At 46.8% G+C, this 576,716-nt stretch overlaps 1 protein-coding gene across 1 annotated transcript; it reads left to right on the forward strand.

Moving 5' to 3' along the window:
* The first annotated feature begins 184,322 nt into the window (after positions 1-184,322).
* Positions 184,323-455,665, forward strand: UBE2E3 (ubiquitin conjugating enzyme E2 E3). The gene is made up of 6 exons (XM_069616084.1): positions 184,323-184,692; positions 185,442-185,665; positions 188,461-188,511; positions 339,971-340,103; positions 373,933-374,080; positions 455,051-455,665. The coding sequence occupies exons 2-6, from the start codon at positions 185,472-185,474 to the stop codon at positions 455,146-455,148; spliced, it is 624 nt and encodes a 207-aa protein (XP_069472185.1). The 5' UTR covers positions 184,323-184,692; positions 185,442-185,471; the 3' UTR covers positions 455,149-455,665.
* Positions 455,666-576,716: the final 121,051 nt, after the last annotated feature.

Below are 576,716 nucleotides of genomic sequence, written 5' to 3' on the forward strand. Positions count from 1 at the left end.
GAGGAACAATACAATTGTGGGCCTGCGGAAGCAACGAGAAAAGGTCCATTACGCTGACCAGGACAAACTGCAGCTCGCTGCGACCCACCTGACTCAGGTGATGACCGCTCTAGTGCGGGACATGGAGGATCAGAAAGAATACTTACGGGGTGCAGCGCTTCCCTGGCTAAAAAGAGCAGCCTGTGACTCCCTGGAGGCGCCGATTACTGACGAAGAAGTGGACAAGGCAATAAAAGCTCTTAAATCCCGAGCCCCTGGCCCTGACGGATATACAACCAGGTTTTACAAGATTTTCAAACCCCAACTATTAGCACCTTTGGTTCAGTTGTTTAACTCGTTCAGGACCACGGGCACTGTAACCCCGAACCTACCTAAACCTGGAGGCGATCCGAAAAACCCTGCATCATATAGACCCATTGCCCTGCTCAACATAGATGCTAATATTTACTCCAAAATCCTGGCATCACGTCTGTCTCAGTTCGATAATCAGTGCGGATCAGAGTGGCTTCCTCAGACACCGCTCCACGGCCGACAACATTCGAAGAGCCTTGGATCTGGTGGAACTTGCCTCCTGGGATTCCCGGGAATTGGTGCTTCTGGCCCTGGACGCGACCAAGGCGTTCGACAAGGTGGATTGGACTTTCATGAGGCTCACCCTTGAGGCTTTTGGATTTGGCCTGGAGTTCTGCACTATGACGCTGGCAAATTACAAAGCTCCCAAAACCCTTCTCAGAGTTAATGGCACCCTCTCCTCCCCCATCAACCTAACTTGCGGAACCCGACAGGGATGCCCGCTATCGCCACTTCTTTTCGCTCTAATTATGGAACCATTTGCTCAGCGGATCAGGTTGAACCCTGCAGTCGAAGGCTTTCAATCAGGCCCGGCACACCACAAGCTGGCCCTCTATGCAGACGATGTCCTCCTGACTATCACGAAACCCCGCTCCTCCCTCCCTCAAGCCCTGGCTGAGATAACGAGCTATGGCAGGGTCACAGGCTTCACAGTCAACTACCGGAAATCAGTCGCCATGGGAGTGGGTCTGACCCGAGAAGATCGAGAAGCTTCAGTCCCGCTGTGCCCAATACAATGGACAACCAAAGGAATTAGCTACTTGGGAGTTCAGATCCCGGCCAACCCAAGCGAGACCTATCGGGCTAATTTTCCCCCCATTATTTACAACCTTGGAGGCAGATTTGAGACGATGGGCGGCACAAGAGATATCGCAGATGGGCCGTATTACAGCCTGTAAGATGAACTTACTACTGAGATTTGTGTATGCGTGCTCCACGCTCCCGGTGCCGGTCCCGGCGCCAGCCCTTCAGCGCCTGCAGAAGAAAATGCTGCAGTTTATCTGGAGGGGGAAAAAGCCCAGGATCCCTAAATCCACGATGCTGGGCAACGCGAAACTAGGGGGCCTCGGGGTCCCTGACCTGCAGAAATACCAAATGGCGGCTCGACTGTCCTGTATCCAGTCATGGCAAGTCCTCACCAACCACCCTAGATGGGTGGACCTCGAACAAGCACAGTTACCCCTCCCACTACGTTTTCTCCCACATGTCCCCCCTCCGGTACGGCGACAGTGGCGGAACCTTCTGGCATCCACCAAACACACCGTTTCGGTGTGGGACAAGGCATTGAAACAGAAGAAGATCCCAACGGGGCTTAGCCCCCTCTTCCCGGTGTTTATGAACCCGACCTTCTCTCCTGGTCTGTCTACCCGGAATTTTAAGGCTTGGATTTCAGGAGGCCTAGAGACCCTGGGTCAACTTTTTGAAGGGGGTCAACCCTGCACCTTTGAGCGATGCAAAGAACTCTTTAGGATCCAGGAACAAGATAGATTCACATACTCCCAGCTACGCCACTGGTGCACCCACCCACAGACTCGCCAGGCGGCTACTCGTCCCCCCACGGCCATCGAATTGACCCTTAATGAGCTCCCGCCCCGAGGAAGAATCTCCACTCTATACAAGCGCCTCCAAATGGATTTCCTAACCTCCAAGACCCGGTATATGGCCCTATGGGAGGCGGACCTGGGCCATCCGATTGAAGACCAACAGTGGGTTGACATCTGGTCCCCGGCTCACACCTCCTCATCATGCATCACAAATAGAGAGTGCGCCTACAAGATCCTCCTCTGGTGGTATTACCCTCCCTTAAGGCTTCACCACATGAACTCCACACTCAACCCTCAATGCTGGAGGCAATGCGGCCAAATAGGCTCCTTCTTCCACATGTGGTGGTCCTGCCCCAAGGCTCAAGCCTTTTGGAAACAATGCCTAGCGACGGTAGCGGACATCACTCAGGTGCGACTGCCCTTGGCCCCCGAACCTATCCTCCTTGGAGCACCGATCCCTGGGATCTACCCAAGGTCTGGTCCCAAGGCCAAACTATTATTGCAATGCCTACTGGCGGGCAGGAACGTGATAGCCCGCACCTGGAAAACGACGGAAGGCCCTCTCATGCCTTTCTGGTGGATGAAAGTCTGGGACATCCAGATCGTCGAGAAGGTGACGGCGGCCGGGGCAGGCACTTTGCATCGCTTTCGCAACATCTGGGGTCCGGTATTGGACTTTGACCAAAGGTTCCCGGCCCTGACTTTCAAGCCCCAACTGGCCAGGAGAACTATTCAGGATGGAGATCCCCGGCAGTGATGTGAAGACGGAACTTGAGACCGAAGGGTGGGGTGGGAGGAGCGTCAAATGATATTGCTGTATGCTACATGTCGCAAGTGATTAAGCTTTGTATTGCCATAACCTGCCTGTTTAAAATAAACAAGTTTTAAAAAAAAAAGCCAATTATTTTTCCCGGAAGATTTAGAGAAAGTGACAAAGATTTTATGGACCACAAGTCCATATGACATGTGTCTAATAAAAGGAGTAGGAACAGTTAAAATCAGAGAAGAAGATTAAGGTATATTGGAGACCATTTCTGCTTTAATGAAGCAAGGAATATTGGTACCATCGGATTCTCCATTTAACACGGCTGTGTACCCAGTTAGATCATCGATGGGGGGTCGTGGGGATTTATAAAGAACCGTCACCCTCTAAATAATAAAGTCAAAGCTGAGTTTCATTTAGTTCCAAATCCTGCAACAATATTGTGCAACATCCCATCTAAGGCCAAATATTTTACAGTCATAGATTTAAAGAATGTGTTATTTTCAATTCCCCTCCATGAAGACTCACAGGATTTGACTTCCTTTTCGTATAGAAATATCTGCCTGAAACATACTTGTTTGCCGCAGGGGTACTGTGAGTCCCCTTCAATCTTTAATAGAATCAATTAGTTGGACCTAGGCAATGTTCAGCTCGAAAGTGTAATAGTTCAATATGTGCATGACATTTTGGTGTGCAGTGAGAAAGACGAAAGATGTAGAGAAGATTCAATTAAGCTTGTGACTATCCTCTCAGGGAGAGGATATAAAGTAGACAAAGTGAAGCTACAATACTGTCAGGAAGAAGTCTTGTATATAGGACAGTTGATTTCTCATGAAGACCTCAGAACCTAAAACATTGAGAGAAATGCAACAATGTTTAGGCCTATTTAATTATTGCAAGGACTGGGTTTTCGATTACAGTACATATATTCAGCCAGTTCTAAAAGGGCTTAAAGAAGCACAGGTGGGCAAGAGTCAAATAATATGGACAGATGAAATGACTGATGGATTTGAAGAATTAAAAAAAGGCTATCAGTACAGCCCCAGTGTCTGAAATCCCAGATTATCATGAAGAAATATACTTATTTTTCCCATTCAAATGGAGAAGTCGTGGCAGCAGTTCTTATACAGAAAACAACATTACAGTGGAATTTTAGATCCAGTTATGAAAGGGCATGTTCCTTGTGAGCAGTCTTTAGCTGCTACTGCATTAACGACCAAAAAAGCTTCAAGTATAAAAATGGGGTGTTCAGTAATATTATTTGTGGAGCATGCATTATTTGCGATTTTAGAGAGACCCAAAAGTACATTTTCCACACAAAGAGCATCAGGATACCAGGTAATAATCTCAAATCCTACGATTAAAATTGTCTGATGTAAGACAGTGACCCCAGCAGCGTTCATAGCTGAACCAGTAGGGGAGGATGATTGTGTACATGATTGCACAACGTATACTGAAAACTATAATGAAATTCTCCAAGCTAAAGAAAATTCCCTCGGGAGGTTGGAAGTTGTCTTTATTTATGGTTCTTCAAAAATTGACCAAATGGCCAGTGAAAGGCATACTGGATCAGCGATAATAAAGCTGAACCGAGAGGGTGAATTTGAAGTAGTGACAAGTGTGAGATTGCCTTCGCATTGCTCAGCACAGGCTGCAGAATTAGTGGGGCTTATCGCAGCGCTTCAGAGATTTGAAGATGAGGAAGTGACGGTGCACTCTGACTCCACCTATGTGACATCAACCGAAAATGCAGGTGTGTCATGCTGTAAAGGGATGGGCTTCCTCCATGCAGACGACACTCCAGTGCAACATGTGGCCCTATTGCATAAACCTATTGAAGTACTAGCACTCCCATTGACTTTAGCCGTCATAAAATGTGCAGCCCATTCTAAAAGGACAGTTTAATTTCTCATGGAAACAAAGCCGCAGATTTAGAAACTAAAAAGGCAACCTATTTCACAACTATTTCTAATCTTGAAATAGAATGTGTTAAACAAATGACAGGACGATGCATGTTGGTAAAGGAGGGATTTCACACATGTCTATTGTCCAGTTAAATGAGAGCTTGTAGCATTATTGAGGGTAGCACTGGAGCAGCTGGACTACCCGGTGCATGCGACTAGAGAGAGTCTAGTGCCTACAATAGCAGAAGAGGGGTTTTCGCCAAATCTGTTAGAGCATGTAGCACAGTTTATTGTAAACTGCATCATGTGCCAGAAATGTACTGCATGACACACTTTGGGAACAGTGAGAGGAGCAATTCCAAGTCCCAATTGCCCATTTCAGCATCTACATATAGTTTATGTGGACATGCTGCAGACATGCAACGGTTACAGATATATGCTGGTCGTGGTATGTCCTTTTTCTAGATGGATTGAGGCAGGTCCATGCACACACCTTGATGCCACGTGCACTGATAAGTCCCTTCTGTGTGAAGTGTTCCCAAGATGGGGTGTGTGTGAGGTATTGCAGTCTGACAATGGACTGCATTTTGTAAATGAGCTATTCAAACAAATATTTCTTCTATTATACATTAAGCATAGGTTTTCTTCTGTCTTTCACTCATAGGTGAATAGCATCTGTGAAAGATTAAATGGATTATTGAAGGAAAGGATTGAAAAAATAAAAATAACTTTGAAGAAGGGATGGCTACATTGTCTTATATGCTCTAGGAAACCAGCCAGGCTCAGATCACCATCTAACTCTTCATGAGTTTGTTACTGGAGGCCGCATGAGAACCACCGTTACTCCTCCATCTAGTTTAAAAACTGATGCCCATAGTGTAGCAAAGACAATAGGTGACGAGATGCATGATTATCTAACAACAATGACTGCAAGTCTTTCTTTCATGTCTCAAAGATAAGAATCAAAGGGAGGGGTCAAAGAGAAGCGAAAAGATGATCAACCCATTGAAGCAGAGGATTTGTTAAAACAACCAATTCTATACCCAGGAGACCGGGTGCTAGTACAAAGGTTTGTATGTACTTGGAGTACTCCCAGCTTTGAATGTCCATACGAGGTGGAAGAAGTTACACCCACAGCAGCCAAGTTAAAAGGCCAAAGAGCCTGGCTTTATTTGCATGACATCAAGCCATATAAAGGTGATACACCAACCCCTCCTGCAACTACCGACTATGGCCAAGAGTAAAGCCAAGGAAAGTGAAGAAAACAGCCGCACCTTACACTAAAGGCCAATATCTTTTAACATTTGACAAGGAGTAAACAGACTTGCAGTTATCCTGGACCTTTTTTAGATAGGCTAAAGGAAGAATGTGGTGAATTACCGGGAGAAGAAAGAAGAAGAACACATTTCATCTTGTATATTACCTATTGCAATGACATTACACACATTCTTGTATACTGTTTTATCTACGTATTATGGACTTATCCAGCTCTAATAAGAAGATACATCAACGTCATAATGTTTCTTGGAAATCCTAAGAACAATCATAATATTTTTAGAATGATTATATCAATCATCTTGCAGTTCTTGATGTAAAGGTGTGATTCATAAAGATTTGCAGAGTTACATATTAAAGGTTTGAGCAAAGATTAGGAGGTTTCAGAATATAAGAGGCTCATTGCCATCAAGAAAATCAATGGGTTTCCATGGAATAATAATTGTGGCATCATTCTGCATTACAATTCGTGTTTTCCTCCAGATTATTATGACATTTAGACATATAATAAGAAATGATACAGATTTGGTAGGTAACAATAAAACATTTGCTATTGCCCCATATGAAATCACGAACAGCCTTTTTTATAATCTTGCTACGCATTTATTTCAATTTAAAAGGGGTGTTGGGGAAGACCATGAAGATATAAATACATACCTTGATAATTCGGCGAATTTAAATAATAACCTATGGTAACAGCACATGAAGAAGGTGGGAAGAACAACGTCAGATGAAAGCTGCTATGTGTTTTCCGTTATACCTTATGCTTTGGGCAGTGAAGTAACTTTGCTGAAAGAATTGGGGGGGACATGACTTCTGAAGAAAAGGTGCGTCATGAATGTTGGGGGGGGCAAACACCCCTCTGCCCCCCGAAAACTACGCCCAGGGCTTTGGGAAACTCTAAAATATCCTTAGCCACAGAAGAATTAGTGAGAAAGGCACATTGCCAGACACATCTTGCACTTTGCCTAACCAGAGAACAATTCAAAGGCAGAACAGCATCCATAGTGTGGGTGGAAAAAGCGATATCTCAAAGAAAAACAATTATGTACACGACATAAAGTCCATAGAAATACAGAAACAATGCTTCAGATAATAAAATACAAAGAGCCTGGAATAAATTGAGCATGATTCAAGATTGAAGCAAATAAGATGTTACAATGCAAGCATAAGAATGTGGAAGGAAATACGAGAATGCTTAGAAAGAGGTCAACTAAAAATTAAAGGAACAGTGCCTACTCCTGAAGGATGGCCTGATGAATTGGTTGTGTGCAAAGCACTAGCATTAACCAGACAATGGGAAGAAGGAGTAGCAAATGCAGAAAAAGAATGCAAAAACCCATGGCATAAGATTGCAAGATTATTGACATGGGATGACAATGAGGGAGGACCATTGCAGATACTACCCCTGAAAAATGTGTTTATATCCTTCAGAAATAATGGTGCAGTGAAGGTTGGAGAAAACCGCAAGTGTGGCTGAGTTTTGATATACCAGGCATGAAGGCAGGAACTGCAGTCCTTACTGGGCCCGTGGGTCTAGAACATATATAAAGTTGCCACCAAAATGGGTAGGAGTTTGTTAATTGGTACTGATAAGCATACCAGCCTTAGTAGTACCACAAAGTGACCTGCTGATTACAGACTTCCCAAAAATGGACACACACCTGATGAAGAAAATATCGTTTCACTGAAGCAGACAGAGGAGAGATAATTACTTCTCAGCAAAATCAATAGAAGCCTATTATGACATTCCAGATGAAGATAAGTTGTTCAGCAGAGCAGCAGTGATATTCACAGCTATATTCCTGCCAAGAATTCAGACTTCAGTAAACGCCAAGTGGATACAGATAACCAGATGGGAGCTGCTGCAAATGATCAATACGACAATAAAAGGATGTAATGCGATCAGAGAAGAGTTGAGGGCAATCAGGCTCTTGGCCCTCCAGAACAGGTATGTCCTGGACTGAATTACAGCAATTTAAGAAGGCGTGTGTGCCAGGATCGGGACTTCTTGCTTTGCATTATACCTACCCATGATGAAGAGAATTGGACTTTGATAGAAGCAATAACAATGTTGTCAACCTTGCACACAGAAATGGCGGATGAAGTAGCCAAGACCGAGGAGGATGACTGGTTTTCGTCCCTGTTTTCATGGATTTCAACTTGGTTGGCAAATGCCTTCAAATTACTTGGAGCAGTACGAGTGTTGCTATATCCAGGATTTTGTCTTATAAGGATTATCTTGGGACACTGCCACACAGCCAAGAAAGCTATTGGGATGAAGATCATGCTTGATATAGACACCGGAACTGGTGAGCAGATGCAAAAGGAGGAAAGTACGTGTGAGAATAAAGTACATGTGAGAATATAAAGAAAAGTACCCTTGCACCTCCAGGAACGACATTGTACTACCCTAAGGGTCATAAAAAAATATGTAGGACAATGGATATTCTGTCCACCAACAAGAGATTGTTGTCACATGACCTGGAGTGTCTATGAACATGTAATGACTGCAGGTCACCTAAGGGGATGACAAAGATATAGGCCCCAAAGAAAGGACAGTATGAAGAGATGATAAAGGAGAATGAAGAGAAGAATGTGGTTGAGGACTCGACCAGAGGGGGGGAACATAGAGGAGCAGTTTGATGCACTATTCCTAACTCCCGCCCTTCTCCACCGTCATATTGGAACAGTAGGAGAAGAGCTCTGTATGGGACCCCATGTGTTATACCTATACCGCATTGTGTGTATGAGAGATGATATGCACTCAGACAGCCGTACCAAATGTACCCTCACACTGAAGGTGTGAAAGGGTGCCATGTGGTGGGATGTCAGCCCGCACCATTGGACATCATGGAATGCTGAGGGAAAACTGATGAGGGCAGAGTGATGTCATGAAGCAAATATGCAGAGTCAAACTGAAACAATATGAAAACACTTAAGAGAGACGATGCAACTGAAGTGACAAGAGAAACATGAACAAAATGATAAAGTAATCAGGAATGCAAAAGAAGACAAAATAACTTGCTGACCAATAAGTATAAATATGCAGTAACGCAAGGTAGAAAAAACATATAGAAGTTTGCTATAGAGGAATATATAACCTGGCTAGGACGGCCATAATTGGAAAATGAATGGCGGCTTGTGTCAAGAATCAATTCAGCTACCTCAGAACCAGATCAGAGTTGAAGAGTCAGGAGTCGCTGGAAGAACAGCTTTGTGTGCAAAACAAAGAGGAGTCTATGTTGGCTTGGGATCAAGGATACTATTTTTAAGGAATAGCTGCAAAGTATAAATGGAGGCAGACGGATAAGCCATGGACAAGACTTATTTGTATTATATTAAAGAAGAAAAAAACATCTGCAAGAGCCAAGTATTGGGCAATTAAAAGTGTATAAAATCTATCCAAGATGGAGTGAGCAAGTCTCTAAAGGCCAAAAGGAACAATGGCACCAAGTGTAATTAAATAAAATAGCAGTAAATAAGAGGTCAAAATTGACAAATTCCTGGTCTCTTCACATGTGACTCACAAGTCGAAAACAAGGGCTATCCTGAGTGTAGAGCCCTTTGGGTATCGTACATGCAATGGATGGGGATGCAGAATAACTCTGACACCAAATAATTGAACTAACTCAGGAAAATGGCATAGTTTGCTGTTTTAATATCAATTGTCTAAAACAGGGAGTTACAACAGACATCAACAGATGTTCAGTCCAGCTCTTAGTACATTTCACATAACAACACATTTATATACTAAAACTTTGTCATAGGTGGCGTCACACTATGTGGCAAATGAGAAAAACCTAGGAGGGGTTGTCATAGGCTCAAGGGGAACATCTAAGTATACTTTCTATAAGGAGTGGGATTGTGATTCGATGTCTACTGTCAGGTGGACAACTAATGCCTACCTCTAAAACATGTCATCTTCAACACTATTAAGTGCACAGTATATCATTGGCTCTCAAACTATAAGGCCCTTCATTATACGGCCCTTTTTTTATTGTCTTTAGTTTGCAATGCTTTTACAAACAAACTTTTACAACTTTTGTACAGATATAACTTTTCCAAAGTAAGTATAATCATTTCAACATAATCTAACTATAAAGTACATAACCTAATAGTTGCGTATAGCAGCATTTCACAAGTAAATAGTATATATTCATAAATAAAAACAGAGAAGAAGCAACATCCAGTGAAAGACTCTTAAAATGTATCCTCTTTTGGGTTCATCATGAACAATTTAAAAACTATATTTGTGTAACATAATATTTGCGAATAGCAACATTTCACAAATAAATGATACATATTCATAAATAAAACACAAAAAAGAGCCCACATCCAGTGAGAAACGCTTAAAGTGGATAATCTTTTGGTGTCATTGTGACCATTTTAAAAACTATACTTGTGTATTTATTTCGCCTTTGTTCCATTATTGAGTACTGTTGGCTAGAAGTAGCCTCTCTTTGATGTTCAACAATAGTCTATACAGAGCCAATAACACTCGTATGTTATTATTCAACATACATCTTTCCCAGGACATTTCACGGGAAATTACAGTATCCTTGGGTGAAAAAATACCTAACGCTCTACGTCTTTCGTCTTCAAGAGACGGGCAATATACCACAAGATGTTTTAATGTTTCTCTCTGAAGAGCATTTTTGCAAGATCGACAACTAGTATCAACTATTTCAACAGAGGATTTGTGCCATAATGCAATACGTTCCAGTGTGTGAAGCTGGTTGAGCTTGAATCTTAAGTACATACGACATACTTTGTCACAAAGACACTTGATTAGATATAGAGAGCGCATTTCTCTCTTTCGTGAGAATTGTGCATATTCGCCATATGTTTTGTATTTTGTGAACAAATCAATGGTCTGGATCCAATCAAGTTCTTATAGTTTACGTTTTACCTTTGGAAGGCCTAGTGTAAGGTCTTCAACAGTCGCATTTATATTCAACAAAATTTTATTCATATTATCTATACATTTTATTATTGAGGGGAGGGTTCGTTCCATCATCAACACTTGTTGATCTTTAAACAGAGAATTGCATGGCAGTGACAAGATTTTTGAATAAATAGCCAGTTTTCGCCATGCCCATGTAGAAGCCAAAGAAGATAGACCCAATTCATGTCGAAGTATTGCATTGGGCACAGAGGCCGCCAAACCCATAACACCTTTCCATAATTGCCCCTACAGACCATTTAGCAAGTGCTCAATGTCTGATAAACAAGTGTCAAGGCCAAATAATAAAATTGGTTCTACTTTTAATAAGTAGAAATCAATTAGTGTAAGTAAGGAGAATCTACAGTACTTTAAAATAATGATCTTTATCATAGAAGCAAGAGGACATGCTTTGGTTTTAAGAGAATACCAAGTTTGAATCGAATTTGAATCCAAGAGCGTATAACCAAGGTATCACAAAGCAATAGCTCGATCAATTTTGGCGTGACCAATAGACCAAGATACGATTTGATCGTTTTCCTATTTGTGAATATAATAATTTTAGATTTTGCTGAGTTTACCTGCAAATTATGTTTAGTGGCATACTCCTCAAAATGATTTAATTTGTTCTGAAGCCCATATGAAGCCCATATGGTGTTCGTCTGCAAAGCATATCCAATTCAATTTCATTGACCCAAGCCATATTGGATACATGGATGATTCGAGCCGAAGTTGATCAATCTCGCATATATAGAGATTAAAAATGGTGGCTGCTAAATTGCAGCCTTGTTTGACACCTGTTTTGGTAACAATGGGCAATGTAAGTGAACCGTTTCTGGTAATTCTAATTTGAAAAGTTGTATAAGAATGTAACATTCTTGCCAGAAAGCCCATTGCCAAAAGTTTTGCCCACATTACCTCTCTGATAATGGTATCAAAGGCAAGCAAGAGATCGAGTGCTGCCAAAATATATAGGGCCAGAATTTGCTTCCTTGGACTTCGCAAGGATATGTGCTATAATGGTTGCATTTAGAGATGTTCCCATCTCCTTGCTGAAGCCAATCTGGCATTTTGAATAGATGTTATTTACTGAAATAAAGGTTTGCAGATGATGTAATAATAATATAGCAAAAACTTTGGCAGCCGCGTCCATCAAGGCAATAGGGCGGAAATTGGCAGGATCCCTAGCATCGCCCTTTTTGAAAATAGGTATGATAATTGCATTGCGCCATGAGTCTGGAATTTAGTTGGTACATACAATATTTTCAAATTTACTATGTAAAACAGATGACCAAAAAAGTGGATTGGATTTAAATAGGCAGGCTGTAATCTCGTCCGGACCGGGAGCTTTAGAGGGTTTTAAATTCTTAATTACCAGCAATATCTCATCTCTGGTAAATTTTAGAGAATTATCGCATAATGTATGCATAATGCCTGAGTCATGCCCCTGGAAGGCCAATGGCAATTTGAACTTGTCTGCAATGTAAGAACGCCAACTATCCGCTGAAATAAAGGAAGCCATCGCATTATGATTAACCTGTTGTCTGTCGTTAAGTGTGAACCATATATTGCGCGTATCCCTCTTGACTAACAAGGACATAATGCGTTGGTTTTCTTCATGATGAATTTGATGTTTTATAGCTTTCATCTGGTTGAGATACTTTAGGTATATCCTATTTTTGGCTTGCTTATAGCAGCAAAAGTCGAGATTAGTACGCCTAAGCGCTCTAATGTCAAACATTTTTTGCCCTTACATTGCTGCTAGGATTGGAATAAATTAACTCTGTTTTAATGAGTTAGATGTTTTAACTCGAAGGGATAATGTATTTAAATTGAATCGAATCAGTTTGTTGTTCCATTCCTCTGTAAGAGAGGAATTAAGGCTAGAATTGGAATCGGCTCTCCAGATGTCCTTATTTATTAAATAAGTAAATTCTCTGCATAAGCGCGAATTCCATCAGACAGATTTATGTGCCTGATCCATTTCAATCACACCAAGTGAGGGTTCCAGTAACAGCATATTACTACTCTGAATTATGGACAGCAATAAAGAGACATGGTCACTCAAATGACATTCCAAACGCTTAACCTTTTCAGCCATTGGCAGCACAGCAGCAGAAAAAAAGTAATAATCAATATATGATGAGTGCATGCCCCTAGACCAAGTACCAGATGATACGTTGTCGCCAAAATTGATGACACGAATGTTCCAATCTAATAGATGCCATACCCATAACATGCCCCTATTTACTGATAGTGCCAGATCCGGTGACCGCAAAGTAGGGTGTTTACCTGGAATAGCCGTGGGGCAAACAAAGTTGAGATCGCCACCCAACATGATCCAATAATCAGGGTTTTTTAAGTAGGCGTCTTCTAACACCATATCAAGTTTGTCCAAAAGATCATCAAAAGTTTGCCTTGCAGGATTGAAATAAATGCAGATTAATAGCATATGAATTAGTGGTTCACCCACAGAACTATATTCTATCAGCAATATTTCATTAGAGGGAAAAAAACATAGAAGCCGTGTATTCAAATGCATTATTGAGGATAATCACTATGCCGTGGCTAGGGCGTCCAACTAAATCCTGTGTAGCAGGTACAGAAAAATTTGTAAAATCATCAATGAAAAAGTGTTCAGAGCACATTGTTTCCTGCAAAAAAAATGCCACTGCGTACACATCCTTGGACATAGCTATCAACCATGCCTCAAAGTTGTTCATCCCACAACTATTCCAGGATATGATCCTAAATACCTCTTGGCTAGGATTGCTTTGAGTTTTTTGTCGTTTCTATAATAACAAGGGGGCTAGTCAAGTGATATTGAATGCCGACCCTACCAGCGCAGAAATCTGTGACTAACTCAACTCAACTTCCTGTTTAGAAGAATGGGGAATAGGGTCTCCTTGCATTAAAGACTGCTGAAGAACTGGAAGAGGTTCCTCGAGAAACGCTGTTGCCTCTTCAATTGAGCGAAAGAGACAAATGGAAAGCCCTTGCGTTTCAAAGTCTTCTCTATGGTCCCATAATAGTTTCAGTATAATTGCTGAGTGAGGGGCACATATCATGCGGTAATTGTTATGATTTGCCAAATGAAGCCATTCAATATTTTCTGATATAAGAGTGCGCAGTTGAGGACTGCCTCTGAATTTGTTAAATAATAAGGATCTATTTAGAGGCTGGAGGCCATTTATCGTAGGATCACTAGTCCATCCCATGATAAACTATTGTATTTTTTGGAATTTGAACAGGAAGCACCCTCTGTCCTCTGATCTATGTTGTGCAAGACGGGGACTTCCTTGACTTTTACAGCTAGACCTGTAGGCTGCGGTATACCCAACTTAGCCAGACTTGCATTAATCTGAACAGGCTTCATAATTTGTTCGGTGTCATCCACAGGACCAAGCAACAGCGCTGAATTCAGCAATACCATATGTGAAGTAGTGGGTATGGTAGATGTATGGGGGGTATATCCAAGTGAGTAATGCCATTATACTCCTGCTTTCGACCCTGTGCCGATTTGGCACTGGTGATTTATTTTTATTAATGACAGGGTAATATTTTAATAATTGCACTTGCGAAGTATCCACATTACCCGCCGGCACCAATGGAATCTTCATAGCTAATTCAGAAGTGATTGATGGATCAATTTGAATCACTTTGTTTCCCTGTCCCCACGTTCATTTCTAAATGAAGGGCTATTTTTGATTTCCTATCCAATTGGATGAGTTCAATGAGCCCATCTCCCCCGGATAGAATGTGAGGTATCAGCAATCACATCCTTTGAATTTGAGAATTTGAGAATTTTAGTTTTTTTGTTCTTTTTGTGGAAGCATCTTTCAGTACTTGATCTATTTTTTGTGCATTTTTATTGCGTTTAAGCACCCTCATGTGTGAGTGACGCATTTTTCGTGAAAAGAGAAATTGGTTCTGGTCTGTATCAACAGTATCAGAGTTAATGTTGTTTTCTGTCTCTGTAAGCAAGACCTCTGAGTCAGACTTTAGAAACGATGTGTTATGCACTTTAAGAGCTGTTTGTTCAATAATGGTAACAAGCGGGGATGGGCTATCTAGCATCAGCATAGGGTTTTTCGCTTGAATCACAGAATGCTCATGTATACAGGCTTGGGCTTTAGCCCCCAGATCGTGTGTTTGTGATATGAGATATCGAAAGACATCATCAAGTTTCAATGAATTTAATTGGATAGCGTCTAATAATGGAGTGGTAGAGGCCAATGTGTTGTTGTCATTGGTAACGTTATCCGTCATGACCACATTAGCATATGAACGACAGGTGACAACATCTCCCATTTCCCCTTTTAGTAGAGTCCAGCAACTCAGATTTTTCAGATTGATACAATGCTTGTGCAGTCATGAAACCCTCTAATTTGTCAACATTTGAGGCAAGATCTACTATCATATGTTTGACATTCTCTAAAGATATGTGCGTTAAATCATGCACCTATCCAGTAAGTTTAAAAGACCTGAAATTACTGGGAATGGCGAGGATTCTTAAGAAAGGTCTACGTGCGGGTTCTGATTTTCTGTGGCAATGGAAAGGTTGCCTAAGTTGTTATCTGTTTTTTTTTTCTCAATCTGCTCCCCATTTGAATATCCATATGAGTGAGTGTTATTTGTGAATTCAAGACTTTTGTTACCTTCTCTTTGCAATTGAGATGGAGAACTGGTAGAGGGCAATCCAGCTCTAGGCGTAAATTGAGCAGGAATCCCAAAACATTGACCCCTGTCTTCTTCGTTATGTAGTGTATGAAGGTAGATACGTTCTACCTCTGCGGTGAGAAACACTGCCAGAGAGCTAGGGTTTAGTGCTATCTACAGCGTTTGCCCCATTCGTTTGATAGCGTAGGTGCTAAGATGGATACATCAGAAATATGGTTTTCAGACATCGGACCCATACTCTGCAAATCATTGTTTTTATATTCACTTACCATATCCACATTTTTGTTGTCGGGTTGTAGATGGAATTTATCACTAAATGTGTGAGCGAGCAGCATGGCGGACTTCCTTGCAGAAGTTTTGAATGGATTTTGGACAGCACTGTCGTTAGGTTCTATAGCCAGTGATTGTTGGCTATACGGTAAAGAGAATTTGTCAGTAATGTGCTCAGTATATAAGTTGCTTGGACTGGCAAAAGACCGGACTCGCCTGATGAGTCGTGTGATTGAATTGGTGCATTGCTGCTTAGAATAGCACATGCATTCGGTTCAGAAAGATGTTTGCCGCTCCTCATGCTGCCCACCATATTGAACTAGTTGGAAGAGTTTCTGCTAAAAAAAACAATTCTGGCAATTTCAGATTACCCAACAACAAGCACAGAAGGGAAGTGTGTTGTTACAAATCTTAATTATATAATTTTGTTGCTTAAAAAATATCAACAGCCTGCAGAAGTTGGAAAAGACAAACTTGCCTTTAGTATTTTACCACCGCCACCCACCAGCCCAACAGCCGGTACGCTTTCAAATGCACTTGCGGTGCGCGCATACCATATTCTTAAAGTTGTGTGCACACAAACGAGGCTATAGTAGGGGGCGTGGCAGTGGGTGTGTCAACAGGAAAAACTATGAGAGAGAAAAGAGAAAGAAATAGAGACAGGACGTGAGTGGGCTGGTCTGCAGCTTTAGCACAAGCACAGTTAGTTCCTTGAATAGCACAAGCACAAACACAAAGGTGTACAAGCACAGTCCAAACAATTACTTGAGTGGTAAATAGCAAAGTCCCAGTCCGTGTTTCCAGGAATAGAGCTTCCTCTTGGCGACTAGTAGATTGCCGCGGAGAGTAGCAGTAGCAGAAGCCAAACACACAGCGGGACATCCCAACAGCCGGTACACTTTCGAATGCACTTACGATGCCCTTTATACACAGCCCTTTATAATTGGTTGGCAAGCTCGTGCCATGTCTGAAACATTCGGTTCACTTAGCAGCACATAAGCGCAAAACACAGGTGTCAGGAGCTGGACTTTACTTTACCTCCCCACCCAATTAGCCCAACATCTCTCATCATCCATGCCTTCTGCCATGAAGATTGTCTTTGAACGTGGCCTTGCAAAGTATTCTTGTCTCTGGGAATATAAGGGAGTGTGAGCACGCACTATCTCTGTTCTAGAACTCCAAACTCAACTCTATTTTCATCCTTGGCTCACATGACAGTAGACCATGATTTGGTCCATTTTGCAGCATTTAAATGCCTTAAATGAATAAAACGTGGCATGCATGGTGTTCTTTCTTTGCACCTTAACGAGGAATGATTCAGCTTCTCACATTCACCGCCTTCAAGAATAGATAACCGGCTTGGGCTGCTTTGACTTTGACACCAGGCCAAACAGCCCGTCATTCATAGCCACTATCTCAGCTAATTCTTACTGTGACACAGTTCTCAGCCTTTCCTCATCATGGGTCCGGGCTTGCTAAATTCATGACACCAATGTCCAGCTTCTATACAATGGCGGCTTCGCCTGCAGTCTATTCACTACGTATAGCCAGCTTCTAAAATGACTTAATCTACTTCCGTTTCTGCATCTGTACAGTTATTGAACGGCATGCATTTTCTGCAGTGCGTCACACATATACAGTCTTCTCTTTGTACATGAAAGTTTACTCAATTCTTAACTTCATCATTAGTTTCTAGAAGGTCCATGCATACTCTTCAGCCAGTATCCTCAGTGTGTCACGTTCATCTCTTGTGATGTCACCAGCTCCTCTTTTACTCGTTCTCATATTCCTTCAGGCAGTTCCTCCCTCAGATTATCGTGTCTTCGGGAATACATTTGATAGGGTTTTCTCAGTTGGTATCTTCTTTCGAATATTCGCCGTAGTATGGTCCAAGCTGCTGGTGTCAAGCATGGCACAATCTCAGGCTTCCAAGATACAGGAGGTAGGGGGGCAGGATTTCCTGCAGAGGCATTTAAGTGCTCCTCTTCATTCCCCCCTCTGGTTGAGTCCTCGAACACCTCCTCAATTGTCTCCAGATCTTGATACTTTCTCTTGAAGAAATGCTTTTTTGGAGTCCAGATCTTCATCACCCCTTCAGGGTACTGGCTGATTTGACATGTTCATCCATACTCCAGGTCATGTAGCTGCACTGTCTATTCGGATTACAATGGACCCATCGTCCCAAGTACTTCTTGTGACTCTTTGGATACAGGAATTTCGTTCCTTCAGGTGCTACGATGTTGGCCTCTATCTATTTTCTGACATCTTCATCAGTCAATTCCTTGGGTCCAAACCCAGATTTAACATCAATCATGATCTTCATTCCTACTGCCTTCTTTGCCGTCTTCTTACACTGTGCAATTATTATACTGATCACACAGAATCCAAACATCACCATCACTAATACTGTTCCAAGAAACTTGAAGATATTTGCCATTCACTGTTGAAGTGAGATAACTGATTACCCTGCTCTATATCGCTATAGATTAAGGCTTGGTGATAAAAGGTACTACCTTAGGTACTAGTACACGTGTGTCATTTCAGTAGAGCTAACAAATGTATTGTATAGTCCTACCTTATACAGCTAGTGCCACAAAACTGTATGCTTTTAGAACCACATTTCTTCTTAAACAATCAAAAAACGGAAGAAAAACAGAAAAAATGAGAACAAAAGTGAAAAACAATTCATAAATGAGTCCATACAATTTTATTCATCTTAAGACCAATTTAGAAAAATAAAAAATAGAGAGCAAGATTTTCATATGTATACAAAGTTATTACACAATACATGATCTTCTCATCCTATTCTAAAAACCGTCTCAACTGTAAAGGGGTTATTTAGATCACTAAGACACAAAACTACATTTAATTTGTAGGTGTAGATATGAGACTTCAGTAGTTCACTAGTCTTTTGTCAATTGTCAACATGTTTCGGCCTTTCTGCAATTTAGCGCACTATCTCTAGTGTCCATTCATGCATTAATTTCCACGGCCATCTTCAGAACAGACAATTTCTTCAGATGAAGTAATTAAACTTGTGTATACCCCATATCAGGTTTGACCAAATCTAATAACAAACAATACGGCACATTACATACAATAGTGGTTCTATCATGCTAAAACATCTGTTATACACACTAAACAGGTCTCATTATATACAATAGTGGTTCTATCATGCTACAACTTTCGTTATACACACTAGACAGGTCGAATGCATGGGTTTAACTATTCTCTTAGAAACTCCATTTGGCAACAATTCTAAAAATTGCACATTTCTGGCCTATATATCAACTTTGACAACACCATAGATATCACCAAGCCTTCACTTACATCCAGTACGGACATGAGCTCGAAAAACCGGTTTAATGGTAACTGGATAGAATTCTCAATTTCTGGGACCAGGTTGCGAAAAAGATCACCCTTAGTTTGCTAGTATCCCAAAATTCCTTTGGAACCTATAACAAAAATCACACAGGGAATTATTCTCATTGATTTAAAAAAAAATCAAAAATGCCAGATTATTTAAAGGGGCAAAATCTAGTAGTGTCTTTCACTTCTTTTACCGACTTGTTTAACACTGTGGAAAATATACATTTGTATTTGCCCATTTTAAAGTTACAAAATCAAGTGACAATTTACTCAGATATTTTTGGATACAAAATGACATTACTGCATCCAGACCACGCGGCTTATGGTAGGTCCTTCCTATTAGATGGAAAGGGCCCTCATCACACGCAGCCTTTTAAACCACCAGTTGCTTGTGTAGAAATTTGGCCACGAGATGAGCCTGAAAAAACAACGTGGCACATCAATGTATGTCACGCTATACTACGTGACAGTAGTTCTATTTTCTTTATTTTATTTTCAAAAATGCCAGATTATTTAGGGGGCAAACTCTAGTAGTGTTTTTTACTTCTTTTATCAACCAGCTTTACACTGTGGAAAACCACGTTTTTGGTCTCAAATTCGAAATGTATGAGTTAAAGTGGCAATTTGCTCGGACTTACTTGGATACAAAATGGCATTGCTGCACCCAGACCACACGGTCTTATGTTAAGTCCTTTCTCTTAAATGGAAAAGGCCCTCATCACATGGCAGCCTTTTAAAACGGCAGTTGTTTGCGTAGAAATATGGCCACAAAATAAGCCTGAGAAAACAACGCGGCACATCAATGTATGTCACGATAAACTCCTTAACAGTGGTTTTTTATTAGTTATTTGTATCTGTTAAAGAGGGATACAGTCTTTACAGTAGAATGGTGGGTAAAAGCCTGACCAAACACAAGACATGGCCCGACTTGGAACATTCACTTCGGGTCGCAAAGTTCTAAAGGGAAGATGGCGCTTCCAACAATTCATTCGAGGCTGTTGGTACTAGGGGAGTGTGTGGAAACTTCCCTGTTCGCATGCATATGTAGCGCAAGGCTACGTGACAGCTTACTCTTATCTCGCGCGTGTTCTAGAGAGGTAAACAAGCGACGCCATGCACGTACCGTAGCGTTGGATCAATTGTGTCTCAGCGTTTTCCTGTTTTTATATTACGGCTCGTTTCCTAGCGAGGTCAGTCCTCAGTTGCACGTGATGTCTCATCACGTGACCACGTGCAACGAACAGTGTAAAATTTAAAGGCGACAGGCTCCTTTATTACATGGAGCTCCTGGCCTCAAGAATAGGCTAACAAACCTTCACTTTTTGGACACCTGAGTGAGTGGGGCGGGTAAAAATAGTAGTGTGGCCCAAATGCCTGCCTGATGAAAGGGCTGCAACTAATTCTCGGAGAACCATTTTCCGGACGAATTAGAACTTGCAAAAAATCTTTAAAGACATTTTTATAAAATTACTATAATATGATTGAGTTCCATTCCACTGCTGTATTTAAACCCTTTTTAGCTGTGTTCAAAGAATAAATCCACCGCTGTTCGCTCATACTGAGTGCCTTTCTCTGTTTCCGCCTCTTTCTGTTGCTGGAATGGTTTGCAAAATGAACCAAAAAATATCAGTGCATTTGTGTTTCTTAATTTCATAGTGTGCAAGTAAGGGTTTGTTGGCTACCTTATTTTTCAAACACGACTTGTGTTCGCAAATGCGTTGTCTGATGCACCTCTTAGTTTTTCCTATGTAGATTAAGTTACATGGGCACTTGATCCCATAAACAACCCAGAATGATCCACAATTAGAGAAATTGCAGAAAAAACCGTTTTTTTCCGTTCAGGTCGATAGATTTCAAATTATTTGTGAGTGGACATACTGCACACTTACCACATTTAAAGTGGCCAATGACCAGCGGCAGGTGCCACAAAGTAGGTTGATTCGGTGTAACCTCTTTTTTAGAGTATGTGTGGACCAAAATGTCTCTGAAGTTCTTTTGTCGTTTAAAAGCAAACCGTGGTACAATGGGCTTAAAGTCTGTGGTTTGCAAAATATGCCAGTTCTTTTTGATACTCTTTCTTAATGTATTGCTAATAGGGCTAAACGTCATGACACATGTCATTTTGTCTTCTTTTACTTTGAGCCCGTTTGAAGGCGACATGTACTGTCTTTTTTGGGTAGCCTCTTATTTTTAGTCTTGTTTTTAGATCTTTACCTTCTTTTACGTAATCGACAATGTTCAAACAATTTCTCCTGATTCTATGAAATTGCCCAATGAGAAGTTTCTCCCGTAGGGCCAGTGGGTGGAAGCTGTTGTATTGGAGAAGGGTGTTTTTATCTGTGGGTTTTCGAAACAGAGTGGTGAACAACTGTCCACATTCCGATTTGCATATTAGTAGATCAAGGAAGGGGATAGAGATGGGGTCAAAGGACATAGTGAATTTTATATGGGCATTCTGAGTATTTAGCCAGAGTAAGAATTCATTCAATGTCTCACTGTCTCCCTTCCAAACCACCAAAACATTGTCAATATATCGATACCATTGCCCTATGTGCTCTTTAAATGGGTTACTTGTATGATATATGGATGTGCCTTCATAGTGGTCCATAAAGAGGTTTGCTAAGTTGGGGGCAAAGGTCGCCCCGATGCTAGTTCCATGAATTTGCCGAAAGAAAACTCCATCACACAGAAAAATGTTTTCTGTGAGTGCGATACGAATACACTCAAGGATGAAATTTATAGGGACTTGCGCTAGAGTAGTCGTGCGTTTGTTCAAGTACTGTTGCACACATTTGAGACATTCCCCTTGCGGGATACTAGTGTATAATGATGTACCATCTAAAGTTACAAGTAAGGTGTTGTTTTGGCAAGGTAGGTTATTGATGATATTTACCATACTTGTGGTGTCTTTAACAAAAGATTTCATTGTTCTTATAAAGGTCTCAAAAACCAGTCTGAATGGACTGATAGAGGCTCCAGGATTGAATTTATTGCTGACACAATTGGTCTACCAGGTGGGGTAATCGGATTTTTGTGAACTTTTGGTAATAGATAAAACGCCGGTATAGTCGGATTTGTTTTAATCAAGAATTAATTTAATCTAAAGATGAAATTAAGAGATTTATGGACCATGCACTGTCTGAAGCTTGGATAGAACCAGAAGAACATCAATTTTATGAATTGTTTTTCACTTTTGTTCTCACTTTTGAACTCATTTTTTCTATTTTTCTTCCGTTTTTTGATTGTTTAAGAAGAAATGTGGTTCTAAAAACATACAGTTTTGTGGCACTAGCTGTATAAGGTAGGACTATACAATACATTTGTTAGCTCTACTGAAATGACACACGTGTACTAGTACCTAGGGTAATACCTTTTATCAGCAAGCTTTAATCTGTACCGATATAGAGCGGGGTAATGAGTTATCTCACTTTTGTATAGCAAATCTATTATTGTTCTCCCGCTCTGAGAAACTGATCCCCCGAAACAAACATTTCTGGGAGATTACCTGTGTAGAGGTAATCCACTGTTGAATCCATGAGAATATGGAAGCAAGCCAACTGTCATCCGTAATATCCTCTGTCTCATCTTCCATCTGGTTATGCAAGTTTGTCAACAGCGTTATGGCCTCTGTCAAGGTTATTAACTTGATTGAAGGCCTCCCATTTGACCCCTCTAAACAGATCTTGGTGGCTTTAGATATAGAAGCCCTTTATACAAACATCCCCAAGAAAAGGCTATTCAGTGTTTGCAAATTATGTTGGACCGCCGACCTCCTGCTCAGGAGGTCCCCACTCATTTTTTGACTGCATGTGTGGAATTAGTCCTTTCCAACAGTTTCTTTAAGTTCAAAGATGAGTTCTTTTTGCAAACCAAAGGGACGGCTATGGGCTGCGCGTTTGCCCCTAATTTGGCGATTATTTTTATGGCCCTGTTTGAAGAGAATTTTGTCCTGAATGACGGTAATCCCTACATCACTAACATTAAGTTATAACGTCGGTATATTGACGACATCTTATTGTTGTGGGAGGGTGACATTGCCACATTGGAACTTTTCGTTCGATGGCTCAATCAGTTAGATACCAACATCAAATTTACTTTGGAATACTCCACCTCTCGCATTGCTTTCCTCGATCTATCTATTTACAATGAGGATGGTTTCTGCAGACTGAGCTCTACAGAAAACCCACAGAAAGGAACATGACGTTACAGTTCAACAGCCAACATCCGAAAAGTCTCTTAGGCGATCTTCTTTATGGGATGATTTTACGGCTGCATCGCAATTGTTCCAATATCACGCAATTCAATACTCATGCGTATGCCTTACAGGTCAGATTGTTAGATCGGGGTTACCCGCGTAAACTCATTAAACACTCAATAAAAAGAGCGCGTTATACCAACAAGGACGCCCTTCTTAGACCAAAAAACAAAACTGTTGAGAAAGAACAGTTAGTCTGCGTGTCCACTTTTTGTCAACACAGTGAGACTAGTAAAGCTATTGTTCTGAAAAACTGGAGGATCCTCAATTCCACGGATATCAATCTAGAGAAACCTCTATTTGCTTTTTAAAAAGCAAAAATTTAGGACAGATGCTCACTCGGGCAACAAGACTCCCAGTCCGGACTAACCAGGTTAGGGATGTTAACCTCAACCAAGTGAAAGGTCATTATCCATGCACTTTGTGTGCAGCCTGTAAATTTTTAAAAAAAAACGACAGACTTTACCTACAATGGTAGGTGTTGGGCACTTAGTACATTCACCACATCCAGAAGCAAGAATGTTATCTACGCCATTCAGTGCCCGTGCCAGCTTTTGTATGTAGGAAAAACTTCTAGGGAAGTTCACCTATGTATTAAAGAGCACCGTTCCAAAATCAGAACTCGCAATTTAGCAGCTCCACTAATGATTCATTGTGTAGAAATGGGACACAATTCAGACTCTTTAATCTGGTTTTGCTTAGAAAAATGTTTTGCCAATAATACAGCACAAGTGGCCAATAAATTGTCCTATAAGGAACAAATGTGGATTTTTAATTTAAAAACACTCCACAAAGGCCTCAATACTCTAGAGTCGTGGGACTTTAATACCCGTTAATGAGTTTCTTACCGCAAGTCCCTACGTGCCCTTTCCATCATGAGTGCGCGTTTAATCGCTCCATTTTTCATTTTATTATTTTTTTAGTTGCTGTTAATTGGCTGCCTGGTCTTGTGAGCTTCCCCTCATCCTAGGACCGCCCTATGCATGTATCGTATTCATTCCCCCTTGTTCTCCAGTGGCTGTCATTTTAAGTGTCTGGACCATCTTTCATCTTACATTTACAGACACTGTTCATAACACAGCACCCTGTGCTGGACCATCTTGAGGCAGGATGGGTGAATTTTTTAGAGACCTCACCTTCAGTCCCGTTCTGGCCCATTCAGATATTGTTAGACCTTATATTGCATTTCAGCGGGATGTCTATTCCTAGAATATATCTGATGCAGTGCCAGTAGTTTCTCAATTTTTCTGCCTATTTTTTCTAGGCAGTTGCAGCAGCTTGGACTAATTTAATGAGGTTTTACCCACTTAGTGACACTACCATTCCCAGTATTCAATTGGCGCTTAGTCAGCATTTTTGAAATTCATATCTTGAATTGATATTTTGTTCATATCCTTTCATTACCCATTTAGCTGCACTACCACTCCCAGAATTCCTCTGGGGTTTAATTGGCAGCTTTTAATTGTTTGATGCGACTCTCAGGCATCTGCATTTAATTCTCGGCTACATTCTTTGTTTAGCTGAGGAAGTAATTATTATTTTTCGGGTGACAGTATATGCGCAAGGTCCCGTTTTCGGGTTCTTGACTTATTAGAAACACAGTCAGGTGCAGTTTGTTTAAATAGACTTTGACTCACGGTTGCTGTCTCGTGCAGACTGATGGAGGTAGGTGAGCGGCCAGTTTTTCCGCTACATACACCTCAGTTGGGAACTTCTTAGCACTTTTTATAAGAGAAGCTGCATTTCGCATTTTGGATGGCTATGTATTGACGTCATGCACAGTTTCTAACAGGGCATTGATTTGAGCATTCACGTGAATGCTGTACATACAACTTTTTACTGGCATAATACTTTTTGTCTCCTTTACAGAACAGTTTTATTTGTAACTTTACCAAAGTAGTGCCTGCATTCTTAATAGGCAATTCTTGCCATTTTCTGCCAGTTCATCATTGTAACGGGCTGTTGTACCGTTTTGTTGCAGTGATTCACAGATGATAATAATAATAATAATAATGATTTCGCATTTATATAGCCCTACGAACCCTCAATTATCTACCCACGGTGTGGTGCTCATTTATCAATCTCGGAAGGATGAAAGGCTGAGTTTGGCCCCACCGGGATTCGAACCTGAGTCAGCAGGCTCTGCACGGATGTCAAAGCGAGCGCTCTACTCGCTGTGCCATGATATCGGTCAGGTTAAGCTGTGTTGCTTTCCCATTTCCCAACATACGTAACCTTGGCTTTCTCTAATTCAATAGGGTGCCTTTCAGGTGAGCTACCACCTTTTCTCCAGCCACAAATGCTTGATATAACACCTTTTGTTTTTTTGTTTATTTATTTCATTTTTGTGCATTTCGGCCCTGTTTTAGGTCAGGATTTGGTCTTGGCTTTTTCCAACGTGACTGGCCGCACCATTTTGTTACGGCCATTACAGCAATTCGGCATTCACCAGGTTGGTCCAGCACTGGTTTGTTTGGGGCACTGTTCTATTACTGGACCTGACCAACATTTATATGTTCATATATAATCTGCGTTGCACACTTATATACTTGTCATTGATTAACCATGGTCCTGAAGGTTTTCCACCATTCTGCACAGTCTTCTTTTGGTGGTCACTAACCCTTTCGCTCTGTCATATATAGGTGTTAGCTTGGGATTCCTATTTTGCTTAATTGTTACATGGCATATATGATACCTTAGTTATTGCACAAAGAAAAGTGGGTTGCTTCTCAGTAGTTGCCCATCTTAATTGTTTTCTGAAGACAGTCAGCCATGACTTATACATTCCATGCAGTAGTCCATAGCCATGTTTTTGTGTCTTTTACAGAATGGTAACATCTACCTCCTGAGGAAGACGTTGTGTTTACTACCACTACACGTCGAAACCGGTCGAGAGATAAATTCTACAGGGATGTGATCCTTTGTATTTTTCCTTCCGATCCACCCTGACAATAGATTATTTGTTAATTAATTCTATTGATTGTGAACATAAAAATGGTGCCTGTTTCATGGGGACTGTAAGCGGATTCAATTCAACACTACAGCTAAGTCAATGCCTAGTCTGGGATGCTGAGGGAAACCCTTATTGATATATTTTTATGTCCAGTTCGTTTACTCTGGATGACAACCCTTATATAACACCCTTCTCTTAGAATCCCCCTGACCCCACTGAGCCAAGAAGTAGGTTTGTTTTGCAAATTAAAAGGTTTATTTGAAAATTAAACAATATATATATATATATATATCACTTTTATAATAAATTAATGTTTGATAGCACACTTGTGAAGATGATAGTGATCAACAATGGATAATCTTACAGTGGTACACTCTTTTTGATGGCTTAGAAGTGATATAGAGAGGATAAAGTAGCTGAGAATGCTTTTATGGCTTCAAGGACAATGTAATGATGAATGAAAATGCAGTACAGAAAACTTGATATGACTTCAACAAAAGACAATGTAATCACTTTTCTTTGACAATTCACCCCCCCCCCCCTCTATGCGAGGTAAAGAGATGGGAGGAAAGCACACAGTTCTCAGGAATGCAATCCAATATAATTCAGTTCCCCCCTAGCAAGCTTAGAGGAAAACAGGTAGGAGTTTTAAACACAGGCAGGATACTTTGATGTGGTTTGCAAAGAAGTGAAAAATATGCGAAAAATGCTTTAAATTCCCTATAGGAGGTTCAGGGTGAGTGAGAGATACTTAAATTAATTCAGGATCATTTTAGCAATGCTCTATGAATGATTGTCAGGTTGCACACGAATTTCAGCAAGGAAAGCAAGGACAAATATTTTTACACGTGGCTGAAATTAAGCAAAATGTCAAATCGCTGCAAATTTAGTCGTGTGCGTCGAGCGCAATTACAGAGGCACTATAAGGAGTAGGAAGCTTAGAATCTTAGCTTTAAAAACTCGCTCCTAGCACAAACGGGTCCGGAGATACGGCCGATTTAGTAAAGGTAGTTTTTCGGATTTGAAATTTTAAAGCTCAGAATGACAGATGACAGTTTTCAGTTTTAAAAATGACAGAATGACACGATTTTAGGAGGCAGTTCTAATAGGCTAAAATAGTTTGGATTAGATTATTTTAAACTAAGAGATTGGTTTTGGCACAGTGCTAGCTGGGTACTCACACTAGATTTTGTACAGGAATGCGACTTTGTCACCGATCGGGTCAGGATTGGCTGGACTTCTGCTAGCAGTTCTTCACAGTGATCTGGTCTCTGGTTCTCTCTGGTTCCGGATACAGCACTGCTTTCTGGATACTGCTACAGGTTCTTGCAAAGGTTCTTGGCAAAGAATTCAAACAGCTCGCCCGGCTGTTGAATAGTTTGGTTGGTTTTGATGCCTGCTGAAGAGGATTCAGCTTGTGGATTCAGGCCTCTCTGCTACAAATTCTGGAGTTAATTTCTGGTCTCTGGAGATTGATGGATTTGAAGTCTGGAACTCTGGATGTGAAGTCTGAAGTCTGCCGGCAAAGCGTCCCGCAAGAAAGTGGAAAGTGAATGTCTCTACCTGGGTTTCAATGTTCCTTTTATGTGTTTTGAAAATGGGTGTGTGCCTGGGCCTAGCTAAGCCTGCCCCTCTCACTTATCATTGGCCAAGCTTTCCTCTCTCCCTTGATTGGGGGAAAGACATGGAGTGTCAGAGTGATGCTGTAGGTTTTATGGTCAGAGGAACCTCCCCTTGTCAAATTGCACACAAATCTATTTCTGACCCAAATACATATTTATCTATGTACCATTTTTCTAATATTATAGGTCCAGTTAGCATATTTTCTGTAGCACCAAACCATCTGATCCCTGTCTTTGTACGATGTCGTGTCCACTCATGACAGAATTCTCCCCTTTTCATCCAGATAACGACCTCTAAACCTTTCCAGATTTTACACACATGTGCACCAGGGATATGGGTTTCAGATGATAAAGTGTCAGATTTTTAACATGCATACATTTGGAGTAACAACCTTTTTTTCTGCTACTATCCCCAAGAACATACCACAGGGACCTAACACCTCTTAAAATATGCACAGAAAAATCGCAAAAATGATGATGTTATTTATATAATTTTGACAAGTCCGCACTGTGAATTATCCATCTTTTTAAAATTATGCTCTGGCCCCAAAGGGGTGTGGTTTTCCAAAGCACATGGTGGAATTTCTGGTTTATCCACTTCCCCCAAGCTCAGCTGGCTCTCACAGGCACTGCCCCTCCCAGTTTCTCCCAGGAGGAAGCCATTTTACGACCCCCCCGATATAACATTTGCCTGAGTCCAGGACAGGGCTTTGTTCAACTTCCTGCAGTCCCCAGGTGCTCCTCCCCTAATCCAATCAGAGAGGTGTCATCTCCTTTTGGCAGGGGCAGCAAGATGCAGCTAGGCCTGGGAAGAGTGGCTGAGCAAGTTTCTCCTGTCGGGGTTAGTTGTCAGGCAGAATTCAGCTAAATGTCACTTTAGTTCCCCGTTTTCTACATTCAAATCCAATTTACAATTTTTGCACATGCAGCTAGAATGCTGATTCTAAGTTCAAAACTATGACATTTAAACAATTGCAACCTGTGTGACACTCACAAGTAGGTCACTCATTTATTCTAAACATTTCGATTTTAGTGGCTTTAACCCCAAATTCACTTAAGCTGCTGACATCCCCAGCTATTTTTTATATATACATTAAATAATTACTTCCTTCAAGTCATTTCAGAATATTTTACATTGTATCCACCTCTTAGCAAGTCTTTCCTTGGCATGGTTTGGGTTCATTTGTTCAGTTTTACACAAAAGTCTGGTGGTTTTAAAACGCTGGCTTTCTGATAGTGGTGAGCACCAGTATTGCATCCATTTTTGACATTAAGAAAATGAATTCCCCACAGTTCTGGGTTACTTTTGGCAATCAGCATTGCCATTCCCAATGGTTTCAGGCTACTGTGTGTGTAGCCCAATGGTGGTTTTAGGAAGTGCCTCCTGTGCTCACAACATAGGCAAAAATGGGTGGCAGCCTATTCTTCATGTTTTCCCTGTGCACTCTCTGGGGGGTACTGGCCAACATGATGTTTTTAATGCCAGTGATGCACAGTTTTATGGTAGGGCTTGGATGCATGGGTACAAACATCCCACAAGCCCCCCCTCTTGCGAAGACCATTCTGATCTTTCACTGATGGAACTCGCAAGATCTGGGATGTTCGCCTCATCTTCTTCCAATTCCGTAGATGGCACAGTTCAGCATCTTTTCCTCCATCCGGTTGGATCGATCGGTTCTCCTCGCCTGTCCTGATGGGAATATTGGGCGGTACCCCGGGCTCCTCAGATCTTTGCTCCCGGGTTCCGGGTGGTTCTCCTTGGTCAGTCTCCGTGGTTTCATCTCTCCTAGGATGATAAAGCAAAAGCGGCAATACCTATTCGTAGACATTTCTCCACCAATATTAATGATGGGGCGGCATATACATTTTATACATCAGGATACATTTTTCAGTCTTATTTTAAAACAAGATATAACATGAAACATTTTTTTTTCAAATCATAATATTTTAGAGACTATATGTGGTATATTTTAGGATGGGAACTGAATTAATCTGGAGCGGTCCCCTCTGGTATTGCAGAGGACTCCTCCAGTTGCTGCAGAGTGTGCCTGGGATGGCAACACTTTAGCTGATTTATATGTACCCACTTTTCTTCCCGCTCCGCCAGACTACCTTTGGGGATGCAGATCTTATAGGCTACAGGGGAGATTTTATCTATAATTTCAAACGGTTCCTTCCACGTAGGCAAACATTTTCGCTGTTTGGCCTGGTTTCTTTGGAAATTTTATAGATAGACCCGGTCCCCCACCTCGTATACTTTCCTGGTGGTTTTCAGGTCGTAGTGGGTTTTCATGCTATCAGCTGATCTTTCTAGATTCCGCTGAGCATAGGCAAAAGCATGTTGAAGGTGTTTCCTTAAATTCTCCACATACTCATGAGTTGTGGAGGCATTTATCAACGTCTGCTCTTGGGTCCTGTAGAGCAAATGCTGGGGAAGCACCATCTTGCGTCTGGTCATCAACTCAAATGGTGACATTTTAGTTGCAGATGAAGGGGTAGATCTGATGGCCATTAGGACCAGAGGTAATCGGATATCCCAACTTGGCCCAGAATCTGCCACAAACTTTTTTAATATGCTCACAATGGTTTGGTTGTATCTCTCTACTGCTGCAGAAGAAGCTGGCCGGTAAGCAATATGTAGCTTCCTTTTGACCCCCAGTATCTCCCACATCTTTGGCATTACTTCACTGGTGAAGTGGCTACCTCTATCTGACTGAATCCTTTGAGGTAGGCCAAAACGGGAAAAGATGTGGTTAATCATCAGGGCAGCTGCTGTTTCTGCCTTGCAATTTGGGGCCGGCAGACATTCCACCCAATTGGTAAACAAGCATATAACGGTCAACATGTACTTTTTTCCTCTAGACAAGCGAATCACAGGGCCTACAAAGTCGATTTGCAAATCTGACCATGGCAGTGTCATCCCCCTCTTTTGGAGAGGCGCCCGGTGTGTGAGGGATGATGGCTGAAATTGTGCACACAGCAGACACCCCTTCAAGTATTGGTTGAGGTCCTGGCCCATATGTGGCCAGTATGCAATCTCTCTTAAGATTTCAAGTGTTGTATGAAACTCCCTATGACCGGCGGTGGCCGCATCATGGGCGAGACTTAACATCAGGCTTCGGAATGAGGTAGGAACCACCCACTGATCATGGCCAGCTTGGGATTTCCTTACCAACAAACCGTCTTGGATTCTGAACCTTTTTGGACATTTCATCAACACTCTTAGGCCCTCTTTCCCAATGTAATCGGTATCCATCAGGGGAAGTTCTCAGGGTCCTCAATGTGTTGGTAAAACTTACCAATTATTGGATCCCCTTTTGAGCCATAATTAAATCAGCATCAGGGGTCTCCTCACCCCATTGTGCAGTTGAAAGATCATTGTGAGCATTTGTCTGGGACCTAGTGATAGCAGTGACCTGGATTTCCCCCAACAGGGACTCTATTTCTATTAGATCCCCTTGGATGGCCCCGGTTTTGGCCAGCTGATCAGCTAAGTCATTTCCAGTTTTGTCTGGTCCCTCTACTTTGGAATGACCCTTGATCTTTTTCCAGTAGATGGTCATCCCATTCGAGGTGGCCAGGTCATCAATGTTTTGGATTAACTTCCCATGTTTCAAAGGTTTGTTATTAGCACATAACATGCCTCTGGTTTTCCAATTAACCTGGTGCTCCATGAACCCGTTCCGTACATAATCCGAATCTGTGATTATGACCAGTTTGTGGAGTTGATGTTGGACAGCAGTGAGGATGGCTTGATGCACAGCCATCAATTCTGCCACCTGACTACTTCGGGGAACAATTTTGTATCCAGCGGAGGGTTCTGGAAACTCCTTCACCCATGCATTCCCTACGCCGGCCACCAGTTCTTTCTCCCCGTTGTTGTCAACATGGTAAGAGCATCCATCCACATAGACAGTGGGCATTCCCTCACACTTGTCTTCTTCAAAGACTTTGTGTGGGGAATTAAGGTATGCCTCCATGTTGTCCTTGATTTTTAGACTTTCGTCCTCGAGACAGTTTTCTCCGGCACAATCATGCAAGTCAGCCAGACCTTGCGCGAGGGGACTCTTCTTGTTTTGGCCATATCTGACCTCCACAGCAAAGCCTTGCATTGACAGAATCCAGGAAGTAATTCGGGAATTACTCACATTTCCGGCCCGGATTCTGTCACTTTGGAGATATTGCAGAGGCTGGTGTGGAGTCTCCACTATGATGTGTTCCCCCTGGATAAACGGGCGGTAATTCTTCAACGCCCACACCGTTGCCAGGAGTGCCTTCTCACAATCGTTGAATTTTTCCTCCACAGAGGATAAAGTTTTGCTCGCATAGGAGATTACTTTATTGACCTTGTCATGCTTTTGATATAATACTGCCGTCAAGCACGTATTAGAAAACCCTGTCTCCAGGAAGAACTCCTTGTTTCTGACAGGGTAAGCTAGGCAAGGCGCTTGTGAGAGGCTTCTCTTGAGTTGTCTTACTGCCTCGGATTGTTCTGGACCCCATTCCCACTCGACCCCCCCCTTCAAGAGATGAATCAGGGGTCTGGTGATCTCTGTGTAGCCCTCAATCAACTTTCTGCTGTAATTAGTCAGTCCAAGGAAGCTCCTTAGTTCCCACAGAGTTGTGGGATCCTTCAGTTTCTGGAGTGCTTCCACTTTCTTTTCTTGGGGACAGAGACCCTGAGGAGTAATCTCATGCCCCAAGAAATTAACACGGGTTCTACACCACTGTGGTTTCTGAAAGGAAAGTTTTGCTCCGGCGGCCCTCAACTGCGTCAGAACATAACGGATCTCCGCTATGTGTTCCTCCACAGATGAACTTTTGATGAGGACATCATCTACATAAGCCAGGTTACCCCTCGCACCCAGGTCGGGCATGGCCTTATGTAGGAAAATGTTGAATTCATTGCCGGAGTTGAGGTATCCGAAGGGAGTCCGGGTCCATGTGTACTGCTGGCCCCCAAAGGTAAAAGCCAGTTTGTATTGGTCCTCCCTACTGACAGGGACGGTCCAGTATCCATTGGTCAGGTCTATTGCAGTGAATACCTGTGACCCCTGAATCTGGGCCAGCCCTTGGTCAATGTAGGGCAGAGGCCATTGGAAGTATGGACCCGTTGGTTGAGCTCCCTAAGGTCGGCACAGAGTCTCCACTGGCCATTTGGCTTCAATATTCCCAGCACCGGATTATTGAAGGTGCTGTGTACTGGACGGATTATTCCCCGGGACTCAAGGTTCTTAATTATTTCAGTAAGGGACTCCATGGATGCGAGAGGCAAGCGATATTGCTTCACAAACACTGGAGTCATGCGAGGGTCTGTGGGAATTGTTGTTGTGTGGATGTCGGTGCAACCACAGTCATATGAGTCTACCGCAAAGAGATCTTGGAAATCCAAGAAAACTTGTTTCAACTTTTGCTTCTGTTCCAGAGTCACGTAGGCATCAGCTAGGTTGACTCTCTCTTCCACTATCTGCCTGAAGCCTGGAAAGACTTCTGGTTTTGCTATCTCAGCGGCCTCCTCCAGCTGGGTGGAGAAGTCCCTGGTCAGTGTGCTGATTTGGACCGGAGGCTTCAGGTGGGAAAGGCAGCCCTCATGGACCTGGAAAATCACCTCATCCCCTCTGAAGTCACAAGTCACATCTTCCTTACCATAAGGGCAAGAAGTGTACACCAGGAAGTTCCCCCCATGCCGGGTGAAAATCCTGTCTGGTGTTGTATTGTCCTCACTCTCACTGTCAAAACAGTCCTTGGGGATCGGTCCTAACAGTTCATTTCCTAAATCAATGGAGAAATGTCGGTCATCAACCATAGAGTAATACTCTTTAAGTCGCTGTTATCCACCTCTATTGGAATGGTGTCATGTTCTATGTTGACTAATGGTGTTGGGTTTACCCCTAACCCTTGCTGTTGGAGAGAAGCATTTAGATGAATATAAGCATCAGGGTTTTTCAATTTTTGTCCTCTTTTAACTTTCACTTCCAGGGAGAATTGTCGGGTCCTTTCTGGGATGGTGACTTCCTCTTTAAGCTGAATTTCAATTGCATAAGGTAGCAATTGAGCTGACCTAAATGCTTTTTCTTGATCATCAAAGCCCATGGGATTATCCGCTAATCGGGACCAAGCTTTGAAGTTTATTAGGTCCAAACTAATGGCAAAGCGATTGAGAATGTCACTGCCTAAGTAAAAGGCGGCAGTGACGTCTTGCACGACCCAACAATTATGGACTATGCTCTTGCTGCCAATGGAGATTTTGAGCATACACCTGCTTGGCAGGAGATGTTTCGAATTGGGTGTTTCCAGATCCATTTCCCATTCGTCTATCAGTTTGAATGTGGGAATGGCTGGATCTTTTGGGAGTTGGCGGAACATGGCTTCGCTGATGAAGCTCTTACCGTTGTTCACACACACTCGAGCGAGAACCGAGTCCTTCCCATCATTTAACTGAACAGGGATGAACAACTGCTCTCCAATCTGCTGAATATCAGCCAGGCTCTGAGCTGATTTCACATCTTTCTGGACTATAAGAGTGGGAGTGTCTGATTGTGGATCGGTAAAGAATTTCAGAGTGTTTCCTTCCAGTGTGGAATACCACCTTAAACTGGAAGGAAGGTTGATTTTCAGAAATAGAGAGGACCCCCCACCACCAGTCTGTTGTCCTACTGCTATTGCTGTCACGTCTGGAATTTGGTTGTTCTGGAAGTGAAATTCTACTTGGTCAGATTTTTGTTCAACCATGTGGCAGGTGCCATTTAAACTAACATGGTTGACACTGTTTTAATTTTATTGGTCGGCTAGTCTGGGTCCAGAGGACTTTGTTTACACAATCTATTAGGGGTGACAACCTTCTCAGGAGGTCATTCCCTAGTAAACAAGGGGTGCCCTCTGGAGTCACTACTATGACTGGGTGTTTCACCTTGTGTCGCCCAATTTTGATGTCCAAATCTGCAGTCCCCTCGACAGGAATTTCCTTCCCGTCAAAGTTTTGCAGTTGAATACGATAATTCTCCCCCCTTCCTGCATTTAGTTCATCAAAGGCCCTTTTGGACAGAAGGGTAGCTTGGGATCCAGTGTCCACCAGCGCCAAGATTGTACCCTGCCCCTGTACTTGTACCGGGGCATAGTATCTTCCCTCCATTTCCTCAAGGGGGCACAGATAATGCACATTTTTGGACAACTGGTGGGCCAACTTTCTGGTTTTTGACATGGCGAGAGAAGAGATTTGGGCAGAATTCTGTGGAGAGCCTGGGGAATCTGAAAGAAAAAGTTGGCAACTGGAAATGGTTTTGGTTCTGGGCCGCCCCCCCCTTTTAGAGGCAGTCATCAGGATGGGTTTGACCCATGGGATTTTGGTATTGTTGGTTCTGAGATAGAATGATGGTGTAACGCTCACCTGGCTCCCACGGAGGCGCTGGTCTGGGTTGCTGTGGCCTCTTCAAGCGTGATGCGCAGAATTCGGACCACCGATTGAACATGACCCCCAAATCTTGCTTGTCTGGCCCGTAGGAATATCCTTCTGCAGATGAGAAAGGGGATTAACTGTCTGCTGAATAGTGTGCTTGCTCCCCCCATTCCCCCTTCGGTCTTCTCTGACTTCCTCCAAAACCCCCGGTTTAAACTCACCTTATGGTTTGGAAGGATGAACTCTCCATCCTGCTTCTGTTGCAGGGGCGTGCGTTCGTCCAGTTACTTCACTGGTTTTCAGAATGGCGCTGGCAAATCCACTTGACTTTTCTGAGCGATACGCCGTAAGTATGAAGATGCAAAAGTTCAAGTGTGAGCCTCCTTTATGTTGTTTTTCCTAACTTGTGATCTGTCCTTTATTTCAGGTGCAGAACAAAGGCGATGCATTGAGGGGTTAAATTGCCGGTGGCAAAATCAGGTGAGTTAGTGATGGGGGCGACCCCTCTAAATGTCTTTATAATTCCCCAGTAATGTCTTTTGTCCTTTCCCCATAGGGGCCGGGGTGCGGTACCTGCCAAAGATGCGGCGCCGACCCGAGATGTGAAATGGTTCACCAAGAAAAGCCGGTAAGTAATATGCCTGAAAATTCATTCGGCTTTCCTCTTGTGTTCCCTTGCTCACCTTTTGTCTCTTCTTCTCTCCCCTAGGTGCAGAGATGTGGCGACCGGTGCTGAGAGCCGCGATGGAGCCGGGCGGCGTCTCGGGAACAGGTGAGTGAAGCGCGGCGCTGCAGCGAGCAACGTGCTACTTTTAAATGGAAGTCTTCCTTCAGGAATGCTGGCGTGAAGATTCCGGATGCAGGTAAGAAGGTTGAATAAGTTCTTGGTTTTCACCTTTCTCTTCTCTTCTTTCCTTACAGGTGTTCCAGGTTTGAGGCGGGCGTGGCTGGAGTCCAGGTGCAGGAGCAGACACGGTGAGCGTTCAGCTGCTGGGATGCAGAACAACGTGAAGCACGTGTGGCTGTCCGGGCGTGGCTTAAATAGCCTTGGAAGAAGTTCCAGGTGAGTATTCTTCCACAGCCCCACCCAAGTAACAAAATAGTTCCTTCAGAAAAATAGTCCCTCCTAAGCCTCATTTGGCTTGGTTCTTCATGCAGCATGGTCTGCATCAGGTGAGTGTGCAGCATGGTCTGCTTCAGGTAAGTGCACCAAACACTTCCCCTTATGAGCCTGGCGCCAACGGCGCCAGGACAGAGTCGAAAGAGCCCTTATAAAGGGCCGCTGGGCTTTTACCCGGGGGCGTGATGCCTGCTCCCGGGGGTGCTGGGCCTGGCCTGGTGCTCCGGGGGTAGGCATCATGACAGCACTCCCCCCCAAGGCCCCTCCCAAGGTCGTTCCCTCAGGAGGTTTCAGTTTGTTCGGGAAATTCCGATGGAACCTTTTTACTAGCCGAGGTGCATGTACGTGGTCGCTGGGTTCCCAAGATCTTTCCTGAGGCCCGTACCCCTTCCAATCAATTAGATAGAAAAGTTTTGATTTTGAGATCTTAGAGTCCAAAATGTTCTTCACCTCGAATTCAGGCTCCCCATCTATCTGGATTGGTTCTGGTGGCTTTATCAATCTGGTTCCTGGTTGCACTGGTTTCAAAAGCGACACATGGAAAAAGGGGTGAATCCACATGTTACCTGTAGATCTAGCTTGACTGCCACTGGGTTAATTATAGCTTTGATCGAGTAAGGGCCTAAATACCTTGGATTAAAAGTCTGAGGTCCCTTGAGCGATAAGTGTTTGGTAGCCAACCATACTTGATCCCCTATTTGGTATGGAGGCGCCTCCTTTCGATGCAGATCCGCATTCTTTTTGTATTTCCCTTTCGCATGTTGTAAGTGTGCAGTAGCATCCTTGAAGGCTTGAGTAATCGTAGAATGCAAATGGTCCACTGCGGGCATTTCGAGGCTCAAAGGTGAGTCCAAGTCTGAAGTACGAGGGTGATGTCCATATAGGGTATAAAAGGGGCTCTGACCAGTTCCAGAGTGTATCGAGTTATTGTATGCATATTCAGCCACCCATAAAATATCCTTCCAATTACCCTCCGATTGGTCTGGTTCGTTCTCTCCGTCTGACCATCGGTCTGTGGGTGGTGGCTGGTTGAGAGTCTTACGTCGATTTGTGCCAGTTGACAACACTTTTTCCAAATATGAGAAATAAACTGGCTTCCCCGATCGGAGATTAGTATGGACGGGAATCCATGCAGACGGATGATATTTTCGAGGAATTCCTTGGCAAGAACAAAAGCTGAAGGTAATCCTTTCAACGGAATAAAATGGGCCATCTTGGAAAATAAATCCACCACAACCAGAATAGTATTGTATCCATTACAAGAGGCCAGGTCTGTGATAAAATCTAGTGACAAGGTGTGGCAAGGTGCTGGTGGAATGTCTAAGGGTTGAAGAAGACCAGCGGGTTTTGTTTTTTGACCTTTGTTTTGGGCGCAAACTCCACAGGACATCACGAAAGATTTAATATCCTTTCGCCAGGACGGCCACCAGAATTGTCGTTTAATTTTTTCCTCTGTTTTGGCAATGCCAGGATGTCCTTCCATCAGAGTATCATGATGACGGGAAATAACCAGTTCTTGCAATTCCTTTTCTGGCAAAAATAAACGTCCTTGGAAGTAAGGTAAGCCATCATTGATTGAAAAGTCAGACCCCCTTTTGATCCAATCCTGCAAGGCTGAAGAGTCCAGGAATAGTTTTACCCGTGCTTGAATGTCTTCAAGGGTTTGTAAAGTGGTTATCCCCAAGATTCTTTGTTCGGGAATTATCGGCACAGGTTCTGAGTTTGTGTCCATTTCTCCCATTCCAATTCGAGATAGCGCGTCCACTTTGCCATTCTTACAGCCGGGACGGTAAGTGATTACAAAATCAAACTCAGCAAAGAATAAAGCCCATCGGAGCTGTCGTGAAGACTGAGCCTTGGCAGTTTTTAAATATTGTAAATTTCGGTGATCAGTGATCACGGTGATGGTATGCCTGGCGCCAAGAAGATAATACCGCCAAGCCTTAAAGGCAGACTTAATGGCTAATAATTCCTTATCGGTGATTGCATAATTTATCTCCGGCGGCGAGAACATTCTGGACCAAAATGCTACGGGGTGCAGTTGGTTGGTTTCGGGGTCTCTCTGAGACAGGACAGCTCCCATGGCTAACCTGGATGCGTTGGTTTCGACTATATATGGGAGATCAGGACGCGGGTGTTTCAAAATAGGTGCGGACGTAAATTTAGCTTTTAATTCCTGAAAGGCCTGTTCAGCTTCCTCGGTCCATTCAAAACGTTTATTCTTTCGCAAGAGTGTAGTGATGGGTTGCACCACCCGTGAAAATTCCGGGATAAACCTGCGATAAAAATTGGCAAAACCAAGCATGCTTTGGACACCTTTCACCGAACTAGGTGATGGCCATTTGAGGATGGCATCCACTTTCCGTGAGTCCATTCGGACCCCTTTAGGTGTCAGGATGAATCCAAGAAACTCAACCTCAGTGGTATGGAAAACGCATTTTTCCAGCTTTGCAAACAGTTTGTGCTGGCGCAATTTCTCAAGGACGGCCCTGACATGTTTTCTGTGATCTGATTCCGAAGAGGAGTACACCAGAATGTCATCGATATACACGACAACACAGACATCGATGAGTTCCCGAAGGACATTGTTCATGAAGAATTGGAAGACAGCAGGCGCGTTGCACAACCCGAAAGGCATCACCTGGTATTCGAATAGTCCATATTTTGTACGGAAGGCCGTTTTCCATTCGTCGCCTTCTTTTACTCGTACCAGATGATAAACCCCCCGGAGATCTAACTTGGTGTATATGCAAGCGTCCTTCACCTGGTCAAGGAGTTCAGGGATCAAAGGCAGAGGGTAACGATTTTTAACAGTTATCTGGTTCAATGCGCGGTAATCGATACAAGTTCTAAGGTCGCCTTCTTTTTTTGGCACGAAGAACAAAGCCGAGGATGCCGGAGACTTTGACGGGCGAATGAAACCATTGGCTAGGTATTGATCTAAATATTGTCTCAAATGCAGATTCTCCGGCTCAGAAAGGGCATAAATCCTGCTACAAGGGGGTTGTGCACCGGGCACCAGATCAATTTGGCAATCGTACGATCTGTGAGGAGGTAACGTGTTGGCCTGTTCCTTTTGGAAGACGTCCTGAAAGTCTTGGTATTCCGGAGGTAGTTGCATGGAGACAGAGGTTACTGATGCTAGACTGATCTTCAGATTTTCTGGGTAGCAGGTTCGTGCACACTCCGGAAAGGTTATTCTCCTCGCTTGCCAATCAATTCGAGGATTATGTGTCTCTAACCAAGGGATTCCGAGAATAACCTGAAACTGTGGAGCCTTGATTGCATCAAACACAACTGCCTCCCAATGGCCGTCCGGACCTACAAGTGTCACCTCAGCTGTGGAATGTGTTACCGGTCCCGAGGCAATTTCGGTTCCATCAACTGTGGTGATGACATCTTTGCTGGTTTTAGGACGCAGAAGGAGGTTAATCCTGGAGACCAATTCACGATCCACGTAGTTTCCTATAGCCCCACTATCGATGTATGCCTTTATTGCATGCAACCGCTTAGGCTGTTCCGGATCTACGAGGACCATTGGCACAATGAAATGCGAGGTCTGAGAGTTCGTTTTCAAGCTCGGCAAGCGGACCCCTACGCTTGTCGGGCGGGGTCGTTTCCCGATACAGAGGTTTCATGGATTTTATCAGCGGCTCCTACCACCTTCCTGGGGACCTTGCCGGGCAATCTCGTAGAAAGTGTCCAGAGGATCCACAATAAAGACATAAGTGCATCTGCCGTCTTCTTTCACGTTCCTTTTGGGTTAAAGGTCCTTTAACTCCTCCGATTTGCATTGGCTCAGAGGCTTCAACCCCCTTGAGGTTAGCGTGGGTCTTGACTAACACCCGGGTCTCAAACTTGGACCGATCTGCTTTTCTGTTTTGCAGTCTGTGATCCAATTGGACCACTAAGTCTATATATTCTGAGCATTCTTGGGGCGGATTTACAACTTGGGCCAGGACATCTTTAAGTTCTCTGCGTAGACCTCGATAAAATAACGTGATTCTTTTATCTTCTGGCCACCCAGTTTCCACAATTAGTCTATTAAAGGTTGCAATGTAGGAAAGGAGGTCTTGATTGCCCTGTCGCAGAGATAGAAGTTTGTCATCTAGAGCCTGCCCCTGGGAGTGACGAGCAAATAACCTTTCCATGCTTGCTTGAAATCCTTGAAAATTATGAAGAATCGGGTCATCTTGAGTTACCAGTGGAACTGACCAATCGGCAGCACTGCCGCTGAGATATGACAATACAAAGGCTACCTTGGTCTGGTCATTAGGGAAGGCCCCAGGTCTGCACAGGAAATGCAAATTACACTGATTCATGAATACGGCGAATCGTTTCGGGTCCCCAGCAAAGCGTTCGGGTGGGGCCAGCGGCATGTTTCCAGGTAGATTAATCTGCACCGGGTTACTGGAAAGCACAGGAGCGGGGTTCCCTCCGGAACCGGGTAAAGGAGTTTGTCCAGCTTGACCTTGCAAAAGCTGTCTAGCCAGGTCATCAGCTCTTTCCTTTGTTACAATCACTTCCCTCCTGAGAGCATTAGTCTCTTGACGAGCGGCGTGTACTTCAGCCCGTAATTCCCCTAGTAGTTGGGCCAACTGGTCAGTCTCAGAAGTTTCCATAGCGCCTGGGTGGGAATTTGTAGGAAGGCTTCGTGTTCTGTAACGCTCACCTGGCTCCCACGGAGGCGCTGGTCTGGTCTGGGTTGCTGTGGCCTCTTCAAGCGTGATGCGCAGAATTCGGACCACCGATTGAACAGGACCCCCAAATCTTGCTTGTCTGGCCCATAGGAATATCCTTCTGCAGATGAGAAAGGGGATTAACTGTCTGCTGAATAGTGTGCTTGCTCCCCCCTTTCCCCCTTCGTTCTTCTCTGACTTCCTCCAAAACCCCCGGTTTAAGCTCACCTTATGGTTTGGATGGATGAACTCTCCATCCTGCTTCTGGTGCAGGGGCACGCGTTCGTCCAGTTACTTCACTGGTTTTCAGAATGGCGCTGGCAAATCCACTTGACTTTTCTGAGCGATACGCCGTAAGTATGAAGATGCAAAAGTTCAAGTGTGAGCCTCCTTTATGTTGTTTTTCCTAACTTGTGATCTGTCCTTTATTTCAGGTGCAGAACAAAGGGGATGCGTTGAGGGGTTAAATTGCCGGTGGTAAAATCAGGTGAGTTAGTGATGAGGGCGACCCCTCTAAATGTCTTTATAATTCCCCAGTAAAGTCTTTTGTCCTTTCCCCATAGGGGCCAGGGTGCAGTACCTGCCAAAGATGCGGCGCCGACCCGAGATGTGGAATGGTTCACCAAGAAAAGCCGGTAAGTAATATGGCTGAAAATTCGGCTTTCCTCTTGTGTTCCCTTGCTCACCTTTTGTCTCTTCTTCTCTCCCCTAGGTGCAGAGATGTGGCGACCGGTGCTGAGAGCCGCGATGGAGCCGGGCGGCATCTCGGGAACAGGTGAGTGAAGCGCGGCGCTGCAGCGAGCAACGCTGTACTTTTAAATGAAAGTCTTCCTTCAGGAATGCTGGTGTGATGATTCCGGATGCAGGTAAGAAGGTTGAATAAGTTCTTGGTTTTCACCTTTCTCTTCTCTTCTTTCCTTACAGGTGTTCCAGGTTCGAGGTGGGCGTGGCTGGAGTCCAGGTGCAGGAGCAGACACGGTGAGCGTTCAGCTGCTGGGATGCAGAACAACGCGAAGCACGTGTGGCTGTCCGGGCGTGGCTTAAATAGCCTTGGAAGAAGTTCCAGGTGAGTATTCTTCCACAGCCCCACCCAAGTAACAAAATAGTTCCTTCAGAAAAATAGTCCCTCCTAAGCCTCATTTGGCTTGGTTCTTCATGCAGCATGGTCTGCATCAGGTGAGTGTGCAGCATGGTCTGCTTCAGGTATGTGCACCAAACACTTCCCCTTATGAGCCTGGTGCCTATGGCGCCAGGACTGGTGTCCAACATGAGCCTGGCGCCAACGGCGCCAGGACAGAGTCCAAAGAGCCCCTATAAAGGGCCGCTGGGCTTTTACCGGGGGGCGTGATGCCTGTTCCCTGGGGTGCTGGGCCTGGCCTGGTACTCCTGGGGTAGGCATCATGACAGATGGGTGGTGACAGCTCAATCCCCACATCTACCCAGTCTGTTGATTCGGTTTTAGGTTCCCCTGGTTCCGGTTCTGGGCCGCCCCTGCCTTTTTGGAGGCAGTCACCAGGATGGGTTTGAACCAGGGAAGTTTGGTTTTGTTGGTTCTGGGATAGGATGATGGGCGGCGACAGCTCAATCCCCACATCTACCCAGTCTGGATTGGAATCTCTTGGGACCCATTTTTCCTTGGGAGGAGTTCCCCCATCTCTGAAGGAGAAGATCCTTTTCCCAGGATCCTCTCAGGATCCCTCTCCCTCAAATTGGAAGACCTGTACCTCCTCCACAAAGTGGGTCTGTTTGGGTCCTTTGTTTCTCCTACCCCCCCTCTGCTCCTTGGGAGGCAGGCTTTCAGGGGCAGGAGATTTTGTTTCTGGTTCCTGGTTTTCCAGGGGCTGTTTACAAGTTGGGAAGGAAGCTTCCTCCAAGGCTTTACACCCCCCCTTCCCCTTGTGCCTCCTCCCTGGGAACCGGTGGGTTGTCGGGGTGCTGCCCCCGTCATTGGGGAATTCTGTGCCGGCATGCCCATCTGAGGGTTCTGTTGGGCCCTCAGCATGCGGCCCAAATCCTGTGCCATGTTCTGAACCTGGCGCTCTAACTGGGAAACCCGCTCAGGCTGATACGGGGTCCGGTTTTCTCCCCGGGGCTGATCCCGGGAAGGGTAGCTATCCCTTCACTGGTAATACCCTGGGTTGGGAAGATTTGGGTACCCCTCCACCCTTGACCTTCCCTCTCCCGGATTAGGTTGTCTGGGCTCAGGGAATTGGGGAAAGAAGGATGGATGGTTTTGGGGTTGGAAATTGGGTGGATGCCTGGGGAAAAAGTTCTGCCCAGGATTTGGTGAATTTCTGCCCTCCTGGGGGAAGTTAGGAGGGCAGTTCCCTGGGTTAGGCGCTTGGCTGGATTCCCCCCCTTGGGCTGGAGGAGTCCACACATAACCCAGGATGGGTCAGTTTCCCTTGTAGCGGGGACTTACATAATCAGGGGAGCGAGGGACCCCATTTGTGGGACTACCTCCTCGACTCCCTGTCTGTGACTGGCCCGAGGGCCTTCTGGGCTGTGAATTTTTTGGCGCAGGCAGGTTTTTAGGTCCCCCCATCTCCAAATCTAAAACGGGGGCAACCTTTACCTCTGCCACCTTGGCAGCAGCAGGGGTGCTGTTGGTTTTGGGGTTTTTCTGTGCATTACTTTTATTTTCTATGGGCGTCTGCACCTGATAGATCCGGGTGGCTTGCTCAATGACCCAGTCTAAAGATCTTTTCTCGTGAAAATCTCTCACGAGCTGGGTCATTATGTACTTGGGAAGAGCATGGAAAAATGTGTTGATGAATTCTCTGCTGTCCGTGCGCACCCTTCTGGTGGTCTGCGCAAAGGCACGCTTCAATTATTGCACAAATTCTTGTGGTGCCTGATCCTGCCAACATTGCAAATTGTAGGCTGCCTTGCGAGCCTCTTGGGGATTTCTATGTACAGAAAAATGTTTCAAGATGGCCGCCCTATATGTGGACCATCTTGAATGGTTTTGGTCCTCCAGCCCCGCAAAGAAACTGGAGTATTCAGGGGAGAATGTCCATTTGACGTACTGGATGCAGCTACTGCTGTCCTTCAAATGGAAAGTCTCCATCATTTGCTCATAGAGCTCCAAGTGTTCCCAAACAGAATACTTGGCGTTCTTATGATAAGGCGTGATGACACTCCTGATTGCCTTAATCTGTTTTAAGGGGTCCTTAAGCAAGGCCCTTTTCACCTTATTGGCCTTTTTGGTTCAGGTAACCCTGGTCCATTCATCCTCTGATTCAGAAGCACTGCTCCCAGAGGTGCCCGTCTGATCTTCCAGGTTTTCCCGGATTCTGCGAGCCTGGGAATAGCTGGCAGAATGTGGGGACCTGGTCTCCTGTGTCCTGTGACGCTCAGAGGAGTCTTCAGATCCCTCCTTGCTACCTGGATTTGATGGGTACCCCCCCCAGTGACCTAACTGGGCAGAGGTTTTTAGGATGCCCTTAGGGGGCCTAATTTCCTGGGGTTCCCCACTAAATTGCACTGTGCTTAGGTGCCCATACCCAGGTGCCCACCCATCCATTCCTGGGTGGTACTGGCCTATGAGCCCCATACTTTTGGCTGGATAATAATCTGCCATTCCTGTGGCCCTGTGCTCATGTGCGCCAGGGGACATGGGGGAGGCAGAGTCCAGGGACTGAGAGAGATGAAGGCCTCTGGTACTAGGGCTTCTGAGGTTATGCTCAGGTGTTTCCCTTTCCCAGCGAACTTCATCTCTGTCAGCCCCTGCTCCCTGTTGCAATGCAAGAGCCTGCGCTTTCAGTTCCTCAGTTAAGGCCTTACTAGACTCTATCAGTCTCTCCTGCATGGCTACCTGTTGCTGGAGCCTATCATTGTGCTGACAGAGAGCCTCATTTTCTCTCTGTGCCTCCTGATTGGTCCTGGAGTACTGGGCCAGTCTCTGCTGCAGGAGGGTTATCTCCTGAGTCCCATCCCTACTGGCCTGCTCCTTTCTTGCCAGAGCCTCCTCCACCCTCCTGGTGTGATCTAGCAAGCCCTGTTGCTCTTTTTGGAGGTCACCCAGCCCCTGGAGGGCCAAGTGATTTTCTTCAATTTTTATTTTTAAATGGCAGACTTCCTGGCCTAAGGTATCCTTTTCCTGACCAAGAGCCTGCATTTGTGACGCCAGGTCGTCCCTCTGCCTTTGAAAGGCACCAGCTTTCTGGCGTTCTTCATCAAACTCTGCCTGGGTATCCAGGTCTTTCAAAATCAATTTATTGCTTTCCTCTTTCTCTCTGTCTAGTTGGATTTGCAGGGTGGCTACCTGCTCTGTGCATGCCCTGTTGAAATTGATCTGTTGCTCCAGCTTTTTCTGGCTCTGCAGTAAGGAGTCCAAACTGTCTTGGTGCTCCTTCTGCAAAGCTAGAATTCTGGTATCCTGATCTGTCTTTTCCTGTTGCAGTATATCCATGTCCTCTTTTATTTTAATGATATACTGCCTACTATAATTTTCTGACTCCTGGCTCCTCTGCACAGAAGAGACCAGGTCAGATTGGGCCTTCTCTGATGCCAAAAGTTGCCTACTTGCCAGTTCTTGGCCTTCAGAACAATTGTCCTGCATGGCTCCCATATACAGATACAAATATGCAGCTATCCTAACCATCTTGTCATGTTCATCTTTAGCTTTAGGAGCCATGTATAGTTCGCTCAGGGCCACATGTAGGGGACCCTGATCTCTCCAGTTATCTAACCCAGTTGCCGTGACCTGTTGTGTGATTGCCTGCAGCCACACATCCTGGCCCTGCTCAGTCCATTCATCTCTCACAAATAGCTTATGTAAGAAGTGCTCTCTGGCTATTTTGATGTCTACCAGTGTCGTCATTCTGGAATTTGAGTTCCTTCCTGACTTACAGAAGTTTGAATTTTATTTTGCAAAACAGACCGTTTCCTTAGAGCGTTCCTTTCAGGAGTGCTTTCACAGTGTAAAACAGCGTGGTGATCTAACCGGATATGTGTATCCGGTCAGTTGGCACACTGTATTAAGCTGCACAAGTGGTAAATCTAATCCAGAATCCCTGGCTACGAGCCCCCACTTTGTACGCGGATTCAATTCAATACTACAGCTAAGTCAATGCCTAGTCTGGGATGCTGAGGGAAACCCTTATTGATATATTTTTATGTCCAGTTCGTTTACTCTGGATGACAACCCTTACATAACAACCCTCTCTTGGAATCCCCCTGACCCCACTGAGCCAAGAAGTAGGTTTGTTTTGCAAATTAAAAGGTTTATTTGAAAATTAAACAATATATATATATATATCACACTTTTATAATAAATTCATGTTTGATAGCACACTTGTGAAGATGATAGTGATCAACAATGGATAATCTTACAGTGGTACACTCTTTTTGATGGCTTAGAAGTGATATAGAGAGGATAAAGTAGCTGAGAATGCTTTTATGGCTTCAAGGACAATGCAATGATGAATGAAAATGCAGTACAGAAAATAACTTGATATGACTTCAACAAAAGACAATGGGCCTCATTACGACCCTGGCGGTAATCGCCCGTCATTACCGCCATGGCGTAATGAGCGTTTACGGCATGGCACGATGGCGTAAAGAGCGCCACATCACGACCCATCGCGCACGAGCATTACGCCATGGCGGTAATGCAATTAACGCCATGGCGGAAAAGGCCCCTACCGGCATCGCTAAGCGAGCAAGGCGCCCTTCCGCCAGCGTAAGTAGCGGCCACCGTAATTTACGGCCACCGTAATTAGCGGCGGCCGTAAAAGGCCAAACCGGAAATAGCGTCATCGCGCCGGAACGGGAAGCAGCCCGTCGGCCATCTTTAAAAACACAATCCATCGCCATCCTACCAAACAACACCAGACCCAACCCTGACACCTGTCCCAACCAAACACCCACCCATCCAAGTTCCCGAAAATGCCAAAATCCGTGAAAAAGGCATGTGACCGCCAGCGCCAGGAGCGATTCAGCCGGGAGGAACTCTGCATGCTAGCGGAGACCCTGCAGGACAACGCAGGTGTTGTTTTCTCCCCTGAAATGACCAGGACAGCAATCGGGAAGAAGAAGGCCATCTGGGCCCTGGTGGCTGAGCGCGTCAGCGCGGTGGGGACCGTACCCCGCACCCCACAGCAGTGCCGGAAGCGCTGGGATGACCTGCGCATACGGGTCAGAGCCGTCATCTCAGCAAACCGCAACCTTGCCCAGGGAACCGGTGGAGGGTCGGAATCCCCCCTGAAACTCCAACCGTGGGAGGAGATCTGTGAAACCACCATCGGCATGGAATCCATCGAAGGCGTTGGAGGGATGGAAAGGGGAGCCCCGACATCAGGCGATGAAGGTAGGTGCCTCATACAAGACATGCCATAGTCACAGCAGTCCAATCATGTGTAGCACAAGGTTGCCCTAGAGTGTAAATGCAACACAAATCAATACTGCCCATAGCCACATGCGAGCACCACCCTGCATACACTGCTGGCACCCGCATACCTGCATCCACATACCACACTAAAAGGAGACAACCTGCATGGCACTGCCTGAAATCTGCCTCATCCACTGGCCAAAATAATGTCAACCATTGTAATTCCAAAGTCCGTAGACCCATCAATAACGCCCTCCCACCTTTGCTCCACCACAGGCACAGAATCACACCCAGAGGACCAGGACACCCCTGCGCCGAAGAGAGCGAAGTCCGACTACAACGTCCCTGCACCCTCAACCTCAGCTGCAGTGAGGCAGACCCCACGACAGGCAGGTCCCACTGCAGGCATACCGGAGGTCCCACCGGCAAGCAGCCCTGTTAGCAGCAGGCCAGCAGCAGCTGCTCCACCTCCACCGACATTGCCTGCCACAGAAGGCAGGGGGTCAGCGGCCAGCAGCAACATCGGGGAGACAGCTGCAACAGCTGCATGTTCTGACTCGGACATGGAGCAGGAGGTCAGAAGCCCCACTGACCAACTACATTCCCCCTGTTTCTCAGACGCCAGCCCCCATGAGGGTGACACACAGGGGCACACTGAGGCAGAGGAGTGGCCTTCCACCCCATGCCCTGTGCACACTCCACAGGAGGGGGGCAGCCCCTCCATCACTCCACCTGCACTGGCCATGGGCCAGCACGGCCAGCAGTCCCTCGAGGACATCACTCAACGGCAGCATCAACTGTCCGCAATGCTGGATGAGCATGCCGCGGAATGTGTGGGGGCTAGGTTTAGCATTGAACAGGCCACGGAGACACTAAGGGCCGAAGTGGCGCAGAGCACTGCCACCCTGAGGGATGCCATGCAGGCCATGTCCAGGGACATCTGTGCCGAACTTGCGGGCTTGCGTCGTGCGGTCACTGACCTCACCCACACAGTACAGGAGCTGCATGCACAGGGGCAGCCAGGGACATCCTCCACTGCCAGTTCTGCGCAGAGCAGCCCCGTGCGACGTTCTGGACGCAACCTGCGCTCCACAGCCAGGGGTGCCCCGGGGGCCGGGAGAGGGGGCTTGTGACGGCCTGTGGACACTGTCACAGGCATCTGTTGACACCTACATGGGGTGTGTTGGGGTGTGCAGGGGGGAGGTGGGAGGTGGGAGGGGGTGTGTTGGGGTGTGCAGGGGGGAGGTGGGAGGTGGGAGGGGGTGTGTTGGGGTGTGCAGGGGGGAGGTGGGAGGTGGGAGGGGGTGTGTTGGGGTGTGCAGGGGGGAGGTGGGAGGTGGGAGGGGGTGTGTTGGGGTGTGCAGGGGGGAGGTGGGAGGTGGGAGGGGGTGTGTTGGGGTGTGCAGGGGGGAGGTGGGAGGGGGTGTTACACGACAGTTCATAGTTCCAATACACTTTTTTCTTTCAAAAAAAGAATTGTGTGGACATTTTCATTGCGTATGTGTGCTTTATTGGTGTACAGTCCACAGTGTGCATGTCCCAGAGACACACAGTGCCCCAAGTGCAGTCTCCATGCGATGAACACCAGCCGTGTGTGCTAGAAGCAGTGGTCGATGATACTTTGGCGCATGGCACGCCCCTCCTGTGCATCGCCTCCTCCATGTGGTGGCGCCCCATCTGCACCCTCCTCATCCTCATCGTCAGGTGGTTGCAGTTCTGCGTCAGGGGGCAGGGGCACATTCCGTCTGACGCACATATTGTGCAGCATGACACATGCCATGACGATCTTTGCCACCTTCTCATGGCCATACAGGAGTGCCCCACCAGACCTGCTGAGGCTTCGGAACCGTGCCTTCAGGAGGCCGAATGTCTGCTCTATGACCACACGAGTACGTGTATGTGCACGGTTGAAGTCCTCCTCGTGCTGGTTCTGCGGGTTCCGGACTGGTGTGAGGAGCCACCTCTTCAGGGGATAGGCTGCATCACCTGTATGTAGGCGAGAATGTATGTGTCAGTCATGTTGTCTGATCAGGAACATGATGTTCCACCATGGCTGGCATGGAACTGTTACCTTGGCTCACTTCTACATGCACTAATTGATTCACACAATGCAACCAGTATATGCTCATTGCTGCCATGGCCTGTTTTGCATGCCATCACCCTATGTATGCAGAGGGGTTGTGTGCATTGTGAGTGCCCTTCCTCTGTCTCCGTTCTCTGTGTTACTCACAGCCAGGTGGAGTATGCATCATCCCCCCCCCTTTCTGCCAGGTGGAGTATGCATCACCCCCCCCCTTTCTGCCAGGTGGAGTATGCATCACCCCCCCCCCTTTCTGCCAGGTGGAGTATGCATCATCCCCCCCCCCCTTTCTGCCAGGTGGAGTATGCACTGGTACGTCATTCCCATGCCCACTTCCATGACATTGCACTCACCGAGTAGCCAGGATCTTGGGCCTGCATGTCGCTCCATGTAGCGTGGTATTGTGGAGTTCCTCAGGACCAGTGAATCATGGGTTGATCCGGGGAATCGGGCACAACAATGTGTGATGATCTTGTTGGAGTCACAGACCATTTGCACGTTGATAGAGTGGAACTGTTTCCGGTTGCGGTACGGTACCTCCATGGCACGTGGAACCACCAATTCCACATGGGTGCAGTCGATGGCACCAATGCAACCGGGTATGCTGGCTAGTGCATGGAAACCCACTTTGGTGTTTGCAATCTCCTGGGCAGTCCGTGGTAATGAGATGTGGTCGTCTGTGTGCTTGAGGAGGGCATCGAGCACTTGGATGAGTGTTCGTGAGAATAATGGTTGTGAAATGCCATGCAGGTGCCCCACTGTGTGCTGGTAGGTGCCTGTGGCCAGGAAGTGGAGTACAGCCACTACCTTCAGTAGGGGGGGGATGGCGGTTGGACTTTCTATCATGCTGACGATGTCGTTGTGTGTCATGTCTACGATGGCGGTGATGGTGTCCCGGTCCAAACGGTACAGGGTGTGGATCTGCTCAGCAGTGAGGTTGTTTGGATTGGCTCTGATGCGTGGGATTGGGGGCTGCCTGTGTGGTGGCACTGGCTGTGCTGGTGGGGCTTGCTGGGCCTGCCTTGCCCTCCTTCTCCTCCTGCGTCTCCTCTGTGCTGCCTGTTGTTGTTGTTGTTGCTGTTGTAGTAGCACATGCATTGCTATCAGGTCCTCCAGCCCCAACATTGCTAGTCGTATTGGCATCATTGTGGAGTGTGACTGGGTGTGGGTAGGGGTGGGGTGTGCTCTTTTTGTACTCCCCTGAGTCTGTATTGCCTTCACCTGTGCTGTTTCTGTGCACCTGTGGCAGCTGCATTCACTTGACATGGCCCTTTACGGTTGGTTCGCGATGGCGTTATTTGCACCATGGCGGTAAGGTACTTAGCGGCCTCGGTGATGGCGTTAGGTGCATGTCCGCTTGGGTCGGCATTTGCGTACCTTTCCGCCATGGCGCTAAGTACGGTGTGGGCGGTCGCGTGCGCGCACCCTTAGCGCAGTTAGCGGCAGCGTTAACTACGATGCCGCTATTGGCATCGTAGTTTACGGTCACGAGTCATGATCGGACCTGGCGGAAAACGATGGCGGTAACCATTTACCGCCATCGTTTTTCACTTAGCGCCAGGGTCGTAATGAGGCCCAATGTAATCACTTTTCTTTGACAATTCACCGACCCCCCTCTATGCGAGGTAAAGAGATGGGAGGAAAGCACACAGTTCTCAGAAATGCAATCCAATATAATTCAGTTCCCCCCTAGCAAGCTTAGAGGAAAACAGGTAGGAGTTTTAAACACAGGCAGGATACTTTGATGTGGTTTGCAAAGAAGTGACAAATATGCAAAACATGCTTTTAATTCCCTATAGGAGTTTCAGGGTGAGTGACAGATACTTAAATGAATTCAGGATCACTTTAGCAATGCTCTATGAATGATTGTCAGGTTGCACACGAATTTCAGCAAGGAATTACGGAGGCACTATAAGGAGTAGAATCTTAGCTTTAAGATGACAGTTAAAACTCGCTCCTAGCACAAACGATCCGGAGATACGGCCGATTTAGTAAAGGTAGATTTGAAATTTTAAAGCTCAGAATGAAAGATGACAGTTTTCAGTTTTAAAAATGACAGAATGACACGATTTTAGGAGGCAGTTCTAATAGGCTAAAATAGTTTGGATTAGATTATTTCAAACTAAGAGATTGGTTTTGGCACAGTGCTAGCTGGGTACTCACACTAGATTTTGGACAGGAATGCGAGTTCGTCACCAATCGGGTCAGGATTGGCTGGACTTCTGCTAGCAGTTCTTCACAGCGATCTGGTCTCTGGTTCTCTCTGGTTCCGGATACAGCACTGCTTTCTGGATACTGCTACAGGTTCTTGCAAAAGTTCTTGGCAAAGAATTCAAACAGCTCGCCTGGCTGTTGAATAGTTTGATTGGTTTTGAGGCCTGCTGAAGAGGATTCAGCTTGTGGATTCAGGCCTCTCTGCTACAAATTCTGGAGTTAATTTCTGGTCTCTGGAGATTGATGGATTTGAAGTCTGGATCTCTGGATGTGAAGTCTGAAGTCTCCCGGCAAAGCGTCCCGCAAGAAAGTGGAAAGTGAATGTCTCTACCTGGGTTTCAATGTTCCTTTTATGTGTTTTGAAAATGGGTGTGTGCCTGGGCCTAGCTAAGCCTGCCCCTCTCACTTATCATTGGCCAAGCTTTCCTCTCTCCCTTGATTGGGGGAAAGAAATGGAGTGTCAGAGTGATGCTATAGGTTTTATGGTCAGAGGAACCTCCCCTTGTCAAATTGCACACAAATCTATTTCTGACCCAAATACATATTTATCTATGTACCATTTTTCTAATATTATAGGTCCAGTTAACATATTTTCTGTAGCACCAAACCATCCGATCCCTGTCTTTGTACGATGTTGTGTCCACTTATGACAGAATTCTCCCCTTTTCATCCAGATAACGACCTCTAAACCTTTCCAGATTTTACACACATGTGCACCAGGGATATGGGTTTCAGATCATAAAGTGTCAGATTTTTAACATGCATACATTTGGAGTAACAACCTTTTTTCTGCTACTATCCCCAAGAACATATCACAGGGTCCTAACACCTCTTAAAATGTGCACAGAAAAATCACAAAAATGATGATGTTATTTATATAATTTTGACAAGTCCGCACTGTGAACTATCCATCTTTTTAAAATCATGCTCTGGCCCCAAAGGGGTGTGGTTTTCCAAAGCACATGGTGGAATTTCTGGTTTATCCACTTCCCCCAAGCTCAGCTGGCTCTCACAGGCACTGCCCCTCCCAGTTTCTCCCAGGAGGAAGCCATTTTACGACCCCCCCGATATAACATTTGCCTGAGTCCAGGACAGGGCTTTGTTCAACTTCCTGCAGTCCCCAGGTGCTCCTCCCCTAATCCAATCAGAGAGGTGTCATCTCCTTTTGGCAGGGGCAGCAGGATGCAACTAGGCCTGGGAAGAGTGGCTGAGCAGGTTTCTCCTGTCGGGGGTAGTTGTCAGGCAGAATTCAGCTAAATGTCACTTTAGTTCCCCGTTTTCTACATTCAAATCCAACTTACAATTTTTTCACATGCAGCTTGAATGCTGATTCTAAGTTCAAAACTATGACATTTAAACAATTGCAACCTATGTGACACTCACAAGTAGGTCAATCATTTATTCTAAACATTTAGATTTTAGTGGCTTTAACCCCAAATTCACTTAAGCTACTGACATCCCCAGCTATTTTTTATATATACATTAAATAATTACTTCCTTCAAGTCATTTCAGAATATAGTTTTATATTGTATCCACCTCTTAGCAAGTCTTTCCTTGGCCTGGTTTGGGTTCATTTGTTCAGTTTTACACAAAAGTCTGGTGGTTTTAAAACGTCGGCTTTCTGATAGTGGTGAGCACCAGTATTGCATCCATTTTTGACATTAAGAAAATGAATTCCCCACAGTTCTGGGTTGCTTTTGGCAATCAGCATTGCCATTCCCAATGGTTTCAGGCTACTGTGTGTGTAGCCCAATGGTGGTTTTAGGAAGTGCCTCCTGTGCTCACAACATAGGCAAAAATGGGTGGCAGCCCATTCTTCATGTTTTCCCTGTGCACTCTCTGGGGAGTTCTGGCCATCATGATGTTTTCAATGCCAGTAATGCACAGTTTTATGGTAGGGCTTGGATGCATGGGTAAAAACATCCCACAAGCCCCCCCTCTTGCGATGACCATTCTGATCTTTCACTGATGGAACTCGCAAGATCTGGGATGTTCGCCTCATCTTCTTCCAATTCCGTAGATGGCACAGTTCAGCATGTTTTCCTCCATCCGGTTGGATCGATCGGTTCTCCTCGCCTGTCCTGATGGGAATATTGGGCGGCAGCCTATTCTTCATGTTTTCCCTGTGCACTCTCTGGGGAGTTCTGGCCATCATGATGTTTTCAATGCCAGTAATGCACAGTTCTATGGTAGGGCTTGGATGCATGGGTAAAAACATCCCACAGGACTAATCATGAATTCTTTCTCCCCATAGGTTTTTAGCATGATCCCTTTGTCTTTCAGCTTGTGGATGTATGTCACGGTATGATGAGTTGGGTTTGAATGAGTACACTATGAATGGCAAGTATGTGTGATAATGTTTTAGCTGATTGTAGGCATATGGTTGTTGCTGTTTTGCTACATTAAAGTGACTAGTGTTCAATTATTTGTGATTGATTCACCATTGTTTAAATTCTCAGTATCATTTTCAATAAATTTTGATACACATTTTTTCAAATATATTTTTTCTCTGGACTATCTTTTTCAGTTTTTCTAAGGTACCATACTCATCATCTTGAGAAGGTATAAACATGGAACATGATGGTCTGATTTTGGCGCAAACTCCTCCTTCCAGCACGGTGATCATATCAAGGACATATCTGTTTTTCAGGGTCATTAGTCGTATGGCCCTCAGCTCTTTTTGGATAGCATTGAATCCCTTTATAGTGGTGTTGATTTGTCTGCAGAATCTCCCATCTGGTAATTTGCAACCATTTGGCATTGGCCATCGTCTGGACCTTAGGCATGACGATAGTCGTAAAAATTGAAGCAGTCTTGCTGAACAACTTGTGCTCATAAACATATGAATGCTTCTATTGACTTGGCTGAAAAGTAATTCTCTCTTTTGATTAGATGAGAAATTCAAGCGATCTTCTCCTTCTCAAATCGGCATCCACTTTTGGAAATTCTCCAATGTTCAGGTCACTCTGAGGAATCACTAATGCTGGAACATGGATGAGCACCAAGGAACAAGTTCCTCCCCAATCCTTGGGCAGCTTCATGTAGGCCCTAAGCCTACAAGCCCAGTATCGATCCATCAGAACAGCTGTCCCTGCTCCCATCCTGGAAATGCCAACTGTAGATTTGCAGCCTTTGTTATCTCCCACCTGATTCTTCCATGTCTTCAGAAGCATAATGTCACATTTGCCAATGGGATCACAATCTTTGGACCTGATTCATCTTCTACCCATGTCAGCAGTTTAGCATGATTAGCCTGTACTTCAAACATCCGCCGTTCACTCTCTGCACCTCTTGTACATATTCTGACTTTAGTAGATGAGCTGTGCAGGACATCAGTCCTTCTTCCCATCACTTCTTGGGTTTCATCCATCCATAGACTAAGACTTGAGTTTGTTCCCAACATCCAGGCCACTTCTGTTCTATCAGAGAAGTTCATTTTCTTTATCTCTTGAGTGACTTTATCTTCCTATCCTGCCGCAGGATACGTAAGCATCTTGTTTTTCCATTTAGGTTCCTTTTCCATCTGTGTAGTCTTGATATAATCATCCTGGAATGTGAACAGCCATTTCGACCTCCATTGCAAAGTGGCCCAACTTACCTGGAATTGTCCTCTGGTCATGCATGATGCAAGATGAACAAGACACCTGGCATCATGTTGTGGAACTTCTCTGGAGATTAAAGTTTGTACTGTATTCATGGCCTAGTGTATGAGAGCGCAGACGTAGCAACTCTCCTTAGATGTTCTCTCTTCCACCTTTCTCATGTGCTGATACCACATGGTATTACCCAAGTGTGCTGCATTGTCTAGATGGGTATTTTGTCCCTCATTATCTTCCTCTGCACTTCTCTTGTGTCTTAAAAAGTCAGTGTTTGTATAATACTTATGAAGCAAATCAAAAACAGTTCCCACAGTTGGGAGAACCATAGGAGCCTCTACCTCAGTGGAAGTAAGCAAATCAAAATCAGTTCCCATGGTGGGAGGAACCATAGAGGCCTCTGCCTCAGAGGGAGTACTAGTATGATAAAGAATGTGAAAAAGAAGGAATAGAAAGACAAAGGGCCTCATTACAAGATAGCCGGTCCAGATTTAACAGTGCCGGTAAAACCGTACCGTTTCCTTTTTCTGGACCGGCTAACTACGAGTTATGTGGCTGCGTGGTGTTACACTCGCCAGGTCGGACCTGATGGGCGTAACGCCACCGGCCGTAGAAACACCAGCACCATTACCGCATGGTGCCAGTGTTTCAGCAGCCCGCATTCTTGTGGAGTTCTATAGGACTCCACGGGAATGGGGAGTAACAGAATGCCAGCGCCGGAATTACCGGATCACCGGGGCTGTAATGCCCTGGTGATTTCGGCAAGTCCGGAGCTGGTAAGTCCTCACGGGTCTGGCGGCAGCCTGCCGGTTTTACCGGCACAGCTACCGCTGGACTCGTAATGAGGGCCAAAGAGTGTAATCATGCAGGCATGTAGTATGTACGAAAACATAGTAAACAACCTTTTGCGCCATCCTGCTAATTGTTTTTAATTCTCTAGAACCGTGCCAACTTCCAGATTTCTCATCTTTAACATAATTTATAAAATTTCTTTACGCTTGTAACTGTAAAATGTGCTCGATGATTGCAATTAGAAGCCTTCTAATCACAGGGCCATTTTTAGGATCCTGTAAAAAAGTGTGAATATCAACGTCTGTTCTGACAAGAGCCTGATAAGCTTGAAGTATACATACAAAAACAGCAAGCACAAGCTGATGCACATCACTAACAGTAAGTACCATTTAGTTAACTGTTTAAAACAGGTATACACCATGAAATGAATCTGGATAGCGATCTTGTTTCCAATTTCTGATCAAGAACTGACATTTAGGCATAATTGTGATGCTTCAATGTGTTTCTAAAGTTCATTTTTGGCCTACTAAAATTCTCAGCAAGTCCTTGCACTCCTGCTAAAATATCTATAAGGTGTGTCCTCAGAATTCTAGTCCAAGCTAAATCTGTATCATTCACAAGTTGTTGCTTTGTCGTCCTTCTTCTTCGTCATTGATAGAGTCTGCACGCTGAACTTCTTCTTCTTGTCTTGCTTCTAGATCGGCAACGGTGGGAGGGAGGGTCTCACCTTTGTAGACTTTAACATCACCCAATTGAAGCCAAGCTCATCTTCCTTGGACCTTTACAGCTGAAGGGGTTATATTTTCAATGCAAAACGGGCCATTAAAATGTCGTTCATGCCACTTTCTAGTAAAGTTTTTGTTCAGGATAAAATCACAAACATATAACTTAGGTACCGATAGAAGTTCAGTTGGGTTGGTTGTTGAATTGTCTTCATCTGTGTTCTGAGACCGATACCATACAAAACTACCCTCAACTAAATTAAACATTCAATGAAAATAAACTAAACATACCTCAACAAGTGTATAACATACATAAAAATTAAATGAAATATGAATAATACCAATAATCAAATTCACCTATTTCTCACTATGAAATAAGGAAAAAACAAAAAATGTATAACAACATTGAAAACTCTTAAACGTAATGACTACCTAACTAGCAAGGTCTAGCTGGTCTAGGTAGCAAGGTCATACTAAATAAGACGTATATGATCCCAACATGTTTCTTCCCATTAAACCAAAGTCTTCTGCTACATGGAAATTCTTCAGGGGTTTAATAGCGTTGGTGGTCTTGCTGGTATGACACTTCATAACAATTATTCAATGGTAGAGTCATGCTTCTTGAGTTCACCTACACATGGAGATGCACATAATTACTGAACTTGTATGATTCATAGTTCAAACTACTAGACCTGACATGATAAATGAGTCACGTGCAGATCAAGACAAATTAGACCAAGTAGAAGAGACTCAAACTTACCCTATTTACAATCAATTAATCAATCATGGCAATTTAGCAGAAAAATCAATTTCCTGTCACAAAAACCAAGAGACAAGTCAGAACACAAAGGGACAAAACAGGAGCAAATAGGAAAAAAGGCAAGAAGAAGAAATTATTGGGAAGTTTTTACGAGGGCAATTCTGTTTTTATAAATGCTGCAAGATAACCAAACATGTTCTAAGATCATATCTTCCAAACAGATACTTACACCTTCATCACCACAGGTGAAACTATATTCATTATTTCGAATCCCATGAGGTTCAGCGTACACACACCCAAGCATGAACTGGTGAGGTCATCAACCATCACCGGTATATATCTCTATTCAGCCAGTCCTAAAAAAATACAAGGGAATCAGAAATCTGTCAATCTCATAATCCGATCCCATCAGGTCAGTATCACCTCTGCAAAATTGCATCACTAATGTCATATTAGAAAACGCTTACTTATTGTTAGGTCTCCTGGGGTGATAAAACCATCTTAGTAGCTACCACCTCTCTCAGAAAAGATGATAGATCTTCTCTTCTGGGCTCGATTTCACTACAGCTTCATCAAAGTTGTAAGTGTAAACAAAGATGCGGATTGTCACTCGCAAACATGGAATCAGTCAAGTTCATTCCACATGTTCTCATCAAGCATGAGGCTTAACCAATGGGTTATTTAAATGGCCAACATTTGTGTAATGACTACTCCTCAGTAATATACATCCTGAACTGCAAACCCTCTAGTCATATGTAGACACCCGTTCGGATTTCACGTTATGTTAATTTTGGACAACATTCATTTTGGAGTGTCATGAAACTTTACTTCTGTCTAATAGCTGAACCGTATCATATAATGCAACCCCACGGGGGTAATTCGTAATTTATACTGTTCAACATAGTTGCAATATTAGTGCTACTGCTGTGGTCTCCAACACGCGTGTCCAAAACACTGGTGCCGAGACTATTCTACACTTATACTGCAAGACTTCAGGCCACCAGTGATGGTAAGACACTGAATTCGTAAACCACTTTGGTCACAACCTTCATACATAACAATAATTCCGCGTAGATCCCAACCATCGGGTGCACTCACCTTCAGTATTCTTAACAGCATTTCGTCAGCACGCCAGCTCGTAATGATTCTCTCTACCGAACCTTGGACGATGGACTACCGATGCCCATTAAATAGTAGTCCTTCCTCTCTCAACATGGGTTCTGCTGATCAGATGAAATCCACGGCAGCCATCTTTAAAATCCTTCAACACTAAGCATTATACTTATGCCACTCCTAGAGGAGCATATATGATAGCTAGCGAATTGTAGCCATATCTTAAAGAGAGGAACTTCACTTCAGTCACTATCCCCATTTCAGAGATAATAAAAAGGCTGTAGGTCGTCTTCTACAATTAATATAATGCCCCAGGGCTTCCTCAGTATTTAAATTTTCCATCAAAACCGACAAGAGTGGCAAACTCAAATCGGTAGCCACCATAATATCCTGATTCCATAATTTCAAGTGATCATCACATTTAGCCTTCTAATTCTGCTAGCATCAATATACTAATCTAGCTGCTCATTGAGACCTATGAGATGGCTTTTTGTTAAAAATCAGCCTCATCTCTTCCCTGATTGGTGTTTTTTTAATCTGCTTTGGTATTGTTAGTAGTGCAGACTTTTTTCAGTACTGACCAAATGAGTTCATCGCATTTGTGGTCATTGGAGACAAAATGTCCAACCATATGAGCTGTCATCAGTGTATGCCCAGCAGTAAACTTTTGACACACGATGCAGTTTACCATAAATATTGCAACATGCTCCAACAAATCCGGAAGGAACCAGTCTTACGCAATCGTAGAAGCAAGACTCTCCCTAGCTACATGCGCGGGGTAATACAGCTGTTCAAGTGCAACCTTTAATAATGCATAATTCCTGCTCGTCCTGTAATATTCTCAGTATCAAAACTTGAAATATCGGGAGAATATACAACCCTTTTGGTTTCTTCGTCTGCGGCTTCGTTCCTGCAAGAAATAAAATCTGTTCGCTTAGTGTGAGCTGCGCACTTAACGACTGTTATGGCCCTTGGGAGTTGTAATGCCTTAATAAGCCTGCCCAATAAGAATGAGTGCAGCACTGGAGTGCCGTCCACACTGAGGTAGCCCCTCCTTTTCCAATGCACTAACCCTGCATGCCCTGTTAACGTCACCTAGGCAGAGTCACTGTACACTGTTACTTCCTGCCCTTCATGTTTCCCAAGTGCGACAATAAGCCCCACCAATTCTGCTGCTTGCGCTGAAAAGTGAGACAGTAGTCCTGCACTTGATACAACTTCAAATCCTCCATTTAATTTGTGCCTCACCACTGCTGTGCCTGAATGTCTTTCCCCCATAGTCTGATCAATTTTCGAAGAACCATCAATAAAGAGAATTTCCCCTCCCGCCAAAGCAATCTCCTTTACTCGGGGTACATAATCATAAAATTCAATATAATTAGCACAGTCATGCACATGCTCACCTTCTTTTACTGGCTCAGCTATAAACGTGGCAGGGTTCACTATTTTACATTTTACAATTTTAATTGTCGGGTTAGAAATCATTACCTCATAAGCTGAAGCTCTTTGGGATGTCAATGTGCCTCTGGGTTTCTCTAAAATGGCAAATAGAGTAGGCTCCACAAAGAGAGTCATGGACTAGCCCATCACAATACTTGTAGACATCTCAATTGCAAATGCGGCAGCTGCTAATGACTGTTCGCAAGCGAAGTGTCCTCTCATAACTGGGTCTAAAATCCCACTGTAATATGCTAAAGGCTTGTACCCCAATTTAGTTCTCTCTGTAAGCACTACTGTCATGACTGTTCCATGTGTGTGCAAAACAGATAAAATTCCTCTGCATAATTGGGAATTCCTAAAACAGGGGCTGTACACATTGTTTTTTCAGTTCCTCAAACCATTTCTCCATTTCTTCAGTCCATTCTATTTTTAGGTTATCCACTTGTGCTTTCTTTAAAGCTTGCAAAAGGGGTCTTGTGTACTTTAATGAAACGCCCAGGCTCTAACATAGTTGCATAACCCCAAAAACTGTATTTGGCTTTGAGGTTTTCATAATCGCCTCAGCTCTTTCAGGTATCACCTTCTTTCCTTCATGTGAAATCAGATGCCCTATGTATAACACCTCTTCTTGGCACTATTGTAACTTCTTTTTCGCTACCTTATATCCTTTGTCTGCTAGAATAGTCATCAACTGAATAGAATCTTGTCTGCACTCATCTTCCGTGGTTCTACAAATTAAAATGTCATCAGTGTATTGTTTCACCACATTCTTAAGATCAATATTACCTAAATCCATCTGTATGACTCTGTTCAAGATCGATGGGGACTCACAGTACCCCTGGGGCAAAGAGTATGTTTCAGTCTAGTTTGGCGGGATGTAAAGGAAGTCAAGTCTTGTGAGTCCTTATGCAACGAGATTGAGAAAATCACATTTTTTTAATCGATCACTGTCAAATATTGAGCTTTCACCGGTATATTACACAGTATTGTCGCTGGGTTAGGAACTCGAGGAAACTCTGCATCTACAATCTGGCTAATCGTTCTCATATCTTGTATAAATCTCCATGACCCTGCTTTAGATTTTTTGATCGGATACACCATGGCATTACACAATGATTCTGATGGCACCAGAATCCCTTGTTTCATCAGTGCTGAAATGGTCTGAAATATACCTTCATCAGCCTCTCGAGACATGGGGTACTGTCTTGCTCAAAGTAAAATCACTCCTGGCTTCAGTTTTATTTTAACTTAACCTACTGCCTTTAATAAAATACATCATAAGGGCCTGTGGTCCAAAGGATGTTTGCCACCTTCTCCAGGTCTACCTGAAAATATGCTAGATGCTGCTGCATTTTCACCATTCGCTGTGGGACTTCCCTTTTCTCTATTCTTATCCAGTATGTGATGCTCATAAAGAACACCACTTCATCGTCTGTTTGATCGTCCCTGAACATGTCATCATTAGTGATGTCAGTCAATCTGTACCCTTCCTCAAGAGCTATTACTGTTCTTCATGGTCTACCCTCATCATCTACTCCTTCGAGCATTGCCATTTCCCTTCGTACTATGGCTGCTTCCAATTCTATAAGGATAGTCTGTCCCCCCCTCCGTCCATAGGTATTCGTGGTCTGAAGTTATCCTCACAATTTTTCCCACTAAGCCAGATAGCCATGTCAGTAGAATGCTCACTCCATAAAGAAAAACCTCTGGATCTACTAGAACACCTCACAGAGCCACTTGCCCTTTGAATGCTAGTATAAATGTACCCACATTTAAATAGTGCATTCCTGGAGTGGAACACACTATTCCTTGATCAGTGAATGAAATGGTCATGTTACGTTCTGTCATCAAATCTCTTCCCAAGATGTTAACAGGTGTCTGTCATGAATATAAAAAAGGAACAGACATGTCACACTCTCCTATGCATACTGGTAGTTCATCAGTAAAAGGAACTCGACTCATAGCTGCAGAGAACCCTTGAGCATTCATGGCAATCCCTGACATTGGATATTTTCTCTCTCGTATACATGAACAAAAAAGATGTGCCTCCTATCGTCACCTTGACTCTTGGTTCCTCTTGGGGGTCTGGTGTCACAGATAGTACTAAACGCATCAAGTCACCCTGTGAGCTGTGCTTATTGTGGGTACAGGCTCATCCGCATCCCTGTTAAAGGATTTCCCCCTACCACAGTGACACCTCCTATTCTGGCTGTCAGCACTTGTCCTGTGTTTGCATAATGCTGTGTCTGCATGGGGGCCTGTTGCAACTGCCTTTGTGGTGGATATGTTTGCACTCACTCTTGCTGCTGTACCTGTTGCACTCGCGGCGCTTGTATCTGATACAATGTGTGATCTTGGGCAAACCTTTTCCAAGTTTTTGGGCTATATGTTGGAGGATAAGCTCTTGAAAAATGGCTATTCTGCACATTCCCTTGGCTCCCACATACGTGTGCAATGTGCCCGGTCATCCCACAAGTTCAACATACTTGGGGTGCCTGCCTGACTAGTCCCCCTTGGTTAAATCCTCCCTTGCTACTCTGCTTCTCATTGTTGTATTCTGATTCTATAGCCCATACTTCTGCCTCGCAGCTCAAAACCATATCCATCTTGGTCCATCAGGCACTGATTATTCATCTGAGATGTACCCATTGCTTCCTGCCGTCTCAGTCCTTCTCCGCTTGTCCACACCGCCCCTTCTATGGCAAATGTTATATTTTTTCTGAACTAACTTGGCTTCCTCAATTTTCCTATTTTCATCTTTCTTCCTATTTTTCTCTTGTAGCAACCAACAGTGATGCAATATCATCAACTCTATGTTACGCTCACCTGGCTCCCACAGAGGCGTCGATCTGAACTGGACAGCTGCGGTCTCCAGCAATGTGATGCGTAGGGCCGAGATGACGGACTGAACTGGCCCACCTAACTTCGTTTGCTTGACCCATAGGAATATTCTTCTGCAAATGGAGAATGGGAATTAACCACCCGTGGAGTTGAGCGTAAATCCCCCCACCCCCGCTGTTCTCCCCACTGATCACCTTTGATGTCCCCTCTTATAGTCTCACCTGATGATTTGAAAAGATGAGCTCTCCATCCTGCATTGAGCGCAGGGGCGCGTAGATAACCAGTTGCTTCACTGGCTCGAAGGAATTGGTGAGTTCCAGAACAATATTGACTCCGAGATTCCCGGCAAGACGCCGTAAGAATGTAGTTCGTAAGAGTTCAAATGCCTGACTTTCACCCCTGTCCGATTCCTTGCAGGTTGCAACTTGACCCTAGTGAAGAGTTCCTCGTGGCAACCGTAATATTCTGGTAAGGATCGTATTATCCAACACAGTTCGATAAAATAATGTCAATATGTAACCTGTTGCTTTCTCCCTTATTCAGGAGCTGAGAGAAAGTATGAAGTCTCGGGGAATAATGCCTCCGACGGTAAAATCAGGTAAGTCTATTGTGGTGAGGAGGGTTCCCCTTGTTAGTCCCTTTGTTTCACCTTGCTGTCCTTTTGTTTCCCCTTAGGGGCCGGGGTTCGGCGAAGATGCAGTGGAAGCTGCGCCGACCCGTGAAGAGGAATAGTACCCGCGGTGGTAAAATCAGGTAAGTCTATGGGGGGTAACTAATATTCCTCTGTGTATTCCCTTGGTTCACCTTGCTGTTCTTGTCTTCTCCTTAGGTGCCGGAGTGCGGCAGGAACATGCGGGAGGATGCGGTGGAATGTGAAGATGCTGCGAAGGCCGGTGAGTTCCGCGCGGCGCTGCATCAGGCGAGGCGACGCGCATAAAATAGCTTCTTTCTTCCAGCTCGAAGGCGCGATGGATCGGGAACTCAGGTAAGGGTCAAAGGTATTGCTCTTGTTCTAAACTTTTTGCCTTCTTTCTCCCTTTTTCTAGGAGCTCCAAACTCGAGGCGGGTGTGGCAGAAGACTGGATGCAGACTTGCAGGCACGGTGAGCGTTACGCTGCTGGATGCAGAATAACGCGAAGCGTGTACTGCTCTTCGGGCGTGGTCTAAATAGCCTCCAAAGTAGTCCCAGGTAGGTATTCCTCCCCAACCCCACCCGAGTAAAAAAATAGTCCCTAAGTAAAGTAGTCCCTTCCAAGCCTCTTTTGGCTTGGAGCTCTTGCAGCATGGTCTGCATCAGGTATGTTTGCAGCTTGGTCTGCATCAGGTAAGTTTTAATCTATGAGCCTGGGGCCTATGGCGCCAGGACTGACTCTCCATATGAGCCTGGCACCATAGGTGCCAGGACTGCACCCAAATAGCCCCTAGCAGGGGTTGTTGGGCTTGCTTGGGATAACTTGATGCCTGCTTCTGGGGTTGCTGGACTTGGTCTGGGTCCCCAGGGGTAGGCATAATCACAGCACTCCCCCCCAAGGCCCCTCCTAAAGTCGTTCTTCCCTGTGGTTTCGGTTTGTCTGGAAAATTTTGGTGGAATTTTTTCACCAATCGGGGTGCATGAACGTGGTCACTAGGTTCCCATGACCTTTCCTGTGGTCCGTAACCTTTCCAGTCGATTAAATAAAAAAGTTTTGACTTTATCAGCTTGGAGTCCAGGATGTTCTTAATTTCAAATTCGGGTTCTCCGTCTACAAGGATGGGGTCTGGTGGCTTGGTTAGTCTTGTCCCTGGTTGCACTGGCTTCAAAAGTGACACGTGAAAGACGGGGTGAATTCGTATATTAGCAGGTAAGTCCAACTTGACAGCCACCGGGTTGATAATGGCCTTAATAGAGTAAGGTCCCAAATATCTGGGGTTAAAGGTCCGTGTTCACTTTAGAGGTATATGTTTAGTGGCTAACCATACTTGGTCCCCTATCTGGTATTGTGGAGTATCACTTCTATGCCGATCAGCATCTTTCTTGTATTTTTGTTTCGCCTGTTTTAAATGTGTAATTGCTTCCTTAAAGGCTTGTGTAATCGTAGCATGCAGATGGTCCACTGCGGGCATTTCTAAGTGTTGGGGTGAGTCAAGGTCTGAGGTTCGAGGATGGTGCCGATATAAGGTATAAAAGGGACTTTGTCCAGTTCCAGAGTGTACTGATTTATTGTATGCATATTCGGCGATCCAAAGAATGTCTTTCCTATTACTCTCAGCCTGATGTAACATACAACGCAGGCATTGTTCGAGAGTCTGGTTGGTTCTCTCCGTTTGACCATCGGTCTGGGGGTGGTGACTGGTCAATAACCTCACATCGATTTGCGCCAATTGACAGCATTTTTTCCAAAAATGTGAAATGAATTGACTGCCCCGGTCAGAGACCAATACGGACGGAAATCCGTGTATGCGAACAATGTTTTCGAGGAACTCCTTGTCCAGGATTGAAGCTGAAGGTAATCCCTTTAAAGGAATAAAGTGGGCCATCTTGGAAAAAAGATCCACAATAACTAGAATGGTGTTAAATCCATTGCATGGGGGTAGATCAGTAATAAAGTCTAACGATAAGGTGTGCCATGGTGTAGGCGGAATGTCTAAAGGTTGTAAGAGTCCAGCTGTTTTTTTCTTTTGACTTTTGTTTTGGGCGCAAATGCCACAAGACATCACAAATGATTTAATATCCTTTCGCCAGGTGGGCCACCAGAATTGTCTTTTAATTTTAGCTTCAGTTTTTGCAATACCTGGGTGCCCCTCCATTAGGGTATCATGATAACAGGAAATGACTAGCTCTTGTAGTTCCTTGTGTGGCAGAAATAGCCGCCCTTGGTACTAAGGCAGATCATTGGTGACAGAGTAGTCTGGCCTTTCTTTACCCAGTCCTGCAGGGCTGTAGGATCAAAGAGTTGCTGAATCTTTACCTGAATGTCCTCTAGTGTCTGTAGAGTAGTCATGGCAAGAATCCTTTGTTCGGAAATTATAGGTACTGGTTCTGGGTTCACTTCTGCCTCTCCCATCCCTATGCGGGATAAGGCGTCTGCCTTACCATTCTTACAACCTGGTCGATAGGTTATCACGAAATCGAACTCGGCAAAGAACAATGCCCATCGGAGTTGACGTGACGATTGGGCCTTGGCTCTCTTTAAATACTGTAAGTTCCGGTGATCGGTGGTCACAGTAATGGTATGCCTGGCACCGAGTAGTTAGTGGCGCCAAGCCTTGAAGGTGGATTTAATGGCTAATAACGCCTTGTCGGTAACTGCATAGTTTGTGTCGGGTGCCAAGAACTTTCTGGACCAAAATACTACTGGGTGAAGCTGGCCAGTTTTAGGGTCCTTTTGAGACAGGACAGCTCCCATGGCTAGACTGGATGCATCAGTTTCCACTATGTATGGAAGTTCAGGGCGCGGGTGCTTTAATACAGGTGCAGACGTGAATTTCACTTTCAGTTCTTGAAAGGCATTTTCAGCTTCTTCAGTCCACATAAAGCGTTTATTTTTTCGCAAGAGTGCTGTGATGGGATGTACAACATGTGAAAAATCCAGGATGAATCTTCGGTAGAAATTGGCAAAGCTGAGCATGCTTTGTACTCATGTAACTGAACTTGGTAATGGCCACTTAAGGATTGCGTCCACCTTTCGTGAGTCCATTCGGACTCCCTTTGGGGCCAGGATAAAGCCAAGGAATTCAACTTCTGTGGCATGAAAAACGCATTTTTCCAGCTTTGCATATAGTTTGTGCTGGCGCAATTTCTCAAGGACTGCTCGGAAGTGCTTCACATGGTCAGATTCTGAAGAGGAGTATACTAGAATATCATCGATATATACGACAACACAAACGTCAATGAGTTCACAAAGGACATTGTTCATGAAGTATTGGAAGGCTGCTGGTGCATTGCACAACCAGAAAGGCATCACCTGGTATTCGAATACTTAGTGCGGAAAGCAGTCTTCCATTCGTCGCCATCTTTTACACGTACCAGATGGTATGCCCCCCGGAGATCTAATTTAGTGTATATGCAAGTGTCCTTCACTTGGTCTAGTAGTTCAGGGATCAGAGGCAATGGGTATCGGTTCTTAACAGTTATCTGGTTCAATGCGCAGTAGTCTATGCACGTTCTGAGTTCACCTTCCTTTTTGGGCACGAAGAACAAAGCTGAAGATGCAGGGGACTTGGATGGGCGAATAAAGCCATTGGCAAGGTGCTGGTCTAAGTATTGTCGTAGGTGAAGGTTCTCTGGTTCCGTAAGGGCATAGCTCCTGCTACAAGGGGGTTGTGCACTGGGTATAAGATCGATCTGACAATCGTACGATCTGTGAGGAGGTAAGGTGTTTGCCTGTTCTTTTTGGAAGACATCCTGGAATTCTTGGTATTCAGGAGGTAGTTGCATGACTGCTGTGGTTACTGTGGCCAGGCCTGCGTTCAGATTTTTCTTTGGGTAACAGGTTTGTGCACAATCCGGCAAGGTTATTCTCTTCTCTCACCAATCAATACAAGGATTATGTGTTTCCAACCAAGGTATCCCCAGTATTATTTGGAACTGTGGGGCTTTGATTAGATCAAACACAATAGTCTCTCGATGCCCATCCTGACACAATAGTGTCATCTCTGTGGTGGAGTGAGTTACAGGCCCAGAGGCAATTTCGGTTCCATCGACTGTGGTGATGACATCTGAGGTGGTTTTTCGGCAGAGAGGTAGATTCATCCTGGAAGCCAATTCGTAGTCCACATAGGTTCCTATAGCCCCGCTATCAATGTATGCCCTTACTGCATGCATACGCGATGGCTGCCCTGGATCTACGAGGACCATTGGTACGATGAAATGCGAGGTCTGAGTATCCTTCTTCAAGCTCGGCAAGCGGACTTCTACGCTTGTCGGGCGTGGTCGTTTCCCGAGTCTGACTCCATATGGCTTTATCAGCAGCTCCTACCACCTTCTTGGGTGGTTTTATAGGGCAATCCCGTAGAAAATGCCCAGAAGTTCCACAATATAGACACATTTGCATTTGCCGTCCCTTTCTCTTTCCTTCTGGGTTAAGGGTCCTTTAACCCCTCCAATTTGCATGGGTTCTGAAACATCTGCTCCTTTGGGGTTAGCGTGGGTTTTGACCAACACCCGATTCTCAAACTTGGCTCGATCAGCCTTTCTGTTCTGAAGTCTGTGATCTAACTGGACCACTAAGTCTATATATTCGGCGCAGTCTTGAGGTGGGTTCACGACTTGAGGCAAGACATCCTTGAGTTCTCCTCGAAGCCCTCGATGAAATAACATGATTCGTTTTACCTCAGGCCATCCAGTTTCCACTATCAACCTATTGAAGGTCGCAATGTAGGATAGAGGTCTTGGTTACCCTGTCGTAGGGACAGAAGTTCATTATCCAGGGCCTGTCCTTGGGAGTGCCAGGCAAATATTCTTTCCATGCTTGTTTGAAAGCCCTGGAAATCCCAAAGAATTGGGTCATCCTGAGTAACAAGTGGAATTGACCAATCAGCTGCACTGCCGCTGAGATATGACAATACAAAGGCTACCTTGACTTGATCGTTTGGGAAGGCTCCAGGTCTGCATAAAAAGTGCAAGCAGCATTGGTTCATAAACACGGCAAACCTTTTGGGATCTCTGGCAAAGCGTTCGGGTGGACCTAATGGAATATTTCCTGGTAGGTTTATTTGCAGAGGGTTACTTGATAAAAAAGGAGCTGGATTTCCCCTGGAACCAGGTAGGGGTGCTTGTCCAGCCTGGCTTTGCAATAGTTGCCTAGCAAGGTCATCAGTTTGCTCCTTTGACAAAATCAGTTCTCTCCTAAGAGCATTGGTTTCTTGGCGGGCGGAATGCACTTCAGCCCTCAGTTCCCCTAGTAATTGGGCCAATTGGTCAATTTCTGAGGTATCCATAACGCCCGGGTGGGAATTTGTAGGTAGGCTTCACGTTCTGTTACGCTCACCTGGCTCCCACAGAGGCATCGATCTGAACTGGACAGCTGCGGTCTCCACCAATGTGACGCATAGGGCCGAGATGACGGACTAGACTGGCCCACCTAACTTCGTTTGCTTGGCCCGTAGGAATATTCTTCTGCAAATGGAGAAGGGGAATTAACCACCCGTGGAGTTGAGCGTAAATCCCCCCACCCCCGCTGTTCTCCCCACTGATCACCTTTGATGTCCCCTCTTAAAGTCTCACCTGATGATTTGAAAAGATGAGCTCTCCATCCTGCATTGAGCGCAGGGGCACGTAGATAACCAGTTGCTTTACTGGCTCGAAGGAATTGGTGAGTTCCAGAACAATATTGACTCCGAGATTCCCGGCAAGACGCTGTAAGAATGTAGTTCGTAAGAGTTCAAATACCTGACTTTCACTCTTGTCCGATTCCTTGCAGGTTGCAGCTTGGCCCTAGTGAAGAGTTCCTCGTGGCAACCGGTAATATTCTGGTAAGGATTGTATTTTCCAACACAGTTCGATAAAATAATGTCAATATGTAACCTGTTGCTTTCTCCCTTATTCAGAAGCTGAGAGAAAGTATGAAGTCTCGGGGAATAATGCCTCTGGCGGTAAAATCAGGTAAGTCTATTGTGGTGAGGAGGGTTCCCCTTGTTAGTCCCTTTGTTTCACCTTGCTGTCCTTTTGTTTCCCCTTAGGGGCCGGGGTTCGGCAAAGATGCAGTGGAAGCTGCGCCGACCCGTGAAGAGGAATAGTACCCCCGGTGGTAAAATCAGGTAAGTCTATGTGGGTAACTAATATTCCTCTGTGTATTCCCTTGGCTCACCTTGCTGTTCTTGTCTTCTCCTTAGGCGCTGGAGTGCGGCGGGAACATGCAGGAGGATGCGGTGGAATGTGAAGATGCTGCGAAGGCTGGTGAGTTCAGCGCGGCGCTGCAGCAGGCGAGGCGACGCGCATAAAATAGCTTCTTTCTTCCAGCTCGAAGGCACGATGGATCGGGAACTCAGGTAAGGATCAAAGGTATTGCTCTTGTTCTAACCTTTTCTCCTTCTTTCTCCCTTTTTCTAGGAGCTCCAAACTCGAGGCGGAAGACTGGATGCAGACTTGCAGGCACGGTGAGCATTACACTGCTGGATGCAGAATAACGCGAAGCGTGTGCTGCTCTTCGGATGTGGCTTAAATAGCCTCCAAAGTAGTCCCAGTTAGGTATTCCTCCCCAGCCCCACCCGAGTAAAAAAATAGTCCCTAATTAAAGTAGTCCCTTCCAAGCCTCTTTTGGCTTGGAGCTCTTGCAGCATGGTCTGCATCAGGTACGTTTGCAGCATGGTCTGCATCAGGTAAGTTTTAATCTATGAGCCTGGCGCCTATGGCGCCAGGACTGACTCTCCATATGAGCCTGGCACCATAGGCGGCAGGACTGCACTGGAATAGCCCCTAGCAGGGGCTGTTGGGCTTGCTTGGGATAACTTGATACCTGCTTCCGGGGTTGCTGGACTTGATCTGGGTCCCCGGGGGTAGGCATCATGACACTGTATTTCAGCTCACGGCTTCGCTTGCATTCCCACTTGTTTCTGATCTGTCTCTGTACTGGCTCAGGAAACCCCTGACATAAAATGTGGTAAAATAATGCCACTGTTTTTTCCCATGGCTTGCGAGTTTCAAGTTGCCATTTCTTCTGAATATCCTGAATGTAAGCAATAGGGTCTTCATGTTCCTTCATCGCACGTGTCATAATTGCACCCATATCTGATGTATCAGGATACTGTACCCTGAGAGCTTTCCAAACATCTGCTGTACAATTATTAAATGGCACTCCATCATGTGCTGTATTCTGTGCTGTCACACTTGAATACCTGCTCTTCTCCATATGTCATCAGCCCTTTTCCCAGTAATAGCTGCCAGGAGACCCTTTATGTCCCCTACGGCCAGTGTGTTTCCTCCTGTCATTTTTTCTAATTCGTATATCCATTTCCCAGAGCCCGAAGTCAAACTCGGGAGTTTACACCTTAAATTATTCTTATCCATATGCGCCCATGGAATATACTGTGGTCTTGCTCTCCCTTTTTCCAATAAGTGAAACTGTATAAACCCCAACCCGCAGTTGGTTCCCATCGTTAGCCTATCCATGGCAGGGACGATTGTCCCTGTCTGTCTCCTTGCCGGTAGCGACCTTAACCTGCCGCATATGGCGGCGATTCTCCCTTCTCACTATACAATCATCCTCAGGGACGCTCTGGATATGGTATGGGATCTGGGGTCCTTTCCTTAGGCTGGTCCAGATCCGACCATCTTGCTTCTTTATCCATTTGCAGGCTTCCCTCAGGGGCGCACGCCTACCTAGAATATTGACTCTCTTTCCTCGTCTGATATGTCTTGTCCCTAACTAGTGTGACTATCATCTCCTTCACCTCTGTCTAGGTTCAATCTGCTTAAGGACAATGCTCTGTGTCCATGACTGAACAGATTTTCTTCTTCGCTTCATGATTGAAATGCTAGGGATTGATCCCCCTTGCCTCAACTTCCATTTTTGCTACCTTCTTTTAATTCTTGATAGACCTTATCGATTCTTTCTCTGAAGCTTCCCGCATCAAAGTTTTCTTCTTCCATTACTACTCTAGATGCCCCTGATGTTGCTTCCTTTATCGGAAGGAACTCTTCTGTTCTATCCCATCGTATTGCTGGGCTTGGCCCTATTGGTTTTTTACAAAGGAAACTGGTATCAAGACCCTGCTGTCTTCTCCTTCATTCTATTTCTTCATCTAATTCTCTTTGCTTTCTCGCCTTCCTTCTAATTCTTTCTTCCTCTTGCCTTTGTTCTTCTCTCTTTGCTCCTTCCCTTGCCTCTTCTTCCCTTCATTTCTGTATTTTTTTTATCCCTTAGTCTTTGCACTCCCTCCTCTTCTCTCTTCCTTTCTCTTCTATCCCTATCTTCTATTGCTCTTTGCCTGTTATCGTACTTCTTTTGTTCTTCTGCCCTCTCTTCTTTCTTTTGTTGCTCCTCCTGATACATGGAAAATGGATTTACGAATTAGAAAAAAATGACAGGAGGGAACACACTGCCCGTAGGAGACAAGGGTCTCTTGGCAGCTGTTATTGGGGAAAGAGCTGATGACATATGGAAGAGAGCACGGTATTCAAATGTGATGGCACAGAACACAGTGCACAATGGAATGCCATTTAATAATTGGAGAGCAGATGTGTGGAGGGCTCTTAGGGTACAGTACCCTGATACATCAGACATGGGTGTAATCATGACACGTAAAATAAAAGAAGATGAGGGTCTGATTGTTTACATTCTGGACATTCAAGAGCAGTGGACTCTTGAAACGAAGGAGCTGTGGGAAAAAAACATGGCACCATTTTGCCACATTTTGTGTCAAGGATTGCCAGAGCAAGTGCAGAGACAAATGAAGAAATTAGTGGGGATGGAAGCCAAGCCTTGGACTGAGATACAGTTGGCAATAGTGCATCACCGTTGGCTATTGCAGGAGAGGAACAAAAAGAAAGATGAGGCTAGGAAAGCTGAGGAAGCTAAATTAGTTTAGAATAAATTGTCAAAGTACGCCACAGAATGGGCGGTATTGACAGGTGGAGAAGGGCTGGGGATACAGCGAGCAGTGGGTACATGGCAGGCGAATAACCAGCACCCGATGGACCAAGACGGTTATGGGTTCATGCCACGAGGCAGAGGTATGGGATATAGAGGAAGGGGTGGATTTCAAAGCAATCAAGGTGGGTTTCAAAATGTGCAAAATGGGAATCAGAATGTACAAGGAGGATTTAACCAAGGGGGACTAGTTGGACAGTCACCTCCTGTATGTTGGACTTGTGGGATGGAGGGCACATTGCAGGCTTAAGTGGGAGTCAAGGGAATGTATAGAATGGAAAATTCACAAACTGAGGGACAGCTTATCCTCCACCATACAGCATACAAACTAGGAAAGGGTTTGCCCAAGATCACACAGTGTATCAGACACAAGCGCTGCAAATGCAACAGGCACAAAAACCACAGCAAGTGCAAATGAATCCACCACAAGAGCAGTCGCAACATGCCCCTATGCAGATGCAGCAGAATGCAAACACGGGACAATTATTGACACCAAAAATAGGGGATGTCACTGTAGTGGGAGAGAATCCTTTCACAGGTACAGGGGTATGAATGTATCCATAATAGGACAGCTCACAGGGCAACATGATGTGTTAATTGCTATCTGTGACACCAGACCCCCAAGAGGAACCAAGGGTTGATGTGACAATAGGAGGCAAATATGTTTTCATTTTTAGCAGACACTGGGGCTACTTGCTCATGTATATGAGAGGGAAAATAGCCAATGTCGGGGAATCGCCATGAATGCTCAAGAGTTCTCTGGAGCTACAAGTGGAGTTCCTTTTACTGACGAATTACCATAGGAGAGTGTGACATGTCTGTTCCATTATTGACGAATTACCATAGGAGAGTGTGACATGTCTGTTCCATTATTGTATTCATGACAGACACCAGTTAACATTCTGGGAAGAGATTTGATGACAAAACATAACATGACGATTTCATTTACTGACAAAGGTATTGTGTGTTCCACTCCTGAGATTCATTATTTAAACATAGACAAGTTTATATTGGCATACACCGGGCAAATGGCTCTGTGAGGCATTCCAATTGAACCAGAGGTTTTTCTTTATGGGGTAAGCATTCTATTAACATGGCTACCTGGCTTAGTGGGGAAGACTGTGAGGATACCCGATGAGTTCTTGTTCAGAGCACAAATACACATGGACGAAGAGGGGAAACAGACTATCCCTATTGAATTAGAAGCAGCCATAGTACAAAGGGAAATGGCAATGCTGGAAGGAACAGATGACAAGGGTAGACCATGGAGGACAGTGATAGCTCTCGAAGAAGGTTATACATTGACTGACATTACATGTTTAGAGACAATCCCACAGACAATGAAGTAGTGTTTCACATGAGCATCACTTACTGGATAAGGATAGAGAGAAGGGAAGTCGCACAGCGAATGGCGATAATATGGCAGCGTCCAGTATGTTTTTAGGAAGACTTGGACAAGGTGCCAAGCGTCCTATGGCCTACAGGCCTTTATGATGTAGGCCTGTTAAAGGGGATAGGAGAAGTTAAAATAAAGTTGAAACCTGGAGCAATTTTACCTGGAGCATGGCAATACCCCATGTCTTGAGAGGCTGATGAGGGTAGATTTAAGACCATTTCAACACTGATGGAGCAAGGCATTCTGGTACCATCAGAATCATTGCGTAAAACAGAGGTGTATCCTGTGAAAAAATCGAAGGGAGGGTCGTGGAGATTGATAAAAGATATGAGACCGATTAACCAGATTGTGGAAGCAGTTTCTTTTAGTTCCTAACCCGGTAACAATACTATGCAGTATTCCGGGGCAAGCTCGATTTTTCCAGGTGATTGATTTGAAAAATGTGTTTTCTCAATCCCGTTGCACAAGGACTCACAACACTTGACTTCATTTACATTCCGAAGGCTCGTCTGAAACTTACGAGGCTGCCCCAAGGGTGCTGTGAGTCTCCATCGATCTTTAATAGAGTCCTACAGATGGACTTGGGCAATATTGATTTGAAAAGCATCACCATGCAGTACATAGATGATGTTTTAATATGTAGCATAACAGAAGATGAATGCAGGCAAGATACGATTCAGTTGATGACTATTCTAGCAGACAAAGGATACAAGGTGGACAAAGAGAAGCTACCGTATTTTCAAGAAGATGTGTAGCACAATTGATTTCAGGCAAGGGAAATTGGGCAAAGGGGCCAAAAGATCCCAGTGCTTGCAACGTAATTCTAAGACGGCTGTGCGGCTTCGTTCAATTGTTAGTATGTGGATGCCTTGCCCAGCATCCACAGTGTAAGCAAATTAGACTAAGTATAACAATCGAACTGCGCCACAAAGTACAAGTGTACAGTTATTTAATCAATGCCATGAACAGCCTGACACGTGTTTCGAGCGTAGCTCTTCCTCTGAGGCTGTTAGAGTACATACAGTCAAGCATATGTAGAGATGTACACAATAGTTAAGCACATCCATTCAGAAAGCATGGGACAGGTATTGGTGGGCAACAAGTTGTCAGCATAGTGTGTAATCAGCAAATACACAATTAAGAAGCATCAATTGTCATCATTCATAATACAGATTAAAAGAAAACAATTATGCATTTAGCAAAGAATATTCATGTGCCGTTCATAAAAAAAAGCGATATGCGATATTCATATTACCCAGTCAGGGATATCACCAAGGTAGTCCAAAACAAAGAAGAAGAGAGAAATAGAACAAAACCTGCAGTTAGCAAAGTTGGTAGGTAGGCAGTCATGGAATAAGTCTGTTCAATAACCATTAGTTATGTCCACACTTAGCTAGAATTGTGGATACTAGCCTGCGTCGCATCTAGATGGAATTGTGAATATTGGCATGTCCGCACTTAGACAGATTGGTAAATATTAGCATGTCCACACTTAGATAGAATTAATATTAGCATGTCCACACTTAGATAGAATTGTGAATATTAGCATGTCCACACTTAGATAGAATTGTGGATACTAGTCTGCGTCGCATCTAGATGGAATTGTGAATATTGGCATGTCCGCACTAAGACAGATTGGTAAACATTAGCATGTCCACATTGAGATAGAATTAATATTAGCATGTCCACACTTAGATAGAATTGTGAATATTAGCATGTCCACACATAGCTAGAATTGTGAATACTAGTCTGCGTCGCATCTAGATAGGTTTTGATTGAAGGATAGCATGCCGGCGCCCAGATGAAACTTGAAGATTAGCATGTGCCACACTTTGAACTGTGAACACCAGCCTGTGCCGCTCCTAGACAGGATTGTGAATGTTAGCATGCCCACACCTAGATAGAACTCTGAACATTGGCCTGCGCCGCTTCTAGATAAGACTGTGAAGGCCAACAAGTGCCACACTCAGAGAAAACTGTGAATGCTAGCATGCTAAAGGTCAGGTAACCCACTAACCAATATAACCTCAAACTCTGCATACTTATCTCACTGATAAACTCACACAACCATCTCTCGCACCACAAGCCGCACGCACTTCACAACACTGCAACAACACATAAGCCGGAGCAACAGCACACGCGGACTGACACAGATCCAATACCTGCACCAAAGCTCAGTATCTGGTGTATACCGAGCTGAAGCTGCTAACAGAACACCACTCCTCTCACTATCCTACTCCCTATTCACCTTACTAACCCATCCCACCTTATCGTTTACAGATCCCCCAGAGCGCCTGGGGACCAATTCCGTTGGTGACGGTGCGCGGTACAAATACCTTTAACATTTAACATTTAACATTAGTTATTAATTCAATATCATATGCCAGAAGGAAATTGCATATTTACCACGTATTCTGCTCCAAATTGAAACACTCGTTATTAGAAGAAAAAATAAAAATAAAAAATGAGTATGGATCAAAACCCGAAATAATTTCCAACGTGAGATGGTATGTGACACTATTTGCAAGCAAAGAATAGAAAATAAGTATCACTTACCAAATAGACAATTTAATAAATCAAAACCGAACTCAGAAAAGCATAACCAGAAGAGAAATAACAATATATACGCTAATTAGCGTCCTCTCCACCATGCAGAGACATGTATTAAAAGTAATAAATCAAAGTAATGTTACCTTGATTAACTTGTAGTTGTCATTCTAAATATATATCTGCGGGCTGCAGCGATCCCGGAGAGCCGGCATAGTTATAAAAATTAGGTGTCAACAAGGCATCAGTCCGTAATTCCAACATGCAACAATTGTAAAGACAAAATGAAATAAAAGGCAATTGCCTAATTAGCTAAAAAATAGTATAATTAGCCATTAAAGCCACTAAATTAATTCAGGTTTCATGTGCAGGTTCACACATCCTGCTTACCTGGCGGTTGGCGAAAAATGAATCGAAGGGAGAGCGCGCTGGCGCGTCTCCAAGCAGCTATAACTAAAAGCTGTAGCCTATTACTACAATACTACCGGCGAACCACTCATGCCACCATCTTGGGAGTGTCGGGTGCAGGCATACTGCACCCATTCCAATGTTAAAAGTAAATTACAACAATGGAGCCCAGCTAACTATAAAAAATGAAGAACATTTTTTCAGAATATTATTGAGCTATGGATACTAGGCTAGCAGAAAATATTGGCCAAAACCATTATAAAAAGGGTAAAAAATATATACAACTAATAAGAAAAGAGAAGAAGAAAGGTGTCACCGCGGCCATGGGGAATCACTGCACTTCTGATTATGTAAATGTAAGCAATTCTTTGAATTGACATATTTATTACAAGACCATGGTTATTTACACAAAACTCGCCACAAGTGCCTAACCACTCAACTGTAAATAGTATATGCTCCATGAAGCAAAAAACTTACAGGCCGATTCATGGAATAATTAGCGCGGCGCAAGTGGGCAAAAACGTGCGAATCACAGTGGAATAGCGAAAATCGCAGTGCAATTGCGAAAATCGCACGAAAAGCAGCGCACGTCGATTCATGGAAGGCCGTGCGCGAGAAAACCAGCGGATGTGCGATAAAAAAGTGCGTGGCGCACGTTGGCGCACAGGCCATCTAACAGCGTGCGCCAGGTCACAGCGAAAATCGCACAGGCCACAGCGAAATTCGCACATAGCGCGGCGCACGCAACAAAAGTAGGCGGAACACGGGCGTAACACTCGGAATGGGGAACAACTTGCCAAAACGTGGGCGTCACGGGGGAAGTACAGGGCACAAGTGCGCGGAACGCCCACACGCTCGCCTACAACACGTATTCATGGAATAGAATAGGGCAAAAAAGCGCACGCTCAAACCAGCGCACAGGCACAAACACGACCGCCACAAGAAAGCAGGCGGTAGCGTCTCTGCGGCTGTAAGAAATGTGCGCCAAAAGGTGCGCCAACAAATAGCACCTATATACTGCCATGATGAATGTCCCATACTGTGGCCCTCCAGGAAAAATGACGTGCAAAGGGGTACCCACAAACACGGACACCCGCTGACAAAAAATACGTGTGCGTGTATACCGGGGTGCGCGGGAAGTCTAACACGCGATTTCAGCAGGGTACGTGCATCACAGGGGTTCGCGTGAAGTAATTCACGCGATCGGGCCTGGGGGAGCGGGCTACGTGTATTTCAGGGGTTCGCGTGAAGTTTCACACGCGATCGAGTCTGGGGGAGCGGGCTACGTGTATTACAGGGGTTCGCGTGAAGTTCCTCACGCGATCGGGCCTGGGGGAGCGTGCTACGTGTATATCAGGGGTTCGCGTGAAGTTTCACACGCGATCGGGCCTGGGGGAGCGGGCTACGTGTATTACAGGGGATCGCGTGAAGTTCCTCACGCGATCGGGCCTGGGGTAGCGGGCTACGTGTATTACAGGGGTTCGCGTGAAGTTCCTCACGCGATCGGGCCTGGGGGAGCGGGCTACGTGTATTACAGGGGTTCGCATGAAGTTCCTCACGCGATCGGGCCTGGGGGAGCGGGCTACGTGTATTCCAGGGGTGCGCGGGAAGTTCCACACGCGAATAGCCTGGGCGCGTGTATTTCAGGGGTGCGCGGGAAGTTCCACACGCGAATAGCCTGGGGGCGCGTGTATTCCAGGGGTGCGCGTGAAGTTCCACACGCGAATAGCCTGGGCACGTGTATTTCAGGGGTGCGCGGGAAGTTCCACACGCGAATAGCCTGGGCGCGTGTATTTCAGGGGTGCGCGGGAAGTTCCACACGCGAATAGCCTGGGCGCGTGTATTTCAGGGGTGCGCGGGAAGTTCCACACGCGAATAGCCTGGGCGCGTGTATTCCAGGGGTGCGCCGGAAGTTCCACACGCGAATAGCTTGGGGGCGCGTGTATTCCAGAAGTGCGCGGGAAGTTCCACACGCGAATAGCCAGGGCGCGTGTATTTCAGGGGTGCGCGGGAAGTTCCACACGCGAATAGCCTGGGGGCGCGTGTATTCCAGGGGTGCGCGTGAAGTTCCACACGCGAATAGCCTGGGCGCGTGTATTTCAGGGGTGCGCGGGAAGTTCCACACGCGAATAGCCTGGGCGTGTGTATTTCAGGGGTGCGCGGGAAGTTCCACACGCGAATAGCCTGGGCGCGTGTATTTCAGGGGTGCGCGGGAAATTCCACACGCGAATAGCCTGGGCGCGTGTATTTCAGGGGTGCGCGGGAAGTTCCACACGCGAATAGCCTGGGGGCGCGTGTATTTCAGGGGTGCGCGGGAAGTTCCACACGCGAATAGCCTGGGCGCGTGTATTTCAGGGGTGCGCGGGAAGTTCCACACGCGAATAGCCTGGGCGCGTGTATTTCAGGGGTGCGCGGGAAGTTCCACACGCGAATAGCCTGGGCGCGTGTATTTCAGGGGTGCGCGGGAAGTCCCACACGCGAATAGCCTGGGGGCGCGTGTATTTCAGGGGTGCGCGGGAAGTTCCACACGCGAATAGCCTGGGCGTGTGTATATCAGGGGTGCGCGGGAAGTTCCACATGTGATTTGACAGTGTGGGTCCTCCCAGGTGTACCCTGTACACCCTCCACGGCCCCTGCAGGCAGCCCACACCACAGGGGACTACCCTGCATCCCTGGTCATGTCCCGCAGGCAGCCCACCCACCATGGGCATGCCCCCCAGCAAAGGCACATGTCTCCTTGAACTAATGAACACCAACTCATGTCCCCTTGCACCCCCACCCCCCAGCACTGTGGAGCACCTGCCAGCAGGCCCCCACCCATGTCCAACTCATGTCCCCCACCACCCCCACCCCCCAGCACTGTGGGGCACCTGCCAGCAGGCCCCCACCCATGTCCAACTCATGTCTCCCACCACCCCCACCCCCCAGCCACCAGGGTCACCCTCCACCAGGCCCCCACTCATGTCTCCCACCACCCCCACCCCCCAGCCACCAGGGGCACCCTCCACCAGGCCCCCACTCATGTCTCCCATCACCCCCACCCCCCAGCCACCAGGGGCAGCCTCCACCAGGCCCCCACTCATGTCACCCACCACCCCCACCCCCCAGCCACCAGGGGCACCCTCCACCAGGCCCCCACTCATGTCTCCCACCACCCCCAAACCCCAGCAGTGCAGGGTCACCCTCCACCAGGCCCCCACTCATGTCTCCCACCACCCCCACCCCCCAGCCACCAGGGTCACCCTCCACCAGGCCCCCACTCATGTCTCCCACCACCCCCAAACCCCAGCAGTGCAGGGTCACCCTCCACCAGGCCCCCACTCATGTCACCCACCACCCCCACTCCCCAGCCACCAGGGTCACCCTCCACCAGGCCCCCACTCATGTCTCCCACCACCCCCAAACCCCAGCAGTGCAGGGTCACCCTCCACCAGGCCCCCACTCATGTCTCCCACCACCACCACCCCCCAGCCACCAGGGTCACCCTCCACCAGGCCCCCACTCATGTCACCCACCACCCCCACCCCCCAGCCACCAGGGTCACCCTCCACCAGGCCCCCACTCATGTCTCCCACCACCCCCAAACCCCAGCAGTGCAGGGTCACCCTCCACCAGGCCCCCACTCATGTCTCCCACCACCCCCACCCCCCAGCCACCAGGGTCACCCTCCACCAGGCCCCCACTCATGTCTCCCACCACCCCCACACCCCAGCCACCAGGGTCACCCTCCACCAGGCCCCCACTCATGTCTCCCACCACCCCCACCCCCCAGCCACCAGGGTCACCCTCCACCAGGCCCCCACTCATGTCTCCCACCACCCCCAAACCCCAGCAGTGCAGGGTCACCCTCCACCAGGCCCCCACTCATGTCACCCACCACCCCCACCCCCCAGCCACCAGGGTCACCCTCCACCAGGCCCCCACTCATGTCTCCCACCACCCCCAAACCCCAGCAGTGCAGGGTCACCCTCCACCAGGTCCCCACTCATGTCACCCACCACCCCCACCCCCCAGCCACCAGGGTCACCCTCCACCAGGCCCCCACTCATGTCTCCCACCACCCCCAAACCCCAGCAGTGCAGGGTCACCCTCCACCAGGCCCCCACTCATGTCTCCCACCACCCCCACCCCCCAGCCACCAGGGTCACCCTCCACCAGGCCCCCACTCATGTCACCCACCACCCCCACCCCCCAGCCACCAGGGTCACCCTCCACCAGGCCCCCACTCATGTCTCCCACCACCCCCAAACCCCAGCAGTGCAGGGTCACCCTCCACCAGGCCCCCACTCATGTCTCCCACCACCCCCACCCCCCAGCCACCAGGGGCACCCTCCACCAGGCCCCCACTCATGTCTCCCACCACCCCCAAACCCCAGCAGTGCAGGGTCACCCTCCACCAGGCCCCCACTCATGTCTCCCACCAGCCCCAACCCCCAGCCACCAGGGGCACCCTCCACCAGGCCCCCACTCATGTCTCCCACCACCCCCACACCCCAGCCACCAGGGGCAGCCTCCACCAGGCCCCCACTCATGTCTCCCACCACCCCCAAACCCCAGCCACCAGGGTCACCCTCCACCAGGCCCCCACTCATGTCACCCACCACCCCCACCCCCCAGCCACCAGGGGCACCCTCCACCAGGCCCCCACTCATGTCTCCCACCACCCCCACCCCCCAGCCACCAGGGTCACCCTCCACCAGGCCCCCACTCATGTCTCCCACCACCCCCACACCCCAGTAGTGCAGGGTCACCCTCCACCAGGCCCCCACTCATGTCACCCACCACCCCCACCCCCCAGCCACCAGGGGCACCCTCCACCAGGCCCCCACTCATGTCTCCCACCACCCCCCAGCCACCAGGGTCACCCTCCACCAGGCCCCCACTCATGTCTCCCACCACCCCCACACCCCAGCAGTGCAGGGTCACCCTCCACCAGGCCCCCACTCATGTCACCCACCACCCCCACACCCCAGCAGTGCAGGGTCACCCTCCACCAGGCCCCCACTCATGTCTCCCACCACCCCCACACCCCAGCCACCAGGGGCAACCTCCACCAGGCCCCCACCCATGTCTCTCACCACCCACACCCCCCCAGCACTGTGGGGCACCTGCCAGCAGGCCCCCACCCATGTCCAATCCATGCCCCCCTGCACCTGGGTCCCAACATTCCCCAATCATGTCCGTAATGCCCATCCTCCCCTGCCAAAAGGCCCAACCAACTATCACACCCACCCACATATCAAAGGCAATTACATGTTACACCCCCAATTCAAATAATGCAATTGAACACATGTCTGTCACACACAATGGCTGCAAGTGAATGACAAAACACCCAACATGACATGCCTGAAAGCAATGAGATGATACGACACATTGAAGATTAAAAAATAAATATGTATTGAACAGCAAGTAGAATGGAAATGAAATAAGAAAAAACACAAAGCAAATCAAACAAAACAAGATGAATGTCCAAGAAAATAATCTGAAAAATTAAAATAAGCCAATGAAGAACCATGAAGAAGATCATCCTGGGTCCATGAGCCCAACCAAATTAAACCTAACTATGACTACTAACTAAAAACTGAACTATATACAAAAGAGTGGTGCATTGTCCAATCGCAACCAAAAAAAAATCAAAAAAACAAAGGAAACCTAACCCTAACTATACAACTATATACAAAGGCAGCGGGCTATTCGGACGGCTCACTGGTTGTTGTCATGGGCCAGGGCATCATCGAACTCCTGGTCAATGGCTTGGAGGCGGGCATGTTCCCTGGCCCCGAGGTCCCGCAGGGATAACGCAGTGTCAAGCTCAAACTCCCTGCGAAGACCCTCGAGGCACTCAGCCCGCCTCAGCGCCCTCCGCATGGAGTCCTCCGCCCTGACCATCGTGAGCCGTTCCTCCTCTGCCCGCTGCCGCTCCGCACCTATCCGCTGGCACAACCGCTCCCACACGGAAGCCACTCCCATTCCAGGGTTCTCCTGCCCTCCGGCCGATGCCTGCACCCCTGATGTTGATGGCCCCGAGCCATGATGCCTCCCACGTTGAGCCTGCTGCTGCCTCCGACGCAACTGCCTGTGCCAGCACGACGGCATTCAAGCTGATGGAAACCACCGACGCCGTCGTGCACGTGCCCTGCCCGATGATGCCGTCACATCCTCCATCTGCTGGGGTCCAGTTGCTGTGGTGTCCACCCCTGCTGGATCTCTGACTCCCGACTGTGGCAGGGATGGGATCCCCACCGAGCTGGCTGCATTGGTCGGGGCAGGTCCACAGGGGGCCCTGGTGGCATCTGGGCTGGAAGACGGCAAGGAGAACGACTGGTGGATAGCCTGCACAGAGGAGGAGAGGGCCGCCACATTGGCCAACACATGCAGGAAACCCCCGAACATGGCCGATCCCAATTGGGCCACGTCGGCACGGTGCACTTCGTGATGACGTGCGTGCTCCTCCCGGGAAGCACGCACGGCATCACGAATCACAGCCGTGCGCATCGCGACCCCAATCAGGACCTTCTCCGCACGGCCAGGGGTTCCCACGTCCGCAGGTGGAGGGGAGTCAGGTGACATGGACATCCCCTCTACCTGCGGACAGGCCTGGGACGGGGCATCCCTGCTGGTGCATGGTGGTGCACTCACAGGGTCAGGGACAGCGACATGCACAGGCCCCTCCACGGTGACCTGTGCTGCCTCCTGCCCCTGGCCCTGGACTGCACCACTTGCACCAGCAGGGATGCCCCCACCAGGCCCCATGTGTGCCCCAGTGGCGGCCTCCTCCTCCTCTGTGCAAACCACCAACCTGGATGGCTCCTCACCGTCTCCCACCGTAGCAGGCCCCTGTGGGGGCTCACCCACCCCTTCCGCTGCAGCCGTGGGGGCATCCCCGCCGCCTTGCTCCACAGCGCCGTCTCCGCCCTCTTCTTCACTAGCCGCTGCGTAGAGGGAGACAAAGAACACAAGCATCAGGGCACTGTACAATGGTCCCCTAGACAGGAAGCAATAGCAGATGAGCACCACTGTCAAAGTACACTTCCATCATGTCCCTCCACAACACATGGGTCAGTCCAGGCAAAACACACACAGTAACAGGCATGGTGCATGCCATGGACATTTCCATGCATGTCCAATGGACTCTTGAAACATTCAATGATATGTAACTCACATGCATCATGGCTCATGCCTATCACATGCACACACTTCACCTCAGTCACATCCATCTGGCCCCAAACACACCAAACACAGCGGATACAAGGGTAATTTGGCTGCTTTACTGAATCTGTGCATTGTCACACACATGTGTCATGCATCCATGGCATGCACAAGTCACAGACACGCAGGTCAGGCACACAGACATGGCTACCATATATGTACCTGGCATCAGCACCCATCCCTCACCCCCACCCATGTCCAGGTACAGAGACTGGCATGCTCTCATGTTCAAAATCTGCATAGGGCTCCCCATGCGGCATTTCAACACATGCAACAACCATGTGCATTACACATCACTAGTCGCACATGCATTACCATGATGTCCCTGCACACATACATGCATACATGGCCTATGGCACACATACAGGCAAGTATCATAGAACCAGCACACCGCAACATGCCCTGTCTCACACAGTAATGCATGGACACTTACCGCTCAACTCCAGACGGGCCTCCCTCTCAAGGATCTGGGCGTGGAGCGCTGGGTGTACGCGTTCCAGGACCCTCATCTGGATGGAACTCATGCGGCCCCGGCCCCCCTCCACGAGGCGCCGGGCCTTCACAAGGGTCCTGGACCTCAAGTCCTCCCAGCGCTTCTTGATCTTCAGGACGTCGCGGGTTGCCACCCCCTCCGCGTTGATGGCAACCACACAGTCGGCCCAGATCCTCTGCCGTCCTTCCTTGCTGGCGCGGGACGATCCAAAGAGGGCATCATACTGCCCCAGGACATGCTCCACCAGGACACCAACTTCGGTGACAGTGAAGCTGGTGCCCCTCTGCCCCTCTGGCCTGGGGTTGCCACTGGTGCCAGATGTGGAAGTGCCCGACATGGCAACCCCAGAGGCAGGTGTGGGTGGGCAACTGGGTCCTGGGGCTGGGCTGTGGAGCGATGTAATCCCAGTCGGGAGTCTTCAGTTCCAGCAGGGGTGGACACAGCAACTGGACCCCTGCAGATGGCTGATGTGCAGGCACCAAATGGCAGGGCACGGTGGCAGCAGGCAGGCAGGCAGCAGCAGATGGCACGTGGGAGGCTGCTCGGGGCACTGGGGGGCAGTAACTCGGCCTTCTGGGCAGGAGCGTGGTCTTCCGTGTGTTTTCGCGTGGCCAGCTTGATACGGAGTGATTTGGCACGTGAAAATCCTGCACGTCAGCGTGAAATCCGAGGAAAGGCCCTTAGCGCGTAAGCGCGTCAGCACGCATACGCGATTCTATTGGACCAGAGTCCCTCAGCGCGTAAGCGCGTCTGTGACGTGACCCGCACGGGTGTTCCCCACTCAGCACGTGATGACGCGGCACACGTGGAGATACTGCACGTCAGAGTGTCATCGCGTGTAATTGGACAAAAGTGCGCGTACACGCGATTGGCCTATGTACGTGTATTTAATGGGTGCGCGGCCACTTACACACGCAAGTACGTCAGCGAACCTGTATCCCGTGGTGCGTGTGAATTTCCACACGCTATTGGACTGGGAACTGGATTCCAGGGGTGCGCGGGTCACACGCTGTATCCCGTGGTGCGTGTGAATTTCCACACGCTATTGGACTGGGAACTGGATTCCAGGGGTGCGCGGGTCACACGCTGTATCCCGTGGTGCGTGTGAATTTCCACACGCTATTGGACTGGGAACTGGATTCCAGGGGTGCGCGGGTCACACGCTGTATCCCGTGGTGCGTGTGAATTTCCACACGCTATTGGACTGGGAAATGGATTCCAGGGGTGCGCGGGTCACACGCTCGCCTAGAACACGCGCAAAGCATAAATTTGCGGACTTTAACAATAACAAGCTCAGACGCCAGGATGAACATACCGTTCCTAGCAGCAGTGGCAGTGGGCTACCAAAGGAGGAGGAGGAGGATAGTCAGGGCCAGAATATTCACACCCAGAACCAGCCTTTTCGGGATGCCTGATGACCAGGTGTATGGGAGGTACAGGTTTCCACCACACATCATACTGGACCTGGTGAGTGAGTGGGAGGATGACCTCACATCACCCACCCTGTGCTCCCAAGCACTCAGCCCCCTGGAGAAGGTCCTCAATGTACTGCACTTCTTAGCCACTGGATCATTTCAGCGGACAAGTGCTATAGTGGGTGGGGTGTCACAGGCCACCCAGTCACGCTGCCTACACCAGGTCTTGAACATCATCACTGCACGCCCATCAGTCCGCAGGCACATATACCTGCCCAGAACACCTGCAGAAAGGCATGCTGCCGGCCTGGATTTTTACGCTGTGGCACGATTCCCCAAAGTGCTAGGTGCCATCGACTGCACCCATGTGGCTCTACGTCCCCCCAGGGCATCTGAGCACATCTATAGGAACCGCAAGCACTGGCATTCCATCAACGTGCAGGTAGCATGTAATGCCAAGGGAATCATCACCTCAGTATATGCCAACTATCCCGGCTCCACCCACGACAGCTTCATTTACCGAATGTCCACCCTAAGCCGGGACCTAGAAGCTGGGCGGCATGGCGATACATGGCTGCTTGGTGAGTATGTATGCCACTGCACATGCATGCATGTTGGATACTGAGCAAGGTCACAACCCCACCAATGATACCAATCACCACCTCCACAGGGGACAGTGCCTACCCTCTCAGCCCCCACATGATGACGCCAATTCGGAACCCCACCACGCCACCCCAGGTAAGATATAACACAGCCCACATTACAACCAGGGGCATAGTGGAGCGCACATTTGGAGTGCTAAAGTCACGCTTTCGCTCCCTTGACCGTTCTGGCGGGCAGCTGTTATACGCTCCCCCAGTAGTGTGCAGGATCATAGTGGCAGCATGTGTCCTGCACAACGTTGCAACACGCCGGGGCCTGGCCGTGGACATGGTGGTGGCCCCACATCCCCAACCACATGCACAGCCGCTGCGCATGGGAGGGGAAAGGGCACGGGGGGAGGCAGCCCGTACACAGCTAGTGGCTAATTACTTCACATAGAAATCACACCCCTGTGGAGTGCACACTGCCCTGGCACATTCCATCTGACAATCAATGATGACTCAACCTGACACTGATCCTGAATGTCTGGAGAATGAACCGGGAATACCATGTCAGCCTGAGATTGTTCACCTGGAAGTGTCACAATGTGTGCATCCCTACCCACACAGACACCACCAATGCAGTTTTGTGAAGTTACACATTGAAGCAGCTAAAATGAATACCCACTTGCAAAATGCAACAAGAGGACAGTGCCATGTCAGCCAACCCAACCCCAGCACCGCCACACGACACACCGTGCCATGTCATGCTAATTGCAGGTAAACAAAGTAATCCCCACAACATGACATCAGTCTCACTATGTACAGTGGCACTATTAGAAACCTGAAACACCTGAAATGCTCACAGCAATGCCGGACCAACAACATACTTGAGCACGTAGTACCATTAACATGACATCACAAATGTTACATATTAGTAGTCTCACCACCTGGAAATGCCTGCACTCCCACCACTACCAACTGTGCAGTGTTGTCGCCATGTAGAGTTGTAGGTGCACTGCTGCCAACATGGACCCCATCTCCAGACTAGAGGTCCTTGTGTGGACATGAGGAAGGGACCTGCAAATTGGGAGGTAGACACTGAAGAAGAGTTACACATCAATGCAACATGCAGTGTACAACACAACAGCAATATGCACTAGGAATGTATACACAGTATTGACTACAGACTGCCCACACAGCTCATGGGAGTCCAACGTCACTGTGTAATTCACTGTCACTTGGGCACACCCTTTGCAAGCCCATGGAAACGGGAAGCAGGAGGGGTGTGTGTGACTCAAACCCAAGCATCTGAACCAAATACATTACAAGCCTGCATGTGCCCAGCCACAATGCAGCGTATGCCCACAGGAACCACGGAAGCCAACAGATCGTCCCAAAAAAATTGGGAATAAAAGAAATCAAAATAAAAATAAAAATAAGAAACAATCAAAAATGGCCATTGATGGGCCCGGGGGGGTTGGGGAGGCCACCCAGGAGGTCCGAGGACAGGATGCACACCAGAACCCACCTGCGTGGATCCTGGGAAGATAAAACACCTCCATGGGCTCATGGCCCACACGGCTACCCTATTGTGGGAGTATCACTGCTGTCGCTATTATCACCCTGTGCAGTTGCATCCGGAGGTGGTTGCACTATGGGAGGCAGCCCACGCAAGGCCCTAGTCTGCTCCTCCATGGCTGCAAGCATGCGGGTGTGGTAGGTCTGGTTCTGGAGGATGAGTGTGCGGAGGTCCCCATGCAACAACTCACGGGATGCCCGGACCTCCGCCCTCGTTGCCTGCATCTCAGCTGAGAGCGTACGGGTGAGACTCTCCAGCTGCTGTTCTGTCCTTTGGTGTGTTGAAGCCTCAAGCGCAACAAGAGTCGTCCTGAGGTGAAGGAGCTCCTGCCTCAGGGCTTCCCTGTGGCCCTGGGACTCAATGGAGATGGCCTCCTGCAGAGTCGCCAGTGCCGCCCGCCTGTCCCTGTTGGACCCCAACATGTCCTCCCTGTGTGACTGGCAGATGGAGTCGGTTGCCTGCTCTAGTCGCTCCATCAGCCTTTCTGGGGGGACAATGGAAGTGGCCACCCTATCCATGGCCTGAGCCATCATCTCGGATGATGCAGCCTGTTGGGTAGCCATACCGTAAATGGATTGCTCCCATGCGGTATTGCCGGGTGGCGTACGGCCACCACGTCGGCGGGCACCACACCTGTCTGGGGCAAGGCGAACTGCGCCTTGCTGTGCCGGCACTGCCTGAGGCTGCAGGACTGCATTCCCCCTCTGATCTGCTGGCCCAGGAACAGGATCAGATGTCGCGGAGTGTGACCCTGCATCCGTAACCACCGAAGGCGTAGCTGCCAACACTGACATCCCCATGGGGGGTTCTGACCCTGGTGCAGGTGGGTGAGACAGAACAGAATCCCTCCCTGGAACACTCACCTGCGACGGCACGTAGGTCTCATCCGAATCAACACCTGAGTACAGCTCGGGGGAGGTGCAGCCAGAGACACCCCTTGAGAGCACGACCTGCAGCACTTGTGGGTTCTCCCCCACCACCACACCACGTCCCTCACTGGTGGTTGGTCGGCCCTCGGACCCCTCCTGGGTCTGCACCATCTCCACAACCCCAGCAGTATCAGGTGCGTCTTCCCCTGCAAAGACATGAAAACAAAGAAATGGAAACAGGCATTAGCACCATGGCACACATTGAGGGCTGAGAAGCAAGAGAACCAGTACTTGATTGACACATGTCCCACATGACTAAAACCCTCCCATGCATGCACCCTCACTGCGTATGAAGTGCAGGCAAATGGCACACACTGATGACACCAAGATGGAAGATGAACACATTTTCTGCATGCTGCCTGGCAGTGGCATCACACATTGGCCTGTGATTGGCAGGTGAAACACACATGCCATCACACAGATGGCATGTACCATTGCTATTGAGTGAAGATGGAGAGGAGGGCAGCACCTATTCATTCAGTCCAGTTCCCGCATGTAATTGCTTTTCTAATTCTAACAGGTCAGATTTTTCACCTGGAGCTGCCAGTCTGAAATGGTCAAATTGCACAGGGACATGTGTGTACAAATGATATCCAGGTAACAAAGTCACTCCACTTTACCATACCCATGTCAGACATGTGACTAGTGGACAGCGACATGCCTAGTGAAAGTGGTGGAATGCAAACAAACTGACTGAATGAACAGTGAAAAAGAAGCAAATATGTTGTGGCAAGGTGACACTTCAAGGGCAACTGGCGTGCAGTTGGGCTAGATGTCTACTGTTGGCAGAAGGGATACTGCTATGGCCAAATGCAGCTGTGCATGAAGGATTGCATGAAGCACATGGCTGACCCATACGACTCAGGCGCACACACTCTCACCTGGCACCCGAACAGAAGCCCTCACACACACACCATGCACATGGATGACACACACATGCATGTGCACTCACCGGACAATGCCTCGTAATCAGCCAGATCTCCCACGCCTTGGATCTGTTCCTCCGTGACGTAGGTCCCAGCGACTGACTCATGTGGAGTGAGTTCCATGTCTACTACTGGAGACCCACCTCCAGTCACTAGAGTTGCGGCATGACTTGAGGCCAGCTTACTCTTTGCCCTGCGCTTTAGGTCATTCCAGCGCTTATAGCAATCATTGGCTGTGCGCCTCACGATTCCAAGGGCACTTACGATGTCCGCAACGGTCTGCCAGTGTGCCTGGCGTTGTGCAGGTGTGGTCTTGGATCCTGCAACAATTACCATCTCGTTGTCATGTCCGGACACATAATCGACAAGTGCATTCAGTTCGTCATCCGTGAAGCTGGGCTTCCTGGACGGGCCGGACTGTGTAGCCGTGTCTGGGGCATCAGCCTGTGCCGGACGAGCACTCTTCCTCTTCCGCTTGGAAGGTGGTGGTGATCCTGAGTGTCCTGCGCCGCTCTGGACACTAGGGGCAGGAGCCCTGGTGGACTCTGTAACAGGAGTGTGGGATTGCACACTCAGCATGGGAGTTGGTGCAGGCATTGGCTCTAGTGTGATGGTGTCAGGGGGAATGTCAGCAGCATGGACTAGGACCGACACTGTCCTGGCTGGGTGTGTGAGGGCTGGGGTGGATGGAGCCGCAGCTGCCCCTGCAGCCTCTCCGCCCTGCCTCCTTGGTGCAGCAGATGACCTTGCTGCCCCAGATCCACGTGGCATGATGGCATCAACGTGCACCAGCGCACGTGTCGTAGCCCTGCTGACCTGGAAGTCAGCCATGGAGTCAGCCAGGTATGGTGCCACAATGGGCTGGTCCAACAAGGGCTGAGCATGGATGGTGTCAGCCACATCAGCCTCAATGGGAGGGGGGGGGGATTATGGGTGCCCGTGACTGGTCCTCCACACATGGGGGGACAGGCTCACCCTGCAAGTTACGACCACGTCCCCTACCGGATCCACCACGGCCACCACTTGTGGCTCTTCCACCTTTGCCACCCTTACGGAATCCTCGCCTCCCAGCCATGGCACTGATGTTAATGTGCGTATGGGAGTGGATGTAGACTATTGTCCTGGGCAATTGGGGGACAAAGGGGTTGGGTACCAGATGGTAATTGTACCCTAGTGCTCTAGCAAGGCTGAATGTAACCCCTGGGGAAAGATGACGGGTCACGCAACGCACAGGAGGCCCAAAAAAGGGAGATGACGTGCACGCAACCCCTCCTAGACCACGTGTGCAGAAAGAAAAACCTGCACTACGCTGTGGCACCCAGAAACACAAGAATGAACGTATGCGTGTCACACGCAGCCTAGAATGACCTCTGAAGGGGTAGGCTACACACGGGGCAAGCACAGATGTTAGATACGTGTGTGACTCACCGTCTGCCTGGTAAACGAGCGTGTAAAAGGAGCACGTTTGGTTGGCAACACCCCCGCCAAAAGAAGATTTGTCCGCTGTCTGAGGAGACAGGACAACAGTAGAAGGGAACACTGTTTGAGGGAACAGGCCCAGGTAAACCAGTAAAAGAGAAAAAAGAGAAAAAGCTGTCAGAGGTAACAGGGAATACGAACTTGAAACGCCGTGAAGTAAATCGCGTGTGAAACGACAAGAAGTACAGAATTCACCCACTCGCTCTCCACGAAAAGCACGTACCAGGAAAACGTGTTCTACACGTACCTTTTATACAGGCCCACATGTCCAGCGTCACTTACGCGGCGTGTACGCGCTAGGGCCATTTCCACCTATTACATGCTTTGTCACTTCTGCGTGTAGGGCCATTTCCACCAATCACACGCTTTGTCACTTCTGCGTGTAGGGCCATTTCCACCAATCACACGCGATTACACTCTGATGTGCAGTCTTTCCACGTGTGCTCTGTCATCACGTGCTGTGTGGGAAACACCTGTGCGGGTCACGTCACAGACGCGCTTACGCGCTGAGGGCCTTTCCTCAGTTTTCACGCTGACGTGCAGGATTTTCACGTGCAAAATCACTCCGTACCAAGCTGGCCACGCGTACGCACACGGAATACCACGCTCCTGCCCGGAAGGCCGAACTACTGCCCCCCAGAGCCCGAGCACGCTCCCACCTGCTGCTGCCTGACTGCCTGCTGCCCCTGCACTGCTGGGGGGTGGGGGTGATAGGGGACATGAGTGGGGGCCTGGTGGAGGGTGCCCCTGCACTGCTGGGGGGTGGGGGTGGTGGGAGACATGGGTGGGGGCCTGGTGGAGGCTGCCCCTGCACTGCTGGGGGGTGGGGGTGGTGGGTGACATGGGTTGGGGCCTGCTGGCAGGTGCCCCACAGTGCTGGGGGGTGGGGGTGGTGGGAGACATGAGTCGGGCATGAGTGGGGGCCTGGTGGAGGGTGCCCCTGGATGGTGGGGGGTGGGGGTGGTGGGTGACATGAGCAGGTGTGCAGGGTAGTCCCCTGTTTTGTGGGCTGCCTGCAGGGGCCGTGGAGGGTGTACAGGGAACACCTGTGAGGACCCACCCAGCCTAATCGCGTGTGTAACTTCCCACGCACCCCTGTAATACACGTACCAAGCCAAATCGCGTGTGAGAATTCCCGCGCATACCTGAAATACACGTACCCTGCTGAAGTCGCGTGTAAAACTTCCCGCGCACCCCTGAAATGCATGCGCCCAGGCTATTCGCGTGTGGAACTTCCCGCGCACCCCTGAAATACAAGCGCCCAGGCTATTCGCGAGTGGGACTTCCCGCGCACCCCTGAAGTTCACGTAGCACGCTGGGAGACATGAGTGGGGGCCTGGTGGAGGCTGCCCCTGGTGGCTGGGGGATGGGGGTGCAGGGAGACATGAGTGGGGGCCTGGTGGAGGCTGCCCCTGGTGGCTGGGGGGTGGGGGTGCAGGGGGACATGAGTGGGGGCCTGGTGGAGGCTGCCCCTGGGGGATGGGGGATGGGGGTGCAGGGAGACATGAGTGGGGGCCTGGTGGAGGCTGCCCCTGGAGGCTGGTGGGTGGGGGTGGTGGGAGACATGAGTGGGGGCCTGGTGGAGGCTGCCTCTGGTGGCTGGGGGGTGGGGGTGGTGGGAGACATGAGTGGGGGCCTGGTGGAGGCTGCCCCTGGTGGCTGGGGTATGGGGGTGCAGGGAGACATGAGTGGGGGCCTGGTGGAGGCTGCCCCTGGTGGCTGGGGGGTGGGGTGGTGGGAGACATGAGTGGGGGCCTGGTGGAGGCTGCCCCTGGTGGCTGGTGGGTGGGGGGTGGTGGGAGACATGAGTGGGGGCCTGGTGGAGGCTGCCCCTGCACTGCTGGGGGGTGGGGGTGGTGGGTGACATGGGTTGGGGCCTGCTGGCAGGTGCCCCACAGTGCTGGGGGGTGGGGGTGATAGGGGACATGAGTGGGGGCCTGGTGGAGGCTTCCCCTGGTGGCTGGGGGGTGGGGGTGGTGGTAGACATGGGTGAGGCCTGGTGGAGGGTGCCCCTGGTGGCTGGGGGGTGGGGGTGATAGGGGACATGAGTGGGGGCCTGGTGGAGGCTGCCCCTGGTGACTGGGGGGGTGGGGGTGCAGGGAGACATGAGTGGGGGCCTGGTGGAGGCTGCCCCTGGTGGCTGGGGGGTGGGGGTGCAGGGGGACATGAGTGGGGGCCTGGTGGGGGCTGCCCCTGGTGACTGGGGGGGTGGGGGTGATAGGGGACATGAGTGGGGGCCTGGTGGAGGCGCCCCTGGTGGCTGGGGGGTGGGGGTGGTGGGAGACATGAGTGGGGGCCTGGTGGAGGGTGCCCCTGCACTGCTGGGGGGTGGGGGTGGGGTGGTAGACATGAGTGGGGGCCTGGTGGAGGCTGCCCCTGGTGGCTGGGGGATGGGGGTGCAGGGAGACATGAGTGGGGGCCTGGTGGAGGCTGCCCCTGGTGGCTGGGGGGTGGGGGTGCAGGGGGACATGAGCAGGTGTGCAGGGTAGTCCCCTGTTTTGTGGGCTGCCTGCAGGGGCCGTGGAGGGTGTACAGGGAACACCTGTGAGGACCCACCCAGCCTAATCGCGTGTGTAACTTCCCACGCACCCCTGTAATACACGTACCCAGCCAAATCGCGTGTGATAATTCCCGCGCACCCCTGTAATACACGTACCCAGCCAAATCGCGTGTGATAATTCCCGCGCACCCCTGTAATACACGTACCTGGCCAAATCGCGTGTGATAATTCCAGCGCACCCCTGTAATACACGTACCCAGCCAAATCGCGTGTAAAACTTCCCGTGTACCCCTGTAATACACCTACCCAGCCAAATCGCGTGTGATAATTCCCGCGTACCCCTGTAATACACGTGCCCTGGCTAATCGCGTGTAAAACTTCACGCGTACCCCTCTAATACACGTACCCTGGCCAATCGCGTGTTAAACTTCCCGCGTACCCCTGTAATACACGTACCCTGGCTAATCGCGTGTAAAACTTCCCGCGTACCCCTGATATGAACGTTACCCGCTTTGCGTTCCTTGTTTGGCAGCCCTGTAAACTGGTCCAGGGTTAGCGCAGCCCTTTGCGATGATTTAGCGATTGTGATGGCTTTTCCTTGCGCGAGGGCGTTCTTGGGGGCGTTACTGGCGCTGCTGCAGGGTCGCTGCGATACTCTGCGCCACGGCTGGTTTGGGAGCCTAAAATCCATGAATACGCTGTGCGCGGAAATCGGTTTTAGCGCACGTGCCTGGCGCAGACAATCGCACGCGGACACTCTGCGCCAGCCGCTTGCGACACTTTTCTGCGAAATTCTATGAATTACCCTGTTAGTGTACAGCAAAAAGCCCTCGCAATTCAGAAATATCACTGGCAACACTGTTAAGGATAGCAAACGCATGTCAACTATTCATTTTGTCAGAACTAAAGACATACTGTAGTAATTACATCAAACAAAACTTCATAAAAGTCAAGGAAAGAGGAAAGAAGGCAACATCATATGTATCAAATATAGGTCTATCACAAGAATACATGAAACTCATGATCTGAGTTAAGGCCTCTGGTGACCATTCTATGTTTGCAAATGAGGCGTGCTTCAAGTTGTCGAAGCTTAAATTCCATATTGCCCCCTCTCTTGGGCAAAGAGAACTGATATAATCCTGTAAATCTTATATCCTTAGCATTATCCATTTGATGACAGGTCTGCCAATGATTGGCCAGTGGATATTTAGAGTCTTGTTTAGACAAGGTAGAAAAGTGCTCACGAATACGAATCTTGAGAGGCCTAATTGTGCTGCCAATATATATTTGACCACAAACACAAATGATAAAATACACTACGAATTTCGAATTGCAATTAATAAATGCATTGATTACATGTTTGCCAGTTATTCCAAAATCAACAGTCTCAGTCTCCCAAGTATACATGCACATATTGCAGCTCCCACATTTGTGGAATCCTTTGATCCTGCCTTGTGAAAGCCATGTCCCCCCACTTAATGGTTGAGACAGGAAGGATGGGCATAAGATATTCTTAAGGGTCGGTGCACTGCTAAAAGTAATAGCAGGGTTGGGCTCAAGAAATTTTGCTAAATCTTGATCTAATTACAGTAATTTCCAGTGACGTTTTAGAATCGCATAGATGCTGTTGCTGTCACTGTTGTAACGGGTAATAAGTCTTATTTTGTGAGGGCGCCCTTGAGCACAATTGGATTTATTTTTAGGTGTTAGCTGATCAGCTCTCTTCATACTCAACACTACACGTTCGGCTTGAGTGAGTATGTGGGACTTATATCCCCGTGTTTTGAATTGACCATGAATAAAGTCTTTTTCCGCCACAAAATCAGCATCCCTAGAACAATTTCTCTTGGCTCGAATGTATTCCCCTTTCAGGATATTATTGATCACTGAGTTTTTATGAGAACTTGAAGAATGTAGCACCGCATTGACAGAGGTGGGTTTCCTGTATGTTTTAGTCTGGAAACCATCCTGAGATACAGAGATAGTAAGGTCCAGAAAATCAATGGTGCGGGTACTGTGCTGATATGTAAATTGGAGACCCCAACAATTAGCATTGAGAAAGTTAACGAATTGGGATAAATGATCCTCGGTACCTGTCCAAATCAAAATAACATCATCAATATACCTTTTCCATAGGTATACTGATTGAATAAAGTCAGTGTTGGTAAACACATATAGCTGTTCAAAGTGGTGCATAAAAATGTTGGCCACTGATGGTGCAAAGCTAGCACCCATGGCTATGCCAATTAATTGCTTATAATATGTGTTGTTAAACAGGAAGACATTATTCTGCAAGGCACAAAGAAGCAATTCTTTAATCATTTCGATATGTAGATGATAGGATGCAGATTGTTGGCGAAAAATGAAGTTGATGCTTTCAATAGCTTTAAAATGATCAATAGATGTATAAAGAGCCTTGACATCGAGTGTGACCAATATGGCATTAGATGGCGGTGAAAGGTTTTCAAGTATTTGAAGAATGTGCATATTATCACGAACATGAGTAGGTGTGGTGCATACGAGTGGTGAAATGCATTCATTCACATAGAGTGATATAGACTCCAAGATCCCACCCTGTCCACTAGTAATAGGTCTGCCTTCCGGTATCTTTGCAAACGGTTTATGAATTTTTGGTAAAAAATAGGCCGTTGGCATGGTGGGATGGTCAGGAGCCAAAAAGATTTTTTCTACATCGTTGATAACCCCTAACTTGTGCCGTTTGTCGACGATCATTTGTACTTTCTTGCAAATACTCTGTGTTGGATTGCCATTCAAAATTTCATAGCAGCCCGGTAAATTTAAATGAGATAGTGCCATAATGATACAATCATCTCTGTCCATAATTACAACGTTCCCCCCCTTGTCAGCTTCCTTAATCACCAGTGAATCATTGGAAACTAGCTTGTTCAAAGACAGAACTTGTGCTTGTGATAAATTAATTGATTTATGGTGAGGTCGCTGGGCACTACGGTCACAGAGTAAATGGATGTCTTTGGTCACAGCCCAGTGGAAGGTATCAATAACATTGTCTTCTGCAAAAACAAGCCTAAATTTTGATTGTTTTGAAAATTCTTTAATTTACAAATTGTGTTGCTGTATATCAAATTCTTTCAAAGTGTCCAGAACATTAGATTCTCTGTCAATAAGAACATCTCCAATAGACATCAGCAAGTGTGTTGACAACATGAGTTGTAAGGAAAACTCAGAAGGTTGAATAGTGAGTGATTTAGGGGAATATTTTTTAACTTGAGTAGTGAAATATTTTTTCAGTTTCAACTTTCTAATGAATTTAAATAAATAAATCTGAATCTGGACATAACCATTAGTGCTAGAAGGTGCAAATGAGAGTCCTTTGTTAAGTAGGGAGTGTTCTGCTGGAGGGAGCTGTTATTTGCTCAAATTATGTACTAGATCTATCTGAATTGGCTCAGCGCATTCTGGTTCAGAAGAGATTTCTGATAGGAGGCTCTTGTTAGACGTTGGCCGAGTGGAGCGGCGCTGCCTAGGCCTATGTTGGCCACCCCTGTTGCCCCTTTGTTTGGCCCTGGGATTGTAGTATTGGCAACGGGCAGTAGACAAAACCTGATCTGCTTTCTTATAGCTTCTTGTCTGTTGCCATTTTTGAACCGCCTGATTTGTTCTAAAAAAGGCGCAGGGATCGGGGGTTTTGGGAATCCACAGAATCTCCTTCTTCCCCATTAGCAAGCTCGTCTTCGAGTGGTGCAAATTCATCCGAAGTCTTCTTATTAGACCCCTCTATGTCACTGTCTATATCAGAACTGACAGGAGATGATGCTGCACTACTTGAGCGAGATGGTGAGACATCATCAAATTTTGGCTGGTAAGTGTATACACGATTATCTCTATAATCCCTATCATCTCTGGAGAATTTTCTGGATTTTCTCATTTTTACTTCGTCCTGATGTTTCCTCAATATGTTATACATGGTTTTGAAATTCTTATCAATAGTGGCGCTAGGTGCGTCAAAGAGCGCAATTTCATTTTTGAGTTCGTCAATTTGCTTAACAATACAAGCGGGCTCCCTTTCTGCATGTATAATAAGTAGTTGCATCATTTTGTTGGAACTGGAGGTCAGGTTAGTCTCCCACTCAGTTGCTAAGTCACTATCTTGAGGATCCTCAAAGTCAGGTAGGATAAGTATACGTAAACCCTGTGGTATTTTCTGTTCTTGTAGATAATGTTTGAGCATTGTCATCTCCCCAAAATGTATTGATCTCCCTTATGCTCAGCCTTTCTGTTTTGATGAATTTAGATTTGAGGTCCTCATTAGCGCTAGTTAAGCGTTTAAATGGGTTGAGGGTAGACCCTCGAGGTGCAAATAATGCCTTGATATCCTCATCCCTAGTGAGGATATATTCGGCAGCTTCTGCCATGATAATATAGAAAAATTGCGTAGCAGCTGGAAAGGTAGGCCAGTAATAAAGACAAGGGAAATTGGGCAAAAGGGCCAAAAGATCCCAGCGCTTGCAACGTAATTCTAAGACGGCTGTGCGGCTGCGGTCAATTGTTAGTATGTGAATGCCTTGCCCAGCATCCACAGTGTAAGCAAATTAGACCAAGTATAACAATCGAACTGCGCCACGCACAAAAGATTTCTGCCACAAAGTACAAGTGTACAGTTATTTAAACAATGCCCAATAACCATTAGTTATTAATTCAATAGCATATGTCAGGAGGAAATTGCATATTTACCACGTATTCTACTCTCACGTTGGAATTATTTTGGGTTTTGATCCATACAAATGTTTTATTTTTTATTTTTTCTTTCTAATAACCAGTGTTTCAATTTGGAGCAGAATATGTGGCAAATATGCAATTTCCTTCTGGCATATGCTATTGAATTAATAACGAATGGTTATTGAACAGACTTATTCCACGGCTGCCTACCTACCAACTTTGCTAACTGCAGGTTTTGTTGTATTTCTCTTTTCTTCTTTGTTTTGGACTACCTTGGTGATATCCCTGACTGGGTAATATGAATATCGCATATCGCTTTTTTTTATGAATGGCACATGAATATTCTTTGCTAAATGTATAATTGTTTTCTTTTAATCTGTATTATTAATGATGACAATTGATGCTTTTTAATTGTGTATTTGCTGATTACACACTATGATGACAACTTGTTGCCCACCAATACCTGTCCCATGCTTTCTGAATGGATGTGCTTAACTATTGTGTACATCTCTACATATGCTTGACTGTATGTACTCTAACAGCCTTAGAGGAAGAGCTACGCTCGGAACACGTGTCAGGCTGTTCATGGCATTGATTAAATAACTGTACACTTGTACTTTATGGCAGAAATCTTTTGTGCGTGGCGCAGTTCTATTGTTATACTTGGCACAATTGATTTCACATGGGGAAAAAAGGTGGAACCTGAAAGAGCTGAGGTGATTGTGAAAACTGCAAAACCGCATACAGTAAAACAGATGCAACAGTTTTTGGGACTATGCTGTTAGAGTTTGGGTGTTTGATTACAGTTCATATATAAGATCTCTTTTGCAACCTTTGAAAAAGGCACAAGTATTCAAAGTTACAATAGAGTGGACTGAGGAGATGGAGGAGGGATTTGAAGAGTTGAAAAAAGCAATTGGTACAGCTCCTGTTTTGGGAATCCCCAATTATGCTGAAGAGGTTTTCTTATTCTCGCACACAAATGGGACAGCTATGACTGCAGTGCTTACACAGAGGACCACATTGGGGTACAAACCTCTAGCGTATTACAGTGGAATGTTAGACGACCCAGTTATCAAAGGACACTTTCCTTGCAAACAGTCATTGGCAGCTGCCGCATTCACAATTGATAAATCTAAAAGCACTGTGATGGGTTGCTCTATGACTCTCTACATGGAACATGCTTTGTTTGCTATTTTAGAAAAACCCAAGGGTACATTGACATCTCAGAGAGCTTCTGTTTACGAAGTATTAATTTCAAATCCAGCGATAAAAATTGTTAGACGTAAAATAGTGAATCCAGCCACATTTATAGCTGAGCCAGTGACAGAAAATGACCAAGTGCATGGCTGTGCTATCTATATTGAATTTTATGATGATAACACTGTGCGTGTTGGAAAATGCATTAGAGGGAGGGGAAATTATTTTTATTGATGGTTCTTTGAAAATTGATCAAACTAGTGGAGAAAGGCATTCTGGCGCAGCTGTAAAAAGGCATAGAGCAAATGGCGAGTTTGAAACGGTAGCAGGTGCAAGACTAGTCTCACTTTTCAGCGCAAGCAGCTGAATTGGTAGCGCTTATTGTCGTGCTTGAGAAGCATGAAGGTCAGGAAGCAATGGTGTATAGTGACTCCACCTTCGTGATGTCAACAGTACACGCAGGGCTAGCGCGTTGGAAAAGGAGGGGCTACCTCTGTGCGGATGGTACTGCAGTATAGCACGCATCCTTATTGGACAGGCTTATTAAGGCACTAGAACTCCCAGTAGCCATAACGGTCTTTAAATGCGCCGCTCATACTAAGCAAACATACTTTATTTCTTGCGGAAACTAAGCCGCAGAAGCCAAGAGGGTTCCATATTCTCCAGATATTTCAAGTTTTGATACTCCAAATGTCAACAAAAAGGTGGTCATGATCGTACTGGTGAAAGAAGGATTTTATCATTTGCTGAAAACACAATTAATGGAGGTTCAAGGCAGTGCACCGCAAGAAGAGCAGGAATTATGGAAATAAAGGGGGTGCTCTTTATCCCCCTCAGAAGCCTTACGGTGACAAGACAGTACTGGAAAGCCGGTGATGCCAGTAGCATTAGTAAGGGTAGCGCTTGAACAGTTGCACTACCCTGCGCATGTAACTAGTGAGAGTCTTGCTGCAACAATTGAGGAAGACTGGTGTATTCCAAACCTGTTAAAATACGTTGCATTTTATGTAGTAAACTGCATTGTATGCCAATTTTTTACCGCTGGGCATACCCTGCGAACAATTATAGGAGTTATTCCTTGACCAAATGGTCCTTTTCAGCATTTACATAATGACTATCTTGATATGCTGCAGGTGTCTACTTTGCATACCCTTAGCTTTATATGCCCTAAAGAATCGGCCTGGGTCATACCACCACCTCAAATCCCATGAATTAGTGACAGGGAGGCGAATGAGAATGCCTCTTACACCTCCATCGAGGAGTGGAAGTGATGCCCAGAGCACAGCAGAAATGTTAGGAAATGAGTTACGTGATTATCTGACATGTATGACCGCTAGTATCTCTCTATCATTTCAGATCAACTCAAGCACCAGGGGGCTTGGTCTCAGAACCCAGATGAAAACCATTGAGCAACCGAACCTGTTGAACTATTATCAACATCCACGTTATTTGCTAGCAATACTGTGCTCATAAGAAACTTCACTAGGAAGTGGCACGAGCTGAGATTTAATGGACCATTTATTGTAGAGAATGTTACTCCTTCAGCAGTAAATGTTCAAGGCAAACGAGCGTGGATACACCTAAATAACATAAAGTTACATGCCGGCGAGACCGCAGCACCCCCAACTATCGATCCAGAAGCAAGACAAGAAGAAGAATTTCAGCATGTGAAGACTCGATCAGTGACGAGGAAGAAGGACAAAAAAGTTACAAGTTGATTAAAAAATTCAGATTGCATTTGGACATTGACTTCCAGTGGACACTCCTTATAGATATTATAGCAGGTGTGTGGATCTTTGCCAGGAGTCACAGGAATCTTTGAAAATGGACTTCAGAAAAACATTGATGTATCACGAGTATGCCTGATTTGGATTTCGAGTTTGATAATTGGAAACAAGAGCAGTACCCTGATTCGTTTCTCACTGAGTATTTGATTAAATCTATGGTCCTGACCAACAGAGATGCACATCGCCTTGTACTTGCTGTACTTGTGTTTATTCTTCAAGCTTATCCTACTCTTGTTAGAAGAATCGTGGACATCACACTTTTTTACAGTATCCTAACAGTGACCCTGTAATTAGAAGACTGCTAATAGCAATAGTGGAGGAATTACTGCAGTTGCCAGACCTATTGCAATTGCCAGAATAAAAGTGTTTTTTCCTTCCTTAAATTGAATTGTTAACACGATTTCGGAGGATGAGCAAGTTCAAGAGATTCCACAGTGGCAAACATGGTGTGGGCTAATATGTTGGTTTGTGATATACATATGCAAAATTATGCTTTGTATCTTTCTGTTTCTACTGATTTATCTTTTCCATTTCATTAATCCAAGCAATGCAGATATCCCTTTGGTCCTTCCCACTCCAGGAACTCTTGCAGATTTGCCCATTACCAAGGAGCCAAAATCTTTTTTAATGTCTTCCCATAGTAGAGCTGCGTTAGAGTTGTTTCCATGGGCTGCAAACATTTTAAGAGGAAGATACAGGAGAAGTGCAGAAGAGGATATTGAGGGGATAAATACATATATAGATGATGCAGCACATCTGGGTCATAACATGTGGTATCAACACATGGAAATTGTAGGAGAAAGAACGTCTAAAGAGTGTTGTTACATTTGTGCTCTCATACCTTATGCCATGAATACTGCTTGAGCTTTCACTGCCAGAGAAATTCCAGAATATGATGCCAGATGTCTTGTTCACCTTGCTGCATGCATGACTCGAGGACATTTCCAAGAGAATTGGGCCACACTACGATGGAGATCGAAATGGTAATTTTCATTTCAGGATGAAAATATTAAAACTATGCAGATGGAAAGGGAGTCTGCATGGAAAAGCAAGATGCTCACGTATCCTAGGGCAGGACAAGATGAAGTGGTCAAAAAAGAAATTAAGAGAATGGACTGTCTTGATAGGATAGAAACTGATTGGATGCCTGCATGCTGGGAAAAATCTTAGCTGCTAGTCTATGGACGAGTGAAAACTCAGAAGGGATGGGAAGAAGGATTGATGTCCTGTGCAGCTCACTTATTGAAGTCAAACTATGTGCGAGAAGTACAGAAGGTAAATGATGAATGTTTGAAGTCATGGGCTGAACATGCCAAGCTGCTGGCATGGATAGAAGATGAGTCAGGCCCAATGATCATAATTCCACTGGTGAATGCGACATAATGCTTTCGGAAAGAAGGAAAGTAGAATGTGGGAGTTAACATAGGTTTCAAGACTACAGTTGATGTCTCCAAGATGGGAGCAGGGACGGCTGTCCTAATGGATCGATCTTGGGCATGTGGGTCCAGAGCTTACATGTAGCTGCCCAAAGATTGGGGGGGAGCGTGTTCCTTAGTGATCATTCATATTCCTCTGTTAGTGAATCCTCAGAGTGACCTGAATATTGGAGAGTTTCCAAAAGCAGATTCCCATTTGAGAAGGAGAAGATCACTCGATAGAACCAAGAGGGAGAATTACTTTTCAGCCAAATCAATACAAGTCTTTGATGCTATCCCATATGAGCATAGGCTGATCAGCAAAACTGATTCAATCTTTACAACTATCTTTATGCCTGGGATTCAGGCGATGGCCAATGCGAAGGGGCTGCAAATCATTCGCTGGGAGCTCCTACAGAAGATCAACACCACCATAAAGAGATTCAATGCTATTAAAGAAGAATTAAGGACCATATGACTAATGACTCTCCAAAATCGATATGTCCTGGATATGATCACATCATCGGAAGGAGGAGTTTGCGCCAAAATCGGGTCATCATGTTTCACGTTCATACCTTCTCACAATGATGAGAATGGGACTTTGACAGAAGCCATAACGTTGCTGACAAACCTGCACAACAAGATGGAAGATGAGACAGAAGATATTGCAGATGGCAGTTGGTTTGCTTCCATCTTCTCATGGGTTCCATATTGGATGACAAGTATCTTCAAATTTCTTGGAGCAATCTTGGTGATTGTGATTTTGGATTCTGTGTGATCAGGATAATAATCACACAGTACAAGAAGACCACAAAGAAGGCAGTAGAAATGAAGATCATGATCAATGTTGAATCTGGATTTGGACCCAAGGAATTGACTGATGAAGAAATCGAAGACTACATAAAGGCCAGCATTGTAGCACCTGAAGGAATGAAGTTCCTGTATCCAAAGAATCACAAGAAATATGTGGGATGATGGGTCTACTGTAACCCAAACAGACAATGCAGCTATATGTCAACTGCCTTCACTGGTAGGGTGTTGATGTCCCCACTTCCCTCCTCAACCTCCTCACCTGTAGTGTCAGGGTCTTCCTCGACTGGGCTGAGACTTCGATGGGCTCTGTAGTCCTTTTCTTTTTTCCTTTGCTGCTTGAGTCTCCCACAAGAGGAAGCCACAGTGTGAGTGGTAAAAACGCCCTGGCCATGACCCCCTCCCTGGAGGGACAGAAAGGGGAAGAAAAGCCAAATGTAGGCAAAAAAAACCCCACTGTTGACAAGGGCCCGGCAGGTCTCCTGTGGCAGCTGGGCCCGTATGAAATTGTAGAGGAAATCCAAAGGAAGTACTCAGCAAGACAGAAAAACGTCAGAGGGGTAACTCCAAAACAAGAGCTGAGGCAACAAACTGCAGGCGGCAGCTTGAGGAAAGAAAGAGGAGGAACCACCAGAGAGAGAGCCCCGTGAAAACGGGCTGGGGAAAAAACGGTGAAGAGGAAAAGAAACGGGTTAGGTACGTAGGGGAAAGAAAGGAAGCAAAGCAAATGCTCAGAGGAGCAGACAAACAGCATTTCGCAAGACCGCGGCAGCAAGAGAAGGCACAGCTGACCGAGGAAATGTTGCAATGCACAGAGCAGAGAAGGAGGCGTGGCTAAGTAACGCTACGTGCACTGGAACGGAGAAAGACTAGACTGCTGAGTGCACATAGTTAATGAGCGTGACAGCAATCAGGAAGCATGCAAACGCACTCGGGCCACAAACGCCAGCTGGGAATGCGTCGCATGACAGTATGACCCCCACCAAGACGCAAACCCCCCGGTTTACCAGGATGTAACCGGTGAAACTTTCTAAGAAGGACCGGGGCATGGATGTGCGATAAGGGTTCCCAAGAGTCTTCCACATGGGAAAACACTTTCCAATGCACAAGGTATTCTGAGGCGCCCTTTGCGGTACCTAGAATCCAGTAACTGGGAAACCTCGTATTCTGATGTGTCAGGGGAGTGAGAGAGAACCGGGAAAGTTCGAGCCCTATGAGACTGATCAGCGCTTTTTAGAAGTGAGGTATGAAACACCGGGTGAATTTGCCTTAGAGTATGAGGTAATTTCAAATGAAAGGCCACCGGATTGATTTTTGCGGTGATAGGATAGGGCCCGATGAACCTGGGGGACAACTTAGATGGGCGAGACCATCTCGGAAGGTATTTAGTAGAGAGCCACACCTTAGAGCCCACCTTCCAATCAGGAACTACCTGCCGGTGTTGGTCGGCCTGCCTTTTGTAGGCCTTAAGACTGTCTATCAACTTTAACTTTGCCTTTTCTTGAGTGTCCTTTATCCGAGACAGTACTTCTTCTACCGCCGGGAGTGCAGGTTGAAAAGAAGAGGTAGGAATAATGGCTCTGGGATGAAAACCATATGAACAATAAAAAGGAGACATCCCACTTGCCGAATGACTGGCGTTGTTGTAGGCGAATTCCGCCATGGGCAACAGGTCCACCCATTTATCCTGCTCCAGGTTAGTGTAACTGTGTAAGTATTGTTCCAGGGTGGCATTCAAACGCTCCGTCTGCCCATTGGTGTTAGGATGATAGCCAGACGACAACGCCCGCTGGATGTTAAGGGCGACGCAAAGCGATTTCCAGAATTTGGACACATATTGACTCCCTCGATCAGATACGATCTTGTCTGGGAGACCGTAGAGACTGAAAACATCCTTAATGAAAACCAATGCCATACCAACAGCAGTCGGGAGACCTGGGAGCGGAGAGAAGTGAGACATTTTGATGAGAGAATCCATAGTCACCATTATACATGTGCATCCTTGTGAAGGTGGCAAATCCACAATGAAATCAGTGGATATATGACTCCACAGGCGATCAGGGATGGTATCCTGCTGCAACAATACGATGGGTCTTTTTGTGCTGTATTTACTCTGACTAGATACTCTGCAGGTCCTAACATAACGTTTGACGTCTTCAGGCAAACCAGGCCAATAGAAGGCTCTTCTCACCAAATCCAGGGTAGTGGCTTGCCCTCTATGGCCTGCCATTTTATGGTCATGGCACCAAGACAAGATGTTTTCTTGAAGAGTCCTGGAAGGTACCCATATCTTCTGATTCCTAAAAAACAAGCCATCCTTTTTAGTCATGCCTCGTGGTTCCGAGTGAGAGGCAGCTGCTTCTCTGATCTGCTGAAAAAAAAAGGTGATGGTAGCTATAATTCGGTTCCTTGGGAACAGTCTTTCAGGAAAGGAGGAGGCAACATGGGAGGTAAGCGTCTTTCTAGTCAGAGCATCTGCCAAGGTGTTCTGGCTTCCAGGGATGTAAGTGATATGAAAATCATATTGAGAGAAAAAGTGTGCCCATCGTGCTTGCCTGGAATTGATGCAATCCATAGACTGCAGAACTTGTAAGGTTTTATGATCAGTCCGGATCATGAAGGGGTGGAGACTCCCCTGCAGCAAGTGTCTCCAAACCTCACAAGCTTTTTTTATGGCTAAGAGCTCTCTTTCAATGACGGAATAGTTTTGTTGACTTGTTGTGAGGGTCTTTGACAAATAAGCGATATGGTGTTCTTCGTTGTCATGTTCTTGTAGTAGAACAGCTCCTATGGCTGCGGCTGAGGCGTCTGTTTCTAGGATAAAAGGCTTACTTTGGTCTGGTTGGCGTAGGATGGGAGCGCTACAAAAACTTTTCTTCAGGAGTTGAAAGCTGTCTTCAGCCTGAGTGCTCCAAATGAAAGGCATTGACGATTTCTTTAGTAAACCGGTGATAGGTAAGACGATGTTGGAGAAACCTGGTATAAATCGCCTGTAGAAATTTGCCAGGCCCAGAAATTGTTATACCTCTTTGACAGAGGTAGGAGCCGGCCATTGGAGAATGGCATCTACCTTCTTTTGGTCCATTTGAATACCTTGAGATGAAAGAACAAACCCTAAATATGGTACAGAGGAAACCCCAAAAACACACTTTTCCCGTTTAGCCAAATAAGAAAGAAAGGAAGCAAAGCGAATGCTCAGAGGAGCAGACAAACAGCGTTTCGCAAGACCACGGCAGCAAGAGAAGGCACAGCTGACCGAGGAAAGGTTGCAACGCACAGAGCAGAGAAGGAAGCGTAGCTAAGTAACGCTATGTGCACTTGAACGGAGAAAGACTAGACTGCCGAGTGCACGTAGTTAATGAGCGTGACAGCAATCAGGAAGCATGCAAACTCACTCGGGCCACAAACGCCAGCTGGGAATGCGTCGCATGACACTATATGACCTAGAGTGTTGACAATCATGTAAAATCAGCTGGATCCCTGAAAGAAGTGATGAAAATCTGGACTCCAAAGAAGCACTTTTTCAAGAGAAAGTATCAAGATGTGAAAACTGGTGAAGAAGTGATCGATGAATCAACCAGAGGGGCGAGTGTAGAGGAGGAGCTGAATGCCTCTGCAGGAAGTCCCGCCCCCCTGCTGCCTGTATGTTGGAAGCCTGAACCTGCACCATGTTTAACACCAGTAATTGTAACTATGCCACAACAAATGTTCGAGAAAAGGTCTCCGTTAAGAAAACCATACCAGATGTATGCCCGAAGAGATGATTATCTCTTGGAAAAGGTCCCCGAAGAAATATGAAAACAAGAAAAGGGGAAGCTGGTGACGTCACATAGATAAGCATGACCACTGAGAATAGTGGTTGATGAAGAAGATGTATGGACTCTATGGAATCGGATGACAAAATAAGGAAATTAGTAAATGTTTCAGTGCAAGAAAGAAGATTGCATGCATGTGTGCCACACTGAAGACAAAGCAAATAATGTAATAACTGTACAGACGCTGTAGCGCAAATAGATTACTTAATCATAGAAGCTGGCTATATCTAGCGAATGGACTGCAGGCAAAGCCGCCATTTTATATATATAAAGAAGTGGACATTGGTGTCACAAGAGAAATTGGATCGAAAAACTATGTTGCAGCAAAGAATTGGTTGAGAGCATGAAGGAAGCGAGAAAGGCTGCTTGGCCTGATGTCAAGACTGGAAGCAGCCCAGAACTGGTGATATGTCCACAAAAGCAGCAGACATAAGAAGCCGGATCATCCCTTGATTAAGACATTCAGAAAGAACACTATATGGGCCTCATTACGAGGCTGGTGGTGGCCGTGCCTGTAGTACAGGCACGGCTGCCACCTGTATACATTTTTTCCGGCGCCCAGAAAAGGGCAATTACTGGATCATTACGACCTTGCTGGACCCGGTAATTTCTCTTTTCTGGGTGCCAGAAAAAATTCTTCCCCATTCCCATTGAGCTCAATGGGAATGGGGAAGGTGGTAGCACTGGTACCATTAATAACGGTACCGGTGGTACCATCATGTTCTGCTCGTGGGTGCCGGTACGGCCACCAGGTCAGACCTGGTGGCTGCAAAGGCACCCATGAGCAGAACTCGTAGTTTGCCGGTATGGTAACAATGGTACCGGCAAGCTTACCGGTGCCGTTGTTACTGTACTGGCAAACTCGCAATGAGGCCCTATGTGTGGCGATTTTATTAATTCAAGACAATTAAAGGCTATGAAATGGGCCGAATTGTGGTCTCCTGTCACATGAGTCGAGGATGAAAATAGGAGGTGTGCATGCAGTCCAGAACTGTGATAAGCATGTACCCATAATCCCTTAAATTTCCAGAGAAGAGAAGCAACTACAACGCCAAGTTCAAAGACAAGTCTGCATGGCAAAAGGCATGGGCGATGAAAGATGCAGGACTAATTGGGTGGGGAGGTGAAGTCAAGTTCACCCCCTGAACCTGGGTCTGAGCTTACATGCTGCTAGTGTACCGGATTTTCCAGACATGGTATGAGAGTGTCAACCAATTACAGAGGACCATATAACGAAGAGCCTTATAGTTTAGGAACCAATAGTATTCTGTGTACTTAATAGGTGTTGAGGATGACTTGCACTAGAAGCAGGCTTACATTATCCACCTGATAGTAGATATCCTATCACAACTCGTTCCCAGATTTTTGTTATAAAAGTATTGTTTTTTATTAAATGCGAGAACACAAGCGAACGTCCATTGATATCTGATGTAACTCCCTGTTTTAGAAAATTGATAATAAAACAGTCAAGAGCAATTTTGTCAACTTCCTGAGCCGGTCTTATTATTTGGTGTAAGAGTTATTCCGCATTGCATCCATTGCATGTCATGTTACTGTAAGGACCTTAATTTCACAATATTTCCCGTTACTCAAAATTATCATGACCCTACTCCCTTCATTTGCCATTCCCCTTAGTCTACTCACCATTCGTTTGTTAATCGACTCGAGGCCTTCAGTATCGATTCCTCCTCCAATCCAACCACTTAGCCGTCTGTCCGCAGTGCGCCTGTGGAAACCGGACAGGGATTTCCTCAAAGGGGGACATGCCCACCATCTCGATTCTTCTTGCATGTTTATTTCCATCGGCCGCTCTCCACAGGAAACCATGTGACCTTCTGGCTAATGGAGGAGGATACTTGTTCGACCGAAAGACTGGGGACAAGCTAGTTTGAATCCTTTAACCATCCTCTGCTACCACGTGAGTGTAGGGCCCTTTGGGTATCGTGCATGCAATGGATGGGGATGCAGAATATCTCTGACACCAAATAATCGAACCAACTCAGGAAGATGGCAAAGTTTGCTGTTTTAATATCAATTGTCTGAAACAGGGAGTTATAACGGACATCAACGGACGTTCGCTCGAGCTCTTAGTACATTTCATATAAAAATACATTTATATGCTAAAAATTCATCATAGGTGATGTCAAAAGGTGAATAAAAAAAACCTATGAGGGGTTGTGATAGGCCCAAGGTGAACATCTGAGTATACTTTCTATAAAGCGTGGGATTGACATTGGATGTCCACTATCAAGTGGACAACTCATGCCTACCGCTAAAACGTGTCATCTTCAACACTGTTAAGAACAAGGTATATCACTGGCTCTCAAACTATAAGGCCCTTTGTTATACAGCCCTTAATAATTAGTTGGCACGATCGTGCCATGTCTGGAACATTCGGTTCACTTAGAAGCACATAAGAGCATTTCCAGGTCCCAGGAGGTGAACTTGACTTTACCTCCCCATCCAATTAGCCCAACATCTCTCATCGCCCATGCCTTCTGCCATGAAGATTGTCTTTGAACTTGACCTTGCAAAGTAGTCTTGTCTCTGGGAATATAAGGGAGTGCAAGCACACACTATCGCTGTTCTAGAACTCAAGCTCAACTCTATTTCCATCCTTGGCTCACGTGACAGGAGACCAGAGTTTTGGACCATTTTGCAGCATTTAAATGTCTTAAATTAATAGAACTTGGCACGCATGGTGTTCTTTCTTTGCACCTTAACAAGGAATGATTCAGCTTCTCACGTTCACCGCCTTCAAGAATAGATAACTGGCCTTGGCGGCTTTGACTTTGACACCAGGCCAAACAAACAGCCTAGCCATTCGTATCCACGACCTCAGCTAATTCTTACTTCAATACAGTTCTCAGCCTTTCCTCCCCATGGGTCCGGGCTTACTAAATTCATGACACTGATGTATTTGTATTTGTATTTATTGTTTTATATAGCACAAGGATGTCCAGCTTCTATACAATGGTGGCTTTGCCTGCAGTCTATTGACTACCTATGGCCAGCTTCTAAGATTACTTAATCTACTTGCGTTGCTGCATCTGTACAGTTATTTAACGGCTGGCATTTTCTGCAGTGCGTCACACACATGCAATCGTCTCTTCGTATATAAAATTTTACTCGGTTCTTAACCTCATCATCAGTTTCTATAAGGTCCATACATTCTATTCAGCCAGTATCCTCAGTGTGTCATGTTCGTCTCTCGTGACGTCACAAGCTCCTCTTTCCCTCGTTCTCATATTCCTTGAGGGAGCACCTCCCTCAGATTATTTTCTCTTCGGGAATACATTTGATAGGGTTTTCTCAGTGGGTATCTTCTTTCGAATATTCGCCGTGGTATGGTCACAACTGCTGGTGTCAAGCATGGCACAATCTCAGGATTCCAACATGCTGGATGTATATGGGGCGGGATTTCCTGCAGAGGCATGTAACTGCTCCTCTACAATTCATTAAGATTTGGATGAAGATAGTGATGTGCTTATACTACCTCAAATGACCCAGAACAGAAAGCAGGCTACAAGGTCAACTACAGACGGGAAGTGTTGGCTCATGGCATGACTGATGAGAGATGATGGACTAATTGGGAAAGTGGGGAGTAATCTGACATGATTCAAGTGGTGTCCGGTCATTTGGTCAAAAATAAAAAATCGAATGACCATTTGATCGAATCAAAATGGTCGGAAAAAAAAGGTCGCATTTTTTTATTTATTTATTTATATATTTTTTTTTTAGTTTTGGTTGCTTAAAAAATATTTTTAATAAAGAAAAAGGGGGGTTAGCGGGGAACCCCCCATAAAATAAAAAAATAAAAAATTCAACCTTTTTTTCGACCATTTTACTTCGATCAAATGGTCATTCGACCATTTGGTTTTCGACCAAATGACTGGTAACCGATTCAAGTACCTGGTTTTGCTTACGTGCTGCTGGCCGAGCTGAAAGTCCAAGGCTGGGGGACAGAATGCCAACCAATCAGTAGGTCTATGGGGCAACCTGCTATACAATGTTGCATAGACCAATCTGCTGCCATTTTGTTGGCTATATCATTATTATATGTATTTAGAGGTAGTTTGAGGTGTGCCTCACAGATAAGAGACAGCCAATGGCATACATAATCCCTTTGTATTCTATAAGTAGATATGTTCCTCTAACCAATACCTCCCGCTAATAAATGTTATAGATTGCCACGTAGGGTATAAGACCTCTTTGCAATCAAGTTTGCGTGCGAGTGTGCAAGCATCCATCCAATGTTTGCCAGTTGACCCTGCTCTATTAAATTGAGATTAAAGTAGTACTTATTCTTTGAGTCTGTCCAGTTATTTGGTCTGAGATCTTTATTGGTCATTCCATCTAGCACAAGAGACGCTTCAAGGTGCTAGAGCACATATGCAACAAAGTAACAGGGTAGCTGTTGTTAAATCTTACTCTAACTGAATTGTTATAATACATGGAAACAAACAGATGTAATAACCCAGGCGAAATTCCCCAAAGCACCAATTTCCTCCAATGTTTTTCCCAGGGCACTGCAAAGTTAAGGTGGAGGAACTGGGCCAGAGAAAATCCCACGCACTCAGACACAGAAGAGTCCAGAAATGTGACAAATCTTTCAGTTTATTAAAGGCTGTTGCAACAGGGATTGCAAAACCTTAACAATGGACCCAAAGGGGAATTTTCTGTGCAACTGTTGCGCAGTAATACCGCAGACGGTAATTGTGCTGAAAATTTGAATTTTCTTGGCGTATTTACCCCCAAGTCAGAGCTGGCCAGACTTGTGATAGGGCCAGCCCTTAAATGCAGTGGTAACACTATTACCGCCACATTTAAGGGCTAATGCCCAATTCGTGATCAGGCCCTGGGCCTTTCAGTATGTATTGTATCAGGTCATCTTAATTTCAGCAATCCTCTATCATTGTCCATGTTTTCATGTAACTGTCCTCATGGGGTGATATCTTCTGTGTCATTCATCGTTGTGTAACCTGCTTCCTCTGGAACCGCCACAGAAGTCCTGTAGGTGCTCATGGCCTGGGAAGAAGGAGAGCACACCTGCCAGCCCTCCCTTGAAGTCTCCCTCCCCACATGGATCATGCACTGGTACTATATATTGTTAGTAGTGTGTGCCAAATTGCTCGTACAAGCACTCATGTTTTTAAAGTTGGTTATTATGCTCCATTGAATCCATTTCTTCTCTTTTGTGATACTGCAAAGGGGTCAGTTAATCACTTCAGTAACATATGCCACTTAACATGTACTCGTTTAGGTGCATAATGCATGAATAATATATTTTTACTTTACATACTACTAGGAGGGTAAAGAAGAAGAGACAGCAGAATACAGAACAAACATAGATACAATTTTTTTCAGCAGTGCGATTCCACTTGATGCAAGTGTGCACAATCTAATTTCCTATCTGTTCATTTTTTATTTCCCATATTTAATTCACAACGGGAGACCCTTGCCACCACGAGCATTGGGAAGGCCACTTAAGAGACACTCCAAATCCTTTTACTGGGACCCATCAGTTCATTGGTATTTGTTTTTTTAAGTTTGCACCCCAAAATCATCGTCTTCTCAGCCCCAAAGTCCCTTCTATTGTCACTGTCCCCTTTGTTATCTGTCTGTACACCATGTATATTTTTGTAAGACACTCCTAATATAACCTTGCAAGTTTCTCCACGTCCAGGAACCTTTCATCCGTCCAACGCTCTTTCAATGAGTCCAAGTGCTGGGTAGTAGGACAGTCAGTGCATGAGGACAACATGAGTATGGGGGGACATATGAGTGGGGGAGCACACAATCATGGTGTTTTTCCTTGTGCCCCACCGTCGTTACATCTGGGCATTAACCTGGTAACCTGGGTCCCATAGGCCTTCCTGGCGATAGAGCTTCCTGTCTCTGCTGGTGGGCTTGGGTGCAGGGGTCATTCAATCCGCATTCCTCCCTCTGATATTTTGTTAAAAGTCACTGGTGCCTGAAATACAAAGAGAACTATGTGAGTTTCTCAAAGTGTACATACATTTTCTTTATTATTACCTCCTACCATTGCCTTGATACTTGCTACTAATACTTTTCTCCATTTATTTATCTATTTCTTCCTTGTAATTCACATCCTACATGCTCACTACCCAATCCACCTCTGCCCTCAGTATCATTCAGTATGTTATTACTCTCTTATTTTCTCTGGAGTATTAACTGTCCCATTTTCCTTTAACCGCATGAGAGAGACAAAAACCAAACAGAAATTACAGTACAAACACCCCTTTTCAGTCCTTGCCACTTCTGTTCATTCTCCTGCATGTATTTGTGAGCTGGATTTATTTATTTTCTGCAGAGACCTGATGGGGACAAAAAGTCATATTCAAGTAATGGGCAGAATGTTACTTCCCTTTTAATTAGCTCTTTTCTCCTGCATGTGGGCTTTGGCCTCGTCACTGTATGATTCCTTCCTGTGCCAGGTTGGCATTTGCTGCACTCTGAGCCAATGTGATGGTGATTGCTTTTTCATGTGCAGTCCAAGAAGTCTCTTTTTCATCTAACAACGCTGAGCTTGTCCTCTTCTGCCGATGTGTTTTTTGGCCGGTCTGCATGAGCTGTCTTTGTCTTGGCCTTTTGCGCTTGTTGACCCTATTAGTGGTGTGTTGCATGACATGTTTTGAGGGATATTACATTGTGCAGTCTATGTGAATAGTTGATGGGAAGTAACCACGGCATATGCTTGAATGTAGTTGCACGTTTCATGCTTTATTGTCCTAATGTCTTGAAACTGTGTAACACCTGTGGGTGTACTGCAGCTTACATTTTTTGTTGAAAGTAAAAACTGGGTATTTAATGTCGTTACAGATAGTGCTTCGACTTTAGGAATACCTATGCAGGTGACGGAATTTTGAGCTGTCAGCCTTTGAATACACTGATTTTTGGAATCTAACCTACGGCTTGCAGCAGGTATTTCTTGAATTTGAACGAAAGTGAGCCATGTAAAAAGATGCTCCCTCTTATATGGTTCACTGATGGTGTGCCTACTGTCCCCACAGATCTGTGTATCACTGACTTATGTCCGGGTGGTGAGGAAGAATTACGAAAAAATTGCTGAATTGAATAACACGCTTTTGAGAGCCTTAGTACTTTGGAGATCCCCTGAGTTTTTTTGAGATATGTATGTATAAGTCAAGGATTGGCTTCTAGATTGTGTTATGAGTGTGTGTTCCACTGTCTTAAATTCCTTTGGTGACATATGCACCAATCAGATTAATACTACCCTGATAAAAGAGGTTAGGCGAACTTACCAATCAAGAGATTGCATTGTATGAAGTAGCAATTAATGGCTCTCCTTCTAAAATGGATTTTTGATTCAAGGGTGAATTGTTAGACGCTTGATATTTTCTGTCGTGGTGACGGTTGGTGGCACCTTCACACTGCTTTGGTTTGTTTCCTTTCCAGTTGGTGAAGGTAGTAACTTGTGAACTTAATGGTACCTCTGGGAACTTAAGGTTTGCCGTTTCTTTCCTTTACAGGTTTTTACGACATCCGTTGGTGGATGTTCTTAGGACCCCTACCTCACGATGTTGAAGGAATTTTAAAGAATAAGAATTGTTTCCACTGAAGAAAGTTCTGCCACTCAAGGGCTTAGAGAACTGAAACATGTTACAAGTCCGGAATATGTTGTTTTGGGACACATTTGTTTTGTAATGTTGTAATATGTTGCCATTCTGAGTCTATGTATTGATTTAATTTTGGAAATTTTATGAAAACATAGTGATTTATATGTATTAGACATAATCAACTCTTGTGTGAGTTTAGGGTCTGTAAAAGTTTTTTTACCAAAATGTATTAGTATTAATAAATCATATATTTTTAGATTAACTTTGTTATGTATTGTACTATATCTATTTTTTCAAGATAAAAGTACCAGAACATCACTTAGAGAGGTATAACTGTTCCTAGAGGATACCAGGATTTGTTCTTTTATTTTTTTGCTTATCTCTTTTACAGTTCGTACAAATTAATTTCCCCTGATGGTAGCGATAGGAGATCTTTTGGAAATGGGGGACTTTTTTTTCGAACCGATTAAAAATCACTGCATTGTAGCCCTTGTCTTTTCTTGCTGTGTTGTCTCTGCAAAACATAACTACATAACTATTGTTTGCAGGTACCACCCTAACCTTCCCCTACGCTAACATACATTTCTGTTCCTTCTCCACGGGTGCTTGGCAATACATTTATCCTAAAATATACATTACTTTCCAAACATAAAAAACATTTCATAAAATTTCAATATATATTTACATTTTCTACATCTCATAAAAAAGGATACTTTTCTTCTCGTTGATGGCCACCTTCTAAGTACCATACCTTACATCTGCCTCTTGTCCTATACAAAAGATGCTCTCTATTCAAAACACCACTACTACTCTTTCACTTTCTACCTGTTACTCACATGTGCCTGCTTCTCTTTCCATGGAGACCCATGGAGAACCTCCCACACTCCTCTCACTTCCCCCAGTACCTACCTGCCATCCCTATTCACCTTCCCTTCACTTCCACAAGTACCAACCTCCTTGTGTTGCTCCTCCCAGTTACACTAATATGTTACACCAACAAGGCCATATGAAAAAATGACATTCCTAAATCTTATGACACATCCATTCCCCACTTCTCTGCCTCATTATTATCCCCATGTGAAGTCACGCTGTCCTCCCCACCAGTAGCCATTTGTCAATCTTCCTTATCTATGTATGCCTTTCATCTGAATAAAAGAAACCTGTTAGTACCTGTGATAGTCTGCCCTGTGTCCCTACCAGTCATGCTGACTGCCTGTGGGTTTCATGGGGAACTATTTCCCATTCTAATGGCGTGCTCCTTTGTCTTCTCTAGCCATAGAATGCTGACATGAATACTCATAATTATGTCTGTAATTGTCAGTGTGGCCCTGGCTTGGCCCCTTAAAGTCATCCCTGTCTCACTACATGAGTGTGGGGGAACACTGGGCAAGCATATCCCTTTTTGAAATTATCATCCTGCAATGCATTTAAACACCAAAGTGATTTCCCTTCATGAATCAAAAGCGCCTCTCTCTTCCCCTCTTTGTGACTGCTTTATGCCCTTCAAAGTATCCCGCTTATTGCTAATGAAGGCACTCGCAAGGGTGAAATGATATATAAACAAAATGTTTTCTAATGTGTCCTTATGCAGTGCTCGAATGAAATGCTTTAAAAAATGTCTGGAACACTCACAAATTCAAAATAGCAGATCTATTGTGTGCTTTGAAAGCTGAAAAAAATGCCCTATGTGATGAAATGAATTGTTTGTTGGGAACAATCTAATTTGTGTGTGAGCAATGAAAGGGAATGAACCCTAGTCTGAGAAAATGTGTTACCCATGTGTTTTGCTTCAAACGTTCACGGGAAATATTTCACAGTCCCAACACACAAAATTGAAGAAACCTTAAACACTTAAGGGCAATAATGTACACGCTCAACTAAACTTAAAATGGGTCTTTATGGCCCTTTATTCACAAAAAGCATACATGAATAATAAATGCAGTAAACATACATTAATATTTAACTATTACACACATAAGGAATGTAAAAAGTTTAACAATATTTCACTGTTGAAGCAACTGCAAAAGAAATCCTCATCTTGCCAGGAATGCACTGAAAAGCCCCAAAACAGGCATTCAGCAAGATCCTTGCATTAGCAGGCATGAAAGCAGAGCGTCCTCTCTTCCAGAGAAGCTTTCTGCCTGACTGTCCCAGGGCCTCTCTTTTTAAGCCTCCCACAAGTGCGTGATGGCATTTTCCAGAAATTTCTGTCATACAAAGTCTCTACCTGTTGACAGTTCCCATGGGCCCCCGGCCGTAGTGACTCATGGTGACTCCAAGAGTCAAAACACTTCCCTTTCTCACGAAAGCACGAAAACAGCTACATACCTTTTCTCCAGCTTTATAAGATTCCCTCGCAACGTTATCAAATACCAGCTGGCACCTTCTTCAACAAAGTCCTTGAAGCAATGCAGAAGCATGAAAATATGTTTGCCAGTGAAATAGTATGAACCACGTTACGAGTTCACATCAAATGCCACTTTCACTGAAGCCTGAAGAAAATGTCAATTTTGGCTCTGGGAGCATCCAAAATGCACTGTGCAAAAACACCATGTTTTAGTCAAAAGCATTAGAATCCACCCTTGGACTCAGTGGCACTAAAGCCGGCTTCTGAAACTGACGAAACATCATAACTAAACTAACAATACATTGAATACAACAGCAACAAAAAATGAAAATCATAACAATTATACAAATACAAGCAAAGGCATAATGCAAAGTTCCTCCAATATCTGCAATCCAACAAAACAGCCAATCACACCAATTTCGAGTGTGGTATTGTTTTACCTGCTTCATCAAGTCCTTCAAACTTGGGATGTGGATTTCCACAGACTGGAAATGGTCACTCAAGTTAAAACAACACATTCTTTCAAATGCGTTACACCCCAAATTATGTTTCAATAACAGATAATCAATGGCAGTTCTATTTGGCAAGGCTGCTTTTCTCATTGCTTGGCTATCTAGAAGCAGCTCCTCTAGGGTTTGTGAGGTATGATTCAACCCTTTCACTACTAAGCATGCTAACGTAGTTAAATATGTATATCCCTCAGCAGCTAATCCCCAAACTCCCACCAATGAATATGCAAGAGCCAAAACGTCTGATTCTAATAACAAATGCACCATGGAATCACAGTCTGGAGATAGCCCTCTAGATTAAAGAATTGATCTTCCCATTCAATGTAATGCTAACTGCAAAGGAAACATCATTAAACCAAGCTGTGTTAAAACACATTAGAATCCTCCACTAAGGAGTCATTGGGCCTCATTAATAAGGGCATGGCTACCCCCAAACTCGGGTCCGGGTCCCGCAAAAGAGGACTTACTGGGCCATTCCGACCTTGGAGGGCCGGGTAATTCCCTTTCACGGGACCCAGTCCCGGTACGTCCCCATTCCCATTTGAGCCCCCATAGGGCTCAATGGGAATGGGTAAGATGGTAGCAGCGTTCATAACGGTACCGCTGCTACCATCCTGGTCTGCTCGCGGGTGCCACTCTGCATGCCTGGTCTGACCAGGCATCCAGAGCGGCACCCACAAGCAGACTCGTAATGTGGCGGCCCTGTATGAACGGTGCCGGTGCCTTACTGGCACCGTTCATCCCGTGGCCGCCACAGATGTAATGAGGCCCATTGTGTATAACTCCAAAAATGTGTCTCAATATTGAAGCAGACATTGGCACCACTACCGGACATGTAGTTAGTAGGTCCATTGCATTGCGCACATCTGTCAAACAGAAATACAAAATGTTCAGAACTTTCTGTGCGAGATATGCCCACATGTTCTCAGTTTGTGCATTCATATGTGAATATCTTTGCCGTGCTAAAGACATTTCTTCTACAGCCGGCTCACTGTTTCTTAACCTTGTATTAGGCATATTCTCAACACTGCGAATTCTGTTCTTTGTGCCTGTAGTGGCTGGTGTGTCTGCACCAGGCGTCCAGTGAACATCATTCCTCAGCATCGTCACACTCACATTGGTTGGCTGCAGAAATATGACATCTTGTGTTTGTTGCAGTGTGTCATTTGATCATTACAAATGGAGTCCATTTAGTATCACAATTACACCAGCCAGGAACAGGTTCTACAAACCAAATCTAGAAAAGACATATCAGTGTTGATAATCATTCTCTGAAATAGCATTTGTCTGCAGGTATATAGTCCCATTGTCTTCTTGCTTTGTTTTATTACTAAAACTACTTGGTCCCTGCCGCATGCTATGACATCTGCGGGTAGGGGTGGCCCACATGATTTTTCTACCCACAACATTGTACCCGGTACCATGCGGTCTGATGAGCCAAAACCGCAGTCCCCACAAGTAATTTACACTGTAGGGAGCTCCCCCTTTCTGATCATGGACAATTTAACAGGCATGACAATCAGTTGGGCTATCCTGTCTCCCTTATGAATAAGTAGCATTTGGTCTCTGCTGTTCATTAGAATTACTTTAAGTTCTCCTTGGTAATCAGCATCTGTTATTCCTCCCAGTACTTGGATGCCCTTCAATGCTAATCCAGATCTAGGGGCAATCAATCCCATGTGTTCTGGTGGAATCTGTAATCCATTCCCACTTTCAATGTATTATACCTCTTGGTTCTAACCTGATTTAATTAAAAGCATGCAAGTCTACCCCTGCAGATCCTGGGGTTGCGCGGTATGGCGCTAAAGCACCTACCATTATCTCCCAGAATAACAGAGTCTCGGGAGGATAGATCAGCGTCAACGTGCTCGCCTTGGAAGCAAGACAACATGGAGCCACACAGGTTCGATCCCCGGGTCTGCACTTAGAAACGTCTGGGTATTATAAATAACCTATCATATCATCATATCTTCAGCTGAATTAGCTTACATCTGCAATGCAGGTGTCAACATTCGCATCAAGGTTGTCTCCTTCTCAGTCAATGGTCTATAATTCAAAATGTGCACAGCATCAAACACATGATCACGCCAGACTGCCATTGTCTGATTTGCACAATAGTTCTTTCAACAAACCATGTATGCGTTCAATCAAACCTGCCGCTTCTGGGTGATATGCTACATGATAGAGCCATTCAATATCCTTTTCCTAACAATATTCCTGAATCAACTTGCCTTTAAAGTGCGAGCAATTGCCACTTTGAATTTCCTAGGGCACACCGTAATACAACGTAATATGATCTAATAATTTAAGGATGTTCAGTTGTGTGGCTCTCTTACATGGTAGCATCATCAGACATACGGAATATGTGTCCACAATGGTACATGCTTACTGACAAACTTTACTGGTTGGCATAGGACTGATATAATTGATTTGCCAGATTTGAGCAGGCAACTTGCCTCTTCATAAAGTGCCATGGCCAATATGAGGGGTGGGTCTATGCTGCTGATGCTGACACACAGGACATTGTAAAATGATTGTTTTCTTTTTTTTTAATATCTTTTTATTAGCCTGTCAACAAATACATTTCATTTCAATATGATATAAGGGTTTCTAGTTTTTAGTAGAAACATAAAGACTTTGTTTAACTACATTTCAATAAGTATATAATTCGAAGCATACATTAGAAATCCAACGCACCCCCCTGAGACATACTAAATCACTTTCAGTGTATGCAAACAAACATTTTCAAAAAAATATAACCACCACTCCTATCAGAATTCATACACAGACACAAGACTCCTGATAGACCAACACCAAACCAATACACTAATAAAAAGAGCAAAGAAGAAAGAGATGAAAAAGCTGAAAGAAAAGAGAAAGAGGGAAGAGAAAAAGAAAGAAAATTCCCACTCCTCAATATCAACCACATCTTAGATAATCAGCCATATAAGGCACTGAATGGCCCCCATATCGAAATGTATTCCTCCTCCTTCTCTTTTGCCTTGAATGATATTTTTTCATAATTAGACAGGGTCTGCAACTCCATTAACCAGTCCTCCACTGAGGGTTTCTTCCTGGTTTTCCAAACCCGAAGAATCAGTCTCAGCGCAACTAACAGAACTTTATCTATCCAATTGTTGTATTTCATAGAATTTGTGCATCTTCCTCTATGTAGAAGAAGGATTATATTAACTGCCGATCTCTGTAAAATTACTCTTAGAGTCATTTCAACTCTATCAATCACCTCATTCCAAAAGCTACGAACTCTCGGACAACTCCAAAAAAGGTGCAACAAGGTACCCCTATCTTCCCCACACCCCCGGCATAAATCATCCATTTGCAATTTCAATTTATACATCTTAACTGGTGTCCAGTATACCCTACCTATTATTTTCTGTCTGATCATACGTAGATTTAAGACCACTCCCAGGTTGGCACTCACTCTAAGTATGTCCCTCCAATCCTTATCTGTAAAGTCTATATTCATATCCACTGACCATACCTCTCTCAATTTTTTCCAAGCCTCAACATGTCTATTTTCCAATTGCATAAAGTTCATATGTGTACGAGCATTATACTCTTTTCCCAAAAGTAGCTGACACTAATCCGGTTTAGCTCCCATGGAATCATTGAACATGCTTTTCCGAAGATTAATTAATGAGACTAGATCCACATATCTGTTTCTTTCTCTTGCATTCAGACCATATGTTCTCTGAATCTCCTCAAATGACAGCAAATGGTCTCCATGAAGTATATCTCCTAAAGTGAAAATACCCCTCTTAATCCAACTTTGCCAATTAAGGCATCTATTGTTGAGTTTCAGCATCTCATTATACCACAGTGAAGCATCTTCATTAAATCCATACGACTGTTTATTCTCTCTAAACAACATCCAAAAATGTGTCTAGTAGCCATTATTGATTTTAGCTTCAGTCTATTGGTCAACAATTTCCCCATAGTATAGAGACTCTTTAAATGATACGGACTGCAGATATCCTTTTCCATGCGCAACCAAAGAGGTCCTTTAAAATCATCATCTCTATAATAATAAGAGCCTGTTTTAAGCAAGAATGCCTTACAGTATTTTTGTAAGTCTGGATAGCCAAATCCTCCCTCATCAACCTTCTGCATCAATATATAACTTGGGATTCGTGGTCTTTTATCCAAACCCCATAAAACACTTTGGAAAACCTTATCAACCTGCATAATCTGCTTTTTACTGATCAAAAATGGAATCGACTGAATAATATACAGTACTTTTGATAATAAAACCATCTTAATGATGCTGATTTTTGCCCACAAAGGAAATTTAAATCTTTCCCATCTTCTTATAGAGTAAGACATTTTGTCTAATAGTTTATCAATGTTGTGTTGCACAATTTTGTTTAAATCACCAATAATATAAATACCAAGATATTTAACAACCTCAGGGGACCATTTACAATTCCACATATTCAGAATTTCTCTATTATGTACTTTTGATAGCGGGAAAATCTCAGTCTTGTCCCAATTCACTTTATGTCCAGATAACCTACCTACTTCCGCAAACATCTGTTTCAAGAATAACCCACAAACATCCGGGTTTGACAACAGGACTACGATATCATCTGCATAGGATAACATTTTAACCTTGATTTTCCCAACACACAATCCCTTAATTTTTTCACATTGCCAAATATAATTGTCAAGGAGTTCCCCCCTTCTCACCTGAATCCGTTCTTTACCGGTGTTCTTGGAGGCTGCCTTCTTTCGGATGGATCGGGTTTTGAAGAAGGCGGCCCGTGTCTTGCCGAATCCAGAATACGTTTGTTTTCTGGGAGGTCGAATCCAGGAATCCAGGAGGAAGAAGAAGGGGGGGTTCCAAGGAAGGGATAGCGCAGTAGAAAGGAAAAGAACCGTGAGCTACGGAGCACACGTCTGGTCTCTAATCGCTATAGCATTGAGACGCGCAGAGCCGCGGAAGGCGTGGTCTAGAAATAGAGAAGGGTTACGTCCAACCATGGAGTGAGAAGGGAATGCGTTGGACGGCCATATTGGAGGTATTAGTTGTTTAAGTCCGTTGTGACAAGGACCATGAGGCCCAAAAGGGGCGCACCCAGCGATTCATGACAATAAGCAGCTAATCGTTCAAGTGCCAGTTCAAATACAAACGGAGATAGAGGGCATCCTTGTCTCGTTCCTTTAGTAAGTGGAAAACCTCAGCAATCAAACCATTCACAGACACTCTTGCTTTGATCTCATGATTAATACATTTAATCATGCCCATAAAAGTTGGCCCAAAACCCATCCTCAACAAGGTATACTCTAAAAATCGCCAATTGACCCTATCAAGCACTTTTTCTGCGTCAAAAAACCCTATGATTCCTTTTGAGTCCTTATTATAATGCTTCCCAAAAACATTCAATACCGTCCTGATGTTATCATATCCATACCTCCCTGGGATTAAACCCACTTGGGATTCATCCACTAAATCCTCCATATTTACCATAAGCCTATTTGTCCATATTCTTGTAAATATCTTAAAGTCCACATTTAGTAATGAAATTGGTCTATAGCTCCCACATTTTTGTGATCCTTACCAGATTTTGGAATAACAATAATAACGGCGTCTGTCATTGATGCACATATAGTTCCTGTCATTAAATAAATCATTAGAAAGTGTACATAGAATTGGCGACAGCTGACCAGCAAATTTCTTATAAAATTCTGAGATGATTGTTATGTTCACCTGGTATCCACAGGGACGCCACCCAGCTGGGTTACTCGCTGGTATGCTTCTCAGCTTTGCCCTGATGTGGTCTGCGGGGAAGGTTCTGCCTGAAAATACAGGAGGACTGTGTTCAAGACTGACCGACTGGGGTAAGTATCCTCCCTCCACCCCCGTATGCTTTCAGTCCCTCTGGCGCCCTCTCCTCACCTTGTGGTAGAATTAGGCATGCTCTCCATCCTGCCTTCTATGTAGGGGCGCGTTGTCTTTCATGGGCGAGTGCGGTCCAGTTACTTCACTGACGCCGGCCCGTTTGATATTGTTCAGGTAGGTCTTATTGCTGTTCTTTAGTTTTGTTGCTATCCTGCATGCCTTTCTTTGTTTAAAATGTCTCTTTTTTCTCCCTTCAGTATGCAGAGCTTCAGCGCGGCGAACTGGCTTGGTTGAGCCCCGCTGGTAAATGATGGCGCATTAAGAGCGCTATGATGCGCTATGCGCAGAGCTGCAAAGTCTTGCCTTTTCTAACCTGTGTTTTCCTTCCTTGTAGGTCGCAGTGTTCTTCGGCGCGAGTGGAATGTCCGGAGTGGTGCCAGCCGAGAGGCGACCAGCCAGGTAAGCCTTTTGAGCAGGTAGTAATTTGTAAATGTCTCTACAGCTTTCTTTAATGTTGCCTCTATCTTCCTCTTTCAGGTTGTTCTGTCCGGGAGGCGTGCAGATTCGAGGAAGCTGTTCTCAGTAGCTGCGAGTGTTTAAAGATGAAGACTGCAGTTAAGATGCTGCTGCTAATGATGTTCCTTTTGTCTCCTTGCAGGTTCTGCTTCTCCGAGGTTCGAGGGAATAGCTGGACACGGTGTGCGTCACTTTGCAAGCTGCAAAGTAACACGAAGCATGTTCTGCAGTCAGGGTGTGGTTTATATAGCCCAGGTAAAGTAGTACCAGGGAAAATAGTTCCAGGCCTGCCACACCCAAAACACTAGACCGCATAGCTTGGTTCTTAGGAACCAAGCTATGTGAATGCCTCCATGTTGGCTGACAATGCAATAAAGTAGTTCCCAAGCACATTGTTGTTCATCGTGTATGAGCCTGGCGCCATAGGCGCCAGGACTGGCCCCATGAGGGCTTTTGAAGAGGATGCCAGGCTCTAGAGGCCTAAGTCCTGACTCCACCTGGCCAATGGGTTTGCCAGAGGGGGTTTTGGGCGAGGGTTGTGACAATGATCCCATCAGGCCCGGCGATTTCCCGTCTTTCAATTGTAAGATAGCAATATTAACTTCTACTACATCTATCATAGATTCAAGTAACACATTTTTATCCCCTTTCAATTTAGTAAGATTTACTTTATCAAACAAAGTCTGCAGATCCATATCATTAGGGTGTGAATCCTCTTTATATAACTTCTTATAATAAGATCTAAATGTTTTACAAATGTCTGCACTCCTGTGGAACGACTCCCCTTCATCATTTTCAATGGTAGAGATACACGTATTGGTCATTACACCTTTAAGCTTATTGGCCAATATTTTACCATTTTTGTCACCAAATTCCCAAAATAATAGCTTTGCAAAAAACCAATGCTTTCCCTGCATGTGTCTGCTCTAGATTTCTCAAGTCTTCCTCTAGTTTTTTTAATTTAGATTTTTTGAATTCCGATTCAGCTTGTGTACAACATTTTTGTAGTTCCATCACCTCTTTTTCTAGTTGCTCGACACTTTCTTTTTTCCTTTTTTTTGCATGTGAGGCTCTGCAAACCATTTCACCCCTCAACACTGCCTTAAAGCAATCCCATACTATCTTAACATTTGACGTGCCAACATTTTCCATACAATATCTCTTAATTCAATCATCTAAATCCTTACCTATTATTGAATCTTTAAGGGCATTCACTTGCATTCTCCACCTGTTATTTTTCCTACCCATATTAGCCAAACTAATGTTTAGGTCTATTAACGCATGGTCTGAGATAATCCTCTCTTTAATACTAAAACAGAGTGCCTGATCAACCAATTTGTCACTTATTAAGAAGAAATCTATACGTGAATACGAATTATGAACCAATGAGTAAAATGAGTATTCTCTATCTGTTTGATGTAGCACCCTCCAGATATCTACAAGATTGTACTTAGACGCAGATCGTTTCAATTCTGCACTAATTCTATCACCATTGTACCTGCAGTCTGTTCTCCTGTCCATTTTACTATCCATTGCTAAATTAAAATCACCGCCCAAAATTATATCTTCTCCCTCCATTTCATCCAAAAGACTTTCTATCGTTCTAAAAAAGTTTAAAGTTGGTGTGCATGGAGCATATACTGTCCCAACAGTAATTTTCCTCCCATTATATACCACATCAATTAATAGAATACGTCCCTCTTCATCTTTCACTGCCTTTTCAATTTTAATTGGTAATCGCTTCTAAACAATATGCTAACTCCTCTAGATTTAGAGTCATAGTAATTTGAAACCACTTGTGGATAGCTACGATTAGTCAAATATTCCCCAATTTGTTCATTTAGATGTGCCTCTTGAAGAAATACCACATCACCTCTACTCCTCCAAATTCGTGCCAAAACTTTCCGCCATTTGATCACACATCCAATGCCCTTCACATTCCACGAAACAAAGTTTAACGGATTAATATCTCACTATACAAGTACTGCAATTTTTATCTGCCAAAATAAATTATGCGCAAACATCTTCAGAAACCATCGTGAGATAGAAGCAAAGATAAAAGTATTCAACAAGGAGTGGGAAATGAAAGTAATGTGAAAAGAAAAAGAAAAAGGAGAGAAAAACAAAACGAAAAACATTACACCCACACACATAAAAAGAACAACAAACACATAAAATTATTTATCCAATCCAAAAGTCCACAACCATCAGACTTATAGTAAGCAGATGTATATACCTCCAAACCATTCTAAACTATTCTCACCAGTCACCCCAGACCATATTCAACACATTATATTTCAATTCCTTTCCTTACTTCAAAACAAAAATTACTTAACTCTACCCCAATTTAAGTATTTATCCCCAAAAACAAATAAAAAACTCTTATTACCCATAGTAATTGTTCAATATTTATTTTATTTTTATTTTATTTTGCATTTGTAAAGCGCACTGCAGCCCACGGGCATAGAGGCGCTATCAAGGATACTTAAGAAGGCTTGCTTGAGGGTTACAATAAGCGGCCCAGAAAAACTTTGCTTGGTTGGTACGATACAGCGAAACAGTCTTATACATAGAATGTAAGGTGTGATATTTAATATTCAGAGATGGAGCATGTGTCAGGAATCGTACATGGGTGAGCCCTCTAGACAAAGAGCCTAGTTTTTAATGCCTTGCGGAAGGCAGAATGGGATTCGATTGATCTGATCTCGTTTGGGAGGTTGTTCCAGAGAGAGGCTGCCATTGATGGGAAGCTCGAGCCCCCAGCACGCACTCTGCGCGTGTGAGGAGTCAGGATGCGGTTGGCATAAGTGGCCCTGGTGGGTCTGGAAGCTGTTTGTTTGTGGATCCTTTGTTCGAGATAGGGGGGTGCGAGTCCGTGAAGACATTTATGTGTTAGGGCAAGGGTTTTGAAGACCACCCTTTCTTTGATGGGTAGCCAGTGTGCCTCTCTCCTAGCCAATGAGATATGTTCTCTGCGTAAAATGCCAGTTGCAGCTCCTAAGGCATTGTTCTGGGCAATCTGGAGTTTAGCAAGGTTTCTTTGAGAGGTACCGATGAAGAGGGCATTGCAATAGTCAAGTCTGGAGCCAATGATAGCTCTGGCTATGGTGATGCAGTTCTGTTTGGTGAGGAATGGCCTGATAGCATTAATCAGTTTGGAGTGGTATGCTGCTAAGGAAGCTATAGCATTAACCTGCCTGTCCATGGTCATGGTAGGTTCTAGGTATACGCCCAAGGTCTTGATGGTTTGTGATACAGCGATGGAGGTGTTGTCTATATTGAAGGCCTGATACTCTTTGTCAAGTTTGCTCAGTGTGAAGGGGGACCCGATCAGAAGGAGTTCAGTCTTTTCACTGTTTAGACAGAGCCGATTGTCTGCCATCCAGGATTGAATGGTGGAGTAGATGAGGTTGAGGGTATCCGCATCAGTGCGATAATCCCCTGATAGCGGTATGAGCACCTGGGTGTCATCTGCATAGTTGGTATATGAGATGCCCAGTGGGTCCAGAATGCGGAACAGAGGTCTGGTGTAGAGGTTATATAGAGTAGGAGCAATGCAGGAGCCTTGGGGGACTCCACATTTGATCAGACTAGGTGTGGCATTGGAGGATTCTGAGAAAACCTTCATGACTCTCTCCTGCAGGAACGAGTTAATCCAAGCGCAAGCCTTTGGGGAGAAGTTAGCAGTGGTTGCGAGGTGATGGCATAGGGTTTTGTGCTCTACCAAATCAAAGGCCGCGGAGAGGTCTCGGAGCAAAAGGAGCGCCGGTTTGCCTGCATCTCTAAACCCTCCAAATCGCCCTCCTCAGCCTCTGTGTCCACAGAGGAAATCTTGGTGTGTTCGTCTGCAACAGAGTTGAACCAGCGTTCTAATGAATCAATAGTACAGTGTGCATCCACAGGATACACTGTTACCTCGCTTTGTGATAGCATTTCCCAGATATCTTGCCCCAGTTTCTTTCACCACAATTCTTAGGAATTAATTTTTCCACCCATTCTTTTGACATGTCGGTAGCCACACAGCTAGCCCATTGGCCACTAACCATGAATCTGTGTACAAATGACATTGACCAGGTATTTCTTGTTTCAAAGCTTGATATACTGCATAAAGTTCTGAAAACTGGCTGCTCTTTCCTTTACATTACCTGACGTGGTTAGGATCTTTTTTGGCTTGGGATTCTACAACACAAATTTCCAATAATGCTCAGCTCATGCATAACGGGCTGAGCTGTCGGTGAACCAGGCATGTTCTGTCGGTGAACCAGGCATGTTCTGTCAGTTCTACCATCAAATCCCCATAAGGTATTCCCCATTTCACTGGAGACTCATGTACTTCTGTCACTTCCTACGGTATGTAGACTATGGTTGGTATATTAGCCACTTGCTCATGTAGTTTCGCAACCCCACCCTTTCCTGATGTTGCTCACTCGTGGATATACCATTTCCACTTGATTATACTGGCTTCTTGAGCATGCTGTATCCTTTGTTTCTTAGGAGAGCTCAACACCCATTGCATAATCCAAATTTCGGGCCTGATCAGTACATCACAACCCACTGTCATTTGCCCAGTATCAACAGGAGCCCAATAACATGCTAACAATTGTTTCTCAAATGGAGTGTACCTATCACCAGCTTGGGTACAAAATCCCAAAGAAACCCACTTTTATGTCTTGCTTTTGCCATAGGCTCCAGTTAGCATAATTGTCTCCTGACTTCAAAGGCCAAAAATAGAGCACACGCTGCACTGGGTCTTTTGCCAAATCAAACGCTCTCTGCTGCTCCTCGCCCCACTCAAACTCATACTTCTTCCGTGTTGCTTTGCAAAGTGGGGTAAATAATTGCCCTAAATTTGGTATATGCTGTCTCCAAAATCCAAACAGCCCTACAAACTGTTGAGTCTGTTTCTTGCTCACTGGAGTGGTAAATTCAAGTATCTTTTGTCTGGCTTTCAGCAACATCTCTCGATGACCATTATGCCACTGAATTCCCCAAAATACTACAGTCTCGGTTGGCTCTGGAATTTCGTTAGGGTTAATCTCTCACCCTTCTTCTTCAAAGCATCAATGATTACTTCTAACTGATTTCGCACACTTTGCTCATTGTTGCCCTGAATCACAATATCATCAATATAATGTGAGATCTGTATATCAGATTTACATAGTATCTTATCTAAATGTTCTGCCACCAGCCGGTGGCAGAGGGTTGGGCTATGCAAATACCCCATAGGCAATCTCGTAAAGGTATACTGACACCCACCCCAGGAAAATGAAAACTGCTCCTGGCACTCTTCAGCAATTGGCACAGAGAAAAAGGCGTTCGCCAAATCTAATACAACATAGCAGGTTCCCTCAAACTTTTGTATTTTCTCAATCAAGGTGGTAGCGTCTGGGACTTCAGGGACTAAAGGAGGAGTGTATTTGTTCAATTCTCCATAATCCACCGTCATTCTCTAGCTCCCATCCCCCTTTTTCACAGTACTAAGTGAAGAAATTGATTTGTAAAAATGGATTTATTCAAAGACAGATTTAGAAAGACCGCTCGGACAGCAGTCGTTTCCAAATTTCCAACTGTCAGCACTTGCAGTGCACATGAGTGCGTGCAGGGGCTGACAGGCATGCCGGAGTCAGAAGAGGGAAGTCACTGGGGCCCAGGTAAGTGTTTTGTTTTTGTGTGTGTCTGGGTGTGTGCATGTGTGTGTGTTTAGGGAGGGGGCAGGGAGTGGGTAAATGTAAGTGTGTGCGTGTCTGAATGCATGCATAAATAAAAATATCATATCAAGTCTGTGAAGAGAAAGGCGTTTGGTGGGGAAGGGTGGAGGAAAGAGAGATAAGGGGGGTTTGGTGTGCGAAACCCCCGATTGACAAAAACTGCCAGTGTGTGAGGGAGGAGGGAAAGTGGGGTGGGGGAAGGAAGGGGTGGTGGGTTGGGTATCATATAATGTGATATTATGGCATATTGAGTACCGAACATAATCGACCCAAAAAAAGTATTTTTTGTGTTCGGTCTTCAATATGCGGTAATATGACATAGAACTCTTTTTCACAGGCCAGACCGGATTATTCCAAGCAGTAGTAACAGGGCGTAATACTCCTGTCTCTACATATTCTTGAATGGTGTCTGAAATTTGCTTAAAACCCCTGGGACTGCGATATTGCTTCATAAACACGCGATTCCGGGCCAACGTGCACTGGAGGGATTTTCAATTTACCTACAATTCCAGGTGTACAAGTCAATGCCTTCACTCCAAACTGATACGTGTTACCTCCCAGTTCTTAAGTCAATCCATCCAGAATGTCAAAACCAATTATATACTCAGGTATCAGGACAATCAACACTTGATATTTCTGCTTTTTCCAATTGCCTATCTTCATCTCCACTCCTGTCTGTACTGTGGGTGTTTCCTTCCCCTCACCAGCCCAGTAATGGTAAAGTGTCGACCTTTAAATCTTGAAGGATTTCCATGAATCAATGAGGCCTCCACACCGGTTTCTATCAAAGCTTGTACCTCTTGTGTGCTTTCAGGCTTCCAAAATATTATAACATTAACACAAGATTGTCTGTCAACTTTTATACAAGCAGATGCTGCTGGGGCTTGGCCATGATCCTAGTCAAATTCAGAATATGTGTATCCAGACTCAGCCTCTAATATTGCACTGACTGTTTTTCTTAACTCAGCATATGTTGGCTGATACTGGGAAGGGATCCCCATGGACCCTTGTGCCGGCTCCTCCTCAGGTGGCGCTGAAGGTCAAGTGTCCCTTTTTTGCTTGGTCATCACCTGTCTCTTAACTTGTTTATAGCGCTCCTTCCCAGAAAGTCCTCTCTTTTTGTATAACTCATACATCTACCTGGTTTCAATACCATCAATCTCCTCATGTGGAACACCATCTTTCAACAATGTCAAAAACATATCCTTTCTTGACACTTGGGAGTCTCTACTATCTTGTCTCCTGCCCTCTGTTCTTCTCTCACTGCGCCCCTCTCTCTCTCGGTCTATCCTCACCTTTATCCCATTCACCCAGATCGGACAATTGGTGAATTGCATCCACCACCACATCAGTTGGCTTCCCAGTCATAGCCACTAACAAAGTCATAATGACACTCATATATGCATGTGGGGGAATTCTTATAACTATATTTCTGGTTGACACTGACAGTGGGACTACCCCCATATGTACCGGTTCATCTACATGAATTGCTTCCTTCATAGCATGTTCTCGAATTTTCTGAATTGCCTCTTTTAAAGTATACCACTTCTTTTCCTCACTGGGCCAGTCTGTAGTAATAGGATATTTGTGGTTATACCCTTGGGCCGCTAGGTGCAACAGAGACACCTGTAAAGCTTGGCCATTCGCATCTGGAGGAGGCCCAGCTTCAATGCTTCTTGTATATTGGTGTCATTGGATAAAGGTAGAAAGCAAAGCGTGGGGAATCTGTGGAGTCTACCAACAGGCACCCAGCACCCCATCGAAAGTTCACACCATCCAGGTGACTAAGGGCTCTCCTGACTTATGCCTGAACCAAGTAATAATCTCACCAACCTGCTGTTCTATGTAACCTTCTAATTAAGTCAAATTCAAAACTCCTCCATTCCCCTGGGTTTTGGGGATAGGTGCCAACCCTATGCCTTGGAGCGACTGTCTTTTTGTCATGTTTCAATTCAGATTCTGCTTCCACCCCTGGGCTACACTCTGAGTCAGTGGAATTCCAAATATAACCGTCCCATTTATCTGGGTCCCAATCCACCCCTGTATTGGCAATTACAGCAGCAACATTCCTTGTGTTTATGTTATCTCACCTTTTTCTGTATTTATATCGAGCAACCCTAACAGCTGCCCTTTCACCAGCTTCTTGATATTTATTTGCTTTATCATGCCAGATTTTCAATTGTAATTGCTGCATCAGTGAAATGTGTTTCTCAGCAGCCAACCCTTTCTCCAAATGCAAAATATCTTCACTTAATTCAGCATTTCTCGGGTGAATTTTTCTAAAAGCATGCAATAAAATCCACCCCTGTCTTCCTAGCATGGCGAATTCCTTTCCCTTCTCCACTGAAACCTGATGTAAACAAGACACAACCTAGGCGAGTTCTGCCTCACCTAGACTTTCATCTCACGGCTCGCTCAGCCCAGCACTGCATGCCCATTCTTATGCTAATTTATAATATGGGTTCTTCGCCCAGCAAGGAATCATAACACTACAGAAATCTTCGACCGCGGAAACCCCTTATCTTTTTCTTAATCAAGGTATTCATATTTACAATAATTCACCATGATATATTCACAGTATCTTATTCACAGCAACCTGAATGCAGTCACGCAAAACACAGACGCAAAACGCTCATCAAAATAGCCTGCCTCCCACAACAAAGAGAGACAAAAGAAAATCGCTTTCAACATAAATTCTCACCCACTAGCGTTTCAGCACAGATCCCTAAATTCTTGGAATTCCACATCACAAGGCAATCCTGCTCACAGCATCATATGTTTTGCTTCAAAAGTGCAAAGAAAATATTTCACAGCCCAAGCACAAAAAATTGAAGAAAACCTAAACACTGAAGGGCAATTATGTACACAAACACTCAGCTAAACTTAAAATGGCTCTTTGTGACCCGTTATTCACAGAAAACATATCTGAATGAATAAATGCAGTAAAAATAACAAAAGAATGTTTAATTACTACACATATAAGGAAGGTCAAAGGTTTTAAAATACTTCACCGTTGAAGCAATCGCAAAAGAAATCCTCATCTCACCAGGAATGCACTGCAAAGCCCCAAAATAGGCAGCCAGAAAGATCCATGCATCAACTGGCATGAAAGCAGTGTGTCCACTATTCCATAGGACCTTTCTGCGTAAACGTTTCAGTACCCCTCTTTTTATGCCTCCCACAAATGCATAATGCCATTTTCCAGAATTTTCTGGCTTTCAAAGTCTCTACCTGTGGACAGTTCCAATGGGACCCTGGCCGGAGTAACTCATGGTGACTCCAAGAGGCAAAACACTTCCCTGTCTCTTGAAAGCACAAAACAGCTACATAACTTTTCCTCAGCTTTACAAGATTCCCTCGCATTGTTTTCAAATACCAGCTGACACCTTCTTCAAAACAGTCCTTGAAACAATGCAGAAGAAGAAAACATGATTGCCAGTGAAATAGTACAAAGCGCCTTACGAGTTCACATCAAATGCAGCTTTCACTGAAGCCTGAAGAAAATGTCTATTATGGCTCTGGGAGCACCCACAATGCACAGACGCCATGTTTTAGTCAAAAGCATTACACAATGTCATAAATGTGCACACCCAATTCTAATCCATATAGGATATCCACATGTTAGCCAATCACCAAACCAGAAGTTGTCTTTACCTCATAGTACCTTAAACACTACTCCATTATTCATACATAACGATAAAAAATATCCTGACACTAGCTTAATACATCGCCTGACAAAGTCAATTAATAGACCCCCTTTTCATTGCACTTCCTTTGTTAAAAACCACTGAATCTTAAATTCCATTAACAAAAATTGCCAATCTAATCGCCCCCAAAAGTGACCTCCACTGTAAAAAAAACATTATTATCCATATATTTCGTGAAAGCTTTAATAGCAATAAGAAATCCAATTTGTTCTGGCTCTCGAGCAGTATTTAGATACTGTTGGGGCTGGGCCCCAGCTCACTTAAAGCCCAACTTGAACAAAACATGTTTTAAAAATGTTTTCATAACCATCCTAATGCTCACTCCACTAGCAAGGTCAGTCAAAAAATCACTTTGCTCACTATATACAATATTTTGCTTCATCCTGATATAGATAAGAATTGAAAAACCTCTGCTCTGTCTTATCCAACAATCTGCACTAGTCATATAAACACACAGCTATCTTCTATAACCTTATTCTTTCCTATATATTCTAGTCCAAATCTCATGCTTTCCCAATCTATTTTCCCTGCGCTCACCTTATGTGCCTCAGATCACATCACTAAAAGGATTCATCCTCTTTAATTAGCTTACATCATAGCCCTCTTCTCTTCTGCTGCTCAAATCACATTTTATAAGCACACTGTACCTTATGCCAGCCATTCCCTATCTTGACAAAGATCCAAAAATCCCACCTTTTCCAAAATCCCCCTCTTTGTCCTCCCCTTCTTTGTACTCCTACCGTTGTATGTTCTTCTTCCTTCCCCAAACCACCTTTCCACTTGCCATGTCACCTTCACATGTAAGGTTACCAACCAGTGATTGCCAGCACAATGCATCTTCTTTACTTTGCATATAGCACTTTTAATGCCATACTTTCCGCTAATGTATGCATGCTTGCTTCTTTTGCCGTTGCTGTACGATCAAGATTGGCAATTTACATGAAAAAACTCTTCTCTTCCTATATCCAAATGCCTATGTGTATTGTTTCTTTAATATCTTTACCACTCCAAAACATGGCTTCTCAGGGGGTTGGCCCATATAGCATGCTTCAATTACCTACCAGAATATTCAACATCATGTCCTTTTGCTTACATCATTTTATCTCAAGACATATGTAGAAAGATCAGCTGCATGTACTCTTGCTTACTAAACTAGATTCAGTTTGCCTGCTTCAATATTCCCCTCCCTGTTCCCCCGCTGCTCGGTGCACACTGCTTGTCTTTGGCTCTTTGTTTCTCTTTGTTTCTCTTTATCTGTTCCCTTTTTTTGCCCTTTGTACATACGTGAGGGTTTTACTCTCTGCGGTACAGCAGATCACTCTGTTAAAGCACAAAAAAACACATATATCAGACAGACAGTCACAGCGTGAAAGAGAAAGAAAGAAAAAAAGACACACAAGCACAATTTCTGCATTCCTCAGCACACAAGCTGTCTGCATATCAGGGTGCAACCAAAACACACCACATACCACACTCCACCTTCTCTTTAACCTCTGCCCTTAAAGGACAGTCTACTGTTCTCCCACATGCTCCTCAAGCCCAACCCAAATGGCATAACACTCTTTGACAATTTAAACATCACCTCATCAAGTTAAAATCCATTGCCTTTTGTTTCTAAATTCTTCCTGTTATCGTTTCTTTTTTTGTCTTTTCCTTCTTTTCTCTTACCACCAGATATGTGCCCGACCATGGGCATTCACTCCCAAATCAACGCACCATGCCCAATTCAACAACCTTTTATGTGACGCCACAAGTTTACGGCAAAAATCCCAATACTTCAAGCACACTCCGCATTATTACATCCCAAGACACAACACACATGACATAACACACGGCCGTCTTCCTGCCTCTCAAATCAAAGGGAATACCAAAATCATGTGGTTCTTCTTCTATACCGCTGCATATAGGAATACATCTTCATGAGATAAACTAAAAAATACCTTCCACGACCTAAGTGAGCTATGCTACCGCCTATGCACAGGTATCATACATAAATCATCGGTAAACCAAGCTTAACTGCCTAGAAAGCAGGTATCCTTTTTTGTCTTTTTCTTTTTCATCCACAAACTAAGCTTAACTGCCTGGATAACAGGTATACTTTTTTCTTTTTTTACTTTTTTCATCCATAACCTAGCAAAAGCGCCTGGAAACAAGGATCCTTCACAGTAACACAAAACAAATCACAAACAATTACTCATTCCCAATATTTGTCCGATTTCTGGACCTATACTTACAACTCTGGGATCCGCTGAAGCCCTAAGGCGCCGTAACTCCCTCAGCCTGCCACTCCACCTTCTGATCTTGTGGAGGTCCCACTTGGAGTGGGCAGGAATGCAGGGGAGACAGCATTTTTGCCCAAGGCATTAGTGACCATCTTCTTGCTACCATTTGAGATTAAGGAAGAGGGGCTGGACCAGAGAAAGTCTTCCGCACTCAGATACAGTTGAGTCCAGAAATGTGACAAATCTTTTAGTTTATTAAAATCTGCTGCAACAGGGCTTGAGAAGCAGATATTGCATAATTCCCAACACTCTCTCTCACAGTAACAGGCCTGTCATGGGGGTTTTAAACCCCAGTGACATCACAAAGAAAAGATACATTCTAAATCTTCAGATGAGATGAGATTAGGTGAACAGTATAGATAGACATACATTCTATAGGGGATAGATGATCTAATTGGTATGCCCATATCGGGCAATTCCACCTGGGACCACCTACAAGATGTTGCAAATACAAGCATGCCAGACTGGCACATTTCTCTTGGCCTTTGCAACAAAGTGTGAACTAGCCTGCATGGTGAGTAAGGATTGGTTATTGCAGTCCTCCTCAGCATGGGAAAGCAAACAGCACATGAGCAAAATGGGACGTTGGGAGGAGGACCCCAAAGTGCTGTCTGTTCCCAATAAGGTTACCACTCTCTGATTCCTCTGGCCATGAGCAAGGACATTCTAGCTTCCAACATCATGCTGTATCATTTTTGTATCTTCTGTCTTCAGTTTGATGGGAACAATGGTCTCTGCCTGGCTCAAATAAATGGGCTTTGTTTCCCAGCTTTAGATCACGTGTGTAGGGACTGTAAACTTGAGTTTCTCTGCTTGCGTTTATGATAATGTTCAGCTTCTTGCCATTGCAGGTGTTCTATCTTTTCTGCTGACTCAAAGCGTTCTCTCTCTTGGTGTCCTTGGCAAAGCTGTACACAATAGCTGCACTGCCAGCCTGGTCTGTGTTTCTCAGGAATTCCGTGTGTCAGGCCTCTCTCTGTGTTCTTGAGCCTCTCCAGTGTCTTCCATTCAATTCAACGCAGCTGTGGCTTCCATCTTGATTTACATGGCTATTCATGTTAGTTGTGCTTAAGCGTCAGTAAGCAGCTCATGTGTATTCTTCTGTAACTAGCTAAGTGAGTCATAAGTCTGTTCAGAGGGGGAGAAGGTGCATATCGCTCTGCGTCAGACTAGTGCCGAGAGAAGGCGGAGCCATTATTGGCGAAGGTCCCAGACAGATATGGCTCTAGCATGTCCGTGAGATGTTCCTGATCGCTGTCCTCAGTTGCGCGTGTTAACCACGCTGTAGTCAGTGTGCTTGAGAATCAAAGAGAACGGACCCAGCGGGAGTCATCTGGCGGCAACCAGAGTGGAGGAGATTGGTACGCGTGCTCAGGAGCTGGAGCGGGTGTCAAGAAGCAGGAATTACTAGAGGCTCTGTTCCCTTGGTAGGAAGGTCCATGAAGTCTTCAGCATACACGCAACGGCGTGCGTGCAACATAAATTTGTTGTAAGTGTGCTGTTTGTGTTACGGTGACTCTGCTGGCTTGCAGCAGCAGAACCTTCAGGTACACTTCTGTTACGATAGTAAACGATCCTGTCTGATTTCCCCATTGCGTAGAGGTCTATTGGGCGGAGTTCTAAGGTGCATCACTGTCACTGCGGTCCACCATCGAACACTTCCCCCCTTGTTATCAGTCTTGGGTTTTGAGGCTCTGGGGTGTGACTTGTCGACTAGTTACTTCCATGTCCTTTTTCCCTTTACCGCCACTCTAAACTGACCACTCTCATGGGCTCTGTTACCGGAGCAGGAGTTGTGGATTGTGTCGGTGATTTGGTGGTTGTAGTTGTGTACGTACACACTGATTGAATCTTCACATATACAGGCAAATCTGTGCAACTCCTTTTTTATGGATAAAATTGAAAAGATTAAGGTAGATATTGCTAAAACAAAATTCAGGCCCAAAGGGTTGCCTCTTGTGACCCACCCAGTAATCAATGCATAGCCGACCCTAATGACCAAATAGGGCAGAACATTCGACAAACTTTCGATTTTCAACAGGTTGATGAAAAAGACATTCATCAGTAGCTGGACACACTTAAGCCAACAAATGATTCTCTATTTTTTCTCCCTGCCTATGTGGCTAGGCACTTGGCATCAGACCTGATGCCTTTTGTAACCAAATTTGTTAACAAATCCCAGTCTCAGGGGACAGTACCCCTTAGCCTGAAACATGCGATAGTTACTCCTTTATTAAAGAATCTCACTTTGGACTCTGAAATCCTTCAGAACTATCGACCAATAGCTGGCCGCCCTTGGCCCCTAAAAATTCTGGAAAGGGTAGTTACTGGTTAACTGCAGGACTTTGGAGAGAGGGAAATGTTACTGGACAAATTTCAATCCGGTTTCAGACCTAGGTTTGGAACGGAAACTGCCCTTCTGGCGTACAGTATGACCTGCAAAGGGCCACGGATCAGGGTCAACTGTCTCTTTTGGTGATGCTGGACCTGTCCTCTGCCTTAGACATGGCCGACCATATTATCCTTTTGCGTCGACTACAAGAGGTGGAAAGGGTTTTAGAGTATGCTATGCTCTGGTGCGGATCATTTCTGACCAATCATTATCAGCAAGTGGGGTTGGAAGGCTTTTTGGTGGATGCTATCAGATTGATCTGCGGTGTGCCACAGGGGTCATCACTGTCACCATTATCATTTGATCTATACATCCGGCCTCTCCTGGAGATCTTGAGACGTCATGGAATGAATTTTCATTCCTATGCAGATGACACTCAGATCTTCATCAGAGTTTCTAATTTTGATGACGCATTCAGTATATTGGCTCAGTGCCTTGATGAGTTGAGTAGCTGGATGTCCTGCAATCAACTCCAGTTGAACGCAGTTAAAACAGAGCTGATCTTATTTGGACCTAAACATCTCCTAACAGCTGCAAATAAACTAACTATCCCAATATTATTAGGGTCAAATTTGAAATTCATTTCTAAGGTCAAGAAACTAAGCTGCATTTGGCAGGACAATTTAGGCAGTGAAGCTCAAGTTGGAGCAAAGGTTTGTGCGGTACACTTTGTCTTGAGGCTTCTCAGGCAGGTGTTACCCTACATTCCCAGGGAGGATTATGCTATAGTGGTAGGTGCATTAACCAACGGATCCTTGGACTATTGTAACAGCCAGCTGCTTGGTATCCAGCGTAAACAAAAGCAAAGACTGCAAAAAGCTCAGAATGCCGCAGTAAATACTATCTTTGGCTTAGGTAGATGTGCACATGTCTTGCCATCGTGGCATGCGTTACACTGGCTGGCAGTGGAAGATCGGATTAGATTCAAGGTGGCGTGTCTTCTCTTTAAGTGTATTAATGGTCTCACCCCAGAATATTTAAGAGACTTGATTCAACCATATCAATCTTCAACACATTTATGTTCCAATGATCAGCATCTTCGGGTTATCCCCCGCTCTGTATACAGCTCAAGGGGAGACAGAAGATTTGCTGTGTCTGGGCCAAATTTATGGAACTCACTTCCATTGGAAATCAGGATCCTTCATTCATTACCTCAATTTCCGACGGCATTGAAAACTTTTCTATTTAGGTAGGTTCGTATTTCTTTTTTGTGCTGTGTTGCTTGACACCTTGGATTTTGATCCTGCCTCATATCAATGGCTGGGACATCTGCGGTTTGTTCTGTTATGTGCGTGTTACAAGTTCAAAAAATCAAAATAAAAAATCAATCAAAACGTATAAGAGTGTTGGAGTATGAGGACTAATTTGAAATTACGCAAATTAATTTCCCTCTGGCGAGAAAGCTAGCAGCAATACTAACTAGCAATTTGATTTAACTAGCACCATGGAAACCATGCTACCTGTAAGTCATAGATAAAAGAGATGATGTAGTCGAAGAAGAAACAAACCCGAAGTGGCGATGCCACAGAGTTTGCCCTTCAAAGGTTATTTGGCAACATGAACGTCAAGCAAATACACGTAAACTCACTACTTATTTTTCTAAAATAGCAGCACTAAATCCGAAGAAATTAATTGTGCAGCTAAAACTGTGACTGATGAGCTACACGTTTCCTTGAACTGCTTAGGGTTGAAACTGGTTAAAACCCTCATTTCTCCTGCTCTCAGCGATGAGGTGGATATGAGAAACATTGACATGGACGAGAGCTGTGTTGCAACTGGTAACCTAAGTAATACTTCCAAAAGCTGAAGCCTATGGTCATTTTTTTGGTGGACATGCCCACTGACCTGACTAACAAAACACATGGCATTGACTTAATACCTTGCACTATAATGGGCCTGACATTGACAACACGCGCCCTCATTCATTCGCCAGTTTCCCCCCTATGAGTTTACCTAGTAACATTGTCTGTCCTATCGATTTGAATGTGAGCTCTGTAGATGTTCAATTTCTTGTTGCTAATCTCGATAGTTCCTTCCCGACCCTGATTATCCCAGAGCAATCCAATCCATTATTATTGCCACAAGAATCAGGCATCATTTCTGATAATATGGAAGTCATGAAATTTGAAGAATTGGAAAAGAGGTCTGATCTTTCTACTGCTGCTCCTTCACTCCCTCCAATCCCTACAAGCCTCATCCTGGCTATGGGTTTGGACCCTCACTCGGCTGTTCAGTCTCCTGGTGCTGTCCTCCCTTTTACTGACTCACAGATTAATATGGTTTGTAACCAAAGAGCATATTATAAAGACTGGTAGGGGGTATCTGTACTTCCACTCTCTATATGGTAGAGGAGAGGCACAGAGGACCCCAGCCAAGATTCTCTATTATTGGTACGTGGTTGAGCAATCAAGGCCTAGCTTCTCAGGAGGTGATGCAGGCTGGTTCTTAAGTACAGTGTAGTCCCCGAACCCCCACAAAGGAATGTCCACACACTGTATTACTGAAAACACAGTCACTATATAATTAATATTCAAGGGTATGTAAACGATCACAATAACGCACTTTGTACTCGGAAGTCAATAATGATAAATATATACAATTCTAAAGTGGTAACACCAATGTTATCAAATCTCATTACAGTGCATCAACTGTACGGTTAAAATGTCACACAGATTAATAACGAAGAGACCAACAATAGAGATAGGCAGGAACGTAAGAAGGTTGAAACAATAGGCAGAATGCTGACTCCTACCAATAGGCACAGTTCTGTGTAGAGATCCCCCCACCTGGGCAACCTGTAAATAAAGATATATAGCACAAGCCCAGTACATATGTTCAATAGTCTCACTTCTTCCTATTAAGGTTTTACCCCCCCAATGTACCTGGTGAAGTAGAGTTCTCCGACGATGCATCGATCGATCCTTCTTGAGTGACTCCCTTTCAGGCGGGAGCCACAGATCGTCGAGAGGTGTCGGGGAACTTGCCGTTCGGTGTCGGGGAATCGACGGCCCTTCTTGAGTGCCCTCCCTTTAAGGCGGGAGTCACGGGTCGTCGAATGTCCGACGGTGAACAGGTTGAACTACGGCAAGGAAGTGACAGCTTCGTTCCTAGCGGTGCTCGTCGACGACAGAGCGTGGGCATCCTGCAAGGAAGAGGCGTGCGGGGCACCTCGGTGACAATAGTTCTGGAACGCAAAGAGTTGATGAAGAACTGTGGCCCAGCAAGGGCGTCGAGTCGTCGGCATCTCTGTGGTCTTTAGGTGGCGGGAAACCCACCGGTGGATGCTCCTCGGCGCGTCGACTGTCGGGCCTTCTCCAGCGGGAGACAAGCGGGTGGCGATGCAGACGAGAGCGTCCGATGATCAATTGAAGTTCTTAGGCAAACGGGAGCACGGCGGCTCCGGTCGGCGACGGCGGTCGTCGACAGTGGCGGACAACAGTCCAAGTGCTTCTCCTTGGAGTTCTGCAGCAGTCCCCATATCGGGTCGGCATCCTGTCGAAGGTCTGTCTACCAGGGAGCGTTGGCAAAGATCAGCTGTGCACGATGGTCCCTCGTAGCTCGGGAAGAGGGTGCCTTACCAGGTCCTCTCTAGGTCAGTCCTTGGAAACACAGCAGTCTTCAGATTGCGATGGAGAGCAACTGCACTCCTTCTCGTCCAGCGGGGCTTCAAGGTCAAGCGTCAGTTATTCCAGTTACTCGTCGTAGTGGACTTCAGCTTCTGAACACGATTCCTAGCAGTGAGAGGTCCCCAGATATACTGTTGATCTCCCATTCATTCTGCTGGGTCACACTCAAGCATCCAATCACGACTAAGGGCATTCATGCAAGCAGGCAGCCAATCAGGCACACGAGGTATTCAGGCCATTCACTTCTCTCCAGACACTCACAACAAGTTATGTGTATTGGGACAAGTACCGAGCCATTCAACACTCCAAGCTGCATTCATACCGGTTTCGGCCAGGGTTGTCTCAGTCATTGTGTCAACCACCAGATACTAGACACCCACAACACAGAATGCATATTCGTCACACACTCTATTCACCCAGGTCCCACCCACAGGAGGTACCCACAACATACATCATCGGGAAGGCTCCAGCTAGTCTGGCCGGGCCTTCACAACAACACCATATATGGCCTTTCCACCCAACAGTCAGTCAGGGGGAAGGGACAGAGTCAGGGCTTCCCAGGACTTTGGGAAAACAAGGTAATGGGTAATAGAAAGCAAGAGGCCACAGGGGATATCTTGTTTTCCATCAGGAATCAACTGATCCCAATGGCAGGGCCGGGGTATCCCAAAATGGAGGATACTCCGCGCACCTGTTGATTTCAGCATGGAGCTGCAACCAGCCCATACCTTGCTCTGTGGGCCTCCCACAGGTGCCCAAAAACATACACTAGGGGCACAGGGTTGTACCCCCACCCATGGGTGCCATAAGGGTATCCCACAGGTCCGTTCACCAAACCAAAAGAGAGAGAGCTGCACTGCCAGGAGTCCCACATGAACTCCTGCGCGGAAAACACGACAGAACACACAATAAAAAGCAGTAAAGGACAAGTATACGGAGGCCCTGTCCCTCCGATGCATTTCCAGCATCACAGTCGCTCCCCCCAGACTGAGGTGGAGGGTGCCTAATCTCCCACGGGATAGACACCCTCATCCAGACGGTCAACATACCTTCTGGAAAGGCCATCTGCATTATCGTGACTCTTTCCCTGTGCTCTATGGTGAAGTCTAGCCCTTGCAGGCTAATGGACCACCTGAGCAGTTTCGGGTTCTCCCCCTTCATTTGCATAAGCCACTTCAGGGGCTTATGATCCGTTTGGACCTTGAAGGTAGACCCCGTAAGGTAGGGCCTAAAACGCCTAAGGCTCCAAACTATACTAAAACATTCCTTTTCAACAGTAGCCCACCTAAGTTCTCTACCCTTGAGTTGTCTACTGATGAATATGATAGGATGTTCTCTCCCTTTGTCATCTAATTGGGACAAACCAGCTCCAATTCCGGTGTCGCAGGCATCTGTCTGGACGATAAAGGGTCGGCTGTAGTCAGGCGCACAGAACACGGGTACCCGACACAGACTTTCTTTCAAGCCATCAAAGGCCCTCTGACAGTCTTCAGTCCAATTGACCTTCCGAGGCTGTTTGGGTGAAGTCAGAGCTGTCAGTGGGGCAGCTATGGTTCCATAGTCCGCCATGAAACTGCGATAATACCCAGTGAGGCCCAAAAAGGCTCTCACCTGGGTTTGAGTAGTGGGAGTCTCCTAGTCCTGTACATCCTGTACCTTACTGGGGAGAGGTTGGATTTGACCCCCTCCTCATGACCAACATACGTGACTTTCCCCTGAGCTATCTGGTACTTGGTGGCCTTGATAGTGAGGTTAGCCCTTTTTAAGGCCTGCAACACTCTACCCAGATGTGTCAAGTGCTCTTCCCAAGTGGAACTGTAGACGGCAATGTCGTCTAAATAAGCCACACAAAAGGCTTCCAGCCCACTGAGCGCATGATTGACCAATCTCTGGAAGGTGGCAGGGGCATTCTTCAACCCAAAAGGCATGACCCTGAACTGGTAGAGTCCCTCTGGTGTTGAGAACGCTGTCTTTTCCTTGGCATGGTCCGTCACAGCTATTTGCCAATAGCCTGAGGTGAGGTCAAAGGTGCTCACAAATTTGGAAGCACCTATGGTGTCCACGAGCTCATTAGCCCTGGGCAATGGGTGTGCGTCAGTTTTGGTGACGGCATTGACTCCTCGGTAGTCCACACAGAACCTCCAATCCTTGGTACCTGCCTGGGAACTTGCCTTGGGGACAAGGACCACGGGACTACTGGACCAGGGACTGGTTGAGGGTTCAATAACACCCAGATCCAACATCTTGGCGACCTCAGCCTGGATGTGGTTCTTAACCGTATCTGACATTCGGTAGCTCCTGCTCTTGACAGGCACGCTGTCACCAGTGTCAATCTCGTGCTTACACCACGGTATAAGGCCTGGCGTCAGCGAAATCAGAGAAGCATACTGCTGGAGCAAAGTCCTGCAGGCCCTCTGCTGCTCGGTTGTCAAATCTGGAGAGAGCTGCACTCCCTCCACTGAGCCATCCTGAGGGTTGCTATGCAGCAAATCAGGAAGGGGCTCACTATCATCTTCTTCTTGCTCGGAAGCTAGCAAGAGACATGAGACTTCTGCTCGCCTGTGGAAAGGCTTGAGGCTATTGACATGGAATACCTGAGGGGCTACCCCTGGGGCTCCCATGTCAACCAGATAGTTGACCTCGCCCATCTTGGAAATTATCCGGAAGGGTCCAGTCCATTTATCTGCCAATGCCCGAGGCTTGGTAGGCTCCATCACGAGGACCTCCTGTCCCAGAGTCCAATCCACTTGCGATGCTTTAAGGTCATGCCAGTATTTGTTCAATTCCTGGCTGGCCTTGAGATTTGCTGTTGCTTGACCCATCATCTGTGTCATCCTCCGTCTGAGGCCTAAGACATAGTCCCCCACTTGCTTGGCGGGACCGGGAGGGGTGGTTTCCAAACCTTCTCTGATCAAGGCAAGGGGCCCCCTCACGGGATGTCCGAAGAGTAACTCAAAGGGGCTGAAACCAACACCCTCTTGAGGTACCTCTCTGTAAGCAAACAGCAGGCATGGCAGGAGGAGATTCCATTTCCTCCTTAGGGGCTCTTCCAAAGCACCTAGCATGCCCTTGAGAGTTTTATTAAATCTCTCAACCAGATCATTGGTCTGGGGGTGGTAAGAGGTGGAGAACTTGTAGGTTACCCCACATTCTTTCCACATGGTTTTCATGTAACTAGACATGAAGTTGGATCCTCGGTCAGAGACAACCTCCTTGGGGAATCCAACATGGGTGAAAATGCCCAGGAGCGCCCTGGCAACCACCTTGGCAGTAACAGTCCGAAGGGGTATAGCCGCTGGGTACCTGGTGGCATGATCTGCCAAAACCGGGATGAACCGATGTCCACCTGATGTGGGAGGGACAAGGGGACCGACAATGTCGATGCCCACCCTCTCAAATGGTGTGCCAACCACTGGCAATGGCTGAAGTGGGGCAATGCCACTGCCTCCAGTCTTGCCAGACAACTGACAAGTTGGGCAGGTCCTGCATTGGGACTCCACTTCTACTCCCATCCGAAGCCAGTAGAAATGGGCCGAGAGCCTCTGCTTAGTCTTCTTGGTACCAAGATGACCAGCCAAGGGCTCCTCATGCGCCAACTGCAGTAGGAAGGGCCTGTAAACCTGGGGTACCACCAACCTCTTGAGGGCACCAGGTTCAGGCTTAGTGGGCTCACTAACAAGGAGCTCATCCTCCCAATAAATCCGTAAAGTCCTAGGGGCTTCTCCTTGTGCCTGGGACAGGGCCTGTTTCCTCAGACCCTCGAGAGAGGGATTCTCTCTCTGCCCTTTACAGAAGTCTGCCCGGGAGGGTCCCCCTTCAGCTAACAAGCATTGAAGATCGGGATGATCCTCCGGGTTGAGAACCTCTCCCACAGGAGAGTCTTCTGGCTCTTCTCCCACAGGAGTTGAGACGGGGTTTACCACTGGACCCAGCCAGTCCGGAGCATGGATCCCAATGGGTGCTGTAGGAACAGCAGGAAGAGAAGGAGCTCCCTCCACAGAGGTGGCCTTCTTGCTCTTCCTTCGTCTTGCCTTAGGCCGCGCCTTCGGCTCGGGTACCTGACTCACAGCCAGACCCGGTGTCACCTGTGATCTAGTGACCGCAGCAGCAGTCATGGGAAGACCATCCGTGATCAACCCCAACTCTACTAGATCATTACCTAACAGAATGTTAGCAGGGACATTGCCCTGAACCAGGACAGGAAGCTTTGCTGTCTTGTCTCCAATTACGAGTGTGACTCGGGCTACAGGCGATAATTTGGGAGGCCCACCAGCTAACCTGGTGGTTCTCAGAGGAGCATCTACATAGTCCTCTGGCTTGAGCAGGGTTCTGTCCACCACTGTCATGCTTGCCCCAGTGTCTCTGAAACCAGTAGAAGGCTGGCCATTCAGGAGGACACTTCTCAAAAATCTACGGGTGTTCTGTGGGATAGTCACCAGTACTTCCGCGTACTGGTCCCAGGCCCCAAGGGACACTAAGGAAATCTCTACGGGAGCACCAAATGTGATCCCTGTAGAGGAGGGGAGGACAGAGGCCTCCACCTCTGACATGGGGTAAGGGAAAGTCAGGCTGACAGCCTGTACTCCGAGTGCCTTACCTTTACACTTGGAGTCACCCCTTTTGTGATCCAGAGCCCCACAGTCCCAACAAGTGCCGGGAGTGCGGGGTACGGTACTGGAACCACAGGGAGCCTGTTTTGCAGCAGGTGGACCACTACTCTTATTCCCACCCACAGATGACTTATCCCCACTAGATTTTTGGGTTTTAGGAGAGGAGGGTTTAGGTTTATTCGACTGTGACTGCTTTTGGGACTCCTCAGCTTTCTGAGAGGCCCCCTTTTCTTTGTCCTTGTCCTTCCCACTGGAGCCCTTAGGGGACACCCGGTGGGAGACCCACTTGTCAGCCAACCTAGCCAGCTTAAAGGGATCCAAAATGTTCTGGTCAGCAACATACTGACACAGCTCTGGTGAACAGGCTTTGGAAAAATGCTCAAAAAACAACAGGTGGGATAATTCAACAAAAGTTTTCACCTTGTAACCATCAATCCACCCCATCATATTCATGTGCGCAGCACTCACCCAGTCAACCCAAGACACATTCTCTCTTTTCTTAAAATCCCTGAACCTTTTAAGGTACTGGGTAGGCGTCTTGCCAAATTTGGCAATCAAAGCAGATTTCATACACTCATACTGACCCCTTTCTTCCACACTCAGCTTCAGAATACAGTCATATCCAGTTTGAGGCACTCTGCTTAGCAAACACTTAGCCCAATCTCTTTTGTCAACATCATGAATTGCACAAGCCATTTCAAATGCGTCAATCCATTAGAGGATATCAGAACCCTCCGAAAACACACCAACCAAATCCTTCATAAATTTAGTTGCTGGGGACCTGACACTCTCACTGGGTTTCGCTGAGGTCTCCACTCAAGCTTTCTCTAGCTAGATTCTCTGACATTCAGTGTCCTTGTCTTTGAGTTCAAGATCTCTATTCTTGAGTTCAAGATCCCTATTCTTGAGCTCCATGTGTTGAGCCAACTCCTCCTTCTTAAGCACAGCATCTATTTCCAACTTACGATATTCAAAGGCCAATTTCATCCTGAATAACTCAAGCTCCAAGGTATTGCTGGAGTTCGGAACAGAGGCAGCAGGAATGGCGGCATTCCCAGAAACAGATTCAGTAGAAACCCCAGGGGCAGAGTCCTCATTGGTTGCATTCCCCCCTTCATCAAGAGTTTCACCATCGGTCTGGTAGTCCACCAGGGCAGCTATCAGATCAGCCCTAGACTTATCCACAACGTCTAACTCCCTGGCTTCACAAGCACTCTGGAGAGCCTCTAAGCTCATCCGAGTCAATTTACCATTCGCAATAGACTCCATTGCTTGTAATGCAGTTATTTTGTACACACCCAAACCTTAATCTAATAAAGTGCAGATATTTTGTAAGTGGCATGGTTATACACTGATTCTTAAAACCATACGCATCCCACCGCTGCCACCAGTGTAAAGACTGGTAGGGGGTGTCTGTACTTCCGCTATCTATATGGTAGAGGAGAGGCACAGAGGACCCCATCCAAGATTCTCTATTATTGGTACGTGGTCGAGCAATCAAGGCCTAGCTTCTCAGGAGGTGATGCAGGCTGGTTCTTAAGTACAGTGTAGTCCCCTAACCCCCACAAAGGAATGTCCACACACTGTATTACTGAAAACACAGTCTTTATATAATTAATATTCAAGGGTATGTAAACGATCACAATAACACACTTTGTACTCGGAAGTCAATAATGATAAATATATACAATTCTAAAGTGGTACCACCAATGTTATCAAATCTCATTACAGTGCATCAACTGTACGGTTAAAATGTCACACAGATTAATAACGAGGAGACCAGCAATAGAGATAGGCAGGAACGTAAAATGGTTGAAACAATAGGCAGAATGCTGACCCCTACCAATAGGCACAGTTCTGTGTGGAGATCCCCCCACCTGGGCAACCTGTAAATAAAGATATATAGCACAAGCCCAGTCCATATGTTCAATAGTCTCACTTCTTCCTATTAAGGTTTTACCCCCCCCCCGATGTACCTGGTGGAGTAGAGTTCTCCGACGATGCGTCGACCGATCCTTCTTGAGTGACTCCCTTTCAGGCGGGAGCCACGGATCGTCGAGAGGTGTCGGGGAACTTGGCGTTCGGTGTCGGGGAATCGACGGCCCTTCTTGAGTGCCCTCCCTTTAAGGCGGGAATCACGGGTCGTCGAACGTCCGAAGGTGAACAGGTTGAACTACGGCAGGGAAGAGACAGCTTCGTTCCTAGCGTGCTCGTCGACGACAGAGCGTGGGCGCCCTGCAAGGAAGAAGCGTGCGGGGCACCTCGGTGACGATAGTTCTGGACCGCAAAGAGATGATGAAGAACTGTGGCCCAGCAAGGGCGTCGAGTTGTTGATGTCTCTGTGGTCTTTAGGTGGCGGGAAACCCACCGGTGGATGCTCCTCGGTGCGTCGACGGTCGGGCCTTCTCCAGCGGGAGACAAGCGGGTGGCGATGCAGACGAGAGCGTCCGATGATCAATTGAAGTTCTTAGGCAAACGGGAGCACGGCGGCTCCGGTCGGCGATGGCGGTCGTCGACAGTGGCGGACAACAGTCCAAGTGCTTCTCCTTGGAGTTCCGCAGCAGTCCCCGTATCGGGTCGGCAGCCTGTCGAAGGTCTGTCTACCAGGGAGCGTTGGCAAAGATCAGCTGTGCACGATGGTCCCTCGTAGCTCGGGAAGAGGGCACCTTACCAGGTCCTCTGTGGGTCAGTCCTTGGAAACACAGCAGCCTTCAGATTGCGAAGGAGAGCAACAGCACTCCTTCTCGTCCAGCGGGGCTTCAAGGTCAAGCGTCAGTTATCCCAGTTACTCGTCGTAGTGGACTTCAGCTTCTGAACACGATTCCTAGCAGTGAAAGGTCCCCAGATATACTGTTGATCTCCCATTCATTCCGCTGGGTTACACTCAAGCATCCAATCACGACTAAGGGCATTCATGCAAGCAGGCAACCAATCAGGCACACAAGGTATTCAGTCCATTCACTTCTCTCCAGACACTCACAACAAGTTATGTGTATTGGGACAAGTACCGAGCCATTCAACACTCCAAGCTGCATTCATACCGATTTCGGGCAGGGTTGTCTCAGTCATTGTGTCAACCACTAGATACTAGACACCCACAACACAGAATGCATATTCGTCACACACTCTATTCACCCAGGTCCCACCCACAGGAGGTACCCAGAACATACATCACCGGGAAGGCTCCAGCTAGTCTGACCGGGCCTTCACAACAACACCATATATGGCCTTTCCACCCAACAGTCAGTCAGGGGGAAGGGACAGAGTCAGGGCTTCCCAGGACTTTGGGAAAACAAGGTAATGGGTAATAGAAAGCAAGAGGCCACAGGGGCCATCTTGTTTTCCATCAGGAATCAACTGATCCCAATGGCAGGGCCGGGGTATCCCAAAATGGAGGATACTCCGTGCACCTGTTGATTTCAGCATGGAGCTGCCACCAGCCCATACCCTGCTCTGTGGGCCACCCACAGGTGCCCAAAAACATACACTGTGGGCACAGGGTTGTACCCCCACCCATGGGTGCCATAAGGGTATCCCACGGGGTCCGTTCACCAAACCAAAAGAGAGAGAGCTGCACCGCCAGGAGTCCCACTTGAACTCCTGTGCAGAAAAAACGACAGAACACATGATAAAAATCAATAAAGGACAAGGATACGGAGGCCCTGTCCCTCCGATGCATTTCCAGCATCACACATTTAGCACCAGTAGTACTAGTAGTATGAGCTCTGATGAGATGTTTTAAGCTTTCGAGCGGCTTCTCACATCACTCTTAGAGAAAACTGAAAAAATAGAGAATAAGCTGGACTTGCAATCAATCTTGTTACACAATATAAATAGAGGGCGGAGACATGTGCACAATGAAGAATCAACACCGATCCCATAGACCCTAGGCCCTTATCATTGAATAACTTGAAGCCACCTATATTTTCTGCAAGTTGCAGATCTAAAATTAAGCCGTCAATAACATGCCATACTATGAATAAACGGCTGGATAGGAATCCCATCACTGCTAAATGAAAAAAGAAAGTAATATCCCAAGTAGTGATGTATGCAAAAAGACCAAGGCATAATATAAACCCTAGTAGACCTGTAGAACAAAATAAACCCATCTTACCAGTAATAGTTGATCCTCCGACTGAAATAGTTCCAGACTCTGATGAGAGGATGACTGAAAATACTAATCTAGGCACTTGTAATTGTAAATGTACCCAATTATCCTGTGTTGCAGCCAATGGGCAAACTATAACTCAAGACAAAGTTGATGCTGCTGGGAGAATCACTACAGCTAAACTTGATCAACCTCATCTTACTGATCTATGGTCACATGTACAAACGAGTGCGGTCATACAACCCGTAATGTCTAGTGTGGCGGCGGCTACCTCAGAAGCAGTAAAGCTATATAATGCCTTACAACTTAAAGCTATTCCGAGTACTAGTCTCCAGCCCCCCTCAATCGTGCAGTGGTCCTGTCTTTGCTGCACCAGATTGCCCCGTTGAAAGTGATTACATCTAAAGATATACTATTAGTGGACCAAGTTGACCATAGTGTATCCAATATATCTAACATCCAATTCTGCTCTGAGTCGTTACTTGACTACGTCTTGATGTATCAATATGCGATATTCAACCACGGTTATATGTGCTCTATTATACAGATCCCTAGTATCAAGCAACAGAAATTGGTGGGGATAAAAGGATTGTATAATGATAGAGCATGCTCAGTACCACGCCTTGAGAAGCTTCCTATCATACAGCCAAACTTGTCTGTGGCACAAAATCATCAGTGTTGCCAGAATATGGGCAGAACAAATAGCAGGCAGCTGAGTGACATTGCAGCAATGATGGATAGTAACAGACTGTTAAGAAATGCGTCTCGTGGGCGCTGAGTACCTGAACTTCCAGTTGATGGTCGTGGTGATGGTCGTGGTGAAGTAGCCTGGCTGTCCGACTGATGATTGCTGAATGTGTAACGCGAGGAACCAGCACAACACCACCCTGGATTTAAAACAAGGTCGGTGGTGAACCAGCTCCCAACGCCACGGATGCGCCCTTCCCTGATTAGCGTGACGTCGGGACAGTGCAAGCACTGACAGGGAAGGCTGGTCTTGACTGGATGGAAAATCCACAGCTGCAATCAACAGCAAGGCTTCAGAAGTAACAGTTGACAGAAGAACTGAAGTTGGCAGGAACTGAGGACGGAGATGTAGGCAGAGAACTCCAACGAAGGCTTGAGGCAAGGCACAGAACCAACAGGCAAGAGACAGGGGAAAAACTAGGAACCCTGGGGGCAGAACAAGGAGAATGGCTAGAAGGCAGAAAGGGAGCGGGAAGAAGGAGGCCCAGGGAAACTAATGTCAGAAAGGAATGAGGCAAGAAACTCCAGAGACAGACAAGAAAAGGATTCGCCAGCTGAGAAGAACAGGGAAACAGAAGGCTGACAAAGCTGACAAGGTGCTACCAAAAGTAACACAGGCGAGGACACGATCCGGAAACAAACCGCGTTGAGACGCGGTTTGTTCAAACAAACAGGCCCTTAATATAGGGCAGGCAACACCCGAGAGGCTTGGAACGCAATTAGAGTTATCCCCGGGTGCTGACATGCCCAAAACGAGGCTTGGAAGGCAAGCTTATGACTTCCCGAGCGCTCTGTGGACAGCGCATGCGCGGAGGGCGAAACACGACCTTCCTTGCCTGCACGAACCACGCGAACGGGAAAACCTGGAAGCGGCATGAGCCGCAGATGGCCAGGATCCCCCCAACCTGTATCGTGGGTAGATGCGCCAGGACGGGAAGCGCCGGGACCTGCAAAAGCGCCTCGCACCCCAGGTAAGTCGCATGACACAGACTACCTCTGACCACTCAATCCACGTATAGTGATTCTAACATCGGTTATTGGCAATGGGTACCTACCATCTTTAAAACCCACTTCGTCCAGATGTCACGATGACATTCAGATAATAATCTCATGGAATACGCGAGAATTTGCCCATCTGTTTGGTGAGGGTGTGCTGGTAATCTACATCTCTAACTTCACTATTATAGCACTTCATGAAACCTGGCTGATAGACTCAGTTGAATTTGACAGATGTGCGACTGTTCAAAAAGTCACTGTTAAAGGACCTAAAGGCTGCCCCAAAGGAGGTCTAATGATTTCGATGGCCTCGCCATGGTCCCTTGAAGAAACTGAGTGTGCAGTTCCTACGGTATTGGCTGAAAAATTGAAACCTCGTTCACAGTCTTTAATCCTGATCAATGTATATGGCCCTCCGAAGAAGTTGGCAACTAAAGGAAGCATAGAAGCGGTTAAAATTATATTGAATTCATATTATTCTAGCCTCCTAGTATTTTGATTGGGGATTTCAACGCCCTGATCGAACTAACGTACCTACCATATTGCGAAGATCATACATCTGTGCCATGTGTAACACAAGGAAAAGCGGGCCACATTGGAAAAAAGTGGGTATCACTGTTGGGAAGGTACGGTGTGTTGCGCTTAAATGGGTTCTGTCCGAGCGATTCGCCTATGGCCTATAATTGTGTGAATGGCAAATCTGCTTCAATATTAGATTATATATCTGTGAACACTATTGGTGCCCAAATGTTAAAGGATATGGCAATATTAGTAAGAGCAGAAAGTGATCATCTTCCATTATGCTTACTGCTTATGCAAATAGCTAAAGGTCACTTGGATGCTCGTAAAGATACAAATGGAGATATTTCCATTAACTCACAGGGAAACCATAGCCATTGGAATGAATCCAACTTATTAAAAGCCTCTACAGAATCCAGTAGACTGTTGCTTACTTTTTTAGCTTGATTTGACTCCGTGTCGAGCGAGCAGAAGGACCAGATTGTTTCAGAGTTTGTCAACATCGTATTCTTAATCAAAGAAACCATCACTAAACAACGCAAATATAAAGGCGTAGCTGAGCAGACTAATAAAGTGTGGGATAACCAAAGTGTTAGCGAGAATTTTCAGTTTAGTGCTAAATTCCTCCGACTTTAGAGACCCCCAGCTCTTTTGCTGAACTTTGGTACTTTTAATTCTATGTGTTTTGTGTGTTTCTTTTGGTTATGGAGTCTGATGAACTCCATAGGCATCATCTTTTTACATTGTGACACATAGCACGTTCAGTGCAGTGCCACAGGGAAGTCTTTCAGATTTCCCAAAGGTTTAAATGCCTTCTCTTGGATAAACTACTGTTTCCACGAGCAGTAAAGTGAAATTGGCTTTACTTACATTTTGTAACTTTCTAGACCCAGCACACATTATCTTACCATAGGGTGCTGGAGGGGTTACTAAGTATGCACTTTGTCTAGTTTCCCATGTAACATGTTTATGTTATCCTTCCTACAATTAATGGCTGGTGGCAGTGGTTTACTTTTTACTACCATTGTGTGTTTTTACAGCGGGCTGCGTCAAAATCGCCCTGGTCTTCTTTTTTCACCATTTCTTGTTGGAAAGGTCCTTCTTGAGATTTACTCCAGGTTTGGTCTCTTGGTTCGTTTTGTATTTTGGCACGATTCTCGAGTGAAGCTCGCCTCTGGCTCCAGTATGTCTGGCAGGGGCAGAAAGTGATGGAAGTGCCCAAAACTCCCTGTGATTAATCCCCTTGGTTACAGGAATGCACCCAAAGGTGATTGGCCGGCTGGCTGTCCACCAAGGACAGCCACCCTGCTGTGTGAATGACAGCTAGGCTGGAATGAATGGGATAAACCTGCATAAAAGGCAAAGCTTTTTGGCTTGGAAGGCAGAGTCGACCACTGGACGACGGAATCCGAAGAAGAACTTGGAAGACACGCCTGCTGCAACTCCTGGACAGTTGGTTTGCCCGGTGAAGCCCTGCTGCTGTGCTGAAGCTCTGAATTCACCTCGACTAGAGAAGCCCTGAAAGGACGACTCCTCCCCTTAAGTTGGTGGGATCAATCAACTCCAAAGTAAGCCCATCTGGACATCCTCTTGGAGCTGGCTGTACTTCCACTGTACTTCCACTGCTGCTGCTGCTGGAACCAAAGTGCCAGGGAGAGGAACACCAGATTGTGTGCATTGCTTTTAAGTCGGCCCGAGCACTAGGAAGACCCTCCGGACTACCCTGAAGCAGTAATGACCAAGCCTGAGCCACCTCAACAGAGTGCTGGACCCCAGATGCCAGTAAAGTCCAGAGTGGTTTCCGAGAACCGCAGTGTTGCTATTTGCTGTCAGACACGAGGAGCTGAAACACCGAAAGACCACTGAATCAAAGTTTGTCCATTGCTGCCGCTGACCTTCCCATTGCAGAGCAGGAGTCCCCAGACTTCCTCCTTCTTGTCCCCATGACTGAGGCTCAGGAACAACAGGATCTGCAGAGCTGTACAGGAACAGAAGTCAGCTGGAACCATTTCTTCTAACCATAGGTACTGTGGAGAACTTACCTCTTGTTGTGTAGCCTTGCTTGCTCTCAGTTGAGACCTGTCTTGGTTACCTTGCAGAGTTGCTATAGCTTTGCCCCTCACAAGCCTCCCAGCTTGTGGCCCTTCAAGTGTTCTATTTTCAACAAACATTTCTAAAAACATTGTGCAAGGCTTTTAACCGACCTGCAAAGAAGATCTTCAGCTCCTCTAGACATTGTGCAATTAACATTGGCTGTCCTGGCTCCCTGAGTAACTCTTCTTTACCTTTGACTCTGCGCTTTATCTTTTCCCCAGAAAGGGGTTAATTTACTGAACATTGGAAGGTTTCAAAAGTACTTACCAGTTCATGAATTATTTGTTAACCTTTGTTTTATTCCCCTATCTAACCCTTGCACCAAACTCAGTATTGCTCTAAATGTACCAGTGATGAATCAATTTCCATAGTGTCCTAGATATTTAAGTCACCTGAGGGTGTAGGATATGTCTGTGTGTCATCCCCAATGGGTATCATCTGATTTAGAGAAATTAAGAGTGTGTTCTGAAGTGTATTTTAATTGCTACATGTTTTGCTCCCTTCTGAAGAAGGCTTATATAACTGACTGTGAAATAAATTAATAATTGTTTTATCAAGAAACCCTGGATATAAGTGTTTATTTGAATAACTGCTGCTGTGAAACTCTGCGTTACAACATTACTGCTCACATTGACCCCTCTTGAGATAAGCCTGACTGCTCAGCCACACTACCAACCTGTGTAGTTTAGACTTATATCAAAGGTTGGGTCCCTATTGACAGGAGGTCAGGGTTATTGTGCATCTAAAGGGTACTGCATACAATCTTGCCTAACACGAGTGAACTATGATAGAGCCATAGCAAAAGAAAAACATCATTTGCGAGTCACAATTAGTCAAGTATTGAAGTATTATATTTTCCAAATATTGTATTATCACCAGTCGACGTAAGCTGTTACGTCCAATTAGCTAAGCTTAACTACTGAAAATGGCTAGCTACACATCGTAACAACATGAATTTAGAGAAATGGAAAGCCATTGCGCACTTGGCTCTACAAAAAGATAACACCAAAATTTGGTCTGCCTTACATAGCAGTAATCATCGTAGTCTGACCATAAATGAAGTAACGGAGCCTGATTAGCTGACGCCTATAACAGGTACTTTGGGTTGGGTTGAGTCTGTTGAAGACATAGTACTGATTCCCAATGTAGTTTGGACATTTCAAATTACTATTTTAGATCTTGCTGTTATCATCCAACAGCTTAATTCCTTGTGAGCTGCCGGACCTGATGGCATTTGTAATGCTCTTGTAAAACTACTCTTGGCCTATGGGCACATAGCTTGCATTTATTATTCACCTATATTGGTAAACCAGGCTGTATGCCACCCACCTGGCACGAAGGCCAGAAGCAATCACACTGGAATGCAATGTCTAATCATAAAATCTGGGTGAAAAGAGTGAGAGAGAGAAGAAAGAAAATTATATATATATATATATACATACATACATATATATATATATATATACACATACACAAATTACCTTCAATCTTCTAAATCACAATAATATATATACATATGCATTTTACCAAATGTATAGAATATCGAAAATGTACTTATCTTATCTGTCCACTTCTTCTTGTGACAAAATCTCAGTCCATATCCAAGCTCAAAAAGGCCCCCCAAATTATCTGAAACAGGGCTTCTTTCTTCTGCATTGTTAAAACCAACTTTTCAATATTGCAAATCAAATACATTTTTTCCACCGAAGAGTTCAACATTAAAAAATCTGTCTACTTCCAATTCCGCAAGATTCGTTTTTGGGCCGCTAGAGCCCCTTTTAAAATCCAGGTTAATTGATGATGACTTAAGTCCTCCAATATCCTTTCTTCTCCTAGAATCAATGTCTCAAAATCATAATCCAAATCTTACTTTACCAATCTGTTCATCAAGCCAGTAGTTCCTCTCCAAAAATCTCTAACCTTGTAACATTGCCAGAACATATGTTCCAAAGTACCATAGGCATGACCACATCCCCAACAAGTGTCAGTCATGATCAAACCTTGCTTATGCATTCGAACAGGTGTCCAAAACATTCTGTCCAGGATCATTACTTGATGTGCCCTTCCACCTATGTTTAAAGACATCCTCTTGATGTTCCTGCATAAAGCTTCCCATCTACCTTGCGTCATCTACTCCTTTAGGCATAACTCTGGTATAACTTGTGCCATTTATGATATTCATGCTTATGCTTTTTAAACATATTTACGGCCCAAGCCTTATCGCATTGCCTAGACACTATAAGTCTCAAGTCATTGCGAAGTTCTCTTTTAGCTTCTTGAATATTTCTATCAAAACGCTTATTAGAAGAGTGCCCATTACAGGAAGTACCCGAATTGTGGCGAGAGGTATGTATGTACTAGTATCCCAGCTAATATTGCAGGGTATTCCACAGTAATAAAGCAGATAAGCTGCTCTTGCCTCTGGTCACCTAAAGAGTCATTATAGATACAAATAAGATCATTCCAGGAATGCTGATAAGTAACCAAATTCGCAATCCTTTGAGGCATTCCATATAATTCATTCCCTCACACTCATGGTCGTACTGTGTGGAAATGAGAGCAAGCATTAAAAAAAAAAGTCTAACGGTTTCTCCCTAACTAAACTTTTTAAAAAACTGGCATGGACATATGAAAGTAGGAAGGCGCATGCAATTTGGTTTCCTGTATTCAAATAAGAGCAATGCGCAGGAAATCAATGGAAAAAACAAGAACAGGTTTGTATTATTCTAACTAAAATTCTTCACATTGCATAATTTCTTTTATAGTTCCCCTGTCTCTATCAACCCTGTCCCCTTTTCCAATGCAATGTACAAAACCTATTGTGCCACTGTTATGGCACCAAAGATGCATAACTTCATGTTATGGGGACACATTTTGCAGTGCTCTGCTTTTTTTTTTTATTATTTGTTTTCTTTATTGACATCATACAGATAAGGTAGGGTGCGTGAGCAATCCCTGACCATAATACAACACATGCACATAGATGTCAGTGATTTTACCTTTTACTCCCATCCCTCCACCCCCCTCCCTCCCCGCCCCCCCAACTTTTCAGCATACCAGGTCTTGAGGTTTTGTAGGTTATAGAAGCTTGCAGCGAGAACATTCAAACATCGTTGTATTATTGGTCATACAATTTGACATAGTGGGGTCCGATTGGTTCACAACAGTCTGGGGGCCAACCCTGATCCACAGGGCTAATAGTAAGATGTACAAGATGGACATGTAATGTGTCATACTTTACAGACGCATGGAGATGCAGTCATCATTAAGAAGAACCGCGGTACATTCTTGTACGAATTCAGACACGGTATCATTTATTATCGCTGTGAGTTTTTCATAGGTGAAGATCGACCTCAATTTACAAAGCCATTCCTCCTTGGATGGAGCTAGCGCTTTTCCACTTTTGGGCCAGTGCTAGCCTCCCGCCCTTAACATGGCCCCGATGACCTTCGGGAATGCATTCTGTTCTGTGTCCGGCATAGGAGTGCCCAGGAGGATTTCCAGTGGGAGTAGAGACGGGCAGTACCCCTCTATATCTTTAATCCAGCTGAGCAGTTCCGACCAGTACATCTGAATAGCCGGACATCCCCACCACATATGAAACCAAGTGCCTCTTTGATGACATATCCTAGGGCAATAAGGGGATACCTCCTTAAACATTTTGGACAGGGTGGCCGGGGGCCGATGCCATGAGTGGAGTATTTTAAAGCTATGTTCCATGGCAGCGGTATACAGTGAACCCGTGAATATAGCCTTGAAGATTGCCCTCCATGTGTGGTCGTCCAGCGTCATACCCAGCCTTTCTTCCCATATTCGTTTGAAAGGTTGTCTACCCTCCAGGTTGGCCGTTATCAATGTGCTATAAAACCTAGATAGGGAGCCTTTCTGGGAGACGCTTTTGGCTAGGACATTTTCAAAAGGGGTGAGGGGACGTTTGAAGTTATCAGCCCACCGGGGGAGAGTCAGGATTCCCTTCAAACGCAGATACTCAAAGATCGAGGGTGGATTGTCGTTCAGTGCCTCAGTCAGCTGGTCATACTCTATGAAGCCCTCATCGCGAGAGAGTTGGGCAACTCTCTCCAAGCCCATGTCTGACCATGATTGGGTATCTCGGAATCCTTTGGTGCCCAGGTTGATGGGGGGGCCCCTACAGCGATGTTAAAGGGGACGGGCAGGATGACAGCAGTTTGTTATCTTTATTCGGTTTCCAGGCTGCCCAGAGGACCTCTAAGGTAGGGTGTGTTCTGAGGTGCGAGGGGAGGGCTTTAGGGGGGGCCCAGAATAGGTCCCTGACTTTTTTCGGATAGGTGTGGGCGTCCTCAATGTACGTCCAATACGTCCCCATGTCATCTCTCATGTGTTCCAACATCACCCTCAGCTGGGCTGCTTTATAGTATAGTCTAAAATCTGGGAAGCCGAATCCACCGTGAGACTTCGGAAGGGTCAGGGTAGAGAATTTGACTCTAGCTCTCTTCCCATCCCAAATAAACTGAAGGACTTGGGATTGCAGTACTTCGAAGAAGGCCTCTGGGATCACCACGGGGAGGGCTGCAAAGAGGTACAGTAGGTGGGGCAAGATGTTCATTTTAACCGTAACCATACGCCCAAACCAAGAGAGTGTAAGAGGCGCCCATCGCCTAAGGTCACTGCTGATCTTAGCCAAGATCCCCGGAAAGTTGCACTGATAGAGTTGTGAAAGATCTGTGGGAATGCTGGTACCCAGATACCTGGTGGATACCCGCTCTATTCTCACTCCCATTATTTCGGAATTACCCCCGATGTCGTGGTCCCCGGGGCCCATGGGCATAATGCTAGACTTGGATGTGTTTATCTTGAGCCCTGAAAAGGAACCATAGTACTTTATAAGACCAAACAATCGGGGCAAAGAGACCTGAAGGTTGGTCAGGTAGCCCAGGATATCGTCTGCAAACAGGGAGAGTTTGAAGTCGCAATCATCACATCTTATCCCTGCAATTTCTTGGTCAGTTCTGATCGCTATGGCCAGGGGCTCCATTGCCAAAGCATACAGAAGGGTTGACAGGGGACAGCCCTGACGGGTGCCCCTAGAGAGGGCCAGAGGTTCCGATGTGCCACCATTGACCAAAACTCTTGCTATGGGGCCATTATATAATGCTGAGATCCACCCACAGAAATTGTCCCCCAGACCCATTTTCTGAAGAACCCTACCCATATAAGGCCATTCGACACGGTCGAAGGCCTTTTCTGAGTCTAGAGAAAGGAGGTAGCCCTCCGTCCCCCGCCTTGAAGCCTTGTGCATGAGATCCAGGGTCTTCCGTATATTGTCTGACCCCTGGCGTCCCGGGATGAAGCCCACCTGATCCCCATGCACCAGGGAAGGGAGGAGGCTCGCCAGCCTGTTAGCCAAGAGTTTGGCCAAGATCTTAACATCGACGTTAAGGAGAGATATAGGGCGGTATGATTGGCACTGGGAGGGGTCCTTCCCCTCTTTGGGGAGTACTACAATCAGAGTGGACATCATCGTGGGTGGGAGGGAACCCTGTTCCAATGCAGAGTTGAACATCTTGGCCATAAACGGGGCCAGCGTTGACCGATAAGTCTTATAAAACTTAACTGTATACCCTTCATCCCCCGGGGCTGTTCCGCTCTTCAAAGAGGATATGGTGTCTATAATCTCTTCCGGTGTTATGGGGAGTTCCAGCATGTCTGCCTTATCGGGAGAGAGGCCTGGAATTGGGAGGGAGTCCAGAAAGCTGTTAATCTCGGTACCGTCCCCTTTGTATTCCGAGCAATACAGATGTTCGTAGTATTGCCTGAACTGCTCAGCTATTTTACTGTCTCTCACAGTCGGTTCCCCTTCCAGGGTGCGAATGGAATTCACCCTCCTACTATTCCTGAGCTTGCGAAGCTTCCAAGCCAGTATCTTATCAGCCTTTTCCCCCTTTTCCATATATTTCTGTTTCAAGAAAGACAGCTTTCTTTCAGTTTGTCCCACCTGGAGGTCTGCCAGCTCTGAGCGCAGCCTTTGAAGCTCCTCCCATTTTCCAGGGAACATCTGCGTTTTTCATTTCCCCCACAGTTGGATAGCATCTATTTTTTCTCTCAATGATTTCTCCACATGGCCCCTCTCCCTCTTTTTTCTCAAGCCTATCCTGATAAGGATGCCCCTAGTGGTTGCCTTGAATGCCTCCCAAACTCCCATGACGCCGACCTCCCCATTATCATTAATAGAGAAGTAATCTTCTATGGCTGCTAAGAGGGATTGGCGTACTTCCTTATCTTGCAGAAGGAGGTCGTTGCACCTCCACAGGGGCCCGGATGCAGGGGCAGGGGGAACACCCAATTTAATTCTAACCAAATCGTGGTCTGACCAAGGAACAACCTCCACCCTCGAATCTGTGACCTCTCCCAGAAGCGAAGAATCAACTAAAATATGATCAATACGGGAGAATGTAGCCTGTGGGTTAGAGTAAAAAGTGAACTCGGGATCGCGGCCTTGCTTTGTGGAGTGCGTATCGCTCAAGCCCAGTTCCCCATTAACTTCCTGAAAAGCTTCAGCCAATTTTTTGTGGAGTCGCAAGTTAGGACAAGGATTGACCGACCTCCTATCCCGCTCAGGGCAGAGAACCATGTTGAAGTCCCCACCCTCCAGTAGGGTGCCCTCGGAAAACGATATGATTTTTTCTTTCATACCCTCCCAGAAGCTGTCCTGCGCCTCGTTCGGGGCGTATATGCAGACCAGGGTAAACAACCGGCCCCTCACCTCCCCCTTAACCATGATAGATTGCCCCTCCAGGTCCAACCTGGAGGGGCAACCCCAGGAGAAACCAGTAGGGCAACGCCACGTTTTTTAGCCCGGAAGGACGCAACATACCCCTGGTCAATGTTTTTAGCCCTTAACTTAGGTTCCTTGTCCCGGACCCAGTGGGTTTCTTGTACAAATAAGAAATGAAGTCGGAGTCTTGTAAATTCTCTCACCAACAATGATCTTTTAGTAGGAGAGTTAAGCCCACGTACATTTAACGACCCCACTGACAAAAATTGGAGTGAATCATCCATCACAACGATGGTAAAAGCTCAAGGCTCCCTCCATGGAGCACCAACTGTCGGTGCTCCCGCAGAACTTCCGCACCCTGCTGTTATCCAGAAACAATTCTAAAGTTGCAAAATAGACCTGAAAACTTGGCATGTCCCAATGTAAACCCCAATGAACAAACCCCCGCTTTTCACCCACCCCTCCACCCTCCCCACAGAACGCCTGGTAGACTAGTTGCTTCATCTTGGCGCTAAGCCAGGCCACCATTGTCTCCCCCCTGCGGGCTCTTAAACTCTTCAAAAACAACAACCTGGGCCTCCCCCACTCCCTGTCACCACCCAATTGAGAGCTAATACAGCATTCCCCCGCTCACAGAGTCAAGTCCAAACTTGATCGCAGAGCTCTCTGGGGCTATTCAAGTGTTAGGCTGATCAGGGGATGCCGGCGCCACTCTTCTATACTTCCTGTGGCCTCGGAATTTATGCCTTTCCCTTGGAACTCCTGACTCCCTGGGGCCAGCCGGGGCTCTCTCACGTACTTACTCGCCCAACTCCATGTTTGGATCATCCAGGAGTTCCCCCGACACTCTGCGAATATCGTCCTCCGTGACCAGGGCGTACTTGTAGCCTTCCAACTCAAAGGAAAGAGAAAAAGGGTATCCCCATCTGTACCGGACCCCCTTGGTCTGAAGCATTTTCGTCAGCGGAGAGCAGAGCCGACGTCTTGCCAGGGTGAAGGCGGACAGATCCTGATACACCGAGATCTGGGCCACCTCCCAATGCACCGGACCCCTCTTGCGTGCTAGGTCCAGAATCTTGCTTTTTTCCGCGAAATAGTGGAATCGCACGAGAATGGATCTAGGGCCTCTGTTGGCCGCACCTGCTCTATGGGCTCTGTCGATAGTTGGTTCATTCGTGTTCTCTCCTTCGAAGAGTGAGTTCACCACCGCGTTGACAGCCTTAATGATGTCCGTTTGCATTTCACCATCCCGCTCCGGGAAACCTAAAAAACGCAGGTTAGAGCGACGTTCCCTATTCTCTAAATCGTCAAGTTTTAGGGAGCATTTCTCTTCCCTCCTCTCGAGCTCGGCCAAGCGCATATCGAATTGAGTCTCAAAAATGTCATTCGAGGCTGTGTTGTTTTCTAGCGCTTGGACCCTGTCATCTATGTTGTCCACTTTTTTGTCCAAGGTGTCCAGTCGAATCGCTATATCCGCTCTAAAGCCCCTGATTTCCTCCAGGAGGGCAGCCATGCCTTTGGTGACCGTGCTAGTATCTGACAATTCCTGGTGCGTCGGGGCCGCCATCTTAGGGGGGGCAAGGGGTCCGGGGGCAAGTGTCGGAATCTCTGCAGGGACTCCTTCCAGCTCATAGGCCCCCCCAGGCCATCAGCACTTCACTAAAACCACTCCTAGGTGCTCCGGGCCTAGTGGGGAGCGCCGTCGGGCCACACAACACCTCCAAGGGGCGTGAAGCAAAGGGTCCTCCCCGCATGCAGCTCCGGCTTTGTACTCACTGTTTGTGTGGGAGGAGGCTCGGGTCAAATCTCCAATTCAAAGCCGATAGGGGCCTGTCGCCTCTCGCCCCTGAGTTAAATCAAAACACCTCAACTCCAGCCGTTGAAGATTGCCAATGCCTGCCCAGGGGCAGGCCCTCTTCGCCCCCGATGTTATGTGAAGCTTAGGAGCACCCTCACACCTCATGGGGGCTCCGCAATTCTTGTAGCATGACTCTTGTTCCTCTGTTGGGTCTGAGGAGGGCCCGGCAGGGGAGAGATGAAAGGACAGCTGAGGGGGAGGGGGAGTCCGCCCACTCGTGTTGCCGGTGAGGGTCTCTGCCCTTAGTGATTTCTATGAGGGCTGGCCCCACGGGTAGAGAGGGGGCCACAGATCCAAAGGAGGCGAACCGGCACTTCAAAGGGCGCTCCCGCACCAGCTCCACAGTACGCCAATGCCTGCAGGGGGAGCGTGGGCCTCCTAGCCCGGCGCGCAGCCCCAGGCTACAGCTCCCAGTGAAGGATTCCGCCCGAGGCTCAATGTGGCCCCGCCCGGGCTCGGATGGGCTCCAGAACCCCCACGATGAGGCTCAGGGGGCGGGGGGGCCCTCCCGTGCCGTCCGGTGATGCTGTGGGCCTCACCTAAGCCGCGGCTCTCCGGTATTCCATGCGGAGCCAAGGCACTGGGGAAGGCGAGGCTCACTCACCCTCCCGACTCGGGGTGAAAAGCTGTGCAGGGTGCCGCGCGGTCCCGCTCAGGCTCCGGGTGGGGTGCGGGAGCCACTACTTCAGAGTGGTTCAGTGCTCTGCTTTTATCTAAAATACTTCCCTCTGGCAGTTCTGATCTTGGTTTCCCTCAATTTAATAAATTACAATTCAACACCTGAGACCATTGATGTTTCAGAAGGAAAGAAAGCCCAAGACTGGAAACATAGGGCCTCATTACGAGAACGGAGGTAATGGAAAAAGGAAGGCGGAATGGTAATACCGGCATCGTTAACGGGTCTGGGCCATTACAACCCGACAACCTGCCAATACCACCACCGCCCGTACCGTGCCCCTTCATACCATTACGCGTGCGTACACGCGCCCCGTCGCAGAGTAAATACGGGATGCCGTTAATAGGAGGACATCACAACTCACGCGGGCATGCAATTACCGGCATCCCGAAGGCGGTAATTAGGGCCTGCACGATGGCAGACATACAGGCCTCACGGACCACCCGTAAACAGCAACCTGCAGTCAAGGCAACTGCCACAGGTGCACACAATCACCACAGGTGGAGTCAATGGAGCCTGTCCCAGCATAAAAGGAGTACACCCACACACCACACCCCTTCCTACACCAAAATGAGACCACTAGCTGTTACAATCATGGGGCTGGAGGACATGCCTATACTGCTACAACTACAGCAACAACACCAACTACAACAACAACTACAGCTACAGCAACAGGCAGCACAGAGGAGACGCAGGAGGTGTCATGATCTCTGCTTCCAAAAGGTCAGGGTTTTCCCAACTCCCTTGGAAGCAGATCCATAACCCAGGTTCCAAGGGCCAACCAGTCCCAATTGGGATCTTTTGGACCCAGTCCTGGCGCCAGTGGCACCAGGCTCATAAATATGCCCAGTCCCAGCGCTGGAAGCGCCGGGCTCATAATGCTTGGGTGGACTTACCTGCAGCAGACCATGCTGCTTACTTGCCTGCCAGCTGAGCCTCTGATCCTCTTCTGTTTGGAACTACTTTTCCTGTTGGGTGGGGCAGGAGCCACTCCCTAGATTCAGAACACTGGAACTCTTCTGGAAAGCAGGAACTCTTTTCTTACCAAGGCGTGGCTGTGGAAGGAGACACCTAAGCACTACAGGAGGCTATTTAAACCACACCCGGTGGATGAATCTTGCTTTGCGTTATTCTGCATCCTCTGCAGCAGAACGCTCATCGTGTCTTCTGCATCGGATCCTGGGCCTAAGGAAAAAGGCTTACCATCCTGAATCCAGTCTTCAGCAACACCTATAAAGACAAGAAAGAACAGGTTAGCATTCCGGCATCTGAAAGACAAAGGCTTACCTACTCTTCGTGCGCTCCGGAGGTCTTCACACTACATTCCGGCATCTGAAAGACAAAAGCTTACCAACTCTTCGCACGCTCCGGAGGCCTTCGGCGCTGCATCCTGCATCTGAAAGACAAAACAAGGTGCGTTTAAAGACATTGGGGAACTTTAATACTCACGTGCCATTACTCTAACCCAGTGGGTATTCCGGCACCCTGCAGCCGCTCCGAACTCGTACCTGCAAAATAAAAGACAGTTAGAGCGCATCGTGAAGCAGGCAACAAGCGCTTACTTACGTGCTTCCAGGCGCTTCTATTCATCACACGGACTCCATCTTCAACTCACTTCAGCCCGTCATCCGCCATCGCCGGAACCTGCAAAACAAGAGACATCATTACTAAAGACTTTAAAGACAATAGAATTACTCGAAACTTACCGTTCGTGCAGTAAACGACGGACAGCAGGCCTCTGAAGTCAAGAGGCCTGCGCTACCGATCCAGTGAAGAAACTGGTTACAGCACCCTGCCCCGAGGCAGATGGAGAGCTCGGCATTCACTTACCTAAGGTGAGAGCGTTAACCTTTGGGGGTCTACAGGAGAGCAAAAAAGGAAAGAGATAGGGACACCCCAATATCCCCAGTTCATTAATCCCATATTTTCTATCTGCAGACATCTTACTCTTGAAGTCAGGCATACAGTGCACAGAGGTCCAGCCCAAAGAGCCAACCGGGTGCTACACATCACCTTTGAAGATACGGTAGTCGCCCAGTCACGACCGGCGCCTCTGCGAGAATCAGGTGAGCGTTACAGAACGCAAAGCCAACCGCAAAACTCTCGCCCAGGCGCTATGGAAACCTCGGATACTGACCACCTAGCCCGGTTACTTGGGGAACTAAGGGCGGAAGTGCATGCAGCTCGTCAGGAAACGAATGCTCTAAGAAGGGAACTAATTATTTCCAAGGAGAGAACAGACGGTCTTGCTAGACAATTGCTACAGTCACAAGCCGGACAAACCCCGTTACCCGCATCAGGGGCAAATCTTCCTTCAACATCCTCTATGAATCCAGTGCAGATCAACCTACCTGGGAATGTACCTCTGGCTCCGCCCGAACGATTTTCTGGTGACCCAAAGAGGTTTGCAGTATTTATCAATCAGTGCCGGTTGCACTTCTTATGCCGGCCAGCATCCTTTCCAACTGATCAAGCTAAAGTAGCTTTTGTACTTTCGTACCTTAGTGGCAATGCGGCAGACTGGTCGATCCCTCTAGTTAATCAAGATGATCCGGTTCTCCATGATTTTCAAGCCTTTCAGCTTAGTATGGAAAAACTGTTCGCAAGACATTCACAGGGGCAGGCCTTGGACAATGAGCTTCTTTCGTTGCGACAGGGTAATCAAGACCTTTTGGCTTATATTGCATCTTTCAATAGACTAATAGTGGAAACTCAATGGCCTGAGGACAAAAGGATTACGCTGTTTTATAGAGGTCTACGTGGAGAGCTCAAAGACGTTTTAGCCCAAGTAGTGAATCCCCCACAAGACTGTTCGGATTATATAGACTTGGTCGTTCAAATAGATCATAGACTGCAGAACAGGAAGGCCGACCGTTCCAAGTTTGATGCTCGAGTATTTTCCAAACCGCCAACTCCTTCCAAAGGGGTAGACTCCGGGGAACCCATGCAAATAGGGGGTCTGAAAGGTCCTCTAACACAAAAGGAGCGGGAAAGGAGAAAACAGTTGCAATTATGCCTATATTGCGGAAACTCAGGGCACTTTCTTCGAGACTGTCCGGTGAAACCTGCCAAGAAGGCAGTAGGAGCTGCAGTTACCAAAGTTACAAACTCTGAGCAGGGAAACGACCTCGCCCGACAAGAATAGAGGTCCTCTTGCCGAGCGTGAAAACCAGTTCTGTGACCTCGCATTTCGTGATACCTATGGTCCTCATTAGCCCTGATAATCCGGATCGATTACATGCAATTGAAGCTTACGTCGACAACAGTGCCATCGGCAATTATGTGGATCATGAAATGGTTTTGAGGATGAATCTAACTCTTTGTCCCAAGGCTGTAAAGGACGTCATTACTACAGTGGATGGTACGGAGATAGCCTCCGGGCCTGTAACGCATACCACTCAAGAGGTGACGCTAGTAAGTCAAGATGGACACCATGAGAAGATTGTGTTCGATGTGATCAAGGCCCCTCAGTTTCAGATTATTCTAGGAATACCTTGGTTAGAGAAACACAATCCTCTGATCGATTGGCGAGCAAGAACGGTCCAGTTTCCAGAATGTGTCTCTACTTGTCACCCTCCACCTGGTGTTGCACTGGCAGCAATTTCTTCAGAGACTCCCCAGTTACCTCCCGAATACCTTGAATACCAAGATGTTTTCCGGAAGGATCAGGCTAACACTCTACCTCCTCATAGGTCTTATGACTGCCAGATAGACCTGATACCTGGATCTACTCCTCCTTGTAGTAGAATTTATGCCCTCACCGAGCCTGAGAACCTTCACCTTCGACAATACCTGGATCAATACCTGGCGAATGGGTTTATTCGTCCTTCCAAGTCCCCTGCTTCTTCAGCTTTGTTCTTCGTTCCAAAAAAGGAAGGAGACCTTAGAACTTGTATCGATTATCGCTCCCTGAACCAGATCACCGTTAAGAATAGATATCCGTTACCTTTGATCCCTGAACTCCTGGACCAAGTCAGAAAAGCATGCATATATACAAAGCTGGATCTTAGAGGAGCTTACCACTTGGTACGAGTAAAAGAGGGCGATGAATGGAAGACTGCCTTCCGCACCAAGTATGGGCTATTTGAATATCAGGTCATGCCCTTCGGACTTTGCAATGCCCCGGCCGCCTTTCAATATTTTATGAACGATGTCCTCAGAGAGCTCATAGATGTGTGTGTTGTTGTTTACATTGACGACATCCTCGTTTATTCTTCATCGGAATCTGAACATCGAAAACACGTGAAAATGGTCCTCGAAAGATTGCGTCAACACAAACTTTTCGCTAAGTTGGAAAAATGTGTTTTCAACGTGACTGAAGTTGAATTCTTGGGATTCATATTATCACCTGGCGGAGTACGTATGGATTCAAAGAAGGTCGATGAAGTTCTCAAATGGCCATCACCATCCTCCGTAAAAGGTGTGCAAAGCATGTTAGGCTTTGCTAACTTTTACCGCAGGTTTATCCCCGAATTCTCTCGAATAGTCCAGCCCATCACTGCCTTGTTAAAGAAAAACAAACGTTTTGAATGGTCTACCGAGGCGGAACAAGCTTTCCAGGATTTGAAGACTAAATTTATCTCCGCACCAATCTTAAAACACCCTCGCCCCGAACTCCCCTACATCGTGGAAACTGATGCTTCAAGCCTTGCCATGGGGGCAGTTCTATCACAAAAGGACCCGGTAACCAATCAGTTGCATCCCGTGGCATTTTGGTCCCGCAAATTCTCGCCTCCTGAAATCAATTACACGATTACTGACAAGGAACTTCTGGCTATCAAGTCTGCCTTTAAGGCTTGGCGGCATTATCTGCTGGGGGCCCGACACACCGTTACTGTGATTACGGATCACCGAAACCTGCAATATTTGAAAACCACAAAAGCCCAATCCTCTAGACAACTCCGTTGGGCATTATTCTTTGCCGAGTTTGACTTCATAATTACCTATCGACCTGGTAGAAAGAACGGTAAAGCTGATGCCCTTTCTCGGATGGGAGTGGAAGAACACTTGATCAACCCTAAACCTGTACCAATCATTCCCGAACAAAGAATTCTGGGTGTAATCGCCACAGAATCCATAGAGGAAATTAAGGATAAAGCCAGGCAACTTGTAACTCCAGCAGACATACAGAATTGGCATCTGCAGGGAAAGGACTTTGCAGTAAAGGACAACTTATTGTATTTCCAAGAACGATTATACCTACCCAGCACAGATTTACAGAAAAAAGTAATCTCCTGTTATCCCGATTCTTTAATGGAAGGTCATCCCGGTATGGCCAAGACCTCAGAAAAGATCAAGCGCTACTTCTGGTGGCCGTCTTGGAAAAAAGATATCAGAGACTTTATAATGTCCTGTGGAGTATGCGCCCAAAACAAGAGTCAAAAGGAAAGACCAGCAGGCCTCTTACGCCCTATTGACATCCCACCTCGCCCTTGGCATACGCTTTCTATGGACTTCATCACCGATCTACCTCCATGCTCCGGATACAATACGATTCTAGTAATCGTGGACTTATTCTCCAAGATGGCGCATTTCATTCCGCTCAAAGGCTTGCCAACAGCAGCAACTCTGGCCCGAGAATTTCTCGAAAACATCGTCCGACTACACGGTTTTCCTTCGGTTCTAATTTCGGATCGAGGTAGTCAATTTATTTCTCATTTTTGGCGAAGTTGCTGTCGGTCGGCTCAAATTGATGTGAGACTATCGACCAGTCACCACCCTCAGACTGACGGACAAACCGAGAGGCCCAATCAAACTCTGGAACAGTATTTACGCTGCATGCTGCAACAAACTGAAAAAACTTGGAAAGACATCCTTTGGATAGCCGAATATGCCTACAATAACTCTGTCCATTCGGGAACTGGGAAAACACCGTTTTTTCTTTTGTACGGCAGTCACCCTCGAACCTCGGAGTTGGATCCCCTCCAAGATCTTGAAACACCAGCAGTAGACTACCTGCATTCTACAATCACCCAAGCCTTTAAGGAAGCTGTTTCTCACCTTCAAAGGGCTAAAGAACAATACAAGAAAGGAGCAGATCAACATCGGAAGGAAGCCCCTCAATATCAAGTAGGGGACCAAGTCTGGTTATCCACCAAATATCTACCTCTAAAAGGGCCACGCACATTCAACCCAAGATACCTTGGTCCCTATTCCATCACTACCATAGTAAACCCAGTAGCGGTCAAGTTGGACTTGCCCCCGCACATGAAGATACATCCGGTCTTCCACGTCTCTCTATTAAAACCCGTGCAACCTCAAACCCGACTAACTAAATCTCCAAAACCCATCCTAGTTGATGGAGAACTCGAGTTTGAAGTCAAAAGCATTCTGGACTCCAAGATCTCCAAATCTAAACTATTTTACCTAATTGACTGGAAAGGCTACGGCCCCCAAGAGAGATCCTGGGAACCTGCTGAATATGTCCACGCTCCTCGCCTAATCAAAAGATTTCACCGAACATTTCCTGACAAGCCAAAACCCCCGGAGAAGCCTGGTTTGGGAGGGGCCTTGAGGGGGGGTACTGTCATGATCTCTGCTTCCAAAAGGTCAGGGTTTTCCCAACTCCCTTGGAAGCAGATCCATAACCCAGGTTCCGAGGGCCAACCAGTCCCAACTGGGACCTTTTGGACCAGTCCTGGCGCCAGTGGCACCAGGCTCATAAATATGCCCAGTCCCAGCGCTGGAAGCGCCGGGCTCATAATGCTTGGGTGGACTTACCTGCAGCAGACCATGCTGCTTACTTGCCTGCCAGCTGAGCCTCTGATCCTCTTCTGTTTGGAACTACTTTTCCTGTTGGGTGGGGCAGGAGCCACTCCCTAGATTCAGAACACTGGAACTCTTCTGGAAAGCAGGAACTCTTTTCTTACCAAGGCGTGGCTGTGGAAGGAGACACCTAAGCACTACAGGAGGCTATTTAAACCACACCCGGTGGATGAATCTTGCTTTGCGTTATTCTGCATCCTCTGCAGCAGAACGCTCATCGTGTCTTCTGCATCGGATCCTGGGCCTAAGGAAAAAGGCTTACCATCCTGAATCCAGTCTTCAGCAACACCTATAAAGACAAGAAAGAACAGGTTAGCATTCCGGCATCTGAAAGACAAAGGCTTACCTACTCTTCGTGCGCTCCGGAGGTCTTCACACTGCATTCCGGCATCTGAAAGACAAAAGCTTACCAACTCTTTGCACGCTCCGGAGGCCTTCGGCGCTGCATCCTGCATCTGAAAGACAAAACAAGGTGCGTTTAAAGACATTGGGGAACTTTAATACTCACGTGCCATTACTCTAACCCAGTGGGTATTCCGGCACCCTGCAGCCGCTCCAAACTCGTACCTGCAAAATAAAAGACAGTTAGAGCGCATCGTGAAGCAGGCAACAAGCGCTTACTTACGTGCTTCCAGGCGCTTCTATTCATCACACGGACTCCATCTTCAACTCACTTCAGCCCGTCATCCGCCATCGCCGGAACCTGCAAAACAAGAGACATCATTACTAAAGACTTTAAAGACAATAGAATTACTCGAAACTTACCGTTCGTGCAGTAAACGACGGACAGCAGTCCTCTGAAGTCAAGAGACCTGCGCTACCGATCCAGTGAAGAAACTGGTTACAGCACCCTGCCCCGAGGCAGATGGAGAGCTCGGCATTCATTTACCTAAGGTGAGAGCGTTAACCTTTGGGGGTCTACAGGAGAGCAAAAAAGGAAAGAGATAGGGACACCCCAATAACCCCAGTTCATTAATCCCATATTTTCTATCTGCAGACATCTTACTCTTGAAGTCAGGCATACAGTGCACAGAGGTCCAGCCCAAAGAGCCAACCGGGTGCTACACATCACCTTTGAAGATACGGTAGTCGCCCAGTCAAGACCGGCGCCTCTGCGAGAATCAGGTGAGCGTTACAGGAGGAGAGGGAGGGTGAGACAGGGCCAGCAATTACCACCAGTGCAGCCAGTAGTACCTCGTAGGCAGCCACCAATCCCTCGCATCAGACCCAGTCCATTCAATCTAACCCCTGAGCAGATCCACACCCTGTACCGGTTGGACCGGGACACCATCACCACCATTGTGGATGAGATACATGACGATATCGTCAGCCTCATAGAAATACGCACTGCCAACCCCACGCTACTAAAGGTGGTGTCTGTGCTCCTCTTCCTGACTAACGGCACATACCAGCACACAGTGGGCCAGCTGCATGGCATTTCACAACCACTATTTTCACGCATGCTGACCCAAGTGCTGGATGCCCTCCTGAAGCACACTAGCACCCACATATCCTTACCACGGACTGCTCAGGAGATAGCCGGCACCAAAGTAGGATTCCATGCACTGGCAGGCATACCCAATTGTGTTGGTGCCCTCGACTGCACCCATGTAAAATTGGTAGTCCCCCATGCCCTAGAGGCGGTGTACCGCAATCGCAAGCAATACCACTCCATGAATGTACAGATGGTATGTTACTCCAGCAAGATCATCACAAATTGTTGCGCCCGATATCCGGGATCGACACATGATGCCATGGTGCTGCGTAACTCCACGCTACCCAGCTACATGGAGTGACATGCTGGACGACGTGCCTGGCTGCTTGGTGAGTTGCCTGACTGGCCCATGGCAGTGCATCGGGGTTGTGAGGTAGGGGGATGCATACTCCACCAGGGTGGGAATGGGCGGTGAGTGTAAAATGCACGCAGAGCTAAACACTCCTTACCTGAACCTCCCAACCCGAACATGATACATCACTGCCACACATTGGACCAATGCCGTATTTTAATGACAACATGTAAGACGCACAACCTGGCCACCATGGGTATGTCAAGCAATGCATGACTAAACATGATTGCAACTGTGCCAAGGTGGCTAGTGTAATAGTGTAATCATGCACAGTGTAGTATACACTGCAATAATGGGAGGCAAAACATCGTCCTGCATCCACAGTGCATCCGCATCAGCATGCAAGAAATCACCCTGCATCATCTGTACAACACCATCCAGACTACCACACCATATTGCAGTATACAATGCATCTAAATAATATTTGTGCATACGTACAGGGACATGTGCATGTCAATACCAAATTGCTGCGGCCATGGCTGTGAATCCCAATGGTGGCAGCTCAGAGTGACTCACACAGACCTATTTGTATTTGCTTGCAGGTGATGGAGCATATCCCTTGAAGCCGTGGCTACTTACCCCTGTGCGGAACCCACGGAACATCAATGAAGAGGAGTTCATACCCGTACCTGTGTTGTGATTGAGCAGGCCTGTGGCCTGTTGAAGGCGCGGTTCTGCTGCCTAAGAAGGACTGGGGGAGCACTCCTTTATAGGTCTGAGAAGGTGGCAAAGATCACCATGGTCTGTGCCATGCTGCACAACATGTGCGTCCAGAGAAATGTACCTCTGCCACCTGACATTGACATGCAGGCACCGGGTGAGGATGATGAAGACGGAGGAGAAGCAGCACCCCTGCCAGTACGTTATGCATAAGATGGCCGTGCAGTACGCCAATTACTGATTGACGAATACGTCTGACCCACTGGGACATTGATGGATAGTTGTCAGTAACACATTGTACACTGAGTCCATGTGGACATGCACACAGGGAATGTGGAGAGTTGGGCACTGTGCACTGTCATGAATAAATTGTATACACACGAAATGAACAATGTCCAGGCATTGAATGATTTTTCACACAACGGGCGTATTAATATCAACTACAGAAATGTGCTACCCCCAAGCCCCCACAACACCAAAACACCCCATACCCCCAATGAACTCCCTCTAATACACCTGTACACCACCGACACCATCTGACCCACTCCCATTGTTCTCCCACACTATTTCCTTGCTTTCTTGTTCAGGGGCAGCATTTTTGACTGCCTCGATCTTGTCGGACGCACGGGGCTGGTGGGTGCAGAGGAAGCGGGTGTGGTGGATAGGGGTGTGGTGGATGGGGTGGAAGCTGTGGTGATTGGCGCGGCTGGTGCGGGTTGTTGCTCCTGCATTTGCAGCAGGATTGAGGTGAGGACCTGCGTGACAGCCCCCAGACTGCCTCGCATCATCAACGCAGAGGCATTAATGCCGGCTTGGTTCGCCGCTATGGCCTGCGCAATCTCACGCCTTGCGTCCTCTCCCTCCGCAACATATCGTCGGAAAAGGTCCAGCATTGAGTCCTGTCTAGCCTCAAGGTTGGTGGGAGCAGCAGTGGTTGAGGGTGCTGCGACCGGGCGTACATTGGCAGGGCTGTCCTTGGGGGGGGAGGGTCCTGAGGTCCGAAACGTGGACTAAAGGATCCACAAAGCTGCTGGTGGGTGTGGCCTGAGTGTGGGGTTGGAGGATGGACATGGGGCTTGGGGAGTGTGGACATTCCACATGGGTTAGTCTATCCTCGTCCACAAACTCCTCCACTGTAGTTTCAATGTCACTCAGTGGGGCAGTGGCTGCTGCCTCGCCCACCGAACTTGTTGCTGCCGAATGTGTGCCACTGGCCTCGCCTTCCACTGGTGTTGCCAGCTCTGTGGTCTCGGTGTCAGCCGTAGATGTGGGGCCCTCATGTGCGGCCATGGCCTGGGCACTCGCCCTTGGTTTTGATGTGGCCTGCGAGGATGCCCCGGAGGTGGTCTTGCCTGTGGGAGTTGTCTTGTGCCGGGACGTGGATGCCCTTGTGGGCGTTTCCCACTGGCATCCACTTCATCGGTGCCTGGGGGGGTAGAAGAGATGCAGGGCATCAGGGATAGTGTTACATGCAAGATGCATTATATGGTGCTATGGAGAATTGCATTTATCATGCATTCATATCTTACAGGTCTGTCACACAGTGTAGTATGAAGGGGGCATTTTGGCAGTTGCCGTGACGTCTCAATTCAGGAATGCTGCATGGCAGGTGGCATGCTGTTGTATTAGGGTTTGTGTGATGGCAGGTGGCATGCTGTTGTATTAGGGTTTGTGTTTGTGTGATGTATTACATGGGCACGGTCCGTGTGTGTTGGCTGTCTGTTGGTAATGGGATTGGCACTCAGCATGCATTTCAGTGTGGCAGGGTTTGGGCCTCCATCTGGACAAGGATATGTTGATGTGTGTGTTGGGACATGCATTGCCTTGCCTAGACTCTATTCCAGATCACTGGTGCTACGTCATGGTTTCCTCTACTGGGATCTGCAGGTTCACTCACCTCCATCTCCAGATGTTGCGGCACCCGTCTCCATCTGCCGACAGCCCTCGATGGACTCCAGCTGGATGAAGGTACTGCACGTTTCCTCCCAGCACATTAGTTTTGTGGGCAAGTGGGGACCCCCGCCTGTGGCCATGGCCTCCCTCCTATTGCTGGCCAGGATGTTCCGTACCCTGAGGCGGAGGTCATCCCACCTTTTCTTACAGTCTTGACTGTCCGAGGGGTGGTGCCAACTAACAAAACTTTGCGGGCTACCTCCTCCCAAATCTCCTTTTTTCTCTGCTGCACCTCCCTTTTGAGGTTGTGCTGGTTAATCTCCTCAGCATGGGCAGCAAGGGTGTCCGCCAACATGTTGAGTTCTTCGTCCAAAAAACGCTTCTTGCGCAGGCGAGGATTTTATTTCCTGGTAGCCTTAGACATGTTGAATAGATTGGCACTGGTCTCTCCTGTACACAACTGGTGGTTTGGGAGGATTGCAATGGATTGTGTTTTTAAAGATGGCCGCCGGCGCTTTTCCCATTCTGACGCGATGACGTTACTTCCGGGTCCGGTATTACAAGCCCGGTATTAGCATGATGTTATTACCGGGTCAGTATTAAGGGGTGCCTCCTAGGCGGAGGCGGTATTGGCGGGTCCCGTGATGGCGCTATCTGGGGGTTGGAGGGCCTTTAGCGCCATGGAAGTATGGCCATTACCAGCATGGGGGTTTCGCGCTTGCTCACGCACTTGTAATCACCCGCTATTAGCGGCGTCAAGCGAGCACGGACCCGCTAGTTCCTCCATGCCGGTAATGACCCCGTTTTTACCGCACTTCTCGTAATGAGGCCATAGTTTTCCAATGGCAGTGGGGGATTGCGATGCCACCAGGAGCCTGTGTAGTATGAGATTGCCACGCAGTTTCTGACCTCCTAAATAGCCACTACAGTCACTACTTTAAACAACCATCATCTGCTCAAAAGGATGCCACAAATAAACCTCTACAGTCAGTGCTATAATTGCTGTGTCACCTAAACACCAATGTAATAAATGATGTTTGCTTGCCACACACAACAATCAGTTGCTTGTCTGCCAGCGTACACCATGCTGCTCATTTGCTTAAGAAGCATTTTTTTCTCAGAAGTGCATACCTTTTGCAGCACTTGACCTCGTGAAAAAAATATGCACTCCTGGGACATTACCATAATTACATGCCATATGATGATTTTATGGTAAGCAGGAAAATGCTTTGCATGGAGAACTGCAGCAGTTTGTAAAATGTTAGCTGCAGTTTGTGCCCCCGCGCCTTCAGCACTTAAAGATAGGCACAAAAATAGGGGTACATCCAAACGCCAAAAGAACCAATAAAACACCTAAACAAACATGCTTGCTTCATAATTGAAGTATGCATACAACATGGCTAATGTAGATATTGCTGATGGTGCTTATAAACACTGTACCGTGAAAGGGATTTTCTAAAATCAATAAATAAACACAATGCCAGCATTGGTGAGCGCTGTCAATCAATGCCTGAAGTTAACCAGTCAGTTGCGGCTGACCGGTACCCTTGGGCACCTCCTAATTCTGCAAATGCATGTGCAGATGTGGACTATTGACTTGCTCAGTTTACTAGCCAATCCATTATCGACCCTACCTGGTGGCATGAAGTAATCTGGTCCAACCAGCCACAAGCTCCCAAAAGCCCTAATCTGGCCCTGGTAAATCTAAACAGTGGATGTTTTTTGCTATACAGCAGTCTGCAAACTTTGGATCTCCAAGTGTTTTGAACCACAACTTCCATCAGCCCTATCCAAGATAGTCTATGGAGAGGCATCATGGGACTTATAGGCCAAAACATATGGAAAGTGGCCGGCTGAAGATGTGTCTCGGCTCGTGGGGGCCCATTTCAACATGAAGGTTGGAGGTCCCCCTTGCTTAGAGCAGAGAACAACAGCCTGAAGAACCTGTGGGCGCCTCCTGGGACAAAGTCATACACCCAGGAAGTTAATAGCCGCCGATTATCACGAGACGGCCAGCCTGCAGGGAGCAGAAATACTGAAAGTCCACTGAAAAGCAATAAATCCTCTATTGCAGCATGGGGCTAAAGTAGGGAAACCATAGTAAAAAGGTATCACAGAGGCCCGGGGCTGGTGATGCCCTGAAGGGCACCAGCAAATACATCATGTAATGTGCTCAATACAAAGTGCGCATTTGAAGTCCTGGATTCAAGGCATATATATCTGTGTCATAAGAATGTTGACTGCCAAATGGGTGCAGTTGTTGGTGGGCCTTTAGGGCTCGGGCCCTTTACAACTGAAACATTTGAAAGGCCCTGACGCCGTCCATGCATATGGAGAACTGCATGTTGCAAACCCCTGTACTGTAAGAGGTTATGGTATGACTGTGCCTTGCATACAGACTAATTACACGCATCAGAGTCTTAGCATTGAACGGTTGTGCCCTGCACACTTGCTTTCCCACGGTCCATCAGCTCAGGCTTGGACTGGCATTTAGGGCAATAGGGCAATGCCCAAACCAAAAACACAAAATGCTAGATTTGGTCAGTTTATTCCATCAAAGTGGGACACTTTTTTGGCCAAGTGGGCCAGTTTCAAAAGTTACTTCATCATGCGGCTAATAGTTTTGACCAGTGTTACTGAATAGATATTCTTACAAAATGCACAATTTGCATCACATTTCATCAAAACCTCACCCTCGCCAATTACTTTAACTCTGAAGCTGACTATGTGCATGCTTACTGTGTTACGTGCATGAGTACGGTCGGGCCTCCCCAGAGCCATTAACAACTGGTGACGAGGGTCTAAAAGTACCCTGTGTGTGCCTGTCTCCCTGGCACACACTCTGTCTAGGTCCCTTTGAGGTGGAGCTCCCGAAGGCAGGTAAATCCTGTGGCGCAGACGGCCTCCGCGGCGTGCCTTTCGCATGGCCTCTCCTGGTGGGGGGTGTACCTAGAGCAGTGGTCTTCAAATTTTTTTGGCCTGGGCCCCCCCTGAGCAAAGTTTGGGCAGGCCGGGCCCCCCCAAAAGTGCCTGATGGACAGTATGTAGAAATCGCTATGAACTTTTGCGTGCCGTCACCGCACCCTACTCCCAGTATAGACCCTGGGCTCTGCCCACCCTACTCCCACCACTATCCCAGTGCTGCCGCCCATCCTGCTCCCAACACAGTCCCATAACTGAAGCATACACACATCCATACACATTTAAATAAAAAATAAATCGCCATAAACGTAACTTGCGTGGTTGCTAAAATGCCCCGCTCCAGGTTGCTCTGCCCGTACATACGTAGGCACCACCCCACGGACAGTCAAAGACTGTAAGAAAAGGTGGGATGACCTCCGCCTCAGGGTACGGAACATCCTGGCCAGCAATAGGAGGGAGGCCATGGCCACAGGCGGGGGTCCCCACTCGCCCACAAAACTAATGTGCTGAGAGGAAACGTGCAGTACCTTCATCCAGCTGGAGTCCATCGAGGGCTTTGGGCAGATGGAGACGGGTGCCGCAACATCTGCATGTACGGGCATGTACAGGAGCACCCCCTCGCACATACATACATGCAGTGCCCCAGCCAGCATTTCCAATGAGCTATGCAAGGCTGGCGAAGCAAAACACCCCCAGTGTTGCATGGCTCAGTGATCATGTGCGGCTGGGGAAATGAACTGTCAAAGGCAAACAGAGTTTCCCTTTGACAGTTCAGCCAGCCCAGGAGCACTCCCTAAACTGGAAAAAGCAGCTGAGGGAGTGCTCAGTGTTTCACTGGGCTGGCTCCTCTGCTCCTCCATTATGGGTGAGCCGGCCGGCTTGGGCTGGCCTATAAGGCAATAGGGCGATGACCGTACCAAAAATGCAAAATGCTAGTGTAGGCCAGTAAAAATGGGCCACTTAGTAGTTTTGACCATTGTTGCTGAATAAATATTCTTTAAATATCACCATTTGTTTACATTTGAACAAAAAACAACCCCTTGGTACTATTCAAACAGTCTGTGACTAAACACTGAATATCCATTTGCAACTGCTGGCCATTTTTTCATTGGTGCCTAAGACCGTTTTATGGCCCAGTCTGACCATGTGAGCTGCCCCTTGCCATTTCCTCCAATCTAAAAAAAAGAAAAGGTTTTTTTTTTACATTTCATGCGCCCCACAGTTTGAAGACCTCTGCCCTAGAGTGTGGTGCGGCTCTCCCCGACTGCTGCTCACACGCCGTTCGGGTCCTGGCAAGGGCCCAGAACAGATGTGTGTAGCGCTGCTGGAGTAGCGCTGCTGAAGTCAAAGACAAAAAAAAATACATTGTGAAAGTGCAATGCGCTAAGAGGCACCTGTCTGGCCTAGCAGCACATGAGCTGCCGACTGACACACGCAGCCCGTTTTCAGGCCTGCCTGTGCTCTGTAGGAGCCTATACCAGTGATCTAAAAGCAGCCAGTAAAATAAATACAAATGACAGTAATTTCAATAAAAGCAGCCAGTTAAAAGGGTGCAAGTGGGATTACAGGACAGCACTTTCAGTGGGGTTAGTGTAAATGCAGAAAAGAGACAGTAAATTATGTAAAGCAGGTGGAATGCCACATTGAGTCATTATAACAGTGAATTAGGCCTTCAATGGCAAAGCAGAATGGTTGCAAGAAGACAGCAGATTCAAAGTGCATGGTGCACATATAAAGTTATGGGAATTGCCAACTGTGTAGGTTGCATTGGTGAAAATAACTCAAACTAACTACCCTTATTAAATGACACCCCAGTAACTAATTAGTTCCCCTGATTAACATTGCAATGTAATGTCAGTGAACGCGAATGGAAATTCTGTCTTCGTTTTTTTTCTCACTTTTCGTTCCATGGAAAGGAAATATGCACTGTAAAAAATATGAATGGACTGTCTTTTTGCATTCTGAGGTTTCTTTGTTGTGCAGGAAGGGAGAACGGATACATACAAACTCCTGTAGGTGATTGGACAGTGGGATCAGGAGTTTATAAGTTGCTAAAATACGTCAGAAACCGGGCAGTTTTAACTTTGAGTGAAGGGCAGGATAGATAAATAGGGGTGAACTGAAGGGCGTTGGTTCTTCTGCTTGCTGCCGGCTGCCGAGAGGATTCAGAGGCTGCGTCCCTGGCATTGATGTCTGCTGGGGGTCCAAGGCCATCTTTCAAGAGTGCCAGTGACTTCGCGGGGCTTGGAATATTTCATCGCTGACAGGCAGGAGTGAGAAAGGGGCCACGTAGATAAGACATAGACACTTCAAACTCCCATGTAAGTGACTGTGAAATTGAGGAGAGCGTTGAATGAAAGTAAATCATCTCTGTGACTGTTTAGACAAGAATAAGTCATTACTTTCAACTTAGTCATTATTGTTTTATTTTGCACACTGTGAACTAACAAAAAGAAAATATTCTGCAATGCATGTTTATATTTTGCCTTTTAGATAACTGCGGCGGTGTCAATGCTTTGGTAAGAGCCCACAACTGTATTATCATGAAACATAATGTTTTTGTTTCCTTTTTATAAGTGGCTGGGTCACAAATAATTGCAGTAACAAAAGTAAAGTTGGTGTCACCGTTTCTTTTTCTCCTCTTCATGTGTCTGATTATCATTCTTCAGCTGGGGTAGGTAATTAGTAGGCACCTTAGTGCTTGCACCACGGTGGTAAAGTAAGAAACAAAAGGGGAAAAAATATAGGCCAGCTAGAAAGCTGGTGTGTTGTGTGAGTGTGTTCAGCCATGCATGCTGGGGCTGAACGGGGCCCTTCAAGGGCATAAGCTAATGTCATAGATAAATCATCAGCACAATCTATGCACAATTTATACACCATTTATAGCAATACTTGGTTCCTTATAAATGTGGGTGTATGCCTTCAGTCAACTCTAGAATAGGGCGAAGTTATAAAAAGGGGAAGAATATGGTATGCATATGCTCACCACTAATTTACCGCCATGATAAGATAGTGCCAATTAACCACCAGCATACCACAATACTGAAATACCGCCAAATTAGGTAATAGCCCAAAGACAAATCCTCTTACAGCTCCCTCTTGGAGGATCCCCTCAGCGTTGGAGCGCAGGCGAAGGGGGGTGAAGAAAGGACCCACAGCACCATAAGTATGGTGCAGGATGTGGCGTGGCCACTGCTAGGGATGCAGTGCAAAGCGCCCCACCGGGAAGAGCTCACGCAGAAGGATGAGGCTGCAGAGGCAATGAGCACGGCCATACAAGGAAGGCAGGCTGGATGCACAGACCAGTGGCGGTCCTGGGACAACAGTGTTCATGGGGAAAAGAAATGACAAGCAATTAGCACCACTGTGGTCAGGCATAATATCTGTTCCTACCAAAGGGGGTCAGCATCATTGCTTATCTGGGAAGGCACATCAGCCTTACCACAAGCAACAAAGAGGGACACAGTGCCAGTGGCCAGCTGCCAGAGTTGGCCATAAGCACAGTATCATGCAAAACAGTCAGGTGTGTCAATGCCAAACGCATTGGCCTCCCGCTGCCGCGGCCCACAGGAGGGTACTCATGCAGCTAGGCCAGCCCAGACAGGGGACAGGAGCTCCCAAGGCCCCTGGGTGAATAGACCCATAAAGGAACAAGGTGCAGCAGACGCCCACCATGCAGTGGGTCTCCAGGTTCGCCAGCAGTGGCAGATATGCTGATGGTCAAAGCGCCGCACTTACAACCCCAGGGCTTTTCAACCTCCAAACACAGAACCTGCACCCTTGTTTCACAGCCATCCGGTGCCCGAGTTTGACATGAAGGCGAGTCCAGCGACTCTCTGCCCCAGCTGGACGCACTGGCTGGAGAGGCTGGACATGTTCTTCAAATTGGTCGAAGTAACGGATGATGTGACAAAGAAGACACTCCTGCTGTTCTACACAGGGAGTGAGGTCCACAAGTTATACAGAGTACTGCCTCCAGGTGATGGGTTGTATCAAGCTGTGGGGAGGGGGCACTATCCATCTACTTTGCCCTAATGGTCAATATTGACTACAAACAATTCCGTCTCCGACAGGCTGTGCAGGGGCCCACTGAATCCTTTGATGCGTTCTGCACCCGCTGTGCCAGCTAGCTACGACATGTGCATTTGTTGACGAAGAGGGAGTGTTGAGGAGCCAGGTAATTCAAAAATGTTGGTCCAACAAACTGCGCACCCAGATCCTGAAGGAACCAGGAATTCCTCTGGCGCAAATCCTATAGCTCGCAAGAGCCCAAGAGCTGGCCGAGGAGCGGTTGACCCAGATGGAGGTGGCAATGGAAAGACTGCAAGTGGAGGAGGTGCACGCCGCCAGGACACAGAGCAAGAAGACCGCCCTGGTGACCCAGGCCGGAAGTGGAGTGACGCCAAGGATGAGGCACCTCAGCGACTGTGTGAATTCTGTGGAGAGGGTTGCCACATGTAAGGCTGTGTCCTGTGGTGAGGCGACAGTATGGCTGGTGCCACAAGGCAGGACATTACTCCAACTTCTGCAATGCCCCCTGGGCATCAATTTACGGGGCCAGCGAGCCTGAGCCATGGAGAAACAGGCGGGCCGAATTAGCAACCAACATGGCCCTCATCGCGGAGGACTCCACCAACTGGCTGAAAGTGAAAGCAGGAGAACACAGAAACGAGAACAGAGTGGTAGCCCTAGTTAAGTATGACTATGATATCAAAGATATGTTCTTCCTGTCAGAGCAGGAGCTGAGACCACCAGTAAGCGACCTTTGGGCAGCAGAGCGGAAAAGACAGAAGAGGGCAAAGAAGGCCTGTGTCCACCAGGGCAGAAGTGTGATTGGCCAGGGCTAGATGTGCAGATGAACTCTGGAAGTGAATCGTGTTGACGTTACAAAGGTTTATGTTAATGTTTTGTTTTCCTACCCTTGGCATGGGATGTTGTGACTAAGGAATGGTACCATGCAGTCACGTCGTGTTGCGGTTTCAGTGATCACAGCGCGTCGCTAACTAACACGGCTGTGCTCACGTCTGATGCCTTAATAAAAGGGCCAATTGCCATCCTGCTCGCCAGTGTGCTTACTGTGTTGCAGGCATGAGTACGGCCCAGCCTCCCTGGAGCCCTTAACAATTGGTGTCCTGGGCAATTGTACGCCCCAGTCCGACCCTGCAGAACTTAAGGCACAGCACTGCCATGCCATACACCTAGGCCACATGGGAGACTAGACAGGACTGCTGAGACAGCACTAGACTGGTGCTTTCACAATGTGACTGCGTTCTTGATGAGGTTCTTTCGCAATGTAACTGCGTTACTACAGCAGATATGTCACTTCTAGAAGCTGACTTTTCCTCCAGCACATGAACTATGTTCACTCAAGGGGGGAATAAGCACACTTGAGGCTCATATTTGGATGAAGGTGTGTGGGAGAAGTGGGAAGGAAAGAGGATTAACTCGTTGTCCTTGTTTCGCTGTAAGGGGTGAAGTTGAACGCTCGCTCTCAGTAAGCGGCCAATGTACGCACCCCTCTTAGAGAGGCCGATCACGCGCGCAAGCGCGCTCTCGTGACTTGCTGACTTCACTGTTCTGTCCGCCCGCAGGGAAGAGAGGCGGGATTACAGCGAGCAGCCCCGCCCACTCGCTCGCTCTTCCCTGATGTGTCCGTCGAGCCTCGCGCTCGCTCGCGCTGCCTAGCCCCCTCCTTCTCCTCAGTAAGCGCCCGCGCGCTCTGCTCCCCTGCCTCCCGCCTCACCACCGCTCGGTGGCGCCCCCTGCCGTCGGTGGAAGCGCACTGCAGCTGCCTCCCCTCCCGCGCCTCTCAATGTGAGCCTCCCGGCCGGAGCTCGCTCGCTCTCCCGGCTCCATTTCCGTGGGATCTTCTCCTCTCCGCCTCTGACCGCGCATCCGGCTAGGCGCCGCTCGAAAGGTAAAGTCGAAGCGGCTGCCGGAGGACTGGGATGGGACGGTCTGTTTGTCCGTAGGGGAGGAGGGAGGGCACGCAGGCTGACCAACAAACACCACGCGCAACTGCCCCCCTTTTATTAGGACCCACGTCACCGTCAGCCGAAGCTTTCTGTCAACCGAGCCACGAGCTCTCCTCGTCCGCTGGAGTCAAGATGTCGGTTGTAAGGGGGAGGACGGCGCTCTCTGTGGATCTTAATGCCCTTGTCGATTCAGTGGGGCGCCCCCCGTGCCCCTTAGCTTACCAAGCCTTGGTTGGGGCATGGACCAAGCGTAGCTTCCCCCAGGGGACAGTTGGGTGAGCACAACGCACCTCTGCCCAATGGAGCCGCCAGCTTGAGCTCCTGCTCAGTGTCAATATTTACAGTGTCTCTGTGACTTTCCTCGCCTCTTTCACTGGCTGTCCTCGTTTCACACTGTTCGCATACCCTCATAAACACCCCCGCCCTCGGCGTGCTTTCAGATAAATGACATAAATACATCTTTCATGTGATGCTCTAGAGCCAATAATGCTTGTCCGAGCGCTAAAATGCAGTTGTCTGCAGTCCTTGCCTTGCTATTCACCTGCCCCACTTTTCACCCGAGCCAGCCAGTAAAGCTGTGATTTCACATGTATAACTGCTGTACGTTTACTTCACGAGTCATGAAATATCAGACACGTTATCTTTAATGTGTGCTTTTGACTCAATGTGTTCCCTTTTTTCTAACGTCAAGTTTACACAGAAAAACCTCAAGTTTCCCAGGATGTCCAGTGACAGGCAGAGATCGGATGATGAAAGCCCAAGTACTAGCAGTGGCAGCTCAGACGCAGATCAGAGGGACCCGCCAGCCCCAGAGCCCGAAGAGCAAGAAGAGAGGAAGCCCACAGCAGTTCAGCAAAAGAAAACCCCCAAAATATCCAGTAAAACGACTGCGAAGCTCTCGACCAGTGCTAAAAGGTAAGGACCTCAAGTGTCCATGATGCCAGGCCCAGTACTTGCACCCAATAGTTCAGACAGAAAATGACACTCCGGGTAACAGCGTGAAATGGTTAAATGTGATGACACCGACACACGTACACCCACCCCACTCCCCATCAATACACCACATTTATCAAACATAGACGAATCGGGACTAGCTCTGGAGAATATATTTATACACACACCCGGAAACGCATTTGTCTGTTTATAACTCCGTTTACCAAATGGATTGTGTCCTCACACTTTTATTTTTTTTTTCTTATGGTAAAGCACGTTGAGAAACAGTTCCTGAATTCGCTGCACCTCGTGTGTCCTTTAAAGCATAGGCGACTGTTTCTTTCTGCTCCAGGAGGTGCAGCTTCACGATAGTGGTGGGGACAAGGGAGATCACAAGGGCAAAAATACAAAGAATGAAACTAGACCATCCTACGGCTATCGCACACACGTGGCATGGATTTGAGAACTCTTGAGAACGTGCCATAAAAGCACAGCAGGTCACGTTTAAACAATTAAAACATGTAACGGGGCCCAAACTGTGCACTCGTCTGTAGCCATTGACTAGTGATAATTTGCTCTTGGTGAATAAGAAATGGTGCGCTCTGTGTATGTGTAGAATTGAGGTGGCCTGTGACGTTTCCGGCTGGCTAGTAGCTTGCAACTTACCCTCCATGTAAACTAATGTAAGTTGTTGCAAGTGCTTGTTGGGGTTATGAATGAGTTATTGAGCCCCTCTAGTTATCCTGACTTGGATTGCTTAGTCTTGACAGTCAATATAACTATATATTTGTATGTTACACCTGGATGAAAAAAACTGTGGCTCAGTATATGTATGCACCACTAACGCTATTTGGTCACTCAATTGTACAGTGTCATTTTCCTTCGACTTACAAGTATTGATGGGTGTGATTTTTTTCCTCCCTAAATATTTGCATACTTTCCCTATAGTGTCTCATGTTAAAGTAAACGCTGGTGTGCAAGTAAACAATGTGTGGATGTTGGTAAAACAAGAATGTCTTAGTCTGTCATTCCGACTATTTAAAGTGTAGGAATTTCTCTGTTCTCTAACAGGTCACGATATCTCAGAATTTCTAGTATGTGTTACTCTCTTGTAGTAGTTGTCAATTGCTAGTTATTCTGTGGCGTATCCAGCATATTTTTTTTCTTGTAGATGTGAGTTAATATTGTTTACGAAGCTGCTAAACCTTTTGTCTTTTTCTTAGTGTGCCAATAACATCATTTAAAATTACTTCGGTTATCTGGGCACATGTATTGGACCATAATTGCCACAAACTGGAAATGTGAAGTAGAAAACGCTTTTTTTTTTGGGTATCTGTTTCTTTTGTTGGGTCACTGTAGTCATTGGGATAGTTGATCAATTGGGTCACATCCATTAAAGGTCTGAATGGTTGTAGTACAATCTCATTACCTCGCATTGAGCTTTTGTAAGAACATTGGCAGCAATCCTTGCCCTTTAATGTATGCTCCCACAGAAAGTGGGCTGATCAACTGTAAACCTTCCCTGATTGCTTTCAGTATTCCAATGTTGCTGGTTGACTCTTCTGCTTTTCTTACAATGATTAGTTGTCTGCTCTATTGGCATTTACACCTGACCCATTTTGATCTTGCGTTTCCCCATTTGCTTTATAACGGAGATAAATTAACTACATTTGACATATAGCTTAAGAAACGGATACTTTTTTCTCCTACCATGTTCATAATTCTGCTGTGCATCATGTGCCTGCTAAAACTTTGAAGTATGTATTTAAGTAAATGGCTGTTTTTCTTTTTCGGTACTCGTATATGGGGCATGCATTTACTAACAACTCGAGGGAGCAAGGCCCTTATTGTTTTAAAATCTGTGGATTTGTCTGCCGTCAGACAAATCTGTGGATTTGTTCCGGTGTAGGAAAACGTTGGTTTTTCAATTAATTGGATTGTGGTCATTTGGGTATGGCGTTATTTTTTTTATAAAATTGCTTCCGTATGCTAAAACACGTTATGCAAAATGTAATAGTTGTGTCTGTGAATGCTTAGGTTGTTTCCGTGGTTTAATTGCATTCAGGGAAGCCTCAACAATGGTTGTTTGCTTTCACATGTTTTGCACCTTCCAATGAAACGAGGCGAACGCTTTTTGAGTCTTTGAAACGTGTACGAGAGAATGTGGATTCTTTAAATGGCTCTTTAAATAATATTTACCCAAATCCAGTTGACCGAGGAGAGTAAAATTTCTTAGTATCCCAACATTTTCTGAAGTTTTTAGGACATGTGTTCTAGTTTGCGCGTTTGAAATTCCCCAAATATAACGTGCTTGCTATAAAAAAAAAATGTTGTTCGAAGGAGAACCAGAAAATGTCAAAGTTTTCCGGTGGTATGCTTTAGTTGGTTAAGTCTCCTTCGCGTGCTTGAGTGGCAATGCCCAGTCCAACCCCCTAATGCCTCATTTGCATATAAGCTTGAAAAGAGAATCTCTCCTGCAGAAACCACCCCGAGCCACACGATAGTCGCTTTCATGTGTGCCCCAGGGACCCTTCTGTCATCCGCTGTAACCGAGCTGTTAATTCCTATCAGCAAATTGACGAAAACATCAAAAGTTTCCCCGCCATATGATTGGCTTATGCCTTCGAGAACAAAGAGGAAGCAGCCATGTTAGCGTTACTGAAGGCAGCTGAGCCAGTGTTGCATTTAACTGCTTGGTGGTAGAGGGCAGTGTAAGTCTCTGATTTATTTTGTACGCTGTTTCCAATGCTTCGCCTTTCTTCTCATTTCTCCAACAGAATTCAGAAGGAGCTAGCAGAAATAACGCTCGATCCTCCACCGAACTGCAGGTATTTTAAACCTTTATAGAATGTGTGCCTGCCTGTCAGATGTGGGAAATAATTTGTCAGTCAGCAGTGCTAGCGTAAATGTGATGGATCATAACTGTTTGTGTAATTAGATGCGTGGAGTAACATTTAACAATGTGCTGCCCACAGTAAAAATTTACGAGGAAAGTGATTTATACCCTCGAACTTAAATTACATTCAAATCCAGACAAGTAGCTCGTGTATGATGGGGCTTTTTTATTGCCAAATGGCGGTTTAGTGAACAGGCGTTCATGCCCAGTTAACTGTTATGAAATTACGTTTTTAATGTAAACTGCTGAGTATTTTTAAGTAATGCTGCAGATCGTGTCACTCGCCTTGGGGACCTTTTGAGGTTGCTTGTCACTCGTCTTTGCTTCACTTCGGCTATTCCAATGCATGCTGCCTACCACGTTTATGTTGCTGGCTTTGTAGTTCGTACAAAGTCGTTCTTTCTCTATAATCTGGGTAAACACGCTCGGGCTTTCATCTCCTAAGTATGTTGATCACGAAATGATTACAGAGATCTCTATCCACAATTGACCTGTGTAAAACCACATTCCGATTCTCTGCGCACCTTAATGAAGATGACATGGATGCAGAATGTATAATTGTAATATTAGCCATCCTTTGATTCTTTTACTAGACATGTGTTTTCTCCTTTTGCATCGGTCTATCTAAAGCAAATCTATACAGTTTTCGTCTGGTGAATGAGTATTTGTGGGGTACACCAATAAGTGTTGTGTGTAATGTGCTGTGAATTATTTGGGCCATAAGTGTGTTGGTCAGGGACGACCACATTTACTTGTTTCTAGTGAAACTGAAAGCATATAGCTTTATAGTTGGCAGTGTAGTTTGATTTGCTGACCATATCTGTCCAGTGATTGTAATGGTAAAATAAACACTGGTTGGAAATGGCTGATTTATATACTTTTCTATACACACCTCTCCAACCCTACGCTTCAGACCTAAACATCCTTTTAGCAGAAATATACGTTAGCCGGCAAATTTAAGGTTGGACTGAATCAGTCTGTCGGTTTGGATTTTGACTGTTCCATCCGTTGTATTTAGAATACCAGCAAGAGGATTGGAGGCAGTTGTAGTAGAGGGTGTTTATTTATTAAAGCATGTAAGAACAATAGTGCAGGATCAGCCATGTCTTGGAACTCTAAAGAGCCACACTTAAATTAAACCTTTGGATACTGCTACTCTTACAAGCTGAATTCTTTGTGTGGTTGTATTGCCCCAAAAACCCTTGTAGGCTCCAAGCTCCTGTAGAGGAGCAGTTATATGCCCCTGCGGGAAATCCACCCCCCTACCTCCTATATGTTGGGAGGCCTGAGATCGTGCCATGTTTGACACCACCAGTTGTGCCAATACCGCAGCAGATATTTGAGTAGGGATCCACTGAGAAAACCCCATCAAATGTATCCCTGAAGAGATGACAATCTGAGGGAGGAACTCCCTGAAGGAATATGAAAAGGAACATAGAGAGAAGCTAATGAAGTCGCAAGAAACGTGTGACGTCCCGAGAATACTGGCTGAAGAGAATGCATTGATCTTACGAAACTGATGATGAAGTTGAAAATCGAATAAACTTTCATATGTGAAAAGAAGATTGAAGGGCTGCAGAAAATGAACAGTTCAATAATTGTACAGATGCTGAAACTCAAGTAGACTACGTCATCATAGAATCTGGCTATAAGACTGTAGGCGAAGCCGCCATTGTATAGGAGCTGTACATCGGTGTCATGAATTTAGTAAGCCCGGACCCATGGAGAGGGAAGGCCGAGGATTGTCGCAAGAATAAACCAAGGCTGTCTGGGCTGGTATCAAAAGTGAAGCAGTTTTATCTATTCTTGACAGCAGTGAATGTGCAAAGGATGAATCGTCTCTTCTTAAGGTGCAAAGAAAGAACACTAAGAGTGCCACATTTTATTCATTAAAGACATTTAAATACTGTAAAATGGACCAAATCGTGGTCTCCTATCATGTGAACTAAGGATGGAAATAGAATTGAGCTTGGAGACCTATAATAATAAAGACTGATATGCAAATTGATATTTCCCTTCTGTGAAAGGTACAGTGAGCTAAAGTGTGGTTGCAGACTCTCGAGTGGGTACCTTCCCAAAGAACAGGTCATTTAGCCATGTTCGTTCTCGTAGAGGGGTGCCTATGGACTATTTTTGTCAACGATAGTGAGAGTCTGCACTCCCATATATTACCACAGACCAGGATGCTTTGCAACGCCAAGTTCAAAGACAATGTTCATGGCAGAAGGCATGGGTGATGAGAGATGTTGGGCTAACTCGGTGGGGAGGTAAAGCCAAGTCCGCCTCCTTGCACCTGGGTCTGAGCTTACGTGCTGCTAAGTGAACCGAATGTTCCAGATATGGCACAAGTGTGCCAACCAATTGTAGAGGACAGTATAACTAAGGGCCTTATAGTGTGAACACCAATGATACTGTGTACTTAATAGTGTTGAATCTGAGAGTGTTGAATCTGAGAGGTTTTAGAGCTAGGCATAAGTTGTCCCACCTGACAGTGGGCAGCCAATCGCGATCCTAGTCCCTATAGAAAGTATATTTAGATTTTTCCCGTAGCCAATTCCAACCCTTGATAGGTTTTCTATTATTTTCCATGTAATGTGTCACTTCTGACGTATTCTTTGCATATGAGGATGTTTTTATGACCAAATCGTTGAGAGCCTGAGCGAACGTCTGTTGATGTCCGTTGTAACCTCCCTATTTTAGATAATTGTTAATAAAACAGATTCTTTGCCATCTTACTGAGTTGGTTTGATTTATTTGGGCTCAGAATTACTCTGCGATATCATCCATTGCACGTTACTAAAGGGCCACAAACTGATATCTGTGCGGATGGCTGAAAGATATCCAAACTAGTTGTTTCGGTGATTGGGCATCCTCCGCCATTAGCCAGAAGATTGCAGGGCTTCCTGTGAAGAGCGGCCGATAGAAATAAACTTCTAAGAAGAACCGAGACAGTGGGCAGGTCTCCCATGGACGAAATCCCTGCCCAGTTTCCACGAGTGCTCTGCGGACGGAAGGCGAAGTGGTCGGATTGCAGGAGGAGTCGATACCGAAGGCTTCGAGTCTATTAACGAATGGTGAGTAGATTAAGGCAATGGAAAATAAAAAGATGGGTTTGTGATAATTTGAGTGGCGAGAAACGGTAGCGCCTAGGAGTCCTGACTCATGGGAGTTTCAGAAGGAAATGTTTCAAATCCCAATGGGGTAGAGCAGAAACATATAATGCGTTATCAGGATTACGTAAGGTGACATCTCAAACCCTGTATAGGGTATAGAATAAAGGCAAGGGAGATGAGATGATCAGTGTTTGTGTGTAATGTCGATTAGTCTGTTTTGTTGAGTAAAAATATCGAAGAGGCATATAAGTTGTGAAAAAGTTGTCGAGCAACAGCGATGGTAGCAAAATGATTGGCGCCAATCAAGAAAATAGATATGTTGAATAAGAAAATAGGTTAACTGTTTAGGCTTGAGTAGCGGTTGACGTTGCGTGCTCATATTTGTTTTAAAACGTTGAAAAGTGGTGATTTAAGCTAAAGTATAAAGGTTATTTAACAGTCTGGTAAGTATTGACAGTCAAGTCAGACTTGTCATTATGGGAGACACTCCTCTCATGCACTTATGTAAAACATTACCAAAGCACATGCCCAAGCTCAAACAGTATAGTGCGGAATGGCCGAAAGGCACGGCAGGTAAAATGTTCATGCCGTGGCCACAAGGGGATCATTGTCAAAAGTGGTATTGCAACACATGACCATATACTGGACGCTGCGTACACAGGGAAGACATTGGAGAAAAAATTAGCAATCTAGAGCTCTGGAAGATGTACCAAGAAGAGCCGCCACCTGAAGAGTGGATGCGGAGGAAGGTGTGGAGACTTCAGCTCCCCTTACCTCACCTGAAGCGAAAGGTGCTTGTACTGAAGAAATAGTTATATATTTTAAAGGAATTGAAGCGGCAAATGGGGTATAGTAAACCGATATATGAACCCCCGACCCCTGCTTTCAGTAGTGACGATAACACAGAGGCGAGTAAGAGAAAAGAGATCTATAAGATCATAAAAGACAAAAAAGAAAGGAGTGAGCGGCCTGTCAACAGATAGATGGAAAGGAGAGAAGGATAAAGCTGATGAGATGGCGCCCGTGCAGAACAGATGGGAGGACAGATATTACTTAAAATAGAGTGAATCTGGATAAGGGTGAGGGGGGATGATTGTCACACTAGTTTGGGAATAGATAAGTCAGATGAGGAAATAATCCAGCCTTGGGATAGAAGGGGGGAGCGTGTGCGCCCCCTGAAGGAAGTCTGCAAATGGGTAAAGAAGTGAGATGGATCTGGAACAGCCTAAAGATGGAATGCCATATCCTATGGCATATCCAGAGCGTCCAGAGGACGATCATATAGTGAGAAGGGAGAGTCGCCGCTATATGTGAGCAGCATAAGGCTGTTACCCATGAGGAGACAGACTGGGACGATTGTCCCTGACATGGATAGACCAATGATGGGATCTCACTCTGGGATGGGGTTCACTCAAGTTTCTCTTATTGGAAAAAGGGGGAGCAAGACAAAAGTATATCCTATGGACACTGATAATTTAAGGTGTGGGATGACGGGGCATATTGCACGCATATGTGGACCCCAAGGGAATGTATAAAATGGTCAATTTTCAAGGGGGGGCAGTTTATCCTCCACCATATAGCACACCGACTAGAGAGGGCTTTTCCCGAGATCACACATTTTATCAGACACAAGCGCTGCTAGTACAGCAGGGACAGCAACAAGAACAAGTGCAAATTAATCCACCACAAGGGCAGTCGCAACAAGCCCCTATGCAAGACACAGCAGTATGCGAGTACACAGGACAAGTACTGACACCCAGAATAGGAGGTGTAAACAGTGGTAGGAGGAAATTCTTTTACAGGGACGGGGATGAGCTTGTACCCACAATAGGACGGCTCACAGGATGACATGATGTGTTCAGTACTATCTGTGACACCAGACCCCCAAGAAGAACCAAGTGTCGATGTGACGATGGGAGGCAAATACTTTTCTTTTCTTGTAGACAATGGAGCAACTAGTATGTGTATACGGGAAGGAAACTCCCATGTCAGGAATTGCCATGAATGCTCAAGGGTTCTCTGGAACTATGAGTAGAGTTCCTTTTATCAATGAATTACCAGTCTCTATAGGAGAATGTGACATGTCTGTTCCTTTTGTTATACTCTTGACGGACACTGGTTAACATTTTGGGAAGAGATTTAATGACAAACCTAAACATTACAATGTTATTCACTGATCAAGGAATAGTGTGCTCCGCTCCAGGAATGCACTTTTTAAACGCGGGAGAATGTATACTGGCGTTTACAGGGCAAGTGGCTCTGCAAGGTGTTCAGTAGATCCAGAGATTTCTCTATATGGAGTGAGCATTTTATTGACATGGCTACCTGGCTTGGTGGGAAAAATTGTGAGGATACCTGGGAGTCTTTGTTTAGACTGCGAATACCAATGGACGAAGAGGGGGACAGACTATCCCTATAGAATTAGAAGCATTAAGGGTACTGCAAGTCCCCATCAATCATGAGTTCTACAGATGGATTTAGGCAATATTGATCTCAAGTGTTGTGATACAGTATGTAGCTGACATTTTAATTTGTAGCACCACAGAAGATGAGTGCAGACCACGTTCTGTTTAGTTGATGACTATTGTAGCAAACAAGGGAAATGAGGTAGACCAGGAGAAGTTGCATAGGTCCGATTATTTCACATGAAGGAAAGAAAGTGACACCTGAAAGAGGTGAGGCAATTATGAAAACCTCAAAACCATATACAGTGAAACAGATGCAACAGTTTTTGGGGTTATGCAACTATGTCAGAGTCTGGGTGTTTGATTACAGTACGTACACAAGACTGCTTCTACAAGCTTTAAAGTAAGCACAAGTGGGGAAAATATAAATAGAATGGACTGAACACGGAGGAAGGGTTTGAGGAGCTGAAAAAAAAGCAATTTGTACAGCCCCTGTTTTAGGAATTCCCAATTATACTGAGGAATTTTAGGTTTTTGCAAACAAATGGAACAGTCATGACAGCAGTGCTTATGCAAAGAACTGCATTGGGGTACAAACCTTTTGCATATTACAGTGGGATTTTAGACCCAGTTATGAGAGGACACTTTCCTCGCGAACAATCTTTGGCTGCTTTTTGCGTTTGAGAAGTCTACAAAAGTATTGTCATGGGCTGCTCCATGACCCTCTTCGTGGAGCATGCTCTATTTGCCATTTTAGAGAAACCCAAGGGCACATTGACATCCCAAAGAGCTTCAGCTTATGAGGTAATGATTTGTAACTCAACGATTAAGGTTGTAAGATGTTAAATCGTGAATCCTGCCACGTTTATAGCTGAGCCAATCGAAGAAAGTGATCATGTGCATGACTGTGCTGCTTATGTTGCTTTCTTTGATATACCTCATGTGAAGGAAAATGCTAGAAATTGTCTTTGACGTTCTTCAAAAATTAATCCGACAAGTGGGGAAAGGCATTCAGGCGCCACAGTAGTGAGGTATAGATTAAATGGAGAATTTGAAATTGTAGCAAGTACAAGGCTACCGTCTCACTTTTCAGTGCAAGCGGCAGAATTGGTAGCACTCATTGTCGCACTTAAGAAACACGAAGGACAGGAAGTGACGGTGTGCAGTGACTCCGCCTATGTGGCATCAACCGTAAACGCAGGGTTAGCACGTTGGAAGTCGAGGGGGGGCTACCTCTGCGCAGACGGCACTCCAGTGCAACATGCTTTTTTATTGGATAGGCTTTTTAAGGCACTACAACTCCCAGTGGCCATAGCGGCCGTTAAATGCGCAGCGCATACTAAGCAAACAGATTTGATCTCTTGCAGAAATGAAGCTGCAGACGAAGAAGCCAAAAGGTTTACATATTCCCCAGGTATTTCGAGTTTTGATACTGAGAGTATTAAAGATAAAGTAGTCACAACCATGTTAGTGCAAGAAGGGCTTAATAGTCAATAACCCAACTAATGGAGATTCAAGGGAGTGCACCACAGGAAAAGCAGGAATCGTGGAAGCGAAGAGGTCTTCTTCATCCCCCCACAGAAGCATTATGCCGACAAGACAGTAATGGAAAGCTGGTGATGCCAGTAGCATTAGTCAAGCTTGAACAGCTTCATTACCCTGGCATGTAACTATGCAGAGTCTTGCTGCTACGATTGCCACACTGGTTTATTCCTAATTTGTTGGAGCATGTTGCACTGTTTATGGTAAACTGCATCGTGTGCCAGTTTACTGCTGGGCCTACACTGAGAACGATCAGAGGGGTAATACCTCGACCGAATGGTTTGTTTCAGCATTTACATCTCGACTAGGTTGATATGCTGCAAGTATGTAATGGATATAGGTATTTATTAGTGGTGGTGTGTCCTTTCTCTAGGTGGATCGAGGCAGCTCCGTGTACACACCCTGATGCCACTTGCACAGCAAAGGTTTTAGTGTATGAAGTTTTCCCGAGGTGGGGCGTATGCAATACTGAGATCCTATAATGGGCCCCATTTTGTTAATGAGCTATTTGAAAAGATAGGGCGTCTGTTGTATATTAAGCATATGTTTTCTTCTGCTCATCACCCGCAAGCGAACGTGATATGTGAAAGACTCAACGGCCTCATTGAAAGGATTGCCATGACTTTGAAGAAGGTATGACTGCATTGCCTACCCCTAGCCTAACCTGCCCTTTGGAATTAGTCTTGATCGGACCACCGCCTCATCCCGCATCAGATAGTGACTGGGCCTCGAATGAGAACCTCCCCTTACACCTCCATCTAGGAGCAGAAGTGATGCCCAGAGTATAGGTAAAACTTTCAGATCAACTGAAGCATTCAGGGGCGGGGGTTGGTCTCGGAACACTGAAGATAATTCAACAACCAACCCAACTGAACTATTGCCGGCACCTATGTGTTGGAGACCTAGACCTCATTAAGAACTTTAGTAGAATGTGTCATGAGACACGTTTCAATGGTCCCTTTTTGTCATGAGAATATAACCCCTTAAGCTGTGAAGGACAAAGGCAGACCAGCTTGACTTCAACTGAGTGAGGTAAAGATCTATAAAGATGAGGCCCGCCCTCCCACCGTTGCTGATCTAGAAGCAGGACAAGAAGAAGAATTTCAGCGTGTAAAGACTCTATCGATGATGGACGATAAAGTAACCAGCGGTTAATACAGATTTTGTATTGGGCTGGAATTCAGTGGACGCTTCTAATATATATTTTAGCAGAGAGTGCAAAGACTTGGAGAATTCCAGGAATTATGAAATTAACTTTTAGAAATGCATTGAAGCAGAGTTATGCCTGTCGGTTCTTGATTAGAAATTGGAAACGAGATCAGTATCCAGATGACTTTCTTGGAGAATACCTGTTCTAAGCAGTTAAACATATGGTACTTGCCGATAGTGACGTTCACCGACTTGTGCATGCTGTCTTTATGTTTATACTTCAAGCTTATTCTGCTCTTGTGAGAAGAGACGTTGACGTTCGCACTTTCTTACAAGATCCTAAAAATGGCCCAGTGTTAAGGCTTCTTGTTGCCATAATTGAACAGAATTTACAGTTACAAGTATAAAGAAATGTGATTGTGTTAAAAATGATGAAAGTGGAAAATGGCACGGTTCTAGGCGAAGAACAAGTGCAACGAGTAGTAGGTTGTTGCGAGAGATGGATGCATAATGTGTTTGCATGATTGTTCTTTTGTCTTTCTGTTCCTGAACTTTTACAGTCTCTTATCGTGTTAGCAGTTCACGTCGCTATGGTCTTCCCTAATATGGGAACTTCTTTTGACATACTTCATGAATGGTACATGGCCTCTAAAAGATACGAGGGATGCAGAGGAAGATGAGGGGATAAATGCCTATCTAGATAACACAGCAAACTTTGGGAATAACATGTGGTAGCAGCAAGACTCTCATACCCTATGCCATGAATACAGTGGGAACTTTCATCGCCAGAGAAGTCCCAGAATATGATGCAATGTGCCTGTCATCTTGCAGCATGTCTGACTAGAGGAATATTTCAGGGAAGTTGGACCACTTTACGATGGAGATCAAAATGGTCATTTCCATACCAAGATGACTATCAATACCACACAGATGGAAAAGGAACCTGGATTGGAGAGGAAGTTGCTTGTGTTTCTGCAACAGGACAGGATGAGGTGGTCATTGACGAGATGAGAAAAATGTTTCAAGGATGGGCGAAGGGACGGCCGCCCTTATGGATCGATATTGGGCTTGTGCGCCTAGGGCCTAGATGAAGTTGCCCAAGGATTGGGGTGGAGTATGCTCCTTGGTGCTCATCTATGTTCTAGCATTAGTGATTCCTCCGAGTGATTGGAGAATTTCCAAAAGCAGATGCCTATTTCAGAAAATGATCGCTTGAACTTCTCAATCGGACCAGAAGAGGGAATTACTTCTCAGCCAAATCAATAGAAGCATATGACTCCATTCCTTATGAACAAAGGTTGTTCATCAAGACTGCCTCAATATTTACAACTATATTCATGCCTGGGATCCAAACGACGGCCAAGGGGCTGCAGATTACGAGATGGGAGCTCCTGCAGACGGTAAATACCACCATAAAGGGATTCAATGCTGTCAAGGAAGAGCTGAGGACCATACGACTATTGACCCTGCAGAACAAATATGTCCTTGACATGCTCACACGATGCAAAGATGAGTCTTCATGTTGCACGTTCATGATGATGAGAATGGGACTTTGATAGAGGCCATAACATTAACAAACCTGCATAAAACAATGGAAGAAGAGACCGAGGGCATTGAGGATGCGAGTTGGTTTGCCTCCATATTCTCATGGATTCCGCAGTGGTTGGCAAACATTCAAGATTCTTGGAGCAATATTGGTGATGTTTTGGATTCTGTGTGATCAGGATAACTATTGCCCAATGTAATTAAACAGCAAAAAAGCTGGTAGGAATCAAGATCATGATCGATGTCGAATCAGGGTTTGGACTCGAGGAATTAACAGATAAAGATGTCCGAAAATTAGTCCAGAATCGCAGCTCCTGAAGTAACGAAGTTCCTGTATCCAAAGAATCACAAAAAGTACTTGGGACGATGGGTCTATTGGAATCCAAATGGGCAATGCAACTAAATGACCTGGAGTGTAGATGAGCATGTTGAATCAGCCTGCACCCTGATGGGAGTGATGAAGATATGGATTCCGAAGAAGCACTTCAAGAGAAAATATCAAGATGTGGAGACCATTGAGGCGGTGGTCGAGGACTCGACCACCAGAGGGGGGAATGTAGAGGAGCAGTTACATGTCTTTGCAGGAAATCCCACCCCCTACCTCCTATATGTTGGAGGTCTGAGATTTTGCCATGTTTTGACACATTCAAAAGAAGGTATGCACTGAGAAACCCCTATTAAATGGGTCCCTGAAGAGACGACAAATCTGAGGGAAGAACTCCCTGAAGGCATATGAAAAGGAGCAAAGAGAGAAGCTAGTACCGTCACAAGTAACATACTTGACGCCGGAGAATACTGCGAAAAGAATATTGCACGTGTGCGAAGTGCTGCAAAAAACCACCCGTTCAATAATTGTACAGACGCTGAAACGCAAGTAGACTCCTCATAGAAGCTGGCTATATGTAGTGAATAGACTGCAGGCAAAGCCGCCATTGTATAGGAGCTGGACATCGGTATCAAGAATCTAGTATTTAGCCAATCATAATCTTAGTCCCTATAGAAAGTATATTTAGATGTTTCCCTTGGCGAATCCCACCGCTTGATAGGTTTTCTATTTGCAACGTAGAATGTTTTGCATATAGGGATGATTTTGAGAAAATCGTCGAGAGCCTGAGCGAACGTCCGTTGCAACCTCCCTGTTTTAGATAATTGTTAATAAAACAGACTCTTTGCCATCTTCTGAGTTGCTTCGATTTTTTTTTTTTTGTTTTCTTTTTTTTTTTTTTTTTTTGGACTGTGCGAGCCCATAAGGGCCATACGCTCACTCCTTTTTGTGCTCCTTAAACATCCAACATTAAATGCAACATTTTCTTTTGCTAGCCAAAAGATGGAACTGATTTGGTGAATTGCAATCACAACCTTCTACAGCGTTACTGCAGCAGTAGAACTTGGTCACGGACACAACACAGAGAGTCCAAGATCTTGTTTGACTCTTTCATGATGACACTTGGGAATGTTCTGTTGATATTTGTATAGCGCCTGCAGCCATTGCTAGCGCTGTGGGATGGAAGGCCTTTTGGTAGAATGTAGTCGGTGCAAACATGAAAATTAACAGAGCATTACGTTGCATGCAAATATATATTTGAATTGGGTGGTTATTCAATTAGTAGCAGAGATAGCTAGTTCAAAATAATATAAAAATCATGCAGGGCATTGTGTTTAGGTGCAGAAAGGACCGCTATGTCAGTGACAGTGACAGTTGTAACACATTTTTCTTGGGACCTGGCCATATTCTATGGGTTGCAGCAGGAGAGGGGGTTATTAGGAGCCGAATGAGAATTTGCTCTGGGAGCTTGACTGCAGGTGCGTTTTGACAGAATAGTGTCTCCTTTGCCTTATTTCCCCCCTGTGTGAGAGCAGTGAGTGCAATCAGCACCTGGCAAACATAAATCTGGAGCAGGCGAGGCGGATACTTTCTGCTAGAAATCGCATGCATATTATAAATGATAGTTATTAACTTTAGGGGTCCTTTCTAGTGAATTGAACCTGGAGATGCCTGTCACTGTGAAGTTGAACTAGAACTATAATCAAATTGAGGGTTGTTTTCCAGGGGGTTACAGGCTGGTACATATGGTACGCACAGCATCTACAGGCACGGCTGTTGGGTACGCAATGTAGGACGTGAAGGTATTGCTAAGATAGCGCAACTAGCCATACCAGCTGAATGCCTAGGAGGAGGAGAAGGGGCCTGACCTCGAATCACAAGACTAAAACAGGAAGAAAGAAAGTTAATGGGTCGCCATAGCAGAGGGCTTCGGCAGTCTTCAATCAAGTGGGCCCTTAGAAGTCGGCTAGCGGCTCACGCAGTGGGCCCTGTGGATCCTGTCTCCTCAAGGGATGGCTCAGACCCAGAACTCGGTATACAAGATACCCGTGAGCTACATTCTGAACATAGAACTATTGTTGGGTCTGTGGAGCATTCAGTCACAGGCACCGCAGGTGCTATAGACCTACAGCAACTGGATAATTTTCAGCTTTACAATATCAAATTGATGATCATAATCTCCCCATTATGATGAAGCAGATTTTACCCCCCCAGCAAGTCGTGGATATGGGAGCTCTGGTGGGGTGGGGGTTCTAACGCAATGGATAAGTGTAAATGGAAATCTAGAGGCAGAAGCAGAGTTGAGAGATATTCGCAGGGCAGTTAACGTGGGCACTGGCAAAAATAGCTCATGGGCACCAGTAGCCCCAACAAGTCGGGGTGGTTAGCAGCTCGCCCCCGAGGGTGGCCACTTCAATAACGCAACCTATGAGACCTGCCAACCAGACACTGTCGGAAATTGGGGTGATGTTACAGGACCAGAGCTGCCTGGAGGAGGCTTGTAGCACTTGAGGAGCCTGGTCTTTGGTCTCTCTTCAACCCCCCACCTGCTCTGTTGGTGGACATTCCTTTTGCTGACATTATCTTGGGGGGCGGGGGGGATAATGCTCTTGTAGAGAACAAGCTAAGTGAAATGATAACTTTGGGAAAGCCAGCATCTGTAGAAGAGTTGGGCAAAGTCAAGAGGCTGAATGTAGCGGATCGCTCGCTGAGAATTGTTGATAATACATTGAACCGTCTCCCGAAAATGGATGGTAGAAATAGACCTCTCCCCTCTGGGGTTAGGTTAATAACTCCGCCTCAATGGTAACACACAACAAGAGTCCTAAAGAAGAGGAGGTTGCCCCGGGCTTAATAGCTGTGCCAAAGTCTGGAATTATAGAAAATGCGGGCATTGTAATGGAAAATCTGTGGTTATAAGGACACCCACCGATTGTTGTGCAACACCTGGTGAGGAACAGATTAATAGAGGTCCTACAGGAGTAATTCACCAGCTGAATCATGGCAGGAGATCAATGGCCATCAGAAATAGAGTTGTATTGGAAACCTTGGAGTATACGGTCTTCATGAACGGATCTATAGCAGTCCCACTTAGTTTGCCGGTGTATGCTGGTCCACCCTTGTCAGCTTGAGATCTTTGCGATCATGTGTACCAACCATGGTGAGGGCGGAGACGCCATACGATAAGCCCCCTGTGATGAAGGATCCACCGAATTCCTCACTAGGGACCCATGCCCCCGTACAGCTTGCTACAAGCGACCTACAATGTCTATACAAGGAAACTCGCAGACTAAATGTAAAAAATGTCTGTCCCTCTACTGACCCGTTGGCAGACTGGTGGTTGCTTAATTTGATTTGTACTTCTAAAGGGAAAAACCACGGTAACAAAAACCTCATATAAACGCTCGCTCATTAGCACTTTGCATAACATTCTTGGGGTGTCAAATATTTCTTTTAAGATCTCCACTTTGGCTCAAATTGTGCAATGTGGGGGCTGTAGTATGCGTTTCGGTTTTAAAAATCACTGTGGGGTGTGAGAAACCAGAACGTGTCTGGCCCGCTAGTCGCCAGGGGTCTCTCAGGAGGCCAGGGCACGGCCATCACCTTTGTATCCAGACCCCAGGGGTTGACTAGTACGGGAGGATCACCTGGGTGAGGGGACTTCGGGGAGTGGGACACCTGATGGCGAGACGTGGTATCCCCCTCCCTGTAACATCTTTACCCCATCCTACCCAGTAGGATATTTAGGAACTATTGCCCTTCCCACCCACCTTTCCCTTCGAACACTTCCACACGGACAGCCCGCCCTGGGAGAAAACCGGCTTGCACCAGAGCATTGTACCCGACATGTTCCACTACTATGGTCAGGCAATTATTGGTGGTGAGTGTGCACAACCTCTATTTACTGTTCACTTTCAATAACTTTTTTAGATTTTCTCAGCGTAGGGTGCAAACCCACTAGAAAGATGCCTCCGTTAAAGGCACTCGAATTCAAGCAAAAAAACAAGACCTTGGCTACAAAGTCGGTGGTGTGGGCTGCACTCACAAAAACCACATAGTGGTGTGTGATATTCTTAATGGATTTGGAAAAAAAGTATTCAAGGTATCAGAATCTTCAATATTCTTTTATTCACAATCTATCTTTAAAATTAATTCAATATGCATCAGTAATATAGAGCCTGGGCCAATGCATTTCGGACAATGTCCTTCGTCGGGGCCAGTGCTATCTTTTCATTAGATTAGATCATTACAATTCATTAACCATAAGCAGTCAATTGTCATTTGTGTAATCCACATACTTGGAACCAAAATTCGTATAAATATAGTGCACAAAATGCATATCTGCATCAATTTTGTATAAATTGTATCATACAAAGTACCAACACGCATTAATTTAGAATCAGACAAGTAATGCAGATGTGCATGACATTATTAAATAGTCAATATGTATGTAGTGTGGCATTGCATGGGTAGAAGGAAAAAGGGAGAGGCAAGACCATTGCATTAGTTACAGCAAAAAGTAGTGTGGCAGTATTCTATACACGGGCGAATTTCATTATAAGCTGACCCTTTGATGGTCATGAAGTGGATATATCTGCAAGGTTACAATACGCATAATATCATTCTGGTGTGTTATTGCAAAGAATTAAACGAAAAATGTGTGTTCCTCATATGCATTGGTATCTTGCCTATCTCTTACTCAACTCGCAATTGTAAACGATTGCGTAAACATTTTTGGCGTTTTTCATGTTTGTGTATGCTTTCACTCTGGCATAGTCGCTGTTAAATACGATTAGTGGTCAATGATCGCATGATTGAATGATCGCATGATTATAATATAAAATTCATCAGCGATGTAGTGCTCTCTTGGGATCATCATGCTGTGATCTACGGTGCATCTTACCAGGATAGACGATCCGTGTGTCCTGTAAAACACCGTAGGGATGCGTTGTGCGAGGCAGTTGTTAGTATCAACTGCAAAACGTTACCTTGGTAACCTGAGTGATTCACAATGCTGCATGCGGGCCTTCTTGGAATGGCCCGATCGCACCACTATTGGATGAAAAGTTTCATAAAAGGGGTTGTGTTAGATATTCTGATCACAATACTTATTGATATTTCATTAATTTAAATTGGAGATGTCATATCTGCAATGGGTAGCTTAATAAATAGTAATGTGTTGTTGGTGGTTTAAACAAATGAATATTGTGCTTCTATTAACGCATGCGGGTCCAAGCCCGTAATGTATATTAGCTATCCATTTGCGCTGGTGAGACTGTTGCTGTGATGCCATGTGCGAATAGGTGTCTGTAATGCATTGTCCTACAGTGCAATTCACGTGTCTGTTAAACGGCCATCATTATTTATAAGTGTGCAATAGACTCCAATGTATTATAATCTGAACTCTATTTGGGCCTATATTATACCTAATCTAATGCAATATTGATTTGTCTAATTGGTGTAAAACTGTAAGGTCTTAACGGGTCATACTACTATCCACGTTGCAAACTCAAAGATTCGGTGCAGTTAAAGTGTATGGTGAAGTCCATATACCTTAGGGTAATAAACTCAATGTTGTAGTCATAACTATATTCTAGACTAAGTTCTACATATCCAAAGGTGACCCACCCATTATGATATTAGTAAAGAATGGTACCAGTTCTCAGCAAGCATTTCTTAGGACTCCATGTAAGGAACATAACAATTATGTTACATAATTAAATGATAGGTCTGTCACTTCACGAGAACTTTTTGTTGTGATCATAACTGTTGTACTACCAGTACATAGCCTAATGGTTTGCAACAAAACAATACTGAGAAGTCTTGACAAGTAATTCTGAGCCAATGGGAGCATAATTATGCTTCTGTTGTACAGTTGCATTTTTCATTGTTTATTAATATCATTTTATAGAAAACAACTAGAGTCCAATTCTTCATTAATTCCACTTCAGGAAAGGGCATCTAATTTTTCAATCGAAAATGCCTCTTTTTTGGGCTCTTCTTTTTTTAAAATATCTCTGCTGTAACCTTTCGTTTCTACTATTTCTAACACCATAAATTGCATTTGTGACACTGCGTGTCCTTTTTCTGTAAAAATGTCTGGCCACCGCTGATGCTTGATTATTGTTCCTAATGCATGATTTATGATCATTTATCCGTAGTCTCACTTTCCTCGATGTTTCACCAACATCGTAGATCTCACATGGGCATCTAATACCATATATTACATTCTCAGTTAAGCATGTGGCATGATGTCTCAGTTGTATTTTTTTTGCCAGTTCTTGGGTGTGACACTGTTAGACCCTTAATGATTTACAGTTCCCACAGTTGAGACCCAGAAAAGTTCCTGGATATTTTTTTTTTTTTATTGTTCTATCTCTGGTGGCTACTAACGTTGGTGCTTTTCTGGTAGGCAAATACCGGTGGACGTGTAAATAGGTCTTTCATTTTAGTATCACTAGTCTGGATACACCACCGATTGAAACTTTGATTTGTCTACTTTGCATTGAATATTTCGTCTCAAATACCAGATCTGGGCTCTGTTTTGGTGCGTTGATTAGAAGGTTCTCCCGGCCTTTAGTGTTAGTTTTAGATGGTGCCATTTGTAAATCGCTGTCAGGATATCCTCTTTGGCGCGATCTTTCTTGTAGTTTGGTTAACTGCCTCAAATTCCTCTGGGTCACTCGCAATACGTTTAACTCTCGGCACTTACCGTATGGTAAATTACATAGAATGCTAGGGGATGAAGACTCATCCTATGTAATTGTTCTATCAGTCACTTTTGTAAATGGAGTTGTAGTGATTTTTGGTCTGCACAACCATATAATGCATGTCAGAATGACCAATTTCCATAGTAAATTGGATACTGTTGTCGGTGTTCAAATACTTCAGGAATTCTTCTAATTCCTCTTTGCTTCCGATCCATAGTTCAAAAATGTCGTCGATGTAACAGACCCATTTCTTTATGAATGTGTTCCCTCATTGGTGTTCTAATATTTCCATTGTCTCGAATCGGTACATAATGGTGTTGGCATAAGCAGGTGCCATTGTGGCCCCTGTAGCTGTTCCTGATGTTTGCAAGTAGAATGTCTGGTTATGTTCAAAACAGGAATTCGGAGAAATAAAATTGAGAAGTAGCACCAAAAATTCTTTACGGGCTGATTCTTTTTATTTTTTTTTTGTTTTGTTCTTGTAGCAGTAGCCACTCGACTGCCTCCTGGCCTAAGTTGTGGGGGATACTAGTACATGCACTGTTGACATCAATGGTAAATGGAATGTCATTTTCTGCTAGCTCTATTTGATTAAGAATCTGTAGGAAGTGTAGTATCTTTCGCATAGGTGGAAGTTTTCTGTACAATCGGTTGTAAGAAATAGTAGGTTCCAAGTGGTTGTAATAGGCTTTCTGTTGCAGCAACAATTGGTCTGCCTGGAGGGTTGTCCACCCTTTGTGGATCTTGGTTAGCATACAGCATCTTGGGATATGGTATAGGCAAGAATAGTGTTTTGCGTAATCCACTCAATTTCCAATGCTGTGTCTAAGATTTGTTCAAGATTTTGTTTGATCTCCATCGTTGGGTCTTTCGATAACTTGGCACACGTGCCTTGATCAGATAAATGTTGCATGCGTTCTCGATGGTAATTTTCTGTCTTGAATCACGATGGCTCCTCCTTTATAAGCCGGTCTGATCATTATGGAATTTTCTGAAAATAAGGATTTGATCTATGAGTTGTCTCCTGTTAATTACGGATTTTAGGATTCTTGAATTGTATTTTTTTTTTGTGGTAGCTCGGTGCCATTTTATGGAATATTTCGATGGATGGTACGTTAATTGGTGCTGAGAGGGTACTTTTAGGCTTGAATTCAATTGGTTAGTTAGCATCTTCTTGAGGATCTATGCATGTGGCTAACTCGGCGAATAACACTTTCAATTTGCAGATCAATTTATATATTTACACTTGAATGTTAAATTTGTTACTGCTGTAAGTAGGTACACATTTGAGCCCCTTTTCCATTGTTTTGACTTATGCACAGACAATGGTCTTTTCGCTAAGTTCACTACTATTCCCGTTGTATCTGTAACCCAGGTGAGCATTCCTTGTTTTTTTAATTATTTTTCTTTTTCCCTCTCATTATCCTCTCCCTCTTTGGTTTTGTTCTAAAAACAAAAGGGACAGTTGTGGTCAAATCCGAGGGAGGTACTGTTTTTGTTTCTACTCCTAAGGTACTGGCTGTTTGACTTTCTCTTAATTGGTTTTCACTTTGTTCGGAAGTGTGTGATTCAGAACTACTGCTATGTGTTGATGGTTTGCTTGGCCGTGGACCTTGAAACTGGTATTTATTCGCCCAAGTGTACACTTTGTTATTCAAATTGTTATGTTTACATTTTCTGACTTTACGTGCTTCTAAATCTTGCTTGTAGCCCTCAAGCTTAGTGTTGATATCTGCAAGTATCTCAGAGAATGTTTTGGCGTCAGTTATATCTGTAATTTCTTTAGAGTTTCGATTTCCTTTTCTAGTTGTTCGATATTGCCGGACAGTCCTTTGTCAACAGGATTAAATCTAATGAGCACTTATTCAATATTTGTTCCCGTTTGGGAATGAAATCTTTACTTTCTTTGGATAATGTTGGACGAAGCGGGATTTTATCCGTATCCTTTGAGCTTTATACTATCTGCTTGTTGTCACTGCGTAATTATTTTCCTTATGGCACATTCAAGTTGCTTGATTTTGCTTTGTGGATCGTTGCTGGTTGTGTTTATCATACCTAAAATGGCATCTGCCTCCTTGGCTGCCTCGTTGCTCTATTATCCGTTAGGTGATCGATGTCGTCATACGACATTTTATGGCGTGTGACCACTCAAATTGTTCACGGATGTGAAACAAGACTTGAGGGGTGGTGCGTGTGTACAACCTCTATTTACTGTTCACTTTCAGTGCTTTTTTAGATTGAATTATTTTCTTTGCGTGGGGTGCAAACCCACTAGAAGGGTGCCTCTGTAAAAAGCACTCACAGTTCAAGCAAAAAAAACAAGACCTTGGCTACAAAGCCAGCGGTGTGGGCTGCACTCCCAAAAACCACATACTGGTGTGTGATATTCTTAAAGGATTTGGGGAAGAAGTATCAATCTTCAATATTCATTTATTTGCAATTTGTTTTTAGAAATGATTCAATATTCATCAGTAGTCAGATGCATATTGGGGCCATGATAAAATCATCTGTTATGACATTGCAAGTAGGAGGCACAGGATGCCTTGTGTATAGGCGCGTTACAAATATCATATCATATCATATCATATCATATTGTCTAATCCTCACCTAGGTAGTCTGTGAGTATGACACGTTTATTGATCTGTTTGCTGTATGAACGCTACTAATAGGCAGCATATTATCTTGAAAAGGTGTAGCTCAAGGGATGCTCCATGGTATGATTCAGAGTGTAGGGCAGTGAAGACAAGGCTGTACATGTTTAACAGGGAGAAAGTGAAGAACGTGGGCATGCTGAACAAGTTTCAGAGGGATTAGGAGAAACTATTAAGACCATAAAACGGCAAACATAGTGAAACAGTGGGACCTATTAGAACAGGCAGTGCTGACTAACGGCAAACAATTTGTGCATATAGAAGGTAGAAGTTTTTAGATGTTGCAGGTGAGGGTGAGGTTTCCCGATTGCAACCAAAAAATGGAGGTCCCATTTCCAGAAGGTGTTTCTGGCCGTTAATATTAATATGGCCCAGACAATGAATGATTTTACCATGCCCAAGGAAGGAATCTATTTTGGTATTAAGGAGTTTGAGGTGACAATAAGATCCTTACCCGGAGGGAAAGCAGATGGCCCAGATGGAATACACTCTGACATTATTATACGTCCCCAGTCTGGTTTTCATTTTGGTGTTTTTAATGTCTGCGGATGATACCGCCTTGACTGATTCACCCCCCGGTGGGCTCCAGCGGAGCCTTTTGTATGCCGAGGCATATTCTTCTTCCTATGGGCTGAAATTAAATAGATAATGTTGGTCTGTGGCAAGGGAAAAGTCAGCTTCACATGGCATCGTGGTGGAAAACCTATCGAAGGTAGTAAAATCTTATTGCTACCTCGACATGTTATTTGACAAGAACTGCCAATGGACAGAGCACGTTGCAGCCATTGCGAAGAAGGCATTGGCCAGCCTTCTTAGATTTGTATCATATGTTTGGCGGACATATGCTTGATGTCTGGTGGTGTACAATTCCAAGGTCAGCCCCTAATGACCTATGGGAGTGGGATCTGGGGATTTGTCAATTGTAACATTTTGGAAAAATTCCAGAATAGAATATTGAAAATATTAGTGGGGCTCCCACAAGGTACACCAAATAGTGCCCTTTGGTTTGCACTGGGAAGCCAATCATTGGATGTAGAGGCACAAATATGGTTTGCTAGTTATTTTTTAAAAGTCTGTGTGGGCCACCCAATAAACCCAAATTTAAAGAGTGAGGGAATGAAGTTGCTGACTACATGGCAAATTCCTTAAAAGGACTGCCCCAGCTGTACGTGGTCTCATATTGTAAGCATGTGGTAAAGTGGGAAGCTCAGAGGTGGGACTTGGAGAGAGATGTCTGAGTGGCATGTTTATTGCCCTCACTTGCTTCTTTTACAGCTCTAAGACATTTTAGATATGGGGGTGGGGAAATGTGTTCAGTCAGATCTCGGCCTTGCAGAAAGAAGACTTACAATAATGATGAGGTTGAATGTTACCCCTGAAAGAGAGAAGGAGGTGGGAACATAAAGATCTACGAAATGCCACTGTATTCAGGATAGAGTTGAAGATCTGGTGCACTTTACTTTTATGCCCACAGTACTTAGATTTGCAAAACACGGTTTTTAATTCACTATTTTAAAGTTTTAAATATTAGATATTACCGTGTTGCAGTTTATTTAATCCTGGAGTATGAGGAATTTTTGTATGACTTTAATTATGTTTTAGAGCTGTTTTTAGAACCGCATCTATTTTAAATATTGTATGTTCTTGCAAGCTGTAATTTGACTATGTATGTACATTTAACTGTGTTGCTGCTAATGGAGAAATCTGAATCTAATAAAGAATTGATACCTGTTCCTTGCATTTAACCTCTGCATGGTGAACACATGCTGCAATGACTGCAAGGCAAACTAATGGAATTGTGATAACCAATTTGATTAAAGCCTGCAGGAGGACTGGGGAAGATTTTGCTCAGAATTTACGTTTTCCTTTCAACTGAGCTATGTTTGGTAGCATTTTTGGATTACAACTCAGCTTACAAAATTGAGACGTTCCAGAGTGGGAAATCGCCGTGAAACGGATGTATATGCCCGGTTTGCTTTCCACATCTTGCTTAAGGGCCGTGGTGCCCACAGGATCAGTGGGTTCAAACCTGGTGTCGCAGGGGAGGGGGATTATAGTGCAGATGTCTTTACTGTCCACGGCAAGACGCTTCAGTTTGACATGAAGGGGAGGGTCAGAGGGCATGAACCAGAATGATGCAAAGTGGGCTTGAGCAGCTATCCAGTAGCCCTCGAAGTTTGGAACTCCGAGTCTTCCCCCCCCCCCTTTGATATTGGGGCAGTTAGTGTTGCTAACTTTAGCCGGACCGCCCCAGAGTGCCATAGAAACGCATTGATGGTACAAGTAAGTCTAGTGAAAAATTATCGGCACGGCCACAGTGGAACATTGAGGTAGTTGTGGCAATACCACCATTTTAAGAATGGCTGTCCTGCCAGCTAGGGTAATCCATAGGTTTGCCACGCACTTCCGGTTTAGAATGGCTATGTACTAAAAGTTAGCATCATACAACATGGCTGGATCGCGAGCCACCACCACTCCAAGATATGTAATCGCATTCTGGGTCCATGTGAACCCCTGAAGATTTGATGGCGGGTGCGAGCATTGATCAGCGGGAATAAAGTGGACTTGGAGCAATTCACCTGGAGGCCCGACAATTTGCCGAAATGAATGACCTCTTCCAATATTGGAGGTAGGTTGAGCTCGGGTTGGCGAACAAAAAGGAGAGCATAATCTGCGTATAGTGAGATGACCTCCAGTGGGCCTGCCAATCGTAAGCCTCTATGCGCGTGTCTGACGTATCTTAACTGCCAGCGGTTCCATAGCCAGTGCAAAAACTAGCAGCGAAAAGGGGCAGGCAGCCCGGTCTCGTGCCTCTAGATATCGGGAATTGGGTTGAGCACAGATTGTCGGTGCGGACCCTAGCTACAGAGGAAGAATACAACAGCTTGACCCATGTTCTGAACCCAGGGCCAAAATTGCACTTCTCGAGTACCTGCCATAGATCAGCCCAGGAAACAGTCTAATGCTTTTTGCATATCTAATGTTGCTGCGACCGCTTGCGTGCTGGAGTCAATGCGTGTCAGAACACTAAATCGGCGCAGATTGAGGGAGGTAGACCGACCAGGAATAAAACCGGATTGGTCTGGGTGGATAATATAGTGCATGTATGGGGCCAGGTGCAAGGCTAATACTTTGGCATAAATCTTAACGTCACTATTTATTTGAGAGAGAGGGGGTGGTAGGAGCCGCATTGTGTTGGTGGTTTGCCTGGTTTGGGTAGAACTGTTATTATCGTCTCTTGGAGCGAAGGGGGCAGGGATCCCATTAGGCACGCCTCGTTCCATAGTTGGGAGTGGCGATACAAGAGGGGATTTATAATGTTTATAAAATTCCGGCATACATTCGATCATATTAGTGTCTGCCCATAAATTAAAATTGGAACCACCTTTTGTTTGTAAAACGTGAGGAGGAAGCGTGAACATTTCCCACATATCTAATTTCAGCTATAAGGGGCCTTTCAGATGTTACTATTCATATTCATACCCAAATAACAATATTCATCCAATACAACCAACTGGTTTCTTGTATAGAAATGATTTTACTGGCTGCCCCTTGCATGACTTCTTTGCAGTTAAAATAACTGTTTGCTTTATCAATACATTAATAATTAGTTGATTTTTGTTTGCATATTGTTCGAGGGCCAACCATGATCTCTGGAGGCCTATTGGTGTCTTGTCTAAAAGCACAAGATAATTTGCATAAAGAAGCCAAGATATGGGGCTGTATTAGGTGGACAAGAAACCACACTTTCCAAATGCTGTCCAATGTCGGCTATTGTAAAGACTGGAGGGGGGTATCTGTACTCCTGCCCTCTATATGGCAGAGTAGAAGCACAGAGCACCCCAGCCAAGGTTCTCTATAGGGTGGCAAAGGACAAACAACCAAGGCATAAGTTCTCGGGAGGTGATGCAGGCTGGTTCTTAAGTACAGTGTAGTCCACACACCCTCCAGAAAGAAATGCCCACACACTATGCTATGTGCTAGTTCTTTGTATAACAATGTTACATCTATATAAAAAAAACACATGCTTCTGTGAGGTTGTAGCACTACAAAAAACCTCACTATCTGCATATAGACAAAATCGCCCAAGCACACAAGACCTGGCTACTTTAAAATAGTGTCTTTTAATCAAACCATGTAGAGCACATTACAAAAAGGGTGAAATGTAAAACGAATTCACCCAAATGACAGCCTTGTGGTTGCAAAACACTCGCCCATCGGGTGGAGAAAGTCACACATTACGCCTGAATGCTCAGGCTTCTTCAGACTTGTAAAATCCATTTGTGCCGAATGCACCATAGAGTTTAAAAAGGTAGTGCTAGAGAGGTCTGTATCCCCCACCATCATGTGTCTCACGATCATGGGATCTCATTAGTAAAGTTACTTCACAATCACTAGAATGGCCTCCATCTTGGAATGGTCATTTGTATACAGTAGTTATGGTGAAACGCCTTGTTTAATTTCCATTACAGCTATGTCTGTTAATGCCGTGATGTGAGTGGGTAATACGGACCTCTCCGCTCTGCCATTCCAAAAAGGTCCTTTTTTTCCAATTCGGTGCATAATCATAAATGTGCACAAGTGTGCCAATATGTATATTCATGGCCGCGTAATGCTGAAAAATAGCTACACACGACCATATGCCCCAGAAAGGTAAGTTTTACGAAGTCAATTTAGCAAGCAACAGCGATTTAGATGTAGGACGAGTGCCATCCCATACGCAACCATCACGCAATGTCATTACGTCTTAGATCTTGCTCTCAGCTGATTTCCATGGTAACAAAGCAAGTGCTCCTTAAATGAGTTAGCAGCATATAATGATGTGCAAATAATTCCTATGATATTTATTTTTTTATATTCAACTCATAAGGTCAATTACCAGATCTGATAAAAATGCCACATGCATAAGTGCAGTGATCGTTAGCTAACGTTAGCAGCGTACAATAATGTGCAAATGACTATATTAATATTTCCTACTCCAGACACAAGTCAGTTAGCAGTTTTGATAAAATGCCATATGCATTAGTGCAATGATGATATTCTCTAAACAACCGCAAATGGTTCTGGGAATATATATCGGTATAATTCAAGCCCAATATTAAAGTGCCAGTGCATGTTATCACTATGATAATGAAGGTTATCAATAAAATCAGGAATCTTTGTAAACCAATTTGCTACATTGTATATACCTCACTATATCAACAATGTTAATCAAAAGGTGCTAGTGCATCCTAAAGCTAAAATGCTACTACAAAAAACCATCTACAATTCTGATGCCCAAATGGACTACACTGCAAAAGTTTCCACGTCTCACATTGGTACTAAAAAGTGAAAAATTAAAAATCTGTTTAACTCGCACTAGTATCTGGTCAAACAGAATATAGGTAAAACTAAAAATACGTAAATTTCCGCATCTATGTTGAGTCCTTTAGGTCTTATATTGTCAACCTTAAATATCAAATAGACTTCCAATTGACGTATCAGTTCAAGATTAGGTAATCATTTGTTGGGCGGTATATGTGCCAGCCCTCAAAGACATATTTGTTTACATCACCATTATGTTTTTTCCTGAAAATAACCTTTAAGGGGTATATGTTGTATCACTGTTCTTGATGGCTCTATAATGTTGCAATATCCGCAATTGCAATGGTCCTATGGTTGAGCCAATATAGTGTAGACCACATGTACATGTTATAACATACACCACAAATTTCGTGATGCATGAAATTCTATGCTTGAATTTCCATTGTAAACCATTGATGCTGACAAAAGGATCCTTAGACACATAGCTGCACATTTTCAAACTTGCACATTTGTAAAAGCCAATACTTGGATTCATATTCAACATTCTGGAATTATCAGCTGATTTAGTTAGCATAGTTTTTAAAGTAGGAGCTTTACGATAGGTAATTTTAGGAGTCTCATCAAATACTTGCTTCAGATGTGAGTCTGTAAGCAGCACCTTCCAATGCTTCTTCATAATGGACTTGATTTTTCTTGCTTGATAATTGAAGCCTGTAATCTAATTTTATCATTTTTTGATTTGTTTTTACTAGAGAAAAGATTCTCTCTAGTAGATGTTTCTGCTTTATCAAAACACTTTGAGATCGTATTCTTCTGATATCCTTGTTTGAAGCTAGACATCTAGGTCAGAGATTTGTCAATCTTGTAGTCTGCATCGCTGCTACATGCTCGTTTAGCTCTTAGAAATACTCCATAGGGGATGGAATCTATTAAAGCTCTGGGGTGATGGCTCTTAGCATGGACAGTCGAATTAGAACTAGTTGGTTTCCTATAGAGTTTACATGCAAGTTTATTATTTTCAATCTGGAATTGCACATCAAGGAAAACCAATTCTTGTTTTCTGACAACCGTGGTCAATTCTAAATTAAGTGTTATTAAGGATATTGACATATTCATTCAGTTCCAATTCAGTCACGTCCCAAATGACGCACAAATCGTCAATGAAACGATAACAAACTGTGTTTGGTCAAATGTTCCATTTGTTCTGTCCAGGCTAACGGTGTCTCCCATCACCCCATATATAAATTGGCGTAAGTAGGGGCCATATAAGACCCCATAGCTGTACCCTGCATTTGTTTATATATTTGATTTTCATGGAGAAAGTGATTGTGTTCTAGGCAAAACTGTAGCATCTATAGCAGCATATTGTTGTGTTGTCTATTAGCTAATCGACCTGCCCTCTCTATAAAAAGCGACAAGCCTTAATAACAGCTGGATGCTCAATAGAAGTGTAAAATGACACTGCATGTAAGGAAACTAGAAAATATTCAGGTTCCCAATGAATATTGTCAGGTTTGGTCAACAGATCAGATGTGTCTTGTATATACGAGCTCAAACTTGAAACAAAAGGTTGTAAAAAGTGGTCTAAATACTTAGCAGTATTCTCAAGTAGGCTGCCCATTGAAGACACAATGGGACGACCCGGGGGATCTGTTAAACTTTTATGAATTTTAGGGTTAAAGTAAATAAGTGGCGTCACATGATGAGGAGTTTTTAGAAAAAAATATTCATCTTAATCAGACTAATCTTTCAACATAGTATGATATAGACACTTAGTTTCCAACAAAATCTCCTTTTCTATGGGTATGTAGTTGTTAATGTCACTCAATTGTCTCATTGCTTCAGCTTCATATTTTTCACTGTCCATTACAGCACCTTTGTCAGATGGATGTATAACTATAGTGATCACTTTTGAGCGCTTCTAAAGCCTTGAATTGAAGGAAGTTAAGATTTATTTGAAATGACGGTACTTTGCTCGATAGTCTCTTCAAATCTTTCATAACCAGTTGTTCAAAAATGTCAATAGACCCACAGACAATATTTGAACAAAAAATTGATTTTGGGCTAAATTGAGTAGGACAATTCATGTCTGTCGATATCCCAAAAATGTTCTTTCAACATGCTATTGTAAATTCTGATGTTTTCATCCATAGCGGGTTCTACAGTTTCTTCCATATTAGCTAAAAACATTAAGCTTGTTAGATCTTTCTCAGTCAATATAGAAGCCTCCTTGTCGTATTCTTTTATTTATTTATTTATTTTTTTTTTTTTACCACCATTATTTTCAACCTTAGTAGCATGAAATTTTGTCAGGTTCAACTTCCTCGTAAATTTGAATAAATCCACTGGTGGAAGTATAGTCGCACTTGTAGTTTGGGCTGAAGGAGAGGCCGAAAGAGAGTACCGACAGTTCATTCTTTGTTATCTTTTTAGAAATATTGAAGATTTTTAATTGCAGGTCTCCCCCTCGGGTTGCTTCCAGATCTGGTTGTCCAGTTGGACTGGTTGTTTGTATTTGTTCCCCCGCCTCATTTTTCCTTGCCGCCTCTTATTGCCATGCCTCTTCCTTGTCCTGCGTGTTGGTCTCGCCTTCTCCTTTCTGACTTGCTGTCTAGATGCATCAGTTCGAAATCTTCTAAATAAAATTACTTTTTTGAATCAGATCTCCCCCTCCACCCCTGTTCCTGATGAGCCCACTTTAAATCCTCAGTCATCGATGCTGAACCTTAAATATCATTGCTCGCCATTTGTTCCAATCTCATCTTAACTGGGGTATTATATCTTTTAGCAAAAGTGTAGATTCTTCCTTGTAGTCTGTGATCCCGCTTAAACTTCTGTTTCCTCGTTATGATCTCACCCTCATGTTTTTCTAAATTTTCTTCCATGCAAGACATTCTTCTCTTGCATTCATCTCAATCTTCTGAAGAAAATAGCAACTCCATATCTTCAATGTCTTAGTTTAGCCCTGTCTATCTTGGCATATTTGACTAGGCTTTCAATCATTTTGAAAGAACTTGTATTCGTGTGATCAGTCCATTCCTCTATACGTTTAGGGTTCATATCTTCAAAAGTGGGGGATCGTGAGGATTCTCAATCCTCTAGGAATTTTGTACCTCTAGGTATGTCTGCAAGATCATTGCTTCCCACCATTTGGAGATTTCCTTTTTCTTAATTCTCTCAAGTTTGTCCAATTTCTGTTGTACCAGAAGACTTGCTGGAAGGCTATTGTCCGCTATTGCTTCTGTAGCAGCTGGTTCTTGATTAAACAAAATGGATGCTGCTGCTCGCCTCTTGGCTTCAACCTGGTCTGTCATGTCAGACTAAGACAAATGTATTGTCCGTCAAAAATATTGAAGAAAAAGTAGCAGAACTCCTGAGCAGTCTAACACAAGAAAATAGAATGTGTTATCACACTCTCACTTCACTGGACCGCGGTTGAGATGCTCAGTTGGCCTCCCCTATATCAACAATAGATTATACATACCAGATCTCCAATGTATTTGCTAACAAGCAAAAATACATGTTGACCCACAAGTCAAAAAAATGGTGGAAGGGAGGCTACACCATGGCTATGTCCAATCCCCTTGAAATATCCGAAATAATATTCACTTAGACAAATGTCTTAAGCCATGGTAGGCAGCAGCTACAGCCAAATAAAACAAATTAATTTGGCTAAACACATCGCTCTGCCTCAATAGGTAGCTGGTGCTTTAGGGTATGAATTTAGCCAAATTCATAATATATCAAACGCATGCTTCTGTGAGGTTGTAGCACTACAAAAAACCTCACAATCTACATATAGACAAAAGCACACAAGACCTGGCTACTTTAAAATAGTGTCCTTAATCAATGTACAATACATTACAAAAAAGGGTGAAATGTAAAACAAATTCACCCAAATGACAGCCTTGTGGTTGCAAAACACTCCATCGGGTGGAGACAGTCATGCGTTCCAGTCCATTTGTGCCGAATGCACCATAGCGTTTAAAATGGTATTGCTAAGGAGGTCCGTATTGCCTACCATCATGTGTCCCACGATCAAGTGATCTCATTAGTAAAGTTACTTTAATCACCAGAAGGGCCTCCGTCTTGGACTGATCACTCGTTTACAGTAGTATTGGTGAAATGCCTTGTTTTTATTTTCATTACAGCTATGGGTCTGTTAATGCTGTGATATGTGTGTGTGTGTGTATATATATATCACACGTTGTACTTTGCATATATTTGCCATATTAGATTTGCCAATGTCTGTGGTATTGACTCCTTTTTAAATAAAATTCACCAACGGCTGACAGTTTCTAATGGCATACAAATCGAACAGTAATGTGCATCAGCATAGGACATAATAAGGAATGCAAGTTGGGTTAAACAATGGCAGAATAGTAATTCAGCTACTTAACACTCATTTCTGTGTGAGGATTCCCCCACCCGGGCAACCTGTAATAAAGAGCATTAACAAGCCCAGTCCATTATTTGTATTTATTTTATTTATAACGCGCAGCCAGGCCCTGGGGCATATGGGCGCGTCAGTTTAGATCAGGTTACATAAGGTTACAGTTTACATTTGCATGCGGTAGACAATTGTTACGGTTACAGTTAAATACAGACAATAGTGTTACAGGTACATACATGTTGCAATTAAATAATAAGGTATATTATTTACAATACGTACAGTGGGCAGACAGCAAGTCTAGGATCTGGTAAGTTAGACTGTCATTGTATCCAAGTCATGAAGCCAACGCTTATTGCGCTTAAATAGGTGGAAGGAGGGATCTGACCTGAGGGGAGCGGGGAGTGTTTTCCATAACTTAGAGGCTTGTACAGGGAAGCTAGCTCCTCCCGAGTTATGGAGTTTGAATCTCGGTATGGACATAGCGTTTGCTTGAGCTGCTCTAAGTGGTCTTGATGATGTATGTGGGGTGAGTTGGTTAGTAATGTAGGATGGTGCAAGGTTGGCCCTGGCTTTGTGTGTAAGGGCAAGAGTTTTGAGAGAGATTCTATGCTCTACTGGGAGCCAGTGCAGATTGCGTCTGGTCTCAGATATGCGACTTCTTAGGGATGTTGAGGGCTGCCCTGATGGCAGTATTTTGTATTCCTTGTAATTTGTTAATATTTTTGTGGCTAGTACCTAAACGGAGGGTGTTGCAATAATCTAATTTGGACAAAACTAACGTTCTAGCAAGTGTGATGCAATTGGTGTGGAGATGAACGGCCTTCATGCGGTGATAAGTTTACAGGTGTAGGCGGATGATGATGCTACTGTATTAGTTTGTTTGGAGAAGGATAAGGTGGAATCAAGGTAGATGCCCAGGGGTTTAGTGTTTGAGACGGTGATGGGATTACCATCTATAGTGAAAGATTTGAATGCAGTATTTCGTTTTTTTAGTTTAGTGTGAGTATCAAGGATGAGCAGCTCATTTTTTTCATCGTTGAGACAAAGTCCATGTTGTGCCATCCACGCTTGTATTACCGAGTAGATTTCATTAAGGGTTTTGCTGTTAGTTGCCTAGTCTCCAGAGATAGGAATGAGTATCTGGGTGTCATCCGCATAGTTGGTATACGTGACACCCAGGTAGTCAAGGATATCGAAAAGGGGCTTTGTGAAGACAGAGCGTTGGGGACACACAGGAGCCTTGCAGGACCCCACAAGGTACCGGTGAAGGTTCAGCCGAGTCAGTGGGAGCGAAGAACCTCATAGTTCTGTTCACCAAGAAGGAGCTGATCCAGGCAGTGGCTGCGTCGGAGAAATGTGCTGCAGATTTCAGATGGTGGCAGAGCGTTTGGTTGTTGACCAAATCAAAATCTGCTGACAGATCAAGCAGTAAGAGGAGTGCTAGTTTACTATTGTCTTTTAGGATGGATCTGAGTAGTGAGATCTATTAAGGCAATTTACGTGCTGGGTCTGGGTTGGAAGCCCGATTGCCTTAGTCCCAAAAGATTGTTCGATTCTAGATAAGCCTGTATTTGCAGATAGGGTGCTCTATCTAGTATTTTTAGTAAGAAGGGTACAGTTATCGGCCTATAGTTGGATGGGTTGGCTAGGTCAAGAGTTGGTTTTTTGATTAGTGGAATGATCCAAGCGTCTTTTGTTATTGGGCACTACTCCAGTTTCGTAAGAGGCGTTAAGGTTAGTAATAAATGGGGCCAGGTCGTGTGCTGCTGCTTTGATGATCGGGGCAGGGCAAGCGTCACCTTGGCAATTTGAAGGTTTGAGTTTCCTGATATTTTCCACTTCCCAAATTGAGAGGGGTGAGACGCTAAATGGTTTACAAGTGGGCTCAAAGGTGGACGTCTTATTGGAATGTTGTTTCATTCAGGGTCAGAGAGTAACGAGCATTTTTTCGCATTGATTTTCGATTGTAAGAGTGCTATTTTATCTAATCGTGCCTTCTGGATGTTGCTGCACCATAGAGCATCCGTGATACATTTGTCAATGGGGGCGATAGTGGATTCTAGTTCTTTTAGGATCTTGAAAAGTTCTTTTGTATTTGATTCCGCTTGTATAATCCTTTTGTTGTAGGTGTCTTTTTTTTGCGAGTATAATGGCCTCTTTGTAGTTAGAGGATGCTAGGGTTAGCTCATTTTTATTGGTTACTGTAGGGCACTTTTTACAATGTGCTTCTGCAGTTCTTAGTTTTGCGTAGTTCTCTTAGATGCGGCGTGAACCATGTATTCAAGTGACGTTGTGGTTTATATTTCTGCAATTTTAGAGGGGCGATAGTATTCAGAGCTTTAAGTATTGCCTGATTGTAAGTATCCACTAAGACTGTAGGGTCAGAAGTGGCAGTGTTGTTGAGAAGGGGGAGTAATAGCGGTAGGAGTTTATCCGGTGTAATGTCTGTCTTGTTCCTAGTGCGGGTAGCTGGAGCAATGATAGGAACCGGGCGTTGTGTGTTGGCTTTGATGGAGAAGGTTATTTTATGATGTTCCGACCAGCTACATGGATCATTAGATGGATCAATAGAGCATTTTAGGTTGGTGAGCCAGTCCAGTGTTCTTCCTTTTGATATGTGTAGGCTCATGAATAATGTGGTGTGACCCAAGTGAGATAGTGTTGGCTAAGTCAAGGGCGTTGGTATTCGTGGGGTCGTTAAGACCAAGATTAAAATCCCCAAGTAGGATAGTTTGTGAATTGGGTTTAGTGTCAGTGGATATAAGGGATACAATAGCCTCTATGAATGAGGAAATGGGTCCTGGTGGTCGGTAGATCAGCTGCACTGTTGCTGTATGGTTGGGTGATAATGGTAGTTTGATGGACAAGGATTCAGCAGAGGGGATTTGAGCGTCCTGAATGACTCTAATATCAAAGGTGTTTCTGAAGATGAAGGCGAGTCTGCCTCCCTTCATCTGATTGGTGTTCCTATCACATATAGTCATTTGGTATAGCAAGGGCCAGGGATGGACCAGAGGCTGCATTTAGCCAGGTTTCCGTAACCGCGAGGTCAAGCTTTTCATGAGTTATGAAATCAGCGATGTCCAATGCGCGGGCTGAGAGAGACCTGACATTCACCAAGGCTGCTTTGATGAATGTGTCTTTTGCAGGGGTTTTCTGTGGTGGTAGAAGTAGGTCATGCAACGTGATGGGGGCTAGCTTGCTATCTGAGTCAGTGGCCAAATTAGCTAGGTTGTTATCCCTACGCAAGTGTTTGGTGCTCTTGTGGGCGTGAGGTTGGATGTTTTTAGTCAACAGTCGGGCTCCTAGTCTAGAGTTTCTGATTATGATGCTAGGGTGGTGGGAGCGTGGTGAGGTTGGTGCGTAGTTGTTTGTGATATTGTTTGCAAGATAGGGGTGAACTATTATATAGCTTCAAGTATGAGCGCTGTTTTAATGGGGTGGCTCTGGAATTTAGTCTGATGTTTCTATTAGTAATAGAGCAAGGTTGATTTGGTGTTGGTCTGGTAGCAAAGTGGCGTATCCAGAGTGCTGGATCATCCAAGTAGAGGTTGGCAGAGGCCATAGTATTAGTCCACAAGTTGTGGGTAATAGCTACCTCAGGTGTGCCGGTGGATGTGTGTTGGTTAGTATGTAGGTGGGACTGACGTGTCCAACGTCTAGTGTAGATGGACAGTAGGTGAAGGAGAGTAGTTTGGCACCAATACATAGTGGAGGTGGGCGATGCCTGTGGGCAAGGGATTGTGAGCTCCGAGTATGTGGAACAATTGAAGCGCACTTAAGTAATTAATGTTTAAATAGTCTTGTTTCCTGGTCAAAATATGTTCCACTGCCACCAATGTACCTGAGTTAGCAGAGTTTCTTCGGTTCGTCAACTGATCCCTCGAGGGTGGATTCCTTTTTAAAGGAGGAGCCACAGGGCATCAAGATTCCTCAAAGAAATGTGTACGCTGGCGTCGAGACTGCAGCTTCGATCTTTTCAGTGCTCGGCGACGAACGTTCGAGGACGTCCTAGGAAGATTGAGGCGTGATGTGCACCTCGATCCAAAGATTGTGGTGCTGCAAAGAAGACTTGATGAAGAACGTAGGCCTTCAGTGGGGTGTCGAGTTTTGGGCGTCGCCGATCGGGACTCGACCAAGGCTGGCCTTTGGATCTTCACTTGTCAGTGTCTTTGTGGACTTTGGGTGGTGGGAAACCCATTGGCGGATTCTCCTCGGTCGTTGACGACCACGACTTTCTCCGGCAGGACAAAACTGTCGATGGTGATGGCAAGGGCGCTCTTTGTTTAAATGTTCTTAGGCAAACGGTGGAGCGTGCGGCTGTGGTCGCCGAGCAGCACTGCATCAAGCGGTCCCTGCTTCTGAGCAACATGACTGGCTTCCAGCTTTTACAGAAATCTGCCGAACCGCGGTCAACAGCAAGGGACTTCGGCGACTATTATGTCCGGGTGCCTTACTTAAGATTTCTCAGCGGACCAGGGTGTCTCGATGAAGATCAGCTATGTTCCCTCATAGCTCGGGGAGAGGTCTCCCAGCCAGGTCGTCTCTCGGATCAGTCCTTGACAGACAGACTGGTTTCCGATCGGGTCGAAGGAAAGCAGCAGCAATTGTTCTTCTAGCCGGGCTTCAAGGATAAGCAGCTACAAGTCTTTCACCTTCAGTTTCTGAACAATTTGGTAAGTGAGAGGTCCACAGATATACAGACCTGTCCATCATTCACACTGCTGAGCCAAGCTCAGTTAGCCAATCAGTCAGAATGGCATTCATTCATGCAGGCAGGCAGACAGCCAATCAGGCTCACCGTGCATTCAGACAATGCACTTTCATCCATAACCAGGAATGGGGATTGGGGCAAGCACCTAGCATTCAGCACACCACACTGCATTCATGTCCATTTCAGGCAGGGCTGTCTCATTCTTTGTGTCGCACACACGGATACCAGACACCCATAACATGGAATGCATATTGGTCTCACACCATTCACCCAGGTCCCACCCCAAGGGTGTACCCACAACGTAGTCACCGGGAAGGCTCCAGCCAGTCCGGCCTGGACTCCTACCTCCCACCCCCATTACCATATCGTTCTTACACCCAACAGCCAGTCGAGGGAACGGGCTAATAGAAACCAAGACGTCACAGGGGCCATCTTGTTTCCTATCAGGAATCCACGGATTCCTGTGGGACCGCCTGGGCATTCCAAAAATGGAGGATACTCTGAGCACCTGTCAAATTAAGCAAGGGGCGGCCACCAGCCCATACCCTGCTCTTTGGGCCACACAGGTGCCCAAACACATACACTAGGGGTACAGGGTTGTACCTCCACTCATGGGTGCCATAAGGGTATCCCAAGGGTCTCTGTTCACCACAACCAAAAAGAAGAGCTGCACTGCCAGGAGTCTCTCATGGACTCCTGTGCAGAAAACACAGAGCACGTATGATAAGGGAGTACAGGATAAGGACATAGACCCTGTCCCTCCAATGCATTTCCAGCATCAGTTCTAAACGGCTTAAAAAGCGCAGGTGCTAAGATGCATTCCTGTTTTAGACCTCTATATGTTGGTATGGAGTGTGATAGAAGTCCTTGCTGATTTAAACTGATGTGTACTGACGTGTCTTAAATAAAGTTGGAATGATTGAATGTATGCCGGTCATGCAGCCTCTTCCTTTTTTTAAATGGATATCTCGGCACTGAATTGAAAGCCAATTTAAAATATATGAAGGCCATGTAGACAGACTGCCCTGACTGAATTACTCTGCCATAAAGATTTATTGAGGTAACCAGTCCTGGTATAAATCCAGATTGCTGCCTGTGTCACACGCTCAGTCCAGCAGTTCAAGTCTCTGGGTAACAGGCGAGCAAACATAATTTCCGGAGGCATCTAACGGGGCTATAGGCCGATAGCTCTTATGCAATTCTGTCTCCCTTCTTAAATATAGGAATCGACAGATTTCTTCCAGGAATTGGGGATATGTTTTGATTGTAAGACCTGAGTAAAGATGGAAAAGAGAATTCTAGACCATGCCTCAGGGTGGAATTTCAACATGACGTTTGTGAGCCCATCTGGGCCCTAGGCTCTAGATGTGCTCAGTTTCTTTATTTGAAATTCAACATAGTAAAGGTCAAAAACCAAAGAATCCTCTATAGTCCAATTATATTACCTTCTATCGGATTCCCAGAGGCACAGAGTTCTGAGAAGTATTGGATTCAAATCTGCCCCAGAATCGGATTAGTCTGCAGCAGAAGTTGTAAATCGCTGTTACTTTCACAAGGGACCATATCTGAGCACTGCTTTTTGTTGCTATCCTTCGTAGCACATTCTCCCCATCATGTTGATGCATTGAAACTCGGCATGTGTTCAACCTATTATATCTGGGTTTTTTTTTGGTTTTTTTTACTTCATGACTCTATTGCCCAAATCTAAATGACAGATGGTTCAAATTTCTTTCCTAAATTGCCTTTTCATATCCCTAGCATGATGTCAAAGGTATGTTTTATGCTTGAATGCAGGTTTAAAGCCTTTCTTATTTTGTTCAACAAACTCTGAGCAGCCACATAGTGTCCATCTGACCTTATGTCGGGGTAAAGTGCTAGTCCATCATCCATTTTACAAGCATTTATAAAACCTCCAAGTTGAACTGTAATAATTCCCTCATGGAGAAGGCAGGGGGGGGGGGTTCCCAGGTGGTCCATAATATCTCCTATTCACTTAGGGCATCACCCGGAACTCTTGACTGTCAGCAGCAGTCTCTGCTCAACAAAAATAATGACAACCTGGTCCGCTCGTTTCCAGGTAGGCTGCGAGGAACATCACCCTTTAGGGTTCCATTCACCATAACAAACCTACGATTTCTCATCAAAGCTAACTATCTCTTTGCTCCATTACTGGGTAAAGAACATCCAATCTGGAAACATTGGGTATTTAAGTCTCCCGCTATTATTACAGATATATTAGAGTCTTGGAGAATTATATCCAACGTTTCCTCTACTCCCTCCAGAAAAAGGTAATCTGTATTTGCCATAGGATTCCAATATAAATTCACGACAGCATAATGCCCATTAGAGTAGACCAATTTGGTTAGCTGCATAAAATGGTTTGGTGAGGATAAGGTCATACCACTATTAATTTTACAGGCTGTTAGTAATCCTTACGAGGGCCCCCTTTGTGAGGCTCAATTGCATGAACCGGGGATTATAAAGTAGCCGTCCCAAACCAGGGGTGTAAAAGCCATGTCTCATGGAGCATAACGATATCCAGATTCCCCCCAATGGATTATCTTTTTTTAGTTGGCAAGCGCTTAAAACCTCCAGTGTTCCAAGTAGCTAGTTCCAAAATGTCTCTGGAGAAAGGGTTATGTTAAAAAATTTTCCCCAAATGAGGAACCCTTTTGTATTGGATCTTCTTCAGGGTTACCTGAATTTCAACTGGACCATCCCCTGTAAGTGATCCTTCCCTATCTGTTTAAACAGTTAAATTGTGCAGGTCTACCTCTTGCAGTAATTCATCAGATTCTTGGGGTGGGTCGGTATGTTATTGGGGCCTCTTACCTGCATTCTGGGGCCTCAATACCTTAAACTCTCTCTTCCTAAATATCTTCCTTCTCGAGCTCTTCGCTCGTCCGCCTCCAACTCCCTCAGGGTCAGTCGCTTCTCCAAGCAACAAGTTGGTGGTAGATCTTTCTTCGGCTGGTGCCTCCCTCTGGAACAGCCTCCCTTAAACTTTGAGGAGGACCATCTCTGGTTCCGGAAGCACCTCAAAACCTTTCTATTTGCTTCTGCTTTTTCTCCTCCTCCTACTGACCTCCTGGCTGTAACCGGAACTGCACTGGCGACCTGGACACCCTCTGATCTCGGGCCCAGGTCCCTCCACTGCCAGCGTCACACCTGCACTGCTCACCTGGCAACCCCCGCACTTGGGGACTGTCTGTATCCTGCCAGTCCCCCTACCAGCTCTCGATACCGGATGTCTGCACTTATCTTTGCACTTGCCACATGCTGGCCGTCACTTACTTATTGTTAATATCTATTCCCATGTACTGCACTGTCCCTGCCCCCTTCCCACGCACTTGCGCGATCTAAATGACACCTGGCCTAGTAGAATCGTTGTCCGTCCTCCCTTTTGGTCCCCTCTTGCCTCGTTGCGCCTTGAAACACTTGTGTATAGGTGCGTTATAAAGGCCGTATCATATCATTAGTCATAGAAAGATTGCTTGCTATCATGGCCACTTTTTAATTTTTTGGGACTAAGATTTAGTCTTTTTCCCTGCAACCTTTGTTTGCTGAAATTCATGGGGGGCTGGGGAGAAGGTGTTAGATAAAGCCTGCAATAAATGTGAGCCAAACAACGTTGATCTCGATTTTAAGATCTTTGATTGTTAGTTCCCCCCCCCCCCACTTGTGCAGATTTTGAAGTTGCTTTTCGCTTAGAATTATTTTAAAATATTGGTTCTTTGATCAACTCTGACTTCTTTTACCGACTTTTCTAGTAATACAGTGCCAGTACAATGAGGGTCATCTGTTACCTTCTTCCACGATAGGATCCTGGATCTCGGACAGCAGGGCCATTGAGGGCGGGGGTCCTAGAGGTCGCCAATTTTACGTTTCCCATTGCCTTTTACGGTACCATTTCCCTTTCAATTATATGATGCTCCAATAAAGTTACCTTTGCTATCAATGTAGCCAGTGGGGTAGTCTGCTCAGTAACCTTCCCAACAAGTACCAACAATTTGGCGAAGGCCAATAGAGCAGTGGTCATTGCTCTGAGACTGACTACATCGCAGGAGTAGGACCTGGATTCAGTTCAAAAGACGTTTGTGGAGTCAGTGACAAATGAAAGCGATGAGCTAGACTACGAATTTAGGGATCCCGGATACAATGTAGGGGACCCTGATGTAATGGGAGCGATAAAAGCAAGGGAAGGACTTGGGTCTCTTGGACCAACACTGAGTCTGATGCTAAATTAGTGTCACCACCGATGGTAAAGAGCACATTTGTTGGTAAATTCATCTTGGTGGGTGTTTTACATAACTTGCCCAACCACCAGACTTTTAGACTTCATTATCCCCTGATGATGAAATGCCACTGTATGATTACTTGAACTGGGGCTAATACAGTATGAAGCATCCTCCACATGAACCTGCACTATCGGTGTTGAGGGGAATTAACCCTATTGGTGCCAGAGCTATATCCTCCCCAAGGGTATGTTGACCAGGATCTGAGGATGAGGGTACATCATCCTTTCACACCTGTGTCGCAGCCCCTTGATCTATCTGGGGGATTTCCGCCACAATAATAGAATTGGCGATCTCGGTCAATAAGGAGTTGTTGCTTTGGGAGAGGATTATCGATTACCTGATCTCCGCACCCCTCTGATACCTTGACTTTGTTTTGAGGCCCCGCCCTTGTTTTTCTTTACTTCAGTAATCTCTAATGTTTGAGGTTAGGGATAGAGTATGCTGGTGTGTTGTAACCAATTTAGCCCAGGGAGGGACACCTGCTTGCTAGATGACTACTTCAAAATAGGGTGCATGTCGCTTGGGTTATTTCAACCTGGTTGCGGCACAGCCTTTTTTGGCATAGCAGTTTTTAGAGTGTACGCAAAAGACGTTTTTTTTTCTCCCTCCACAAACTATCGAGGGCCAAGCACCCCTTCACCCAATGCAATAGAAATAATTGTCAAGCAAAATAATATAATCTAAATATAGATATTCGTATGATTGAGTGTACCAGGAAAGTTCGTACTTACCAATCAAGTGTACGTCAGATGCGTCTCAAGCTCAGAGATGTAGTTTAGAAAAGTCTCTATCAAGACCAAGCCGCCTAACAACCCAACAGCACTCACAGGTGCACGCGCGGCAGCTGTTTTGAGAGTTTCTGCGGGATGGGGCAAATGTTTGCAAAATAAAAACGAGGTGATGGCTGGAAGGTGTAGAATGAATCCTAACCTCTGGCATTGCTTTGGGCAACCCTCCAGACCATTGTCGCCAAGCCATTACAGAAGGGGAAATAACATATGCCAATCTGGCTTGGTTCCACCCAAAAAGGGGCAGTCCAGCCTCAACTGCTAGGTCGCATCCCTCCTGCACAAGAACACGAGCATCCCCAAACATTTTTCGGCCAATGTTTGCAGAAAAGTTCAAGTAAATACATCTGCGGTGGTTAAACATTCTCTCCCGTTCAAACAAAAGATCTCCACAGCCAGTTTCCTGTGTTATATGACCAATTCGTGCTGTAGGCTTGTTAAATGCCAGCTGGGTGTACTAAACCTCTTACGCGTTACCATTTCAAGTCACTTGACCAGCATTTGTGCCATTTCAAACTTGTATATTCTGCAATCGCGTTTGAGCTGTCTGGCATGCCAGAGGGAAATAACCAATTTGCATCAGACTGGTCCTGCTCCAAAGGACAGTCCGGCGCACAAATGCAAAGCATTAATTTACCTCTGAACAAGAGTACTAACAGTAACTACTTGCTTCCAATGTTGGGTGAAATCGCCTAGGTGCAGCTGTGGTGTAGCATCTCTTTAGGCTCTCACTTTTGCCAAATGTTGCAACACTTCGGGTTTCACATATGGACCCAACTCACTGATGTCCAACAAGGCATCTGCACACACATGGGGTTCTTGTTTAGAGGAGAATTTCCTGGCATTTTGGCGGTGGACTGTTCTTGTGGATTGGGCCAAACTGAAATGCACATCTCCTCTATTATGGCAGAGCGAGCAGAAACATTGTTGTTCTTCCCGAGTTGGCACCAGGTCGTCAAACAAATGTGTTGGTTTTGTTGAGTACTTGGCTCGGCTGTTTCTGATTTAATGTCTATCATTTATATATTGCTTAATGGTGTGTGTGTGTGTGTGTTAGTTAGTGTGGTCCTTTTTTACTGCGGGTTATGGGGCAATGCAATTGGTCCTGCATTCATAAAGTACAATCATTTTTCAACAGCGACCTTTTGGCGTGGAAATCTGGGGAGCAGCAACCCCCGGCCCATTGGTAATCACAGATAATGTTAAAAGAATCCTGCACCTTTTGCTAGCAGTCTCAGTTTCCTTACCTTATTTGAGTTGGGGATATATGGGAGATGGTATATTTTCAATTTCAAGTCTCTGTTCTACTGGGCTCGTGTGTGGAGCTAGTCTTGTTTTGGTGTACGGGAAAGCTTTGGCTAAGGTTCTGGTGGTTTCTGAGGCTAGCTGCCCCCTTTTGGTAGAAGCATGTCAAGATGTCATTAAGAGCTCTTCAAATTACCCACTTGTGGTTCAACCCAGACCAGATTTGTAGAAATAACAAAACCGTCGTAAAAGAAGCCTGCAAAGAATTATGCCAGAAGGAGTGAATTGCAACCTGTAAACTGAATGGTATATTATGTATTTGGATATTAAAGGAGCGTATTTAAACTACCTGGATATGGTAGTTCCACAAACAACGTGGATGCTATGACTTAAGTCCAGGTTGGGCAGTCTATCCTGTACAGCCTCTAACACCCAGTGGTTTTTGTCCTTCTTACCTACATTTCACGGCAGACGAAAACCATTTCTCCTAAATGCAAAATACCTAGGCGAGGGTTGCTTCTGTCCTTTTGAACAACAATGAAAGGATGATTGATGTACGGTTCCTTTATCCACTTTCAAAATGACAACGATCACACGTGGTTGTGTGTGTGTATCGAGCTTTTTTAGCTGTGTCAGGAAACTCTGGTTTAGGTTTGTAAAACAATCTTTTAAAAAACTATCCTAGTTTTCTAGATAGATTTGTTTAGCTGATGAACTTGTAAAGACGTCTCTGAAGGGCAGGGCCAGTGGAATAATACAGCAACTTTTGTTTTGATAAACTATGCACATAATTTTTTTGCATTTAGGAGGTTCTTTTACACTATAGGACTTTACAAATATTTTTCTTTGGCTTTGGTGACCTATTGGGTTTATTGCAGAGGTTTTTTGATGCGCTTAATGGATGATGTATTCATGTTTTTTGTCCAATCTGATTAAACATTTGCGATGATGCAATTCTTATCAATTTTAAGGCATTATTGGTTGAGTCTGGGGGGATTTGGCCTATTATTCCTGTAAAAGACGGATTTTGTCTCATTTGGGGCATTTCAAGTAAATCTGGAATCAGATCGGTCCTTAATCCCAGCAGACTTGGGTCTGTGCAATTAAAGTAACATTTGGATTTATACTATATTTGCAACTTGTTTCGTTTCTTCGTTAAACAAAAACGTGCTAATTTCACTTTATCAAATTGGGTTTGAAATATATTCTAGACATGCCAATTTAGCATTTAGCCTAGAAGATTCTGATTACCTTGACGCATAGCAGCTTCCGAGCTGTATGACATTAACTGTGTGTTTGGGATCGTTTGTAAGGGAGCGTTCAGACATTGCTAGAAGGCATATATGGCAAAATGGGTAATATATAATTAATAAGTTATAGTTTGCATCTCATCTGGACGTTGGTATGTGCGGTGCACTGTGTACGCTCTTCTCATTCCCTAGAGGTAGCTCCAGCTTAAATGGATGATCCCTAATACCACAGAGCTGTTTTTGGCCTCTACTCATCACATCTTTATTTGAATGTTTATTTGACTGTTGAATTTATTTGAATGTAATTTGGGACATTAGTGTCCCAAGTTACATGATTGTACTGTACACAGAATATTTGTCACAAAAAATACTATAATTATAGGTGACCAAGGGCAATACCAATGCTGTAGTTTAACGCATCGCAGATGGGTGTTTGAGGTATCGTTGAGGTCATACATGTTCTTGTATATCATATTCCTGTTGACATTCGTGTAGCTATCGCATGGAAAGAATGTGCATCCTAGGAAGAGTAACAATGTTTTTGCAATCTGACTTAACTTGAACATTTTCATAAGACCAACCGGTCCCTGGTTGGATATTAACATATGTAATACTTTATCTGCAGAATTGACTTGGACTGTATGACATTTGAAAATTAATATTATTACACCACCCCCACAAGAGGTTTTAGCACCTGGGTTGACATGTGGTGGGTGTAACGGTGCCAACATTTCCATAGTGAAATCTTCTCTGCTGTGGTGTTTGCCTGTTGTCAAACCTGTTGATGGCCACTACATAGCTGCTTAACTACCCACTGAAAGTAGGAAGGCAGCAGACGAGTGATAAGATGCATGAAACGTTTAGACGACCTTGCTAGGAATGCAGCGCATCCCGTTAACACGTGTATGCCAACATTTTATCTGCATCCGACAGTAAAGCTACACAGGTTTAACATGAGTTCCAGTAAGTGCTCAGTGATCCACCCGCGTAATGCGCAAAGCATGTTGCGCAAGTTTTGCTTATGAGTAGTAGACCAGGAAACCAAATTAAGCAATTATTTGACACGTTCTGCATCGGAGATGATTCCGAGAGAATTCAAACACTGCAAGTATTTAGTTGTATTTAGAGTGCTCGCTACTGAAGCTTAAACTCCCTCAAAGAACCATTTGTGATAGGTGCTTAAGGTGTGGCTACCTAAAACAAAAAAAGGCGCTGCACGAGATTCCAAATTATATGCATTTTCACGCTTTTTAGTTTTTTTAATTTATTCAAATATCAAGAGCATTGTGGAAACGCTGTTTTTGATTGGTCTCTGATTTGGTAGGCACATATGTGCTTTTTGTGGGGTACGGGAAGTTTAATTGATATTTTTGGGCAACTACGTTTTAGTGTACAGCACAATGTGTTCCACCTTTTGTTGTGTGGGGCTCTGTGTATGATATTGTTGGATGTATTAATCCACCCCCGCACCCCCTTCATCCCCCCCCTGCATTGTACATCTAAGCAGGCATGTTAGTTTGATATGGAGTGCCCTTATGTTAAAACCTCAGCTAATGGGCACTCCTGGCAAAAAAAAAATGGACTGCAGGTGCCAATAAAGATTGCCAACGCTGACAGCTCAGGAAGTCTTCATTCTATTAAAGACAAGGAGGTTAGCATTATGCTTTATCTTTCTTTAATACTGCCACAACAGCTTTTCAACTTATACTTTTAAACATCTCCATTTGTGCTTTTTTTCTTTCTTTTTCTGACCCAAAATAAAAAATAGCCAATCCGAAGTTTAAAAGGTTCAAACCAGAGTCTTACATCTCGAAAAACTCTCCAACTCCCATACACCTCCAGGAGTGCAGTAATCCTGACCCTATCCCATGCTCCAATGCGGTGATAGGTCATCCTATAAGAGCCCTACTGTCCCAGGTCCTTTCCTCTTTCTTTCTTGCCTTGGAAATCCTCTGAAACAAATCCAACTCTGTTATGAACTGTCAACAACCAACTTCCAACTTATAACTGAAACAGTGTTCTTGGAACCAAACATCCCTGCTTCTCAGACGACATAGAGTACTTCGCCGGTACAGTGATTGAGCTCATGGTGCTTTCTGATCATCTCCTAGAAAAAACAGACATATTCTGTTTAAGGGCGGGTGATAAGACAAAGTTGAACGTGTGATATCAACATTATAACATCAACTTTCGAGTCTTTCCGGGTGGGATATAATGCTTGCCTCCTTGTCTTTAATAGAATGAAGACTTCCTGTCAGTGTTGGCAATCTTTATTCTATGACAAGACAGGAGGCTCGCATTATGCTTCTTCAAAGCTAGCCACCACCCTATGTGCCAAATCTGACGCTGGCTTGAAATAAAAAGTCTTAAAGGTAGACTCGGAGGACCAGTCGGCCACTTTCATTATATCTTGGAGTGGCACTCCCGCTGCAAATGCTCTAGATGCCATCGCCCCTCTAGCTGAATGTGCCCCAAACTGTGACAAGTCTATGCCTGCCCATTGCATTATTTCACGCACCCATCTCGCAATTGTCGCTGTTGCTACTGCATGAAAAGGTTTTCTACGCGCTATTAACAGCTGTTACGCCTCGTCGTCTCAGCAGTACTGTGGCCGTTTCATAATCTTTAATACATTGAGCTACACACAGTTTCTTATTTTCTGTAAAATAGGGGTATGAAATCACTCGAGTGTCTGTCTGTTTTTGTTCTTTTAACTATGGAAAATGCTACTCTCTCTTGATAGAATATTTTCCTGTTTATCTCTAGCGCTTTCACATCGGAAACTCTTCGGCATGCTGTGAGACACAACAACATTGCCAGCTTGCCAGAGAGTTGCAATCGAGATAAATCTTTGTCTGGCCATGGCAGAAACAGCTGAAAAACTTCCCTGACATCCCATAATGTTGTATACTTAGGTTCTGGGGGCTTTCTTAATTGTATTCCTCTCAAAAGACATAAAACTGACGGATGTTCTCCTATATCTTTACCATCTACCATGTCATGACCTGCAGAGATCACGGACCGCAGTACACCGATCGTCCTGAAGGCACTACCTTCTTGGAATTTTATTGCTAGGAAGTTCAATAATTGAACTACAGGGGCAGAAACGGGATCCAAACCATGCTCTGTGCACCAGTAAGCCCAACTCTTCCATGCCGTGTTATAGCTCCTGACGGTGGAAGGCGCCCATGAATCTCTGAAGCAGTCTGCAGCGAGTCTCGAAATGCCTGGCAATTTCCACTTTCTGCTGAAACCTTGCAAGCTATCAATCGCAGGGTGCCTGTCGATACTAGGGGATGAATTCTCCCGATTGGGTCTAGTAGAAGGTTCTGCTGCTGTGGAATTCTCCTTGGAAAATCCGTAGAAAGTTCCATCGCTACTGGAAACCAAGGCTGCGATCTCCAGAGGGGGAGGACTATTAATAGGTCTGCTCGCTCCCTGCACACTTTCGCTAGTGCTCTCGATCATGAGAAACGGAGGGAAGGCATAATTCAGTGTTCCGTTCCAAGGTTGGAGGAAGGCGTCTGTGCCCGCTGCCCCCGGGTCTAATCTCCAACTGAAATAAGTCTGCGTCTGCGTGTTCAGTCTGGACGCAAATAGATCTATGTGAACGGGACCCCAGAGGTTCTGTAATCTGAACACACTCGGGTGTAGTTTCCAATCGCTTGAATCTACAAGATATCGTGAATTCCAGTCCGCTCTCTCGTTGAGCGTCCCTGGCAGATACTCTGCTGTGACTGCTACTTGATTCTGAAGGCAGTAGTGCCAAATGTATTTCGCTAGTTCTGCTAGCATCCTCGATCTCGTTCCTCCCAGCTTGTTGATATAACGCACTGCTGAAATGTTGTCCATTTTGAGCAGAACGCAACATCAAACTTTGTCCTTCGTAAATGCTCGCACTGCAAAGGGCCCTGCTAAGAGTTCGAGACAATTTATGTGCATTTCTAGTTCCTGTTCTGACCACTTACCCCCCCCCCCCCCCCCACCCTGTCTCTAAATTCTCGCTATCTGGCGCCCCATCCGGACCTGCTTGCGTCTGATTCTATGACGATGTCCGGTGAGTCTCCGAAAATCGCATGGCCATTCCAGGCCTCCATGTTGGCGAGCAACCAGTGGAGTTCCGAGATCGCTTCTGGGTCTAGGGTCACAAGCTGGTGATATCCTACCCCCTCTTGTAGGTGTCTTATCTTGAGCCTCTGTAGAGCTCGATAATGGAGCGGACCCAAAATTCGCTTGGATTGAAGCCGCTAGCAGGCCAACTACCCTTGCGAGAGCTCGAAGAGATAGGACTTTCTTTGCTATAACTGTTCTGAGCTCTTTCTTTATCGCCTTCACTTTGTGATGTGGTAGCTCTAGGGTTGCTTTGTTTGTGTCTATACTGAAACCCAGGAATTCTATGTTCTGCACTGGCACTAGCTGGGATTTGTCTAAATTTACTAGGAATCCTAGAGAGGTCAAGAGCGTGAATATCCATTGCACGTTCTTGGAAAGCGTGACTTTGTCTGTGCCCATGACGAGAATGTCGTCTAGGAAAATGATTATGCGAATGCCTCGCTCTCTTATGGCTGCTGCTATGGGTTTCATCAGCTTGGTGAATGCCCATGGCGCAGATGCTAGTCCGAACGGAAGACACGTGAAGTGCCATGTCTCCCCTTCCCACCGAAACCTCAGATATTTTTGAAACTCTTGAGCTATCGGAATCGTTAGATAAAGCGTCTTTGAGGTCTAATCGCGCTAACCAGTCCCCCGTCCGGAGGAGATCCCGAAGTAGATGAATGCCCTCCATCTTGAAATGGTTGTAAACAATCCATTCGTTCAGCCTCTTCAGATTTATGGCAGGGCATACTTTGTCCCCCCTGTGAACAAGAAACAAATTGCTGAGGAAGCCTGGCCCTCCCTGCGTATCTTTTTCTATAGCATTTTTGTCTGCTAATTGGAGAATTTCGCTGTTCAACAATCTCGCCTCTTCTCGAGGCATCTGAATAAAACGGGGTTCTGATCTCTGAACTGGGTTCCCCACAAATTCTAGCTGTAGTCCTACTACTGCCTGCAGCACCCATGCATCGCGTGATAATGCTTGCCATGCGCTTAGAAACTGGAGGGTTCTCCCTCCTACTCGTACTCTCATTGCACTCACCTCCTGAGGTATTTGGTTGCCGGTATGTACCTCTCCCTCTTCGTCCTCTGGGAACTCTGGACCTGGACGGGAAGAATGTTTTCCTTCCCAATATTGGGCGGGCGGCCCCTGGCGTCTGCGTTGATAGTTAAACCGACCAGACGTACGACCCCTGTAACGTCCGGTCCCGGAAAAAACTCGAGTGGGGAATATCTTTTTGATTGAGCGTTGTGCTCGTTCAAGAGCTGAATAAGTTCCCACGAACTGTGCCATTTCTTTAGCGAATGCCTCGCCGAATAGTAGGCCTCTTGCTCATTCACCTGCCTCGTACGACGCAAAGTCGCTCAGCTTACTGGCGATCTTAAGAAGAACACCTTCTCTTGGCTGACAGTGTGCAATTCGCGTTACCCAAGATGCATACAGCTCTCTGAGCCCAACTGGCTAATACGGAAGCATCTATAGGAGTACCTGTGTCCTTTGCTTTCTCCGCGAGATCCATTATTTTTGCCAATGGGCCGGCTAGGTCGAGGAGCTTATCTTGGCACCCTCGCCAGGCTCGGTCTACACCCTTACGTATGTCTTTCGCTGTCTTTGTAACAAAGGTGTCCATTTTGGGGTCAAGTTCTGGAGTGTCGGCCAGTTGCCTGGCAAATCCGGTCTAGGGCATTCTGAATGCATCCGCGATCTTATTTCTCTATCCGGTGGCTTGCGTATACGTTGAGCCATGTAGGCTGCCACTCTGGGCGATGGGACCTACTCTGATGACTTAGGGTGTCTGATAGCCTCTGGGTCAAACATCTCTGTTGAACTCTCAGGTTCTTGAGGATCTATCGCCTCTTCGTAAAGGTGATCCTCTTCTACCTCATCACCCGGCATGTAGCCTTCATCATTGTCCCCTGGATTACTCACCCCTGGGGTAGGGGGGTCTGTCCTGGCTTCTTTTCTTCTCCAGGAAAGCTCTTTTAAGCCTGGCGACAGGGTCGCTATTCTCTTGGGGAGTGGAATCCTCCCTATCCAGATTGCTCGGGAGGGGGGTCATGGAGTGTTTACTCTTGCGAGCCGCTTTCCTCCCCCTGGCTTCAACTTTATCTTCGGGTGTCTGGCTGACAGCTCTTTATCTTGGCATTTTACCTTTCCCTTTGCAAGCAGAGGTTGCTGTTCGTTAAAAACAGCTTCCAGTATATCCAGCCTTTGGGTAATAGGCTGCACTCCTTGAGACACTGCTCTGGTCAAGGAATCTCCTAGTACTTGTTTGAAGCTCTGTGACAAGTCTGTGTCCTGTTGGTAAGGACTTTCTTCCCACTCTTCTGACCATTCTGGTGAGGTAGGAGTGGCACCGGGACTTTTGTAACGAGCCATAGTGTTAGCAAGGCTAACTGCTGTGCTGTCAGCAAGGGATTAATGTTAGTCACCTTTGACAATTCTGCCTTTCTCTCCTCAACTTGCAGCCTCGTTAGATATAAGAGGCAGTCTAGTATGAATCCCTTTTTGCTCCGGGGGAAAATGTGACTATACATTTTATTTTATTTTTTTGACCGCTTCACTCCGCTTTTCTCCTCACTCGGCATACGCAACACAATGGAAAAACTTTCGCGCTGCCGGCGGAAGACCTCCCAAGGGATGACGGGAATTCAGCTCCTCCCGCTCCCCTGGGTCCTGCCGCACGTCGTGTTCGACGGCGCGGAACCGAGGAGCTGGGCCGGGAGCCGAAGGCAAGCACGTTCGCTCGCGGCGCCGGCCCCACCTCCTCTTCACAGAAATATCATCTCACGGCGCCCGGCGCGAACGCGTGAGAGAAAACAAAACGAACAAACTGAAGCACACTTTCGATAAATTTCACCGTAAGAATTGTATTTACCTTCAATCGCGCAGCTTAAGCGTTTCTCATGCAAAATTCTACACTACGCTGATATAGCTATTATCTTAAACAAGAGAGTGAATTATGATGTACTGATCTCATGGCAGCAAAAAGAAAGAGGAAAGGACCTGGGACAGTAGGGTTCTTATAGGATGACCTATCGCCACATTGGATCATGGGATAGGGTCAGGACTACTGCACTCCTGGCGGTGTATGGGAGTTGGAGTTTGAGAGTTTTTCGAGATGTAAGACTGTTTTGAAACTTTTAAACTTCCGATTGGCTATTTATTTTGTGTTAGAAAAAAAAAGCACAAATTTAGATGTTTAAAAGTATAAGTTGAAAAGCTGTTGTGGCAGTATTAAAGAAAGGTAAAGCATAATGCGAGCCTCCTGTCTTGTCATAGAATTACAATGAACACATGTTTTGAATTCTAATGTTTGTAAGATGGTAATAAAACCCCTCAACTGCCATGGGTATTTCCCACCTCCTGTGTCGAGGCCTTTTTTTGGGTGATTTCGGTATGTCACCATTCAATCCATTTTTAACTTTTTCTGTTAAGTGTGATCTCCGCATAATTTGGCCCCTTTTTTTTCCCCACATGTAGGCGTCATAACGCCACCCAGGAATACTTTAAGGGGGGGTGAGAGAAAGTAACCAAAAAGGGGGGACATTTTTTTTTTTTTCAGAAAATGCCTATTAAAGGGGTAGTCCAGCTAAAAATTTTATTTAAAAAATAGATAGGCAACATTAAAAAATACTAGCACTTTTTTTTTAAACTTCCTATGTAAAATTTTGAGCTATTCGAGCTCAAAATTCGCAAAAGCAAGCACATGGGCGCATCCATTTTGTGAAATGGATGCCCGCCTGTGCTGGCTTTTGCTTTTGCGGCACTAATGAAGGAAAAGCCAGCCAGCTGTAGTAAACAAAAGCTACCGCTGGGTGGCTTTTCCTTCATTGGTGCTGTACGCGGAGGACGGGTACCGGAGACCAGAGCAGGAAAGCTGCAGCTGAATCTCGGTAAGTGCTATTTATTTTTTTAAAAAAATAAGCACTAGCTGCGGTTTCTTTTCTAAGTTTTCCGGGCTGGAGTAGCCTGGAAAACTTAGAAATAAAACCGCAGCTTTAAAAACGTATTTATATTTGCGGAACATAAATACGTTATTGTGTTTGAAAACGCTGCGGTTTTTCTTTCCAAGTTTCTCAGGCTCCTCCGGCTTGGAGGAGCCTGAGAAACTCGGAAAGAAAAACCGCAGCGTTTTCAAAGCGGTTGTGTTTCTGCCTAAATCTGCTTTCCCATTTGGGGCTCTCGGGCTCCCCACGGGGAGCCCGAGAGCCCCAAATGGGAAATCAGCTGTAGGCAGAAACGCTGCGGCATGTAAACACAACTGCGTTGTTTCTGCCTGCCTTGGCTTTCACTTTGGGTCTCCGGTGCTCCCCTGAAGGTCCAAAGACTGCCTTTATCCTCAAGACTGCTTCCCACTTGTGCTCACCTATGCTTGAATTGATGCAAACTCCCAGAAATTTTAGCATCAGGACTTGCACCAATTTATTAGGTCCCAAAAATACATCCAGTTTTCGATTGCTGGCTCCTTGTTGACTGGCGAAAACCATTGTTTGAATCTTTGCCGTATTTATTGTGAGCCCATTTTGATGAAAATAGGTGACCAACGCATTCAATCGTACCATTTAAGATAGGAGGATGGGCTCTTATTTCCTTCTGATGTGCCGCTATATCCGAAATGTAAGTTAGAGTGGCCGCCAAAGTGCAGCCCTGCTTCAGGCCATTCCATGTGGTGATCTTCTTTGTCACCACTACACATTTGGGAAGTCTCCCCTGTATCGAGGTGTTTGAATAAAGGGCCTGTATAGCGGCTTTCGGGTCTGGCGGACAGTTTGTTCCATAGATTACCTCGGTCAACACTGTCGAACGCCTGATTTTAGGTCAACAAATACTGGACAGAATTTGGGTTTTGCTGTCATTGTTTCTAATTTCAACACGTTGAGTATCATGATAACATTAGTGTCCACGCCCTTCACAAATCCAGTCTGTCTGGGATCCCTCTTGTTGTTTTTGGATTGACCAACTAATAAGTTGTTGCAGGAGCATATCGGCAAATAACTTTCCCAGCGGGCCCAGTAATGCTATTGGACGATAGTCTGGCTCGACCCTGTTTGAAAATAAATCGGTATTAAAAACTAATTTTTCCAAGTCTGGGGAATCTGTTTGGATTCCATAATAGCCTTGAATAGCGATTGACGAAGTTCAGCCCAGGCCATCTGGATTAAATTTGAAAAACATATTGATCAGTCCATCCAGGCCTGCGGCTCATGACGATTTTAACTGCTGGATTTGAGTTAACAGTTCCTCGCGATCCTGCTCAATTTCCCATTTTGATTGTTGAAGTTTCTCAGCCTGCTTTACCCAAGTAGATCTCTTAGCATGGAGATATGTGAAATGCTTTACCCAAGCCGTCCCTGAAACTTCTGAGAGAAATACATCAGTTTGATTATTCTGCCCATTCAAAAGGGACCAGAGTGATCTAGTTATTGGCCAAGGTCTTAGCTTGCACTCTGCGTCCCACTGCAGATGTTGAGATTTCGACATACGGAGCCATTCTGCCTTTTTTTTTTTTTTTTTTTTTTTTTGCTCAGCTCAACCGAGTTATTCGGCTCAGTATTTTTTTCTTTTCTTGACCAGCTGCTATAGAAATATATACATTTATGGATCCTGGCTAGTTCTATACTAGACTTCTGTGCTGCAAGATCCTGGTACTTAATAGAGGCATTCAACTCTGCACACCTGAATTGTAAGTGATTTCCATCCAGCACTTCACCTAAGTCAAAGCCTAGCGTGGGATACACAATTGAAAACCTTAATTATTTAATTATGTCTAAGTTCTTTTATTTCTGAAAGATATACCCTTATATCATGCCCCCCCAAACCCCCTGGCCCCCCGGGTCACACTGAACCAGGAAGCAGACTGTTTTGCAAAGTTAATAATATTTATTTTATGGATTGGCACAATAAATATATATCACACTATTTAATATTTATACAAGGATCACCAATGGGGTGATGTCACAATAAATCTCTTTAATCACACGGAGTATTGGTAGGAAAGATAATGCTGCATAGAAATAATACTTTTGTGTGGGTTCAATCAAAATGCAAGTGATCACTCTTTCCACCTGCACACTACTCAATCCCCCCAATTCGCAATAGAGGTGGAGAGAAAACGGGTTTCAGGAATACACACTCAACAAATACAGTATCAATCCCAATTTCCCCCAGCAAACTCAGAGAAAAACAGGAATGATTGCAACTTGTCAAAATGGTTTTGAATGTGGCTTTGAATGAATGGGAAAAACGCTGAAAATGGATTTAATTCACTGAAATGGATTCAATACTAGTGGGAGCTGCTTTGTATGGTTTCAGATAAACACTATCAATGATTATTGAGGAACTAGCAGGTGAACACTTAATTCTGAGGTCGGATGCAATGTACAGCTGTTTCACACGTGATAGAGATTTGAGACAAATGAAAAATTTGCGGCACACATTTCTGCGTGCGGTAAGCACGATTGCGGAAAAACTATAAGGAGTTGGAATGCGGTTTTAGGTTCATAGTTTGTGGCATACATGGTGAAGTTATGAAGGTTTTTGTAGAGGTTGGTTTTTTTTCAGAAAGAGTCAAAATTTGTAAAACAAGGTTGCGCTTTTTAAAATTACAAACAAGGTTTCTTCTGCTATGGAGACTATAAAGCCACAAACTACACGACAGCACAGCCACCAGTCCAGCGACGCCTCTGGCTGGTTTTTGCCCGCCGAGACGCTTGTTTTTATTCAGCAAATATATTAGCCCAAGGATGATTTTAACGCTACTATTACCAAAGGACTATAGGGATGAGAGAGAGACTCGGGTAAGACAAAAGATTTTCTACAATACAGTTCTGGAAATAATAGAATGGGTTTGGATAGGGATGACTTATGTATAATACATATGCTAGAGACAATCATATGCTATGGATACTCACTACCACTGTTTGAAATGGACCAGTCGGGTATCTGGTCAAAGATTTCTGGACTGGAATTCTGCTAGCACACCAGACTGTTCTCAAGGCGCTCTGGTTCTGCACTCAGCACGGCACTCTGGACACTGCACGGCGAAATTGGACAGGATCTGACGGGTTGGTTCTGGATCGCTGCTATCTGGTCACAGCTCTGCTCTACTGGGTCGGATCTCTGGATTCTGGCAAGCATTCTTAGCAAGAAAGCAGCACAGCTCAGCCAGGCTGTTTCTTTTTGTTGTTCCCCTTGGAGGTCTGGGGTAAAATCTGGTTTCAGGATTTATTAAAGGCCAAGCTGAGAATGGTTCAGCTTTGGAAGTGGGACTTTCTGCTTTCAAAGTTCTGGAGTGTGGAATATGGATTTCTCTTGCAAAGTGCTTTGCCAGCAATCAAATGGTGGGTGAATGTGTCTATCTAGGTCCTAAGATATCTCCATTTATGTAAATGGGTGGGTATGCTGACTTCTACTAGGCACACCCCTAGGGATTCTACTGGTTAGGGTCTTTCCTCTCCCCTGATTTGAGAAGAAAACCTGGTGTCATGATGACGCTCTATTTTATAATCCAGGGAGAACCTCCCCTCTGTTTCTGCACATAATCTATTTTTCATACAATACAATTTTGCAACCTTAATACCATTTATATCAGATGGAGCAAGTATTCATCCGAGCCCTGTCGCGGGGAGAGCTTGGGTCTAGATTTGGCAATTTTTCACACTTTCACACTTTTGGTCCAGTACCCAATGTCAGATTTGTCCACATTTTTACACATATGTGCGCATGACATCTGGGCATAATCATGTGAAGTTTCATGTTTCTGAAATCACCACAATTGCTACAAAACCACAAATTCTGCAGTCTTGTCCCTGAACATAGCACAGAGTTCTGAGTAGTTTTACAACGTAACAAGAATTTTCATATTAACAATACTGTTTTTTGCACAGTCCTGTGTCAGTCCTTTTCAAAGATATACTTTCTTGTGCTTTAAGAATACACAACTGTCTGTCCCGCCTCCAATGTTTTGGTGGGTCAAGAGCAATCCCGGTCTCTTTCCCCTGGCAGGAGTTTCTGTTGACAGTTGCATCTGCATATCTTTCCAATCAAGGGAGTCTTTTGTCTCTCCCCAGAGCAGCAGAGCAAAATCTCCTCCCCTCTTCATTAACATCTGACTGGGAGTTCCTGTGGCAGAGAGCAGGAGGAAGGTGCCTTTTGTTTTGGGCAGGCTGTGGAATTTGCTTTGAAGTTCTGTGACTGGCATCAGGGGTTGACTTTAAAAATCCACTTTGTTTAAATTTTTCTTTGATGAAAATAAATGTATATTTTCAAAACAGGCAAACTTATCTCCAATTCCAGTCTTTTTAAACGTAGGAATTAAATAGTGGCAACCTATATTGCTTTTGATAGCAAGTCACTTCATTTCAACCATTTTATTTTATTCAGCCCTACAGATAAGGGGTGTATTGACAACTTTTACTCCCTAAAAATAAACAAATACTCCCAAAAAATAAAAACAGAGTAAAAATACTCCCAACAAAACATAGGAAACAAACACGGTGGACCTTGAGCCCCTGCTTTCACGCTCACAGCTCCATGGATATGTTTAAACCAGTAGTGAAGTAGTACCACAGGAAGAAAGTACTACCATATTTTAATGTGTATGTATAACTAGGCAGAAAGGATTAATTATTACAAAAATATTTCTGTTTTTCAGTTAAAACCTTTTTACTCGCTTAGAAAATACTCCAATTAAGAATTGGACTTATATTTTTACGCCCTGAAAAATCATTTTACTCCCAACTTTACAAAATAGGGAGTACAATACTCCCAGTTCAAAATGTTATCTGGAGCACTGATTTTACTGTACAAGTTTAAGCTTCCAGTGTAATTAAATGACAGCTTTCATACATGCGGCCAGCGGTACTGCGCCCATATCTGACAGATTTTCCCAGGAAAGCACCTTTTTTTAATGTGGATATTCTTGTGATGAAATCTGTTTCCCCTGACATTGTGTGCTTATGTGGATTCTTTAAATACAGTGAAGGTTACACCCAGCAAGGATGTTGGCTCTTTTCTGATGTTTGGGAACCATTATTTTGTAATTTCAGCTGTTGGGGAGAATTCTCTGAGGCTAATTTTCCAAACCTAGTGAGTCCCCCAGCACCTTTGCTGGATTTTTGGGGTTTATATTTTTCTCCTGCTAAGAGACTCTTTTTCTCCCACTCTTAGACATGATTTGAGGATGTCCTTTGACTATGTAATGTGTTTTATGGGCTATGGGGTCTTTTACTCCATAGGGCTTCATGTGTTTTTGGTAAGTGTGTTACACAGCACCCTCAGTGCAGTAACACAGGGGTGTCGTAGTGACCCCCATAGACTCCATACCCTGGGACTGACTACTGTCTCCCAGGGCATGTAAAGTCACCATTGGCTTTACTAGTCTCAAATTGTGAACAGAACCAGTACAAACCATCATATTGTGGAAGTACTGGTAGGGGTAATTCGATTGCCCCTGGGTCTGTTTTCCAAGGGGGCACTGTCCAGTCCCTCCTTGTCGAGTTTCTGGCTGGTGGCAGTGGATACCACGTGAAATATTCCACCAGAATATTTCCTATGTGATTTTCCCATTCATTTTAAACGCACCACTTTTTGCTGCAATGTTAAAGATACCGCCGGGTTATTTATTTAATATTTATTCCCCGGTTGGGTCTTTTTGCCAGGACTCGGTTTTAAAATGGCATTTGTGTTCGCCTCTGAAACTCTAACCCAAGTCGAGCCCTTTGTTCCACTTTTTGGTGGGCTTCTCCACAGAAGCCCTCCAAATGGTGCCACTCTATCTGGGGTCAGCAGGATGTGTGGGAGGGGGATTAGGCACCCTGGACTGAGTTGCCTTGGCAACTCGAGTCGCACTCTAGTGTGATTGGCCCATTGGTGAGCTGCCCGGCTCACCACTTAGCATGTTTGAGTGACAGCTAGGCTGATGATTGGGGGTTTTGCTGCATAAAAGCAGGGCTTTGGACTCTGGAACTTCAGAAGTCGCCACAGGACGTAAAGAATCCGAAGAGGGGAGAAGCTGAGCCATCTATAACGACAACACCACCGGTGGAGCCCTGTTGTACGAAACTCGCCACTTTCCCGACGACAGAGGAGATCTTCTTCCAGGAAAGTCTTCCCCTTGAACTGGTTGGTCCCACCAGCTCGCCTTTTTCACCTTCCTGGATAGTCTCGTGGTTGAAGATAAGGGGATCAATAGGTGCACACCAATTTAAAGGATACATTTCGAATGTATAGATAAACCACTTAAGTATTCTGGGTGCTGGGGAGGAATACAGGCCCTGACACGGGGCTTGTGACAAACATGAAACAGAAAAAAGTGTCTAAATTAAAGACACTCCCGTCCCCTGCAGACCTTTAAAACTGATACGCAGTCAGTCAAATATAGTTAGAATTTTTACTTCAAAAAAGTGAATATAGGCAAAACAAACAAATTTCACAATATGTTGACCAGAACACTTCTGGTTGGTATTAGAATTAATAAACATACAGATATTCAAATAAGGCCATCATAAGAGAGAATAATCTTAAACAACAAAGACATCTTATATCATAAAGCAAAAAGTAACCAAGAGTAATATACTAGCGATGATCTGAGGAGATCTACGCGTTTCGGGGAATCGCCCCTTCTTCAGGAGCAAAATAGTCAGAAATTGTATATATTAGAAGACAATATCAGTGTCAAAATCATATTTACACTCTACACAGAATTTGACAAATCCAGAACGAAAATACATGAAATCTAATAAGATAAGTAATGCACTTAGTATAACAGTCCGCATATATGTGTTCACAATAGTTCCGTTACAATCAAAGAAAACATGTTAACATAACCATGCACCTTCTCATAGGTGTGACTCCAAGAAAGAAAATGGTGAAACCTCAAAAGGGCCCTAAAATCTGAAAGTATATAAAAAGAGAATATTACCTGTTAACTAAACTTAGCGAAGAACTAAAAAATGGTAAATTCACAGCAACGATAATTCTGAAGATCTGATAGTGATGAAGATCTAATTGTAGCTAGGATACATATTGGCTAATACCAAATAAGTAATAAATACCCTTAAAAAGGGGAAAATGGAGATATATAGCTCGAACCCTGTAAAGAAAAAATAGGGATATATAAATGAATAATCGTATATGGTAAACCTACGAATAAAGAAAAAAGACACCTCAATTAAATTAAATACAATGCTTACTGATGATTGGAACCTCAGACGCTCAGACTATTGAGGAACAGATGTAGGGTCCAACAGAGACCAGCCAATATATGGTAAACCAATTCCCAAGTAGGTCCACTATAGAACTCAAATAGTGTCCAAAGGATGTCAAAAGCCGAATAAGTCTGGACAAGTGAGGCACTGTATCTAACCAGAAAGGGGGAAAGAAAGAGTCCTAAAATCTATTCATATGGTATAGAAACTCTAATGGGGGTCAAAACAGTGTATCAAAACACTCAAGGTATACATCACCCAAAGTCAGAACAAACCACTGTATGTGGCTATAATCCATCTATTCATGTAACATAACTCAAAATAAAGTCATGTATGGAGGCAATTTAAATGTGAAGCAGATTAAATTCAAAGAGGAGCCATTGCATATGACTAAAGACGGACGACCGAAAGGAAGTGAAAAAAGAAAGAAAAAGGAGGGAACAAGGCAAAAAAATCTATTCATCAAGTATAGCCACTTAGGATACAAATTAAACAGTATTGAAACCTACTCCAAGCAAGGCCAACACCAAGAAAATACAAAGAAAATAAACAGTTATTTACCAAAGTAAAAATGCACAGAAAGGAAGCTTCTAGCTATTCAACTCACCGGGATATAAGGTAAGACCTCTCACGGACGTATCAGCTCAAACTGGCTAAGCGTACTGCAGCAGTAGTTACGCTATATATGCCCGATCATGTGATGAGGGCACGTGATCCAAAACTTTACAACGTAACGTGTTAAAGAAGCAATTACCGTCGCACTGTAGTTGGCACAGTTTATGATGCTTAAGCCATCAAAAAGAAAAAAACGTGATCTCGCGCACGAAATCCAACAAGTGGAAAAAAAAGGGGGGGGTTCCATCCCAACATACAAATCAAACGAAATGGAAATGAAACACGGACCTGTATAATTACGGGGCAAAGCTAAAGATGCATGCACCGAAAAATCAATACGGGCGCCGTGTACGCAAACAAAAATAGAAACAGAAATGACTAGTAGCCAAACCAGAAACTAAAGTAAAAAGGAACCAAGCATGCAATTAGGCATTCCAAAGAAAACCTGTGCGCCACTTGCTCAGGAGCTAAATACATAAAGGGGAAACCAATATTCAAAAATGGAACTAGACCATGTACACAAAGATGTGCAAATAATTGGATCAATAGACAGTACTGGAATATAATTAAACATAAATGGTAAACCAGTGATAGTAAACACTCATATTTGGTACAATATGATGTACCAACAAGATAAATAAAAATGAAAAACCTATCTAAAGAACACACTGCCATAAGGTGGAATAACTAACACAAAAAATAAATAGAGACAAATTAATAAACAAATGTAATAAACTACATGCGTATTGCCCATGGATAGACACGATGTCAAGTAAATCTATACTAGAAAAAATAAAATCAAAAACCCAGTGAAATAAACAAAATAAATACAACAATAATAACTAAATCAATGAGTCCAACGAATGCAGAGTAAATGGCTAGTCAATAGAAATATAGTCAAATAATATACAAAGTACCCAAATATATTCGGATTCAAACAAAGCAATTGAGGGAAAATTCTTTGAGACCTTTTGGTGAAATGGTCTCGAGGGTATCTATCCAAAACATCTCCCTTTGGGCAAGAGTCCTCATGTAGTCACCTCCCCTGGTTGGACGTCTGACAACCTCCAAGATAGTAAACCTGATCTGGGCTATAGTATGACGTGCCGCTGCAAAATGCCTCGCGGCTGGAGATTTGATATTGTTGCAACAGATATTCGATTTATGTTCTGTCCACCGCTCTCTGGCAGACCTTGTCTGTCCGATGTACAGTAGACCACACGGGCACCTAATGCTGTAAATGACCCCAATTGATCGACACGTTGCAAAAAAAATGTGTTTGATTTTCTTCCCCGTGTGGGGGTGCGTAATGTAATCACCCTTGACCACATTATTGCAGTGACTGCAAGTCAGACATGGAAACGTACCTTTTTTCCTAGTAGCCAATGTTAATTGCGTTTCCTTGGGTACTCGTTCTGCCTTCACTCGAATATTAGTACCTCTTCTATACACCGTCATTGGTGGATCGGGAAACAACTCAAGTAAAGTGGGGTCATAATGTAGGATCGACCAATGTTTTTGAATAATTCGTTTGATGTGAAACGATTGTCTGGAGAATTTTGAAATGTGAAGAATGGCTGCACTCTCTTTTTTAGATTTAGGAGTCAGTAGTTCTCTCGCAATGGGGAGAGACCTCACATATGCTTCTTCAACTGTTTCTATTGGATACTCTCTCGAAGTAAACCTCTTGGACAAAATATTGGACTCATCTTGTAGGACATCACTGTCTGTAATAATCCTTTTCAAACGTAACATTTGGCTGTAAGGTAAGCTAGACAACATTGACTTGGGATGGAAACTCGCATAATGTAGTAAACTGTTCACATCCGTAGCTTTGTGGTATAAAGATGTTCTAATTTGATTCTCAACAATCTCTAACTGCACATCACGGAAGTGAAGTGTAGGTTCTCCCATTTCCACTTGATACGTGTATGGACAGAGTTGAGAACTAAAATTCTTCCAATTCTCTTTTGGAGCCACACACACACACACACCAAAAATATCATCAATGTACCGTTTCCACATTATAATCTTTGATGACCATTCCATATTGTCCAACACAAACCGCTTCTCAAACCAATGCATGTATATATTGGCATAGGCCAGGGCCATTGCCGATCCCATCGCTGTGCCGGATATTTGTGAATAATACTCTCGTTGGTATCGAAAGAAACTGTTGTGTAGAATAATAGTAATAAATTGAATAATTAACTGTGGATCACATTTCACAGTGTTAGTTTGCAATAGTAACCATTCTACAGCCTCGATACTCTCCTGATGGGGGATAGAGGTATACATGCTACACACATCCATTGAAAACAGTATACATTCCGATGACAAACAGGTAAATTCTTTCACATTCAAGAGAAAATCTGTAGAGTGTCTCAAATAAGTTGGGATTGCTTGAACCAATGGTTGTAAAATCCCATCTACATATTTAGATAAAGAATCCAAAATACTTTCCGTGCCCGCAACAATAGGTCTTAATGGAGGCTGGTCTTGTTTTTTTTTTAATTTTTGGAAGTCCATATAGGACCGGCATTATTGGATATTTCTTCAACAGAAAAGATCTAGTTTTAATATTGATCCAATCATTGTCAAAAGCCTCATTGACGCAACTTTCAATAATCCCCCTGATTTGATGTGTTGGGTCTCCATTTAACCTTAAATATGTAGAGGTATCCGCCAACATAGATGTACATTGAGCGTGATAGAAGGTAGAATCCATTACTACCACAGCCCCACCCTTATCTGCAGGCTTTATTGTAAGGTCTAAATCTCTAGCCAGTGATTCTAATTCTTTCAATTGACAATCTTTCAAATTAACAGGGGCCCTAGAATGGAAATTGATCTTCAAATCGTCCTCAACCTTCAATTTAAACATATTTAGAACAGGACTTTCAATTGGTGGATCAAAGGTACTCTTTGGTTTCATCTCTAGTTGATCGATATCTTCCCATTCTGACTCATCAGTTTGTGATGATAAAAAATAATCTCACTTTAATGAGTAATAGGTGAAGATTCACCTTTTCATCAAATAGAGATGAGTTAGAGGTTGGAACAAATTAAAGTCGCTTATTCGGGACATCCAATTGATTAGCCGTTTACAAAAATCGATTCCATTATGTCATGACCACTGCCTCCAAGGTGTCAGACCTAGCCCAACATCCTTGGAAGCAGGGTCATGACCCTTATTCCAGGCACAAGCCGGCCCCCGTAGGGGCCTTTTGGACCTTGTCCTGGCGCCAGCGGCGCCAGGCTCATGCTCATAAAGGGACCCAGTCCCGGCACTGGAAGCGCCGGGCTCATATAAAAAGGATTGGTGCTTGGGTGGACTTACCTCCTGCAGACCATGCTGCTTTCCTACCTGCAGGATGAACTCTTCATCCAATCCTGCTGGGACTACTTTAACTGCTGGGTGGGGCCAGCACCACTCCCAAGAATTACATACTGGAACTCTTTTCTTACCTCTGAAAGCTGTGGAAGAAGACGCCTAAGCACTACTGAAGGCTATTTAAACCACACCCGATTGGTTTCACGTGCTTCGCGTTATTCTGCAATAGCAGCAGGACGCTCACCGTGTCGGCTCCAGCTGATCTTCTTCTTCTGCACCTGAAAACAGGAAAATCTTCAACTTACCTTCCTGAATCCAGCTCCAGCCTTCCGCGACATCTGAAAAGGAAAACGAGAACATTAGAGTAGCACGAGAAAGTACCAGAGCTGCTCTTACCACCTTCCGGCGCCTTCCAAGGCCTCGTGCCGCGATTCTTCGTTCTCCAGCCATCTGCAACTACAAAGAATACAGGTTAGCGATAACTCTGTGATATCTGCTTACCTGTGCCACGGTCTCCGCGAGCTCCGTTCAGCGCCATTTGTCCGCACCTGTAAAATACAAGAAGGACATTATTAGAGCTCAGGACTCCATTTCTACTCACGTGCCTTAAGTGGTTATACCTGTCCATCCTCCGGCACGATCCTTCGGCATCAGTCTTCATCGCCGATTGCACCGCGACCTGAAAGAAAGGGGAAAAAGACTTTTTAAAAGTGCATTTAACTTCAGATGAACTTTTTGCTTGCCTGCAAAAACTCTGGACTTCTCCACTTACCGGATCAGCATACCGGACCTGCAAAGTGGCAAGATTCTGAAAGGACAATAAAAAGACTCATATAAGGCACTCGCTGTTCGTGCAGCTAACGACGGTCTTGCCTTATGGACTCTACCTCCGCAATAAAAGGCTGAACTATCGTCCAGTGAAGTAACTGGCTACAGCGCCCCTGCACAGACGCAGGATGGAGAGCGCCGCTTTTACCTACCTAAGGTGAGCACGTGCGGCCTAGGAGAGTTGTAGGAGTGTCAGGAAGGGGAAAGGGCAGAAACCCCGTCAGGCAGACGTTAACCCCTGTTTCTTCTCTGCCCGCAGACCTCTCACTCTCCAGATTAAGATCACAGTAAGGAGGGGGCCCTTCCAGGGTGGTGCCAAAGACCTGCGAGTGACTTTGGAAGGTTCGGAGAACGCCCAGACCCGCGCCTCCGAGGGATTCAGGTGAGCGTTACAGAACGCGAAGCCTACCACAAATATCCCACCCAGGCGCAATGGAAACCTCGGATACAGACCAATTGGCCCAATTGCTTGGGGAGCTGAGGGCCGAGGTACATGCATCTCGTCAAGAAACAAATGCCTTACGAAGGGAATTGATCGTTTCCAAAGAGCGAGCGGACGACCTGGCCAGGCAATTGCTACAAATTCAAGCTGGGCAAGCACCTTTGCCTACCTCGGGAGGGAATTATCCACTTACAACCTCAAGCAATCCGGTGCAGATTAATCTGCCAGGGAATGTGCCCCTGGCTCCACCAGAACGTTTCTCAGGTGATCCTAAACGCTACGCAGTATTCATCAACCAATGCCGCTTGCACTTTTTGTGTAGACCCGCTGCATTCCCAACTGACCAAGCTAAAGTAGCGTTTGTACTTTCCTATCTTAGTGGCAATGCGGCTGATTGGTCCATTCCTTTAGTGACACAGGATGATCCGGTCCTCCAAAACTTCCAAGACTTTCAGGCCAGTATGGAAAAGTTGTTCGCACGACACTCACAAGGGCAGGCCTTGGACAATGAACTCCTATCGCTAAGACAAGGTAACCAAGATCTCCTGGCGTACATAGCATCTTTTAACAGACTGGTGGTTGAAACCAGGTGGCCAGAAGACAAGAGGATCACGCTTTTCCACAGGGGTCTACGTGGAGAACTTAAAGATGTCTTAGCACAGGTGGTAAATCCTCCGCAAGAGTGCTCCGATTATATCGACCTAGTAGTTCAATTAGATCATCAACTACAGAACAGAAAGGCCGATCGCTCCAGATTTGAAACCCGGACCTTCTCAAAGACTCAAAACCCTGCTAAAGGAAATGATTCCGTGGAACCCATGCAGATAGGCATCGTGAAAGGACCTTTAACTCAAAAGGAACGAGAAAGGCGAAGACAGTTACAGCTGTGCCTCTACTGTGGGAAGTCTGGACACTTCCTTCGAGATTGTTCAGTGAAACCGGTCAAGAAAGCCTTGGGAGCTTCCGATAAGGATGCAAAACAACAAGAATCGGGAAACGACCTCACCCGGCAAGCGTAGAGGTCCGCTTGCCGAGCGTAAAAACCAGTTCCTTGACCTCGCATTTCGTACTGCCCATGGTCCTCATAAGCCCAGACCAACCAAATCGTATGCATGGTATTAAGGCATTCATTGATAGCGGATCAATCGGTAACTACGTGGATCAAGATATGGCAGCTAGGATGAATCTTCCTTTATGTCCTAAATTGGTAAAAGATGTAATCACTACAGTGGATGGTACAGAAATAGTTTCCGGACCAGTCTCTCACACCACCGTGGAAGTGACGCTGCTCTGCCAGGACGGACATCGGGAAGGAATCGTGTTTGATGTAATCAAGGCCCCGCAGTTTCAAGTAATTCTAGGAGTTCCTTGGTTGGAAAAACACAATCCTCAGATCGACTGGCGAGCCAAGGTAATCCGGTTTCCAGAGTGCGCCGACAACTTGTTATTCTCGGCCCGACATCAGGCTGGCAGCCATCACTTCCGAGAACCTCCAATTGCCTCCTGAATACCAAGAGTTTAGTGATGTCTTCCAGAAAGATCAGGCCAACGCCTTGCCCCCGCACAGATCATACGACTGCCAGATAGACCTGATACCCGGATCCACTCCACCGTGCAGTAGAATATATGCTCTTACTGAGCCAGAAAATCTTCACCTCAGACAATACTTAGACCAGTACCTGGCTAACGGCTTTATTCGTCCCTCAAAATCTCTAGCTTCTTCAGCTTTGTTCTTCGTCCCGAAAAAGGAAGGTGACCTGAGAACGTGTATAGATTACCGCGCCCTGAACCAGATTACAGTCAAAAACAGGTACCCGCTGCCTCTGATTCCCGAACTATTGGACCAAGTAAAAGGCGCCTGCATTTACACAAAACTAGATCTCAGAGGAGCTTACCACTTGGTACGAATCAGGGAGGGTGACAAATGGAAGACGGCCTTTCGCACAAAATACGGATTATTCGAGTATCAAGTAATGCCTTTTGGACTATGTAATGCACCGGCCGCCTTGAAGTTCTTTATGAATGACGTTCTCCGAGAGCTTATTGATGTTTGTGTAGTCGTCTACATTGATGACATCCTGGTATACTCCTCCTCAGAAGCTGAACACCGACGACATGTCACCGCAGTTTTGCAGAGGCTTCGCCACCATCGTTTATTTGCTAAGTTGGAAAAGTGTACCTTTCATGTAAAGAAAGTCGAATTTTTGGGGTTCATTTTGTCACCCAACGGTGTTCACATGGACACAAGAAAAGTGGATACTATCACCAAATGGCCGTCTCCGACTTCGGTAAAAGGAGTACAGAGCATGTTGGGCTTCGCTAATTTTTATCGAAGGTTTATCCCCGAATTCTCTCGAATAGTCCAACCTATCACGGCTCTCCTAAAAAAGAATAAAAAATTCGAGTGGACTCCAGAGGCCGAACAAGCCTTCCAAGATTTGAAAGCCAAATTTATTTCTGCTCCAGTCCTGAAACATCCTCGTCCAGAACTTCCTTATATCGTCGAGACCGACGCATCTAGCCTTGCAATGGGGGCAGTTTTGTCACAAAGAGATCCTGAAACACACCAATTACACCCTGTGGCGTTTTGGTCCCGCAAATTTTCGGCCCCGGAAATCAACTACACAATCACGGACAAGGAACTTCTGGCAATCAAGTCCGCCTTTAAGGCCTGGCAGCATTATCTCCTAGGAGCCCGGCACACTGTCACTGTAATTACTGATCATCGTAACCTCCAATATTTGAAGTCAGCCAAGGCCCAATCTTCAAGACAACTCCGTTGGGCTTTATTTTTCGCGGAATTTGATTTTGTGATTACGTTTCGGCCGGGCGTCAAAAACGGAAAAGCTGATGCCCTTTCACGAATAGGCGTTAACGAACTCGCAGCTAATCCAGAACCAGTACCCATAATCCCCGAACAAAAGATTTTGGGAGTCATCAACACAATGTCTCTTGACGACATAAAAAGGAAGATCAAGCAAATAATAACTCCCGAAGATTCCTTGACTTGGCTGCAGAAAGGAAAGGATTTTACGATAGATCAAGATCTATTATACTTCCAAGGCAGACTTTATTTACCGTGTGATGACTTACAGAAACAGGTCATCACCTGCTATCATGATTCCTTAATAGAGGGACATCCGGGTGTAGCCAAAACCTCCGAAAAAATTAAGACATTTCTGGTGGCCGTCCTGGAGAAAGGATATCAAAGACTTTGTGGCCTCATGCGGCATCTGTGCACAAAACAAGAGCCAGAGAGAAAAACCAGCCGGGCTACTGCATCCGATAGACATTCCACCGTGCCCTTGGCACACCCTCTCAATGGATTTTATCACGGATTTACCCCCTTGTTCCGGATATAATACAATTCTAGTAATTGTTGATCTTTTTTCAAAGATGGCTCATTTTGTTCCACTGAAAGGATTACCCACAGCTTCCATTCTAGCCCGAGAATTCCTTGAAAACATCGTTCGCTTGCACGGGTTCCCTTCAGTCCTAATCTCTGATCGAGGGAGCCAATTCATTTCCCATTTCTGGAGAAGTTGTTGTCGTCTTGCACAAATTGACGTGCGACTCTCTACCAGCCACCACCCTCAAACTGACGGGCAGACTGAGAGGACTAACCAAACTCTGGAACAGTATCTTCGTTGCATGTTACAACAATCAGAGGGTACTTGGAGGGACATTCTTTGGATTGCTGAATATGCGTACAACAACTCAATACATACCGGAACAGGTAAAACCCCTTTCTTCCTGTTGTATGGGGTTCACCCTCGGACCTCTAATTTAGATCCGCCTCAAGATCTAGGAACACCCGCTGTGGACCATCTTCATGCGACCATAACTCAAACATTTAAGGAAGCCGTCGCACACCTTCAACGAGCCAAAGAATCTTATAAGAAAGGTGCTGATCAACATCGGAAAGAGGCCCCTCAGTACCAAGTAGGAGACCAAGTCTGGCTGTCTACTAAACATCTGTCTCTAAAAGGACCACGCACCTTCAATCCAAAGTACTTAGGACCCTACACGATCACGGCTGTGATAAATCCTGTGGCGGTTAAATTAGAATTGCCCACTCGAATGAAAATACATCCTGTTTTCCATGTTTCACTCCTGAAACCTATGCAACCCGGAACCCGTCTGACTAAACCTCCAGAGCCAATCCAAGTAGACGGAGAAAACGAATACGAGGTTCGGAACATCTTGGATTCTAAGTTTTTCAAGTCAAAACTGTATTACCTGATTGATTGGAAAGGGTATGGCCCCCAGGAGAGATCTTGAGAACCTTCAGAAAATGTCCATGCTTCTCGTCTAATCAGAAAATTTCATCGGACCTTCCCCGACAAACCAAAGCCTCCGGGGAAGACCAATTTGGGAGGGGCCTTGAGGGGGGGTGCTGTCATGACCACTGCCTCCAAGGTGTCAGACCTAGCCCAACATCCTTGGAAGCAGGGTCATGACCCTTATTCCAGGCACAAGCCGGCCCCCGTAGGGGCCTTTTGGACCTTGTCCTGGCGCCAGCGGCGCCAGGCTCATGCTCATAAAGGGACCCAGTCCCGGCACTGGAAGCGCCGGGCTCATATAAAAAGGATTGGTGCTTGGGTGGACTTACCTCCTGCAGACCATGCTGCTTTCCTACCAGCAGGATGAACTCTTCATCCAATCCTGCTGGGACTACTTTAACTGCTGGGTGGGGCCAGCACCACTCCCAAGAATTACATACTGGAACTCTTTTCTTACCTCTGAAAGCTGTGGAAGAAGATGCCTAAGCACTACTGAAGGCTATTTAAACCACACCCGATTGGTTTCACGTGCTTCGCGTTATTCTGCAATAGCAGCAGGACGCTCACCGTGTCGGCTCCAGCTGATCTTCTTCTTCTGCACCTGAAAACAGGAAAATCTTCAACTTACCTTCCTGAATCCAGCTCCAGCCTTCCGCGACATCTGAAAAGGAAAACGAGAACATTAGAGTAGCACGAGAAAGTACCAGAGCTGCTCTTACCACCTTCCGGCGCCTTCCAAGGCCTCGTGCCGCGATTCTTCGTTCTCCAGCCATCTGCAACTACAAAGAATACAGGTTAGCGATAACTCTGTGATATCTGCTTACCTGTGCCACGGTCTCCGCGAGCTCCGTTCAGCGCCATTTGTCCGCACCTGTAAAATACAAGAAGGACATTATTAGAGCTCAGGACTCCATTTCTACTCACGTGCCTTAAGTGGTTATACCTGTCCATCCTCCGGCACGATCCTTCGGCATCAGTCTTCATCGCCGATTGCACCGCGACCTGAAAGAAAGGGGAAAAAGACTTTTTAAAAGTGCATTTAACTTCAGATGAACTTGCCTGCAAAAACTCCGGACTTCTCCACTTACCGGATCAGCATACCGGACCTGCAAAGAGGCAAGATTCTGAAAGGACAATAAAAAGACTCGTATAAGGCACTCACCGTTCGTGCAGCTAACGACGGTCTTGCCTTCTGGACTCTACCTCCGCAATAAAAGGCTGAACTATCGTCCAGTGAAGTAACTGGCTACAGCGCCCCTGCACAGACGCAGGATGGAGGATGGAGAGCACCGCTTTTACCTACCTAAGGTGAGCACGTGCGGCCTAGGAGAGTTGTAGGAGTGTCAGGAAGGGGAAAGGGCCGAAACCCCGTCAGGCAGACGTTAACCCCTGTTTCTTCTCTGCCCGCAGACATCTCACTCTCCAGATTAAGATCACAGTAAGGAGGGGGCCCTTCCAGGGTGGTGCCAAAGACCTGCGAGTGACTTTGGAAGGTTCGGAGAATGCCCAGACCAGACCCGCGCCTCCGAGGGATTCAGGTGAGCGTTACACATTACTTGTTTTTCTTTTTTGATCTTGTGCCCACGTCGGATCTTTTTTCTAAAAAAGGAAGAGCTGTAGAGATACCTGAAGCGTTTGGTGCTGACCCACCTGTTTCCAAATGTTGAGAAGGTACAGATAATTGATGTGTTGATACTGATTTACCTGGTATAGGATTGCCTATACTACCTTCACTAGTGTTTTCTGAGTCAGAGGTTGGTCGAGGCTTTGGGAATCTACTCCTATTTCTTTGGGCGTAAAACTCCTGCCACGAGTAAACAATGTCGTTATGGTAATCAAAGGTGTCGCGTCTAAATTTACGTAACTTCCGTTGTTCGATATCTTGTTTATAAGATGAGTTTCTGATTAATGTGTCTAAAATTACTTGGAGGTCTTGTGCAGTTTTAAGCATACTCAGTTGGGCCGTTAGGTCAACAATTTCTTTATCTATAACATCTAATGACTTAGCTAATTCTTGAATTGTCAAAAGAATAAGATCCAACGAACATTTATTAAGTATCTGATCCCACTTAGCAATGAAGTCTTTGTTTTCCCTACATAAAGTGGGTCGCAAATAAACTCTGAGGCCTCTCGGAATCCGTTGGGACTTGTAGTACTCAACTAAAGTAGAACTGGCAACATTTGAGAAATTTCCCTAGTCTCGTGGTCGAATCGCCCGTGCCAAGCACCCCGGCAGCCGGATAGCCACGCTTCACCACTACCGCGAATAAAAGGGTTGTACCTTTTTAACCGGGACACTCCGCGGCTGGTTTCTTCCCTGGCAGTGCAAAGACCTCCAGCTTTCCTCCACGTCGAGACCATCTCTTCCCCTGGACAAAGCTCTGACTTGCACCCGCTGCCAGGAACAACTGCCCCTGCTGGAGCTTTCTCACCATTTCAGGTACAGTGTCCCGCCTGGTCTCCCTTGCAACAGACTGTCCAAGGTGTCCCGTAAATCCTTGACTCTCTATCCTGGGGTGACCTCGGACCTGCTTACATTACCTTTCTGACTTGATCCAACCTCTTTTGACTTTTCTGCAAAGACTTTGAGTGCATTCCCACTGTGTGATCTTGGGCACATTCCGCCTTGCTCTCCAAGAGTGGGCCAGGCCTATGAACTTTTTGCTCTACAGTAGACCCTGCCTTTCTTGACTTGCTGTGGTTTCTTAAGTGTTGGTACTGTGTGTTTTTTCCTATTCTGCCTTTTCTCTCCCTTTTTAACTAAATTATTGGAGTGACATCTACGGTTACGCGCTCACCTCTGTTTTGCTAAATAAGTGGTGTCTTAACCTAGACTTGTCGAATAATTAACTAGGGAGGTGTATATACTTATAGTGACTGTTTGAACTTGCTTGACATATTAGTGCCAGTGTATTTTTACAAGAGTTTTTTTAAATAAATAATTATATACTTTTATACCAAAGCTCTGGTCGGTGTTTGCTTGTGCTACTGTATTTTTAGCCCTATTGTGTATACTATATGCTGCCCAACTTTTCTTGAGAGAAGTCTGACTGCTCAGTCACAGCTACCAGGTAAATCTGGGTTCTGCAGACTGCTACCAATTGGGTTTACTGCTTACTCCTGTAGTCTTAAACTTTTTGCAGTGGTCCCTAAGGGAACTGCACAGGTTTCTGCCTAACATCAGCAACCAAGGAAAAACGGATTTCAGAGCACTTCTGGGTTTCCTTGCAATGAAGCACTGACTTTCATGTAGTTTCCCTTTTCACTCTGTGGGCAGCCCATTGACAGATTTCAGTGGTGTGGTCTCCTGTTCCACTACTGACACAAGCAAAATAGATTGGTAGCCAACTTTCTGGTTTCACTGCGCAATTCTCAGTTTAGCGCGCATAGGGCTTTTTGAGGCCATTTTGCTGGTTCTGATGCCACCAGAGTCGCAGGGCAGAGCCTAGTGGGTCAATGCATCCCACAGAATCCAATCCCCTCCCTGAAGATTGCTTAGTCATGAAAGTGCGCTAGGAGGAGAACATCACTGGAATCTTCCGCTGGTTGCACCTGGGACCCAGAGTCACGCCCCTGCCACCCCTCTTTTGTGTGTGTGTGTGTGTGTGTATATATGTATATATATATATATATATCTTGTGGAATCTGCTTAGATCACATGCTGTGCATAGGCCGACATCTAGTGGAAGCTGCGGAGTATTGCAGTTTGTTTTTCGAAACTTGAAAATTGGGCGTCGACACAGGGCGTGCCAGTCTATTCCGTGTGACGTCCACTGTACCCATGATCCCTCGCGCGTCTAGGACCCTCAGATTGTTTTTTTCCGCCAGGCTGGTCCGAAGCACTGAGCAGAGTTCCCTGACTTAGTCAGATTTTGCTAATATTGTTATATATTTCCCCGTTTATTCCACCTCTACGTCGAGTCTCCGAACATCGACACTCGACGCCGGATCAGAGAAAATTCAACCGTCGGACTACAGCGACGGATTTGGGCCTCGGAAAGCCTCTGGCCTCGGCCCGGGCCTCGGAAGTCCCCTGGACTCGGCTCTGCAAGTAGAGAAGTGGGGGGTGGCACATATCCTACACTCTGATTAATATAGGTACATTACTTATATTCCTACACTGCCAGCCCGCTGCCATAGGGTGCGTATAGAGGGTACCCCCTTTCAATTTTGCCCCAAGTGCAACCGCAAGTATCCTTGGGTTGACAGACACGCCACGTGTAACCTCTGCTTGCCGAGGGACCTTAAGGACCGTTTGATAAAGCGTTGGGCCCACCACACCAGGCGACAAGAGGCCATGGCCGCGGAGGGTGCCTTCAGCGATGGCGGCGACGCCGTACATTCGGACGGCGAGGGCAATGTGGTGTCGATGGACAGCCAGGCGCAAGTCCCCGACCTCGGAAGGTTGTCCGGCAGGGCAGCTATGGGGAAGACCCCGGGCGACACGAGCGCTACCCACACCACTTCCAGCAAACAAAAGTCCAACCGAGACTCGACGCGCACGTCGAGTTCTCGGAAAGAGGCACATAGAGAACGGTCCACCGAGTCGGTGTCCTCTGGGCGTTTGCGTTCGAGATTGCCTCACGACACCAAGCAACCCTCCACTGTTGCTAAAAGTGCCTTGCTCCCCTCATTGAAAAGCTCTGATAGGGCCCAAAAGTCGGGGAAGCACTCTTCCACCCACGGGGAGGGGGGAAAACAACGAAGTAAGCAGTCCCAGCCTACTTCTACTCCTAAACTACTTTCTACTCCACCTAAACAGACGGACAAATCTCAGTCTGTTGTCCCTAAGACCCCTGTTCAAACCAGTAGGTCTAGTCAGGATAGAACAGGGAAAGCACTCCAGGAAAGTTATTCCCAGTTCAAGGGAATGGTCCAGTGATGACTAGACAGTGATGTCCAGGATGTCATCACTGGCAGATTTCTATGCCACGAACCCGGAACACTTTCTCTCTTATACCCCAGAAGGGTCAACTCCCTCAGGCTCGAAGGATCCAATACCCCCAAGTAGGAAGTCCCGGGGTGAAGCACCAACTCAATCTTCAGACCCCTTCTATATACAGCCCTATTCTCAATACCAGGAAGATCCATCCTTTGTTGAGGATCCAGACGTGGGCATGTTCGAAGAACAAACTGGGACAGGCTATTATGGGGATGATGATGATGAGGAGGAGGAGGAGGAGGAGGACGACCCAGATACATACAGGGTAGATTCCCCGGTAGAGAAAATATGTATATATGTGTGTGTGTGTGTGTATATATATATATATATATGCCAGCGCCTATGGTTGAGGTGAGTGACTTGATCCATAGGAAATGTGAAAATTCTATAGCTAATAACTTATGACTTACAGGATATATTTGGCTGATATTTTCCAAGAGTTTGTCACGGGGGCCCCCCACGGATTGGAGATTTGCTAAGAAATGAAAACGTTATAATGAAGAAAACGCTGCTATTCATTTTCCCATGGATAAAAAGTCCACGTTTTGTCAAGCCGAAGCGCAAAAATGGCAAGACAGAATTGGACCAACTAATAAACAACTTGGGCACGAAGCGCTGACTCGATTTCTGACACGTTTTCTGGTTAAAAAAAATATTTCACAGGGAATGGGGTGCCCCAAGTTCCCCAAAAATAGCTATATCTCCCATGTTCTGCAGCAGAGGCTTTTCAGAAATTAAAAAGCAGCCTTTTATTTCTATTGGTAATAAATATTGACTTGCTGGATGGATTGGATGAAATTATGAAAACAAAAGGTTTGACAGCCCCCCGCCACCACCCACCCACGAAATGCAAACTTTGGGAACATTTAGTTTTGCAATGGAAAAAAGTTATAAAGAAAACCAAACACTACAGTTTTCTTCTCATTATTTTCCCATAGAGACAAAGTGCAGTTTTCGTACATCCGTAGTCTGGGCAGATGTGGACCAAATAAGAACAACTTGGGCACAAAGCGTTGCCGTAATTTCCTTGACTGGTTTGAGATCTATCCATGTTCCTCAAACTTTATATATTTCTGCATGGGTTGTTTGCAGTAGAGGCTTTTCAAAAATGTTTTGTTCTTTTGCTCGATTCAAGTGATTGTCGCTTTATTAATGGTAATAGCCGCAAATTAATGAATTCAAAATTTGGAGGAGGAAAAAGGATGCAATAAAACTTTGGAATACAACCTCCCATGACCTTACAGAGTCTAATGACGTTCATGACAACAGAAAGAGACTCCAAACTCTTCTGTTCGTGTATTTTATTTATATAGCGCTAAATCCAATGGGTGTCGAAGCGATGTAACATAAAAGACAGCAACAACCCACAAGACATTAGTCTGACCGAGCCAGCATATCTAGTGGATTCACAGAACGCAGTGTAACAGGTGAAGGATTCAGAGAAAAGGAATTTTCAGACTTTCCCGAAAGAATGTAAGTATAGGATCCAGCCTAGCACACAATTGTAGTGTTCCATTAAGTGGGCACAAGGAATTGAAAAGATCTACCACCCACACGGGTACATGTGATGCGTTTATTGGTTAGTAGGTGCTGCGAGCTGGAGCGCAGAGCGCAGGGACGTTTATACCACTGTAGCCGCATTTTGAGATAAGCTGGTGCCTCACCATACAGGCAGTTGTGTGTGATAGTTAGGGCCTTGAACTTGATCCATTGTGCAACAGGCAGCCAGTGGATTCTTGTCAATGTATGCGAAATGTGAGATCACCTAGCGACATTTGGCCGAATTCTGCACCACCTGAAGTCCTAATCTAATTTACTCCCAATGATTGCCTTGGCAATGGTATCAGCGTTTGGGTCAGATATGAAGGGTTTAATCTGACGAAGCAGGTGAAGGTAGTGGGGACAGGCACCAACCCTAGCAGAGCCATGAGCATTCATGTTCATATCGGATTTTAGGTAGATGCATAACAAGTTGACATTCCTCACTATAGGGATGGAGTAAGTGCCTAGCGTGCATATCATATGCACTTCCCAGTTTCTTAATCATGTTTTGGGTGGCCGGTAATAATAGCTAGGTTTTCTGGTAATTTAGGCAAAGGCTGTTCTCTCATCCAAATGCTGACTGCGTTAAAAGATGTTGACCTGGCTAGTATCCGAGGCCATGTCACCTGACAGTGTGAACAGCAGTTGGATGTAGTCGGCATAGTTTTTTTGGAAGGGATTCTGTTCGTTAAACAGCAGATCGTGAAGTACATGCGTCCAGAGGGACACCTTGCAGGATCGGATAAGTCTTTGATGAAAACTGGTCCATTACTACTGCGGCCGACCTGCCTTGCAGAAAGGAATTAATCCAGCTAAACGCTAGCTGGCCAAGGTTAAGGTCTGTGGCCAGCCGCTACATAATGTCATGGTTTAATAAATTGAAAGCAGCTGATTGGTCTAAAAACATCAGCAGTCCAGCTTTGCCTTCGTCCAAGATGTCAAATATACTTGACTGAACATTCAGCATGGAAGTCTGTGCGCTATGCACAGGACGAAAGCCTGACTGTTAGATCTGTAGCAAGAAACAAAGCGCTGCAGTTGCAGATAAGCAACTTTGTCCAGAATTTTTAGAAGAAAGCCAACGTTGGTAATTGGATGGTAGTTGGCTGGGTCAGAGGGGTCATGGGGATGCCTTTTTTATGATGGGCATGATGCAGGCCTCTTTCAACAAGCTTGATATTAGACCGCTGGAAAAGGTCTTGTTTACAATTCTAGCCTGCCCCAGGCGCAGAGCATTCTTTTGATTTTACCGTGGCATACTTCACCTGTGCAGTTTGTGGCTTTAAGCTCTTGAAGAATGTTTTCCACTACAGACCGATATCAAACCTGCCCTACCCAGCGAAGATCCCGGAGAACCATGTATCCAAGATCCTACTTAAATATGTCGAAACAAATGGAATACTCGACTGGTCACAAGTTTGCTTCAGACCAATGAGAGGAACAGAATTAACGCTCCTATCGATCTGGAACGACCTGAAAATCGATGCAGACCCTGGTGCCCAATAGGCCCTCATACTATTGGACAAATCTGCGACTTTCGACACAATTAGCCACTCTACACCAATAAAAAGATTCTGCACTAAGGTGGTTCACCTCCTTGCTCACAAATTGAACCAGAAGAACCTACTGCCACCGTTCACCTCAAACACCAAAAAACATCTCCCACAGAGTTCCACAGGACCCAGCCTTTCTCCCCTGCTTTTCAACATCTACCCCGTGATGAAAATCATTCGGACCCACTGGCTTACCGCATACAATGCAGACAACACTCAACTGATTGTGAAGACGACCACGACCCAGGAACAAAATAACTGCTTCACAGAAATCTTCAACTGGTGACAATGAACATCCTGAAACTGAACCCAGCAAAAACAGAAATGTTCTCCCCCACAGAAAACGCAACCAACCCACAACGGGACTGGCCAGCCAGCATGGGAGGCTTCTACCTCCTAAGACTACTCGGAGGATTGCCCCCAAACCCTGCCTTTCATCACAGAACCCTTTCAATCATACCCTGATACTAACCAGAATTGACTACGCAAACAGCCTCTACCTAGGAATGCCGGAAAGACTCGCCAAGAAACTCCAAAGCAGCCAGGAGTCTACTAAGATTAAACGGAAGAGCCCACAGTAGTCAAGCTCTGAAAAGCCTTCACTGGCTACCAGTAAAATAAGTAATCTAATTCCAAGCCCTCTGCATCGCCCACAAATCCTTACACAGACAAGGAGACTCATTTCTCCAAGCCAGGATCCGCTGCTACCAGTCAAGAAGGGAACAAAGAACAAGCAAGGACTCTCAAATGGTGACTAAGTATGAAAAAAATTTTGAGAGCAGCATTCTCACGCCTGATTGCTAACCTTTGGAACCCCATGCCCAAAGAAATTAGAACCACAGAAGACCACTTCATCTTCAGGAAACTACTCAAAACCTGGTTATTTAACAGACACAGAGAAGCGCAAAGGTACATCAACAGTAAGAACATTGCGGACCAATAGAAACGCACTAAGGGACACTGTCACAGATAGTAGAAAAATCAGAGGACCGGAACACTGCATGGTACTCCTTGTTGACCTCCCCACCACTACCATGCCCAACAACTAGAGTGATCAATGAAGAGTCGCCCAAGAGACAGATTTAGGGACAACACCAGCGCGCAATTTATACAGCCAGTAAAATCACAGGTAAAGCATTAAAACCTAACCATCGCCCTAACTTGGCCACCCACACAACTAGGGCCCCCCAGTTGAGCACCACTTCCTCAATTAAAACCCCAGCTGTGTAGCTGGCAAAAAAGGTCCACATCCAACTGCCACGACTAGCCTGGCCAAGTAACCAGGAACACACTAGGTACAGCCAACCCTCTGCCACCAAGCCGACCGAGGAAGACTGTCACCTGGCCTGGAGAGGTGGCGATATGGGCCGACGAACCACAACCAAGAACATCACTAGATTCCATTGAGCAGCAACCAAAGACTCACACCAGAAGCATCGTCAAACCGACCAACTTACTAACCCATTCCCCCCTTCCTGCTCCTCCAACATAACACCACTACACATGACTAGGGGTTAGCCACAATACACAAACTCAGAGAATTAATCTAATGTTCGCACCCTACCAACCCTCAGGCTCTGGAAACGGCACTAGAGGAAACTTATACATAGTCCATAAATCCATCAACACTACAAAAATGCACACCAAAACAATATATTCATACCCATTATGGATACAACTAACCAGCACGCACAACCGCAAACACCACCCTAACATCACATGACACACCCCCAACACAAAGACTAGCTCACACACGAGGCACTGAGTCCGACCTATACGGTTACAGCACACAGCGCTTCCAGAACGGACTCCCACATGCAAGACAATGCTCAGACGCTAGTTCTTCCTGGTTCTGAACCTATCATCACATACTATTCCCCACTAACACACCCAGCCCTCTTCTTTTGTAGAGCCACGCAAGCGTCTGGAGACTGCCCTATAGTGGTTGCAGTATAAATCAACTTAACATAACTTCACCAGTGAATACAGGCTGAAAGGAAAACTGGGATGGAGGTCCGTACAATTGTTGAGGCTCCTAGCAAATTAGAGTGGACCTCAAGAGGGCCATTAAGTTGATATTTTAGTCTCGATAGTATTCCTGATCTTAAGAATTGTGTGTGCAAAATGACCCATAAGCTTGTTGCACCAGTCAGGTGACCAGTAGTTGATGCCCTTTCTCGAGAGTATGCAGCAAGCTAAACAGCTCTTTAGTGAGTTTGCAGCCAGGGAGATTTTGTTAAACATCTCCTTGGAGGTTAATGGAGCTGACCTGTAGTGGGTATGTGGTAAGGCCCACTCCTGCTTATGGTCTATAAAACAAGATTGACGCCATGTTTTCTCGGCTCGCCACTTGATCTTATGTAGGTTTTTCATAGAGGAGCTGTCGGCAGGATTTCGTTTTAATCTGACGTTTTATCCTGAGTGGGGAGACAAAGTCCAGAGCAGCTTTTAAGGAGGCATGATAAAAATCAACTTTCTGTTCCAGAGATTCTTCAAGGAAGGCGTCCTTGAGAAAAGACTTGATCCTAGGGGCATGGTCTGTCAGGTAATTCTGCTGGTATTCCGGCAAGAAATTCTCGTGGTACTAGCAGGAGTGCCTGTTACGCTCCCAGGCATAGATAGCTCGAAGTATAACACAGGGTGGTTACTCCATGGGCAATTGGGAGTTAGCATTTGAAATGACATTACAGTTGACAAGTATCCAGGCAATGGTCACACCCCTTTTTCGTGTGTTGGACCACTAACTAGTTGGGAGAAATTTAGCTCTACAAGTATGGCTATGTAGTCTACGGCTTCTTTGTCACTGGGATCCATAAAACCCACATTTTAGTGTATAATGTGGGTTTTATAATGTTGGTTGAGTTGTTAGTCATAAACGGCATAATTCTATACGTTTTTAAACTCTGGCATGTGATCGGGGAGGGGGATACAGGCATGGGAAATTATGTTAGGATTCACAAGTAATGTATGTTGTCACTCCTTAAATGGTCGTAGGCACTATAAATCCCAATAGCAGTCTCATCAGGCTAGAGGTCAGGAGTGGGGGAAAAAGATGCCATGTTAAGTTGGGAATTTGGGGGTGCGTTTGCAGCCAGTTACAGAACATTTTGGTTTATCGGGAGGACTGCGTTAATCTCGAGAGATAAGTGGCAACGCTGCAATACTAGCTTAGAAATCAATGTGCGTCACACAAAGCGATCAGTGATGGGGTAGTGGGAGAGGGAAAGCAATTGAGTGGAGTGAGGGGACCTGGAGGAAAGAAGGGGGGCACATGTCGAGTACCTGGGAGGACGTGGAAGTATCTGCAGAGCCTACTTCTGCTGGGCAGGGTGCAGTGGGTGTTTGGTAACCAATTAATGGTGTGACATGGCTAGTGGGCCCACAAGAAAGATATTGGTGCAACACTTACAGTGGCGTATGTGCAGAGTATGTCCACAATGATGACCGCACGAATGGCGGTGATGTCATTGTGATCATAAGCTGTGCAACAGGGGGCACATAGTTAAGGTGGGCTTGCTTGAAATGGTATTGCTGAATTGCAGGGGTTCCGTTGCGTTAAATCTGATCACCTTCACTCTCAATCAAGGTTTTTTTTCACTATGTAATATGAACAAAAACAATGACCTAACCTCACACTGCATTCAGACATTGTCAAGGTAAAAAAAATACCCAGGCACATGTTCTTTTTAAAATACAGTAGTGCAGTTAAAGAAAAAAGAAAAAATGCTTTCATTTGTAATCCATGTGCAAAAGAGGCAAAACAAACCCATGTGCTGGTAAACGGCTGTGGTTAAACTGAGCATATTTGTTGCTGATGCGGCTCGGAACTGGAGGTTAACTTTCAGCGATGGCTACTAGGTAGCGTTGCGAAATGTGACTTGGCTCAAATGTACTATTCTAATTTCATTTCAGCTGATAGGGGTTTTTAAGGCTTTTTTTTTCCTTTTAAATCCACCATAACATTCTTGGTGTTTTTAAAAACGTGGTCCAATGCTCCAGCCACAAGGCTGTCAGGACTGTATACTGCACTGATGATCCCTAATCAGGATGAAACCAGGCATGTTGTCCTGACAGCCTTGAACAATGTCTCTTAGGTTGATTAGATTAAGCTATGTATAAAGTAGCACTGCCCTCTAAGACGAAGACTATTTCCTGGAGAAAAAGGTTTGCATTTGGGCTAATTTGCAAATCCACAATGCCTTGTTGACTGGGCGTGTTTGTAATACTACCCCTAACCATCTGAGTGAAAGCTTTTATGGAAGGGGTTAAAAAAAGATTACACCTACCAATTTATCCAATTCCCGGATGGGATTTAAATATTGTACTTATCAAACTCATTGGTCAACCTTTTGAGCAAATGCATAAAACTAGTCATAAACATCTCACTTACACGACTGCATTTCTCAGATGTTACATTTGTCTCAGTTCAAGATCCTTGTGTTATTCATAAAGACAAACTGGTGTATGATATGGCATTTATAACGTGCCTATACACAAGTATTTCAAGACTCGATGAGACAAGGGAAGGGGAACAAAGGGAGGACAGACACCGATGTTACGAGGCCAAGTGACCTTGAGATTGCGCCAGTGCAGGGGATAGTGGAGGGGGAGGAGGACAGTGCTGTACATGGGATCAAAACCATAACAAGAAGTGCGGCCAGCAGGTGGCGGGTGCAAGGGTAAGTGCGGACAGCTGGTGTCCCAATAAGTGCAGGTAGGGGACTGTTGATATTTTTCTATCGCACTCGTACACAAGTGATTCAGAGCGCGACGAGGCATGGGCGGTGAACAGGGGAGAACAAAACAACGATCTTACTAGGCCCAGTGACATCGAACACGCAAGTGCATGGGGGGGACGTGCATGGAAGGGGAGAAGTGGAAAGTGCGTAGCAGAGGAGAAACAGATAAATAACAATTAATAATAAAGGCAACAAACAGAGGTAGTGCAGCCAGCAATGTGCAAGTGCTAGGTTTAAGGCAGCAGACAGGGTAGGTCTTATGAGTGCAGGAAGAAAAAGGGGGCTGTATGGGTACAGATACAGACCCCAGTGCAAGGGGTGGCCCGGAGGCAGTGCGGGAGGGTGGCAGGGTGAGCAGGTACCTGGGCCCGGAGGACATAGGGTGGCCAGGTGCACAGTGCCAAGAGAACAGATCAGCAAGGGAGAGGGGGAGCGAATAAAAGGTCTTGAGGTGCTTCCGGAACCAGAGATGGTTCTCCAAGTTTTAGTGGCAGGGAGGCTGTTCCACAGGGAGGTCCCAGCCGAAGACGGAGACTTACCCCCCAGCTCGTTTCTTTGAATAACGACTGACTCTGAGGGAGTTACAGGAGTGAAGAGCTCGAGATGGGAGGTATTTGCGGAGGGATAGCTGAAGGTATTTTGGACCCACGCCCCAGAAAGCCATGTGGACAATGCAGAGGGTTTCGAATTTAATCCTTGCATCCACTGGGAGCCAGTGGAGAGATTTGAGAGCTGGAGAGATACGATCCCAGAGCTTGAGGCCAAGGACAAGTCTCGCAGTCCTGTTCTGGATTAGTTGCAGAGGGCGGAGAGTAGAGGCAGGTAGATTTAGAAAGAGGCTGTTAAAATAGTCCAACCTAGAGAGAACCAGAGCTTGGGATACCATGAGCTTCTGGGGGAAGGAGAGGAAAGGCAGAGTACCTCTGAGGCGGTGCAGTAGGAAATGTGACTTTTTAGAGACCTCAGAGATGTGGACGGAGAAGGAAAGGGTGGAGTCAAAGATGACCCTGAGGTTCTTAGCCTCAGAGGTGGGGGTAGGAGGGCCAAGGGAAGGCGGCCAGAGAGTGAGGGGAAAGGATGATGGTGTGCCGATGGAGGAGCTCCATCTTGCTTGCATTCAGACAAAGATCATTGGCGGCACATCAATCTTGAATGGCAGTTATGCAATCAGAGATGAGAGAGGGAGAGTAGGTGGCAGAGGGCAGCCTGAAAATGAGTTTAGTGTTGTCAGCGTACCACTGGAAATTTGAGCAGAAAATGGCAATGCAGTGGGCAAGAGTTGGCAGGTATTGGTTGAAAAGCCAGGGCGAGAGGTTAGACCCCGGGAACACCACAGGTAGAGAGGAAGATGGATGAAGGGAAGGACCCAATTTGGACCTGAGTGGGTCGATCTGAGAGGAAAGAGGTCAGCCAGGCCAGAGCCTGATCAGTGATACCCAGGTTTTCACAGACGGTTGAGCAGGATGGTATGGTTGACCGTGTCGAAGAGATATCGAGGAGGATGAGGACAGAGGGAATGTTGGAGTCAAGGTTGGAGAGCAGATCTTCACGGATGTTCAGGAGAGCAGTTTCCGTGCTTCTGGCAGCTCTGAAGCCAGACTGGTGGTCATGGAGACAGCCAACAGAATTGGAATGAAGGTTAAGCTGGGAGATGGGTAACTTTTACAGGAGTTTGCCGAGAAAGAGAGTAATGGAAATTGGGCGATATTTAGCTGGACAAGAAGGATCAGCTGTGGGTTTCTTGAGAAGAGGATGCATAAAGGAGTGCTTCAGAGGGGAGGGGAAGGATCCTGAGGCAAAAGAGTAGTTGCAAAAATCAGCAAGGGATGAACATGTTTTGACGAGGCTTTCATAGATTGGAATTGTCTAGCAACCTTGTCGGGGGAGAAAAGAGGAAAGGACGAGGAGAATGGTGGGGGGGTGGCTAAAGGAGGGTCAGCAAGCACAGATGGAGACGGGAGAGGTGGAGAGGGTGGACAGGATGTCCTGGGTTTTTTAAATTAAGTGAGAGGCAAGGGCATTGCAAAGAGCCTGGGAGGCAACAGAAGGGGTAGAGACTGCAGCAGGGTTGGCCAGCTCCTTGCAGATTTTAGAGTTCGGCCAAGTTGTTAGATGCTGCAGAGACACGAGCGTGAATGTGGACTCTCTTCTTGGTGAGGACAGTCGGTATTGTCTTTGTAGCAGGCGACAGGCCAGTTCGTCGGAGGATGAATAGGATGCCCTCCATTTCATCTCAGCCGCCCTACACTTACGTTTAAGTGTAGCTAGGTCAGAGTCATACCAGGAATTGCACTTGGCTGTGGACTTCAAACGGATCCTCGTGACGGGGGCAAGAGCATCAGAAATTGAAGAGCAGAGACAGGGCTGTGTCAGGATGTGAAACAGCCAAAGGTGGAAGGGGGGGGGGGGGAGAAAGTGGTGGCAAAAGCATCAACTGACGCACGCTTCATGGGCCGGATGTCCGAGAAGGTAAGTGGTAGTGTTGGGGTAGGCTTGGCTTGGGGGGGAGGAGGGGGAAGAGAAGAGATGGAGAGGGAGAGATGAGAGAGGAGAGGGGAGAGGAGAGGAGGGAGTTATCACTCCAGGAGAGAGGAGTGGTCGGAGGGATGGAGAGGGAGGTCAGAGGAGATCAAGGCAGTGTGTGCCCTGGAGAGTGAGTCGGGCCAGAGGGAAGGATGGACAGGGAGTCGCAGAGGTCACGGAAGAGTACAGAGGAGGAACAAGGAGAGTCTTAATGTATATTTGGGTCACCGAGGAGCAGGAGTTGAGTGGTAGATGCCAGGAGGGAGGAGAGGTCCGCCCACTCAGAGAAATTAGTTGATTTGACCAGGAGGCCGGTAGATGGTAGCCACAGTAAGAGAATGGGTAGGTGAGAGAGAAGGCCTACAAACAAGGCATTCAAAAGAGGAGTAGGTCTGAGTGAGAATGATCGAGGCATGAATCCACTCAGGAAAGATCAGGGCTACCCCCCCCCCCCCCACTGGACCGGGAGGGTCTGGGTGCGGAGAGGATCTTGTAGCCATCAGGGGGGAGTGTCAAAGCTTGTGACAGAGCTGGCCGTGAACCATGTCTCAGTAAAACCAAGGACATCAAGGTCTAGTTTAAGGAGGTGGCAGATGTCAGAGGAGTGTTTGACAGCAGAGCGAGAGTTGAGTGTGGCAATATGAAGGTTGCCAGCCTTAAAGACCTTCCCCGCAGGGGTACAGATCAGAGGTAAACCCTGAGGAGGAGGAATGGAGGAGGAGATTAGCCTGAGGGCCTTGGACCATGACAGTGCCATTTAGGTAGACCTTAATGATGACTTTAGAGGAGTCGAAGGAAGCCATGAGGACTTCCCATCGAGTGCCACCATTAATGGGAGAGGAGATGGGGCAGAGCACAGAGATCACATGAGGAGTCCATAAATCTGGTGAAGGAACGACAAAGAGGATGTCGGTGAGGGTCTGTCTGGAAGAAGCATTTGAGTAGCTGTCGGCGATAGGAAGGCCAGGATTAGAGGCCAAGCTATCCCTTTTGAACTTCTTCCTACCAGACTTGGTGAGAAGGTAAGGATAGTCAATAGAGAATCAGTTGGAAAAGATAGGAGAAACAGAGCGCCATGGGGGTGGAAGTGAGGAGAGGATGGAGAAACTGGGGGGGGGGGAGGGGGCTAAGGAAGGTAGGTGTAGGACAAGAGTGGTGAGGTCACTGGGCTGGCAAGTTGCAGAGAAGCATCATTATACAAGCAAAATACAGAGACGTTCGCAATGGGCAGCAAGATTTGACTTTTCAATCTTGGAATCAGATGTTAGCAAAGGGTTTTAATAAGCACTGCGCATCAGGATGACAACATGGGAGTAACAAGCAGAAAGAACAGCGATAGCCAAAGGTGGTAGGAGTGAGTCCATAAGGAGGGAACTAACCCATAGTTCTGGAGGAGGCAAAGTCAAGGCAGTCCGGATGTCTTGGAGGAGTGAGGTGGCAGCATCATCGTTGTTGGGGTGCAGGGTGGACCCCAATTAGCGTTCCGGAAGCAGACAGGGGCCTTAGAAGTGGGCCTTTGCTGAGGGTTACAGATACAGTCTCAAGTGCAGGGGTTGCCAGGAGGCAGTGTGGGTGTGCAACTGGGCAGCCAGAGACCTGGATCGAAACCGGAGGGTAACCAGGTGACAGTGCAGTATCAGAAAGGAGATCAGCAGAGGTGAGGAAGAGAGAAGGCAGAAGTAAAGAGGAAGGTCTTGAGCTGCTTCCGGACCCAGAGATGGTTCTCAAGTTTCAGAGCGGCAGGGAGGCTGTTCCAGAGGGAGGCACCCGCCGAAGCAAGAGATCTAACCCCAACTCGTTGCTTGGAGAAGCATCTGACCCTGAGGGAGATGGAGTTGGAGGAGTGAAGAGCTCGAGTAGGAAGGTATTTTTTATAAAAAAGAGCGAGTTGGAGGCATTGAGGACCCAGGCCCCAGAAGGCCTTGTGGGCAATGCAGAGGGTCTTGAACTTCATCCTTGCAGCCACTGGGAGCTAATGAAGAGATTTCATTGCTGGAGGGATACGATCCCTGGGGTTGAGGCCAAGGACAAGTCTCACAGTCCTGTTATGGATGAGTTGCAGAGGGCGGATAGTATAAGCAGGCAGCTTTAGAAGAGGCTGTTGCAGTAGTTCAGCCTAGACAGAACCGGAGTTCTAGAGACGGTGAGCTTCTGGGGTAGGGAGATGAAAGGAAGAATACCTCTGAGGAGGTGCACTTGGTAGTTTAGGGACGTCGGAGATGTGAGGAGAAAAAGAGTGTGGAGTCCGAAGATGACACTGAGGTTCTTGGCCTTCTTCCTGCTCCCACCTGTGAGGCTAAGTGAGGCTGGCCAGACTGAAAGGAAAGGAGGGTGCAGGCATGCCGATGAGTAGAAGCTGTCTTACTGGCATTAAGGCAGAGATCATTGGCAGCACACCACTCCTTGATAGCAGACAGTCAGAAATGATAGAAGACGTTGCAGAGGGGAGCCTGAAAATGAGTTCAGTGTCATCCACATAGCGCTGAAAGTTGGTGCAGAGAGCAGCAATGCGGTGGGAGAGGTGCCAGGTGTTGGTTGAAAAGCCAGGGCGAAATGTTGGACCCCTGGGGAACACCACAGGTAGAGTGTGATGGAGGAAAGGAAAGACCCAATTTGGACCTGGGAGGGCCGATCGGAGAGAAGAGGTCAACCAGGCCAGGGCCTGATCAGTGATACCCAGGTTATCACGGAGACGGTTGAGCAGGATGGCCTGGTTGGCCGTGTTCAAGGCAGGAGAGAGTTGAGGACAGAGGGGAGATTAGAATCAAGGTTAGAGACCAGGTCTTCACGCCTGTTCAGGAGAGTTGTTTCTGTGCTTCTGGCTGCTCTGAAGCCTTACTGATCGTTATCGAGACAACCAACTGATTCAGTGTGAAGATTAAGCTGGGAGATGGCCAGCTTTTCCAGGTATTTGCCCAAGAAAGGAGTGATGGAGATCGGACGATAGTTAGCCGGGCAGGAGGGGCCGGCTGAGGGTTTCTTCAGAAAAGGGTGCACAAGAGTGTTTCAGGGGGCGGGATGGAAAGCTCCAGTGGTGAAGTACCTTCAAACACCCCACCACCTTCTACACGTAATGCTTGCTAATCTATGCAAGTATGGGATTCTAAGCAGATCCACAAGCCTTAAAAGGCATACATTTACTTACCTTAATCGTATTTCTGATGCTTAGATCTGGTTAGATTCACATGCGACCACCCTTCCTCACCTCTTGGAGTTGAAGCCACATATGCATCTTACACCATTCTTTCCATCTCTGGACTCGCGCATACACGTCATGCACGCTCATGTCAGAAACGTAACAATCTGAGGGCCTCAAGGTGTGAAAGACCATAGGTACAGTACATGGCACACTAGGGATAATATTACAAACGTGACCTGTTGATGTCCCTTTTTTCGAACTTTGAAAAAGTCATGCAATACTCTGCACCTACCAGTAGATGTCTGCCTATGCATGCAAGAATGTGAATCTAAGCAGATACAAGCATCAGAAATACTATACACACTCGCACTATACAATACTTGAAAAGATTCCGACATTCAATTAGAGCAAAAGTTGCTGAAGCTTGACCAAGGTCACTTAACTCTGGTTCCATAACACAGCCTTCTCCAGTTATGGGGAGCAAGCGGGTTGAGTTTACTAAATGTCTAGAATTCGAAGGTTCTACTAAAAGTATTGTTCCATATAGTCTCCATGTAGAAAGTTCAAAATCGAGGCCCAGTCTGATGAGAACTTAGCCTGTTCCCCTTGAATCAAATGGGCAACTATTCGACGGGAGGAGCTACTTAATGGTTTGGTGCCTTGAGGGCTGTTCAAGGGTTAAAGAGGTTTGCACTTCTTCCACAATGCCCATTCCAGGAACAGCCTCAGATGACAAGTGATGCAGACCCACTAGCTGAACATTGCAGTTTTGAAGTTCAGATGCATTGGAATCTCACGGAAATACAGCTTCAAGGCGTGGGGGGGGGGGTGTGTATGTGTGTGTATATGTATATGTATATATATATATATATCTGAGGCTTGTGGAATCTGCTTAGATCACATGCTGTGCATAGGCCAACATCTAGTGGAAGCTGCGGTGTATTAGTTTGTTTTTCGAAACTCAAATAGTCGACACAGGGCGTGCCAGTAAAACTATCCCGTGTGACGTCCACTGTACCCATGATCCCTCACGCGTGTAGGACCCTCTTTTTATTTTTTTTCGCCATACTTGTCAGAAGCATTGCGCAGAGTTCCATGGCTTTCAGTCATATTTTGCTAAATATCATACAATTTCCCTGTTCTTCCACTCCCACGTTGAGACATCGAAGTTCGACGCTGGTCCGGAGAACAAACAACCGTCGAGAGCTGCACGACGGACTGTGGGCCTTGGAAGGCCTCTGGCCTCGGCCCTGCAAGTAGGGAGAGTGGAGGGTGGAAACATACTCTACACTCTTATTTTTCCTACACACACTAGCCTGCTGCCACAGGGTGCTTGTGGAGGGTACCCCATTTAAATTTTGCCCCAAGTGCAACCGCAAGTGCCCTTGGGATGATAAACACGCCACCTGTAACCTCTGCTTGCCGAGGGATCACCCTGAGGCGAACTGCAGAGCGTGTAGCCGGTTCAAGGCTAAAACACTAAACGACTGCTCAACCAAACTTTGGGCCCACCACACCAGGCAACTCGAGGCCATGGAAGCAGAGGGCACCTTCAGTGCCGGCAGCGACACCGTACTTTGGACGGCGAGGGCAACGAGGTGTCGAAAGACGTGCAAGTCTGCGACCTCAGAAGATTGTCCGGCAGGGCAGTTATGGGGAACTCAACCGGCGACACGAGTGCTACCCACACCACTTCTACACCTAAACACTTGAAAGTCCAACCGAGACTCGACACGCATGTTGAGTTCTCGGAAAGAGACACGAAGAGAGCGGTCCACCGAATCTGTGTCCCCTGGGCGTTCCCGATCAAGATCACCGCACAACACGAGGCAACCGTCCACAGTTGCCAAAGGTGTCTCACTCACCAAAGTCAGAGGTACGCTCGTCAGACGAATCCGACCTCCAGCCCCAGGCCGCGCACCAGAAGTCTGCTCCGGCAGACCGTTCGGCGGCTGCTTCCGAGTCCCGACATGCTCACTCGAAGGAAAGACACCACCCCCCGAATCTTTTCGACGCCTGGCTTCGCGCTCAGAGAAGGTGAAAACATCAGGGAAATACTCTTCTACTCATGGGGAAGGGGATAAACAGCAGAAGAAACCATCTCACCCTTCTTCTGCACCACAGACACATAAGGACAGTTCAAAGTCTTCAGATGAGCATAAATCCAAGACCCCTGTCGAGGCCCCTAGGTCCAAACAAGGAAAAGAATGGGAACCCTCACAGGAAATGGTCATTCCCAGCTCCAAAAAATGGACCAGTGAAGATATAGACAGGGTAATGACTAGAATGTCCTCCCTAGCTGACTTCTACTCTAAGAACCCAGAGCACTTCCTCACCTATACCCCGGACGGTGCTACTCCTTCAGGATCCAGGGACCCTCAGACCCCCACTAAGAAACCTCAGGTTGAGACTCCAACTCGGGAACTGATTTTAGACCCTTTTTACATACAGTCTTACACTCAGTATGGTGAGGATCCACAACAGTACGATAAGGATCCAGACTTGGTAATGTTGGATGACCAAACTGGGGTGGACTATTATGGGGATGACTAGGGCCAAGAGGGGGTGGAAGATTGACGTCGCAGAAGTCTACAGGATAGACTCTCCTGTTCACAAAGAACCTCAGGTTACCGATTCTCCAGTAGACAACCAGCCCCTCCTAAATGAGGTCTTGGCTAGAGCGGCAGAGCACTTCCGCATAGACACTCAGGGGGCACAGGAGGAGAGGGACTTTGCAGAAGACCTAGAGGGAGAGAAGAGACCCATTGCCCAAGCCATTCCAATTCTCAAGTCCATCCAATGGAAAATTGATCCTTCCCTTCTTACTCCTAACCTCACCAGGGCCGTAAACCCCAGAATCAAGAAACTCTTCAGGGCCGCCCAGTCAGACCCACTTTACATAAGGGGTCAACTGAAGCCCGACTCCTTGGTAGTTAATAACAACAGAAAGAGGGTGGGGACACCATCATCTGAGGCCCCCCCAGACAAGGAGAGCAAGAGAATTTACGGGTTGGGAAGGAAGGTAGCCTCCACTTCCGCTTACCAGACAAGGATTGCCAACCCCACCACTCACTTACAATTGCCACCAGTGGGAGCAGGTAGCTGCCCTCATTGATTCCGCACCAGAATCACTAAAGGGTCAGTTGGCCCAGGTCGCGTCGGAGGGTAGAGCCGTGTCCGGTTGCATCCTTAAAGCAACTTTTGATGCTGCAGATAACGCGGGCCGGCTCATAGCAGAGAGCACGGTCATTAAGAGGCATGCTTGGTTAAAACATTCAGGGTTTAGACCCGAGACACAAGCATCCCTAATTGACATGCCGGTGGAACCGAATCTCCTATTTGGCAAGGCGGTTGAGGACGCTTTAAAAACTGCCAAAGACGAGTATGATACTCTGAAATCCCTGGGACAGTTGACCAACAAACCCCCTAATCAGAGGCAATGGTAATTTTCGTCGCCCACGCGGCCAAAATTCACAAAGGGGCTCCAATTATACACAGGGTCAGGGTACATCATGGGGTAACAACCAGCAGACTACCCAAAGTTATGGCAGAGGAAACAAAAGGGGCCGTGGTAGAGGTAGAGGCAGCCCGCCTCCCGCAAAACAGTGACGCTGTGCTCAGGGTCCCTTCTCGCGCATCCCCAGTAAGGGGACGCATTTCCAACTTCACCCAAGCTTGGGAAGGGATCACATCAGACAGATGGGTGCTGTTCAGTGTCTGCAGGATACTGCATAGAACTGCTCGAGCGTCACCGAAACCACCCTCCACGTCAAGATACATTCCTTGGACCACCAAAAGATCCTCCTCGAGGAGATCGTCAAACTTCTAGCAAAGGACGCAATAGAACTCGTCCCGGGCAACCAGGTAAACAAGGATATTTATTCAACTTGCTTCCTTGTGCCAAAGAAAGATTTGACAACGCGCCCAGTATTAGACTTGCGCCCTGCAAACAAGTATGTCAAGCCCCAAAAGTTTTGCATGACTACACTCCCAAGAGGTAATCCCCCTCCTAAAAAAAGGGGATTACATGGCAACATTGGATATGAAAGATGCCTATTTTCATATTTCCATGTTCCCAGCGCACAGAAGATTGTTGCGCTTCAGGGTGGACAGTCAGCACTACCAGTTCAAGGTGCTGCCCTTCAGTATAGCTTCGGCTCCAAGGGTATTCACCAAGGTAGTGGCCGTGGCACACCTGCGCAGGGAGGCAATCCCGGTGTACCCTTACCTGGACGACTGGCTCATCGGGGAGACCCCAGTAATTTGCAGATCAAACATTCAAAGAACGATCGACCTCCTCTTCGAATTGGGTTTCTCCATAAACGAGGAAAAAATCAAGTCTGGTGCCAAGCACCTCCAAACAGTTCCTAGGAGCGGTCTTAAACACTCAAGAGGGGTTGGCCTTTCCATCGTAGGAAAGAATTCGCAATCTACTACTGCAAATTCCTCTATAGCAGCCCGGTCGCCAGATAAGGGTGCGCAAAGCATGCATTTGCTAGGGATGATGGCGTCATGTATTTACCTGGTCCCCCACGCGCGCCTGCGAAACATGCAAGAATGGTTGGCAAAACAATGGTCTCAGGCAAGTGGTCAGTGGGACGATATAGTGGTTGTTTCGCCAACACTTGTACTTCACTGGTGGACAAGAGAACCTGTCAAAGGGGAAACCCTTTTACGATCCAGAAGTACAGGCTTTAGTCACAACAGATGCATCCCTGTCAGGGTGGGGAGCAGATATCCTTCACCACACAGCTCAGGGTCTCTGGTCTCACACAGTAGCCAAGAATCATATCAATCTGCTAGAGCTTCTGCCAGTATTCAGAGCACTTCAAGCATTCGAGCCCCACCTGTTGAACCTGTCAGTGCAGATCCTGACGGACAGCACAACAGCAATGTTTTACCTAAACAAACAGGGACTCGTTCGCCAAATCTGTCCAAGCTTGCCCAGAAAATGTGGATATGGGCACTCGGACGGAACATTTACCTGTCACCTCAACATGTTCCAGGGGATCTTAATTCGCTAGCGGATGCTTTGAGCAGAGATCTCCCAGAAGAACACGAATGGGGTCTACTCAGAAAATTCGTAGAAGACATCTTCTCACAGTGGGGTTTCCCCACTACAGGCCTATTTGCCACAAGCGAAAACAGGCAATGCCCAGGATTCGCATCCAAGTTCCCTCAGCCAGACTCCAAGGGGAACGCCTTGTGGATGAACTGGTCAGGAATGTTTGCCTGCGCTTTTCCACCAACTGCTCTCATGAGGAAGGTGGTCAACAAGATGCACAGGGAATCGATGACGCTCATCCTAGTTGCTCCCATGTGGGCGAGGCAACCGTGGTTCCTACACCTACGCAGACTAGCGGTTTGCGAACCCATCAGACTCCCGTGCTGGTACAACCTACTGTCCAAGCACCAAGGTCAAATGGTGCATCCTCAACCCAGCTCAATGAACCTGGCAGCATGGCTCCTGAAGTCAGAGTTTGGACATTTCAACTTACCAGAGAGATGTATGGACATCCTAAAAGAATCTAGGAAACCTAACACGAGGCACTGTTACTTTGATAAATGGAAAAGATTCGTTATTTGGTGCCAGAATAAGCAAATCAACCCGGTTGATAGCACGCCTTCCAATATTGTCACATACGTGCTCCACCTGCTGGATGCAGGGTTGGTATTTAACTCACTCCAGGTACACCTGGCAGCGCTGTCGGCCTACACCACCTCCCACAACAAGGTTTTGTGGTGGAAGGTACCCGTGGTTAAAGCCTTCATGAAAGGGGTAAAGGGACTCGACCCTCCAATTTCAAACCCACCACCTGGATGGGACCTTAATGTGGTGCTTGCTAAGCTCATGGGCCCACCCTTTGAACCCATGCATAAAGCCAGTCTCAAACACCTGACCTATAAAACTGCCTTCATAGTAGCTATTACATCCATAAGAAGGGCCGGTGAAATTCAGGCTCTGTCAGTGCAGGATCCTTTCTTTACTGTTCATAAGGATAAACTAGTTCTACGAACACACCCTAGGTTCTCGCCTAAGTTCATTTCTAAATTTCACGTTAACCAGTCCATTGAGCTTCCGGCCGCCTTCCAAGAACCCAAAAGCTCTGCTGAGGTGAAACTACACACTCTAGATGTGCGAAGAGCGGTCCCCTACTATGTAGACCAGACCAGGCCGCTAAGAAAAACAGACTGTTTGTCTCTGTAGCTACAGGCAGAGCAGGAGATCGCGTCTCTAAAGGTGCCATCTCCAAGTGGATAGTCAATTGTATCCAGCTATTTTACTCCCTTTCTGGAAAGACTCTGCCTTTTACGCCAAGAGCCCACTCTACAAGAGGCATTGGGGCCACTCTGGCTTTCATTGCAAATGTACCTCTTGACACCATTTCCAAACCAGCTACACAGAGCTCTATTCACACTTTTACTCAGCACTACTGCATTGACACTCATTCCAAGACAGATACTCAAGTGGGACAAGCGGTTCTTCTAACACTGCTCGCTAATCAATGGACAGCATGTTATCTAAGCAGATTCCACAAGCCTCAGAAGGGATGCATTACTCACGGTAATCGTATTTCTGATGCTTGTATCTGCTTAGATTCACATGCTCCCGCCCTTCCTCCCCTCTGAGAGAAGGCGCATGGATGCTTGTAGTCTTATCTTTCTATCGATCTGCTTGGATAATCTGTACTCGCGCTACTCCTCGTACTACCTCATGTCAGAAAAAAATACAATCTGGTCCTACACGCGTGAGGGATCATGGGTACAGTGGACGTCACACTAGGTATAGTATTACTGGCACGCCCTGTGTTGACGCCCATTTTTGAGTTTCGAAAAAAACAAACTGTAATACTCCGCCGCTTCCACTAGATGTCAGCCTATGCACAGCAGGTGAATCTAAGCAGATACAAGCATCAGAAATACGATTACGGATAACTGTATTAACAACCCCCTTCCACATTACACCTGAATCTACCTGTGCATTTAAAGATGATGCTTGAGTTTGAACTTTGCACAGTTCTTAAGAATAACATTTTAAAAATACTTTGTTTTGCAACTATCCAATCTACCACTATGGCCTTCCAGGCTGCGTAATTTCATGCTAGGTGATTTCTGCAAGAATACTATGACCCACAATAACTCTATAGCAGCTTAAGCCACTACATATACTTATGAATTTACTTTTAGAAAGCTATTCTGCATCAAAGTGGCACCAGTATACATTGAGTTTTACATTTTTTTTCTTCAGTGCATAGTAGATTGGGCCTCACTTTGTATTTGTTGTAAATGGGGGGCGTGGGGGAGAATACAGGGCATGGAGACATCCACTCCTGTGTTCCTGATTTTTTAATTGCATTCCTTGCAGTACCCTTATCCTGTCCCTCTCAGATTTTACCATGATCAATCTATGGAGGATTTGGGGTTTTTAATTTACCTTTTGAAGATGTAACTTCTGATTTTAGAGAGCCAGCAGGGGACTCCGTCAGCCTGAAACTCTTCTGTCAGCAAACGCTCTGTTTAGGTGGCTTATTTGGAAATCTGTTTCCAACCCCAGACAAGTCTTCCTTCTATGGGCGGGTCTCCTGTGCATGGAGTCAGTCCTTCAAATGGTATCTGCTCACCATCTCTAGTTGGTTCCTCAAAGTGAATCTCTCCATAATATATCCTTCTCCTTACTCATTCCTTTTTAAAACCAATCTCCTGTGTGCATCAAAATATATATCTTTTTTAGCTCTTGTATCTCTTGAGCTGACAAGCTTTAGACATTGTACTTTATTTTAGGCAGAAATCTTTACAGGGATTCGCTTAAAAAATGAAAGGTTCCCTTGCCTTTTACTAAAGAATCTGAATGGGTTAACCACATTACCATGTTATACTGTTGTCAGCGTCACTAACGGGAATCATTTAATTATGGTTTTGCTAACCGCATTCAGGTAACTGAATCACATATTCATGCCAGTCCAATTGGGATCATGATGCATTTTGGCACCTCAAACAATCAAGATCCCCAAACATAGAAATGCTGTTGTCAGTTTTACATTAAAAATGGATTTGAAGGACACCAATTCTGACTCTACCCTTTCCCTCATCCATCACTTTTTGCTATTGCAGTCAAGGATCTTTTCCTGATTCATGCAGAAGGGAACATCTATGCATGCACAAAGGGGGGGGGGGGGGTCTTGCTCAGGTTCAGCTAATTCTGGGTTGATTGCTTTCATGGATGCTCTAGGGAAGGCATTGGCGAAAATGGTGCAGCAAGAACCATCATTTTGACAGAAAAGATGTCCCTACTCCCTTGGTCTCAACATAGTATTCGCAAAGGTTTATCGACCTTACATGGTTTCCTACTGTGCATATAAGCCCATCCCCAACCTTTTTATTGTTGCTTCGTGAATTATTCATAACCTGCACTCATCAACAGAGCCTAGCTGTGTCAAAAACAATAGTGCGTCCGGCTTGCCTCATGGCTTTTTCATATAGTTTTATTTTACCCTAAAACCTAGGCCAGTGTTTGGCTGGGTCAGGATGGTGAATGCTAAGATGCACAGTTGTACTGTTTAGGCATTTGGTGGCTGTATAAGTCAGAATTGAAAATTTGAATGCATTTTGTTACCTAGGTCCATGGTTCACTAATGCAAGTGCATGGCACACCAGTTGAGTGGTTTCTAAAGTCTGTGCTTTAGCTGGGGCAGTCAGTTATTGGGCATGGTTGCTCCCCCCCCCCCACCCAAGTCTCACCTTTATAGGAAATCTATGAAGCCAGAATTTTAGCACACATGCTACACTGTACTTTAGAGATGGGAGCTTGAAGGCGGGAACATTCTTTCAACTTTTTGATGAGAGTATGGATGCACCTGCTTGCTATCAGAAAATAATCCTACATAGCTGCCACTCAATTAAAACTGGGTTTAACCTCAAATTTCTTTCAAGCTAATGGCGGCAAGAAGTATATTGCTCTTTGTGGACCCAGGCAGTTTATTCCTGGGTAATCCTCTTTCTCTTCCCTTTTGGCACATGGTGTGACGGACACAAACTAGTTTGGACGGTCTACATTTTTGAGTAATCTTGAAGTTCCTTTCTTAACCCTTAGTCGAGATTTTAAGGAAGCTGAAAAAGGGGCAGAGGTGCCAACCAACAATTGTATTTGTGACCACCTCCCCCCGCCCCCACATATTGATAAACTTGGGCTCAACTACTCAGGTGTTTATTGGATCGTCATTTGTTTTGCCTTGGCATATTTGGTCTTCTTTTATGGAAGGGAACAATGGCCAAAATCCTGTAGCCATGAAATTGTATCTATTATGCAGATGGAATAGTTGCCTCAGCATGTGCTGTTTGCAAGGTTCCCTCAGAAAAGAACTGAGCAAGTACATGTTGGGAACTGACCCCCAGGTATGCCAGAGGGACACGAAGTCCACAGACTTGGAGAGCCCAACTCTCATACGGAGGACTCGGTCAATGGCAAGTTCAAACTGTGGCTTATTACAGGCAAAACCAACCGGGATCAGCACAGGAACGGAGAAATTCCATGCACGTCTCGCTCTTCCTCAGCTCGCAGGCCCTTTTTACACCCCAATTACGTCAGTGACGTCACAATCTGGGCCCTTCTCCAGAAAACCTATCGGCCACACGATTGGGTATTTACTATACTCCTACGTCCCGTCCCCGTTCCTCCATACTTATGGGCCATCTCTCCGTCCCGTGGGACGGGACTGGAGCATTTTGTAAAAAGCATCCAAAATGTTTCCAAAAATGTCCTTCCTCTTTCCTGCGCGGGGACCGGCGTGCAGCCGTAACCTCGCCCACCTTGGCTCCGTATCGCCCATCAGTCCTTTTCTCCGCTAGTTCGGGACTGGACGCACTTGCATCCTCAGAAGATTTTCTTCCCTTTTTTCCTCTCTGGCTCTCGCTAGCGATCGTGTACTAGTCTGTCTGTCGTTCAAACTAGACTTTCCAGATTGTTCATCGTGTCACTGTTTGGCGAGGGCGGATCCCCATCCTCTGTGTTTGGGTCCGGATCACCGTTGGGACTCCTGTTTTTACTGCGACTCCCTTTCGGTCTGGGCACTTCAACGTCGGTTGGGGCGGTGGGAGGTGGTGTTCGACAAACTCCTCCTTTGCATTTTCAGGTGTTCATCGACGAAAAGAAAAAACGCCCGGTAAGTTCTTTACTTTTCAGAGCACCCCTGCCTGGGGGATACCTTTCCAGGTTCCTCTCGGGCCGGGAGGAGCGTTGATCGCTCTGTCACCAGGGATCGCCCTGAGGTGCCCGTTGGGCCTAATAATTGTATGAGTTTTCTCCGAGGGTCTCCGTAAGGGGCTGGTGGATACCAGAGCACTCTCCGAGGCCCCTCCTGTGGGGGCTGTTTGTAGACCCAGTTCTACTGAGTCGTCGGATAACGGAGCTTGCTCTGAGGCCTCTATCGGCTTCCCTAAAAAATAAGACCGGGGTGCGCCCCGAGGCCTTGGTGGGGCTTGGTGTCACCGAACGGATGTTCGAGGCCCGCGTGGATAAGGCTATTACCAGACATGGGTCCGAGGTCCCTCTTACAGAGGCTAAAGTTACCAACATTTCTGAGAGGCCTGACAAGGCCTTATCAGTGAAGGCTGTTTCTCACCGTTCCTGCTCATGCGGCGACACCAGATCTGTTGAGGGGGCAAAGAAGGAAAGTTCTTCTTTTTCCTGGGAAGGCTAATTTGGCGGTTGGTATGTTGCAGAAACATTCCAGGCCTCATAGTACCGGCTCTGCCGAGGTTCTTTATGTTCAGGCTAAAGTTAAGACCCCTATCCATCGACGGGGACACCTGCCTCACTTCCTCACGTGCCGCAGTTCCCCTCAGGCGATGACAAAATGGCGCCCTTTCCCGCCATGACCGCGGTGGCCATTTTGGGTGCTACCCCTACAACTATGCCATCGGCCTCGGGTGTAGGGCTTGGTTCCTTGGGTGAATATGGAGTTTCTTGTGCGCATCCTTATCGGCCAGTTTACGATTGGAACACCCGGATGCCCCTTCCGCACAATGTTTCGTTGCCTGCGGGGTTAGCACCTTTGATTTATGTGGATATGTCTGTGTGGCACCCTTCCCCGTTACATCCCTGGAATTGTCCTCATGAGGACTCCTCAGGTTCCAAAGCAGTCACTGGAGGACTCCTTTTTCGGTAAATTTCAAACGCTCATGCGTACCGACCCCAGGGGGAGGATTTCAAAGGGCTTTTTAGGGAGATATGTACGCCTGTGCCTCCAGCTCCACCTGTTCCTCCGGTGGTTCCGCCGGCGCCTCCCTTGCCTACGGTGCCTTCCCCGACTCTTCCACCTTTGCCCCCATTGTCCCCCGTGGACAAGGCAGCGCCCGACACAGCTCAGCAGGATCCTGGCCTGTCGGATGACGCGCAATGCGATCAGGACAACGAGGACCTGCCCCGCTCTATTAGAGCTTTTCATGAACTGGTACTGGACATGATGTGCTTCTTAGATGTTCCGGTGCATGAGGCACCCGCTCCGTAGGAGGGCGTGCTTTCTGGGGTGTTGACCCGGTCTCCTTTTGGAGCGTACCAGCCTGTTCTTGCAGAAGGACGTTTTGGCCGAGGTCCTCAGGGTCTGGGAAAAGCCACACTCTGGACTATTTGTCAATGTGAGATACAGGCTGCATTCTTCGGAAGAGGTGGTCCTGTCATCTTGTCCGCCCCCCCCTCCTCCACAATGGTGGCTGCGGCCACTTTGCAGTCCAGGCTTGCAGCATCCTGTTCCATGACGGCTACTCAGGTTCTGGGAAAGGAGGACAAGCTCCTTGAATCCCTTGGGAGAAAAATCTTTGCCAACTCGGCCTTGCAGCTCAGGCAGGCCAATGCCGAACTGGTGTTAGCGGGCGCTAATATGCAGATGTGGAAAGTTCTGTCTGAGTTTCAGGAATTCATTCTGGTCGAGAAACTGGAAGACTTTAAGGGGGGATTATCCAACGCCAAGGTCTTGGCCCAGGATCTCCTGGAGGCTGCGGCTCATCACGTAGACACCTCGGCCCGGGCCTTATGATGGGGGTTGATACCTCATGGCAGGCGTGGCTGCATGCCACTAAATTCTCGAAAGAAGTGCAGGACAAGGTGTTGGACCTTCCGTTCGATGGTAAGGAGCTCTTTCATTCTGCAACAGATGTAGAGCTCACCAAGACGAAGGATAGCACTCGGACAGCTAAATCCTTGTCGGTTCCTGTTAAGACCCCTTTCAAAACCCAGAGACTATTTTCGCAAAGCCGACCCTCCTCTGGCTTTAGGGGCTTCCTCGACCGGAAATCTCGCAGAGTGGATAACCCTTCCGGGAGTAACTGCCGTAGGCAACAACGGACTCGGTTTTTCTCCCGCTCCTCAGCCTCCTCAGGTTCAGGTGGCAACACCACCGAAAAACCTACACAATGAGGGTTCTCCACGCTCGCACGAGACCCCGGTGGGAGGACTCATTGCGTCTCCTTGGGAGGCGTGCAGACCATCACCGAAGACAGATGGGGCATGTCAGTCGCCTGGGATGGGCTTCCGCTTACCCCTACCCCCTACCCCACCCTTCAACCCTCCTTTACAGCTGTCGGCCTCGCCCTCCCTGAAAGCCGAGGTTCAGAAACTAATGGACCTCAGAGCTGTGGAACCTGTTCCCCTTGGGGAACGAGGGGGAGAGCTTCTACTCCCGGCTGTTTACGGTGTCCAAACCCAACCAGGCTGGCCTGCGCACCATCCTAGACCTTTTCCAGTTCAATCTTTTCCTACCCCAAGAGAAATTCAAGATGATCACGCCCAGCCAGATACGGTCCTCCTTGCAGATGGGCGATCGGCTCAGCGTGGTGGATCTTCAGGATGCGCTTATGTATATTCTGATTTGGAATCCACACAGGAGATATCTCCATTTCTCTTTGGGAGAGGAGCACTACCAGTTTCGAGTGCTTCCTCTTGGCCTCAGCTCGGCGCCGAGTGTGTTCACGAAGATGTCTGTGATTGCGGCCTATCTTCGTCTGCAGAGTATCCATGTGTATCTGTATTTGGACGATTGGCTCTTATGCAGCCCTTGTCTGCTGAAAGCAGCGGGCAATCTTCAGTCTCTCCTTCAGCTCCTGTTCCATCTTGGGCTGTCGGTGAACTGGCGGAAATCTTCCATGATGGTCTCGCAGGACTTGATTTTCCTGGGTTTTCGCTGGAACACTATCGACTGCAGAGTGTACCTGACCGGGGACAGGATGGCAGATCTGTTAGCCACGTGTCAGATGTTTGGCAGTCAGAGAGCATGTCGGCCTGGTGGTTGCAGAGGCTTCTGGACCTCATGGCCTCCTGCGTGTTGGCTCTTCCTCTTGCTCGTCTCAAGATGAGGCGGACCCAGATGGCTCTTCAGAGTTCTTGGCGTCCGGCTGTGGACCTGGATTCCATGCTGATAATGATTCTGGCTTCCATGAGTGGACCTGGAATGGTGGTCATCTCTCAGCAACCTGTCGGTGGGTGTGGGGTTTCAGGACCCAGCCCCAGCGGTGACGATCACGACGGACTCCTCCCTCCTGGGGTGGGGTGAGACGTTAGATCCTCTTCAGGTCTCGGATCTCTGGTCGCCTCAGGACAAGCTCCTACACATAAATCATTTAGAGCTTCTGGCGATCTTCGTAGCGCTCAGGGCGTTCAGACCGATCATAGCCAACAAGGTGGTCCGCATACACACGGACAATGTGGTGTTGATGTATTACATCAACAAGCAAGGGGGAACCAAGTCTCATTCTCCCCCCCATCCCCCCCCCCCTTCGTGGACCTGTCCATCCAGATTTGGGAGAGGGCTGTGCTTCATGGTGTTTGGCTGCTTGCAGTGCACATCCCGGGCCAGCTGAATGTCACAGCGGATGCCCTCAGCCGGCAGACAGTGATCAGCTACGAGTGGGAGTTGAAGGCGATCCTCTCATGGATTTCCTTGCGTTGGGGCACACCGGATGTGGACCTCTTCGCTACAGCGGCAAACAAGAAGCTTCCTCAGTATGCCTCCAGAGGGGGGCTGGGAGCCTCCTCTCTGGGGGATGCTCTTGAGATTCCATGGCACGACATGAGAGCTTACGCCTGCCCGCCTCTGCCTCTAGTCCATCGAGCAATTTGGAAGTTGAAGAACTCTGAACTGTTCCCTTCTACTCATAGCCCCGTGGTGGCAGGCCAGGGTTTGGTTCTCAGAACTTCAACACCTGTCGGTGTATCCGCCAATCAGGTTACCAGTGACCCCCGATCTTCTTCACCAGGGGGAACAGCGGATGTGGCACCCCTCCCCACAATAGCTCAGCTTGACAGCGTGGTGCCTGAGTTAGTCTTATCTTAACTTGTCTGCGGATAACATCGCATATTATCCAGGCAGCCAGGAAACCCTCGACTAGATCCCAATACAGAAGTAAATGGCTCAGGTTCTATCATTGGTGTTTGGAAAAACAGTTGGACCCAAGGGGTGGGGGGGGGGCTACAATTGACAAGGTGCTGTCCTTCGTATCCTTCCTAGCAGAGTCGGGTGTTCACGTTCTGTCATGCAGAACTTACCTTTCAGCGGTCTCTGCTTATCTTTCTACGGACCAATGTTCTTACTCGCGGTGTAATCCAGTGGTTAAGAGGCATTTTGCAGGCTTGACACGCCTCTACCCTCCAATTCGTAGTCCGCACCCGCTGTGGGATCTAAATGTAGTCCTGACGGTGTTGTGCCATAAGCCTTTTGAACCAATGGCCACGGTGGACCTCAAGTACCTATCCTGGAAAGTGTCCTTTTTGGTTGCCGTTACGTCAGCGAGGCGGTTGAGTGAGCTGCAGGCCTTGTCGGTGGAGCATCCCTTTTTGGTCTTTCACAAAGATCAGGTAGTCCTACGGACGAATCCTGCTTTCCTGCCGTAGGTGGTAACTGAATTCCATCTGAATCAGTCGATCTCCCTGCCGGTCTTTTTTCCGAACCCTACCTCAGAGGCAGAAAGGGTTCTGCATTATCTCGATGTCAGAAGGGCTCTTAAGTTCTATCTGGACGGAACTTCCGAGCTTATAAGTTCTTCTCAACTGTTTGACTTCTGGTAACCCTCAGGGTAAGCAGGCGTCTAAGGCGACTATTTCTCGGTGGATTGCAGCCTGCATTACGGAGTCTTTCACCGTCCAAGGGCTGAAACCTCCGAAGGGTATTCACGCACACCTGGTGCGTGGCAAGGCAGCCGCGGTTGCTTCTCAGAAATATGTCCCCTGGGAGTCCATCGCTACGTCTGCTTTTTTTAAGCATTATTGTCTTGACATGAGCTCAAGAGCTGATGCTCGTTTTGGTCAGGCTGTGCTGAAGAACCTTTTTCAGTAAGGGGTACTTCCATCCACCCGTAGTTCCTGTTAGGAGTGCTTGGGAATCTCACATAAGTATGGAGGAAAGGTGACGGGATGTAGGAGTATTACCAGGTTACTCACCGTAGTGACCACCTTACTCCTAGTCCATAGTCCCCTTTCCTCCCTATGCCCGCCCACCGTCCCCTCTAATAAGGTTCCTCTGTTATTCATAATAGGTCTCGGACCTGGCGAAAGAAGACTGATGGGCGATGCGTGGGGCGGAGCCAAGGTGGGCGGGGTTATGGCCGCACGCCGGGCCCCGCGCAGGAAAGAGGAAGGACACATTTTTGGAAAAACTTTGGATGCTTTTTACAAAGTTCTCCGGTCCCGTCCCACAGGAAGGAGAGATGTCCCATAAGCATGGAGGAAAGGGGACTATGGACTAGGAGTAAGGTGGTCACTACGGTGAGTAACCTGGTAATTTTAGCACTTATATTCGACTATATAGATGTGGTTCTCGCATGTCCGGTGGCTGGCCTAGTCCATCCCCAAGTTACTATCTATAACAAAATTTTGCAGTGTGGTGGACTTAACCTTGGTTCTTGCCTGTTGCTACCCACCCCTAGGGTACTAAGCTGTGATTGGCTAGAGCTGACGTCCCCAGGCCTGGGACCCGCAAGAGTTCTCAGCTCTGTGTACCTCTTCAAGTTAACACGAATGACTGTGCCTGCATTGTAACTTGTGTACACCACCTTAGTTCATGTGAGTGCTCTCCTGCTCTGCGCAACACTTGTAACATATTATTTTAGCCTTGTCGTTGTTGTGTCTTGCAGCCTGGGACCAGTGCTCCTTTCCCACCGCTGATCACTGTCCATTGTCTGCTTCGGCCGCGTCTCATGTTAAAAGACTGCGGATTTTAGATGTGAAGATCGGAATTGAGGATGTTTTTGTATTTTCTGCAGCTTGTCCTCTTGTCTGTGATTGGCATGTTGTCTGTATCTCTTGGCCTTGGCAGTGGGGTCCTGTCTCGCACGTCTTGCTCTCTGTTCAGCCTGAATTTCAGCTCAGCTTGCTTCTTGCTGAAGGGCTTGTGGCCTGTTGTACATTTCCTAAACCTTATAATACGGTTTCTACAGTGTCCATACTACACTATGTCTGTAGGTTAGTCACACGTGGTTATGTCAGGTCCCATAGGTGCTCCTGCAGTTCCATAGGGTTAATTGTATGTAAGCATCTGCAAGCTGTGCTCAGGATCTCTTGTCTCTTGTGGTTTCTGCATTGCTGCGTTTGGCTAATGGCAAAAATAATAAAAGCAATGACAGAATGTATGTGCATCTGTACACTAACTATATAACTGTGCGCTCGTGTTCATGTATTCGAGTGCGTGTTTGTGTCCCGAAGTGTGGCTGGCATGTGTGCGTCATGTGTAATGCTACTATGTCGTGGTACCGCCTAAATACATCGGCAACATGGCTTCTTGGTTCTTAGTCCAGGCTGTCAATAGAGGCATCTTTGATCATGGCCTGTGGCTCTTCATCCACGTTGGGCTAAATACGTACAGTTCCTTAATTTGTAGGGTTGGGTATCTCTCAACATACTTGTCAATCATGGGACCACTGGGAATCGGTCCACAATAGAATGGGTGACAACAGGGTTTCCTAGCCACCTTCCATGTCATAATTTCATAGGAGGGGAGGGCGTGGTAGGCTTCTCCATCCCTCTTTAGTCCCCCCCCCCCCCCACTGTGGTCGACAGGTCGACCAGATCTTTATACGACAGTCCTTTTGCTCTTGGCTGCCAGATCTTCGTTATTCCTCTCTGACCATAGTAGTTGGTGTGCCATCGCACAACCATTGCATGTAACGGCACACTCCTTCAGGGTTGCACCAAACCCACTTTCCTTTATAGTACTTTGGATCAAATGGGTTGTGCAGCTTCATGGATTCTGTTGGAAATATTTGGAATTGCTCAATTCTTTGAGTTTGTCCCTTTCTGCAACAATCTCGTCCTTCGGCACTCCTATGTTTACATCCATCAGGATCTGCATTGCATTTGGCCATGCATATTTTGATCCCACACAGTGATGTTACTGCCAATACGAGAGCTCCCATTATCACCTTTACTCCGTCTGACAGCTATGATGGCATCCATTACCATATATACGCTATCCAGCTTTGATCCTTCCCTGTCCCTCCTGCTTCATCGTCCATCTTGGCATGCATTTGTGCCAATTGTGCTACTGCATCTGATATGGTCCTGTTATCTTCGTTGTTGGCAGCAATGAATGTGCAACACAAACTCCCTATGTTTGCGCAAACTCTTTCTTCCATAGCAGTGAGGAGATCCAGAACGTACCTGTTCTGGAGCGCCACCAACCTTCTCGCTCTGAGCTCTTCCTTAATGGTGTTGAACCCATTCACAGTAGAATTGATCATTCCCATCAGCTCCCAGCGAGTGATCTGTAGCCACTTGGCATTTGTGTACGTCTGCACAGATGGTATTAAAGATGCAGAGAACATCTGCGTCCTGCTGAACAGCCTACGGTCTGCTTGAACCCCATCTAGTGCTGCTTCTGATGTGCCTGAAGTAATTCCTCCTCCTTTTTTTATTCTGCTCAGTCCTGTTTGCTTCTCTGTCGTAGCAGTTAGTGCCACCTCAATCGAAGTTTCTTTTGTTGTCCATTTTCGGAACTCCAGTTTCACATCCTTTCTTGGCACGAAGAACAATGTTGATGTGTACCAACGAGCAAACTCCTACCCAATCAGGTGGCAGCTTATCGTATGCTTTCGATCTGCAAGCCCAATAGTGATCCATCAGCACCGCCGTGCCTGCCTTCATAGCAGTGAGTTGTTCAATGTTCTTGCACCCAACATGCTCACCAACTTCGTTCTGATAGCACACTGCTGGTGTCTTAGGAGGTATTATAGGCATCGGACCAGCTTCCTTTTCCACCCATGTCAGTAACTTTGCACTTGATTCCCATTCTTTTAGGCATTTGTCATTTTCTTCCTGCACATTGTTCACTGATGACTGTTTATTGTCCATGCTTTGCTTCCCACACATGGCCTCTGCCTGAACGATGACAAGACCGAACTGCTCCTTGTCGGCTCACCCAACACTATCCGGAATCTCAGCCCGAGCTACTCTAGCTTCATCATTGACGGCAACACCATTCCCACTGCCAAAAGTGTAAAAACTCTTGGTTTCTATCTCGACACTAACACCAACCTCGCCAAACAAATTAATAAGACCGCCTCAGCCACTGCTTACACTGGGAAACTAATCAGAGCCTGCAGACCTCTGATATCCCCCAACAATTGCCTTACTCTAGCCAGAGCACTTATACAATCCAAACTGGATTATTGCAACAGCCTGTATGTAGGTGCCAATAAAACGGTTGTTAATAAACTACAAGTTCTACAAAATAATGCACTCCGTGCCGCCCTTAATATTCCCAGAAGAGAACACATCTCAGCCACAAGAATCACATGCAAATGGCTCTCCATCCAACAAAAAATAGACCTAAAAACTATCTGCCTCACCTACAAAGCTCTTAACCACCTGGCCCCACCTTATTTAACCGATAAATTCATCTTAAGACATAATATTAGAACCACCAGATCCTCTAATACACTACAACTGACAGTGCCCAAATACTCCCTCAAAAGAGCCGGCGGATCCAGTTTCCCAGTTCTAGCTTCACAATTATGGAACACTATCCCATCGGACATCAAATCTACCCCTACATTTCAACCTTTCAGAACTAAGATCATCACCTGGCTACTTAACAATTAACTAGCACCGTATGTATGTATGTCACTAATTCTACTATAACTGCTGTCATAACTGATGTTGTAACTATACTTACATTGCACAATTGTACAAATGTTCCTACCTATGCCTGTAACTTGATGTTCAAGCGCCCATATACCTCTGGGTCAGGTGCGCTATACAAATAAATAAACAAAACAAAACAAACAAACAAACATCTTGCCATCCATTGCTTGTATATACTTGGCCATACACTAGCATCTGTGGTCTTTCCCAGCAACCTGGCTCTCATTCTGTCTCCCTCACTCTTGTCCAGGGAAATGGCTGTTCTCCGTCAGTGATGTACTGTAACCCTTAATCTAGTTGCCAATAATTGTTCATCATGTCCAATGTCTTTATGTAATTATCTTCATATGGGAATGTTAGCTTGGATATCCATCTCAGCGTGGCTGTCTTCCCCTGAAATCTTCCTCAAGTTTGTACCATCTAGCGCTACATCAGGCATTGTGCTTTTGCAGCGGGTATTTCAGTTGCTATTAAAGAGCAGACGGAACAGCTCTCCCCGGTGGTTTCCTTAACTACTTTTGTCATGTGTTTGTAACACATGTTATTAGACACTCGAGAAGTGTCAGTGATATACATGTTGACCACTTTCATGTCTGTGTCGCTTACCTCTCCTTAGCTTATCAGCAGTGTTCTCTCGTCCACCTGACGTGGTCGTTCCACCTGCTTGGGGAAAGTTAGTAGTGGTAGCGGGAACAATAATCTATAATTGCCAGAATACAAATCCCGCCAACCTACTTGGAAATGATAGAGACGCCATAGTAATGTTCTTTGTTTCCCTCATTTTCACTTACGCTGCTCCATCCTCTCAGCCTGAAGATATAGTTGCCCCGCGGACCAAATGATCACTGATGGCAAAGGCAAATACTTCTCCCACACCTTTCGTACTGATGGGTCTCAATGTGGCAAGTACTGTGGGGATGGCTGTGCTCAAGCTGAGGGTATGTTTGGGCCATATACTCTATAAAGGCAAAATGGTCTACTCCGTGGGATTGTGCTTGTAATCTGTTGGGTCTCCTTACAGCATGAACAAATTGGTTGGAGAGCGTATCTCGGTGATGGGTGAAGGGCAAAGTGAATATATGCAACCGTACCAGCGATATCGGTAGACTCTGTGTGCAAAAAGGGAAAAACAGACGGTGTGACCTGATCTATATCGACGAGAGTTCCAGTCTCTACTTCTGCTCGGGAGCACATGACCATTGGATGTCTCAGTCTTCCTAGTCGTGAGTACAGAACAAACTTTTAGCTCTCCTAGGTGTTGAACGTTGGTCCGGTCGGTCACGGTGAGATAGTTGCCAGGCGAGGCTGCTCCTTTGTAGGGCTTGTTGTGACAAGTGCTTCCAAACCGTCTTGCCTTCTAGTATGACAGCTCGGTTGGCCACTCTCTCCATGATGCGTGAACCGAGGTGCATTCCATCGCTTGCCAAAATGACGCAAGAGGACGGTCGCCCTGTTTCACAGGGTTTTTTAGTCCAGAGTCTTGGGGTGCGCTGTCTACGTTGCTAGGCACCATAGAAGCAATGCACTCGTTCATTTCCTGACCTAATACATCTGCACTATTCTCAGTCTTTTGATGCCCTTTTGTAAGGAGCCACGGGAAGAATGCGCCATCCAGTCACCACCTCGTGGGGCGTTAAATGGTGGTCGGACCCAGGCTTATTGCGCAATGCAAACGGTGCCAGAGATAAACAATGCAGCCAATTCTACTTGGTGCTCTGCTGTATTTTGCCTATGCACTCTTGGAAGGTAGTTCAGGCGTTCGCACACCCCATCCGCTTGCGGGTGGCATGCACAGGCAAATTTGTGTTGAATGCCCAAAAATGTTGTGATATGCTGAAACACTTTGTTGGCAAAGTGAAGCCCATTGTCTGACCGCAGGACATCACACACCCCATCTTGGAAAAAAACCTCTCTAACAAGGAATTTGGCCACCCTAAGGGCATCAGCATGAGAGCATGGCCCATCCTCAATGCACCTGGAAAATGGGCATACACCCACTATCATGTATCGGTGCCCTTGGCAGACTTGCATCATATCTACATAATCCACATGTTAATGCTGGAATCGACCCACTGGTCTTGGTATGGCTCCTCCCACCACTCTCAAGGTTAGCCCTGCTGTAAACTGTTGGCACCTCAAGCAGTTACTCACAAATTCAGCCACATGTTCATTCAGATTGGGACACAACAAAGTTTCTCCAATCCATCTAGCAATGACCTCCTTCCCTGTGTGGGTTTTATAGTGCAATTGTGTCAATGCTGTGTTCAATAATGCTAGTGGCATCACCCCCTTCCCTGTATTACCTTGTCTCAATAGTGCATCTGTGGGAGACATTGAACACCCTCTTTATCCACGGCACCGTCTCTTCCTTCGGTGCAGCTCCCTGCAACTCCATAATATGTACTTCTGGCAGCATATTGTACCCTTCCTTGAGTACCATATTCCTGGTGCACTCTTTCACGTTTGTGCCTCCTAGCTCCCACTGTTCCCCAAAGTATGCTGCACTCTTGGCCTCAAAATTTGCTACTTCATTTCCCCTTGATTGGATCTTCCTCTATTGTGTGGACTTTGCACTTCACTATTGCTACCTGTGTTGGATAAGCAATCACTTCGATCAGTCTGCCCAGTAAAAGTGCATGCTGTACTGGAGTCCCGTCTGCTCTCCTGAGCCATTTTGCTAGTCCTGTATGTACTGTTGATGTCACATAGGCTGAGTCACTTTTTTCTCTGCTATTTTCCAGTGCTAGTATTGTGCTTAATAATGGGACGGCAGCCACACACTGGCTACCACTTCACTTGTCCGGTCGTCCTTCAGTCTTAGCACTGCAGTCCCAGTAAGTCTGACACCATCTGTCTGGTCAATTGTTGAAGAACCGTCAATATTGCGCATCTCTTCACCCTCTTCCCTCCCCCAGTGCATCCTCCTGTAGATTAAGCGTATCACTGAACATCTGTTTGCTGTAAAGTTGTGTGCATAGTCTTTCTCCTACCTGTAGGACATCTGTTGCGGTTTATTACGCGGTCACACTCCATTCGGGGTTCCTTTCCCCCCAATGAATGTGGTGCACAACAAATAACCATGATTTTGATTCAGGTCCTATTTGGTAAGGACTCAATCCATCTCGCACCTAACCACAGCAAATGCCCGTTTCCAAAATGGACTAGGAACCAGGCCGGTGTGTAGTTAGAATATAGATGTATTCATTTATTCAAACCAAATTTGACAAAAGGGACTAATATCAGCCACCAGTGCTCTGGCAACACAGCACAAATTACTTCTGTAAAGGCACCAACACAGAGATAATACTGAGGTTTGCAGTCACGATGTCCCACAGCTTTCTTGTCAAATCACCCACTTATACAGAAAAAGAACTATTCAAGACTCAAGTGATTGCTGATTTGGTTATACTGTTTCTCCGAGCAACCCCCACCCTCCAAACTTCAATTAGACTGACCGCTCTGAATTGAAGGCAATTGGCAGAGAGTGGGAACACAATGGGAAAATCGTTTTGGGGTTCTGATAAAATGCACTCTTTGGAAAAAGGGATTCTAGGGGGAAAGAAATAGTCTTCCTATTGATTAACACAGATGCAATATGAGGGGAAAGAAACGAAATGGGGAAAATTTGTTTTGCCACACCTAAAGGACAAGGCAGGGCTTTGTGGTTTTGGTCAGAGCACAATGGGAACAAAGGTGAAATTTCATTTTTTTTTTAACCACACATGCAAAGGAAATACCAGGCTTCACACTTCTGATTTAAAATGAAGGGGATCAATGGGGAATTTCGTTTTGCACCCTGCACATTGACAGGCAAACAGGGTTTTGCCAGATCTTTGTCTATACTGGCTCAAAACACTCTGGGAAGAGTTTGTTGGTTTTGAATGCCAACAAAATGCATCCTGTGCTTTCTATAGGGGAATTCATTAATTGATTTACTTTATGCTAAGGATCTACACAAACAAACATGATAATTTGTTAATGAAAAATAACTAAACAATGCTTGAAAATGCAGGGCTTCCACAATCTCTGGCTTTGGGGATAGTTTTACTTACAGGAGAGGCCTTGTAATGAACATCAGGGAACAGCAGGGCACTTCTGGGACAGCAAGGGTGTCATTCAAGGATGGTCTCCTCTGAATCCTCCAAGGGGTCAGAGTCAGCTTCTAGGTCTCCTGGTCCCTGTCTCCAATGCAAGATTTGGGGCTTTTCAGCTTGGATGTTTCTTGCAAGAGTTCAGCAGCAGGTTGCCTCCCGGAGTAAGTGAAATAGCCCAGTTCTAATGAACTGGCCTACTTATAGGGCAAATGACATCCCAAACTTGTCATGATTCCTGCGAAAGGGATTGGTTGGTTTTCTCTACCCACCTCCCACCTGTGTGCTAATGGGACAAGTAGATGAGGGGTGCGAGACAGCTGTGGCAGGAGAAAGCTTTGTCATCCCAAACTGACATGTGGGCTTGGCATGTTCAAAGCTCTAAAAATCTATCAGCATGGCAAGCACCCTAATGTTTCAAATCTTTACATGTATGAATATATTTTTAAGAACTACATTTTAAGGCAAATCAGATGATACTAATCTGAAGTCGGCACGCCGTTCCTATGCAGAGATGTTTTTTTCTTAATTTACTCAGCCTTATCAGTGAAAAAATATGCCACTTCATAGTTCCCATGTTAATTATTTCCTTCACCCTCACCAATTTTCAAATCTCTCGGACTCTAGGGAAGGCCCAAATAAAATTTTAATTAATAACTTCAATATTTATTGCACCAAAATCGCTTTGGCATGGTTCAAAGGGGGTTACTGTCACCTAAAAGTCTGGAATGACCGTTGTGGTATATACGCTGCCCTTTCGAAGGGATTGTGTCCTCCGACGTATTCCTTATCTTAGATAGAAATCCTTCAGCTTTGCTGGCCTCGGAAAATTTTTTTTTCGCCAGAGGGCGCTGCGCGTCGATGATCGCCGAGTCGATGACCCTCGACGGCCTCCGTGCCGACGTCGACGTCATCCTGCCTATAAAGGCCGCGCGCAGCGTCCGTTGCTCAGTTCCGTTTTTCCGCGCTTCGTTGTGCCTCGGAACACCGTTGCTCAGTTCTCGTCAAGATAACGTATATAATAACTACTATTTACCTCGATATCGATGGCATCCTCCTCCGACCCGACGACCCCTCGGTCCGGTTTCAAAAAGTGCCGAGACTGCGGGAAGAAAATGTCGTTGACGGACCCTCACAGGGTCTGTTTGTGGTGTCTGGGAATCACGCACCAGAGTTCGGAGTGTGAGGAATGCCTTTCCATGACGGCGAAAGCCTTGAAGGAGCGTAGGGGGAAGCTCGAGAGAGGTAGGTCAACTTTAACTTCCTCGAAAGCTTCTTCGGTAGAGTCGAGACGTTCGTCTCCTCACCATAAAAAACACTCTCGATCTAGATCACGAAGTGGCTCCCACCACTCGTCGACATCGAGACACTCGAAGAAGAGACGTAGGAGATCCCCTTCGTCATCTTCGTCGAGTTCTCCTGAGAGAGTTCATTGCCCCACAAAACGCAGCTCGCAAGCTGAGTGGGAGGAATTCAGGAAAAAGATGCTAAGCGTCTTCGAGAAAGCGGCCTCGTCCCCCTCGAAGACAGCTGAGGGTGATACCCCGGGTAAAAAACCCAAAAAATCTAAACGCCGCGAGTCGCAGTACCCGGCGGAAAAGTCAACCCGAAAGCGCCTCGAGCCATCGGGAGATAAAGCATCATCGACGCCATCGTCGAAAACTCCTTCGAAACAGAGGTCGGCGCCATCGACGCCGTTGTCGAAGGATTCATCGGCGCATCAGTCGATCGAGTCGACGCCGACGTCGACGCCGATATCGACGCCGGTGAAGGAAAGAACCACGGCTACTCCACAGCCAACGGTTAGACAAAAGACCTCCGACTCGACGCCGAGAACGTCGACGTCGTTCTCGAGCAAGACTCCGATCCTTTCGAGTTCTTCGAGGCCTAGTACACATTTCTCGACGCTTTTCACGGCGCCTTCGAGTACTTTCACGTCGGTGTCGACGACATCGACGTTTTCAAGGCCTGTGATGATGGCTCCTTCTGCATTGGAAATGGGGTTTATACCATTCCAAAAACCAATGTATCCCCCTTTAACCTCGATTTTTGAGGAAAGGGAGGATTCAGACCAAGATATTGATTTACAGAGGACCACATCACCAGAGCCAGAGACTTTCGCCTCTGAGGAAGGAAGATTAAAAAATCTTCAGGATGCACTTCAGGAAGCTAGTGGCTTGGACACTTCTCCTGAAGCAGAATTTATCAAACCAGACCCAGGAGAACATGCGGAGACTCCATATAGAGCTCTGATGTCTAGAATCATAGAATTTATGGGTTGGTCTGCACCTTCTCCTGCCTTTCAGCAGGATGACCTCACTGACATACTGGACAAGGGCCCACAGGAGGATCCTGTGGTTCCATTTCACTCTGCTCTACAGAGAAGGATTTTGACAAACTGGGAAACGCCAGAAATTATCCCGGCAATAAATAAAAAACTGTCAACAAAATACAGGGTGGCTAGTTCTGACCCTGAATATTTGTCAAAACACCCTACTCCTGAGAGCTTGGTTGTACAGGCTGCAACCTCATCAGGCAGCACATCTGCATACCCCACTGCTCCGCAGGATAGGGATGACAAAAAATATGATGCCATGGCTAAGAAGGTTTTTTCTGCCTGTAGCATGGCGTTAAAGTCTATTAACGCGACCTGTACGCTCGCTAGGTTCAGCCACACCCTTTGGGAGTGCGCTTCATCAGCGGCTGACTGCCTCCAAGAAGGAGAGGAAAGGGACGCATTTTTAAACATCATCAGGGATGGTAAAGATGCGATGTGCGAGACCCTACAAACTGGCCTAGATTCTGCTGACAGTATCAGCAGGGCCATGGCGGCAAGTACCACAATCCGCAGGCATGCGTGGTTGAGGAAGTCTGGTTTTGCCTCTGACGTGCAGACCAGGCTTTTGAATATGCCCTTTGACGGTTCTACCCTCTTTGGAAAGAAGGCGGATGACAGTTTGGAGAAACTGCAAACGTCCAAGGCAGCAGCCAAGTCATTGGGAGCTGCTATCCGTCAGAATACCTTTCGTCCTTCGGGATCATCGTGGAGAGGACGGTCCTTTCGTTACTATTCCTCATATGGAAGGGGCAGGGGACGACCGGCTCAAAGAGGCCAAGGAAGATTTACCCGTGGTGGACGGGGTAGGGGAAAGAAAGCCGCACCCGCAGGAGCAGGAGCCACTTTACCTTCGGCAACTGCATCAGCCGCTTCAAAACCACTCTGAGGTCTCCCCTCACAGAACACCAGTAGGGGGCAGGTTAACTCACCATCTGACGGAATGGCAGGCTATTACGTCAGATGCTTGGGCTCTGGAGACAGTAGCCCAAGGTTACTGCCTGCCCTTCCTACATATCCCTCAGAGTCATCCACCGGGGAACAACCCTTTGAAGCTTCCAGATCCGCTCCTCTTGCAGGAGGTTTTAGACCTGCTAGAGAAAGGTGCCATAGAACTGGTACCTGTAGCGGAAAGGAACAAGGGTTGGTACTCCCCCTACTTCATAATACCGAAGAAGGACGGAGGACTGAGACCCATCTTAGACTTACGGGAATTGAACAAATTCCTCCGAAAGGACAAGTTCAAGATGGTGACTCTCTCTCAGATCCTTCAGGCCCTCCAGCTTCAGGACTGGTTGGTATCTCTAGACCTCCAGGACGCTTATTTCCATGTGCCGATCCATCCCAGGCACAGGAGATACCTGAGGTTCGCAATTGGCAGCTCTCATTATCAATTTCGAGTTCTGCCATTTGGGCTAACCTCCGCCCCGAGGGTCTTTACCAAGCTAATGTCGGTTGTGGCTGCAAGTCTAAGGAGGGAAGGGATTCATGTCTACCCTTACCTAGACGATTGGTTGATCAGAGCTGTATCTTCGGAACAGGCTCAGAGACAACTAGATTATGTTTGCCACTTCCTTCACAAGCTGGGCTTCTCCCTCAATTTAAAGAAGTCACAGATGATACCATCACAGAGACTCCAATTCATTGGAGCAGTCCTGGACACTTCCCTGGGAAAAGCCTTGCCACCAGAGGTGAGGGCTCGAGATATTCTGCAGATGGTCATCAGATTTCAGAATGCCCAATATCTCCCAGCCTACGACTTTCTGAGGTTGCTAGGCCTCATGGCATCCTGCATATTCCTCGTGCCGGAGGCTCGCCTGAGAATGAGATCCCTCCAGTGGGCACTGAGAACTCAGTGGTCACAGTTCTCAGGAAGGATGACAGATCTCCTTCGGATCCCGGTCAAAGTAGCCCGAGACCTTCAGTGGTGGGCCTGTCGGGAGAACACCCTGAAAGGAGAAATGTTTTGGCAACCATGGCCGGAGATAACAGTAGTCACGGATGCCTCACTCACGGGGTGGGGAGCTCACGCCAACGACTTGACCATCAGCGGTCGTTGGTCTCCATCGGAGTCCAGACTACATATCAACCTGTTGGAGCTGAGAGCCATCAGACTAGCGCTGAAGGCTTTTCTGCCGTCTGTACGGGGAAGAAACGTCCTAATAATGACGGACAATACAGTGGCCATGCACTACCTCAACAAAAGAGGAGGCGTAGGCTCACTACCACTGTGCAGAGAGGCGATGCAGCTCTGGTTTTGGGCAATTCAGGAAGGAATCTCTCTATCGGCAATTCACCTAGCCGGAGAGAAGAACTTGACAGCGGACGCTCTGAGCAGGCAGAGCACAGTCTCTCACGAGTGGGAGATAGCTCAGGAAGTCCTTCAAGAGATCTTCGCCCTTTGGGGAACCCCTCAAGTGGATCTGTTCGCCACCAGTATCAACAGGAAGTGCGACAGATTTTGCTCAAGGGAATTTCCCCCGAGAGGAGCTCTAGGAGATGCGTTCGTAGTGGACTGGGAGTTCCCACTTCTGTACGCGTTCCCTCCGGTCCCTGTCATTCCTCAAATGATCAGGAGGTTGAGAAGGTTTCGGAAGACCATGATCCTAATTGCCCCGGATTGGGCCAGGAGAACGTGGTACCCGGACCTTCTAGACATGTCCATCTGCCCTCCAATTCGACTGCCATACAGAGAGGATCTTCTCTCGCAGAAGGAAGGTCAGGTTCTCCATCCAGCCATCAAGACCCTCAACCTTCACGCTTGGTGTCTGAAAGGTTGAGGTACAAGGATTGGGACCTTCCGGATGATGTTATGGAGGTGTTGCTTTCGGCCAGAAGGCCGGCAACTAAAACTCTATACCGCTGCCGTTGGAACAAATTTTGCAGCTGGTGCAGAGAAAAGAATATTGAACCCTTTTCTTGTGGTACACCTATGGTGTTGTCATTCTTACTTTACCTGGCTAATTCAGGCCTACAGGTTGGCACAATTAAGGGCTATCTCGCAGCGCTATCAATCTTTAAGCGCACTGCAGAGGAGCCTTCATACTTCAAAATTCCATTGGTAATACAATACCTAAAAGGATTAACTAATGTTTATCCCCCGAAACCTTTTCAAGTTCCCTTATGGGATTTAAACCTAATTTTAAACTTCCTAAAGGGTGCCCCTTTTGAACCACTACACTCTTGTTCATTGAAGCTTCTCACCCTCAAAACTGTTTTGCTAATAGCATTGACATCTGCTAGAAGGGTTAGCGAGTTGCAAGCCTTATCGTGTAAACCTCCACATACAATCTTTTACAAGGACAAAGTTGTTCTTCAGGTGAAGCCTAACTTCCTCCCGAAGGTAGTCTCGGAGTTTCACATCACTCAGAAGATTATATTACCTTCTTTCTACCCTCCTCCTCATCCGGGGAAGGAGGAAGAGAGACTGCACAGGCTGGACCCTAAGCGAGCCTTGAGCTTCTATATCAGCAGATTGGCTAAGATCAGACAAGCAGACCAACTCTTTGTAGGTTATGCAGGACATAAGTTGGGCCTTCCAATAACAAAACAAACCATCTCCAGATGGATTATTTTAGCCATTCTGGAGTGCTACAAATTGGCAGGAAAGGAGCCTCCTCAAAATCTAAGGGCTCATTCTACCAGGGGTATCGCAACATCCTCAGCCCTTCAAAGAGGGGTGCCAATTCGAGATATATGTGCGGCTGCCACATGGTCGTCCGCACATACATTTACCAAATTCTATAGCCTGGATTCCTCCTCTAGTCAAGAAACTAGATTCGGCAAGGCTGTGTTACACTCTGTCCATTCTGGAAGGGTAACATAACTTTTATTACTCCCGCCTCCAGTCACAATACCACTGCTATGGGAGTCTATCTAAGATAAGGAATACGTCGGAGGACACAATCCCTTCGAAGAACTAGTTACTCTTACCTTGTAACGTTCTTTCGATGGGATGTTCCTCCGACGTATTCCTTATCGACCCTCCCATCCATCCCCGCAGTATGACTTCCTGTGGGTTTGCAGCCTATGCTCCTTCAAGGTGATTAGTCTAATCCAAAAACATTACTGGGGACTACAAAACGGAACTGAGCAACGGACGCTGCGCGCGGCCTTTATAGGCAGGATGACGTCGACGTCGGCACGGAGGCCGTCGAGGGTCATCGACTCGGCGATCATCGACGCGCAGCGCCCTCTGGCGAAAAAAAAATTTTCCGAGGCCAGCAAAGCTGAAGGATTTCTATCTAAGATAAGGAATACGTCGGAGGAACATCCCATCGAAAGAACGTTACAAGGTAAGAGTAACTAGTTCTTCTATGCAATATGTTTTTTTTCTTTTAACTAAACTACAGGGTTTTTTTTCTTTTTGTTCTCATAAGTTGTATGTGATCAACCAGAGGCTGGCTCACGTTTATGTTCTCCTCCACCTTCAAGGCCTGTGATGGCCCTGATTGCAACTGTAATGGACATGTATGGGAATTGTGACTTTAAGATCACTTTGCTGAAAGAACAGGCATGGGCTTATCTGTTTCCACTGTGGTTTAAATCTAAGGAGTGTATTTCTTTCTACATTTTTAAGTATGGCTCTGATTGATGGTTTACAACCACACCTCCTCCTCCAAGACGGCAAAGGAAAGGTCTTGAAGGTGAAGCTTCATCTTTTAGGAGAAATTACTGGCTACATATAGTTCTGGAAGCAATGGCTTTTAAACGCACCCAATGCATTTTACATTAAATTTTATAAGGCACCTGGGCCTTATATCCAGGTGTAATGTACTTTATTAATCTCTGTTGCAAAATGCATGAATATCACTTCTGGATTGTCCATATGGATAGGCAGCTATATGAGAAAACCATGTTAACTCAACATCTAGTGGGTGCTTCTCTTAGCATGCTGTAATTTGGATGAGGGAAATACAAAATAGAAGTTATTTTATTTCTTGTAAATGCAAGAAGCTTGATTTCAATTACAATGTGGGGTTCACTGTTACGCTCACCTGGCTCCCACAGAGGTGTCGATCTGAACTGGACAGATGCGGTCTCCACCAATGTGACGCGTAGGGCCGAGCTGACGGACTGGACTGGCCCACCTAGCTTAGTTTGCTTGGCCCGTAGGAATATTCTTCTGCAAATGGAGAAAGGGAATTAACCACCCGTGGAGTTGAGCGTAAATTCCCCCCACCCCCGCTGTTCTCCCCACAGATCACCTTTGATGTCCCCTCTTATAGTCTCATCTGATGGTTTTCAAAAGATGAGCGCTCCATCCTGCATTGAGTGCAGTGGCGCGTTGATAACCAGTTGCTTCACTGGCTCGAAGCAATTGTTGAGTTCCAGAACAATATTGACTCCGAAAAGTATGTAGTTAAGAGTTCACATGTCTGACTTTCACTCTTGTCCGATTCCTTGCAGTTCGCAGCTTGACCCCAGCGAAGAGTTCCTCGTGGTAGCTGACGAAGTTCAGGTAAGGATTTGGCTTATCCTACACAGTTCAATAAAATAAGGCCAGAATGTAACCTGTTGCTTGCTCCCTTATTCAGGTGTGGAGAGAAAATATGAAGTTCGGGGAATAATACCTCCGGCAGTAAAATTAGGTAAGTCTATTGTGGTGAGAAGAGTTACCCTTGTTTGTCCCTTTTGTCTCACCTTGTTGTCCCTTTGTTCCCCTTAGGGGCCGGGGTACGGCGAGGATGCAATGGAGACTGCGCCGACCCGTGAAGAGGAATAGTACCCCCGGCGGTAATCGGGTAAGTCTATGGGGGTAGTTACTATTGCCTCTGCTTATTCCCTTGGCTCACCTTTGCTGTTCTTGTGTTCCCTTTAGGTGCCAGAGTGCGGCGGGAACGTGCAGAAGGATGCAGTGGATCGTGAGGATGCTGCAAAGGCTGCAGAGTTCCGCGCGGCGTTGCAGCAGGCGAGGCGGTGCGCGTAAAATGCTTCTTTCTTCCAGCTCGAAGGCGCAGTGGATCCGGAATTCGGCTAAGGATCAAAGGTTTTGCTCTTATTCTAATCTCTTGTTCTTCTGTTCCTCCCTTTTTTTAGGAGCTGCAGACTCGAGGCGGGCGTGGCAGAAGACTGGATGCAGGATTGCAGACAGTGAGCATTACGCTGCTGGATGCAGAATAACGCGAAGCGTGTGCTGCTCTTCGGGCGTGGTTTAAATAGCCTCCAAAGTAGTCCCAGATAAGTATTCCTCCCCAGCCCCACCCGAGTAAAAAATAGTCCCTAGATAAAATAGTCCCTTCCAAGCCTCCTTTGGCTTGGAGCTCTGCAGCATGGTCTGCATCAGGTAAACTTGCAGCATGGTCTGCATCAGGTAAGTTCTACTCTGAGCCTGGCGCCTATGGCGCCAGGACTGACTCCATATGAGCCTGGCGCCATAGGCGCCAGGACCGCATCCAAACAGCCTCTAGCAGGGGTTTTTGGGCTTGCTCAAAATAACTTGATGCCTGCTTCTGGGGTTGCTGGACCCGGTCTGGTTCCCCGGGGGTAGGCATGACAATCAGTCTCATGTTGCGTAAAGATATTGTACACGCTGCTGTCTGTCTCTAAAAGTGCAGCTCCCCATGGATTTAGTAAAACAGCATTGTCAGCCACATGTCTGTCTCTTTCCTTGCTGAAATGCATTGCACATATCTACACACTTTTGTAAGCCTGTTTTTGTTTCAATAGGTCTCATATTTGACATCACCATTTCTGTGCTGGCTTTATACTTCAATGGGATTTTACAAATCACTCTGGCCTCCTTTTATTTCTGGCAGTCAGGGGCTATATTTCACCCCACACATCGGCCAAAAATGTTGCCGGGTTGACAGTCCTGCATCTCACTATTTTCAGGCCTAAATTGGCTAGTATCACCTCATATCCTGATGCTCTATGTTGTCAGAGTGCTCTTTGGCTACTGCAGTATTGCAAAGAGGGCGTGCTCCACGAAGAGTGGTGGTGCACCCCACCGCCAAGGCTGCTGATTTCTCCACTGCAAATGCGGCAGCTGCCAAAACTTGTACGCACGGGTAGTGGCCTCTCATAACTGTGTCCAGTTGCCCATTGTAGTAGGCTATTGGCTTATGGCCCATGCTTGTCTTTTGTGCCAGTACTGCCTTCATCACTACACCATCTGTATGAGAAAATGGGAAGAATTCCTTTTTGTAGTCTGGGGATCCCTAGCACTGGTGCTGTGCTTATTGCTTCCTTCGGTTTCTCAAAGGCCTCAGTCATCTCTGTGGTTCATGTCTGTGTCTTTGTTCCCTTCTGTGCTTCCTTCAGTGCACCTAACATTGGTTATGTGCTGTAATGGAAAACCCTTGCTCTGCAGTATTTCATAAGCCTAAGAACAGTGACGTTTCCCTCACCGTCGTGAGCTTGGGTGTCTTGCGTACTGTCTCTGCTCTCTTTGTGGTGATCTGTCAGCCATTTTGTGATATTGTCTGTCCAATGTACAGCACCTCCTTCTGACAGCACTGTAGTGTGGCCTTGTCCACCTTGTATCCCTTGTCAGCTAGCACAGTCAGCATGTGTACCGAGTCTTCCCTACACTGATCTTCTGTCGTGCTGCAGATCAAAATGTCATCTACATTTTGCAAAACTGTGTTCGCCATCTGTATGTTACTTGAGTCCGTCTGTAACGCTCTGTTAAAGATAGATGGTGACCCGCATTACCCCTGTGGCAATATAGAGTATGTTTCCACTTCTGTTTTCTACACATAAAGCTGGTCAAGTCTTGAGTCTAGGTGTAATGGCACTGAGATGAATGCATTCTTCAAATCAATGACAGTTAAGCAGGCAGCTTCCGCCGGAATGCTGCGCAAAATTGTCGCTGGATTTGCAACTAAAGGGTACTCTGCTTCTACAATGTGGTTAAGAGGCCTTAAATCCGGTATGAAATGACATGACCCTCCCGTGGCCTCGCGCACTGGGTACGCTGCAATGTTACATGGGGATTCTTATGGTACAAGAATGCCTCTCAATCAGGGCTGTTATTGTCTCATAAATATCATCTGCTTCTTTTATTAGGGGTTATTGTTTAACTCTTGGTGAAATTGCTCCTGTCTTCAGCTTTTTTACACCCCCTACCACCCCCCCACCCTATGCTCTTTATGCAACCTGCGTCAAAGGGACTTGTAGTCCATAAGCTGCTGGGTACCTTAGCCATGCCCTCCTCCCAGAATGCTGGTTGCACCTCCAGTGCCATTTGCTGTGGCACTTCTCTAATGGATTTGTAACCAGTAGGTCACACCTTTCGAACACCATCTCTATTTCTAACCTTTCTTCCCAGAAAAGCTCTTCATCTGTCACTTTTATTAACCTGCACCCCTCTGCTACTGCGATCAGTGCTCTCCATGCTCGTCCTGTGCCATCCATCCTGCGTACTGAAATCCAGTCCTCTTGCCACCACTGCCTCCATTTCTATGGCACTATTTTTCCTTCTGGCTCGTCCAGTGGTAACTCAGGCCTGAATCAGTACTTGTTGGGTACTCGCCACATCTTACCTGCAATCCCTGGGAGCCATTGAATTGCAAAGTCCTTTCCATACTGTAACATTTCTGGATCCACTGGCACCCCCCCCCTCTGTACTGTGTCCACAATATGCTTGTACAATCTTGTCTTATGTATGTGTATTCCTGATGTGGAGCACACTATTCCCTTGTCTGTGAATGAGATGGTCATGCTCAGTCTGTTCGTAATGTCTCGTCCAGAATGTTTACAGGTGAGTAAAGCAAGGGTAGTGATAGATTGTGATCTGCTATAACAAGTGAGATATTGTCTGTGAAAAGAACCACTTCCCGAGCCCCATAGAAGAGTTTTCATGGCATCGCCTGGCAATGTAAATGCTCCTTCACTAATGTAGGACCTAGTTGCCCCTGTGTCATCAAGAAAGAAAAAGGTTTTGTCATCTTGGGAGTGATCCACAGGACGGGACACATCAAGTTTGTCTGTGGGCTGTCCTATTTAGGGTACAGGGACATCCCATTCCCATTTAAAGGGGTTGTTCCCTGCCATGATCACTGCCCCCCCCTCACACTCCCCCCAGTTGCCTGATGGGTTCTTTTACCACCGTGTCCATGTGTGCTGGTGCGTCAACGTTCTGTATTTGTGATAATTGTTGTGGGTTCCCTCGAACCTGTGGTACTTGTAAATACTGCAGTGCTTGTGTTTTGTGGTGTCTGTTGATGTGTGCCTTGCATCTGTCTTTGCGGTTGTTGATCCTGTACATAATCGTCCTGATCTCATTGATGGGGCTGTTGGCCCTTGCCTCCCCAATCCTGCTGCATTCCCCTATATCTGCACACTCTTGAAATGTATCCCGTCTGCTCACAGGTCAGCACTGTGTGGTTCCCTCCCTTGCCCCTGGAGCCCCCCTCAGAAAAATCCTCTGGCTTCTGCTGCTGCATCTGCTGCCCTTACCCTTGAACCCCCCACCCCCCCTGTGAAACTTCCTTGGTTGTGGTGCATCTATGCTCTGAATCTACCCCCTCTCTGTTGGCCTCCCCTTTCTCGGAATCCTTGCTGTGGGCCGCCCGCCCCATGTACCTTCCTCCCAGGGGCAGTGAAAACTGCTGTGGTTGTGGCTATGGCTCCTGTAGGGAGGGGCAGGTTATTACTGCACTATCAATTGCATACTTGGATCGTTTTTTCTGCACTAGTTTCGCTTCATCTGCCTTCCTGTCCTCTGCCTTTTTCTTAACCTACTTGTGCCACAGCCTGCAGTGATTAAATATTGTGAGCTGTATTTCTGGCCATCCTTTCGCCTCCATCCCTACTGGCTCTGGTAATCCCTGCACTAGCATGTGGTTGAATATTGCTACTGTTTTGTCCCAAGACTCTCGAGTTTCAAGGCGACAAAGCTCTTGAATCTCTTGAATGTACTGCACAAGGTCTTCGTCTTCATTCCTTTTCGGTGACATAATGGCCCCAATGTCTGTCTGGGTACTGCGTAATTGGTGCTTGCCATACTACTGCCCCGCAGTTTGCAAATGGTGATCCGTCATGTGCTGTCTTGTCGCCCCTGGGAGCCCACCCTTTTCCATACGTCATCTGCTGCATCTTCTAAGATCGATACTTGTAGTCCCTTTACGTCTCCCACTGCTAGCCTATGGCCAGCTTTCATTTTCTCCATTTCCCAGCCCCTGAAATCAACAATGGTAACCTATACTTAACATTCTCCTTGTCTGTGTGCTTCCATGGTACATACTGAGATCGCACCCCTCCTCTCTCTAGTAAGGACAGCTGTCTGAATGCTGACTCCTCCTTGTGAGTTCTTCTAGTCAATCTGACATGTGGGTCCCCCCTTGCTCTCGATGCCTGCGCATACATCTATTGGTTCCAATATGGGTACTCTCCTGTTGTCATATCTTCTCGTTAGTCATCTCATTTAACCAGCCACTGCTGTCTCACACTTCCTTCATCCTGAGAGATCTCTGAGCCTATCGATATATGTAGTTGTGTCCTTTTGGGTGTTGATGTCGGTTGTCAGTCGTGTGTGCTCGTTCGAGCTGGCCCTCCTCCTCCTGTATGTGTGTCCTAAACTCCCATGACACCCGTTTGCCTAACCATGACCCCATTGATTGTGATTGGGACTGCTCCCCCCTCTTGTCTTTGCTGTATCTGTCCTTCTTGTCTGATCCGGTGTCCATTTAACTACAAAAATTGTCTGCAAAACTCTGCCTCCTCAATGTCGAGTTGGTGTTAGATATTGTGCTTAGGTCGATGTCCCTCAAATTGTACCTGCTTCCTCCTTCCCAAGGCCTGCTCCGTCCCCGTCCCCTGTGCTCCTGCCTCATGAGCTAGTGTTGTCTGGTTCTGATCGTCTGACCTCCTCGGGTCTGTTGCCTCCCCTGCCTGGTGCTACTTGTGTCTTTACCGCCCTTAATGCTCGCTCGTCCTCTTCACTGAGCAATCTTTCTATTGCTAATCTATCCAGCTGCAACTTCTCGTCTCCCACTCTCCTAAGTTGCGTTTTTCCTGCTCTGCTGCCTCTCTTCGTCTTTTGATCTTTTCCAGCTCACTTTCCCCTTTCTCCCTCGCAATGCTCTTCCCTTCCTTAAGATCTCGCTCCTTTCTTCCCTGTCCCTCCATGTGCTCCTTCTCCTCCTTCGTTCCCTATCCTCCCTTGCAACTTCAGGAGTACATGTCCTTCTAGCCACTCGTTCGTGGATATGCCCTCGAACCGCTCCTTCACACCCTGCTGCGCCTCACTGCTCGCCTCTGGATCAGTAGCTGGCTGCCCTGCGCCTTTCGACTTTACCTCTTTTGTATATGGTGGCCTATATGTCGGATTTGAGTACCCATCTGCTGCCCTTAACTCTCGCATCGGAGACATCCCCTGCTCATTGTCTGTGTCATGGAATGCTACGCTTGGGGGAACACTAGGGGATGCGGAGGAATGAGTACCTGGGTCCTTCACCTCCTTTTGGGTCAGCATCCACGGACTCCTCGCAGCATCCCTCTCGCCCTCCTGAAACATGCACCACAACTCGAATATGGCCATGTTTTAGTTCATTTCTTCCCCTCATAAGAAACCTGGATGTGTCGGTTGTGATTGCTGCACGTCTTTGAAGAAACTTCCACAAGGTGGCCATGGTTTAGCCAACGTGCCCTCAATACTTTTGGACCATTCTGTGTTATACTTGCAAATTGTTTCTCATTAAGGTGGTAATGTCTTACACAAGTGCATTTTCCCTGATACATTATTCAGTACCACATTATTCAGTACCTTTACCTGACCTCGAGTTGAGGGTTTAAATGGTCTGCTGTTAAGGGAGAAAGGCACAATATAGTGACAATACTTTTCAGTTTCTATGAGCTTCTCCTGCTACACAACTTATCAGGCCTGCTACATGCCCTTCCTTCACTTGTTGCTTCCTCAGGCACACCCACAAACATGGCATGCGCATTCCGCGCATCGCTGCTTGTTTACCTCGTCTGCCAATCCCAAGTTTCCAATACTAGCTCCTCACTGTCTCAAGCTCAGTGTCCTATGTACAAACCGAAGTGTGACGTCACCAGTTCTAGACAAGGTGTTATACAAACAGATACTGCGTGCACACCATAGTAGCCCATTTCTTCCCATATCATACAAAAAACCCACAGCTGTCTTCCTGCACTCCAGATCAGAGTATACCAATATTCTCTTGTGATCGAACGGCACCCGCTGTGTTGCCTAGCGACCGAAGGGTCTCACTCAAGAAGACTTAACCAGTCGACACCTTCTGCAATCTAGGCCAGCTCCCTTGCTAACCCTTACACGGATACCGTCTATGACCCGAGCTAAAACGCCCAACCCACAGGAATACCTTTTTATTTACAGATCGTCCGTCATCCAAGCCCTCTAGTCAATAGTGTAGGTTATTCACCAGAACCTTTTACCTCCAAGACCGAATGTGTGACTTCTACCTCCGCTCCTATCCCTACTCCTTAACATTACTCGGCACTACTAAACATTACTTCACAATACTTAATACCCTCCCACATCCACATTTGCCATTAGACTGAGTCAATACTTGTACGCTGTGGTCTGGTCTGCTGGTGCTGCTCGGCTGCCGACTTCTCAAGGCGCTTGCCTCCCCGTCCTGATATGCCTGGACAACTCGCTGACTTCGGGCAGGATGATTTCCAAGGGGCTCCTGGCGGCCTTTACACAGGCACACGTTTTCCCGTCTTCTCGAAATATGTGAGGGTTCTGCAGTCTCCCTGGTTTGGTGGTGAAGGAGACGACCTAGTGCCGCGCTCACCCTGTGAACCATCAACTCTGCGAACAACTTGTTGGGGACAGACCCCCCCCAGGTATGCCAGAGGGACACTGGAAGTCTGCGGACTTGGAGTCTAACTCTCCTTCCCAGGATACACGATGGATTCGGTCACCAGCAAGTTCAAACTGTTTATTACACGCAAAACGATTGGAACAGAGAAAATCCATGCATATCTCGCTCTTCCTCGGCTCGCAGGCCGGTTTTACACCCTGTTTACGCCAGAGTGACTTCACAATCTGGGCCTTTCTCCAGAAAACCTATCGGACCACACGATTGGGTAGCGAGTATTTTACCACCCATAGTAGACTATATAGATGTTATTCTACTGGCTCTCGCATGTCAGATGGCTGGCCTGGTCCATCCCCAAGTCAAGTCATATGGAGTAGTGCTCTCCGGGCAGCCCAAACACATCTCGGAGGCCAGAAAACTAGCCCACTGGCTCCCAATAAAGGAAGGGATCGTCTTCAAAGCTCTTACACTGACCCACAAGTGCATCCACCTCACTGCTCCTGCCTACCTCTCACAAAGGATCACCCCGTCTCCTCTACAAGGCCAACCAGATCACTATATATCAACATGCTCTCTGTGCCACTAGTAAAAGGAGCCAGAGCAGGCGGATCCAGCTTCCCATATCTCGCACCCACTCACTGGAATGCCCTACCTCCCACAATCTGAGGTGAGGCCTCTATCCTCTTCCGCAAAGCTATGAAAACCATCCTCTTCACATAAGGTCCTTCCTATCAGCATGAATACTTAACATATGACACACTGCAGAAGCTGTAATGTAATGACCAAGTGCAACATCTGGAACAGTTATGTTTTGGCGTATTCACAATGTGTCAACAACTGCGACCATGCCTGTACCTTTGTAACTAAGCTCTTGCGAGCAACAGCGCCTCAATGCCCCTGGGCTGTTTGCGCGCTATATAAATATAAATGAATAAATACTGTCTAACAATGTTGCAGTGTAGTAGAGTTACCATGGGTTCTTCCCTGTTGGTACCCACCCCTGAGCGCTTTGAGATACTTGCCTTGTGTATAGGCGCTTTATAAATAAACATTACGATTACCCCTATGGTACTAAACTGTGATTGGGTAGAGCTGACGTCCCCAGGCCTGGGACCCGCAAGAGTTCTCGGCTCTGTGTACCTCTTCAAGGTAACAAGAATGACTGTCTGCATTTTAGCTTGTGTACATCACCTTAGCTCTCCTCGGCGCAACACTTGTAACATATTGTTGCAGCCTTGTTGCTGCCTGTATCTAGCAGCCTGGGACCAGTGCTCCTTTCCCCACTGCTGTCCATTGTCTGCTTCGGCTGCGTCACATGTTCAGAGACCACAGATTTGAGCTGTGAACCTCTGAATTGAGGATTTATTTGTATTTTCTGCAGCTGGTCTTGTCATCTGTGGATTGGAATGTCATCCGTATCCCTTGGCCTTAGCAGCGGGACCTGTCTCACACATCTTGCTCTCTGTTCTGCCTAAATTTCAGCTTGTCTCTTGCTGAGGGGCCTGTGGCCTGTTGTACTTTTCCTAAACCTTATAATGCGGTTTCTACAGTGTCCATACTACACTTCATGTCCATAGGTTAGTCACACTTGGTTCTGTTGGGTTCCATATGGTTAATTGCATGTAAGCATCTGCAAGCTGTTCTCGGGAGCTCTCGTCTCTTGTGGTTTCTGAGTTGCTTCATTTGGGTAATGGAAAAATTAATAAAAACAATGACAGCATGTATGTTATGTGTATCTGTCCACTAACAACTGTACACTAGTTTAATTCATGGATTTGAGTACGTGTTTGTGTCTCGAAGTGCCGATGGCACGTGTGCTTCATGTCTAACGCTGCTATGTCGCGGTGCCTCTAACGACGTCAGCAACATGGCTTCTTGGTGCTTAGTCAAGTCTGTCAATGGAGGTGTCTTTGATCATGAACTGAGGCTCTTCATCCACGCTGGGGTAAATCCATACCGCTCCTGGTTTCTAGGGTTGGTTGAGGGGATATGGTTGGTTGAGGGGGTATCTCTCGACATACTTGTCAATCATGGGACCATTGGAAATCTGTCTGAAATAGAATGGGTAATTGCGCCGTTTCCTGACCTCCTTCTGCGTTGTGAATTTCATAGGAGGGCGAGCGGGTGGTAGGCTTCCCCATCGCTCTGCAGTGCATTAACCTTTTTTATATGCAAGTTTTTGTCCTCGGCTAAGATTGCTGTTAATTTATTTTATTAAGCATTTCACTTATTTTCTCCTTTGTTTTGCAAAATCCGTTCCTCCATGTGAAGGTGATAATTGGTCACGTCTGATCAGTGTACCCTAACGTGTGCCTTTGTGCTATTTTACTTATTTTTTAAGTATTACTGTTCATTAATTTATCTTTACATGGATGTTTACCTTTTTGATATCTGAAATATTTTAAGGACACTTGTGTCCCATTAAATGTCAATTTCATATTTACTACTATGTCCGTCCCCTTTCCGCCATACTTATGGGACATCTCTCCGTCCTGTGGCACGGGACGGGAGCACTTTGTAAAAAGCATACAATTTTTTTCTTTTCGAAAATGTGTCCTTCCTCTTTCTTGCGCGGGGCCCGGCACGCGGCCGTAACCCCGCCCACCTTGGCTCTGCATCGCCCATCTGTCCTTTTCTCCACTCGTTCGGGGACACCTCGGCTCGGGGCCTTATGCTGGGGTTTGATACCTCACGGCAGGCGTGGCTGCATGCCACTAAATTCTCAAAAGAAGTGCAGGACAAGGTGTTGGACCTTCCGTTCGATGGTAAGGAGCTCTTTCATTCTACAACAGCTGTAGTGCTCACCAAGACGAAGGATAGCACTCAGCCAGCTAAGTCCTTGTTGGTCCTTGTTAAGACCCCTTTCAAAACACAGAGACCGCTGTCCCAAAGCTGACCCTTCTCTGGCTTTAGGGGCTTCCTCGACCGGAAGTCTCCCGAGTGGATACCCCTTTGGGGAATAACCGCTGTAGGCAACAACGGACTCTGTTTTTCTTCTGCTCCTCAGCCTCCTCCTCGGGTTCAGGTGGCAACACCACCAAAAAACCTGCTAAATGAGGGTTCTCCACACTCCACGAGAGCCCGGTGGGAGGACGCATTGCGTTTCATTGGGAGGCGTGGCAGACCATCACCGAAGACAGTATCCCTCCAGAAGGGGGCTGGGAGCCTCCTCTCTGGGGGATGCTCTAGAGATTCCATGGCACAACATGAGAGCTTACGCCTTCCCGCCTCTGCCTCTAGTCCATCGAGCTATTTGGAAGCTGAAGAACTCTGTGAACTGTTCCCTTCTACTCATAGCCCCGTGGTGGCCGGCCAGGTTTTGGTTCTCAACTTCAACACCTGTCGGTGTATCCGCCTATCAGGTTACCAGTGACCCCCGATCTTCTTCATCAGGGGGGACAGCAGATGTGGCACCCCTCCCCACAATCGCTCAGCTTGGCGGCATGGTGCCTGAGGTCAAGTCTTTAGAACATCTTATCTTGTCTGCGGATAACATGCATATTATCCAGGCAGCCAGGAAACCCTCAACTAGATCCCAATACAGAAGTAAATGGCTCAGGTTCTGTCATTGGTGTTTGGAAAAGCAGTTGGACCCAAAGGAGGCTACGATTGACACGGTGCTGTCCTTCGTATCCTTCCTAGCAGAGTCGGGTGTTCACGTTCTGCCATGCAGAACTTACCTTTCAGCGGTCTCCGCTTATCTTTCTACGGACCAATGTTCTTTCTCTGTGTAATCCAGTGGCAAAGAGGCATTTTGCAGGCTTGACACACCTCTACCCTCCAGTTCGTAGTCCGCACCCGCCGTCGGATCTAAATGTAGTCCTGACTGCCTTGTGCCATAAGCCTTTCGAACCCATGGCCACCGTGGACCTCAAGTACCTATCCTGAAAAATGTCCTTTTTGGTCGCCGTTACGCCAGCAAGGCGGGTGAGTGAGCTCCAGGCCTTGTCGGTGGAGCATCCCTTCTTGGTCTTTCACAAGGATAAGGTAGTCCTACGGACGCATCCTGCTTGCCTGCCGAAGGTGGTAACTGAATTCCATCTGAATCAGTCGATCTCCCTGCCGGTCTTTTTTCCGAACCCTACCTCAGAGGCAGAAAGGGTTCTGCATGGTCTCGATGTCAGAAGGGCTCTTAAGTTCTATCTGGATGGAACTTCCGAGCTTAGGTGTTCTTCTCAACTATTTGTGACCTTTGGTAACATCTGGGTAAGCAGGCTTCTAAGGCGACTATTTCTCGGTGGATCGCCGCCTGCATTACGGAGTCTTTCACCGTCCAAGGGCTGAAACCTCCTAAGGGTATTCATGCACACCTGGTGCGGGGCAAGGCAGCCGCGGTTGCTTTTCAGAAATATGTCCCCTGGGAGTCCATCGCTAGGGCAGCAACTTGGGCCTCCCCATCTGCTTTTTGTAAGCATTATTGTCTTGACATGAGCTCAAGAGCTGATGCTCAGTTTGGTCAGGCTGTGCTGAAGAACCTTTTTCAGTAAGGGGTATTTCCATCCACCCGTAGTTCCTGTAAGGAGTTCTTGGGAATCTCCCATAAGTGTGGAGGAAAGGTGACGGGACGTAGGAGTATAACCAGGTTACTCACCGTAGTGACCACCTAACTCCTAGTCCACAGTCCCCTATCCTCCATAGACCTGTCCGCCGTCCCCTCTAATAAGGTTCCTCTGTTATTGCGAATAAGTCTCTGACCTGGCGATTGAAAAGGACTGATGGGCGATGCACAGGGTGGAGCCAAGGTGGGCGAGGTTACGGCCACGTGCCAGGCCCCGCAACATTTTTTGGATGCTTTTTACAAAGTGCTCCGGTCCCTTTCCACAGGATGGAGAGATGTCCCATAAGTATGGGGGAAAGGGGACTATGGACTAGGAGTAAGGTGGTCACTACGGAGAGTAACCTGGTTAAATTCAACAATTGAACTGACCACTTTTTTGTTAGTTTTTTTTTTTTTTTTAAGAATGCAATACTCAGCAGAAAAATCACTCCTTATCAATCAATATAACTTTATTCTGCCATCAGGCCATTAAAGTACATCATAGCACAATTAACAAGGTCATATTGCACCACATCATGACTTAAATGAAAAAGGTAGGAGGGAAACGATGGAGAAAAACCAGCCCTGTTCAGAATTGCATCAGCTCATTAGGTCCAACAACATTGGTCCCTAGTTATCGTCCCAGGGGAATAAGGTTTGCACCAGTTAGAGGAGTGTTGGATGGGGGTAGATCCAAATCGGCCATCGGGACCTTGTTAGGGGTACCAACTGGTTGAAATCACACCCTTGGCCAGCTGACCATCAAAGCCACTCTCCAGTCCAAAAAAACAAAAAAAAACAATTTTAAGTGTGTCCTGGGTATTCATGCCCTTGTTTCGGACTCTGGAGAATCTCACCATAGATTCTCTTGAAACAAAACGCATATCTTCTCACGGTCCGCAACCAATGCAAGCGCTTGTTTAATAGGGCATCCCTTAGTTCCGACTTGCTCTCTGCCAATTTTGGTACCCCATGTAAATAAACTCTGGTGGATCCGGACCCACCCTTGTCATAGCGCCCAGACATGCTCCCCCTGTGACAAGGGCTGTATTCTCCAAGGTCGTTCGTGCTTGAACCTTGTACAGGACATGGGGCCTGATCCACAGCTGGGGAACACGTTTGCTTAAGATAAGACCCTCTACTGCACTCCTGGGGGCTTGATTCCAGATTTGTGAGGGGCATTAATGGGGTGTGGTGTCCTACTGTAAGAAGCAGCATGTTCTTCAGGTGTTACTGGTTTCGCACAATCCTGGACCAAGGGGCACTGGGGTTAAGTTACTAAGTCCCTTGTCCATATACAGGGTAATGGGAGACTCCCCCCTGCGCCTGTTCACCTTCCCTGCCCTGATTGCCTACCAGGAGCAGTTTCCTAATAGCTGTCAACTCAGTGAGCACCTGGTTACACTTACAACTCCTGGCCGAGCAGGCATCCTCAACTGGCAGGTTAATGTTCAAGTTAGAACCGTGATTGTCCACATGCACTGTGGGGTTTGGGAGCTCGAAGTGTTAAGTGAAGAAAGGAGCTATGCCCAGGGCTTGTAGAAGAGTTACTCGCTCCAGGCACTACTAGATGAACCCAAAGTGCCAGACGTCCTAAAAGCAGGCTTAGCAAGAGCACAGATCCCTATACCCGATAGGTCCGTGGGGGGGTTGGAGCTTGAGTACACATAGCGTGCTCATTGTGGATACCAATGGCAGGTATAGGTCAGAGGCCAGCCTGGAGTTCCCTAGAGTGGAACCAGGTAACGGCACAGCCAACAAGGGTTTCTAGGGGAAAATTCCCTATCCCTAGACCGTGGCATATTGAATCAAAGGCCGAGTGCAGGGTAGGCATAATGGGAAAGCTGAGGGAGTCAGGGGGTGGCAGGAACCGCTGACTAAAATATCAGTTTCTGTTCTGATGGTTCCTTTAACTTTGTCAACAATATCCATACTTGAGTGGGGGGGGGGAATGCAATTCCTTATAGTAATGAAGGCACTCCCATGGGTGATGAGGTCTTCCTGATTCTCATCTATATAACCCACTGTGGCAGCCATTCAGGGCTGTTGGTGCTCCTCTCGGGACATATTTGCCCCCCCAAGCCCCCAAAAATGACAGACTTCTTCAACCAGCAAGTCACCCTCTCTTACAGAGTCAATGGGTTTAGTTGCAAATTGCCCCAGTATATTGTAGAGACAATCACTCTGCAACATTCATTAGTGGGTCCAACGGTTCTGACGAATTGGTTTGCTACAGCTTTATCGCCCTTTTCCTGTTTAAGAGAGACACTACTGCTTTGAATTCTATTTACAGCATGTGAATATTTCATCAGACTACAAATGCTGTTTTACCAATAGACTGCTGAATTGAAGCAATGGACATGGTTGGTTTTTCCATTGTATTCCAAGAATTCCTACCCGATCAGCAACAAACTCTCATGAGCCAAGGAACCAAGAGTATCTGGTCAAACAGAGCAGGGAAACATCCCAGCGGGACCATAGAATTACAAGCAGGACCAGCCAAGAACGTCTCCCGAAGCTAGAAACGAGAAATAAATCATGGGGAACACCTATGGCCCACATAACACTTCAGCCCAAATATTGCAGTGACCTGCACCGATTGGACCCCTCTTCCCTACATGAACAATCTTTCAGGGATCCTGAAGGGTTGTCTGTGTTGCAGGTCTGGAGAGAACCAGCGAGGAAGCTCAAGGGCAGTCTATGGTTTTATCCCACGTCGGGAAGTCTGATCGAAATAGAATGGCTGCAACAGAGCACAGCAGAAGTATCAACAAGATGGATGAATACAGCCCACCTCAGCAGAAGAAAGCCGCACCAATCCTCGGTGGAACCGAACTGCAGAGGGACAAAAACCTGGAGTGCGGGAAACTCAAACGTGTGACTGGCAGAGTGGATTTGAGCCATAACCAGAAGTAGTGAATCTCGCATAGTGTCATCTCACAGTAGAGCTTCACGTTATAATTACACTAAGGATACAAGAAAAGGTTTAATTTATTTATAGCAGTGTCTTTGAAGATGGGGATCGGTTATAGTCCCTAGCAGTGACCCACTTTTTTTATCCTTTAGAGAAATGGTTGCAGATGGGCATGGCATCAATTTGAGTGGCAATGTGCTTCATATAATGCTTTCCACCATATGTCCGAATCCAGGGCACATGCGGGTGTTAGGATTTTGTGCAAAATGTGCTCCCTTTCTGATTTTTGTATCTTACAAGACTAGAATGTTGTAGAGACTCCATTTGCTCGCAAAGCAGGCATGGTGTCTGTTGTCAAACCATATTTCGAAGGGATTGTGTTCTCCGACGTATTCCTTATCTTTGATAATACGTTTCCAGCTTGCTGGCCTCGGAAATATTTTCTGTAGAGGGCGCTGCGCGTCGACGTCCGCGAGTCAATGTCCCTCAACGGCCGCCGTATCGGCGCCGACATCTCCATGCCCATAAATAGCCACGCGCTGCGTCCGTTGCTCAGTTCCGTTTTTCCGCGCTTCGTGGGGCCTCGGAACATCGTTGCTCAGTTCAGTCAGGATAACTCTATATCTACTCTTTCTCGATGGCCTCTTCATCGGAACCGACGAAGCCGCGATCCGGCTTCAAGAAATGTCGAGACTGCGGTAAAAAAAATTCAATAACGGATCCACACAGGATCTGCTTGTGGTGCTTGGGATCCGAGCACCATTGTTCGGAGTGTGAGGACTGCATGTCCATGAAAGCCTTGAAGCATTGAAGGAGCGCAAGGGGGAGCTCGAGAGAGGTAAGTCAAAAACCTCCTTGAAGGTTTCTTCGGCTGAGTCGAGGCATTCGTCTCCTCGCCGTCAAACATTCCCATTCTAGATCTCGTAGTAGCTCCCACCATTCGTCGAGATCAAGACACTCAAAAAAGAGATGTCGAAGATCCCCTTCCTCGTCGTCTTCTGTGTCCCCAGAAAGGGTCTCCTGTCCCACGAAACACAGCTCTCAAGCTGAGTGGGAGGAATTCAGAAAGAAAATGTTAAGCGTCTTCGAGAACGCGGCCTCGACCCCCTCGACGACAGCTGAGGGTGATACCCCGGGTGAAAAACCCAAAAAATCGAGCGCCACGGGCCATCGGGTAAGAAGGCACCATCTTCGCCGCCGTCGAGGATTCCTTCGCCGTCGAAGATTCCTTCGACGCATGGATCGGCGCCATCGACGCCGTTGTCGAAGGGTTCCTCGACGCATCGGTCGATCGACTCGACGCCATCGTCGACAACGACGTCGATCGACTCGACGCCATCGTCGACGTCGACAACGACTCCGATGAAAGAGAAGACCAATGCTACTCCACAGCCAACGGTGATTCCAAGGGCCTCCGGCACGACGCCGAGACCGTCGTCGATGTCCTCGAGTAGGATCCCGATCCTCTCGAGTTCTTCGAGACCCCTTCCAGTTTTTTCGACGCAATTCTCGGCGCCTTCGAAGCCTGTCACATCGGCGTCTACGACATCGACATTTTCTCGCCCAGTAATGACGAGTTTGGCTCCTTCTGCCTTAGAGATGAGTTTTACACCATTTCAGAGGTCAGAGTATCCTGGACTATCTTCAATTTATGAAGAGGGGGAAGACTCTGACCAGGAAACATTTGGGTTACAGAGGACCACACTGCCTATTTCAGACGATTTCATCTCTGAGGAAAGAAGGCTGAAGGACCTACAAGGGTCACTACATGAGGCAGGTGGGCTGGACACTTCCCCAGAAGTTGCATTTGTTAAGCCAGACCCAGGGGAACATGTCGAAACACCCTGTAGAACCCTTATGGCAAGAATTATTGAATTTATGGGTTGGTCTGCGCCTTCCCCTGTTTTTCAACAGGATGACCTAACAGACATATTAGATAAAGGTCCGCAGGAGGACCCTGTGGTCCCCTTCCATGCAGCCTTACAAAGAAAAATTACATCTAATTGGGAAACTCCTGAAGTTATCCCTGCGGTCAATAAAAGATTGTCAGCCAAGTATAGGGTAGCGGCTGCTGACCCTGAATACTTATCAAAACACCTGACTCCAGAGAGCATGGTGGTTCAAGCGGCAATTTCATCTAGGAGTAGGACCGCTTACCCTACTGTCCCACAGGATAGAGATGACAAGAGGTACGATTCTATGGCGAAGAAAGTCTTCTCTGCTTGTAGTATGGCGTTGAAGTCCATCAACGCCACCTGTACGCTCACCAGGTTCAGTCACACACTATGGGAGTGTGCTTCAACAGCGACTGACTGCATACCAGAAGGAGAGGAAAAGGAAGCCTTAACATTATTAAAGATGCCATGTGCGAATCACTTCAAACTGGCATCGATTCTGCTGACAGTATCAGCAGGGCCATGGCGGCAAGTACAACAATCCGCAGTCATGCATGGTTGTGAAAGTCTGGCTTTGCTCCAGATGTACAGGCCAGACTTTTGAATATGCCCTTTGACGGCTCTTCACTATTCGGAAAAAAGGCTGATGACAGTCTAGAAAAGTTACAGACTTCTAAAGCAGCAGCAAAATCTTTAGGAGCTGCTATCCGCCAAACTCCTTTTCGCCCCTCAGGAACCTCTGGGAGAGGAAAGTCCTTTCGCTATTCCGCATTCGGGAAAGGCAGAGGACAGCCGGCTCAAAGAGGCCAAAGGAGATCCACCCGAGGTGGACGGGTCAAAAGTACTAAGGCTGCCGCAGCAGCAGCAGGTGCCTCTTTACCCTCGGCATCTGCATCAGACGCCCCCAAACCACTCTGAGGCCTTTCCACACAATACACCTGTAGGGGGTAGGTTAACTCGCCATCTGACGGAATGGCAGGCTATAACGTCAGATGCTTGGCATTGGAGACAGTTGCCCAGGGTTACTGCCTACCCTTTCTACACATCCCTCAGTCATCCACCGGGGAACAGCTCTCTAAAAGTTCCAGATTCGCTCCTCTTGGAGGAAATTATAGACCTGCTAGAGAAAGGTGCCATAGAACCGGTACCTGTAGCGGACACGAACAAGGGCTGGTACTACCCCTACTTTCTCATACCAAAGGACAGAGGACTGAGACCCATCCTGGACTTACAAGAATTGAACAAGTTCCTCAGGAAGGACAAATTCAAGATGGTAACTCTCTCTCAGATCCTTCAGGCCCTCCAGCTCCAGGACTGGCTGGTATCTCTGGACCTGCAGGATGCTTATTTCCGTGTGCCAATCCATCTCAAACACAGGAAATACCTGAGGTTCGCAATTGGCGACTCTCATTATCAATTTCGAGTTCTGCCATTTGGGCTGACCTCCGCCCGAGGGTCTTCACCAAGCTGATGTCGGTAGTGGCGGCGAGTCTAAGGAGGGAAGGGATCCACGTCTACCCCTACCTGGACGATTGGCTGATCAGGGCTGTATCTTCGGAACAGGCCCAGGCCCAACTAGATTATGTCTGCCACTTCCTTCACAAACTGGGCTTCACCCTCAATTTAAAGAAGTCACAGATGATACCATCACAGAGACTCCAGTTCATTGGAGCGGTCCTGGACACTTCCCTGGGAAAAGCCTCGCCACCAGAGGTGAGGGCTCAAGATATTCTACAGATGGTCACCAAGTTTCAAAATGCCCAACGTCTCCCAGCCTTCGACTTTTTGAGGTTGCTAGGCCTCATGGCATCCTGCATCTTCCTTGTGCCAGAAGCTCGCCTGAGAATGAGATCTCTTCAGTGGGCACTGAGAAGTCAGTGGTCGCAATTCTCAGGGAGAATGACAGATCTCCTCTGGAATCCGGACAAGGTAGCCGCGACCTTCAATGGTGGGTCTATCCAGAGAACATCTTGAAAGAACTGTTTTGGCAACCATGGCCGGAGATAACAGTAGTCACAGACGCCTCGCTCATGGGGTGGGGAGCCCATGCCAATGACTTGACCATCAGCGGTCATTGGTCTCCATCGGAGTCCAGACTACACATCAACCTATTGGAGCTGAGAGCGATCAGACTAGCGCTGAAAGCTTTCCTGCCATCAGTACAGGGGAGAAATGTCCTGATAATGACAGACAACACGGTGGCCATGCACTACCTCAACAAAAGAGGAGGCGTAGGATCACTGCCACTGTGCAGAGAGGCGATGCAGCTCTGGTTTTGGGCAATCCAAGAAGGAATTTCTCTATCGGCAGTCTACCTAGCCGGAGAGAAGAACTTGACAGCGGACACTCTGAGCAGGCAGAGCACAGTCTCCCAGGAGTGGGAGCTAGCTCAGGAAGTCCTTCAAGAGATCTTCGCCCTTTGGGGAACCCCTCAGGTGGATCTGTTTGCCACAAGCACCAACAGGAAGTGCGATCTGTTCTGTTCAAGGGAATTTCCCCCGCGAGGAGCTCTAGGAGACGCGTTCGTAGTGGACTGGGAGTTTCCACTCCTTTACGCGTTCCCACCAGTCCCTGTTATTCCTCAAATGATCAGGAGGTTGAGAAGATTCTGGAAAACCATGATCCTAATTGCCCCGGATTGGGCCAGGAGAACGTGGTACCCGGAACTTCTAGATATGTCCATCTGCCCTCCAATCCGTCTTCCACTCAAAGAGAATCTTCTCTCGCAGAAGGGAGGTCAGGTTCTCCATCCAGACACCAGAACCCTCAACCTTCACGCTTCGCTTCTGAAAGGGTGAGGTACAAGGATTGGGATCTCCCTGATGACGTCATGGAGGTGTTGCTTTCGGCCAGAAGGCCAGCAACAAAGTCTTTATACCGCTGCCGTTGGAACAAATTTTGCAGCTTGTGTAGGGAAGAGAATATCGACCCTTTTTCATGTGGTACACCAACAGTGTTATCGTTTCTACTCTACTTGGCAAACTCAGGCCTTCAAGTTGGCACTGTAAAAGGCTATCTCGCAGCGCCTTTTCTTCAAGCGCACTGCGGAGGAACCATCGTATTTCAAATTTCCTCTAGTGGTACAATTTCTCAAGGGATTAACTAATGTTTATCCCCCAAAACCATTCCAGGTTCCCTTGTGGGACTTAAATTTAGTCTTAAACTTCCTAATGGGCACTCCATTCGAACCACTTCACTCTTGTTCGCTGAGATTTCTCACGCTTAAAACTGTCCTATTGGTAGCACTAACATCTGCTAGGAGGGTGAGCGAGCTACAAGCTCTCCTGTAAACCCCCACATACAGTTTTCCACAAGGACAAAGTTGTCCTACAGGTGAAGCCTAATTTCCTCCCTAAGGTGGTTTCTGAATTTCATATTACTCATAAAATTACCTTACCTTCGTTCTACCCTCCTCCCCATCCGGGGAAAGCGGAGGAAAGGCTACATAGGCTGGACCCAAGGCGAGCTCTCAGCTTTTATATCGGCAGAATGGCTAGGATAAGGCAAGCAGACCAACTGTTTGCAGGATACTCGGGTCACAAGTTGGGACTACCCATAACAAAACAAACCATCTCCAGGTGGATTATTTTGGCCATTCTGGAATGTTACAAACTGGCAGGGAAAGAGCCACCCCAAAAGCTCAGGGCTCATTCAACCAGGGGTATCGCAGCCTCTTCGGCTCTCCAAAGAGGGGTACCGGTCCGTGACATATGTGCAGCTGCCACATGGTCGTCCGCACATACATTCACAAAATTTTACAATCTGGATTCCTCCACTACTCAAGAGACCAGATTTGGCAAGGCCGTATTACATTCGGTCCATCCCTAAAGGGATACAACATTCTCACTCCCACCTCCAAATACATGCCACTGCTATGGGAGTCTATCAAAGATGAGGAATACGTCGGAGGACACAAACCCTTTGAAGAACAAGTTACTTCTTACCTTGTAACCTTCTTTCGACGGGATGTTCATCCGACGTATTCCTTATCGCCCCTCCCATCCATCCCCGCAGTGATACTTCCCTTGTGGTTGCAGCCTACGCTCCTTCAAGGTCAATAACCAATTCAGGCATGACTTTTCTTATGCTACAAAACGGAACTGAGCAACGGACGCAGCGCGTGGCTATTTATGGGCATGGTGACGTCGGCGCCGATACGTTGGCCGTCGAGGGACATCGACTCGGCGGACGTCGACGCGCAGCGCCCTCTACAGAAAAAATTTCCGAGGCCAGCAAGCTGGAAATGTATTATCAAAGATAAGGAATACGTCGGAGGAACATCCCATCGAAAGAACGTTACAAGGTAAGAAGTAACTTGTTCTTCAGTAGGTTTTTGCTTTGTTCTCAGAATATTAAATTTAAATCATAAGATTAGGTGTCTGTTTGGGCTTTGCACTTTAATATTTCGGTAGAAGGTTAGGATTGTTAGTCAAGGTGTTTGACAATGTATGAAATTTTGATGCTCCACGAGCGGCTTCATATTGCGACCAGTCTACTGACCTGAGCAGTCTTTTGATCCCCTCCGGATCATTCCGTAATGTGTTGGTACTTGCAACTAGTTGGTCCAAAATGTCTGTGCATTTCTTACTCCAGTGTTAGCGGACAAAAAGGTAATTTTTTTCATTTTCTGTTTTCAAAATCTCATTGTGGGGGGCAAACACAGAACTCGGTTGGTAGCGCTTTCCACAATATATGTACGTGTAAAGAGAGTAAGCCTAGTTCATGGCGCACAATTCCAATAGGTACAGTGTTCAGTAGTCTTAGGATTCTGCACCAGAATTTTTCATCTATTTTGGCCCATGTCCTCCATGGGATTCTCAATCCAGTATCTCCGGCATACGTTATTGACAGTGCCACCTTCAGGTTGTAAAAGTCTACAATTGGTTGGATTGAGCATTTTCCATACCTCTTTCAGTATTAGAGCTTGTGCTATTAGTTGATCCATTTTTAGATTTGGATGTTGAATCCACAGTTTGTCTCCCCAGTCATCACTGATTATGCTCCCCAAGTACTTTGTGCTTTTAGTTATTTGAAAGCGGTTGATTTTCAAGACACCATTTGAAAGTTTTTATTTTTGTCTTTTTGATTATTACAATTTCTGTTTTTGACGCATTTATTTTCTGTTTGTTCTCACTCTCAAAGTTTTGCAGTGCATCAAGTTTACGCTGTAAACCAACTGCAGTGGTGCCTAGGCGAATGAGGTCTTCTGCATATAGCAGATGTCCTATGTTTACTCCCAGGCGAGGAGAGCACAATCTCGGTGGCTCCATTCTGTCTCTGATTTCCAGAATTAAGAAGTTGTATAAGATTGATGCCAGTGGGCACCCTTGTTTTAGGCCTCTTGTGGTGCTGTAGGCCTTGGTTAGGGTTCCTTTCTGATCTAATCTCACTTGTAGAATCATATCTGTATGCAGTTCAATAATGGCTGCCAAGAGATCTTTTGGGCAGCCTCTATGTTCCAGTTTTTCCCATAGCATTTCATGATAGACTCTAGCATGTATTGGTATGGCCATGGACTTTGCTAAAGAGTCTCTTATTTTCGTTTTTAGCATATTGAGTATTAGTAGATTCAATCCGCAATCTACTTTTTCAACAAATCCTGATTGTCTAAAATCATAATTGCCACTTGCTGTTATCCATTACTTTAATCTCCAAGAGAATGCCTGCATACAGTTTGCCCAGGACATCTAGCAATGAGATAGGTCGATAATTTTCTGGTCGTGTTCGTCACCTTTTTTGAAAATTGTTATCGCCACTGCTTTCTTTCATGAGATTGGTGTTTGTTTATTCTTACTTATTCTAGTGAACAAGACATAGCACATCTCGGCCCATAATTCTGGTGTTTGTTTTAGTGTTTGATTCGTCAGGCCATCTGGTGCTGAGGCATGGGATGTGCGAAGGCCTTTGATTAGGATCAATATTTCGATTTTGTCAAAATCTATTGACCAAGGCATGTCATTTTGCTATTTCTTTGGAGGAGTTTTGATGATACTGCTCGAGTTAGATGTTTTCAAAATCCTTAACCTACTCAGATTCGTGGATTGGATTTGATAATGCAGAATTTTGGAGATTGTGTTCTTTGTTTAACAAAGATCAGAAGAAATTGGCATTCTTGTTTTCCATTGCCATTAACATATGTTCAGAGTCCCTTTGGTTTAATTTCTCTATTTGGGATTTGACCCATTGTTGGTATATTTTCTTCAGCTTTTTTTCTTGCGTCACTCGAGATGTTGTTGTTTCGCCTTTCTTTTTTAGAACGCTTATTTCGTTTGCCAGTTCTTTTTTTCGGTTTATGTAATTATGGATTGAATGGTGTAGCCTGTTGACTATAGGCTTCTGATTTTCAATCTTTGTTTCTCGTTATGACCTCCGACATACTTCATATTCAACATTGCCATTTTACTACTCTTCTTGCTATTTTTTAATTGCACTTGTCAATTGTGGTAGAGTTTTTGATGACAATTGTAAACGATTTAGTCCCTTATTTATATTCTCATTATGCAACCATTTTTCTTTTCCTTTTTGCTTGACTGTTGCCAAATATTTCTTCACGACAGGTTAGTATTAATATTTTATGGTCACTTTTTACAGTGTCCAGGATGCTTAAAGATATTATTTTTCTGTAGGTTATGGCATCTAGAAAGAAGTAATCTAAGGTTGCTTTGGCATTATACAAAGACCAAGTGATTGCTTTTTGTAAGTCACCTTCTACATTGCCATTTGCCATATGCAAGTCTTATGTGCATTTCATTTAGCCACTTCTTGTCTAAGACTTTTTGGCTATTTTGGTTCGATTGTCCTTTTGCACATGAGGTTTTATGGCAGTCTTTGTTGAGGTCACCACAAATAAAGGGGCTGGTATTCACAAATTCTGCTCTTATATCATCTATATGTTCAGTAACGGGAGTCAGAAAAGACGCTCCATCTTTTGCTTTACTATTCCAGTAAAGATTAAGTATGACTAGAGTGAGTTTTTCCTTTGTTTGTTGGTCATCCTGAAAAATTATTTGTATAAGTGAAGATGAGGTTATTGCTCTTACAAGTTTTCCATGGAGACTATTTTTGACAATGGTAAGTCCTGCCGATGGTCTCCCCATGTTGCCTTTGTGGGCTTAATTCAGATAGCACGTATAGCCATCTAAAATGGGGTTTTCTTGTAGCCAGCATTCTTGAATGCAGATAAGGTCTGCTGTTAGCAGTTCTTCATTAAGATTTTCAAACAAGTGTTTGTGTCCTCGAATTCCTTGAGGCTATGCGCAGGATCTTCGGTGCACTCTGACATTCAGTCTAATTATGATCTGAAGATGTCAGAGTAGCTTCAAGCCAATTCCAGGACTTCTGTTTCTCAGCCCTCGTTTCCAAGGGTGGTACATTTGATTCATCTTCAACTGTTTGGTCGTCTGTTTTACTTTTTATCCTTATGTGCAAAGCGTGCAGGCCCCGCAGGAAGGTTGGATAGAATATGATCAGTTTGTCTGCAGTTTCCTCTTCAGTTTCATCTTCCAAATTGTCTTGAAATTAGTCTCTTGTTTTGTTGTAGTTTTTTTTCCCACAGCAGTTTTTTTCTGGGAATCTTCAAGGCTGAGAATGGGTTTTAGGTCAAAACCCAGTGTTCGCGAGCCTCTGTCATTCCTACGCAGGCCTACTCCTCTTTCAAAAGCCTTGTCTGCAAGAGGGCGCTAGAGGGCCATCCAAGATGGCCGCTTAGGTCAGAGCTCCCTCGTAGCCCCGCATCAATCCTGTGGATCCTGGCGTTACTGACCCCCAGTCTGCCGGTACACGAACTGCTGATGTCCCCCGCTATGCCACCCCGAAGTTTCGTGTAAAATCGGAGCTCCCAGCCCGAGATTCGGCCCGAGAGGCCCGGCTGCCGTAACTCGTGGGGTCGGCCACTCGGCCCCGCGCATCAAGAGCTGAGCTCCTTCACTGCGGAGCCCGACGCGCCCCCCCCAGCCACCCACGAGACGGGGGGCCAGTATCCTGGCAAGGAGTCGGCAGTGGCCCGGGAAGGCCGGCGGGAGATCCTGACCAACCCCCTCCTCCCGCCCAGAGCCATCGCCAGAGCGGAAGAGTCGGCCGTAAGACGCCAGGGCCTCCCCCACGCCCGGGATCTGCACCTGCGGCTCCGGCATCCGGCTTCCCAGCCGAGGGCCGTGGAGCGACGGACCCCGGACGGCGGCCAGCCGCCCAGCAAGAACCCCTACACCCGCCTGGTGGCGACGAGCGAGGGGGTCGTTCCCGGGGCCCCGGGAGGTAAGGAGTGGTGGGGAGATGGCACTGTTTCCCCCCCCCCTTCTGCCTTCGAGACTCGGCAGCGGCCATACCCGCAGTGGCAGGGGCAAGCAAGCAGCACAGCGCCCCCGGCAAACCATTCACTCCTGCAATCTGCTGGGCCGGGACTGTAAACCTCGTTGACACGAGCCAACATAGCGCCTTAACAGTCAACCCCTGCCCGCATAGCGGGTAACATACATCCTACGCCAGTCTTCCACTGAAACCCACCAAAGGGGCTGCGCTAGCAGTGGAAGAGCACAGCGCACGTCGACATCCGGCCCCCACCCCGCATTGCTGATCAAGCACCACATTCAACCAGCCGCGGCCACCTCGATCCGGAGGGGGGTCCGAGGCACAACCTGACCACCTGCAGCCAAGATGGGGAAAAAACGATAAATCTCAGAGGAAGCTAAACTTTGAGAGTGGCCCGACCCCCAGAGCCCTTCACCACCCAGAAGATCAAGCTTCATCGTCCGAATGCTCCCACCAGGATGGAGTGGCGGAGAACCCCTTTGAAATCAAGGAAATCCTCCTTGACTTAAAAGCAGGCATTGGCAGCCTAAGTAACAAAATGGACGGTCTCGCGTCCAAAGTCGATCTCCTGCAACACCATATGGACTCCCAGGCCGAACGCCTAAACGAGATGGAGCAGAGGGTGTCAAATCTCGATGATGGTTTGGCAACCCTCACTAATGGAGTTTCGCAGCTGGAATCGCAAATGAAACTGACCGCCGCCAAGTGCGAGGACCTCGAAGGTCGGTCGGGGAGGGATAATCTACGGATAGTCGGTGTGAGAGAACATCAAACGCAGGAGAAAATGGAAGACTTCGTGGAAGCCTTATGCATCACTCTATTCGGCCGCAAAGCCCTATCCCGCCTATTCATAATCGAGAGAGCCCACAGGATTCCCACGGCGAGACCTGCTCCAGGGGCTCCCCCTAGGCCCATAATGGCGAGACTGCTGAACTACAGAGATCGCGACTCCTTGCTCCGCCTCGCCAGAGAAAAAGGTGAACTGAGCCACGACGGGGACAAAATCCACTTTTACCCTGACTTCTCCCTGGCAGTTCAGACACAAAGGAAAACATTTCCAAGCGTCAAACAGAGACTCCGCAACAGCCAACTGCCGTATTCCATGCTTTACCCAGCACGCTTAAGAGTCCAACACGAGGGAAAGGTCCAATTTTTCCAAACACCAGATGAAGCAAATTTGTTCCTGGACCGTTTAGGGCTCCCGGATCAGAATCAGGCTCGCCCCAGACCACAAAGACAGAATCCCCAGGAACCCTCCTTAAACAGTTGGTCACAGCTGGACGAAAGACCCGGCACAGCAGTATTGAGTGGGCCAGACCGATTACAGCAGCACAAGTCGGGGCTGGGACACTTGGGAGACCCCAGGTGCCCATAGCTCAGCTACCGTTACGTTACTGTTAGCCTGAGTGGTGTCTGCCCGCCGAGGTGTGGACCGCGCGTCTCGGCATGGCGACTCCAAGGGCCGTTTTGGTTTGTGGTTGGGAAAGTTGGAACCTCCCGGTGAGCATGTTCAGGGTTGCCCACCCTCGGGAGAGCTACGTCTTGGGCCAGTTGGGGATTGCCCGAAGATTGAATATTACAAAGTTAATTGAGAAGTTCAACGCCACCGGTTCCCGATTGTCCCGCCTGCTCCCTACTCGCTGCCATATTCATCATCGCATTGTGACTCCCATCCCTCACATACAGACCCAGTCAGCAGCTCTGGCTCGTTGCCCCGTTCAACGTTTTAACATGGAACATAAGAGGAGGTAACATCCCGGCTAAATCTAGGAAAATTCTGCACTATCTCAGATGCCACGACATAGACGTGGCCCTGATTCAAGAGACGCACTTTACGCCGGGGAGCGACCGCCAGTGGGCCAAAAGCTGGGGCTGCCACAGATACTTTTCATCCTACTCCACGTATTTGAGAGGAGTTGCGATCCTCATACACAGGCGGCTCAGTTTCCGGCTACTGCACACGGTAAAAGACGAAGAAGGCAGAGCACTACTGGTGAGCGGCATCGTCGCAGGTCAGAAAGTGACCTTTGTCAATTCATATGCTCCGAATGTGGATGGCCCTAACAACTTCGGCTGGGTGTTGACACAGCTCTCCGCACTCGGCCCAGCCACGGTCATCTGGGGCGGCGACATGAACACGGTTATGGACCCTACGAGAGATAGATCGGCCATACATCAACCAACCTCAAAAGCTGCTCTCCAGATAAAGGAAATCTGCAAAGCATTTGATTTACAGGACACTTGGAGAGTCTCCAATGGGGAAAGGCGCGAGTACACCTTTCATTCTACAGTCCATAATACAAGTTCCCGAATTGACTACTTTTTTACCTCAACTAACAGCAACCTGGCGTGTGGCCGGTGCCACATCCACCTGAGAACACTCTCGGACCACTCGCCAATCTTCCTTATGCTCAAGCCAGCTAGCCCCACCCCGCCGCTACAACGCTGGCGCTTCAAACAGGGATCACTGCGGGACGAGGTCTTTGCCTCCGAGTTAAGAGAGGAGATAGATGTGTTCTTAGGAGCCAACCTGGGTTCGGTCCCCTCGGCAAGCATAATTTGGGAATCCTTTAAATGCTTTATCAGAGGAGTCTGCCTCGCCAAAGAGAACGGCATTCTCAAGCTCATTAGGGGCGAGCTTGCAAGCAGCGAAAATAAATTGAAACAGCTCGAAACTCAGAACGCGAACAATGACAACCCAGAGGCTGCAGCGGCACTGAAGACGGAATTGCAGAAATTCAATGACGCAGCGGAACGTGAGGTTAAATTTCTTCACCGCACCAACCAAATCCGCCAATACGGCGAGGGCCAGAAACCAAGAGCTTTTCTGGCAAATCTAATTAAAGCCGACAATAATCAGTCCCAAATCGAAAGGATCAGAACTAGGCAAGGGGAAGTGGTCCACACTGACGAAAAGATAGCGGAGGAATTCAGCCTATTCTACCAAGATCTTTACAGTGCCAAGCTACCGAAAGACTCGCACCTCCCCCTGGAATATCTGGAAGACACAGAGCTCTACTGGGTCGAACATCAACTACGTGAACCTCTGAACGAACTAATCTCACAAGAAGAGATTAAAGCAGCCATAAAGACCCTACCACCCTCCAAAGCACCAGGCCCTGACGGCCTAACGGGAGAATTTTATAAGGCCTTTGCAGAACCCCCTGGCTCCGTTGCTGGCAGCGGTGTACGAGGAGGCGCTAGAGCTTGGGACCCTTCCTCACTCTTCGCGTGAGGCCAATGTCATTCTTTTACACAAATCAGGAAAACCACCAGACGAATGCGCCTCGTATCGCCCGAGCTCCCTGCTCAATCTAGACAATAAAATCCTTGCTAAGATCCTGGCGAATAGATTGATGCCCCTGATGCCTGCCCTAATGCTAGCAGACCAGGCAGGTTTCATACCTGGCCGCAATACGACCTTCGGCATCCGGAGAATGTTTGGAATCATCGAGGCTTTAGACCCTAGAGGCCAGGCAATCGCGGTCCTGCTTGATGCAGAAAAAGCATTTAACTCAGTGGAGTGGCCGTTCATGTTCATGGTTCTCACCAGAATGGGGCTGGGGGCCCGCTTTATCAAACTGGTCTCTCTCCTGTACACCAACACACAGGCCAATATCATAGTGGGCAAGGCAAAGTCAGCAGCAACAAACCTGCGGCACGAGACAAGGATGCCCCCTGTCAGCACTAATATTCGCTCTGGTAATGGAGCCACTAGCCTCCAACCTGCGGGAACTACGCCAACAAATGGGACTCGCCATCGGCCCACACAAACTTATCGTATCCTTATACGCCGACGACGTAGCACTATTCATAAGAGATCCTGAATTCAATCTGAACCCGGTCATGCGGGAAGTCATCAGATTCGGGGCGGCCTCCGGACTGAAAACCAATCACTCAAAATCAGTCTTCCCACTGACCTGAGACACTAAACAATTCGCCGATGACTTCGGACGTGAGTGGAGAACCTCGAGGGTCCGTTATCTCGGAATCCAACTGTCACTGGACCCACAAGAGGTATTCCGGGACAATTATGAGGAGGTGTTTAAGTCTCTACAGGACAAGGTCACGCGCTGGAAGACTCTCCCACTGACACTCTGGGGCAGAACCTCCTTAGTCAAAATGGTAATGCTGCCAAAATTACTGTATCTCTTCAACAATATCCCGCTGCTACTACCACATTCCTTCTTGAAAAGGCTGAAAAGCTTGGTTCTGGATCTACTGTGGGCTGGCAGACCAGCCAGAGTGGCGTACACAATACTGACGCTTCCCGTGTCCAGCGGTGGTCTAGCCCTCCCCGACATGGAAAAATACGTCTGGGCAGCCCAAGCACAGTACCTCAGCCATTGGTACGCAACGCAAAAGATTCGCCCCCATGTACAGGTCGAGAGGGCCTTGGCAACTCCCAACTGCCGTGGTTTTCAGTCAGCTTCCTGTCCCCAACCGCACAATGAACGTGATGCTCACAACATACAAGGTCTGGAAGTCACTAGCAAATAAACTGGGGGTGCAGATAAGGTACTCTCCCCTCTTGCCAGTTAAGTTTATTCCTGGAATCCCCATAACATCAGAGAAAGTGTTTCACCAGTGGGTCGACAAACTACACATACAATCCCTAGGAGACCTATTCACAGAGGAGGGCTTCCTGACCCCTGACCAAGCCAAACAGAAAGGGGGCAACTCGGCACTGGACGTGTTCCTCTACTTCCGAACTCTATACACTATGCAGCCCCACCTACCTGGTTTCCCGAGACAGCCACCGACCTGGCAGCTACTGCATGATGTCATTCAAGCACAGGGGAAAGGCAGGCTGGTGTCGCAAATCTACAAAGCACTGACCACCGGTACGCCCCCCGTCAACTCTGGAGCGAAAACAAGATGGGAACGAGCGCTAAACGCAAGTATATCGGAGGTTGATTGGGACTACATTCTGAAGCAGACCCAGAAAATTACACTTAACTCCGGCTCAAACTTATCCATTTTAATTTCCTCCACCAAACCTATTATACACCGGAAAAAGCTAACCAACACCATCCCGACACCCAGGCAGAATGCAGGAGATGCGGTATTCTATCAGCGAGCTTCATACACCTGGCATGGGAATGCCCTGAAGTAGCCCCATTCTGGAACCGAGTGTTGGACACGACATCCGCAGTCGTGGGTGAAGTAGTACAACCGAGATGCACAGCAGCTTTGCTGGGAATGACGAGGTTGCTATCCACGCCGTCGAGGAAACTGACCGGAGTCCTACTGACACTAGCCCGCAGGAGAATTGCCACGGCATGGGGCCGTGGCCCCCCACCTTCCTACACCGCTTGGCGGAAAGACTTACTCTACTACCAGGACACAGAAGCAGATTTCATAAAACTCCTCCCGCTTCACGCGCGCCCGCCCGACATATGGGGCCCGCTGATATCCTTCCTGATAAGGGAGGCCGACACCTCCACAGAGGGACCACTAGACGCTGGGAACACACCCTGATGCAGTCTTAACTCGGACTGACAATTACCACAGGGTCGCAGGGGGGCTGTAATGATGCACAATGGGGACGATGCGGAGATGCGGCAAGGGCTGGGGGGGGACTCGGAGGAGGGTGGGGGGGGGCTGGGGCACTAGTTGACGGCGTAAAGTTAAATCCACCCTAATGTGGGTGCGTATTTGTATGGTGTGTTGAAAGGCCAAAAATAAAGGTTTAAAAAAAAAAAAGTGTTCGCAGCTCGTCTGTTGCTGTCAGCAGTAGATTTGAGATGGATCTGGTTACAAGATGTAAGCAGATGTAATCTGTTTCTGCTTCATTTGGAAAATACACTATTTTTATGTCTTTTGGTTCCACGACTCGCAATTGCGGAATGCTATGAAGTAATCTCATTAGGTTCGACCTATTAATTATTAGACCATCCTTTTGCTTTTAAGACTCGCTCTAGTGATAGCTTATGTGTTTTATCGCCTCATTTTCTGCAGGTTTTCCTGAATGTTTGCGTTTCCATTTTTTGTTTCATTTTGTGTCCCAAGATCAGACCTCCACATCTCTGGCCCTTTTGTCTTATTTGTTTGTTCCTGGTTTGAGTGCTCAATCATGAGTCAAGTATTTTTCGGTGGTTACTTGTATTTTTATGAGCTCTCGGTTTTGCGTCAAAGTTACAAAATGACGTATATTTGACTCTGGGCCGAGTAGTGCTTAAGGTTCCTCCTTTAATTGCTTACTTTTCAGGCTTTCTATGTCTATATAGCTTTCATCTTCATATATGGAAACAGTTGACGGTTGCTCTTGTTCTTCTGAGAGGCCCTTCATTTACCGGCAGATGGATCACTTTTCGTATGAAGTGTCTGAGTTTCAAGTTATGTTGTGGGCAATTCCGTATCTGGGTTCTTTTCTATTAGTTTCATTTGCTGTTGGATCTGCATAGGTTCTCCAATCAGTTTCAGGTTTCAAATGAAAGCAAATTTGTGATCGTTTTTGCTTTTGGAAGATTTTTTGTTTTTCTTGAACTTCTGGGATCTTTATACTCGTTCCTAGCTCTTTTTCACTGGTTCCGTTTTTCACTTCTGGTTCAAAAATAGAGAAGACCTCTTGTCCAAAAATCCATTATCACTAGTTGGTGCGTTTAGAATTTTGATGTCTTCAGCATGAGTGATTATGCTACTTGTCACCATTGTCCGCACCCTAGGACATTGCATGGGAGATGTTGTGAGATGTCCGTAGCTTCCTTCCGTGGCAATGTGGTTGTGCTGAGAGGTGAAGCTTGTGCATTTGTCACTGCTTTTTTCGAAAGTGGTATGTCATTGTGGTTATGAGTAGAGCAAGTGGCTGTTAATAGATAGGAGCGCATCAGTTATGAATATTTTCAGTCCAGGCTGCTCGTTTCCATCCATTCCTCCTAGATGTTTAAGATTTTTGTCAGGTCCTCGGTTGTGTTCTTAGTTATGTGGGGCTTGTGGTTGGGCTGAATAATGTCAAAGTGACACAACATTTTAAGTGTTTTTTTACAATGCACTGTACACTTTTAGTAATTATGGGTTGGTTCAACATATGTAGGGTCTAGAGATAATGCTGCATGGAAACAAAATCTCTTGAAAAGAGCCATGCACAAGGGATCTTAAAAGAAAGATGGGTTTTCTTCCCAGGTGCCAGGCACCTTAGTGAGGCAGTCTCAATGTCTCAATGTCTAAATGACTGTTCCTACTCCTAATCTTGATAGGTTCTGTAGCGTCTTGGCTACGGGACTCTTTACCAAAAGTATCCCACGGATTGGCCACAATAATTGACCAATTCTTGAAAAGCAACCGCAATTCCCTATTCTATGTAACAAATGAGTGCGTTGGCGAAGCTTTTTGTAGCGATTATTCACTCTGTTTTGGGCCCTTCTGCTTTCACATGATTCTTACATTCTCCTCCCGCCCCCTTCCCCCAGGTTTCAGGATTCATGACTTGATCTTGTCAGGTCTGTCGGCATTACCACAAATCCTTCTGGGTTTACCAAGTCTCTTGGTTTTCAACAGCTCTCAATAGGTCTCTCTTTGACCTCGGTCATATCTGTAAGCGGGGCAGGCCACTCGTAGACCTTGGCTTTACCAGGATTTATAACCAGAACCTCCAGGACCTTGATGTTTTTCTCAGGTTCACACAGGGTCCTTCTTCGACCTGGACTTTCTCTCCGGCTTCAAGCTGGTAACTCAAGAGCCTGATTTTTCTTTTGATTCAAACAAGTCCTTCCTGGGCCTTGGCATACTGTCAGGATGTCTGCAGGCCCCCACCTGGACCTTGGCTACCTTCTCTCTAGGTTTCACAATACTAATGGGAGTTTCTCCCTCTCTCCCCTGGCCCATCACCACAAGGGTCCTTGTCAACCAGCCACTATTGCTTCACCCTTCTGCCACAGGTTCAGGTTCTCTTTTTGCCTCTGGGTCCCTGGTGGATGGCCTTGCAATTCTCTTCAGGTTACAGAGCTGCTCAGCACACGCATTACTGATCCTCTTTTCACCAATCTGGACTGTCTTCATCCTCCTTGCTTAGTCTGCTTAGAATCGCCCTTACTCGCCTTTGTGTTGCAGTGGTTCCCCATTTCTGCTTTGCTGCCTTGCTGGACTGGGGGAGGGTGCCAGGAGACAAGTTCTAGAAAATCTCCCACAAGTATAGAGGAAAGGGGACGTGGCATAGGAGTAAGAACAAGTTGCTCACCGTAGTCACTGCAGTACTTAGTCCCCGTTTCCCATATGCCCTCCCTCCCTCTCAAATGCCTTCATGTATCAGTTAGGACCTGTTGCTTTTGTGTTGTGTGAAGTTACCCTAGAAACCACTTACCAGACCACGCAGAGCAAAGGTTCTTGGAATCCGGGAGGCAATAACCGACACTTAGACCAATAGTTGGAATATAATCAGCTCTTTACAGGCCCTTTATTCACATAAAATATAAACGCACACACCACTCTGTAAATTAATAGGGTTGATTACACATAACACACATATAGGATAAGTAAGGATCAAAGGGTTACATCAGTTAGTGTATTTGAAGAAGAAAACCTCATCTCGACCACCACGTCACTACCCAGTCCCCAGGCAGGTAGGCAGAGAGATCACACGCACAAACTGGGTATGGAGCGTCCTCCCTCTCTGCGAGCCTTTATCACTCGGGGTTCCAATGCTGATCTACTACCGGATACCCCTCTTACGGGGAACAGATCCTCGCCCACCGTGAGTTGCCAACTGTCCCTGGCACAGAGTGGAAAATTGAAGTAAATAGTCTAAAAACATAACTCTCCTCCTGTACGGTCGTTCGCAGCACCCCTTATCACTGCACCTGCACAACTCTCGACTCCCTTCTTGGCGCGTCCTTGATTGAACAATGCGCCGACTATCCTCTATAATGAGCTCATCTGCTTCCAAATATACACATCGCAACCGTGGCAGAACTCATGTCTGCTAATTAAAACATAGACTTCCATTGCGGTAATGGAAGTAAATGTCCAAAATGGCCGCGCATCGGTGCCATGTTTTAGCTAATTTCTGCACATGTATCACAGCTTGTCCAAAAGGACTGAGGAGCGAGGCCCGGGGGCGGGGCTTGGGAGGCGGAACATGTGGCCACGTATGCGCCTGGTCCGCGTCATAAAAATAAGACCAACCTTTTTGTATGATGCTACAAAAAAGCTTCGGTCCCGTCCTGAAGAAAGGAATATTCCACTAATATGGAGGAAAGGGACTATGGACTAGGCGTACAGTAGTCACTACGTTAAATAACTTGTTCTGTTTCAATGTCTTGACTGTGAGTGACTAGTGTTCCCCTTTCTAATAAGGAGTATTATCTTTGGTTATCAACTGCTATTTTTCCAGCACAAAATAACACTCGGCTACACCGAATGTCACCCATTCACATTTTATTGTAGAGCAACACGTTTGATGCAGTTCACTGCTCTGTTGCCACAGAAATGCATCAAATAAAATGCCATTAAAATGAAATGTGCCATCTGTTTTGAACTCTTAATACACTGCAAACATAAACCATCACCTTTACAACATGTCAACATATTTGACCTAGATGGGACTGCAACCATCTGCAAAGACCTCTGTATCCAGTTAACAGTGTCAGTTAATCTACTGATAGTGTTTGCAGATACGCTACTCTCCCCACTCTCTGGACAGAAACAGCAGTGCATTAATCTCTACAGCAGAAAAGTGGCAGCAACCATAAATAAAATACAGAATCATTAGCCAATATGAGATAGCAGACTGACCATTGCTGTGAACTTTCATTACACAGTATGGGGTGCATGTGGGGACTTTCATCTAGTGGCGCTTGCATACTGTGAGGCAGCTGATCTGCTGTTCCAGTTGACAGATGGCCTTGGTGTTTAGGAGGAGAGACTCCTTGAAGAGGTGGGTCTCGCGTTAATTCCTGAATTGTAGGAGCTAGTCTGATTCTGACCTGGAGGCAGGTGCATAGTCTTGGGGGCGTAGGCAGAGGAGCATTGTTTTCTGGTCCTTTCCTTTTTGCAGCAGTGGATTTCAAGTCTGTGTGTGTCCTAGCTTGTTGTGGTGCGTTTTCTGCCGAGATGCTGCGTTTCTCCGTGAGGTAGCTGGGTGACTTTGGGGCAACTGCTTTATAGATGATGCAGCAAGACTTAAAGGTAATTTGTTGCGTCCAGTTGTAGCCAGTGAAGGAAAATGAGGGCCGGGTAGACACTTGATGAGGCATGCAGCTGCGTTTAGGACACTGGTGCACAAGGGATATATCTCGACTATACTGTTGATTTCTTAGATTACATGGAATACCCTCTACATTGTTTGTGGTGTTCGCCAGAGTGGTTATGGTATAGGCACCAATTGTTAGGGTTTCAATATAAGCAGTGTTGTGTGTTGTCAATTGACTGGTTAGAGAGGGCTCTACTACAGTGCACGAAGTAGAATTGTTTCAGGACTCAGGACTTTGTGTTCTGTCAATCAATAATATGGTTTCTGGATGTTCTTTAAAAGTATCTCCAAGTATATTATTTAACATATTGTGTTCATGAACTGGCTTTCTAAATTGTTTACTGAATAGACAATACCATTAGAAGAATTATTTGAACTAGTAGTTTTCCTCTTGGCAAATTAGTTTTCTTTTTTTAAATAGTAATTGAAACTGTATTCTTATTTGTGTTTTTTTTTTTGTATTTTATTTTAAAGCTAATGGTTGCTGCATATTTGGTTTGCTTTGATTTTTCTCTTGAAGTGGTCAGGCCTTTAATTTTTGTAAATCTTTCTTTTCCTTTTAAACAGCGCTGGTCCTAAAGGTGATAATATTTATGAATGGAGATCCACGATACTTGGGCCACCAGGTTCCGTCTATGAGGGAGGGGTCTTTTTTTTGGATATCACATTTTCATCAGATTACCCATTCAAGCCACCAAAGGTAAGGCTACATGAGTTGTCCTTGGAACAGTTGAACACATTTAATGTGTTCCTTTTTCTTTGTCTCATTTCTTTTCTCTGTCAAATTGTGAAACCTCATATTTATGGTATAAATGACTGGGGAGGATTAAATTTTGCTTCATTAAAAAAATATTCTCCTCATTCCTGCTTTGTCACATAACCAGGATCTGAACTCTATGCAATTAGATGCTCGTTTAATGGTCATTAAGCTCAAAGTATTAAAGTCTGTGGCCTTGGAGCGACAGTCACTTAGGCAGTATAAGTAGGTGTCTGGCTCTGCCTCTTATTCTTCTGTACATCCTAGAAATGTTGGCACCTCAAGTGATTTTTATTTTGGAGGGTGGGGGATTTATTTCTGTTGGCTCAAGTTCCTGAACTGTTTCAACTTGAGGTGCCATTGCTGTTTTCCTTTTCATCAACATGCTGAAGAGGGAGGAGAAAACATTGGAGATCTGGAAGAGAGAACCTTGGAGGCTAGAAGAGGGAACAATGGATGGCTAGAAGAATCGATCTTTGTCAGACCCACAAGCTCTTTCTTGAGTGCTTGGGTCTGGAACAATGTTGAGACCGGTGTTGGTGCAACATGCTCTCTGTTCAGCCTTTAAACAGATGTGTGCCACTGGGAGGACATATTGTCATGAGCCCCTTCTTGGTAAGGATGCTAGTAAGCCCAGAGCATTTGGGGCGACCCCCGGGGCTTGCAACTTTTCTGGAACTTGCACTGAGACCTAGTGTTGGCCCAACAATCCCCCTTTTGGGGCTAAAGCCATTGCATCCTGGTCATGGCCTGAGGGACTGAAGCCAGATGGTTGTCTGAGGAGTTCCCTCAGGTGGCTTATTCTGCGGTTACACCTTAGGATCTCTGTTCAGGCACTAATACCAAGCCCACACTAGGTTTCCCCTAAAGGGGTGAAGGAAAAGCAGTCTCATCGGGCTTACCCAAAAATGATATATACCCCACTGCGCAAGTCTGCAAGACTGCACCACAAGAGGGCGGACAAGGTGCCAAAAGAGCAGGAATCTGAGTCTGCCATTTTCTCAGCCTTGCAAGCTTCCATGATGGCGGACAGGCATGGGAAAGCTTCTGCTCTGCCTAATGGCACCAGCTCTGGTGGAAGTTCTGGTACCTTCAGGAGCTTGTCTGTGGAGGGAGTTGGGAACCCCTTAGAGCAGGCACACCTTCTTCCTGCTTGTGCAATGGTCAGCATCCACGAAAGAAGATGGGATTTCCCTACCTAAACGAAATTAAGGATAGTCTGTCAGGATGTTCAAAGTAAATGTCTGTGCCAAAACCTATACTTGCCCTCACATCTATTTGTATACGGATGTCAGCTTTGAAATCTTAAGTGTTCAAATAACAGTCCAAGCTTCTTCCAGCTCTTGGTTGGAAAGGATCTCCCTTCCCCACGATTCATGATAGTTCACAAATCCCCAAGGGGTTGGGTTTCCCTTCATCAAGGCTTCAAGTCTTTTAACAATTTCACAAAGTTAAATTCCAGTTCACACTAGGTTCCCTTTATTTTAGAGTCAGCCGCAAGCTCTGTTGCAGGTATTTCAAGTGGCTTTTCCATAGGTGGGTGTCCTTGGTCTAGGTACAGTTGTTGGACCACACGGTTCACCCATTACATGTCACGCAACCAACACACCAAACTTGTTTCTCCTTCACCTGCACGTTGCCACTGTTTCAGCTTTTTCTTTGAGATTCAGTTCAGGTTCATTTCACGTCCTCTTAATGCTTTACCATTACTTGTTTGCAACTATTCACAGGTTGCACTTTCACATACTCTTGTGGCTCTTGCCAAAACACATAGTTCCTTGATATAGCTCATATGGCTCTGGCCAAAGCCTGTAATCTCGAAGTACAGAGCATCTTGATATTCATATGGCTCTGGCGAATGCTTGTTCTCTCAATGTACACAGTTCCTTTATATTTATAAGTTTCCACAAAACTGCTATAGTTTGGATCATTATTTTAAAATGCTTACTTTAGTGCGGCCGCCTTTCATTCGGATCAGTATTCAAAAAGTGCTTGTTTCCACTTGTTATGTAACTTGCATTTTTACTTAATCTTATCAGGATATGCTCTCCCAAGGTAACCTGGTTTCTTTCCCTGCCATGCGAAGGCTTTTCCACTTTCTGCTATTTCTTTATACAAGCTGCCTCCAATATTCTCCAGCGTCCCTCTCACGGAAATCACTGGTCTCTTCTGGCACCTTTTGGTTTCTCTCACTGTGGACCGTAGCAACGGCTACGGTGAAGTCTGCTTTGCTCTGTTTGTGTCTGGCGCTCTCTCGTTCTGTGTCGCTGTCTTTGTCTCTCGCCAGCCAGCCAGCCTCTACCCTGGTACTGGAGTGTTAACCTGGGAAATGACCTTCTTACCTAACATTACATTAGGTCAGCCATACAACCAGACCCTTCACAGCTCTAATTCCAGATTCCCTCAACCCTACTTCTGTATATCAATCAATGTAATCAATAACCCCACGCAACTTGTTGACCCAGTGTATTACATGAGCCCATGCACAAAAATCCTCTGGAATATGGCGTCTCTGTGTAATCTTGTCCCATTGCCAGGGTCGTCTTGTGAAAGACCAGATTCCTCAAGAAGCCATGTAATTTATATTGAGCACAGTAAATCTAGCTGTTTTAAGCTGGCATACTGAATAATGGATGTTTTCTACACATACATAATACAAAATAATATATTTCTTACATAGCGCTACACACCCATAGGTTATTTTAAATACATACGTTATCACAACTAAAATACGTATAAATCGCATTTTGAACTGCTTAGCGCCTCACCAACTTCAATGACTGAATGGTTAGATTAATGGGAACTCAGACAGATTCATGTTTTCTAATGTTATATTTTAGGGATGTATTTCTAAGTACTTCTGACTACAAATCTAATAAACCCATAAGAGCCATTCGAATGGATTGTGTCCTCCCACGTATTCCTCATCTTGTGATATTCGTTATCGCCAGCTTCGCTGCTTTTGAATTTTTTTTCAGCAGAGGGCGATGTGCTCAAGTTCGTGGCATCGACTGTCCCTCGACGGGCTCCGTTCCGACGTCACTGCTGGTATAAATAGCTCAAGCCGCGCCCGTTGGCTTCAGTTCTGTTTTTCCGATTGCTTCGCTATCGTGAACCGCGCGATTTGAGATTTTCTGTCAAAATGTCATCATCAACCGCTTCTACACCCAAAACTGGATTTAAGAAGTGTATCGACTGCGAGTCGAAGATGTCTATCACCGATCCTCACCCTATCTGTCTTTTGTGTCTGGGTTCAGGTCATCGAACCGGCGACTGGCTCCTGTCAGTCGATGACAGAAAAGGCCCTCCGTGAGAGGAAAAGTTAGCTAGCGGTGGGGCGAGAGGTGTCAAAGACCACTTCGAAGGCCTCGTCAAAAAGGCATAAAACATCCAATTCTAAGGAATCGGAACGTCATAAACACTCAGAGATCCCGATCTCGTAGTAGATCGAGACTATCTTCTTAGTCTTCTAAAAAACTAAGAAGGAGACGTAGATCTCCATCGTCATCATCCGATACATCGACTGAATTGGTTCGATGGCCGACAAAATCAGATTCCCCAACAAAATGGGAAAATTTTAGAAGAAAAATGATGCAGGTCTTTGAGAATTCGGCCTCAACCCCCTCAAAGAAACCTCAGAAGAGTCAGACCCCGGTCGCTCCATTGGACGACACAGGGAAGTCGGGAACTACTGGGGTAAAACCCAGTAGTATGGGTGAAGCCCGTGAAACTCGAGTCAACAAGTCGTCGAGCAATCCTCGAATCGAGTGTTTCTCCGATTCCCTCCTAAAAAGCAGAAGTTGTCAAAATCGAGTGCAACTTCATTGATGCCGACAGCTTCGACATCGACAGCTTCGACATCGAAGCCTATACTAACTTCGATGCCCTTATCGAAGACTTCGTGTGTCGAAGGTTCCTTCGACACCTTCGAAGAAAACACCTGTTCCTTCGACAAAAAATCAGGAGGAAGAGAGAAGGTTTACACCTTTACCCAAGTCAGATTTCTTTAGGTCCATGTCTTCAATTTTTGAAGAATCTGGCTCGGAGGATGAAGATGTCACTCCTTCTTTTTGGAGTAAAATATGGAACTGGACAGGTTCCAGAGGAACTTATAAACCCTGAATCTAAAATGAGACCTGTGCGAAACTCTACATTCTGCTAGTGGCTTTGACACGTCACCTGAATTAGTTTGCTGCACCTGATCCTGCAGAGCATGCAGACTCAGGGTACAGGAGTTTGATGAACAGGGTGATATAATATATGGGTTGGGGAAGAGCCTCACCTACTTTTGAGCAAGATGATATGATGGACATAATAGTCCGAGGACCCCAGAAAGATCCAGTTCTCCCTTTGCATAGGGCGCTTCAAAGGACAGTTGAAAGGAACTGGGAAAAACCTGATAACATTGCTGCAGTAGACGGCAATCTTCCAAAGAAGTATAGAACTTTTACTTCTGATCCAGAGTATCTGAATAGACACCCTACTCCAGCAAGTCTGGTTATTCAGGCTGCTACTACTTCGAGACAGACAGCATACCCGACCATACCTCCGGATAGGGAGGATAAGAAGGTTGATGCCTGGGCTCCTAAGTTTTTACTTCAGGTAGCATGGCCTTGAAATCAACCAATGTTACCTGTACCCTGGCCAGGTTCACACATACCCTGTGGGAATGCATTTCGGCGGCGGCTGTACATATTCCGGAAGGTGAGGAAAGGGAAGGCTTCCTGAATATGGTCAAAGACTGGAAGGAGGCAATGGGGGAATGTTTCCAGTCTGGATTGGATACTGCTGATAGGATTAGCAGATCCATGGCATCAAGCACAGTACTAGGCAGATTTGCATGGTTGAGGAAGTCTGGGTTAGCCCCAGATGTGCAGACCAGACTTCTCAACATTCCCTTTGATGGCTCGAGTCTGTTTGGTAGTAAGGCTGATGGCCTACAAAAACTACAGACCTCAAAAGCGGCAGCTAAATCCCTTGGTGCCTCCATGCGACAGCCTCCGAAACCCTTTTCGGGCTCATTTTCCTGGGGGGGGTCGTCCTTTTCGATACTACTCTTCTGTTGGTAGAGGAAGAGGACAGGCTTTTCAAAGGGGCAAAAGGAATGTCACGCATGGTGAACAAGGAAAGACTACAAAGCCATCTTCAGGAACGGCATCTATGCCCTCGGCCGCTCCTGCAGCCGCCTCCAAATCACTCTGAGGTCTTATCATACAAAACACCAGTGGGAGGCAGAATCTCTCCGCATCTGAAAGAATGGCGGGGCATTACTTCAGATGCTTGGGCACTGCAAACAGTAGCTGAAGGTTACTGCCTTCCCTTCCTAAAAAGGCCTCACGATCATCCACCGGGAGCCAACTCTACCAAAATTCCAGACCCGCTCATTTTGCAGGAAATTGTAACCCTGCTAGAGAAAGGTGCAATAGAACATGTACCTGTAGTGGAGAGGAACAAGGGTTGGTACTCCCCTTATTTTCACATCCCAAAGAAGGACGGAGGATTGAGACCCATCCTGGACTTAAGAAAATTGAACAAGTTCCGCAGGAAGGACAATTTCAAGATGGTAACCTTTCTCAGATCCTTCAGGCTCTCCAACTCCAAGACTGGTTGGTGTCATTGGACCTTCAGGATGCTTATTTTCATGTGCCAATCCATCCCAAGCACAGAAAATAACTGAGGTTCGCATTTGCCGTTCTCACTATCAGTTTCGAGTTCTGCCATTCAGGCTGACCTCAGCTCTGAGGGTTTTCACCAAGGTGATGGCGGTTGTGGCAGTGAGTCTAAGGAGAGGGGGGGGGGATTCACGTATACCCCTACCTGGACGACTGGTTGATCAGAGCACGTTCTCACAAACAAGCTCAGGAAAATTTGTTGATCACCTGCCACTTCCTCCACAACCTGGGCTTCTCCCTCAATTTCAAGAAGTCCCACATGATACCATCCCAAGAACTCCAGTTTATATGAGCAGTCTTGGACACTTTCTCGGGCAAAGCCTCGCTGCCCGAGGTAAGAGCTCTCCACATCCAGCAGATGGTAACAAAATTCCAGAAAGCCCAGCATCTGCTGGCCTTCGATTTTCTGAGGTCGCTCGGCCTCCTGGCATCCTGCATTTTTCTGGTGCCAGAGGCCAGACTGAGAATGAGATCCATCCAATGGGCCCTCAGAACTCAGTGGTCCCAATTCTGGGGGGTATGTCAGATCTTCTGCGAGTCCCGAGCGCAGTTGCTCAGGATCTACTTTGGTGGGCTTGCAACAACAACATCCACAAGGGAGAATCTTTTTGGCAACCATGGTCGGAGATGACAGTAGTAACGGATGCCTCTCACGGGTGGGGAGCTCACACCAACAATCTGACAATCAACGGACGTTGGTCTCCATTGGAGTCCAAACTACACATCAACCTTTTGGAGCTGAGGGCAATCAGACTGGCGCTGAAGGCCTTCCTGCCTCTGTACAAGGAAAGAATGTCCTCATAATGACGGACAACACAGTGGCCATGTACTACCTCAACAAAAGAGGAGGCGTAGGATCACTACCTCTGTGCAGAGAGGCAATGCAGCTCTGGTTCTGGGCAATACGAGAAGGAATCTCTCTGCAGTTCACCTAGCCGTAGAGCAGAACACGGCGGCAGACGCTCTGAGCAGGCAGAGCAGTCTCCCACAAGTGGGAGTTAGCTCAGGAAATCCTTCTGGAGATCTTCGCCCTTTGTGGAACCCTTCAAGTGGATCTGTTCGCGACCACGGTAAACCGGAAGTGCGATCAGTATTGCTCAAGAGAATTTCCCCCGAGAGGAGCTCTGGGAGACGTGTTCGTGGTGGACTGGGATTTCCCCCTACTGTATGCATTTCCTCCAGTCCCCATTTCCTCCAGTCCCCGTGATTACTCAAGTAATCAGGAGGTTGAGAAAGTTCAGGAAAGCCATGTTCCTAATTGCCCCGGACTGGGCCAGGAGGACGTGGTACCTGGACCTTCTAGACATGTCCATCTGCCATCCAATACATTTTCCGCAAGGAGAGGATCTTCTCTCGCAAGAGGAAGGTCTGGTTCTCCATCCAGAGGTCAAGACACTCCCATCTACATGCATGGTTTCTGAGAGGTTGCGATAAAAGGATTGGGATCTTCCGGATGATGTAATGGAGGTTTTGCTTTCGGCCAGACGGCCAGCAATGAAATCCTTGTACCGGTGTCGTTGGAACAAGTTCAGTAACTGGTGCAAATATAGGGATGTGGACCCTTTTCAATGTGGCACCCCAATGGTGCTTTCTTTCCTGTTACATCTAGCCAATCTGGGGCTCCAGATCGGAACAATTAAAGCATATCTTGCTGCGCTGTCTATTTTTAAGCACTCTTCGGAAGAGGTTTCTTTAAAATTCCATTAATCATTCAGTTCTTGAAAGGACTTACCAATGTATATCCACCAATACCGTTTCATGTCCCAAGTTGGTATTTAAACTTAGTTTTTAAATTCCTAACTTGTATACCATTTGAACCTCTGCACTCCTGTCCATTGAGGCTTCTAACACTAAAAACTATCCTCCTTGTGGCATTAACATCAGCCCGCAGGGTTAGTGAACTACAGGCTCTCTCATGTAAACCTCCATATACCATCTTTTACAAGGACAAGGTAGTTCTTAAAGTTAAACCATCTTTTTTACCGAAAGTAGTTTGACTTCCATTTGTCACAAAAAATTATTTTACCAACATTCTATCCTCCTCCTCATTTGGGTAAAGAAGAGGAGAGATTGCATAGACTGGACCCCAGGAGGGCCCTCAGTTTTTACATTTCAAGAATGGCAAAATTACGTCAAGGTGACCAACTCTTTGTGGGTTACACAGGTCGTAAATTGGGGTTAGCAGTGACAAAACAAACTATATCCCGCTGGATCATTCTGGCTATATTGGAATGCTACAGATTAGCAGGAAAAGACCCACCGGATGGGCTACGTGCTCACTCCACTAGGGGAATAGCTACTTTTTCAGGGACTCCCCTCTTCAAAGCCGCAGAAGACATTTGCTCTGCGGCAACATGGGCATCAATGCATACCTTTATCAAGCATTACTGCTTAGATGCCACCTCCAAATTGATTGAACGTTCTTTCGACTGGATGTTTCTCCCACGTATTCCTCATCGACCCTCCAGCGCAGTACAGTTTGCGTTTTTTTACACTTTCCTCTCATGATGGGCCTATCAGTCACAGCATACGCCTGGATGTTCCACGAGTATTTCCTCAAAAGGCGCGGCTCAAGCTATTTATACCAGCAGTGACGTCGACACGGAACAGAGCCCGTTGAGGGACAGTCGATGCCACGACCTCAAGCACAGCACCCTCTGGCGAATTTTTTTTTTCCGAAGCAGCGAATATCACAAGATGAGGAATACGTGGGAGGAACATCCAGTCGAAAGAACGTTACAGTTGGTAAGTAAATTGGTCTTCTTGCTCATTAAGCAATTTAATGCACTGATGTCAGTTTAGACGTGACAGTGTGTCATAATGATACTTCAACTGGAGCCGAACCTAAAAAACAGGATGACTAGATCTGTGGCTTTTTTGCTCATTTCATCCCATCACACATGGGGGTTGGCTTGGTTGACCGATTTGAGACATCTCAGAACACACCGTGCCAATTGTATGTATAGTGGCAGGAAGTGGGCATAATTCCCCGGGAACGTACCTGCAGTAACTTGCAAGGACTAGAAAACTGTGTTCCCTCCTATTCCTCTAATTCGCAAGGTTCTGACAAAGTGACTGCATTCCAAAAGGGCTTAAATGATCCTAGTGACGCCTCACTAGCTGGAGATGTTCTGGATCTCAGAGCTCTTTCATTGGAGCCCCCCCGTCTCCAGATCCCCCCGCCCCCTTTTCAGGATTTCTGTGATGAATGACTTCCTGAAACATCGGGGAGAGAAGATTCTTCACCCCTCCCCAGTCACTGAATATATCAGCCTGGTACCTGAGCAAGGTGGACATCTGGGGCAGTCTGGCCAGAACATAAAGGTTCTCATTGCTGCAAGAATGTAAAGCATTAGGGCGCAATATAAAGCCAAACTGACCCATGTCTGTCACTGGTGCACGGCCAGGCCTCGCAAACCATTGTCATGTGGGCTGGACCATGTGTTCCCCTTTTGTGGATCTCGCATCAATAAGGCCTCCTCGACACTTTCTGATTCACCTTTTGGGAGTTCTGGGCCTACAAGAGAGCTTGGATGACAAATTTGTTTACGCAACCCTCTGGTCGAGAGACTCTTTGAAAGTCCTACTAGGTTGTAGCTTCCTACTTTGGACCTTAATATTGTTCTCACAGCCCGGCCAGAAACACTTTACACCAACAGTTTCAGGTTTCATGGATGACTGCTGTTAAGGAAAATTCTCATTTCGAATGGATTGTCCTCCAAGTATTCCTTACCTTATGATATTTCCAATATCCAGCTTAGCTGCTTCAGCAAATTTATTTCAGCAGAGGCCGCTGCACGTCGATATCCCTCGGAGTCCTCCGTCTTGACGTCACCAAAAGCATATATAATGTGCAGTGCGTCCGTGGCTTCAGTTCCGTTTTTCCTCGCTAACGTTTCGGATACGGTGCACTTCGTTCCTTTGTGAAGAAATCTGTGAGAAATCTTCGAAAATAGCTTTGTCATTTGCGTTTTTACTCCGAAATCGGGATTTTAAAAAATGCTGTGACAGCGGGTCGAAGATGTCCCTTACGGACCCCCACACAATATGCTTGTGGTGTCTGGGATCCGCTCATCCTTCATCGGGGTGTGAGGACTGCCTGTCGATGACGTCGAAAGCCCTGAGAACTTGCAGAGGAAAGTTTGCAGCATGTAGGACCTATAAGTCCCCATCGACTCAAATTGTTTCTCCTTGCCGTAAAAAATAAAATGAACTATCCCGATCACCAAGTGGTCCCCACCATTCGTCAAGACACTTGAAGAAACAACGCCATAGGTCGCTGTCTTAGAGTTCCTCTCCGGAACAGGTCGTATGTCCAACCAACAAAAACAGCCTCCCTAGCTGAGTGGAAAGAGTTCACACTCAAAATGATATTTGAGAATGCAGCCTTGACCCTCCTCAAGTACTGTCAAAAGCCATGCTCTGGTTGAAAGACCTGATAAGTATAAAATCTGTGCGCCTTCGGGTCCGGCAGGCAAAACTCCTCAAGAGCGTTCAAAGGATACATCGAGTCGAGAAAGTCCCTTCGAGGACCGAGTCGTTGGTGCCGAAAGCTCATCAAGTCATCGACGCATCGGGCTTCGAGCCACTAGATGCTACAGGTGTCGAAGTTGTCGACGCAGGCATCAAAGCAGTCGACAGTATTGTCAATTTCTGAATATTTGTTGAATAGCGTGACACTGTCGGGTATCATTGAAAAAATATTTCTGATGTTTGTTAATCTGCTTAGAATCACATGCTGTGCATAGGTCCGACATCCAGTGGTCACTGCGGAGTATTGCATTTTGTTTTTCGTAGTCGAAAAAGGGACGTCGACAAGGCGTGTCTGAAACACTATCCCTATGACGACGTGCGTTGTACCCACAATCCCTCACGCGTCGAGGTCCCTCAGATTGTTTTTTTCCGCCCAGCTTCTGGTCGCCTTCACGCGGAGCTCCTCGAGAGACATTGCAACTCCTAGACCTTTGGTCGTTTCTCATTAATATTAAATAATCCCCCCCTCGACGCAGTTGTGAAGCTGTTCTCCGCCGAGCAAGATCTTCGACGGAGGGTCGAGCGGAGGAAATCCTTCGGCGTTGCCGAACACGTGGCCTGGCCTCGCAGGCCATATGCAGTAGGGAGAGTGGGGTCGTGGGACATCTCTGGGTCTTTTCTGAGAATGCCGTTCCCTTTCCCCTTCCTTTCCCTTGGGGTGGTTATCGCGATTTATTGCCTCGGCTATGGAGAGGACACCCTTTAGGTTTTGCCCGCTTTGCAAGGGCAAATTTACTTGGAAGGACAAGCATTCACGGTGTAACCGCTGCTTGCCCCTCGATCACAAGGAGGAAGGTTGCGCGGCTTGTCGGCTTCTTAAGCCTAAAACTCTAAAAGACCGTACGGTTAAAAGGTGGGCGGCCTACGCGATGTCGAAGGCCGAAGGTTCACCCGCCGCTGCTACCACCGACAGTGACGAGGAACGCGATAACACGACCTCCGCTACGGAAGTCGAAAACCCCTCTAAGGAGCGCTTGCGCGCTTAGTCGTCTGTCCCCGGCCCCGACGGGCTCGGCTCACGCCCTGCTTATGGGGATGAACACCCCGGCGACATTGACGCACACAAAAACTCACTTGAGCACACAACCCACGGCTCTTCTTCGTCTAAGACGAAAACAGCTTCAGCGCCCAAGGAGACGCAGGTTCCACCTGCGGCCTCCCCGGACCGTTCGGGTTCGAAGCCCCTCTCGCAACCGCAGCCGCGACCAGCGACTGGGCTTTCGGCTAATAAGGGCGCCGCCCCCAAACCATCGGCCGGCGCGCATCAACAAAAGGCGCATACCGCCGTAGAACGATCGACACCCGTTGCGTCAAAAACACAAGCTTCCGCCGACAAACGAGTCGCCGAGAGCTTGGCGAGGATCGCTGTAGCCGACGCCCAAAAGCGTACGCCGAAGGACACGTCGAGCGCTACGCACAAGTCGAAAGACACGCCGAAAAAGCCCGAAGGAAGGCAGGGACTAACCCCTTCAGTCGGGGGGGTCACCCAGCACACCTGAAGGTTTTTCGGAGGGCGACGGGACACTTTCCTCGACGCTTTGGGAGAGGTCGAGCCGTTTCCAGCTAGATGACTCTATTTTTCCCCCGCCAGACCGCTCTGGGGTACCCCATGAAACCATGGAAAGACTCCACCTCTGTATGGAGAGGATGGAAAGGTTTATTAATACCCAGACCTCTCAAACTCCCAAAAGGACTAGAGAAGGGCCTCAGGAGGACCCCAGGGCCAAAAATCCAAGGCTAGTCGATCCCCAGCAGGACACAGCCTCAGACTTCCATAACGTATACGACCTCACTGGGGAGGAACAATACTTGGAGGTAGAGGATGATTTCATGGACGATGAAGGACAGAACCAGGAGGAATGTCTGGAAGACAGGACAGACATTATAGAGGAAGGCTTCGGAGAAAATCCAGAAGAAGGACCTTCGCACCCCTGGCAATCCCCATCAGTATATTCCGACACTGATGTCCTAAACCTAAATCCTCCAGACAATTCACCGGTTAGGAATACGTCTCCAATTGACGATCAGCCCACTTTCAATGCACTGTTGCGCAAAGCAGCAGCGCATTTCGAACTGGACACTGGGGAGCTCTCTCCAGAATTAGACTTTGTAGAAAGAGTAATTAAAGAGAAACCCCCGGTCAGCCAGACCATACCCCTCCTAGCTTCAGTGAAGAGAAGAATCATCCCTTCGCTGGCCACTCCCGCATTGATCAGAGGGGTCAATCCGAGAATTGAAAAACTTTTCACTCCTTCACCCTCAGACCCGCTCTACATTAGGGGACATTCCATTCCGGATTCTCTAGTAGTATCTAATACTAGAAAGAGGGCAGGGGTAACACTTTCCACCAGTGAGGCAGCCCCTGACAAGGAGGGCAAAAGGCTATATGCCCTTGCAAAAAGAGTAACTTCCTCGGCTGCCTTCTCAGCAAGAATTGCGAACAACAATTCTTTGCTTGCTAGCTATGCAGACGCGCAGTGGGCCAAACTGCGCAAGGACGCCGAGGAAGCACCGGAGCCTTTACGTACACGCCTACTTTCAACTATTGGCGAAGGAACCCAGGTGAACCAGAGCATTGTAAAAAAAACTCTCTGGACGCGGCAGAAACAGCGGGACGTTCCCTGGTGCAGGGAATACTCCTAAAACGCCATGTATGGCTGCGCAACTCAGGGTTTAAACCAGAGACACAGGCGTCTTTAATAAATAAACCTGTGGAAGACTCTAACCTCTTCGGAAAAGCGGTGGATGAAGCTCTAGAGATGGCTAAAAAAGAGTTCGTTACGATCAAGACTCTTGACCAAATCTCTAAGCCCACTACCAGACGCGGCTATGGCAACAAACGCTTTTTTCGTGGCCAACGCCAACAACGTTAGCATCAACAATACCCTGCCACCAATTACCAGACCAATAGTGGGCAGTACAGCCAAAGAGGCCAACGCCGGGGTAAAGGGAGAGGTCGGGGATCCACCCCCAGAGGCTCCCAAGCCCCCAACAACTCCAAGTGACGCGAAGATTCGCGTCCCCTCCCATGCAACACCGGTCGGGGGCCGGATAACATCCTTTCTTCCTGCATGGGAGGAGATAACGTCAGACCGTTGGGTACTTTCCACCGTAGCCCACGGATACTGTATAGAGTTCAACAGTTCCCCATCCTACAGACCCCCGAGGGGACGTCGCATGACACCGGAACATCTTGCCATCCTTCTCCAAGAAGTACAACAACTGCTGGAAAAAGGAGCCATAGAGGTCGTGCCTCTATCTCAGGTAACGGAAGGTATTTATTCAGTGTACTTCCTTGTACCCAAAAAGGACCTAACCATGCGCCCTGTATTAGATCTGCGCCCAGCGAACAAGTTTATCAAACCCCAAAAGTTTCGTATGGTAACCTTACAGGAAGTGATCCCACTGCTTTCTCAGGGAGATTACATGACAACATTGGACATGAAAGATGCATACTTTCATATTTTAATGTTGCCAGCGCACAGAAGATACCTCAGGTTCATGATAGAGGGCAAACACTACCAGTTCAAAGTGCTACCCTTCGGCATAGCATCGGCACCAAGGGTATTCACGAAAGTGCTGGCAGTGGCAGCGGCCCACCTGCGCAGGTTGTCCATCCCAGTTTACTCTTACCTCGACGACTGGCTCATAACAGGGGATTCTTACGAAACATGCTTCTCCAATACCCAAAAGACGGTAGACCTTTTGTTCCAGTTGGGCTTCTCCATCAACGAAAAGAAGTCCAGTTTAGACCCCAGTCAAATCAAGCAATTCCTAGGGGCTCTAATTCAAACAAAGGACGGGCTCGTCTTCCCCTCCAAAGAGAGAGTCCAAAACATGCTGTTTCAGATCCCTCAATATGTGACCGGTCGAGAGGTGACGGTACGCAAAGCAATGCGCTTGCTAGGCATGATGGCGTTGTGTATTTATTTGGTACCTCACGCGCGCCTGCGCATGCGCCCAATGCAAGAGTGGCTCAACAGCCAGTGGTGTCAGGCCAGCGGACTATGGGAGGATCTAGTAGTGGTCTCGCAAGCCTTGGTTCTCTCGCTACGGTGGTGGACAAAGGAAAACATGGAAAAAGGGAAACCCTTTGCCACACCCGCGGCGGAAGCCACTCTAACCACAGACTCATCCCTCACAGGATGGGGGGCGCACCTATCCCATCAGACTGCTCACGGAGTGTGGACTCCGAACGTAGCATCCAAACACATAAATCTACTGGAGCTACTAGCTGTGTTCAAGGCGCTAAAAGCCTTCCAGGAACACCTACAAGGCAAGACAGTAATGGTCCTGACAGACAGCACTACAGCCATGTACTACATCAACAAGCAGGGGGGCACCCACTCTCCAGGCCTGTCCAAACTGGCCCAGAATATATGGAAGTGGGCTCTCAAACAGGACATGTTCCTACTGTCACTACATGTACCCGGGGAACTCAATCTGCTGGCAGACGGACTCAGCAGAGATTTCCCCCTGCCCGAAGAGTACGAATGGCGCCTGCACGAAGACATCGTCTTCGACGTCTTCACACAATGGGGATTCCCAGAGATAGACCTGTTCGCAACCCTGGAGAACTCACAATGCCTAAGTTACGCCTCCAGGTACCCCCAGAACCAATCCAAGGGGAACGGTCTGTCGATGCAATGGTCAGGGAAATTTGTTTACGCTTTTCCCCCCGACTCCCCTTCTCAACAGAGTGGTGCACAAGATGCACCAGGAACAAGTAACCATGATACTAGTGGCCCCAATGTAGGCCCGACAACCATGGTTCGCTCACTTGATGGAGATGTCTCTATCTCCCCCAGTAAAACTCCCCTGCCCGTACAACATGCTGTCTCAGGACAAGGGCAGGACTCTGCATCCATGCCCCCAGAACATGAACTTAGCAGCTTGGCTCCTGAAATCATAGAGTTCGGACATCTACAACTCCCGCAAAGATGCATGGACATCCTCAGGGAAGCCAGAAAACCTAACACTCGCCACTGCTATTCTAGCAAGTGGAAAAGATTTGTCATCTGGTGCAGGAGTAAAAGCATCAACCCTATTGACTGCTCTCCCACACATGTTGTCCTATACCTGACCCACCTACTGGATTCAGGTCTAGTGTTTAACTCCATTAAAGTCCACCTAGCGGCACTTTCTGCATACACCACTTCCCAACTCCAAGTGTCGTGGTGGAGGATACCTGTTATAAAGGCCTTCATGGAGGGAGTAAAGAGAATACACCCCCCGATAGCTGACCCAGCTCCCGGATGGGACCTTAATGTGGTACTTACCAGACTCATGGGCTCTCCATTCGAACCCATGCACAAAGCATCTCTTAAACACCTCACTCTTAAGACTGCTTTTTTAATAGCTATCACCTCCATCAGGAGAGTAAGTGAACTTCAGGCTCTTTCTATTCTAGACCCCTTCGTTACAGTTCACAGAGATAAGGTGGTTCTACGCACTCACCCTAGGTTTGCTCCGAAATTTATTTCTAAATTCCACGTAAACCAATCTATAGAACTACCAACGTTCTTTCAAAATCCTTCCAACTTGGGAGAAAGGACTCTGCACACACTAGATGTACGCAGAGCGGTCATGTTCTACATGGAAAGAACCAGACCACTGAGGAAGACTAATCAGTTCTTCGTCTCGGTGGCAGCAGGAAGAGAAGGAGATGCGGTTTCAAAATCCACTATTTCTAGATGGATTGTTCAATGCATCACTCTCTGCTATACTCTTGCTAAGAGAGAACTGCCCTTTAGGCCAAGAGCACACTCTACTCGAGGCACGGGGGCATCCATAGCATTCATTGCAAATGTTCCCCTTGAGTCCATCTGCAAAGCGGCTACCTGGAGTTCTGTGCGCACCTTTACAAAACACTACTGTCTAGATGCACACTCTAGATCTGACTCCCAGGTGGGACAGGCAGTATTACGACACCTTTTCTCTACTGTTCCTTCTCATAACCCACCGCCAACTCCGGGTACTGCTCGCTAGTCTATGCACAGCATGTGATTCTAAGCAGATTAACAAACATCAGAAGAGAATGCATTACTTACCGTAAAAGCATTTCTGATGGTTGTATCTGCTTAGATTCACATGCACCCCCCCTTCCTCCCCGCTCGGATGGAAGGAACATAGACTTCCTTTATATCTCTCTCTTTTCTGTACTCGCTCACGTCTAGAAGGCTCCCTCAGGGCAGAAAAATACAAACAGAGGGAACTCGACGCGTGAGGGATTGTGGGTACAACGCACGTCACTATAGGGATAGTGTTTCAGACACGCCTTGTCGACGTCCCTTTTTCGACTACGAAAAACAAAATGCAATACTCCGCAGTGACCACTGGATGTCGGACCTATGCACAGCATGTGAATCTAAGCAGATACAACCATCAGAAATGCTTTTACGGTAAGTAATGCATTCTCATACCCCTTTACCTAGGGCTGACTTTTTCAAATCTTTCCTCGATTTATGAGGGCAGCGAGCCATCCTCAGATGAATCAAGACCTTTTGGCCTCCAATATGGTACGCCATCAGTCCCTGAGGCCCTAATTTCTGAAGAATCCAGAATAAAAGACCCTTCAGTGCCTACATGATGCCAGTGGTTTGGACACTTCCCCAGAGCTAGTTTGGCAGATCCGATCCATCTGATCCTGCAGAAGTAACCTATAGGCAGTTAATGTCTAGAGTAGTTTAGCGCATGGGATGGGCTAGACCAAGGTTGTCCAACATATGGCCCGCGGGCCACAATGCGGCCCTCCAAGTCATTTGATGTGGCCCGCGGGGCTCAAGATAGTCTCTGGACCGGATTTATTTATTTATTTCTGCAATGTTGGTCGAGTACCCGACCAACATTGCAGAAATAAATAAACCGGGCCTTGGCAGAGGAACAGGACGTGGGGACGACTGTTACTGCCTCTGGGGACCCATGCAAGGGGGCACCAGAGGCAGTTGCAGGCCTCAGCCATGGCCCCATTTCTTTATTTGGGCAATGTTTGTCTTTGTCTCTGCAGCAATGAATTTGCCCAGATTATCAGAGCTCAAGTCGAGGGTACATGGGTGGACTGAGTCCACCCACATTTTTAAGAGGGTGGACTCAGTCCCATTGAACCACAGCCATCAAGTATACAGGCTGGACAGCTCGCCACTGCACTAAATAACCTGATGAAAAACGACTAAGGTGAAATGCCCAATTTCGGTACTGCAAAATTCAGGGAAAACCTTTTGTATTGGTTCTTCGAGTTTTGGAGTTTACATGTGCACATTTTAACTTGTTGATTTTATGGAAAGTGAATGCCTTTAGTCCTATGCAATTTGGTGGTTGTGAAAAGCCAATTTAGTGAAATATGCATATTTTAATTTGAACTTCAAATATCTGCCACATCACATTTCAACAGAGTTTACCTTTTTGATATGTGGGCGGAACCATGTGCAAATGGGCAGACTCTTCTGTGACTGTGGGCGGGGTACATCTCAGGGTTTTTGATTTTCAAATGTAGGCCGGTATGCCTTGAAGGGGGCACCAGAGGCCTCAGCCACGGCCTGGTTTATTTATTTGGGCACTGTTTGTCGGATCCGTGGACCCGATTAATTGATTTATTTCTGCAATGTTGGATACAGGTACCCGACCAACATTGCAGAAATAAATAAACTGGGTTGTGGCAGAGGAGCGGGACGTGGGGAGGGCTGTTACTGCCTCTGGTGACTCCCGCAAGGGGGCACCAGAGGCCTCAGCCACGGCCTGGTTTATTTATTTGGGCACTGCTTGTCGGATCCGTGGACCCGATTAATTGATTTATTTCTGCAATGTTGGATACAGGTACCCGACCAACATTGCAGAAATAAATAAACTGGGTTGTGGCAGAGGAGCGGGACGTGGGGAGGACTGTTACTGCCTCTGGTGACTCCCGCAAGGGGGCACCAGAGGCAGTTACAGAGCTCAGCACCGCCCATTTTATTTATTTATTTTGGTAATGTTTGTCAGGCGCGTGTCTTATGCCTGACTCCCACGTGTCGGCTGCGAGGAGCCATCGTGAACCACACTGTGCCCGGTTTGCCACTCCATGTTACATGGGTAGAGGAGAGGGCCTGTTGTGGTTTGGCCGACTGGAAGTCTGACTGCAGGTAAAGACCCCAAGAGGGAACATTGCAAACATGGTTTGCTGCAAACTTACCCATGCCCTTTCCTGGCCACGTGGAGGCTGGGCATGGGGACGCTGGCCCTAAATGCTGTCGGGTAAGCAGAGGCTGGCCGTACCTCTTACAGGGCATGTGACCATAGGCCAGCCATGAGGACTCTTGCGTTACCGGGTGCTGGCCACATATTCTAGAGTTGGGAAATGTGGAGGATCCACAGTTGCCTCTGCCAGGTTTTACCTTCAGACCTTTTTGCCCTTTCACCAGCACTACAGGCCCAGAGTGCCACGAAAGGGCAGGCTTCAGCAATTCTGTTCAGCCCAGGTTCCTGTGGGGAGACCGGACCGATTAATTTATTTCTGCAATGTTGGTCGGATACAGGTACCCAACCGACATTGCAGAAATAAATGCATTAACCGGGTCGTGGCAGCAGTGGCGTCACCATTAACACAGAAGTAATGAATGTGTATTACAGAGGTAAGCTGGCATATGTATTGGGCACACTGCACATGCTCAGGCAGCATCAATCATGCTTTGTACAGGACAATACTGACCTAAATTGGGAACAGCCAGCATAGACATGTTGGTAAAGAGGCATATTTTGGGCACAACCAGCATGCCAATGTGTTACATCAGTGACAGTGCTGTCTTACACTGGACACAGTGATCATTAAAATGTGGTGTGTTCTAAAATGTTCTTGTCTGCTGTTGGTGACATGGAATGTACATGTTCCCCTTTATAACTGATTGTAAACTTATGGCTTTTTGGTCCTTTTCCTGCTGTAAAATGCACCATTTCAACCCCATATTTGGAAAATAAATCTTGGAGGCTCTGGGGGGGGGACCCCCCCAAACCATCCCTAGATCCTTATAGCTCCCACCCTACGCTCGGTCACCCCCACATTTTCAGAAACATATCACATACACCCGAAGAAATCACAAGCTAACCTTTGATAACTGCCCCTGACACCAAGGGCTATCTTTGGGACTGCATGGCTATCACTGCCTGTGATGCTCTTCTGTCAAAGGTCACACACCATCGCTTTTTAATATACAGCTTTGGGTGAGGTTGTTGACTTTTGGCTCGCCGGCCCACCGGCTGACAAAAAGTTAATGCTTCGGCCCCTCATTCCGAAAGGTTGGACAAGCCTGGGCTAGACCAAGCCCAGTTTTAGAACAGGATGACCTGACCAATATTCTGGACAGGGGACCTTGGGAAGACCCAATTGTGCCTTTTTCATGCAGCTTTACAAAAGCATGTAAATACCAATTGGGGGGTGCCTGAATTGAATCCGGCGGTCAACAAGAAACTGACTTCTAAATACAGGGTGTCGAGCAGTGATCCCTATTTGTCAAAACACCCAACTCCGGAGAGTCTGGTGGTACAGGCTGCCACCTGAACTACAAGACAAAATGCCTACCCTACTATCCCTCCTGATAGGAATGAGCGTTATGACGCTCTACACAAGGTTTTTCCGGCTGCCAGTATAGCCCTGAAGTCAGCAAATGCCACGTGCACGTTGGCTAGGTTGACTCGTACCCTTTGGGAGTGTATATGCATGGCAGCTGACCATATCCCTAAGGGGAAGAACGAGACTTGGTTTTCAACATAGTCAAGGATAGAAAGGACGCTATGTGTGAATTCCTCCAGATTGGTCTCGACTCTGCTGAAAGTATCAGCAGAGCAATGGCGGCTAGTAGTTATGTGCAGGTTTGCCCGGTTAAGGAAGTCAGGGTTTGCTCCAGATGTACAATCCAGTCTGCTTTACATGCCCTTTGATGACGGCACACATTTGTTCTGTAGCAAGGCTAATGAAAGTCTAGAGAAAATGCAAGCTTCAAAGGCCGCAGCCAAATCCCTTGGTGCTGTGATTAGGCAACCTGCAATTTGCCCCACGGGTACGCCCTGGAGGGGTAGGTCCTTTCGTCACTACTCCACAGTTGGAAGAGGCAGAGGACAGTCTGTTCAAAGAGGCCAAAAATAATTCCCCCGTGGTGGGGCGGGCAAGAGGTACTAAGACCGCCTCAGCAGCGGCTACTTTGCCATCAGCCACTGCGTCAGCGGCCCCAAAACCTCTCTGAGGACTTAGTTCACAAGACTGCAGTGGGAGGCAGACTCACAGCATCTGAAAGAATGGCAGGCTAGTACTTCAGATGCATAAACATTGCAAACAGTTGCCATGGGTTACTGCCTTCCCTTTGTAAAAAAAAGCCTGGGTCATCGACCGGAGAACAGCTCTTTCAAAGTTCCAGATCCGTTCCTTAAGCAGGAAATAACTCTGCTAGAGAAAGGTGCTATAGAACCAGTACCTGTAGCAGAGAGGAACAAGGGTTGGTACTCCCTGCGCTTTCTAATTTCAAAAAAGGACGGAGGATTGAGACCCATCTTGGACTTAAGTCTTGAACAAGTTCCTCAGGTAGGAAACGTTCAAGATGGTTGCCTTTCATGCATCCTTCAGGCCCTCCAGCTTCAGGACTGGATGGTATCATTGGACCATGAGGATGCTTACTTTCATGTGCCATCACAAGCACAGAAGGTACCTGAGGTTTGCCGTTGGCAGGTTATCTTTGTCAGTATTGAGTTCTGCCATTTGGGCTGACCTCCGCCTGAGGGTTGTCACCAAGTTAATGGCAGTAGCGGCAGAGAGTCTCAGGAGAGGGGGGGGACTCACATCTACAGCCTACCTGGATGATTGGCTGATCAAGGCCAGTTTCCCAGAACAGGCCCTGGAACATCTCAGCTGGGCGTCTCCCCCCCCCCCCCCCCAACTTCAAGAAGTCTCAAATGATACCATTGCAAAGGCTCCAATTCACTGGAGCAGTCGTGGATGCATCCCTGGGAAAAGCCTCACCACCAGAGGTGAGGGCTCAATACATTCTGCCGATGGCCACCAAATTCCAGAGTGCCCAGCATCTCACAGCCTCTGATTTTCTGTGGTTGCTTGGCCTCATGGCATCCTGCATTTTTCTGGTGCCAGAGACGCGCCTGAGAATGAGATCTCTCCAATGGGCTCTCAGAACAGTGGTCACAATTCTCAGGAAGGTTGTCAGACCTCCTACAGATCCCGAGGAGAGTCTCACAGGACCTTCGATGGTGGGCCTAAAAGGAGAACCTTTTTGGCAGTCCTGGCCAGAGATAATAGTAGTGACGGACGCCTCACTAGCAGGGTGGGGAGCCAACGATCTGACAATCAGTGGTCGTTGGTCTTCATCGGAGTCCAAACTACACATCTAGCTTTTGGAGCTGAGGGCAATCAGACTAGCGCTGAAGGACTTTCTGCCCTCTGTACGGGAAAAGAATGTCCTGATAATAACAGACAATACAGTGACCATGTACTATCAACAAAAGGGGATGTGTAGGGTCACTACCACATGCAGAGAGGCAATGAAGCTCTGGTAATGGGTAATCTGGAAGGGATCTCCCCATCGACAGTTCACCTAGCCGGAGTCAAATACTGCGGCGGACGCTCTGAGTAGGCAGAGCATTCTCCCACGAGTGGGAACTAGCTCAGGAAGTCAAAGATATCTTCACCCTTTGGGGAACCCTTCAAGTGAATTTGTTCGCGACCAGTGTCCACTGGAAGTGCAAACTGTTCTGCTCCAGGGAATGTCCCCCAACAGGAGCTCTAGGAGACAAGTTAATGGTGGATTGGGAATTTCCACTCCTGTACAAGTTTCCTCCATTCCCCGTCATTCCTCACGTGATCAAGAGGTTGAGAAAGTTTGGGAAATCCATTATCCTTATTGCACCGGATTGGGCCAGGAGGACATGGTACTCGGACCTTCTGGACATGTCCATCTGCCCTCGAATAAGTCTCCCACAAAGAGCATATTCTCTCATAAGGGGAGGTCGGGGTCTCCATCCAGAGGGTCAAGAAACCGTCTTCACAAATGGTTTCTGAGAGGCTGAGATACAAGGATTGGGACCTCCTGGATGACTTAATGGAGAGTTTGCTTTCGGCCAGAAGGCCAGCAACTAAGTCTTTCCAACCGCTGCCGTTGGAACAAATTCTGCAGCTGGTGTAGAGATAAGAATGTTGATCCATTTACATGTAATACACCTATGGTGTTAACCTTTTTGTTACACTTAGCAAATCTGGGGCTCCAGATTGGTACTATTAAATATAGATGGCGCCGCAAGATCTCCTTTAAGTGCACTGCGGAGAAGGTAACTGATTTCAAAATTCCTCTAATACAATTCCTAAAAGGATTGACCCCCCCTCCGAGCCCTTTTCCAGTCCCTGTTTGGGATCTCAACTTGGTGTTGAAATGTATGTGTGCTCCTTTCGAGCCTATACACTCCCGTTCCTTGAGGCTGCTAACCTTAAAAACCATCTTCCTAGTAGCCATTACATCTGCCCAAAGGGTGAGTGAGCTTCAGGCTTTATCCTACAAGCCCCCATACACTATTTTCTATAAGGACAAGGTGTTCCTGAAGGTGAAACCCACCTTTTTATCCAAGATTGTATCTGAATTCCATCTGATTCAGAAAATAACATTACCATCATTTTACCCTCCTCTGCACCCTGGGAAGGAAGAGGAGAGACTGCACAGGCTTGATCCTAAAAGTGCACTGTTTCTATATCACCAGAATGGCAAAACTAAGACCTGATGACCAACTGTTTGTTGGCTACTCGGGCCACAAGTTGGGTATGACAATCACTAAATAGACTTTATCCAGATGGATAATACTGGCAATATCTGAATGCTACAGACTGGCGGGAAAAGTTCCTTGAAGGTTTCAGCCAAAAAGACTGAATCCAAATGCCCTAAGCAAACAAAGGTCTGAATGAAGGTACCGCCAAATGTTCAACCCTGGGAGAAGGACCCCATGGCGCAAGTTCCTGATCACGTAAGTGAAAGGGAACTGGCGTCGCAGGGACAGAGCGAGACGGAATGCAAGTTAAGCAGGGGGTGTGGGTAGGGGTTTGGGCAAGTCGATAATGTTCAGGGGAGAAAAGACCGAAGATTATCTCAAAAAAATAATATTCGGTCTTTTCCCCCCTCGAACATTTCTGCCTCAGTAAAACAACCCCAAATCCTCCAGAAAGCCTTTGGGATCATTCGATTTGGGGGCATGGCGACTTCGTCTGCATTAGAGGGTAGTACAAGTTAAAGAAATGTGCGGCTGCCACATGGTCGTCCGTGCATACTTTCACCCAACATTACAGTGTGGATTCATCAGGCCAGGAAGGCGCATTTGGTAAGGCAGTGTTGCATTCTGTGCACACAGACCCATGAGAGCTACTAAATTGTCACAACAAATTCTGACTCCCTCCTCTGGAAATACTAGAAACTGCTTTGGGAGTCTATCATAAGATAAGGAATACGTGTGAGGACACAATCCATTTGAAGAAATTTTTTCTGGGGTTTTCACACTGATTGCGCCACACTTGTTTTGAGTTACCCTGGGTTCGAATCCAAGAGACCCCTTCACTCGCATCGGCTTGGCAATCTGGAAACCAGACCATGAGATACGCCCTGTTTTGAAAAAGGCTCAGAGGCTCAGCATGAGCCGAAACACGTGTCAATAAAAAGGGCTCTCTCCAGGAGATTTGTGATTTAAATCTATACTTAAATGTTTAATTTTTTCAAAAATTGATTTCCATAACTCCAAACATGTGTGGCGCAGTCAGTGTGAACCCCAGAACATTCTTCTAAAACCTTAGAGGTGGGATAGTCCTCCGAAACCATTTTCACACCGACACGACGCCTGCAAATTGCATAATTTAAATGGGCGCAAAGCCAAAGAGGTTGACCCCCCCCCCCCCCCCCCCCCAACAACTACCCAATTACTTTCATTTGAAGAACGAGTTACTTACCCGTGATGACGTTCTTTTGACTGGATGTTCCTCCAATGTATTCCTTATCGCACCTCCCAACCTACCCTGCAGTAAAATTTCCTTTGCTATTGCCGTCTGCGCTCTCTCGGGAGGAGTAACTGTCAGGTATGGAATAAATCCTACGTTCGTAAAAACGGAACTGAAGCCAATGGATGCTGTGCGTGCTATATATGCCCTTGGTGACGTAAACGTCGAGACCGAGGCCTCCGAGGGACATCGTGTCGACAGGCATCAACGCACAGCACCCTCTGCTGAAAAATAAATTCTGAAGCAGCTAAGCTGGATATTGGAACTATCATAACATAAGGAATATGTGGGAGTAACATCCAGTCGAAAGAACGTTACCAGGTAAGAAAGTAACTTGTTCTTCTGTGCTCATTACCTTCAACCTTGGAGACCCCCCAGCTCCTTTGCTGGACTTTAGGACTTGTTAATTTTAACCCTGAAGTGAGTGAGACCTTTTTCCTCACTCATGTGTTGATTTGGATTATGTGTTTCTTCTGTTTTTGGAGTCTGACAAACTCCGTAGGCATCTACTTTTTGTATGGTGACACGCAGCACCTTCAGTGCAGTGTCAGAGATCCTTTAGATTTCTCAAGGGTGTAAATACCTTTTCTTGTGAAAACTACTGTTCCCAAGAATAGTAAAGTGAAATTTACTTGAATGAACTTTCCTCTTTGTAGGTCCAGCACACACCATTTTATGTGGAGTGCAGGGTGGTGTAAGGGGGGGGGAGGTCCAGGGGAAGGTTAACCTAGGAGCCCCCTGTCCTACATTTCTAATGTAAAAAATGTTATGTTACCCTCACTATTTTAAATGGCTGGCGGCAGTGGGTTAATGTTCCTACCATTGTGCGTTTCTACAGTAGGCTGAATCCTCAGCTGCAGTATAGCACCAATGGGTGACCATTTTGTCAAAATGGCCCTGCTTGTCTTTCTTTGCCATTTTCTGTTTGTGAGGTCTTCCTTGGGTTTTACTCTTCATGTTGAGCCAGGTTTGAGCCCTTTGGTCGTTTTGCCTTTAGCAGGCTTCAGCCCTGAAGCCCGCCTCTGGCTCCAGTTTGTCTAGAAAGGCAGGATGTGAGGGAGGTTCCCGAAACTCCCCTGGCCTTTGCCTCTAGGAATGCCTGAATGCAACCACTCCTGATTGGATGGCTGTCCTTTGAGGACAGCCACTCTGCTGTGTGATTGCACTAGAGGCAGTCGACCACTGGGAGAAACGCGACGAAGAAACCGTGAACGAAGCTTGCTGCATCCTCCTGGACCTTTGAATTGTCTAGTGAAGCCCTGCTGCTGTGCTGAAACTCCTTTTTCAATTCGACTGAGAAGCTCCGGAAGGGATGAGATCTTCCCTTGGGTTAGTGGGACCAACTAACCCCAAGACAAACTCCACTGGACAGTCTTCCCCCACTGGCTGTACTTTGCTGCTGCAGGAGCCAAGTGCCATGGGTCGAAAAATCCGTAGTCTAGTGCAACATCTGAAATCTGGCCAGAAGCTCCAGGAGTCTCAGACTCTCCAGAAGCAAGACGACCGGAGCTTGAGTCGCCTCACCAGAGTTCAGGACCCAAGGACTGAAGGAATCCCAACCGGTATGAGATCCGCAATGGTGTTATCGAGCGCCCGAAACAGCAAAGTGACATTGAACCCAAAAATAGGCCGTAGTTGCCGACTACCTCCAACTGCCGCCACAAGAGCCATCCAGACGTCCTGCCTCTTGTACCCACGACTGAGGCTCGGGAACCCATGGTTTGCATCGCTGCAACAGGACAGAATCCAGCTGCACCACTCTTCAAACCGGAGGTGCTGTTTAGACTTGGGGTACTTACCTCAGTGTATTTGAGCTGTGCTTTTCTCAGTTGAGACTTGCAGTGGCTTACCTTTAGAGTTGATTCCAACTCTGTTTTTCAGAGGCTTGTGACCCCACAAGTGATTTTTCTACAAACGTTCTAACACTTTGTGCAATATTTCATCTAAGAAGTGTCTCAAAACTAGACTGCTCCAATTGACTTTGGCTGTCCTGGCTACCTGCAGACTCTTCTAGCCCATGGACTTTGATATTGTTTGTCCCTGATAGGTGGTAACTTGTTTTAAACTGTTATTGCTGGGAAAGGCTTGTTTAGATTTCATTGGAAGATTTAGTTCTCCAGCATGGGGTCTGGCATGGATTCACATGCTCATGAATATTCCCCGTCGTCAGGCTGGGAATCCTCGGTAAAGAAAAATCAGTACCAGTTTCGTTTCTGATCTGTCTTTCGTAGTAGTAACCAATCACTGATCTCTGCGTCATACTGACCACAGCCAATGACTGCCATCTCCCTAAGCCCCGCCTCTGGCAGCCATCTTCGGATTTTTACCGCACGTTCAAGTGTTGGGAGTCCTCGTGCTTAGCTCTCGAGCTTTTGCTGCGTGTTTCGCGTTTTTTCAGGTGAATTTTCACATTTTTTCGGTTAATCGAGCCTCAAGCTCCACCGTTTCTACTTCCGTTAACGGGTACCCGTTGCGGGATTTGCATACGCCCCTCAAGGGTGAAGATTTCGTCGAATCAACCTCTTGGAGGATTCCAGAAGATTTGCGGCCTACTTCGAGATGGCCCAGGACGCGAGTTCGTCACCCGGACCCAAGCTGTTTTGCAGCTGCCCTGGATGCGGGCTGCAGAATGTGTTTAAGGAGGACGAACATTTGCGATGCCTCTACTGTCTTCATGGGGACAAGACTCATGTAGAGAAGGACTGCCAGTTCTGCAAGAACTTGTCGGAGCGGACCATGAGGGACCGTCGATCCCGTCTCGCCAGCTGGTTGGGGGAAGGGCTCAACGGGTGAGAAGAAGAAAGGGTCCGAGCTTCTAAGTCCTGTGCGGGCGCCCCGGCGACGGGGGCCCATCACCAGGCCAAGCGCTGCGAGTCCGCTGGCTCCGAGAGCGCCGAAAGGTCGGGCTCTTCAGTCGCCAGGCAGGCGCACCTTCCCCGGCACCGTCAACCACGAGCCAGCGCTCTGGTTCGGGGAAGAGGAAGTCCGAGTCCCCGGGTAAGCTTCGGGAGAAGCCCCGTCCGATCTCGGGAGAGGGGGAGCGAGGCGTCGCCCCTCCCCCGAAGGAGAAGGCCCAGGACGCACCTAAGGTGGTGAAGGCCCCTACCCAGCAGGCAAAGGCCTCTATCGAGGCAATCGCGGCGACTCTGGCCAAGCCGGCAGAGACCCCGCCAGCGGAGACTGCCTCCGGGACTAGAGTTTCCCTGCCGCCAAGGAGGGAATCCTCTTTTCAGCCCATAGTCATGGCCCCCGTGATGGAAAAAGGGGGGGGGCACGGTAGCCTCCTCAAGCTCGGAGTCAGCCTCGGAGGGGGAACTGACCGAGGTCGTGAGGAATCTCTAAGTCCAATTCGAGAAGGTTCGATCCCGCAAGGAAGATCCTCGGGAGATAACAGAGGAAGACGACGATGGCGAGGAAGAGCAGCCTTCCCTTCCGGCGCAGCCGGAACCTAGGCCTCAGGATAGCTCGGCGGCCATTTTGTTTGCGATCCAGTCCTTATGCTCTGAGATAAGGACCAGATTACCACGGCCCAGGCCGGAGGACCCGCAACCTGGCCCGTCGGGAAGTCCTCGGAACAAACGACGGAGGACCCAACCCTCTCCTCCACTCGCCCCCGTAAGGCCTGCAGTTCCCTCCTCATCCTCCCTCAGTCGGGAGATGACGGTGCGGTGGGCTCGATGACGGGTTCTGAGGGCGACGACGACGGAACGGGTCTCCCGTCGCACGGGCCTCTCCGCCCGACGAGATTGACTCATTCCACGCCATGATCGCCAGGGCGTCCGAATTGTTCCAGCTCTGCCCGGAGGAGCAGAAAAAGGAAGGTTTCCTCTATCAGCGCCGGGAGGCCAAGAGGAAGACTGTCATCGAGGTACCTCTAATCGATGACATCTGGGAGGAGGGCCTGTCGGTACTCAAGAACCCCTCCATGGCACCAGCCAAACGGGACCGGTACGAGAAGAAGTACCGGGTCCCCGAGACCGCTCCCCTGTGCCTCAGGGCCCAGCCAACGCCAGACTCGGTCGTCTCGGCGGCGGCGAAGAAGAAAGCGGCGGGGTCAGGAGCCTCAACGTCGAATTCCCCTCCGGACGGCGAGGGAAGGAAGTTGGACGCCATGGGGCGACGGGTCATTTCGTCGGCGGCGACGACGATCAAAGCGGCCAACGCCCTGGCGATCGTGGCCCGTTACGACAGGGAGCTCTGGTTTAAGCTGGCCCCCATATTGGACTTCCTACTGGACGACAAGAGGTCCGAGGCCCTGGAAATACTTCAAGAAGGCGAGGTGGCGTCGGACCACGCCATAAAGGTGGCAACTGATATTGCCGATACCGGGTTCCGCCAGCTGGGCAACAGAGTTTGCCTACGACGACGGGGTTGGCTCCGGGCGACCGACTTCCGTCAGGACGTCCAGACCAGGGTGTTGGACATGCCGTTCGACGGCAGCAACCGGGAAGGCGGTGGACGAATCCCTCCAAGCCATAAAGACGGACACGGAGACGGCCCGCGCCCTAGGAGCCCTTCAGCAATGACGGCCCTTTCGGAGCTCCGGAGGCAGACAGGGGGCCTCCAAGGGATCCAGCGGTGGCTCGTCCTACTGCCAGGCGGCACGCTCCTCGTCTCAGGAGGCCTACAGGGGTCGCGGCAAGCAGGGAGCGCCTCGCCACCGTCGGCAAGGTGGCCAGGGCGGCAATGCCACCACCTCCAAGCAGGACTGAACCGGCCGTGACCTCGGGCCCCCACCGACGCACCCCGGTGGGAGGCCGGCTGACGAAGTTCGTCGGCGTGTGGAAGTCCATCTCCACTGCTACGTGGAGGACCGTTGGGTGCTGGATACCCTGGCAAGAGGACACTCTATCGAATTCCTGAAGAAGTGCCCTCACGTTCCACCTGTGGCCAGGAAGGAAAATCACGTCCCGCAACTGCTGTCGGAAGTACGGGCGATGCTCGGGAAAGGCGCCATCGAGCTCGTCCCGAAGAGGCTCCGGGGTGTACTCGAGGTACTTCCTCGTCGGGAAGAAGACGGACGGCTGGCGCCCCATCCTGGACCTTCGTCGTTTGAACAAATACATCAGGTCACAAAAGTTCAGGATGGTCACCCTCCAGCACGTGCTGGGACAGCTGGAGGAAGGCAACTTTCTATCGTCGTTGGACCTGGAGGATGCATACTTGCACGTTCCCATCCTCAAAAGCCACCGAAAGTTCCTCAGGTTCGTCGTCCAGGGACGCCACTACCAATTCAGAGCAGTGCCGTTCGGATTGAAGTCGGCCCCCAGGGTCTTTACCAAGTGCCTAGCACCTGTGGCTGCGCCTGCAGGGGATTCACGTCTACCCATACCTGGACGACTGGCTCATCCGCTCAAGGACGAGGGAACTCGCCGTCGAACACACTGCGAGGACCGTCCAGCTACTCACAGACCTGGGATTCGCAATAAATTACCCAAAGTCCCACCTGGTGCCGTCGCAGGCGGCCCTGTTTCTGGGAGCGAAGCTCGATACAGTGAGGCGCCTGGCGGCACCGTCGGAAGAACGGACGAAGACCATTCTGGGCAAAGTGCAGTGCCTGCTAGCCACGGACGTGGCCAGGGTGAGGTCCATCAAGTCCCTCCTGGGGATGATGTCCTCTTGCATCTACCTGGTGCGCCTCTGCAGACTACGGATGCGCCCTCTTCAAGAATTTCTGGACGCCCGTTGGATGCAGGCGACGGGCACCTTCGAAGACAGGGTCCCCCTCAACTAGGTGTTCCGGCGGGCGATTCAGTGGTGGGGCGTTCGAGCGCACCTCACGGCGGGCAAGGACTTTCAGACTCCGGCGTACCAGGAGACTGTGACGACGGACGCTTCCCTGGAGGGTTGGGGCGCCCACACCGGAGATCTCCACGCAAGAGGCCTCTGGCTCCCGGAGGAGAAGCTCCTGCACATCAACATCCTGGTACTCCGAGCCGTGTTCTGGGCTCTCAAATCGTTCCTCCCGTCGCTCAAGGGCAAGGTGGTGCGGATCTTCCCGGACAACACCACGACAATGTTTTACATACGGAAGCAGGGAGGCACCAGATCCCCAGTCCTATCCAAGGAGGCACAAGATCTGTGGCACTGGGCGGTCGCCCAGGGGATGTTCCTGGTTCCCTTTCACCTGGCAGGAGAAAGAAACGCCATCGCCGACTCGCTCAGCAGGGAGCTGCGCACGTGTCACGAGTGGGAGCTGCGCCAGGATCAGGTGGATCAACTCTTCCGACGATGGGGCAAACCCCAAATCGACCTATTCGCAACAGCGACGAACTCCAAGTGCCAGAGGTTCGCCAGCAGGTTTCCCCAGCCGAGAAGCATGGGCGATGCGTTCTCGTTCCCCTGGGACGGCCTATACCTGTATGCGTTCCCTCCGTTGCCGTTGCTGCTTCGACTCATCAACCAGCTCAAGAGGTCCCGGTGCAGGATGATCCTCTTCGCACCGGCGTGGCTGAGGCAGATCTGGTTCCCGGACCTTCTGGACTTGTCAACGTCCCCACCCATCAAGCTGTCGGCGGACGCGGATCTTCTCTCCAGAGAAGGAGGCGCCATCTTCCACCACGACCCGGTGTCGCTGAACCTGCAGGCTTGGCTCCTACAGCGCTAGAGTTTGGAGGTTACGATATACCGGCCGACTGCAGAGAGGTTCTTGCAAAGGCCAGGGCGTCCTCGACTCTCAAATGCTACGGTCACAAGTGGAAGAGGTTCTCTATCTGGTGCCGAGCACAGAAGATCAACCCCCTACGGATTACGGCCCCTCAAGTGCTGCCGTACCTGCTATTGCTGGCAAAGGCTGGGCTAGCCCATGCCTCCATTAAGATTCATCTGGCGGCGATCTCCAGATATGACGTCCCTGTGGTCCCATCGACTGGTAAAAGAGTTTATGAAAGGACTGTTCCGGTCGTTCCCGCCGGTGAAGGCCCCGGCGTGGGAACTTAACGTGGTGCTGACCAGGCTCATGTGGGCCCCCATTCGAGCCGATGCACTCCGCACCGATGAAGTATTGTGGAAGACTGCATTCCTGGTGGCCATTACCTCCGCACGACAAGTGGGAGAGATCCAGGCCCTATCCTGCAAAGCACCGTACTTGACTTTCCATGCCTCGAGGGTGGTGCTTAGGACGCACCCCTCCTTCATGCCCAAGGTGCCGTCGGACTTCCATCTTAACGAGCCCCTGGTGTTACCTGTTTTCTTCCCGTCTCCTTCGTCGCCGGCCGAGAGGACTTTGCACTCGCTGGATGTGGCTAGAGGGCTGAAGTTCTACGTGGACCGCACAAAGAGTTTTCGGAGGACATCACAGTTGTTTGTGAACTTTGGACCTGTGAATCAAGGGAAGGCTCTCTCGAAGTCTTCTATTTCCAGATGGCTCTCCGGCTGCATCATGCACTGCCACCGGTTGGCTAACCGACCACTGCCAGGCAGTCCGAGAGCCCATTCGGCCAGAGCGATCGCTGCTACTACGGCGTTCCTATCTGGTGTGCCCCTGCTGGACATCTACAGGGCTGCTACGTGGAGGTCGACGCACACCTTCACGAGATCCTACTGCGTCGATCGGGATTCCAGGGAGGAGTCCAGGGTCGGCCAAGCAGTGCTGCGCAACCTGTTCGCTTAAGGTGAGCCTGGTGAGGAGGTAAGAGATGCTTAATGTTGAGTTGTTGTATTGCTTAATGTTGAGCCTTTTGCCACCTCCCGTGGTTGTGCATGTGTACTGCTATGTATTCTTATATTCATGAGCATGTGAATCCATGCCAGACCCCATGCTGGAGAAGGAACAAGTTACTTACCTGTAACTGTTGTTCTCCAGCATGGGTCTGGCATGGATTCACATGCGAACCCTCCCGCCTACCCCTCTGCGGCTCTTCACTTGGTTATACTGCCAATTCACGTGCTACCAAATCTGAAGATGGCTGCCAGAGGCGGGGCTTAGGGAGATGGCAGTCATTGGCTGTGGTCAGTATGACGCAGAGATCAGTGATTGGTTACTACTACGAAAGACAGATCAGAAACGAAACTGATACTGATTTTTCTTTACCGAGGATTCCCAGCCTGACGACGGGGAATATTCATGAGCATGTGAATCCATGCCAGACCCATGCTGGAGAACAACAGTTACAGGTAAGTCCTCACGTATACTGAGAACCTGTTCAACCTATTTCCTTCCTTAAACCTTTCCTTCCTGCAACCTCAGAATCTGCAAAGTATAACTAGCGATATATAAATGCCATTGCTGTCCTTGTGAATAAATGCCATTAATGTCCTTGTGAATGAAATCACCTCGGGTGTAGGAAGTGTGTAAGAAGCATATCCAAAGAGTATGCACTAACTTGTTTGATTCTGAAAAGTATTATAAAGTATATTTGCATTGTTAAAATATCTTGCCTTTTTAAAGAACGCTTATTTAATAATTGATAAATAACTGAAACCTTGAGTGTAAGTATTAGTTGGTTACTTGTATTTGCGAATTTCATTACTACAGCTCTACAGCTCACATTTACCCTTCTTGAGATAGGCCTGACTGCTCAGTCACACTACTAACCTGTGTCATACAGAGCTATACCAAAAGGTGGGTTACCTAATACCAGGTAGACATTGTTGTGAAATTTCAGTGTTAATACATAGTCTTGCCGAACTGCCTTCCTGGTAGCGGTCACCTCAGCACAGCTGCTAAGAGAGCTTCCTACCTTGCCCTTCTGAGCCATACACCACCTTCCATAAGGACATGGTGGTCCTGTGGACACACCCCTCCTTCTGAAGTTTGTTACTTCCACTGAAATGATGTCTCCAATCGTCCCCAACGCCGCTTCTGAGGCAGAAAACGCTCTGCATTGCTTAGATTTGAGGCATGCTCTGTTTTTATCTGGATCGGACTAGAGGCTTCTGTGCTTCAGAGTGCCATTTTGTTTTGTACGCCAGCAGCTTGCGCAAGCAGTTGGTGTCCAAGGACACTATTGCTCACTGAATAGTTCCCTGCATCTCTGAGAGCTACAAACTCCAGAAGCAGTCTCCTCTCAATGGCTTGTATGCTCATTTCGTGAAAGTAAAGATCGCTTCTGTGGCCCTATTTAAAGGTGCATTCCATGGGATGTCATTGCCCAGGAGGCTACATGGTCCTTGCCCATGCCTCTCTACATGCTTAACTCTCTGGCTAATGGCTAACTTAGCCAGATAGTGCTTCGTAAATTGTTTGGGTGGATCAGGCTAGGTCCTCCCACATTTTCAGTGTTATTTGCTTGGTAGTCTCCCAAGAATATGATGGAAGGGGACCATTGACCATGAGCAACGCAGTTGCTCAGATGAGTAACTTTTACTATGCTTTGTGACTTACAGTCCATTTGTAATGTGAAGAAGCCAATGCATTAGAAGAACCAGAGGTACTGCAGAAAGGTATTGTCCCACATATGTAATGGTTCGTTCAAATATTTGCCAGATCAGTACCATTGCAGTTCCTTCTACCTGCATAAATGTGTTTGAATGTACATATCATTTTATCTTTAGGATATTACGTTGCATTGTGATTATTTTTCAGTGTTGTTAAGTGATTGTTCTTAAAATGATTCTATTTCTGTAGGTTACTTTTCGCACCAGAATTTATCACTGTAATATTAACAGTCAGGGAGTCATCTGTTTGGATATCTTGAAAGACAATTGGAGTCCAGCTTTGACTATTTCAAAGGTTTTGCTGTCGATTTGCTCCCTTTTGACCGACTGCAACCCTGGTAAGATAAGACTTTTGTGAACGTAAACTCATCTGTTGCCTTTCTTTTAAATTTGTGCTTGTATAATGGGCATTTTATGTCGTCCTTCATAGGTTATTGTTGCAAAGTCCCAGAAATAAGAACAATAAAGCAAATTCTCTTCACTCCTTAGCTTCCTCTTATGTTTTTTTGCCAAATGGAAACTCTCCTGCAATTTGAAAGGAAAGATGCTTCCAGCAGCACCAGCAATCATCCCAACATTAGAGAAGGAAAAAATAGACTGACCAGCACGCCCCAAGATTCTATTTGTTGTCATTTACATTAACTTGCAACAAAAAAGGGCTCCAGTTAGGTGGTACTTTGAAATTCGTTTACATTGTGAATGTTGGTTGATTTTAAATAGTGGTGCCCCGAGTAATCACACCATCCACCAGTCTAGTAAGGAGAAGTCGAAGAATATTTCCTTATACAAGAAGACATAAATTTGTATTCAGACTAAATACTTAGTCTTAAATCATCATCACATAAATGGAAAACCTTAGTGAAGTAGTAAAGGAATTAATGAAAGAAAACACATCCTTTTATAAATCATTAATAATTAAATTTAAGGGGGAAAACATTGAAAATACAGATCTTAAGCATACTACACACATTTCTTAGACCAGCTTAAAAGTTTTGTTGAAAAAGCATCGTACAAAGTACAATTATAAATGATAACCGAGAGGAAGAGAAAGTAAAACTCCAAAACGAGCCCAGAGGACTAGGGCTTTTCTCACACCCTAGTCAAACACGTTTCTTAAGGATGATTGTCTGACCGGACGCCTGCTTTTAAATCGATAAAAATCAAAGCGAATATCTGGCTGTGTGCCCAGACTTTTTTTAATTGGAATATTTCCCAGAGCATCAGTGGCTGCTTCACCCTTAGTGGAATAAGCTCAGTCTTCGTGGAAGGGGCTTACTGACTTTCTGATAATTGTATTAGATGAGACTGTCCATTAGGTAATGTATTGTTTAGAAGTTGGAAGATTATTGTGGTTGGCCCCATAGTTTACAAAATGTGTGGATTTCTAGTCTCTTTGGGGTTGCCTGAATAATAACCAAAGGTTCTCTTCACATGCAATGCGTGTAAGGACTCCACTGGAACTGAAGAGTTCATGAATAATTAAGGTTACGAAATGGTTTGATTTTCTTGTGCAATTAGCACCCGTATAGTTATCGACACAGGTGCTAATTATGCTGGGTTTTTTCTTAATTTTTTTTTATGAACAGGAACTGCCTGGATGCTGGCACTGTGCAGTGCCGAAAAGGTAAGTTTCTTTTTTTGGGGGCAGCTCCCTCTTGGAACCATTGTAGGAAACTAAACAGGTGCTAAGAGGTGAGGGGTTTGGGGTTGCGGGGAAGTGAGTAGGGCACTGGCTGTCCAGGCAGCTCAGAACACAAGGCATGTACAATACAGTAAACCCTGCTATCCTAGCCCTCTGATTGGCTAGTGCCTCCTCCCAGGGTGCTAATGAGGAATCATGGGTGTTTCCATCACACTACTTTGTGCTTGTGAAAATAGTTTACGGGTCATCACTGCAGAAAGACTTGATTTCATAAACTATGCTAGCTTAACTCCACCTTCCAGGATAAATGTCAGAGGTCTGACTAATTGAGAGACCATTCATATCTACAGAACAATATTAAGCTTTTCAGAATATTATCGTGGCCTCTTAGCACTTCCGTTTTATTTGTAAAGACCTTAGCCAATGCTTTGACAGATTGATCATTACAAAATTCGTTTTTGATTATACTAGGAGATTTTGATCAGCAGTGTCTACACCTCACTAAATTGATCTATACAAAACACTTGGCGACTTAGGACTGTCAGCCTTGATGAATTTTCCAAAGCAACAAAGACATATGTTCGATTAAATATTTGCAATGCCTCCATGTTTCCTTTGCTGTCCCGGATGTTGCAATTTCTTTTCTTTTTTTTTAAATTACTGATTCATTTTCTAAACACAAAGAAGCTGCTTAGAATAACAAATGTTCACTGTTCCTTACTTTTGTTACTGGAATTCTCTCACTAAAGAATCTGTCCAAAAAGCCTCCAATTTTGATTTTGGACACCATACTGAAAATTCAAATGCAGTTTTGGCCACCATACTGTATGTCTTTGGAATGCTGTTAGCTCTGTTTCAAATGAACAGTGTCTTTGTAAGAGCTCGTATACAGAAAAGTAGAAAAATTGGTTGATCGTACAGGTGAATCTCTTCAGATGTTCTATATAGAATTTGAAAGGAGTTGGAAACATTCTAATCTTCGACAACTAAGAAATCTGCTCTGTACAAAGAAGTACTTATATTAAAAAGCCATATGCCAGTAATTCCTTTTACATTGGTATATCGTCATATATGTATCAGATAATCTAACCCATTGGCAGAGGGTCCATAACTCATAAGCTAGGATGTTGCTTTTCTAAGCAACATCCTGGATGCTTATGTTTTTTGCAAAATAGAATCTTTCCTACAATGAAAGATGCTTCAGCAATCATCCAAACATTGGAGATTAGAGATTTAGAGGTATGATCGCTTCCCTCATGCCCTGGCTTCTCTTAATTGGTTTGCATTGAGAAAATGTATTCTTTTAAATCCACGTGTCTGATTCAGAAGTAATATAAAAATACTATCAGATTTGAAAATGTGTCTCTATATGCCTTATCGCCAGCTTCACTTCAAAACAGCACTGCTTAGAATGATTGTATCTTATAAAATAAATACTAAGAGTTTGTATGTTCACTGTATTAGCCTTAAAAGCATTGAACAACCTTCCTTTTGAACTCTGAACCGAACCCAGATTATTGGCGTTTAGAAAAAACCTAAACACTATTCAACAGCTAATATTGAATGTGGCTTGCAGTTCTGTGGTTCAAGCTCTTTGGCTTAAGTTATGGTTAACTATTGCGTAGAACTGATGTTCTTTGGTGATTGTGCTTTATGAAACGTACCATAGAACATTATCACTATATTGTGTTGTATCAATATTCTAATTCCAATGACAAGGCAAACTGAAGGATCAACCAAATAATACTACATATTGACACCACGTGTCAAACCAATCACTCAAGCTTTATAGCTGTATGTGATTCAACATATGGCAGCAAGTGGAAAATGAACTACACAGTATGCTGGATCAGGACATCATTGAACATGCTATGGGACCAACGCACTGGGTATCGCTGATTTAACGACCACACTCGCATATGTGTAGTGATTGCAATATTGAACCAGGCAATACTGTCCTCTTGTTCTAGTTTGGAGGTCTTTGGAAGCAGGAATGTGTGTTGGAGGAGGGGTGTTAAAGGGTGAAGTGGCAAATAACCGCTTGGGAATTGGCTTTGCATCTGTAGGAATGTATCCTTCGCTGTATTCTCCACCCGCCCCAAGGCGACTAGACTGCTTCAAACCCAAGATAGGGAGAGTGAAGCTGATATTTCATTGGTTCAGGGTTGTTACGTTGCTGCCTGGAACACCGGTATGGATTTTATCCTGCCTTGCATCTGTGTAGCAATTGAACCAGTTCCCTATTTGAAGTTCTGATGTAATAAGTAGGGTTAATGCAAGCGTTTAGAGGTGAAGAAAACCGAAAAGATTCAGAAACCTTAAAGGAATATTCTTGGGGCATGTTCGAGTTTTCCGGTGAGGCGCATAGCAGTTTAGACTATGGGCCTCTTTACAAGTTAGGCAGTTTGGGGTGGGGGGGGTTTGAGTGGTGCCAATTCTGTTACCGCAATTTTTTTTCAGGCACTGCCAAATCAGCATTTTTGGCCAATTTACCACTGGTGAAATTACCATGTGGTAAATACACTGATTTTGGTTGTTGCTGCAGCTAAATCCCCCATTTAATCTGCAAAATTCAGCAGTTTTACCACACAGTAATTCTTCTGGCGGTAAATCTGCCAAACATCCCTATGGAGTCCTGTGGACACAAAAAATGGGGGATTACCACCACTAGTAATCCTGTGGCAACTCCACAGGACCAAGTGGTGTTAACAGTAATGGAGTTTGACAGTATTTTGGTGGATTTATTACAGTAATACTGCCAAGCTCGTAATGAGGCCCTATGCACTTACTCAATATCAAAGTAACTCGTCAGACGCTGCGCTAAGAATCCAATCAAATCATTTAAATAGCCATACAAGATTACAGTAGCTACCTTAAACAGTAGTTTGATGCTGTGTAAAAGAGCAGGGCAGTGCTTTGTCAGAAAAGTAACAATATTTCGAAGGGATTGTGTCCTCCGACGTATTCCTTATCTTTGATAATTCGTCTCCAGCTTGCTGGCCTCTGAAATGTTTTTCTCAGCAGAGGGCGCTGCGCATCGACATCCGTCAAGTTGGTGTCCCTCGACAGCCACCGTATCGGCGCTAACGTCACCAGGCCCATAAATAGCCACGCGCAGCATCCGTTGCTCAGTTCCGTTTTTCCACGCTTCGTTGTGCCTCGGAATATCGTTGCTCAGTTCTTCTGTCAAATATACTTCATTATTCCTCAAATACCGACTCGTACTCGATGGCTTCCTCATCCGAACCGACGACTCCACGGTCCGGCTTCAAAAAATGTCGAGACTGGAAAGAAAATGTCGTTGACGGATCCTCACAGGATCTGTTAGTGGTGCCTGGGAGTCGAGCGCCATTGTTCGGAGTGCGAGGACTGCATGTCCATGACGGCGAAAGCCTTGAAAGAGCGTAAGGGGAAGCTCGAGAGAGGTAAGGCAGTTTAAAACGTCTTCGAAAGTTTCCTCGGCGGAGTCAAGACATTCGTCACCTCTCCATCACAAGACATTCTCGTTCTAGGTCTCGAAGCAGTTCCCATCACTCTTCGAGATCTAAGCATTCAAAAAAGACGTCAAAGATCCTCTTCCTCGTCTTCCGTTTCCCCAAAAAGGGTCTCCTTCCCCACAAAACATAGCTCTCAGGCTGAGTGGGAGGAATTCAGGAAAAAGATGCTTAGCGTCTTCGAGAAAGCGGCCTCGACCCCCTCGAAGACTACTGAGGGTGATACCCTGGGTGAAAGACGCGAAAAATCAAAATGCTGCGAGTCGCAGCACCCGTCGAAAGAAGCTATTCGAGAGCGCCACGAACCCTCGAGCAAAGACAAGGTTGCGTCTTCGACGCCATCGTCGAAAATCCCTTCGCATAGATCTGCGTCTTCGACGCCATTATCGAAGGGTTCTTCAGCGCACAGGGCAGTCGAGTCGACACCGTCTTCGATGCCGAGAAAGGACAAACCCACGGCCACCTCACAGCCAGTGGCCATACCCAGAGCCTCGATCACGAGAATGTCGTCGACCACCTCAAGTAGAATTCCGATACTCTTAAGTTCCTTGAGGCCTCTACCAACTTTCTCGACGCCTTTTTCGATGGCTTCGAAGCCTTTAATGTCCGCGTCGTCGAGGTTTTCTCAGCCAATTATGACAAATTTGGCCCCTTCTGCTCTGGAAATGGGATTTATACCATTTCCAAGATCTGATCAGGAAAGACCTTTTGAGTTGCAGGGATCTGCAACTCCTGTACTAGAGGAATTTACCTCTGAGGAAGGTAGGTTAAAAGACCTCCAAGAATCCTTATATGAAGCAAGTGGGTTGGACACTTCCCCAGAAGTGAAATTTGCCAAACCAGACCCAGGGGAACATGCTGAAACCCCTTCTAGAACCTTGATGGCAAGTATAATGGAGTTTATGGGGTGGTCTACACCCTCACCTGCTTTTCAGCAAGACGACCTCACAGACATTTTGGTTAAAGGTCCACAGGAGGATCCTGTGGTGCCATTTCATGCGGCATTACAAAGGAAAATATTGGCAAACTGGGAAACCCCTGAGGTTATCCCGGCGGTTAACAAAAAATTATCAGCCAAATATAGGGTGTCTACTGCTGACCCTGAATATTTATCCAGACGCCCAACTCCGGAGAGTCTGGTTGTTAAGGCAGCAACTTCATCAGGTAGTAAATCGGCTTACCCTACTGTTCCACAGGACAGGGATGACAAGAGATATGACTCTATGGCCAAAAAAGTATTTTCTGCATGTAGCATGGCGTTGAAATCCATCAATGCTACTTGTACGCTCGCAAGGTTCAGCCACACACTTTGGGAGTGTGCTTCATCAGCGGCTGACTGCCTCCCGGAGAAAGAAGAAAGGGAAGCGTTTCTAAACATCATTAAGGATGGTAAAGACGCAATGTGCGAATCCCTTCAAACTGGCATCGATTCTGCTGACAGCATCAGCAGGACCATGGCGGCAAGTACAACAACCCGGAGATTTGCTTGGTTGCGAAAGTCTGGTTTTGCTCCAGATATGCAAAGCAGACTCTTGAATATGCCCTTTGATGGCTCTTCTTTGTTTGGTAAGAACGCGGATGACAGTTTAGAAAAGCTACAAACATCAGAGGCAACAGCAAAATCCCTGGGAGCTGCAATCCGTCAGACACCATATCGCCCCTCAGGAACCTCTTGGAGAGGTAAGTCCTTTCACTTCTATTCCGCATTCGGAAGAGGCAGAGGACAGCCGGTTCAAAGGGGTCAGAAAAGATTCATCCGAGGTGGACGGGTTAAAAATACAAAAGCCGCAGCAGCAGATGCCTCTTTACCCTCGGCATCTGCATCAGCCGCCTCCAAACCGCTCTGAGGGCTCTCCTCACAAGACACCGGTAGGGGGCAGGTTAACTCAACATCTGACTGAATGGCAGGCTATTACGTCAGATGCTTGGGCATTGGAGACAGTTGCCCAAGGTTACTGCCTACCTTTTTCTACGCATCCCTCAGTCATCCACCGGGGAACAGCTCTCTGAAAGTTCCAGATCCGCTCCTCTTGCAGGAAATTGTAGACCTGCTAGAGAAAGGTGCCATAGAACCGGTACCTGTAGCGGAGAGGAACAAGGGCTGGTACTCCCCCCCCACAACCCCGTACTTTCACATACCGAAGAAAGACCGAGGACTGAGACCTATCTTGGACTTACGAGAATTGAACAAGTTCCTCAGGAAGGACAAGTTCAAGATAGTAGCTCTCTCTCGGATCCTTCAGGCCCTCCAGCTCCAGGACTGGCTGGTATCTCTGGACCTCCAGGATGCTTATTTCCATGTGCCAATCCATCTCAAACACAGGAAATACCTGAGGTTCGCAATTGGCGGCTCTCATTATCAATTTCGAGTTCTGCCATTTGGGCTGACCTCCGCCCCGAGGGTCTTCACCAAGTTAATGTCGGTAGTGGCTGCAAGTCTAAGGAGGGGAGGGATTCATGTCTACCCCTACCTGGACGATTGGTTGATCAGGGCTGTATCTTAGGAACAAGCTCAGATCCAGCTAGATTATGTCTGCCACTTCCTTCACAAACTGGGCTTCTCCCTCAATTTAAAGAAGTCACAGATGATACCATCACAGACTCCAGTTCATCGGAGTGGTCCTGGACAATTCTCTGGGAAAAGCCTCGCCACCAGAGGTGAGGGCTCAAGATATTCTGCAGCTGGTCACCAAGTTTCAAAATGCCCAACATCTCCCAGCCTTCGACTTTTTGAGGTTGCTAGGCCTCATGGCATCCTACATCTTCCTTGTGCCAGAGGCTCGCCTGAGAATGAGATCTCTCCAGTGGGCACGAAGAACCCAGTGGTCGCAGTTCTCAGGACAAATGACAGATCTCCTTCGGATTCCGGACAAGGTAGCCCTAGACCTTCAATGATGGGCTTATCGAGAGAACATTTTGAAAGGCGAACTGTTTTTGCAACCATGGCCGGAGATAACAGTAGTCACGGACGCCTCACTCATGGGGTGGAGAGCCCATGCCAACGACTTGACCATCAGCGGTCGTTGGTCTCCATCGGAGTCCAGACTACACATCAACCTATTGGAGCTGAGAGCGATCAGACTAGCGCTGAAAGCTTTCCTGCCATCAGTACAGGGAAAACATTTCCTGATAATGACGGACAACACAGTGGCCATGCACTACCTCAACAAAAGAGGAGGCGTGGGATCACTGCCACTGTGCAGAGAGGCAATGCAGCTCTGGTTTTGGGCAATTCAAGAAGGAATCTCTCTATCGGCAGTTCACCTAGCCGGAGAGAAGAACTTGACGGCGGACGCTCTGAGCAGGCAGGGCACAGTCTCCCACGAGTGTGTACTAGCTCAGGAAGTCCTTCAGGAGATCTTTGCCCTTTGGGGAACCCCTCAAGTGGATCTGTCGCCACCAGTACCAACAGGAAGTGCGATCTGTTTTGTTCAAGGGAATTTCCCCCGAGACGAGCTATAGGAGACACGTTCGTAGTGGACTAGGAGTTTCCACTCCTGTACTCGTTTCCACCAGTCCCTGTCATTCCTCAAATGATCAGGAGGTTGAGAAGATTCCGCAGGACCATGATCCCAATTGCCCCAGACTGGGCCAGGAGAACGTGGTACCCGGACCTTCTCGACATGTCCATCTGCCCTCCAATTCGCCTTCCACTCAAGGAGAATCTTCTCTCACGGAAGGGAAGTCAGGTTCTCCATCTAGACATCAGAACCCTCAACCTTCACGCTTGGCTTCTGAAAGGTTCCAATACAAGGATTGAGACCTCCCTGATGACGTCATGGAGGTGTTGCTTTCGGCCAGAAGGCCAGCAACAAAGTCTTTTATACTGCTGCCGTTGGAACAAATTTTGCAGCTGGTGTAGAGAAGAGAATATTGACCCCCTTTTATGTGGTACACCAACGGTGTTATCCTTTCTACTCTATTTGGCAAATTCAGGCCTTCAAGTTGGCACTATCAAGGGCTATCTCGCAGCGCTATCGATCTTCAAGCGCACTGCAGAGGCGCCATCGTATTTCAAATTCTCCAGCATGGGGTCTGGCATGGATTCACATGCTCATGAATATTCCCCGTCGTCAGGCTGGGAATCCTCGGTAAAGAAAAAACCAGTATCAGTTTCGTTTCTGATCTGACTTTCGTAGTAATAACCAATCACTGGTCTCTGCGTCATACTGACCACAGCCAATGACTGCCCTCTACCTAAGCCCCACCTCTGGCAGCCATCTTCAGATTTTTACCGCACGTTCATGTGTTGGGATCCTCGTGCTATTGCTCTCGAGCGTTAGTGCTATTTTTTCACGTTTTTTCTCAAAAACTTCGTTTTTTCGGTCAAAAGAGCCTCAAGCTCCACCGACTCTCTATCCGATCAACGGGGACCCGTGTCGGATTCGTCTGCGCCCCTCAAGGGTGAAGATTTCGTCGAGCTACGCTTTTGGAGGACTCCAGAAGTTTCTCAGGCCCGGTCATGGCCCAGGAGAAGGGAAGCTCGACGCCCGGAAAGCTGTTCAGGGTCTGCCCTGGATGCCAGCTGCAGAACGTCTTCAAGGAGGACGAACACTTTTTGTCTCTACTGCCTACATGAGGACAAGACGCACGTGGAGAAGGACTGTGCGTTTTGCGGCAACATGTCGGAGCGGACCATGAAGGACCGCCATCAACGTCTCGCCAACTGGCTAGAAGGGAAGAGCCCGTCCGGCGAGAAGAAGAAGAAATCTGAACGGTCTTCTAAGACCTTTGAGGACGCACCGGCGACGGGGGTCCAACATAAGGCCAAGCACCGCGAGTCCGCTGGCACCGGGAGCGCCGAACGGTCGGGCTCTACGGGCGCCAGGCAGGGCGCACCCTCCCCGGCACCATCAACCACGAGCCAACGCTCTGGGTCGGGTAAGAGGAAGGCCGAGCACCCGGCGAAGCTCCTGGAGAGGCCCCGGTCGAGCTCGAAGGCGGAGGGGGAGCGAGGCGGTGTCCCCCCCCCCTCAAGGATAAGGCGGTGAGCGCACCTAAGGTGGTGAAGGCCTTAATCCATCCGGCCAAGCCCTCTATCGAAACTGTCGCGGCGGCCCTGGCTCAGCCTGTGCAGGCTACACCAGTGGTGGCGACCTCGGGGCTCAGAGTCTCCCTGCCACCTCGGAGGGAGTCCTCTTTTGTGCCCATCGATAGGACCCCCGTGAAATCCCCCGAGGAGAAGAGAAAGGGGGGGCAGGGCGTCGTCGTAGATTCGGCTTCAACCTCCGAGGAGGAACTGGTCGAGGTCTTAAGCCACGGCCTCGGCGTGGAAGAAGACCGGCCCGTCGGGATGGATCCCGACGCAGGTGACGTCGAGGGTACCGACGGGGCCCCTGATCGCCCGTCGGATTCCCCTCTGCCAGCACCGCAAGACAACTCGGCGGCCATTTTGTTGGCTATACAGTCCTTATGCTCAGAGATAAGGACGAGACTACCGTTGCCGACGGAGGAGCCTCTCCCGTCGGGGGACCCAGAACCGGGACCTTCTGGTGTTCCCTCTACTAAGAAAAGAAGGATCCACCCTCCACCTCCTTTTCAGCCGTCGCGCCCCGTCCAGCCCTCCTCCCCGTCCACCCGAGGGGATGATACGGGGACTGACACGGCAGCGACGGGTACGGACGACTAGGTATACGACGAGGATGTACCGTCGTCGCCTTCACCAGGGCATCCGAGCTTTTTCAACTCTGCCCTGAGGAGAAGAAGAAGGAAGGTTTCCTTTATCAGCGGCGCGAGGCCAAGAGGAAGACAGTCCTCTCAGTGCCTCTATTGGACGACATTTGGGATGAGGGCCTCACCCTCCTCAAGAACCCTTCCACGACGCCAGCTAGAAGAGACCGGTACGAGAAGAAGTACCGGGTCCCGGACACGGCCCCCCTGTGCCTCCGGGCGCAGCCTACCCCGGACTCCGTCGTCTCCGCGGCGGCCAGGAAGAAAGCGGGGGGGGGTGCGGCCTCCTCAACGACTTCCCCACCGTACGGTGAGGGAAAGAAATTGGACGCTATGGGACGCAGAGTCATCTCGTCGGCAGCGACGACGATTAAAGCGGCCAACGCCTTGGCTATCGTGGCCCGCTACGACAGGGAGCTCTGGTACAAACTGGCTCCCCTGCTGGACTTACTGCCGGACGACAAGAGGACAGAGGCCCTGGAGATCCTGCAGGAAGGTGAGGTGGCTTCGGACCACGCCATTACCGTTGCGACGGACATCGCCGACACTGGGTTCCGCCAGTTGGGCAACGGCGTTTGCCTTAGGCGGCGTGGATGGCTCAAGGCTACGGACTTCCGTCAAGACGTTCAGACCAGAGTCCTGGACATGCCCTTCGATGGGAACAACCTGTTTGGGAAAACAGTGGACGATTCCCTTCAGGCCATTAAAGCGGACACTGAGACGGCCCGGGCCCTGGGAGTTCTGCAACGACGACGGACGCCCTTTCGGAGCAGCGGAGGCAAGGGCGCCTCCAAAGGTTCCGGCGGCGGTTTCTCCACCTACCGTCAAGCGGCCCGCTCGTCGTCTCAGGAGGCCTACAGAGGACGAGGCAAGTCTGGCGGACCCCGCCGTCGTCGCCAAGGAGGTCAAGGCGGCAAAGCCTCGTCGAAGCAGGATTGAACCGGCGTGGGGTCGGGCCCCCACCGAAGCACCCCGGTGGGAGGCCGGCTGGCGAGCTTCGTCAGCGTGTGGGAGTCCATCTCCACCGACCGTTGGGTGCTGGACGCCTTGGCCCGGGGCCACGCGCTCGAGTTCCAGAGAAGGTGCCCGCGCGTCCCCCCCCCCCCCCCCCCCCCCGTGGCCAGGAAAGAACTTCACGTCCCTCAACTTCTCCTGGAGGTAAAAGCGATGCTCAGGAAGGGCGCCATCGAACTCGTCCCAAAGAGGCTTCGGGGCTCCGGAGTCTACTCGAGATACTTCCTCGTGAAGAAGACGGGGGGATGGCGCCCCATCCTGGACCTGCGACGTCTGAACAAGTTCATCAAGGCGCAGAAGTTCCGGATGGTCACCCTCCAGCACGTCCTGGGTCAGCTGGAGGAAGGAGACTTCCTGTCGTCGTTGGATTTGGAGGATGCCTACTTCCATATTCCCATCCTAAAGGGGCACCGAAAATTCCTCAGGTTTGTGGTCCAAGGGCGTCATTACCAGTTCAAAGCCCTCCCCTTCGGACCACGGTCGGCACCCAGGGTATTCACCAAGTGCCTCGCACCGGTGGCGGCGCAGCTGCACCGCGAGGGGGTCCACGTCTACCCCTACCTGGACGACTGGCTCATCCGAGCCAAGACGAGGGAGCTCGCCGTGGTTCACACGGCAAGGACCGTCCAACTTCTCACGGACCTGGGATTCTCCGTGAACTACGCCAAATCCCACCTGGTACCCGCGCAAGACGCTCTGTTTCTGGGAGCGAGGCTCAACACAGTGTCCCTTCTGGCCTCCCCGTCGGAGGAGAGGACCAGGACCATCCTGGGCAAGGTGCAGCGGATGTTGGTGGCCGACGCGGCCAAGGTGAGGTCCATCAAGTCCCTCCTCGGAATGATGTCTTCCTGCATCTACCTCATTCCCATGTGCAGGCTCCGGATGCGCCCATTACAGGAGTTCCTGGACGCGCGCTGGATCCAAACGACGGGCAGCTTCGAGGAAAGGATCACACTCGACGAGAGTTTCCGACGAGCGATCCGGTGGTGGGGCACCCGCGCGCATCTGACGGCGGGCTTGGACTTCCAGACCCCAGCCCACCAGGAGACAGTGACCACGGATGCCTCCCTGGAAGGGTGGGGAGCGCACACCGAAAATCTGCACGCAAGAGGCCTTTGGCTCCCGACGGAGAAATCCCTACATATCAACGTCCTGGAGCTCCGTGCAGTGTTTTGGGCCCTCAGGTCCTTCCTTCCGTCCCTCAAGGGCAAGGTGGTGAGGATCTTCACCGACAACACCACCACCATGTTTTACATCAGGAAACAGGGCGGAACCAGGTCCCCAGCACTGTCCAAGGAGGCGCAGGACCTGTGGCATTGGGCCATCGCCCAAAGGATATTTCTGGTACCGTTTCATCTGGCAGGGATAAAAAACACCATCGCCGACTCACTTAGCAGGGAGCTGCGCTCGTGCCACGAGTGGGAGCTACGGCAGGATCTAGTGGATCGCCTCTTCCGACGGTGGGGCACACCCCAGATCGACCTGTTCGCGACGGCGACGAACTCCAAGTGCCGGAGGTTCGCCAGCAGGTTTCCCCAGGCGAGGAGCATGGGCGATGCTTTCTCGTTCCCCTGGGAGGGCCTGTTCCTCTACGCGTTCCCTCCTTTGCCACTGCTAATCCGGCTAGTCAACCAGCTCAAGAAGTCACGGTGCAGGATGATCCTCGTCGCACCTGCGTGGCCGAGGCAGATATGGTTCCCGGACCTTCTGGACTTGTCGGCGTCCCCGCCAATCAAGCTGCCGGTGGACGCGGATCTACTCTCCAGAGAAGGAGGCGCCATCCTCCACCACGACCCGAAATCGCTGAACCTGCAGGCTTGGCTCCTGCAGCGCTAGAGTTTGGAGGATACGACATACCGGCCGACTGCAGAGAGGTTCTTGCAAAGGCCAGGGCGTCCTCGACTCTTAAATGCTACGGACACAAATGGAAGAGGTTCTCTGTCTGGTGCCACGCACAGAAGATTAACCCTCTACGGATTACGGCCCCCCAAGTACTGCCGTACCTGCTGACGCTGGCCAAAGCTGGACTGGCACACGCGTCCATCAAGATTCATCTTGCTGCGATCTCCCGATACACCAGAACCACGGGGCGGACGTCCTTGTGGTCTCATCGTCTGGTGAAAGAGTTCATGAAGGGACTGTTCAGATCGTTCCCGCCGGTGAAGGCTCCGGCCCCGGCGTGGGAGCTCAACGTGGTGCTGACCAAGCTCATGGGACCTCCGTTCGAGCCTCTGCACTCAGCTCCGTTGAAATTTCTGTCGTGGAAAACAGCGTTTCTTGTGGCCATCACCTCCGCACGACGAGTGGGAGAGATCCAGGCCCTTTCCTGCAAGGCCCCGTACTTGACTTTTCACGACACGAGGGTAGTGCTCAGGACGCACCCCTCCTTCATGCCCAAGGTACCGTCGGACTTCCATCTCAACGAACCCTTGGTGTTGCCTGTGTTCTTCCCGTCGCCTTCGTCGCCGGCTGAGAGGACTTTGCACTCGCTGGATGTGGCTAGAGCGCTGAAGTTCTAAGTGGACCGCACGAAGTGTTTTCGGAAGACGTCACAACTCTTTGTGAACTTTGGACCTGTCAATCAGGGGAAGGCTCTCTCGAAGGCTTCCATTTCCAGATGGCTCTCCGGCTGTATCATGTACGGTCACCGGTTGGCAAACCGACCGCTGCCTGGCCGTCCGAGGGCCCATTCCACCAGAGCGATCGCAGCTACCACGGCGTTCCTATCTGGTGTGCCCCTGCTGGACATATGCAGGGCTGCTACGTGGAGGTCGACGCACACCTTCACGAAATTCTACTGCGTCGACCGGGATTCCAGGGAGGAGTCCAGGGTCGGCCAAGCAGTGCTGCGCAACCTGTTCGCCTGAGGTGAGCCTGGTGAGGAGGTAAGGTGCTTAATGTTGAGTTTGATGTGATGCTTAATATTGAGCCTTTGCCACCTCCCGTGGTTGTGCATGTGTGTACTGCTATGTATTCTTTATTCATGAGCATGTGAATCCATGCCAGACCCCATGCTGGAGAAGGAACAAGTTACTTACCTGTAACTGTTGTTCTCCAGCATGGGTCTGGCATGGATTCACATGCGAACCCTCCCGCCTACCCCTCTGCGGCTCTTCACTTGGTCATACTGCCACTTCACGTGCTTCCAAATCTGAAGATGGCTGCCAGAGGTGGGGCTTAGGTAGAGGGCAGTCATTGGCTGTGGTCAGTATGACGCAGAGACCAGTGATTGGTTATTACTACGAAAGTCAGATCAGAAACGAAACTGATACTGGTTTTTTCTTTACCGAGGATTCCCAGCCTGACGACGGGGAATATTCATGAGCATGTGAATCCATGCCAGACCCATGCTGGAGAACAACAGTTACAGGTAAGTAACTTGTTCCTTACCCCTAGTAATACCATTTCTAAAGGGATTAACTAATGTCTATCCTCCAAGACCATTCCAAGTTCCCTTATGGGACTTAAATTTAGTCTTAAATTTCCTGATGGGTACTCCTTTCGAACTACTCCACTCTTGTTCGCTAAGATTTCTCAACCTTAAAACTGTCTTATTAGTGGCACTAACATTTGCTAGAAGGGTGAGCGAATTACAAGCTCTATCTTGTAAACCCCTCATACAATTTTTCATAAAGACAAAGTTGTCCTACAGGTGGAGCCTAATTTCCTCCCAAAGGTGGTTTCTGAATTCAACATCACTCAGAAAATTACCTTACCTTCATTCTATCCTCCTCCCCATCCGGGGAAAGAGGAAGAAAGGCTACATAGGTTGGACCCAAGGCGGGCTTTAAGCTTTTACATCAGCAGACTTGCTAGGATTAGGCAAGCAGACCAACTGTTCGTAGGTTACTCGGGGCACAAATTGGGACTACCGATAACAAAACAGACCATTTCCAGATGGATTATTTTGGCCATTCTGGAATGTTACAAACTAGCAGGGAAAGAGCCTCCTCAAAATCTTAGGGCTCATTCAACCAGGGGTATCGCAGTCTCTTCGGCCCTGCAAAGAGGGGTTCCGGTTCGGGACATATGTGCGGCTGCCACATGGTCGTCCGCACATACCTTCACAAGATTTTACAACCTGGATTCCTCCTCTAGTCAAGAGACTAGGTTTGGCAAAGCTGTATTACATTCTGTTCATTCCTAAAGGGAAACGTGGTGTTTTTACTCCCACCTCCAATTACACACCACTGCTATGGGAGTCTATCAAAGATGAGGAATACGTCGGAGGACACAATCCCTTCTAAGAACAAGTTACTTTTTACCTGGTAACGTTCTTTCGATGGGATGTTCCTCTGACGTATTCCTTATCGCCCCTCCCATCCATCCTCGCAGTAATACTTCCCTTGTGGGTACAGCTTACGCTCTTTCAAGGTCAATAACCAATTCATGCAGGACTTATCTTATGCTACAAAACGGAACTGAGCAACGGACGCTGCGCGTGCCTATTTATGGGCATGGTGACGTCGGTGCCAATACGGTGGCTGTCGAGGGACACCAACTCGACGGACATCGATGCGCAGCGCCCTCTACTGAGAACATTTTTCCAAGGCCAGCAAGCTGGAGACGAATTATCAAAGATGAGGAATACGTCGGAGGAACATCCCATCGAAAGAACGTTACCAGGTAAGAAGTAACTTGTTCTTCAGAATGGGGTCAGGCATGGATTCATGAATATTCCCTGTTGTCAGGCTGGGAATCCTTGGTAAAAAAAAATCAGTTTCGTTTCTGAACTGTCATTCTAATAACCAATCACTGGTCTCTGGGTCATACTACCCTCAGCCATTGACTGCCCTCTACCTAAGCCCTGCCTATGGCAGCCATCTTCAGATTTTTACTGCACGTTCAAGTGTTGGGAGTCCTCGTGCTTAGCGCTCACGCTTTTACTGCATATTGTGTTTTTGCAAAGAGTTAACTCTTATTTGTATCGGTCAAATTGAGCCTCAAGCTCCACCGATTCATCTTCCGATTAACAGGGACCCGTTTCAGATATCTCTGCCCCTCAAGGGCGAATTTACGTCGAATTTAACTTTTTAGAGGATTCTAGAAGATCTTTGAGGCCTACCCCTCGTGGACATGGCCGAAGACAAAAGAAGACTCGACGCCTGTGTTTTGGATCTGCCCAGGATGTAGACTACAGAACGTCTTAACGGAGGATGGGCACTCCCGGTACCTCTACTGCCAGCACTCGGACAAATCCCACGTGGAGGCGGCCTGTGCGTTCTGCAAGGACATGTCCTCCTGTACCAGGAAGGACCGTCCCAAGCGACTCGCTGGAGACGAAGAGCCCAGCGGCAGGTGAGCCATGTACTTCTCCCAAGAGAAAATCTGAGTGGTAATCTAAGACCTTTGAGGGCGCTCTGGCGATGGGGGCCCAACATAAGGCAAAGCACCGCGGGCACTGGGAGCGCTGTTGATACGGGCTCCGCGGCTGCCAGGCCGGGTGCAGCATCGCTGACGCAGTCAACCACAAGCCAACGCTCCGGCTCGACGAAAAAGGAAGTCGGACCACCCGGGAAAGCTTCTGGAGAAGGCCCGGTTGGCTCCGACGGAGAAAGCCAAGGGGAGAGAGGTGTTGACCCTCCCCCCACGGCGAAGGCCTCAGACAATGCCTAAGGTCGTGAAGGCCCAGATTCACCAGGCTAAGGCTTCTATTGAGGGAGTGGTAGCGTCCCTGGCAAAAACCGCTGAGGTGGCCCCAGTGGCGACAGCCCCCAAGCCAAGAGTTTCCCTGCCCACCCGAAGGGAATCTTCTTTCCTGACATCGATAAGACCCCCGTGAAGCCCTGGGCCGAGAAAAGGGGGGGGGGGGCACGATATTTTCTCAGGACGAGCTTTCGGGCCTCAAGACAGTTCTTGACAAAAGGTTCGTCGGTCGGGTCCTACGGGAAGGACCCAGACGAGGCGGACACGCAGAGCAGCGAGGGAGCTGACGAGGAACGGCAGGTCAACTAGGAACCAAAGGACACCACGCCGCTGCCGACACTCCCATCGCAGCCGCTGCCACCAACGGACTAGCCCTGAACACCCTGTGATCAGAAATAAGGACAAGGATGTCCTTGCCTCCGGCGGGCGATCAAGCTGCGTCGGGGAGCCCTCCATCCAAGCAGAGGCGAGTCGGCCCACCCCCTCCCTGCCATCCTTCACCTCCTTCGCCTCCGCCGAGGGACGAGACGGAGACAACGGGGATGGACCGCAATGGCGACGACAGTACAGATCTCCCGTCGCCCCTACCCCGGGCTTCATCTCCCGATGAAATTGGCTCGTTTCACGCCATGATCGCTAGGGCCTCAGAGCTTTTTCAGCTACGCCCTGAAGAGCAGAAGGAGGGATTCCTTTATCAGCGACGAGAGGCCAAGAGGAAGACCGTGCTCTTGGTCCTGCTGTTGGACGACCTCTGGGACGAAGGGCTGTCCCTCCTGAAGAACTGTCACAACCCTTACCCCAGACCCCCACTGGCAAGTCCACTTGCCAGGTAAGGTCAGGGTTTGCGGTTCCATTTAGGCCTTGCATCCACTCCCAAGACTCTTGGAGTCAGTCCTGGCGCCTCTGGCACAAGGCTCATATTCATTGTGGAGAACATGTTTGAAGGGGTCCTACTTTTCATTGGGCCTGCAGTTAACATGGAGGCATTCACATAGCTTGGTTCCTAAGAACTAAGCTATGCGGTATAGTGTTGTGTGTGGTGGCCTGGGACTACTTTACCTGGACTACTTTGTCTTGTGATACCCGCGAGCCTCAGAGCAACGAGCCTGCAGAGGAGACAAAAGGAACATCATTAATAGAATCTTACCTGCAATCTCCATCCTGTCATCCGCTCTCCAGTGAACAGCTTCTGCTGGCCACCGCATACGTACCGGAACGAAGCAACCTGAAAAGGAGACATTAGAAAAGGCATACTCTGGCATTGCTTAAGCCACGAACATCACAAGGAGCTTAACTGGCTTGTCACCTCCCGGCCAGCATCGTTCCAGAGTTCCACACCCGCTGGAGAAGGACAGCGCCACCTGTAAGGAAGAGAGGAGACTGGTTAGCAAAGGCAAGACAGCACAGCGCATTACTTACCGCATTGCAGCGCACATCTCGCGCCATCATTTGCCGGCGGTTCTCAAACCAACCAGCACGCACCGCCGAATCTCCTGCACGCTTAGGGAGAAGGAAAGGACATTATTAATCACAAAAGAAAGGCCGGCAATAACAAACGCACCAGTGAAGTAACTCGGTCGCCGACGCCCACTGAAGATTACGCACCCCTGCTAAGAAAGCAGGATGGAGAGCACGCTTAATACCACAACAAAGTGAGGAGAGGGCCTGAGGGCTGAAACCAAAGGGGTGGTGGGAGGATACTTTACCTGAGTCGGCCAGTCTTGAACCCAGCTCTCCTGTTTTCAGGCTAGACTTCCTCCGAAGACACCATCGGGAAGAAGGTTCCGGCAACCAACCAGGGCTGAGTGGCATCCCCGGGGCCAAGAAATCGGCAGGGGCAACGGCATCAACTTCCACTTCCCCCGGCGTACGGCGAGGGGAAGAAGGTGGCGACGACCATTAAGGCGGCCAACGCTCTTGCGGGCCGCTACGATAGGGAGCTGTGGTTTAAAATCGCCCCCTTCTGGACTTCCTCCCAGACAAGAGGGTGGAAGCCCTTGAAATCTTGCAAGAAGGCCAGATGGGCAACAGCATTTGCCTTCACCGGCGTGGTTGGCTCAGGGCCACCGACTTACGTCAAGACGTACAGGCGAGGGTACTGGACATGCCCTTCTTCGGTGACAACCTGTTCGGCAAGGCAGTGGACGAGTCACTGCAGACCATCAGGGTAGACACCTAGACTGCCCGTGCCTTGGGCACGCTCCGACGGCGGTCCTTTCGGTCCCCCGGAGGCAAGTCACAGGGTGCCTCCAAAGGATTCGGTGGCAGCTCTTCATACCATCAAGCGGGCCGTTCTTTGTCCCAGGAAGCCTACAGAGGCCGTAGCAAGGCCGGAGGACATAGCGTTGCCAGGGGGCCCAAGGTGGTAAGGCCTCGGCAAAGCAGGACTGAAACAACCGTGACGTCGAGCCCCCACCTGAGCACCCCGGTGGGAGGCCAGCTGGCGAACTTTATCGGTGCGTGGAAGTCCATCTCCTCCGACCGGTGGGTGCTGGATGCCCTGGCCCACAGACGCACTCTGGCGTTCCAAAAGCGTTCCAAAAGAAGTGTCCACATTTCCCACCTGTGGCCAGGAAAGAAAACCAAATTCCGCAGCTGCTGCTGGAGGTGGGAGCAATGCTGAGAAAGGGCTCAATAGAACTCATCCCAAAGAGGCTCGGGGAGTATACTCCCGGTACTTCCTCGTCCGAACGAAGACCGGAGGTTGTCGGCCCATTCTAGCTCTTTGCCGCCTCAACAAATACATAAAATCCCAGAAGTTCCGGATGGTCATCCTTCAGCACGTGCTGGGGCAGCTGGAGGAGGGTAACTTCCTGTCGTCACTGGATTTGGGGGATGCCTAATTCCACATCCCCATTCTCAAGGGGCATCGGTTCTACGCTTTGTGGTCCTAGGGCGGCACTAACAATTCAAGGCCCTTCCCTTCGGTTTGAAGTAGGCCCCAAGGGTCTTCACCAAGTGCCTGGCACGAGTGGTGGCGCGGCTGCACCTGCAGGGGATCCACGCCTACCCCCATCTCTGGACGATTGGCTCATCTGAGCAAAGTCAAAGGAACTCTCCGTCGAACACACATCGAGGACTGTCTGCCTGCTCACGAAACTGGGATTCTTGATAAACTATGCGAAGTCCTGCTTGGAGCCATCACAGGACGCTCAGTTCCTGGGAGCCAGACTGAACGTGGTGGTGTGCCTAGCTTCGCTGTCGGATGACAGGATAAAGGCCATCCTGGGCAAGGTACAACAGCTGTTGACCATGAAGGCTGCCAGGGTGAGGTCCATTAAGTCCCTGCTCGGCATGTTGTCATGCATATACCTCGTTGGGCTGTGCAGGCTGCGGATGCGGCTGCTGCAGGAGTTCCTTGACGCCTGTTGGATGCAAGCGGCGGGAAGCTTCGAGGACAAGATCGCCCTCAACGATACATTCCGTCGAGCAATTTGGTGGTGGGGTGTCCGCATCTCGCGGCGGGCACGGACTTTCAAACCCCAGCGCAACGGTGACTGATGCCTCCCTGGAGGGATGAGGCGCACATACCAGTAATCTCCACCCAAGAGGCCTGTGGCTCCTGGAGGAGAGAACATAGCACATCAATGTTCTGGAACTCCGAGCCGTATTTTTGGCCCGTCTTCACAGACGACAACACCAGGATGTTCTACATTCGGAAGCAGGGGGGACCAGGTCCCCAGCTCTCTCCAAGGAAGCACATGACCTATGGCACTGGGCCGTCGCCCAAAGGATGTTCCTGGTGCCCTTTCCTCTGGCAGGAGTGAAGAACACTGTCGCTGACTCACTCAGCAGGGAACTGCGCTCTTGCCACGAGTGGGAACTTCGGCGGGATCAGGTGGATCTACTGTTTCGACGATGGGGCAATCCCCAGATCGATCTGTTTGCGACGACGAACAAGTGCTGGAGCTTTGCCAGCCGGGGAGCATGGGGGATGCGTTCTCATTCCCCTGGGACGGCCTTTTTCTCTATGCATTGCGCCTATGAATCATCAGTCAACTCGGATGGTCCGGTGCAAGATGATCCTCGTTGCACCGGCGTGGCCGAGGCAGATATGGTACCCAGGGTTTATAGTCAAAATCTCAAAGTAAAATCTCGAGGAAAAAAAAAGCACAAATTTAAAATCTCGGAAAAAAAAAATCTTTTTTTTTCAATGCGTTTTTTTTTTCAAAATGGGGGGGTTCCCCCCAAACTCCCTTTTTTCATATTTCTTTTTACTTACCTGACCCCAAAAACACATATAAATAAATAAAAATTCGAGATTTTTATTTCGTGCTTTTTGTAATTCGAGATTTTATTTTCGGTATTTTGACCGACCACCGACATCCAGACCTTCTGGACATGTCGGTGTCCCCTCCAGTCAAGCTTCCGGCAGATGCAGATCTTCTCGCCAGGGAAGGAGACGTGATTCTGCACCATGTCCCGGGGTCGCTGAACCTGCAGGCCTGGCTTCTGCAGCGCTAGTGTTTGGAGGATACGAGATTCTGGTGGACTGCAAGGAGGTACTTGGCAATGCCATGGCTTCTTTAACTCTTCAGTGCTACGGACATAAATGGAAGATGTTCACTGTCTGGTGCCGTGCACAGAAGATAAACCCTCTGCGGATTACGGCCCCTCAAGTGCTGCCGTACTTGCTGTCGCTGGCCAAGGCGCGGCTGGCGCACGACATCTGGTTGCTGTCTCCTGCTACACCAGAACTCCGGGGCGATTGTCGCTGTGGTCGCATCGCCTGGGTAAGGAGTTCATGAAAGCACTTTTACGCTCGTTCCCGCCGGTGAAGGCTTCGGCCCCAGCGTGGGAGCTCAATGTGGTGCTGACTAGGCTCATGGGTCCCCCGTTTGAGCTTCTACATTCGGCATTCTGAAATTCCTATCGTGGAAGACTATGTTCCTGGTGGCCATCACCTCCGCATGACGAGTGGGAGATCCAGGCCTTCTCCTGTAAGCCTGTAAGCCTCTGTACTTGACTTTCCATGCAACGCTGAGGACGCACCCCTCTTTCATGCCCAAGGTGCCATCAGACTTCCATCTCGAGCCTTTGCTGTTACCTATTTTCTTCCTGTCGCCTTCGTCGCCGGCTGAGAGGACTTTGCACTCGCTGGATGTGGCTAGAGCGCTGAAGTTCTACGTGGACCGCACAAAATGTTTTCGGAAGATGTCACAGCTGTTTGTGAACTTTGGCCCTGTGAACCAAGGGAAGGCCCTCTCCAAGCCGCCATTTCCAGGTGGCTCTCTGGCTGCATCACGCACTGTCACCGGTTGGCAAACCGACAGTTGCCTGGCCTGTCCGAGAGCCCACCCGACCAAAGGGATCGCTGCAACTACGGAGTTCCTGTCTGGTGTGCCCCTGCTGGACATCTGCGTGGATATCAACGCACACCTTCATGAAATTCTACTGCGTCGACCGGGATTCCAGGGAGGAGTCCAGAGTCGGCCAAGCAGTGCTGGGCAACCTGTTCGCTTGAAGGTGAGCCTGGTGAGGAGGTAAGAGATGCTTAATGTTGAGTTGTTGAAATGCTTAATGTTGAGCCTTGCCACCACCTGTTGTGCATGTGTGTACTGCTTTGTATTCTTTTATTCATGAGCATGTGAATCCATGCTGGAGAAGGAACAAGTTACTTACCTGTAACTGTTCTCCAGCATGGGTCTGGCATGGAATCGCATGCGAACTCTCCCGCCTACCCCTTTGTGCTCTTCTCTTGGTCCTACTGCCACTTTACATGCTACCAAATCGGAGGATGGCTGCCAGAGGAGGGTCTTGGGTAGAGGGCAGTCATTGGCTGGGGCAGTATGACCCAGAGACTGGTTATTGGGAGAAAGACAGTTCAGAAACATAACTGATTTTTTTTAATTTTTTTTTTTACCGAGGATTCCCAGCCTGACGGAGAATATTCATGAGCATGTGAATCCATGCCAGACCCATGCTCGAACAGTTACAGGTAAGTAACTTGCGCCTTACTCTACAGAGCACATGGTTTCAGTACATGCTCCTAACTGAGACAAATGCTAATAGGCGTAACAGCGCATGAACTTGTGAGAATGGTTTCTTTGACATTCCGGCCTGGGAAGCTGAGAGGCAGTTACAGCATAGGGGGAAAAGTATGAGTTTCCGCCATATGTGAAGAGTAAATGTTGCATATAAGAGCAACTACAGTGACAATGCTGAGGAAAGTGTTACTTGCTGAAGAGGGTGTGCGGAAATAGTGTTGCAATAAAGACAATAAAGACTGAAGCTGTCCAAGCCACCAATTCAGAATGCCCAGGAAGATATTTCACTGAGCTTAAAGGAAACCTCAAGAACACAATCTTTTCTGTTCACTTTTAGCAGGGTTTTTAATGATTAGCCAGACTGAATTTAATTTACAAAAGAGACGGAGGATTAGGAAATGCAACCTGAGACCACCTCTAAGAACTCATGAATTAAATTATAGTAGTTAGAAATAGGAAAGGGGATACTAGTAGTTGGAAAACAAAACTAGAATACTACAAAACCATCCATAATTGGACTCAGTGATCAAATATGGAAATGTCCATGAAACCTAAAAGCCTCTAGTATTCTTGATGAAGTGTCCCACATGATTATGGCTTTCACCCCTGCTGTGGGGGGCGGCTGTAGCCAAGGTAGGCATCAGTGAAGGAAGGGCCTCTGCGAGGGCTACAGGCCGCTACTGGCCATGCCCACCCCGGGGTTGAAAGCTATGTGCAACCTGGGGTTTAGTTGGGGTGTGACTTTACATTTTCTTTCTTCCTCTGGAGATTGGCGGTGCAAGCAACGCTAATCTCCAGGATAGGAAACAAAAAAGATGGCCAACGTCCCGTTTCCATTTCTATGGCGGCAGGAGTCGCACCGAGCATAACGATTCATTCCTGCAGGTAAGTGGGGGGCATTTGTATTTTTTATTTTTTGTATGGAGAGGCTCCCTGTTGCCTCTACATTGGAAAAGAAAATGGCACCACCCGGGCAGGACCTTAGGTGGCTGGAAACAGTGGGCAGAGTATGTATTTTCTTGCCTACTGTTCCAGCCGCCTAATTGGCTCCGTGCACTTCCCTGGATACAAATGGTAGATGCAGGATGAGAACCCAGTTGTTGAGATGCGTCTCATCAGTCTTTTATGCTCTACAGATCTGTCCATGAAACGATGTCTGATTTTATTTTGTAGCAATCCCCTTTAGGTTTCTATGTGTGTGTGTGTGGCATTATATACCGGTTGCTGCACTCTGGAAGGTCTGTAGGACCAGTTTTGGCTTCTTCAGGACTGAAAACAGTTGAGTCTTGTCAGTATGCCTGGTTGGGTATTCCTATGACTACACATGTGTTGATCAGGGACAGTCAGTGTGCCAGTCCCATAGCATGTTCAATGATGTCCACGTGAACTGGCATGGCCCCAAAGCCCTACTTTAGAGTTTATTTGAGGAACTACTTTGACAGATCGGAGAAGAATTGTCACCACGAAGGAAAATTAGGAGTTGACTTACAGCGTACAGACCCTTTGAAGGTTCAAGGGTACAATTAAAAGTGGAACCTCTCCCAGGTAAAAGCGAATTCCAGCTTGATCCCCATAATTCTAGAAAAGTTGTCGAAGGCTGGGATGGGAGGGTACTGGGGGAAGACTCTAGGGCCGGACTTGATTTCTTTAGGTAGAGGTAGGCTGGAACAGGGTTCCATTCCCATAGCCCCACCTGAGCGATTTGGAGGTGACCCAAGGATGTTTCGGGGTAATCCTCGCTTAGTGGGAGTTGCATTTTTTCTTGTGTCGTCCCAAGGCTTTACCTTCTGATATCTGATCCCAGGTGCTGTTTTGTGGTCAATCCTTTCAGTTAGCGAGAGTCCCTTACTACGTAACCGGGCTGTTCAAGACCGAGTTAAAAAGGATGTTTGATAGACATCTGGTATCCTAGGCAGTGGATGCAGAACTCCTTGCATGTAAGCCGGGCAGTAGGGATCTCCCATTTTAGACAGTTTTAGAAAAGTGGTGGGCTGGAGAAGAGGGCCTTGCTGTGTTATCGGCAGATGCCTTGGAAGTGGAAGTTAAGACAGAATTAATCAATATTGTCATGCACTTAGATTTCATATTGGGAGAGAGGAGAGTGGAACGTAGGTTTTCTTCAGAGAGTAGACCATAGCGGCGACCTGAACATCCTTGTGAGGGGACTGGTAACCAGGACCTCCTGTCTCTGGTTAGTTCAGGATGAGCTCCCAATTCAGGATCACCCCCTTCTTTCTAGTGAGGAAAAAGAAAAGCACAGAGGGAATATGCTCTGGTTACACTGTGGAAAGGAGAGACCTTTTGTTTGAATGTTAGGTTATGTTGACAAATTTTGTAGAGCGCAAGAGTATTTTGGCGCTAGGACAATACACTGATAAACCACTAGGCCAGATTAAATAAGATACGTTTTTAGAGTGCATCTAAACTCAAGGTGATTAGACACAGACTTCAAAGGAAATGGTAATGCATTCCAAAGCTTGACCGCGGCCACTGAAAAAGCCTGATTGCCGACCCTGGCGAGTCAGGTGGTGGGGGCAACGACTAGGCACACCGACCATGAGCGAAGATCAAGGCGGGGAAGAGACCAGACACATTTTCTCTGAAGATGGCTAGCTTCTTCACCATGAAGAGCACAGTGAGCCAAAATTGAGTCGATACGTCTGGCCACTGGGAGCCAATGCAAGGAACGAAGAATAGGAGAAGTACGGACTTCATATGGAGAATTCATAGTGTAAGGAAGGCATGGTATCAACAGCAGACAGACACAATAGATGCGAGTTTCAAAAACCTGTGTTTTGGTAAGGTCGGGAGAATTCCTAACTGGCCCGAACTCTAGAATGGAAGTAGTCTCTACCATTAAACAAATAAAACAAGTCCAAGTCAGTCTAATCAAAATAAAAAGGCCTATATAAAATGGAAAGTGTCTTAAAAGAAATGTCAGAATGGCTTGGGTAACCACTCCCTTCCCTACGTTCAGAAGCACAGGGTCACGAGAGTTTCTTAAAAAGATGGGTGATTTGACACAGTTCTTTCGGTCTTGCACACTTTGCCTTGCTGGTAAAATTCAATAGTTCAGGCTTGGGCTTCATGCTTTTGACAGTTCAATAAGTTCTTTAGGCTTCGTCTGCCTTGCCATAAGTACATAGTTCTAGACCTCTGCATGATCACTTCGACCTCTCTTTAAACAATTTAACAATCAACAATGGTCATCACCTTGCGACACCAATGTTCTTGGTACTTGTAGTTTCTTGGAATTATTATTTCTTTACTTTGCCCTCTTGGCATCTTTCAATGTTCATATACTTTGCCATCTTGGTGTATTCAAAGTTCATATATTTCACTTTTCACTCAATCAACTCTCGTTCAAGATCGCTGTTACTTTCTTGCCTTAGTTTTCTGTTTTATCACAACTTTCACATGGCCTTTCGAATGTGTGATTCCGCCTCGCAGGACCACTGTTACTTTGTATACTTTGATCAGGTTTAGTTTTAACACAAACTGGGCTTTTGTTGCCTTTTGATAACTCACTGGTTGTGTTATTTGGGTTTCTTTCTTCAACAACTTTCCATGTAGCAGGCAGGGCTGTTACCAATGCCGCCTCCTGCTTCTCCCCAAATCTGTCGTTCACCAGCGAAGGTAGCAGGCCGCTTTGAAGTACTCCGACGGTATATCCTTTCTTGTCATTCAGTTTCAGTCTTGGAATGCTTACGGCTTCCTGAGGTGTGGAATTCTCGCCTGGCTCTCGCTCTCATTCTCTGCAACTGCCGATCAGCCCCTTGGCCTTAGCCTGGTTCACATCAGCCCTGGAAAAGCTGCTCCTTGTACTCAGCCTTGCTCACAGTGCCTGTGCGCGCCACCTTTTTTTATCCTGACGGGGAGTGTTACCCAGTGGCAGGTGTATGTAGTTAGGATTACGTGCCTGACTCTGCCTGGTCTCATTAAAGGGACAGAGCCATTACAAGTCAGTAGTGGTAATCCTCGTGGCCTCATTCCTCATCTTCCTCGAGTCATTAGTGTGGTTGGTGTGACGTGGGGAGGAATTATGGGAGTTGTATTTTCCCATTAAAATAGGTAGGGATAGGGGTTAGATGGGTTGTAGAAAAAGGATAGCATGTCTCCCCATTATGTGCTTCTTTCACACTCCCCGAGGACCCCCTCCCCAGGTGATCCTTCCCTGCTTGTCCACCCCCAGGGTTGGGATCCAAAAGCGATGGCCTTTTCCCTGGCCACCTAAGTACGGTATCCCCGGGGACCAGGTTGACAAACACCCTCTGGTTTTACACAGTAGCGACTCCAGCCGCAAGGTTCTGCAGAAGCTGCAATCGATGGATTAGGCCCTTAGGCTCTGCCAGATGGAGGGCGTTACAATCAGACCCGGCTAAGGACCTGTGCGGCCACAACTGGAGGACGAAGATGAAGAGTTATCAGGGAGAGCACTTTCCATAGATGGGAGGTGCCCAGCTTTACAAACAGCGGCAACCTGAAGCTACGGAGCGGGAGGAAGAAAGAACCACCCTAAGAGTTTTTAGCATGGTCGCTCGAGCTGGAAGATTCCCAAGTGACGATGGCCAGAAGGAAGAGACCCACAGTGAGGCGATAGAAGGGGCACCCACCACCAGGACCTCGGTCTTGTCCCCATTGAGCTTCAGCCAGTTGTGGTTCACCCACTTCCCCACGGTCGCCAGGCAGTCGCAAAGGTGCAACAAGGCCTCAGCCTGGTCAAGATCTAAACGGACCAGGATCTGGGTGTCGGCGGCATAAGAATAGCACCAGAGGCCGAAGGAGCAGACACACAAGCGGCTGAATGTAGACATTAAATAGCACTGTGGACAAGGCAGAGCCCTGGTGGGACACCACACAAAAGTGAACAGGTGGATGAGAGAAAGGGAGGGAGAGAAAGTGTTTGGCCCCTGTCAGCCAGAAAGGAGGCGAACCATGCCAGCACGGGGCCAGAGAGGCCGGCATAGGCCTGGCAGGGTGATCGACTGTATCAAATGCCCCTGAAAGATTGAACAGAATCTGGGCTCCCACTCCACCATTGTGAACCAACCTGGCCATGTCGCCCATGACTGATACTAGGACACTCTCGGTACCCCGACCTGGGGGAAAACCTGACTGAAAGGGGTCAAAGAAGCCAGAATGTTCCTAGAAGGAAGACGGAAGATAAGAAACCAGTGCTTCCAGATGCTTTATGAAAAAAGACAGACGACAGATGGGTCTGAAGCTAGCCGGAAGTGATTGTCCCTGTTGCCCCAAAAGAACAGCACAACCGGTTAACAAGACAGCCCAGTGCATAGCCAGTATCATTCTGGCTGTGGTGTTGCATTTGACTCTGAATGTATCTTTACTCTTAGTGGTGGGAGTTAAAATGGGCGAACCAGTGATGTTCTGTTCAAGAAATACTTGTAATTTTTTCCATTGTGGTGTAGCAAAGGTAATGGGGTGTCGCAAAGGCAATGGGATTTCCTTGGGTGAGTAAGGAGAGACGTGAACCGGTGCATTCTGTGGATCGAACATATTGTCTTCCAGGCTGATTTTTGTCATGAATGTTGATTTAGATATGGAGATGCAGGGGGACATTGGGAAGAGAGCATTTTCAAACTGGTTGATTTCCCCCTCTGCGTTCTCCCCCTGCCCCCCACTTAATACTGGGGGAAGGAGGACTTGAGTTCAGGTCCAAGCTCTGCAGGGCAGTGCACCTTTGGTGATGACCACGGGGAGATTCAGTACCTTTGGAAACCTTGATTGGGGCTTGCCTGTTCGCAGAAGTAGGGGAGTATCCTGTAATCGTGGCTGCAATTGGAGAACTTACTTTGTTATCAGCACTTTCTGTAGTTGCTTGACGAGATAGCGGCTGGTGAACTCCAACCACATTATTTGTATGATTGCAAGATTATGCTGGGAGTTTGCGCCCCAATTCCCTGTAGCCGTATGTATGCTCTTGCGGAGAAGGAAAATTAATTCTTGAAGAAATATCTGAGAAATTATGTAAGCGTTTTTTCAGGCATAAAGTCCCTGGTAGCCAACGTTCATTTCTTTTGCCTAAGGGGGCAGGACCTTAAGGAATGTGTATAGACTAATAAGATTACGATGAAGAACCATTACCCAGTTCCCTTGATCTGTGACGTTGGATCAAATCCAAGTAGCAAAGGGGTTTTCAATGATTGATCTTACTACAGGTTAGAGAAAGGGGCTTAGTGAAAGACCATATTTCGGATTTGAGCATCAGTGATGACCTTTGGACTGTGTAACACCCCAGCAGCCTTCCAATTCTTTATAAAGTACTGTGACATTATATGGATACTTTTGTTGTAGTAGATTTCCATGCTATTCTTATGCTCTCTTGGACGCTAGAACAACATCAAGAACATTTACGATTGGTATTGCAGATACTGAAAAAATCCTCTAGGTGCCAAGTTGAAAAATAAGTGTGGGAAAGTGTCGGAAACGCCCACTCATTACTAGTACACGGTTTCCTCTAAACCTTGGTTTGTCTCTGCTTGCTGCTGCAGCGAAGCGCCATTTCTCGTTGGTACCAGTAAAATCGATATCGCTGATACCGCTGTGACCCACACAGGGTTCGGGGGGAGACTGTGAGCAAGGCTGGGGAACGCGATATCGGATGACTTGGGCAAGTGCTCTGTTTGGAGCTTGGTGTCTGTGCAGAAGGCATGGATAGCTGACTCTGTTGGCAGGTAAGGACTGGATGTGTCTGTGTATTCCCTTCGCCTTTCAATCCAATCAGGTTTGAAGGTTTGGTGAGTACCATTGTGCGCATCAAGGATAGTCCGGGCAGCGTGGCTCTATTACGGATCTTCCACAGACAATGTATTGTGTGGTGATAAAGACCAGTTTCTTTTATTTTTCTTTTGTTTTTTTGCACAAGTAACAGTGTGGCTCGGATGAAGCGTGCCTGGATACAGTTGCTGCCTTTGGCGATCAGCTGGTGCCTAGCAGCTGTCTGTGTACTGAGCATTCATGGAGCATTGTATTGAGCCTTTTTGGTCGCGGCTTTGGATATATTTATATATATAATATACCATTCGTAGGTATGTCGATGCCCTGTTCTCATTTGCTAAGGAGCGCAAGTTCAAAAACCTTTTTGTGCTCAAAGAGGAGGGAACACTCGGGACATTGCGACTGAATTGAAGCTGGTAGGGCCCACCTGTGAGCAGACAACTGGCTTTAAGCTGGCTAGTTCATTAACTAATGACTGGTGAAGGTTGCGAGTCATACAATACCGTGAGTATTTTGAGAGTAAGACCTGACTGTCATTCTCAGGATCTTACCACCAGATTGCAAATTCCTTGAATAGTGAGCACATAATCCAACTGCTCTTTACCATGTTTCTCAGGCATCATTGTAAAGGTAGGCTCACTTGGTACTATCATTGACAAAGGTGTGGAGTCTACCAGAGTGAGGCCCTTTTGAATTCCTCTAAGCTTGTAACTAGTAGTGAACCCGTACCATCTACAGCCGATGTCCCTACATGCATCGAATTATCTCTTGATAATCCAAACTTAAATTCCTTTGGTGATCTGGCTAGTAATGCTAAACCTGTGCAAGAGAGGAAAAAAGGAAAATCGAAGGCAGTGCTCCAGATAAGATTTTGAGGTGGGAGTATTTTACGCATGATTTTTTAAATTAGAGCGTAAATGCAATTTCAAGAGTAAAAATTAGTTTTCTCCTCTGCAAGAGAGTAAAACTTATCCAACACATACGTTATGGGTATGAACACATTTTAAGAGGGTGCGTGCTTTATTGTGTTGCTCGCTTAGCTGTCACAGATTTGTTCTTTCAGTTGGAAATTCACCATCTATGCTGCTGACAAAAGAAATGCTACATTGCCATCTAGTGGTGGAAAGTATGTTTTTTTTTAATGAATAAATCAAAGCGTACACGGAACGCAGTACAAAATTAAATGGTCCGTATTTGCCATATTTACATGCGTATAAGGGCAAGACACGCACGTTAACTGGTAGGCTGATCGAAGGTAACATTTAAGGACGATTCCTTCCAAAGGTTTTGTGAAACCGACATCATACGGAGCCAACATTGCATAGTAATTATAATGCTCAGAATTTTGATAGATATGTAATGTTCACTTCACACCCACATTTTGGAATCTAAACGACTAAATGCGTTATTAGAGTGAAAACCGATGCAAAGCAACTAGTGTCATTTTACTCTCTACATGACAGTATACATTGAGAAACAGTAAAGGATGGTTCCTACCTTTTTTAAAAGTGCTTTACTGTTGGTACTAGTGTGCCCAATTTTGTATTTGTATAGCGCCTTATGTACCACCGTTCTGATCTCAAACCACTTTGGGTTGAATGCCCTCGGGGACTGTAGTCCGGGTCAGTGGAGAGAGTAGAGTAGTATGTAGTGCTTGGGTGCAATCCGTATGCGTGCAGCTAGTGCGGTGTGTAGCTGCATTCTAATATTTGGTGTGGTGCAGTGGCTCTCTGGGGTCAGTAGATTGTGTGCAGCTTATGATGTTGACCTTGGGGTCTGCATTCTGCAGGTGGTGGCACTTGTATATGAGATTGTGTGCAGCTTGGATGTGTTTTTTTTTTTGTTGTTTTTTTTTTCTTTTTTTGGGGGTATAGCTGCGTTCGAAAGACTACTGAGGTGTTCAAGGCAGTGAGTAAGTATGTGTGCATCTAGGCCGAGGGGTATAGCTGCATTGTATTGCTTGTTGTTGTAGAGGAGAGTGGGCATATTGGTATGTGTGAGTGTCTGTGTGGATTTTTTGGAGACCCCTGTTCCCGATTTCTTTCCAGTGCTCGCTGAGCTGACTGTATCTATTCTCGAGGAGCATTGGTTCTCCCGAGACAAATTGTCGGATCCTCGCATGTTTCAGAGCATCCTCCCATGAGGTGGCACATAGTCCATCTGTGGGCCCATTTTTCCTGGTCCCGGGTAGTTTGTGGCGGGCCTCTTTCTGTTCCCTCAGTCTTGGCTGTGTCGAATGTGGGGCATTATTGTCCCTTTGAAGAACTGAGTGCTAGAGAGCTCCTCGGATCGGTGGGCTTAATGCATATCTGCAGGAGACTAGATCATGTCTAACCAAGCGTAGTTGATACTGCGTCCCTGGTGAAGGAGTTCATTGCATCAATTCTTAAGCAGATCAGGGTAACCTTGCTTGATCAGAGACTACCTTGTATCCCCGGTGGATATGATATGATATGGCCCAATCTTAATGTTTGAACAGAAGTGCTGTTAGGTTCTGGGATTGTAGTTCTGCGCCTTTATTCTCAGATTAGTGGGATTGGCACAAATTACCAAGAGCACGCCCAATCCTATTGTTTAACATTAGTGCAATTACGCTCTGGGCTAGTAGTTCTGCGGATAGATTTGCACATAAGTAAGATTGACAAAGGTTGACATCTCCTGGACTGATACGCAGTGCATACTTGGAGCAAGATCACAATCAAGCTCAGTCCAGACAAAGAACAGAAATGCTGTTAGGGCTCTAGTTTGGAGATAGGATATTAGTTTCTAGATGGGTAGAGATAGACGTTTCCTGGTCTTGGAGCCGTGGCTTATCTATGGTTGAGGACACTGAGCTAGTCCAATCATAGTGTAAGAGTAAGTGTTATGTCTCGGGTTTGGAGTTGTGGGAACTAAGATTGTAGGGGTGGCACGGTCAGCATTATTGTAGTTTTGAAATAAACTGGGCATCTTCTGAGTCCCGACTGTTCTGTAGAGTTTTACCATGGGAGCTTAAGTACCCACAGTGTTCAAGACACAAGACTATATAGCAAGGTGGTCCAATGAATTAATCTCAACATATCAGATGTACCGGCATAAGTAACAGTTAAATCTGTGGAGATGGTTGAGAGCATACCTCCACGTTTCGAGGAATTGTTTAATGATGCTGCTTCTGTGATAGAGGTTTTGGAAACTGTCTGATCCTGGACAACAACATGAACCTATTGTTGAAACTTCAATTGTTCAGAAGCAGGGAGCGCTCCCTCCTAGACAAAAGGTTGGTAGGAAAATAAAGAAGCAGAAAACAAGAGGAGTAAAAAGGTTGGGCTCAACGTTTTTGAGGAGTTTGCATATTGAGCGAAATTACATTATGGCGACTCCAAGGGCATTTGAGGACAATTCTAAGCCACTGTCTTTAGCTGTACCGTCGGAACCTGATTTCGGTGTGAGGAAGAAGGTAAAGAGAAATGCAAGCAACTCAAAAAGTAATGCTGATAAAGATGCAGTACAATGTCTTACCGCCCATTAGGGAAAATTGCCAGCCAACACCTCTTCGGGGGTCTCCTTTTAAAAAATACTTCCATACCAGCAGGCTTACTAAGCCTGACTATTCTCTTCTATGGAGGGAAGAGGGTGTCGATGAGATGGACAAAGTGCATGTGAGGGACTTAGTTGTCAGGCCTCGCGTCAATCTGACCCGAAATAATGGTACCCCTGCTTCTTGTCTGACCAGCGCACAATTAAGGCAAGGCCTGATGCAGATTTGGGAGGTCAGTGTTGTGTCCGTCTGCAGCGGGTGTAATTGTACATCAGTAGAAAAGGATGGGGATAAATCTACACTATGGCAATTGGGGGTTGAAAATCTTTAAAGATGAAGACTGTGCGACGTGTAATCGTTGTATGATTTTTTTTTTTCCATCTGTTTTTTTTGCAATTCCAGCTTTGAGATTAATTGAATCGTGGGCCATAGAACAGGTTGAGTTTAGATTGGATTTTGTTATTCATATAAACTCCAAACTCATCTAAAACCTCATCCTTGGCCAGATCAAAAGTTTTTGTATGGATGGGGATTGAGGTCTTTCCGTGGCAGGTTGGATGATAATCTGAAAGGGTCTATTAGAATAAGGCCCTCAGTAACATTTGCCATTGGTGATATTCAATCACTCAAATGTACTGTTAATACAGGGATTAAGAACATTATCAGAGTGAATCAGTATGATAACCCCAATAGATCGTCCAATTCCACTGCAAACAATTGGTGGTGGCTCTGGTTATTCTGGGGAACAAATACGAATCGTGTCCAATGAATGTTTCTTTAATCAGAGTATGACTGTATTGTCTTGGAACATCCAAGGGTACAATAGTTTAGTTTAATACAGGGGAATAGTAATGGTTTAGATATGCTGGATTTTGTGGCGTTATTCTTACAAGAAGTAAGGCTGTTGATATATTTATCATAAAAGGGTACACCACTATTAAAAAAAAAAAAAAAAAAAAAAAAAAAAAGAAAATAGCTGTAAAGACCATAGGGCCTCCCTTCTGGGGGCCTTTTGATTGACCTAGATAATACTTTTTGAACGTATATTGTTGAAACGTTTGTTCAGTGTGTGTCTGTGATGGCTGCGAGGGCTCGATGTATGGACACGTGTGATCTTTGTAAATGTCCAGTGGAACACCAAGAAGATTACTTGGACACGGTTGTCTGATGTGCTTAATGATTTATTGGAGAAATGGTCTACCCTCTTCTGTCCTTGTGAAGTGATGGTTACTGGTGATTTTAACGGTAGCTGCATGAGTTTTTCCATAATGGGTTCGTGCAATTAACAAACAAGGAAGGGTGTTGTGGGTTGTGAGCTTGACAGAATGGGGTCTTAATAGGGTCAACGGGAATGTGCCTGGGGATAGTCAAAGTGCTCCAACTTGGTTCTCATGAACTACATCTAGTGCCATTGACTATATATTCATATCCAAGGACCTATTTATGGAAATTGACTATCTTGCAATAATGAAAAGCGACCCGAGTAACCATGCACAATTGGCGTTAATTGCTTCTTTACAGATGGCCACTTCTTGTCATGTGTATGCTCTGACTGATCTCGCATTCTCTGATATGTGAATTAAGTTCAGTTTATCATGCCATGTTCTTTCTAGAGAGGGGAGCCTGCTAACTTCTTTTGTATTTTGCAAGGAACTTTGGGTTGGTCACCCTAAGTTACCTAGGAGAACCCAGACGTGGACCCCTTGCTCACTGCTCAGAGAGGCACATCAACACCTCATTGATGAGGCCCAACCACGCTAAAACACGTGTCTGGGGTTGCTGTTGGTACTCTTGTTCAAAGGAGGTTTGCCTGGCATTTTGGTGCTGGACTGCCCTTGTGGGTGGGACAAAGACTGATATGCAAATGGTTATTCCTCCTTTGTGAAAGGCACAGTGAGCTAAACGCGATGGCTGCTGGCTGTTCTTTCTAGAGTGGGGTGCTTGCTACCCTTTTTTGTATGAGAATTAAGTTGTTTGATTACCACTATGAAGAATTCAACTGCAAATTGAGGACGTTTCTAAGAACTGGGCAAATACAGTTGAACCTAAGAAATTATAATGTAGTAATTGGAAGTAGTTTCTTCAGGCCTGGTATGGGGAAAAGTCCTCCAGTAAGGGATAAACTTAAAACGCAGGTAAAATATTCTTTGGTGATCCAAAGAAAAAAAGAGATGCTTTAATTTTCGGTCTTTGGCATGTTACCACAGGGTATAGGAAGGGTTAAACAAAAAGGAATTACACTAACAATATAGACATTTGATTCAATTTTATAAGATTACGAAGAATTGTACATCCAGTGGAACAATGGGACAAGTCTTAATAGCTCATAATATCAGACTTCTGGCATTTGATAAATAGGTTGGGACAATCACAGTACGAATGCCAATTGAACCCTACTTCGGAGGAAGTCTGATGTAGTTATGAGGTGAAATGTAATAGAGAATTTAGTATTTATTTTGAATTTGATGTGATCAAGGCTCTGTTGAGAAGCTTATTCATAAAGCAAAAAAAACTCTAGTTGCAGGTCCAGATGGCCATAGTACCTTATAGGCATTAGTCGTGTGTAAAATATTTGCGGAAATCAGCTTTTGGTGCATATTACCTAGAACATGGCACCAAAGTTTTACTGTCCCCATTTTTAAGAAGGGCTCAAAAATGGATCCCCAGAGTCCTCAACTTTTTGCCCTCAACTCCGGCAACAACAATTTTGCTAAACTGGTTCTGTAGGATCTCGAGAAGTGGGCTACTGAGGTGAATATTATACCAAAACACCAGGCTTCAGGCGAGGTTAGGGTTCTTTGAACGGTATGCTTGTCAACTTGTTGCAACTTGTTGCAACAATGTGCCTATATTGATCCTAGTTCGACTCTATACATGGCTTGTGTCGACCTTATGGCGGCATTTGACCCAGTTGATCGCTCCATAGTATGGAATACGTTTATAGGTGTGGTATACCAAGTGGTCTAGTAAACATCTTGATAACCTTGCATTGGGACACCTCCATCCAAGTACGTTTTAAATATGTTGGGCAACATTACCTGGGAGGTGTGTACCTCACTCGGATTAAGTCAAGGTTGCGTACTTGCACCTTACCTTTTCAAATTATGCACATCTGATGTATTTGGAGCCTTGAACGCTGTGAGGTTGGCACCCCCAGAAATGGTTAGTCTTAAAGTTGGTGTACTAGCTTTTGCTGACATAATGTTATTTGATAGGACCCCCATCAGAATAGCCAGATACCTCCTTGCACTTGTTAAATATGTAGCTGCTAATGGTTTGAAAATAAATGCATTGAAATCTGTTTTAGTATGCATTAGAGGGAAAAGGAAAACTAAATATAAATGGTATCCTGTTAGGTGGTGCCGGGGGTTCCTTTGAAAACTGAGCATGTTATTTATCTATGATTCCCATTCTATGCCACAAAGAGTCCAGGTAAAATCAGAGAGAGGCTATGTAGTAAGCTAACTCATTTGGCGGCACAAATGCACAAGATTTGCATCTAGTATTGTGCTTATATGGTGCAACCACTGTTGGATTATTTCAGGGTAGAAATTTTACCAACAGTGATTTATGGGCTGATAGTGTTGTGTGACGAAGTCCCCTTCTGGGACTTCAGTTTAGTAGCCATGAGCCAAGAATCTTAGGGAGCTGGCTTCTCAGATAAATTAATAGGGAAAATACGGCTCCCATGATTCCCTGGAGAAACAAAACCCGGCCTGGATCTGGAAAGCGGAATTAGGGGCTAGGAAAAAAACATCTGATTCCTTTATTTAAGACAGAAGTCACCAGAAAACCAGTCACTGACCACCAAATATCAACATTGCACTAACAAACCACCCTCGGAGGGACTACATCTCCCACAATACCCTTCTCTCCAATCGGAAAACCCAGAACTGATCAGGGAGCTTAAGTTTACCCTTCAAAGAACAGGAAGCTGTAACAAAACCTTTCATAATAGGGAGACCCTAGGAGAAAACCTAACGCCCCTAGAGAGCCCTTAACCCACGTGTCTGCCCAACAGCAGTATAGCATTCAGTCTGTCATACAAGCTGCATCCTCAGCTTCTGCCTACATACAGAATTTCAAAATGGCCACATGGGTTTTTATAGTCCACCCAACCCTCCTAGCTTCATGAATGCCAGGAAGTGAGAGACCTGCCAATTCCAACACTCACTCTTCAAGCTCACAGCTACAGACTATCAGCCCTAATTCCAATCAGGGGGAGTGTTGTATGGATGCCCTGCAGCCCACTCTAGTGAGGGAGTTGACCGGTGCAGGCGGCTCCCATTTGGAGAAGGGTAGAAAAGAGATTGCTGCAGAGGAGCAGCACTTCAAGAGATTTTGAAGACTGGAGACATGAGTTTGCCAAAGAAAGGAGCTGAGAGAGGAAAAAGTTATCCTCATAGTAGAGAAGAAAGTGGTGTGAGTTAAAGGTGAGAGAAAAGGGGTAAAGAGGGCTGAAACAAACCTAGGAGGGGCTTCTCAGCCACTACACAAAATAGAAGAAAGAAAGGCAGAGGCAAGCCCAGGAAGGGCTGCTGAGCTAAAATTTGAAGTGGAGGAAAAAGGGCTGAGACAAAGGAGGGGGCATGTGAGCTAATGTTTCAAGTAGAGGAAAAGAGGGCTGAGGCAAACACTGGAGGGGCTTGTAGGCCAGTACAAAACGTGGAGGAAAGAAGGGGTGTGGCAAACCTAGGAGGGGCTTCTAACCCAGTACTCAAAGTGGATGGCAGAAGGGTGGAAGGAAAACCCAGAGTGGATTCGAAGTCCATATTGCTAACGGAGGTAAGAAGTAAACACAGAGGATTGAAAATATGAAGTAGGAATAGAGGATAAAAAGGGGGATGTAAACCCAGGAGTTGGAGTTAAAGAGGGTAGTAGGACTAACGGAGAAAGGAAAAGGAAAACCGGGAATGGTGTAGATGGAAGTAGAACAATTAAGAGAAGGAAACAACTCGACCTGTAGTTGAAGGATGGAATAATATAGACGGTTGGTGGGAGAAGGTAATACCTGTAGTTGAGTGGGGGAAGGTACTGACAAAAGGCCAAAGTAGTAGTAAGAAGACATTGAGAAATCAGCATGAAGAGAGTGTAGGCGAAAATGAAGAAACTGAAGGATGCAACTTCAGTTGACACACAGTGAAGATAATTTTAAGGGTTGATGAGCTTTGGAAGAGAGTGTAGTAAAGTATGGAATGGAGAGGCTAGGAGCCAGTGACGAACTAGTCACTTAGAAGTAAGAGGTTTGAAAGGGCCAGGTCAGGCCTCGTGTAGGTTTACAAAGCGGGAGGAGGTTCCATCGGGGGTCAGGTAGCTTAGTGATAGCTGAGAGGTAGTGGAAAGAACTAAGTCCAGAACGAAGGCTAGTGCAGAGTAGTCATTTTGCCTCTCCTCGCTGATCCAAACAAGATCCCTAAACCGCCCCAAAGATCTGACAGAACATTAAGGACTGGTTTAGTCTTTGGGTAAAGGAGCCTGGAACTAGGCTTAGAGGATCAGAAGAAAGGTTTGCGGCATATTGGACTGGGGAGTGAGGTCACTTCCCCGAGAGATTTGTAAACAATAGCTGAGATCTGACGGTTTGAATTTGCATACTGGCATTGAAAAAGCCATTGCAAAGAGACATGAAGAAGACCATGTTATTTTGTTAATTTCACTTGAAAGGATCCTGTTTAAATTTAAGTTGGACCTCCCCTGTACACAATCCCTAATAATATTGGTTAACTTCGAGTACATGGTCTTGGCGTACTTCTCGCTCCCAAATGTCCAGTTTGTGATGGTGGTTTATTCCCAAAACCTATTCTCTTGATAGATTGGAGGGATTCGTTTGGAAGCAGAGTTTTCGGCTTTAGGTGTCACTACTGATGGCATTTCTGAGGGAAGCGCGTGAGTTATAGTCCTGGGACAAAATTGTCAGCTATTAAAAGCTGAAGTTGTTAAACACGATTTTGAGCCCTTTAAGGGTCTCGATTTGAAGATCTTGGAAGTGTCAAGCAGGAACATCATACCCCATTAATGTGTTCTACTCGGAGTGCTTATAGTTTTAGGAAATGTAGGCTCTACCGCCAATGAGTTGATGACAAATCCCCAAATGGGCAAGAGGAAAATCAGAAATTGGGACCGATGTTCAGATATAAGGCATATGAGCACTATAGGAAAGTTTCGATTACAATTTAATAGGCTACCAGGATGTCTGCTGTTCCCGGACAGTGGGGTACATGAGGTTCCGGTTCAATATTCTTCTACTTGGGATGTTGTGGGACCGATGAGAGATATACTGCGTGAGAAGCAGTGGTGTCGCCTAGGTCTGTGTGATATCAAGTCCTGGAAATTTGATAATGGAATATCATAAAGTTAGCTTGCTTAGGGATAGATTGTTATTGGTTATTTATAATGCGCTTAATACCCAGCGGTTTCTAAGCGCGGACCCGGGGACCGAATCTGTTGCTCCGTGTTGTCTTGCTTCCAAGGCTAGCGCGTTACCCCTGAGCTATCCTCCCGAGACCTCTTAAGGATTTGGTTTCACACATTAGTTGATTGGGCAGAAACAATGTGGCCACTGCCTTTCTTGGGGACAATAAGTATGTTATCATAGCACTGGTGCACTTTATTAGGGGAGTACTCCGGCGAAAGGCATGATTCATTGGTATGGGCCGGGAACAAAGTATTGTAAAAATACTGTAAATTGGTTTTCTGCTGAATTGTGTAGCCAGTAATTTTTAACCAGAAGTTATACGATGCAAATCATGAGTTTTTATACAAATTGTAATATGTGGAGTAAATGTAGGGACGGTTAATAACTATTTAGTGAATGAATTAGAATGAGCTTTTAGAGATGCTTACTTTTATTGAAAATTAGAATGACTTGTTTTTTTTTTGTGGCGGGGGAGATGTTTTTAATGTACGAATGTGAGGTTTATTATAAGCCAAATCTACAGTAAGAAAAGTCTGTTTCACACCGAAGTGGAGGAGTTTTGGGGTTTTATAATCTCTTTAGAGATGGATGGTCAAAGTTAGTCAGTAAATGTGTGGGCCCCTCCTTGGTGTGTAATGGATATCCAAAGTTTTTGTTGGGCTTTGCGTATTTGTATCCGATATTTAACAAGGACTTCTGCTGCCAAGTTACTCCAATTACCAGGTTTTTGAAGAATTTTGTGGGGGACGAGGCTTCCAATTTGGCAGTAGAAGCAGTTGTCTCAACGTCAACAGGAAAAAGGGCAACTTCATCCCATAGTCGTCTTCACCAAGAAGCTTTGTCCAGCAGAGAATGTCTTCCATATCAGATCAGGAGTTGTTGGCCTTTATGCTGACTTTTCAGGAATGGTGACAGTGCTTACGGATCATCGTAACTTGCTTTTGTTATGATCAGTGAAGACCCTCAGTCCGCAACAACTACGGTGGTATTTATTTTTTGCAGTACATGACTATCCTTGCTTCTCAGCCAGGAAGTTTGAATGGTAAAACTGATGCCCTTTCGTCTAAGTATCCTGGTAGCGAGATAAGAATCGAATTGTGAAACATTGATTCCAGACTAACATTTTGTTGTTGGGTGAACCAGCGATATCAGAAACTGGCACCAACTGGTTAGACAAAGCATAACAGAAGAACAAATGCAAGAACCTGCAGGATAGAATCCGGTGAGAAAGTTCAACGATGGTCGTCCCTATGTTTGTACATATCCACATTGTAGTTAAGGCAAAAAGTTTGAAAGGAATATCGGGCATCAAGGTTGGCTGGTCTTCTGCTTTCACAATACACTTGTGGAGAAGGGAGGTTTGTGTTGGGGTTTATCCTACCTTGAACCATGCACCCCTCCTGCCAGGCCGCTTATGGCAGCTTTGATAGTGCTATCTGGCAGCAATGGGACGAGTTGGCAGTTACGACTGATCCCACTCTAAGATGGCCCCATCCAAGATGGCCGCTGGACATTGCTGACAAGAGCAAGTCAGCTTGTGTATGCCACGAGAAGACAGAATCGCATCTGTTCGGATAAAAGTTGATATGGTCCTAGCCGCATCTTGCAAACAGTAGCCATCCAGGATACAGACCATGCCAGGATTCATTCTTAGTATTTAGTGATTATCTTCTTTGTTTAAATCCCTTAACTGTGTTCCAAAATCTGATTGCACTTGTAACTGGTTTAGGTATTCCAACCCTGATGACCAAGGCCACCTTGAGAAGGGGAACACTGTGAAGGAAACAAAGGGCACATCAGTAAATTACAGCTGGTGGGCTGGTCGCTCAAAGTAACGTTAAGGTGGGAAGACAGGCTCATTGGTGAAATACAGCAGTATATCCAAAGTTCTCATTATTCACCTATGTCCCTTTTGTGATTCCACCCCACAGCCCTCCTCTCAATATACAGCTCCCGACCTGTTACCAGGATTACCCCAAAGAGGCACATTATAGGTCTCCTCTGCCTGGGGAATATTGGGTGGGGAAGTAGCCTTTGCTTGTGGTACATCTCCCAACAGCAAAGTCTCCCCTTCCTGGGGGGGATTAAACCTGACGCGTGTTTCGGCAAATTCAATCCCTTTTTCGATCAGGGCCAGTCATGATTTCAATTTGAGTGGTTCTAGTAATGCTATTCACACATAATTTTACGGGTTTAATCCCACCTAAAATGATCTGCTGTCAGTGTCCTCGCGTCGGCCGACACAATTATGTGTGAATAGCATTACTAAAACCACTCAAATTGAAATGACTGGCCCTGATTGAAAAAGGCATTGAATTTGCCGAAACGCGTCTCATTAAGGACAATTTACCACACATCACCAAGCAATGTAACTTCTTACCTAATAAATATTAAGATGCACTAAGTACAACTGCAATCAGTATTTGAATGAACTATTGTGGAGCTGCGAAAAAAGTGAAGGCGGGCTTCCTCCCTTCTGAGATAGAAAAAGCCTGCCTGAGTTAGGGCAGAAGTTTATTCCAAGAGGACCGGGCCTGGACATCAAACGTGGTGCCTCCAAAGGTGAGCTTATACCTTGGTTGTACCAATTTAGAAGGGTCATAGGTGCGTAAACAACAACCAGGTGGGAGGGTGGTAAGGCGATCAGCCAGGTACTGTGGAGCTTTACCGTTGCAACACTTGAAAGTAAACCAAGTATTTTGTGTGTGTGATGCAGTGTTTAATCTGGAGCCAGTGAAGCTCTCTTCTGGCATCCGTAACATGGATAGACCAAAACAGCTCTGACTGCGCTAGTTCTATGCAGTTTGAAGAGCCTGAAGATGAGCCTTTGAAGTACCTGACAACAAGCTGTTGCAATAGTCAAGGCACGAGTTGATCAGGGCTGTTGCCAGTAAGTATATATGTATATTTTTTTATTTTTATTTTTTTATTAAAATGTATGGGCAAATGTAATTCAATAGTTTTGTAACGTGGCCACAGGAGACCCTGGCATGGGCGTCATGAGGTTGCATGGAAAGCTCGGCATCCAAAATAAAGCCCAATGTCTTCACCTCTTTGGACACTTTAATTTTGTTCCCTGCTGTAAGCAAACGTTCCTAATCTGAGGCCAGTTTTTTAATCGTTAGTCCTGAAGCTTTGATCAAGTGTTTCATTTTTTTAATTTTTTTTTTCCAGCATTCTGTGTCAGAGAATTGGTCCCATCCACTCTTGAGTGGATTTGTAGATTAAATTAATGGCATCTGGGTCTTTGCTGTAACAACCGCACAGTTCTAGACTGACCTGGGTGTCATCTGCATAATTAGTGTACTGGACACCTAGGTCATCTAGGAGGGCGAGAAGAGGCGTGGTGTAAATATTAAGCATTATGAGAGGAATGCATGATCCCTGTGGAACCCCACAGGTGATAGATGTGGTAACAGAGATGGTATTGTCAAGAGCAACTCTCTCTCTCTCCAGGGTCCGAGGAAAGAGGAGATCCACTGGGAAGCCATGTTAGAGCAATATGCCTGTTCTCTCAACCTGGCAACTAACTAGAGTGTGGTCCACTTAGTCAAACGCGGTGGATAGGTCAAGCAGCATGGGAAGAGCTGGCTTGCCTTTATCTACAATGGCTGGTGATGTTTGATTTAAGGTCCAGCAATGCAGTCTCCGTCCCATGCCTAGATTGTCTCAGGTTAAGTGAGTTGTTACTTTCTATGAACTCCTGAAGTTGAATAAAGGCAACATGATCCAAGATTTTGAGTAAAAATAGAAAGTTTGTGATTGGTTGATTAGTGTTTCGCTATGTTGGGGTTAAGATCACTCTTTTACAACAGCATAGTGATCCACGCCTCTTTAAGGACCAAGAGCTTCAGCAAAGGAAAGGTTGACCAGTTGGGCAAGGGTGTCCATGCAGGCCTTAAAAATACTGGAAGGGCAGCTGTACCTAGGCATAAGGTAGGTTTCATGCCTGCAACGATTTATAAAATGTGGGCTTCTCCAGCATGGGGTCTGGCATGGATTCACATGATCATGAATATTCTTGTCGGGCAGGGAATCCTCGGTAAACTAAAAAGGTTTCACTTTTGTTTACAAACTTTCTCCTATAAACCAATCATTGACATCTGGGTCATACTGCCCCCAGCCAATGACTACCCTCTCCCTTTGCCCCTTCTCTGGCAGCCATCTTCCGATTTTTACTGCACGTCAAAGTGTTGGGAGTCATCGTGTTTCACTCTAAGAGCTTTCTGCGTTTTTCTTTTTGCTAGGAAAATCCTATTTTTGTTCGAGCCTGTGTGCTCGATCGATTCTTCATCTGACTAACTGGGATCTGTTTTTTGGCATCTTTCATTGCCCCTTAAGGGTGGAATCGTCTAGTGTTTCCTCTTCGAAGTTTCCAGAAGGCCATCGGACCTACACCGCACTCCAGACCATGTCAGAGGAGAAGGATGGGTTTTCCCTCTTCAAGCTCTGCATCAGCTGCGGTTTGCAATCCAAACCGGCATCTGCATCCTCCACTGCAGGTGCCCAAATACACTCCAAGGAGGATAAACTTCTTGACGCCATTGGCAAGAAAGTCTTTTCCAATTCGGCGCTCCAACTTCATCAAGCTAACACGAGCTCATCCTGGCAGCAGCCAATCTCAGGCTGTGAAAGGAGCTAGCTGATTTCCAGGTGTGTACCCCTGCGGACAGACTAGACTAATTAAAAGCTGGGTTGTCGGATGCTAAAGTGTTGGCACAGGATCTACTGGAATCTGCGGCACACCACGTAGATACCTCGATATCTCCAGCCAAGCGTGGCTCCATGTGACGAAGTTTCAAAAGACGTGCAGGACAAAGTTCTAGACCTTCCTTTTGATGGCAAGGAGTTGTTTCATTCCTCCGCAGATGAGGAACTTACAAAGAGAAAGGCGAGTACTCAGATCGCCAAGTCTTTATCGGTACTGGTGAAAGCTCCAGCCTAAGGCCCCTTATACACAGAGGTCAGGGTCACAAACTCGTTCCTTCTCTGGGGTCAGGGGGTTTCAGGATCGCTGTGCACGCTGATCTGAATCTCCAGTTGCTTGCGGCGGGCCCCGCCAACAACCGCAAGCTGGTCAGTTTTTCTCTCGCCCATCAGCCTTCTTTCCAGGGACAGGTAGTCTCCCTGCCGACAAGTCATCCAAATGATCTTTTTTGTCGGTCGCACGAGACTCCGGTGGGAGGACGAATCTCGTCTCATCTGGAGGCGTGGCAGACAATCACCGAAGACCGGTGGGTTTTGTCCATCGCTCAGGCGGCCTTTTGCTTGCCCCTACCCCACCCTTCAACCCTCCCTCCCAGCAGACTGGGTTGCCCTCCCTCAGAGCCGAAGTACAGAAACTTCTAGACCTCAGAGCGGTGGAGCCTGTTCCCCTCCACAGGGATCAAGGGAGGGCTACTACTCGCATCTGTTCAGTGCCCAAACCCAACCAGGCTGGCCTGCGCACGATCCTCGATATCGAAGAGCGACTGGCTTATCATAGTGGACCTTCAGAACATATACATGCACATTCTGATATGGAGCCCGCATCGGAAATATCTGCGGTTCTCCCTGGGAGAAGCACACTTCCAGTAACGTGTGCTCCCTTTTTTTCCTCAGCGCGGCCCTGTGTGGCTTTACCAAGATGTCGTCATTGCAGCTTTCCTCAGACTGCAGTGGATACATGTATATCCATATCTCGACGATTGGCTCCTGTGCAGTCCTTGCCCACAGACGGCATTGGCCAATCTTCAGTCTCTCCTTCCGCTCCTGTTCCATCTTGAGCTGTTGAATTGGCAGAAATCGTCCACGACGGTCTCTAAAGACCTGATTTTCCTGGGTTTCTGTTGGAATACCGTCAGTACCAAGTTGTTCCTAACGGTGAACAGGATTTCAGACCGATTGACCACGTGGCAGCTCGTCCTCCAGTCCTCATACATGACGGCCTGGTGGTTCCAAAGACTTCTGGGTCTAATGGCCTCTTGTGTGCTAGCTGTACCTCTTGCACGTCTGAAGATGAGGCATACTCAGCTAGCTCTTCGGAGCTGCTGGTCTCAGGCACCAGATCTGAATTCCAAGATAATTCCAGTTCCATCCTGCATGAAAGCGGATCGGCAATGGTGGTCCTCGGCCAACAACCTTTCAGTGGGGGGCCTCCTTCCAGGAGCCCTTCCCACAAGTGACGGTTACTAGAGACTCCTCCCTTCTGGGATGGGGAGCGGCGCTGCGTCACCTCGAAGTTTTCGACCTGTGAACGCCTCGGGACAGGCAGTTTCATATCAATTACCTGGAACTTCTGGCTGTGTTCCTGGCGCTCAAAGCTTTTCAGCAGTATCACCAACAGGGTAGTCTGTACTCGAACGGACAATTCTGTAGCAATGTTTTACATTAACAAGCAGGGTGGCACCAAGTCACCTCTCCTTGTGGACCTGACCATACCAATTTGGGACTGGGCCATTCAGCTCAAGGTCTGCCTCCAGGCTGTACACAACCCGGGTCATATCAATGTAACTGCAGAGTCACTCAGTCGGCAGCCAGTTACGAGTGGGAAATGAACAGCAATGTCCTCCAACATTTTCCATCAATGGGGCACTCCAGAGGTGGACCTGTTTGCAACTTTACAAACTGGAAACTTCCTCTTTATGCATCCAGGGACGGGCTCGGAGACGGCCTCAGATTCCATAGAACAACATCCCTCCATTGCCCCTCATTCATCGGTCACTCCGCAAGCTCAGGAATGCATCGAACTGCACTCCTGTTCATAGCTCCTTGGTGGCCAGCCAGATTCTGGTTTTCAGAACTGTAGCATCTGTCGATTCTTCCCCCGATCAGATTGCCACTGATGCCCGACCTTCTTTAAGAGAGCGATCACCAGCTGTGGCACCCCCCCCCCTCATCATTCAGCTTGGTGGCCTGGTGCTTCAGTTCAGATCTTGAGCAACTTTAATCTGTTCGAGGACAACATGTGCATTAACCAAGCGTCCAGGAAGCCTTCTACAAGGGCCCAATATAGAAGAAAATTGCTTTTTTGCCACTGGTGCTTAGCTGAACAGCTCGACCCCAGATATGCTACGGTCGACACTGTTCTAACCTTTGTGTCTCACCTGGCAGATTCTAGTATTCATGTTTAATCTTGCAGAATTTATTAATCCGCCATTGAGGCCTACCTGTCCACGGACAGCTGTTCCTTTTCATTAACTAATAGTCGTCAAAAGGCATTTTGCGAGGACTCCATCTCTTCCTTCTGGTACGCACTCCTCATCCCAAGTGGGATTTAAATTTGGCCCTCACCGCTTTATGCCATAAGCCGTTTGAACCCATGGCCATTACTGATCTTAAGTACCTTTCTTGGAAGGTTGCTTTTCTGATTGCAATCAAATCCGCAAGGCGAGTAAGTGAACTCCAAGCGCTTTCTGTGGAACATCCGTTACTTTCCACAAGGATCAAGTTGTGCTTCACACTCATCCGTCCTTTCATTTGAGCCAGTCTGTCTCCTTATCAGTCTTCTTCCCGAACCCAGCATCTGATGCCGAGAGAGTTCTATGCAATTTGGACATCAGACAAGCCCTCAAATTTTACCTCGATAGAATGGGGGAACTCTGCTTCCAAAGCACCCATTTCTCACTGGATTGCCTCATGCATTTCAGAGGCCTATAAGATCCAAGGCTTTCAACCAACTAAGGGCATCCATGCTCATCTAGTCCGTGGCAAAGCGGCTGCTGTTGCCTTCCAAAAATATGTTCCTTGGGAGTCCATCTCCAAGGCAGCTACATGGGTCTCCCCATCAGCTTTCTGCAAGCATTACTGCTTGAGGAGCTCCAGGGCTGATGCCCAATTTGGCCAGGCTGTCCTCAAAAACTGGTTTCAGTGAAGGGATTTTCCATCCACCCTTACTACCTCTGGTTGTGCCTGGGAATCTCCCACAAGTATGGAGGAAAGGGGACGGGACGTAGGAGTAAAACAAAGTTACTCACCATAGCGCCATCTTACTCCTAGTCTATAGTGCCCTTTCCGCCATATGCCCGCCCGCCATCCCTTCTAAAAAGTATCCTCTATTATTGCTTAAATGGTCTCAGACCTGGTGATGGAAAGGGGTCAGAGCTCAGGATGGTGGGGTTACGCCCACGTGCTGTGGCCCTGCGTAAAAATAAAAGGACGAGACGAATTACATTTTTGATGCTTTTTGACAAAAGTGCCCCAGTCTCGTCCCGAAGGACGGAATGTCCCACAAGTATGGACGAAAGAGGACCATGGACTAGCAGTAAGATAGTCACTACTGTGAGTAACTTTGTTATACTTCTTGGAGTTCCCATGGGCCAACCATTGGTTTTATGGTTCTGGTGGACACTTATGTTGCAGATTAGACCTCTATAGCAATTTTCAAAGAAATGTATTCCTGCTTGTCAGCGCTCCAAGAAAGGTTTGTTCTGGTTTATCCTTGTAAATACTAACATTTTCTGCATAATGAAGCGGAGAATGACTTATCTCAATTTCTCGTCCAACTCTCCCTAGAGGATTTGGAGTAGTCCTTGGACCACAGCACCTAATATGCTGGTCCCCATCTGATAATGAGTAAGCGGGCCTAAACCGGTGTTAAGTCAAGACCGCCCCACAAATAGAAGCTTAATATAGTCTGGCAATTAATTTTCAGCGCATGAGGATGCCCGTTGGAGGTAGGCTGCTTTTCTTCCTTTGACCAGGCTTAATATTCCCAGTTTGCATCTAGAGGAGTAGCCATCGGGGCTCAGTATTGTGTGCTGTTCTGCCAATCTGAACGAGAAGGTTTCTTTTCTCATGTCCTCCACTTCCATTATAGACCTCAAGATGCAAAAGTGCTCCCAGATTCCATTTGCCTTAGCTTGGTCTTTCCTTTTACATAATTTAGTTCTGTATCACAGAAGAGGAATTTGGACCTTGCAGGGGGATCAGGATACCCTGACTTAATAGAAGAGCAAATTATTCACCATTCCCTGCCATAAAACACATTGAAACCGGACGTTTTTGTTTGGGTCTAGCCTTAAGCCTCTCCCCCTCCCTCCCCCCACCACGCTATGGGCCTCTTACAATTTGTCATGCTTGTGCATGTCTCTTCCAAAACGAACTTTGAAGATATAGTACAGATAAAAAGTGGTTTACGTTTTTATGTTGGGGGGGGGGGGGGGGAGGGTAAAACTTGTACAGTGAATAGTTTTCTCTTCTTATTTATCAGAAATTCTCTAATATGAACTTTTTGGGATATTGTGTAGTCACAAATTATATGTGATTAGAATAAACAGTGGGGTTGTTTTATTTGTGGCTGGTGATCTGATATTGCAGGCTGGATGTGTGATATTCTTATTTTGATGAGCTTTCAGTATGGGTGAAACCGGGCCCTGGGTTAAAGGGCCTGGAAAGTAAGATTGACCCCAATATGCCCAAGTCTAGCCATCAGTCTGTTTTTCAGACAAATACTAGAACAGCCCGACAACTCTGTAGATTGCTCCCTTTTATCCAGTGGTTGCACTCTGGCCTTCTGATTAGTTCTTGGGTATTGTGGCCTCAGCTACTTGGAGAAACCGGGAACTCTACAATAAGTAGGCTAATATTTTAGCCGACTGTCACCTGACCCACGACCTGTTGAAGGGACAGATTGTTCTGACTAGTTGTGGTGGATGGTGCTTCCCTATTCGTGCCCCGGGTATTGGTCATATTTTCGAAACACCATTATGTCAAACATTTTGGCAACATATATTTTTTTTTCTTGGGTTTTTTTTTTTTTTTTTTTTTTTTTCGAATATAATTTGTTATTGCTTTTTTGTTTGGTAAGCAAAAAAAGGGTTAAAAAACGGGTGTTTGGGAGAGGAACCCCCCATTTTAAACATAAATAAAAAAAAATGTGGGGAAAAAAAATCGACAAAATTGCATCGACATAATGGCATTCGAAAATATGCCATTAGAAAATCGCTATAAACCTGTTCCCCCATGATGTATTCAGCTAGTGCTGCTTTCCATTCGGAACACTGCCATCTGTCGCAGGGGCTGCTGTGCTCGCTTCCTCTGTGGCCCACAAGCAGTTTCTCTCTGGTTTCATCCCAGGAGGCTTGTTGGACTTGTCCCGGTGCTGCTGACGTTCGCAATGTCTGTTGGTAAACTCTGGCCTCACCTCAGGAGGTTGGTATGATCAGTGGCATCAACCGACCCTACCCCCTTCATCCCACCCACCCCCACAAGCCCCCGGTTTCTGTTCCTTGTCTCTGCTCCGGACAGACATTCATGAATGCGCTCAACAAGTCTTTCCCCTTGCTCACCAAAGTCCTGAAGCAGCATTTGTATATGATTTTGCACATATTTGTTGGAATGCTGCTTCATAATGCGATTGCAGTTTTTCTATCCATGCCTAACAAAAGGCTTTTTTCCCCCTGAGAGGTGAAAATCTATGATCTCAGCGACCATTACTTCAGCTTTCAATGATGATTTGTTCATTAATCACTTCTCTTTTAAAAACATATTAGCTTATTTATTGTGAACGCTATTTTAGCTTTCAAACTTAGAAGTTGGCTTTTCAAGAAATCCTTCTTGGACTCTTGGGTATCCTGAATCAAAGTGCTCTGTCCATTGAGGCTGCCCTCACCTTTTATAGTAATCTGTTATTTTATTTTGCGAGTTTGTAAGCAAAACATATAATGAGGCCATAAGGCATCTAACGAGATTATCTTGGGCGAGGATAAGGTGGTTAGTTGAATCTGTTGGTAACTGGGAATGTGTGATCTTGCATACTGTAAATGGGCACTGCTCCCCACTCCCTGTTGGACTCTTGCTTCTGCACCTCTACCATTTTCTGACTCTGGTCTTTGGAGCAGTTTGCGATATTTAAATTCCAACAAATTAATTAGAGGGGCGTCTTAATTTCAATATTACACAAAGATGTCCAAAGGCATCTGTTTGATTTGTGTAAATGACATCTACTCCTAAAGGGTTCATTCATGTTCCGCCACATGTAAGGCAGCATATCTAATGTTCCAGTGGCATGTGCCAATCAAGGATCTTTATATGGCAATGTTGGGGAAGTTTAAAAACGATCCTCTGGTGAGGGCTGTACAGCCATCTAACCTAAAGGTTAAACAGTAACTCTTACCAAAAGGGGAGGCCAGACTCTCTAAAGTGGTAGTTGTATCTGAGCACACATGCTAACTCGAGGCAGCGAAGAAGGCTGATGGTGAATTAATCCGCTCAGTTAACCAAAGGTTAAAGAAAACACAACACTGGTATGCAGAGAAGTATAGACTTTGTTTTAAAAGTACATATCGAATTTCGATAGGGGGGGGGGACTACTATAGGTTAAGCATAACACAATAAATTGTGCATGTACAAAAACAGTAATGATCAGTTAAGACCTAAGCCACTCCAAGCACTAAGATTCAAGTTGTGATGCACATAGGCTAAGGGGTGGGAAGCAAAGGAAAACCCTGAACAATAAAAATAGTCGAGTGATAATCGGGACCCCATATGCCAACCCTAAAAATAGTTGCATCAATGCCTGAACCTCTGGGAAATAGTATTATATAGTATGCACAAGCACACTTTAAAGTAAATGTAGGACCAGGGGTATAAGGGTGTGGGGGGGTGAGTAAAGTGGTTAATACTTTTAGAACACAAGCTAGGTGCAGGGTTGCCCGCCTCTAGGGCCGAGTTCCTGACAGGTTTTCAGGATTTCCCTCTTTAATATTCATGAGGAAACAAATGTGCATGTTTAGAATCAGTGTATGCAAGTTTCTCATTAATATAAATTAGGGGTATCCTGAAAATCCAGCATGGATCTGACCTACGAGACCTGGAGTTGGACATCCCTTTCTAGAGGCAACCAAAAATCTGAACTCCTTTCACGCCTAGAAAAATATATATATAAAATAGTAGTGTAGTCATCAGTGGTCGAAGTGGGCAGGAGCAGTGCTCCTAATTTTGAAAATGTTTTTAAAAGTATTACTGTTGCTATACTCCCGTTGGTGGTGTTGCTTCAGATTAGGACTCCAGCGGCGGCCAGGGCTCCGATCTTGAAGCCATAGACTTTTCGGCAGGACCTTCTGGTTCCCAGATGCCTGGCCCCGACAGGCCACTGGTACTATTATGGGGAATTCACACACCGGCAACAAGGGCACACACAACCCCTAAGGTCTCCTTGACGGGCATGTCGAAGTGCCAAATGCCAACAGGCCAGCCGAGAACTTCAGTTTCTGCCGAACCTCATGGTCCGGCACCCTCCCCGCAACAGTCTTCTTGGCATGCGACTGGGCTTTCTTCCCATAAGGGTGGTCCCTCAAAAAAGCACATGAGTGCCAACACGTTGTCCAAGGGCCGACACGTCGTCCAAGGGCGTGCTAGCACCCAAGGCTTCGACGCAGTCAGCAACCGCGACGACGCCTACAGGTATGTCGAAACCCAGCATTCAGCCGCTGAAATTACACGAGTCTTGCGGATATTTTGGCAGCGGAAGAGCACAGGGGTGCCCCCTCTCGTTTAGGAGTACTCTGAATACCCCAGCCACTCTCAAAGGCTCTAGCAGTTAAATATCCCCATTCTGAACGGCATGCTCCACCTCCAGACGCCTCTGCTTCATCCTTGTGGACTAGGCAAAGAGTTGAGAATTATATGGATAAGATGTCCGAATTCATAGACTTCGCTGAGAAATGCATTACTCCCAAGAAACCTAGGGAGGAGGGCTCCTGCCCCATTCCACCAAAGTTGCAGAAGCTTCCAATTCAGTCACAAATCCATAAAGCAGATGTTTTTTGAGTATTCTGAACAAGACGAAACATATGAGGACACTCCTTTTGATCAGGACCCAGCTGACTAGGACCCAGACTGGGAGCACGATCAGCCAACCGATCAGGGGCCTTGGCTCTCACCCACTCATACCCCCAGACCCAGATGTTATTTGTCTAGACCCACCTTCTTCACCTCAACAAAGGCAGGCATCGCCAATAGATGACAGATGGTATTTAATGCCATCCTAAAGAGCCGCAGATCACGTTCAGATCGCTACACAGGAGGCTGTCCAGGATTCTGAATTTGTTGAGGACATTTTCAAAGACCAACCTCCCACTAGTCAGGCTATTCCTCTGCTCAACTCAATAAACGCCTTGCTCTTTCTTTGTCTCCTTCCCTCACAAGGGCTGTCAACCCTCTGGTTGAGAAACTGTTTCGCTCCTCCATCTGACCCCATGTATATTCCAGGTCATGCCACACCGAACTCTCGGGTTGTTAAAAAGGACAGGGGTTCCACGCCGGAGGCTCCCCCCAGAGAAGGACTGCAAAAAACTATATGCCCTCGGCAAATGTATTACCACATCTGTGGCCTATTCAACCAGGATCACGAATAATACTACCCTCTCAGTAGTTACAACAACTGCTCTAAGAGGTCACTGAAACCACACAAACACACCTGCTGGCGGTCATCACTGAGGGTAGACCGGTGACCCATAATATTTTAAAGAGCACACTAGACGCTGCTGAAACCGCGGTACACACTCTGGCACAAGGGACTCTCCTAAAGAGACACGCATGGCTGAAAAATTCAGGCTTCAAACTGGAGACTCTGGCCTCCCTGAAAAATAAACCTGTAGCGGAGTCACTTATTTGCAAAGGCTGTTGATGACACCTTGAAGATGGCTAAAAAAGCACGAGACGCTGAACTCTCGACCAACTTAAGGCCAAGCCTTTTCAACAGCTAGGAGGTTCAAACGCTAGACGTTCCTTTCTAGGTCGGTCCTTCTCCCGGTCTCCCCATGGTCAATATGGCACTGGAGGTACCCCATGGTCCTCCGGACAAGGCTCATCTGGCAACAGCCAGTACCAGCAAAGGGGACAGCGCAGAGGCAATGGTAGAGGCAGAAACTCCACCCCAAGAGGATCCCCGGCCACCACATCAAAGTGACTAGTCAGTCCGGGTCCCCTCCCATGTTTCCCTGGTCGGGTGATGTTTGTCATCATTCATTCACACAGAGGGGAATCTCATCAGACCATTGGGTGCTGAAGACAGTCGCCCACGGTTATTGCATCGAGTTTCACCGGCCACCTCCATCACCTGCCAAAGAGCACACCTATCACTAGCACACCTACACATCCTGCTGAAAGAGGGCGCCAAAGTCATCCCCACTCACCAGGTAAACAAGGGTATTTATTCAGTGTACTTCCTTGTACCCAATAAGGATATCACCATGCACCCTGTGCTAGATCTTTTCGATGGAGGAAGCTGCTTTGTATTGAACAAACATTCGCTGACATCGGCACTGCGAGTCTTGGAAGACTCTTGCCAGGAGAATCTGCGCTCGCTTCCTGGAGGAGGCGGAGCGCATCCGCGCTCACGTGTGCAGTCACATGACCTCTTCTGAAGGCACAGCCTCAACCACCCTTGCGGCGTTAAGCCCGTCCGCGGAGTAAAGGGCGGCGCATTCATCGGCGGCACAAACTGTTTTGCTGCTGTTTGGCGCTGGGTCCTGGTCCTGTTTTGGCACCTACTGGATCTGCTGTTAAGCTTAGATCTCGGCCTCTGGTCACTTTCAATTGCAGTTTGTGCGCAGAGTAGTGCGGCATCACAAATGGCATGACCGCACAATCAGGATCAGGGGGCCAGGTTGGGCCACAAACAAGACGAAAGACCATACAACAACGGCGGATGCAGAATCCATGGACAGCTTTAAAAGCAGACTCTGGCCTAGAGACATCCAAGGTAAGCTCAAAATCAAGAAAAAGTGTATCTAAGCAATTAGTGGATCCTTGTCTACAATCTGAACCCATTGAGCACACTGTTCTATCAGTAGACTGTACAACCCCTTTGATAATCACTAAAGACTTGGAATATTTACCCAAAGCGTCTGTACATTTATCTACTGTTGAAGCTGGGGCAGAAGTTGGGGGCAGAGATGAAACTATGTCAACTAGCTTTCTTGCTTCGTCTGATGAAATGGAAACCTTAAATAGTCACCCGACGCAAGTATCGGCTGATTTAAACGTCGCCGATAACATTTTTTTTTTTTTTTTAACTTTGGTTTTATTAGCATTTTTCATAATATAACAAACCGGCTCAAAGCTCGATTAGAGGCACATAAACATTCCGTACCGCCTGTGACCCCGACCCCCTCCTCCCCCCCAAAATGAAAAGAACGAAAGAAAAAAGGAAGAAAAAGTGGGAGATAGCAACAAAAGTTCCTTTCTACTCATTTGAAACGACTGGGAGACGCATTGAGTATCAATTTATAACCGGGGGTTTAGAAGTGACTGTGGCCGCTGAAGTTTTCCATGGCTGTAGTTCGAATACCGTACCCCCGGGCGGTGGGGATCCGCCCTCCCTCAAGCTCCTTGTTGCTCCCCTCACCCACCACCCCCCGCCGGGTTTCAGTGAACATCCCATCCACAGAACTCCTGCACCCCATACCAGTTCGCTTGGAATGAGCTAGAGTCATTGTTTACCATTGCTGTCAATTTGTCCATCAGGAACATTTGTTTCACCTTCTTTAGCCAGTCCTCCTTCGAGGGGGGTCTCCGGGCTCTTCCATTTCTGGGCCAAGGCTACCCTCCCTGCTCTCAGCATTGTTTCCCACATTCGGGGGTATCTATACTTGTCTGTGTCCTCAGGGGGGAGACCCAGCAGCACCGTCAGGGGATTCTGGGGGAGCAGTTCCTCTGAGACTTCCGCGATCCAACCCCTCACCCTCTCCCAGTAGGCTTGTACCTTCGGGCAATGCCACCACATATGGCCCCTGAGATCCTCGCTGACCACAGCCTCTTGGGCAATCGGGTGACACCCCTGGGAACATCTTGGACAACTTCACCGGGTCTCTGTGCCACCCCTGTAAGATTTTAAAGTTATGTTCCATATCTGCCGTGAATCGGTTACCGTGGAATGCTATTTTAAATCTTCTCGACCAGGCATCCTCCGAGATCTCTTCCCCTGCCAGGTCGTTCCAGAATGTACGGAACCCCCTCCTCTCTGCCAAATTGATGGTGTTAAGAATCTTGTATATACCAGATACCGCCCCCTTCCTTGAGGTCGCAGAATCAAGAAATTTTTCAAAAGGGGTCAGCTGCCTTTTCAAGTCCAGAACCCATGACTGATCAGAGGATACCTTTCAGGCGGAGATATTCAAATATGGAGAGAGACCCGTGCCCCAGAGCATCCCTTAACTCCTCGTATGATAGGAAATCCCCATCCTTAAACAGTTGACCCGCCCATTCCATTCCCAAGTCGGACCAAGTCTGAGCTTTTTGGAACCCCCTGCTCCCCAATCTGAGGGGGTGACCCCAGAGTGAGGTCATCGGGATGGCGATGACGTCAAATGTGCAGTTTGGGGGCCCTCTTTCCAGATTGCCCAGAGCACCGCCAGTGTAGGGTGGGATTTCAGTCTACTCTGTATCAGCCTACGGGGGGGCCCACAGAAGGTCCCGTACTTTTAGGGGGTGCGCATCCATGTCTTCCAGGTAAGACCAATAAGTTCCCATCCCCTCTTTCATGTGCTCCAGGAGGACGTGCAATTGGGCTGCGCGGAAGTACAACTGGAAGTCTGGGAACCCAAACCCTCCCTCCTCTCTCGGTAAGGTCAGGACCGCCTTCGCGGTCCTCGGGATCTTGCCCTGCCATACAAACTCTCTTACCGCATTCTGCAACGCTCTGAAGGTGTGGTCTGGGACATTAGTAGGGAGAGCAGTGAAGAGATACAGTAAGCGCAACAATATATTCATTTTTACCGCCGTCATGCGGCCGTACCAGGACAGAACCATCGAGCCCCATCTCCTGAGGTCAGCAGTGATTCCCGCCATAACGGGATAGTAATTGGCGGGGCTAGATTGGTTAGGTCCCTGGTAAGGAGGACGCCCAGGTACCGGATAGAGGCCTTCCCCACTGTTATACCATTGAGCCTGTCCAAGGGATCTAGCCCCGGGTCACGTACCCGCATGGGGAGCAGGACTGATTTGGATGTATTGATCTTCAATCCTGAAAAACGCCCAAAAGTGGTCATCAGAGACAGGAGAAGGGGAAGCGATGTGACGGGGTCCACCAAATAGGCCAGTATATCGTCCGCATACAGGGACAGTTTGAATTCAACTTCTCTCCTGATCCCCCTGATGTCCGGGTGTGCTCTAACTGCTATGGCCAGAGGCTCCATCGTTAGGACGTATATTAGGGGAGAAAGCGGGCATCCTTGTCTCGTTCCCCGGGAGAGGGTGGTGGATTCCGACAGCCTGCCATTCACTTGGACTCTTGCCCGCGGGGCTCTATACAGTGCTGCCACCCATTCCCTGATATGTACCCCAAAGCCCATTTTCTGGAGGAGGAGGAGTTGCATGTACCTCCACTCGACCCTGTCGAAAGCTTTTTCCAAATCTAGTGAGAGGACACTTGCATCGAGATCGGACCTCTGGGCATAGTGAAACAGATTTATGGTTTTCCGGATGTTGTCCGAGTCCTGTCTGCCTCTGATGAACCCTACCTGATCTCCGTGAACCAGTTTCGGCAGTATCCCCTCCGTCCGCCTCCCGATTTACCTTAGCTAGGATCTTAACATCGATATTTAATAGGGATATTGGGCGGTAGGAGGAGTACTCCGTGGGGTCCTTGCCTTCCTTTGGTAGTACTACAATTATGGCTTCCATCATGGAGTCCGGGAGAGCACCACCCTCCAGGACTGCGTTGAAAACCTTCACTAAATGCGGGGCCAGGGTTGAGCGAAACCTTTTATAGAAGTATACTGAGAAGCCATCCTCCCCCGGGGAAGTACCCGCCTTCATCTCGCTAATCACTTTTTCAACCTCGTCTTCCCGCACTGGACTCTTCAGCCCGTCTGACATCACGCTAGTCAGGGCCGGGACTTGTATAGAATTCAAAAACCTTTCTATCTCGGTCTCGCCCCCAGTGTATTCCGATGAGTACAATTTCTCATAGTATTGGCGGAAGGCCTCTCCAATGTGGGCCGCTTCTTGCCCTATTGACCCCACTTCATTCTTTACGGCTCTCACCATTCTGCTTCTCTGCACCTCCCTCAATTTCCAGGCTATGATCCTATCTGCTCTGTCCCCCTTTTCGTAGTATTTCTACTTGACCAGCTGGAGGCTCCTTTCTGTTTTGTGAAGGAGGAGGTCCTTCAGCTAGAATCTGTAGTCTTCTAGGGCATTGATTTGTTTGCGATCTAAGGGCTCCGTTGGGAGGCCCCCCGGCTGAAGGTGGGATATTTTTGCCCTCAGGGACTTCTCTTGAGCTTCCCTCATTCTTTTATTCTGGGCTCCCTTCTTAATGAGAACACCCCTTAGGGTAGCCTTGAATGCATCCCACGGGGTGTGTGGGCCCACCTCCCCATTGTCGTTGAGATCGAAGAATTCCGTTATAGCGTCTAATACCTCCTGCGCTTGGACTTCATCCTTCAGCAAGGAGTCATTGCATTTCCATCTACCCCTGCGGTCGCCGGACCATCCCCCTGCTTCGGTGACTCGAACCAGGTCATGGTCTGACCAGGGGATAGGGTCCACCCTATGGCCGGTGATAAATGGGTATAGGGTTTCATCCACTAAGATGTAATCTATTCTGGAGAAGGAAGTATGGATGGCCGAGTAGTACGTGAAGGAGGGGGCGCCCGACCCGGGGGGCGGGGGGGGAACGGGGGGGTAATTTCGTGTCCACCAGATCTAGTTCTGAGTTGACCCTCTGGAAATTTCTTGCCATGGTCTCGTCTACCACCCTGGAAATCTGGGGGCCCACGCGTTTCCTGTCTCTGGACGGGTCCAGAACCATATTGAAATCCCCCCCTACCACCATCGGGCCCTGGACAAAGAGCTTAAGTTTATTCCTCACCGCTTCCCAGAATTGAGTTTGACCTTCATTTGGACCGTATACTACAGCTAAAGTTAGTGGGGCACCCTGCAGGGACCCCCGAACCAACAGGTAACGGCCTTCTGGATCTTTCAGTATGGCCTCTTTCTCGAAACCCACGTTCCTTGACATTAATATGGCCACTCCTCTTTTCTTGCCCTTGTGGGATGCACAGAAAACCTCCCCTATTCCTCAACCCCGCATTTTGGGTTCCTTCCCCTGGGCCCAGTGAGTCTCTTGCACGAAGAGGTCGAGGCCTGACCTTCTAAATTCCCTGCAGACCAGGGACCTCTTTGTGGGAGTGTTCAGACCACGAACGTTGAGGGACCCCACACCCAGGGACGGCAGGCTTTCAGCCATTATCCAAAAGTTCTACAATCTCAGACCACCGCGTAACCTCACCCCTCCTCACTCTCTCCCTTAGTATTATATTGTCCCCCCCCTTTCTCCTCACCCCCCCCCGGTGGGCTTAAAACATTTCCCCAACTGCCCCCCAGACCCGACCCCCACCTGAACAACCCCAACAGTCCCGTATCCCCCCTCCCCGGCGTCCAGCCAGTTAGTTCTGCCATCGCTGGCTATTGGCCGAACCACCAGCCTGCCCGCTTCGGCCAGGCGATCCATATACTGCTCGTCCTTATGAGCCCCCCCTTCCGCCCTGTGGCGACATCCCCCTCATGATACCCCCTTAATTTCTGTCCATGGGGACGCTGATACTGGTAAGTCCACTGTTTTGTTTTTTTTTTTTTTTTTTTTTTTTTTTGCTTCCCGTTACAAGACTCGGCGGGTTTCCACAGCCTTCAGTCCTCAGGAGCGTTCCGCTCTCCCTCCTTAACTGGCGACGGAGTGTTCATTTTCCTATATTTTCTCGCACCCGTTTTCCTTCTCCTATCATTCGATGGGCCTGGGCCTCTGAGTGTCCCTCACCTGCCCCGATGGGCCCCTCCGGGGATTCGAGTCCTCTACGTAATCCTGGATGGCTCCTCGTATGTCGTCTTCCGTGATAAGAGTCGACCTCTGGCCCATATACTCAAAGGTCAGGGAGAAAGGATAGCCCCAACGGTAGCAGATCCACAAAAGCGTTAGGGGGCGACACATCCTGCGTTTGGCCAGAGTGTAGGCAGAGAGATCCTGGTAGATCGTGATCTGAGCATTGTTGTAAGTGATCTCCCGAGCCTTCCTGGCCTCCTCCAGCACCTTTGTTTTTTCAGAATAGTAATGGAACCGGACCAGAATAGATCGAGGGCCCCCCGCCCTGCCCCCGGCTCTGTGCACCCTGTCAAATGTGTGTTCGGGGGGATTCCAAGATGGCCGCCGGGATAGGGAGACGCACATAGGTCGCGCTCCGCCCGGGCCACCGCTGAATTGAAAATAAAGCACCTCGGAATCGTGGAATCTACCACGACAACATTCCCGGGAAGTGCAGGGCAGCACTCGGCAGCGGGAGACGACCTCGCATCGGCGGGGGACACCCTGACGTGGCACGCGGGAACCGAGCGGAGCGGCCGCCCCTCCCCCTCCGGAGCCGCTCACGAGCTCCCGCAGACGAGGGGAACCATCAGGGAGACTCGGGCGGCCGCTGCGCCACCCAGCCCACGGCGCGGCACCCGGATAGAGCGGACGAGGGAGAGGGAGGGTGCCGGCGCGCCCCCCGCCCCCCCCCCAAGGAGGAGACGAACAGTGGCTGGGGTGAGGGTCGGCGGAGCGCCGTGCGGCCCGCCCGGAAGAAGGAAGGCCAGGCACCTCGAAACTCGTCTTCGGTCGCCCGGAGGCGCACAAGGTGAGCGCACCCCCCCCCCACCCCCCCCCCCCCCTCCACAACACCAATAAACTCGGGGGGCACCCCCCAAACATCATACCAGCCCAACTCCGGGGCCGGGGGGAGAGGGGGAGCGCCGAAGAAGGGGGGAAAACGAGGACAAACAAATTAGGCTCGGCCGCCCCTCCCCCCCCCCCCCCCCCCCGGAGCCGCTCACGAGCTCCTGCAGAAGAGGGGGACCAACAGGGAGACGCGGGCGGCCGCTGCGGCGCCCGGCCTACGGCCCGGCACCCGGACAGCACACGAATGAGAGGGGGAGCGCCGAAGGGGGAAAAAAGGACAATTCAGGCTTGACCACAGACGAAGCCCTCTCGAGGGCACCTGCCTCCCGCAGGAAGCCCCTCAACCCCACCAACAACCCCACATAACAGGGGGGAAGCCAGCGAGGACTACAAGCAAGACCCCCCCCCCCCCCGAGGCCTCTCAAAAGCACACCGCCATTCCCCATACCTGGAGGAGAAGAGGATCCCCCAAGGAAGGCATGTCTAAATCAAAGGGGAAGGGGAACACGGTACTCCCGAATTCGCAGTCCTCTAAACAAGATGCGAACCTTGTCCAAATGTGGTCGGCTGAACCACAGATCCACACCAGGGAGAGACCCCGGGAAGACTCCCCAGAGGACCGCAACCACACCAATGCAACTCCAGCCCTTCCATCAAGGGAAGACATGCACTCCTGGTTCGCGGAGCTACAGGAAAGGTTTATGACCACGGTCCAAGACCAGTTCACCTCAATGAGAAACAAAATGAAACAGGTAGTCCAAGAAGTGAAGAGAGACATCGCCCAACTGGAAGAGAGAACCGACACGGTGGAAAAAATAATCCAAAACCTAGAAGAAGAGACAACCCAAAACAGTGAGACCCAGGAACACCTAGCACGCCTAACCCACAACCTAGAGATCCAGTGCGAGGACTTAGAAAACCGATCACACAGATCTAACATACGGATCAAGAACATCACGGAGGCAGTACTCGACAAGGACCTCAAGAATGCAGTACAGGAAGTCTTTAGAGACATTCTGGGGGCACAGGAAACGGTCACCATAGGGATAGACAGAATCCACAGAGTGGGCCCAAAAAGAACAGGGGCACCCGGAGAAAGACCCAGAGATGTTCTAGTAGCCCTATCTTCATACCCACAAAAAGAACTTATTTTAAGAAAGGCGCGACAACTGGACCACATCAGGATGAACGGGACGGACATACAACTGTACCAAGATCTAGCCTCGATCACACTACAAAAAAGGAGAGATATGGCACCGCTAATCAAGGTACTGGTGTCAAAGGAAATTAGATACAAATGGACATTCCCTTTCGGCCTACTGTTCAGCTGGGAAGGCAAACAACGAAGAGTGACAACATGCGATGAGGGACTGCAAATAATGGACATACAAACAGAGGAAACGGCGGAATCGCACGACAGAACAAGGGGCGGCTTGCAGAAAAGGCCGAGAGGATGGGAAGAGATACGGAAAAGAAAGAAGCAACATGGGTAACCATTCAACTCAACATTAGCCCACGGAAAACACTAATTGGCGGCCCGGGAAGGGCCCTCTTGGGATCGCAACTCAGGAAAGTCTGAGATCATGCTGGGTTTAGGACCCCCCGCGAAACTGTTACCGAGCATTTTGAGGGCCGGGAGCGATAGGCGCAACGCCCTAGCAACCATAGGTACCCGGGCCCTCCTCGGGAAGTTATACGTTCAAAAGTTGGAAGTTGGGGGGTTGGTGAGGGAGGGGGGGGGGAAAGATTCCGGAAGACGCACAGTTCTCACATCGTAAGGAAATGGGACTCTCCCAATCTCACAGTACGAAATGGGAAAACTTAGAATCCTAACATACAACGTACGAGGATTGAACTCCCCGATAAAGAGAGAGAAACTGGAGTCCCTGCTGAGGAGAGAAAAGGCGAACATCCTCCTGCTACAAGAAACGCACATCAAAGCACAGGACAAGCAGAATATACGCCTCAGGGGATATCGGATATGGGCACAGTCGAATGCCACGGACAAAAAAGCGGGAGTCCTCATAGCCATTAAAGAAGGAGCTAAGGTCACTCTAACGGACAGGCACACGGATAAAGAAGGGAGACTAGCAATGGTCAACGTCCACCTGGACGGGTCCCATCTAACTCTGGCCACAATCTACGCACCAAACACGGGACAAGACGGATTCATTCGAGAGGCTCTGGAGAAGCTAGAGGGCTTCGCAAAGGGAGAGGTGATCTTGGGAGGAGACCTAAACCTGGCATGGCAGCCACAAATTGACAGAAGCACAGCGGGCCCCTCCACACAGGGTGCCCCCTCCAAACGACTCAAACAAAAAATGGACCAACTCGCACTCTGCGATGTGTGGAGACTGCAAAAGGGCCAGCAGAGAGGCTACACCTATTTCTCTCACGTCTACAACACAATGTCAAGAATAGACTATTTTTGGGTTTCGGTGGGCCTTATGGGGAAAATCCAAGATATTGAAACAGGGTCGATATCCCTGTCGGACCACGCCCCACTGTGGCTGGAGCTAACAACCCCAGAAAAAGGAGGAGGGCTGTGGCGCTGGAGGCTACCACAGGATATCATACAGGATCCAGTAATGGGAGAATCAATTAGGGACAAGATATCGGAATACTTTTCACAAAACGACACAGGCGAGGCCCCACTAAGCACGGTCTGGGAGGCATTCAAAGCAGTGACCAGAGGCAACTTCATAGCCCTGAAAGCCTCCAAAGACAAGCAAAGACATCGCTGGGAAAAAGAACTCGAAAAGAAAATTTCGGACATACAGGAAGAAATTATATCCCACCCTACTAGAGCCTTAAAAAAGGCCCTAAAACACACAGGGGCAATTGGAAATGCTTCGAACAAAAGTAGCAGAAAGATCCCTCCAATTTCTAAAACAACGGCTATACATAAAAGCCAACAAGGCGGACAGACTCTTAGCAAGACAGCTGCGAGAGAAACAAAAGTCAATAAACATAATGAGCATGCAGGACAAGCAGGGAGAACTACATACACAAACCACAAACATAGGGAGAATCTTCATGGATTTTTACCAAAATCTCTACACCTCGGAACAACCGAACGAAGCAGACCAAGACGCTTATTTGCAATCCCTCCCCTTAAAGAGAATCCCAGAGGAAGACAAAATAGCACTAGAGAACCCGATCACGGAGGAGGAAGTAAAAAAGGCAATTGTGGCACTCCCAACAGAGAAGGCACCCGGACCAGACGGTTTCACCGCCCCATTCTATAAAAAATATGCAGATTTGCTTATCCCCGTCCTCACGAGACTTTTAAACACCTTTAAAGAACAGGGCAACGTGACTCAATCAATGAATGAAGCAAAGGTCCTGGTATTCCACAAAAAAGGGAAAGACCCATCCCTCCCCAGTTCATACCGCCCCATAGCACTGATTAACATTGATGCAAAAATATACACTAAAATTCTGGCAAACAGGTTATCCCCTCTTCTCCCGTCTCTAATAAACCCAGACCAATCAGGATTTATCCCAGGGAGACTCACGCATGACAACTTGAGAAGAATAATACACCTGGTTGAGAAGTCCGAGATCACCCAAACACAAGCAGCCCTGCTCTCATTAGATGCCGAGAAGGCTTTCGATCGGGTGGAATGGTCAATACTATTTAAAACACTAAAACATATGGGTTTCGGAGACCAGTACATAAAAATGGTGAAAGCCAACTATACCTCCCCGTCCATCAGGATAGCCATTAACGGGGCGGTCACGGACAAAATAGAAATAACACGAGGCACAAAACAGGGATGCCCAATGTCCCCTCTCCTATACGCCATTTTCCTGGAACCACTTCTAACTAGAATAAGGGAGACTGAAGCCATTACGGGAATAGAAATGGGAGGCTCACAACACAAAGTAATTGCATACGCAGATGACATGCTGCTAGCCCTTAAGAACCCGGGAACAGCACTTCCTCAAGCTATTAGAGAGCTAGAAACCTTCGGGGCGATATCGGGCCTCAAAATTAACAAGAACAAATCAGAACTCTTGCTCTTGTCCGGAGGGGGGCAGGAAACGGAAAGAATAGCAATCTCGCAAAACCTGAAAATAGCAGATAAAGGAATTAAATACTTAGGGGTCACACTAACTAGCAAGATAGAAACATTATACAATGAGAACTACCCCCCCCTACTGGGAAGGGTAAAGAGAGACCTGGAGCGCTGTAACCCCCTAATGGTTTCATGGTGGGGTAGAATTCAAGCCATAAAAATGGTCATCCTTCCCAAAATGCTTTACTACTTTCAGGCTCTCCCAATCAAGGTCCCCAAATCATTCTTTAGAGCACTGACCAAAGCCATCTCATCCTATATATGGAACAAAAAACCCCCTAGGATTGCCAGAGCGACCCTCACTGCCCCAACAAAGGAGGGGGGAATGGCCCTTCCACACTTTCGCAAATACTACATGGCCGCGCAACTATGGGTCCTGAGAGAATGGCTGGGGGACAATCAACAAAAAATATGGGCGTCTCAGGACAGAGCGGTAGCCAGAGCCCCTTTCGAGGAAACGCTATGGAAAGCAAAACAACATAGGCACCCCAACCTTCGCATAAGCAAAATCATGACGACCTCCCTCGAGGCCTGGGACGAGCAGACAAGGAAGGGCATCATGACCACAGTGGAGGGGCCTTTCACACCCATCTGTCGGAACCCACTGTCCCCACCGGGAATGGAACAGGAAGCCTACGAGAAATGGGAAGCAGCAGGAGTCACAAAGATAGGCGAAATGTTCCAAGACAAAGAAATAAGGTCTTTCGAAGACTGCAGAGAACTAATAAATCTAACGGAAGCAGACAAATACAAATACGGACAGCTAAGACACTGGCTCACAACCACAGACATCAAAATAGCTGCCACAAGGGATCTCAAGCCATTCGAGAAGTTTCTAATCACCAACTCAGGAACAAGAAAATTGATCTCCTCGCTCTACACATTCATTAACACCACTGGGGAGGAACTCAAATGGTCATACATGGTCAAGTGGATGAAAACATTGGGGGAGGAAATCCACAAACGCCAGTGGGAAGACCTATGGAACTCCATACCGAAAATGACCCGATCAGTCCAAAAAAGAGAAATGTGGATAAAAATAGTAACCCAATGGCACTACACTCCAGAGAGACTACACGCCATGTACCCACAAACAACAAACACGTGTTGGAGAGGCTGCCCGGAGGTGGGCACATGGAGACACATCTGGTGGGACTGCCGGGAAATCAAAACCTTCTGGTCTGAACTGAAGGTGGAAATTGTAAAAATATTTCCAGAGGCCGAATTCCTAGGCGAAAAAGTATGGCTTTGCGGATTCAAAGATCAGGCAGCTAGGAAATTCAGGAAATCACAATGGCGGGGCTTCATGGGTCTACTAATACCCGCCTGGGCGTCAATAGCCCAAAACTGGAAAAAACGAGAGCCCCCACTTATGTTCACATGGCTCCAGAAAGTATGGACACAACTGACCATGGAGAAGCTAACACATACATTACAAGGAACGAAAGAGACCTTTACAAAGGAATGGGGAGAAATACTAGAATATCTGCAATCAGATTACATGGAGCAATGGTGCCCTCATAATATAAGAATATCGGACTTAATGAGAACATAAACCTGCACAGAAATGAAGAACAAACGAGAACCTTCCGGGGTGGGAGGGGGGGTGGGAGTTGGGGGGGGGAGTTGGGGAATGGGCTGGGGTTCACATTGTTGTAAGAGAAAATGTTAAATAAATCTTATTTAAAAAAAAATGTGGGTTCGGTAGTCATTTCTTTGGCGAATAGGAGGGTGATGATGTATCTCACCGTTCGGATGATGTCTCTCTCCGTTTCCCCTTCCACTTCGGGTACCCCAAAAATTCTGAGATTGTTCCTCCTTTCCCTATTTTCAAAGTCATCCATCTGCCTGGACCTTTCCTCATCCTTTTTCTCCAAGGCCGCCAGCCTCAGCTCTACCTCCATTTCCTGGGTTGCTGATGTTTGGTAGGTTTCCACCTGCAGGAGCCTATCCTCGACCTTGTCCACCCTTTGATCAATTTTTTCAAATTTCTGGGCGATGTCGGATCGCATGTCCCTAATTTCCTGCAATGTGGAGGCGATGCCTCTTTCCATGGCCGTCATGGAAGGTGCCTGGGCCTCCGACTGGGCCATACCTCTGGTGGGGCTTGAGCTCCTCTTGCTGCTCGCCATCTCTTGAAAGCGAAATTCCTGCAAGGTTTTCCGCCAGTTCATCTGGTCACCCCCTTCTGGGACAGCCAGTGGTTATTTCCTAGGGCACTCAGATAGGGGCCGTGGGGAATTTGGGGGGGGACCCAGGGCAAGGCTCGCCCCCACCTTGTTATGGTATGACTTTGCCGAGGGAGTCTTTATTGGGCGGGCACACGCCCCACCATGTTCCAGTGGGGGCCTCACACCCCGATCCGTGTCGCCGCGGTCCGCTGGTCTGTTCGCTCTGTGCCCCGTGTGGGCAGCTGGTTCCGTGGTCCTTGCCCCCCAGTCTCCAGAGGCACGTGCCCCGCCGAGACCCGGCAGGGGCCTCGCTGGCCTGTTGGTGCTTGCCCCGTGAGGGGGGGAGAGCTCCCCTTGGCGCTTGGGCCTGCTTGTTGTCCCCCACCTGGGTCCCTCCGCCTCCACGGCCGACAGGAGACTGGATTCTGGCCGTGATGCGGGTCCTGCTGTCTCCCTCTGCGTGATTCCTTCTCCCGCCTGGCCAGGCCCGCTGCACTGCGCGCCTCGGAGGCCGGGGGGAGGGGCGAGGCTCCGATTCACAAAGCGGGGAGAACCCCCACGTCCCGCTGTGGCCCCCGCTCCCGGGGCCGAGTGTGCTGGAGGATCGGAGATTGGCCGGGTGAGGTGGAGGTGGAGGGGGAGGGGGACTCCTCATCGTGTCGGCGCGGCTCCCACGGGGCTCCTCTCCGTTATCTTGCACCGCGGCTGCGGAGGCCCTGCACAGGATCGTCCCCGGCTGCTGTCGCAGGTCTCGTTCTCGTGCCTCCCGGGGTCCTCGAGCGTCGCGGTTTCGCTCTATAGGTGCCCGGGGGTGTCTCCTCACAGCGCCGACGTGCTGGATCCGCCTGGAGGGTTTGGGGGGGCTCAATCCCCTTAATGTGCCCAGTCGAGGCGGGAGCAGTACGATCAGGCACCCATTGCCTGCGCGCCCCCTGGTGGCCTCCGCCGATAACTCTTTTGTTGCTCCTGTAGTTTTTGATGTTGCACAAAAATATTCAAATAACTCTGGAGATCCTAGTAGATCCAATAGTGCACCAGATAATGTCGGTGAAGTTGAAGTGACGACTACTTCTGACGCTACGGATGTTGTGGCCGTCACCTTTGTCACTCCACTACAAAAAACACTATTAACTCTGCTCAACTTACCTTTACTCAACCGGAGTGCTCTAGGAATAGTTTCACCACTTCCAATTCACTCTGAAATAGTAGATGTTTTTTTTACTGCCCACGAATTAACGGATGCAGAATTAATGGAAGCTTCCCAAGATGAGGATATAAATGAAGTAACAAAATGTACAGTAGCACCAGAAACGATTACTCATTCAGTTGATAATGACACAATTTTGGCTGGCTCCTCGTCAGTGATCAACATGACTAAAAAAAACCTTCTACATTTGAATACGAAAGATCAGTTTCAAATACCTACACGAGTGGTCAATGCAAAAACAACTACACAAATATCACCACAAAGCATTTCTAGGCACTCACGGTTTCGATTTGATGAAGCTGATGTAATGCAATGATCGAGCCGTTTCTCATTAGGACGAGAAAATCAAAGTTCTCAAGCGAATTCATCTTGCAACGTCCATAACCTTGATGTAGAAACATCAAAAATATCTCGAGAGAAACACAATGTTGCTCTGATGGGGAAAAGCCATATTACTGGCCCACTCTTACAAGAAAATTGCTATTTACATGATGAAGTGGAGCGAGATAAGAGTACATCTACAATCAAATTAAGAACCCTCATGAGAACTTCAAAGAGCTCACCAAGAAAGAGTGGATCGCGAATTAATCAATTGCAATCTTTACAAGTTCCTGTGACGAACGAATTTGGGAACTTGTCAACAACAAATAATTCCAATTCAGAATCAATAAACAATCTACACACATGTTCAGCAGATAAAGTTGGTACTGAGTCGAAACCAAGTCTTTCCTCGGCAGCAGCTATGCAGATATATAACAATGTATTCGCGGCCTCGTCTGCAGCTCTTCTGCCATTTTTGAAGATGTATGAGTCTCTTCATGAAGCCTACAAAGATCAGACCTTACTCATAATATCATTAAAGGAAAAGATGGATAGTTTTGACTCGGCCACAAATTTTCTGCAAGCTCAGTTGACTCAGGAAGCTGAACGTACACTGCGTTGGCAAGAGCGGCTAAGCGATCTTGCCGCACGCCATCATTGTCAGAATGATTCTTTATCTGATGGCTTGCTTGATGCCGTGAAATGGATGCGCCACTCTTCCACATTGATGAACTCTAAAATCGAGTCACATAAAAACGCATTAACCATTGCAGGAAAACGTGATGCAGTATCGAAAAAACATCAAAAAACTCAACTGAAGGTGTGAATAAATCATATGAGCAGTCTTCAAATGGAACGGACGTGGAAATGACGTCTATGACGACTCCTCAAACTATACTGTGCCCTGATGCGGACTTATCAGCAAATAATATAAATCTTGATTATTTGCTGCACTGTTCCCGCTCCAGCACAAATAATGAGCCAACAAATGGAAGATAAAACCAAAAGTGCAGTCTCCCTGATGCCCTCGATATCTTTTGGAATTTTCCAAGGATCAGCCAAGTCAATCGAGACTACAACAAAGAAGGGGCGACTGCACACGAAATCGGCAAATCAGCGCAAGGAAAAAGGACGCCTGTCACTAACAAGGATGTACAGTCTCGGAAATCACAATTTTATTCGAAATGTACCCGCAGATGCCAGGTTGGGCTTGTTCAATCGCTCCGAGCCATCTAAATCAAGTGTTCCTAATACTATACATGCTGAAATAAATCCTAATAAGGACCCTGTGCGATTTGTAGCTCCCTCTAGCAAGCGTCAAAGAGTGGACTCAGGACCGGAAAGTATCAGAAGTCACTCTTCAGGATCCTCGATCAACATTTGTGATCTGTCTACATACTTGGATGACACATTAAGTGATCGACCAACTTTAAATCCATGTATGGCTCCTGAAACCCCACGTGTTCCACAACCACAAATTCTAACATCCGAGTTGCAAAAAGATAGGAGTTCTGAATACAGATCAACGGTGACTGAGGTTCGAAAAATATACCATCACTTTTGAACCCTAAACAAACAAGAACTCAAAACAATAAACAAGTTCATTACCTCTCTCGTGCTTCCACATCCTTGAAATCAGACAACAAATCCTCAAACTATAAATTAAGGCTGCAAAATCTCCAAGAGGATGATGATTTGAATTTAAACCGCAATAATGTGATGAAATTATTTTCTTGCATTCCATCATTTCGAACAATCACATCTGACGATATGAAAATTGTGGAGTACGTAACTGAGCGGTGTTGTGACCAAGTGCTCTTGCACATTTCCTCAGCTTCTGTTCGTAATACTATCCTTAATGCCTCCGACGAACTGTTGATGTTTGGATTTGATATATCGGTTGAACCAATTAGTTCTGGTTCAGAGACTCCTATGACCAGTTTGAAGAGAACCTCTCATAAAAATTCAGAACAAAGATGTGCTAATCTACATCGAGCAATGCAAATTCCAGGCTCCCAAAGATCATGCACAAAGAAGATCATCGAATACAAAACACAAAACAACAAAAATGCTTGGCATTAGCCACCAGCAATTGAAAATGAAAGTATTCGGGAATTTCTGTCCTGGAATACGAGAGGATTTACTCATTTGTTCAACCGATTTGATGTCGAGATAAAAAAGGTTTTTGCCATCTGCCTGCAAGAGACATGGTTAAGCGATCCACCAGCTAGAGACGGTTTTGTGATTCTCTTAAACCCCGCTATTAAAAACGCAAAGGGGCGTCCTTCTTCTGGATTGTTGATGATTAGGATAAACACGTGGTGGCGGCTCATCGACTCATTTAGTCCTAATCCTTTTGTGCAAGGAGCCTTACTTCAAACAAATAACAAAAATATGAATATAAGGAAGCACCTGCTTATCCTAAATGGATATTGGAACCCGAAAAAAATCAGCACAAAATCGTTTCTGGATTCAATAAAACATCTTATTGACAAAGCAATATTGAATTATAAGAACGTTTCAATAATCTGCGCTGGAGACTTAAATTGTACGTGGTTCAAATATGACCAAATTAACCAGGTGTTTAAACTATCACTAAACAATGAAGTAAGTAGTCGAGCGCACTGTTGGAGCCACGTATTAGGAAATCGCAACTGTAAAATGGTAAACGGTCATGTGCCAGGTGATCAACCGCCAAAGCAAACGTGGTCGGATCATAACGCACAATCGATCATTGACTTTTTTTGGGTTTCCCAAAATCTATTTGAAAAGGATTTGTCACTGTTAATATCTCCTATGTCAAGTAGTGACCATAACTTGTTGTGGTTGGCCTGTCCAGTGGAATGGACAAATGAAACAAGAATACATGATATACCACTTTCTGTGAATGCTGGCGGAAATCGCCTTAGGATAAATGGTTCCAAAATACAAAAACTAAATCAGAAGCTTCTTTATGACAAATCAATGTCGGTTGATTATGTTCCCTTGCTTTCGGATTTCGTCATTGAAAGAGCCTCTAATTCGGTTATGGGACAAACACATAAACATCTCATCAACATTATTGACGCTAGCAAAAAAGGCCATGCGACGTGATGTGAGGAAATTGAAAAAATCATGTATTGCAATAGAATCCATCAAAATTGCAATTAAAAAGCGTCGACAATTGTATCAGAATTGGTTAAAATCCCAAAAAATGATTATTGAGCAAGACAAAGCAGAGCTATTAATGAAACAGTTAGTCCAGAAAAATTATCCAGAAATCTGGGCAATCCTGAACACAGGAAACTCAAAACATCACTCTGCTTTGTCAAATGGGATCGATGCGTTACAATGGGAACTTCATTTTGCTAAAATCTTCAGAAATTCACAGCATGAAGAAATAAGACCTGCTGAACATAATTTGTCATCATGGGATATGCAAATCTCAGCCGAAGATATAAAAGCAGTAATACGGACCCTGAAAAATTCACATGCCGCTGGTCCAGATTTAATAACCAATGTAATGTTGAAAAAACATGAAGATGAATGGGCAATGTTCATGGAATTATTGTTCCTACGATTATCAGTAACAATGACGATTCCGGTCTCTTGGCGCGAAGCAATAATAGTTCCCATTTATAAAAAGGGAAATCGGGCAGAACCGACTATCGCCCGATTGCCCTATCAGATAATATTGGGAAAATATTTGCTTCCTTTTTACGCCAGAAGCTGGTACAATGGTCTGTAATGGAACAAATTCCGGACATACGGCAAACAGGTTTTACCAAAGGAGTTGGTGTCGAGGTGAATCTCCTATTAATGACTATTCTGAAAGTTTAAGAACAAAATCACGATTGTATGTAGCTTTCATTGATCTACGGGGTGCTTTTGATAGCATCAATCGATCAAAATTGTGGCAAAAATTGGAAAATTGGAAATGTCCCAGTAACTTAATTGAACCTATAAGAGCGTTATATTCAAATACCGTCATCAGCATAAGATTGAATAACCAAGGCACCTTATCTAATCAGATATCTACAAATATGGGCGTGAAACAAGGCTGCCCATTGGCTGCCGGGTTATTCAAACTGTTTATTGCTGATATTCCAGCACATCGTAAAAATTTAAGATGTTTTCCGCCTATCTTAAATAATACAGAAATTGGATGCATCATTACGCTGATGACGTGGTTCTCTTAGATAAGATTCCGATAGGTTTACAAAGGCAAATAACAAATCTACATGACTATCTAAATAAAAAATGATTTGGTATTAAATACTGAAAAAACCAAGATAATCATCATTGGTAGGACAAATACCAAAAATAAAAATCAATTTAGATGGAAAATTGATAATAAACATCTGGATGTGGTAGACTCAATAAGATACCTGGGAATCTCATTTAACAATTCATTGTGTGAAACAGCATTGGAAAAGTGACATGACAAATCGAATGATTCAGTTTAGTATTCAAGCTCAGTTGCTGTATAAAATTTACGGAAAATTTACCTTAACCCCCGTACTTACATTTTATAACTAAAAAGTACCTCCAGCAATAACTTTTGGGTCTGAAGTGGGATGGAACATTGACATCACCTTTTGGAATAAATTAGAAGGCATTTTTTGGCGGCGAGTTCTGAAGCTACCGGCGGATAGCTCAATGAAGCAGCTAAGATATGAACTTTATTTGAATTCTCTTCATGCATGTGTCATGTGGAAATCTTTGATGGCTCTGCGGAAAATGATTTCGACGCCAATTCCACCAGCTTATCAAGTTTTCTCCTCCAGACCAGGCACAGGAAAATCAAATCTCCTGGAAGAGTGGAAACAATGTATGGAACAGATCCTAATACATGCCGATCTAACAGTAGAAGCTTTGGTAAGGAGACCACAAGCTGTGAAAAAAAAATGTGAACTTTCATGTTGGATTCAAAATAATGACGAGCGTCTAAGGATGCCAACGACTTTAGACTCCGGGTTGGGAGCACATAAGTTAGGTGTACCATGCCGTTACCTAACAAATTGTCCTTCCCGACATCATTGTGAGCAATTTCTACGTATTCGTCTAAATTCAATAAAAACCAAGGCGATGATGTGGCTTCGTCATTCAAAAGAAGTAAATGACAATAAGTGTCGCTTCTGCCTGAAAGAAACTGAATCTTTGGAACATTTACTTACAAAATGTACTCAGATCATACAAAAACGGACTCTGCACTTGGGAAGCTTCAGTCCAGTGAACTTTGAATCTCGGGACTGGTGGTCATATGCAATGGCTGGCAATTCAGTGAAATTAAGCTGCGCTGTGGTGGACTTTATGGACTCTTTAGAGCTGGAGGCTTTTATATGATCATTGATCGAAAATTTGTTGTCTTCCTTGTTTTCTTTTAGACAAGATGCTGAAGTGTCATTGATAATACTAAATTGTATGTTTAGTGAGGAAACCAACAAAACTTTTATGTTGTAACAAAAGTCTGATGCCACAGTGTGAGCACTGAGGCAATCAAGTCTGAAGTTTCAAATTAAAAAAAAATAAAAAAAGAAAATTCCAAATGACAACATTGCAGGAAGCAATCCCACTGCTGGTGCAGGGGATTACATGGCCACATTGAATAGGAAAGATGCATACTTACATATTTCCATGTTGTCAGCACACAGAGTAACTAAGGTCCATGAGAGAGGACACCCACTATCAGTTCAACGTCCTTCCCTTCGGCCTTGCCCTAGCTCCACGGGTGTTCACGAAGGTACTGGCGTTAGTAGCTACTCACCTGCGCAGGCAGTCCATTCAAGTCTATCCTTACCTGGACGACTGGCTCATAACAGGATTCGTACAGAACATGCCTACTAAACACCCAGAAGACTGTAGATCTTCTCTTCAGCCTAGGCTTCTCGGTCAACGAGAATGTCCAGTCTAGACACCAGCCAAGTAAAACACTTTTTGGGGGGCTCTAATTTGGACCAAAGATAGCCTTGTCTTTCCGTCAAAGGAGAGGGTTCAAAACATGTTCCAGATTGCTCACAATGTAGCCAATCAAAAGGTGACTGTATGCAAAGCCATGCGACTGTTAGGAATTATGGCCTGCATTTACCTAGTTCCTCGTGCTAGTTTGCGCGTGCACCCCATGCATGAGTGGCTCTCTTCTCAGGCCAGCGGACAATGGGACGATCTAGTGGTTGTCTCGGCAGCCCTCTTTCCGTCTCTGCAGTAGTGGTCAAGGGAGAACCTAGCGCAGGGGAAAACCTTCACCACTCCTGCAGTAGAAGCCACTGTTACCACAGATGCAGCTCTGACTGGGTGGGGGTTTGAGGGAGGGGGCTCACCTCTCATGATCACAGCCAGAGTCCATTGTCTAAATTAAAGTGTTCAGGCCAGGCGGGATACATTGCATAGATCAGTGGGTCTAACGTGGGTGTTAGCTTGGCACAAATGGCATTTACACCACTCGCAGCATTGAAATACCATAGACTCCCATAGAACATCAAAGTGGTTCAATACTCCTAAAATGGCAGCATAGAGTGTCATGAATAAACTGCAGCATCGAGCCAGTCGTTTGTCATAGAGCTACTTAAGCTGCGCCCCTGCTGCAACATGCACTTCTCGTTTAACCCGCTGACGGCGGTGCAACGCTACCGGCATTTCAGCTTGCAGAATCTGAGTAAATAAAAGAAAATAAATATTAATCCTGGGAATTGCTCACAGACCATCCACAGACCACAGATGAGACTCACCTGACAGAAAATTCCTTTGCCGCAGTCCTTCAGTTAAAGAATATTCTTTTATCACAGAATCTCCTCAGACTGTAGTCGTCGCTCGCAGCCGCAGCACCTCCCAAAGGTTTTTCTCAGCATTCCGACAACCTGCAGAAAACAAAGGTATTTGGTTAAAATGAACATTACTTTTAAGCGAAGATAATTTCTATGCGCATACGTACCTGAAGCTCCTCAGAGTTTTTCCTCTCAGTAGATAACTGCGCTTCAAATCAGAAGGTTGCAGCCTTTTCAGATAAGACGAACTTACGCTGTTACGTATTCTCTTCCTGATTACATGTGCAACCATTCCGCTACCAAAGATGCTTCCTTGAAAACGATATCCCTTTCTTAGATAGGCGCTTCAGCAACAGCACTCGCGCCAACTTCCCATAAAAAGTAAGGTGGCCATACTTTTCTCCTTATGCCTTGAAATTTCAGCAAGCTCTTCTTCCTCCAAGAACCTGTAAAGAGAAGAGAAGAATACAATGGTTTGAATAAGAGATCTCTCCAACATACAAAACTTTTAAATCGGAAAGACAACAGTTATCTTCATTTGTTTTTTGTTCAGACTCATTATTTCAAGACACTTGCCTTCAAAGTCTTCCAGAGTTCTACAGCACTCCAATCTTCAGAACCACAATTTCAACGCACCCCTGTTAGACAGCAGGATGGAGCGCTCCATAAAAATAAAACGGGTGAGGAGGGTGTGTGGTCCCAGATACAGAAGGGAGTTAATTTCTGGGTGAAGTCAGTCAAAAACTCTCATTAGTTATCAACACACTTTACACTAAAGTACCTCCTATTCTATTTATCTATGTCTTAACAGGAAGAGAGTCTAAAGGCTGCAGTGTAGCAGGTCAACAAGCCCAAGATTGTTACGCTCCCAAGTAGTTCCAGGTAAGCATTACACCTCCTTCAACAGAGGGCACATGGCGCGTGGTCCCCAGCGGTAGCATCCAATCACATAAACTTGTTGGAATTGCTAGCAGTGTTCAAGTCCCTGAAGGCTTTTCAAACACACCTCCAGGGGAAGACTGTTCTAGTCCTCCCGGACAGTACTACGGCCATGTATTAAAAAACAAGGGGGCACTCCCTCTCCAGGGCTGTCCAAACGGTACCAGAACATACAGAAATGGGCTCAAACACAAGATGTTCCACCTCTCACAACCTGTTCCAGGGGAACTCAATCTTCTGGCGGACATACTCCGCAGAGACTTCCCACTACCTGTAGAGGAAAAGTAGGGATTGCACGAGGACATTGTTCTCAACGTCTTTGCAGACTGGGGCTTACCAGAGATCGACTTGTCTGGAGAACGCACAATGCCCAGATTAAGCCTCTAGTTACCCTTGGAACCGCTCCAAGGGGAACGGTTACTGGATAACATGGTCAGGGAAATGGGTCTACGCTTTACCCTGCGCAACAGGATAGTGCACAAGATGCACCAAGAACCAGTCAGGATGATTCTAGTGGGCCCCCCAACCCCCCTACCTGATTCTCCCATCTCATGGCAATGTCATTATCCCCTCCCAGGAAGCTGCCATGCCCTTACAACATACTGTCACAAGACATGGGGGAGACACTACATCCATGCCCTCAAACTCTCAATTTAGCAGCCTGGCTCCTGAGGTCAAAGAGTTCACACACCTCCAACTCCTTCAAAGGTGTGTGGGCATACTCAAGGAAGCACGAAAACCAAAGAGCAGACATTGCTACTCCAGCAAATGGAAACACTTTGTCATCTGGTGTAATGGCAAAAGCATCAATCCTATTGAATGCACACCAACACATATTGTCCTGCCCCTAACCCACCTGTTAGATTCAGGCCTGGTTTTCAATTCCCTAAAAGTCCACTTAGCTGCGCTTTCAGCATACACCACTTCCCAGAAAAAGGTTGGTGGACAATTCCAGTAATTAAAGCATTTATGGAAGGGATAAAAGACCTCATCCCCCTATTTCCAACCCAGCTCCGGGGCGGGACCTGAATGTTGTACTTACCAGACTAATGGGGCCTCCCTTTGAACCAATGCACAAGGCTAGCCTTAAAGCACTCTCCTACAAGACCACCTTCTTGGTGGCGATCACATCAATAAGGAGAGTTAAACTACAAGCCCTTTCAGTTAAACACCCATTCGTCAGGATTCACAAGGATAAGGTGTTCTTGCGCGCTCACCCACGATTTGCGCCTACATTGATTTCAGAGTTCCATGTGAACCTGTCCATAGAACTACCCACCTTTTTCCAGAACACCACTAATGTGGCAGAAAGAAGCATCCACACACTAGATGTGAGGAGAGCAGTGATCTATTACCTGGAAAAGACAAGACCACTAAGAAAGACAAACCAGATATTCGTTTCGGTGGCAGCTGGTAGAGAAGGGGACCCGGTCTCTAAATCAGGTATTTCAAAGTGGATCGTAAACTGCATCACACGGCTACACTCTTGCCAATAGAGATCTGCCCTTCACGCCTAGAGCACACTCTACTTGGGGCACATGGGCTACCATAGCTTTGTTGCAAATGTTCCTCTTATTTGTAAAGCAGCAACCTGGAGTTCTGTATACAGCTTTACACAACAGTACTGCCTAGACACACACTCTGTCGGATTCTTAGGTGGGAAAAGCAGTGCTAAGACATCTTTTCTACTGTTCCTTCTCACATCCCACCACCATCTGTGTACTGCTCGCTAGTCTATGCACAGCATGTAATTCTAAGATTAACAAGCATCAGAAGACATGCATTACTCACCATAATAGCATTTCTGTTGATTGGATCTGCTTAGATTCAAATGCGCCCACCCTTCCTCCCCTCATGGAGTAGAATGAACATGGACATCTTGCACCTTCTCTCTTCTGTACTCACGCTTACTATAAGGCTCCCTCAAAGCAGAAAAAAACACAATTGGAGGGACCTCGATACATGAGTGATTTTGGGTACACTACACGTCTCGTTGGGGATAGTGTTAGTCACGCCCATATCGCTGTCCCCTTTCAATCTTAGAAAGAAAGATGCAATAATCCGCGATTACCACTAGATGTCGGACTTTATGCACAGCATGTGAATCTAAGCGGATACAATCATCAGAAATGCTATTACGGTGAGTAATGCATGTCATTCTAAATGGGCGGAAGTCTAACATAATACAAAGTCACTGCTACTTGCTACAATTCTAGTTTTTGGCCTACACTCCATGGAGCTAAAATTACATGGACCTAAGAAGGGATCCAGAAAAAGTCTATAGGCAGGTAAGTACCTCCAAAGTCACTTTAGATGAGTTCAAGGTGAGTTCAAAATTGCCCATAGGAAATAATGGGACGAAGTCGGGCACAGTTGCGGGTATGGAGAAAAGGAAGGTAAGTACCAGACTGATTTCATTTTACAAAATTTATAACGCCTGGCTGGGCCGAACTAGCTGGATTTAGGTACAGATTTTACAGACTGGTAAAGGACAAGAAATGACATACTCTAAAAAGGTGAGTTAAGCGAGAGTGGCAAGGCGTTCTATAACCCATGTCCCAATACATAAAAGCATCCATGTCCTCTGGACACGCCAGTAAGGGACTAAAAGCAGTAAACCTCTCTCTGCATATCAAAGGGGGCGAGCAAGATATTAAGAGATCTTATCGGACCAGTAAGGGGGGTGCTAGTCTGTGGATACACTTAAAAACCAAGCAGGGTATTTCAAGAATTCAATTCGCTGCTCGACAGGCAACCAGTGCTGTGAGATTTGAAGAGAGGAAACTGAAGAAGCATTTGGTAATTGAAAAAGGAGTGAAAGCATTTTGGGCAGACAGCATAGGTGGTGAGAGGACAGCAACAGAGGACAGCAATCGACCCAGTAGGAGACCATCTCAAAGAGCACAAGTGCCAGGTTCGAGACCCAGAAGCCCCAGGACGAGATGCAGTCTCGAGCAGTATTCTGACGAAAAGAGGTCTACCACAACATACAGTTGAAGAGGGACCTACAACCCAGGACCATGGGGGCAACTTGCACTGCTCCTGGAGAAATCAAGCTGAACTGAGGCAGGTTGAGGGTCTCTCCTAGACAAACCCATGCAGCCCTCTGTTCTCGCACCAGGGTACCTAAAAAAAAAAAAAAAAAAAAAACATTTCTGCCAGCCAGATAGGTTGGCCCCAAAAACTGCCAAATATGAAGGTCCAGCCACAAAGCATCTGTAATGGCCGGTCTAGGGACTAGTCTATACCAGTCCAAACCACAAGAGAGGGTACAAGGCCAATGGTCATTTTAAGCCTGACTCGTGGTGTCCCATGACAAAGGGATGTCTCGAAAGCAAAATGGAAGAGCAGGACTTAATGCATTAGTACCATTGTGTTCACCAATAAGTTACTTTGGGGCTACTAATGTGATAAATTTGCTTGCACCCTTGGTGAAAACAAAACTAAATTACAACTGTCACCAGCCTACTCGTAAAATCCCATGTAGGGTCATATAATCACTATAGGGCCAAAATGTGGTGCTTAAAAGGAACCGTGTCCTAGGAGCCAGATAGACTATTTTAGAACCTAAAGCAAATGCTTTAGGGATCCCCTCCCATAAATTAAGTTTTGCCCTATTAGGCAGATGTTATGTTACCTAGCATTTGTATACTGCCTTCCTACCATAGTTTATGGCTTCGAAACGCTTGGCCTGACAAAGGAGTAGTATGATGGAACATTCATTAGTGGTAGGGAGAAGCAAAGTCAGGTAGATAGTTCGGACAGGGGTAAGGGATAGATAATATGGACAGGAAGTCAGGAGAAGGAAAAGAGAGAAGCGATGTGTACCACTGCATCATAATTATCGTGGGACTCAACTATATACTGAGTGCCGAACCAAAAGGAGGGAAGAAAGCTGAAGTTATTCTCTGCGCATGGGGGTAGGCCTGCATGGTGGAGCCTAGTCGTGGCCAAGAAAAAACGTGTCAAAGCCCTTACTTCCCTTGACACCCCAACAAAATCTTTGAGTTTGGAAGTCAGAAATCTGTATGTGCAAGTCTGCAAAAGTTCTTTGAAAAGCAACCCAAAAAACTTGAAATGTTTTGGTTTCCTCATTTATGTAACTGTTCCCAAAACATAGGTCTGTGCACAAAGTGCTTATGGGCAGACTTTGAGTCTTCCACCGTGTCATGGTGCACCAAGGCGTGTAGAAAACCCTGCCCAAGAAAACCCAGCGTGGAAAGCCCCTCTGCTTAGTGCTTAAGCCTGAACAGCTAGGTTAATATGGGCACACTTAACTGAGGGACGGGAATTTGACCACGGCTTCATTGGAGGCAGAATCCAAGTTTGGAGTTTCTTAAGGTTCAGGGTCCTGCTAAGGCCTTTTAGGTAATGGTTATATTAGAGCAAGAGGCAGGAATCGGAACGTCTCTTCAAAGATCTTCTAGTTGAAAAGCCTAATTGAACCAGATTGTTCCCCACAACATGTTTAGGTTGCACTTATGCATTGTTGGATTTTAAAAGCTTCTGTGCTCAGTATTCTGTTCCTTGATGTCTTGAACCACTGTGAACCAGATGCTGCAGTAAGGAACGGAAAAGAGATTGCTTTTGTGGTGACTCGTACTGTGTTGCCAGACCTACACACCCATTCTCCAGTGTACACCATGTTTCAGCAAACCGTACAGTACTGTATCAGTTCATCATTGCCTCAACAGTGGGACAAACGGCTGGGTTCTCGTTTGGATTTGCTGCTTTCAAACAGAGTGCAGGGCAACAGTGTTGAGCGATGCAGCCATGCTGCCATTTGTGCTGGGTTTTGTTCTTTACTGTATTAAAGTGTTATCCCACCACATGGTTTGCCATTTCTCAATTTGACATTAAATTGGCACAGAAGGACTACAGGTCCCAAAGACGGGAATAAAGGCATACTTTGGTATGTGCACTGCTTAACTATAAAGCACATTTATATTTAGGTTTATTTGATGTAAAAATGTCATATGTATGTTTCAGTGTTTTATTTCTGCAATTGGTGGTCTCATATTCTCCCCTAAATGGTGTTATCATTTTCAGTCCCTTATTGTTTGCATTTTTTTATATTTTCCTAGCTGATCCTCTTGTTGGAAGCATAGCCACTCAGTATTTGACAAACAGAGCGGAACATGACAGGATAGCAAGACAGTGGACCAAGAGATATGCTACATAAATTGGACAACACCTTGTGCAGTGTGAAGGAGCAGGAGGCACCTTTACAGTGTGCAACAGATCTTTATAGCCTATAAATATGGACTTGTGTACATGTTATACTGATTCTACTCTGCTATTCTCCTGTGAAGACTGGGATACTGCCCACAAGGTAAATGCTATGTGGAGTAGAATTTTGTAGATGTAGAATAGTTATGTTAAAATGCCTACTTGCAAGTCTTGCTTCTTTGGGATATCAAAATGTATTTTGTGATGTACTGAGGATACTGTCCCTGAAGTCAACCAAATATAATGGTGCATTTTAGCCTAATTCATTATCTGTATGAAGTTATACAATGTAGATTAGGAATTGTCATTTGTATTAAACCCCAATCTCGTTCAAATTATGTGATACATGCTGTTGCGAAAACTGTTTTATCTTTGTTGGTTTGTACTGAAAAAGATTTAATTTCCCTTTGTAGCTCAAAGAGCACCCCATGTATCATCCCAAACAAAATAAACATGTTGCCTAACTTGTTTATATTCTTCTCTCATTCAAATAACGTCCAGTTTAAATGGTTTTACATTTTCCTAGGAACATAAACATATATTTGTGTAATAACGGTTCATAGTCCCATTTGATTTGTTTTCAAAGCACCAAACCTCTTCATTCATTTAACTTTGAGACTTGTGGTGTAAGCAGTCAGACGCAACAACATTACCAGAGGAGAGTTTCTTTGCTACATCCTTGAATTTTCTACACAGTTCGAATGCACACTCCCCGGTCAGGACTGGGAGAATGATCCTTTCAGTTTGACGCTTTTTCTGTGGTGTTTGTGGACATCCAAACTTCACGCTATGAAGCTGTGTATTAAGAGTAAACCCCAAACTGTCTGGGGTCTGATCAGGGCCCTCTGGAGTTGGGAGTCTTTTAGTTCTGTGTGCATTTTCTGGCCTTGTCTGATTTGGAAAACTAGCAGCATGGTGGCCTTGGATTCCTTGCGTCAAGGTATCCTCTTGGACAGGAGCAGCATGTTCTATCACCCTTGAAAACATTGCCTGGCAACTCGTTTGTTAAGACAGCGCCTTGACAAACCCTGAAAGAGAAGGATGGAATAAAGAGCATTAGTGGTTGTGTAAGGTGAGATGGGATAACCAGGAAGAGGGTACGTAGTACATATTAGACATGTATGGTATACATCATAAAGGTGTAGTTACTGGAAGCAATGTAGCCCCCCGTTATGCATAATTATCCCACTCTGCCATTGATATCGCAGCCGCTCAATTTAAAAGCTTCAGTGCTCTTAATTCCTCAGGCATTTGAATGAGATTTGATTTCAGGACCTGCATTCACACATCTGAGGTAGTTATAAATGTATAATAGTGCAGGTTTGGTAATATTCTTATTTCACAAAAGTGCACTGTATTGTTTTGAAGGTTCAATTCAGTACACATTCAGAGGTTTTTACTCATGTATTCAGTTTCTGATACTGTGTGCTGTGTTCTGTGGAATCCTGAATGCCATCATAGAATGATGAATTTACTCACCCATTCCATGTAAAACAAACCATTATGGCATTGTCTTCAAGTTGTTTATGCATACAAAAATCATCTAGGTAGTGCTCAGCGTCTACAGGCACATTTTTGGGCTTCCATTAAAACAAAGGTGCTGCTTGCACGGTTTGTGTGCGGACCTCCGTTTAAACTTTCATCTAAGCCATTCTGAAGATAAAGTGCTGCTCAGGGAACTCGGTTGTGGAGCATTGGGGACCATTGTCCAGCTGAATCAAGCTGCCCCTTCAGTGTTCTGTGAATGCTGTCAGGTTGAGCTTGCTGTTAGTTTCAGGAGCACGCTACTGCTAGCCCTGATTTCCGGAATCTTGAGCATGAGCCAGAAGTCCGCACCCCATCAAATAGAATAGTGTCACACAAGATGTCTGACCAAGGATTCTGAGATCTCTAGCTTCTAACCGGAAGTATTATGGATCAGACCTAATCCTACTGCATGTTCGTTCCCATGCCAGACTGTTCAGGTACATGCTTTAGAGCACAGACCTCTATCTCCAAACCACACCAGGGGAATGAGAAAATACTCCTTCATTCCACAGGACTTCCTGGCATGGCTTTAGCGACTGTTCTGTGAAACCGGTCGACCAACCAAGATGAACGATATCCCTGAGAAGATACGAAATAAAGAATTGTCATCACTGGAGTGGAGAACCGTCGCTCTCCTGTCCCTTAATTTGTTTGGAAATTGAAAACAATCACTTGTGTAACCCCCAGCGGATTGCCAGAAGACTAGCTTTACGATCGAATTGATCAATTTAATCCAGTTTTAGACCTGATTTTAGATAAGTTGGACTAGCCAATATATCCACCACTAGATCTATAGAAATACTGTTTACACACTTCCTGTAAGTTCAATAAATGAAACACCGGGCCTTACTCTGAGGAAATAGTTCCTCCACAAAATGTTTTAGGAATGTAAATGGACATGGTTGAGCCATTTTTACTATTTTACCATGGCAGGTTTGTCCATTAAGAAACCTACTTGCGGAGCGTACATTGTAGATGTAGGGACCGCTCTCTCCTTTCCATGTTAGATAGGCGGTCCATCACCTCCTTCCTACCTAGGGACAGGCACCCCCACACATAGGGAAAGGGTGTTCTTCTGTTTAGGGATTCCAATAGGTTACACATTCATTGTATAAAGAAATAAGATTTGAAGACACGTTTGTTCCTAAAAGTGTTGCTGTGTGCTAAAGAGGGTGCCATAGGCCAGTGCCCTGCGTGGTACAAGAAAGGGTTACTATTCACCCATTTTATGGTGCTGAAGAAAGACTAGGGACTTATGTTCCATACTGGATCTGCAGCTTCTGAACCCTGTACCTGCGCAAGGGCAGTTTCAGGATGGTTACTCTGACTCTGATCCTTCAAGCTATGGATTTGCAAGACTACTTGCTGGATATGCAGGATGCCTACTTCCATGTGACCATCAACCAAATGCACAGGAAGTACCAGAGATTCACAGTGAGGTATTGCCACTACCAATTCAAGGTCCTACTCTTTGGTCTATTTTCAGCACCCATGGTTTTCACCAAGCTGCTGGCAGTGGATGAGGCTCTGCTCAGAATGAAGGGAAGGCATTGGTCTTTCCCTTTATGGACGAGTGGCTTGTCTGGGCTTGCTCCCCAGACAAGGAGTCATCAATTTGTACTGAATATGCAGCTTGTTGCACAAGTTGGCCTTCTCCCTGAACTCCAAGAAGCCTCTGGATTTGCCACCCCAGTCCCTTTGTTTATCAGAGCAGTCTTCGACAACCACCTGGGCCTAGCCTTCCCACCCAAGGATCAAGTGGCGAATATCTTCAAGTTCGTACATGTCCTCCAAACACAGGAGAAAGTTTCAGCATCAGCGTTTCTGTGGTAGCTGGGTCTTATGCAGGGCTATCTTTATAGATTTTGGGGCTCGGGTGCAGACAGCCTTGCGGCCCCCTCCAAACAAAACAAAAAAGCAAGGGCCGCTTCCAGATAAAATAAAAACTAGATCCAATATTCTCTGGTCACCTGTCCCATCACCTCCTGCCCTGTTCGCAGCCTATAGCTTGATATATTGCCCTGGCAATGATTTTGAAGCATGGGAACTCCCTTGTAGCCCCATAAACCTCTTCATCCGTGCTGGAATGAGAATAATACAACACTCATTTCAAGGACAACATTAGCTGTTCGATGTGAGTATTTGTTGGTCCATGGTAGCTACTGAACCAGTTTTAGCATTGCCAGGCATAATTAAGGTACACCCACTTAATCCTACGTCCGTCCCCTTTCCTCCATCCTTGTGGGACATTCCGTCCTTCGGGAGGGGACCGGAGCACTTTTGTAAAACGAGCTTCAAAACTTCTTTTGTCCTTTTATTCTAATGCGGGGCACTGCATGCAGCCGTGACCCCGCCCTCCTTAGCTCCACTACGCGCATCGCCCTTAAGTCCTTATCTTTGCATGGTCGAGACTGATGCACTTGCATCGCTGGGAGTTTTGTTTTGACTCCAGTTGTCCTTCATTCTTGCTCCGGTACCATGGCCGTCTAGTCCTCCGTCTATGCCGCAGCATTTGGGATTAGTGTCCTGTTCTTCATGCAAATGTTTCGCAGGGGCGGATCCTCATCCTATTTGTCCGGAGTGTCTAGGCCCGGAACATCGCAGGGACTCGTGTCTTTATTGCGACTCTCTGTCTGGGAACTCCAGTGTCTTCTTCGGTGGGAGGTGGTTTTCCAACTCGTTCCTCCACCGCATTTACAGCTCTTCATCGACCAGAAGAAACGCCTGGTAAATTCCTTACTTTTTAGGGCTCCCAGGCCTGGGGACCCCTTTCCCTCCCGGTCCCAGAAGACCCCGGAATCGTGTAGCTCTTCTACCAGGGACAACCCTGAGGTGTCCCGCAAGGGGCCTAATGGGCACACCATGGCGTCCACCAAGGGTTCCTGTAGTGGGCCTGCCTAAGCCGGATATTCTTCAGAGGTTCCCCTTTTGGGGGCTAAAGTTCAGCCCAGTTCTGTGGCTCTGGAGACCGGGGTTCGCCCTGAGGTCTCAATTTCTGGAGCTTTCCATACCGAGTCGCAACTTGAGGACCCTATTAAGGGAGCTTTACGTCCCTGGTCAAAAACAGGTTCCTCTCCTTGGGGCTAAATCCAGTACCAGCTGAATCGAGGGACCTCCTTTGAAGGTCTTGTCGGTGAGGTTTATTCCTCACCCTTTCCACGCTCTGCGTGCAGGTACCGATTCTGTCAAGGAGGCAAGGAAGGTGGTCCTGCACCATAGGCCTTCGTGTACCAACTCTGCCGAGGTTCCTCCACTGGAGGCTAATTCTGGGACAGTATCGAAGATGTCCAGTAAACATCCTAGATCTGACAGCACCGGCTCAGTCGAGGATCCTTGTTTCAAGGCTAAAATGCTGCAAGACAACTGTTTCCCCTGAGGAGACAGATGCCTCACTTTCTCCTGTGACGCAGTTCTCCTCCGGTGTTGACAAAATGATGGCTGAACCTCGTGGTTCACGGCAGCCATTTTGGATACCTCTTACCAACGTTCAGGCGGCAGGTGCTGGGAGCATTCCTTTTGGGGCTGAGCAGTTTTTTGCATGCCATGTGGTCTGTCCTTATACGGATTGGCATGCTTGGGCACCGCTGCCTCATACAGTATTGCTTCCGCACCACTTATTTACGTGGACCCAGCCTGCAGTGGGCCGTACCGGCAACCATCCTGGTTGCACTCATGGGGGTATGCCCCTCACGAGCGGTCTCTGCCTACTCCAGCGCCTAGACCTTCATCAGAGGAAGTGTTCTTTGGGAAATTTCAGACGCTCATGCACTCTGATACCATGAGGGCATACTTTAAGGGCCTTTTTAAGAGACTTACCCCATCCCTCCTGTACCACCTTCAGCCTTGGTTGCTCCTACGCAGGTCCCGGTGGTGCCACCTCCACCTCTACCTGTCGGACCGCCTCCAGCGCTTCCTCTGCCTTCGCGATCCCCGATGGAGAAAACATCGGGTGCGCTGCTAGACAACACTTCAAAGCCTGAGGCACCACGTGCAGCGGATCAGCCTCCTGTTCCCGCTTCAGCGGACAAGGACCAGGACAGCGATGAACAGCCCCGATCTATCAGAGTATTTGATGACTGGGTGCTGGATATGATGAATTTGATTGATTTGCAAGAGCGCACCGGCCTGTTCCTCCAGAAGGACGTCTTGGCTGAAGCCTGTAAAGTCTGGGATAAACCCCCGTACTCGGCTGCATCTCAACAAGAGGATTGACGCTTGATACAAACTTCACGCCTCATAAGATCTAGCCTGGTCAGCCTGTCCGCTCCCATCGTCCACAGTAGTGGCAGCTGCCACTCTCCAATCCAAGCTGGCATCTGCATTCTCCACTGCAGCGGCCCAAATACTCTCCAAAGAGGATAAACTTCTTGACGCCATTGGCAAGAAAGTATTTTCCAATTCAGCGCTCCAACTCCGTCAAGCTAACACCGAGCTCATCCTGGCAACAGCCAATCTCAGGCTGTGAAAGGAGCTAGCTGATTTCCATGAGTGTACACCTACGGACAGACTAGACGACTTTAGAGCCGGGTTGTTGGATGCTAACTTGTTGGCACAGGATGTACTGGAGTCTGCGGCACACCACATAGATGCCTCGACATCTCCCACCAAGTGTGGCTCCATGTGACAAAGTTTTCAAAAGAAGTGCAGGACAAAGTTCTGACCTTCCTTTTGATGGCAAGGAGTTGTTTCCTTCCTCCACAGATGAGGAACTTACAAAGACAAAGGCGAGTACTGAGACCGCCAAGTCTTTCAGTACTGACGAAAGCTCCAGCTAAATCCCCTTATACACAGAGGTCAGGGTCCCAAACTCTGTCCTTCTCTGGGTTCAGGGGGTTTTTGGATCGCTGTGCACGCTGATCTGAAGCTCTGGTTGGTGGGCCCCGCCGTAAGCAACAACGGCAAGGTGGTCGGTTTGTCTCTCGCCCATAAGCCTCCTCTCCATGGGCAGGTAGTCTCCCTGCCGCCTCCTCTCCATGGGCAGGTAGTCTCCCTGCCGACAAGTCATCCAAATGATCTTTTTTGTCGTTCACACAAGACTCCAGTGGGAGGACGAATCTCGTCTCATCTGGAGGCGTGGCAGACCATCACCGAAGACCGGTGGGTTTTGTCCAATGCTCAGTCGGGCTTTTGCTTGTCCCTACCCCACCCTTTAAGCCTCCCTTCTAGCAGACTGGGTTGCCCTCCCTCAGAACCGAGTTACAGAAACTTCTAGACCTCAGAGCGGTGGAGCCTGTTCCCCTCCCCAGGGAGCAAGGGGAGGGCTACTACTCCCATCTGTTCAGTGCCCAAACCCAACTAGGCTGACCTGCGCACTATTCTTGATCTTTCCCAGTTCAATCTTTCTCTTCCCCAAGAGAAATTCAAGATGATCACGCATTAGCAAATAAAGTCCTCTCCAGAAGAGCTACTGGCTCATCGTAGTGAACCTTCAGAACACATACATGCACATTCTGATGGGAGCCTGCATCGGAAATATCTGCGGTTCTCCCTGGGAGAAGAACACTTCCAGATCCGTGTGCTCCCTTTTGGCCTCAGCGCGGCACAGCGTGTCTTTACGAAGAAGTTGGTCATTTCTGCTTTCCTCAGACTGCAGGGGATTCATGTATATCCATATCTCGACGATTGGCTCCTGTGCAGTCCTTGCCCACAGACGGCCTTGGCCAGTCTTCAGTCTCTCCTTCAGCTCCTGTTCTTCTTGAGCTGTCGGTGAATTGGTGGAAATCGTCCATGACGGTCTCTCAAGACCCGATTTTCCTGGGTTTCCGTTGGAATACAGTCAGTACCAAGGTGTTCTAACGGCGCACAGGATTGCAGACCTATTGACCACGTGGCAGCTCTTTCTCCAGTCCTCATGCATGATGGCCTGGGGGTTCCAAAGACTTCTGGGTCTCATGGCCTCTTGCGTGCTGGCTCTACCCCTTGCACGTCTAAAGATGAGGTGCACTCAGCTAGCTCTTCATGGTCTGTTTTCGGACCCGGATTCCAAGATGATCCTAGTTCCTTCCTGCATGACGTCGGATCTGCAATGGTGGTCTTCGACCAACAACCTTTCAGTTGGGGCCTCCTTTTAGGAGCCCTACCCACAAGTGACGGTTACCACAGACTCCTCCCTTCTGGGGTGGGGAGAGACTCTGGGTCACCTCGAAGTATTTGACCCATGGACGCCTCTGGACCAGCAGTTCCACTTCAATTTATATGGCGCTCCTGGCTATTTTTCTGGCGCTCGGGGCCTTTCAACCGTCGATTGCCAGCAAGGTATATTCGCACAGACCATTCTGTTGCAATGTCTTACATAAACAAGCAGGTTGGCACCAAGTCATCTCTCCTGGTGGACCTAGCCATACAGGTTTGGGGTTGGGCCATTCAACACAATGTTTGGCTCCAGGATGTACACATTGCGGGTCACATCAATGTAACTGCGGACTCAGTCGGCTGCCAGTTAGGAATGGGAATTGGACAGCGATGTTCTATCAAACATTTTTTTGCCAATGGGGCACTCCAGATGTGGACCTGCTTTGCAACTCTTACAAAGAGGAAACCTCCTCTTTATGCATCCAGAGACTGCCTGGGGCCGGGGGGGGGCGTCCTTGGGAGATGTGCTCAAGATCCCGTGGCTAAACATGAGAGCATATGCTTTTCCTCCATTGCCTCTGATTCATTGGTCACTCTTCAAGCTCAGGAGCACATCGAATTGCGCTCTCCTCTGCAAAGCTCCTTGGTGGCCAGCCAGATTCTGGTTCTCGGAACGTAAGCATCTGTCGATTCTTCCTCCGATCAGATTGCCGCTGATTCCCAACCTTCACCAGAACGATCACCAGCTGTGGCACCCTTCCCCACAATCATTCAACTTGGCGGCCTGGTGCCTGAATTAAAATCTTTAGCACAGATCAATCTGTCTGAGGACAATAGGCCTGTTATCCAAGCGGCCAGAAAACCTTCCACGAGGGCTCAATATAGGAGCAAATGGCTCAATTTTTGCCATTAATGCTTAGCTAAACAGCTTTACCCCAGGCATGCTATGGTTGACACTGTTGTATCTTTCGTGTCTCACTTCGGAGCTACAGGCATTCATGTTCTGTCTTGCAGAACTTACTTATCGGACATTGCGGCCTACCTGTCAACGGGCAGCTGTTCTTTTTCACTGACTAACCCGACTTTTTGTGGGTCTTCACCACTTCCTGCCGGTGGGCACCCCTTCTCCCAAATGGGATTTGAATGTGGTCCTCTCCGCGTTATGCCATAAAACGTTTGAACCCATGGCTACTACTGATCTGAAATTCCTTTCTTGAAAAGTCGCCTTTATGATCGCAGTGACATCGAGGAGAGTAAGTGAGCTTCAGGCTCTTTCTGTGGAGCACCCATTCCTCACTTTCCACAAGGACAAGGTTGTGCTTCGCACTCATCCTTTCTTCCTGCCTAAGGTGGTTAGTGATTTTTATCCGCATCAATCAATCTCCTTACCTCTCTTTTTTTTTTAACCCGGCATCTGATGCCGAGAGTTTTACAGAACTTGCACTTCAGGCGAGCCTTGAAGTTTTACCTCAATGGAACAAATGAACTCCGGGTCTCCTCACAACTCTGTCACATTAGGAGACCCAAAGGGGAAACTGGCTTCCAAAGCAACTATCTCCCGATGGATTGCCTCCTGTATTTCAGAAACCTATAGCATTCAAGGCCTTCAACCTCTGAAAGGCATCCATGCTCTTCTTGTACGTGGCAAAGCAGAAGCTGTTGCCTTCCAAAAGTATGTCCCTTGGGAAACTATTGCCAAGGCAGCTACGTGGGCTTCCCCATCAGCTTTTTGTAAGCATTATGCCGATGCCCAATTCAGCCAGGCTGTTTTTAAGAACCTATTCCAGTAAAGGGTTTTTCCATCCACCCGTATTACCTGTGAGGTGTGCTTGGGAATCTGCCACAAGTATGGAGGAAAGAGGACGGGACGTAGGAGTAATAACAGTTACTCATCGTAGTGACTACCTTACTCCTAGTCCATAGTCCCCTTTCCTCCATATGCCCGCCCGCCATCCCCTCTAATAAAGTATCCTCTATTATTGCTTAAATGCTCTCTGACCTGGCGATAGAAAAGGACTGAAGGGTGATGCGTGGGGCGGAGCTCAGGAGGGCAGGGTCACGGCTGCGTGCGCTGCCCTGCGTAGAAATAAAAGAACAAAGCAAGTTTTGATGCCTTTTTTTTTTTTTACAGAAGTGCTCTGATCCCGTCCTGAAGGACACAATGTCCCACAAGTATGGAGGAAAGGGGACTGTGGACTAGGAGTAAGGTAGTAACTTTGTTTATAGTACAGATGCAGGGCACAGAGTAGTCGCCATATGAAAAGGTATACATACCCCATCTTAGACACTGAACTCAGATTAGCTGCCTCACAGAATGTACGAGTGCTCAAATATGGATATAGAGGACAGGTTTGAAACATCAAGGAAGGTCCACATGCTGAAACAAAAATGGAGGATGCAGATTAAAAGTTACCTTAAGGGTGCGCATATCTGAACATATAAACTGAGATTAGAAGAGGGCCATGGTTATCAAGTGGTATTGACATGAGTGAGCTAATAAACTTCTGATGTTGTGGTTTGCAAAATACCAATGGTCACTATAATTACAAATGAAGTAACACTGTAGTCGGTTATACCAGGAGTAAGGATGTCTTGAAGACCCTTTTAGGGGCTGACAATTTTAAAATGGAGTGGCAATTACGAAAGTTTAATACTGAGATTAAATAAATTGCACAGGATAAAAGGATTAGGTGAAGTGGTGAATCTGGGATTTGAGCCGTTCTGCAATTTCTGCATTTTATCACATTGCATTTTATCACATTGTCTCACAGTTGTCATACAAAAAGGTGCAATTACGTGTGAAGGTTGTCTTTTGTGAACTAAAAGGAATGTATTTTAAACTTTATTTGGAAAGTATACAAATTGCATCATAAACCAATTTAAAAGATTTTTTTTATAGAATAGTGTTATGCAAAACCAGAATAATAGATGTATTTTCACCATCCTAAATGGAAGTCTGCAAGTAATGGAGTACTAATTTAAGTGAACGTAAAAAATCTAATTAGGGTTTTACTAATGTATTTGAAAGATTTAAATGAACCCAACAAAAACTGTGTGGTCAGTTCACCTGCTTAGTTTTTGGCTCATGCTTGCAGATTATTAACGACATGCAGACCATTTGAAATGGTAGAAAAGTGCTATCTAGTTTTCGTGTCAAAAAAACCCACCTCACAATAAGCCTGCTGGTGGCCTATATGTGCTAATTTGTATACAACAGTTAGCTGTGACGCAAATGAGTACTGTACAAAGGCACACAGTAAGAGGATGGAATTAATATGGATACTCTTCGAACAGGGGTCTGGAACCTGCAGCACCCAAGACATTTTTAACTGCACACTACAACACCAGTGTTCCCTCATCATTGACTATGCATGCTAGGGATTATGGGGAATAGTAGGCCAAAACATCTGTAAAGCCAAAAGTTGCAGAATCCTGACTTACAAGTATTGACTGTTAATGGTACAATTGGAAGGACATGGAGAGAAGAGTTGGAGGGTTACAGGCAGTGGATACGATTTTGGGGCAAACGCCTGTGACAGTCTGCTCACAGCAGTCTAGTACCCCCTTCCATACAAGAAACGGCCAGCAATGGGCAGAAAATGCCACCATAGTGAGGCGGCAAACCTTTTCACTGGAGACAGGGCAGTACTATACAGTAAGTTAAGATGACCTGTCCATTATCACAGTATCGTCCGCTGGCGAGGCTTAAACACTTGGGCTCCATTGTCTTCCATTTGGCTTCCTAACCACCTCTCCACATTAACACAGTGGAAGTAATTTTAAATAAAATGGTAATTGCATGTAGGGGACCGCTTGCGTTTGAATTTGTGCTCTTTGGGCCACTGCATGCAATTTTTTTTTTTTTTTTATCGCCCTCAAACCAGAGTGTAAAAGTGAAGAGTAAAGAGAGGCAGAATCACCCCAATTCTTCACTTTTACTCAACTTGGCGATAATTAAAAACCTGCTTGCAAATTACACTTTGCAGGCACCATTTTATAATGGATTCCAATGGCATCCCCTGCTGTTTAGCAGTTGTAAATGTAAGGCATATTCTATTGGAAGCCTTTGGTTTTACGCCTGCTTGAAAATCTGTTGCAGGCATAAAAACGGGTGCTGCTTCGAGATGGGCAGGAGAAAAGCAAAGCGGAGATGCAAACTGCTTTGCTGCCATCACCGCTTTGAACAAGCTAGAAAAAATGGAGGCGTAAAAGCAATACACTTTGCATTTACGCCTGCCATTAGTGGAGAAATGATGCCCTTTATGTGGGAATAGCTGCTCGGTTTTTACAATGCTCATTTGGGGGGTCAGAAATGTAGTTCGAAGGGATTGTGTCCTCCGACGTAATCCTTATCTATGATATTTGTATCTCCAGCTTGCTGGTCTCGAATATTTTTTTGGCCAGTAGAGGGCGCTGTGCGTCGATGTTTTCTTGTCGGTGTTCCTCGACAGCCACCGTATCGACACCATCATGCCTATAAATGGCCACGTGCAGCGTCCGTTGCTCAGTTCCGTTTTTCCGCGCTTCGTGTGCCTCAGAATACCGTTGCTCAGTTCGTCAGTCGAAATATATTCCTATTTCCTCGAGAAAACCGACTCTTACTCGATGGCTTCCTACTCCGACCCGACGACTGCTCGGTCCGGTTTCAAAAAATGCCGAGACTGGGAAGAAAATGTCATTGACGGATCCTCACAGGATCTGTTTGTGGTGTCTGGGAGTCGAACACCAGTGTTCGGAGTGTGAGGAATGCCATGACGGCGAAAGCCTTGAAGGAGCGTAAGGGGAAGCTCGAGAGAAGTAAGTCAGTTTCAACTTCCTCGAAAGTTTCCGCGGTAGAGTCGAGACATTCGTCTCCTCACCGTCGAAAGCATTCTCAGTCTAGGTCTCGCAGTGGCTCCCACCACTCGTCGAGGTCTAGACACTCTAAAAAGAGACGTAGAAGATCTCTGTCGTCGTCTTCTAGTTCCCCTGAAAGAGTACATTGCCCCACAAAACACAGCTCTCAGGCTGAGTGGGAGGAATTCAGAAAAAAGATGCTAAGCGTCTTCGAGAAAAAGAACCCCCTCGAAGTCATCTGAGGGTGATACCCCGGGTGAAAAGCCTAAAAAATCTAAACACTGCGGGTCGAAGCACCCGGCGAAAGAGTCGACCCGAAAGCGCCATGAGCCATTGGAAAGTAAAGCATCTTCGACGCCATCGTCGAAAGCCCCTTCGAAGCATAGATCGGCGCCATTGACGCCGTTATCGAAGGGTTCTTCGACGCATCCGTCGATTGAGTCGGTGCCGACGCCGATAAAAGAAAAAAACCACGGCTACTCCACAGCCAACGGTTAGGCCAAGAGCCTCCGACACGACGCCGAGAGCGACGTCTACATCCTCGAGCAGGGTTCCAATCCTTTCGAGTTCTACGGGGACTCTTCCAGTTTTCTCGACACCTTTGACAGCGCCTTTGAGGATTTTTACATCGGTGTCGACGACATCGACCTTTTCAAGGCCAGTGATGATGGCTCCTTCTGCTTTAGAAATGAGTTTTGCCCCTTTAACCTCAATTTATGAGGAAAGGGAAGACTCAGATCAAGAAAGGCCTTTTGACCTGCAGAGGACCACATCACCTGAACCCGAGACTTTTGACCCTGAGGAAAGAAGGTTGAAAGACCTTCAGGATGTATTAAAGGAAGCAAGTGGTTTAGACACTTCCCCTGAAGTGGAATTTGTCAAATTAGACCCAGAGGAACATGCTGAAACCCCTTATAGAACCCTAATGTCAAGAATCATAGAATTCATGGGTTGGTCTGCACCTTCACCTGTTTTTCAGCAGGATGACCTCACTGACATTTTGGATAAAGGTCCACAGGAGGATCCTGTGGTTCCATTTCACTCTGCCTTACAGAGAAAGATTTTAACTAACTGGGAAACTCCTGAAGTTATCCCTGCGGGTAACAAGAAGTTGTCAGCAAAATATAGGGTATCTGCTTCTGACCCTGAATACCTATCTAAACACCCTACTCCAGAGAGTCTGGTGGTCCAGGCTGCAACTTCATCAGGCAGTACATCTGCATACCCCACTGCTCCACAGGATAGGGATGATAAAAAATATGATGCCATGGCTAAGAAAGTCTTCTCGGCCTGTAGCATGGCTTTAAAATCTATTAATGCAACTTGTATGCTCACTAGGTTCAGCCACACTCTTTGGGAGCGTGCTTCATCAGCGGCTGACTGCCTCCAGGAAGGAGAAGAAAAAGACACATTTTTAAATATCAGAGATGGTAAAGATGCAATGTGAGTCCCTTCAAACTGGCATTGATTCTGCTGACAGTATCAGCAGGGCCATGGCGGCAAGTACCACAATCCGCAGGCATGCGTGGTTGAGAAAGTCCGGCTTTGCTTCTGACGTACAGGCCAGACTTTTAAATATGCCCTTTGACGGTTCTTCCCTGTTTGGTAAAAAGGCAGATGACAGTTTGGAAAAACTGCAAACAGCTAAAGCAGCAGCCAAGTCACTAGGAGCTGCAATCCGCCAAACTAATTTTCGTCCCTCAGGATCCTCTTGGAGAGGAAGGTCCTTTCGCTATTATTCCTCATATGGAAGAGGCAGAGGACGGCCGGCTCAAAGAGGCCAAGGAAAATGTACCTGTGGTGGACGGGCTAGAGGAAAGAAAGCCGCATCAGCAGGAGCCGCTTTACCTTCGGCAACTGCATCAGCCGCTCCCAAACCACTCTGAGGTCTCCCATCACAAGACACCTGTAGGGGGCAGGTTAACTCACCATCTGACGGAATGGCAGGCTATTACGTCAGATGCTTGGGCATTGGAGACAGTTGCCCAAGGTTACTGCCTGCCTTTTCTACGCATCCCTCAGAGCCATCCACCGGGGAACAGCTCTCTGAAAGTGCCGGATCCGCTCCTCTTGCAGGAAATTGTAGACCTGCTAGAGAAAGGTGCCATAGAACCGGTACCTGTAGCGGACAGGAACAAGGGCTGGTACTCCCCCTACTTTCTCATACCAAAGAAAGACGGAGGACTGAGACCCATCCTGGACTTACGAGAATTGAACAAGTTCCTCACGAAGGACCAGTTCAAGATGGTAACTCTCTGATCCTTCAGGCCCCTCCACCTTCAGGACTGGTTGGTATCTCTGGACCTTCAGGATGCTTATTTCCATGTGCCAATCCATCCCAAGCACAGGAAGTACCTGAGGTTCGCTATTGGCAACTCATTATCAATTTCGAGTTCTGCCATTTGGGCTGACCTCCGCCCCGAGGGTCTTCACCAAGCTAATGTCGGTTGTGGCTGTAAATCTAAGGAGGGAAGGGATTCACGTCTACCCCTACCGGGACGATTGTTTGATCAGAGCAGTTTCTTCGGAACAAGCTCGGATCCAACTAGATTATGTTTGCCACTTACTTCACAAGCTGGGCTTCTCCCTCAATTTAAAGAAGTCACAGATGATACCATCAGAGACTCCAGTTCATTGGAGCAGTCCTGGACACGTCCCTGGGAAAAGTCTCGCCACCAGAGGTGAGGGCTCAAGATATTCTGCAGATGGTCACCAGGTTTCAAAATGCCTAACGTCTCCCTGCCTATGACTTTTTGAGGTTGCTAGGCCTCATGGCATCCTGCATATCCCTTGTGCCAGAGGCTCGCCTGAGAATGAGATCCCTTTAGCGGGCACGGAGGACTCAATTCTCAGGGAGGATGACAGATCTCCTCCGGATTCCGGACAAGGTAGTCCATGACCTTCAATGGTGGGCCTATCCAGAGAACATCTTGAAAGGAGAACTGTTTTGGCAACCATGGCCGGAGATAACAGTAGTCACAGACGCCACACTCACGGGGTGGGGGAGCCCATGCCAACGACTTGACCATCAGCGGTCGTTGGTCTCCATTGGAGTCCAGACTACACATCGACCTGTTGGAGCTGAGAGCCATCAGACTGGCACTGAAGGCTTTTCTGCCGTCTGTACGGGGGAGAAACGTCCTGATAATGACGGACAATACAGTGTCCATGCACTACCTCAACAAAAGAGGCGTAGGGTCACTGCCACTGTGCAGAGAGGCGATGCAGCTCTGGTTTTGGGCAATTCAGGAAGGAATCTCTCTATCAGCAATTCACCTAGCCGGAGAGAAGAACTTGGCAGCGGACGCTCTGAGCAGGCAGAACAGTCTCCCACGAGTGGGAGATAGCTCAGGAAGTCCTTCAAGAGATCTTCGCCCTTTGGGGAACCCCTCAAGTGGATCTGTTCGCCACCAGTATCAACAAGAAGTGCGACAGATTTTGCTCAAGGGAATTTCCCCTGAGAGGAGCACTAGGAGATGCGTTCGTAGTGGACTGGGAGTTCCCACTTCTGTACGCGTTTCCTCCGGTCCCTGTCATTCCTCAAATGATCAGGAGGTTGAGAAGGTTTCGGAAGACCATGATCCTAATTGCCCCGGATTGGGCCAGGAGAACGTGGTACCCGGACCTTCTGGACATGTCCATCCACCCTCCAATTCGTCTACCGTACAGAGAGGATCTTCTCTCGCAGAAGGGAGGTCAGGTTCTCCATCCAGCCATCAAGACCCTCAACCTTCACGCTTGGTATCTAAAAGGTTGAGGTACAAGGATTGGGACCTTCCAGATGACGTCATGGAGGTGTTACTTTCGGCCAGAAGGCCAGCAACTAAAACTCTATACTGCTGCTGTTGGAATAAACTTTGCAGCTGGTGCAGAGAAAAGAATATCGAACCCTTGTCATGTGGTACACCTACGGTGTTATCCTTCTTACTTTATTTGGCAAATTCAGGCCTTCAAGTTGGCACTATTAAGGGCGATCTGGCAGCGCTATTGATCTTTAAGCGCACTGCAGAGGAGCCTTCATATTTCAAAATTCCATTGGTAATACAATACCTGAAAGGTCTAACTAATGTTTACCCTCCAAGACCATTCCAAGTTCCCTTATGGGACTGAAATCTAGTTATAAACTTCCTAAAGGGTGCTCCATTTGAACCACTCCACTCTTGTTCATTGAAGTTTCTCACCCTCAAAACTGTTTTATTGGTAGCATTAACATCTGCTAGAAGGGTTAGCGAGATACAAGCCCTATCTTGTAAACCTCCTCATACAATTTATCACAAGGACAAAGTCGTTCTACAGGTGAAGCCTAACTTCCTCCCAAAGGTAGTTTCTGAATTTCACATTACTCAGAAGATTGCTTTACCTTCATTCTATCCTCCTTCCCATCGGGGAAAGAGGAAGAGAGACTACACAGGCTGGACCCTAAGCGAGCCTTGAGTTTTTATATCAGTATACTTGCTAAAATTAGACAAGCAGACCAACTCTTTGTAGGTTACGCAGGACATAAGTTGGGATTACCAATAACCAAACAAACCATCTCCAGATGGATTATTTTAGCCATTCTGGAATGCTACAAACTGGCACGGAAAGAGCCCCCTCAAAATCTAAGGGCTCATTCGACCAGGGGTATCGCAGCCTCCTCAGCTCTTCACAGAGGGGTACCAATTCGAGACATATGTGCGGCTGCCACATGGTCGTCTGCACATACCTTTACCAAATTTTATAGCCTGGATTCCTCCTCTAGTCAAGAGACTAGATTTGGCAGAGCTGTGTTACACTCGGTTCATTCTTAAAGAGTAATATGGCATCTCTTACTCCCGCCTCCAATCACATACCACTGCTATGGGAGTCTATCATAGATAAGGAATACGTCGGAGGACACAATCCCTTCGAAGAACAAGTTACTCCTTACCTGGTAACGTTCTTTCGATGGGATGATCCTCCAACGTATTCCTTATCGCCCCTCCCATCCATCCCTGCAGTAACATTTCCCTTGTGGTTGCAGTTTACGCTCCTTCAAGGGTAGTAACCATTCATGCAATAACTACCTTACTCTACAAAACGGAACTGAGCAACGGACGCTGCGCGTGGCCATTTATAGGCATGATGGCGTCGATACGGTGGCTGTCGAGGAACACCTACTCGACGGACGTTGACACACAGCTTGCTCTACTGGGGAAAAAAAATTCCGAGGCCAGCAAGCTGGAGATACAAATATCACAGATAAGGAATACGTCGGAGGAACATCCCATCGAAAGAACGTTACCAGGTAAGGAGTAACTTGTTCACCTGCACCATACTTAAGCTATATTCATTTTTGTAACTTGAACTTCTGTTTTAAAGTAAATTGTTTTGAAGAACAGTAGTTATGATCACAAAGTTTTTACCCTCCAAGTTTATTAACCTCAGGGAGAGTATAGATGAAATTTGCCTTCCCAGGATGAGGCATAAGAACAAAGTCTCTGCAACATGTGCTGTGCTATCATATGAACCACCACCGCACTCAAGGTTATAATTATGCATTTCAACTCTGGTTATTGCATCTGATCAATGCATTTCGCAACGAAAGGTTAAAAAGGCTATACAAGTTGTGATACAGTAAACGCACAACTGTAAGTACTAGAGTAAACGGGGAATGCATTGGAGGATTAATGGGTGAAGTCAGACAATTGCCAGGCAACAGGCACATAGACTCAGCAGTACACTTGTTAAGAAGTTATTTATATTTTGTATAATACGTGCACTACTTTCTTTGTCCAGGGCAGACAGGTGGGGGCCCGTGGCATATGCCCCTTTTGCTCTCCCATAAAGATGTCTCTGGTCTTATGGCCTCCTGCATTCTTGTAGTGGCAAGGCCCAGATACGCATGAGGTTGCTACAGTGGCTTTTCAGTTGTCTACGTTTCAGGGACACACCTCAGATCTTCTTCAGGTCTCTGAAAGTACGCAGAGAGACCATCTGCTAAAAGGGGACTAGTTTTGACAACCCTGGCCCCAAATGACTGCAGTCACACTAGTCCCTGAAAGGTTGCTGTACTCACCTACAAGGCCTGATGGTGAAAGATCTGTGCTATGCATCCAAATGCCGGGATAATTTTCCTCCCTTCGTTACAGGGAAAGACTACTAGTACTGACAGACAACACAGGGGCCAGGCACTACCGCAAGACACTGGGTGTTGTGGGCTCCTCGCCTCTGTGCAGAGAAGCAATGCGACTGCAGTTCTGGGCACTGGTGAACATGTCTCTGACGGCAGGAGAACTTCATTGCGGATTTTGGCCTCTGAGTGGGAGCTCTGTCAGGAAGTTCTGTAGGGAACTGCTCTTCCATTGGGGAACTCCTCAAGTAGCCATTTGCTTCCATTGTGGAAGTGAAAGTTGTTCTTCAGGGAATTTCCAAAACCGGGGGTTCTGTGGGATTTCAACCTACTCTATGCGTTCCCAATGATGCCCGCCATTACGTAGTTTCACACTATACCTGTTTGGATCCACAATGATCTTGGTCACTCCGGACTTGGCCAATAGAACGTGGTGTCCAGAGTTGCTGAACATGTCCACCTGCCCTCCCTGGCACTTTCTGCGGAGAGTGGATCTTCCTTCCCAATCCTCCATCCTAACCTCACTAGCCTGAATCCTTCATGCCCGACTACTGGAAGGTTGTGGTTTAAGGGGTGGGATTTATCAGAGGACGTAGTGGAGGCGCTCTTCTAGGAGACCTGCTACCAAATCCATCAATGCATGCATGTGGCATATGTTTTTTTGGCTTACTGCTGGGATAGGTATCTGGACCCTTTTGCCTGTTCCACATCCTCTGTTCTAGCTTTCTTTAGCACAGATGGGCCTGCAGATTGGCACTGTGAAGGAATATGTTGCGCATATTTTGGTTTTCCAAGAGAACCCCGGCACAAGGCTTGTTCATAATCCCCATGTTAATGCAATTTTTGCAGGGGATGGTGTAATCTGTTGGCACCATGCCAGTTTGTTGTTCTGGCTTGGGATTTGAATTCAATGTTAGCATTTCTTATGGGCGCTCCATTTGAGCCACTCCACTCTTGTTTTTTTTTTTTTTAGATAACTCGCCCTTAAGGTGATTTTCCTGGCCACCATCACTTCTTCTAGACTGGTTGTGAGCACCGGGCATTATCAGTTAAACATCCCTGTGGTGTTTTCTGCACAGAGACAGTGATGTTGGGTTAGGCCGTCCTTCCTCCTGAAGGTAGTCCCTGATTTCCATCTCTCAAGCTATCCATCGTCCAGTCTTTTTTCTTCTTTATTCTGCACTATCCTTCAAAGGCGGAGGAACGATTCCATTTGCTGAACCCTGTGCGGGCCCTCAGCTACTATGTCGCATGGGTCCAGGAAAGATTATCAGCTTTTTGTTGGTTAGGCTGGTAGGTCTGTGACCAAACCGACCCCTGTTAAGGTGGATCATCCTCTACATCTCCGAATGCTTTGATCTGGCAGGTAAGGATGGGCCTGAAGGTCTCGAGACTCAATCCACTATATGATTGGCCGACACCTCCACTTTGCAACATGAAGTCCCTGTTCTAGACATTTGCCAGTTGGCTATGTGGGCACCTCTGTACACATTTGCTAAACTTTACTGCTTGGATTCTCAGTAGGACAGGATGTTCGTTTTGGTAGAGCAGTCCTTCAGAGCTTTAGGTGGTGTCCTTGCTCTCCTCCAGATCAATGTACTGCTATGCAAGTCTCGGATGAGGAATCTGGGGGGTGGGGTGGAGAAATCCATTAGAAGAGCAAATTACTTGTCTCTAGGTAATTCTTTCTGTTGGTTGTTTCTTCCATGGATTCCAGTGACCCTAAGATTAGTAAGGAAAACCTGACTCGGTATGTATTGAGGTTGAACCAAGGAATGTATGGACATAAATGAGAGCCATTTACATTGTGAAGATGAGGCGATCTAATTTGAAAAACATGGCCCAGAAAACTCTTGTTGGCCTAATTATCTCTACAATTCTAACCAGAGGGATAGAATCTATCCTGCTAGAGGTGTAACAAATTGTAAGATTATTTGTAACAGATATGGTTTTGAATGTTTATGGTCATCTACGAAAAGTGCACATAGTGTGCCCGTGTTAATTTTCTTTTAAATCTATGAAACCAACTATGCTTTAAAAGAGTAACAAGATGGTTCAATAAGAAGACTTTGCAAGATTCTGGAATACTGATGTGGAGCAGTGGGAAAATGACATATCAATATGATAAATTCTTAACATGGATGTCGGGCCGCAATTGAAAGAAATAGGAAAATATTCTAAGACAACCAAATAGCAGATACCAAGAAAAAACATTTTTGAAAATGTTCAAAGAACTTCACAATCTCTTTGTAATCACCAATTAAACCACCACTAGCCAAGAGAATTTGTAGACAACCTGGCTGGTTTGCCAGGAAAAAATAGATTCAGGAAGCTATTTACCCCTGCCATGCCATGGGTATATCTCGGCCAAATTTGGCTCCTTTTTTTCCCCCCACATGTAGGCGGTTGTAATGCCACCCAGGAATCCTAGGTTGCTGTAGGGGGGGTGAGAGAAAATAAGCAAAAAGGGGGGACAATTTGGGTTTTTTCAAAAAATGCCAATAAAATGATGTACAAAGAAGCCTGTGGTTTTTTTCCTTGTAAGAGCTGGGAACGAATGGTTTGCTGTGCTGAATTCCCCAATTTTCCTGGCTTTCAAGAACAGGTTGAGTGGAAACAAAAAAATATTATTTTGATGTGGTTATCGACTGTTTTGTGAGAGGTAGGCGATTCTGGCCATTTTTGCCAATTGGACATGCATGGACGGAATGGGAGAAAAGGGTAGGAAAGCCGAATTGGAGGACCGAATTGGAGGACCGAGGCATATATTTCTGAAAAGTAGACAGAATTCCAAGTTTAGGAAGGGGTGATTTGCGTAGGTCAGGCAAACACTAGGTAGGGGAAAATGCCATAGATTGGGGGAAAAGCGGGGGAAAATGACCAAAAAAGAGGTATGTGTTGGACATGGTTGGCTTGGTACGGCAATGGCTTCTATGAATTTTGAGAAAAGCAATGCTCCGCTACATTCCCCCGACTCTTGGAGTTAGGAAAGCACACATTTTTTGCAGTGTTTTACAAAACAAGCAATACCACATGCCAAACACTGAGCCATGGTACACAAGAGTTTTACGCTCACGGCCTGAACAGACGCACTTAGCATGTGTAAATCGGGGAAAACCAATGTGGTGTGGAACAGCAAGCACACCACAGAAATGCATGCGGTTCCCAGTTTTCCTTGGTGGCTTGGACACCCTATGACCAAATCTGTAGGTTATCTCCCCAAACCCTTTTGTGGTTACCAGTGGGTTAGCCATTTCCCTTTGCGGCTAGATTGGTGAACCCACACGTGAGGTACCGTTTTCGTTGCGCCCCCGGTAGGTGCACCCACACATGTGAAGTACCTTTTTCGTCGGGACACCTGTGGGAACGCGAGAAGGTATGACCTCTGTTGTTGGCGACATGTTTCGGTGAGTGGACACAGGGAAATGTCTCTGAAATTGGCTGGAAATGAAGACAATTCTCGGACATTTCGCTCTGGCAACCCACCGAAACACACTGCCAACAACACATGGCCTACCTTCCCGCGTCCCACACGTGTCTCGATGAAAACGGTACCTCACATGTGTGGGTGCACCTACCGGGGCGCAAAAGGAAACGGGTAACCCACTGGTAACCCCAAGCCTTTCGCCACTGCCCATTTTGTTCATGTGGGCAACCTACAGATTTGGACCTAGGGTTTCGAAGCCAGCCAGGAAAACGGGGAACCCCATGGATTTCCCAAAAGAGGACACCCGTGGGAATCCACACATGGCCAAATTGGAGGGGCGGCCCATCTCATGTAGCCCTCCGCAGGGGCAGATAAGGGGGGGGGGCTGTCCTGCACTCCTCCCTGGTCTCAGGCGTCAGTTCCTAGGCGCAGATATCTGGTCTCAGGGAGGGCTGCATGACATGGCACCCACTCCATTACGGCTGGGGGTTGGGGAGGGGTTAACGCCCCATCCAATTAGAAAATTCCCAGACCCTTTGGGCTGGACCCTAAGCGAGCCTTGAGTTTTTATATCAGTATACTTGCTAAAATTAGACAAGCAGACCAACTCTTTGTAGGTTACGCAGGACATAAGTTGGGATTACCAATAACCAAACAAACCATCTCCAGATGGATTATTTTAGCCATTCTGGAATGCTACAAACTGGCACGGAAAGAGCCCCCTCAAAATCTAAGGGCTCATTCGACCAGGGGTATCGCAGCCTCCTCAGCTCTTCACAGAGGGGTACCAATTCGAGACATATGTGCGGCTGCCACATGGTCGTCTGCACATACCTTTACCAAATTTTATAGCCTGGATTCCTCCTCTAGTCAAGAGACTAGATTTGGCAGAGCTGTGTTACACTCGGTTCATTCTTAAAGAGTAATATGGCATCTCTTACTCCCGCCTCCAATCACATACCACTGCTATGGGAGTCTATCATAGATAAGGAATACGTCGGAGGACACAATCCCTTCGAAGAACAAGTTACTCCTTACCTGGTAACGTTCTTTCGATGGGATGATCCTCCAACGTATTCCTTATCGCCCCTCCCATCCATCCCTGCAGTAACATTTCCCTTGTGGTTGCAGTTTACGCTCCTTCAAGGGTAGTAACCATTCATGCAATAACTACCTTACTCTACAAAACGGAACTGAGCAACGGACGCTGCGCGTGGCCATTTATAGGCATGATGGCGTCGATACGGTGGCTGTCGAGGAACACCTACTCGACGGACGTTGACACACAGCTTGCTCTACTGGGGAAAAAAAATTCCGAGGCCAGCAAGCTGGAGATACAAATATCACAGATAAGGAATACGTCGGAGGAACATCCCATCGAAAGAACGTTACCAGGTAAGGAGTAACTTGTTCACCTGCACCATACTTAAGCTATATTCATTTTTGTAACTTGAACTTCTGTTTTAAAGTAAATTGTTTTGAAGAACAGTAGTTATGATCACAAAGTTTTTACCCTCCAAGTTTATTAACCTCAGGGAGAGTATAGATGAAATTTGCCTTCCCAGGATGAGGCATAAGAACAAAGTCTCTGCAACATGTGCTGTGCTATCATATGAACCACCACCGCACTCAAGGTTATAATTATGCATTTCAACTCTGGTTATTGCATCTGATCAATGCATTTCGCAACGAAAGGTTAAAAAGGCTATACAAGTTGTGATACAGTAAACGCACAACTGTAAGTACTAGAGTAAACGGGGAATGCATTGGAGGATTAATGGGTGAAGTCAGACAATTGCCAGGCAACAGGCACATAGACTCAGCAGTACACTTGTTAAGAAGTTATTTATATTTTGTATAATACGTGCACTACTTTCTTTGTCCAGGGCAGACAGGTGGGGGCCCGTGGCATATGCCCCTTTTGCTCTCCCATAAAGATGTCTCTGGTCTTATGGCCTCCTGCATTCTTGTAGTGGCAAGGCCCAGATACGCATGAGGTTGCTACAGTGGCTTTTCAGTTGTCTACGTTTCAGGGACACACCTCAGATCTTCTTCAGGTCTCTGAAAGTACGCAGAGAGACCATCTGCTAAAAGGGGACTAGTTTTGACAACCCTGGCCCCAAATGACTGCAGTCACACTAGTCCCTGAAAGGTTGCTGTACTCACCTACAAGGCCTGATGGTGAAAGATCTGTGCTATGCATCCAAATGCCGGGATAATTTTCCTCCCTTCGTTACAGGGAAAGACTACTAGTACTGACAGACAACACAGGGGCCAGGCACTACCGCAAGACACTGGGTGTTGTGGGCTCCTCGCCTCTGTGCAGAGAAGCAATGCGACTGCAGTTCTGGGCACTGGTGAACATGTCTCTGACGGCAGGAGAACTTCATTGCGGATTTTGGCCTCTGAGTGGGAGCTCTGTCAGGAAGTTCTGTAGGGAACTGCTCTTCCATTGGGGAACTCCTCAAGTAGCCATTTGCTTCCATTGTGGAAGTGAAAGTTGTTCTTCAGGGAATTTCCAAAACCGGGGGTTCTGTGGGATTTCAACCTACTCTATGCGTTCCCAATGATGCCCGCCATTACGTAGTTTCACACTATACCTGTTTGGATCCACAATGATCTTGGTCACTCCGGACTTGGCCAATAGAACGTGGTGTCCAGAGTTGCTGAACATGTCCACCTGCCCTCCCTGGCACTTTCTGCGGAGAGTGGATCTTCCTTCCCAATCCTCCATCCTAACCTCACTAGCCTGAATCCTTCATGCCCGACTACTGGAAGGTTGTGGTTTAAGGGGTGGGATTTATCAGAGGACGTAGTGGAGGCGCTCTTCTAGGAGACCTGCTACCAAATCCATCAATGCATGCATGTGGCATATGTTTTTTTGGCTTACTGCTGGGATAGGTATCTGGACCCTTTTGCCTGTTCCACATCCTCTGTTCTAGCTTTCTTTAGCACAGATGGGCCTGCAGATTGGCACTGTGAAGGAATATGTTGCGCATATTTTGGTTTTCCAAGAGAACCCCGGCACAAGGCTTGTTCATAATCCCCATGTTAATGCAATTTTTGCAGGGGATGGTGTAATCTGTTGGCACCATGCCAGTTTGTTGTTCTGGCTTGGGATTTGAATTCAATGTTAGCATTTCTTATGGGCGCTCCATTTGAGCCACTCCACTCTTGTTTTTTTTTTTTTTAGATAACTCGCCCTTAAGGTGATTTTCCTGGCCACCATCACTTCTTCTAGACTGGTTGTGAGCACCGGGCATTATCAGTTAAACATCCCTGTGGTGTTTTCTGCACAGAGACAGTGATGTTGGGTTAGGCCGTCCTTCCTCCTGAAGGTAGTCCCTGATTTCCATCTCTCAAGCTATCCATCGTCCAGTCTTTTTTCTTCTTTATTCTGCACTATCCTTCAAAGGCGGAGGAACGATTCCATTTGCTGAACCCTGTGCGGGCCCTCAGCTACTATGTCGCATGGGTCCAGGAAAGATTATCAGCTTTTTGTTGGTTAGGCTGGTAGGTCTGTGACCAAACCGACCCCTGTTAAGGTGGATCATCCTCTACATCTCCGAATGCTTTGATCTGGCAGGTAAGGATGGGCCTGAAGGTCTCGAGACTCAATCCACTATATGATTGGCCGACACCTCCACTTTGCAACATGAAGTCCCTGTTCTAGACATTTGCCAGTTGGCTATGTGGGCACCTCTGTACACATTTGCTAAACTTTACTGCTTGGATTCTCAGTAGGACAGGATGTTCGTTTTGGTAGAGCAGTCCTTCAGAGCTTTAGGTGGTGTCCTTGCTCTCCTCCAGATCAATGTACTGCTATGCAAGTCTCGGATGAGGAATCTGGGGGGTGGGGTGGAGAAATCCATTAGAAGAGCAAATTACTTGTCTCTAGGTAATTCTTTCTGTTGGTTGTTTCTTCCATGGATTCCAGTGACCCTAAGATTAGTAAGGAAAACCTGACTCGGTATGTATTGAGGTTGAACCAAGGAATGTATGGACATAAATGAGAGCCATTTACATTGTGAAGATGAGGCGATCTAATTTGAAAAACATGGCCCAGAAAACTCTTGTTGGCCTAATTATCTCTACAATTCTAACCAGAGGGATAGAATCTATCCTGCTAGAGGTGTAACAAATTGTAAGATTATTTGTAACAGATATGGTTTTGAATGTTTATGGTCATCTACGAAAAGTGCACATAGTGTGCCCGTGTTAATTTTCTTTTAAATCTATGAAACCAACTATGCTTTAAAAGAGTAACAAGATGGTTCAATAAGAAGACTTTGCAAGATTCTGGAATACTGATGTGGAGCAGTGGGAAAATGACATATCAATATGATAAATTCTTAACATGGATGTCGGGCCGCAATTGAAAGAAATAGGAAAATATTCTAAGACAACCAAATAGCAGATACCAAGAAAAAACATTTTTGAAAATGTTCAAAGAACTTCACAATCTCTTTGTAATCACCAATTAAACCACCACTAGCCAAGAGAATTTGTAGACAACCTGGCTGGTTTGCCAGGAAAAAATAGATTCAGGAAGCTATTTACCCCTGCCATGCCATGGGTATATCTCGGCCAAATTTGGCTCCTTTTTTTCCCCCCACATGTAGGCGGTTGTAATGCCACCCAGGAATCCTAGGTTGCTGTAGGGGGGGTGAGAGAAAATAAGCAAAAAGGGGGGACAATTTGGGTTTTTTCAAAAAATGCCAATAAAATGATGTACAAAGAAGCCTGTGGTTTTTTTCCTTGTAAGAGCTGGGAACGAATGGTTTGCTGTGCTGAATTCCCCAATTTTCCTGGCTTTCAAGAACAGGTTGAGTGGAAACAAAAAAATATTATTTTGATGTGGTTATCGACTGTTTTGTGAGAGGTAGGCGATTCTGGCCATTTTTGCCAATTGGACATGCATGGACGGAATGGGAGAAAAGGGTAGGAAAGCCGAATTGGAGGACCGAATTGGAGGACCGAGGCATATATTTCTGAAAAGTAGACAGAATTCCAAGTTTAGGAAGGGGTGATTTGCGTAGGTCAGGCAAACACTAGGTAGGGGAAAATGCCATAGATTGGGGGAAAAGCGGGGGAAAATGACCAAAAAAGAGGTATGTGTTGGACATGGTTGGCTTGGTACGGCAATGGCTTCTATGAATTTTGAGAAAAGCAATGCTCCGCTACATTCCCCCGACTCTTGGAGTTAGGAAAGCACACATTTTTTGCAGTGTTTTACAAAACAAGCAATACCACATGCCAAACACTGAGCCATGGTACACAAGAGTTTTACGCTCACGGCCTGAACAGACGCACTTAGCATGTGTAAATCGGGGAAAACCAATGTGGTGTGGAACAGCAAGCACACCACAGAAATGCATGCGGTTCCCAGTTTTCCTTGGTGGCTTGGACACCCTATGACCAAATCTGTAGGTTATCTCCCCAAACCCTTTTGTGGTTACCAGTGGGTTAGCCATTTCCCTTTGCGGCTAGATTGGTGAACCCACACGTGAGGTACCGTTTTCGTTGCGCCCCCGGTAGGTGCACCCACACATGTGAAGTACCTTTTTCGTCGGGACACCTGTGGGAACGCGAGAAGGTATGACCTCTGTTGTTGGCGACATGTTTCGGTGAGTGGACACAGGGAAATGTCTCTGAAATTGGCTGGAAATGAAGACAATTCTCGGACATTTCGCTCTGGCAACCCACCGAAACACACTGCCAACAACACATGGCCTACCTTCCCGCGTCCCACACGTGTCTCGATGAAAACGGTACCTCACATGTGTGGGTGCACCTACCGGGGCGCAAAAGGAAACGGGTAACCCACTGGTAACCCCAAGCCTTTCGCCACTGCCCATTTTGTTCATGTGGGCAACCTACAGATTTGGACCTAGGGTTTCGAAGCCAGCCAGGAAAACGGGGAACCCCATGGATTTCCCAAAAGAGGACACCCGTGGGAATCCACACATGGCCAAATTGGAGGGGCGGCCCATCTCATGTAGCCCTCCGCAGGGGCAGATAAGGGGGGGGGGGCTGTCCTGCACTCCTCCCTGGTCTCAGGCGTCAGTTCCTAGGCGCAGATATCTGGTCTCAGGGAGGGCTGCATGACATGGCACCCACTCCATTACGGCTGGGGGTTGGGGAGGGGTTAACGCCCCATCCAATTAGAAAATTCCCAGACCCTTTGGGCTGCCCCACAGCCCCCCCCCCCCCCCCCCCCAAAAGCGTTCCACCATTTTCACTTTTTTCCTTTGGTAACCCAACTCCCTTTGGTGTAGAGAGGCACATTGATGTGCCAATCTGGCCCCGGGGTGCCCGAACCTTACTGCCACACCCACGGGGGGGGGGGCTATCCTATTTTTGGGGGCCCTCACCCCAAATGGGTGGCAGGGGCACCTCATGCAGGCCTCCTACAAACAGCTGCGTGAGGTACACCCCCCCTCCATTTGGGTTGGGGGGAGGAGGGCCCCCACAAAAAGGGTGGGACAGGCCCCCCAGTGGGTGGGACAGTAAGGTTTGGGCACCCCGGCACCATATTGGCACACCAATGTGCCCCTCTGCACCAAGGCAGGTATAGTAAACAAAGAAAATAATTAAAAATGGCAGGCTGCCCTTTAGTGGGGGCTGAGCGGCCCCCTACAGCGCTGTATAATTATTTATTTTTATTAAACTTTTTATTCGTGGTCACAAAGAGAACTGCATTGCCATTCCAAATCGCAAGTCAATTATTCGACAAGTATGCATTGTATGTTTCATATGTACATTCAACATTAGTGATTCATCGTCCTCAGAAAGCATGTTACACAAATATCCCCTGAAGGGGCCCTATATGTCTTTTGGCCTACACACCGCTGGTCGTGTCGATACATATTGTTCTTCTGTTTCGTTAACATATGTTAATTCTCGAAGAAATTGTTCCATGCTGGGTGGACCCTCGTTTTTCCATTTCAGTAGTATGCACTTTTTAGCCACTGCACATGAGACATTAAATAATTTTCTAGCTTTCTGTGAGCATTTGCCAATGTTGCCAAACGGGTATTTCTGAGGGGTCAACTCAGGGGGTTGGGAGTTGGAGGGGGGGGGGGCTCTGCGCCATCTCTTCCAGCACTTTTTGGCCACTTCACATGAGATATTTGACAAACTTCTGGCTTTCTGTGAGCATTTGCCAATATCGCCAAACAGGTATTTCTGAGGGGTCATCTCGCGGGGGATCTGCGCTATCTCTTCCAGCGTTACGGCCACACTACTCCAAAATGATGCCACCACCGGACAATCCCAGTACAAAAGCCAGGCTCGGGGTGCATTGCACTTAGAGCAGGCATCCAAGCTTTCTGCTATGAATTTTGCTATTTTTGCCGGTGTGTAATGTAGCCTATTAAGGATTTTAAATTGGATTAGCCGTAGCCCAGCGTTGAGTGGAATATTCTTAGTGAGTGAACAGTACTTGGCCCATTTCCTGTCTTTTATGCGCCTCTGTAGGTCTCTTTCCCATTTTTCTTTAATACGATTTACCGTGGGTGTGTGAGCCTCCTTCGGAAGTTGATCAACTGTGTACATGGGTGTGGAGGGGGTTTGTCTGGGAAGAGCGGCCATCTCTTCTGAAATGCAGCTCTCATGCGGTAGTATTGCAATGTTTTTAGCGGCCCACCTCCCAGTGCCCTCAGCAGCTCCCCCGGGGTTGCAAACTTCCCATTAATGAACATATCGCCCACTCTCATCTCGTGATGTGGGTCACAGGATTCCTCTATACTGCTGTCATGAGTGGGTGGAATGCCCAGGAAATTCCAAAGGGATATTTCCGAGTTATAGGGTGTCTCCAGCTTATGTTTCTTGTAGATGGCCTCCCATGCCCTTACCGTGCAGCTCACCGGGTTGTATTCGCAGGTGTCCCTGTATCGTGGGTCGAAAACAACTGATTGTATGTTTGTGGGGTGTGTGATGTATTCCTCTATCCATGTATGCGGTGTTCTGAATGAGACATTGTACCAGTATTTTGTGAATTGAGCCTGGGAAACATAGTAATAGAGCTCAAAGTCAGGGGCGGCCAACCCACCCGAGGAGTATGGCTCCATCATTTTTTCCCACCCTATCCTTGCTGTCTTCCCATTCCAAAGGAATGTCCCCACCATGGATCGAAGTCTGGTGAAAAAGGCCCTAGCAGGCCATATAGGAATGTTAACAAAAAGGTAGAACAGCTTGTGCAGGATGACCATCTTAAGGACGGCCACTCTGCCGTAAAGTGAGCTTGGGAGGCGTCCCCACATCTGTAATTTTGTATGCATCATTTGCAATGCGCTTTCATGATTGTCTGCATATAATGTGAGTTTTCCCTTAGATACGAGGACTCCTAAATATCGAATGTGTTGTTCTGACCACTTAAGCCTGTGTGTTGTGTCGGGGCATTTAGTGGTTGGTGTGAGTGGGAATATTTCTGATTTGGCCATATTGACAGTGTACCCTGAATAAGTTGCAAACTCCTGTATTTCTACTATGATAGGTGCTAGGTTTACTTCTGGTTGCCGGACATATAATAGCGTATCATCAGCGTATAGTGATATCAGCTGAGTGAATTCTTTCATGTTAATCCCACTGTCTGAATGTCGTAACCGCACCGCTGCCGCCATAGGTTCTATAGTTAATGCAAATAGGGGCAAGAATGGGCAGCCCTGTCTGGTGCCTCTACCCAGCAGGAAAAATTTGGAGATGGATCTGTTGGTTAAAACCCGTGCCCCTGGGTCTGTGTAATAATTTAACGTATCTGATAAAATTGGGGCCCACCCCGAATGCCTTCAGTACAGCAAGGAGATATACCCATAACACTGAATCGAAGGCCTTTTCGGCATCTATGGATATGGCCACCGCATTCCTACCAGGGTCCATTTGTGCCATTATGCCGAAGCGCCTGTGAAGATTTAGGGCTGTGGATCTTGCGGGAATGAACCCGTTCTGATCGGGGTGTACCAGTGTGGGCACCGCTGGTAAAAGACGATGGGCCAGTACTTTCGCAAATATTTTGGCGTCGGTATTTATAAGGGAAAGGGGCCTATAGGAGGTGACGTCCTGTGGTGGTCAACGTGGCTTAGGGAGCACCGTAATTACAGCTTCTCTCATAGTTGGGGGCAGTGTGCTGCTCTCTAGGGATTGTTCCCATACCTGCATTAATATCGGGATGAGTTCCTTGCGGAACTCTTTATAAAAACTTGGACCCCAACCCATCTGAGCCTGGTGCTTTGCCTGATGAGTGCCTTTATTGCTTCCGTTATTTCTTCAGCCGTTACTGGCCGATCCATTGCCAAGCGATCCTCATCAGGGAGTTTTGGAAGGGAGAGCGCCTCAAGATATGATTCAATCTCTGCATGTGATTTTTTATCCTTGTTTGTGTACAGATTTTTATAGAACTTAGCAAATTCCCCATTTATGTCCCTGTCCTTCAGGAGTATTTCCCCTTGTGTGGTTTGTATACTGGTGATCTGATGGGGTTGTTTATCGTGTTTGAGTAAATTAGAGAGTGTTCTCCCCGCCTTATTGCCCTCCCCGTATCTGCGTGCCCGCATGGGAGTTGCCATGTAGCTTACTTCTCTAATGGCCAGTTTATCAAATTCCTGAAGATACGTGTGTATGTCGGCCAGTGTTTCGCTATTCTGTGTGCGGGTGTATTTTTTTTTCCAGTGTATCTAGTTTGTTTTCTATGTCCGTTAATTCGGCCCGGACACCCCTCAGCATACCAACTGACTTGGACATCAAGACTCCTCTGACCCACACCTTGAAGGATTCCCACACTGTAGAGCATCTATCAACTGATCCCATATTGTTAGTAAAGAATTCCGCTATGTCAACATGCAGAGGTTCCGCCACCCCAGGGTCCCCAAGGATCTCACTCAGCATTCTCCACCTCCTTGAAGGGCTGGGACCATCCTGGAGCGCTAGTTCCAATGACACTGGGGAATGGTCAGACAATGCACGGGGAAGAATTTCACATGTTTTCATTGCTGTGGTCATTGCCATGGATATCAGCCAATAGTCAATTCTGGACTCAGAGTCATGGACCGAAGATTAAAATGTGTATTCCCTGCTGTCTGGGTGTATTTCCCGCCAGGCGTCAACCAATGAAAGCTGCGGGAGAATATGTTTCAATGTTAGAACTGTTTTGCTCGGGGGTCTGATAGTTTTCGAGGACCTATCAAGTGCAGGATCTAAAGCAACATTAAAGTCCCCTCCCCAGATCACATTGGAAATATTGAGTAAGGTGATCATCTGTTATACATCCATATAAAAAGTGGGTTCATCTATGTTGGGCCCATATGTGTTGACCAAAAGCAGTTGCTGGTGCGCCACCTTCCCCCATACCATAACATATCTACCCGTTTGATCAACTTTGTGGTCCTCCAACCCGAATCCCAGACTAGGGTGATTTATAGTAATAACCCCTCTGGATTGCGAGGAGTATTCAGTATGGAACCTTAAGGTCCCCCATTTGGGAAGTATATGCAAATTGATCGCTCCAATTGCATGAGTTTCTTGTAGCATTAGGATGTTGGGGCCATGCCTAGTGACATAATTACCAATTTTCTTGACCTTCATCTGGTTGTTTAATCCCCTCACATTCCACGTCAACAGTTTCAACCTCAGCCCGTCACCCATGCATTGTATAAAGGAATTGTGACATTATTTTGTCTATCAGAGCCATAGTATCCGTGCGACTCGGCCAGCATCAGTCCCTGTGTGACCACGTTTTCAACATTAAACCAACAGTCAACTTTCATGAACCGTTCAACTGGAAATAATACCCTCGGTGACAACCGTCCACTCCATTGTCCCATAGTCGGTTAAGACCACAACAAAGTAACCAGCATCCGCTCCCTCTTCCCTCCCACCCTCATTATCACCCCCAACTTGACAATGTACCCAAATTAACTCATGGAGTATTCCAGGGGTGGACATGTTGCTCCACATGACCGCCAGTTTGGCTCTGACACTCCAGTGATTGCTTTGAATGGAGACGCCTAGATCATCAAATTATTAGGACTGCATTCTTGATGGCACATTAGTTTAACAGGTGTTCAGACCTCGGCACATCCTAGTCCTCCGGCCTCGGCCTGTTATTTTGTGCCGGTCTGCCCCCTCTGGGAGGGAGAGGTATGGAAGTCTCAATGTACTGCGTTGCCTCAGCCGGGGACTCAAAAAAGTGAGCCCTTCCTGCGTGTTGAATCCTCATCTTGGCCGGGAACATCAAGGCGTATGGAATCTGCCGTTCTCTGAGGAGTCTTTTGACTGGTTTGTAGGATCTTCTACTAGCTTGAACCCCGGCAGAGAAGTCCGGGTATATATGTATTCGGTTCCCTTCATATTGGAGTGTTCCAGCCTTTTGCCAGTCGTAGGATTCAATCTCTATCCCTGTAATTGAGGAGTCTTGCAATAATCGTGCGTGGCGGTGCACCTGGCTTGGGAGCCGGGGCCAGTGTGCGATGTGCTCTCAACCAGGAAATGCTCGGAGAACGCCTCCGTTCCAAATACGGATTTAAGCAGTACTTCAAGTTGTTTTTCCATTTGGCCCTTTCCGAATGATTCTGCCACTTCTACTACACGGATGTTGTTCCGCCTTGAACGAGATTCAAGGTCCTCGCAATTATTCTGCATTTTGGACATGGCTTCCTTGAGCTGGGTGATGTCACAGCTATGGTGTGCAATGGTGTCTTCGTTAGTGCTTATTCTGTTCTCTGTTTCCGTGACACGTGCACTCTCTTTTTCAACCCTTGCCTTGAGGGAGCCTATCGTGGACACTATGTCGGCCAACTTCATGTTCACTGCACGGAATCCGTTTTGCACTATTGTGGTCAGCCTGTCCTCCTGATCTTCACTCTCTGCATTCAGGGCCTCCTTAGCGTTGGTGTGCATATCTGCAGTAGTAGTTTGCATTTGGCTACCAGCGTAAGCATCCATTGGGCCTTTCTTCTTGTTACTGGGAGTCTTGCCTCCTTCCCTGTTTTTTGTGGTTCACCCATGTTGTTGTCGGGTAATGTACCAGTTGTTGGGTGCTCCACACTCGCGTGGAGGGCGCTGGACCAAGGCTTCAGGAGCTTGGGGCCGCCCACCCCGATGGACTGTGTTCTCCCACGTACTATAAAGTGGGTTTATGGTGTTACAATCCTCCATGAGTTTCCAGGGAGTTTTGAGCGCATAGATCCCGCAGGATGATCAATGTAGGTCCTTCACAGGCTTGGCCCCTGGAATGGCGTGCCTGCAATCTATCTTTCCTCCAGTGGCCAGTTCATCTAGGATAGGGTCGAAGAGGCCCGGGCCGCGTGTGCAGAGAAGGGCGGCCAGGCCCGGAATGTGTGCCGGCGGCAGTTGGAGCGGCAGGGGGTGGGGACTGCGCCGGCCTCACCGGACAGATCAGTCTTAGATGGCCCCTTCCTTTACCCAGCCGAACCTCCAGCTCTTATGCAGTTTCAGGCGGATTTTGCTGTTCAGCTTGTCGCAGCAACGTGGCGCCACTACACGCTCTGTGGGGGTGGCCTTGGGGTTCGGCGATGGGGAGCACCGGTTCTGTTCCGCTCCTCACCACCTCTAACTCCCCGAGCCTCGACTTTGTGTTATTGCAGGTCAAGTATTTCATGCAGAGTCTATGAGAGCTAGGCCTCGATGACGACGTTCAAGTGAAAGTACAGGGCGGATGTCAACAGTATACAGTTTTTAATATTGTTCAAAATCAGGACCAGTGCAGTTATTCAAGAGCAGGGCAGGCCTGTGTTGTGTGTCGTGAATAGCTGGGTTGTTGGCCCGTATCAGGACGGCCGTTTGACAGCGGGGGGCCACATCAGTTTTGATGGTCCGAATCTAATTCCGATGTTCTCCTTCCCCCTCCCCAGACATCCTTACTTGATGTAGGGCGGATTTCACTGTCGCCTGCTCGGGCCCCCAGCGTGCTGCGATGATGTAGTGGTGGCGCACAATCTTCCCGCCGGGGCATCGTAGTATACAGGGCAGCCACAGGGTCCAGCAGCAGGCAGGCACCAGAACACGGAGCGTCTTCGGATCATTCGGATCTCCGGTCACGGACTAAGGGCGAGGTCCTGGCGCGGATTGCAGGCCTAGGCTCTGCCCATCTGCGGCCTCACGCCCCCCTGGGTCCACGGCCTCAAGTTGTTTCTACGCGGTACTCTCGGGCGGATTGCGCCTGCAGCATGGGCCGGTTCAGGCTCGGACCAGCATAACTTCGGCACTCTTGAGCGTAGCCCTCCAGGATTTTCACGAGCTGAGGACAGGTACTCGGGTTGTCTGTACCATAGTTTGTGGCACTTCAGGCGTCTCCGAAAAGGATGTTTGGTCGCAGGATTTTCGGATGGCACGGGAGCTCGCAAACTAGGTGGCCATCACTGTAGTGCACAACAGCGCCCCCGCTGTAGAATTTTCTAATGTGAAGGGGGGTGCACTTCTTCACCCCCACCCCAATTGGAGGGGCGGCGCATCTCATGTAGCCCTCCCCAGGGGCAGATAAGTTGGGGGGCTGTCCTGCACTCCTCCCTGGGCTCAGGCGTCCCTTCCTAGTAGCAGATATCTGGTCCCAGGGAGGGCTGCATAACATGGTGCCCACTCCATTGCGGGTGGGGGAGATGGGGTCACGACCCCGACCCATTAGAAAATTCCCCGTCCCTTTGGGGTTCCCCACAGCCCCCACTAAAATGCGTTCCACCATTTTCCATTTTTTTCTTTGTTTACGAAACTTTCCTTGGTGCAGAGGGGCAAGTTTCGTAAACAAAAAAAAAAATGGAAAAGGTACACTACACTTTAGGGCGGGCTGAGGGGCACCCTAAACCGCAAGATAATTTTCTAATGTACTGGGGGGTGACCCTGTACCGCCCCCCCACAACAAATGCAGAGGGGGCATCTCATGCAGCCCTCCCTTGAGTCAGATGCCCCATCCTAGGAGCAGATGTCTGCCCCAGGGAGGGCTATAAGGGGTGCCCCCATTTCCCTTTGGGGTGAGGGGGAGAGGGCCAACCCCCATTTCTGTAAAATATATCCCTGGTGGCTAGTGCCCCTCCCCCCATCCCACCCAAAATTCCCTTTTCTTATTTTAATTTTTTTTGCCCCCTTCCCTGGGGGCAGCTGATCAGCCATCTGTCCCGGGGGGTGCCTAACCTGCAGGCCCCATCCTTTGGGGGGCCTGCACACTAATTCCTGGTAGCCCTCCCTCCAATTGGATGGGGGGGGCACCTTATGTACTCCTGTCTGGGGCCATAAATCTGCCCCCAGGGAGCGCTACAAGGGGTGGCCCCCCTTTCCACTTGGTGTGGGAGGGCCACCACCATTTCATGGGGGCAAAAAAATCCCAGGCGCCCCACATCCCCGTTCTATTATTTTTTTATTTTTTTTTGCCCCCCTTCCCTGGGGGCAGATCAGCCATCTGCCCCCAGGGTTGTGCACATATGTTCCCCCATGCTTTGGGGGCAAGGGTGGGGGAGAGGGCTGCTTACTTGAAGCAGCCCCCCTCCCCCCCACGTCACAAACGATGATATGATATGGCATTTGTAACGCGCCTATACACGTTTCCATGGTTAATCCTAACCAGCCTTGAGAATGGTGTCCAGATGTCTTATGAGTTGATTGGTCCTACCAACTCAAAGGAAGAAGCCGTCCTTGAAGGAGCTTCTGTCGAATGGAGTTTGGCAATTCGGACCTGCAGCAGGGCTTCACCGGACAAACCAACGGTCCAGGAGTTGCAGCAGCCGTCCTCTTCCAGCTTGGCTTCTGTTCTTTCGTTCCAGTGGTCGACTCTGCCTTCCAGTCCACGAGACTCGCCTTTTAAACAGTTCTCTCCCTTTCATTCCAGCCTAGCTGTCACTCACCCAGCAGAGTCGCTATCCTTGCCGGACAGCCAGCCAGCCAATCACGCCAGAGTGCATTTAGGTCTCCTAGAAGACTAAGCACAGAGTTTCGGGCACCTCCCTCACTTCCTGCCCACCCCAGACAGACGCCAAGGGCGGACTTCAGTCTTGAAGCCCGCCAAAGGCACACAAACAAAGGGACCAAACCTGGTTTGGCACGCAGAGACAAACACTAGGAGGACCTTTCCAAAAAGAAATGGTGAAAAAAGAAGGCCGGGACCTGTTTAAACAAAGGGGCTTAAGGCGCCATCTTGAAAAACCGTCCACGTCCCAGTCTCCTAGCCTCAGTCTACTGTATTGGGACTTCTGCCGCTGTTCCTCCGGGGAGGGATTAACAACATGGTTCGTCCCGCTTCCATTTTTATTCCCATCTCATAGAGGAACTAGACCGTTCAATAAGGTTGTTTAGAGAGTTCTTCATGGTTCCAAGCTTCATCCTCATCCCAGTATGTCGATGACCATTCAGTGGAGTCAACCCTATTCTTCCTCATCCCAGTAGTACAAGTACTATTAATTTGGCATAAGTACATGGGGGAACTGATGGGATAGGAGGTGGGTGAAGAAGGCTAGGGGTAAAAAGGTGGGTGAGGTGGATTATACTGTGTTGGCCAATGATGTCCTCCCTGTATCCCAGAGGAGGAATCCATCCCTGTGTGATCTTTCGTCTGGGCACCACCGCCAGGGGACTGTCGGGTAGCAGCCTCACCTCCCTGGCCTCATGGAAAGGGTCTCTTTCCTCCCCACCCCCTCTTCAGGGAGAAGGGACAACGTCATAGGATTCGTCAGACACCTGTGTTGTCAAAGCCTTCCTTTTGGAAGACAAATTATCAGCTATTGACCAGCTCTGTGTATGTTCTGGTCAAAATCTGCTCTTGCTCCGCATATTGTGGTGTGTTCCAGTGGTATCTTGAACATAAAGTCCCCTACCTGTTCTTGAGCGTAATAGGTGGGTGAATAGCTACCTGCCCAAGCTATAGATGAGCCTTGGCACGATATTAAGAGTCCCCCTTTGTCATCCTCCTCCACCATTCCAAGGCAGGGGACAGTCGCAGAGAAATGGGCTATGGTCACCCTCCCAAGTTGTGAGAACCGGAAGCTCCCTAGGCAAACGCAAGGTCCCAAGGAAGAAAAAGAAACTTCCCCTTTAAACAGTCAATTACACACACAGCAGATACTGATACTGTGCAAATCATCCTGCAGTAGATAGGTAGTCATTTCAAACCCTGTGAGTTGCGCTGAGCCTTGAATGCCAGAGTCTTAAAGTTTCATATTTGCAGCTTTCTGACCACTGGTTTAACTGCAGGTGATTTAAAAGGTTGCAGTGAAAGCTAGACTGTAAAGAGAAGCCGTGCAAGTAGTGCTTTAAGCCGAGTACAGGACATGGTGGAAGAGCACTATGAAATTTAGAGTCCCAATCATCGAGGATGTTTGGGTGAGGAAGAAGTTTGCAGGGTAGACATTGGAGTAGTGAAGAGGTGTTGGCGCTGGATAAAAGGCTTTGGAGGAGAGTGGCCAGCCCGGAGAGTGCACAGAAGAGGGTGGAGCAGAGGGCCAGAAACTGTGACCAGGCAAGGGAGAACTGGGTGTTATTTGGAGGTTTAGAGGGCAGAGTGAGGCCACAGCAGTAGCGGCCCACCTTCGATAGATCCTCAGAAAGATATGAAAGATATCCAGAGGCTGATGACAACCTAGCGGCAGTTGGGGACCAACAGGAGTCTTTCGTTGCTTTTGAAGAGGAGAATGGTGACAGTTGAGGAAGGTAAAGGTCGTGATTCCAAAAGGTGTCCAAATCTCACACGAGGTTGGTGGAGGGGATTCAGATCAGAGACCCGTGTCAATGAGGAGGAGGTTTGTGACTGCAACACAAAGGTTGGTAAAGATCTGGAAGAACCAGAGCTCAGAGGGGTTGAGAAGGAGGTTTGTGAAGAATATTGGGAAACTAATGATGGCAAGTGTAAGGATGTTGTTGGAAGGGCTCAGAAGGTTGGAATATATAAGAAGGTGGAAGGAGATCATCCTGGAGCAGGAAGTTATCAGTTGGTGGAAGTCTGTCCTTGGCAAAGAAGTTTTGAGAGTAAGCTGGAACAAGTGAGAGATGGAGGGGGTAAAAAGAAGAAATCCAGAAAGCAAAGAAAGGCATCGGTAGGAGAATAATCAGATCAGGTGTTCCGCTAGGCCCTGTTGGATCTAGGCAGGTGATAGAAATGCACCGACGAGTGCCTCAAAGAGGTGGAGCAGGGAACCAAGAGCAAGCGCCTGGAACAAAGGGACAAAGGGTTTCGTTGAAAATCTGCCTTCCAGGAAGAGCACATGTTTATCCTCTAGATTGGCTGACCTCCAGAGGACCAGGTCCTTGTAGAGGCTGGAATATTGGAGCAGGAGTGGAACACCCTCCGTATGGTTGCACAGCAAGATCTATAAAGAGTGCAGACAACTGGAAAATTTGAGACTTTGGGACATTTCTTATTGCGTTGTATTCACCCAGGGTACAGGAATTCCTGGAAAACCTGCAAGTGCTGGATAATGGCAGAGACTTTGTTTTGATTGAAACGTTATTATAGTGCTCAGTTTTGACATCTGGTAAGAAAATCCCCAAATCAGCACTCTGAAAGACATTACGACCCTTGTTTCCTTATATTTCAGTGAGAGATCACGAGAGGATCCTGTCTGCCCCCCACCCCCTCTGTTATTTGGCCTTGCGCTGTTCTCCCAGTCACCTTCTTGACACACTTTATACCAGGCTGCAAATGAGGCGGACAAGTTATGCCTAGTTGGTCATTGAAAAATGTACTCTTAGCCACAGTCTTAGACTAATAGTGCCGATTTCTGCTTCAGTACTACTGCACCTTCGGTGGTGGTCAGTCTCTGCTATGAGCTTCATCTGTTTTCCCCAGATCTGTGTAGGACTCGGAGAGCCCTCCAAAATCTGGATGCAACAATAGCACTCCAATTCTGTCTCAACTGCTTCAAACAACTCTGATCTTCAAGCCCCTTTATCAAATGCAAGGATTCCTCTCTCAGGACTGCAAATGACACTGTAGCCAGGTGAGTGGTCTCTTGAATCTTGGAATGCTACAAACTTCATATTCCTCCACCAAAAGGATTACATGTTCATCTTGTACAAGCTAATGCTTCCTCTGTAGCTTTGCAGTGACACGTCCAGAGTGTTGGCATATGCAAAGCAGCTACTTGTGCTATGACCCATCCTTTTGGCAAGGAACTTTCTCTGGATGAAAGCTCTAGAGCTGGTGCAAGCTTCGACTGAGCTTCATTCATAAAATGTTTGACTAAGTAGGGCTGCCTTTTTTCTATTCTCTTGGTTTCTGCAGAGAAGTCTCCTACAAATATGGAGGTTAACAGATCGGACAAATTAGTAAATTAAAGTTACTGTAATGACTAGTGCACTCTTAGTCTGTAGTCCCCATTCATCCAGACTGCACACCCTCCATCCCCATTAGTAAGTGCTCCTCTAGTAAAGCCTTCTGAAAAAGGGGCAGGTGGTTGGGAGCTGATGAGCCCATGAGGGGATGATTGAGCCTCTGGGTGATCACACATATGCCTGCTGCTTTGTTTTAAATACTGCGGCACGCACTGTTTCGATCATATACTTGTTGGGACAATGTCCTGCAAGTATGGTGAAAAGGGAACTGTAGTCTAGGAGTACAATAATCCGTACATTGAATAACTAATGTTCCCAGATGCAAGAAGGGATGATGGATTATAGCCTACGTTTAAACAGTGCTCAAACACAAATAACACTCCAGGGCTCACCCACACAATCTCGGCTATCTTTTAAATGGCATCACATCCTGGGCAACCCACCACCATGGTGGTGAAACTACTCAGAATCCTGTGGGTATTTGTTTGACACCGAACTATTATTGAAGGCCACGATTAGCTAGGTGTCCTTAAAACTACATTACCAACTCAATATCTTCAGATAAATCATCCCACTGCTGGATATGGCTCAAAGTGTATCCCTCATTGATTGTGGCATCTTGTACATGTACTATGAAAAATGACTAATTGAAAATTGTAATGAACAAGGCTGCCATGCCAATACTGAGCTAAATGCTAGCTTCCCCATAATGCAAGGCCGGAAAGACACCCACTCTACTTAGTATCCAAACAATTCCCTTCCAAATTATACATAACACATCAAGCCATTTGGAGATCTGGTCGGAAATATATCCAATAAAAGATGAAACCCCACTGGAAACTTCTTTAGAGCTGCAACGGGTAACACTGGAAGGGAAACTACACACAACTGCAACACTGAGTAAGATCTGTATCATATTTGACCCATACTACTGACTAATCTACTGCTTCCCCTAAGAACTGTGAGAAGTCACAAAAAATTCAGAAAGCTACCCGCAATCATCAACTAAGTGTGTCAAAGTTCTCTATTTTTATTTTATTTATTGTTTATATAGTGCTTATACACAGGTGAAGTGCTTCAAGGCAGGAAGGTAACCAGGGAATACAGTAATCCTTCTTGGGCTTGAAGATTCAGAATGAGCTAAACCGAGAAACTAACATACTAGGCCCGACAACATTTCTCCTATTGCAAGTGCATGAAGTGGTACAGTTGAGAACAAGCTCGGGAGGGAGAGATGGAAAACGGTGGGGGCATGGGGGAAACAGAACAGACTAACTGGTCCTAGTACATTTAGGTCATGCATGCCTACAGGCGGAGGAGCAGAGATGGGGGTAGGGGGGAACAAAGAGTCAGATCCAGTTGGGCCCTGGGTTAAGTGCAGAGAGGTTCCCCGCTCAAGACGCATAAGCAAAAAGTGCTGTAATGTTGACCAAAGTGCAGAGGCCCGGAGGCAAGTGCAAAAGACTGGCGGGGGAGCCTGGGACGTGTAGGCTCTGGAGGTGAGCCAGGCAACCAGTCAGCAAAACTGAACAGAGTTAGGGAGGAGAAGGAGGGTGGAGAGAAAAGGGAGATTAGCAGGATAGCGGGAGAGAGGAAGAGGAAGAGAAAAGGAAGGTCTTGAGGAGTTTCCTGAACTTAAGGTGCTCCGCCTCATGATGGAGAGAGGCGGTGAGGCTGCTGCAGAGGATAAAGATCTACCCCCTAATCTCCGTTTGTGAAAGCGGCTCACCCACAGAGAGTTAGAGGATGAGCGGAGGACTCTAGGGGGTGAGTATTTAGAAAGAGCGTTGTAGATGGTGTGGGCATTGGCCCCAGAAAACCTGTGGATTATGCAAAGGGTCTTGAACTTGATCCTTGCAGCCACAGGGAGCCAGTGGAGGGATTCCAGCGCCAGAGAGATGCAACCCAGGACTTGAGGCCAAGGATAAGTCTTGCGGTTTTGTTGTGGATGAGTTGTAGACGACCGAGAGTAGAAGTAGGAAGATTGCAAAAGAGGCTGTTGCAATAGTTCAGCCTAGAGAGAACCAGGGCTCTCGAGGTGATGATCCTCTTGGGGAAAGTGAGAAAAGGTAGAATACCTGTGAGGAGGTGCAGTTGGTGTGGACTTTTTGGAGAGGTCTGAGATGTGAGAAGAGAAGGAGAGAGTGGAGTCGAAGATGACCCAAGGTTTTTTGCCTCAATGGTAGGTGAGGTTGCAGGGCCAAGGGACTCAGGCCAGTGATAAAGTGGGAGCAGGGGTCCCAATGGGGACGATCTGTATAACTGGCATTCAGGTGAGCTAGGGGCCCTTGGCGGGTAGCACATCATGCAGTAGATGGGACATCAATGGACATTGCACAGTGTTCTCTTGCAGCATTTCATGAAAAAACACTTTTATAGTAGAAATTCGTACTACATGGCAAATAAGAAAAACCGGGGCTTGTGGTTGGCTCAAGAAGAACATCTAAGCATACTTTCTATAAGGGGTCAGGTTGTGAGTGGGTCTCTACAGTCGGGTGGACAACTCATGTTCACCCCTAGTGCAAGTCCTCTTCAATAGTTATTAGAAACACATCACAATGACCCTTCAGTCTTGACACCAGGCCAGCCAGCCCTTCTCGATTCTTCCATGCTCCCAGCTAATTCTCTGCTGCGACACAGCTTTCAGCCCTTCTCTTCATGGGTTTGAAATTAGTAAAATTGTGACACTGATGTCCAGCTTCTATATAATGGCGGCTCTGCCTGCAATCTATTCACTACGTATAGCCAGCTTCTAAGATTACTTTATCTACTTGCGTTGCTGCATCTGTACAGTTATTGAACGGCTTGCATTTTCTGCAGTGCTCTTCACACATGCAATCTTCGTTTCACACATGAACGTTTACTTGATTTACTTAGTCATCAGTTTCTATAAGGTGCATACATTCTCTTCTTCAACCAGTCTTTTCTGTACATCATGCTCGTTTATGGTTTGCTGGGATGTACGGGCTGGACGAGGGTTTTTTTGAGCAGAGGATGCACAAGAGTGTTTTTAAGAGGAGAGGGGAAAACTCCAGTGCCGAATGAGAAGTTGCAGAGGTCAGCCAAGGCTGGAGCAAGAGTGTCAATATTGTCCTTCATGGTTTTGGAGGGGCAGAGGTCCACATGTTTGGAGCAGGCTTTCATGGACAAGACTTGTCGAGAGAGTCATCAGGTGTGACTGGGGAGAGGGAGGAGAGAATAGGGGGAGGGGTGATGGTGGCCAAGGGGGGCCCAAGAGATGTTGGTGCACGGGGGAGCCTAAGAGAGAGAGTACAGGATATCCTGTGTTTTGGTGGTGAAGTGGGCGGCCAGGGCCGAGCAAAAGGCCTCGGTAGGTGTATTAGAAGATGCTGCTGTGGTAGGGTTGGCCAGTTCCTTACAGACTTTGAAGAGTTTGGCCGTGTTAGATGCTGCAGAAATGCGGGCTTGAAAGTAGACTCTTTTCTTAGAGTGGATACAGGGTCTATATTGCCTTTGAAGAAGGCGGCAGGCCAGTTTGTACCTGAAGATCCCCATTTCCATTCTGCTGCTCTTCACTTGTGTTTAAGGGCAGCCAGATCGGAGTCATACCAAGAATTGCACTTTTTGGCAGGCTTCAGTCGGAGCCTCATGACAGGGGCAAGAATGTCAAGAGTGTTGGAGATGAACCGATGAAAGTTGGTGAGGGCTCTATCAGGGTGGGAGTCAGCCGGAGGAGTAGAACAAGGACAGTAGGTGGAGGGAAAAGTAGCCGCCGACACACTTTTCATGGGTCGGATGACCTTGAAGGCAGGAGGTGGTGTAGGGTGTGTTGAGTTAATTACTTAATTGTATTCCATGACACTGAACTGAAATGGTTTGATGAAGAATGACTTAAATGAAGAAATTATCACTTCACCATAACTGTTTGTTTCATGCTGCACTTGGCCAACTTGGAATGTAAGATTATTACTATGACTGTTGGGCCTTCAAATGTTCTCCCGAAACCCTACTTACTGGAACTTGACCATACTCCATTTTGTTAACATTTCTTTCTTGTACTGAGCAAAGACTTTCTACCTCCCTACTGCCCTTTCCTTCCTCTCCAGTGCCATGAATCGGCTCTGCTTCACACAATATGTATGTCAATTAAATTAAGGGCATAACTTGATATTAAAACAGCCAAACTTTGTTTAAAAGATCGTATTAGCATATACCCTCACCAATGCCTTCTCACAGTTCTCCAGCTTTGGATCTTTCATAGATTCACATGGTGTATGAATATTCCCTGTTGTCAGGCTGGGAATCCTCAGTAACATTAAAGCAGTTTACCTCTATATTTTTAAACTGCTTGTCACTTTAGTGCTTTTAGTCATTTGGGTCATACTGCCCACAGCCAATTAGACTGGTCCCCTTAGTTCCACTCCTAGTGGGCATTTTCAGACTTAATTTACATCAAGTGTTGGGCGTCCTCGAGAAATCTCTTCCGATGTTCAATGATTTTCTTCTATTTTGATTCATTTTTTTCCATAATAATCATCTGGTTTGGTGTTGTATCTCACGGGCTGGTGTGAATGTTTGGCCCATTCTGTCACCTCCAGGTTTGCTGTACTTCTTCCGTCCCATTGAGGCCTTAGAAGTCTGTGTACATCATGACAGACACGAGGAAGATAAGCCAGTTTAAGGCCTGCTCGGCTTGTCACCTTAAGAACATGTACATTGCTGTTCTTAATGAGCAATGTCTTTATTGTCTGTACCTGGATAACGATGTTTACAACTGTACCATCTGCTAAGTCCAAGACCTGCAAGGAACTCCACAGAAGGTTAGTGGCTTTGTTGGATGAAGGTGCCAGGGCCTCTGACTCAGCCTCTGTCTGCAGTTAAGCCTCTGAAAGACACAACGGACACCTGGCGTGCACTCCCTCATCAGAGGTCTAAGTCCCATGAAGAATCTACTTGTGGGAAGAGAGCAAAAAAGAGACATGGATCACATGCTCAAGCTGCTCCTTCCTCAACTGGTTAGTTGACTTTGTCTATGCTTACGGTCGCCTGGTTGATTACTACGGTACCAAGAATGCCTGTGTCAGTCTTATTCATCTAAGCACTCTTCGGAGAAGTGCCACTCGCCAATGACTATGGCCACTCTGTCTACACCATCCTCGTCCATGACCCTGTCGGCGGCCCATGGACAGCCCAAGTCCTCTTCGACAACTATCATCCCTTCGATGTCTCCATCGATCCCGTCGTCCACGAGCAGATCAGCTATTCAGCGACCAAATCAATTACGTCTGTACCGTTGGCCACCTTGTCGACTACCAAATCAACTTCTACATTGAAGTCCACTACCACGTTGTCTGCTAGACCCACTCATCAACAAGCACGTCCTCCTGGTCGACGGTACCTGCTCAAAGGGCCTTAGTTTCATCCTTTCCAATGTTTGTTGCTTTGGTCCGAGAGGTCCCGTTACCATTGTCTTACCCCCCCAAGCCAGTTCGTGCTCACCCATTGGTCTCACCAGCGCCATTTGCACCCCCTGCGGCCCCTGTCTGACTTCGACCCTCTTTGCCAACAACAGGGTGCCAATTTTGACATGGAACTGAACAAGGTCCTGCTCAACCTTCTCCAGTTACAGATTCTGCACCTGTCCCAGTTTACATGCCTTCCAGACCTCACCAGGCCCCTTCGCCTTCAGGCTCATGGGACGGGACGATGGTCATCTTGTCCATGCAACTGACTCTGGTTTCGGAACTCCAGCTATGGCTCCCAGCTCCACCATTGCCCTCTCCAGCTCAGCCCTGTGCTTTCCCTGTGAAGGAATGGTTGGTGCTTCCACACCCGGTCTACCCCCCTCTACAGCAACCCCCCGCCCGCCTCCCCTGAGGCCCCACCTTTGTCACCAGTTGCCCTCACAGATATGGACACCAACGCTGATGACTATCCGACGGATGGTTCTCCACACACTAACTCTATGGAGGAGTTTTATATCTGGTGTCAGGTGACGGCGATCCAGCCGATCTACTTCAGGGATTCACCTGCATACAAAATTGGCTCCTTTCATGGTCTCATGTTGTGAGCAGTGAAGCTATTTGATCTTCTCCCAGAGGAACAGAAAAGGGGAATCTACCAAAAAGTCAGTACTAGCCATTCCAGTGCTGGAAGATATTTGGGTTCCGGCCTTCTAGTCATGAGTAATCCATTCTCAGCGCCCCCAAGAAGGATAGCTACGAGAAGTACAAGGTCCCAGAATCCGCACCCAAATGCCTCCGCACACAACCATGTCTGTACTCGGTCATCTCTGCAGCTGCCCGTAAACTCTCTGCCAATCCTTCCTCCCCTTGTATGTTACCTCCCCCCCCCCCCCACCCTGACAAAAAAGACAAACAACTGAACGCTGTTGGCAAGCGGGTTAGCTCTACAGCCGCTACAACCATCAAAGCGGCTAACTCATTGGCAATCCTCGCCTGCTATGACCAGAAATCCTGAATTTCTTCCTGACAAGCGGGATAAAGCACTTGTCTGCTATATGAGCGAGACGCATTAATGAACACAAATCACAGATTCACAATAAAGTCATGACTGCACCATAGTTTCCACATTTTTGCGAAAACAATACATGCCAGATGACTTCAACTGGCTGATTGTTGATTATATTTGTGCTGCAAATAAAGGGGGGGTCTTTGCATGCCCTATTAGCCAGACGTGAACAACATTGGATTTAGCAGTTAAAATCACATATTGGGGGTCTAAACTACCAGATGGATTGGTCTGCTCTGCTTTGATATATTGTTGAAATGAAGGATCTTCCAGACATTAGGTAGGTTGGTACAAGTTCCTTCTATTAAGATGTAACAAGGTAGGAGCTTACACAAACATGCAACCCCTTCACTCTGCTCCAAACAGTAAACGGGTATGCATACAACAGCAGTATGTGTGTTATTAGCATTTAGTGGCACACTCTAGCATATAAAAATTAGGTGACAACTTTCTCCCAGAACACTTCACTGTGCGCGTAACTATGTTAAATGTAGTAAACTGGCATGCATGCTACTACAGTTAAGCAACACACTACTTTTATAACCCTTGGTTGCACAATACATATGTTGTACATCGCTTTTAGAAACGATCACATCTATGTAATAAATTAAAGTTCCTAAAAGTCCTTGTAGTTGTATACTACATAAACCTGAAGACCCTCAAAGTATACAAGCAACGTGCTAACATATAACACCAACAAGATGTCCTTGTCGTGCTTCATGACTTATGCTGAAAGTCCTCCAAATGTTAGAATCTAACAGTGTAATCTGAACACTTTAATGCACCCATTCATACATTAGCACTAACATGTAAGCAAACACATTCATATGAACATGTCTTCAATATTGTTAGAATCCACTTGACAATTGAAGCACACTAAACATCCTGTACTGTTACTATGCGCACTGAAAAAAACAAGCCATCTCACATGAGATGCTACTAATACCTGTTAATACCTGTTAAAGCAATGGCATTTGTCTTATGAACCGCACAAACATATTTTAGAAAGTGTACTCTGCTGCACACTCACATTGTGAATACAATAACAGACAATAGCAACTTTTAAAGCAGGTTATTGGGTAAACTTCAGGTCACAAAAGACCTGTAATCATTTGCGGCCCTACAGATGACAAAGAACACAACACTCCAAGGATACATTTTACCATGTTATCCAGTCACCACTTTTCCGCCACCCTGCAGAAGCTACCCGCTGCACGATCAACCAGAATATCCGATGCTGCTGCACTTGACAATCAAAAACAGACACTGGTTGTAACTGTCTAGCAATGTTTTCCGATTCCCCAGAACATTCCCCTGCTGCATAAACGTAGTGTGGAACGTGCAAGGTCTGGACGCACGTTGACAAGTCCACTTCTCTAAACCTTGAACTCCTTCGAATGTGATACAAGATCCTTTCCAGAAACATCACTGCACTGAACACCGAGTATTCAATGTTCGCCATACTCCACAGAAGCAGAGACAATGTCATCACTTCGGACTCAAGAGAGGGAGCCTAGCAGATCCGATCCAGCAAGGGCTCCAATGGACACCTCCAGGTCCGGGTGTTGGCTAAGGGTGCCCTTACTCCAGTAAGTGCTGCCTTTTCCACAGTGAAACAGTAAGGGCACTCGCCTGGCAGACTCGTTGGGATCTCAGTTCCTCATGCCCCACTGCATAACTTACTCTTCTGGGTGCATGTGAAGGATCCATCTTGAAAGAGGGCTCTAACAATAACAGGCTATACAGCAATGGGAAAGGTTGACATTATATGGGTGGTGCTTGGGGAAGTGATGGAAAGTTTCCTCTGCCAATAAAATACAGATCTAAAGAGATAGGGTTCTTTTCTTTAATCTGATCTGTATGTTTTGGTTGCCAGGAGACAGAAGGAGAGGAAGGTGAAAACATCCGTTATGAGTGGGTGTATTAGAAGTGATTTGTCGTACATGTAACCCTGAAATCATTACTTGTGTCCGGAGGAAGAGTTATGTAACAGCAGAGGAAAATGTTGCGCCTTCAAAAGTGTTGAGTTATGGAGAAATAATCAGTCTTTTGTTTATGAGGAAAACACAAAAAAGACATCAGCTTGAGCGGCCTTTCCGCGGCGGATCTGAAGAAGTGTGGCCAGCCTCCCTGTGTTGTCAGAGGGGAAGCTCTGTCAGCTGGCGACAAGCGAGCCGTACAGAGACCAATCGGGGCGTAGTCTATGTCCATAAGGGGAGGCGAAGCTTCGTCAGCTGGCAATAAGCAAGTCCTCTGGATACCAATCGGGGTGTAGTCGACGCCCATAAGGGGAGGAGTCTGTTATCGGAGACGCGGCCTCCTAGAACCATACGGCCCTAAGTGTTAAAGAAATGAAAGTGAATCCTACAAGCCATAACGTATAACCTCCAAAGGTACGTGCGTTACCTCTAGTTACCCCACGCTGTGTTGTCAGTCAAAGAAGAAGAGGTTGTAGACGAAAGTCTACGCTAAGGAAACAAACGTGGCATAGTTTTCATTCAGGAACTGACACGAAAGCTGCAGACGAAATAACGTTCGCTTGCAATAATAATCAACCAGCAAGTATGAAATTATTAACAAGCATAGTGGAGAGAATGCTGAAAAGCTAAGACTTGTGCAACAAACGTTCTGTTAAGGAAGTGACTGTTTAGAGAGCAACAGATGGTGAATAAAAGAGAGACCATGAGGAGAAAGAAGGAAATTGAGAGTATAAGCGTAATACTTAGCAGAACAGAGAAGAGTCTCCTACTGGGTCTGGAAGAGTCTTCAGTGGCACGTATCCTTTAACGAACAAAAGAAAGAGAAAACCAAAGTTAATAAAGTTATGATGATATCCTACTCCTGTGTCTGTGTTTTCTCTTATCCCCACAACTGAAGATTTGACATTTGGTGGCAGCGGTGGGATAAGAGTGGACACCATGGAGGCCTTAATTAAAACTCTAGGTGAAGGACAACATCTTTTACAACAAGCGTTACAATTGCAAAGCCAACAAGCACAGGCAGATCGTCAGGCTTTCCAGCAAGCTCTTCAGGTCCAGCTGGCAAATGTGCTGCTGGACCTGAAGATGTGCTGAGACATTCACAAGTACCAGCCACTGTTCTTCAAAAATATACAACCGGAGAAGACCCTGCCCATTTTTTCGTGAATTCTGAGCGAGTGGCCAGAAATGCACAGTGGCCCACAGATAGGTGGTGCCATTACATTGCTCCACTCATGACAGGAGAGATGCAAAGTGCATACCAGGCAGCGAACCCCACAGGAGATACAAATTATATGGATTTGAAACAAGTAGTACTTGAACGCCTCGGACATGATGAGGAGGCTTATAGAATAAAGTTCAGGGAGATCAAATTGCAATCTGACGAGACCCCCCGTCAGCTCTTCTACCGGGTGATGGAAGTCAGCGGCAAATGGTTGCAAACCGTCAAAACAATAAAATGGCTGAAAAGATTGTACTAGAACAGTTCATTGAAGCACTACCCTTTCCCATACAACGATGGGTCTGACAACATCACCGACCCAGTTTACTCGAAGCGGTCAATATTGCTTCAGCTTATCAGAAGGCAGGTCAAGGTCGACTGGTAACTTATACAGGAACCTCTAGACCTGTCATTGGTATCTCTCCTTCATCCGGCAGACCATCAAGTAACCAAAGGTGGCCAAACTCAATGATTCGAAGATCCGACTGGGAAAATAGTAGGCAACGACTGACTAGTGAAGCTCCTGCCGGTACTCGCCGGCTTGGTCCGGCTTCTAAAGGGCCCCAGTGCTTTGAGTGTGGAAAATGGGGACACTTAGCCAAATTGTGTCCTAAAAGGGGCAAGCCCGAACCAATGGACGTAGGATCAATTGAGGTTCCAAAGGATGGAGAGAACCAAGAATATATGCCTTCAGCCAAATCCCCTTATGTATATACCTGTGATGCTAAGGTCGATGGGAAACCAACCAGAGCCATAATTGATTCAGGGAGTCTGCAGACCGTAGTAAGTGCGGAACTGGTAGGTGAAACGGTTGATTCAACTAGAAAAATTCCTATTAGATGTGTACATGGGGATGTAAAAAGTTACCCTATAAAGGATAAAAGTAGCTGGTGAACAATTGGGAGTTAGGGCAGCTGTAATGCCTGTATTGCCAGAGCCTCTTTTAATCGGGTCAGATGTGCCCAATTTTCCCCAGTTAATAAAGAACTGAGAGAATAAGTGGTTAGAAAGTGCCCCTTTTTACAACCAAGAAATTCCTAGTCCTATCGGTAAAGAGAGGAAGAGCCGAGCCGATAGAAGAAAGAGTGGGGAGAAAGAAATGTTCTACCAATTTCTGTTGAGTGGGTGATAATTTTCGAATGGCTCAAGAATTAGACCCACTTTTGAAACATGCTAGAAGGGCTGCCCGAGAGAGTCCATCTGTGAAGGAATTTTATTTCGTTCAGGAGAAGAGTTGAGTTTATATTACCGTGTCACGGAGGGTGCAGGAGGGAAAACAGTTTGACAATTGTTGGTCCCCAGTAAATATTATAAAGCTGTGTTAGAGGTGGCACATTTGCAAGTTGGAGAAGGGTACTTGGGAACTGACAAAACGACTCAAAAGATTTTGGCGAGATTCTTTTGGCGGGGAGTATATGCTCAGGTGGCCAGATTCTGTCAGGCATGTGAAGAATGTCAGAAGAAAAATAGAGCAAACATCCCAAAAGCTCCTTTACAGCCGATGCCAATAATTCTTCAGCCATTTCACCGTATTGGCATAGATATTGTGGGGCCTTTGGATCCCTCATCTCGAGGACACAAGTATATCCTCGTAATTGTTGACTACGCCACAAGGTATCCTGAGACTTTTCCACTGAAGTCCACCAATGCACAACAAATTTGTGATGTATTAATTCCATTTATAAGTAGGGTAGGAATACCTAAAGAGATTGTAACTGATCTAGGAACCAATTGTATGTCTACTATTCTTAAACAATTTTGTGAGATTCTACAGATTGAACACTTGAAAACCGCAGTTTATCACCCTCAAACGGACTGCCTTGTTGAGAGGTATAATCAAACCATCAAATAGATGTTGAGGAAAACTACTGAACCAGGAGAGAGGAATTGAGACAGGCTGTTACCTTGGATATTGCTAACGCTTTGAAATACCCCACAGTCATCAACAGGGTTTTCCCCATTTGAACTTCTCTTCGTCAGACCAGTGAGAACTTTGTTAGACATATTAAAAGAAGCTTGGGAAAAACAACCTACGCAGGAGATCTCTCTTACAGGATATGCTTATCAACTGAGAGAAAGAGTAGAGAAATTAGTCCATAGCTCGAGAAAATGTAATACCGGTGCAGGGAAGACCAGAACAATACTACAACCAGAACTCTCAGTTACGAACCTTCCAAAAAGGTGACCAAGTGTCAGCCTTCTACCAACCTCTGAAAATAAAATGTTGGCAGCCTGGAGAGGTCCTTATGTGATAGAAGAAGTATTAGGATCGCTGACTTATAAGGTTTGACAATCAGATAAATGAGTACCATTACAAACTTATCATGTGAACTTACTGAAAAACTGGATAGAACCTGCTACAACCATAGCTATGATCAATACCAATGAGCTACAAGCAGAACACTTTCCAAAGGTGGTAAAGAAAATGGGAAAAGGAGTTTTGAATATAAATCAAGATTTATCTTCAACTCCAAGGCTGGAGTTATCAAAAGTATTGGATAAATATACAGAAATATGTTTGTCTCTTCCGGGAAGGACTACTCTAGCTTACCATCACATAAACACACTACCTGACACTACAGTTAGGCTACATCCTTATAGAATACCTGAAGCCAAAATTCAGACAATCAATCAAGAAGTACAAGAGATGTTAGAGGTCGGCGTGATTGAACCTTCCTACAGTGACTGGTCTTCTCCAGTGGTTCTGGTGCCTAAACCTGATGGAAGTTCACGCTTTTGTGTGGATTTTGGAAAATTGAACGAAGTCTCAAAATTCGATGCGTATCCCATGCCCAGGATAGAAGACCTGTTAGCTAAACTGGTTAAAGCCAAGTTTTTAACCACTATCGATCTCACAAAAGGCTATTGGCAGATACCATTGCATCTGCCTGATAGAGAGAAAACAGCCTTTGCCACACCTGCAGGGCTTTATCAATTTACTGTCCTTCCCTTTGGTTTACATAGAGCACCTGCAACTGTCCAGAGACTGATGAATTCACTCGTTAAGGGCCATGAGCGGTATGTAGGTGCTTATTTGGACGATATTGTTGTGTTCAGCCAATCCTGGGACAAACACTTATCTCATTTAGAAGCCATTCTCCAAGCATTACAACAGGCAGGCCTTCATGTGAATCCTAAGAAGACTTATATCGCCAATTTTCATACAAAATACCTGGGGTATTTTGTTGGTCAAGGGGTTACCAGACCGCAAGAAGAAAAGTTAGCTGCAATTCAACTGCTGCAATTCCCTTTGTATGCCAGACAGGTCTGAGTGTTCCTCGAATTTGTGGGTTATTATCGGAGATTCATTCCCCATTTTTCAACTATCGCAGCCCCTTTGACTAATCTTTTGAAGGCATCAGCTTCCCCTAAAAAGGTGTGGCGGAAGGAAAAAACGGAGAGAGCTTTTAACTCTCTTAAAAATGCTTTCACGGATAAAGCGGTTCTTCGCTGCCCAGATTATACAGCCATATTTTTTTTACATACTGATGCCTCTGGGACCGGCCTTGGGGCAGTTTTGTATCAGAAGCAAGGTGAAACTGAGAGACCTATACTGTTCATTAGCAGAAAACTTCTTACTCATGAGATGCACTACGCAACTATTGAAAAAGAATATCTGACCATCAAGTTGGACATCGAGGCACTTAGATATTACTTGTTGGGAAGAGAATTCTCCCTAGTGACGGATCATGCACCTTTGGTGTGGCTTGCACGAAATAAAGACACTAATCCAAGAATTTTACAATGGTTTCTTTCTCTTCAACCTTTCTCCTTCAAAAAGGTTCATCATCCGGGTCGATTGATGGCCCAGGCTGATTTTTTTGTCACATACTCATTCCCTTCCCAAATGTAAGGACCCAGAAGGGGGCGGGTGGGGGTGTATGTGAAGGATCCATCTTGAAAGAGGGCTTTAGTAATAACAGGCTATACAGCAATGGGAAAGGTTGACATTATATGGGCGGTGCTTGGGGAAGTGATGGACAGTTTCCTCTGCCAATAAAATACAGATCTGAAGAGGTAGGGTTCTTTTCTTGAATCTGATCTGTATGTTTTGGTTGCCAGGAGACAGAAGGAGAGGAAGGTGAAAACGTCCGTTATGAGTGGGCATATTAGAAGTGATTCATCGTACATGTAACCCTGAAATCATTACTTGTATCAGGAGGAAGAGTTATGTAATAGCAGAGGAAAACATTGCGCCTAAAAAAGTGTTATGGAGAACTAATCTGTGTTTTGTTTGAGGAAAAAACGAAAAAGACATCAGCCGGAGCGGCCTGTCCGCTGTGGCTCTAAAGAGGTGTGGCCAGCCTCCCTGTGTTGTCAGAGGGGAAGCTCTGTCAGCTGGCGACATCCGAGCTGTACGGAGACCAAACGGGGTGTAGTCGATGCCCATAAGGGGAGGCGAAGCTCCGTCAGCTGGCAATAAGTGAGTCCTGTGGCGACCAATCAGGGCGTAGTTGATGCCCATAAGGGGAGGAGTCTGTTATCAGAGACGCGGCCTCCTATAAGGTACGGCCCTAAGTGTTAAAGAAATGACAGAGAATCCTACGAGCCACAACGTATAACCTTCTAAGGTACGTGTGTTACCTCTAGTTACCACACGCCGTGTTGTCAGTCAAAGAAGAAGAGGTTGTAGATAAAAGTCTACGCTAAGGAAACAAACGTGGCATAATTTTCATTCAGGAACTGACACGAAGGCTCCAGACGAAATAACGTTTGCTTGCAATAATAAAAGGTTCATGTGGGAGACTCTTGAGAACGAATCAACCAGCAAGTGTGAAATTATTAACAAGCATAGTGGAGAGAATGCTGAAAAGCTAAGACTTCTGCAACAAACGTTCTGTTAAGGAAGTGACTGTTTAGAGAGCAACAGATAGTGAATAAAAGAAAGAATAAGAGGAGAAAGAAGGAAATTGAGAGTATAAGCGTCCTGTAATACCAGAGCACAGATAGGTGGCGCCTGACCCAGACCCAGTAGGGTCTCCTACTGGGTCTGGAAGAGTCTTCAGTGACACATATCCTTTAACAAACAAAAGAAAGAAAAAAACAAAGTTAATAAAGTTATTGTTGATATCCTACTCCTGTGTCTGTGTTTTCTCTTATCCCCACAACTGAAGATTTGACAGTGCACCAGTCTGGTTCAAACAACTATGGGTCAATTGGGCCGCCCTCTGTCTCCAGCCTTTTCATCAACTTTCATCTTCAGCATAGGTCATATCCACTGATGCAAGGTGAATACGGTAAGCTATCCTGCAGCCGCTTGCAATTACCTAATGATGCAATGTAGCAAAGGCGGGTCTCCAGTTCTGGGGGCAGGAGGTCCTCCCCCACAAACTCTGCCCCCCCCCCCAGCCCCCGCAGCAGGTAACACTTGCCTTTGTTGTTCTCTTCAGCTCAAGGTCGTCGCTACTGTTGAAATTATGGATCTTCCAGATTTCAGGTAGGTTGGTACGTTGGTACAACTTCCTTTTATTTAGATTTAAGAAGGAAGGAGTATAGATAAGGGCCAGAGCCCTGGAGGGGGCCCACTGGCACCCACCAGTCGGGTTTACATTCTGCAACTGCCTGCAGTGGAACCAGCTTCACAAGAATAAATTCTACCCACACACTCGCTATTCTCTCTGTGACTTCAGTCACTCATTCATACAGGGAAAGAGTGTATAACATTGTTGTGGTGTGCTTTGTTGTGATGTGGTCAGATCTGTAAGGAAGGGGGGGTGTTGTATAGTGCTTGGGATGGATGTGGAAGGGACATGTGTTGTATAGTGCTTGGGATGATTGTAGAAGCTGGCGACTCAAGAGAGAATGTTGGGTGTGACTGAGAGAATGTTTGTGTGAGTGAGAGAATGTGTGCTGATAGGGCTCTAGAGACCAGCAGTCAGAGAGCCCCTGCCTGGGGGATGGGAGCCAGTGGTTATCTGTGTAATATCTTTATGTAACTAACTGATGCTGTAATAAAGTAAATGTATTGGAAACTTACCTGAGTGACTGAGGATCCTACACAGTTTCACTGGCGACAAGTTAGTGTTCCTGGAAGATTGGAAACTGGCTTAGGTGTGAAGAGAAGCTTAAGGTGATAACTCTGCTGCTGGGGATGCAGAGAAGAGAGGAACCACTGCCCCCACAAGTAAGTCCCAGGGCAAAGGAAGAGGAGGGGGCTGCAGGAGGTCCCAAGGGTAAATGCAGAATCACTGGGTGTGAAGGACAAGGGGATTTGTAGCCCTGAGCAAAGAAAGAAGGGTGCTACAGGTCATTTCAAAAGCACAGGTGCCCAGTGACCCCAGGGCAAGAAGGGACTGTAAGACCCAGAACCAAAGAAGACGGGCCCCATAGGTTTTCCCTTAGCGAAGTGAAAGAAGGGCTGCAAAGGGCACCCAGTGTAGTCCATGGGTAAGCAAAGCGGTGCTCATCCGTGTTGAGAAGAACCCCAGCATGACAGGGCAATAATATGGCTTTCAGGAAGTGGCAGTGGGACAGTTACCAGCTCCTGTCACAGTATGTGATATAGGAGCGGTGAAGCGCTGCCTGAGGCATGCAGATAAAGTGCTGCTCATCGGTTCCCGAGTGGCCGTTGGAACCACGGTGCTCCGCAGGTCCTTATGTCCAACAATGAAGTGATGATGTATGAGTGCCGGTGCAGGGGATGGCGAACGGCTAGAACACTGATCGCAAACTCCACGAATACAGTTGTGGAGCGGTTCTTATGTAGAAGAGCCGAGGAAATGACCTTGCTGCGTGCCGCCTGCCATGTTGTCGCCACGCTAGGAAGCGGGGCAGTCATGAGTTAAAGGAGAGTTCCGGGACTTTTTTTTTATTGTCCCTACGGGTCGGCCATGTGTTTGTAAGCATAAATCGGTAGATCGTAGGAAACTTTCCTATGGACCTTACCCGACTTTTCGCCCATTATCGCACTCGAAATCAGCCTCCATTTTGTGATAATCCTATCATTTCGCCCCATCGACCTGGCTCACCTGCCTTTGCGGCACTAAATCAAATCCCCCGCCCCTGAAACAGACTTTATCAAAACATTCATATTCCCCGCCTCTATCCGTGACGTGACTGAGCTGCGTAGGCAAACGCGCCCAGGCGTCTTCTACGCGACTCCACACAGACCCCGGAAATCAACACAGATCAGCTCACAATACAGCGCGCCACAATTCTGAATATGAAACTGTACTTTGAAATCAAACCGCAAGATTGTAAATGTGGTAAAGTACATTTATTTGACATCAAATGTTTAGAGAATATTCAGCGATTTGCATTTTTATTTGCTCACGTTCCAAAAAGTTCGTATTGAGGAACGCGATGGTCCTTTGCTGTACACAGGGTCTTAGAGCATCTCAAAATACAGCGCCACAATTCGGAATGTGAAACCGTGGTTTAAAAGCAAACGGCAAGATTGTACATTTGGCAAAGTACGTTTATTGGACATCAAATGTTTAGAGAATATTCAGCGATTTGCATTTTTCTTTGCTCTCGATCCAAATTAGTTCGTCTTGAGGGAAGCGATGTTCGTGTGCAGTACACAGGGTGTTGGTTTACGATAAAAATAAGCTCTTCGGTCGCACTGATAATCGCATGGCTGTTCCAACAACGAGGCACTAGGCCACCACAACGGTAGGTATGTTGCATCTAACCGTTAGTACCGCGTAAGGGCATACTTGTACTTGGCGATCGTCCCATAAAATGGTCAGGGTGGTAACGTTGTTCACGCGGAGAAGCAACTGGCGGCTGTAGAAGCCGTCCGCCGGTGTCTGGTACTCGTGACACAGACAGTAGTGAATGATGTACCTAAAAACATAAAAAATGAAATTAGTCTCACCATCAGATCCTTATTAAAATTATTCATTTCATAGCGAGGACAGCGCTACTGGGTGTACACAAGTGTTTAAAGGCGTGGCGAGGCATGGAGGGGGGGGGGAGTGGAGTACAAGGTAAGTAGCATAAAATAATAAATAAATAGGGCCAGCTGGTGGCAAGTGCAAGGTAAGTGCAGAACAAGTGCTGGGAAGGGGGGGCTGTAGGATACTGAGACAGTCCCCCAGTGCAGGGGTTGACAGGGAGGCAGTGCAGGTGGAGAGTGGAAGGGCCCAGGACTGAGGTCGCAGACAGTGGACCAGTTGTAGCAGGGGAGAGGGAGAGAGAAAGCAGAAGCAAAGAGGAAGGTTTTGAGGTGCTTCAGTAAAAGCAGATGTTTCTCCTCAAGATAGTGCGCGGTAGAAAACAATATGCCACATAGAACGAACAAGTACAACTGAACCCGTCTTTAAAGCCACTGTATAGTAATGAAATTGCGGTATAAACTCATCAAAAGTTACTTACATTATATTTGCATTTTCCATTGTGTCTCTGTGTAGGGCAGACCCGAAACACCACTCCTTCTTTGCCGACGTTACTTCTTCTAATGAACGTGGCTCATCGTTTCGTTTCTGAAATTTTATTCATTATCTTTTCTTAGTCTTTCAGGATGGTCCCGGCCTGTCAAGGTCAAATCACAATAGAACCTTATATTGGGTCGTGGGCCGTTCCGCCACCCGAGCAAAACATCAAAGCAGCTGACCTTCACTTTGAGCGAGCACACATTTCTAGTTAGCTGCAGTTAGTTTTAGGGACATCTTGTCTGCGTGCCTTTTTTTTATTGTCCCTATGGGTCGGCCATGTGTTTGTAATACGGAAACATTCTATAATTTTTGTAAAAATGATTTATATTACTGTTTGGTTTAATTGCAATGGGCCTGCAACATGAGGAGACTCGAGAGAACAGACAATCAAATTACAATCATTTAAACCGTGATGTGTATTTCTCAATGAGCTCTGCTTTAGGTGGACATGGAACAGAGGCAATGTTGGGTGGCAATGCAGTTGTCCCCTGCATAGGTTCGTTCACCACTCCATGTATGTGCCTATCGAGGACATCTACGATAAGTCTCTCAATAAACTCATATTGCATATCCTCAAACACTGGTTTGATCACCCATTGTTTACTTCTTTTAGTGAAGGCCTTATTGTAGCGAAGCGTCCCTAAAGTTCCGGTCGTCCTACTTTGTTGACGGCCAACATTATGGTTATGTGCCAAGACCGCTAAAAGAGTCCGATTTATCATGCCTTCCATGCCAAAATGCAATCTTTTGGGCCTGTACTTGAGGCACATATTGTGGAACACCTCCAAATCTCCTGTGTGGCAGAATTCCGTGAGTCCCCTCAAAGCTTTTGTTATAGTTTTATCAAATACAATCTTTTCAATGGCTTTGTGAGTGGGTGATGAAGGAATCAACCACTTCTTCTTCCGTGCCTCCTCTGTGGACAAATGGCCATGTTCACATTTGTGGAAATGTTCATTTGTCGACCATCGATGTACGTTGCTACAGTGCAACATTACTGACCGCCATTTTTCCAGTAGAATTTCCAACGACCCTTCACATGTTTTTGAGCTCCACCAAAGATGGTTGCTGATTGACTTGGACCACTGTGAAATACCTTGCAATTCTTTTTTTTTACCTGCAGCCGACAATTTTTTATTGATTGATTTTGCAAGATGCCAAACGTCAAATTGGTGATTTATATTTTTGTACTCTTCTCTCATTGTCTTGGCAATTGAAACGTGTCTGTCCGTGGCTATCAGGTCGATCACCATTCCCCGCGATTGTAGTTCTTGCAATGATGCTACAAAGCCAACTTTCTCCATGGCCACTGAGGATGTACTTTGTGACACCTGCACGACCATCGAACTCACAATTTTCTTACTTTCCATGTCCTGAAAGTGGTAGGTGCAGTACTTGGCTGAAAATCCTGGGCTGTCGCACTGTCCATCACCGGCTAGCCTGAAGCGTTTGCCCGCGAATGTACTTTCCATTGACATTTTTTCAATTCTCCAAGCTTCGCTGATGGCTGGAAATAGATAATCGGTTTGGTATTTGTAGAACTGACTTTTCGCAATGAAATGGATTCCCACAAACTGAAAGAAATACTGTAACTTTTTAAAACTTGAACCACTAAAAAGTGCGGCCGCTGCACAAAGTAGATTGCCTGCTGGCAGTTGCCCCAGCATGGGTTGTGCAGACCATGCGAACGGATGATATTGTGTACAGGTGGCATGTATTTTAAGGTTAGTGCCTCGAATTGCACGAGTCACATTAATCAATGGCTCCCCACATACTTCCCCACCAACCCAATGCCCACATTTCATCATCATAATAATATCCATCAAACAGCTATCGAATACAATGAATTTGGCCTCTTTCCTTATACTGTCACTCTGCATCCCAGCTGGTTCGGCCTGTAACGTTGAGGACATGTCACTCGCATGAAAGGTACAATCTCTGATATCGTCTTCCGCTATGCTGAGTGATATTGATGGTGTTTCATTGTCGTCCACTTCATTCTCTTCCATTGCAACATCTGTTCCTTGTCCGGAGATGGGAGAAAAAAACAATGTCTTCAACTTTCGCGCGCTCTTATTTTTTGCGGGTGTGGATTCTGTGAATTGATCTCCGACTGCATCCAAACTACCAGGAGGACATTCACTATCAATGGCTGGTGGTGGTATAGCTCCGTTGTCAATCACTTCATATTCTTCCCATTGGCACGATGCATCTCCAGTCTCAAGTCCCTGCCAAAAGGTTTGACAAGCAACATCTCTCGTTCGCTTCACTGTCTGTGTAGATCTAGTTCTTACACCCACTCGCAACTAGAGGACAGATTAGAAAAGGGATGTTCAGTTTAAACACAACTTACAGTATTGAACTATTGACAGTGAAAGACAACATAATATAGTGAACAGGACACTAACCTTCTTTTGCTTTCTTTTCTTTGAAACTTTCTTTCCTCGAACTTCAACATCAGGACGCTGTTGCTCCGACTCGTGTGTGCATGTCTCCACTTCCTCTCGCGCTGCAACGACTATATTTTCATGATAAGCACATCCATCACTCACTGAGGCTCCATCGACTCCCTGAAACATAGAACTTTCATTAGTATGTATAATAATATTGAAAACACAAAATGTACTTGGGGACCAATACCCATACGTACATCTCAATAGCAAAACACGAATGAACGCATTGTGTAGAACATTCAAACGACAATAGTTCACGCATTGTTGATCTAGTTAGATTGAACTGTCAAGATCCATACCTCGGGCTCCGCATAGACTTCCATTGATGATATTATTGAAGATGACGCTTCAGCAACTCCCTGAAACACAGTAATTGCATTAGTATGGTTTTCTATTTTGTTTAAAAGAACATAAACTTTCTGCAGGCGTCAACGGCTCATCTAAATAGACCTGCACAAATGATCAGTTGTCTAAAATAAATAATGGATATCTAAATATGATTCGATTTGCTCCATCGTTGGAAGTGTCACCACCCAGAGATCTGCATCAACTACTAGGGGTGATGTTCTTGTTGAAGAAGCTCCGTCAGCTCCCTGAAACATAGTACTTGCGTTAATAAAGAAGGAAGTATAGCGGATGTAATCACGTCATTTGATCTCGCATGATTGATCTGTCAGTATCCATACCTCGAAATGCATAAGAACATCAAGGGACGCTGTAACTGCGGTGCACACTTCTGCAAGCTGTTGCGCCGACCCGTAACTGCATGCTCCCCCTTCTTCTTGGAATAATGCTCCATCGACTCCCTGAAACATAGGACTTTCATTAGTAATGAACACAATATTGAAAAAAGAAGACACATAGGAGGGCGACGACAGAAGGACATACCAATGACTAAAAACGAAAGAAACATTGTGTGTAACAATCACGCTACAAGAATGCAAGATCTGATGATCTCCATCGATGGAACTGTCCGGAAACGTACCTCGAGCATCTGAGTGACATCTACGGTTGTCGTCAATGCGTTGGACTCCTCAGCATCTCCCTGAAAGACAGTACTTGCATTATTTTGGATAACAATAATTATAACTGAAAACAAAGACTAGAGGACGAGTACTGTGGTGTACCATTAGGTAAAATAATTACACGATCAATTAAAACTATTGATTTACATGCCTAAAACAAGTCAGTGTCAGAGTAGCTAAGTAAGATTACCCGATAGGCGCTTGAAGTGGCTGATGACTGCAATAACGACACGGATGGAGAATCTTCCGCCTTCATATTGAGTGGATACATAAATGGGGAAATTATTGTTAGCTAATGCTACACACTACCGCAAGGCCGAGAGACAAATACGTAAACTTGACTCACCAGTGGAGGGATGTGGACGAATAGAGTGGGAATAGCGGTTGAGAGCAATTTTCGCCTCGCTCGCGGTGTTTTCTTCTTTATTAGCAATGATGTGGAGTACATGTCTGGGCTAAAGTGCCTGCTGCAGATGCGGTATCGATCACCCCTCTTGTCCGCAAAGACTTCTAGGACTCTACTTTCTAGCTCAGAGGCTGGATATCCGCAATATCGGACCCATTCTCTTATCTGATCTATTGTCTTAGGGAAAACATGCATTATAGTATCTTCAGATTTGTTATGGGTCTTCGAAGGGCAACCGCCAATGGAACAGGCAGGCATTATGGAAAGTTCTGAAAAGTAAAGATCAACAATTCTCTATGAATACCAATGTGTTAAAACATTAAATGACACATAAAAGGTTCAATGCAAGGTCCGTTTTGGTTCTTGGAACTATACACGTTATTCACATGCGGATAAGTATTTCAATAACTTTCAAAAAATAGAAAAAGTAATTTGACTAAACTCAGAACATGTGACTAGTTCCTTGCATGTACTGTCGTGAACGAAAAGAAAACATGGATGCAATTTGATGACTACTAGCAAATAGATATAAATTAAAAAATTGGACGCAAAATGATTATGGTACATGGACTTACCTTGACGAACAAACAGTTAGATGCAGGGATCAGAGTAGTTTCTTGTCGTAGAACAGGGAGCAGTTCACAGGTTGCAAACTGACGAGTTTGCTCAAAGTGGTCACGGAAGTTCACAGAGACGAAGAGCAGATAACCAGCACCTTCACGGGTTGACTAGCAAAGCGCAAAGAAGTTCTCATTAGAAATATGAAGTGGGTTATAAAGAATTCGAAACAGGGGTGTGTTTGTGAATGAATGACGTGTATATGTCGTGGCATTATGCGGATTGCAGGGGGGCGTCCAGCGTGAGGGGGGATGCTTGGCAGGAGACACGGGGTCTGGAGGTAGACATGGGAACAACAACCCATGCTCTATAGACCACTTTGAAGTGTACATGGTCTTTGGCACCTCTTGGCCTTTATCGCTCCACTTGCCAGCAGCGCAAGTACCCTGGTGCGAACTGCCTTTGATAGGGCGGGGGGTGGATCGGGGCGGTGGTCGTGCAGACAAGACACAGGAAGACTTGTGAATGGAGACACACTTATGTGGATTGCAGGGGGGCGTCCATCGTGAGGGGGATGCTTGGCAGGAGACACGGGGTCTGGAGGTAGACATGGGAACAACAACCCATGCTCTATAGACCACTTTGAAGTGTACATGGTCTTTGGCACCTCTTGGCCTTTATCGCTCCACTTGCCAGCAGCGCAAGTACCCTGGTGCGAACTGCCTTTGATAGGGCGGGGGGTGGATCGGGGCGGTGGTCGTGCAGACAAGACACAGGAAGACTTGTGAATGGAGACACACTTATGTGGATTGCAGGGGGGCGTCCATCGTGAGGGGGATGCTTGGCAGGAGACACGGGGTCTGGAGGTAGACATGGGAACAACAACCCATGCTCTATAGACCACTTTGAAGTGTACATGGTCTTTGGCACCTCTTGGCCTTTATCGCTCCACTTGCCAGCAGCGCAAGTACCCTGGTGCGAACTGCCTTTGATAGGGCGGGGGGTGGATCAGGGCGGTGGTCGTGCAGACAAGACCCGTTTGCCGCAGGGCCTCACCAAGGAGAGGCCATCTAACTGAATGTAAGAGGATGGCTGCAGGATCTAGGATGCTGGCCGGAGACATGTGGTGTGACAAGACAAGGCACTGGAAGGCTATTCAACGGAGACACACTAGATTCATTTAAAAAATCAAAACAACCATTGTTAAAATATATGTTGGGCTTTATTTTAGATTTTAATTAAACATAAATAATAAACATTACACATTGTAAAGTTGAGGTTGCAGCACATCGAGGGAAAATCCGCGGTATTGTCCACTGTCACTGGGGAAATGTTGTCTAATGGCAAGTACCGCACAGGCAGGTATTACTCTCCGAACGCGGTGTCCGAGCCTCCCGTGAAGCCACCAAGTGAAGCAACGATAGGCCACCAGCCTGTACCACCTGTGAAAAAAAAAGATGCAAACTGTGTTAAACTGACCAAACTTTCTTATCAATGTCGATTCAGGTAACACATGTCATTTTTCTTAGAAAAAAATTCTATCTAGAAAATGCACTATATGGAACCAATTTACATGCGTTCGAATGATATGTAAATGTAATTTTATATGTGGGAGACGACCATGAAATAGTGGTGGCATCACTGACATCACAAACAGAGTATACTTACTCGTTACTCGGATTACGCGGACGAACAGTGCCACGAAGTTCGTGCATAAGCACCATCATCATCCTCAACACTGTCCGTGAGAGGCAGGCTTCCCTGAACTCTGGCAGCTCGGTGATGCATTGCGGACTTTGCTCGCCTTCCTGCAGACTTTGCTCGCTTTCCGAAATGTAGGCCAAGCACCCGGAATTTTCACGGCAGCAGCAGTTCTCCTCCTCAGTTGGCATTAGCTCGCACCGATTGCACGTGCACCAGGTGGAGACGCCGTCCATGCGACATGGTCCAGGCTCTTCATCCGTTGACTGGTCCTCCCAACTGCCGTCCGAATCCCCATCGTTTTCGCGTGCTTGCCTTTCCAGTAGTTCCTCCTCGGTGTACTCGGGCTCGTACATATACGGCATTATTGTGGCCATTGTGCGGTAAAGATAGTAAAATAATTTACAGAGATGGTACAGGTGTTCACACGGGCTACAAGCGGCGAAGGTAGCTGACCAGAGCACAGAAACGAGTCACAGAATACTCAAAGTAACACAGAGAGAGGAATGGAATCGAAAATCTGCTGCTGTGTGTTGTGAAACGGTCTGTTTATACTTATTGGGGAAAGAGGCGTCCTGCCATTTCCATGGCAACACGTCAATAGCTGAGGCGCAGCGATTGTTGACACGAGACGTGCTTGAAATGGGCAGTACGCGTCTGCTGATGTCAGGCTCAGGGGCGGGGGATTTGATTTAGTGCCGCAAAGGCAGGTGAGCCAGGTCGATGGGGCGAAATGATAGGATTATCACAAAATGGAGGCTGATTTCGAGTGCGATAATGGGCGAAAAGTCGGGTAAGGTCCATAGGAAAGTTTCCTACGATCTACCGATTTATGCTTACAAACACATGGCCGACCCGTAGGGACAATAAAAAAAAAGTCCCGGAACTCTCCTTTAAGACAGGATGGAGAATTCCTCAGCCATGCACCCGAAGAGTGTTTTGAAGAGATGAGGGGCGTGGCGACGGCTAGTCGGCGGAATGGTCTCGAAGGGCGCGATGCTTGGAAGGAAGCAGAGCGATGTGAAAACAGGTCTGCATGCAGAGGAACAGTTAGAGGCTATCTTGGAAGTGTTATCCCGCAGAACGCGCTGTTAGGATGTTTGGTTTTTTTCCGGTGGTGGTGGCCCAAGAAGAAGGCAGACGTTCCAAGGTGAAGTGACTATGTAAGGTACTGAGGTAAACCGGCAAAGTGCTGAGTTCACAGAGCATCAGAGAACTAAGAGGCTGTAATGCCTAGTGTGTGTTAGGCCCTTGAGTGCCTGGTGGAGTATTGAAATGGCAGTGCCAGTCATTTACTTTACGCTTTGTTGAAAGTGAAGTGGGTTCTGATCCCAGTTATAAAGAAAAAAGTTTTTTTTTTTTTTTGTGAGGGATTTAGCACTGTGTTTCATTTCTGCAACTAGGACGGTTAGCAATGGTATAGGTTTAAGTGCTGACTAATGCAATGTCATGTACTAGGAGCTGTGATGAAATTGCAAGCTTATTCCAGGTTACAGTGCTGTGGACTGCTTTGGTCTTTAGGTCCAATGCTTAGGGAGAGCAATGGATCTTTAGTAGTTAAGACAAAATGTTCTTGCTGTTAGAGGTGCAAGATTTGCATTAGACCTTTAGGGTGTGGTAAGAATTCAAGTTCTAAAGGTAACGTGTGGTCTCAGAAGCTAAAATAAGCAGAGCCTCTAGTGTCATGTAAGAATTTGCCACTTGGCTAGAATGATTTTATGAGCGTGCATGCAGAGGATACAATGTGGTATGGTTGAACAAAGAGAGAATGCAGCTAGAATAACCCATTTGAGGAATTTCAGATTTAGTGCTACAAGCCAGCCATGCACTCAGCAAAATGTTTTGAAATGTTTAGAGCTGCATATGTTATAGTTTATCATACTGTAGAGCTGAGAGTTCTGGAAAGTGTTTTTTTTAATGAAATTCCAATGTGTTCTATTATTGACATGTTTGGGGAAAATGAGAGGGTATGTCTGCATCAGGAATCTGGGTGTGGCAGTGTGGTTAGATCACAATTGTAGTGTGGATCTGCGATGGAAAGTACTTTGGGATCCGTTGAGCAGCACTGCTCATTAAAAAGGTGCGTGTGCAGTTGAATTAGAGACGGGGGGGTGCGTCCTCCGCAGATTCGGGTGTGTCCTCTGCATTGTTAGGAGTTGCACCTCTCGTAAAAAAAAAAAAAGGTGCAAAATGAGAGATGAAAGGTGTGCAGTGTGGATTGTGATGTCTGGCTATTCATGTTGTAGTTCTCTAGGGAGGCGAGTTATTTGCTGAAAGGTGCTTACTTGCTTTGCAGGATGGTAAAGACATATGGCTTCCACTTGCCTTTGTGTTCTTGCATAGTAGTTGGCGCCGCCCCATATTATTTCACAAGTTTGATGTGCACCTAATGTGCGGCTGATAGCTGTACTGGTGAATGTGTGACGTGTATGTGTGATGGATCTTTGCTTTTTGTGAAGAAGGGAGATGTGCTGTGATGTGCTTTGTTGTGATGTGGTGGGATCTGGAAGAAAGGGAGATGTGTTGGATAGTGCTTGGGATTGATGTAGAAGCTGGTGATGCAAGACAGAATGTTGGGTGTGACGGAGAGAATGTGTGCTGATAGGGTTCTAGAGACAGCCAGTTGGAGAGCCCCTGCCTGGGTGATGGGAGCCAGTGGTTGTCGCTGTAATGTCTTTATGTAACTGACTGATGCTGTAATAAAGTAAACCTACTGGAACCTTGCCTGAGGAGCCTACATCAGTTCAAACATATAGTTAAGCAGTATATTTGTCCACGTCAGGTGATGCTTTTGTAAGCAGTAGAATATTAATTTACAACAACACATTCAGCGATGTACTTTCATTTCCTATGCTCACTATGCCTTTCTTCAAGATGTCTGCCATTTTTTCCCTTGTATTTCGAGTTCAGGTAGCACCTCATGTATTGCTGTGAGCCACATGGATGTTATGTTTCTGGGTAGTTACATATACATTACGTCTATTAGAATTACTTTAATATTCAATACCACTGGTCTCAAGGCCAGTTTGCTTTGAGCCGTGTAAGATACAACCAATATGTCGGGTTGACACATAAGGTTATTATCTTATAAGCAGCAGAATATTAATTTACATTTAACACGTTTGTGATCACTTAGTGAAGTACTTTAATTTCATTATGTTGACTACGCTCTTTTCCAAGATATCTTCCATCTTGGCCTTTGTGTTTCGAGTTCTGCTAGTCCCTCATTTATTGCTATGACCCACATGGATGGTGTTACGCTTCAGTGTATTTAAGTATCCATTACGTCTTTTAAAACAACCTGAATATTCGATGCCACAGGTATCAGAGTCAGTTCGCTTTGAGTTGTAGAAGCAACGTTGTATGATACTGGCTAAGTTATGCAGGTACAGACTCGGACAGAACAGATATGTCGGGTTTACATATACGCTGCTTTAATTCTAGAGCAGTTGCATTTCACCCTGTTTCTGATAGTGTATCTTTCTGTTATCGATTGTTACAATTTAAATTGAGCATCACGGCCCTTGTGGAGTAACTTCGCCTACCCTTTATGACACCACCACTATCGGGTAAACTTGTTTGTTGTTACTCCATATAAATTCTTTATTCTACTAAGAACCCTCATTCATAGTGGGAGCTAATGATTTGTTTCATTGTATCCTAGAATTATACAAATTACAAAGAAAAGTTACAGCTCCAGGCGTTTAATGAGGGGTGCTGTACAGGTATTGATTTCAGTTAAATAACATTCACCTGGTTTCTATTTAGTTCACATACACATGTTCTTTAGGTAATCATACGTTTTTTTGATTGTTTTAGTTCTGAATTTGGCAGTGAGGAAGACAAGGCTGTTCGTCGAAAGTATCCCACCACTTGAGCTTTGTGTGTAAAGTTACTGTATTGTTCGTCCATCAGTGTAGCAGGGTTTATTTGGCTGAAAACATCATCAGTCTGATGATTATCCATTAGCGGCTATTACTTTCATGACTATCTGTTACTAGTTGGCCTGATCATTACAGCACTACTATCCGACTAGCTGAGTGTGCTATCAATTTTAATTGCCCTTCCTGGCTAGCCATAAAATCAATATTTGTATTGCACTTTAGTAACTGGATACACAATTGCACTTTATATAGATGCCTGACATGATATTGTTGTCTTGTCTTTTTGTACACTTTTGTCACTGTCTAAATATTTACAAGCTACACTAAATGAAATTGTTTCTTTATGGGAACTACTGTCAATACCATTAATTCTTCAAGTGATCGTTCCATGGTTTTGACCAATAAAATGTTTTGATTATCATAGGTGAATCCAGAGTCGTGACATTAAAGGGCTCTGTCACCATGAAAGTGTAATGAATGTATAATTGACTCTTTTTGAAATTATTTGGGTGAGATTATGGAGACGTTGTGTTTCTTTATATGCATGAGGGAGAAGCGGCATCGGATCATGCCATCTCCATTGTGCTGGACGTCGCGGACACAGGATTCTGCCAGATGGGTAACGCAGCTGTGTTACACCGTCAAGGTTGGCTTAAGGCCACAAACTTCCAGGACTTTGAGGGATTATAGATATTACCACCTTCCGCAGATGTCCCTCACTGTCACCACCCAAGAGGGTTACAAGCAAAGATCACAAGCTTATGAAGTCAGGTGCCCAAGCAGGCCTGTCTAGTCTCTGATCTTGACCCCTCCCCCCTCACTTCGACACCCCAGTAGGAGGGCGCTTGCCAACTTAGTCACACAGTGCAAATCCATCACCACTGACAAATGGGTGTTATCTATCATTTAACAGGGCCATCCCGTGGAGTTCATTGGGGGCCCTCCGTCCTATCCTCCCATCCCAAAGAAAGAAAAACACCCCATCCCTGCTGCTACAAGAGGTATAGTTGCTCCCTGAAAGTCACTCAAGGTTGTACTAGCGCACCTGCGGGTACCCAAAGTATACTCCAGGCACTTTCTGGTGAAGGAAGTCAGGAGGTTGGAGACCCATACTAGACCTCAGAAGACTCAACAAATTCCTCAAATCTCAAACTTTTCGCATAATGACAATCCAGCATATCTGGGACCAGCTGAAAGAAGGGTGTTTCCTCTCCTTTTTAGACCTAGAGGATGTGTACTTCCTTATCTCCAGTCATTTCAAGGTCGCAGGCAAAAACTATCCATTCAAGGCCTTGCCCTTCGGACTAAAGTCAGCACCAAGGATGTTCACCAAATGTCTTGCTCCAGTAGTGACTTGTGGTGCGTGCTGTAAGGAGTCAGAAATGAGTCGGCAGAAGTTTGCCATGTTTTTGGTTAAAGACTTTTATTGGAAAATAAAAAGGTTTTGGAAAAGGCCTCTCTGACAATGCTCTAAGAGAAATGTACCTACCTGTACAAAAATTAAGCCTCTGTCCATGTCTGGATGTCAAAAACAAAACTCTCATGTGTCTAAAGTTGTATTCTGACCGTCACAACACAAACATAACTCTGAGGCGAACAAGGGAATTTTTCTTTAACCTTCAGTTGTTTGAAAAAGTGTTCATCAAGGAAGAATTACTTAAACAAACGTGTGTTCAAGGATAAAGGTCTTGGTTCCAAAGGGTGGTTCCCTTGCTCTGAATTCTTCTTTACTCCTTGAGTTTGTATTCACACCAGTTCTTTGGTTTTCTTTTGGCCAGGTACAACACTTGCACAACTGTTTGACTTCACAATTGTGGTTTCTTTCACGAATAGGTCTTTAGGCCTCTTCCCCAAGTGCAACATCTGCATACAATACTGTTTGACATCTTTCTTGTTTAACACAAGATTTTCAGTTGCCTGGTATACTCCCCTGCCAGGACTTATAATTCACACACTCAGGATTGCCTGGTATACTCTCCTGCCAGGACTTTTAATGTTCACTCTGGGTTTTTGCCCACTGCCAAACTTGTTTGCATATAATATTCAATGATGTATCTTCCCAAAGTATTATCTACTTTCTGCTTTCCTCGTATTGGCACTGTGTACATTTACACATTAGAAAATGGTTTATTCGTGACTTATGTTCCCTTCTTTCAATATGTCAATTTCTATTCTTTCTCCAGCATGGGGTCTGGCATGGATTCACATGCTCATGAATATGCCCCGTCGTCAGCCTGGGAATCCTTGGTAAAAGAAAAACAGGTTTGCTTTAGCCTGAAAACTGTATTTTATTCTATAACCAACCACTGTCCTTTGGGTCACACTGCCCCCATCCAGTGACAGTCGTATCCCTAGGCTCCACCCCTGGTAGCCATCTTCAGGTTAATACTGCATGCTGCAGTGTTAGGAGTCGTCTTCTTGGTCTCCGAGCTATTTTTAGTTCGTTTTTTATTTTATTTTACTGATTTTTGCTTCATCATGTGACAAAGGTCGATTACCAGCAGCGGGGACCCGCTGTCGGCAAAGTTCATCCTAAATTGCTGATCTTTTATCGAAGTTTCCAGAAGGCCTGGGCATACTTCGCACCTTCAAACATGTCCAAGGAGAAGAGGTGCTTAACTGTGTGCTAAGTGTGGATTGAGAAATGTGTATCAACACCATAAATGTTTATATTGTTTGCATCCGGACAATGATGTGGAGGGATACGAGGTCTACCGTGGGTTTTCAAAGAAAACTAAGAACGATTGCTACAGCAGGCTGGCCATGTGGCTCAAGTTGGGGAAGGCCTCTGACTCTGCTTCCGGGTGCATTCATGCCTCACCTAGATCCGGCTGGTCCCACAAGCAAACTCCCTCAGAAAACAGGTTGAGGTCCTTTGAGGACACCCCACAATCGGGGTTCCAAAAAAAGTCCAGGCTCCATGCCACTAATCACCCTGGGTTCGCCACTGCTGTGGGTCCCATCTAAGGGAGGACATGGTCGCTGCCACCGACTGCTTCTGCAGCAAGTCTACCTGTGAGGGGTGGCCCCTCTAAGAGGAAGTCTATGACTCCTTCAAAGCTTTGCTTACCATATGCGGACAAACCGACAAAGGAGAGTTCTATGGGGGGCCCTTCACTGTCCCCGTAGGTGACGCCATTTTCCAAGCCTGTGACTCTATCAGCTGCGCAGCCTACCAGGACAGCTATGTTAACGACCACTTCGTCGACGGGGCTGTAATCGTTGACGATGAAGTGGTCATTAACAAAGCTGTCCTAGGCTTCTGCGACCACCACATCAGCAACCATCACGTCTTTGTGGAAAGGGGGCCTGGCCACGAAGGTGGTGACTACTACCATGGCGACAGATAATTTGTGAGTGTCCTGCCACCACGCCGTAAAGCGGCTGCAGCGCCACTGACTAAGGTTGTTGGCACCCCAGGGATGGGGACAACTCCCCTCGCCACTCCGGAGAAGAGGATGGGTAGGATTCCTCCTACTTACCATAGGAAGGTGGCAGAGCCACAAGCTGCCCCAGAGAAACTGTGCAGATCTATACAAGCTCTGACGAAGGCGATGATAATCTGCACAAGTATTATTATTCGGACCACAAAGGAGGTCATGGAACTGTCTGTAGGGCGGTCGCCATGTGGTTAGCCTAGTTCTCCCCCATGCCTGAGGAGGCGCTTCAGCCCAGACCCTACGCCTCTTGCTGCTTTCACTCCTCAGCCAAGGGACATGTCATTGTATATACTGATGATGCTGCACACACTAGTGGTGGCGGTCCAGCAGAGGCTGCCCCCGCCCACACCCCACCAGGACCTGCACCATCTCGAAGCCCCCTAGGCCGCTGGCCGGGAGCGTAAGTCCAAGGACCCAGCTGGTTGAGGCATCAACAGACACCACCACCACCTCTGCATCACGGTTTGACTCCAGCTGATGAGATGGCACCGCACACAGGCACAGATACGGCTGCTACGTCGACGGACACCGACGAGGCCGATGACTTCATACCGGCGAACAGGGAACCTGTAATGCTCACCTGGTATCCACTGGGACGTCACTCAGCCTGTTCTGACCTCTTACGACTTTGAACCCTTCCCTGGAGGCTATTCGACTGGAGACTGGGCCTGAAACACCCCATTGTCTCTGTGTGCTTGAACCCCTTCTTCCCGGGGTCCAACCCTTCCCTTTGATCCACAGCTCACCTTGTTTTCTTGGATAGTGTGCTCTCTGTCCTGCTTTCAGCATAGGGGCGCGTTGATTGACGCGGGCTTCTTGCTGCCTAGTTACTTCACTGGCAAGAGTCCGGCAGGTAAGTATAATGAGTCTTTTGAACAGTTCTCTAACTTCGTTCCTTTCCTTCCTTAGATGATGGCCGGCATCCGGGGATTGCGGCGTGCTGCTGAAATGAGTAGCGCTGAAGGTGAGTGAGAGCGCGATGCACCCCTTTCATATTTGTATTGAACCGAGTTCTTTTTCTGTGTCTTTTAGGTGCCGCAACGTTTTCAGCGTGGATGCCGGTTATGAAGAACAAATGCGGTGGGTAAGCGCAGTATGCGGCGCCTCTGGATGTTTCCACGCTAACCTGGAGTGTCTTTTCCCTCTTGCAGATGAATGAGAAGTTCCGGAGACAGAGTTCCCCCAGAGCGGCTGGAATTCAGGTAAGCGTTTGAAGCTCGTACAGTATTTAAAAATAAGCAAAGATTTGCAGAATGCTTACTAATGCCTTTTTTTCTGTTCTTTTCCCTATTCCTTAGGAAGCAGCGTGCCGGGATGGGAATGACACCACCGAAGATGCCCGCAGCACACAAGGAGCGATGAATGATGGGCAGAAATGCCGCAAGGTAAGGCTGTTCCTAACGGTGTTCTTGTTCTTGCAGGAGCTGAGCGCAGAAGAAAGATGCAGGCCTACTGGAGACCGATCCGAACACGGTGAGTGTCACGCTGCAGGTGCAGAAAACGCAAAGCATGTTTCTCAGCCTGGGTGTGGCTTAAATAGTCTCTGGGTATCCCAGGTGTCTCTGGGCTGAAAGACCCAAAAGACTAGACCGCACAGCGCAGTTCTGGGAACCGAAATATGTGGGGGCATCCATCTTGTCCCCATCATTGCACTACAAGTCCAATCCCCAATGTTATCCTCTGGGAGTGAGTCTGGTGCCACAAGAGCCAAGTCTGACTCCAAGTGGGTCTTTGGAGGGATGGAGAGGCTCTTGAGGGCCATGTAGGTGATCGTGGCCTGGTTCCAGCCTGACATCTTAGAGGGCTGGGGACATGTGGGGCAGGAATCATGACAGCACTCCCCCCCCCAAGGCCCCTCTCAAGGTGGCTCTTCTGTCTGGTCCTGGTTTGGTTGGATGGTTTTGATGAAATCATCTAAGCAAGCGAGGTGCATGGATGTACTCACAAGGGTCCCATGTCATGTCTTGTGGACCATACTCCTTCCAGTCTACTAAGTAGTATAATTTGGATTTGACGTACTTTGAATCTAGGATGTCCTTGACTTCGAATTCTGGCTCACCGGCGACTACTACTGGCTGCGGTGATGTTGCTACCCAGGTCCCAGGTTGAACAGGTTTAAGGAGAGACGCGTGGAACACAGGATGAATCTGCATGTTAGACGGCAAAGTTAGTCTGACCGCCACAGTATTTATCACGGAGGTGACGGTGAATGGACCCAGGTATCTTGGACGGAAAGTTTGGGTTCCTTTAATGGACACGGGTTTAGACACCAGCCAGACTTGGTCTCCCACTTGGTAGTTGGGGGCCTTTGCTCGGTGTTGATCAGCAAACTTCTTTTGGCGATTCTTAGATTGAAGAAGGTTTTCAGCTGCCCTTTTAAAAGTTTGAGAAATGGTTGTGTGCAAGGTTTTGACTGCTGGCATTTCCAGGGTTGTAGGAACGTCCAACTCAGAAGTACGTGGGTGCCTGCCATACATGGTATAAAAGGGTGTCTGCCCAGTGCTGGTGTGTAGGGAATTATAAGCATATTCAGCTATCCATAATAGGTCGAACCAGCTTCCTTCAGCTTGGTGTAACATGCAATGCAGATACTGCCCGAGCGTCTGATTTGTCCTCTCAGTTTGACCATCCGTTTGGGGATGGTGACTGGTGGATAGCCGGATGTCTATCTGGGCCATAGAGCAGCTTTTTCTCCAGAAGTTAGATACGAATTGAGTACCTCGGTCTGAGACCAAAACTGAAGGAAACCCATGGAGCCGTACGATGCCTTCAAGAAATACCTTTGCCAGAGTGGAAGCATTTGGGAGCCCCTTAAGAGGAATGAAATGTGCCATTTTTGAAAATAGGTCCACGACCACAAGAATAGTGTTAAACCCTTGACTGGGTGGTAGGTCAGTAATAAAATCGAGGGACAACGTGTGCCAGGGTGCTGGTGGGATTTCCAATGGTTGTAATAGCCCAGCCGGTTTCTGCTTGGATTACTTGTTTTGAGCACACACTCCACAAGATAGGATGAATTGGATAATGTCTTTACGCCACGTGGGCCACCAATAATTTTGTTTTACCTTGGCTAGGGTTTTAGCGATTCCGGGGTGGCCCTCGATCAAGGAATCATGATAACCGGACATGACTTAATCTCGTAGTTCTTGGTTTGGTAAGAATAAACTATTCCTAGGGCAACTGATCTTTTATCATGTAATGTTCTCCTTGTGCACTCCACGCTTGTAATTGCTCCGGACTCATCAGATTTTGGATTTCTTCATGTAATTCTTTCTGAGTTATGGTTGCTGTGATTCCTAGGAGCTTGTCACTCGGGATGATTGCTATTGGGTCAGGGGTCTGATACCCTTGCTCTTCCACCCCTATATGGGAAAGGGCATCGGCCTTCCCGTTTTTCATCCCTGGTCGGAATGTAATCACATAGTCATATTCAGCAAAAAAAAGAGCCCAACATAGTTGTCGTGAGGATTGGGCCTTTGCCGTTTTTAGGTACTGGAGGTTCTGGTGGTCAGTTATTACGGTGATTGTGAGTCTGGCGCCCAAGAGGTAGTGCCGCCATGCCTTAAAGGCTTACTTAATGGCCAGGCGTTCTTTGTCTGTGATAGCGTAATTGAGTTCAGGGGGTGTGAATTTACGCGACCAGAAGGCAACAGGGTGTAACTAGCCCGTTTCGGGGTCCTTTTGTGAGAGGACGGCTCCCATAGCCATGCTTGAGGCGTCCGTTTCCACCAGGTATGGGACATCAGGGCGAGGGTGGCGTAAGATTGGGGCAGATGTGAATCTTGCTTTGAGTTCCTGGAAAGCCTCCTCGGCTTCTGTTGTCCACTGGAACTTTTTTTTGCTCTTCCTTAGTAATGACATGATGGGATGCATGATTTGCGAAAATCCTGGTATTAACCGGCGGTAGAAGTTTGCAAAACCCAGCATACTTTGAACCCCCTTTAATGAATTTGGGGATGGCCAATTCAGGATAGCATCTACCTTGTGTACATCCATTCGGATTCCATTCCGGCTGAGAATAAAGCCCAGGAATTCTACCTTGGAGATGTGGAATGAGCACTTTTTGAGCTTGGCGTAGAGCTGGTGTTGGCGGAGTTTCTCCAATACGGATCGGACGTGTGTTAACGTGGTCTTGCTTTGATGCGGAATATACTAGGATATCATCGATGTACACTAGAGCACAGACATCAATCAATTCCCGTAGGACATCGTTCATGAAGTATTGAAATGTAGTAGGCGCGTTGCAAAGGCCAAAGGGCATTACTTGATATTCGTACAAGCCGTATTTGGTGCAAATAGAGGTTTTCCATTCGTCCCCCTGTTTTACGCGAACAAGGTGATATGCCCCCCTCAGGTCTAGTTTTGTGTAGATTTGGGCATCTTTGACTTGATCAAGCAATTCAGGGATCAGTGGCAGGGGGTAGCGATTTTTTACGGTAATCTGCTTCAGTGCGCAATAGTCGATGCACGTTCTCAAGTCCCCCTCCTTTTTCGGTACGAAGAATAGAGGACTGGCTGCTGGAGACTTCGAGGGACGGATGAACCCGTTGGCCAGGTGTTGGTCAAGATAGGCATTCAGGTGCTGGTTTTCTAGTTCCGTCAGTGCATAAATTCGCCCACAAGGGATCTGTGCGCCGGGTATCAGGTCGATTTGGCAATCGTATGGTCTTTGCGGTGGCAGGGTATTAGCCTGTTCTTTCTGAAAGACATCTTGAAAGTCCTGGTATTCACTTGGTAGGGTGCCGATTGCCACAGTCGCAAGCGTGGAGGTTCTGGTATCTATTGGTTGTTTCTCTTGGCGATAACATGTGTGGGCGCAAGTCTCGGGAAAGGCCAATTCTTTTGCTCACCAATCGATTCGAGGATTGTGAGCTACCAACCATGGCATTCCCAAAATCAACCGGAACTGTGGTGCCTTAATGAGGTCGAAAACAATAGATTCTTGGTGTCCATCCTGGCACAGAAGGGTTAAAGCTGCAGTGCATTGGGATACTGGACCAGAAGCTATTTCCGTGCCGTCGACAGTGGTAAAAGTGTCAGTGGTTGATTTAGGGCGTAACGGAAGCCCTATCTTTACCGCAAGATCCTGGTCGATGTAATTCCCAACGGCTCCACTGTCTATGTATGCTCTTACTGCATGCATCCAAGATGGTTGTTGTTGATTGATTAAACCACCAGTGCAAAATGGGAGGTCTGTAGTTCACTTTCTTCGCTCGACAATTGGACCCCTACACTTGCCGGGCTGGGGAGTTTTCCGATTCCTTGATGGTATCTTCCTTGTCCGTGGCCCCTACCATCCTCCTCGGTGGCTTCACAGGGCACTCTTTAAGGAAATGATCTGACCTTCCACAGTACAGACATAACTGCTGCTGTCTCCTTTTATCCCTTTCCGCTTTAGTCAAGGGGGATCTGACCCCCCCGATTTGCATTGGTTCACCTGAACCTTCCGTTGTTCGGGCAGTATTGTCCTTTGAACGCACATACATAGGGCGAGGGTCCGGTCTGGTTCGATCTGCTCTTCGGTCCTGCAACCTATGATCCAGTTGAACAACAAGGTCAATGAATTCTGAGCAGTCTTTCGGGGGGTTCTCTACTTGTGCGAGAACATCCTTGAGCTCCCCCCGCAACCCTCAATGAAATAACTGGTCCTCTTCTCCACTGGCCATTCTGCTTCAACTTTGAGTCTATTGAACGTGGCTATGTATGTTAATAGGTCTTGATTCCCTTGGCGTAGGGACAGAAGTTTGTTGTCTAATGCCTGCCCATGAGAACGACAGGCAAACAGCTTTTTCCATCTCCTGCTGAAAGCCCCCTGAAGTCATGCAGCAAAGGATCGTCTTGGGCCACAAAGGGTACAGACCAGTCCGCGGCGCTACCACTCAGGTAGGATAGCACAAAAGTGACCTGTGATTGGTCATTCGGAAAGGCCCCTGGCCTACAAAGGAAGTGCAGGCGGCACTGGTTCATGAACGTTGCAAACCTCTTGGGATCCCCTGTAAATCGTTCGGGCGGGGCCGAGGGAACTGCCCCAGGAAGGGTTATCTGAACGGGATTGGCTGATGGCGCTGGCATTGAGGGCCCATTTCCCGGCAATGGTGCATGCCCTGCTTGTGACTGGAGAAGTTGCCGGCTTAAATCATCAGTGCGTTCTTTGGCTACTATCAGCTCTCTCCTCAGGGTGTTGGTCTCCTGCCTGGCTGCATGTACTTCGGAACGTAGCTGCCCCAACATGTGGGCTAACTGGTCGGCTTCTGACGTTACCATGACGCCCAGGTGGATTTTGATGTGTGGCTTTGCGTTCTGTAACGCTCACTTGGTATCCACGGGGATGTCACTCAGCCTGTTCTGACCTCTTACGACCTTGAACCCTTCCCTGGAGGCTATTCGACTGGAGACTGGGCCTGAAACACAGGATTGGTAGAGTTTAACTCCCTATTGTCTCTGTGTGCTTGAATCCCTTCTTCCAACCGTCCAACCCTTCCCTTTGATCCACAGCTCACCTTGTTTTCTTGGATAGTGTGCTCTCCGTCGTGCTTTCAGCGCAGGGGCGCATTGATTGATGCACGCTCATTGCTGCCTAGTTACTTCACTGGCAAGAGTCCGGCAGGTAAGTATAATGAGTCTTTTGAACATTTCTCCAACTTCATTCCTTTCCTTCCTTAGATGATGGCCGGCGTCCGCGGATAGCAGCGTGCTGCTGAGATGAGTAGCGCTGAAGGTGAGTGAGAGCGCGATGCGCGATGCACCCCTTTCGTATTTGTATTGAACTGAGTTCTTTTTCTGTGTCTTTTAGGTGCCGCAACGTTTTCAGCGTGGATGCCGGTTATGAAGAACAAATGCTGTGGGTAAGCGCGGTATGCGGCGCCTCTAGATGTTTCCACGCTAACCTGGAGTGTCTTTTCCCTCTTGCAGATGGATATGAAGTTCCGGAGACAGAGTTCCCCCAGAGCGGCTGGGATTCAGGTAAGCGTTTGACGCTCGTACAGTATTTAAAAATAAGCGAAGATTTGCAGAATGCTTACTAATGCCTTTTTTCTGTTCTTTTCCCTTTTCCTTAGGAATCGTCGTGCAGGGATGGGAATGACACTGCCTAAGATGCCCGCAGAACAGAAGGAGCGATGAATGATGGGCAGAAGCGCTGCAAGGTAAGGCTGTTCCTAACAGTGTTCTTGTTCTTGCAGGAGCTGAGCGCAGAAGAAAGATGCAGACCTACTGGAGACCAATCCGAACACGGTGAGTGTCCCGCTGCAGGTGCAGAAAACGCAAAGCATGTTTCTCAGCCTGGGCGTGGTTTAATTAGTCTCTGGGTATCCCAGGGGTCTCTGGGCTGAACCACACCCAAAAGACTATACCGACATGCAGTTCTGGGAACCAAAATATGTGGAGGCATCCATCTTGTCCCCATCAATGCACTACAAGTCCAATCCCCAATGTTATCCTATGGGAGTGAGTGAGTCTGGTGCCACAAGCGCCAAGTCTGACTCCAAGTGGGTCTTTGGAGGGATGGAGAAGCCTTTGAGGGCCATGTAGGTGATCGTGGCCTGGCTCCAGCCTGACATCTTGGAGGGCTGCGGACATGAGGGGCAGGAATCATGACAGAACCATTGGGCGCAGAGGAGCCTGCGAGGGCCTCTCCACCTGATGAGGTTGGTTCCGTTCATGCCATGATGTCCTGGGTCTCGGACCTAGTTAATCTGGTGCCAGAATAGACTAAGAAGGAGGGATTCCTCTTCCAGTGCTGCAAGTCCAGACCAAAGACCATCATGTCCGTTCCCTTGCTGGACGATGTTTGGGAGGAGGGTTGGCCCTGAGGAAGGCTTAGAGCACCGCTCCTCCCAAAAGGGATAGGCTAGAGAAGAAGTACAGTGTCCTGGGCTCGGCCCAAGTGCTTTAAGTCCCAGCTTTCTCCTGACTCTGTGGTCTCTGCCGCCGCTAGGAAGTGCTCGACGAACCCATTGTCTTCATCCTTGGTGCCCCCTGACCAGGAGGGGAAGATGCTCGATGCAATAGGCAAGAGAATCATTTATACCACAGCCTCCACCATTAAAGCTGCTAATACCCTGGCCATTCTGTCCCGCTATGGCCAGGAACTGTGGTTTAAAATGGGCCTATTCTGGACTTCCTGCCAGAGGACAGGCGGGAGAGGTGGCCTCGGCCCACGCCATCAGTGGCCTTTTTTGCTAAAAATATTGGATTGTGTTGCGTATGTACAAATTGTAGATCATCTTAATATTTCCCCATTCTTAACAATCGCCAATCGGGGTTTAGGCGGAGACTGCGTTACTCAAATTGAAGTCTAGGCTCTTGGAAGGCATGGATGAAAAAAGAAGCATTCTTGCTGATGCTGGTTGATTTGTCGACTACCTTCGACTTGGTGGACCACTCCATCATGGTCACCAGGTTAGGAGACGTGGCAAACTTCTTGCCAACAGCAGCTTGGTGGATTACTTCATTCCTAAGTAATAGGGATAGTAGAGTTTATCATGAGGAGGCAGTAGCTCTGCCTATAACCCTAAAATATGGTGTGACAGCAGGGATCTTGTATTTCGCCTTGTTTATGGAATATATTTATGGCACCCTTTTTTGCCCTTAGGAACAAGAGGGTGTAGTGTTCACAAACTATGCGGATGACACGCAGTGTGTCATCCCTATTTCTGGGACACATGTAATTGATGAAGCAGAGCTGCACAGGAGTTACGCCCTTATTGAGAGCTGGATGATTCATAGCAATCTGGTTTTGAACAGAGAAAAGACTGAGCTTTTCGATTGTTGGCTTCCATAGTACGTTACTAAAACTTGGCCCGATCTGAGAGCTTTCCGGAGATGTAAAGATAATTCCTCAAAAGAAGGTCAAGACATTGGGCGTTATATTTGACCAACACCTCAATATGACGGCACATGTTGGGAGCCTGGTGGCGGCATCCTACTACTATATTAAGCTTTTGGCCACCTCTGACCTTTCGTCACTCAAACTAATGTAGAAACCATTGCAAGAGCAATTGTAGGGGCCAAGACAGATTATTGTTGTAGCCTGCTTGCTGCCCTGAATAAGACAGACTGTAATAGGCTACAGGTGGTTCAGAATGGTGCAGTGGGTGTGGTTATGGGATTAGCCTGGAGAGACCACGTTTCAGTGGCGAAACGTGCATTGCACTTGCTCACAGTAGAGGCAAGGCTCTTGTTCCGCCTACTGGTTATCACACACAAATGTAGACAGGGCAAAATGCCTCTTTACCTTCAAGATCTTTTCACTTACCTCACAGGAGAACTCTCAGATCCAGTAAACTATGTGCAAGACTGTGAGGGCCGAAAAGGGGGCCTTTCATAACGTAGCCCCTAAGGCTTGGAACGACTTGCCTCTGGAGCTTAGATGCCAGAAGTCGATAGATCTCTTTTGAGAAGAAATTAAAAACGCTTCTGTTTGCTTGAATTTGCAAGTATGGCTCTCTAAGATCAGTTGGTTATTGATTAGCTATGGCTTGATGGTCTGTCTCTTTGTTTGTTTCGCCCTTATGCCTATGGGTCCATAGTTTGGGCATTATAAATATTAAAGTAAAGTTGGACATCCCAGCCGCAGGGTTCTGCCAGATGGGCAATGGAGTGTCTCTTTGTCGGCAGGGATGGCTAAGGGCCACCAACTTCCGATCGGAAGTCCAATCCAAAGTGGTAAACATGCCGTTTGATATGGAGAACTTTTTTGGCAAGGCTGCTGACGAGTCTCTACAAACTATCAAGACAGATACAGAGACGGCATGTTTGTTAGGGACCCTACAGCACCATCAGTTGTCCTTTCCTTCCTCGAGAGGGAAGTTCAGGTATTTCCTCCAAGGGGTATCCCACCCCTTGTCGACAACTTTCCCGCTCCATGACTCAAAAGGCATACAGAGGGGGCTCACAGGCATATGGCAGCAGAGGACAGCCATGTCACCGCCCATGGCGCAGGCGCCGGAATAGGCCTGAACCGGCCTTGGACTCGGGCCCCCACTTGTGCACTCAAGTGGGAGGCTGGCAGACAAGGTTTGCCAACGTGTGGAAGACTATCACCACGGACAGATGGATGCTAAACATGCTCAAGCAGGGGCACAACTTGGACTTCCAACGCAAGTGTCCTTGTATTCCTCCTGTGGATCAGCAAGAACAGCACGTGGCACATAGAGCCTATCCCCCAGTGCCTCCGGGCCTCTAGAGTGTGCTCCAGATACTTTCTGGTCTGAAAAGTCAGGGGGGTGGAGGTCGATCCTGGAATCAGCAAGTACTTGAAGTCCCAGAAGTTCAGGATGGTCACCTTGCAGCATGTGCTCAGCCAGCTGGAGGAAGGTGACTTCCTGGCATTGCTGGATCTGGAAGACACCTACTTTCATGTCCCCATCCACCAGAATCCCCGAAGTTCCTATGGTTAGTTGTCCAGGGGTGACCCTATCAGTCCAAGGCGCTCCCCTTCAGCCTTAAATCAAAGTGCTCGGCTCTGTTGGTGGTGTATCCTTGTCTCGATGGCATCCACATCTACCCTTACCTGGACGATTGGCTCGTCCCATCCCACTCCCTTGGGCTGGTGAGCCAACACACGTCGAGGACAGTGCGTCTGCTAACGGATCAGGGTTTTTCCATAAATTATCGAAAGTCCTGCTTGGAGCATCGCAGAACGCACTGTTTCTGGGCTCCCGACTCATCATGGTCACTTGTCTGGCGTCCCCTTGGAAGAGAGGGTGATGGCCATCCTGGTATGGTATTGTTTATTTATAAAGTGCTTATACACAGGCAGGTGTTTCAAAACGCTCAAGGAGGGTGGGAACAAGGGGAGAAAAACAGTTGCTCAGAGCCCTTGAAATTCGGAGACGATAATAGTCTGCACAGGCAGAGTAAGTGCATACAATACATTTAACAGTTTGAGATACTGCAAATAGGCCTGACAGCGATTCTGCAGATTATACCAGCGCAATTAAGGGGTGGAGATAAGGGAAGACAGACAGACAATCTTCGGCACGGAGCGTACAGATTGTGCAAGTGCACAGATGGAAACAGGGAGGGGAAGCTCCAAGTGCACCGGTCTGTGGAGAATGGGGTAAGTGCAGAGAGAGCCATTCTCAGGGTTATTTTTCAAGTGCAGTGAGTGCGGGTGGAGTGTAGGGCCCTGAGGCAAGTGTGAAAGAGGACTTGTGGGGTGTCAGAGCCCTGTGAGACTCTGAGGTACACCAGGCAGCCAGTCAGCAAGTTGTAAAGGATGAAGAGGGAGAGAGAAGAGAGATGGGTTAGCAGGGTAGAGGGAGAGAGAAGGAAGAGGAGAAGAGTAAAGTCTTGAGGAGTTTCCGGAAATTAAGGAGATCAGGCTCAAGACTGGGGGCGGCAGGGAGACTATTCCAGAGGGAGGCACCTGCTGAGGATAAGGATCTCCCTTCAAATCTCTGCTTGGAGAACCGGCTCACTCGCAGAAGGTTGGAGGTAGATGAGCGGAGGGCTCGAGAGGGACAGTATTTTGGTAGTCAGCGTTGCAGGTAGGTAGGTACCAGGCCCCAGTAAGCCTTGTGAATAATGCTGAGGGTCCTGAACTTCATCCTTGCAGCCACGGAAGGGATTTCAGCGCCAAAGAGATGCGGTCCCTGGGCTTGAGGCCAATGATAAGTCGTGCAGTTCTGTTCTGCATGAGTTGCAGAGATCGCAGGGCTGAAGACGGGAGGTTGAGGAAGAGGCTGTTGCAATAGTCCAGCCTAGAGAGAACCAGGGCTCTGGAGACAGTGAGCCACTGAGGGAAGGTGAGGAAAGGTAGAGTACCTCTGAGGAGTTGTAGCTAATAGTTAGACTTTTTAGAGATGTCTGAAATGTTGGAGGAGGAGAGAGTGGAGTCAAAAATGACCCTAGGTTTCTTGCCTCGCTGGTGGGTCTGGGGGCGCAAGGCCAAGGGAGGCTGGCCAGAGTGAAAGTATGAAAGTGGGAGCAGGGATCCTAATGTGAATGATCTCGGTCTTACTGGCGTTGAGACAGAGGTCATTTGCAGCACACCATGACTGAATAGCTGACAGTCATAAATGAGCGAGGAGGAGGCAGCTGAGGGTAGCCTGAAAGATAGTTGTGTATCATCTGTGGAACACTGGAAGTTAGAGGTGAAAGTGGCCACCACACATGCCAGGGCAGCCATGTAGATGTTGAAGAACCAGGGGGATAGGGTAGATCCCTGGGGAACACCACAGGTAGAGATAGCTATAGTCGAGAGAAAGTCTCCGAGTTCCACCTGGGATGGGCATTCGGAGAGAAAGGAGGTTAACCATGCCAGAGCCTGACCAGTGGGTGTGACAGAGGCGTGTGATCCGGATGTTGTGGTTAACCATGTCAAAGGCAGAGGAGAGGTCAAGGAGAATGAGGACAGAGGGAGTGTTAGTGTCAAGATTTGAAAGCAGGTCTTCACGGGTGTTTAGAAGAGCGGTTTCCATGCCCCTGGACGATCTAAAGCCTGTCTGATGGTCATGGAAGCAACCAATAGATTGCACAGGAAAGGAGTGATCAGATAGGGTGGTGGTTTGCTGGAAAGGAGGGTTCGGCAGGGTTTTTTAAATTTTTTTATCAGAGTGCTTAAGGGCAGTTGGAAAAACGCCAGTGGAAAAGGAGAGATTGCAGAGGCCAGCCAGGGCTAGGGCGAGGGAGTCAATATTGTCTTTGATGGTTTGTGTGGGGCAGGGGTCCACCTATTTGGATGAGGCCTTCATAGATCAGACTTGTCTGGAGACATCATCAGGTGTGACGGGTGAGAGAGAAGAGAGGGTAAGTGGAGGGGAGCAAGGGAGGCTCCGGTGTTGGTGTATGCTGTGGTGTGGTGGAGAGGGTGGAAAGGATATCTTGGGTTTTTGTGGTGAAGTGTACAGCCAGGGCCGAGCAAAGGTCCTGTGTGGGTGTGACAGAAGAAGAGGCTGCTGCAGGATTGGCAAGTTCCTTGCAGACTTTGAAATGTTTGACTGTGTTGTTATGATGCCACAGAGATCCAGGCTTGAATAAAGACTCTTTTCTTGGATTGGATGCAGAGTCAATATTTCCTTTGTAGGAGGCGGCAGGCCAGTTTGTGAGATGGTTTGCCCAACGTGTTCCATTTCCGCTCAGCTGCCGTACACTTGCGCTTAAGGGCAGCAAGGTCAGAGTCGTACCAAGAGTTGCACTTTTTGGAACGCTTCAGTTAGACTCTCATGACAGGGGCAAGAGTGCCATGAGTGTTGGAGATAGATTAAGGTTAGCGAGGGCTGTGTCAGGATGGGAGTCAGCTGAAGGAATGAGTGGAGGAGAGTAGGTGGAGGCAAAGGCAGCCACTGTCACTTTTTTCATGGCCTGTTGACTTTGAAGCTGATTGGCTGTGCCTTGTGTGATGCTGCAAGAAAAGAGGAGAGTTTCAAGTGTCTTGAGAGAAGATAGTGATCAGTCCAAGAGAGTGAGGTAGTGAGAGGTATAGAGAGAGGGATGTCAGTAGAGATGAGAGCATCCATGGTGTGGCCCGCGGTCTGCATGGAGCCAGAGGGTAGGATAGAGAGCAATAGAGGGTCACCAAGGTTGTGGAAAGGGCCTGAAGAGTCAGGATAGTCCAGATGGATGTTCAGATCACCCATCAGGAGGAGAGAAGGGAGGAGGCCAGGTCAGCCCATTCCGAGAGGAAGAGAGTGTACTGACCTGGTGGCCGATAGAAGGTTGCCAGGGTGAGAGAAGATTTAGGGAAGAGTGAGAGTCTGCAAGCTAGGCACTCGAAGGTGGAGTAGGCCTGAGTCTGGAAGATGGACACAGGTATCCATTCTGGGAAGATATGTGCCACTCCCCTACCTGTCCTCTTAGGCCTGGGCGCAGAGAGGATTTTGTAGCCTTCAGGGAGGAGTGGGTCAAAGCTCTTGACTGAGCTAGCCTTGAACCATGTCTCAGTGATGGCGAGCACATCAAGATCCATGAGTTTGAAGAGGTTGCAGATGTCAGACGCATGTTTGATGGCAGAGAGAGTGTTGAGAGTGGCAATGTGCAGCAGCTTGCCATCTTTGAAAGTCTTCCTCGGGGGGGGCACAGGGGACAGTGGTCCCCACCGAGGTTGGCAAGAGGGACGAAGGGATAGTGGAGGATGGTGAAGGAGCCAAGCCCGACAAGGGAGCCAGGACAGTACGGTAAGGCAGGGGGGTCTGTGCAGAGGAGGAGTAAGGCACAGAAGGCAAGGTTGTCTGGCCAGAGGGAGAGGGAAGGGAGGAGCCTCTCAAAGAGAAGAAGGTTGGGTTGAGGACCCTGAACCATGATGGTTCCATTGTTATAAACATTAATGATGACTCTGGAAATCGGGAAGAGGAAAAGGAGAACCTCCCAGCGAGTGCCACCATTAATGGGAGAAGAGGCGATGGGAGAGAGAAAGCCGACCATGTAGCTAGTCCATAGGTTGGGTGCGTTAACGAAGAAGAGGATTTCAGTGATAGTTTCTCTGGCGGAAGCCATGACATAGGTGACTTCAATAGGAAGGCCTGGGTTGGATCCAGTATGCCCTTCTTAAGTTTCATCCGGACAGATTTAGTGATAGGAGATGGATAGAAGATAGTGAAGCAGATGGAGAGGATAGGAGAGCTTGTTACGCTCAACTGGTTCCCACAGAGACGTCGATCGAACCCAGACGGACCCACCTAGTCTCGTGTGCTTGACTCGTAGGAATATTCTCCTGTAGATGGAGAAAGGGATTTAGTCCTGTGGATTTGAGTGCAGACCCCTCCCCACTGCTCCCGCTCTCCCCGCTGGCCACCTCCGATATTCCCACTTAGTGTTCTCACCTTATGTTTTTAATGGATGAGCTCTCCATCTTGCGTGGCTTGCAGGGGCGCGTAGATACCAGTTACTTCACTGGTTTGGGGTATTGGAGTTCTGGAAGATTATTGTCTCCGGAGTTTACCAAGTTTAAAGAGTTCAATATGTCCAGTGCTCACTCTTGCACCCCTTGGTGATTTTGCAGCAACAAATACTGTCTGGAGGTTGCTGGTGGCGTTCAGGTAAGAGTCTGTATTACCCAACACTATCCGGTAAAGTTGCGTGAGTTTAACTTGTTGTTTTTTCCTCCCTTCATAGATGCGGCATAAGAAGATGCAGCGTATTGAAGGATAATGCCTCCGGTGGTAAATCAGGTAAGCCTTGTGGTAAAATGATTGTCTTGGTAGTCTCTCTAGGCTCACCTCGCTATTCCTTTGTCTTTTTTCCCCAGGTGTTGAAGATTGCCAAAGAAAATGATGGAGGCAGCGCCGAGTCGAAGATGCTGTGGACTGGTGAGAATGGAGCGGCGATGCAGCTGCGAAGCGACGCGTGTCGAAGTAATGTCCTTTCATGCTCGGAATGGTGCAAGATCCGAATCAGGTAAGGAATTAGATTAATGTCTGTAACCTAACCTCTTCTCCTATTTACCCCTTTCTTCTAGGAGCTCCGGATGCGAGGCGGGCGTGGCAGAAGAACGGATGCAGGTTCGCAGGCACGGTGAGCGTTACGCTGCTGAATGCAGAATAACGCGAAGCGTGTGTTGTAGATCAGGCGTGGTTTAAATAGCCTCAAAAGTGGTCCCAGGTAAGAAGTCCCTAGAACCATACCCGAGTAAAAAAATAGTCCTTGCAGAAAAATAGTCCCTTCCAGGTCTCACGTGGGCCTGGATGCATGTGTAGCATGGTCTGCCTGAGGTAAGTGATGACTATGAGCCTGGCGCCTTAGGTGCCAGGACTGATTCCTACTATGAGCCTGGTGCCTAAGGCACCAGTGTTAGGCAGAAACCTGTGCAGTTCCCTCTGGGACCACTGCAAAAGATTTAGGACTACAGGTGTTTGGCAGTAAACCCACTTGGTAGCAGTCTGTACCACACAGATTCACTTGGTAGCTGTGGCTGATCAGTCAGACTTCCCTCAAGAAGAGTTAGGCAGTATACAGAGTATTCACAATAGGTCAAAAGAACACAATAGAAAAAGTAAACACTGACCAGAGCTTGGTGTAAAAGAGATATAATTATTTATTTAAAACCACATCTAGAAAAACACACAGGCACTAATAGTAAGCAATCCAAAAACATGGTCACTAAAAGATATACACTCCCTTAAAAGAATATTAGACAAGTCTTAAGTAATGCCCACTTATTTTCAGACAGCGGTGAGCGCTTAACGTAGATGGCACTCTAATAATTTGTTTTTTAAAAAGGGAGAGAAAAGCAGAGAATAAATTGAAACAGATCCCAACACTTTTTCACGAACACAACAAGAGAGGAAGGCAAAGTAACACCGTGAGTTTAGAGTCAGTAGGCCGGATCCATTTTAAGAGGATCAAAACGAAATGTGTCCAAGGTCACACGGTTGCAGTGCACAAAAGTCTTGAAAAGGTTCAAAAAGAGTTGGACCAAAGAAAGAGACCAGTTAGAGGGTCAAGACGGCCAGCCCAGTCCAGAAGGTTAAGGGATTATTATTACCTTGTAGCAATCTTTAGAAAGGGAGGCCTGGCGGACACAGTACCTTAAAGTGGTGAGAATACTCCAGCGGGGGCAGTTGTTCCTGGCAGCGGATGCAAGTCAGTGCTTCGTCCGGGGAAAGAGAAGATCTCGTCGGGGAGGAAGACAGGAGTCCGTTGCACTGCCAGGGAAGAAACCAGCCGCGGAGTTTCTCAGGTAAAAGGAGCGGTCCTGTAATTCGCGGTCCAGTGGTAAGTGGCTATCCGGTTGCCGGGGTGCTTGGCGCGGGCAATTCGACCACAAGCCGGTCTGGGGTGCGAAGAGAAGAAGGTAAACTGGTTGTGCCCACCAGTCAAGGGAAGAAGCCTCTCCAGCCGGGAGATCTTCTCTGTCGTTGGGAAGTGGTGAGTCGGTTCCGCAGGGCTCCACCGGTGGTGTCGTCGTGGTAGGTCGGCTCAGCTTCTCCCTCGTCGGATTCTCAGGTCCTGTGGCGACTTCTGAAGTTCCAGTCCCCAAAGCCCTGCTTTTATGCAGCATACCCCCATTCACTAAGCCTAGCTGTCAATCAAACATGCTAAGTGATGAGCCGGCCGGCTTACCACTTGGGCCAATCACAGAAGAGTGCTACTTGAGTTACCAAGGTAACTCAGTCCAGGGTGCCTAAACCCCCTCCCGCACCCCCTGTGGTACCCTGACAGAGTGGCACCACTTTTGGAGGCTTCTGTGGAGAAGCTCGCCAAAAAGTGGAACAAAGGGCTCGACTTGGGTTGGAGTCACAGAAGAGAACACAAACGCCATTTTAGAATCGAGTCCTGGCAAAAAATACCAACCGGCGAATTAATATTAATTAAATAAACCGGCGGTATGTTCGAGGCTATGAGAATTAAATAATTAAAGTTGGTAGCCTCGAACAATGGAAAAATCCCATAGGGATATATTCGCGGTCGAATATAAAAAGTAGTATCCACTGCCACCAGCCAAAACTCGATCAGGGGGGGACGGAGACGTGCCCCCTCGACTAACAGACCCCGGGGCAATCGAATTGCCCCGACCAGTACGTCCACAATATGATGGTTTGTACCGGTTTCTGTTAATAATTTGGTGACTTTACATGCCCTGGGAGACAGTAGTCAGTCCCAGGGTATGGAGTCTATGGTGGGGTGTCACTATGACACCCCTGTGTCACTGCACGGAGGGTGCTGTGTAACACACATAGTAAAAACACATGAGACCCTATGGAGTAAAGGACCCCATAGCCCATAAAACACATTAACAGTCAAAGGAACACCATAAATCATGTCCAAGAGTGGGAGAAAAAGAGTCTCACTCTTGGCAGGAGAAAAAAACAAACTCCAGAAATCCAGCAAAGCTGCTGGGGGACTCACTAGGTTAGGAAAGTCAGCCTAAAGAGAGAATTCTCCCTAACAGCCAGGACTGAACCCAAATAGCCCCTAGCCGGGGCTTCTGAGGTTTTACTAAATGTCTGGATGCCTGCTTCCGGGGCGGATGGGCTTGGTCCAGATGCCCGGGGGTAGGCATCATGACAGAGCTAGATAGCGACATGGTTGCTGCAGTGAAGGGAAGGGCAGACACTTACCAGTCTGAGGCACTGATGCACTCGGAGGAAGGGGGTGGGCTGTGGGGCGCAAGGGAGGAGGGCGGAGACAGAGGATAGTGAACCAGCTAATGAAGACACCAAGCAGCCATAAGTCAAAACTATATTCAATTACAGCAGGACAGGATACAAGCACAATACTGCAACTGAGCACTGCGCACAGCTAAATTAGAATTCAGATGGACTAAGTGAAAACACAATACTGCAACTGAGAACTGGGCACAGCTAAATTCGAATTCAGCTGGACAAGGTGAAAACACAATACTGCAACTGGGCACAGCTAAATTCAAATTCAGCAGGACAGGATAAAAACACAATACTGCAACTGGGCACAGCTAAACTCAAATTCAGCAGGACAGGGTAAAAACAATACTGCGACTGGGCACAACTAAATTCGAATTCAGTAGGGCAGGGTAAAGACACAATACTGCAACTGGGCACAGCTAAATATGAATTCAGCAGGACAGGGGAAAACACAATACTGCGACTTGGCACAGGAAAATGCAGTTATTGAGGGAACTGACCTTTAATGAAATGTTAGATGCTCCATTTGATTACAGTGTTTAAGTAAAGTAAGGGAGTTTTCCTCTGCCCCATGTGCACGTGGGCGGGGGTATAGGAGAGCACCCCCTCAGACGCAGCCAGGCAGCTGACAGGGAGCAGACAGGGCCTTAGAAAGTGGGCCTTTGGAAGGGGTGGGCCGGCTAAAGCACCTGGGTAAGATGCTGTGCCTGTCGGCATGGTCTACTACAGTGCGAGTCGTCAAGTCGCTGTTCGGCATGATATCCTCCTGCATCAACCTTGTCCCTCTTTGCAGACTCCAGATGAGGCCTCTGCATTAGTTTCTAAATGCAAGGTGGCTGCAGGTCTCTGGCTCTTGGATGGACAAGATCGCCCTTAACAAAGGCTTCCCACTGGCGATCCAGTGGTGGGGCGTGCGTCCTCACCTCATGCAACAAGCTCCATTTCAGGTCTCTCAGTACCAGGAGACGGTCACCACGGTTGCCTCCCTGGAAGGTTGGGGGGCCCACACTGGACAGTTGCACATCAGAGGACTCTGGCTACCAGAAGAAAAGACCCTTCACATCAACATCCTGGAACTTCAGGCTGTCTTCTGGGCCCTCAGGTTGTTCCTGCCATCACTGAAGGAGAAGGTGGTGAAGATATTCATGGACAACACCACCACCATGTTCTACATCCAGAAGCAGGGCGGGACACACTCTCCATCCATCTCCCGAGAGGCTCAGGCCCTGTGCCGCTAGGCCATTCTTCAGGACATGTTACTCGTCCCTTTTCACCTGGCTTCCACCAAGAACACTATTGCATACTCTTAGCAGGGAGCTGCGTTCTTGCCACGAATGAGAGCTTTGCCAGGATCAAGTGGGTCTTCTGTTCCGCGAGTGGGGCCAGCCCCATATCGACCTCTTTGCGACAGCGGCAAACTCCAACTGTCAGGGGTTCGCCAGCAGGTTCCCACAGCTAAGGAGCATGGGGGATACTTTCCCGTTCCCTTATGCCTTTCCCCCTCCTGCTACGAGTGATCTGTACACTCAGTGTCACTGCAGGAGGGAACTCATCGCTCAAGCGTGGCCGTGACAGATCTGGTATCCATCCAGCTGCCTCTACTTCCCAATCTTCTGGCCAGAGAAGGCAGGGCGATTTTACACCACGATCCACCGTCGCTGAGCCTCAGGGCCTGGCTCCTGCAGCCCTAGAGTTTGGACATTATTCCTTGCTGTTGGAATGTAAGGACATCCTGGCCAGGGCCACAGCTGCTTCGTTGTTGACTGGCTACGGCTAGTGGAAGCACTTCTCCATGTGGTGCCAGACTCAGAAGATTACTCCTCTGCGTGTCAAAGCCCTGAAACACCTGCCGTACCTGCTTTCCTTGGCCAAGGCTGGACTGGCTCACACCTCTATCAAGGTGCACCTGGCCGCCATATCCCGTTACACCAGGATGCCTGGGTAGGCCTTCCCTCTGGTCGCACAGGCCATCAAGGAATTCCTCAGAGGCTTCTTCAGGACTTTTCTGCTTGTGATGGCTCCGGCCCCAGCTTGGGAACTCAATGTGGTCTTGACTAAGCTCATGGGGGCCCCCTTCAAACCGATGCATCAGGCCCCACTGATGTTTCTCTCTTGGAAGACGGCTTTCATCGTGGCAATCACCTCAGCCAGGCAGGTCGGGGAGATCCAGGCCTTGTCTTGCAAACAGGCGTACTTGTCCTTCCATGCTACATGAGTGGTGCTGTGTACACACCCCACCTTTATGCCGAAGGTTCCATCAGAGTTTCACCTCAACAATCCTTTGGTGTTGCCTGTCATCTTCCAAAATCTGTCATCTTGAGTGGAGAGAGCCTTTCTTTCCCTGGACGTTGCTTGTGCCTTGAAGTTTTATGTGTCACGCACAAAGAGTTTTCGCAAGACTTCTCAATTGTTTGTCAGTTTTCAACCTGTGAATGACAGGAAACCCTTGTTGCAGGCTTCCATCTGCAGATGGCTCTCTGGCTGCATCATGCACTGTCATCGGACGGCTAACAGACCTATTCCAGGCTGGCCCAGAGCCCATTCCACCAGAGCGATCACAGCAACTACAGCCTTTCTCTCTGGTGTGCCACTTCTCGATATCTGCTGGGCTGCTACGTGGATGTCCATGCTCACCTTCACAAGGTTCTATTGCATTGACAGGGATTCCAGAGAGGAGTCCCGGGTCAGCCAAGCGGTGCTATGCAACCTGTTCACTTGAGGTGAATCTGTTCCAGGGGTGAGTGTGTTCACTTCTGTTGAGCCATGCCACCTCTCTAGTTTGTGTATATGTACTGCTGTGTAATCTCTATTCATGAGCATGTGAATCCATGCCAGACCTCATGCTGGAAAAGGTTTAAGATGCTTACCTGTAACTCCTGTTCTCCAGCATGGGTCTGGCATGGATTCACATGCAAACCCTCCTTCCTTCACCTCTGTGGCTCTTCTTGGTTCATACTGCCACTTTGCATGCTGTGCCAAATTTGAAGATGGCCACCAGGGGTGGAGCGTAGGGAGACCACTGTCAGTGGATGGGGGCAGCATGACCCAAAGGACAGTGATTGGTTATAGAGTAAAATAGAGTGTTCAGGCTAAAGCGAGACTGTTTTTCTTTTACCGAGGATTCCCAGCCTGATGATGGGGAATATTCATGAGCATGTGAATCCATGCCAGACCCATTTTGGATAACAGGAGTTACAGGTAAGTAACGTAAACCCTCTCTCTCAGTAAAGTAATTTTTTATTGTTTGCACTTGGCGTATTCTTCGATACAACCCGGTGTCCCTGTTCCTTTTGGGAGGACTCATCAGTTTCTGTAGGCGTTGGTATCTTCTCTCGTAGTTCTCTGGGGAAGGATTCAGGTCTTCTTCCTTCTCACAGCCTTCTTTCCTTTGTTCACCATTCCTGTGCGGCTTCCACTTGACACACCTGCTGTCCTCCTGGCTCTGGGAAGCGAAATGCTGTTTTTCTACATCTGTAAAATGCTTAGGAGTTCTTCACTGGCTCCTGGTGTTTCCGCAGCTCCTGTTGGTTCAGCAGTTCCTTCTTCCTCCAGTGGTGAGCTGCCTGGCTCCACCATGCAGGTCCTGGATTCTCAGCTCCCCACTCCTCGTGGAGAGGTGCCGCCCTCTCTCGCCAGTCGCCACAGAAGCGGTCACCATAAACTTCAACATTCCTCACCACAGCTGAGCAAGGAAATAAACTCCCTCTGAGTGAGGGAGTCTGCAGTTTATTTTGGACTTTGGCACTCTGCTGATGCCCAGGGGTTCCCCTTCTTTCGGAAGGGGGTAGACTGGTCTCCTTGGTTCTTCCCAGTTCCCCACAGGCAGTTTGAGTGCAAGGGTCCACCTTCCTTCTTCTGGCACAGCAGTTCAAAGCCCTTCTCTCTGTAACACAGCATTCCTGCAGACAGGTCCTCCAGGGTGGGCCTCTCTCACACTTCCTGAGTCTTCCCTTGCTTTTATATTGGCTCTGGCAGATAGGATTTGAGGAAAGACTAGACTGTTGATAGTGGTTCTCATTATTGTTCCTCGCATCCGTATTTGGAAAAAGACTAGACTGCTGACAGTACATTTTGATTAGAAGTGAACATCATTCCTCCCTACCCCTCTCTCGTCACAATACTGGGAAAGGGATCTTCATTGAGGTGACTTATTCTTCCTCATCGCAGTACTTTTTAGGGGATTGGTAAGAGGAATATAACTTATGAAACTATTAGGGAAAGGATTGGTCTTATGGTCATAGGAAGGTGGTTTGGGGTCCCTTGATAGGTGGGAATACCGCGTTCCATCTGGCAAGCCCACCTCACTCCCACGAGGATTGTCTCCCCCCCACATGATCCTCCCTTGGGCAGCCACCCCCAGGGTCGGGATTGGGTAGCAGCCGCTGTTCTCATGCCATTTTGGAAGAGAACCTCCTAGGGAAGGTAGTGGTGACATTGACAGATTTATCACAGTACCCCAATGCTTCCACTAGTGACTCAGCACACCAAGGACATGATCCTATGTCTAAAATCACTGGGGTTCTCAGGGAACTTTGGAAAGTCTTGCTTAAATCCTGCTCAGAACTCGCGGTTCTTGGGCTCACACCTCAACACACTTGCGTGTGTCACCATGCCTTCAGAGAAGAGGGTGAAGACCATCCGGAACAAGTTCCAGCAGCTGTCATGCCTTCCGATTGCTTCAGTCCGCACTGTCAAGTCCCTCCTGGGGATGATGTCCTCCGGCATTCCATTAATTCCACACTGCAGACACCGAATGACACCACTTTAGGAATTCCTGGATGCCCGTTGGCAGCAAACTTCCGTTCTATGTCATTTTTCCGATTTTTGTAGGTCGCCTAACCAGAAGACCAATTTCTTTGACTGATTTTAGACAGCATACATGAATAGAAAAAGGAAATGTCTTTGTCCTCTCTTGCCCCATTTGCTAAAAATCTAAGGTTTCACCCCAAACCCCTTTCCCTCAGCCCCCACCACAACCCTCCCCTCCCAAGATTCCCCCATGCCCCACCATTACGCACACAAAAACACACATTAACACACACGCACACATGAACTTACCACAAAAATTGTGTTTTTTTTAATCGCTTATTTAAAAAAAGGTCATTTGACCTAATGCCCAAATTTCAGGGCCATGGGAGAACAAACTTCACCTCACGCCCTCCTTTCAGACGCTCTCCAAAGGTGGAGTGTTAACCTCATTTAGGGGGCCCGCTTTTGCCTTCCAGCACATTGTCACGGTTATCACAGATGCCTCGCTGGAAGGGTGGGGAGCTCACCCAGGAGAATTCCATGCCAAATGCCTGTGGTTACCCGAAGAAAAAGCTCTTCATATCAGTGTTCTGGATTATTATTATTAGGATGTTTATTGAGCACGGACCTAGCTTCAGGAAGAAACAGAGCGCTTTACCATCATAGGTGGAAGAACACCGAGAGGGAAGCAGAGAGAACAAGCATTGGCACTGCCAGCCTGTTTGGGCTTTTGTGTCTATCTGTACTCAAATGCAAACTCTGTGTTTCTCCTCGTATGTCATTCCTCAATATATGTACTCCAATGCAATAGTTTCGGCTTCTAACAACACCCAATAGCCCAAACTAAAAAAACTCAGATCACATAAAACAAAGAAGAGTTTGGACTGTTCACCAAATCCTACAACAACACAGATCCCAAAGATCCCCCGCCAAGGACATGTTTACTCAGACGAGCTAGCCAACGATACAGTGTTTGCTCAGTACACACGTAAAGGGCATTCAGAGTAGGCAAACCTTGGTTTGCTTTCTGTTCAAAATAATTATGGGCAGATGCTAAATAAATGATATTGAGGAACATTGCAAGCATGGAATGATATTTGAGTGATGGGTATTACAATGTTGCACTTTCCAGGAAGGGGTATCATAGTAAAAAGAAATGAAAAATTCCATGAAGGAGCGGGACTAAGAGCAAACAAGAAGGGCAGCATGGATGAGTGGAGGAGAGAAGAAGTACCAACTTGGGGATAGAATGAAAGAGGGCAGCGAGGTGCCTAGAAGATGCCTAATGCTTATACACAAAACAGTTGGCTTTGCCAATGTTTGTTGTTGACAGGACCTCATTGAAGGACACGCAGAGTGCTTACAAATCTAGTGGCTGATAATTTCATTGTGCATTGTCTGCAAAAATGGGGAGTTCTCAAAGCATGACATCATTTGTACATCATGAAACTGGTGTCCAAACAGGACAAAAAAATCAGTCTTTGATTGACGAGATTCTCTTTGAGAGATTGCTGCATTAGGGTGACAGAATCACACTTAAAGTTGATGACTTATTGCTGGGACATCCAATCCAGGTCCAACTCGCTGACATCAAACCTAACACTGCCTGCTATCTATTCTTCCTGCTCAGCGTGGTACAATGCACATAACTAAACAACACCTACAGACTCTGTCCCTCCTAAGATGTCATTCCTTTGTGTCCCTCCTCATATGCCATTACTCTCCATCTGTGCTCCAATGCAATAGTGTCGGTTTATAGGTGTCGCAAGCGGCCCCTAATAGCCCAAACTAACTACATATATTTCTGTACTTTACTAATGAATTACCATGTCTAATCCCAAACATTTTATTTTAAACTTCAGCAACTGAAAATCGCAGTAAAAGGTCTGGGAGCAGAGAAAGCTACTTTTAGCAGCTGCACTGGCGTGATCCAGGACTGCTGACAAGTACAATGGCAAATCCAAATAGAGTGTAGAAGGCCCAGATACATGTGAACCCACAGGCCTCACAGAGAAATGCGTGGCCACAAGTCTGAGGTCTTTTAAGCATCGTGCACTTGAGAAATTGTGTTTGCCTCACTTTCAAATGTAAATTTTGTGCAGACGTTTTTTTAAAAAAAACAATGACCACATAAGCAACCTTTTTAAAATATAATTGGAATAGGGGATACAAATAGAAATGATGCCTACTCATTATTTTGTGCCACAACCCTTAACATTAAATCGAAGCTGTTCTTGCACCTCCTGGCTCTTGCCCTTTCGGCATCGTGTTTGCCAGTCGTCTCTATGTGGTGCTCCAGGCAGGTGAATCCCCTCACTGGCCAATTCAGATCTTGTGCCAGCATCCAAGCGCGGCCCACCTATATACGTACATGCCAGGACACCCAGCGCTGCCTGGCCCAGACTCGTGGAGTAGGTGTGGGCTCATTCTAGATGTGCTTGCTTGCCAGAGCTAGTGTCCTGTCTGCAGACAGTGAGTTCAAGGGTTTGGAGGGGCCAGAATAGAACAAGGGCGACCCCAGTCCAGCGCCTACTAACCGCGTGGAATATTTGAATTGGGACGAAATGTGAGCTCTTCATCCCGCTAGCAATGACAAAGCTGCTCAGCAATACACGCCGTGGCATCCAGCACACTCCTCCCCAGACAGCTGTCTGCTGGAGAGCGGTGGATGCAGGGAATGGCGGGTGAATGTCTGGATGGCAAATGGCAGGCGCTGCCCTTAGTGGGGGTACCCACCCAGCCGACACAAGGGAAAGTAAGGAAGGACAAGGGGATGGCCCCTTCATCCCCTTGTCCCATCCCCTTGTCGGGGGCGGAAGCACGTCATGTGGTGGTGAGGGAGGGGAGCAGGACCTGCGGAGGGGGGCAGGCAATATAAGGCCTCGGACCTCCCAGACGTGCCCTCTTGGTCCTGCTCTCCCTCCCAGCTGAGAGGAAACCCACCCACCCGTCGCACTGTTGATCCTGGTCATGTTACCGTCTTGAAATGAGTTGTTGTTTACTCTTTCAGTGTGGCCCAGCGGATGTTCCATGGGGTGATCCCAAGAACAAGCACTGACAGATCTCAAAGGGGACTGTGCATCCAATAGGTTAGAAGTATCAGTAACCAGGAGTACTAGACTCAGGGGAGGGGTTAGGGGGCTTGGAAGTCCTTGCAACTTCAAACGCAGGGGGCTGTGGGGAAGGTAAGGGAGAACGGAAACTGGCGGGAAAGTGAGGGGTAGTTATGGGGTAACGAGAAGAATGTGGTTACAGGAAGGATTGGTTAAAGGAAGAATTTGAGGAATGGATAAGGAGGGGGTACGGAAGGAGTTGGGTAAGGAAAGAAGTGGAGGAAGGGGAAGTTTCTGTGGGAATGAAAAGAGTGGGGGACGGAATGGCATCTGGGGAGGGGTAAAGGTTGTCAGGTCTTGAAGGAATTGGGCAAAAAACTTGCTGGGGGGTGGTGGTAAAGAACCGGGGGGGAGGGGAATGGTCAGGCAACCTGGCGAATAGAAAGAACTGAGTATGGAAAACAAAGGGCAGCAGAAATTGAATAAAACAAAAGGGGACGAAAGCACTGGGGGAGGAAGAAGAGACTCTGGAATGACGGGGTGCTCAGAGGGGGGAAAGGAATTAGAAAATAGAATGAAAGTAAGAGAACAATGAAGATTGGTAGAATGGGGGAAGAAAGAAACTAAGAAATAGAATTAGAATGTTAGTAAGAACAAATGAATCGAAAAATGGAATGGAAGAAAAGCTCATGAACACTAAGCAAAAGAATGTTAGAATAGAACAATTGAATAGAAATGCAATGGAAGAAAAGTACATGAATTGAAAAAATTAAGTAAAGAAATAACAAAAAGTAAAAGTAACAAAGAAATGGCCATGCGTAGAGAGGGAATGTTTATGGAGGACAGGTCTACCTGGCAGGGTGCTCTGGACACTGACAGAGGGGGGCGGTGCTTAAGAAAGCACACCCAGTGTTGAATAATCCTGAGGTGTTGTGGAGAAAGGGATCACCTGTAAGATAACTCCTGGCTTGAAGCTTCAATGTAGGTTGCTGTGGCATCGGTGGCTTCCACCTTTGAAAACTGGTCCTGCCTCTTTATTTCGGGGAATCCTCAAGAGGGAGGTCTTTGCGGCGGGGCAGGGGGGGTGTAGTGGGGGAAGGTGTAGGATGAATTAGGTGATGGATGCTACAACCAGGGGAGGCACAGTTGTGGGCTGTTCCCGCTTAGGTGGTAATGGAACGTGTGCCTGTGTTTGAAGCTTTCTAATAAACAGGCTTGCTGGCACTGGATCAAGGGACAGTCACTGTCTGTTTAAATTCTATTCATGGTCATGATTGTGACTGCAGGCATGCCGGGTATCGTGGATTGTGAGGGCCTGCCTGTGCTATATTTGCTAGAATTCCCATGATAGACTCGCTTCTCCAGTGCCGAAAAGACCAGGTGCACAAACAGTTTGGTGTAGGGAGCAACTGACAACTGGAGGAATTTACAGTGTCTCTAAACTGTGGCACTGGTTATAAACACGAGCTGGGCTTCCACACACAGCGCACTGGCACTGCACCACACCGATTAGACTGGATCTATGTTACCCACTATGACGGTCCTGCCTCCGAATCCACTCCTAGCCAGCTAGCCCACCTATAATAATATATATTTTTTAAAGTCAGACTATTGTCCTCAGCAACATTTGTTTCATGAGTGTATACACTGACTGGTCTGTGCAGTGGAGATTAAAAAGCCAAATGTAAAACATGAGAACAGCCGAAATCAGCACTGATAAACCTCACTCAGTGCCTTCCGCAAAGCCATAAAAACCACTCTGTTCGCCTGATTAACACCTCAGTCCCCGGGGACTACTCGCCACATCTCTTGATAAACCTGCAAATGTAACTGCAACTAGCTGACTGTATTAATGTGCTACCAATGTAAAATGTAAAAAATGTATTTTGTACCTCTCTGCAACTAAGCTCCCTACAAGTAACAGCGCCACAATACCCATGGGCTGTTTGTGCGCTATACAAATGTAAAAAATAATTATAAAATTCCCCATGTATGCTGCATACATTTAGCATCATGTCAGACAGCAGGTTTCAGTTTTTTCTAAATAAAATGCAACAATGAGTTGACGGGATAACTAAATACAGCATGACTTACAGACCTTGCACGTTCAATGACATTATGACCCAAAGTGCATTCTAGGACTTGTAGTCTCGAACCACTTCAACTGAGGCATGCACACACAAGTATCCGATAGCAACGCTTTTTAAAACCATATCCCATGCGCCCGCCCCTTGTTATCTTGCGCAATCTCAATGTCGCCTGGCCTAGTAGGATCATTGTCTTGTCGCGCCTTTAAACACTTGTGTATAGGCACGTTATGAATGCCATATGATAGCTGTCTCTTAGACCAATAGTTTTGAGGCTAAACAGGGCCCTCCATTTGAAAACCTTTCAGCAAAAAGTGCACGTTATCACTTCATAAAGTAACAAATCCACCAGCCTCCCTTACAATCCACTTTAGTCAGAGTACACAACACACACGCGGCAATTACGCACCTGGGCTTTTAGTTGCCCCCAGGAGCGCAGACAAAGAAACTGTCCCTGCCTGCCCTGAGATGGTGGGGTCTACTACTCGATGGAGGACCAGACACTAGTGAATCAATTCGCCCCCTCTTCTTCACATGAGTTACATGTTAAGTTGAGGCCTTGTGCATCCTTGGAAAATGCTCAAAGTTATCATTAAAAAAGAATAGACACCCAATTTTTGAACAATAGGTCCACGTTATTAGCTGGGATGACAAACGTGGCAAAATCAGCAATCATTTTTTAAACGTAAGAATGATCCGATCATATTAGACTGCTGCACCGGAAGATGAATATCCCCTTATGTAAAGTTTTTGGTCCACATCACCTCCGTCTGTTCTCTCTAGCGTCCCTCCCTCCAAAGTGATCTAGCGTCCATAGGTCACCAATAGTAGTTGGACGATTAAACAATCGACATAACTCCCTTTCTTTTTTTTCCCCCTCCCCTCCAAATTGTGAGTTGGTACTAGTTCCTGCAGCTCCTGCATCGGCAGGCCTGGTGGTCCATAGTCCATAGCGCTGGGTCCTGTGAGCCCTTGTGTGGGTGTGGTTGCCCCACCAGGTTGTGTTGGGGGCCTCTTCGTTTCTTCCCTCACCTTTTTATGTGTATTTGTCTGTTAATTCGCGAAATTTTGTTACCTGTGTGCGGTTGTGTGCCTGCTTTCCAGCCATAGCCACCAGCTCCATTCTACATATTATTGATCAGTAGTTTTCTGGCCATGAATAGCATAAGGCCTATGAGTTTGCGGGTTAGGGGATCCTTGTGCCAGTCGTCGTCTTCTGCCCCCAGGAACATTACCTCGGGTGTGAATGCTAGCCTGGCCCTATCTATGCCACCAATCTGCCTGAGGACCTCACGCCAGTATTGATCAATCTTGGGCAGTGCTAGACTATGTGGCCCATCATGCCAATAGAACTGCACTCTCTCCAGCACCCGTTTGTGCGATCCCCATATGGTGGAGGGTTGTAGGGGTGAAATAAAACCGTTGTTTAATTTTATATTGGATCTCTCTGTTTTTGCTGTTAGTGGTTAATTGGGGAATGGTTGCAAAGTACTGCAGGATGTCAGTGACCCCTATTTGGGTCCCCAGGTCTACAGACCAGGAATGTGCTAGTGATCGGTTCTGCGCCAGGTTGCCCGGTATCACCATTTGGTTGAAGGTACGCAGGTGTGGGTGCCTTTCCAGGCGACGTTCCATCTCTGTCTCATAGGGGACCGGGTTCAGTGGTTGGGTGTTTTGTGCCGTGTGTTGGCGGATAGTGGTGCAGATGGTGTAGTATGTAAGCCATTCGCCACAATTGAGACCCAGTTTGATGTGGGTGTTTTTGAATGGCTGGAGCGGCCCTCATCGCTTATGTCCGTTAGTCGAATGCTGGCCCACTCAGTATCTTGCTTGTGATGTATTTTTTGTCCAATCCCATAGAATAATATTGCCCTGATGCCGGACCATTGTGATGCATGCCCGATTAGGATCCCCTGTGCAGCCCTAAATTTATACCACTGGGTTAGGGTGGTCCCGATTATTTGGTGTTTCCTCAAATGCGCCTGGAGCTCGCTTGGGGGTACGGCCATGATTTCTATTGGGTTGAGTGGTTTCATCATCTCTACCTCTATGCTTCTCCAGCTGGATTCGTCAGATGTGACCAGCCACCTCTTAATCCAGCAGTTCTGAGCCGCTTGGTAGTAAGCCTTTAATGAGGGGCCGGCAAGCCCGCCATTTCTCCATAGCGTCTTGTCGGACATGGAGGCGAATTCTCACCTTCTTTCCTCTCCAGATGAACTTGGCAACTGCCCTCTCTAGGTCCCTTAGGGAGTCAGTAGAAGGACTGACTGGGATCATCATAGCGATGTATGTAAGCTTGGGGAACGAGTTCATTTTCAGGGAGTTTATTCGGCCGGTCAGGGAAAGGGCTAGCGTATCCCATCTTTTAAGGTCTTGGCAAATACCAGCTATTTTCTTGGGGTAGTTGAGGTCTCTTATGGAATCGACTGAGGCGCTGATGTTAACTCTGAGGTATTTGATGTGATGCATTGGCCGGGAGAATGGGGCTTCACCGCCTGGGTGCCAAGGTATATCTGGGCGCAGCGGCATGACTTCTGACTTGCTCCAATTGATTATGAACCCCACCATTGGGCCCACTGCTTGTAATAGGGTGCGTATGTATGCAAGGGTAGAGGGGCCTTTACTTGTATAGAGCAGCATATCGTCTGCATAGAGGGATACACAGTGTTCCTCCCCTCCTTGTGTGATGCCTAACCATCCCGTGTCTGCCCGAAGCTTGTTTGCTATAGGTTCTATTGATATCGCGTATAACAGTGGCGACAACGGGCATCCCTGGCGTGTTCCTGACTAGAGCAGGAGATGTACTGCCATTGGTCACTACCGCTGCCAAGGGGCCTGTGTACAATAGTCAAATTAGTTGGACCAGGTGTGGGGGGAAGCTGTATCTTGGCAGGACATTAAAGATGAACTTCCACTGCACTTTGTCAAAAGCTTTTTCCGCGTCTACAGCAAGGACCAAGTCCTCGGGTCCCTATTCCCTGCTACCAGGTACAGGAGCCTTCTGATGTTATCGCTGGAATGGCTGTTTCGTATGAATCCTGTTTGATCTTTATGGATGATGTGTGGTAGGCTGTGTTCTATGCGTTTGGCTAGGCATTTCGCTAGGATCTTGGCATCAGCGTTTATGAGGGAAATGGGCCTATAGGAACCGCATAATTCAGGGTCTCGTCCTTCCTTGTGGAAAACTACTATGTTTGCCGCAAGCATGGTTTGGGGGAGGCGTCCTTGGGAGACTGCCTCATTGAATACTTCCTCGAGCCGGGGCGCCATATCTTCGCTGAGCTCTTTAGAGATCTATGGGGATCCCATCTGGCCCGGCTGCTTTCCCCGCAGTGAGTGCGGCTACGGCACTTGTTATTTCTGTTGCTGTTATGCGTGCTTCGAGTGCTTCGAGTGCAGGTATGTGGTCAGGAGGGATTTTTGGGATCCATATTGAGTCAAGGAAGCGGTCTATTTCTTGTGTTGCGGGTGCTACTGGGGACGTGTATAGATCTTTGTAGAATTCTGCAAACCGTGTGTTTATTGGGGCGTCCCCCATGATTGGTTCTCCCTCTTTATCCTGGATTGTCTCTATAGTTTGCGCTGCCTGTCGCTGCTTTAGGGCGAGGGCCATTGATCGCAGGGGTTTGTCGCTTTCCTCATAGTATGATTGGGACCAGCTGTTGTATGACTTTTGGGCCCTATCTGCTGTTATGCGCCCTATTTCTGCGCTGAGTTTGTTCAGCTGAGGTTTGAGGAGTTTGTCCCTAGATTGCTTGTGGGCCCTCTCTGTTTTTTCTAGTCCCGCCATGAGGTTTACAATCTCCCCCCCCAGACACCCTCAGGCCTTAGGTTTGTGTGCCCAGCGCGAGATGCACTGCACCCATATGTAGCCCTTAAAGGCATCCCAACATCCATGGGTTATGTATACCTGCACCAAGTTGGTCTCCCAGAATTGTTCAGCGTCGGCTGTGATTTGGTCCAGGAGGTCTGAGTATTGGAGCATGCTAAGGTTTAATCTCCACGGGGGGGGGCTTGCGAGGGGTGTCTGGGCGGGCTATGCGTAGAAGGACCGGGCGTAGTCTGAGAGGACAGTCGGTAGATTCATGCAGTCAGATACTAAATATTTTGAGGAAGCTGGAGCGATCCAGTAGTCTAGGCGAGAATAGCTGTCATGAGGGTGAGAATAGAAGGTGAAGTCGCGGTTCTGGTTGTGTGTGACTCTCCATATATCGACTAGGCGAAGATCTTGCATTAGAGCTTGGAGGGCTGCTTGTTTCTTTAAAGTGGTGTGGCAGCTTGAGGTCGTGCCCTGGTGGTCTAATGTGGGGTCTAAGGCAATGTTGCCCATATATTGTGCGCATGCTGCGAACATCCTAGTGAAGAAAGATGGTGTGTCTGACGTGGGGGCATAACCATTGAGTCGAGTGTGATAGGGTGGTGGTATAACAGTCCCTGGGCAAGAATGTATCTGCCCTCTTTGTCTATGATTGTATTTAGTACCAGGAATGGGACCCTTTTGTGGATGAGGATGGAGACCCCTCTCTTCCCATGGTATGGTGAATGGAAGGCCGAGCCCACCCGTCCCTTTTGTAGTTTCCCTAATTCTGTAGCGTCAAGGATGCGTTTCTTGGAGGAAAATGATGTCCCCTTGTAGATCCCACATGTGGTTGAGCATTCTCCGGCGCTTGATAGGATGGCCCAGGCCTTGGATGTTAAGAGTGATATGGGTGATCTGTGAGGCCATTGTCTGTGTGTGTAATACTAATTGTGTGCTGTCTGGCATACGTGTCGTCTTTGCTGTGCAAGGGTCTGTTTTGAACTTGTGGGAGGACCAGCGCTGCTTTATGGCGAGAGCGTGCAACTCAGAAAGGCTCCAACCTGAGCCTGTAACAACTCTACCATAAACCCTTTGATTCCAACGTTGGGTGGGCGCAACCTTCTGCCGAGCCCCAACAGTGGGCAGTGGTGCCCTTGCACGAAGCAAAAGGGGCCCGTTGCTAGGGTGGGGTCCCTATTTCTGTGCTGCACCCGTCTACAAGTGCTTTCTGCTGCTAGCAGTTTCTCTCGAGGCTGCAGCGCGCCTGTCGTCCGGGGGCAGTTGCTGCAGAGTCATAGTCTGCATGGTTGGTTTTCTGAAGATGCTAAGCCTATTGCAGCGGGTGCATGGATCCAGAGGTTGTTTGTAGGTCGGGTCAAGGCTGGACCCGACTGGACCAAAGTCAAGAGATATCGTCACATGGCTTATCGCTCCCCACGCTTTGGCCCCCACCCTTTCGGTCTACGGCTGTTCTTTTGCCATTTCCCACTTGGTTGTGGTCTGTCCGGATTGCGAGGGGGTGGTGGTTTGGGTTCTGGCCCATCGGCGGTGGTTGTTCAAAATCTGTGGCAAGTATGTCACGCTGCTGGAGGAAGCACCAAGCTATTTCCGGGTGCTCGAAGGAGTGCCATTGTTTGTCAATTTGTACACACTATGTTGCCGGGAATTTCAGATAGTGGCGATCGTCAGTGGCCTTCAGTGCTTCGAATAGTGGGCTGAATTCTCTGCGTCTTCTGGATACCTCTAGCGAGTAGTCGTTGAAAATCCGGATGTCTGCCGTTCCGACTTTGATCGGGGACACCACTCTGTATGCTTTAAGGATCATCATCTTATGCTGGAAATTAAGCAGGCGTATGGTAATGATTCGGGGACTTTGGTCTGGCGCTGGTTTCGGGATTGGGGCCCTGTGCACCCGCTCAATTGTGAGTTCCCACAGGTTCTCAATTTTGAGAGCGTCTCTGAGGAGGTCATATATGTAGTTCTCGAGGTTCGCGCCCTCCGCGTTCTTGGGCAAACCCACCACCCGCAGGTTGTTCCGCCTGGAGCGATTTTCCTGGTCGTCAAGCTTTTCCCCCAGTCTCTGGACCGCTCTAATTACTCCGTTCAGCTCATTGTCTGTTGTTGCCTGGTTGTCTTCCAATGCACTAATCCGCTGTTCATTATCAGTGATGCGCTCTGCTTGGGCGGTCATGCGAGCTTGGACATCTTGCAAATCGTGGTAATGTCCTGCACTGTGGTATTTGTTTCTTGGGTTCTCTGAACTATGATTCTCATTTAAGCCAGGATGGCTTGTAGTTGCTTTTGCACATCCATCTCCACCTTGTTCCTGTTGGATCTTCGTGGCAGGCTGGGCGAGGCGGGGACCATTGGTTCCGCTGTCTGGGAGGTGCAAGCCTCTCTTTGCATGCTTTTGTGGGCTCCGGTGCCAGGTCAGCGGTGGGTGGGTGAACCGGATAGACGGCTGAAGTGCCTGTCGCACTCTATTTCTGCTTGCCCGATTCACTGTCCCGGGAGGATAGCTCAGCGGCAGCGTGCGCATCTTGGAAGCAAGACGACACGAAGCAACAACAGGTTCGATCCCCGGGTCCGCGCTTAGAAACCTCTGTGTGTTTAAGCGCGTTATAAATACGTAACTAAGACAAAAAAAAAAACACAATTACGCAACTAAGAAAAAAAAAAAAAATTCCTGTAACAGCGCCTCGATGCCTGCGGGCTGTGTGAGCGCTTTATAAATGTAAAAAAAATAAATAAAATAAATAAATACTGTTGGGTGGAGAGCTTCGGTATTGCTGATGCCCTCCTATACATGTGGGCTGGTTCTGTCTTTTTTCTGCCGGTGAACTGCTTCTGGCGCCACTCTTGCCGATCCTTGTGCGCTGTAGGTGAGGCCCCTTGGGTGAGTGAAGCGGCCTGTCTGTCTTGGTTGTTCGGCTGCTTGGTTGGGCCTTTAGTTCAACTCCCCCTTGCGTCAGTGGGATTGAGTGCATCCCTGATTAGGTAGGTGCCCCCCTAATTGTGCGGGAGGAAAGGCGAATTGAGGTGCCCGGCTGCCGCCGTGGTGCAGTTGGCGCACCTTATGTGGTTCCGGGCCGCGGTCTGGGTGCGCTGTATGCACGGGCGCTGTCTAATCTGGCTATTGCAGGTGCGCAGGGGCCCGGCAGGGGCCGTTGGTCTGATGCGCTAGCTGGTGTTAGCTGGTCTGCTTGCAGGCCGCCCACCGTATAACCCACTCCGGCGTGAAGGTAGTGCGTGATGTTAGGGTTGCCCGTGTCCCCCAGCTGGGGAAGTCTGGTACAGTGTCTGCAGTGTTTGTCCTCCCTCCCGGCTTTAGGGGGTCTGCTGTGCGACACGTTATACGTGCCCCCCCCTCCCGGGCTTAGTGTCCTCTGCTTTTAACTCTGCCACCGAGGGGATGGGTGGCGCCGTGGGAGCTGTTGACTGGAGGCCGCACCGGTGCTGGGCGCGTTTCCTCCCGGTGTCCTGTTTGCCGGTGTAGTGAGGGGGGGGTGGGGAAACATTGTAGCACTGGTAGTTCGGTGCTGGCTTGCTGCACTGGGGGGGCTGATGTTGGTTTGCTCTGATCTGTCTCTGCAACACGCTAACTTAGCTGTAGAGCGAGTATGTCTGTACTGCCCCGGTTCAGAGTCTGGTTCCCCCCGCAAGCGGCCTTTTACTTGTGTTTATGGGGCCGGCTGCTGGGGATCTCGTTGAGCAGGTGTCTGCTGGAGTCCTAGTTGGGCACGATAGCCCTTGCCGTCTGGAGGCCCCCTGCTCTCTGGTGTGGGCTGCCAAGTGTCTGGTGGGTTCCTATCCGCCTCCGGCTCAGATGCAGGTTCTCCGGATACGTCTTGTGGTGCGGCGCGGCTGGTGTGTCCTTCACTCCGTCCTCATTCTCCCCACGGCAGAGGTTCACCGCAGCTCCACCTGATGATGTCTCCGCTCTGCACCCGGTGGTACGCTGCGCTGGGGGTGTGTCGTAGTGTCCGGTGGGCTACGAATTGCTTCAGAGCTATGGCGGGTGATCCTGTTCTGTTTCTCTTCCGGCCAGCTTTAACCCCTCTTCCGCAGTACGTTTTTGGCAATCTCCCCTCCCTTCTCTGCTGGGATGTAGATTTGGCGGGCTGTCTGCGATAGCGCGGCCCTGGAGACTCTGCCCCCTGAGTTCTCCTGCTTCAGCGGTCCGATTTCTCTGTGCTAAGTGCCCTCTGGATCCAGGCTGCTTACACTTCAATTTCTTGGCGTTTGCATTGACTCTGGGCAACTATGTTCCCTTTATTTTCATGATTCTGTCCCTGCGGCTCTGGAGCTCTGTCAGCCTGCGGCCATCTTGTGCCTCGCCCACCTCAATGCATCATTTTATTTGGAAGATGCATGTTATCTTTCCAATTCACAGATGGCTGCTAGTTTTGGCTTGTTTCCAGAGAGCTTCCTTAGAGACAGTCATCCAAGATAGCCACCCGATGGAAAAGCTCAGAGTTCCCTAGATGGGCAGGAATGGGTGGAATTAGCCATAGGGATAAGCATGGCTAGGGTAGGGGATTGGAGGGATCAATAACCAAACACCTTAAATACTGTGTATTCCTCCTCAAATGTCTTTCGGGTGTCCCCTTGTCAGAAGCCCTTATCCATATGTACACATGAATCAGTATTTGAATGGAATAGTGTAGCTATTATAGCTATTGCAAGCAATGCCCTAATAGCCTAAACTAAAAAGGAGTGGGGTGCTGAGAGCGGTGTTCTCGGCTCTGAAGTCCTTGAAGCCACAATTGCAGAACCAGGTGGTTTACATCTTCACAGACAACATCATCACCATGTTCTATATTCGCAAGCAACGTGGGGGCCGCTCAGCGATTCCATCAGCAGAGAAGCAGGCATTGTGGACATGGGAAATGGCGCACCTGTTCATGTTTCCCTTTCATCTGCCAGGGATAGTCAATACAATAGCGGACTTGCTCAGCAGGGAGCTTGGGTCCCGCCACAAATGGGTACTTCACCAAGGCCAGGTTCTCCTTCTCTTCTCTGTGTGGTGTCATCCAGAGATCGATCTGTTCGCAACGGCGACCAACAAGAAATGCACCAGGTTTGCTGACAGATACCCCAAGGGGAGAGCCTAGGGGATGTATTCTCGTTCCCATTGGAAGGACAGTTTTTTCCCCCAATCCCTCTTCTACCTTGAGTTCTCAATACACTGAACACTGCTGCACAAAGATCCTGGTGGCCTTGGCTTGGCGAAGCAAATTTGGTACTCAGACCTGCTTGACCTGTCGGTGGCTCACCGGCATTAGGTCGCTGCCACTCTGACCTTTCCAGGGATGGCGGGTCTATCCTACACCATGACCCACTGTCCCTCAATTTGACGGCCTGGCTCCTGCAGTCTTACAATTTGAAAACAAGCTGCTACCTCCAGTCTGCAGAAACATCTTGGCCAGGGCACGAACACATCTACACTGTTCTGCTACAGAAGCAAATGGAAGTGCTTTACTATATGGTGTATAGCTCATCACCTGGATCCCTTAGAGGTCCAGGCTGCAGATGTCTTGGCTTAGCACACTCTCCTATCAAAGTGCATTTAGCAGCTACATGCGTGCCCAGGTACTCCTTCCCTTTGCTCCCACAGGTTGGTGAAAGACCTTTCCTCCTTGTCCGAGCTCCTGCTCCAGATTGAGAATTCAATGTGGTCCTCTCAAAGCTAATGAGCCCTCCTTTCAAGCATCTACATAGAGCCTGCTTGAAGTGTCTCTCCTGGAAGATGCATTCCTAGTTGCCATTTACATCAACCAGACGGGTGGGTGAACTACAAGCTCTCTCCTGCAAGCGCCCCCTATTTAACTTTTAATCAGTCTAAGGTGATCCTTTGTACGAACCCTTCCTTCATGCCGAAGGTCCCTTCTGCATTCCACCTTAATGAAGCCTTGATTCTGCCAGTGTTCTTTGGCTCTCCTTCATCTCAGGGAGCGATTCCTACATTCCCTGGATGTTGCCCGAACCCTCAAATTCTATGTGGTTCGCACTAAAGAGTTCTAAAAATCATTGAAATTGTTTGTTGCCTTCAGACTTGCCGACAAGGGCAACACCCTTTTAAAGTCTTTAATTGCTAGATATCTGTCGGCATGCTTTTCCCACTGCCCCACCAGAGGGCCAACGGGCCCCTTTCAGGAAGACCAAGTGCACACTCTGAGAGGGCCAAGCTTCTACTATGGCGTTCCTGTCCGGCATTCCCCCTGCTTGCCTAGTGGAGGTCGGTCCATACCTTCACAAGGTTCTACTGCATCGATAGGGATTCCAGGGAGGAGTCCTGGGTTGGCCATGGGTGCTTTGCAACCTGTTTACTTGAGGTCAGTGTTCCAGAGGTCAGTGGTTACTTATGTTGAGCTATGCCTCAGCCAGTTTTCTTGTATGTTGGTACTGTGTATTCTTGTTCAAACAGCATGTGAATCTATGATAGATCCAATGCTGGAGAACAAATTAGTTACTTACCTGTAACTCCTATTCTCCAGGCATCTTTCTCATATGTGACCCTCCCGGATACCCCTGTTTGGCTCTGCTTGGCTTTTAGTGTTGCATTACGTGCACTGCCAAATCTGAAGATGGCCCCCAGGGGTGGAGCTAAGGGGACCTGTCTAGTTGGCTGTGGGCAGTATGACGAAAAATGACTCTAATAGAGCACTTATGTGACAACCAGTTTAAAAATGGAAAGGTAAACTGCTTTAATGCTACCGAGGATTGGTCGTCACATATGTGCTCTATTAGAGTCTTTTTTCGTCATACTGCCCACAGCCAATTAAACTTGAATTGAATTCTGCAATTTCTATGTGATACTTGTTCTTTTTTTTAAATATTTTTCTCTGCGAGGGGCGTGGCTTATACTATGGCATTCCTGTCCGGTGTTCCCTCTGCTCTGGTTTGCCCCAGTGGTTGGGTGTGATTTTGAGGAGCAGTTCCATTGTGCGGGAGAAGTGATGGCTTTGTCACTGCCTGGTTTTCCACACCTCAGGCCCCAGAGCGGCGCAGTGAGGCTAAAGGAAGATAGGCTTTGCCTGCATATATATTGTCTATTCCATGCTATGCTCTAAAAGCTCACTTCATAGTTCTACTGCTTCTGTCATACCGCTATACTTAAGTAAGCAAGTTGATTGTGGTATGTAATTCTTTTGTCACTCTTCTAATCCAGTGTTGAGGTGCTATCAATCTTCAGATATTGAGCTCTGAGTGTGTCTGGTAGTGGAAAAACAATGAGCAACCCCATTAACCTGTAACTCTCAACTTGTAGGTGGCAGCAGACTATGCAGAAGTATAAGCCAATGTGGCTTAAGGCACCTGTTAGGGGGCCTCCTAAACGACATATACTTCCTCGCGCATCTCTGACATCTAAGACCACAAATGACATCCAGGGGCTAAGAAAGTGCCTGTGATTTCTGTCTCAAGACCAATCTAATCATCTAAATCATGGCCTATCAGTTGTTCACGTATTCCCCTGTGGAAATGTAGCACCATTTCTGGTAGCAGTATTATTTACTTGATGCCTTTCAAGCCTCCTAATTCCCGAGGAGTAATGTGGTGGTCGTGACCTCCGATATTCGCAAAGTGAGGTAACTGTAGCTACTACTTCCACTGATAGCTAGCAGCAAGGGTCAGCACTCGTGGGTTTATCAAGTTCCACCAGAACTACAAGACAGCAAACAGGTCGGCAAACATACGTAAAAGAATCAGCCTTAGAGGAGCTCCAACGAGATCTTGGCCAAGAGAGTTGGAAGAAATTTAGCATGACCGCTGAAACGTACTCCAGTCAACCAGTGTTACCAGATTTTCACTACACCAGTAGATTTCAATCTGGTGGCCATAAGATGCATAAACCCGATTTGGCATCAAAGTTTACCAATCGCAATCAGTGAGACATTTGGGAACAACTGTGTTGAGGTAAGGGCCGATCCTCTTGCATCTAAGAGGGGGGCTGGATACAGGGGCGACTCCAATCCCTTACTGTCAAGTTCAGTTACATCTTCCACCGGCAGCAGCTCAAATGATTATTTTAACGAAAGTGCCAGAACTAAGCCCAGGCAAAAACAAGTTGATGAATTTATAAAATGGTTCATCATATCAACTCCAGACCAGGTCTGGCCCTGGCGCCAAACCCCCACATTAATATGGCGAGGAGAGTTGGCTTCGTAGGAAAAAGCCCACAACTACAAACCGGAGATTGTGTGGTGATAAATTGCAGTTATCCATACTTGGCAGTTGATCAATTACAGATGCTGACCCCAGAAAACATCAGGACTTTTATGGGAATTTTCCGGCTGGGCTTTTTCTACAAAGAACCTGTAAAAAACCTCTTGAGCTCCCCCACACCTGTGATTATTGGCCACTCCACAATACACACAAGATTAATAAATATGGCAATTGCGTGTTTTCTGAAGAAGTCTACTGGATTATCAACAAATATTACCTTTGCAGCAGAGGCTGCAGTGCCCTACCAAGCTCTTCAGGGTGGTACTTCCCAAGTTAACCACATTTCTCGTGTAAACCGGTTGGACCTTCTGAGTAGCTTAGATGAAGTCGAATTAATTATGCCCAGAGCCAATGTGGACAGTCGTGTTTCTGGTTTTCATCTTGTCTGGTATCTGCAATTACGGGCCAGCATGTTCTCAATATTCCTTTTGGCACTCGTGGTAACGTACGAGCTTGCTATTGAAAAGCGCATGACCCGCTCACCAAACTAATTAGTTTGCAACATGCTTCCGGAATTTCACCTGTATCCTGTGGAGAAGGGAGCAATTCTAATCAGTATTAAATATCTACAGTAGAAGACCAGCCTACCTCAATGGCCCCTGGGGAAGTACCTAAATCATTCATGCTAATGACTTGGAACATTGCTAGCATAAAGGACAAACTTCTGGAACTGAACTGGCATCTTTTTATTGAAAATGACCAGATAAGAGACCTGCTCATTTTGTTGTTTGTGTAAACCAGCTTTTTATAGTTACTTTACCCCAAACCTAAAAGGAGCTAAGGGCCGCCCCAGTGGGGGTTTACTGGTCTGGATGAATGCTAGCATAAAATTGAAACACACAGGGTCTACTATATCTAATATCTAGATATCTCAGGATTGATGGTGCCTGAGATATTCCAGAATTTGTCTGCCTCCCTACTCTATGGCCGTATCCAAATGCCCCTACCTTATCAAAAGTGTATGCAAGCACGGGGCTAGTATGCTATAATAGTTGTTCAGAAAGGGTTATCCTAACTGCTCCAACCTTTAGAGGGCATAACTGTTAGTCTTATGTATTACATTTTGTTGGAAATGTGACCATGATCTCGTCTGCCTAACTGTCATTTACTTTACTTTAATTATTTGTATAGCGCAAACCAGGCATTAGGGCGCTGACAAACAAAAACCACAAAGGTCAGTTCAATCAACGTACCGGTAGGGAGAAACTAAAAAAGGGGAAGCCAGAAGAAGAGGTAATACAAACAACAATGTTTTTAACTTTCTCTTGAAGGATTCTAAACTATTCTGGGATCTGAGATCAAAAGGGAGATCGTTCCAGGCTTTGGGAGCAGCAATAGAGAAAGCTCCCCTTTCTGTCTTCCTGGTTCTGCATCTGGGGATCATTAAACAATTCTGATTATTGGATCAAAGAGATCTGCCAGAGGCCTTTTCCACGATAAGATCCTGCAGATAACTGGGCATAATTAACAGTGATCACTAGGAGGCGAAAACGTACTCGGGCCTCGACCGAGAGCCAATGCAATGCTCTTCTAACCTCTGTAACATGATCACGTCTGGAAAAGCCCATGACCACCCTCACTGCGCCATTTTGAATAACTTGTAATCTGTTTGTTCCCTTCCGTTTTACTAAGTCCGGCTAAGAGGCTACTTCAGTAATCTAATTTCGCACCTACAATGGCTCTTGCTATTGTCTCCGCGTTGGCCAGTGTAATAAGGGGTCTGGGATAAGCAAGAAGATTAATATAATACACAGCCGCTGAAACCAGGCTCCCTATGTGGGCCCTTATTGTAAGTTGTGGGTCAAAAATGACACCCAACATTTTTAACTTTCTTGAGGGGGCTTATCCTGACATCTCCCAATTGGAAGACGTCATAGGCAGAGCACAGTTTGGACAGCATAGACTGCATGCCGATAATCAGCAGCTCGGTCTTAGACCTATTCAGGGCCAGGTTATTCTATAGAATCCAATTTTCAATTGAGGTATAAACTCTGTTCAATTCTTCGCCTCGATCATGAGTTCCAACCAAGGGGACGACACACTGCGTATCGTCCGCATAGTTAGTAAACATGATCCCTTCCTGTTCCAGCAAAGCAAAGAAGGGAGCCATGAAGATATTGTAAAGGCAGGGCGAAATGTAGGCGCCCTGCGGAACACTATATTCCACTGGCACAGAAAGGGCCTCGTCCTCCTCAGAGCAGACTCTACTTCCTCTGTTATTAAGGAATGACGCTACCCATGCTTAATCTGGATACTTGTCTGGAGAGCAATTCCTCTAGTTCTGGTAAGGCTGATTGTGACAGTTGTAGGCAAAGGTATCTTCATATGGACTCCCAAAGTCCATTTATTTATGCCACAGTGCTACTATTGCTTGTAGAGTGTTTTAGCTGGATTACCCGCACAGGACTAAATGATGAGTATATTGAGAGAGACTATCCCTTGTAACATGCTTCAGGAGCCTCGGTTGCTGCCTTTTAATAGGATTCACGACTAAAGGTGTTGATTGGTGGACAGTGAACAATTTTACAGAGATGGAGGTTTTGATATCTGAATCTGTGATCGAGGTTCAAAAGGAGATGGATGCGTTGCCTGATGAACTATCTACGGTCCGAAATGCGTTGGACTCTCCTGTTTTCTCCCATTTCGTTACCTGATTAAAATTTGTATTTTAAAAACACTAATGTGTTTCACCCAGATTTTGATTTGTGTCTAAAGAAACGCATTGAAGTTGTTTAGATTACTATTTTTGTGAAAAGCAGCATAATTTGCAAGGGTACGAACCAGGGGATCCTACCCCTTGGTCAAAGGTTTTGCCAGTTAATTACCCCTTGTGTAACAAAGCAAAGGAGAGTTGTTAGTATTTTAATATATACAAATTGTGGGACGATGGGGAGTGCCCAGAAGTAAAGGGGGCACTCATATTGGCTGTAAAAGACCACTTAAACCAATGTAAGGTAGACATACGATAGCTGCTTATAAAAATGTACTAGCAGAGGAAAAAAAGGAAAGTGTACGCGGAGCAATGGGAGCTGCCTAAATGTGCTTTTGAAAGCAAAGATCAGAAAAGCTTTTAGAATCTAATAAAATATTTAGCAGGTAGTACCATAAATGATGACATGGATGCATAGATATAAGGGGACGTTTGGTATAGTAATTTTAGTAAACTTTGAGTCCAACTCGATTATAAAACCGAAACCTCTGACACCCAGTTTCAATTGCAGTTTTATCATCACAATGGGCCTCATTACAACTGTGCCAGTCCAGTAACAATGGACCGGCACTGTTGGTACCGAACCGGCACAGTATGACTTTCACGGAAGCACCGACACCGTTATTAACTGTGCCAGTGCTTCCGCGGTCCCCATTCCCATTGAGTCCTATGGGACTCAATGGGAATGGGGATTTACAATTTACCGGCGCCTGACTTCCCGGAACCCCAGGGTTGTAATCCCCCGGTGTTACCGGCAACCCAGGCACCAGTAAATATGGCAAGTCCGGCAGCAACCCGCCGGTAGCACAGGCAGGGTTACCGCCGGACTTGTAATGAGGCCCAATGACTATGGCTGAAGTAGATAGGGCTCTACAGGCGGAAACAAATGGCAAGGCTCCATGGCTGGATAAGGTTACCCATTGAACTATTTCAAAATGAAACCCAAATATGGTTGCCTTTTAATTTATCTGTTTTGAAATATGGTTAATACATCTAAACTCATTCCTGCAAGCTAGAACCATGCAGAAACTGCACCAATTTTTAAGAAGGGGTCTAGGCTCTCACCATCAAATTATAGACCAATCTAATTGATTGGGTATCAAAAATATATGGCAGTCCCATGGAAGATTGGGTAGATGAAAATAATATTTCAAATGCCAGTGGGGCTTTAGGAAAGACATGGGGACAATTGACCAGACATTTCGGTTTTATTTGAGTAAATCCATACATTTTAGGAATATTGCACTTTATATTGCTTTTATCGATTTTAGAATGCTTTTGCTAGTATGGACCGCAACATCCTTTGGGATGTTCGATCACAGTTGGGTGCACAGTCTGACCTCGTGGCAATAATTAATGGATTATACAGTGGGATATCATTGTGCTGTGGGATATGGACATAAAGGGGGAGTATCTAAATCATTTCCAATCAAAGTTGGTGTTCGGCAGCGATGCATCTTAGCCCTATTATTATTTCTTTTTTGTATTTATTTGAAGAACAGTGATGTCAATTTTGATCAGAAATTACTTACAATAACTCATTTACAGATGGCAAAAGATGAGATGTAAGCCAGTTTAGGAAGGTGAAAAGAATTAGCACATATACCGGGGACAAAATAAACAGAAACAAAATGTATAAACGAAAACGGGTGGCTTACAAATGTAACATTAACATAAGGAGGCAAGTGCTTCAAACTAAAGAAGAGCACTAATTAAATATACAAAATAACATTATTAAGCATCACTAGAGGCAGTGGTGGAGTCATGTAGGCTGTATGCGGCAGAAGGAACTGGCAGCTTCCTCTTTAGCAAGTAAGTGACGTTTAAGCTGAGCTTTGTAGGGATCCATAGTTGTGTTGGCTGTTATTGTTAGGGAGGAAGAGCGGAAGTGAGAGGAGGCACAAGGAGAATATGGGTAGGTGAGGTTGAGTGCAGACGAGGATTGGATGGACCAAGATGGTGAGTAAACTGAGATACAATCAGACAAATTGGGGTTGTTTTACTGCGGTAGAAATAACCGCAACGGAAATGACCGAATGAGAAATGTAGGTAATGCAAAATTGTTTGTACATTTCCCATTCGGTCATTCAAGGTAAAACAACCCCAAATCTAAAGAAACCCTAACCCCACTCCCATCCCCCCACAGACTACCCCCACCCTCTACTTACCTTTCCTTCAGTCTTGCTGGTCCCTGCAATGCCAATTCCCTTTCACTTCGGTGATCGGGAACGGCGCTGTAGGTTCCAAAAAAAATAAAAATAAAAAGGGTCAGCTGCAGGGGTGTTCCCCGCAACCCCTGCTCACTATACTCTATACTGTATAGTATAGAGTGCAGGGTGTTGCGGGGGACCCAGCCCCCGCAGCCTTTTTTTTTTTTTTGCGGGTCGGGGCAGCTGCGACGGTGTACTGTATAGTATAGTGAGCGGGGTGATGCGGGAGACACCCCTGCAGCCTTTTTTTCTTTTTTTGGGTTTGGTCAACTGCAACGACTCCTCCCCCAAAAAAAATAACTACACCACCAAATAGATACCACAAAGTGTCCTACGAACATTTAGTCAGTAGGACATTTAGTAGATCTATTTTCAGTAATTTGGTGGTGTAGGTCATTTGGATTCGGTCATTTTGAGGACCAAGACTATTGATAGCTTTTTAGAATAGTAGAAGAAATTTGAAAAGAGAGCCGTTGTGCATGGAGTGTCAACCAGCATGTTGTCAGTAGGTGGAAGTGGGGAAGGATCAGAGAAGGTTTAAAAGTTGTAACGAGTGAGTAGCGAGTAGAGAGGAAGGCCAAGGAGTCGGCTTGAGCAGCAGTCCAGTATGCTGAGCCAAGAGTGGTTATTGGAGATTTTGGAAAATGCTTAGTTAGAAAAGGATGAACTGAATAAATTCCGGTTTAATAGATATTGGCGTTAGACCCCACAGGAAGAGAAAAGTAATCTGGTGGTTAGTAGGCATTCACATGCTCTGTGTTCTTTGTTGACTTGGTTTGGTAAAAGGATACCATTAATTGTTCCAGATTCCACAGGTCTGTACGGAAGTGAAATATGGGGCCGTGCCCAGCTTAATTTATTAAAATCAACAGAGATAAATGTATCACAAGTTTTTTGGCTGCCAATGAGCATCCCAATGCATTATTTTTGGATATTGGGTTTATGAATATAGATTTAGAATACGTTGCTAGGCTAGCATTATACTGGCTTCAATTACATAAAGAGGAGGTTCATCTGTATAAAGAAGTCGTTTTGGGATGTCATTTGCCATCCTGGAGGTCAAACATTGAAATGGTTTTAGCATATTGGTGGAAGTTGGTTTTGCCCATCTTGCAGGTGTACTTTTAGGGCCACAGGCAAATTGTTGGCTGATGTTCAAGCAGCTCTGGGATTAATGCAAATGTAAAAACACATCAACTCTAAGTACCAGAAACATGTTTTGGGCTATCTGGATACGAATTATTATTTTGCTGAATTATACCTCGAACTTATGTACCCCACAACAGCCCTTTACATTACGTTTTGTTTGAATGCGCTTGAACGTACCAAATTTACTTCCTGATGGTCAGTGAACAAGAACATCTTCCCGTTGTGTCCTGGACATATCACATCTCTACCAAATGTTCTCCTTTTGTGTTTTACATACACTGATATTAGAAAAAAATTGCCTTACCACTATTTTCACTAAAAAACATCCATGTCAGCTCTTTCAAAGATGTCTTTACATTGTGTAAACAAGCTGCTTTCATTCAAGTAGTTTTCGCTGTTTCTACTTTTCAGCTCAAGCCTTGGCAGATTGAATTGCCAGAGTGTCTGTCGTTGAGATGCTTAAAATCAAAATACTGAACATGTGAGGTCATGATTGTTCCAATGGATTTGGCATTTATCTATGTTGCTGTTTTTTACATGGACTTACTAGCTATTTCTAATATATACATTTTATTGGGAGTGGAACATTTTGTTAACATTTTCTAATGTATATGCTTTGCTGACAATTATGGAACATTTTCTGTATTTATTGATGATTATGCTTTTATGGGATGCTCATCCTGAAAAAAAAGTTAATAAAAAAATATTGAAAGGTAAACATTTCATCCCCAAAGTTTCGTCCTTGTATCTTTCATTGTGTCTTCTCTCTTTATTTGCTCTTGTACCCTCCCGTTAGGTGGTGATAGGGCAGCCCCATGACCCTTCTTCCTGTCGCATAACAGACCCTGACCCCACCCTCGCATAATACTTCCAGCCCCTCTTTTCATGCTTGCGAAATCCCCCAACGATGACATTTGGTAGATGGAAACTTTTGCTCTTTATTTTATGGTGATGTAATCACTGATTAGCCTGATCCTCGTGCATTTCATTAAAATGAACAGTTGATTCTAGTGTGCCTATTCTTAATAGCTCTCAGATGTTTCAAAATACTCCATTTTAATAAACAAAACGTAGGTTTCTTGCAAGGGCATGAACTTTATACCATGTATGTTGACAGAATTAAAAATTCATTGAAATGCTTTTTTTGCAGCTTGTCATCATTGCCAAATGCCCCAATCTTGTTCCTAGCATGCAGGTACACTAAAGTGCCCGCCGGCTAGACACCCCTTCTGGTAATGCTGACAGTCAAGTTTGTTTTCATAGACGCAGTTTAACTAATGTATAGTAAGCCCTTTAAGTTCATACTTTTAAAAACAGATACCTCCATGCATTAAGTCTGAAAGTGCCTTCAATAAATGGCAGTGCTTCGGCAGTATCTTTCTAATAGCTAAATGCTGATTATTCGATTCTGTGATTTGTTTGATGGGTGCCTTCTCGAATAGTTGTTTCGGTCTGGCAAAATAAGTTTTGCCCTATGTATTCTCTTAACATTGTTGTTTAAACTTTTCAGCCATCCTAAAGAATAACCAGCCTTACACCTTTGCACTGTATTTCTGCTATCATAAAATCAGACTCCCTTGTACAGTTGCACCTCTCTCTCAATAATTCACAGAAAGCTATACTCTGCTTGAGTGATGGTGGATGATTGGAGTCTGCATGTAGGATTGAATTACATATTTTGTACAAATGCCCTGCTGAGTTGGTTCTCAGACACTTTTCGTGGGAAATCCAGGTACATTACAGTGGATTTATAATGACGTTCGGATGATCTAATATTTGCTGTTATCAATTAGTGCTGTCATGTACTAAGGATGAAACTCTATTCCCATTTCCAGATAAACAATATATCATCTAAAAATCTTAGCCACAATATTGCTTTATCTGTGCATTTAGTACATTTTTAATTCCAAGCAGAAGTCTCGTCCTACCAACCCATGAAAAGATTGACAAACATAGTGCAAACTGACAGCCCATGGCAGTCCCAGTGAATTGTAGAAAGACATCTAATTGTAACAGAACATAATTGTTTCACAGTAAAGGCAGTCTGGTTCAGTAACATATTTTAATGCATCATTAAATGGACAGAGGGTGAGGTTAGGAAATATCTAGTGGCTTCTAGTCCCACGTCAGGATGGATATGGCGTATAGAGAAATCACATCTAAAGTGATGAACAGAAATTCACTTTTTCATGCAACATCTTGAATCCTTGACCAAACTTCTTTGGTAACCTTCACAAAAGATGTTATCTTTGAAATTTAAGGTAGCAGGTACAAATCTATATAACTGGATAGATGGTCCTTATGGTTGGCATTACCAGAGCTTATTGGTATCTCTAGTGTTTGACTATATCTTGCTTCAGACTATCTAGTTGCTATTTGTATCTCCTGTACAATTTGTGCATATTTAACTAGAGTTTTCTGTAAGTAATTTATCTGACTTTTTTATGTAGAGAAGAGCGGTGGTGTTGTTGGGGACTTTAAATGATGGATGCATTGGTTTGCCAGATATTTGTCAATGTATCATTTCGGTGAGTGAATACATGCAACTACCTGGAATATTAATTAGTCCTGAGTTCCAAAGCAAATTGAGAGTCAAAAGACTGCTATAGTGGGAGAGTCTCACCCTTTCAAACACATTCTAGACTGACAGTTTTGAGTAGTTAACTCCAGGTTGGTTACTTCCCCCCATGATGATGTGAGTGCTTACCCTAGTAGTAAGGACATGTTGTGATCTTTGATAATGGATTCAGTCAAATACCATTCTAATCAATACTGAGACTAGAATTGCACAGTTAGTTTACACTAATCTACTTTGGGGGGGATTGCGTGTGATCAATGACTGCATCCACAAACAAAAACAGATGTGGGTGCCAAGTTAATATTACATATATGTTCTATGTTATTCACTTGACAGATCAGTTTGAGAGTACGTGTTCATTCAATTAAGGACTCTGAAGTAAATTCTGACCTGCAAACTAACCACCTCAAGCTGTACCATTTTGCCATTTCAGAATCTACGTAAGGATCAGCTATACCTGAGTTGAATAACATAGCCATGGCTTGCTGCCATTGCTCTACCCTCAGAATTGCTGCTATGGTACTATGCAGTAGGGCCCTCTAGATATGTTTGCAATGCTAGCTAGTAGGTACAACATGTAGACCTCATCCAATAACTGGTCTCTTCTGGTTACCATGCAAAAAAAATTCTGTGAGTGGAAGGCACAGATCTCTTTTTTTGACACGCGTGTATCCCTAGGGATACGAGACAAAGGACATGCAACAGAAATGTGGTGAACAACAACCACTCATCTCTTGTTCAGGTGTCCATAGAAAGGTCTTACCCTGGGATGTAGAGTGCCAGATTTTCAGTGTCCTTCCCCTTTTTGCTGTAATTTCCTTTTTCCTCTGCTGCCTGTCTGGATGTCCCATTTCTCCTGGCCAATAGATTCCTTCAGACCTGGATTAGAGGGTGGGTTTGAACAACGCCTACAAACTTGTAAGGGATATCCACTAAAACTCAAAACTGAAATGCTATACATGGTGTGTCAGGATGGAATACAATTATCCAGTTTCATGGTCTGAAAGTCCACTCCCTATCATACTATGTATACCGTTCCAGGGAATCTGCACCAAGGAAAGATGTATTCAATTCACTCAGTATTGAGGGTGGTTCTCAGTGTGCCAGCACACTTCTTGTGACTTAATCTTGCAGTTGATCCGAATGACATCCAATCCT

The sequence above is a fragment of the Ambystoma mexicanum genome, chromosome 9 (assembly GCF_040938575.1).
Source record: "Ambystoma mexicanum isolate Mex_15411 chromosome 9, UKY_AmexF1_1, whole genome shotgun sequence".
NCBI lineage: Eukaryota > Metazoa > Chordata > Amphibia > Caudata > Ambystomatidae > Ambystoma > Ambystoma mexicanum.

Coding starts and splice junctions, on each gene's coding strand:
- UBE2E3 (XM_069616084.1), top strand. CDS start 185,472: ATGTCCAGTGACAGGCAGAGATCGGATGATGAAAGCCCAAGTACTAGC. Junction 188,512..339,970: donor GATCCTCCACCGAACTGCAG/GTATTTTAAACC, acceptor CCTTTTAAACAG/CGCTGGTCCTAAAGGTGATA. Junction 374,081..455,050: donor TTTGACCGACTGCAACCCTG/GTAAGATAAGAC, acceptor ATATTTTCCTAG/CTGATCCTCTTGTTGGAAGC.